The sequence below is a fragment of the Xenopus laevis genome, chromosome 1S (assembly GCF_017654675.1).
Source record: "Xenopus laevis strain J_2021 chromosome 1S, Xenopus_laevis_v10.1, whole genome shotgun sequence".
NCBI classification, from domain to species: Eukaryota; Metazoa; Chordata; class Amphibia; order Anura; family Pipidae; genus Xenopus; species Xenopus laevis.
In genome coordinates, this window is record NC_054372.1 from 64,632,354 (window position 1) to 65,209,069 (window position 576,716).

Consider the following 576,716-nt stretch of genomic DNA (forward strand, 5'->3'; position numbering starts at 1 on the left):
CTATGTAATCCCATATTTTAAATTAGGCTGCTTTTCAGATATTTAGTAGATATTCTTCCTGTTTTTTACTAGCTTTATTGACCCTTACAATACTCAAAAAAGGGTAAATAAAATAAAAACGGCTATGTAAATCCATATTTTAAATTAGACTGCTTTTTTTTGCCAATTTAGTAGTTACTCTTCCTGTATATTACTAGCTTTATTGACCCTTACTGTAGTAACAGATTCCTATCCACTCAGCAAACCATTCCTTCTCCCATGCAGGACAAGGAACTGGGTGTAATTTCCTGACCCATGTATGGCCAAATTATCAAAGGCTGCTCAGAAAAAGGAAGCAAAAAAGACATAAGTGTTGTAATATTCCCTGCTACTTCAGCCTTGATGTAAGGGGAGAACTGAGCCTTAGGCAGTATTTTACCAGGGGCCAAATTTCCATTCTTTCAGCAATTCAGCTTTTTTTTAGTGTAGGGAGTGCAATGGTTTTCTCTACACCAATGAACCAAAATCACAAGTTCCTTTGTTATATTATTGTAATATTTTATTACTTTAAATTATAAGCACTTAAATAAAATATCCTTTTTTTTCTTTTCTGGCTGCCTGCCTCTTCAGTTTTTTTCAAATGAATTTATTATTTTTAAGCATTTTCTCTGTCTGTTGTATAAATATAGTATAAAAATGTTCAGAACTGCAAACACTATAATATAGATACATACATATAAAATTTTCTCCTATGATATAATTGAGATAACTTAACTATAATATTTAATGTTGCTTTCTTTTTTTTCTTTTTTTTTGTACGCTTGATGTAATATTTTGAAACACATCCCTAACAGGTATTGCGATCAGTAAAGTCTTCTCTGTGTGACCCTGGTAATTGCTTTCTCCTTACTCATCTCTGCACTGATTTCATAAGCGCCTGGACTACCACCAATAGTTCTCCAGATTCTGCAACAATGAAAGCCATTGTCATGATTTAAAAGCATAATTGTGCACTTTTCTTTCATTTGTAAAGCCTTATTGTGTGAGCAGAACTTCAGTACCAAGATAATTGTTGAATGGATTGGGTTCAGCATTACTTTTTTTGTTATATATTGTTCTTTTTATGTATAGCTGTTCTCATGAATGTTTGTGTACGTCTATCTATCTATCTATCTATCTATCTATCTATCTATCTATCTATCTATCTATTTATCTGTTATATATTTATACCATGTTATAGCTATTATTATGTTTTGGTAGCCGAGGATGAGTACAGTATAACAGTGCTTTATTAGCAGATTCCTGCAGCCATTACACATCAACAGTAGCTTTTCTCCAACACTCCAAGCTGTATAGAAAGTACTATGTGTGCACAGTATAACTCATGTGCACAGTGACACCTATAGGCCATTTGTATAAACACCACAGTTATTTTAAATTGAATTATGATCATAATAAGAATGAAAGTGAAGGGTGAGGCTGGTGGCTTTTGGGTGGAGCAGCTCATGTTTCTGGCCAGGTCTATGACAACAGGTGGTAGGTTTATGATGTGGCAATCGATTATTGGCTGATCACCACAACATTAACTTCAAACTCCTGTCTAGATTTCCTAATTTCCGAAAACTGGGTTGTCTGATAAGCAGAGCCTACCAAAAATTACTCGCCACTTGTGAGTAGAAAGAAATATTATTATTATTTGGCTTAATATTTTTATCAGGTGGGAAGTTGCTAAATTATATACTAGGTAAATTGCAAGTCTTGAAATCGCAAAATCTAACACAATTTTGTTGATCGTGAACTAGCAGCCATGTTAGGTTTCAAAGGCATTTTTCAAAATAATTCCAGGAAAAATGGCAAAACCCAATTGAAAAGCAAGGATTAAAAACACTACATAACATAGCCTCTGCTCCAACTGCCATATTAATGACTGATATGATAGGAGAACTTGCTGGAAGGGACAGAAGGGGTAACTCTAATTTCATTTTACCCACTCTGTTTTTTTACTTCTTCTCCTATATTAGTGGTACAAATAGTGATAGGACTTTGCAGAATAAAGAAGATCCAAATACCATTACTCAGTGCTACCCTAGCCACTGGACCTCATACTGTACCCATCTCTCATTGCATGCACAGCAGATTCAGCTGTCATTCACATGTACTGATCACATCAATGACAGATAACTCACTCCCCCCTGAGTATCCAGTGGTGGGCTGGGGGCATTCTTTTAATTTATCATATAGATGCCTATATGGTAAAAATGGCCCTGACTGCATCCACAAAACTTAATAATTATGAATTCAGCATTGAAAGCAGTGCCAGACAGCAAGCATGCAGAAATCTATTGCAGTGATTAATATATTTAAAATAGCAGGAATGAGTTAATCATGGGTAGTGGGGCGTATACTATATTTTCTTACTTACACTCAACATTTAAATTGCTTATAAGGCAATCATAGCAGACATTTTTGTTACAGCATGCAATATATTAGAGAAATGCACATCTCCATCTCAGTTATGTAGAGAAAATGGCGTTTTATACAATCCCTCAACAGATTGTAGAGTAGTTTATACACTACATTTGCATATCAGAATTGACATATGGTAAAGCAAGAGTTATGGGGTCCTGCTCTTGTGATCACACAGCATGGTAAAGTTTGGATAAACAATTCTGTTTGCAATGGATCTTGTTGAAATAAATTCAGTCCAATTATCCCTTAATCACTAGCAGTGAAGTATTAGGAACAGATTTTGCCATTTCATTACAGTTAACATGAAAGACTCAGTTGTAGACATTTATAATGTATATACATATTATACATCATAGTAATACACTGATTATGTAGAGGTTACATTTTGTCACAAATAGGCAAATTAAGTGGAAATACATTCTATGCTAATTCAGTGATTAGCTATTTTCAACTGGCTGCAGGTAGAACAATGAAAGCCAATATCCAATTGCCTGTCATAGGTTACTGCCCAAGTGCAAATTTGTAAAGTGTTTATAAATGACCCCCAATTTTTCCGCTGATGCAACATTTTTGGGAATAGCCATCTTAATAGCAGAGATTTTTATATGAGCATGCATTTATTCTTCAATACATGAACTGTGTTCAGTATTGATTTAACTCCACGGACATTTGATGTTCCTACTCTGTTTCAAGAGAACTTTATGTTTACTGTACATCATAAAATGCTATGACAACTGTTCATATCAGGAAACACAGTTACTCCATATATGCTTATATTTAACTACTTATATACAAACCTACCAACACAGTCCGCACTCTGTATGACTTGCGTATTTATTCTGGCGGCTGCACTCAGCTGGGTTCAGAGTATTCATACAAAGACTGTACGCACTCCTCTTGATAGGCTTCCACTTTAAATGGAGAACTATTGAGAGAAGTGCGCACAGTCTTTGTATGTATATATTTAACTATATATAACCTATATAGCACTGGTTTTCTTGAACTATTAAACTGGTTATGAACTTGTTTATTTAGCTACGTAAACAGATAGGTATATATAGGTATGTAGCTGTCGTGTAATATGCACCAACCCCTGGCATTAGCTATGCAGGCCTTAAACTTAAGCAAGTTCGATAGGGGAACACAGGAAAACTTGCAAAAAAGTATTTTAATTACACCATACACAAGTATTGAGCAAAACATAAAGGGCACTTGGGCATGAAACGTGTTGTGTATGGTGTAATTAAAGGACATATTTGCAGTTTCACTTGCTGATCCCCTTGCATTTACCCTTTGGGAAGTATCACCACTGAATTGGGATGTTATTGGACTTGTTTTATAAGGCTTTATGCGGATCAATTTGCAGAAGAGGGCTCACAAGCAGCTTCCACCAGCGACAGACTAACCTGAAGGTGAAACAGGAAGAATGCGCTGTGAAAAGAGGCCGGAGAGACCGGACGAAGTAACAAGGGTGTGAAGGACGAGGTCAAACAGATCCGGGTCAGAGGCAGGCAGCTCAGATTCGTAAACGGAGTCAGGCCGAGGTCAGATGCAGGCAGATTAGATTCGTAGTCAATATCAGGCCGAGGTCGAGTGCAGGCAGAGTTCAAGCGAGTCAGGAATAGCCGGGTCAACAACAGGAGATAAAATATATAATGCTGGGGTCTCTTGGAAAATATCTAAGATAACCTAGCAATTTGTTTGTATGTCAACTGAGTTTATATAGGCCCAGCGTGAACTCGCATGCGCAGAAACGCAGGGCGACGCAACGCACGCACAAATGCCAAAACGCGCGTGCGACTATGCGCACGCGCATCAAGGCGCACGCTCGCTCACAGGTGTGCTTTCGCCGGCGACTGCGACCAACTACTATCTGGAGTTTTCTGGATAAGAGATCTTGCCAAAATTAAGTCTAGTAAAAAATAATTTAAACATTAATGAAACCAAGTAGGATTGTTCTGTCTCCATTAAAGATTAATTATACAATGTCTTTGTTTGGATCAAGTACAAGGTACTGTTTTATTATTACAGGGGAAAATGAAATCATTTTTAACAATTAGAATTATTTCATTAATATGATGGCCTTCCCATAATTTGGAGGTTTCCTAACTGGTGCACTCCACAGCGAAAAGTTAACTGCCTGGGTGCTGGTAAAGGTTACATATAACAAATGAAAAAAAGACCACACTCACAGGACTTCTCGTGGAAAAAAAGCCTCAAAGGGCTGTGTATTTATTCCTCTAATATATATATTGTGGCAAACTGGCAGCTTGAACACGTAACTTTTAGGGGGATTAGTTAATGGTGAGCAGGCAGCATAGGACAAAGGAGCATAAAGACAGGGACACACAGCTTCTTCAAGGAAAACACACGTTTATTTTCCCACTTTGCACAAACAGTCAATAATGCACAGGGGTGACCATTCTCAGGATACAAAACATAAAATAAAACCTAGCCCACAAGGCACTACCTTCACACTTTGAAGCAGTCCCTGACTAGACTGGGCCCCTTGTGGACAACCAGCACAACAAATAGTTTGGCTCACCCTTGTACTCACAGGACTCCTTCCTGGTAGTGTTTATTCAGCCTCCTGGCACTGCTTTGTCAGGGTCACAGGCTCCCTCTGCTTCTTGCAGTCACAGGCGGCACTCCCAGCTCCTCTGGAAGTTCCTAACACAGCCAGGTGTTAGGTCTTTTTCCACCTTTTCCTAGTCACTCCACCACAATATATATAGATAGATAGATAGATAGATAGATAGATAGATAGATAGATAGATAGATAGATAGATAGATAGATAGATACACATACATACATGAAATATATATATATTTGAACTGCAGATACAAATCTAGTCTGTAGCTGATTTCAACCATTATACAAAATGTTTTTATAACTATTACATCAGATCCCAGCAAATATCCTAGTATGCACCTATTACTTACATATGCATGGCCACAAATGCCTTACTGACTGTAAACAAACATGTTCATTAGCAGAGAAGCTGCAGATTACTATGACCTGGCAAACATCAAGTTATGGATGCAGATAGAATATTGCATTAAACTTCAAGCAGGAGGCATCATAGCTCAATTTATTCAAGACAAATCAACATTATAATCATGTCCAGCAGAACAGAACTGAGCATGAGGATCTACTGCAATAGCTTTCATTTGATTTGTTCCACAAACAACACATTAGAAGGAGACTCGCTTCTCTCTTGCATGTAAGATAGAAGAAATCCTGGGAAAATCCTGATTATTTTCCTGGACAGTGCCAAGTGCAGGCATATCAACCCTTATTTTTATTTTGCAATTCTGGTTTGTTAAATTACTGTAAAGCACTCTGTAACTTGCTGCCTCATTATAAATATCGGATGTAGTACGTTTGAGTTCCTCAGATAGCACCCTGTGTTAGACAAAATACTCTATTGTGCATATCCCTCTTTGGACTCCATTGGGAACCTGCTAGAGACTTACAGATATAGGTGAACAACCTCATAGAAACAAATTGTAGAGAATTTTTTTTTTAAAGATTTATAAAATAAACGGTATTACACTATGGGATATTTGTATCCTTCTTTTGGAGCCTAAAGGTGTTCTGTGAAGCAAGGGAGACTTCTTTTGGATACTACAAGTAATACCTCTAACTACTGTCTTGTAGGAGTAGAAGTAGATAAGTGACTGATTTCTATGCACAACGGATAGATAACACAGGGTGCTATTTGAGGAACTTGAATGTACCATACACTATTTTGTTTCTGGCTTCTCTATTGCCATAGGCACTGATCCACTTTTCATGTGTGTTTTTTGTGCACAGCTAAGAGACTGGGAAAGAATCAGCAAGAGAAAAAAAATCTGACTAACCATTCTTTTTCTTTTTTATATAAATATAGGATAATGATGGTGATAACGATGATGCAATGTGACGAGTGATGGGCGAATTTGTCCTGTTTCGCTGAAAATTTTGAGAATCTCACGAGAAATTCGCAAAACGCCGAAAGATTTGCCAAATGCAAATTTTGACACCCGCATCAATTTTGACGCCCGCATTAAAGTCAATAGGCGTCCGAATAATGTTGACGTGCAACAGTTTTGACGCAAGCGAATATTGCGATGCACAACCAAATGTTTTTGACTCTGGCGAATTTTCACCGAAGTTTCGCAAATATATTCGCCGGTGGTGAAATTTGCTGCGAATTCGGGTCTGGTGAATTTATTCGCCCATCACTAAATGTGACATCATATTTTACAGGCCATCTCGGGAACCTCAACTAGTTACACATAAATATAAGTAAATAATAAATAGTTAGATCTAAAATCATGGTGAAAAAATATATGCAAACAATCAGTTCCCCATTAAGTTACAGCACCAGGGGTGCAGAAGGCCTGAGTTTGATTACTGGCAACAGCCTTTGTTACCTACTGTCCCTATGACTCCATTAACAAGCTACCAAGCTTGTATTGTAAGTGATAGGAGACAGAGGATAAGTGTTCCTTAAATCTCTATATGGCTGCTATACAACACCACACGCATTTCGATTCATTTTGAAGCAATAACATCTATATCAGAAATACTTATTTCATATCATGTCACTTTCATATCATACTGTCATTCAATATCCATTGATTTCTCTGTCTTGTTATATGACTAATTCTATATATATTGAAACTGCTATACAAACAGAAGCAGGCATGTATACAGTAAAGATCCTCTTGGTGACTAGAACAGTACAGTACATAAAGTATTAGAAGAATATAGCTAGTGTTCTCTGAGGTCAGAGCTTTCCAGGCAGGCAATTGTACCTCAATTGCATAAGTAATTCTTTTGCATTAAAAAAGAAATGCCACTTAATTTTAAGAAATGACAGGGCGTACCTGTTGTGATTTTTAAATGGCCGAGACATTGCGCTGAGCTGAAACGTGTTGCACTACATTTTGCTGCAGGTTGAGCATATTTTATTATTAGTCAGCAGACTTGTTGGAGTTATTCCTCTTCTGGATGTAACTATAAGAATACGCCTCCGCTTCTATTATGGTATCACAAAACACTACCAGTTCCCCAGTGCCCGTATAGGCTCTACAACTATTATTATTCATATATTACCAATATAAAACCAGGGTTTTTAAGTGTGCACATTCAGCATTAGTACAAGACCTTATTCCAATAGAGCTCACAATCTAATCACGCACTCACATCAAACACTGTCATATGTGCTTGGGGAATGGTAAGAAAACTATGTAAACACTAGAAGAACATGCAAACTCCATGTAGATATTATCCCAACTGGAATAAAATTCCACTGGGATATTTCTTCAGCAGACATTTTGTGCTACATATGTACCTGTAGACTTAGATTGTACGCTCTACAGGGCAAGGCTCTCCTTCCTCTTGTATATTTAATATTTAGCTCTTAATCTTTAAAGGAGAACAAAAACCCTTAATTAAAAAATCCTACCCCCTACCCTATATAGACCCCCTCCCTGCTCCCCCCCAACCTAGCTATTACCCTTGGTAAATGCGAAGGGCCGGAATTAGACCTGAAGATTACCGAAGAGAAGAAGATGGCCCCCGTGAACTCCAATGCCCTGAATCTGCAGCGAGGGGTAAGTAAAGAGTTAAGCTGGCCATAGACACAAAGATCCGATCGTATGAATCCTCGATTTGTACTATTTCAGGATCGTGTGTGGCGTGTCCCAACATCTGTTGTGCCATGCCGATCGGTCGTTCAGACGATCAGACAGGTTAGAAAATTTGTGTCGGTTGCCGATAATATCTCTGACGATCTTCAGTGGGAAACTGTCACTAGCTTTTGTTGGACATAAGTTTCATACGATTGCTTTCAGGGGCAGAACATTAGCTGATCTGTTCTTTTTCTACTTGATTTGATCTGAAAGGTTAGTGGCAGGTCAGGGATGGGGAAGTTCGATAAGTCCTATCGTTCAAGGATTCGAACAATTCGATCTTTGCATTAATGGACAGCTTTAGGGACATTTACCAGGTGTAACAGCTAGGCTGGGGGGAGCAGGGAGGGGGGTCTATGTAGGATGGGGGGTAGGGTTTTTTAAATTAAGGGTTTAGTTCTCCTTTAATGCAACTGTACGTATTTATTTGTATTTATATTTGTAATGACCCCTGTGTCTTTTATTAATTTATTATTCTACTGTACAGTGCTACATAAATAGTGCTATATAAATAAAAATTGCATACATACAAGGCCAGCGTTCTAAAGAAACAATGGTAACCACTTTGCCGCCATGATATTGCCATGCTCGCCTGTTACTTTTTGCACTATTGATACATATAAAGCACATACTGATAGATATAAGTATTTATATGGCTGAACACATTTATTAACCATAAATTACTATATGAATTTTTATTGGAACGCATCAGTAGTAAACTGAAGCTTTTAATGCACTGATGCTCTCCTTGGCAAAGCAACCTACAAATTGAATGGGGATCAATGCAAGCATTAGGGATGGGTGAATTTGACCCGTTTTGTTTCGCCAAAAAATCGCCGCCGGCAAAATGTCGCAGACGCCCATTAAAGTCTATGGGCGTCAAAAAGATTTTTTTTTTGACGCAGGACACCATACAAGTGTATGGGCATCATTTTTTCGGCGAAACAAGGTGAAAAGATTCGCCCATCCCTAGCAAGCATCCATCTTTCTGATACTATTTTATTCTCTTTTACTTTAACTCAGGATAAAGTCAGTAATGTACCATGCAGCCCCTCCGGCAATGGTACCTTAGGTGGGGGATACAGCAGGGTCTCAAGTTTGGAATGGCTGTAAATACAGGGGAAGCAGACCCTGTGACTGCAGGGGGAGGACAGGTCCGGTTTTGTGGAAAAGCCACAAAGGCCCGGGCCTAGGGCAGCAGGATTTTAGAAGGCGGCATGCTGTCCACGTTGGTTCAGAAACACTGGGGATGCACAGGAGATAAAATAGTTTTTTAAATTTCCCATGCGTCAATCCCCATTGCTTTGGTCCCTATGATGAAATTTGTGGGGGGAGAGGACAGGAGCGGCATGCTGCCCAAACACACCTACATTGGTTCAGAAACACTGGGGATGCACAGGAGGTAAAATAGTTTTTTAAATTTCCAATGCGTCAATCCCCATTGCTCCGGTCCTGATGATGAAAATTTGTGGGAATAAAAGTTAGGGGACGGGAGTGATGTACGTCAGCAGGCCTAGGGGTGCCCGCTATGTAAATCCAGCCCTAGGGGAGGCAGGTGATATAGGGGGGTCCATGGGGCCCTAATTAATTTGCATTTTCAATATATATTGGTAAAACAGGTTGCTGTCCCAGGTAATTCTGGAAATCCAACTTGAAGGTCATTTAAGCGGGGCCCACAAGGGCGGGGGTCTGCTGCTCCCCCTCCCAGTAGAAGGGCCCCGCTGCCGTGCTCCCTCTGTCCCTCCCTCCTTCACCAGCGCGTACCTGCTTCATATTGCCACGAGGGCTGGGGCCCATCGGGTTTTTTACCGGTATCCCGCCTGCCCAGTCCAACGCTGTTTATGCGTGCGACTATTCTGACTCGCGCCAAATTTTTTTCGAGGCGGCACATTTTTCACTGGCTAATTTTCGCAGCAGTTTCGCAAATTAATTCACAGCAGGATAACACAGAAATTCACGAATTTATTCGCCCATCACTGCACACAAGTAGAAATTAACCTAGAATAATCCTTCCTCTCTGAATCATCAGTTCCAAGACCATTGCTGGGATTCACACTTTGCTATCTAGGCTAGACAAATGCATCGGTGGGGGGCTTTCTAACCCCTAAAAAAAGAAAAGCCTCGTGTAGCTGTTGCTGCTGCTGTTGTTGCTGCGCTGAAAGTCGCAGCCCCTTCCAAATCCCGCGATTAAGGGCTGTGCTTAGTTCAGCTCGCTGTGCAGCCAGAGAGGCAGGACTGTGTGTAGAGGAGAAGAAGAAGAAGAAGAGAGCAGAGTGTGGCACAGGCAGACTTTCTCTCAGTCTCTCCTCGCATCACAGTAAAAAAAAAGCGCAGACGAGCCATTCGCTGTCACTGCCAGTCACTCGCCTGAGCTCGCACACGCCACACCGCTCAGCCAGACTCATGATTTACTCTGTGGGATTCTACCAGCACTTCACTGAATGGTCCCTTCGGATGCTGCTGGCTGTTCGGGCGCTGCGAGATCACAGAGACTTCGTCCCAGGCTTTTAGCGAATCTCCTCAGCGACCCTTTAGCCCTTTGCTCGGCGGATCCGGTTTGCCACATCGCACGGGATTTTTCTGCCCTTAAAGGATTACTGAAGTAGTAGGAGACAAAGTCATTGGTGGTTGGTTCCTAGGCTTGGGCTGCCATGAATCCCCCCTGACTTCTTCTTCCAGGGAATAAATGCACTTCAGCGTGTTTGTGTAACTGTTGGCAGCCCCTTGCGCTGCTGCTGCTGAGGAAAGTGGAGTTGTTTTTTGTACTGAGCCAGAATTTGTGCCTTCCAGTCTGATGGGGAAGGGCATGGAAACTGCCAGCTGCGGAGTGGGACTGGGGTGCATCCTGCAGTTGTTCTTTCTACCTGCCCTGGCCATACTGAGCGCCGGCAGCACCTTGGCAGCTCAAGGTAAGTGCCCCTACATACACACAACCTTGTGGCCTATGATCAATGCACTCTAGAAGATAAATGGCTTTAACATACTGTTTTACCCCATGCATGCTTGATACGTGGTGCTATGGATAACGTGCATCGCATTTGCGAAATAATCTACCAGGTTGATGTTCCGCATCCTCTCTTGACTCCTGAGGGCATTCAGTTGGCAGTAGGAGAAATTAAGGGGGTCGCCGTTGCAGTGCTTAAGGTACAGAGCAGGAATATAAAGCAGGAGGCTTGGATATGCCAACTGACACCCCACTCTCTAACAGGGCACTTACAACCTGAAAGTCTGACCGCTGTGACCAGGAATGTAAATTGGTTGCGTTTTTAATCGCTTGCACGGTTCCCTTTTCTTTTAATATAAATCTATTTATGTGACTACATCTTCCAAATGCATATCGTTTTTATTAGCTAGATGGGGTGCTTTTTGTCTTGCCTATAACAAGATCCATTTAAACCTTTGACCCCAGAGCTTTTTAGCGTTGCCTCCCGTGGTCTCTCTGCTACTTAAAGTACTTTGGAAGCCCTGATATAACGTCTTTTCCCTAGAAGTTAGCAGTGCCTGAGTCGTAATGATCGATCCCTACTGATTTATTGCACCAACAGAGCGCCTGGCTGGAGTTTGTAGCTGGAGCCGTCCTACTGACTGAGCGTCTGCTGGGGATAAACAGGAACTTGCACGCAGCACGGGAGTAGCTCAGACTTTAGTCGGCATCTGTGCGATTCTGTCGCGTTTGCTAAATAACAGGAGCCTCAGTTATTAGTAGAGTGATTTAAATAGTACCAGGGGCGCAGGTAATTGCTTCTGGAATGGAACACACACTAAAGGAGCAGGGAAAGAAAAATAAATCAACTGATGTGCAGAGTTAAAGATAACTGGATATACATTTATGGAAGGGAAGTGTGCAGTTATTTAGCAATATAATCAGTCAGACACAAGGTATATACATTCCCACCAATTACACATCGTTACAAGGCATTTATTCCTTTTGCTCCCATAATAAACATTCAACTATGGCTGGGGGGGGGGGGGCATAATGAGATAATGAACTATATAAAAAAAAACTGTACCATGTACCCTCTTGCTGTTCTGCCCACATTCTCTACCCCTGAGATTTGGGAGTAGATTTCTCCTCTATAGATATAATGATGTAGGGCTGTTGGGAAAAGGGAGATCGATATTGGCAATCAGGCAGTGAGATAAAGGGATTAGTGCAGCGATGAGAGAAATCAGGCAGAGGAACCAAACAAGCTCATGTTTCCGTTATGTCTGCGCACAGATCACATCAGATGGATTGCTGCTATTCAGAGCTACTCAGATCCACCAGTAAACCTTATTATTGGAGAAAGTACATGAGATCTGAGATCATCAAGGGGATCTACACATTGTTTTCTTCTTCGGGAATGAGGTGGTTAACTACTCATGCTTCAGGTTGCCCTGTCACTTTAAATTTCAGCTGCTGTCTGACCGTATGGCCCACTCGTGAGCAACCATTTCTCTTTCACTACAAGCCCCTTGTTATTTTTATGGAACTCCTTAATATACCAATGTCAAAATCACTTTCAAGTTGAAAAGGGGGATAGTTTGGTGAATACTGCCTGGCCTGCTGCTTAGATCAGAAAAGTTGTGGTTATGGTAAAAAGGTATGTGTGTGTGTGTGTGTTGATAGTACTGTAGCAAGTCTCAGACAATTGGGAATACCATTGACACTGTTCTACATACTTAGTGGTGCCAACATGCATTTCTCTGAGCTATTGCTAGTTCAGATCTTGGCCGCCTACTGCTCCATAGAGGCTTATTTTTATTTTCGTTCTTACAGAATAAAATAGCAAGCATCTCTGTCTCTCTATAAAGTGACTACATTTGCATTTTCTCCTTTCACTAATATCTCTTTTAGTCCTTTTCTAAAGCACAGTGAAGTTTCAATGTGCTGCTGCACTAGGACATTATTTAAGGAGTTGGGCACCTATAGCAGCTGCTTTACCTTGCTCACTATATGGGAGAATAAACATGTACAAAGAATAGTAGGATATTGTGTTTTTCATTCATTGTGCATTCAAAACATTCCCTTGGCCATTGCAGATGATTATTATAGCCTTTCTAACATAAATTGGGCAGGAAACCCTGTAGTTTCTCTATGTGAGTATGTTATTATGGAAGTTTATTAGAGCAAGTCTGAATGTTTTGCTTCCGTGCAGTCTGCCTGATCTTTTAACCTAGAGGGGACAGTCCCTGGCTATTCTCAAGCATGTGTAGAATACAGACTACTTTATCACAAGCCTTGATCTACAGACCTTGCCTTGGCGGAGCTCACCAAAATGATACAAAAAATACCCCATTCAGCCATTTGCAGCCAGCAGATTTAGATAAGAGTTCAAGTAATTCAACTTTGTGCATCAGTAATACAAGGAGCTAGTTTCTGTTACATTTTAATCTTTTAATTTGCAACACCTCTTGCAGTTGTTTTATAACAAAGTTACAGCTGCTGGATGGGGCTTCACATTCACACTCACCCCCACCATCACTGTGTGACTTTCAGCAAGCAAATTATCCACTTGAAGTTTAGCCCTGTTTGGCTTTATTTGTTTGCATTATACTGTCAAGAAAATATATTGCCTATGTCTTTAATACTCTAGCAGCCTTGTGACCACTAGCAACTTGCTCCACTAAGTGTGGGAGTGCCAGGCAGAAAATAATGAAGAAGTGCAGCTCAGTAATGCTTATGAGGAGGCTCTTTATGGTTCCTGGAAAACAATGCTATTTTTTTTTTTTTAATCAGCTGAACTGAACAAATTAAATTTTAGTCCTTATCAGGGTACAGCTGAACATGTATTGACGTCATATTGATACTGATGTATGATAAATGGAGCAAAAAAATAAAAAATGCAATGAATACCCGTGTACATGTTGTTATATACGGCCCTTCTAGAATCATACAATCTAGGATTTTATGTTATTGACTGTCTAATTATTACCTGGATCACATTTCATTTGAAAAATATGTGAGCATGTACCCCCTGTTGTGCAAATTGAGGATTCTGATATCAGTGGTTGTGGGACTTTTTTTAGTTTAAGCCCCCTTCAAGTTCCAGCCTTTGGAGAGGACCCCCCTTGGCTCATAACAAGATTACAGATTAAATATTGGTGTATGAATCATTCAGCCATAGTTCCAAGAATGTCTAATACAGCAAAAAACATAATATTTTAAACTGAAATTCAGGTGTATCTAGGATTGCAGATACGTATTTTCCCTAAATATTATCATTGCCTTCATGCTGAGCCCCATGGCCAGCAAGGCTGTAGATAGATAGAAAGAAAGATAGATAGGTAGATAGATAGATAGATAGATAGATAGATAGATAGATAAACATAGATATAGCTATACATCACTCATAAGAGTCATATGGCATACTGATGTAAAATAACATCATAAATAACAACATAGGAATATTCCAAACCAAAGAACTTGCAATTCAAGAGAAATAGGCTTCTGTAGATGCATGTGTATATATAGAATATAATAGTTAATATTAATATTATTTGTATTAATAATAATTCAAGTCTATAAAGTTCCAGTAGCACTTTACATTATACATTAAACATATAGACTACATAGAAACATATATATAACTTTTAAGCAAGAGGGCCGGCCCGCTCAACAGAGCTTACAGAGCTTAGTTTATTATTAGGCAGGGAATACCATTTTAACATTATCCAAACTTGGTTTTTTTTCTGCTTTATCTTGTACAGTTCTACTTTCATGCTCAACTTGCGTTGCCAACTTTATAACCTTATTATTAGCACAGTGGGCCCACTCAATCACACATCAGATTTCATATAGATTTGGGATAGTAGGCCCCTGCCAATTTATTGTATCTACTCATTTGCGTCACGGAAGACTTGAAAAAGATTGTCCTGTTCCTTTTGAATGTAGAAGTGAACACATTCTTGTCAGGCAGACAAGCATGCAAGCGCCGAATACAGCAAAGCTTGACTAAGGGATAGGCGAGCAGTCTCTGCTTGTGAGGGAGTCTGCTGAAAATGTGATATGCTGGAAATGGGTGAGTGAACATTGCTTTGGATATTACCCGCGTGGTTTCATCATTTCTGGATACAGATAAGAAATGTTTTTCCTGATTGACACAGAGGCAGGCGAGCTTTTCAGAGCAACAATCAGACTTGCTTTCCTTTCGTTTGTGATTTGATAGACAGAGCAAGGATGAGCTGCAAGAGCATCTAGATGTAGATTAAAAGGTAAAGCGAAAGAAGGTTACGCTTCTTAGGCAGAAGTTTGGATGACAAATATGGCAGGCAAGATCCTACTCTTAAAATAACCTTTTCTCCATAGGTAACTGTGCCACTTGTCCATAAACTTATTAATTACATGTGTTTTCTGCTATCATTCAGTTTCTTAGCAGTTTTATCTATAAATAATGGAATGGTGGATCCGCTTTGGTGACAATGTATTGAATGGGTAGGCCATTAATGTCAATCTTTCTCTTTTATTTGATATGCTCTACAAACCTCATGCATACTGCAATGCATTATATATATTATACATGTCATAAAAACAGACTTTATGAATACCAAACACAAACAACAACCCTACACTAAGGGGACAGTTCAGTTTATACGTTTTCAATTAAAAAAGTCTATTTCAGATGCCATATTGCTTGTTAAGGCAGTCTCCATTGACAGTAATGAAGGAAGCATCATCAATATGTGGGCACTAGGGGAGCTGTAGTTTAGAGGAAGGATGTCAGACTTTATTTCTGCCAGGGGAATGAATAAGACAGTACCCTGTTCAAATGGAAGTATGTGCTAAGCTCTAGCATTTACTCTACATCAAGGAATATATTACAAATTGGTTGTATTTACCCTTTAACAACTGAATACAGATGGCATATAAATTATGCTGGCAGAGTATTGTTTCAGTGTCTATTACAAGTATTGAGAGCTTAGATGGATTGGGAATTAGATTTGTGAATGACATAAGGATTGCGCTTTGATATATGAGATCATGACGCCATCTAGGAATGAAATAATGTAATGTTTTCAGGCTTTGCTTCTGTATCATCTACCCTGCTCACTCCCTCATTCCATCTGCTTGTACATGCACATTAAAACTTGCACCGAGTGTCAATTAGATGAGACGTTGGAAATGTTTTTGCTCTATAGGAAACATAGTTCATTCAGTCAAATTAGGTCCTAATCCAGAACTCAACACCCTTTAGAAAACCATGGGAATGCTGCTGAAAAGGTCACATTTCCATCTTGAGGAGTGAGCAGAGCCAAAATCACCTGTCTGGTGAGAGACAGTATTAATAATGGAACCATAAACCCTAGTTGTAAGGTCTTCTATTTAGGTTTTATTTAATAGACTTTGAGGTATAAAGGAACAGTTTATTTTGTGAACAGAACCAATACATTCATTTGAGCCAGAGATGCCATGCTGATTGCTTGCCTGAGGTATTCTGATCCTGAAGTCAGAAGTGCAATAACCAATGTCATCCCCCAGAGAGTTGATAATAATAAGCACATTAGCCATCAAACATTTTCAGTCTTCCCACGAAATGTGCTGTTTTATTATAAATCTGTGAATGTTACAGCATTGATTCTTTCACCCTAAGCATTTCTTTATAGGCATGCAAAAATTCCATGCATTTCTATATGTTTCTGTCTCTGAATACAAACGTAGTATATAAAACTGCAGTGTGTGTTTTTCATTAGCAGTCCCAGCAAGTAGATCATAAATGATGTCCCAGATTAAAGTAGAAAAGGAGCTATTCCCTTGCTCCATCTACAATAAATACATCCTTCAGTCTTTCAATTATGCATGGGCTCTCAAGCCTCCCTTAACAACACCTATTTTTATTCATTTGCATTAATGAACACCTCAGTATTGTGTCACACTGTGAATGAACTTGCCTCTGAAATATACTCGGCTGAAATAAACTCACACAAGATTATGTTTCACTTGCTAATTCTACTAGATATTTCCCCCCTAAGCAGTATTATTTTTTCGCAGGAAGAATTGAAAGCACTCTGTATTAAGATACAATCAGATGATATATATATTTTATTATTGTATATGAATTTCCCTAAGCAGCCGCCATTACAAAACAAACAGTGGAATGGCCTGACAATTCCCTTTAGTGCTCAAGGGCATGGGTAACCCGTAATGGGGTTAAGAGAGTGCAGAGCAGGCAATTACAAGCTTACAGTTGTTTTGACTGGAACCAGTGGAGAAAATCTCTTGGTGATCACTGGAAAAGGCAGATGAGATATTGGTAGCATTTTGGTTGCTGTTTATGAAACTCAGTCATTCCTATTTCAATTCCTATTTTAGTGTTACAATGGTGTACTAAACCGGAGGTTATGTTATATGTGGACGGAAGAACATGTACGCATAGACTGAAGCAAATGAGTTCTCTAGCTCTAGATACAGTATCACACGCGGCATAGAGAATATATAATTCCAACCCTTTAGCAGGTGTATTATATCTCACTGAATGTGGGCAGAGTTACAAGCCTTAGTAGGGACAAAGGTAGCAAAAGTAGGGGCTTTGCACATTGCTTGCTTGCATAGAGCTCATTTACAATCAGAACCCTGCAGTTCTACATATGTAATCCTTATTTTCTTAGTCCAAGCATCAGGGTTTATGCAAAAAGGGGCAGGGCTGGCCCCTGACACGTGCCAATGGGTGGCATCATGCAACAGAATTTTTAGTCTAAATCCACAGCAGGAATCACTAAGCAATTGCTCATATTTGTTTAGCTGAAAACGTTGCACATGGAAAAAAAGACAAAAAAAGAACCAATAAACTGAATAGGCCAACCATTCCTCTTTGTGTGTGTCCAGCTTAATTAAGACAGTGCTCTTTATTTGTGTGGTTCCAGATAATCGTCAGGCTGAACTCTTTCAGTACAGATACAGGCATTGAGCCTGTGCTTTGCGCAGCATAATAACTGGAACCTTAAATAAATAAGGTGCTGCATTGTTGTATTGTATATAATAGCACTGACACTACCACTGCTCTTTACACAAATTATAGATACCTGCCCCAGTGGAGTTTTGAGTCAAAGTCCCTAGTACAATCCTACACTTGGCAATTTTATCTAGAACCAGATAACCTGCCTGTGTATTTTTGGGAAGGGGGAATAGACACAAGGAGAAGAACATACTTACTCCTTGTAAAGAGTGCCCTGGCTGAAATCAAACCCAGGCATTCAAATTGATAAATGGACTATTCACATCAATTACCCTAACAAGTGAAGCAGTGACAAAATTGACCACACTCAGTAACGTAACTTGGTGGGGGCGGGCCCTGGTGCGAGCCGTGCAGACGGGCCCACCCTAACCCTCGTGTGCACGATTTTTCTGTGACGCTGCAGCCGACTCCAGATGGCTGCAGCGCGCACCCCCTGCCCTGGCCCATTTGCACCCCCTGCTCCCCCCGGTAGTTATGCCCCTGACCGCACTTCCTGACCAAATCTAGGCCTGAATAGCCAGCTTTTGGACTCCAGCACACATAGATGTACAGATAGGCCAGAAGGCTGCATAATGGACATGTGGTGTGGTACATCCACAGACCAAGCATTAATTATATTTTCTATTTGTGCCTTGCAGAATTAAAGAAACACGATAAGCAATAGGGCAGGCTGGCTGCTGTCATTTTAGAAAATCACTGCCAATACATTTTTCTTAAATACCTGTGCACCTTTAAGTATACCATTTAAATGAATATTATTGGACATTTTAATAGTGTTTCTAAAAACCCTTTTGGCTCTAAAAATGCACAGAGACACCATCACTGAATTCCATATTAACACGTATTTCTCAGAAAGTCAGCATGTGATGACGAAGGTAGTGGTTTGGGAAATAATGTCTCAAAAAAATGCTACCAGTGCACTTTATAGTTACCACTAATGGAAAATGCTTAGCAGTCACTATTGTGCGTTACAGAAAATGACACTGCTCATCTGTTCATCATTAAAGTGACTGACATTCCTAAATCAATTTGCTGACTCTACAGGAGATGATGTAGGAAGCATAATACCCATGATCTGGGCAATTTTGGTGCCATTGATGCAAGCAAGAACATGTAAAATCTTATGTTTTGCTTGAGTTGAGGTTCAGTAGATGCAGTGATTCCTTCTTTCCCATTCACACTCAGGCATGCTGAAATCTGAACTTTAGCAGCAGTTAATGGGAGCTGATCAATCTTACTTTAAATTTATATAGCTACTGTGCAGAGACAGGCACCCAAGCTCTTGTCCTTGCTGTGCTCTCATGCAGTGCCTTTTAGAAAGCCATGATGAAAATGAAATTAAAGTGCAGCATATAAGCAACTTTGGTTGTAGAGAACATACTGTCAGTGAATAGCAAGTTGAGAAAAGTTATTTTTCTAGACAGTAGCAGTGGACTAGATATGTTAGGTGGTAACAGATTAAGACAGCAAGTTTGCTATATGCGATTAAGTCAGCCTTTTTTGCCTGTTGTAGAAGGTATAGGGGTATAATGTACATGTTTGGAGGCTCAGATGTGTTCAGGAAAATAGTTAAATCAAACACTTGATAAAGGGCCTTGCCTGAAACATGCAGTTTAAAAATACTGCCTAGAGCTGTTTGATTCAACTATTTTCCTGTATATTGTACCTTAAGGTGTAACACAGACATCTGAATCTGCAGCCATAAGGAATCAAAAATTGGTACCTGAACCTAGAACTTTTTTTACTATAGGCTCGGATGTGTGGGAAGGCCACTAAAGCCAGGGGTGATTCTCTATGAGTAGCCGCCTGAGGCAGCTCCTGTGATGATGCCCCCCCCCCCTCCAGCACTTAATCTTTCTTGTGCAGGAGGGGGTCCTGGATAGGGCTGCATCTCTATTGCAGAGATGCAGATGCACTCTTGCACTTAAAGAGTCAAATTTCGGGTTTAAAAATTGGTCATTTGGCCCTTAAAGTTACCAGGATCTGCATTTTGCCACCCCTAGGAACTTGTACAGCGCTGCCGTCTGAGGAGAGTATTTCAACTCACCTCATTTGCACAGTGACAAAGGCCTAGAATGACTAGTTGTTAGGGACAGGCTGCCCCCACATTCCAGTGGTGAGTGCACTTTTGCTGGACCTCAAAGGTGTAGTAAAACCCATGAGCCTATGGGACGAATAAAAGGGAGATTGTGTTTTGATACATATACTCAACATTTTCTGCAAGGCCAGAACTAGGGGAAGGCAGGAGAAGCATGTGCCTAGGGTGCAAAGCTTGGGGGGCGCTAGGTACTTACCTTCCCTGTTGCCTACCCCTAGTGCACCTGAACGAGTTCTGCTCTCCAGATCATTTGTGTGCATGCATGAGGAGGGAGGGGTGTGGGCGATAAGGCCCAGCCCTGATTATGTGTGAGCTAGGACGCATAACATTTCTTGTTCTAACCTTGCCAAGATCCTGTTGGAAAAATCAAGACCCCTCCAGACTCAAGCCTAGGTTCTATCTAGGTTCTATTCAAGTTTGCCTTTTACAGTTGGACATTCCCTTTTGAGAATTATAAGGACTGTCCCGTGACAAATGGAAATGACTGGAGGCATACATAGTAGAACTGGTCTGTCCATAAAAGAAACACTAATATATGTTGGTATTATATTGTATATAACAGCTAAACCTGATTAGTATATATATCCATATGCATCAAGGAAACCATATGTAGATTTTTTGTTATCCTTCTATGCCAGCAGAAATAACAGCTCAAAAAGTGCTTGATGCAGAAAATGTGAAATATAACATGAGAATACGCTAACCTTTTGGGAATACACTTTTAATTAAGTGCCGGCACGTTTCTTGTTTCTGAAAGACTTAATTATCTCAGTGTTTAAAAAAAAGGACCATTTTATTTGTAGATACACTGTGGAGTGTCTCATGTGTATCAGTCAATAAAGCACAGAGCTGAAGATCACTTTAAACGCATAAACCTACATTAAAACAATGCTTTAAAAAGTATGTAAATGAATGCCTGCCATCGCTGGGAGCTAGTATAGAAGAATGGAAAGAGGATGGCTATATGGAATGGTTGAAAGGTTCTATCTCAGGTCTCACTACTCTTGAATTTTTTTAGAGAAAACATGTTAAAAGATTTATATACTTGAGTTCTAATAGTTTACTGTCTCTGCTGATGTTAACCATGTTAGTTAGTTAGCTACAGATGCACAGTGTGTTATAGATCTACAAGAAAAAAATGTGAATGTACAGTAGTATCCATGCTATCTGTCTACCATTGATACATTTATGCGGATGCTAAAGATTCTGCATTGGGTGGCACTAAGGTTAAATGCCAACATTTTTCTACGTTGTCCCCTCAGCAAAAATGATTTCCCTCCCCACCTTTATGCTTTATGCCTTATATAGGGAAAAACCATAAAAATATAGGAAGGCGGTATTTTTTTCCAGAAAAGGTAGCAACCCTATCCCCACCACATGTGGGAAATACAATCCCCCAATAGCCTATACATCTGGCCGCTAGAATGTGGGTTCCATACCAGGCTCCTTCTCTTCCCATTTCCCCTAAGGTATATGTGGCCATTTTCACCTTTTGTTTTCGGCACTAGTAGATATGTCAAACTTAATTCCAAAATCTTGAAGCCCGTCTTTTGGTTTTAGCAGACAGTTGAAATTTATCATTCCAATTAAAATGTGGTTAATATCCATAACTGTAATCTGTAATGAGGGTAAGGATATTCTGTTTTTGAGAGAATAATCTAAAACGCTTGTTATTTTATGATACATTAATATTCATGATCTAGCTTTACATTGAGTTAATTTCCTGCATGCGAGGATCAGTGACCTTAGCAATAGAAAACAGTTTTTTGCAATAAATTGTATGGCCTCAGGCACATGTTGTGAGTTAAATGCTACTGTGTTTGTCCAGTTTCAAAAGCAATGTTTCACAGTTTTAATGTGTCATGTGACTGCACTCAAATTGTACTGTTGCTTTGCTGCCTTGCAGCACTTGGGTCCTAGGTTCAAATCCAACGAGAGCACTATTTACTTCAGGTTTTCACACACCCTTAATAAGGTATAAAAAAAATATTAATATACTCTATGATAAAATTGTCCCTTGAGTGTGGGAATTTGATAGATGCTGTAGATTGTAAGCTCCACTGGGGAAGGGGTAGGGGTGAATGATGACTAATCTGCCACAGAATAGGTCAGCACTATATTAAAAAAGGGCTTCAATAGCAGATGTGGGAGCTGTCAAGGGTAATTTGCGGTTTGAATGGGTAGTTACTGTAGGCCAGGAAGATCATTTTGATTACAGTGGTTCTCTCTTAGGGTGGTGGCACACGCTGAGATTCGGGAAGATTAGTAGCCTGAGGTGGCTCCTGCAATGCCGCCCCCCTCCCTGGTTTACCAGTTGGGAGGGGAGGCAGGAACTCTAATGCGGAGAGCGCAATTGCGCTCACTCGCATTAGTAAAGCCGAATTTCGAATTCGGCTCTTAAAGGTACCAGGAGCGGCTTTTTGCCGCCCCTGGAAACCTCTCCGGCGTGCCGCCTGAGGCGAGTTTCGCAACTCGCCTCGTTGGCGTCGCGCCCCTGTTAGTAGCCCTATGGATGGTGGCACACTCTCAGATTTAGGGAGATTAGTAGCCCTAAGGGTGATGGCACACGCTCAGATTCTGGGAGATTAATCTCCTCTTCTTCAGGTAACTATTCTCCCCGAAATGCCGCTTCGTTTTCCAAAGTCACGCAAAGTTGCCTCACGAGGAAACTTCGGGTGACTTTAGAAAGCCAAAGCGGTGAGAGTACAATCCCACTGGCGATTCACATTCTAGCTGGCAGAAGGAATTTCTGGGAGATTAGTCGCCTGAAAAAGAGGAGATTTGCCGCTGGGTGACTAATCTCCCATGTGCCACCATCCTAAGAGCACGGTGACAGTCAAAACAACTTATGTGCCATATGCTATAGTTTACTTTCTTGCTTACCTCTATAGTTTATTAATTGTGTGTAAAGATAAGGCAGCCAGTTTAAATACATTAGCATTATAGCAATCGTGGCAGCTTGCTGAGAATGAAAGGACCATAGCCGTCAACATTTGGAAATCATTTTCTCTGAGCTGTACCACATTTGACACACTCATTGGTCACCATTAGTGAATTGCTATTATGGTTTAAGCATCCCCAATAAGGGAGGGTCACAGAAGCAGATCAGCGTCAGCAATTAGAAATTCTTATGTGCAATCAGTTTTTAAAAAATTGCCAAAACTTCCCAGGACTTATCTTTGGAAATCAGTTGGAATCTAGGAACCACTGATTCATCCAGTGGACTTTTATTAACTTTTTTACCCCCCCACAACTTAAATAAAACCCCATTTTTATCCTGTATTCCAACCCTAAAAACATTTGTGTTTGCTTGGTAGTGGCCCATGATTTAAATCTTTGACAGTTTGTTTGCTAAATCTGCTAGTATTAGGATTGTTTTTTCAACCACTAGGAATTTTTGCAGAGAAAAATGTTAATTATTTGAAAATTACGGTATTTGAAAAAAAAAAAAATGAATTATTGGATTAAAATGGCCTTCTTGTATTTTCGAGCTTTCTGGATTATGGGTTTCTGGTTAATGGATCCATATCTGTACTAATAACCAAATGCCAGCCTTCTAATTATGGGCATACAAATAAACACAGCAGGTGAAATATGGCTTCACTCTTACATTACTGTACATTTAAATTATATGCTACAGTGGAAGTTGTTTTCATTATATAATTGTATACAACTGAATGCATCCTAGTTACAGGACAGGGAAATGTCTATTCTATGCTTGTTTACAATAGCATCTTGAAGTTATTGCTTTTATTGTTCAACTTGGGATATCACATGAACCAAATCCAATCTTTTAACTGCTGTGTCTAATCAGCCTTGTTCATGTTCCTTTTATGTTGCTTGTATAAACTTTGAAGAAGAACAGGGGCAACTGTCATAATGTCTTTAAAAAAGAAGAGGATCTGTGGTCTTAATCAAAACCATACTGATGACATAAGAAGATTAAAGAAATGTGCTCCCTAAAGAACTAACACAAGCAAAAACTGCTCTACAGTACTTGAGCTGCCATGAATTTCAGGGACAATCACAATTTTTGTCCAGTGATCCCCAACCAGTGGCTCATGAGCAAAATGTTGCTCACCAACCCCTTGGATGTTGCTCCCAGTGGCCTCAAAGCAGGTGCTTATTTTTGAATTCCAGGTTTGGAGGCAGGTTTTGGTTGTACAAACATTAGGTGTACTGTCAAACAGAGCCTACTGTACACTGCCAGTCTACATAGGGCTACCAAATAGCCAATCACAGCCCTTATTTGGCACCCCAGAAACTTTTTTTCCTGTTTCTGTTACTCCCCAACTCTTTTTTACATTTGAATATGACTCACAGATATAAAAGGTTGAGGACCCTGCTTTAGTCCATCAAGTAGATAGAGAAGAGAAACTATGTCAATTTATTTAATAGACTGCTTAATTAGGCAAGTGAAAGCATCCCAAACACACCATACAACTTCTCTCATGAGATCTTTATTTTCTATGGAAACAGAATGGAGAACAGCATTTTTGGTATTTATTGTGGTGTTCCTACTATGACACACATGACTAAGCCCCACCAACTGACTTTAACACAGGCCTCATTTTGAGCACTAAATCATCCACTCTTTCAGTTTTACCATGAAAGGACCAAACCCTCTCCAGCATTATACAGGTATAGGATCCCTTATCCGGAAACCCAATATCCATAAAGCTCCGAATTACAGAATGGCTGTCTCCCATAGACTCAATTTTATCCAAATAATCCAAATTTTTAAAAATGATTTCCTTTTTCTCTGTAATAATAAAACAATAGTTTGTATTTGATCCCAACTAAGATATAATTAATCCTTATTGGAAGCAAAACCAGCCTATTGGGTTTATTTAATGTTTAAATGAATTTCTAGTAGACCTAAGGCATGAAGACCCAAATTACGGAAAGATCTGTTATCCGGAAAACCCCAGGTCCCGAGCATTCTGGATAACAGGTCCCATACCTGTAGTTACATTGTCACATTACACTTTTTATGTATTAGTTTTTTCAAAGGAATGGGACAACTTGTCATTGTGTCAGCCTTATAGGTAACATTTTATGCTCCACTTACAATAACGCTTCATATTCTTATTAGATTATATGCAAATTCACTGAGAAAATATACCGGTAAAACTAAATTGAAGCCTAGAGATAAATATGCCATATACAGTGACATGTTAAAGAACAAACAATATAATGCATCAGATGCGTAACTGGATAATGTGAATATAGTCACTGTATTGTGATAATGCACGAAGTAGCACACAGATGCAAAACAGGGTAACAAATAAAAAAAGCACAGTATTACACATTTCATGGGATGCTGCTGAATGAACAACGTGAGCATGGTAAACATTTGAATTTCAATGTAAGTTAATATCAAAGTGTAATTTATTAGCAAAATGGGATACATTAATCATGTGCACAGGTGACATATGAAACAGTAAAATGCCCCTATTAATTGTTTTACACGGATAATAGATTACGCTCCTGGCCATTTAATTTTAATTCGGTTGAAATGTATTGGCTCATTAAATCTGTTGAGCAGGAAAGTTCATTTCAGGAGTTGGCGCTAGTTATGCCAAGGCATGCTATTATTATTATTTCTTTATTTAGCAGGGTACTACAAGTTGTCTATAATAAAAAGTCTCATTAGCTTTAAAATGCCTTGATTACATTACATCTTTATACCCAAGACAAAGACGAAAGGGAACGTGTAGCTTTGTAATGATTATTGAGGCCATTGACTCTATAAAAGGAATGCACTAATACACATTGTTCTGTTATCTCTGTGGCACTCACTGAGTTAAGTATATGGGGTATAAATGCAGTCCTTGTAATAACATTGCTTCCATCTTTTATTTCTAACCATCCCCCATTAACACACAGTGCAGAAAGGATCCTTTTCTGCTGGGAATAAGAAATGTGAAAATGCTTTGAGTCAACAACCCCTGCTGCTCAGGTTTCACATTTTGACAAATAATTTAAAAGCCAAATGTGCACCCTAAAACTGATACCCTCTGTGTGTTCCATCTTGATCATCAGTCTCACAGGGTTATTGATGGGGCCCCATATTCTCATGTGTTGAAAACTGCTGACAAATCTATCAAGCAGAGCTGAAGCTGGGAAAAAATAAAATGCTTGTGATTCATTATTTTAAGAGTTATCTTTGCAGCTAAAAGATTTGGGTATCTGACCTGAATGTGGCAAGCATTCAGGTTTAAGTTTATTAAAAAAAAAGAGAGAGAGAGAGAAAGAAAAAACAAAGCTTTCTATCCAATTTCCTAGCTATATCAGCATTAGAAAATGATTGTTTTCCAGGAAACCACTCTATACCTCGATCTGTTATAAGGGCGCAAATAGGATTTCAGTTCCTGAATACTATAGTAGCAAGATATAGCAAGAATAGCAAAACTGTCATGGTGTTATTGCATTTCTAAATTAACAGGATGAGCCCATATAGATTTTTAATCAGCTTTAAGTTTATTAGACATATTCAGTCATCAAGACAGAAAAAGACACAATATAAAAAATATTTATGACTTTTTTAGGTCCAGTTTCCAGTTTCATAGAAAACCTGCCAAATTCATAGAAAACCGTGCGAGAGTTTGCTCTCTGGGAGAAACAAGGGTATCTATCTACTGTTCTGTTGTCTGAACACAATATAATATTGGCATGATCAGTTAATGGGAAAGTCTAGCAGAAATAGAAAGGAAATATACCGGCACTCAGGACTCCATGCAAGTGGGCCAAGCCCTGCGTGTTTATTGCAACGTAACGTTTGGGGCGTACCCCTTCGAGGAACGTTGCAATAAACACGCAGAGGGTAGAACTTTCCTTGCCTGCTTCTTTATTTAATGCTCAGTTAAAATGTCCTATTGAGTAGTCGTTCATGCTGAGCAAAACAAGGGCACTTCCACATTGAAATGGCACTGCATTCAAGTATATAATTGTTTTAAAATGAACTAAGCATTCTAACAGTTTCAATGACAGTGTGCCACAGGCTACCACTGTTTCAGTGGGGTCTGTTGATGTGATTTCAATAGCTGTTCTAATGAAAAAAACAGTATGGTAGCGCCCAATCAAATGAAGTAGAAAAAATGCCAATAAATACGACTCCCTAGAATAAGCCAAAGCCATCCCTGTGTGTTTTAGTGAATATTAATTGAAGAAAAACATTGGTCCAATCCCTCCTGTTGTTTCCTCTTTAAGCAGTATTCTAGAACAGCAATTGACAGACTTCTCTCTCATGTGGGTCTCAATGATGTTCACTGTATGGAGCCCTATTATGTGATTGCAGTTAGTTGAATTTAGTAGTTTCTGGTATCATTTTGAATCATGTAATACTTATTTGGAAAGCACCAGGATCCACATGTTTATACTGGAATACTGGAGAAAAAAAAACGTACATTTCATGGAATCAGATTAACTAAAATCCACTGGGAGGCAATCAAAGAATGAATGAGATAGAAACCGAGGGGTCCTTTAACACTGTTCCATTGTTGGTAATGGTTCACAAGTGTACCATTAGGAAGAATGCATTATGTAAATATAATTACATTTCTCTGAGGATTTTTCTCTTTGAATCATATTAAGACAGGGTGACCAAACATCTCATTTAAAAGGATGCTGTCATCACATAACTTATCCTTGTTCATTATTATATTATTTCATTTTGTTTTCTGACCTATCAGGGGTTCAGATTTTCTATAACATTTTTAAAGTTTAATGTGCCCATTTACTTTGCAGCCTTATCTCATTCACTGTGCTTTCCATTTAAAAATTAACTGTTCCTGCTTTTTTGTCTTGTGGGTTTATGATTTTCACCCAACTTGTATATATGGAATCTAGGCCATAAAGCAAGATATGACTACTGGTATTTACCAGAAAATAAGTACAAATAATCACATGAGCACTATGATGTGGACTCTTCCATCCAGCCATTAAAATGTTTAAAATATTAACATGAATAAAATACAACGTTATACCCCAAAACTATGTTATTTTGCATACCATTACACATCAGACACGCACAGATTATTTTCTTGAACATTACATACAATCTGTTTCATCTCTATTTAGTTTCTATGATTTCATTGTAGCCCATTTTGAAAGATTGATGGCCCATCTATCTAGTCAGGGTCATGGTTTTCCACTATGGCACCAAGGGTAGCTACCTATCTATCTGTTCTAGTCAGTCATTTATAAAACTTCATTTCATGACCTAGGAATGTAGTGATTTATGGGATTTTGGGGCTGTGTCCAAAAATATGGGGTTTGCCTTGAATTTTGCAGCCACTGTGTTTTTTAGTTTCTGAGTAAAAAGGTTTTATGATGTAAGAATTGATTGTTGTACTGTAACTGCCTATACTATAGATCCTGGCTTCTACTATAATTAATGTGTATACCAAACATGCCTTCCTTTCTTTTACAACAGGGGCCATAATGTTGTGTAGCCTTTTCAGTGTCAAAACCCATACAATTGTAGCAGCATTGGTATATTCCCTGTACTAAACATAATTTAGCAGGAATATTTATGCACAAAGTAGCCCTTTAAATGCTTATCTTTTTTGCTTTAAGAAAATCAAAGTTAAATTCCAGACATTACCAGCTGTCCATGTGGAGTTAAGATAACAGTAGACTTGGGAGATAACAATTTTTGTGATAGACAGCCTTGATTTTTTTGTTTAAATAACAAATCTACAGACGTTAACTGTCAAATGAGGATTATGTTTCTGATCATGTGAACTGCAACATAAAAATCACAACATTTTTTTTGTGCTTTAGTTTTAAGTCGATAATGTTAAAGAAATCTTTCAGAGAAAAAAAATCAAATTTTTTTTTGCATTCAAGCTGGTGGAATTTCATTACTTTCTGTGGTACTACAGGAATATTATAATATGTAGTTGATATTAACTTTGAAGAAATACTGACTTCAATTTGGGACTAGATGTAGTCATTTGTAGCAGATTCTCACAACAGGGGATTGGCAGTTGTCGTACTGTAAAGCACAACTTTATATGACACACATGTTCTTATATTCAGCTTGTTTAAAGGATGTGAATAGATGCTTCTTAGAGGTCATGTCCTGTGGATATGGTGAGGGGATATCAAGAAGTGGTGTAGTTAGAACCCAATGGACCTCAATGCAAACGTTTGTGCAAAACTTTTTTTATCATTGCTAAGACCATAAATTTCTTAGGGTGAAGACACAAAGAGCTACTAGTAGCAATTATTTGTCACGGCTACAAAATAGACAATAGGGATAATTGGCTTTGCTAAGACACTAGGGGCCTATTTATTAAACCTCTTTCTTATTGAATTTATACAGGGGATAAACTAGAATTTTTTGAGAAAAAAAGCATGATATTTTTCAAGATTTATTATGCTCTGAAGTTGCTAAAAATCTGAATCCAAAAGTGCTCCAGCTAAAACCTGTTGAAATCATGTAGAAATCAATGGCAGATGGCCTTTTTAACAATTGGAACATGTTTTTACCTTCAGGATTCTCTATAGATTTTGGCTGTTTGTGCTGGTTTTCAATCCATAAACCGATAAATTCTGTTAATGCCTTTAAGAATGGCTTGGATGATTTTTTGGACAGACATAATATCAAAGGCTATTGTGATACTAAGCTCTTTAGTTAGTATAGGTATGGGTATATAGAATTTATGTGAAGGTATGGAGGGGTGTGTGTATGGATTCTGGCTAGTGACGAGCTAGGGATGGGCGAATTTTTTCGCCTCGATTCGCCGAAAAAATGACGCCCATAGACTTTTATGGCGGTGGGCGTCAAAAAAAAAAAAGACGCGCGTCAAAATAATGTCCCTTTTTTGTTGCATGTGGAATTGCATGTTGGGTATTTCAGTCTACAGTTTTATTTTCTTCTGCGTTAGAAGGTCATGTCGCTCCTTTTAGTACCAGGTATTGTTGTAATACTTTGGCTCTACAATTGTCATAAAAATGAGAGACTAGTAACACCAAAAAGTGAACGTAAGCCTACTGTAACTACAAATAAATTATTTCCAGGCAACAGCAGAATTTGTCTTTCCTTTGTTAACTTTTCAATAGCTAATCATATAATATCTATTGAGTGTCTCTCTCAACAAATGCCCCTTTGTCTATGCCATATTTATGTGAAACTCAAAGACCCTGTGAAGAGAGGATTGCCGGTGCTCAGTGTTTTTGATGGCCATAAAACTGGCCAACACTGATTTATATCTTGAAAATATATCACAGCTGTTACACATGGTAACATGTCCTTTATGATTTATCATGTTTTTCTTCTCTGATTCGCTTTTTGCCCTATCCTAAATGGTGGAGGGCATTTGTGGATGTTTTTTCTTATTGCAACAAAAAATGTCAAACCACTAGAAGGTTCCTTTATGTAGACTGCACTCTGAACCTTACAACAGGTAGAAAAATGTTGTGTGAGATGCAGAGTACTGTGTCTGCTATAGCGCTAGCCCCATTGCTTGCACTTTTTAATCTTTGCAAATTACTGTTGAAATGCAGCAGTCTGAGGTGGTGGCAGAATAACACAGGCTTCAGAAGCCTCCTTTTCTCATTCGATTCTATTGCAAAGCATTTTGTTACTCTCTGTATACCAATCCAAATAAACTTACCTGTCATTGCACACAAATATGAAGAGCAGAAGGGAGCAGATCAGATTATTCGAACCTCGAATAAATTGTCGTAAAAACCTACGAATTATTGAAGATTTATTAAAATCCGATGGTCTAAAAACTCAGAATCCAAAACCCCAGCATCTAAAAGCTCTATTATAAAGGTGGCCATACACGGGCCGATAAAAGCTGCTGATAGACCGAGTCGGCATCTTATTGGCCCGTGTATGGGGGCCCCCGACGGGCTTCCCTGATCGAAAATCGGCCAAATCTCGATCAGATGGGACTAAAAATCCCGTCGGATCGCGGCCGCATCTTTCGTTGATGCGGTCCCGCGATCTGACCTCCCGTTCCCATTCCCTAGGATCCGATCGTTGGGCCCTAGGGCCGAATCAGCCCGATATTGCCCACCTCAAGGTGGGCATATCAGAGAGAGATCCGCTCTTTGGCATCGAATTTGAGTTGCTCGATGTTGGATATTATAAATACTAAGATAAATTCAGACCTTGATAAATAACCCCCTATGTGTTGTTTTCAACTCTCAGCAATAGGTACAGGTTGGTGATGGCTTTATATTTGGATAGGCACAATTATCCTGTATTAAAGTTTTGAAATTAAGTTACAGTATATATACAATACTGTTTAACTGTTAAAAACAACAATTAGTGTGAAATCAGTATGTGTGACTTTAACAAGCTATGAATTGCTTTCTGTGTGCTCTTTCCATGTACAGTTATTCCTTTTGAATATAATATGTGTTCTGTCTCATTGAATAACTTTTTCAGTGTTCTCTTATTAGAGGGGGTTGACTTTAAGGAAATAGCACTTAACCATTTTTGGCAGCTTAACTACGAAAAACATTTCCATATGTTCCCTGAATCATTGTTCTGAATAGTGAAATGTTTTATTAGCATAACATTATTAGAGCTGACATTTTTACTATGTACATGTTAATGTTTCCAATGTTTCCATTTTTTTTAAAGTATTCAGTTAATACATGCATATATTTTGTTTCTTGCTTTCTTTGTGTATAAATATATATCGTTAAGGAAAAGTTAATTAAGTCCAGCATGGCAACAACATGGTACATCATATGTTAAAGAGAAACTTGAAACTATAGACTGTGTCACCATAATGGCACCCCTATGCCTGTTTCATAAATGCTGCTGTGGGTGGTACTCAAAGGGCTAATAACCTACCTCTGAGACATGTCATTAAACATGCCTGAAACTTTGGACATTTTTGCACAAGACATGACTCAAGGAATGATGTACCATTTTCCCTTTATTTAAGGAACTAACTAACTCACACACACACACAAATATATTAACTCCAGTCTACATGTATTCTTACATTTTCAATAGGTAGTTTTTAATTCCTAACAAAAAAGAGTCATGTGACACAAGCACTAATTAGAATTGATGGTATCATTAAGTACTGCTTATACGGATATATATTATGGGTAATTAATTTATTTGGCAATTTTTGTTGTATTGTTTCGACCATAAAAATATATGTTGTTAAACTCTCAACATACATAAATAGGTTAATTCATTGGAGCAGGATGCATTATTTCAAAAGAATTCCATTTCGGATTTCATACTACACTATGACATTGTATCCAGCACATTAGGATCCTTCAACTGCTGATAGCATTTTATGATGTGTGTGCAGGAGGGAACATTAAGAAATATGATTCCATTGGGTGTTATTAACTCCAGGATGAATTTAGCCAGGTTAGGAAAATATGGAGGTAAGTATATAAATATGTTGTTGATTGAATCTGCATTAAGTAGAACATTTTCCCCTCTCTTCTCTTCTTCACAAACAGACCTTTATTTATTTTCCGACGGAAATGTTTTACTAATGGCTAGGAAATACTTTCTTTCACTACCAATGTGTACTCTGCTCTGTAGAAAATCACTAACAAATGCAGCTGAAGTTTGAAGTAGTCAGTGAGTTTTTAAGATAACAGCAGAATATAGTAACCTTGAGTTTGTTTCTGCAATGGATGACAGTCACTAAATCAAGAGAAAGAATGTACAAATAACACAGCTAAGGAAAGGACATTTTTATAGAAATGGTCTATTCTTGCTAATAGCCAGTAACTACAACCCCTACTAACATTAAAAGTCCATTAGCTAAGCCCAGTTTAAACACCAGCTGATGCTGTATCATCTCACTGTGTGCTAGATTTTGTTTAACATAATGGAGCAAGGGTGAGTACTGTCATTTTTGTTAAGCTACGCTACTTATGTTGGAGTAAGTAAAGCAAATATTGGAGTTTAGTGCTTAATGGGCTGTAGTTTGTAAACAATGTAACGCTAGTGCTTTCATTTGCTTTCTTCATTGAGAATTGAACTATAAACACAGGAAAGCCCTGTAGGTATCCTGGAATCTGGAATAAATAGGTTTGTTTTCAGTAGCATGCTTAGAGTACTTACATTAATGGATGATGTCAGAGTCAATTACAGGTTTCCTTATATCTGCCAGCAATATTTTTTTATGTCGCACACAAATGTTTATCTTTAAGAATTCCGTTTGAATAATATTTTTTTGTCGACCACCAGAGAAGCCTAAAATCGTGTCATTTGATACTAACAATTGTTTATGCCATTAGGCTGTGTGTTTGGTAACAGTGTTTGCAACATAGGGCATTCCACCAAACAGTTGCTATTTTTAAAAGCCTCAGATCATGCCCATTTATGCAAAGGCTCTACCCCTTTTCCAGCAAACCATACCCTTTTTGTGTACCCTTTGGGTTTGCCTATCTCCATAAAGCTTTACTGTCTGTGTCCCCAGCTCTCTAAAATAGATTGCTCAGTCTTAGTTACTAATGCACCTATGAAAATGGCCCATGCTTAATGCTTGACTAGGCCTTCCTGTTATTTAACATAGGATTTTTTGTTTGCCAACACTTTAATCATAGATCATTAGGGAAGAAACATCACTGTTTAGGTGTCCAGAGCTAAAAATAATTTCCATAACCTCGTCAGAGAATTCCAGGAAGGTTGGATTCTCATTAGAGGATCATTAAACGTTGTTGCTGATACCTGTAATTTCCTTGATTACATTATTTTTCTCTTTTTGCTTGCTGTCCTGTGTGTATGCAGATAATCATTCCCTTTTGAAAATGAAGCTTATGAAATATAGTTAATATAGCAATGCCTGGTGCACTGCATTCTTTAAAGTTGCCTTATTTAAAAGGGGGTTTTGATATGTATGAAAAAAGGGCAGTTAGCTCACAAAGTAGTTTTCCAAGGGCTGCACTATTTATAACCCTGGTAACTTCAAACTGTTGCAGTGGGAGCCAGATCAATTTAACCAGGGGATATAGATAAAGCAGGTCATACATTTATATAAAGAGATTGATAAATTGTAGTTGCAAATGATAACTGGGATCTCTGTTTGAATTAAAACTCCTTGCAATAAGACACAACACAACTTGCTCATGATATTATCCCTCTGTTACCGCTTAGTGGGAGTTGCAATTAAAAACTTACAGTCACCTCTTTAAGGCTTTGTGACTGACAGCTTGAGATTCACACTTTCAATAGCTTTGAGGCTGTACATCATTAGAGGTGTCGTTAGGGCTTGTTTCCCTGCATGCAGGTCCCTCCTACAGCCAGAACATTTTTTGTTCCTCCTTTGATCAGCAATTAGTGCAACTGTTATTATTACAGGAACATATGTTGCCTGGATGCCTTGATTTTGTGGCTGACAACACTTTGGACAGTTGGTATGCAATAAAGCACTTGTGATCTCTGAAGGATACACCATTTTGAATACAGTGGGAGAGAGTACCCTGTAGCCCATATTTACAAAAATGAGCCTGTCTGTAGCCACAGGTGGCGGCTCACTCATGGCACTATTCATTGTAATAGTCTGTGGGAATTATGGTTCTTTAGCAGCTGGAGTGCCACAATTTTCCCTTTCCTGTTACAAAGCTCTGATAGATAAATGTGTGGCCATCAGGTTTATATTCCCCAGGAAACCTTTTTGGCATGTTTAGTAGTGATTTAAACAGTGTTTAAACACAGTCATTTTAATATTTCATGTCACTTTTCCGGCATAAGTGAACACAAATCCTCAGTAATCGTGTTGTACTTATTGTATGTACGGAACTTTGTTATTGCATTTATACAAAGAAGCTGCCATGCTCTTCTGCTATATACAGTAGTGTTGGTTGTCATAGTGATGGACTAATCTGACCTGTTTTGTCTGCCAAAAATTTGCAAAATGCTGATAATTCGGCGAAATGCATTGAAGTCTATGGGCGTAAAATTTATTTTGTTGCGCAATGTGGTGCGTCACATTCTTTTGTCGCTCGACAATTGTTTTCACCCATTGGATTCTATGGGCGTCATTTTTGAGGCTAAACTCACCAATATTGGTTGAAGTCAATATAATGATTATTGGACAAAAACTGACTTTACTAGTCACAAATATATAACAATCGCGGAATGATTACTCTTATATACACAAACATAAATCCAGGTATGGGACCTGTTATCTAGAATGCTTGGGATCTGGGGATTTTCAGATAATGGATCTTTCCGTAATTTGGATCTTTATCCCTAAAATCTACTAGAACATCATATAAACATTAAACAATCTCAGTAGGCTGACTTTGCTTCCAATAAGGATTCATTATATCTTAGTTTGGATCAAGTTTTATTTTTACAGACAAAATGGGAAACATTTAGAAATATTTGGATAATTTGGATAAAATGGAGTCTATGGGGTATATTTATCAAAGAGTGAAGTTAGAGATTGCCACAGTCCTCTAGAGTGAAATTCCGCCACTCTCCATTCATTTCTATGGGATTTTTAAAGGCGTATTTATCAAAGGATGAACTTTCACTTTCAACCATTGATAGATACTCTTTTAAAAATCCCATAGAAATGAATGGAGAGTGGTGGAATTGCACTCATTTTCACTCTAACTTCAATCTTTGATAAATGTACCCCTATGGGAGATGTAATTTGGAGCTTTCTGGATAACAGGTTTCCAGATAACAGATCCCATACCTGTATACTATGAATGCACCAAATTCAGGATTCAGTACAGAGGTCAAATGAATCCCATTAGTATTTCCAAGATTCAGATTGGGCTGAACTGTGGGTGTTTAGCCAATTCAGAAGGCAAACCCTGAATTTGACTTTAAAGCACTGGAGAATTTAAGTGACATTTCTTTATGAACAGTATTAAAGAATGGATATGTAAATATATAAATGCCTATTTGAAAGAGAATGCATTTTCATGTTAGAGAGACATAAATGTCTACCTATACTAGGGCATGCACAGCCACTTGAACCACTATTTTCTTTGTTTATTAGCCAGAAGAAGAGAAAAATGGGGTGTGTTGTTAATAAAAGCCGGGGCTTCATGTTTGACATCTTAATTTACTGAATAAACATCCCTGCAAAATAATAGCCATTGACACTTCTGTGCCAGAGGTCAGCTGTTAAACTCTATTTCTGCCTACAGAAACCTTATATGAGACATAGTTTAAATGTCTGTCTTTTCCACTAGAATGTTTTCCAGGCGGCATGCTGAGTTGAGGCTTTTGACATTTTACTCATACCATGCATTTTAATCAGATATTCCATCAGAACTCTTTACCAGCTTCTCAGTTAGGTTCATAGAATTGCATCTACATAAACAGTTTATTTACAAAGATTTCAGAACTTTTCTTAACTTGGCAAAGCCCATGATGCTTGTTTGCTGTTTCATATGCTAACACCCTCTTGTGACTTTGCCCAGCATATTAAAAAACAGGATTTTTTTAGATCTCAGGCTAAACAGAAACATAAATCATTGTATATATCTTTTGTTCTGTCAGGTTCTTGGAACTTGTAGGGCAATGGCATACAGAAGTGATAAGCACAAGAAAGCACAGACCTGCATTTTAACAGTCAATAGATATAACAGCCCCCTGGTCCTGTAATGTATCGTAAGGGGGGGGGGGTTTATGGGAATTCCATGAATCTTAAACTGTGTGAATTAACACAAAAAAAACCGAGGACAACAGAACTACAGGCATTGTATGTACATATTTCCTTATCTAAATGTAAACTTAATGCATAATGTCTTAAAGGGCAATATAAGGTTGTATGTTCAATGTATAATATGATAAATGTATTTTAAATATTGTACTAATGTTATAATGTACTATAATACATCTAACATTGTTTTCATATTCAGTCACAGGAGGCTTGGTAGGTGGGAAATATTCAGGGCCGGATTTACATAGCGGGTGCCCCTAGGCCTGCTGCCGTTCGTCACCCCCCATCCCCTCCCTTTTATTCACTCAAATTTTCATCATCAGGACCGGAGCAATGGGGAATGGAACATGGGAAATGTCGTATCCCATCCTATTGTATCTCCTACACATCACCAGTGTTTCTGAAACAATGTGGGCGTGGTTGCGAAGCATGCTGCCCCCTAAAGTCCTGCTGCCCTAGGCCCGGGCCTTGGTGGCCTCTCCACAAATCTGGGCCTGGAAATATTTCATCCTTTATGTTAGGGATACCGATATCCCACTGTGATTCTGAGCCATTTATATGAGGAAAACAGCAACAAGGCAGCCAAAATTAATACACCACTCACTTACTCCTACAACACTAATGAAGATCCATTTGTTCCTAAATTTCACCATGTTCATCAGCTATAAATATTAGAAAAGGTGCCAGTAATATGTTGTATTACTGGTCAAACTACTGTACTGTTCTGCGCTGCAATGTCTCTACTCAGCATTATCAGTATTGCTTTCAAATATAGGGCATTGGCATTTTGTGTGTTTTACTTACTAAACATTGTTTAGTAAGCTAATATGAAAGCAGGGAAAAGGGGAACAATTAATCACAACTGTCAGTTGTGTGACTTCTGTGAAGTACTGCAAATACCCACGCACCCTCTTCACTATCACCAGTCCATTAGTGGAGCCCTCTACAAGTATTAGCATGTGTACCAATCCTCTAAAGTGTATGACCTGAAAGAGTATTTGCTAATTTACATCCAGTTAGCTTTGTAGAACAAACTCATCCTGTGATTCTTTGAAAATTTCTATTAAATGAAAGTTTTTAAATAATTGCTGGCACACTAAGTTGCTTATCTTAGCTGCTAAATGCAGAGCAAGATTGCCATAGAGGAATTCTGCATGGGAATTTAGAGTGCTTTTTTTTTCTTTCAACAGAATTCATCTAAATTGGTACTCAGGAGATTGGTTAATTCAGATATTAAACCACACACGTGTAAATTTGCATGTGTTTCTCATTTCTCACTAGCATTTCATTTCATTAAATCATTGCTGTCATACCCTGAAAAGCAGCATTATGGCCTCTTCATTAAATTAGTTTTACTTAATTTGACATATGATAGGAAGAAAGCAGATTATTTTATTTTAGGCTACACAGCAACCAACACCACATCTCATTATACAGCAGATGATAACACATTGGAAATAGTTTGGGAATATATATATTTAGCTGATATTATGTAAAGCATATGTAGGCAGAGAATAATGAAGATTTAAGGAGGCTTAGCCTCACCAAAAGAGGTCAAGTGCTATCTATACATATCTAATTATACGTAATGGAAAGCCTTTTATCAATAGCCTTCCTGAGTAAAATTTTCATCCTTCTCCACTGAGAACATAGAAGAATAGATTGGATATACATAGTTTCCAATATTTGGAAACAAAGGCAGATGCAAACTCATTGGCTTTTGCGTTAGCCACTATCCTCCCATTGGTTAGCATGAGCAAACTTGAAAGCTCATTTACCAGAGGTGGAGCATGGTGAAAAGAGTGAAAAACAAGTGCAAGGTGAGGACTTGCACTTTTTGGATCAACATAGGGCTCTCTGCTTTCAACAGCATCCATGGTGGACTGAGGGTGGCACAATGACAACCCCCTCAAACATGTGCATCATTTACATGTACAAGTTAGGCAGCACTAGTGGGCAGGGAAAGAACTAGGGGTAGGCAGAGGAGGCACGTGCCTAGGGTCCTTGTCCCCACACTGACCCCACGCATTATTTAGCTTCCCCAGCCCAGCATTTGCTCTTTCGTTCATTCTCGAATATGCACATGCAACTTGAGTGCTTAGAATTAGTGATGGGCATATCTGACTCATTTTGCTTCACCAAAAATGAAACTCAGCTAAAAATTTCAGTCATTATTGCTTAGGTTTCCTATCTGTACTGCCTACCAATGAAAGTATTGAAATTAATCTGGAGCAAGGTGCAGAGAGTTGCGATTCCCCAAGCACAAATGCTCTATAAGTGAACACTAAGGTCAACATTTTGACCTAGCTCAGATTTCTAACATTAAAATGTTCATTTTTTTATCTACAAATATAGGGTAATTCATTATAATTTTTAGCAAAAAAAAAGTCAGTGAATCATTGTACAGATACATGTAAAAATGTTTACTTTGTGGTTCACAAGGGAAATAATCCATATTGCTTATAAGAATTTACAGAGTAATTAGACTTTTAGGGATAAATGTAATAAAATGTGCAAAGAGCAAAACTTCAATAAAAATTCGCCTGTCACAATGTAATATTCTTCGTTAGGCTTTTATTGCATTGCGAATCTTAATTGCTCATTTCGATCCATTAACACCTGCTCTGGAGTTTCGTTAAATATTTTGTTGCAAAAAATGGTTTGCTTTTGCAAAATATTATTCTTATTACATACACTGCGAACATTCGCGAAAGCAATTTAGTTGCAAACTTTGTGAGGAAGTCGTTGAGGTCTTTAATCAGTCAAAAATGGCTCAAACATGGTAACTACCAAAAGTGTTTGCAATTGTTTTTTTGATATAACAAAGCATATTACATTCCCCCTTAAGTATGGTAAATCCAAATTTAATACGTTGACAAAGGCTAGTTTTGAAATGCTAGTCTCTCTTTTAAAGGGGTTGTTCACCTTCAAACTTTTTTTCCAGTTAGTTGTTTTCAGATTGTTCGCCAGAAATAAAGACTTTTTGCATTTACTTTCAATTTTCTATTTGTGATCGCATTATTATTTCTAATACTGAAGTGTAATGTTTAATTTTTCACCTTCTAAAGCAGCTCTGGGAGGGGGGTTGCCGACTCTTTAGGGTGGTGGCACACGTTGCTACTTGAGGAGATTAGTCGCCCACCGACAAATAGCCTCTTCTTTGGGCGACTAATCTCCCGAAATGGCATCTCGCCGGCTAGAATGTAAATTGCCGCCGGGATGGCAGTCAGATCTCTTTGTTTTTCCGAAGTTGCCTCACAAGTAAACTTCGGGCGACTTCCGAAAACCAAAGTGATCTGAGTGCCATCCCACCGGCGATACACATTCTAGCCGGCGGGAAGGCCTTTCGGGGAGATTAGTCGCCAGAGGAAGAGGCAGTTTGTCTCTGGGCGACTATTCTCCCCAAGTAGCCACGTATGCCACCACCCTTACCTGCTCTAAATTGATACATTTAGTTGATACATTTGTTATCTTTGTCCCTGCTGAGCAGAATCCCTGAGTTTCATTAAAGGCAGCTGTTAGAATTGATACAATAGTTGCTAATATTCCAAAGATGCTGCTGATAAATGTATCAACTCATGTTGCCACTAAATGTATCCAATTGTAACAGTTCAAAATCTGCACCTGGATCATCCAGACCTAAAAACTAGAGACAGGAACATTATACTTTATACTTCAATTTAGGAAAAGCAATTGAAAAAAACCTTTATTTGTGGTGAACAATCTGAAAACAACTAAACTGAAAAAGTGTTTGGAAGGTGAACAACCCCTTTAAAGGCAGTAACGCTTTTAAAAGGCTTTCTCTGTCTGGTTTTCTAATACCATGACCACAATCTGCCATCTTTTGTTAAAATCAATGGAAAACATACTTATTGGCTTCTTTAGTGAATGCTCCAGTGGTCAGGATTATAGAACTGTGCATTTATATAAATGTAAGCCATTTATTATCAGTGAAATGCTCATAAGCATTGTACAAACTGTCTTCATTAGCTTTTCAAGTTGAACTTTTGTGAGAATGGGATATAATTCAAAATACTTTTAAGCAGATTTTGTTGAACATCTAAGGCCATTCAGTAACTTTAAAATGAAGAACAGGCCCCTAATAATGCATTCCACATGCTCCCAAAACCTAATGTAGACAATAGAAGATGTGACAAGCTGCTCTCTTTTTCTTTCTAGATGTTTGGGGGAGACAAAATAACCGGTGCTGTTCAGGATGAGGAGGATATGAAGAAAAAATTAAAAAAATCTGGAGTGTTGATAACATTTTCATAGATGTAAAGCATGCTGTGTCTCCGGATCCCTCCTGCAGTGAAGGGATTCATATTTTACCACTCTCTTTTCAGCATTTGCGTTTCTATGACCCTAGGCAATTTCTGTCTTTCTCTGTCCTGGCCAGCAGTCCTGCAGAGGGGTTAGCTTTATGAAAGATAACCCCCCATTCTCCATATTAGGAAAGGGCAAATAGTGATGGAGGCTGTACCTTTTGTTTTCTTAAAAAAGCTTTTCAATGGCTTCATTTTTACATCACACATATTGAATATCTGTGTGAGCACATAGAGAACTGTGTTCTCCCCTCTGTGTATGGTGATTACAATGTCTCCCTCTTTAACACTCTGAACGCTTAAAGTTGCTTATATATTCTACATGCTTTATTATTTGCAGATGTATGTCATGTTTAATGGATAGCAAATATATTTCATCATTTGTCTATGTTGTAAATCTGAAATCCGGTGGAAGCACAATCTTTGTGTAAGATGCTCTGGAATTCTTGTTGAATCCAAATTGGGGCTACAGAAATAGTTAACATAACATGTATTGCTGGCTGTCTCTACATTCTACTGAAGTGACTGAGATTTCAGCAGAAAGTATGTTGTACCTGTACTGGAAAGCTGGGCAAAAGCTATAAGAGAAACTTCAATTCCCTGAAAAACATTCTAATTGAAAACTGTTAAATATTTTATAAACTCAATGAAAAATAAAAATGAGAATTACTTGCTTACAATGGACTCTTCTTATACCACAAAGCTTTCTGGAAAACAGTCAGATTTCCTATAAGGGATCCCATATCTGTATAAGTGTAATTAGTATTAGTCCTATGTTTTTACAGTCTCCAATGCTATGCATGCTGAGCTTTGGTAGTAGCTGTATGACTTACATTACATAACAATGTTATTTTAGTTAAGATCATATAGGTATAACTATCTTGAGAACATATACAGAGTTTTAGTTCTATATCAACTTCAACTTCAATACATTGTTATATTCTCTTTATAGCAGACTGTTAGATATTTGCCTTTTCCACAGTGAATACTACTCACGAACAGAAAAGAAATTCCCTGTCTATCTTAGATATATTTTATATAATATTTTATTGGATATTAAACTTTAAATGACCTTATCATTATATTTAAACATATATTTGCAATGTATCGGACAGCAAATCACATTTATTTGGTTGTAAAGAATGTTATGATCCATAATTTTCTTTTAGCATTTATAGCAGGCATCTGTCTATTTTCACCATCCTCCTGTAGATATTAGATTTAGTTATTACACTGATCACTGCTGGAGAAGCCTGCATTTGATTTCCATTGTGTTACTGTTACTTGTATTGTTTCAAAGAGTCAAATCGCACAATTATAATATAACAATACTTTATAATAGCCCTATATTAAATGAATACATTTATCTGTTCAAACACTCAAACACTTTCTCTAAACCCCATTGTCTTATGCTGCATGGTCTACTTATCTAGATCTTTCCTTTGCATTAATTTAACATTATTAATCCACATATAGCAACCATAAATTTACATAAAAACAGAAGTGAAAATTTAGAAAATACCTAAAAAGCCTTTAGTGGGTTTAAATATATTATTATCCTGGTGACAAATAAAAATGACAGCATGTACTAATCTGTATATAAACATTGTCCTGCATGCCTGCATCATTTTATTCTTCATAATTGTCTTTTAAGACATTGTGCAACTTTCCACTCAACAGTACTACTAATAAAGTGGATTGTATCTTGCTTTGACATAAAACAGAGGAAGTGCTTAGGAGACAGACCTATAATTATCAACAGCAGGTGCCCGTAATGGAATGCCAGAGTGATTTTTTGAGTAGATAAATATTGCTGTAGGGAAGACATCAAGGCTATCACACCAAATCTTAAGACAGCTGAGTGAAGAGATGTCTAGGTTTTCTCTGGAGAAAGACTGGAGACTTGTTGTATTGTTCAGTAGATACAAAATGCAGATGAAATGCTAGAAAACGGAGACTTTGGTAAAAACTTCTGTCCTTACCTTTTGTTCTTTGAAAATCAATTAAACAAATCCTCACGCCAAAAATATGATAAGGTTTTTCTTTTCCACTGATAATTTTGTAATTTCTCAGACTCCCCCCCCCTCTTCTTAAAAACAGACTAATCTTTTTCTTTCATAGTTGTACATAATCCTAATAATATAAATATATATGTGTCTATACTTATGTGCTTCTGGAAATAGTTGCCTATTGAAGCGGAACCAATGTTACACTTCAGGGGACCTTCATGATTAAGATGAACTCTTTAAGTATTTGCACTTAAAGAGAATCATTATGGGATCATTATTATAAGTCATTTATGGGGTTTTTTCTATTATTTTAATTTATATACATTTGTTCCCACAAATTCCACAGCAAACAAATGATACATCATTCACTGCCCCAGTAAAGATTCTAGTTTAAGGTCTAAGGTTTCACACATTTACATTCACTATGGTCAATTTTATCAGGAATCAATTAACCTGCGTGTATGTTTTTTTGAATTACTGGAGGAAACCAATTCAATCCCAAGGAAAACATACAAACTCTTAGGGCATGTGTCTAAGTTCGTAGCACACAGCAATTTAAGATCATCATTGTGTTAGGTTTGTTTCAATTTCTAAATTATTAAAACATACACAAAGTATTATTGTAATATAGCTTATTGTAGATCTCAAAATATTTATTCTGTCAATAGAACACTGATTGGGCAGTAGTGATGGGCGAATTTATTCCCGCGATTCACCGCTGGCAAATAAAATCGCGAAACCGCTGTGAAAATTTGCCAGTGAAAATTCAACGGCGTTATAAAAAATGGATGCCGGCGTCAAAAACAGACGCTGGCATCAAAAACAAGACGCCGGCAACGTTTTGCAAATTTTTCGCCATTTCGCTGGAAATACGTGAATTTTCCGGCAAAGCAAAATGCCCCAAATTTGCCCATCACTATTGGGCAGATATATTTTCCATGTTTAGCAAAATCTGCTATATTGAAGATATAGGTGGCATTAAAAAAATTTCTAGAGTAAACTATTTACAACAGAGTGTGTGAGTATTTACATGGTAATTTTATTTGACATTTTCGTGAGGTATAGGAAAATCTTTACCCATAACATACGTTTTTAATTATAGCCACAGGTTAAAAACTCAAAAGAAACCCTAGAATCACTGGACAATGATGGGAGTACTCAGACTATGTCATGTCATATACAATAAAAATTCATATTTTTTTTTCATTTCTCTAAAGCTCAGCTATATTAAATATAAAAACCACGAAAAGCTGATGAGGTCCTATAGAAGTCAGTGGGAGTCACGCTGATCCTATTGGGCCATTTTTAATCAACTTGGACTTTTAGAGGTATCTTTTTTCTGCTAGTAAAAAAACTCAAAATGTTAGTGGTTTTCAAGGGTTTTGTATTTTTGAGCTCATCATTCAGCATTTTTTTCTGTGTGTGCTTCTTATATTCCAATTGTTACATAGTATTTGTGGTTTTAATGAAAATTTGTTTATTTGTGCCTACTAAAACCTCTAAAACCACTGGAATGAGAATGTCGATAAATGAGCCTCCAAGGGTCAAATAGGATATAAACACAGGTGACTGTTGACCTTGACCCTGTTGCGTGCAGTAGTCGGTTTCTTCCATGTTGTGTACCTCCACCAAGGTACAGTTCAATCTGGAACAATCTAATAGCGTAAACTAGGAAAAACCTGGGAGGCAGAAGGGATCTGCTCAAGTGATTTTATTGGTATTTAACACAATAAATACCAATAAAATCACTTGAGCAGATACCTTCTGCCTCCCAGGTTTTTCCTAGTTTACGCTATTAGATTGTTCCGGGTCAAATAGGATGTAGCACTGAGGAGGCTGATCAAGCAGAAAGAGGTATGACCATGATGAATTTGAGGAATCAGTGGCCAATATCTTTTGCAATACTTTAATATACAGGGGTTCCATGATCTGTTGGTAATCATATGCATGGACAGTAGGGACAAAATATTAATTCTCAATTTGTGTGATTAAGTTTAAAGATTTCTGTTGACTTTGTTTATAAGCAAAATAAATTGATCACTTACAATAATGACAAATTATAGATTTTAGCATGAACCATTGCAGACTTATGGTCAAATATCTTTTCATAGATATCTAAAATTAAATAGAGTATGATCTGAAGTGCAATCACACACAGCATTTGATTTTTTAAAAGACTATTCCCCCACAGTCATGGTGGCCTCATTTTCAGTTTCCTTATTTTTACTTTGCTTTTGGTCACACTTAATGACTTTTTACCCCAGTCGGTTGATATTCACAGTGCGACTTATGCCATTCCTTTTGAATGATGAATGCAATCAATAGTTCATTAACTTCTGGTGCCTGTAACTAACTAAGAAAAAAATCAATGGTTATGGTAGTCTTTTTATTTGTAGCTAAGTAAAAGCTAAATTACATGATGTAAATGATGTGCAACTTGATTATAATACTTTTAATTTTTAATGTTTTAATGACACAATGTCAATTATTTAGCAAAATGTTTGAGGATTTCTTTTTGTTATTTAGAGGGGAAACGTAACTTGATATTTGTGCCATCAAGACTAAAGTAGCATATCAAAGTTAACCAAACAAACTATTAAGCAAGTGGTTATCCAATTGTTCCAGTTGACCCCCAAATCACTGGTTACTTGAGATTGCAAATCCTTTCAATAAATCAAGCATTCGCTCAGTAGGACATGGCATTTAAAATCATGTAATTCAGTGACTTTATTTTGGACAGTGAAAATCTACTGTGCTATGGATTGAACAAGGCTGTGTTTCATTATGTGCTACAGATTAACAAGTGGTACGTGTTTCCAAAATGTCCAGATGAGATTCCTATTCTGATTAATTTAACATTCCTATAATACTTTCAAATTCAGACAGAAGTCAGAAAAGAACTTCCAAAGGATATAATATATATTAAATTGGGTATTGATATATTGATCTAAAAATGTGATATTGCCAATTGTAAAGGAAGTTGGGTAACCATTTAAAGCTGCTACGGATCATTTTATTTGATACAGTTCAGAGAACTATGTAGCTATAATGTCTGATCATATGACTATGCACCTGGCATATGGATATATTATACTGTGGCATTTCAGTTTATTCTGTATCTAGCCATGTTCTTAAAGAGATACTGATATCAGAAAATAACCTTTTTTATTATCTATCATAACATTGTCTTGGAATCCTATTTATAATTTTGCCATAAAAGTATTTACCTGATGCTTTTAGATTACCTTTCTAACTACCTTGTTCACAATGGGCCTCCTCAAATGCATTGAAAGGAGCACATGAACTTTACTAGTTATTCTGTCTTCATTAGAATCACTTGCCATACAGTACAGGTTCCCTTATCCATAAACCCATTATCCAGAACACTCGTAATTACAGAAAGGCCAGTTAGGGTATCCCTTATCCAGGAACCTATAATCCAGAACCTTAGAATATCTGGAAGGCCATTTTTAGGGTTGTTACCTGTCCAGTTTTCACCCAGACAGCCCAATTTTAAATGTTATGTTTAAATGTATTGTAGCAGCCTAAACTGGTGATCCAAATTATCGAAAGGTCATTGATCCTGAAAACTTTTATTTTTAGGCCCTATATCTGTTTATAACTAGAGTTAAAGTCAGATTAGACACATGTCTAGGCACATAGTGCACTCAGGGTTATATTTTTTTATCTTGGTTGCCAAGGACCCATGCAACTTTATGGAGAATCTCTTTGTGATTAGGATATGCACAAAATGCGCCAATCAGTAATGCAAGGAGCAGGCGCTTAAATACTGATGGTGCTTAAATACAGCCCTGAGTAAACTTACAGAGCATGTGGCCAGACTAAGGTTGCAAGACTGTTTAAAAAAAGCAGGGAAATTTGTATAAAATGCAATCCTGAGCTGCACTGAGTTTAAATTCTGTGGACTCTGTGCAACCCTTTTAGTTAGTTTTCTTAGAATTATGTTCACCTGATTTGTTATCCTTAAGCCTTTGTACCTTTTAACTCATTGTATTGAACCTGCTAATGTAGGAGTTCTGAAAGCAGATTTCATCATATCTGAACTTGCTACAGGAGTTTAGGGAAATGCACCCAAAGCAGCACCATATTTAAACACCATACAGTATATGAAAGGAGCATACAGTCTGGAAAATGGACCTTTTATTTTGTTCAATTACAGAATTGCACAGAAAAGCATAACAATCTATTACTGTTGAATTGATACTGTAGCAGTATTTATGGTTATCCATTGATTTTCAGTTTCCAAGCATCCTTAAAAATAAACAAAGCATCTTTTTTCCTCTATTTGTTTTTTATGACTTTATTGATTTTGTTTTATGAGCCGATAATGACATCTATAGAGGGCTAACAAGCTGTATAGTTAAAGATGGCAGAGCAGTATTACATCCTTAATGGGGCATTAACTGGCAATGAGGTCAAAATGATACGGTATCTGAAACAGTTATTCAATAGCAAATATATAATCTAGTCTGATAAATTAGTGTTATTATCTAATCTCAACTAAGCAAAATAAACAATAATTGATTTGCATACTTTGGACCATTTATCAAAAGTTAAATTCCTGGAAATCTTCTATGTTATGCTTCTGGTAACAATGTTAATACAGGAAGCTATCATGACCTTTCTTAGAAGTCACTAGTATGCAGATGGTAGTACTGCCAGAAGCATGATATATCAATTGTCTATAATACTATAGGATCTGTTATTTTTGGGGTCTTTCTGCGTTTAGACATTTATAAAAAAAAACAAAACAACAACAACCTATAAGATTGTAATTAGCATAGCTTGATTATAATTTACAAGGTACTGCCTTATTATAAGAGAAGAAAACGCTAAATTCATCAAAACTAAACAATCATATGTTTAAATATGGGGGAATGACATATTAAGAACATATATATAATGTATAATTCCTGTATTATTTTTTTCCAGTATTATTTCTTAAGTAAAGATATCAATTATTTCTAGTGTTTTTTTTTAATTGAGTATTTTATGGAAGGGAGTACAACACAGGTATGTAATTGTGCTTTTGATCGGAAGTCTGAAAATTGTATGCTCAGAGGTAAAAGGCCAGTATAAAAATGCAGAAAAGGGGTTTAATTGGCGAGTACAGCAGTTTAACATTAGAAACTAACTAAGTTTCCATATGGTAATTCTGATTTTACCATATAATAACTTTAATTTGTTTAATAACTAATTTGGTATTTGTTTTCCATTTTTAATAACTAATAGTTTTTCTAAAGAAGCTAGTTTCAATTAACGTAAGCAGGTTATGCATTTACATGCATGAACATATCTAGTGTGTTTCTATGGCATGGGTATTCAGAAGTAGCTCCTTTTATATTTCCTGTATTTAATTTAACAATATGTAGCATATAGAAGACTAAGCATGGAAAAGCATTTTTTGGCAATTTTATCATTTTCTTTTAAAGTATATGCAGTATATATATATCTATATCAGTGAGAATAATAATAACAGGGTGCCCATTACCTGGTCTATAAATGCAGAGGAGCACAGCAGGGTTGACGGTCACTGTGAGGCTGCACAATATCTGGTGCCCAGGCTTTCCAAGACTGTGGGGCGAATGAGGGTTGGCAGCAGGTGGCAGCCACAGTGACATGACATGCAGTGCCAGGCTCCCTGCTTGGTAGAGTGGGGTGATTCCTTGTCCTTACGGTTTTATAATAGTCTAGACATAAATTATGTCAGCAGGGGTTCCCCCTATGTTAAGCACAATTCAGCATTTAAATAGTGCACCCAACCATTGAACAACTGAAACTGAACGGAGGTTTGCTGGGACCCAAATAATTTTCGGTAGACATGATGAGAAGCAGTATCCTTATTACCTAAGCTTCTATGGCATTTTGGAAGTTGATTCTGAAACTGCTCTGCAATTCTATAAATACAGATTATCTTAAAATGCAGGACATTTATGAACCTATCAAGTTCAGCATTACACAGATCTTATTTCACAACCAATAATCCAGCAAGTGGTAAAAAAATAAAAACAAAAAGTCACTTTAGTTCTTAACCCTTTAAGTGCCAGCAGAATTTCCCATTTTGGTTACGCGAAATGCCAGCCGTTTTTAAGCATTTTGTACTTGTTCAGTTTAACAAGGTTTTATTGTAGAAAAACCTCCATGAAACTAGGAAAATTATATATTGTTTTTTTCGTTTTAAAATGGGCTTTGACGTGCAAGCGGAATTTTGCTACTTTTCTGGGGATTTAATGTGAATTTTGGGTGAAATATGTAAAAAAAAATAAAATTGTTAAAAAATTATGTATATCTTGAGTTTTTTTTCCACAGAAAAGTTAATTTTACATGAATTTTTTTTGTGTTTGTAAAAGCCCTAATCCTGCCAAGTCCAACGATACCCAATATGTATCAGTAACCCACTTTTTTTGTCCAGGAGTAACCCCCAAACTAAAACAGCATTTTGTAGAATTTTACACCAGAACAAATTGGATAAGCACACGTGACAGTTGATGCAGCATAACTTATATGTAAATCTAAATTATCCCTTCAAGTTTGGTATTTTTAGAAACTACAGACCTTCAGGTTTCTAGGGGTGCTGTAGTTTTCACTCAAAATTCAAATACATTTTACCAGTGCGTTGTGATATTTAGAGCTTTTTTGTTGCATTTTTAGTTTTTTTCTAAAATGCTAACTTAGACGCAGGAATAAATGTAAATCTGACAAAATAACACCGTTATAAATGCTATAATTACAGACAATTTGAAAGACAAACTTCTCCTGAACAAAATGATACCCCATATGTATGGATACACATAGAGACGCAGCCACCAAACACCCCAAAACAGGAGCAACGCATAAGGCCAATTGCAGTTGAAAATCTGGGGGCTGCGCTCTATGTGTACTACTTGCAGTTTTTCAGTCTAAACACCCCCCAAACTGTGAAATAACCCCCACAAACCTTATATGTCCGAAAAGTACACTTCTTCAGCTATTCAAAGATGCCATTCTTGCTTTTCTACACGGAGAATTGTGGCCGCAGTCATTCTTAGAAGTCAGCGATTTGGTCTAAAATAAAGGAAAAAAGAGTTCCAAAGTTAGATTTCTCCCACAGTTTCCATGGCAACTAACAAAAACCTGCTCAACAACAATCTGCAAGTTCCCCTGAATAGAATAATACCCCATATGTATGGATACACATAGAGACGCAGCCACCAAACACCCCAAAACAGGAGCAACGCATAAGGCCAATTGCAGTTGAAAATCTGGGGGCTGCGCTCTATGTGTACTACTTGCAGTTTTTCAGTCTAAACACCCCCCAAACTGTGAAATAACCCCCACAAACCTTATATGTCCGAAAAGTACACTTCTTCAGGTATTCAAAGATGCCATTCTGGCTTTTCTACACGGAGAATTGTGGCCGCAGTCATTCTTAGAAGTCAGCGATTTGGTCTGAAATAAAGGAAAAAAGAGATCCAAAGTTAGATTTCTCCCAAAGTTTCCATGGCAACTAACAAAAACCTGCTCAACAACAATCTGCAAGTTCCCCTGAATAGAACAATACCCCATATGTATGGATACACATAGAGACGCAGCCACCAAACACCCCAAAACAGGAGCAACGCATAAGGCCAATTGCAGTTGAAAATCTGGGGGCTGCGCTCTATGTGTCCTACTTGCAGTTTTTCAGTCTAAACACCCCCCAAACTGTGAAATAACCCCCACAAACCTTATATGCCCGAAAAGTACACTTCTTCAGGTATTCAAAGATGCCATTCTTGCTTTTCTACACGGAGAATTGTGGCCGCAGTCATTCTTAGAAGTCAGCAATTTGGTCTGAAATAAAGGAAAAAAGAGTTCCAAAGTTAGATTTCTCCCAAAGTTTCCATGGCAACTAACAAAAACCTGCTCAACAACAATCTGCAAGTTCCCCTGAATAGAACAATACCTCATATGTATGGATACACATAGAGACGCAGCCACCAAACACCCCAAAACAGGAGCAACGCATAAGGGCAATTGCAGTTGAAAATCTGGGGGCTGCGCTCTATGTGTACTACTTGCAGTTTTTCAGTCTAAACACCCCCCAAACTGTGAAATAACCCCCACAAACCTTATATGTCCGAAAAGTACACTTCTTCAGCTATTCAAAGATGCCATTCTTGCTTTTCTACACGGAGAATTGTGGCCGCAGTCATTCTTAGAAGTCAGCAATTTGGTCTAAAAAAAAGGAAAAGAGAGTTCCAAAGTTAGATTTCTCCCAAAGTTTCCATGGCAACTAACAAAAACCTGCTCAACAACAATCTGCAAGTTCCCCTGAATAGAACAATACCCCATATGTATGGATACACATAGAGACGCAGCCACCAAACACCCCAAAACAGGAGCAACGCATAAGGGCAATTGCAGTTGAAAATCTGGGGGCTGCGCTCTATGTGTACTACTTGCAGTTTTTCAGTCTAAACACCCCCCAAACTGTGAAATTACCCCCACAAACCTTATATGCCCGAAAAGTACACTTCTTCAGCTATTCAAAGATGCCATTCTTGCTTTTCTACACGGAGAATTGTGGCCGCAGTCATTCTTAGAAGTCAGCAATTTGGTCTAAAAAAAAGGAAAAAAGAGTTCCAAAGTTAGATTTCTCCCAAAGTTTCCATGGCAACTAACAAAAACCTGCTCAACAACAATCTGCAAGTTCCCCTGAATAGAACAATACCCCATATGTATGGATACACATAGAGACGCAGCCACCAAACACCCCAAAACAGGAGCAACGCATAAGGGCAATTGCAGTTGAAAATCTGGGGGCTGCGCTCTATGTGTACTACTTGCAGTTTTTCAGTCTAAACACCCCCCAAACTGTGAAATAACCCCCACAAACCTTATATGTCCGAAAAGTACACTTCTTCAGCTATTCAAAGATGCCATTCTTGCTTTTCTACACGGAGAATTGTGGCCGCAGTCATTCTTAGAAGTCAGCAATTTGGTCTAAAAAAAAGGAAAAGAGAGTTCCAAAGTTAGATTTCTCCCAAAGTTTCCATGGCAACTAACAAAAACCTGCTCAACAACAATCTGCAAGTTCCCCTGAATAGAACAATACCCCATATGTATGGATACACATAGAGACGCAGCCACCAAACACCCCAAAACAGGAGCAACGCATAAGGGCAATTGCAGTTGAAAATCTGGGGGCTGCGCTCTATGTGTACTACTTGCAGTTTTTCAGTCTAAACACCCCCCAAACTGTGAAATAACCCCCACAAACCTTATATGCCCGAAAAGTACACTTCTTCAGCTATTCAAAGATGCCATTCTTGCTTTTCTACACGGAGAATTGTGGCCGCAGTCATTCTTAGAAGTCAGCAATTTGGTCTAAAAAAAAGGAAAAAAGAGTTCCAAAGTTAGATTTCTCCCAAAGTTTCCATGGCAACTAACAAAAACCTGCTCAACAACAATCTGCAAGTTCCCCTGAATAGAACAATACCCCATATGTATGGATACACATAGAGACGCAGCCACCAAACACCCCAAAACAGGAGCAACGCATAAGGGCAATTGCAGTTGAAAATCTGGGGGCTGCGCTCTATGTGTACTACTTGCAGTTTTTCAGTCTAAACACCCCCCAAACTGTGAAATAACCCCCACAAACCTTATATGCCCGAAAAGTACACTTCTTCAGCTATTCAAAGATGCCATTCTTGCTTTTCTACACGGAGAATTGTGGCCGCAGTCATTCTTAGAAGTCAGCAATTTGGTCTAAAACAAAGGAAAAAAGAGTTCCAAAGTTAGATTTCTCCCAAAGTTTCCATGGCAACTAACAAAAACCTGCTCAACAACAATCTGCAAGTTCCCCTGAATAGAACAATACCCCATATGTATGGATACACATAGAGACGCAGCCACCAAACACCCCAAAACAGGAGCAACGCATAAGGGCAATTGCAGTTGAAAATCTGGGGGCTGCACTCTATGTGTACTACTTGCAGTTTTTCAGTCTAAACACCCCCCAAACTGTGAAATAACCCCACAAACCTTATATGCCCGAAAAGTACACTTCTTCAGCTATTCAAAGGTGCCATTCTTGCTTTTCTACACGGAGAATTGTGGCCGCAGTCATTCTTAGAAGTCAGCAATTTGGTCTAAAACAAAGGAAAAAAGAGTTCCAAAGTTAGATTTCTCCCAAAGTTTCCATGGCAACTAACAAAAACCTGCTCAACAACAATCTGCAAGTTCCCCTGAATAGAACAATACCCCATATGTATGGATACACATAGAGACGCAGACACCAAACACCCCAAAACAGGAGCAACGCATAAGGGCAATTGCAGTTGAAAATCTGGGGGCTGCGCTCTATGTGTACTACTTGCAGTATTTCAGTCTAAACACCCCCCAAACTGTGAAATAACCCCCACAAACCTTATATGCCCGAAAAGTACACTTCTTCAGCTATTCAAAGATGCCATTCTTGCTTTTCTACACGGAGAATTGTGGCCGCAGTCATTCTTAGAAGTCAGCGATTTGGTCTAAAACAAAGGAAAAAAGAGTTCCAAAGTTAGATTTCTCCCAAAGTTTCCATGACAACTAACAAAAACCTGCTCAACAACAATCTGCAAGTTCCCCTGAATAGAACAATACCCCATATGTACGGATACACATAGAGACGCAGCCACCAAACACCCCAAAACAGGAGCAACGCATAAGGGCAATTGCAGTTGAAAATCTGGGGGCTGCGCTCTATGTGTACTACTTGCAGTTTTTCAGTCTAAACACCCCCCAAACTGTGAAATAACCCCCACAAACCTTATATATCCGAAAAGTACCCTTCTTCAGCTATTCAAAGATGCCATTCTTGCTTTTCTACACGGAGAATTGTGGCCGCAGTCATTCTTAGAAGTCAGCGATTTGGTCTGAAATAAAGGAAAAAAGAGTTCCAAAGTTAGATTTCTCCCAAAGTTTCCATGGCAACTAACAAAAACCTGCTCAACAACAATCTGCAAGTTCCCCTGAATAGAACAATACCCCATATGTATGGATACACATAGAGACACAGCCCCCAAACACCCCAAAATAGGCACAATGCGTAATATTGGGGCTGCAAATTTATGTACAGTTCTCAAGTTTTTTCATCATAAACTGCCCCTTACCTGTAAAATAACCCCCATAAACCATATATATCCGAAAAGTACACTTCTTCAGCTATTCAAAGATGCCATTCTCGCTTTTCTACACAGAGAATTGTGGCTGCAATCATTCATAGAAGTCAGCAATTTGGTCTGAAATAAAGGAAAAAAGATATAAAAAGTTATATTTTTCTCTAAGTTTCCATGGCAACTGAGAAAAACCTGCTCAATAACAATCTGCACGTTCCCCTGAATAAAATGATACCCCATATGTATAAATAGACATAGATACGCAGCCACCAAACACCCCAAAACAGGCACAATGTCTAATATTGGTTCTGTGAATTTATGTGCAAGTATCCATATTTCATCCTAAACTGTCCCTTACCAATGAAATAACCCCCAAAAACTATAGATTTCTTGAAAATAAACACCTTCAACTATTCAGAGATGCCATTCTTGCTTTACTATGTGGAGAATTGTGGTTGCATTCCATTGTAAAACTCTGTGCTTTGGTCTGAAATAAAGGAAAATACAATGTACAAAGTTAGATTTATCCCCAAGAATTCTCCTAGAGAATTTTGGGGCTACTCTGTGGATCTGTATATGGTTGCTACTACCCCATATTAACCCCAAAACATATTTCACTCACCATTTTGGATTCAGTGGAGCGTCTTTGAGTTTCATCTGTCCTGTGGTGTTACAATACCAATTTGTTTGCTTCTTCCTACACTATTTCAGCAATGACAAAATCTGTACCACATTTGCAGATATATTTACCAACAAAATCCATAGTAAATTTGGCCCATAAATTATGCAAGTGTCCTAAGAAGTTTAGGAATTTAGGTGGCAACAATAAGGATTGGGGCATTAGCAGCGGAGATAAAATTATGCCCAGCAGCAGAAGTTTGTAGAAAGCTGGTGCCCCACTGGTAACAGGTATGGCAAAGTGCTATTAGGGCTGGGACACACTGGGCGATTTGGGGAGATTTAGTCGCCTGGCGACTAATCGCCGCGACTTTTCTCCCCGAATGCCTCCCTTCGCTATGCGCCTGTCTAAAATGAAAAATCGCCTGCGCTAATCACACGCGGCGATTCATTTTCCGAAGTCGCCCGAAGTTGCCTCAGGAAACTTCGGGCGACTTCGGAAAACGAATCGCCACGTGTGATTAGCGCAGGCGATTTTTCATTTTAGCCAGGCGCAGAGCGAGGGGAGGCATTCGGGGAGAAAAGTCGCGGAGATTAGTCGCCAGGCGACTAAATCTCCCCAAATCGCCCAGTGTGTCCCAGCCCTTAGTATTCAGAGAGCACTGCAACTTAGTCTAACCTAAACACTGCTTATATATTCACTTTGTGCTATAAGTACAAAAAAAATGGATTATTCCAACCACAACTTATCAGGAAAAATATGCTGAATGCATACACTAAGAACAAATCTAAACGATAGACCATAGTGTTTCGGTCACCCTGTGCTCAAAAACCTTTGCTATTCAAGAAAACTGAAGACATACTACCCACAAATCCAGAGATGCCTAAATCTACAAAAACAAATGCAAATGTTGCCCAGAAATACAGACAAAACTATAGATAACTGCGCTGATAGATGAGCTTTTGAGGTGCCAGTAAAAAAAAAGACTTGTGGCATCAGCATTAGAGATGCACATCATCCCACGTATTCATCACGCACCACAAGTTCTATCGTGCGCCCTCTCGACCAACCAGCACCTCAGTTCGCTATGGCACCAGCGCAATACAAATGCTATCCATAACACTACAACTGGCCTAAAGCACCGTAGCTCAACACAAAAGCTGAATGCATAGACTAATAACAAACCTATATACACACACAACTGTTTTTACTGCTACACAGCACAAAAAAATTGCACACCCTGTGCCAAATCCTACACCATAAATCAAAGATCATTACTATACAGAAAAAAAACTGCCAACTTTTATTTTGTCAAACTTTTTTTTTCATTACCAATATCTATAACCTATTTATAAATGAAGAAGGGACCTGCCAAAATGATCTCAATTGGGGGCTTGAATCTAAAAAAACCACTGCACAAAAAACGCTTCACTTTGACAGCACAAAAAAAGCTTCACTTTGACAGCACACCTAACCAATTACTGCTAGTGTGTGCACAAAAACCTAGAGCGTGAAATGTTAGATCTCAATGGGGGGCTTGAATCTGAAAAAAAACACTGCACAAAACACAAAAAAAAACAGTGCATGAATCTGAAAAACCACTGCACAAAACACAAAAAAAAGTGCATGAATCTGAAAAACCACTGCACAAAACACAAAAAAAAAGTGCATGAATCTGAAAAACCACTGCACAAAACACAAAAAAAGTGCATGAATCTGAAAAAACCACTGCACAAAACACAAAAAAAGTGCATGAATCTGAAAAACCACTGCACAAAACACAAAAAAAAAGTGCATGAATCTGAAAAACCACTGCACAAAACACAAAAAAAAAGTGCATCACTTTGCCAGCACACCTAACCACCTAAACAGAGAATGCCAAGCTTACTATACAGATTTACTAAATCCTTTTACCACCAACAAACCCAGAGAGCCCTAACCTACAAACACAACACAGAATTCAAGCCCTCTCGTAGTGTACCACAGTGTGGTACACCTCAAAACAGGGTTCGAAACACAAAGCAGGCTTGCTAGGACACTTGGGACAAAAATACCGCACATCTTTTCTAACACCCCTGGAACGACAAACCTTACAAGCTCTCTGGGCATATCTTTTATTAGGTGTTGGTGGAATTTGGGCAATGAAATGCTTACCCACCATTCGGGCAACATTGTCATTGCCAGGCACATCTGGAACCTCCTGTACATCTCCAAACAAAAGGGCAGGGAGCAGTTGCAGCAGAAAATTGTAATAAGACAATTTGGGGCCTGGTACTGCCGCCTTGTAAACGACATAAGAATTATAGAGGGCCATTTGAATCATGTAAATTGCTGCTTTTTTGTACCAGGCCCTGGTTTTTCTGGTGGCGTCATAGTAAGTTTGAACTATTTCAGCAATGACAAAATCTGTACCACATTTGCAGATATATTTACCAACAAAATCCATAGTAAATTTGGCCCATAAATTATGCAAGTGTCCTAAGAAGTTTAGGAATTTAGGTGGCAACAATAAGGATTGGGGCATTAGCAGCGGAGATAAAATTATGCCCAGCAGCAGAAGTTTGTAGAAAGCTGGTGCCCCACTGGTAACAGGTATGGCAAAGTGCTATTAGGGCTGGGACACACTGGGCGATTTGGGGAGATTTAGTCGCCTGGCGACTAATCGCCGCGACTTTTCTCCCCGAATGCCTCCCTTCGCTATGCGCCTGTCTAAAATGAAAAATCGCCTGCGCTAATCACACGCGGCGATTCATTTTCCGAAGTCGCCCGAAGTTGCCTCAGGAAACTTCGGGCGACTTCGGAAAACGAATCGCCACGTGTGATTAGCGCAGGCGATTTTTCATTTTAGCCAGGCGCAGAGCGAGGGGAGGCATTCGGGGAGAAAAGTCGCGGAGATTAGTCGCCAGGCGACTAAATCTCCCCAAATCGCCCAGTGTGTCCCAGCCCTTAGTATTCAGAGAGCACTGCAACTTAGTCTAACCTAAACACTGCTTATATATTCACTTTGTGCTATAAGTACAAAAAAAATGGATTATTCCAACCACAACTTATCAGGAAAAATATGCTGAATGCATACACTAAGAACAAATCTAAACGATAGACCATAGTGTTTCGGTCACCCTGTGCTCAAAAACCTTTGCTATTCAAGAAAACTGAAGACATACTACCCACAAATCCAGAGATGCCTAAATCTACAAAAACAAATGCAAATGTTGCCCAGAAATACAGACAAAACTATAGATAACTGCGCTGATAGATGAGCTTTTGAGGTGCCAGTAAAAAAAAAGACTTGTGGCATCAGCATTAGAGATGCACATCATCCCACGTATTCATCACGCACCACAAGTTCTATCGTGCGCCCTCTCGACCAACCAGCACCTCAGTTCGCTATGGCACCAGCGCAATACAAATGCTATCCATAACACTACAACTGGCCTAAAGCACCGTAGCTCAACACAAAAGCTGAATGCATAGACTAATAACAAACCTATATACACACACAACTGTTTTTACTGCTACACAGCACAAAAAAATTGCACACCCTGTGCCAAATCCTACACCATAAATCAAAGATCATTACTATACAGAAAAAAAACTGCCAACTTTTATTTTGTCAAACTTTTTTTTTCATTACCAATATCTATAACCTATTTATAAATGAAGAAGGGACCTGCCAAAATGATCTCAATTGGGGGCTTGAATCTAAAAAACCACTGCACAAAAAACGCTTCACTTTGACAGCACAAAAAAAGCTTCACTTTGACAGCACACCTAACCAATTACTGCTAGTGTGTGCACAAAAACCTAGAGCGTGAAATGTTAGATCTCAATGGGGGGCTTGAATCTGAAAAAAACACTGCACAAAACACAAAAAAAAACAGTGCATGAATCTGAAAAACCACTGCACAAAACACAAAAAAAAGTGCATGAATCTGAAAAACCACTGCACAAAACACAAAAAAAAAGTGCATGAATCTGAAAAACCACTGCACAAACACAAAAAAAGTGCATGAATCTGAAAAACCACTGCACAAAACACAAAAAAGTGCATGAATCTGAAAAACCACTGCACAAAACACAAAAAAAAAGTGCATGAATCTGAAAAACCACTGCACAAAACACAAAAAAAAAAGTGCATCACTTTGCCAGCACACCTAACCACCTAAACAGAGAATGCCAAGCTTACTATACAGATTTACTAAATCCTTTTACCACCAACAAACCCAGAGAGCCCTAACCTACAAACACAACACAGAATTCAAGCCCTCTCGTAGTGTACCACAGTGTGGTACACCTCAAAACAGGGTTCGAAACACAAAGCAGGCTTGCTAGGACACTTGGGACAAAAATACCGCACATCTTTTCTAACACCCCTGGAACGACAAACCTTACAAGCTCTCTGGGCATATCTTTTATTAGGTGTTGGTGGAATTTGGGCAATGAAATGCTTACCCACCATTCGGGCAACATTGTCATTGCCAGGCACATCTGGAACCTCCTGTACATCTCCAAACAAAAGGGCAGGGAGCAGTTGCAGCAGAAAATTGTAATAAGACAATTTGGGGCCTGGTACTGCCGCCTTGTAAACGACATAAGAATTATAGAGGGCCATTTGAATCATGTAAATTGCTGCTTTTTTGTACCAGGCCCTGGTTTTTCTGGTGGCGTCATAGTAAGTTTGAATTTGGTCTGTTTTATCGACGCCACCCATATGCTTACTATAATCTTTACAACAGAGTGGCTTTGATTTTGCGGGCCTGCCACGTCTGTGTTGGACAACTACACTCTCATTGTGGATAGTAGTAAGCATAAAAACATTTTTTGTGTCTGCAAATTTTAGGGCCAGGAGCTCATCGGTTCTTAGAGCATGTACTTCTCCACGTTTCAATTTCTTGTCCACCAGTTCCTTAGGCAGTCCTTTGCGGTTTTGCCTAACGGTGCCACAGGCAAGGGTGTCCAAGCAATAAAGGGTCCTAAATAAGAGGATGCTCGTGTAAAAGTTATCCACGTATAAGTGGTAACCTCGGCCCAACAGTGGAGTTATGAGCTCCCAGACAATTTTACCACTGGCAGTCAAATCAAGGGGACAACCGGGGGGGTCCAAATTAGAGTCCTTTCCTTCATAGAACATGAAAAAACTAGTATAGCCCGTGCTGCTTTCGCAGAGTTTGTAAAATTTCATCCCATAGCGAGCCCGCTTACTAGGGATGTATTGGCGAAATCTAAGGCGCCCTTTGAAGAGCAAAAGGGACTCGTCCACACAAATATTTTGGGAGGGGGTGTAGACCTCTGCGAAGCGCTGAGACAGGCTATCTATAAGGGGCCTCAATTTGTAAAGCCTGTCGTGACCGGGCTCATTAGGGGGAACAGCCGCTGCGTTGTCGTTAAAGTGAAGAAACCGCAGTAAAATTTGGTAACGGTTTCTTGGCATAACGGCTGAAAAAAGAGGGATGGAAAGGACTGTAGTGGTATCCCAGTATGAGGCTAAGGTGTTACGTTCTACGAGTCCCATTGCCAATGTGAGTGCCAGGAATCTTTTGATTTCACCGACATTAGTGGGATACCACGCATGGGCTCTTGAATACCCTGGTAAAGGGTGGCTGGCAAGATACTGCTCAGCGTATAAATTTGTAAAATGGACCATGTCCTGTAGGATGGCCTCTGTAATAAATTGATTGAAGAAATCTATGATTTGAAAGTTAGTGGTGTCCACCTTGACGCCCGCGACTGCAGTGAATGGGGGAATTTCTGGGGCATAATTACAGGGAGGCCCCCACACAGGCGCTCCAACTGCTGCATCACCACTACCCTCACCCTCTTCAACCTCCATGGGTGTCTGCCACCAGCCTCTGACTCGTCAGCAGTAAGTGTGCCGCCACTACTAGCCTCTGCGCTAATAGTGCTGCTATCACCTACCTCTGATTCCTCAGTAGAGGCATCAGATGGGACATACTCAGAATCTGAATCGCTGAATTCCTCTGAGCTGGAGTCCATGCAAAACCTAGCCGCTTCCTCAGCGGTATAAAACCGTTTGGCCATTGTGCCAGAAATATACAGACAATTGCAAAACTATGAATCAATAGGCAGTCCAACAAATGAGAAAGCAAGACAGCTCCTACTTGAAATATGAGAATAATAAAAAGCCAGCAAAATATGACCAAGCACTGCTAATACAAACAAACAGAACAAAAAAAAAAAAAACACAAGCTAGCAAGATGACCAAAAGTTAACCCCTCCCAATATAAACAACCAGAACAAAAAAAAAAAAAACCAAGCCAGCAAGATGACCAAGAATTAACCCCTGCTAATATAAACAACCAGAATAAAAAAAAACCAAGCCAGCAAGATGACCAAGAATTAACCCCTGCTAATATAAACAACCAGAATAAAAAAAAAAAACCAAGCCAGCAAGATGACCAAGAATTAACCCCTGCTAATATAAACCACCAGAACAAAACAAAAAAACACAAGCCAGCAAATTTCTGGGACAATCAGCTGAATCAAGCAGAATAAGACCACTAAAACTAAGTCACAGCAAAGGGAACGTTTTTTAGGGGCACTAAACAAGCAATAAAGAACAGTGCAAAGAAAACTCTTGAATACAATCACTAAAATGCAATAACACTACCCAAAGCAATAAAACAACAACGATTGCACTGAAATCAGTGGTCAAGGGTCCTAGATGCACTAGTGTCCCTGCAAAGAAAACCTTTTTTGGGGAGCTAAGCAAGTAGTAAAAAATGCAAGGGAAAAACTGAATATAATCAACAAGATGCAGCAAAATTACTGTTATTGGAGTGAAACTGGTGGTCAGAACTATAGATCCACCAGCGTCACTGCAAAGGGAAACTTTTCTAGGGAACTAAATCAGCAGTAAAGGACAATGCAAAGAATAAACTAAAAAAATCACCAAAAGCAATGAAAATTGCTGTTATTGGAGTGAAATCAGTGGTCTGGACTATAGATCCACCAGCGTCACTGCAAAGGGAAACTTTTCTAGGGAACTAAATCAGCAGTAAAGGACAATGCAAAGGGGAAACCAGCAGTAAAGACCAATGCAAAGAATAAACTAAAAAAATCACCAAAAGCAATGAAAATGAACAGTTATTGGAGTGAAATCAGTGGTCTGGACTATAGATCCACCAGCGTCACTGCAAAGGGAAACTTTTCTAGGGAACTAAATCAGCAGTAAAGGACAATGCAAAGGGGAAACCAGCAGTAAAGAACAATGCAAAGAATAAACTAATAAAATCACCAAAAGCAATAAAAATTAAGTTTTTGGGGTGAAATCGGTAGTCTGAACTATAGATCCACCAGTATTACGGCAAAGGGAAACCAGTAGTAAAGAACAATGCAAAGGGGAACTAAACCAGCAGTAAAGAACAATGCAAAGGGGAAATAAACCAATAAGAGCAATAAAAAACACAAACCAATGATAAAATGGCAAAAAACAGTAAAAAGCAATCAAATAATTGTAATACAAGATCAGAAATATAGTTTGAACAACAAATAAAGAAAAACTACTAAAGAAAGCAAAGAAAAAAAGTAAAGAAAAAAAGTATAGAGAAAAAAGTAAGAGTAAGTGTGAGTGTGAGTGTGAGTGTGAGTGTGTGCTTGGCAAAGTTGCCTGTAAGTGTGTTTTAGTGCAAAAGTGTACTAAGGCCAAAGAGAGAAGAAAAAAAAAAAAAAAAGAAAAAAAATTTTTTTTAGACAGTTATAAACAGAAATAAACAGAAATAAAGGGTGTAGAGAGGTGTAGTTGAGCTCACTCAGTCGAATCCAGGCAATCAAAGCGACCAACTCGGCAGGAAACCAGCAGAATGGCAGCAGGGGGGCTCCAACTGTAGCAGATGCGCAGCAGGAGTGGAAGGGGCGGCGCTTTCCGGGTGTAATTTATGGGGGGAGCAGTGGAGACGTCATCACTGTGCTCCTTGCGTCTCCACTGCTCCTATTGGCTGCCCAAAACCGATCGCTTACCGGATCGGTAAGTATAACCTTATTTGCTCGTTGCCTAGGGGGTTCTGAGCGTAACAGAAGCGGTGCGCAGCTTTTAAATGCGCACCGCTTTCTGCAGGGAGGGAAATGCTGCAGAACGTAGAATCTACGTTCTGTGGCATTTCAAGTACCTTTGCCACAGAACGTAGATTCTACGATCTGTGGCATTTAAAAGGTTAAGGAAGGAAAACCTATTTCCTCTTGATTCCAAATAATTACATTCTTTCTACATCAGTTTATTAGGAATAACCTTAAAATCGTCTATTTTAGAAAACCTAAGGAGTTAGGAAATACAGTATATCTACTGAATCAGCCATTACAACTTCCATAGAAAGAGAATTTCAGAATCTTACTGTCTGCATTGTTAATATTCCCTTCCTTTTTGAATAATAATTAGGAAATACTCAAATAAATGTGGCTCAAATAACCTGATAGGCAATCTGCAGGGGCATAACTTCTGAGGAAGCAATCCCTGTGGCTGCAGGGGGGCCCATGAGGTCCTAATTAATATACAATTTCTAAAAATATTGGTAAAGCAGGTCACTCTACACTCTAGAGGGGGCCTGAAAAATAATTTACTGTGGGGCCCAGTAATATCTAGTTATGCTGATAGCAAAATGTTAAACTGTTATGGGTATTGTTTACTAATTATTTAATGGGCTGATATAGCAGTGGTTGAGTCAGTTTCTCTCCATTTGCTTCTACAAACCTCCAAAGTCTGTTTGTTAAAAATAATTTTTAAGTATTTTCTGAACAACAGACCCCAAAACAAGACACAGGTGATGGCTATGAAAATATATGTTATCTCCCAGGCAGTATCAAATTGTGAACTTTTACCTTGTGACCTACTGATCTATGTAAAAAAAAGCAAACATGCTTCTTTCAGCTGCTAAAATACAGATCTTCAAATACTAGGAATTCTTTTGCAAATTCTTATGCTGTGTTTGAATATCATATTGATTGTATAGCATATAGTGATGGGTGAATAAATTCTCCAGGCACGAATTCGAATTTCTGCGTTTCACCGCCAGCAAATGAATTTGCAAAACTGCAGCGAAAATTCGACTGCGAAAAATCCAGCACATCAAAAAAACTTGGCCGCGCGTCATAATAGTCATAAAAATTGCCGCTTGTCAAAATTATTCGGACGCCCATTGACTTAAATGCATTTGGACAAAATAGGCACGTGTGCTCTATAGTCGCAGGAGTTGAAATCGATGCATGTCAAAATAATTTTGATGCCTATTGACTTTTTTTTCTAGTTTTTCACCATTTCGCAGATTTCACGTGAAAAACGGGACAAATTCGTCCATCACCAAAGAGTAGCCAGACACCATTTCCAAACAGTATTCCTTTGTATTATCCAGATGTGATCCTGACCACCAAAGGTTACATTGAAGCCTAAACAGTGAAGCATTTGCAATATATATATATATATATATATATATATATATATATATATATATATATATATATATATATATATATATATATATATATATATATATATATATATATCCATTACATTGGCCCCATATGGTACAAGTCAAAACCCTCTTGGCCAAGTCCATATGCAGAAAGTAAAGTGCATGCAGACCTCTAAACAACAATAATGTGGATAAAGTGGCTACACCAGACTTCCTCTATTCCTGTATACATTGTCAAGGGCTTTCTGACGTACAATAAAAAAATGTGTTTTTTTCAGTGCATGCTTATTTTTGCTGGACTTTTTATGCTTAACGCGTGGGCAATGAAATTGTAAAGATTATTTTTAAGAGCTATAAGCTATAGCCAAGCATCTATTCTAGTCACTTAGTAAAGCAGAGTAGATAGTAAATGGTTTTTATGGCTCACAGTCACAGTTGTAACACATGCACATTGTTATGGCACTTAGGGTCGGACCGGGACAGCGGGACACTGGGAGAAAAAACCCGGTGGGCCCCACCAGCCCAAAACCACCTCTGCATGGCCATCTGACTCCTGCTGACACGGTGCTCTACTCTCCTGCCCTGATTGTGGCTGCGGGGAGGGGGGGTTGCAATGTGGCTGGGGGACCTGTGGGGGTGGCAGGGGTGTGGGAGGCCTGGGGTGTGTGCAGACCCCTGATGCAGTACCCCTAGTCCATTGCTGATGGCATTTTAGTGTTCAGGCTATTAAAAGATCAAGGTGATTGTTCCTGCCACTGATACTATCCCTAATGTCCCCAAGAATATCAGGTCACACTAGAGTACCCCACTAGCAAATGGAGTAAATGGTATCTTATAAGGCAATTAAAAACACTACAGTAGGACTCTGGAAGTAGAGAGAAATATCTAGATACAATTTTTAATTAGAAAAAATTGAAAAATCCAAAGGAAATTTTATTTTTAAAAAAAATATGCTTGAAGAATCAGCAGTTTATGTCTGATATAAAAGTAATAAAATAAAATAATTAATCATAGCAATCCTACAGTTAGACATGTGTAGTAGAGCTATAACATACCCACCTGCTTTCCTTGCATTTAGAAATGAAAGAAATCAAATTACTGGTGCATTAACTTTTATTCCTTTACATTTGTATCACAGCAGTTAGGTTTGTACTCTGACATTCATCATTTATTGACAGCACTTGGATTTATGCGCTATTGTTCTCCAGAAGTACATACTGGAACTGGGAGTTGCAAACATCACTTAATTTATATCACAGAAAATATTGACAATGAAAATATTTCGGTTTCTTAATATTTTCTTTTGTTTTTTAATTTGCGCTTTTGAAAGTCTTTAACAAGTACATTTCTGGTGTATCCAACATTACAAATTCAATTTGCATGCAAGTGTTGCTGAATGCAGCTGCTCAGAGGTGTCAGGATGATCCCCATTAGCTAAGAGAACATCATCAAGTCTATAGAAGCAATATGACTTTCCATTTGTTAAAATTTGCAATCAGCGGCAAATGAGTTACAGGATTAGGTTTTTCACTAATGGCCATTTACATTCCCTTAAAGACTAAACACTAAAATGCAAATGCTTTTCCAAAATACTTCTTAAATGTTCTTCTCTGTTGTTTCATAAATAATTAGCATAAGATCAGTTTGTATATGTCATCAAAGTTTTAATGGTGTTTTTTTTTATGTCAGACTATCATTAAATGCTGAAAGTATATAGCTTGTAGATAAATTATAATACATGAACACTGTTAATTTGTTTTACATTTGTATGACTAATGACAGGGCTTAGTGATGTCATCCGTTATAATGGGTGTTCAGTGATGTAATAGTCACATGACTCAGTGGAAAATGTTTGCAAAATTATTTACCCTGTTTGTCGAATATGTAGAAATGGTTGTGCAACCCTGTTTATTCAAACTTCTATGTGGGCTGAGGTTTATAATGTGACTTAATTACATACAGAATAATACAGAAGCCCCAGCAAAGCATTTCTAATAATATAGCATTATATGTATCTTTGACTCTTTTCCACCTGCCACATTTATGTTGCTCTGGAACCTTCCATTTTACATGGCACTCTAATCATTTTAGTAGGAAAAAACAAGGCTATGTGTTTCATCTGTGCATACCTCCTCCAGAACCAACTCTTAGGGGCCGATTCATGAAGCTCGAGTGAAGGATTCGAATTAAAAAAACTTCGAATATCGAAGTGTTTTTTGGGCTACTTCGACCATTGAATGGGCTACTTCGACCCTCGACTACTACTTCGACTTCGAATCGAACGATTCGAACTAAAAATCGTTCGACTATTCGACCATTCGATAGTCGAAGTACTGTCTCTTTAAGAAAAACTTCGACCCCCTACTTCGGCAGCTAAAAGCTACCGAAGTCAATGTTAGCCTATGGGGAAGGTCCCCATAGGCTTGCCTGAGATTTTTGATCGAAGGATATTCCTTTCGATCGTTGGATTAAAATCCTTCGAATCGTTCGCTTCGAAGGATTTAATCGTTCGATCGAAGGAATAATCCTTCGATCGTTCGATCGCAGGATTTGCGCTAAATCGTTCGACTTCGATATTCGAAGTCGAACGATTTTAGTTCCTAGTCGAATATCGAGGGTTAATTAACCCTCGATATTCGACCCTTCATACATCTGCCCCTTATTGTTCTCAGTAGCCCTGATGTGAAAAAAAGATTGTGAGTTAAAGACTAACACTCTCAAAAGGCTTAAGGTTCCCTTATTATATCAAATTTGATTTCTTAGTAAAGTGACTGGTCTAACAGCACAGGGAGACAACATTAGAATCTAACAGCTCCCCCTGCATCAGAGAAAGTGTCTTAGCCAACAAACAAACCATTTTCCCCAGTTGGAATCGTGGTCATAACAAGAGTGAAAATACCTTATAATATATAGTTAAAAGCTTGGTAAGTATCACTCTTCATTGTCGTTTTAATCCCCTGGCTGCCAGGAGAGCATAACATTATACACTCAGTGCAAACATCACTGTGCATCTGAATCTGAATTACTAGGCCCCAATGGAACTAAGGGTTTGAAAAAAACAAACACAATTCCTTCTACCAGATGCTCCCTTTTTTCAATTAATTAATAATTAAGCAAAAGACATATTGCTTAACCTTTCCAGATAGATGTGAAGAACATCTGCAATGGCAGAAACAACTTTTAGAGAGACCAACAGATGGAAAGACAGACAGACAGACAGAGCACTGTCACTTAGACAGGTATGCAGATGCATATCGCAAATGAAAAAACAATTAACATGACTAAGAAAGATTTAAGAGTAAAGACTGAAGTTTGAATGGTTAAAAACTAATTTTTTTACTATAAAATTTTAATTTTTAGTGGCAAAAAAAACCTCGAATTTTTTGAGATTTAATAAACCCCGAGGCCTCAAAAAGTCTGAATTCGAAGGTACTCCATCCTAAACCTGTCCAGGTCCTGTAGAAGTCAATGGCAGAAGTCCTATTTGCAATTTGAAGATATTATTGTCTGCGCTGGGTTTTGTACGATAATCCGAACATTTCAGGCTTTTCTGCAGATTTCATGAACATTTCGGGCTTCAAATCCGAAAAATTCAGATTTTTCTTGTGACAATCTGAAAAAGTTGTGTTTTTTGTGCGACTACAAAAATGTTGCGGTTTTTGTCAATGTGATTTTTTCCCCGTGTTTTTTTTAATGATAAATATGGGTAAATCGTGGGTTCTAGTTTACTCTTTTTTTATGACTTACTCAGAAAAATTTGGGTTTTAGTAAATAACCTCCAAAATATTGCTAACACACAGTAGGTGTGGGAATTACTAACCACAGATTGTATTCATCTGTGCAGTTTGCTGTGCCAGGGCACTGTAGTTGCCCATTTATACCAGGCAGGAAAAACCAACTACCAAGCCATATAACAGAGTTAATTTGAAAAAAAAGTTAAGAGGAAAAAACAAAGAGCATTAAAAAACTTCAAATCTGTTATTTGTGATCATTTTTTAACCTCAGACTTATAAAATGTGTTTCTTGGTCAGAACTAAACAGCATTATTGTCATGTCAGTCTGACACATGGAATGGAATGTTACTCAATTTATTTCAGTATATCTTTCAGTATATAAAAAGCTACTTTTCTACCAATGTTCTGGGGTTGTTTAAGCTTTAGCTGTCCTTTATGTACCAAATAAGGTTACCTTTTTTATGCAGTGCTTTAGCTTGCCTTGATCTGGGTCATTGATATGCATGTGTTGTTATAGTCTACAATTACATCAGCGTGTGTGTGTGTGTGTGTGTGTGTGTGTGTGTGTGTGTGTAGGCAACAGCTCTGACAATTCAATTTGCTCATATTTCTCCCTGCTCTCCTGCTGATTAAAGAAGTTTAACCCAATAAAATGACAAACAACATTTAGCATACATAATAGGTATGTAGTCTCAGACTTTAATCTGTCTAATCCCCAATTGGTAGATCTAAACAGATTACTGCTTGAAATCCAGTTTTTCCCTACCACTTTCTTACTGCCTTTCAGCTTGTTTTAGGCTTTTTACGTGATACTGTGATATTTTGTAGGAAATCTGAACAGTTCTTTAGATCTATTTAGGGGGCAGAAATAGTGTTGAGGTGAATTAAACATTATACCGACCAGCTATGAATGTGCAAATAAATTAAATAAATTATGAATAAATTAATTTATGGTCTTTTTGTCTTGAGTAAAATGTATAATCTCACAAGAGAGGTTTTAATCAAGAGACCAAGCAGGCGTCCTTCACTTTTTGATTATTAAGGTATTTTGGCCTTTCTATGGATGATACTGTAATTCATATATATATATATTGTAGTTATATATAACATATGCAGAGATGGCTAAAGTAAAAGAGCACAAGGAATGAAATCACATTAATATTCTCATTTAAATTTTTTGTTGAAATCAGGTGAGCTGACAAGTGAGAAATTCGAAGTATTTATCACTTCGAAATTAGACCCTTGATAAATCTGCCCCAAAGTGTTATAGATTGAAGAGATTATAGATTGAAGAGATACGCCATGCATTGAAATCATTTTAAAGTCTTTCTCTTCTACTTTTAAGAAATATGAAAAGCTATAAACAGCAGCGTAACTACCGGGGGAGCAGGGGGTGCAACTGGGCCAGGGTCAGCACCCACGCAGGGCCCCCCCTGCAGATTTCGCACGCTGCAGCCGGCTGGAGTCGGCTGCACAGCCCGCACCAGGACCCGCCCCCACCTAGTTCCGTTACTGGCTACAAATGTACCTTATTTAGGTGTGTAATGGCCAAATCACAAATAGAATGCACAGTTTTTATATGCATCTGGGGTGTAAGTAATGAATAGATTAAGGCATAACATAAAATTTCCTGACTTTTCTAATCAGGAATGTTGGCAGGTATGCACATGCTTAGCTGAGAGATATGTAATAATATAGAGGGATTTGGATAGAGTTTCTCTGGTAGATATGCTAGACAGATGGTATAGATACATATCTTTAGGGTATGGAATCGGGGAGATTTAGTCGCCCGCCGACTAATCGCTTCTTCTTTGGGCAACTCCCGGAACGGCTTCCCCCCTGTGTTTTGCCTGCTAGAATGAGAAATCGCCTTCAGCATGGCACTCACGTCGCTTCTTTTTTTTTTTCGAAGTTGCCTCAAGAGGAAACTTCAGGCAACTTCAGAAAACAAAGCGCTGCGAGTGCCATGCCGCAGGCGGTTTTTCATTCTAGCAGGAGGAAGACAGGGGAAAGCCGTTCAGGGGGATCGATTAAGAGGCGATTCGTTGCCGGGCGACTAAATCTCCCCGAATCTCCAGTTGTGACCTTACCCTTAATCTACAATGAAGAATTAGTGATTGCTTGTGGGTGGGTGCGATTTTGGGTCTCTATTTACTTTGGGGGGTTCCCCATCTTACCTGTGTAAGAGTTATGCTGAGTAGTGATGGGCAGATTTATTTACCAGGTATTCGCAATGGAAAAATCATTGCGACAAAAAAAATTAGAACACCTCAACATTTTTCTGACACTCATTGGCTAAAAGTGTAAAAGATGTATAAAAATTGTCGCTGGTGTCAAAATTGTTGCACATCAAAATTATTTTGACACCCATTCACAATTACAGTAATTTCGCTAATTTTTAGTCAGGACAGATTTGCCCATCACTAATGCTGAGACCTCTCACACACCACTTTATTCAGTATAGTTTAAGCATTAGTTTGGTTGCTATATACAGATCTGAATGTCTTAATCGTTTTCTCAGGGGCCCAAATACATTTTAAGAAACAGTTTGCAACCAAATGCAACCTTGTCATAGAGGAGTAGTTCATCTTTGGGAAAACCTTTTTGGGATAACTTATTTTTTATTATTTTATTATTTATAGTTTCTAGTGATGGGCGAATTTGCACGGTTTTGCTCCGCCGAAAAATTCACAAAAAATTCGCATTACTTACGTGTTTCTTACACCGGCATACGTTTTTGATGCCGGCGTCCATTTTTGTTTGGCGAAAATTTGCCAGCGTCCAGAAAACGGACGCCGGCGTCCATTTTTTTGCCACCGGCGAATCTTCACCAGCGAATTTTTGCGCCCATTTCCCGAATTTATTCACCCATCACTAATAGTTTCTGAATGATTTGCCTGCTTCTTCTGCCTCTTTTCAGCTTTCAGATGAGAGTAACTGACCACAGCAGCCAAAAAGCTATTGCCCTTTGAAACCACAAATATTATTATTGCTACTTTGTGTTACTTATATAACTAGTCAGTCCCCCTGCTATTCAGATTTCATGCTTTCATTTCCACTGCCTGGTTGATTCCAACTGAAGTCCAAACTGAAGAACTGCTAAACAAAATAAGCAAAATCATTTTTTAAAAAATAACCTATCGCAAATTGCATCAAAATATCACTGCCTACATCATATTAAAAGCTACTATTTCCTATTGTGGGAGGCAATTACGTATACTATATTCAGGGAGACCACCGGGATCCATTTTTGAGTCCAGTCACACGTAGGTTAAGAAACCCTGCGGTTGATTGATAGATAAATAAAAAGATAGAAAATTAGAGAAAGAGCAATATGATACATAGATGCATTGATACATAATAGTGTGCTATCATGCACTGATCAATATATAGTGAATAAAGTACCCCCTCTTGTAAAATATAAGGATATTATAAGTTACCGAGGAGTTTCATGACCATATAAAAACACGAGGCCGAAGGCCGAGTGTTTTTATACAGGTCATGGAACTCCGAGGTAACTTCTAATATCCTCATATTTTACAACTGGGGGTACTTTATTTATTATAATACACAAATTTTAGTAAGTCATGTGACAGAAATGACATCACTACTCACCGTTTATAACTGATGACATCACTACTCACCGTTTATAAGGATATAATTTACAGGATATTCATGGCTTTTGTGTATTATATACATATACACAATATCCCTGTGTGCCTATAAATTCAATAGCTCTCTTATAACCACCATCGATATTTAGAAGGCAGCTGCTGCCAAAGAATTTCAGTCTTCTACTAATATGACAAGGTCAGATGTGACAGTGATCTCACGTTGCACACAATAACAAAATGTCCGGCTAAGCTTTCCTCAAATTAATCGCTAAATCATTAACTTCTCTGTCACTAAAAAGTATTCTAGCTTCTGTGACTGTCCTATTCAATCAATATTTTAAGTCATGGATTACCATCCTTATCTCCCATCAATATAATGCAGCCATTTCACTATTCCTTTCCTCTGCTTACAGAGACCATTAGCCATATTCCTTTTTTATTTCAGTACAGTCTTTAGTATGTTTATTGTACATCGGTTAATGAGGTATGTTAAGTTCATCCAGTATTTCTTTGCCAAAGATCCCCAATTCTTTTCAAAAAGGAGCCTGAACATACTTATGCAAATGTACTGTATCTAAAATGTTGTACATTCTGCAATGAAAAAATATTTTTTATTTCATGATGATGCTGTTATTAAAACTAGGCTTTTTTTATGCCTGCAGTTTAAATGTTACAAGAATGGCAGCTTTATTTAGTAACCATGCACGCAGATTAAAATTGATATTGAAAACCTCAGCAGATTATTTAGAGAAAGTAAATATTAATAAGTATTTAGTAGTGCCCTCTAGTGATTGCAAATGCAGAAACATGAAACAAACTGCATAGCTGTATCTGCATATTTACTTAATCCTTCAAATACATTTACTAATAAATTGAGTCGATTGATATGCAACGTTATATTCTCATGTTATGTATAAAGACATCCCCCATTACTATTCTAGACATTTAGAAGCAACAGTTAAATATATCTGAGCGATCTTTCCCCCCAGGAGACGTAAGAAAAATATCAGGCGGGTTTTTATGATGTATAATTACATTTTGCAGTCATTACTGCCTCTTTCACTATCTCACTATCCTGCATACATAGAGGTATATGTAAATTCTTCCACATCTTGGTAAAATGTAAATGCATGCACTTAAATCTGCTGCCTTAAGCAAGCTGAAGAAAGCTTACATTTCTTTTTGTTAGTAAATGTTGCAGTTTGTACTGATATATATATATATATATATATATATATATATATATATATATATATATATATATATATATATATATATATATATATATATATACTACAAAAGAAATATTATGAGTCAACATTGAGTTCTATAACCTCATAAAGGCTCAAATCAACATGGACAATACTTTTAAACAGGTCAAAATTACTTATTTTATATACATTTAAGTGCATTAATTTCTTATATACAACTTTCAATGAGTCATGTCACAAGTGGCAGCACAAGGCACAGGTTATAATTGATGATCTTATTAAGTGCTATTTAAGTATATATTACTATATAAGTATATATTCTATAGGTTATTTGTGGGCTTTGTTTATTATCATAAAATAAACATGCATTTTTTTTCACAGGCATCTTTTAAATATGTGCTGAAATCCTGGCTTTTTAGGGTTATTGCACAGAAGGAGATTTGTCACCTGCAGAAAGTCTAAACTACTCCTGACAACAATATCCTTGCTTTAGTGCCAGGGGAAATGTACGTCGCTAAAATATATATATAATAGTGTCACTAGAAAATGCAGACGAGGGCAATTTTTGTTAATTACATGGTTCATATGTTTTTGCATCAGAGATTCCTGCTGACACCAACGCAAAGGTATTTTCAGATTTGTCGCCCAAGTAGCACAGCTTTTACACAGGCAACAAAACTCCCGTGTGCCTTCACCCTCAAATATCCTACATTTAAATGTAATATAAAATCATATCAAGATCTAGCTCTAATAATGATATTTACTTTGGCATTCTTTTTTTAATAAATACTTTTTATTTTTATTTTAACAAGAGTGTGCAATCCCTTATTTGATTTTTGTTCATGCTATTTTTGGAGACTCACATGGGGAGCCTCTTTTAGATTAGCACCTCAAACTTATTCTCTGGGTGTGTGCCTCCTAACCCTATATTTTCTAACTGTTCTCAGATCTGAACTATATATCAACATAAGAATGGTATGTTCCTCAGCGTGTAACTACTTCACATGGGATAGTTACAGGAATAATTTTACCATCTCCTCCTCAAGTTATTCTGTAGTTCTTGGTAAATTTCTGAAAGGACTGAAGTGTTCACTTTATTTTACTTTGATGCCAGTTGTCAACCCCCTATTGCTTTTTGCAATTAAAGGCCTCCAAGACAGAAGACATTCAAAGATCTAAGTTATCATCACTCACTTGTGAAAACCAACTCTGGAGCATTTGCTTGTTACGCATATTTTCATACAGTGTAAAGTAAGACTTCCCACATCTTTTCTGTTCCAAAGCAGCTGGTGAATGACACTTGAAAAAATGTAATTAGTGATTTATTTACCTATTGTGAAAGAATAGCATTACTAGTACAAGCTCTGTGCAGCACATGATATTTTACCAAAAGCCAGGCTGTATATTAATGAACCTTCCTGAAATAGGGAACTACTCTGTGGCTGACATTTACTGAGCACTGTTATATGAACAATTCTATGTGGACCTTATGTGGTAAATGACAGAAAGTCTAGTAACAATAACACAGTGTAGCTGGGTTTGAAACACTTGACCTCTAAAACCTGGGTTTGCCGCTTCCAAGTGAGTAGAAACATGCATCCTATTGAGATTAGTTTTTTACACATGAAATCGAACAGGAATTCCGTTGTTTGGTTATTGCTGGATACAGATGAGTGACCTGTTTAGTGATTTGATTTTCAGCACGTGTGTACAGAATATGCCTAACACAAATCAACCAGCTCCTCATCCTAGTCCTAGTCAAATCTCAATCACATGACATAATGCATTTTTTTTGTCACAGTTGCAGGTATAATATTTTAAGTCACTGAGCCACATCATAAACAAGTGGTCGTGTATCCCAACCCCCTTCCACTGATTTAAAAAATAAAATAGAAATACAGTATGAAAGGTGAGATTAAGGCAGTTAAGATGGCCATACACAAAGAGATCCGCTCGTCTGGTGACATCGCCAAACAAGAGGACCTCCCAACATTTTGGAAAGAGGGACAAAAAAGTTGGAGTGCGTAGCATGGCGAATTTTTTTTTGAACAAGCCCATTTTTGTGGCCACACCCCCTAATTACCATGTTCATTTTACAAAATTTCGCAGGTTATAAAAGTTTTAACATATTTCTGTGTTTCTTTCCAGTTATTATAGCTTTGCTAATGAAGGTGAATTGCCCTTTAAGCTGTGAGTCTAACTTCTCCCAAGGGACCTGTTATCTTATATTGTTACAATTACTTATTTACTTATCTAGATGGCTTATCTAGATGCATTTGAATTGTTACAAATTTATCTTATCTTCTGTTGTGGCTGTTCTGGGCTCTCTGCCAAAAACCAATTAATTTAGAAACATTGTTTCTTTTTCTGGCTGTTCAGCACAAAGAAGAACAGGGCTTTCCAGTACAAATGAGGGACTGCAGGTTGAGCTGTCAAAAGAGGCACTTTCCCTCTAAAACGGGACAGTTGAGAGGTATGGCAATGGACTCCAACTGGTCGGTCATGGGAAAATTTAAACCTTCCCCATTGATATCGTGGCCACATATTGATGAGGAAGACCCGTCGGAAGCCCCCATACACAGGCAGATAAATTGCCAAATTGGTCTAAAGGACCGATATAGGCAGCTTTATCTGCCCGTTTATGGTCACCACTAGTGTCGGGTTCTTGTTGCCGATGAAAATCTAATACTTAATGCAGTTTATGAGAAATTGCTGTGCAGACTTAGATAGATACATTGATAGTCTCCTATAATGATATGTGAACAGTCACTGACTGCCCGTGCATAGTTGCTTCCTTACAGGATGGATTTATCACCCTGACTCAGATTATGACTTGATTTTTAGCAGAAAAAATATGCATTAAATGAATGAATCAAGTATCATTTAGTATGCAGTAACCTGCATTTTATTACCTAAAAGACAACAGGAGCATTCTCTTAATCCTGAGGAACTAGTGCAACAGGTAAAAGTGTCCTACTTCAGCTGTTCCCTCAGCACTAGCAGGGCAGGAAGTGTTCCTGGAAAGTATAGTCTTACAGGAAACAATTTATATAAGTGCTGAACTTGTTCTGCTGCACACGATTTATCAGTGGGGGGTGCATTAAAACATTATATCTCATACAAACCCCACCCTGTTAGAACTTATCTTGGCATAGTCTACACAGAGGAATGTCCACCCTCTGGCACTGGTTGTATTTCTTTCTATTTCTATAACTGACTCAGATAATTCTGCCCTTGCAGTGTTTTCCAGCAACAAGAACCATACAAACAACTGGTCACATTATTGTGAAAAAATGAGATCATATTCAGTTGTTAAATATGTAAGAGCTTGGTTTGCTCAGCCTTCTTTTTAGAAAGGACTTTGGGAAATTTGGTTCAGCTATTTATGTCTCTCAATAAATCATCTGCCATAGCCTACATGTGTCTCATCCCCATTAATCTGATGTAGTTCAATGAGTGGGAATGACTGTTATGATTGCCATGGTTCTTCTTTGGAAGACTGTGGTGCACCATTTCTCCAACTTTTAAAAATGCATAATATGGTTGACCCGCCTACATAAATATGATTAAACGTGTAAAAGTAGCTTTTCACATTAATTCTCTTGACAGCGTATTTATCTCACCCATAATTGGCTCCAATAAATGAATAATGAATAATGAATAAATAAAGTCCTTTTAAGTAGCTTCCAGTGAAACTGGTATGATATTAAAAATAGCCAAAAACAACTTATTGTTAAACTTATTGTTAAAATATTATATTTTCATTTTTTTTAAAAGAAACAAGCGTTAGAAGAAAAAAGCTTCTTGGTAAGTAATCTTAGCTGTATGTAGAGATTGTTTTTCAATTTCTCCCCCTTGTGTCTAGCATATTGCTCTTATTTGGCACACTTATGAGGTAGTTAAGATCTGTGTGGGCAGGTTAACATCACATCATTAACAGCTTTCAAACTTTTCCTTGTGAAGGGCAATCATAGAAATATACCTGAGATGTAATAGCTGAATCCCAAAGACACAACAGACGGTGTGTAGGTGCTGTTATCAACTGATGAGTTTAAAAAAAAAAATCCTATTTGACAGATTTTCATCATAATGTGTTCTGTGAATTGCTTTATTATTTTGTTAGAATGCAAAGTTAGGACTATCTATCTATCTATCTATCTATCTATCTATCTATCTATCTATCTATCTATCTATCTATCTATTGTATCATATCTCTCTCTCTCTCTCTCTCTCTCTCTCTCTCTCTCTCTCTCTCTCTCTCTCTCTCTCTCTATTGATCTATCTATGTATCTGTCTAAACTAACAGTTTGAATTGGGGATCAAGTAATAGTAGTCGAAGAAGAGCAACCACATTTTCAACATTTTGTTCACCTCTACAACCACTTTTCCTACTCCTAAATAGGATTGGTAGCAGATATGTACAGATACATTGGACATACTGTATACACACACACTATTCTTCTGGAGCAGGCTTTCTACATTACTATTTATTAGCATCCAAATTTAAATTTTTTTACATTTTTTTCACAACTAATTTTTTCACTAAAATTCGAGTTATATTTTTTCTCTAATACTCTAAAAATCGTGAGAGCCACAAAAGAATCTAAGGGGACTATTTACTAACAATAAAATTGTGATTCTTTTCCACTAATCTGGAAAATGTTGTGGTTTTCTTATATATCTAAAAAGCATTAAAAATTTGAAATGTATTTTATTTAAGTGAAAAAAATCCCCACAGTTCCTCAAAGTTAGAGTTGTTGAAGTGCTATAAAAGTCAATGGGATCTGCACTGATCTTATTTGATCACTTTAAATCAAATTGGACTTTCAAATTGGTTTTCAGATATTTTTTCACTAGGAATTGTACAAAAAACTCAACTTTTCTAGAGGTTTCCAAGCTATTCATATGTTTTAGCACATTCAGCACTTTTTTCATTCAAACTTTTTAAATTCTGATCATTAAATAAATTCAATGACAATTGTGGTTTTAGAGTTTGTGAGTTCAGTTGTGGTTTCAAAAATCCAACCTTTAAGAAATAAGCCTCTAATAGAAAACTTTGGCAACTAAAAGCAGTCAAGGTTCTATAGAAGTTGAACGATTTTTTGCCATTTGGACTGGCAAGAGATTTTGTTTTTTCTAGCAATTGTATTGAATTTGATTTTGTAGAGGTTTTCGTATATTTGTGGATTGTTCAGATTTTTTTTCATTCCTGATTTTTAATTGTGATTTCAAAAACCTCTAAATCTACTCTATAATGCAAATGTTAATAAATGGGCCTCCCTGCAAAGGGGATCCAGTGGCTGTTTGAGGATCTAATAGAAGTGCAGTAAATAGCTGTTCAAAGCAGATCACCTTTTTGAAGGCTTTTGCTGTAGGGGCAGGGCCCAGTAACTGAAGAATGCGTATATTTTGATTTCTGAGAAAATATATTCTCATGTCTAAGAGATGTTATTCAGAAGTTATTGCTTCATAAATCTAAGCAAGGAGTCTTCCATTTTTCAAAATAATTTGATGACAGTGGGACATGTTTCATTCTTGTCTACGGATATTATTTTTTCTTTAGCAGAGCAAGCAGTAAGATCCCCTCACGTTGATAGATATACATGTTTGGATAAGTGGAGAATAGCTTATACCAAAATGTTTAAACTGTTCTTTAAAGGGTATTTACCTTTCAAACATAGTTGGATAGAAATTCAATCCCAGGTTCTCTTTAGTAATTAGTGCCCCACAAAATCAAACTGGAAAATAAGGAGCTCTGATTTGCTGTGGCATTGTGGTTAACAGCCAGCAGCAGAGATGGAATTGACATGTTGCCTTCTTAGCTGGAGAGAATGCTGACATCAGAAGGAACTGCATCAAGTCACTATGATAAATGATGTATATACACATGCACTTTTATATATTTATTGATCTGGCTGCTGGAGGGAAATTGTAAGGTTGATCTTAAATTGTAATATCCCTGAGTAGACCATATTGGAGGTGACAGGTTTATTACATAGGCTTTCACTGATGCTACTCCCGTTTCATTGCTCTCTATGATCACAGAACTTTTTTTTTTCTTTTTTAAATGAAGCACATGTAATTGTAACTGTTTATAGTTATTTTATATTTTTTATGTCTTTACATGTTTATGATTACTGATTTGACTTGAACGTTTGCAGTCATTTATGTTTTGAGGAACCATCTAATTGTATCTGCGGCTGCTCCTTTAACACCCCAGTGTTAAATTATCTTCAAACAAGAAATTTGCAGTTGCAAATCTTAAATCTTGACAGCCGTCTCCACTAGCCCTATGGTAAGCAATATGACATCTCCCACCTAATTCATCTAAGAAAAAGAATGTTCTTTGAATGATAAGCTATGGTCTGTCAAACAGTGCTGTGATTTTAAACAAATAGAAGATTAAACCTCACTTATGAATTGGTTTATTTGAAAAGATTTAACACTTTTAAAGGAATACTTTCTCTTTTAACTATGCATTTCTAATTTACTAAACATGATTAATTTAACCAGACTAATGCAGAGAATGTTTTCGTATGTTTTTTTGATTGAAGAAATATTATGGCACACAATTACATGAACAAAGTGTATTTGTGCTGCCTACAATTAGAGGGTATGTTTCCCAAATATATTGCTAACTCCACATCATGATAGTGAAGACTATGTTCCCTCTATGAATCACAATGTTTGATGAAAACCATGTAAAACAATGAGATCTTTGAGCTCTTTTTTTAAATCCCAGGGCAGTTGCTGAAATCTTTCCACTGTTTGTTTTTTTAGGCTGCTTTCCATGCATGCTTGCTCAGAGAGAGTGGGCTGTGGATGGAAATTGGTCAAGAGCTGTTGAATTGACCACTTATTCGTTGATCTGTGTAGTAGGTATGCTGTTTTAGTACTACAAGTCCATTCCTCTGCTACACCAGCCTAGAGCATTTTTAAATCTTCAGAATGAAAGGAAAAAATATATTTTTTTATCTTTTCAGGCATTTTGGGTAAAGACAGTGCAATTAATACTTTTCTTCTAAGGGGTATGTCGGGAAGGGGAATTAGTAACTTCTATTGGGACCTGGCTAGAAATATTTTACATTGATTCTTATGGGGTTTTGATGCTTATAAAACGAACCAACCCATAGGTTGCATTAACTCGTAAAGCACTGAAACCAGATTGGTTGCTTTAGGTTACTAGATCTGGTACAAGTTTGTGATCTTTACTGCAATATCTTTCACAAGACCTATATGGAGCTATTTAGGAATTGTCAAGACAATACATTAATCTCACTACTAGTTTTGTTGTGTTTGTATACTTTCAACTTTCTGCAGGACATAAAATATACTGTAGACTTGTCAGCTTCATACATATCCAAGGATATCCTTTTATGGCAGCAGACATAATTATTTTGTGAGGAGAAGCACTAAAAAATCATGTGCTGGCTCTTTGGAACATTATTCCATTTATGAGTATGGGAGGGGACCTCAGCTAAGTTTGGACTAAGTATGGACTTGTGAGCAACAGTCCATAGAATCAACTTGTTTGGTCATATAGTATATTTTGCCTTTAAGATATATTCAGGGGCAATTCTCCACCCCTGACCACCTAAGATGGACTTTTATATGCTAAATCCTCACCCCCCTAGGAGGGTAGAGCTTCCTTCTGGGTCGAGGGGGGCAACATCAATAGTGTAATTGTGCTCTAAGCACTAGAAGGGATGACATTCCAATTTAAAAATCTTTTTTTTTCTAAATTCGCCTCATGGCAGCAGCGCCCCTGCATTTGTTATGGAAATGGAATTCCAAAGTGTGCCGGTGTAGTTGGAGGGTAGGAAATACAAAATGATAAATGCCTGAACTGAAAAACAGGCTTTGGTGGGTCAAATAATAATGTAATACACTGACAGCATGCCTTTAAATGACCAGCAGCATATAAGGTTATTTTAAGGACCTTTTAGAAATTTGGTTCTTTTCTGCCATCAAATTCCCAGTTTCTTCGCTACATCAGAAAGTGCAGAAGTAATTTTCTATAACAATTGGATGTGCCAGAATTGTATCAGAAAGTGAAAATGGGATCTATCACACCTGAAATATCATTAAGGACTGCTTCCATCATTTACCGAAATGTTACATTTCCTCTATTTAGTCTTTCTGTAATCAATCTTCTGTTTATTTCACATCACTTGCTGCCGTATAATGTGCTGTCTTCTGAGGAAGGAAGATGTAACAGATGTTTTCAATAAGAATCAATGCGCTTTTTTTTAAAATTCATTAATACATACCAACTGCAATTGTTTTATTTGGCTTTTAACATATGTGAAAGACTTCTTTGAAAATAGAGCAAATTCCTCAGATTTTTCTTTTTAGTGAAGCAACCTGCATAAACAACCAATGTAGCTTGTAATGAACACATTCATATTTCATAATAGCCATCAAAAACATGTGCATTCAAGGCAACGGGATAGCTATTGCCAAAACACGGTATAAAGGCATGCTCTTTTGACAACTTAAGCCTCTTTTTACGTGTTCTTCAAAGTTGAATAGGTAAGAAGGGGGGTGAAGGCACCAAAAATGCTCAGGACCTGGGGCTTTCCAGATAAACAGTCTACTAAAAGATCAATTAAACATTAAATAAACCCAAGAGGATTGTTTTATGAATGATTTGATTAAAATGAAATCTAGTGGCTTGATATGATCTTTCAGTAATTTGGATCTTGAACTTATTCATGTATATATATATATATATATATATATATATATATATATATATATATATATATATATATATATATATATATATATATATATATATATATATATATATATAGTTCATAAATTTATTTTTTGTTCATCACTAAAGACCATACAGGTATGGGACCTGTTATCCTGAATGCTTGGGACCTGGTTGTCCTGATAACGTATCTTTCTGTAATTTAGATCTTCATACCTTAAATCTACTTGAAAATCATGTATACATTACATAAACCCAATAGGCTGGTTTTGCTTCCAATAAGGATGAATTATATCTTAGTTGGGATCAAGTACAAGTTACTTTTTTATTATTACAGAGAAAAGGGAATACATTTTTAAAAAATTGTATTATTTGATTATAATGGATTCTATGGGAGACATCCTTTCTGTTTTTTGTGTAACATGTTTCCGGATAATGGATCATATAGCTGTATATACTGGAATATATATATGTACACATACACATTCGTTCAGGCACCTGGAGCTTGGGTGCAGTTCACAGTAAAGAAAGGTTTTATTAAATGTTTTGTGAGTACAGATATATACAAAAAGAGATGAGTATATTACCTCAATTTTACATCCTTTCATGTGAAGTTTTCTCTGATTTAATACCAGTTTTCCCGGATTTAACACCATTTTTTCTTATCCTTTTTCTTATCCACCATTTTTCCTTATTATCATGCCCAGTACTTTGTGTTGTAGTCCCCATTTCTGTTGTGAAGGTGTTGTCTGCTATACACTGGTTTGATTATAGTGGATGGGCTGTGGGTATACAGGTATATAAGAATGTTTCCAAAGTGTAGCAGTAGATCTATATGAACCCCTGAAACTCGTCCACACACCTATACAGTATTTGCCTATAGTTATATGTCACTGAGAAGAGAAGACTGGCATTTGGTGATGGGTGAATTTATTCGGCAGGCGCAAATTCGCGGAGAATTTGCGCGATTCGCCGCCAGCGAGTAAATTCGCAAAACGCCCGAGAAAATTCTCTGCGTTGAAAAAAAAACGGACGCCGGCGCCGTTTCGCGAATTTTTCGCCGTTTCGCGAATTTCGCGCAAAATCCGCAAATTTTCCGGCGAAGCGAAACTGCGCAAATTCACCAATCACTACTGGCATTACCTACTGGATATCTTGCATCCTGTTCATATACAAAAGTATGTGTATGAATGTTCCTAAATACTATTAAAACCTTTACAGATATTCTCATCAGGTATCAGAATACTTAAAGAAAGTCAGCTGGAATCTGGCCTATTATTTTTTAGTGTGCCACCACTACATACTGTGTGTTCTCCTCTGTAAGTATATGTTAATCATCATTCTATTTTCTCTTACTGGAATTTATACCACTTGGGATGGCAGGCAGCTCGGAATTTCATAGAGCTATTCGGCGCCTTTATAGCATTAACAGAAACACTGGTTTGTTCAGTACAAATTTAATGATGTCTTTGCTCTTACTGCTTCTAGGAAGAAGTGCATTTAGAGAGTTCCAAAGAGGCAGTTTGGGAATATGTTCCCTTAAAATCAAGAGGCAATTTTTTGGCTGAACCTGATTTTATAAGTTGCTGAAAAAATTCATTTTACATCTTATTAAAGCAAAGAAAAAAACATAGAAGCATATTTGTGCAGAACAAGCGCGCAGTAATTTGTTTACACAGTGCTGTAGCCGTAAGGTACGTTGGGAGGTAATTATGATAGGTAAAGGCTTTTGACCTGATTGTGCATTTGCCCTTACCATTAACAGGAACATGAAAACTGGATGAAAGAAGCAGTGTTTTGAATAGGAGGTCAGCCATAGGAAATGTTTAGCTAGGGACTCCGTGACAAATTACCCCTGCAAATTATTTCCTAGCTTGCGACTTCCCAAACAGTGGCAAGAACAGAATGTTTGGTTCGAGAGATCTGGAAAATATTTAAATAGTTGGTTTGGGATTTGTGCTATAATTTTAAAAGGGATTGTTTTGTAACAGTGTAGGGATTTTATTAAATGCTTAAATCAAGCATGATAATAATGAATTTAACAACATGTTTTTTTAAAGCTACATGAGGCAGCATACACAGCATTATTGTTCGCATTTATTTTAGTTACAACATCGTTTTTTACAAACACACTCTGTGAAGTTTCCCTTTTCCCTCTTTTTTTTGGTACAGGTATGTATGGGACCTGTTATCCAGACTGTTCAGGACCTGGGGTTTTCCGGAAAATGGATCTTTCCATAATTTGGATCTTCATACCTTAAAGGAGAATTTAACACTAAACTTAAAAAAACCCCACCCCCCTACATATACCTCACTCCCTCCTCTCCTCAGCCTAAGTGTTACCCCAGGTAAATGCCCCTAATGTTTTACTTACCCCTTGGTTCAGATGCAGGCATTGGAATTCTCGGGCGCCATCGTCTTCTCTTCGGAAATCATCCGAAAGAGTCCGGCATGCCGGCGCATGCGCAGTTGGAGCAATTTTCTGTTTCGCGAGAACTGTGCATCCGTGAACTATCATGCCTGCATCTGCACCGACAGGTAAGTAAAATGTTAGGGGCATTTGCCCGGGGGAACGTTTAGGCTGGGGGGAGGAGGTCTATGTATGGTAGGGGTCTATAAGTTTAGGGTTGAATTCTCCTTTCTACTAGAAAATCATGTAAACATTAAATAAACCCATTAGGCTGGTTTTGCTTCCAATAAAGATTATTTATATCTTAGTTTGGATCCAGTACAGGATTTATTATTACAGAGAAAAAGGAAATTATTTTAAAAAATGTGGATTATTTGATTATAATGGAGTCTATGGGAGACGGCCTTTCCGCAATTCGGCAACAGGTTTCCGGATTAAGGACCCCATACATGTACTGTGTACTGTGTACTTTTTAAATGACGAAATAGATGAATGTGTAATTATACTCTTATTAAAGGTATTTTCATTAGTTCTGTAAAGGTTTAATATTTTACCTTTTTATAGAAAAGGCACTGCATAATTTATTGTCCGTAATCCCTTTTCAATGCCCATACTATGCAGCTTCTTGACATAAGGCACGTCCCATGTGTGTACTAGCTAGTGCAAACATGGGCATAATATACGGTAATGCCTGGCCAAATTTCAATGTTGTCCCAGTCAAGCCCCCATCCTTGAGCATCCTCTGCCTAATCCTACTTCCGACCCTGGACCACTACTGTGTGCATTTCTGTGAACCCGGTAGTGAAAGTGTTTTTCTACACCATAAACTCTGTATCAAAACTTCACAAATTCCCTCTCCTTAACACTTCCCAGTGTCATAATTACTAAGGAAGCAGAGCTTGCAGTCAAGGGTGGGCAATTCTGCTAACTCTGTAGAAGGGCCAATGGGTGAAAGGAAATGCACCATGCACCCTTAGTTACACCACTGCTGCTTCCCCTTACGGCATATAGAAATTGTATAAAGTCAGCACATGCAGGAATCATGCAATTCATATAGGCAACAATGAGGCAGGGGGTATATGGAGGTTGACTGGAGGCTGTAGTAGTTTCGGGCATTTTAATTACTCATTAGTTAGGTAAAAATACCCTGCTCAGTGTGCTGTGGGCCTAAAGGTTGGGCAATGGAGCATTTAGAGACACAGTTACAAATGGTTTAAGTAATTTATTTTGCAAGATGTGCTTTGAATGCTGGTAAGTAAGATACCCATAAATGTAGATGCAAATCACAGACAATTAGGAAGATGAAAGAAAAATAAACAACCATAAAAAGCTAAGCCAAATACATTAAACAAGATCCCATATGCATATAGTACACTGATAGCAATCACTGCATAAGAGCAAAGAGTGAAAGTAGATAAGCATTTATATAAAAAAAAGTTACTGGTTACTGAGCCCCTTTCCTGTAATGTTAAAAATGTTATATATCTCATTTTATTGATGCCTCAGGGCTTTTAAGTTGCCTGTCAAATTAGTAAAAGCTACAGCACAATAAGGACTATAGCACATGGGGCATTTAGACAACTTATATAACTTATATTCTGACATATTATGGGTAAGGAAAATACACTTTTATATTTTCAATGTATTTGTCTTACTTATGTGCCTTTCAAACAATTATATAGAAGGAAAAAAAATGTAATATGCTTATAAAGCGTAAGTTTTTGCATATGATAATACCTTATGTGCATAACAGCCTTATTCTATCAAAGTAAAAGCTGATTACATTTAGATAGTGAGTCAGTATGGGATTCAGGGAGGGTAATGCATGTGTTTTGTCTTTCTGTTTCAATTAAGTAGGTTTAAGTTTCACTGATTGACTACATTGCCCTTCTTGCTCCCCTCCTCCCTACTCTGTTCCTCTACTTCAGATCAATGTCAGTAGTTAAATGGATCAGTTATTTGAAAGCTGTCTGTTGACCTTCTCTCATGATTGATTGCACGAAAAGTGCACAGGAGTGAAGTTTCCAGCTAAGAGAGTAGTCACCGCTGACTGCTTTCCTCTGACTCTCCCCATGGAACGCTAGGGTTTCCCGCTGTGGGATAGACTGCCTCCACTGATGCGTGCCCTGTGAGTCTCTCAAGTATCCATAATGATGCTGAGAGGTACTTCTAGCCATCTCACATGGCCTGAAAGAATAATTGATGAAGAGAGGGGAGGGCAACTGGATGTTTGATTGCCTTGTGAACAATCTCTGACACAAGGTCTGAAGCTGCAGGTTTAAAGTCATGTGTATGTAATAAGTTCGCCTGAGGGTGTTGGCCTTTAAACTTTACCAAGCAGAAGAAATGTATCTGTTGGTAAAAACTGCAGAGGACATGACCTTATGCTGTAGGTATTCAGTTGGGAAGAAAAAAAAATTTGTATACAGTGACCCACAATAATGAACAAAATATGCCAACACCGAGTTTTTATTTTGAGTGATCCATGGTCAAAACTGTATGGCAGTATTATATTTCTGCACATTTACTGCTAGAAAAAAGTAGATATGTTGTTAAAAAAAAAACCCTTTGCCTTGCAAGGTTTATAGCTATTAAATAGAAATCTACCTTTTTCTAGGACAACATACAGAAATGGAACTATAGCAATCACCTAGAGGGATTGCTATAATGGGATATCGTCCCATTTAATCTCCCTAAGGGATCACTATGCATCTAATAGTGTTAATCAGCATACTTACTGTACAGTAATTGCCCCTTTTTAACATTTTAGGAATGCTATCCCTAGGACCTGTTACTCAGTTTAGTGATGTTCCATTTGAATATGTATCTCTGATGATCAATAGTCATTAAAGAGTTGTCAACATCCTCAGTCAAACTCTTTTTTATTTATGTAAATTGCTCTTGAAGACCTAAAAAAATAAAATGCACATATCATTAGCAGCATTAGCTTGTTAGTATTTGTTTTTAACATAATATTCCAAGTAATATCTGGGTAGACTGGTGGAAAGGTTAACTGAGTGTATCACAATTGTGTACTTTGCAATTTATTTATGAGCATGTTCTGATAAGAGCAGGCATTCAAAATCAACACGACTACAGTAACACATTTATCAGCCAACAGTAAGTTACAGTAGTTAGAAGGTGCTTTTAGTGTAAGGGCACACTGAGCGATTCGGGGAGATTTAGTCGCCTGGTGACTAATCGCCTTGACTTTGCGGCGACCAATCTCCCCGAACGCCTTCCCTCACTCTGCGCCTGGCTAAAATGAAAAATCGCCGGCACTAATCTCACACGGTGATTCATTTTCCGAAGTCGCCCAAAGCTTCCCGAATCGCCGCGTGTGATTATCACCAGGCGACTAAATCTCCCCGAATCGCCGAGTGTGCCCTTAGCTAAGTTTTATAGCCCACAGATGCTTTATAATGCTGCTTTCAGATACATTTAGCACTTAGTCATTGATAATGAAGTTACAGTGGCTGCCACTGGCAAAGATCACATGGTTGTCTAATTCATACTAAACTATACTGTATATAAATTAAGGATGCACTGAATGCACTATTTGGGATTCTTGGTGAAAGATTTGGCCGAATACCGAACCAAATCCTAATTTGCATATGCAAATTAGGGTCAGGAAAGGAAAAAGTGGAACAAACTCTTCTTTTGTGATGAAATGTCACGTGATTTCCCTACCCGCACCTAATTTACATTTGCAAATTAGGATTCTGATTCAGTTCGGCCAGGCACAAGGATTGGGCTGAATCCGAATCCTGCTGAAAAGGCCCAATCATGGCTGAATCCCAAACCGAATACTGGATTTAGTAATATAAATAAAGGGGCTTGAGTACTTACAATGGTGTGAAAATATGTTAATCACTTTTTGCCATATTACTGAGTAAATCTGAGGTTTAGGTTAGTCTGCTGATGGTTGCGAATGGAAAAGACAGGATGTGCTGCTAAATGGTACAGTGGATTGATGCAGAGAATTGAATAAGCCAGAGAAAGAAACAGACAGGGTAGGTTTCTAGTCATGGAGCAAATATACATTTTTTCATTTTAGCTCAGGTTTTATGCATATGCAAAAAGAAGGCAATGAGATCATTAGAACTTACCTGTCCCCAAAGCAAAACCTATTTCATGCACATACTGCATACTAAATTTCACATCAGATAGGACCCCCATGGGACCAGCAAAACTCTTGGGCCCTCAAGCAGCTGCTGATCCTTCTTTGTTACACACCTGCAATGTTTCTGCAGACTTAGCATTGAAATAGCAGTGTGGTAGGAATGATTTTAGATGAATACATCATGGCAAAGTGAAAGATTGAATTGTATAAGGGGAAAACAGATGATTTCTGTTACACCAACGCAAAGCTAAAATGAGAAAAAGTTGACTGTTCATTTTGCTTTCTGCTACCTCATTTTGCCCTTTGTTGCCCTTTGTGGTGCCAGATTTAAATCTACTTTGGATCCACTAATGGGTATTTTTAATTTAGCTTTAGACTTAATATGATAATGTCTTCCCATGGTGTCCAATATCAACAAAGATATCCGATAAATAAGGGAACATTGATCCCCACAATATTTTTTCCTTAATTACAGCTTGTAAAGGGCAGCTCTGCATTTCTTAGCTTAGCTTATATACTTATAACATGAGTATAGTTTGTTTTTGATAACGTTATGGACAGAAGAAAGAAAAGAAGCACTTTAGAATAATGCCACTGGGGTAAGCGCTGTATCACTTCCAGTAACAAATTATTTTTGTGTTATGAGTGTCACATACCTGAGGCTTTTGCTTGTCACCCTATCCATTCAGAAAGGTGTCTGTATTATGGAATAAACTAGCTATTACCATTTTACAACTCAAAAACATAATAAATACTGCAAGGAATTAAAATAACAGAGAAAAATATTTCTGATTATAGATTTCTTAGTGCTAGAAACCTAATACGTATATGATGTTAGATCTACTTTGTGTGGGCAGCCACTGGTGATCAAAGGGCTTTTGTTTATTGCTTATTTGTCAGGCTTGTAATGAGTGTTTTAGAGGTAATAATTGCACTCAATACAAGTACTGATGGTATACGGTAAGCTAGTCATCTGAACTGATTAAGGGAGTTTAACTTAATGAATTACATGTTTTAGTTCTTCTCACTCACCACACAATAACAAAAGCAATATAAAGCAAACAGTCCATCAATAACACAGGAACAGTACTGTCTACATGTTTGATTGGAAAATCAGCAGTTTTTCCTAAATTGTGTCTAAGTCTAGTATATTTTAAAGAAAATAAAATTAAACCTGGATAATTTGCCTAAATGTTTCTTTCACTAAGAATTTAGCTTAGTAAGACCAGAGCTTTCATGTTAAATAAATTAGATCATAGTATTCTCATCTGAATGGCCAAATTACTAATATTGACAATGAGCTGGTAAATCCTGCCAGATTTGGAGTTGAATAAAGTTTGACCACACACACATATGGAGGGTCAGATTGTTAGCAAAGGCACCAGTCTGGATGGTCAACTGGATCTTGGTTGTTTCTAGAGGTGCCAATAAGGGCAGGCATTGGCTGCTGAATTAATCACTACTGACAAAAATCAATAGCGATTTATTGCTAGGTTTGTGCCCAAAAGTGTGCTTCCCAAAAAAGAATATCTGATTGGGAATCATGTGGATATAGCTTGGCTATGCAACCAAATGTTTTCAGCAAAACTTGGACCAAGGGCAGAACAGCAAGATCAGTTGTATTAGGTCTATCAGCAGGCCCAGACAGCGTCAGACTGGACATGGGGGGGGGGCACGGGTTACCTTCACCCCCCACCGTGCGCATGCACGAACATCAGCACACGTGCCGGCGCACATACGTGATTATTAATTTTCTTTGGGGGTTCTGGAGATCAGGGGAGGGGGGCTCAGATTTGGTGGCCTGGATTTGTGGGCAAGCTACAACGACCCTGGCCTAGGTGGCACAAGGCTGGGGTCAGCATTTTTGAATCCGGCCCTATCTATTACTTGCGTATCCAAATTGGACATACATCAGCTTATTTATTGACCTTGCTCAGCTTAACAGTAGTGTAAGAGGTGTTATAAACCAAACAATATCACACTATGGGGGGAATGTAATTAAAGTTGCAAAGAGAAAAACAAATTTGCACCAATAAGAATAAAAATCCACATCTCGCAATGTAATATTGTTCCTTAAACTGTTATTGCATTGCAAATATTAATTGCGCACTCTTATGAAGTGCTTGAAGGTGCGTAATCTTTTGGAGCAAACATAACAACTTTTTCATTACGTTTTATTACATTTACTGCGCATTGGTGCAAACTATAAAATTCGCCAACGGTCTTCCACTGTCGGAAGTGGTCGCTAGTTTTCGGGTTCACAAAAGCTATATTAAATTTGCGCAAAGCAAAATTTGTTTGCGCAAAGGCTTTACTTTTTGCATTGCGAATAGTTTTTCCGTTACCGACTTTTATTACATTCCCCTATATATATTCTCTTTGTTTTCTGTGCTTTTGGAACTGGCTCCTATTGCAGGTGTTGTGAATCAGACTTGAAGGGATACAAGTTGAGCCAGATATGGATTGTGAACTTATTCAGACATTGGCATATTTATTTTCTGATACTAAAGGTGGCCACAGGCGCACAGATAATATCGTAGGAAACGAATTTTCGTCCGATATTCGGTGTGTATGGTGGAAAAAGAGTCGACAGATATCGGCAGAAGACGTGGATATCGGTCGGCTCGTTGATCGGGCTGGACGGAACATTTTGATCGGGTGCCGTTGAAGGCATCCAAACATCGGCCATTGTTAGTGCTGAATTGTCAGATACAGGTAGGATTCTATTGTTTCTACCTGTATATCTACCTGTATATCTGACGATCTAGCCCTACACGTGTGTATTGAAACGAACGATCTTTCTTGGAAAGATGTTTTCCAAGAAAGATCGTAATTGTTACGTCTATGGCTACCTTAATCAACAGCTTGTTTAAGCCTATGACCACATATACAGGCGCATACAGGCCCATGTTTTAATAAACCAAGGGTGGCAAAAAAACTGATAGCAAATATATATATATTTTTTAGTTATTATTTTTATTATTCCAATGATAATATTATATTATTATTACAATGTTGTCAGTCATTACATTTTTTTCTTCAGATAAACTCTGCTCTTAAGCCAATCATTGTAAAACTACAGAGTTTTGGTTTATGAATGTTGGCAATGGAGTTTGTGTGCTCAGATTTATTAGACCGAGGTCAAACATATAGCGTAAAAGTTAACCATTAGCAGTTGGTGTCATTCGTAAACATCATTTTAGCTTTATAACAAAGTTACAAGTAGGAATTAAATGTCAATACACTGTATAATACATCATATCTAGCTTACATTTCAAATATTGCTGTATCCACATTAAAACACATTTTCTTTTCTCTCTGTAATACTTTTTTGGGGCATATGCCAAAAGAATTCCATTTAAGGGGCTCCATTAGACTTAACCAGACTTTAAGCACTAAAATATGGGTTGTCATTTTATTCCCTGGGTCACAAAGTCTATCATTATCTGGACTGTTCAATGATTTGTTGTTCTAGGTAATTTCATAAACCATTACTCTACACCATTACATAGTCACAGTATAATTTATATACTCACTTAGAAGCTTTAAAAAAAATGACTCGGAATCTGGAAGTTACTAATTGGAATGGAGCCAGAAAAAGTAATACATTCCTAAATGCTTTGGTTTTCATTTTAATATTGCACTCTGAAATTCTCAATTTGCTACTGCAAGCACATTTTTAAAGGCCAAGTGAAGAGTTATCATGGAAAGGAAAAAAAGAAACTGAGTCTGCAATGCTATAAATATTACCTGAATAGTGCTACCTGCAAAATGATGAGGTATAATGTTTTCACAGTGAAATATGAATTGGTCCAAGGAGTACAGTAAGACAGGACAGAAGCATATTTTCCCTGCTGAAAATCATTGAAAGGGATTTATTTTTAATGACAAAATATCAAATAAATGAATTGCATTGTCTGATCTTGGGAGGAAATATGTAGCATGATACTAAGACAGTCATGTGCTGTCCAATTTATTTTTACTAACAATAATGGAAACGTAATGTTCTTTTTTGTGCTAGTTCCGTTTATCTTTAGAAAGAGAACATCAGTCTGTCCATTACTACTGTCTTTCTAATAACAGATTTAGTACGGTTGTCTGGATATTATATGATAATATGTTTCACTTTGAAAACAAAGTATATTACACTTGCATTTGCCATTTAAGTGGAATTGTTTCAGTATAATATGAAGTATATTTACAAAGTAATATCTGCCAGAGCAGAACCCATTACACATCTTTATTATGGTGGCCGAATAGAATTTTTCAGTGAAGGCCATTATTCACGGTTTCATTCTTACATGGTTACGTAAGTGGGTTCCACTAGTTTTAATACTGAGCAGCGTTATTATCAGGATGTGAAAAATTTGTGGGGGTTTGTCTTAGGCAGTTTTGATGCTAAGTCGTGTGACTACAAGCAATCTATCTGGACAGGAATGCAGGGTTGTTGCTACCTCCTATATGTGTGGGAGTCAATTGTATAACCAAAGAATATTGGGCCCTAGTGCAAAATGTCTTAATTTCTCCCAGAGTTGTACTGGGTCAATAGCACATGGGGAAAAACATGTGGTCCGTGCTTCCGCTACCTTCCCGATTGCCGATCTGGCGATCTCCCTTGCCAAAAATAGTTTTCCAGGACTAACACTGATTTCTCCCATCTTTATCTACCCATAACTCTGCATGTAGAATTTTACTGAGCTGTCAGACGCAAACACCAGAGATACGAACGTTCAACTTTAAACTTAGATTTTGTAAAAACAGTAAAAAAATAAATAATGGTCTTTATTTCTGGGGAACAATCTAAAAACAACTGAATTCAAAAAAGTGTTTGGAAGGTGAACAACCCCTTTAAGGTGGCCATACACTATAAGATCCGCTCGTTTGGCGACGTCACCAAACGAGTGGATCTTTTCTCTGATATGCCACTAACGGCAGGGCTATATCGTGGGTAATCTGAACGTTTGGCCCTATGGCCGAACAATCGGATTACGACAAGCGCAATGGGCCCCGACGGGTCGGTCAGGAGAAAAATCAAACCTTCCCGATCGATATCATGTCCAGACCATGACCTGTCGGAAGCCTCCATACACGGGCAGATTAGTTGTCAAATTGGTCTAAATGACCGATATCGGCAGCATTAACTGCCCTTGTATGGCTACCTTTAGATGTTGTTCTTAGAGATGTCGCGAACTGTTCGCCGGCGAACTTGTTCGCGCGAACATCGGGTGTTCGCGCTCGCCGGAAGTTCGCGAACGTCGCGCGACGTTCGCCATTTTGGGTTCGCCATTGTTGGCGCTTTTTTTTGCCCTCTCACCCCAGACCAGCAGGTACATGGCAGCCAATCAGGAAGCTCTCCCCTGGACCACTCCCCTTCCCTATAAAAACCGAAGCCCTGCAGCGTTTTTTCACTCTGCCTGTGTGTGCTGAAGAGATAGTGTAGGGAGAGAGCTGCTGCCTGTTAGTGATTTCAGGGACAGTTGAAAGTTTGCTGGCTAGTAATCGTTTTGATACTGCTCTGTTATTGGAGGGACAGAAGTCTGCAGGGGTTTGAGGGACATTTTAGCTTAGGTAGCTTTGCTGGCTAGTAATCTACCTTCTACTGCAGTGCTCTGTATGTAGCTGCAGTGGGCAGCTGTCCTGCTTCTGATCTCATCTGCTGACTGCTGCAATAACAGTAGTCCTTGTAAGGACTGCTTTTATTTATTTTTTTGTTGTTTTACTACTACTACTACTACTACTACTACTATAAGAGCCCAGTGCTATTAGTCTAGCAGTGTTGGGGAGTGGGACTGGTGTGCTAATCTGCTGCTCCTAGTAGTTCAGCAGCACCAACTTTAATTTTTTTTTTTAATATTCATTTTTTTTTATTTTACTTTTTTTTATTTTACTACCGCTGTAGTAGTGTATAAGTTGACCTTTTAGGCATTATTTGCCCTGTAGGCATTATTTGCACACTGTTTTCTTCAACCCGCCATCGAGCTGTGTGACCTTGTTCCCATTCTGTCTAAATATCCATAATATTACCGTCTCCAGAAAAAACACCGGAGTCACTTTTTTCAAGCAGCATTCATATATTTTACGTAATCCGTATCCACCGCTGTAGTAGTGTATACGTTGGCCTTGTAGGCATTATTTGCACACTGTTTTCTTCAACCCGCCATCGAGCTGTGTGACCTTGTTCCCATTCTGTCTAAATATCCATAATATTACCGTCTCCAGAAAAAACACCGGAGTCACTTTTTTCAAGCAGCCATAATATATTTTACGTAATCCGTATCCACCGCTGTAGTAGTGTATACGTTGGCCTTGTAGGCATTATTTGCACACTGTTTTCTTCAACCCGCCATCGAGCTGTGTGACCTTGTTCCCATTCTGTCTAAATATCCATAATATTACCGTCTCCAGAAAAAACACCGGAGTCACTTTTTTCAAGCAGCCATAATATATTTTACGTAATCCGTATCCACCGCTGTAGTAGTGTATACGTTGGCCTTGTAGGCATTATTTGCACACTGTTTTCTTCAACCCGCCATCGAGCTGTGTGACCTTGTTCCCATTCTGTCTAAATATCCATAATATTACCGTCTCCAGAAAAAACACCGGAGTCACTTTTTTCAAGCAGCCATAATATATTTTACGTAATCCGTATCCACCGCTGTAGTAGTGTATACGTTGGCCTTGTAGGCATTATTTGCACACTGTTTTCTTCAACCCGCCATCGAGCTGTGTGACCTTGTTCACATTCTGTCTAAATATCCATAATATTACCGTCTCCAGAAAAAACACCAAACAATGCCTACAAGGTCAACGTATGGCAGTTGTTTAAAGAGAACAGTAGATTACTAGCCAGCAAAGCTACCTAAGCTAAAATGTCCCTCAAATCCCTGCAGACTTCTGTCCCTCCAATACAGAGCAGTATCAAGCAGATTACTAGCCAGCAAACTTACTATCATCTGTCCCTGAAATCACTAACAGCTCTCCCCCTACACTATCTCTTCCAAGCACACACAGGCAGATTTTTCAGATACATTTTTGCCCTTGATCCCCCTCTGGCATGCCACTGTCCAGGTCGTTGCACCCTTTAAACAACTTTAAAATCATTTTTCTGGCCAGAAATGTCTTTTCTAGATGTTAAAGTTCGCCTTCCCATTGAAGTCTATGGGGTTCGCGAACCGTTCGCGAACCGCTCGCATTTTTGCGCAAGTTCGCGAATATGTTCGCGAACTTTTTTTCCGACGTTCGCTACATCCCTAGTTGTTCTTCTCTGTTCTAATTTAGGTTCAAATAACCCAGTACAACTGTAAGCCCTGCACCCACTATCATTACACCCCTGTAGGAATTATGCCAATTGACCTGGCTGGGCTGTGCATTTCTCAAATAGTGTAACGATAAGTTACCCTGGTGGTCTAGTGGCTTTACCCTCTGACCGGCGGGGACGCCCGTCGCATGCATCTTCTCCCTTCAGTGCCGGTGTCTCCTATGGCCCGCGGCGTGCATTTCCCAGGTTTTACGCGCCAGCGTGATGATGTCACAGCGCTTGGCGCAAAATTCAAAAAGGTATTTAAGTGATTTTCGTATGTAGCATAGTGCCCATTGTTGGGTCTACTTTGTTAGTCCCTGGGTGCATATTCTTTGTGAATCCTGCTGTTATACTGGTTTTGACCCTTGCCTGTTTGCCTGACTATTCTGAACTCTGTATCCTGACCATTGCCTGTTTGCCGATTATTCTGAACTCTCTAATTTGACTCTTGACTTGCCTGCCTGCTATTCTATGCTCTCCAATCCTGATCCTAGCCTGTCTGACCATTCCTTGAACTCTGCCTGCTATGACCCAGCCTGTCTGACTATTCTTGTAATCTGCTTGTGCTGGCCCGAATGTGCCTGTCCACGCTTGTCTGTCTGGCCTGTCTTCCATCCAGTATCCTTGGTGAAACAATCGTGCTCCTTTGCTCGTCCAGAACCTTTAGCTTTGCTCCTCTCTTATTAAGACCTGGCGGCATCCAATTAGCTGAGGGCTCCTCCCGAAGTGAAAGGCGGCTGTTTATAGCTGTAACAAACAAGGGAAAGTTGTGCTCACCACTATTTTTTAAAACCATTAGTCGGGGGTGCAATGAGGCTGTGACCACAAAATACATATAGTCGACTACAAGAGGTCCTTTGCACTCAATCCATTTTCAATATATTTAAGACAGAGACATTTTGTGCATACTGCTACTAAAAAATGCCTTACCCTTTAAACAACACAGGGATTGTTTGTCCATATATTGCAATATATTTAAGCTGGCCAACTACGTCAAAGTCATCCCATATCTGGCCAGAACTTCTAACCACTTACTAACAGAAGTTCTGGCCAGATATGGGATGACTTTGACGTAGTTGGCCAGCTTAAACAGTACAGATCAGCTGATGTTCTGCCCCTGACAGCAATCGTACGAAAGATATGTCCGACCAAAGCTAGTGACAGTCTCCCTCGTACGATCGGCAATACATGCAGAGATATTACCCGCAGCCGACATAAATCTTTAAACCTGTCCGATCGACCAAACAACCAAACAACCAAACAACCGATCTCCGTCGGACGAAAAGTTTCGGGACTCTCCACACACGGTCCGAAAATCGTCCGAATCCTCGATTCATATGATGGGATCTTTGCGTCTATGGCCAGCTTTAGGCAGAAGCAAGAGCCCAGACCAGGGAACCTAGCACTGGTTCTGGATATAGGGTGCCGAACGTGACAAACAGTGATTCAATCCTCAAAAGGACAATATATCCAAAATGTTAAAGGAAAACTATACTACCCAAACAATGAAGTTATCTATCTAAATATATGCACAAGCAGCTAAAATATATAAAATAATGTAAAACACTGCTCCATGTAAAAATAAATTTTTATAATAATATACTTTTTTAGTAGTATGTGCCATTAGTTAATCGTAAATAGAAAATTTCCATTTTAAGAACTAAGGGCTACCCTCTGGAATCTTAGGATTCGGGGTGCACATAAACAAACCATACATGTTAGGTCACATGAATCAATTAATGGACAAAGTTACGTCTTTCGCTCCTACACATCTTCCTGTTCCAGTTAGAGCTGCAGTATTTCTGGTCAGGTGATCTCTGAAGGGAGCATCGCAAAATGGTGGCCCAAGGCAAAACATGTAAAAGGGCAATATTTGCTCAAATATATACTGTATTTTAGTTTGGTAAGCTTATTTAATATGCCCCTTAATATGATATAAACCATCTGTTGCTCAAGTATTCATTTTTGGGGTATAGTTTTCCTTTAAGTAGGGTTTCACTTTATTATTTTTGAATGAATGCTGGTTTCTCTGAGCAGTACATTCAGTCACATCTCACTTTGTGATGCAAGGCTCAATTATTTCCTGTATTATCCGTATTTTACACCATTCCAAGGCACTGTTGCACTACAGCTTTCAGAATGGGTTGTGAATAGGCCAGACTGGCAAAGTCTTAAGCGACTTGCCCACAAAGAAATCACAGTGGTTGTTAGGTTGATTGGTACACATAGCTTTGAATCCAAGGCTGATAACAAAACTAAAATAAATAACTATACTACAAATAATTCCCTCTACAATATAAAATTTAATTCCTGAACCAACAAGTGTATCTTTTTTAATTTATAATATTGGTGCATAGGCAGCCATCTCAAGTCATTTTGCCTAGTCATGTGCTTTCAGAAAGAGCCAGCACTTTAGTTTGGAACTGCTTTCTGGCAGGCTATGGTTTCTCCTACTCAATATAACTGAATGTGTCTCAGTGGGACCTGGCTTTTACTGATTGCAACATCTGCCAGGCAGCTGTTATCTTGTGCTAGGGAGCTGTTATCTGGTTACCTTCCAATTGTTCTGTTGTTTGGCTGCTGGTGGGGAAAGGGATGGGGTGATATCACTCCAACTTGCAGTACAGCAGTAAAGAGTGACTGATGTTTATCAGAGCACAAGTCACATGACTGGGGGCAGCTGGGAAACTGACAATATGTCTAGCCCCATGTCAGATTTCAAAATTAATTATAAAAAAATCTGTTTGCTCTTTTGAGAAGCAGATTTCAGTGCAGAATTCTGCAGCACTATTAACTGATGCGTTTTGAAAAAAACGTGTTTTCTCGTGACAGTATCCCTTTAAAGTGAATGTGAAATTTAGAATTAAAGGAGGCCATAGTTCAAATCAAAAGAAACAACATATCAAAACATAAGCTTCTAATTGTTTTAGAATTTGTCTGCTGAGTGCATTATGCTGCAGATGTTTCCATTTTCAGGATCTATAATTCTATTGAATGAATAGGGGAATACCATGAGTTGGCTGTAGACAATAGGACAGTTATAAAGAAATATGAGGTGAGAGATGTCTGTATGTTTGGGATTTTTATACACAAAGCTTCTTCAAGGTTTTTCCTTAGGTTGGTGCAGCTGACATTGGTTTGTTTTCTACCAACATGTTGAAAGTTGAACTCACTATGTACAAAACACAGATAAAAGTATGATTCACACTTTGTATATGTTCAGTTGCATTGGAGAGTCTATTCCCCAAGAATTTTCCACCTGCTGTAATTTGATTGATTATCTTTTGCAACATACATCCCCAGCATGGACAAACATTGCCACTATCTAGCTTTCTTCAGTAGCTTATTGCTCCAAAACTGCTGCTCATAGGGTGCGTTGGGAATGTGTTATTGGCAGTTAACAGATCTTAAAAAATATTTAATGTAGTTGATATCTGCCTTTTCTCTTCTCCATGGATATTGCATATTTTATAGTATTGAACTACATATGGTAGTAAAAACAGGTAGTAAGGTAATACAGAGAGGCTGATAAACTTGAGTAGCAGCTGCTTATGGGCTAATAGGGTCAATCATCAATAAAGTGGCTCAGTGGTTTAGGGACTCGAGAATGATTCAGTTGTTAAATCCCTGGACTCTGACTCAAGGCCGTATACACTTGAACCTTGGATAATTCCTGTGTCAACTTTGTGTACCCTTGGGCAAGTCATTTATTTCTAGGCCTCATCCAGCAAATTAAATTGTAGGGCTTTGGGATGGGGTAGACTGCTTGAAAATTCTGTGTATCGCACTGTTTGTACTTGCAAGCAGTGTATAAGAATAATTATAATACATTCTCATTTGTGTAATATCTAGGGGAAATATTTTTACATTTCAAGGCCTTATTTCTGAGACATTTAATACCCAGAATTCTAGGACAGCTGTGCTAAGACATTATGCTTGCATTGTTTGTGTGTCTCTATCTTATGCTTTTGTCTTATGCTTTTGCATTTCCATTCTTTGGATTTTATGGCATACTGCAATGCTGAGAAACAATATTTGGTTAATCAAATCAAAAATAATTAATAAGGTGTTTTTCTTTGCATTCTTGTACCAGTTGCTAAGAGATTTTCATCTTGTACATGCAAATAGTTTTCTTTCACTCTAGTTATTATTCCAAATGTTGCTGTATATATATATATTTATTGTTTTAATAAATCAACATTCCAGCTTATAGTTGCAACTTCCTTGTTATTGCACCATTTAACAGTGATTAAGAGCAAACTTCAGACCCTCAGGAAAACTGAAGGAAGCTTTGTAATTAAAAGCAGAAAGGGCCTACAGCAGAGTTCCTACAAAAATGCTTTAATACAGTGTGCCCTGTGGAAATATACAATGTTTATTCGTTCTGTTGAAATAGTTACATTTTCTGTACATTTTGTGACTTTATATCATCAGTTAATGCATCACAAAAATGTGGTTGTGTTTGTAAACATTAAACTAACGAATGCAGAGAAATCAAAATGTTTTTCAAGGCTGTGTCACAGATGCTATGATCTGCATGTGAAAGTCTTAGGCAGAATACCGTTAAGCTTAGTATCATATTAAAGTGATCCTGACTCTGCTCTCAATTACGGTATGCATAGAGTCTAGAAGCAGAAGTAAACAAGACAAGGTGTAAAGAAACAGGGTGGCAGTTGTTTAAGAATAAATCATTAATATATCCATTATACAGTATGTGGTGTACAGGTATGGGATCCATTATCCAGAAACCCATTATACAGAAAGCTCAGAACTACGGGGAAGCCATCTTCCATAGACTCCAATCTACCATAGATATAAGCAAATTATTCTAATTTTTAAAAATTATTTCCTTTTTCTCTATATTAATAAAACAGTACCTTGCATGAATCCATATTTATAAAATGTTTACCTGTTTTTTTTTTAGCATACTTAAGGTATGGTATCTAAACTACCAAAGATCCCAGATCCAGAAAACCTTAAGCCCCCAAGCATTTTGGATAGTAAATCTTTTAACTGTATATATAGCAACTGAAAATGAATGGGGCTTGTTATTGATTTCCCATTTCATTGAGCCAGTTTCTAAAGGGATGTATTCCTATTAATCCCCAAGAAAGCAGTGTGGGTTCAAATATTCTGAGATTGGGAAAGGATGGTTTATAGGTCCTTGAAAACTAAGATATTTATATGTCTTCAAGAAAAAGATTCCAAGCAATCATGGCAGAGCAGGATCAGTGGCATAACAATACACCGTAAACACAAGAAGGACCAGGGAACAGGGGGCCCCAGACCACAGCATCAGCTTATTCTATATGTTCAAATCACCCTCCCAGCCAATCTTCTTTATTGACATGCTCACACTTGTGCATGCATGTAGTTGGGGTAGGTAGAACACGGCTTTGCAGAATGAAGCAGCAATGCACGCCAGGCCCTCCGAAAATGTTTCTGGTGGGGGGACCCGTTGCACTCTTGTTACACTCCTAAACAGGATGATTTTATGCAGAAAGTGAGGTTTTCGTTTGGGCATGCAGTTAAGGGAACTTTGTGGATAAAAGAAACCAGGTTGCCCTACGCTGCAGCTCTTGAGTTGTACTCTACTTGGGAGACATCGCAGTGACTACTAGGAGAGCTGTATGATCGAGTGTCTAGAACTGCTGGCAACATGCTTAATTTAAAATGATCATTTTCAGACTGAACAAGGATGACTTCTTGAAGTCACTTGAACAAGATCAATCAGCTAATTAAGTATTACTGTTAATAAAAAAAATAAGGACTTTCCACTGTTTTGTCATTAATTATTATTATATATGAAATCTTTTTTACCTGTTCAGCCCAGAGTCTTTAAATATGTTAGTGTAGGAATTATGCATAGCCTAGAAAATTCAATTGTTAATAAATATAAATGCAGACTTGGAAAAATACAATTTTTTTGGAACATAATGTTTTTACTAAGCTACTTACATTTTGATTGATACTTTTACGTTTAGTTGAAAAATTATTCAAGGAACATCACAATGGTTTGAGCCTTTGAAACCTCTAACAAGAAAACTATTCATACATTATTTATCGATCTGTTTCCATTGCTGTGCTTCACTCTGGAGAAAAATGTTCAAGGAGAACTGTATATCCAGTTGTACGCATATGCTATGCTTTTGGATAGAAGTGGAAAATGGCAGTATATTACTTTTAATAAGAAAGGATATAGATAGAAAATAAATGAAGAATTAGAAAAATCGTAGCAATGCTCTAATCTAAGGCATGTTCTGACTCTGCAGAAGGTTAAATGGAAGGGCAGTATTATGTGACTTTATCAAATATATACACAATGAGTTTAGACAGGGTTTAATGAAGTTTGTTTGTAGGGTACTGTCTTGTCTTATCAGTATGTATCTCACATTAAACTTATTCACAACAGATTCAGGGAAAAGGCCATAGAATGTTATTGTTATGGAGGGCATGACTTGTATACGGCCATATCTCTAGACTTGCCTAAAAATAATAACGCTGTAAAACTGTTCCATACAATGTCTTTGAAGTCAACAAAAAATTGCTGCAAACGTCGAGTGAATCATTTATTATAATAACCAGAGACATTTCAGGTCAGTAGTTGAGAAACCAGAAAACCTTTAATTTCGGAATGGAAATAGAATCACACAATTACCTAACAGTTCAATGCAAGGTAGAGGAAGGTGCAGAGGTTGTATTGCACAAATCAAGTTTAGTGCTGCAAATTTAGCATCGCTGTCATTTCAAGTGACATTCAAATATCAGGCCCAGTTAAAGTTTAGCAAGTATAATATAATTCATTTTAAGACACAGTCATAGAATGATTTTTTTTGGGGGAGGGTGGGGTTCCTAGCATTACTAGTGTGTTAAAATTAGTGGGAATTAGAATATGGGAATGGAACTGACCACTTTTCTTTTTGTTTCTTATTATTAAACCTTATTATGAAGCAACATAACCAGTGTAGAAAAGTCTTATTTTATTACCCAATTTTTATTTACACCTTGTTAAAAAACTGGTATGAAATCATTCTTTGCCCACAAATGATGTACTGTATTAACTATCCCAAAAGCAACTGTACTTACAGAAGGGAAGCTTGGGTAAGTGTTCACCATCTCCTGGTTGAGAATGTGTGTAGAGGACACCTGTTGACGCTAGGGTTGCCACCCGGCTGGTATTTTACCGGCCTAGCCTAACCATGGCTTCATCCATTCTACATCATGTCCTGCCCCTTTTGTTCCCGCCCCCGCCACTGGCTGGTGGAAATTTTTATGAAAAAGTAGCAACCCTAGCTGTTGCCTATGGGACACGACTAAACATGCACACATGCTTAATAAGCGGTATTGAAACCCCAAATTGATTTGTTTGGCACTGCTTTGAATCTCACTACTGTGTTGCTGTACTGGGACTGGCCAAATAATCCAAAAAAAAATGCTTTTTTTCTATGATGGTATCGTTGTCACAGGCTGCAGAGAGCATAACATGGTTCCAAGGTAACTTTGCTATCACATATGTTAACTATTTTTAAGAGACAATTGTATAGCATTAAAATATGAAATCTTACCAATAAATGTTAATGATGCACTACTTTTTTTGTAAAAAACATTCAACATAGGCAATATTTAAAAAAACATAGCATTATCTTTTACTGGAAGCAAACATAGAAAGGATAGAGCAGGGTAGACTAATGAACTACTGGTATGGGATCTGGAAACCCATTATCCAGAAAGCTTCAAATTACTGAAAGACTGTCTCCCATAGACTCCATTTTATCAAAGTAATCTAAAATGTATAAAATGATTTCCTTTTCCTCTGTAATAATAAAACAGTACCTTGAATTTGACCCAAACGAAGATATCATTATTCCTTACTGGAAGCAAAACCAGCCTATTTGGTTAATTTAATGTTAACATGATTTTCTAGCAGATTTAAGGTATGAAGATTCAAATTACAGAAAGATCCATTATCCGGAAAAGACCAGGTCCCAAGCATCCAGGAATGAGAATTAATGTAAATTTAAAAATTTTCTTCACAACCAATCGGGTTAGATCCTCAGATAAATACAAAGCAGTCTAGAGCATTACAGCTAATAGGTAAACTTGGCACAATCCATATATTGTTAATTTTTCCGCTTTTTAAAGATATATCTGAAGGGAAGAGCTGCAAATAAGAAGTTCATAAAATCACCTTTCAAAGAAAATAAAGGCAAAGGAGCATAGAGAATAAAATGTAGCATACATATTAGGGGTTGTCTTTCTATTTCTCCAATTTTTTGGGCTGAACATTTCTGCATCTGCTGGTGCACCATTTGCTGGCACTAACCAAGTATGATCTTATTAGTATGTTTATGGCCAGCTTAAGTTGGTGTAAAAAGACCAAAGAAAAATTAGGAGAAAGGAATTAAAGTGTTTCCTTCCTGTCTTTTTTCGAAAGCCAGAAGGGAATGGAGAAATAAAAGTATGTTGCCAGGATGACCAGCTTATAATTAAATGCACTATATAAAAATGTATATACAGTAATTATTATATTATATATTTATATTGTATTACAAAGCGGAAAGGATTTAATTATTGCATACCCTTAAAAGATGAAAGTCTATAGATATTTAAATAAATGGTTAAATAAAGATTTTTTTTTTTTTTTTGGTAAAGTCAAATATTTTTGCACCAGAAGCATTTCCAATAGGGTCATTAGAATACCCTGATATGAACTGTTAGTTGTATTCCTTTCCAGGTTTATTCCTGAACAAGCAACACACTTATACAGAACTCTGCAAGAGCTTTCTCAAGTTCATACAGAACATACTGTATTAAAACCATGAATAACGGAGGAAAACATAAACCAAGTATAGAATCATAGAACAAAACAATATTATTTTTAATTCTACAACAATCAGTGAGTGTCCAAATAACCATTCAAATTATATTAATTGGCTAGATTGCTTCTTCTGGGGCATCTTGGTTCTGCTTGCTGCTCTATATGCAGATTTCCCAGTTAATAAACTGCAGTGTTTTGCTTCTTGGAAAATGAATCTGAAGCAATTGTTGGATTATTTATTTGTCACGCCTGACTGCTGTCTGGAATGGCAGTTTGCTAATGTGCTATTACTCAGTGTTATTAGGTCATGCAAATGATTGAAAGGTAACTTAATATTGATGTTAAACCAAAGGACTGTACACTTTAGCATACAGATGCAGCCACTTTGGTTTGTCTGTTTGACACAGAATAACTAAACACAGATATCCCATTTATCTCATTTAACACAGAAAACTGCGTCACAACATCCCATCTAATTAAGGCATTCACCATTGTTCACAATGGTGCTTTGGTATGCTAATGGAAAGGTTAAATGCATTAAATGAGTTAAGATGACTTTAGATAACGCAGTTTCTTCAATTAACCATGAGTCATGACGCATTTATCTCACAAATCCAAGTGGCTTCATCTGTACCAACTGTAAATCACTATTTAACACTATTGCAAATAAGTACATATATTTGAGTGTAGCCTTATCATAGTGCTGCACAAAAAAAATTCTGTATTTTAAGTTTGATGAAAAAATATCAGTAGAGAAGTATAACGTCTAATAAATATACTTATGTATACAAATAACACTCCCCAAGTAAAAATAGGGGACATATACCCAATATATTTTCCCTTAGGCAATTAAAAGGCAACTGAATAAAAAAAGTATTCCTAATAAATTGAGCTTGGTACAGACAAGTGCCAGCATTGGCATAGGGTTGTTTTTTTGTTTTTGTTTTTTGGGGGGGGGGGAGATTTCCTATTATACTAGAAATGAGTGATGCCCTTTAAGTTTATGTTCTAAGTGATCTGACTTCATTTTGCAGCACAAAGATGACATCACTTCCATTTCTTCTTCTCCATGTATAAAGTCATGCTATTTTTTGCATTCACAATTATTCAAAATTATTCAAATTTGTCAGATCAAAGTTCTGTAAACATCATTTGGTCACAAATGCCTGGTACTGACATTGCCCAACTATACTTATGCTACTGCTGCTAACAGCTCACATAGCTAACACATTGTAATAGCTTGCATTTCTCTCTCTATGCAATTATCTCGGGATCCTCTTCAAATGGAGACCTTAACCAAAGAAGGATGTTTTTTTATTTCAAGGATATAATGAATATATTTGGTATACAGAGCAATGCCAAAAGGCTCCTTTGTAATGCCTATACTGCTACTTTTGCCTGTTGCATCTTCCATTTAGGGATATTTTTGTTTTTATCCATTGTGAGAAGGATCAGACGAACAGACAGTTCTTGAACAGGGTAAAGTCCATTTATTGTTCACATATAAAGACTTTGGGAGCAAAGCAGCATAAAACAAAATAAAACAAAACAAAATCCTTGCCCCACTGGGCTCTAACTAATACACAGGGTAGTTTCCCTCTCTACTAACCGGTCCCCTACTGGGATTCCCGGTCAAACAAGAAAACAGTACAACTCCCCAGAGTCACAGTACCTTTATAAAGTCCTTTCCCTTTGGGGGAAAATAAACAGCCTCTTTCAATGGCCACACTCAGCTCCCAGCTCTCCTCAGTGTGTGTCTTAATCTTCCTCTCTGAGCCCCAACCCTCTCTAGCAGCTAGCTGATCTAGCCTCCTAATTATTCCCCAGGTGAGACTTTCTAGGGAAATTAACCCACTCAGAACTGCTGTACATATGGGAGTAAGACATGAACCTAGGGGAAATATATCTCCCTTCACACTGTGCTCCAGTTACCGGTTCACACCATGTACACTAAAGGGGGTTATTTATCAACTTTCTAAAATATACTCTGACCAAATCCGCACTCTTTTTTACCCCTTATTTATTAATACATTTTTCCGAAATTTTTGTGTGCGGTAAAAAACGTGATTATTCGGATTATTGCATGAAACCCAGCGCAGATCAGAATGTCTTCGGCACTTCTCCCAATGACTTATTTATATACAACCTCGGCAAGTCTGAGATGCCAGATTTTCGGATTCAGACTTTTTCCATCCTCAGGGTATAATAAATTTTGAAAAATTATAGTAAGAAAAAAAATCAAATTTTTCGAGTTTTGCCATTTGGACTTTAATAAATAATCCCCATAATTGTTTCCCTACATTTTGTAGTCTCTTACTTTCTTGTTTGTAATATAAATGCACTGTAAGATTGTCCAAAACTTCATGGTCTAGTGGTTCTATACAACTAAACCTAGATATCAATAGTATAAACTGCAAGAGAATGGTCATTCCTTTCCCAGACCAATATACTATGAAGTGCTTTACTGTGATAGATTGACGCTTAAATACTGTAAGCTGCTGCCCTGTTGGAACTTAATCAGAAGCTAACACATCTTTTTAAGCCTTCATTTAGGCAACTTTAAATAGCTAATAAACTCCCAATGTAATACTTTTTGGATATAATTTATTTTCAGCGGTTTCAGACAGGACAGATTTCAGTGGTATATTTAAATACCAGTATTTTATTTTTGCTTGTGAATGATTGTAGAATGAGTGTTTGTTTCATAAAATTGTTTAAAAGGCTGAAAAATCCAAGTAGTACAGTAAAAGAAAGGACAATTATGTGGACATGTTACAGATAAAACACACAATTATTCCATTGCTTTTTGTGTCATTTAGCTTTCTAGATTTTTTGGTTGTTTAGTACAATTTGTTAAAAATAACAAAACAATTATAAAAAATATGTACAGAACGCTGACTGATCTTCTAAAAATTCTATCCTTTATTATCTATATATACCTGTGCCTTTTCATTGTGGCAAGTGTCTACAGGTATAGGAAAACCATTACTTAGAAAACTCTGAAAAAACATTTATTAGCTGCCTATTGAAATTATTCTTTGTTTTTACTGATTTTCTTTTTTTTAGTAATCATAATCGGCCTTGAGCAAAGACGTCCTGTTTGCAATGCACTAACCATAAGAACAGAATGTAATATGTTATGGTTATTATGTGTATGTTACTTTTGCTATTTGGAGGAATGTATGATTACATTTATTTGGTAATGTAATAAGTGGTCTTAAGGCTGCTACACATAGTAACCATCACCAGTTAGCATTTGCTGGCCATCTGTGTGAAAACAAACATCTCATTGGTTGATATGAGTGACTAGATGTGTGCAACCTTAAGACATTTTATTACATTACCCTGTTTGTCTTTATTATTAAATTCAGTTAATTCTGAGAATATGCTTAAATTAGCCCCTAACACAAGCAAATCAAATCCTGGGAACTGTTGTAGGTTATTTACTGTTCCCTTTTTTGAGCCTCATGACCCATAGTTATAGATTCAATAATGTGCCTCAGTGTTGATCCAAATATAAAGTGAAAATAAGCTTCCACATAAAACAAACATAATATTAAAATGTATCTGCGCTTTAATATTAAAAGTTAACTTATCTGGATGACAAGTTTGACATGCCTTAAAATCCCTGGCATTAAATCAGTTCCAGAGGCAGCAATGATTTGCTCAAGGTAATTTTACAGAAGATTATAGTTAAGCAGTCATATATTTGTGAAATATTAATATTTAGTATAAATGAAAGTATGAGCTTCAGTGTTTTTGTGCAGAGTATTACTTTCCTATTGAGGAATGGAACAAGTTGTATTAAAAAAATGAAAATGCCAGATTTACATCGCCCATGATATGTTAAATATGAGTGACCATATTGCAACCAGACAAAATTTATTTTAGGGCTCCTTGAAAATCAAGGAGGATGGCTTGTATTGAAAACATATTGTGAAATAGATCAGTAGAATGATACCCATTGGGTTCTGAGCTCCCCAGAAGCTTCTTCTCCTCCAGTGTTATTAAAAGCCGCTGAAAATAACATTGTCAGTATAGGGTCAGCTATTGGCCAGATACTTGGGAATATTTGAATTCATGTTGAGATTAGCACAATTTTACACTTTTAATATCCCAAATCCTTAGAGATTACTATCCCTTATATGTTTGATAAGCAGTGGCAGTCCTAAATGTTACCTGTTGGCCAATTTCCAGTACCAAAAACCTATTTAAGCTATTTAACAATATTTGTGAAGCTGTTTATTAATATTCTTTGTGGAAGTTGTTTCAATGAGGGTGTTCTTTCATTATGCATAGGAGTTTGTTCTTTGTGTGCTTGAATAACATAAATGGAAGAGAAAAGTCATAGTGTTAATGTGCAGGAAAAAAACGGGCACATTGAAACTGAGCTGCTAGCAGTCAAACATTTCCCCAAGTACTATCCCAGTCAGTTTAACAGAAGTCTTTTTTACTGGTTTCCAAGTTTCCCTGGAGAGATCCAACTACATATACAATGTACAGTTGTTTTACAAAGAGGAGCTCTTACCTGTTTACAGAAATGTACTAAATAGTAATACATACTGACAAGAGCAGTATGGATACGTTACCATGTGTATTTCACTTGACTTCTATATATTAATGCATATTTATCATTACATGGAATGAGATATTGACTGGACTGTGACCATAAAAATCAAGGTCATCTTTAAATGGATAACAACATTTGCTATGGGACATAGTTCTCAAGGACAGAAAGACAACTTTCCAGGAGAAATGTCTTCTTTATAATTATTGTACTTTAGATCCCATTTTTCCAGTATTAATTTATACCAGTTCAGCTTGCTTTGTTTGGTCTTCAAACTAGGCCCCCCCACCCGCTGCATTGGTTCCCCAAAGAGTGGGTAAGAAACCTAGTTTGGAAACCAGCGCCTTAAGTATTATTATTTATGCTGCAAAATTGTTTCTACAGGTACTTGCAGGTTAAATTAATGTATTATTTCATAACATCAGGGTGCATTACACATAAATATTTGCTTATTAGGATGAAAGGTATCTAGCTGTAATTTATGTGATTCAGAAAATCTAGACTTTGAAAGAAAAGTTTTCCATTCTGCTCGGCTGCATTTTTTAAAAAAAAGTATCCGTCATTAGAAGAACTGTTGCCAAGTGCATAGTAATATTAGCACCTACAATAAATAAACTGATCATTTTGTTGAGTCTTTCCATAGAAAATTACAAGTTGAAATAATAACTACAACACACACAGGTGGCATGTTTACTGATAGAAACGCAACCCCTAGGGGTACATTTACTAAGCTCGAGTGAAGGATTTGAAGTAAAAAAAAACTATTCGAACTAAAAATCGTTTGACTATTTGACCGTTCGATAGTCGAAGTACTCTTTCTCTCTTTAAAAAAAACTTTGACTACCTACTTCGGCACTTTAAACCTACCGAGCATCAATGTTAGCCTATGGGGACCTTCCCCATAAGCTTTCCAAGGGTTTTTTGATCAAAGGGAAATCCTTCGATAGATGGATTAAAATCCTCTGAATCATTTGTTTTTTCCTTCGATTGAAGTATTTGCGGTAAATACTTTGACTTCGATATTCGAAGTCGAAGGATTTTACTTTGATGGTCGAATATCGAGGGTTAATTAACCCTCGATATTCTACCCTTAGTAAATGTGCCCCCTAGTGATGGGTTAATTTGGGGCGTTTCGAAAAATCTGTGAAACGGTGCCCGCGTCTCGTTTTTGACGAGCAAATTCCATTTGCCGGCGAATTTTTGCGGCGGTTTTTCTAATATATTCTCCGGCGGCGAATCGCAAGAATTCGCTGGCAAATAAATTCGACCATCACTAGCAACCACTTTTAACATATTATTTACAGATTGTTGCTAGTCATTAGGATGTTTGGCAGTTCTATGTATTTGGGACCATAAAGAACATGATACATTTTCTCCATGATAAGGCTTTGCACTAAACACAGAGCACTGTCATAATGGAGATGATATCTTGTGATATAATCTTTGATAGACTGGAAAAGTGAGTAAGTAACACACTTAAAATGCCTTCTTATTTCTATTGCCCATGTACAAATGGATGGAGCACAACTTCTTGTGACAGTCATCTTGAAGGAGGTAGATATTACTTCTAATGCCAAGGCAAACTGTACCCCGGATACTGTAAATCGATTTTAAAAAAAATCATATTAAACAGCCCATATTAAACAGCAAACATGTAAAGCAGAAATAATCATTTCTATGTATAATCCAATATGAAGGGTCACGTATAAGAAAATAATACATACAGAAATACATATATATCCCTTTCAAGTGCAATATGTGTTCTTAAATGAGTAGGGCTTTATAATTCTTCTGCATGACTAGATATTCATAGCTCTTCGTGTTGAGTGCTCCGAAACTGTTGCCTTTTAATTTTTTTATTGTTTTCTTAGCATAACCTGCAGATGACCCAAACTAATTTCATTTGGAGCTCTGCCACTTGCCAGTGATGTGTTTTCTGACACCATGTAGAATTCATTCTGCAAGGCTGATGGATTCAAGAGATACATGTGGTGTCAGTTCTTACATTTACATTGTCAAGTGAGGATCCTGAGGAAAAATAAAATCATTCACTTGACACAGGTATATTTAAAATGCACCTGAAACACTATAATCTACATCTGTACTCTATTTTACATATTATGTAACCGTATATCTAAACAAGTAATTGACAAAATGAATGAAACACTGACATGTGGGTGTTGGGAACAGGTTTATGTTGTTCTTCCTTTTTAATTTAATTTAATTATTATTAACAAGCAACATATTAAAACAGAGCTGTAAAACATATGGCTATATACTTCATACAGTCAAAATACACAGTATTACTTGCCTTACTTATTACTTGCAGAGTCAGCGCAGCGGATCTTACTGGTGCCATCTTCCGGCTCTTAGGGTCCCATTCCTTCCCTTCGGCAATTTCTGTCACTTTTGGCGCATGTGCAGTTGCCATGAACTGGAAGACTGCTCCAACTGCGCATGCACCAATACGGCTGAAGAGCTGGAAGATGGCACCTGTGAGCTCCACTACACTGACTCTGTAATGAAAGATAAGTAAAAGATTAGGGGCACTTACAGCTGTTAACACCTATGTGGGGGGGGAGCAGGGAGGGGGGTAGGGGTTTTTATTTGTGGGGGTTGAATTCTCCTTTAAGTCTGCTACTGAATTTTCTCTTTTACAGTCTACTGCTTGACATTAGCACAACAGGCTCATTTGTTAATACCGGCCAAATTGATAATAAAGCAGCTACAAGGTAGTAAGGCTCATTTTAGAATGAGTTTTTTGCCACTTGTTAATATAGTGGCTCACATTGCACACGCACATCCATTTTAAATCCTGCTATGAGTGGACATTATCATTTGTTACAAAATAAATGCATTTAAGTGTTTTCATTTCTATACTTTTTTTTGTATTTGTCCTGGCATTCAGAATAATGTAGGGCAGATACTGAATGGGATACTATACTGCTGACGTACACATATAAGCATTAGGAAAAATCCTCTATGATGCTATTCTGTGGAATTTTCCAAGTGCAAGGTGATGTTTGATAAGCTGCCTCTTGACTGCCTCTTACTTTGAAAATCATAATAAATTAGTGGTTAACATTCATAAAATATTTCCACAAGGTGCCTTTTAATTAAATTAAAATGCAGCATATTGACCTTCAAGCTGGATATGAATCAATAAAAAAAGCGTCCTATAGTTTATCTGTATTTGGTATTTAAATTATTGTGTGCATCCTTTATATATTCATATAGGTCAACAAAATTCATTAAAGGAGAACTTAAGCTTAACTAAAGAAGTAGGCTAGAAATTTTGCACATAATGTGTTGTGCTTCTGTACCAGCCCAAGACAACCAAAGCCCTTTAGCAGGGAAGATTTGTGTCTCCAAAGATGCCCCAGTATCTCCCCATCTTCTTTTCTGATGATTCACTGCACATGCTCTGTGCTGCTGTCACTTACTGAGCTTAGGGAGCAACTCAAAATATACTGTACACAAAGAATATAAATGTCACAATATAAGGCTGATTAGTAATTAATACAGACAATTACTACATGGCAGCACAGAAACCAGTGCAACTAGCATCCCAATATAATAATCAGTCCTGTAGCATTATCTTATATTACAGTTCAACCTCATTGTCTGCTTGATAATTTGCAACGACCCCTAAGCTTAGCTTCTTAACAGAGCCCACTGAGCATGTGAGTGTCGCAGACATTTTCCAAGATGGTGACCCCTGTGACAAGTTGCAAGTTCTGGATCATTGCTGCTTTTGAGAAGCTGAAACTTTAGGCTGTTGCAATTAGTTCAGCTTATAAAATATGGCATTTTTAGCCATTTTCATTTTAGGGTTTAGTTCTCCTTTAAATTAGGCAGAAGCATAGCGATAGCATACCCTTGTCAGCTCTTGTACTAGGATACTGGGAGTTGCCTAGGTTTGCCTAGGTTTGTCATATGAATTTTACAAATGATAGTTTTGAAGGCAAATATTATGTGAAAGGAAATACTCTCTTAATGGAAATATAACAAACCTATCCAGGAAGCAACCTAAACATGCAATGTTTTAGCCTTTAATTAGATGTTACAGATTGCATGTGCATCAACCCACACAGTTTACTTTGTCTCAGACTTCAGACTGTATCCTGAACAGCAGGGAGGAAAATATCTGGGTATGAAGATACATTTTGGAAAACAAATATAATTAAGAAAGTTGTCAGAGGAACGGCACATAATTTTTCTTACTAAACAGAACTATTGCATTTTTTAAATAATGGGCATTGAGTATGTGCAATAACTCATGCCATCTGGTTGTCCTTATGTTCTCAATAAACAGGCTCCACCCACCTACACAGTTTCAGTCTGTCCAAATATCACAAGGTATAAATGAATCAATGAGGGCGGAAAAATAGAAATATGGAGAATCTGCGCAGAATAACTAGCAAAGGGAAATAGAACTATTTGGATAGATAATACTCATAAAAATCTATTATTTTCTTTATTTTAACTCTGCTTTCTCAGCTAAATTGATGTTACTAATAAACAGTACATAGTATCTGTATATACAATCCCCACTTGTTTAAAACTTTCATGCCTGCATGGGGAAACATTAACAGTGGTTAATAAAATAAAAGATCATCTTAGCACAGTATTATTAAAGTTACATGCCATGAAAATGGAGACAGTGACCTTTTCTCAACTCTGTGTACATATAAAAAACAAACAGGAGGTCTAACTGACATTTCAGAGTGATTCATAGAAAAAAAACAGCCCGGCCCTGTACTAGAGCTGCTAAAATATTAACAGAAGTAAGTGCAGGCTATTCAAGAATAAGTGCCCTACAAAAATTTCTCATGACAGCTTTCAGTCTTATTTATTTATATCTGTTTCATTGTCGGAGCTATATTTACACATGCATAGGAGTCTGTACAGCCATCCATATATACAGTATATGTGTTCACCACTAATTTTTAAAACCATTAGGCGGGGGTGCAATGAGGTTGTGGCCACCAAATTCACATAGACAAATACAAGAGTCCTCTGCACTCAACCCATTATCAATATATTAATGACATTGAAACATTTTGTGCCTTAAGCTACTAAAAAAATGCTTTACCCTTAAAACAAAACAGGGATTGTTTGTCCATATATTGCAATATATTTAAGTTAGCCAACTACGTCAAAGTCATCGCTGGTGTGGCCAGTTCCTACACTCAACTTGCATCTGATTCATTAAAGGGGACCCGTCACCCAAAAAAAATCCTATTTTATCATGTTAGTCAAGCAAAATTAACTTTAATTACACTATATAAATTATTTAAATATTGTTTCCATCAGTCTGGGAACTCATAATTATAGCAACCAGGAAGGAGCCATTTTGTGGACACTGTTATTACGGCAAGCCTTGTATCATCTCAGAATCTTGTTTGTGCACCAGGGGACAGGGACCCAATGTCTATCCCCATGCCCTGGTTACACAATTAAATCAAATGGAAAGTGAAAGTAATTGCTTGCCCCGCCTCTATGCCTAGGCATAGAGGCGGGGTAGGCAATACTTGATTGACAGCTGATATTTTTAACAGCTTTGAATGCTTTAATAAAAAAAGAAATTGGATTTCATATTTAATTTAAGAAGGACTTTTATTATACAGATTTTTATGTCTGGGTGACGGGTCCACTTTAAGAATTCAATTGCTTCATTACACATTTTATAAAAGGACTAAGTTTTACCCTCAACGTACTTGCTGCTTTCAAAGTAAAACTCCCAAACTTGGTTGCCCTTTTATTAGCCCCCAGTGGGATCACCTGACTTTGGCTGGAATGGGTGGGAGCTATAACATGCAGCTGGCCACTGCTCCTGTATAAATTATAACAAACAAGGGAAAGTGCTCACCTTTAACTTTGAAAAACATTGAGCGGGGGTGCAATGAGGTTGTGACCACAAAATTCACATAAACAAATACAAGAGGTCATCTGCACTCAACCCATTATCAATATATTAAAGACATTGAAACATTTTGTGCCTTAAGCTACTAAAAATACCTTACCTTTTAAACAAAACAGTTGAGTGTAGGAACTGGCTACACCCCAGGGATAAGTTTGACGTAGTTGGCCAGCTTAAATCTATTGCAATATATGGACAAACAATCCCTGTTTTGTTTATATATATTGTTTAGCTTCATTTAGTAAAATATCATCCTGAGGAAGGGACCACAGAGTCCAGAAAGCTTGCTCTGCAAAATTTCTGTATAGGTACTCATTAGGGGCTAACTATGCTATGAACTGAGTACTCCTTTTTTCTTAAAATTCTGTTATATAGCTAACACATCAAAACTCCTTTTTTTGGAGCATTGCCATTGTTTCGCGAACGCTTTTTATGTATCAAAACATGCTTGCATTACTAAATGGTTCTTAGTATATGCAATTTTTACATTTAAATGTTATTTGCATTGGGTGGCTTAGCCTGCAATGCCATCCAAAGTGTGTCTCTTTTTAAAATAGTGTTTGCATAGAAACACATTTATTTGAGAATGTTAAAGGGCCTGCTGTGTTTTGACTACTTAAAAACTCAAACAACAATACAGAACTTTACATTTCATACAATGAACTGCATATCTGCCCACCGCTGGGAGTTCCTTTTAACAATTTCTACAAAGTCATATGTACAAGAGATCTTTTCTTTCTCACTTGTTTCCTTGCTTCTTTTCTTTACCCTTCGCTGGCCATTCCTGCTTTACCCCCTCTTGCTAGCTTTCCAGTCCAGCTGCCAAGAAACTGTGAACAAATTTAATGTCTGAATGACTACTTGCTCTGCCAGTGACCTTGAAAAAAATTACTTGGTGTCATTAAAAATTCATAGAAATGAAATTTTGCGAGGAGACAGGCACATGCAAAATCAGTACTTGTTGAAATGTCACTAGCCTAATCCAACCTTCTAAAGTAAGGCTATTGTAATTCCTTTAAATATTATTCTCCTGTCTTTTTAACTATCAGTTTACATATTTTTATTGGTGATGATTTAAAAATATTGTATAGGTTTATAATAAGAAAACCAGTCGAAACCAAGTAAAGCATTTCTTGATGGAGAAAGAATATGGCCTTGCTTACAAAATAGGAACATTCTTGTGTTTTAAAAATACATACAGGTTAAATGTATGGACACTTGTTTATAGCCCATGACTATGATGAAAGCAACTAATTAATCTTTTCAATTGCTTTGTATAAAACTTTTCACATTGCCCTGAACAACCATAGCATCTTAAAAACAAATGCCAAAATATATCATGGGAACCAAAGTGATGTCCTTCAGCTGATAGTAGCCTGAGGACAATTGGATAATTGGCGTTGTAGCATATGGCGTATCATAATGCCATCACACATGGGGACATTGTTATCAAAAGAGAGGAAACAGCTATGGTATCGTTTGTATGAGTTTATCTAAAATTAAATTGTATTCGTGAATTTGCATATTTAAATAGAGTGACATCTGAAATGAACAAATTCACATGGTTAACTAATACAAAAAATAGCAGCTGGTATTTTAGTCTCATTAAAAAAGCCTGTTGTAAATCTAGCATACAAAAAAAATTAATAGAGTCATGTGACAATTTTGTTTTGATGTGATTGTTTAAGGACACAAAGAATTATGTGCCTTGCTACTTAATGTGGGAGTGGGAAAGCATGATCCCTGAGAAGTCTTCTTAAATCCATTATGATAAAATAAAATAGTCTTCCACGTCCCCTTAGAAAATAATAAAGTTCAGGAGTCTGTTGCAAACATTTAAAAATTGATGGGTAAGATATATGGGTATATTGTAGGCAAGTGCTGAATAATTTCCTTCAATAATACCAATATAAATAACAATACTAATATTGGTAATCAAATACATATTGTTGGACTTGTGTAAACTAAAATCAGTGATGTTCGAGGATAATGAACTCCTGAATTGAAAATCTCTAGATAATAACATATTTTGTCTTTTTTGTTTTGTAGCCATTCTTTCTTTTAATAAATTGCATGATAAATGTATTCTTTTGCCTCTGCCTTTATACTTAAGGAACTAAACCATGCTACTATTTGAAAAACAAAATATATTTATAACAAAGTATTTTTTTAAATTGTTATACATATATATCAATGTATTATATCCCTCAATAGAGATTAGAATTTACTGCTGAGATAAATATATTGTATATGTGAAACAATTTTATTAGGATTAACATGACTTTTCAAAATAACTAGATTTATTTCAGAAAGCGGATTTCAGTTGGGAGATCCCTACCGAGCATAGTGCTCTGAAGAACAGTTCATTTATAAATAATAGATGCAAATATTCTGAAAGTTTCTCTTGTAGTGTTAAGGTAAAAGGACAGAAGAGATTTGCTGAGTTTAAATGTATTTAATTGCTAATAATAATCTAAAAAAAAGGCAGATTAAAGAAGCAAATTACGAAAGACACTTGTTTATATTGGACTTAAATTTCACTTCACTGTGAACGTGCAACATATTGTAGTTAAAAGTGATTTTTTTAAAAAAACCTTCAGCGTAGTATGCTAACAAAACCATTGATTTCTTCTGCAGTAACATGAATGCTGGGGAAAGTCATTAAAGAAAAATGAATATGCAGTATAGCTGCATAGGGTTCAAGTCTTAGCTTTTCAAAACGTGACAGATTTGCTTTAGATCTAAAGACAGTGTTTAGTTTTGCAAATTACACTTAAAAATATGACAGAAATCTAGGTAAGTATTCACACATCTTTATTGTATGCTGTTTACATCTTAGACCCTTTGGAATAGCTGTGTCCTAAAGTATAACCCCCAGTGCAGCTAGATGGATGCAAGCTACAATTTGCAGAATCCATTATCACCTCTGGAAGTGTAGAATGATAATGGAAGTGACAGAGGTGCAGCTGAAAATTGTCTCTTAATATTTTATGTGGTGAGACTGTGGACTGCAAATTTCACACCGCTGTATAGGGAAATTAAGTATATGGTACATATGTCTTTCCTTTGGTCATACACATTCAGAACTAAAGTCAGTTTAATATAATAAGTGCTAGAATATTTTTGACATTTTAGGGGCAAAAGGAACCCTATGAGACCCTGAAAGGTTATGCTTGATTGATCTCATTAAAGTTACGGAGTTATTTCATATTCAAATGATTTAATAATACATATACAAGTATATTAATATATGCATATGTATTAACAGAAGAAAATTGTTATGCTGCAATGTTCTTTTGCATCGTGCAATTGCAAAAGAACATTTTTGGGAGCAGAGATATATGCAATTTATATAAAACAAAAAACCCATGTGTTAATAAATGTATACCTTTGGAGGTTATACTGTATGGTAACAACAGAATCCTTGGGCCTGTCATATCTCAGCAACAGCAGTATTGTAATAATTAGAACTGACATAACATTGTTGGTATCATAAGGTTGCCAGACTTCCTTTTAAATTTAGACTCATATGAGAGTGTAAACGCATAATCTTTACCTGTTTCAGCAAAACCCTGATGTTTGCTTTTTGTATCTCCAAAAGAACAATTTAAGCTTAAAAGGCGACAATTCCAACACGCATTAAAGTCAGTGGGCGCCTATTAATTGTCACCCACGTCATAATTGTCGGCGGCATCTGAATTGCCGCTGGCGCCAACAAATGTTGACGCTGGCGAATTTTTGCAGCAATTTCGCAAATGTATTTGCCGGAGGTGAAACGTGGAAATTTGCCGCAAATTTGCACTTGATGAATAATTCAGCCCATCACTATTAGTAACTTATAATTATTATATATCACTAAGAAACGCATTCATTTATCATTTTTCTTATGTATAAGGGCACCAGTTGCACATTATTTAAAAGGGTTTGTTACTTTCAGGAGAACCACATACTAATAGAATTGATATTTGCTGCTTTAATTGTTCCTCTGGGGTCGTGGGGGGGCAGTAGACACAAATAGAGAGGGGCAGAGAGTGTGAGGGCCAAATACGAGTCCTTGTATGACGGGTCCCTCTAAAAAGGTTTTTTACAGGAGTTGCCCAATACACATTAGTTTCATAACTATTATATATACTGTATTGTATATTTTCCACATTGCTCATGTGATCCATAATCCACAAACTTCATTAGCAATGTGCTAGTCTACAACTATTTTAAGACAAATGGAAGTCGCTTGTTGAGCCACTCTATTAATTTTTTCCACAAACAAGGTGTGGTTTTTCTATATATCTAAAAAACTCAAAAAATTCAAGATTTATTAAGTGAAAAAGCCACGAAAACCTCAAATTTAGCCAAGCAAAAGTTGTCGAGGTGCTATAGAAGTCAACAAGAAGAATAACACATCAGAGCTAAATGCCATTTTCCAGTCAAATGAAAAATATAACCATGCAGTACTTTGAAGGTGGTGTAAATGTATTTAGTCAAAATACGAATGCCAAAAACTCAAAAAAAATTGTTTTTTTTTACTATAAAATCTGAATTTTAAAGGGATTGTTCACCTTTCAGATAACTTTTAGTATGATGTAGAGAGTGGTATTCTGAGACAATTTGCAAGCGGTATTCATTTTTTATTATGTGTGGTTTTTCAGTTATTTAACTTTATATTCAACAGCTCTACAGTTTGCAGTGTCAGCAATCTGGTTGCTACGGTCTGAGTTACCCTACTACCCATTCAGTGATTTGAATAACAGATTGCAATATGAATAGGAGAGGGCTTGAATAGAAAGATGAGTAATAAAAATGAACAATAAAAATACATTAGAAACCTTACAGAGCATTTGCTTATTAGAATGGAGTCAGCAACGCCCATTTGAAAGCTGTAAAGAATCAGAAGAAAAGGCAAATAATTATAAAACTATAAAAAATAAATAATGAAAACCAATTGAAATTCTATAACATACTGAAAGTTACCTTAAAGGTGAACTACCCTCATTTTTTTAGAATTTATTAAGTCAGAATAAGAAAGTACTCCAACTCAGACCTGTCGAGTTCATGTAGAAGTCAATGGGAGAAATCCCGAAGATATCCTTATCTGTGCTGGGTTTCTTACAATAATCCTAAAATTTTGTGATTTTGTGATTTTTGGGCAAAAATCTTCGACTTTTTTCACGAACAGGAAATTTTTGGCAAAATGAATTGATAAATAAGGGGAAAAAACTGCGGATTTGGTCGGAGTACCTTTCAGGAGATAATGCAATATTTTTGGATTTTGATAAATAGTGTTTTTTACTTTTTCAAACCTGATACTGTTAGTTATTTACCTGTTAGTATTTTCACAATATTTCTGCCCCTGCTGAAGCAGATTCTCACTACCTCCACACAGATAACTGTTATGTTGGAGGATAGATTCTTAAGTGCCTAACACAAACATGATACTGAATTTGAATGGTCTGCTTTTCATTTAGTTAATGGTGACCCATACCTCCCAACAATTTGAAAATAAAGTAAGGAGTAAATGGTCTTAAAGGAGAACTAAACCCTAAATTGAATAAGTCTAAAAATGCCATGTTTTATATCCTGCACTTATTGCACCAGCCTAAAGTTTCAGCTTCTTAATAGCACCAATCAACCATGACTTCAAACTTGTCACAGCGGGTCACCATCTTGGAAAGTGTCTGAGACACTGACATGCTCAGTGGGCCCCCAGAAGCTAAGATTAGGGGTCGTTGCAAATTATCAAGAAAAAAAATAGGTTATACTGTAATATAAGCTGATGCTACAAGGTTGATTATTAAATTCTGATGCTAGTTGCACCGGTTTCTGTGCTGCCATGTAGTAATTATCTGTATTAATTACTAATCAGCCTTAAATTGTGACATTTCTATTTTATGTGTACTGTATATTGTGAGTGGGTCCCTAAGCTCAGAAGGTGACAGCAGCACAGAGTGAATCGGCAAAAAAGAAGATGGGGAGCTACTGGGGCATCTTTGGAGACACAGATCTTTACTGCTAAAGGGCTGTGGTTGCCTTGGGCTGGTACAGAAGCACAAAACATCATGTACAACATTTCTAGCCTACTTCTTTAGTTTAACTTTCCTTGTCTTTAGTTATATAAGATATACCATTATAAAGCTTATAGCGTGTTATTGTCTGAACATTCTCTTAATGATGAAACAACGTGGGCAAAAATTATTCTAACCAATAACAACCATAATTGCAAATATTTTAATATTATCAAATTCAATCGTTTTGTTTAACTTTCCAGTGATTAAATCCCACCAAAGGAAATATTGTGGTATATGGATTTTAGTGAAATGCTAGCATCTGCCATAGATAATATATAGTGAATAAAGTACCCCCTCTTGTAAAATATAAGGATATTATAAGTTACCGAAGAGTTTCATGACCATATAAAAACACGAGGCCGAAGGCCGAGTGTTTTTATATAGGTCATGGAACTCCGAGGTAACTTCTAATATCCTCATATTTTGCAACTGGGGGTACTTTATTTATTATAATATACAAATTTTAATGAGTCATGTGACAGAAATGACATCAGAACTCACCGTTTATAACTGATGACATCAGAACTCGCCGTTTATAAGGATATAATTTACAGGATATTCATGGCTTTTGTGTATTATATGCAATTATTACAAGTTTTCAGTATCATCAAGACTCAAGGGATTTTTTCATGAAGAAGTTAACAAATGCACCACTTTTAGGGTATTTGTTCTTGCTCTTCCTTTTGCTTTCATACCCCTTACTATGTTGCATGTTTAATAGCCATGCATTATATATCTAGTGTTATTTATTTAACCTACTTCAGTTAAAGTTGTAAAATGGAAATTTCCACTGCATTGTGCTTTTTCTGAGATTGCTTAAAATGATTTCCAAAATGCCCTGCCTGACATATCAGTATTTAGCTATGACTGATAGACGTTTCAGCTGGCAGAACAGTGTCACATGATGTGGCTCACTGGGGACTTAATCTTTTATATGTTATTTCTGGAAGTGCAGAAAAAGAATTCTATAGTCAGCTTTTTCCAAGACTTGCTAGGTTATTCTAGTGTTAGATAATGTCAACAGCCAAAATCTGGAATTCTTCTAGTTAATAAAGACATCTATACAGGTAACACTATGAATATTTAGTGCATTCAAAAACCAGTTTTATTATAATTATTTGTGGATACAACATGAGATGGTCGAATTTTGTATTCCTGACACTATTTACTATTTGGATTTTCGGTAACAAAATAATCTGAAAATGTAGAGCACCCACTCTTATGCATTAAATTATGACTATAAGGACATTACCCAAAAAATGTATTTCCTATTATTGGGTCAGATTCACTAAAGGGTAAATTGTCAACAGCGACCGATTTGCACACTTTGCACCACTTTGCCAGGCGCAAATTCGTTACCACTATGCTAATTCACTAACATGCAAAGTTGCATCCTGGCTGCCGAACGCTGGCGACTTTTCGCTAGCGTTACTTTGGCAGTGTGAGCAATTTGCGAATTTGTGCGCTAGTGATCTTACACTTGGGAATTTGAATAGGGATAGTACAATAAAGTTGTATGGACGTCTTTATTAGAGATGTTGGTGTAAATGCTTGAAGTTAACACTTTTTATTACAAATGTCCATGGAAGGTTATTAAAGACAAAAGAGTTAATATAATCCCCTACACATGAGCCCACTGCAAAATTAATGGCTATGGTCCAAATTGCCCTAGCAATCATGCATTCATTTGAATAAGAGACTGGAATCTGAATACGAGAGGGCCTGAATAGTAAGATGAGTAATCAAAAGAAAAAATAATAAATGTGTAGACTAACAGAGCATTTTTTTTTTTAGATGGGGACAGTGATCCCTATTTTAAAGCTCAAAAGAGTCAGCAGAAAGCAGCAAATAATTAAAAAACTATAAAAAAATAAATAATGAAGACCAGTTGATAAGTTGCTTAGTTAATAAGCCATTGTAGATCATGCTAAAAGTTAACTTAAAGGTAAACTACCCCTGTAAGCCAAAAAGGTTTAGAATTAAAAAAAATACAAGGCACAAAATGAATTTAAAATATCGTTTTGTTTGCCCTTTTTCTAATTTTTCCAAGCTGTTTTTATTATAAATTTCTATTCTTCAGAAAAGCTATTGATTTTTTTTGTTGTGTGCTTAAGAGAGGAGTAAGAAAGAAACTTGTGATTAAAAGGCATAGTCTAATAATAGGTTATATTTATAACCTTAAAAAATCAACTGGTAGAAAGTATCTTACATTTCTGGCATCATCACAGGGACCCAAATTTTAATATAATATAACTGACCTTAAGACCATCTCTCATTTTGCATATAGAATGTTTTATTATTATTAAGGAAGAGTACAGGTATGGGATTAATTATCTGGAAACCCATTATCCAGAATGCACTGAATTACGGAAAGGCAGCCTCCCATAAACTCCATTTTATCTAAATAATCAAATTTTTTTTAAAAAGTATTAATTTTTTCTCTGTATTAATAAAATAGTACATTGTAATTGATTCAAACTAAGATTTTATTAATCCTTATTGGAAGTAGAACCAGCCTATTGGTTTTATGTAATATTTACATGATTTTCTAGTAGACTTATGGTATGGAGATCCAAAGCATGTTCCATACCTGTATATACTAAGGAAGAGTGAATACTGGTAATTTACCTACTTGCTCTTTTCTGTTCCAAAACTTATAGATAGATCAAGGTGATTCATGAATCACTGAAAGACTCCCCTTGATTTCTCATGAATCAATCCAAATTGTTCCATTTCAGTTGATCTCAGCCAATTGATCAAACTTTTAATTTACGGGGATTTTTCTGCCCATTCATTAAAGATACAAGAAGCAGATCGTTTTGTTTTTTTTGTTATATCTTAATGGAGTGGCTTGTGTTTATATTCTTACAAATACTGCATCTGAAGGTTGAATCTTCAGTTTATGATTAAAATGACAGTGTTGATTATATTAAACATAACATCAGAAGCCACTTTTATTATATAAAGTTATTCATCAAATTAAAGATATTCAGCATGAATTTCCAGGCATGTCATTTTTATACCAAGGGCCCTTTATATTCTAGGCACAAATATTGCCAGGAGATTCACAAAGACCTTCTTAGTAATTATTTTCAATTTCTGTGTGAAGTGTTTTGAAATCTTTTTGGTATGAAGTACTTTTCAGAAGTGCAGAGTTTTGACTATAACTATTATTGGCACTGTAATTACTGAACCTTAATATCAATGGATCCATGGGTTCTGAAAGAAAATTGCCATCACGTTAAAACGTTCCTCATCCTAAAGAAATATGTAATAATGCAGGACATACAAGTAAGGGATGAAAAAACAGTGCAGAAGAGATATTATCAGAAAGTTCATATAGTGTGAGATCTCTTTGGTCTGTTGCATAGGCTGTTGCAAATCTTTAATCCTCTTAATGATCATGAAAAATAGAAAACAACATCAGAACTCATAATTGTTTGCTTTGAAAAAAAAAAAAAAAATATATATATATATATATATATATATATATATATATCTCAAAATAATTAGACATAGTTATGCATTCGGCATCATTATCTACACTGGCATACACAACACACATCTACATTTTAGTTTGTAAGAACTTTAGTCCTATGACACATTAGATATTTTGACAACCACAGTATTCTTGCAATGAACTGTGGTTGACTAAGAAATTTCTAACCCCTCCGATAATTCTTTGGACTTTCCTAGCTTGCCTATACCCTACTTTCTCCTTGGTCCGGACTTCAACCCCATCCTTCAATCCTGTCTTAACAATATGATACAATATGATACACCAGAATGATTTTACTTAAAGCATATTAATTAAAATTCTTTATTGATATACTGTACATAAATAAATATTATCCAGAGCTTTATATCATTTGCATCTGTCTTTGTCCCAATAGAGCTTACAGTCCCCATTACCTTGAAATATTGGAGTAAATCAGAGTTAAGGGAGGAACCCAACACAAGCATAGGGAGAACATACAATCTCTTCATAGACAGTGTTCTGGCTGAAATCAAACTTCAGATCACATCTCTGCAAGGCAGCAGTGCTAACTACTGAACTTGTTGTCTAGGCACTTGCAGATGTTTTAACATATCTTAGGTCAGCTATAAAGAAACTCCTATGAGATTAATTTCATAGTTAGGCATATATAAACCTTATGTTCCCTTAAAACAAATTGTTCTTTATAAAAGCATATACAGATTGGCAATTGCTTGTGACCCTCTGTAAGGTGGAAAAGGTGCACAGCAATATGATAGGCAGATGGTTTTCTGTAGGCAACAGCCTCTTCCTAAATCTTTAAATTGGGAATTTTTCACTATATAACTACACTAAAGCAGCCATGTTCCCTATAAAAGGGACATAAAGAAAAAAAAAATGTATAGCATTTAATGCAACGTTACTGTATGAGAGAAAACAATTAAAAATAAATTGCCTGGTAAAGCTAAGAAACCAATTTTAAAATGAAATTTAGAAAAATATGTTTTTAATTTGTCAGCCTAAAAATGAGATTTGACTAGTTCCTATAGAAAGTGGATTGAGAAATATGACAATGGCAGACATGGCATTTATTATTAAAAATGATTTAAGGCTTAAACGTCCCCTTTCATCCCTTTTCCTTAATGTGGGTAATAATGTTGCTTTCTGTTTTGTGTATCATAAAAGGTTAATAAGCATGCATGTAAAATATTGCTTCCATTTATGTAATAAACCATTTATTCTCCTGGGAGCAGTAAAGTACTGTATGTACACATAATTACTCGGGAAATACAAAATATTTTACAATCAAGCAATCAACACCGGGAGAAATAATTTTTAATTGGCTGGTTTATTATAATACAATAAACTTATTTTTGTCATCAGCATGGCACAGTTATGCAAATATAACAATTACAGCTGCATTATATATGAATATCACTAGGAAAAAAAACCTAGATTAGAAAGACTTCCACAAATCATTAGTGATGGGCGAATTTATTCGCCAGGCATAGATTCGCACATGAATTTCCATGTCTTGCCGCCCGCAAATGTTTTCGTGAAACTGTGGCGAAAATTCACTGCATCAAAAAAAATTATATGTGCGCGTCAAAATTATTAGGACACCCACTGACATTGTATTTTTTATACAGTGCATTCTGCTATCAGAACTTAAAGAGACACACACAACGTATGGCCTAATTATGACGCTGTGTAAAATGATATTTGTAAACAAAATGGTGTAAAATAAATGACAATGTGTGTATTTGATTTATTGCTGCCCTATTACTGCATTTAACTCTATTATTTTATACCGTTTCAAAACTGGAATATGTTAAAGTCAATGGGAAAAATCCAGGGGGAAGCAAGTTCTGGCAGAAATCCCTGTGTAAAAAGAACAGTGCTGGATAGGTGTCGTTTGTTTACATAGGATTTTTTAGCAGCTACTGCCTTTTACACCATTGCCTAAAATCAATACAAAGCTTTATAAGTTCACAAAATATTATTATTTTTTAATGCCTTGTGTATTCGATCGCTGTTTGTTTTACACACCATAATAAATAGGCTCCTATGTGTGTACTTAATCCAACTGTGCTGTTCTTTTGCAGCAGTTCTGTACCTTTTTGTAATTTTATATGTCCTGTAACTCCTGTGTGACTTTTAATATCTTTTAAACTTACAACAGGAGGTACATTACCCTCTATATAACTCACAGCCTGAGTTTCAAGTATGTTTTTTAGATTAACCTTTCCAAAAGCTTTGTTCCATTTTATAACTTAAATCAACACAAAGTCACTTTGCTTCTATCTTTTCTCATCTACTTAAGAATTTGGGCATTTGCGTGCTGGGATCTATGTGTCTATCTCTCGATCTCTTACACTCTCTATTATTTGCCTGTCTGTGTATTGTAATATATTATAATGATGACGGCAGAGTTATTTCCAGGTTAGGTTGTGGAATGCATTTGAGAAAAGGCTTAATTGAAATGAGGAAATTTCTTTCATAGTGGAAAATGTTTTTTTTTTTTTGGTAACAAAGTGATGCAGAATAGAGCCTCAAGCTTTTTGATTAAGTTAATGATAGAAGTGATAAACTCCATTAATGTTTTTGTTTCCAGAGGGAAATTTGCTTCAGCATTTCACCCGTCTTATCAGTCCCCTGGAAACCTTAGGTTCTAAGATAGAATTGTTAATTGAGGCCAGATCATGGCACAAGGACGCACATTTTATTAGTATGCAAATGTAGGCAATCTTGGAAAATAAAATGATTTGTCCTTTTGGCTTCACGCAGTGTGTTAAGAGCTGAACATTGTGACGGCTCAAGAGTTGCTCAGGAATAAAACACTATGGGGCCCATTCATTAAGTTTGAGTGAAGGAATAGAAGAAAAAAAACTTTGAATTTCGAAGTGTTTTTTTGGCTACTTTGACCATCGAATGGGCTACTTCGACCTTCGACTTTGAATCGAAGGATTCAAAATAAAAATCATTCAACTATTCAACCATTCAATAGTCGAAGTACTGTCTCTTTAAGAAAAAACTTCGACCCCCTAGTTCGCCACCTAAAAGCTACTGAGCTCAATGTTAGCCTATGGGGAAGGCTTGCCTAACTTTTTTTGCTCGAAGGATATCGTTGGATTAAAATCCTTCGATTCGTTCAATTCAAAGGATTTAATTAACCCTCGATATTCAATTGGGGAATGAAAATTCTTCGACTTCGAATATCGAAGTCGAATGATTTTGCGCAAATACTTCAATCGAACGATTATTCCTTCGATCGTTCGATTGAAGTATTTGCGCAAAATCATTCGACTTCGATATTCGAAGTCGAAGAATTTTCATTCCCCAATTGAATATTGAGGGTTAATTAACCCTCGATATTCGACCCTTGATGAATTTGCCCCTATGTTTTAGGGAGTTATTTATCAATGTCTGAAAGCCAAAATTCTAGGTTTTTTTACTAAAAAATCCTAATTTTTAGTGGGGAAAAGACTCAAATTTTTCAGTATTTATTAAACCCAGAGGGTCCGAATAAAAAAGCATTCCAACTCAGACCTGCTAAAATCACGTAGAAGTCAATGGGAGAAGTCCCAAAGATATCCTGATCTGTGCTGGGTTTTATGCAATAATCTGAAGATTTTTTGTTTTCCTGTTTTCCTGTTTTTTGGGTTTTTTTTATGTTTTTTAAGGCGTCAAATGCAAACAAAAATCGTACATTTCAAAATTTTTCATGATTTTTTCGAGTTTTTCCCCACACAGGAAATTTTCTGAAAATATATTGATAAATAAGGGGAAAAATTCTATGAGGATTTGGTCAGACTATTTTACCGAAAATGATCAAAAATGTTCGGATTTTGATTAATAAGACTCCCTATGTCTTCTGTGGGGTTGCTAACTACTATATACTTTAACAGGAAATATACTTTTTAAACCCTATTCTGTAGGTAATATTGGTGCTAATATTTTCTCTCAATATTTTATTATAATTTCCTACCTCTAGCTTAGGAACTTCTTACTTTGTAGAACAACTGTGCACACTTGAACTATTGTATAGCACTTGCACCTACAGGTTTCTCGTTATTTGTAGTAGTAATTCAGTTTTACCCTAGCTCACATACTATGGTGGTGTATTGGTTCCTAACCTGGGCTGCTTCTGCTGAGTCTTGTAAGCTGTTATGAGTTGCTCTCTGTCTCCCAGTGACTTTAGGTTGTTTTTAGACATCAAAATGCTTGGAGCATTGTTATTAATAAAAAGCATAATGTTCATGGATTTCTTTGTGTCTATTGACAGTAATATGCTCTTTTTATAAAGATGACTTTCTATGCGAGAATGTGGCAAATTCTAATTTTTAATAATTGTCTTGGAGTCTTGCATTGACCAGTGATTTGATCCCGTTATGGATTCCTGCTTAGAATGCAAGGTTTGGGCTTCTTCCCATAATGTTCTCCCGCAGGCTTAATTCTGATATTTCCTTGTACATTAGTATGCTGGATGTCAAATGTTTACCTATAATCTGTTGCAGCATCTTCATCTTTACAGCCATTTTATTATATCTTTTTGAAATTACTCAATAAAACAAAACCTTCTTTGGGAGAGATGCTATTTATTGAATGTAATGAGAGACTACAGGGCAAAGTTTTACAACAGCATTTTGTGTTTTTCATTTTCTTATGTGTAGTAATCATTTGATACTTTATAACCAATTACCCAGGAGCACATTTTAAATGAGGTGTCTAATCAAGCCCTATGTAAAGTCCTGCCATTTACTCATAAATCTGATATGTGTGACTTATAGGAAATTAGGTAAGATTTTTAACACAAAGATTTGGATATATTTTCTATTACTAGACTGAGATTTTCATTTCATATAACTATTATCTTTGATTATATATATATATATATATATATATATATATAAGATCAGAATGAATAGCTCTCTCGATCTCTCTCTCTCTCTCGCTCTCTCTCTCTCTATATATATACACACACACATACTATATATATATATATATATATATATATATATATGTATATATATGAATATATATATATATATATATATATATATTTACAGTCATATATATATATATATATATATATATATATATATATATATATATATATATACAGTCATATGAAAACATTTGGGAACCCCTTTTAATTCTTTGGAGTTTTGATTATCATTGGTTGAGCTTTCAAAGTAGCAACTTTCTTTTAATATATAACATGCCTTATGGAAACAGTAGTATTTCAGCTGTGACATAAAGTTTATTGGATTAACAGAAAATATGCAATATCTATAAAATTAGACAGGTGCATACATTTGGGCACCCCAACAGAGATATTACATCAATACTTAATTGAGCCTACTTTTGCAAATGTAACAGCCTCTAGATGCCTCCTAAAGCCTTTGATGAGTGTCTGGATTCTGGATGACAGTATTTTTGACCATTCGTCCATACAAAGTCTCTCTCCAGTTTAGTTAAATGTTATGGCTGCCAAGCATGGACAGTCTGCTTCAAATCATTCCATAGATTTTCGATGATATTCAAGGGGGACTGTGATGGCCATTCCAGAATATCGTACTTCTCCCTCTGCATAAATGACTTTGTAGATTTCCAAGTGTGTTTAGGGTCATTGTCTTGTTGGAATATCCAACCCCTGCGTAACTTATGCTCGAACATTATCCTGAAAAGTTTGTTGATATTAGGTTGAATTCATCCGACCTTCGACTTTTACAAGGACCCCAGCCCCTGAACAGCATGATGGAACCTCCATTAAATTTGACAGTAGGTAGCAGGTGTTTTTCTTGGAATGCTGTGTTCTTCTTCCACCATGCAAAACGATTTTTGTTATGACCAAATAACTACATTTTTGTTTCATCAGTCCAAAGCACTTTGTTCCAAAATGACTGTGGCTTGTTTCTTTGTTTAGAAAACACCCCAGTACTCAGATGTTCCTCAGAAATGAAAGACATACCACTGTTATCTTTTTTGTTGAAAGTGGAGTAAATTATTATGCAGGCTTAGAGGGGTTCCCAAACTAAGTTCGAGCAGCACATTTGTATTCGCAAATTGCCCATGTTTTTGCTCTCTAGTGATGGGCGAATTTATTCGCCAGGTGCGAATTCGCGTCGAATTTGCACGATTCGCCTCCAGCGAATAAATTCACCAAACGCCCACGAAATTTCACCGGAAAAAATTCGCCGGCACCCTTTTCGCGAATATAACGCTGATTTGCGAAATTCGCAAATTTGCCGGCGAAGCAAAATGCCGCAAATTCGCCCATCACTACTCGTCTCTGTTTTTTCTGTTTTGCATTTTCGCAAATTAGATGGGTATTTGCGTGAGTGCAGGCACTGTGCCAAGTCATTGTAGGTGAAAATAGAATTGAGATTAATTAAATTCGCAACTTGCAAAAACTGTTTGTACTCAGTCTTATGGAAATTCGCTTTGCTGAATTAAAATTTGCAACTCTGTTTGCACATTAAAGACACCCCTCTTTTCCAGCTTTATAAATATAACCATGCACAGGGCAAATATGTTCACTGTGCAAATCATTCTGCCCTGTGCGAGGTTTATACTGTAAATAGCTCCTCTGTGTTGACAGACGTTCCCCTATATTACATGTGGCTTCTACATACAGTACAAGCAATTTAGCAAAAAATAACCATTCTCTAAAGTCTGTTATTGCCGATATCCATTTTAATTTTGAAGCTTTTTTATTGGCCATCTACCATAAACTCCATTTTATCCAAATCCCTTTTCTCTGTAACAATAAAACAGTACCATGTACTTGATCGAAATTAAGATAAAACTAAGCCTTATTGGAAGTAAAACAGCCTACTGGGTTTATTTAATGTTTACATGATTTTCTAGTAGACTTAAGGTGTGAAGATCCAACTTATGGAAAGATCCATTATCCGGAAAACCCCAGGTCCCGAGCATTCTGGATAACAGGTCATTTCATGAATGGATATTAGAATTGAAACTTGTTTTTGTTACAGCTAACACTAGGTTAAATATTAGCTACTTTTAAAATTAAAATATGAAACAAAAAATAAACTTTCTGAAATATTACACTGCACTAACAGAGACTCCAAATATGAATCAGGACATCAGCAGGTTACATTACTGATATGACAGCATGAATCCTTGCATCTTCAGTAGACAACATCATGAATAAGCATACTTATATATTCTTTTGTTTTACTTTGTTTTTATAGCAAAATGGACTTGCAATAGTTTACAAATACATTAAACATATGTAATATGATTATTTCAATACATTCCTTGTTCAGTGAATATGCAACTACCTGTACCAGAACTGATGAGATGCATAGTAATTTTGATAAAGGTAGACTTTCTTTTTTTTTACACCTATTTTATTTTATTGTCATTTTGTTTAGCAAGCCTTAGCTGAACAGCCGTTATTTTTTTAAAAAAATGTACTTTAGATTTTTTTTTATTAATAACCCTTAGTGGTTTATAAAAATCTCTGTTCCCATATATCAGCCTAAGCATGCCTTGGGCTCCCCCAGATGTTTTCTTTTCATACTCCACATCTCAAAGGTCCAGTAAAACATGTTCCCGTACATTAGATAAGGTCCTTTCCAAACATTTTCTTTTCATTATCTAGTCTAACGTTCATGTAACAAAATGGCTTAGCAAATGTAGTTATAAATTCTACTGCTGGAAAAAGAAACAACATACTGTTTTAAAGGAGAAGGAAAGCTACGGAGGCATTTTATTGCCAATAGATTAGCTGCAATAGTGCAAGCTAGAATGCTATATTTATTCTGTAGAATGTTTTACCATACCTGAGTAAAAAGCTCTAGAAACTCTCTGTTTGTTAAGGATAGGAGCTGCAGTATTAATGTGGTGTGACATCACTTCCTGCCTGAGTCTCTCCCTGCTCTGGGCTCAGATTACAGTAGAGAAGGGAGGGGGGTGGGGAAGAGGAGCAAACTGAGCATGCTCTTGCCCAGGGCAATGAGGTATAAGCTGAAGGCAGGAAGTCTGATACAAAAGCCCATGTGTACACAATAGAAGGAAAGAAATGAAGTGTTTCTTTTGACAGGGGCAGCACTACTTTGGGGGGTTACTGGTATATTTAGATGGACCTTTATGATAAGGCTTACTTAGTTTTAACCTTTCCTTCTCCTTTAAGCTGACTCTGAAGAATATACAGAATAAAAAGAGACACTGAAACAAACCAATAAAGGTTGTGGTAACAAGTCACATAATTATTAGGCATAATGGCTTTTAGTTCTAATTAGTTTTTTCATTTTTGATTTATTTTGACTTCTTTTCTGCCTTTTGCCTGCTTATACAGTATATAGGGATCAGTGACCCTGGATGCCAGAACATTTTTCAGTGATGCTACAGCTACAATTTTATTTTTATTTTGTTATTACTTATCTTTCTATATAGGCTGTCATTTTAAGGTGAACTACCCTTAATATAATCCAACCAGAATATGGTTGGATTATTTGATGAGTTTGACTGCATTGCGTGCTACCACTCCTTTGGAAAACGCACATCAGATTGAAAATACAACAAAATCCTCTGCTGTTTTGGTTCACAGACCAAATAATTTGTATAGTGTGTTCATACATATGTGTAGCCAGATCTCCCTTTTTAGCATGCAGCGAGTTTGGTCTCAAAGACAGGTTACTTTTAGTGATGGACAAATTTCTCCCGTTTTGCTTCGCCAAAAAAATTGCGGAACAGCAAAAATTTAACAGATACATTGTGAAAATTGTTAATTGACGCCCGCGTCACTTTTAGACAAACGTCTGTAAGTCAATTGCATCAATTTTGAAGCTGGCATTAAAGTCAATGGTCGTCCGAATATTGTTGGCACACGACAATTCTGATGCCACCGAATTTTCTCGTGAGTTTTACAAATTTATTTGCTGGCGGCGAAACTCAGAAATTCGCATCGAATTTGCACCAGACAAATTTATTCGCCCATCACTAGTTACTTTATCAATAGTTGGTTTCATCTAATCATCTGTACATGGAGTAAACAGGATAGTATTATATTACAAGGGTCACCACTGATGTGACTGGGGGCCCAAATGGCAAAATCAAGCCTGGACTCCTTGCTATCTAACAATACGTTGTGTTTGGGTGACTAAGCATTAGGAAAACTGAAGTTTGGTAACAACATTGTTTTTGTGTTTAGTCTTTGTTTCGATATTTATTGATTTGTAGGAGGATTTTCTATCCAGTACAAAAGATAAAGAGCTACCTATTGAGAGATCAATACCTGAAAGCTTGACTTAAACTTTCAGGGGCTTAGTTTATAATTCTTCAAAGATTATGACAGCAAGAGGAATAGCATGAATGATGTAGTCTAGCTCTATACATATAACAAGAGAACACAGATATAGATTGATTTTGTGTGAGATTATTGCACAATCCCACGTTGCATGAGCCAACAACATACTGTAATTTAGTAAGTGAACTATCGGTTTACTTTGATGCTGTGTATTTAAAGATGCTCTTGAGATAAATGTGTGTATGGCTTTGTCTGCATATATACAGGAAGTTTTCTAGATGCAGCCCTATTATTTCAAGATTTGTGGCATTCTTTAAAAAAAGAATTGCTGTAGATCAGCGCTGGAAGGTAGTGCAGCCAGAACCATGTCCGTTGGACCTCCCTATAATAAATTTGGGATTATTGTGGTCGTGTTCCTACAAATAGCTATAGGTCTCAGAATGCTCTGTTAAGCTTTGCTCATTATCTTTATTTATGTAGGTTGTTAAAATCAGATGTTTACATTTGTATGAATCATGAATGAATATGCTGCAACATTTGTTTTGCTCATGAGAAAGGGTAACTCTGAATTTATTTAGCACTTTTATTACTTTTTATAGCATTTTATATGCATGGCCGGAAATGGTAGGATTTTTCCTTTACTTCTCTAGAAAGTTCCTTAGAGTAATATTCTGTTCCACTATTCTTATCATTCTTATGTATCAAATTCACTTTTCCATGGAAAGAAATGGTAACCTCGGCCAGCAAAAAGCCCCTCTTTGCTTGTCACCTATTTCCATAGTAGTCTATGCACATAGTGGAATCAGGCTCCAAAATGTTCAAGTGAGTGTTTCTGGGTGGAGGTCCATCCTATCACTGCTACATGTATGGTCAAAACCCAAATGTTCCATGAGTCTATAAAGAACTGTAGGTGTCTCCTAACCAATGCAACAATTTTGCAGGGCAGTCATAGAAGTTGCTAAAAGAATAATATGCACAGTATGAACAGTTGTTCTTTTGACATATCTTCAGTCTTCAGTCAATGTTGCAAACTCTTAAAAAATAGAAAAAAATATTCCTTGTTTTATCGTTATCTAAGTAGTTCACCTTCCAAACATTTTTTCACTTGTTTTCAGACAGCCGCCTTTAATCAAAAGATAACAAATATATCAACTTAATCTATCAATTAAGAACATTTAGGGGCAGATTTACAGAGGGTCGAATATTGAGGGTTAATTAACCCTCGATATTCGACTGCCGAAGTTAAATCCTTCGACTTCGAATATCGAAATCAAAGGATTTACCGCAATTCGTTCGATCGAACAATCGAATGAAAAATCTTTCGATCGAACGATTAAATCCTTTGAATCGAACAATTCGAAGGATTTAATCCATCGATAGCTTACAAAGCCTATGGGGACCTTCCCCATAGGCTAACATTGAGGTTCGGTAGGTTTTAGATGGCGAAGTAGGGGGTTGAAGTTTTTTTTTTAAAGAGACAGTACTTCGACTATCGAATGCTCGAATAGTCAAGCGATTTTTAGTTCGAATCGAAGTCGAAGTCGTAGTCAAAGGTCGTAGTAGCCTATTCGATGGTTGAAGTAGCCAAAAAAAACATTCGAAATTCGAAGTTTTTTTATTCTATTCCTTCACTCGAACTAAGTAAATGTGCCCCTTAAAGTGTTGACAACCCCTTCCCTCCCAGAGCTGCTTAGGAAGATGAAAAATAAAACTTTACACTTCAATATATCAGAATATATCTATAGAAAATAGAAAGTCATTGGAAAAAGGCTTTATTTCTGGTGATCTGAAACCAACTGAACAGAAAAAAGTGTTTGAAGGTGAACAACCCCTTTAACAGTGCACAGTGAATGTAGTCAAACATCTTATTGAAAAGGCTAAGCAATAACAATCTGTAGTGTATTAAATGTCCAATGAGCAGCATTAACATGGGAAGTTTTTGTTCCTATGTTTTATATTTTTCTTTACATACAAACATCCTTATAAGGAAACACATAAGATACTCTCCATGATGACAGCTCCAGTGAGACTTAAGCTGGACATAGACGCAAAGATCCGATCGTACGAATCAATGTACGATCGGACTTTCCCATCTCCCGACCCTCCACTAACCATTCAGATCAAAGTCTTTACCATTCCGATCAAATAAGAACAGATCACCCAATGTTCTGCCCCTGACAGCAATCGTACGATACTTATGTCTGACAACACTAGTGACAGTCTCCCACTGAAAATCGTACGATCGGCAATACACGCAGAGATATTATCGGCAGGCGACAGAAATTTTCTAACCTGTCCGATCGACCAAACGACCGATCTCCGACGGACGAAAAATGACGGGACTCTCCACACATGGTCCGAAAATCGTACGAATCCACGATTCGTACGATCGGATCTTTGCGTCTATGGCCAGCTTAAGGATGCTGTCCAGGACACAAAATTGGATTGGAAGTTTGAATTCCCACCTCAAATGTCAGATGTGAATAAATTGAACCAATTATATGTTGCTAATTTACTAGGAAGAATCCATTAATGAACCCACACATAGTTCTATTTCTTAAGCTGACAATTTGATTTAAAGAGATCTAAGGTGTGCTTGTAATCTCTTAATGACCAGTTAAAAAAACCACTACCATATAAAACAATTGGCCAACTGTATTGTTAATTTGAGAGCCGTTTATGACCATTGACTGACTCTGTAATAAGGTATTGATCTGTAACTTTTATCTATAGCAAATTAATAACAAGCTATGAATGTACAACTTTTTCTCCCTAATGGGCCTTTTGATACCTGTCTAAGAAGAGTGTGTGGTAAGGTGTCAGTTTTTGTCCTTCATGAAAATGACACTTTGAAGCTGAAGTTTCCAGAATGCTTCATTTTCTTGATGTTTCATGTAAAATATCAAAGAAATTTAGAATGTGGTTCAATAAAAAGTGATGCTGTTTCCTTGCAATTCTCTGCAATTAAATGCTATAATGTTAAATGCAGTAAAGTGTGTTAATATATTAACACTTTTCATATAGGGACATTTTTTATTATACAAAAAAAAAAGGTTTAGGAAAGGTACAGAAACTTAAAATATGTGTTTCAATTTGTGATTTATGCACTTGGGTTAATGTTTAGAGCTACACACTTACTTATTATTTAGTACACATTAGTACACATAACATTAACCTGTGATATATACTTTGGGAACATTCTGCTTCTCTTTGTCGTGACATCTGTTATGGAATGTCTAAAAGTAGTGATGGGCGAATTTATTCACCAGGCGTGAATTCGCTGGAGAAAATTTGCCGCGTCAAAAAAATGGACGCTGACGCATTTTTGCCAAAAAAAAAACCAGACGCCGGCGTCAAAAACGGTTTCGCAAATTCGCCCATCACTATCTAAAAGTACTTTAATTTTGCATTGGATACCAATAGTGATGGACGAATTAATTAGCCAGGCACAAATTCGTGGGAAATTTCCATGTTTGGCCGCCAGCAAATAAATTCGCAAAACTGCGGCAAAAAAATTTGCCATGGAAAAATCAGTTGTTCTTTAAAATTGTCATGCACATAAAAATTGTCGCGCGACCCATTGATTTTAATGCATTTGGACAAAATAGTCGAATGTATAGAAATTGTCTCCCTGTGTCAAAACTGACACCCGTAAAATTATTTTGACGTCCTTTAGATTAAATGCTTTTGGTAAATTTTTCCCCGTCACAGATTCGCCCTTCACTAGAGACCAATGAAAATCTGGAATACACCAGTAGCTGTGGTAGAGACCTGGGCAAATCTCACTCACTAGTCCTCCGCCTGACCTGCACATCATACACAATCCCTCATATTTTCTCTTACTCTCAAGGCTTTAACCTGCAACCTAACAGGAAACATAAGGCTGTGAAAGAGAGAAGCAGATTTGAAAGGTGAATGGGGGTGGCACTTGGTTGAAAATGGTTAAGGAGAATGCCCTGTAAAACCTATCCAGAAATAAATCATCCTACTACTGCATCTATCACCTTAACCCACCAAGCCCACAATGGGCTTTATTTTTCTTAGTGGAACCAATATTTTTGCAACACTTCGAATTCCAAATGTATCTGTTTTTTTTAAAAATAAAAAAGTCAGACCAATCTGTAATCAATGATTTGACCTTATTTATTATTAAAAAAAAACACAATTTAATTGGATTTGGGGAAAAGTCAATAAATCAAGCAAAAACCCAAATCATATGATTTTTTCCCAATTCGCTCGATTTTTTTTTCAGGGTTTTTCCCGGAACGTCCAAAATTGTTGGATTTTTGTGCTAATTCCAGAGCAAACCACAGAAACTTCCAAAGAGGATAGGGACCTCTCCCATTGACATACTGTATTTACAACCTTGGCAGTTCTGAGATGGTGGATTTTTTAGATTTGGACTTTTTGCAGCCTTGGGGTATATTTCAGGTTTTCTAGATAAAAAACTTGAACTTTTGGAGTTTTTAGCATTCAGACTGTAATAAATAAACCCCTTAAAATTGTGGCTACATGCTTGTGAGTAAGGAGGTCCAAGGGGAAACGTTAGCATTTATAATAGAAAGTTTTCCCTTTAAAGTAAAAGCATATGATTATAGTTGGGAAATATATAATCATATGTTTCCCCTTCATTTTATTAAGGTGGGAACCTTGATAAAATGTAGGGTCTTAGGGTAAGGCCACACTAGGCGATAGCGCCGCGATTTCTAATCCGCAATCGCTGGGGAAACTTTTGCGCTGGCGTCTATGGGGAATCGCGACAAATCGCCAGCGTAAAAACACACGCGGCGATCTTTTTTCTATTGTCGCTCGAAATCGCCTAGCGAGTGATATTTATTCAATGTTACTTAGTGAGTTATTTACTTTTGGAATAGTGACAATCTTATATGACGAATGAAAATTAGAAGTTGTTGCACTTTGCAAGCTGGCCTCTATGTTTCTACAGCTATTGATCGTTATTACACCTAAGAATACACTCCAACTAGATATGAATTCAAATGTTTATAGGTAGCATTATTAAATGGGTTAAACAGAAAAGTGTTTTTGTGATAGCAATATATATGTGGTAATTATGACCATCCATTTTCAATAAACCAAAAATGTACAAAATGTCTTCCTTTCAGAATCTCAGGTATAAATCATTCTGCACAGTCCTCCAGCCCAGGCGCATATGGATCACTGCTTGCAGTTTACTGTTCTGACAGCGCCTCAGAGGCATAAAGATATTCGTTTTTGCCAGCAAGTTTTGAATATACTGCAAAATAATAAGACATTTCACTATGTTTAAGGTTAATCTGATATTTCATACGGCCTGTGTCTTCTTCAAAAGTTCATTTCTTTATCAGAGAACAAATGTAAAACAGTAGTTTGAAGTGACCTTTACAAAAGGATGTCATTAGAATATTTTCTGCTTCTTCTCTGACTAAGGCAGAACATGTCCTACATTGTGAAGCACAATGTATTGGTTTTTATTGATTCTTATTAGGAAGAATAACTAATCTTTTGTGTCTGCCACTTAAAAGCAAAGTAAAATGCATTGATGTTCTGTTACCGGGCTGGATCTTTTGAATTCCATTAAATGCTGAATAGAAGCAGAGCTCACATGTGCAACATCATTGTGTGGAATGTTCCTTTCCTTGGTCCTTTGGAAGATCATAGGGTCCTCACTGACTATGACTTGATTATGGAACATAATAGCAAATGTTTTTCATTATATCTTTAGCAGAAATACAAATATAGAACGTATTCACATATGCAATACATTTAGTTAATTGTTTGAATGCCAGAATTAGATATGAATAGAAGAGGACAGAAAGATTCATAGAAAAGGTAAACTGACACTTCTAAAATAACTGTGGGTCTGGCTTTTGTGCACTACTGTGACTTTTTTGTACAATAGTTTTCATATTAGCTTGGTCTCCAGAATGGGAAACACCTGTGCATTATCCATTGGCAATTCTCAGCTCCGAAAGGCAGGAGGCATTGCGAGAAATAGCACTGGTTGTCCTCATGCCATCTCTCTCTTAATTACTCATCTGTTTTCCAGAAAGCTGTAATTTAATTTTTAATGAAAATCACTGTTAGATGATTTTCATGTTTTACATCATGCTGATATGTAATGACAAAGCAGCAGATGTTTCAGCAGTCCTGTTTAAGACCAATCCCAGAGCAATGGGAAGTTGGGAACCAATGCTTTTTGTCAGCTGCAGCTGTGGGGTGTCTAAAGAAGTCCATAGACTGTTTGTTGTTTCACTTATCCACTTGGTGGATCAGCAGGACTGATATATTCTTAGGATTGCCCCAGATGAACCACAGATGATGTTCTGAACCAGAATTGAAGTCAATCTAATTTCTACTACAGTGTTCACTAGACAACTTCCTCAACTGTATTCTTGGCATATTGGAACAAACCAAAAGTCAGATGGGCAAGTGTTCTACACATGTAATGCCTCTAAATTCACCACCACCACCCTTCTAGTGCTCCATACTTTTGTAGTTGCCACAGGGTTTTGCAGCATCCAGGAATGCTGAGAAATTGTCAGTGCAAAGTGACATAATAATTACAATGGTTTTTTTTGTTTTGTTTTGAAATACATACACACTTAAGGGGTTATCTATCAAAATCTGAATGCCAAACACTCAAAAAATTGGAGATTTTTTTACTATTAAAAAAACTTATTAAAGCCCAATGTTGTAAAAAGTCTGAATCTTAAAATCTGGCATCTCAGACCTACCGAGGTTATATATGGAATAGGTCCCTATTCTTTTTGTTTCCTGGGTCTGATCTGGAATTAGCACGAAAATCAAACTATTTTGGACTTTCTGGGCAAAAACTGAAAAATTTGGGCTTTTTGTGAAAAAGCCCCAAAAAACTGAGCGAATCTGGAAAAAACGTACAATTCAGATGTTCTCTCGATTTTTTCCTGTTTGTCCCCAATCCAATTAAATTGTGATTTTTTTTTTTATTAATAAATAAGGTCCAATTGTGGATTCTAGTTTGTTCTGACTTTTTAGATAATCAGATAAATTAAGACTTTGATAAATAAGGCCCTTACTGTCACTTTCAGATATATTAGATCAAGGCAGAATGGAAAATGCAGGGACATAGATTCAGAAAAATGCACTTTATTAGATTATATATTTTTCTTTTAAATAGATATTCCCATTCTGAGAGTTTATTTTATTGGAAATATGATAGAGGTGAGATATTTACCAGAAAATATAAGGTTATCGGGTATAATATCCTTACATTATACAGTCAATTTCTTTGTAAGATGACTCTGTAAGATAACTTTCTGGTTTTTTTAGACAAACCCCCATAGGAGTAATTTTGAAAGAAATATTCTGAGCTTGGAGTTTTAATAAATTCCTATGCTGAGTTATAAGGAAACTTTGTATCCACTAAACACCGCAGTGGCTATTTAGAAAGTAGGTAAACAAAATACTGCAAATGCATGTTAAATATTCCATTAGGCTTCTTGATTCTTGTTATAGGAAAGGACAAGTTAATAAGGTATTGATGTATGTATTATACACTATAATAGCATTTTACTATAATTTGAAAAAATATAGTAAACATATGTCTATTGTATATATCAAGGGCCATCAGCAATATGCAACTCAATTTTGAAAGGGTATGTTTTCCTAGGAAGGAGCTATTAAATGTAACATTCATATGCCGCAATGCCCTAAAATGTGCAAAAAGGTCAACTTTGTCCCAAATACCTTAAACAATGTGCTCTGCTCTTTGGTGTATTTAGAAATGCATTAGTCGACTTGAAGTCTGTGCTGATTTGGGAATTGATCAGTGTGGTCCTAGGACTCCAGGAATATATTTTTGTGTAACATCAACCTGTGCCATCACTTGTCAACTGTCTTTAAAAGTTGTTTTCCCTGTCCAATCAATCACAAAAATCTGAGCGCTATAGTTACAGTTTCTGGTGAACAATTATGTGCTGCTGTATGTACAGATGAAGCTGGTTTACTTAATGCAATTGACACTGCTACACCTATTTTTCCATTGAAAGAAGCGTTCTATATTGTGCACTTATTATTTATTATGTTTTTTTTTTCAGGGACTAGAAAATATAAGCCAAAGAGGAAGGCCATGCTTACTGTAATAAGAAAAAAACACCCGCTAGATTTTTAAGCTTGACAAACATATAACAGATGAAAGTTGCTTTGAATATAAATGACTTTTAAGTAAGGAATGGAAACGGCTTTTTCAGAATTAATCAAAGTTCAGTTTGTGACATGGTTGTCCTTTGAGGTGTGATGAAGTATTGAAGTCTGGATATCTTGGTTGCAGGCCCATTTAATCTTTGCCCTTTAATTTAGTTCTGCTTGACCTACTTTCTCAATCACTGAAACAATGCTGATGTATTCTTCTAGTCATTTTCTCAGTTGAACATGTGCATATTATTTTTTTAATGAAAAAATAAAGAGTTCATCTTGGGTTCTAAGGTTGAATACAAACAGAGCTGTCATAGCTTTCTTTCAAGGAACATAAGCAGTAGAATGAACGTTATTTATATGAGGCGGCACAGAGTTTCGGTGTATACAGATCGGTTACAAAGAACAGTATCTAAATTGTTATCATACATCTCTAGAATGTTGTCCCACCTTTTTTTATTTTCCTTCTGCTTCTCTTTCTCTATATACAATATTTGTCTGCGTGTGTGTAATTATGTATGATTATGTATCTGTAAAAGAGCAATAACGTTCCTTTTTTTAACATTTTTGTAGACTTCGTTGGTAAACCGTTTTATGTCATGTCAAAAAGTATATCCTAATTATTTCAAACATTAATTATGGTGTTTTTCATATGTGCTTTAAACGTCACACACATTTTTCTGACCTGGAACTTGGCATTGGATTCATACAAATAACACCTCTCATTATGGAATTTATGAGGCATGATTTTTGTTATACTCGAAACTATAAACATTCCCTTCATTTCCAAAATCAATTATATGAGTGCAGTGTAATTAACTTTGGAAAACCTCTCTCTCGCTTATTATTTCCCTGTGAAGTGAAATTCTGGATTACACTGCTGAAATTATGTCTGAAACACTGTCCATTTAAATGCAGGGCACGTGCTGAAAGATGCCATATGAAGGTACTGGCCTCACTCATTTGTGTGTTACTGACTTGGCTACCATTGTCTCAGCATGCATAGTTACAATCTTCTTTATTATCCCAAAAGCCCTTATAGTGTGATTGCCTTCAGATTTGCTACATAGCAGCCCAGGCCATATGTAGCTGGTGGCATACTGTATTATAAATTTTATTGTCTCATAAGCATAGCATTTACTAGAACAATCCCCTTTTTTAGCAGAGATATGGGGAATGAGAGTTGACAGCCACATCCTTGAAACATGAAGCACCAAATGCTAAATTAGCTGACTGCCAATATTGCTAATATCATAGGATATATTACCTTAGTGCTAAATTGTGATGAGCTAATTTATTTACCAGCCATGGAATAGCAAATTTATTCCGCATTTTGCCATGTGCAAATTTTTGCAGAAAACTGCAGGGTAAATTCGCTGAGAAAAAACTCCCAGAAGAAAAAACGCCCATTAACTTTAATGCATTATGACAAAAGTTCACCATAAGAAAAAACGCCCATTGACTTTAATTTGAGGCGAGATATTATTACTCACATAAAAACACCAATTGACTTCAATGCATTTCGCACATTTCGCACTGAAATACCTGTTTGTGCTGCAAATGATGGAATGGTTCCAAGTGTATTTAAATAAAATATGGTACAAGAAACAAACGCACTAAGTTTGCCCATGAGCAGTAACTCATAGCAACCAATAATTATTATTCCTAATTATTAATATATAAATTAATATATATTAAGCATGTTAACAGTAAATGCTTCCTGCTGATTGGTTTCTAATGGCAACTACTCCTGTGCAAACTTAACGTTGTTTGTTTCATAACCCTGTAATGGGTAACTTTCAAATTAAATATTTTTCAGAATTTTTTAAGTGCAAAAGTTGTAAACTCAAACTTTAGCTTCTAAAAGCTTGTGAGTTCATGTAGAAGTCAATGGGGGTAATCAATTTTCAATTAAAATTTTTCTAATTTTTTGTAGACCAATTGGAAATTATGGGGCACATTTAATAAAGAGTGAAGTGGCTAATGCTAGCATCTTTTGGCCAGCGTTGCCACCCGCAGCCTAACAGATGCAGGCACCAATTCGCTAGCGAACGGGATCGTCGCTAGAGTTCATTCGAACTCGACTTTTCGTAGTGATCATTACTCCGCAAATTCACTAAAGTGTAGATTTTACTGAACGTTACCTCTTTCACCAGAGTTGTCTTTGCCACCTCAGACCAGACAAAGTGCTTAAAGGAAGCTAGATCTTCCTCAATCTTCTGTCACTTACATCATATCCTGTGTGCCGAAAATGCATTAAAATTCCAAAAACGCTGGCGACTTTTCCTTTCTTGAAGCAGAATTGCCTGCGAAAGTCCTGACTTAAATTTTTTTTGTCAGACTTAAAAAAACAGTAACATAAATTTTTTTTAAAAAGAAATTCGTTTCTACTTAACGAAAAAAAACCACCAAGTCAGTTTTAAATTCGCAAAGTCTTTATTAAGAATTGTCTTACTGATTCTCTGCTTGCCCTCCACTTCAGAAACGGCGACAGGGCGACTATCCATTGGGCAGTGCTCAATTTCTCCTCCCTGCCTTCTATAGGAGATAGGCACGGAGGAGAAATTGAGCACGGCACGATGGATATTCGCCCTGTTGCCATTTCTGTAGAGGAGCACAAGCAGAGATTTGGTAAATAATTTCTTAATAAAGACTTTGCGAAATTAAGGTTAAAACTGCGCTGGTGGTTTTTTTTTTGTTAAGTAGAAACTATTTTTTTTTTTAAATAATTTTGTTACTGGTCCTTTAAACTTTTTTTGGGTAACCAGTATTCTCCAGACATTTCATAACATATGGAACATTTATTTTACAGTGGGCTTATGTGTAGGGCATTATATTAACTCTCGTCTTTATTAAAGTTCCCTGGACATCTATTTGAAAAAGTGGTAACTTCAAGCATTTACATTAACATTTATAATAAAGACCTCCATACAACTTTAAATTACCCGCCATATGCAAATTGACCTAAGCGCAAATTGACCTAAGCGCAAGATCATTAGCAAATTTTCGCTAGGCACAAAAGAACGTTAGCGCATCTTCGCTATGAAATGCTTGTACAGCCAAAGTAACGCTAGTGAAAAGTCACCAACGCTTGACGCCCGGAACCAAACGTCTCATTTTAGTGAATTAGCAAATATGCATTTGAGGGTTTCTTAAAGGAAAACTATACCCCCAAAATGAACACTTAAGCAACAGATAGTTCATATCATATTAAGTGGCATATTAAAGAATCTCACCAAACTGGAATATATATTTAAGTAAATATTGCCCTTTTACATCTCTTGCCTTGAGCCACCATTTCGTGATGGTCTGCGTGCTGTCTCTGAGATCACCTGACCAGAAATACTTCAACTCTAACTGTAACAGGAAGAAGTGTTGAAGCAAAAGACACAACTCTGTCTGTTAATTGGCTCATGTGACCTAACATGTAGGGTTTGTTTGGTTTGTTTGTGAGTACAGTGAATCCTACGATCCCAGGGGGCGGCCCTTATTTTTTAAAATGGCAATTTTCTATTTATGATTACCCAATGGCACATACTACTAGAAAAGTGTATTATTATGAAAATGGTTTATTTACATGAAGCAGGGTTTTACATATGAGCTGTTTTATGCAATATCTTTTTATAGAGACCTACATTGTTTGGGGGGTATAGTTTTCCTTTAATGGTTTTATTCAATAAGGTTTTATAGATTAAATTTTTTTATAATTAAACAGAACAGAGTTTGGTAACTGTTGTGTTTATTTCAATTAAAGAACTCTAATGTGATTGCTACAGGATCAAGCACTCCAGTCTGTTTAACACACACCCTTGCCACCCCCAATCTGTTATCCACAAGTAACACAAGAATCTGGGATGGAAAATTAGCCACTGCTTTATTAACCAGTATATAATCTATACAAACAAATACTTCAGTATTTTAGATTATTTCCCCCTCAGTGTCATCAAACACAGAAGCTAAAGAAGGAAGGTGTAATCGGCTGGTAACTAAGTAAAAAAGTGCATTGCTGCACTGAAAACCTCATCAGTCTATAACACTTCAACCAACAAAGTATGTTTTTGTTCCCTGTGATTCATAACAATCATGAAAGATGAAAACCTTTAGGTGCACAACATGCATTTATTTGAACTAGTATAAAAGTCCTACTTATGGCTTAATACTAAAACAATACTGTTTTTAAGCAAAGTTATAATAGGGAGTTCCGAACATACTTTATAAAGTCAAATGTAATTCAAGTTCAAAAACTGACAAAAAGATATGTGCATTGAAGCTGTACCTTTAAAGGGATATTATGTATGATTCAATGATTAGCTCAAACATTTCAAACATATTGACAAATTCCCTGTTTCTCAGTATAACTAGGCATGAACAAATCATTACGGCTCACTATTATCATAATTTTAGTCTTGTTTAAATTCAAAACCGCGCTTCTGAGCCTAGAGGCTTGGAGAAGAGATGTGCAATAAGTAGTACGTTATGAAAGCAGATTGCCTTGAATTCACTTTTCATACTCGATAAAATCCTTTGTAATTTGGGCGAACAGCTGTCCACATACATAATATTATTCCCGAAGCTCATGTCAATGTTTTTAATTTAAAATAAATAAGCAAAGAGTCTATGAAATGATTAGAATAGAATAGTTAAAGGCTACATATATGCAGATAAAGTAAATACTCTATGTTTTGGCAAGTCTGCTTAATAATCCAAACTACTTGTTTCTATGTATATAATACAATAGAACAAGCAATGTTAAATCTTAATTAGCACAGGTTATTTAGATCTGCAAGTATTCAACTGTCAGCATGTGGCTGGCAGTGAATTCTGGGTGCTATTATTTGTCATCATATAATTGCAATTCTTATACCTTCTGTATATATATATATATATCAGTTTGCTCCATAATAAAAATAAACTGAAATTAGGTTAGTTTCCAGGAATCTTATGCTTGATGCCTTAGGGTCTGGCCACACGGGCAGATTTGGGGATCAGTGATGGGCGAATTTATTCACCAGGTGCAAATTAGCAAAAATTCGCCGGCATCCAAAAAAAATGGACGCCAGCGCATTTTTGCAGGCGAATGGGGGACAGCATAAAATAATGGACGCTGGTGTCAAAAACGAGACGCCGGCGCAGTTTCGAAAATTCGCCCATCACTATTGGGGAGATTAGTCGCCAGGTGACAAATCTCCTCTTCTTCGCGGTGACTTATATCCCCGATCTGCCTTCCTGGCCTTCCGCCGGCTAAAATGTAAATCGCCTGGGGGCAGGCACACGGAGCTCTTTGTTTTCCGAAGTTGCACGAATTTTCCTTGTGAGGCAATTACGGGAGACTTCAGACTAATCTTCCCGAATCTGCCTGAGTGGCCAGACCCTTAGAGTTTTTTCATCTGTATGCAAGGTTCACTGCTTTTCTATGCTATCACTGTTTATGCTGTTGTGGTTTGTTCATTGCATGATTAGTAATCAGATCCATTCTTTCTAGTCTTTATCTGGATTACTATTTAAAGGGGAAAAACATTACAGAGAAACCTGTCAGTGTAATCTTGACAGATAAATCAAAAGCATTAATTATGCACAAGAGCAAATTGGGTTGGATTCTTTAAAGATCAATACTTAAATGTGCGCATGTTATGTAATGCATTTTTCTGTGAATTTTTTATACTGCAGAGAAAGGGCTTATGCACAAATCATGGTTTACAAGTGACAGGTAGATGACCTCTTAATCCCCTCATTACCAGAAATGGCTGAATCACATTACTCTGGAATTTGCTGAAAGGCACTTACATTAGGTGAAATACACGCAGTGTCTCTATTTAGGCAATACAGTGATGAAGTATTCTTGTGTGATATAATCTCCATTGCAGCTAAAATATTAATACAATTAGAAGCAGGGCTGTATTTTGTCTGGTGCTGCATGGACCATTCATAGACATTTTGTCTGGTGCTGCATGCATGTAACATAACTTTTGCTCTCTTGTGCACCAGATACCCCCCCACAACTCTGGCGTCAGGGAAAGAGGTTTTATTTAAAAAAAAATTTATTTACCATATAGGCATATGATGAATGAGTTATAGGCACAGGCCTTCAAGTTCTTATATGGTAAATACTGCATCATTTAGAGGATTTATGAAAAATAAAATCATCTGTGTTTAACATAATTATTACATTTTATAAATGTCTACAAATTGATAATAAAAGGTAAACATACTCTCCCTAAGATCTTTATACAGGGAAAATCAGAAACGTAACTAGAGGGGGCGGGCCCTGGCACAGGATGCGCAGCCGGGTCCCCGCCCCTCTGGCCGGGAATTAGCGGCACGTGAACTGCCAGGGGGCCCTGAGGGGGTGCGGGCCCTGTCCCTGAGTTGGTGCGGGCCCTGGCCCGCTCGCACCCCCTGCTCCCCCGGTAGTTCCGCCACTGGGGAAAACTCTGCTCCATATTGTAAAACAAAAGGATGCTAGAAGTCATTTTCATTGACAATATAAAGGCATCACATCACAACAGAATGGAGCGTTGGAGGGGAACTTTTATAATTTTATATTTAAAACAGATTTATAATTTCATATGAATGTGTATAAGGCTTAAAACTTATTTCTGGAGACACCTTTTTGATAGACCAGCGATGTACATCTGGGAAACTGTATAATATTAATACCGCAAGACTAGCAGAAAGATCTATTGGATAATATCTTCAGTTATTTATAACCTCCCCATTACCAGTGAAGTCAAGTAGTAACAAGTCAAGCAAATGGACTTCCGACTGCTTTCTGACAAAGCTTGCAGCTTTCTAGCCTGTACTGTATATTGCCTCCAAGACTGATCCTGTAACAGGTGAACCAGTGATAAGTCAGAAATCAATAGAAAAGGCCGGACATTCTCGACTGGCAAGAACTGTATAAGGCTGAGGATGTAATCCTGTCTGATGAGGATCTACTCTTGTGGCCATTATGCCAAATTAATAGATTTTTATTCACATGACCAGCTTTAAAAGAGGATAGCATAGTGAGTCTATAGCACTGTGTATTTCTTATGAATATTCATGAAAGAGGAGAAGTGAACACTGCTAAGCACTGCAAAATATTGCAATGTATAAAAATTAAAAATACAAACAGTTGTTAGAAACAACAGAAAATTATATATTAATGGGGGAATGAAATATGTTTCCACCTTAGGGTCCATGTTTGCGCCATTTTTGACTGATTAAAGAGTTTAACAACTTCCATGCAAAGTTTGCAATCAAATTGCTTTTGCAAACACATGCAGTGTATGTAAGAAGATTTCCCATTCGCAAACCATTTTTTCAACAAAATATTTAAAGGGATACTGTCATGGGAAAAAATTTTTTTCAAAATGAATCAGTTCATTGTGCTGCTCCAGCAGAATTCTGCACTGAAATCCATTTCTCAAAAGAGCAAACAGATTTTTTTATATTCATGTGACTTGTGCTTTGATAAACTTCAATCACTCTTTACTGCTGTACTGCAATTTGGAGTGATATCACCTCCCTCCCTTTCCCCTCCAGCAGCCAAACAAAAGAACAATGGGAAGGTAACCAGATAGCAGCTCCCTAACACAAGATAACAACTGCCTGGTAGATCTAAGAACAACACTCAATAGTAAAAACCCATGTCCCACTGAGACACATTCAGTTACATTGAGAAGTAAAAACAGCAGCCTGCCAGAAAGCATTTCTCTCCTAAAGTGCAGGCACAAGTCACATGACCAGGGGCAGTTGGGAAATTGACAATATGTCTAGCCCCATGTCAGATTTAAAAATTGAATGTAAAAAAATCTGTTTGCTCTTTTGAGAAATGGATTTCAGTGCAGAGGTCTGCTGGAGTAGCACTATTCACTGATGTGTTTTGAAAAAAACATGTTTTCTGATGACAGGATCCCGTTTACAAAACTCCAGAGCAGGTGTTAAAGGTTCATTATTAAGATTCACAATGCAATAAAAGCCTAGTGAAGAATTTTACATTGCGACAGGCGAATCTTTATTCGCCAAAGTTTTGCCCTTTGCAAATTTTATTTACATTTCCCCCAAAGTATCCTAATGTTCCAGGGGAGTGATGAATTTTTTTTTGATGGAATAAAATTAGATTAATCAACATAGCAGCTCCTTTTTTTCAAGTTTCAGAATAAAATAATGTTCAAACTGCGTATTTTCACTTGGATTGGATCAATACTTATGATTAATAAAAGCTTGAATTTCTATTTGCCTTGTTTGTGAGTCATGGTGATTATATCACATTGTAATCTCAGAAACAAAAGCATTGCACCATAATACAGATTCATAATACCTCTCTAATCTGCATTAGTGTCTAGTCTCAAGCTTTTAAGAGTGATTGAGCAATAGATCTATTGTTTACTGCAGAGTTAAGTCTTTCAGTGATTTTCATATATCACAGACATGTTTTGGAAAGATCCTTTTTTTCTTTTTCCCTTTAACTCATTTTAAGTGAATATAAGAACTACATGCAGGGTATTAATTGGTTAATAAGGTTACCTGAAATGTAACTGTACTCTTTCTACTTTATCTACTATCTAGCTATACTTACAAGAGTGAGGACAAATGGCTTCAGTAAATTGTTTCCTAGAAGGAAATCTACAGTCCCAGTGTCACTTTGACAATGGAGCTTTTGACAGAAAACCCATCAAGTGCAGTGCACCCTAGGGAAACCGCTCAATCTCACTTTTACATTCAGTCAAGCAATGATGAACCAGTGGCTAAATGAGAGCATCATTTTCCAATAAAAAAGCATAATGACTATTTATCCTATTGGCAAAGCGGTCTGTCAAAATACTACTCTTTTGGAGAAATTTGCCATTACTGTCAACAGCAAAAGACAAATAATTCTGCAAACAGATTATTGTTTTATTATACGGTCAAGCAAGATTCGAGGACAGCTTGGTTAAGGTGATGAAAAGCCATTCTGTTATATCACTTTGTCCAAATTATTAAACAAGATGGAGCAATAATGTATTGCGCTTCTTAACCACTGCCTTTTATCTAGCATGCAATGGTCTGTATTTCCTCTGTCTGGAAACGATAAAATCATACAGCCCAACTGTGCAACTTTAAAAATGAATGCATTATACTGTTCCAGTACAGCAGTAAAGAGTGATTGAAGTTTATCAGAGCACAAGTCACATGACTTGGGGCAGCTGGGAAATTGACAATATGTCTAGCCCCATGTCAGATTTCAAAATTTAATATAAAAAAATCTGTTTGCTCTTTTGAGAAATGGATTTCAGTGCAGAATTAACTGATTCATTTTGAATTTTTTTTTTCCCATGACAGTATCCCTTTAAAGTCAATAGGTGTCAACATTTTTTTACGTGCAATAATGCAATGGGCAAAAGTCAATGGGCATTTTTCTTATGGCAACATTTTTGTCTTGATGACAATTTTGTCTTGGTGACTTTTTTGTTGCTGCAAAAATTTTTGGTGGCAGATTTTCGTGAAAACATTTGCAGATGGATAAATGTGGAATTTCTCCACTAATCCATGCCTGCCAAAAAATATCCCTCATTACTAGTCACACAACATTTTTCCAATAAATGTATGTAAACAAGCCACATCATCATCATAGTAATCCTAATAACACAGAAGTAACAACCTGTCAGCAACGACAACTGTTTATTATATTGGCAAGAAGGTTGTCATTTGTATTTGATATTGTCCTTAGTGGTTTGTATGCAAAAAAAAAGTTTCTTAAAAAGTTATTTCCTATTGCAGTTTCATAAAGGAAAATGCAGTTTAGAAGAAAACAGAAGTCAAGGTTGAGATTTAAAAGCCACATACAGAGCTGAACCAGCGCTACCAGATCTCAATTTAATCGAATTTAAAGGCATAATAAATTCCCTAAAATAGTAAATATCACAACTTTGTACTGCACATCTTGCTTGCATTTAAAATAAAAGCCATTCCACCGAGTTAAGAAGAATTTTGTTATACTAATCTTAACAGATAACCTCCCGCCATCTGTACAGCTGCTGAGTTCAAAATATTCCCAGAGCGACTGAATGTAAATAGATATATATTTAAAAAAAAAAAAAAACTTGCCTATAGATAAATGTAAAATGCATTTGTATTGCATTTTCCTGCATGGTCTTATAATTATGCATAGCCATGGGTTACTTCCCATTGACTTTTACGTTTTGGGTGATAATTGTGCAGAATACACTAAACAAAGTGCTTTACACAGTGGGAAGCTACATGTGGACATTACCAGTGAATTATTTCTATGAACATATTTTGTTCAGGATACACAGAAGCAATAATAATCTCTGTTTGTATGTTCAATCATCATGCAAGACACAGAATTCCCTTAAGACATATGCATTTGAATTAGGTGTCCTATAATCCTTGTGGTATGCAAGTGGTGCTTTATCTGCTAAAACAAATTATTATCCAGGACATTAAAAAGTATTATAACATTATTCAGGGTATTTGCTCTGACACTTAAAAATAGTGGAACATAGACAAAAACATATATTAATACATTTATAAACATATATATTAATTTACACCTTATTTATGTACAATGTATGTATTGTTAAAACCTATATATTTGTTATAGATCTCGGGAAACCATACATTACTTTTATTCTCATTTCTCTAATGCATACCAGGGTTATGTGTCATGCAGTATTTCTTTATTACCAAGATTTTCTTTCATAGCTCTCCACTGACCCAACGGCAGTATTAAAACACTCCGGAGAGATTTATTGAGATGAATGGAAGGTTTAAGAGTAATAAAATCCACCAGATGAAGGCCTTCATTCCTCTAGCAAAGCCATTAGAATCACAGCAACGGTTGCAGGCTGCTACAGGAATTAAAACTGAACCATGTTCCATGGTTATCTTCTTCTAAAGTTCTGTACAAAGCCTAAATAATTTTAGTATTCAAAAAAGATGTGCAAAATTGTACTACAGTACCTACTCAATTATTTTCTCACATTTTATCAAATAGATTTGAGTTGTAACGTTTTTACATTTGACGTATGATGACAGCCCCTTTCATTTTACATTTTACCAAATTCTTTCCCTAACAGCAAGTGGTTAATTAAAGTTTCAGCGAAAAACAACCTATGTAAAAAAAGGAATGTTGACTCATATTGGAAAACCAATGCTATTTTTGTGTATTGCATAGTTTTAATATCATCACCTAGGATATGCTGTATATCCATGACCGAGACAAAATCAATGCCAATAGATTTAGAAGCTTAATCCTGTTCTGTGTCCCCAATGATATTATTTCAAATATAAAGTTTGTTAAGGTTTAAATGAACGTGAACTTCGAATCCCACAGGAGTTTCTTTTTTCACAGTTGGCAAATGCAGCAACATTCTTACCAGTGGCGGTCAATAAGAGCTGGCATTCTTAAGACAGAGTTAGTTACAGCACATCTGCTCAGCTTCTTCATGGATATCAATACAGTTGATCTTTAACCTACCTCTTGTTAACTAGAAACTTTGCTTATTCTATCAGCATATAAAGTATTTGCAAGAAAATGGTTTTTAAATGAATGCAAAACATTTTTTTTAGAGAAAGCAAAAAAAAAAAGGGTTTAAATGGTCAACATATAAACACTTTTTGGTAAATCTGTCTGGGATTTCTAGCCTTCATCATGTTTTTTTTGTTTTGTTTACCAAACGAACCATACATTGCAGATTATTGTATATGTCACATGGAGATTGATGGAAGTTCCCTGCATGAGTACTGCCTTGCAGAACATAACAACAGCCTATCCTCAAGTGGCTGACTATTTGTGGTCAGTTATGAGACCACCTGAGGCGGTGAAAGCAAGTGATAAATCATGATATTAGATTGAATTATAAAAAGAAAACTTGCTGTATTAAAAAAGATCTATACCTGCTATTATCTTTTGTTCTTTAAGAAGGATTTTTTACAGTAATAAATACTATTGCAGCATGATAAATTTAAAATGTATAAACAAATGGCATATTATTGGTATTACTATATAGCTATTTTAATGAAGAAGATTAAAAGGGCAATCTTTGTATTATTTCCTACCTGAAAGTCATAGAGAATATTCTCAAGAGGTGTCTTGGGTTAGTAGAGTGCATGTGTTACCTTGGACTTGATTCAGTATTTTAATTAATAAATTAATGTAGGCTCTGTAGGATGAGCAATGCCAAGTACAGTATGTCAAACAAGGTCACAATAAATAATAAAATGATTAATAAATCTAATATAGTATTTATATAAGAGCAAAGTGGGACTGCAATCCTTACAGAAGATAAATTATTATAATTGGGCCTAATCAAGTTAATGCTGAATATGTCAATGCTATACAAATAAAGGCTAATAATAATAATGTCAGTATGTGTATTGCATGTGTGTGTAGGTATCGAGAGTCACCCAGCAAGAATTGGAGTCTGGAGGGTTCTAGGCCCACGGTCCCCCGCTTCCCCCCTAGGCTCCCCACCCCAGCTGCAACCCCACTCTGGACCCCCTATCCCAGCCACTGCCCTTCTGTGACATCTGTTATGTTTTGGGTAGCCGAGGATGAGTAGTGTATGTGCTTTATTAGCAGGCTCTAAAGCAGCCATTATACAACAGTAACTTTCACTTTTAAGATGACAGTAAGTATGCACAGTGACATCTACAGGCCATTTGTATAAACACCACATATCCCCCCTATAGTAGGAAAGCATTTGGACAACTATAATAACAGCCACAATTAAACAGTATGCATTTTAAAACAATATTATACATTCTTCGCATAACAAAGTCTTTGGTCCATGCAGGTAGTTTTCTAATTCTCTTAGTATGCCTTATAGGTTCACTTTCTTCAGGCCTATTGCAGTTGACATCAGGAGTAGGACAATGTCCTTCATCAAATGGAGCTTCTCCAAAGTCATTTCTAACAGGATCAAGACGACTTGCATTCCCTATGCGTCCATCAGACAGTTCATATGTGTATGGTCCTCGTTGGTGTCTCACTTCAAGTGGTGTAGTAAATTTAGATTGTCCTTGTTTCAGTATTCCTGGTTTCTTAATTTTGACTAAAGATCCAGGCTGAAAGTGTACTTCTCTGGCACCACGTTTTCTGTCAGTATAAGCCTCGCATTTCGCTTGTTGACGTTTCACAATGTCAGCAGTAGATGATTTTTTAGGCACAGTATTTTGTGGAAGTTTGATGTCTGCAACATGTAACTTAGTGCGCATCTGTCTGCCATGTAATAATTCAGCTGGAGACGATTGGGTTGTTGCATGGCACGTTGCTCTGTAGTTATGTAGGAACTCTGTTGTAAATACTTTCCAAGATTTCCCAGTAAGATTTGCTGTCTGTAGTGCTTCTTTCAGACTTATGTTGAATAGCTCGATTTCTACATTTGCTTGTGGGTAATACACTGAAGATTTCCTATGCACAATATTTCTTTCTCTTAGAAAGGATTCAATAGGATTCACCCCCCTCCCTTTTCCCCCCAGTAGCCAAATAAAAGAACAATGGGAAGGTAACCAGATAGCAGCTCCCTAACACAAGATAACAGCTCCCTGGTAGATCTAAGAACAACACTCAATAGTAAAAACCGATGTCCCACTGAGACACATTCAGTTACATTGAGAAGGAAAAACAGCAGCCTGCCAGAAAGCATTTCTCTCCTAAAGTGCAGGCACAAGTCACAGGACTGGGGGCAGCTGGGAAATTGACAAAATGTCTAGCCCCATGTTAGATTTAAAAATTGAATATAAAAAAATCTGTTTGCTCTTTTGAGAAATGGAATTCAGTGCAGAATTCTGCTGGAGCAGCGCTATTAACTGATTCATTTTGAGAATTTTTTTTTTCCCATGACAGTATCCCTTTAACTTTGTGTACAAAGTTCTTTGCACAACCCAGCGAAGTGTTGCTTTGTGGTGAAATTTTAGACACTGGCTGTGTGGCAGGTATTTGTGCTGTAGTAATGAGACCATCAATTAATTGTAGGTTTAATGCAGCAAAGAGATCCCTTCCAAGTATAGCGGTACCCTTATTCACAATGTAAAAGTCAGATTTTGCAGTATTTGATTAAAATTTTACAGTCACTGGCAAGCAACCAAGCACAGGGATTGGATCCTTTAAGTAACTGACCAGTTTCACGGTAGGTGCAACAAGCAGATCTTTTGCAAAGTATTTCAAGAAAATATCCTTTGGTAGTATAGAAACAGCTGAACCTGTATCAAGCATCAGGTTAATGGAGTGTCCCTTGTCAGCAGAAGCAGTACTGACACTGCATATAAACTTGTCTAGAATAGATGTACCAGCTTTATCCAAACTTAATACTGTAACATTTGTAGTAGTGACTTCATGAACATCTTTAGCAGAACTAAGGCAGATCTTAGCAAAATGCCCTACTTTTGTGTATTTGAGGCACCGTTTAGCTTTTGCAGGACATGTCACATGATTTGCAGTGTGTTGTGTTGAACCACAGCGAAAGCAGTATTTTCTATTTGTATTTGCTGCACGGTTTTGCAGTGTAGGTGAATCCCTTTCCTTAGCACTGTATTTTGCATGTGACTGTGCATTAGGCCACAGTGTTGAATTCACAATCTGTACATTCCCAACAGTTCCCTGACTGAGAGTTTTAGCCTCTGCCACTGATGTTTCAATTTGGCTAGAAACTGTAATAGCCTTTGCAAGGGTTAAATCTTGCTCAAGGAGCAGTCTCTCTCTAATGCGAGGTGAGTTTGTTTTTTCCACTATTTGGTCTTTTAGCATTTCATCTGTTAGATTCCCAAACTCACAGGTAACAACCAGCTCTCTCAAAGCTGCTACAAATTGTTCTGTGGATTCGCTATTACACTGTCCACGTTGACGGAGCAACCACATTAACTCTTGAAAAAGTCCTTTAACGCATGAAAAAGTCCTTTATAGTAAATAAGATTAGTTTCATAAGTCTCATCAGGTAATGGTAATGTATAGAATATATGCTGTCCCTCTGCTCGAAGGCAGTGAATAAGTAAAGCACGCTTTCTAGCAGCAGAAATCTCCCCTTGGTCAGCAGCAATAATGTAATTTTTAAACATACGGATCCAAGCAGTAAAAGGTATGGTAGACTCACCAGGGTTTGGAAGAAAAGTTGCAGGCTGCAGCAGAGGTAGAATAACCATCTCGTCATCAATTTGTTATGTTTTGGGTAGCTGAGGATGAGTATGACAGTGCTTTATTAGCAGGCTCTCATGCAGCCATTACACAGTAACTTTCACTTTTAAGCTGACAGGAAGTATGCACAGTATAAGTCTGGGCACAGTGACATCTACAGGCCATTTGTATAACACCAAAACATCCCCCAGCTCGTACCTGTTCTCTTGTTGCTTTCTTGATCAGGACCAATGGGGGGAGATCAGGAGGCAGCTCAGGGTCTCAGGCGGGAGCAGGTCTGTGTCAGTGGGTCTGCGTTGGTGGGTCCCACTGGGTTTTATCCCGGTGTCCAACAGCCCAGTCCAACCTTGGTTGGACTAAATCCTTCTTCCTGATAATTAATTCTTATCCCATAGAAAAGCTATATATATGGTCTCAGGTGTATTGCTCTGTTATGGAAAGTACTATGTTCTATGTACTATAGATAAATACAGTAAAGGTTGCTCCAAAGTTTTTGTATTAAAGGAACAGTTCAGTGTGAAAATAAAAACTGTGTAAATAGATAGGCTGTGCAAAATAAAAAATGTTTCTAATATAGTTAGTTAGCCAAAAATGTAATATATAAAGGCTGGAGTGAATAAAAACAGCCAGAATCCAACTTCCTGCTTTTCAGCTCTATAACTCTGAGTTAGTCAGCGACTTGAAGGGGGGCCACGTGGTACATTTCTGTTCAGTGAGTTTGTAATTGATCCTCAGCATTCAGCTCAGATTCAAAAGCAACAGATATGACCCATCTGGCCCCCCCTCAAATCTCTGATTGGTTACTGCCTGGTAGCCAGGGTAACCAGTCAGTGTAAACCAAGAGAGCTGAAAAGCAGGAAGTAGGTTTCAGACTGACATGTTATACATCAAATCACTCCAGCCTTTATACATTACATTTTTGGCTAACTAACTATATTAGAAACATTTTTTATTTTGCACAGCCTATCTATTTACCCAGATTTTATTTTTACACTGAACAATTCCTTAAAGAATTGTCAGATCGTGTTATTACTGGATTATTATACTTTGAGCACTTCTCTACGTGTGAATTCTCTGCTATAAAAATATGTATTCTCTCATTAACACATCTGCAAAAAAAGTAACGTTTAGTAATTATCCCTACGCAACGTCAAAATTGTCGCCACATGTTATCATCACCTAAATAATCGTTAATATATAATATATTGTATTATCGTTTTTTACTTTTATTTTTAAAAGTACAGATATATTCATAGGGTAATGCTATACCACTCACATCATGACCCCCTGAGGCACGATTAAGAAAAACTACATAAAGATAGCAAAATTGCCTGGAATATATTTGCTGTGTTGTTTTGCATTAAAATGTTGCATGACTGTGATTCCCCTAATATATTTATACTACTTTCCAATAAAATAAACATATACCCTCTACCTTATTAACAAGTAAGGCTATACAATGTTTTTCTGTAGATTGTGAATATAATTACTGTACATAAGTAATAATTTAAATATAATTATTATTATATATCTGTGAGATTTGGAGGGCTGTACAAAATCTGAAAGACTGCCAAAATAATATAATTCTCTAGCAAATTTAGCTTCTCGCTAAGCATCAATTCATATCTTCCAAGCCCAAGAACAGTTGCTCTCCTTAATTGATTAAGCAATTAACTTTAGGTAATGTAGCCTGCAATATTTTAATTTCAGTCCAAATAAACCGTATCCTTTTCTCTGCCTCTTCCAGCTTGACGCTTAAAAGATGAAATATGTACACATTTACTGGTTTTTCCCTTTCTTTAGAAGGGTCAATAGTTTCCTAATGGAAGCAGTCAATAGCAATTTCTCTTAGCAAGCTCAACAAAATTAGCATCAAATGGCCTCTGTGGATAGGACTTTATACAATTACATGGTTGGGCTGGTGTTGATATTTGTCGAAAATAAAAATTTTCGAGGTGGTTCATTCAGATATCATTATTAGGGAAAATTACAAAGAAATTTTTGTTGACTGCGAGTGTATGAAATGTTTATGAGACACCAATATACTCAATCTTACCTTATAATAGCTTTTAATTATTATTAAAAAAACACTATGCTGTTTGCACTGCAAAGTAATACTGATATGTTTAGTTTTTGTTACAAATTCATTTTTGTGTTCCTGTGGTTACATGTGAAATATTCCACTTTTTTTAAAGAATGTTTAAGAAGGATGTATATTGAGTGCATAATTGTAAAGGTTTACAAGTCTTTGTTAAAGATGGTTGGAATGAAATCAGTCAATAAAATTACAATTTGATTTTTGTTATACTTTACACATTTAGGGGCAGATTTATCAAGGGTCGAATTGAAAATTCGAAGTAAAACATCTTTACTATTTTCTTGTACTTTGACAGTCCAAATTTGATTCGAATTTGAAAAAAAAAATTGAAAATTTGAATGTCGAAATTTACGACTGAATGTACTTTCACTTTAAAACTTCAACTTTGACCATTTGCCACGTATAACCGGTGAATTGCTGTTTTAGCCTATAGGGGACCTCCTAGAACCTATTTGGAGTCAATTGGTGGACTTTAAAAAAAACTACGTTTTTTTTTTAAATACTTCAAATAGAATTCGAACGAATATGATCTAGCTTTGATTCGAATTCAGTTGAATACAGCCTAATTACCCACAGAAAAAAGCGTTGATTTTATTTAATATATTTTGGTTGGTCTTTTTTTATTTGAATTTTGAAGTTATGGGAGTTTGAAAAAACTTACTTCTAAATTCAACACTTGATCAATCTGCCCCTTAGTGTTTTTAAGATGGTCTTATTCCACGAAAACCATGTAATTTTTTTATGGTTTTTGAGTGGGTCCCATGGGGCCAAGGCCCACCAGGTTTTCTCCTTCTATCTAGCAGGCCCAGTCGGACCCTGGTTACAAGAAATAATTACCTGACACCTCACCAGCAGGAATTAGGTGACCATGAAAGTAAATGGAGGGTGCGGTCAGTGTCGGACTGGCCCACTGGGATACCAGGAAAACTCCCGGTGGGCCCAGGTGTCAGTGAACCCTCTTGCTTCTAACCATTTGGCCTATTTCATGGTCATTCCCTATTTCTTTTTAGGAAAAAAGAGGCTTTATAATGGAACAATAGAATCTAATAAGTAGATAAAATAGACTAGGAGAATAAAGAGGTTAAGTGAGTAGAGGAGGAATAATAGTTTGGAAAGTGGGCCCACGGTCTAAGGCAGGGGTCAGCAACCTTTACTATCAAAAGAGCCATTTTGCCACCTCTTCCACTAAAGAAAATTAGTCTGGAGCTGCAAAACATAACAGCTTATAAACTTTTAAAAGTTTTAACCTTTTTTTAAGTTTAACCGTTACAACAACAGAATACAACAAACAGAAGTGCAGTGTGTATGTGTAGGCCTACTATGAAATAAATTAAACACTGAATAGCCCTATTAAATGCTAGTGTTCTCATCTGTTTAATGTGACTTCTGTTTCTGAAGCTCAATGCTGATCTTCCCTCTCTTGTCTTGAGTGTGTGACCGCGGTAAGGTCCATGAGGAATCATCTTGCTGCAGCTCAGTCTTGCTTTCACTCCTCCGCAAATGCTATTTTCTCTCCTTTTTAATCATTCTTGCACAGAACTTATTTATTGTATCTGTTTTCCCATAAATTGAAGTGATTTCATATTTACAAAAATGCCATTTTCTTACCATGTACTGTATACATTAAAAGAACTCCTTATATTGTTTAAAAGTAGCTGGGGCTTGCTATTCTGTTTCCTGATAAAACGGCACAGTTTCAGTAGTTTCAGGTGAAAGGAGTGTGTCACAAGTGAAGTACTGTTGTTTTTATTGCTATTAAGCACAGTTACATGAATTGGTGTTTTCTGTAATCAAGGACAAAGCAATGCCTGCACTTAATATTGATTCCAAGGCCAATAAACTACCTAGCCTATTGATTAGAGTTAGGACTAAAAAATGCAAGTGATCTCAAGGTTTATTCAAACTACATATGTTATTGCTTCATGCTGAAATAGGTTAAAGATTGACTTAAAAGGAACTTTTTTTAAATGCGTAACTTTTCAGCTAGGATGATTCATAATCATTCTGGCAGGGTTTTACTGGCAGCGACCCTATGAAAAGACCATTTCATTCAAGGTTGTGACAATTTGTAATCACAAAGAATCAATCTCTTTTCCCATCTACCTGTGTGTTACACTTCATTTCTGTCTTCCAATGTGATGTACTGTGGAAGTCTAACACAGTTGTAAAGAAGAGGAGTGGACCAATTCTCAGCTGTTTTATGGTGTTTTCAAAGAGTCCATGAAGCATGAGAATTTGTATGCTTTTTCTGAGTTCCTATGCTTTTTGTGATATAATAAAAAAAAATCCAGGCACTCAGTTTATATGTAGCCCATGCAAGTTTTGCAGTTTTGTCATTATATAGTGTCATATGTATAGATAAAGATATATTTTCCTGGTTTCATGGGACAGTTAAAAATCTTACACATGGAAATGTTGGTCTTGAGAAAAGTAGGTGAGGTTTGAGGCAGGGCAAATTGTGGACATGTCCAAAACAATACAAAAATGTATTTCTGGACTTTCTATACGTTTTTTTACCCATTATAAGTAATAATTTATATAGTTCAGAGCAATGTTTTGGCTCTGACTGCTCCCCAATGGGCCTTTCAGTATGGAAGACTAATGGGCATAAAATGCGTTTTCCCATGATTTTAAACCTATACAGTTTCTGCTGGTTCCAAGTTCCTAAAAACATAACATCCTATTATGCATAATTCTTGGGACCTGTATTCATTCAGATAACGAGTCTTTCCGTAATTTTGACCACCATGCCTTAAGTCTACTAAAAAATAATATAAACTAAAGCCAACAGGAAAATTAAGCATTCCTTATATCTTAGTTGGGATCAAGGTACTGTTTTATTATTACAGCGAAAAAGGAAATCAATTTTAAAAATATAAATTATTTGATTGAAATGGGAGCCTTCCCGCAGTTCAAAACCTTAGGGATAACAGGTTTCCTGATAATGGATCCCACATCTCTTTCCCAGCAACTCTCAATCCATGTTTAGCATCCCTTTAACCTACAGTAAAAGATTTTGAAGTAGCTTATGAAATATGTTTAAATCAGAGTCTGTCTGGGTCCCTGCCAGATTACAGTAAGATTTAATTTCTCTTCCCAGAGAAATTGGCTCTGCAATTGCTAGAGATCGCTTCAAGGAAAGAAAGCTGTGTTGGAGATTGTATATGAGTTCTCTGCTCAATAGATAAATAAAATTTTACATTATCTTTTAGGCAGGATGATTTAATCTTTGGCCCCGTCCAGTTCATTAGTGTGAATGGAAGTGAACCATAAGGATAAAGCGACCTTCCGTGAAAATTACATTCAGGTTCATTTGCTTTGAATGGCCCACTCTGCCCAATTATTGCTAACTAGTGATGGGTGAATTTATTCGGCAGGCGCGAATTTGCGGCGAATTTGTGTGATTCGCCGCCAGCGAAAATTTGCGGCAAAAATTCGCCGGCGTCAAAATTTTTTTTTCGAAAAAACGGACGCCAAAAACGGGTGCCGGCGTCGAAAAAACGGGCGCCGGCATCAGAAGCGGGCCCGGGGTCAAAAATGAGACGCCGGCGCTGTTTCGCCCATCGCTATTGCTAACAGAGAAAACTCTCAAAATGAATGTCATCTTTCAGCCAACACCCAGCTAAGAAATCATACCGCTTGTAATAAAAAGAATCCTTCGCCCTAACGAAGGTTGGCATTGTATTCTCCTAGATTACATTGTAAGGCAGCTGTGGCATATTAAATATTGAGCAACTTGGTCTGTGCCATGCTTCTCTCAGGGCAAGAGGCCAATAAAATTATCTTTTGTGACAGTCAGGCAGAAGAGCATTTGTATTTTGAAAAACTCTGCATTTTGCAAATCGAGTTGGATGGATAGCCATATCAGATAAAATGTAGAGCTTCATTTCTCTGCCTGAAAAAAATACATTAAAAGGATTACAGTTTCCTTCTCCCACTATTCTTACTGTCAACATTAAGTAATAACTACCTTCCATAAGGGAGCTTACAAAATAAATAATAAAGGACAGTTCGCCATATATATGGCATTATTCAGATGACGGTGACTGGCAGCAACAAGATATTAAAGAATTGGCTGTGTCCGGCCTTTAGCTGATCATGGGTGACAGCCTAATAGTGCTTTTGTCAGTAGAAGCGACAAGAGGTGCCACACAGAGATCACACATATATAATTGCTGTAAAAACAAATCTGTTCATCGGAACAAATTGGTAGCACAATGTGTCTCATTGTCAAGCTGCATATATGTATTTTTTTATTTCTTATCTGTGACTTGTCTTTAGCAAGGCCCGGATTTCTAGTTTGCAGCACAGAAACAAGAGGTGACCTTTTCAGATGAAATGACCATTTCACTAGAAGCCTGTGCTCCCATTGTATTGTTACATTGCGTTCTGCATATTTGGATTGTTAGCACAAAGAATACTTAAAGAAAAAAAGGATGTGACATTTTTTTGAATTCCCAAAAATAATAAAAAATATAGAAGTGCTAAGGAGTAATCCAAAATAACTCTGCACATGGCAAGGAAAAAATGTGTTGACAACAAAGCAAGTTTTAGTTTTCAGGCAGGGAACAAGAAAGCAAGCTGCCAGCCAACAGGGAATTTCTGTTATTTACTTGGAAAATTACAGGCAGCATAAAAAGATTGTACCAGTCATTAAAATGAAGAGAATGACTAACAGTGATTATAAATTAAAAGGAATGACCAACATGGAATTCATTTTCTGCTTTTGGAAGAAGGTACTTGAGAAAGTGTCAATAGAGATATCCTTTGGTAAAAATACCTGTATACAGTATATCTATTAATTTTGTCTAAAAATGCAGTAAAATGTTAGGTATGGGATCTCTTATCGGGAAGCCTGTTATCCAGAAAATTTCAAATTACAGAAAGGCCATCTCCTATAGAGATCCAATACAATTTAATCAAACATTTTTTTAAATTATTCATTTTTTCTCTATAATAATAAAACTGTACCTTTTTATAATAATTGTATTTATAGTATATACTAAATAATCTTTAGATTGCCTAATAAGCATGTCTAGCCCTGATAAAAAAAAGCCCACAATAGTCTGCATCCAACCAGCTTAGTTTGTACAAATAACTCATCTGCAGATCAGCATCTGCACTGAGGACTGACGTGTTTTAGGCATTTATCTTCCTTGGTATCTTATTAAAACTCAAATTATGGCTTCATATTCATTATTCCCTTAATTAACCATTCTGTTCCTTTAATTCTGGATCAGTGGAGCAGTTGCAAGGAAACCTCCTCTGCTCCATTAGTAAGGATCAAGAAGCTATTAATGAGAGAATGGTTGATTAGTAAGTACTGTAGATCAGGCAAATGCATGTTGGTAAAGGAATGTATCAGTTCATATAATGTAATATAGCACTGTGTTGCTATGCCTTACTTACCTACCTATAAAGAGAAAGATTTACACCAAAGTTAGTTTAAGCTTACATTTTCCCCCAGTGTGGAGATGAATTATATGTTTTTCTGTTGCTTACTATATAAAATGCACCCTTACAATAAATAATAAAGTTGTTTATTGAGATAGGCTAAAGTGGCATTATTTGACAAGACCAACATTATTCATGTGCTTCAAATAGTTTTTAACAATTATTAAGATTTTGATCTAGATATGCTAAATGGGATACTTCCATTAGTATTAAAAGTGAGTCGTTGGAAGACAAATAGCAACCTGAAACATGCAAAGTCAATTTCTAAGGTAGATTAGTGGCAGCTTTTTACCAAATTGCTTACAAATGTGTATATTGATACAAGATGGCTACAAATTAGCTTAAAATGTTATTTTTTCTGAATCACAGATCTCAAAATTGTGCTGCTTTCTCATATCTACTGCCAACTCTGAAAATTAGTTACTCAAGTTTATAAGCCATAAGCTATGAACTATACAGATGGAGCAGAATGAATGGTCACAATACTTAAAACTTTGAAATGAATGGTGTGTCATGTGTGCCAGATGTATCCCTAAAGTCTGGCAAATGTGCCATGGACTCATTATGAAACATTAGTTCTTATCCTCAGTTTTATAGAACAGAGTCAGACTAGAGTTCATAAGACACAGTAAAGAAGAATATATTTAGGGCCAACACTTATTATTAAAAAAAAAAAAGTACATAAAGAAGGGGTTGGCAGGAGTCCCGAGCTCTGCAGATACAGTAGATCTTTGGGTAATTTAACAAATTAAACCAAGCCCTGATGTATGCATGCTGCAACCCTTCTGCCATTAGTGATCTCAGTATTGGACTAACCATGAACCTCTAAGAACCAGTAGAAGAGGGCATACTGGAAAGGGAAAGTTGCTGGGGCAGCGTGATTGGTTGTACTGGGCATGATCTGGGTTTGGATGTCCTGATGGGAGGGAGGGTTCACAATATGCATTCATTTTATTTGATTTTAGATACCAAGGATTAAATACTTTTTTTTCTTATAAAAAGCATATATCGGTACAGATTGTGTTTAAATTTACAATACCAAAGGTTGCAATAACATAAAATTCCCTCAAGTGTGATGTTTGTGTTATTATTACTTGATCATATTAAGTGCATAAATATTGAAAAAATACTAAAAGGAAATGATTTATACAGCACTAACAAGTTAACTTTTTACTTCATCCCAAATGAGAAAAAGAACATAGATAAAGACACAATAATAAACTGGAAACCTATTTCTGCTGATTTAAGTATTCCTGATAATAATCTGCTGAAAAAGCTTTTATTGCAGAACATACATATAAAACAAAGAGAAACACTAAAATAAATCACTAAAAAGCCTCTCATCTAATAGGATTTTGGAAACAGTGCTGGGCATATCTGCCACACTTTTTAAAATCATTGTCATTTTTTTAATTCTGATATCCCAAATATATAAATTGCTTTGTGCCACAGAGTCTGTTAAGTATGAGAGTATAGTTGCCTCTGCATTTATTCCTCTGAATTCCAAGAACAAGACCACCCATGTGTCAATAACTATCATTCCTTGCATCAAATAGATTTAATGTTATATATAGCCAAAGGTATGTCTTCTAAACTGTATGTTGATGGCTTAGGTATAGGTTATGCAATTCACAGTAAAACAAAGTAGCAGGGTTTCGGAACTTTTTGCTAGGGTTACTAGATCACATCTACTCACAATACTGAAAACTCTACTAGAAAATCCAGATGGGCTGCAATGATACAACATTAATTTTAAAGAATTTTTGAGTGATCGGGTAAGTCTACTTTTGACTTACCCTGTGGCTTTACATTCCTGGCTGACTCATCTTTACTCTCAGGACAAGTGTCTGGTCACACATCACCCAATTCCATTCCTGTTTACTGACTTAATCGTTATCTCTTGCTGCTTCTTTCCTATGGAATTCCATCCGTCAAGAGTCAAGAGTGAGTTTATTGTCATTTCATCCATATACGTATGTACAGTACACAGTGAAACAAAACAACGTTTCTCTAGGACCATGTTGCTACACAACATAGATGTACCGGACAACAGACAAATAGTGCAAGTGCCTGAATTACTCCATAGAGAAACCCATGTCAAGTGTTTAAGAAAAATTAAATTTCATCTCTTAGAGCACTTGGACCACTCTTGGCTCGATCTTGGTAATGCCTCAATCAATTTAACCTGAAGCACTTGTTACCCTTCATGTTTATGGCTGGATGTTACCTATGCACCTATAGGCTCTACGCAGCAAGGACCGATTTTCTCTTGTATCTTAACAATTAGCACCAAATCTTGAATATAACAGAATTATCATATTTATTTATATATTTTAATGTATTACTCAATTAATAAACAGTGCTGTGTATACAGGAAGCGATGTGTATAGAAAAATAGACATACAGTACAGCATGTATCGTTACAAAAAAAATAGGAAATAGTGAAGAGTTTTCTTTGGATTGTGTTTTGGTTTCAAAGTTGACAAAGTGATTTCTAAATGAAAGACTTTACAGAGTTTGTGCATTTGCTAGAGCCGACATGTCTTGTGTCAAGCATAGTCATTTGCTTGTGCCAGCAGGATATATCTGAAGATTACACCTTCGCTAGTGGCAGCAGGTTGTATCTGCCTAAAGAACCAGCAGATGATATCCAAAGCTTACACGTTTGCTATTGCCGGCAGGTCATAGCCAAACCTTTGCAGTTATGTGACATTTTCAGTGTCTGTTTTATTAGCAATTTAAGCCGAGACATACATAGAAAAGTAAGTGATTTCTTATTTGCCAAACACAAAAGCTTCTGCTGCCCAAGCAAATATGCCTGTCTGTGTACAGCTTCCACTTTTGTAGCTGTCTGCTTCTGTTTATAGAAGCAAACCTCCATTTATTAGCACAAGCGTTTTCATCGGCATTATCAAAAACATGAAAGAGACATCTCCTGGCTGTTCATAAATAGTTCTAGAAAGCCAATAAAACTAGAGATGGCTTCCCACAATTAATATAATTTCACCTCCCGCGTATTTGTTTTCACCTGTTTGACATCATATATGTGTTCTTTTTATGCATGGCAATATCTGATTATCTTTAAGTGCTCTTCCCAGAAACCTGGCATATAGCAAGTATACTGTATATATATGTTATTAATGGTGTGGTGGTTGCATTGTGAGAGCTTTAGAAATGCGGTAAAGTAAAACAACTCATCTATGTAATGCATTCTAAAGTATTTAAATCTGCTCTTGAATTTAACACAGTAGAAATACCTATTATATATATAATGCTCTTTCCCTGATTCAGCCCATAGAACAAATGAATATTTTTTTGTTTGTTTTCTTTTTATCAGTTATGTCTTCCACTTTTTTATTAATGCTACTAGCTTTACCAATTTGCATATATGACTTTATGAACTTTCACATTCATTTTTAAAGGCCAACACATGCTGGTTGAACTATCTGCTAAATGCATTCTTAAAGATTTCACATTTTTTCCAGAGGTATTTCACAATATACCTATATTACTATATGATGACTGCAATACTTTTACAAAATGTTTGCATCACAGATAAACCATCACTAGCATCTTAAAATAGCACAATAAGTAATTTCTAAGAAGATTAAAGAAGATCTATCAAAATGCATAGGGCTGCATAATAAAAAGGTTGCTACATGTCATGTTACCTATAGCAACCTATCAGCAGGTACCATTTAGTGGTCAACTGTTGTTTTTTTTCGTAACTTATATTTTTATTTGTTTTTACAAAAGTACAATCACATTGAAGGATACATTTATCATATTTTAAACAATGTGCCAATTATTTATAATACCTTCTATAAAGTATGCTCTAGATATAGATAAGTAAAAGAACCCTATAGTTCATGCTTTAAACCATAATTGGTAGAGAATCATTATCTATTACTAGGCACTTTCTCATTTATAAGGCTAATTGTAGATATTAAATGAAGGCACAGATGTAAATGCTATAGATTTTTTTTCCTATTATTAACCCAAATAACAAGGTCAATATATTGACCATAAACAGTGATAACACAATATTTGCTGTAACCATACATCTTGTTAATCGTCAAGCCGCAACACCTTTATGTTTGTAAATTCTGATTATTATTCAATTGATAGTGGTCAACTGTTTTAATGCATTACTGTACCTAGGCAAATGTTGTGACTTTTATAAGACAGGGAGGATAATGTTTTAGAAATAAAACCCAACTCCCGTGGTAAAACTGATATATAGCAGGTATGGGACCTGGTATTCAGAATGGGGCTTTGATCTTTCCATCATTTGGATCTCTATGCTTTATGTCTGCCAGAAAATCATAGAAATATAAAATAAACCCCATAGGCTGGTTTTGCTATTATAGGTAGGATCAAGTACAAGGCACTGTTTTAAGGTACCAAGGTCCCTCTATACTCATTGTTCCCCTTTCCTTGCTGTCTCCTGTGTGCCACAAGAAATGTGGTTCTTTCCAAACTTGAACTTGGTATCTGAAAATGTCATATTCAAGTCAGTATTTCTCACTTTCCTTTATATTCTTGGCTTTTAGCTTTGGGATGTTTATCATATAATAAAGGCTGTTTTTGTTTCCATGCCAAGCTTGGCTGGTTGATACTATTATTATAATGTAACTAATGGGCTTCTAAGACAACATTAAGATCTACAGAGATTATTACTCACAGGCAACAGTATTTTTGTCTCATTTTAGTGTACAGATCTCCAAATGCTATAATATCATTTATAAGAAGAATATATTGAATTTTTTTGCATGAGATAAAAATGCCTTCTATGTATATTGTACAAAAGAAAGAGAAGTTAAAGTTATTTTTTCAGGCAATATGTTAGCATCTCTTGATATATTAAAGAAGCTTTCATATTCATATTTTAATGTCTAAAATGTTTCAGAGAAATACTAAGATGGTGCAGTCAAAGGGCAATGACACCTGAGGGGCTATGTGTCAACTTAAATATGTTCTAGATAAGGGTTTAGTTGTACATTGTGATTAAACTGAAATACAATTCAGGTAATAAACAAAGCATCATTGCCATGATTTGTTACCTGACTTGCATCGCCACATAATCACAGTGTTTTTATGGACATTTCTGTTGGAAAATATGCCTGAAAGATAAATAGTTGGAAACTCATAGCATATGGTGTATGGTAGTATTATCACTTGAAAGCATTTGTTTTATATTTGCTCCTATGTGCTATAGGCAATAAATGTTGCACCTCTCAACCTTTGATTACACAGATTATACTTTTAGTAGGAATAGAAGCATTTCTCAGGATACAGGTTTGTTTGTCTGTGAGATATTAAGGGGGTTATTTACTAAACTCTGAATGCAAAAGTCAATGGGAGAAGTCCCAATGATTTTTTGATGTGTGCTAGGTTTTTTCGCAATACCCCGAAATTTTTGGAGTTTCCTGGTGAAGATTCTGAAAAAATCATGAAATTCGTGATAATCGGATGAAAAAATACGAAAAAAACCCGTGATTTTTACCTGCAAAGCAAATTTTCGGGAAAATTTAATAATAAGTATGTGTATTGAGATAAATTTCGGACTTTGATAAATAACCCCCTAAATGTAGCAGCAACATGTAGGTACCAAGTGTCAAAATCAACATACAGGTGAATGGTCAGAAACAGGCAGGCTGAAACAGTCAGAAACAGTTTGAATAATAGATGCTAGATTGAGAAAATAAATGGTGGTAATATGGGGAGGATATGGCACCAAATATTGTGGTTTGATGTTTTTGTTGCCCTTGAAATACACTTTGTGGCCCCTCATTCCCAAACCAAGTTTAGTAATATGACGGGATTCTCCCTTTGCTGCTATAACAGTCTCTGTTCTTCGGGGAAGGCTTACCAGTAGACATCAGTGCTCCCAATTCATCCCACATGTGTTAAGTTAAGGTCAAGGTTTTCCCTCTCCTATCTCAGCAAACCCATTCTGAATGGATCTTACAATGAGCCTGGGTGACATTATTGGGCAAAACAAGAAAGGTCCTTTTTGTAGGTGTTTTCTTCCTAAAGGCAGTGTCATGGGCAAATTTAGGCATGAAAATTCATACTCTGGTTGTTTCAAACACATGCCTGTCACTGCAAGAGTGGATTGGTTTTTATTTGACAGAGTGTGCCACTACCCTAATCCAGAGCCCCAGATTTCACTGCTCAAAGTTAAAGCAGCTGGTTGCAAGAATACCATTTTATTTTCCTATTACCACACACATACACACGCTGCAGTTGTAAATGGCCTTGAATGTTCTCATCATAAAGAATTCAAGAACAAGTCCTTTTGTGTTATGATTGGGAGGTGTTTTGGTATGATGGTATCTAAAAGTCTCCGATTCAATAGCCAAGGCTTGTTATCATTGGTGCAGAGGTCATGTGCAAAAAAAAATCACTTTCTCCTAGCTTTTCTGTTCCAGAAAGGATTAACAAGATCAATTGTACACTGTTTCCCACAAATGTTACTGTGATGTATGCTCTTTATCTAAATAACAATTTATACTAACAGAAACTGCAAGTTTAAATTTGCCCCATATTAATTCCAGTTCAAATTTGTTTAGTGAACAAACACAGGTTTGAAGGAAAATATGCCCTTTTGGGAGTAGGAGAGCCACAGTCCTTTCCTGTTTTGCACAATAAAGACTGTACTCATAGCAAGTCTGAAAAGGAACATTTACAGTATTTTGCAGTGGTGCTGTGTTAGTTACGTATTCTACCCTATTTACTCTGTAACCCTCTCTGTTCTGGAAAAACATACAGAGTGCCTCTTAAGAGGAGCAAATCTCAGCATACAATTTCCCTACTGTATTTGGCTCAGCAAGTGAATAAACATGATTTATCAAGTTCCATACACTGAGCACACTGTAGATATTCAGATCCTCAGCATGGGTTTAAAAGAGAAACATTTTTCTTTTATTTCAGATGAGATTTGCTGCAGTGAGTTGAGCTGCCGCACATTCCCCAACAGGCATTCATGAATGCTATAAGATAAAATGGTGATACAGCCAGCAAATGAGTCATATGATGTTCATAATGTAAGAAAGATTACTGTACCTGATTACTGTACCTCTTTGCAGCCTGAAGACTGCAAATGGATTGAACCAAAAGTTTTTTTTTTTGTGCTATACATGTCCAACTTTAATTAGGTATATGGGTTAACAGGCAGGTCAAAAGTCTACAGTAGCTTCAGGACTAATGTGTCAAAGTAAGGAAAAGCTTGGTACTGAAAAGGAAGCAATAATCCCAGGAGAATCAATAATAGTGTGACCTGGTGTCATACGTTATGACTGCTAATGGAAGCTGGAGTATAAATGTTTCAAATTAATCCTTTCAACGGTAGCAGTCTCCCATTACCTATATAAACACGCTGCATGTTGCTTTGCCAGTCCAGAGACGGTCAGAAATTCTAACATTGAAGCATATTTCACAAACAGGTTGTAACTCTACTTTATGGATACTCTAATGACGCAAAAGCTATAATGAATTTGGACATCAGCAGCCATTTTCTCTTGATTTTTGCTAATTACAGTAAAGCCTTCTAGCTATGTGACCATGATTTTTCACTTAAACCATTTTGTTGAAAAAGTAATTTTTATCATACTTCAAATTAGGGAAAGAACATTTGCTCCTCTTGCAGTCCAAAAACATACTGGTATTTGTATTGTATTGTGATGAAAAATAAGTTAGCATGTGAGTGCATGTAATAGAGACACGCCCCCACTCTATCTCTATATCTGCATCTCCTTAATAGTATGCTAGTGAATATTAGCCCAGCAACATTTAGGTGAAGCTCTATTCCTATGAAAACCTGGATCTTGCTACTGGCAGATGCACAAAGACATAAGTACATTTCCTTTTTTGGTGCCTTCAACTTGTTATTATTTTTTCATAAGCTTAATAGAAATTGATTAAGTTGAAGCAGAGTTCTCTTCACAAATCGTACAAGGCTTACAAAGTAATAGTAGCAACAATGAAAACTATTAATACCTTTAATAACTCCAGAGCCTTCTCACTTGAATATTATAAATAGTACCGAAAGCTTTCCTAGTCATTCAAGTATAAATGGAACTTAGAGAAAGTAAGTAAAGTAAGCCACAGTCTTTGCCATGCTCCATAATCTTTCTGAGGGATAACAAGCAGATGCAAATGTTTGATTTCCAGCCATTCATTTTGCATTACAGTTAAAGGATTTCTCTGTAAATCCCAAATGCAGGGGAATTTTCATTCTACTCTAAATGGCTGTAATGGATACTATATCTTTCAATGCAGCTCTGGTAGTTCTGTAGCTGCATTATGCAATAGCAGACTTTCATTTTCATCAAATATAAAAGTGCTGCCTGTCACAATTACTGTAACATAAACCTGACAATTATATAACAGGATGAAACCACAACTGCAGATGTTGAAAATTTAAAAAGCAGGTAAAATGTATACTGCCCAAAAAAAACCACCACCGTGAGGAGTTTTATTTCCTAGATAAGCATGTTTTTCATTTATTACACATTTTGTAATGGAAGTTTCTATTATCTATTTTATAGAAATGTCAGCCCGGAAATCACATTGGCCACACCCTGTTATAACATGGCTATGCCCTGTTTTGATTGACCTGTTACACCCTAGACATGGTCCCAAAAAATTTGGCAGTGTTACAGATCTGTATTTTAGGTTTGTTAAAGTTGGATTGGACCCATGAATACCCTGATTTTTTGCTGAGGCTTAACAGACTTATCCTTTTGCACCTTTAAGCCTTCAAATGAGAATGAAAGGGTTTATTACTAGAAGAGGTTCCGATTTGTTTGGGGGGCCCCTATCACAGGTGCAAGATTCAGCTCCTAAAAATGCCACCTCCATTGCATACCACTTACCTCTTACGCGATCTGGGACAGGGAGGCAACAACACAAGCAGTTCTGGTGGAGGGAACAGGCCTGGGTCAGTGGGGCCATGGGGCCCACAAGGCCTAGTGTCCCGACGTCCCACTCCAACCCTGGTTCGGTGCTGTCACAGATCTTTATGGCCCAGGGCCACTCTAGAGGGACTGGGAGACAATGGTGGCACAGCATTCACTAAAATAGTTCAAATTTCTACTGGTTTCTTGAAAGCAAGAAGAGTGCATCAACTTTTTGGGCTTTATTTATCAAAATCAAAATCCGAGTATTTAAAATATAAAAGTCTGACCAAACTAGAATCTACGATTGGACCTTATTTGTTCTTAAAAAAAGCACAATTTCATTAGATTCGGGACAAACTCGATAAAGTCAAGTGAAAACCTGTATCGTGCGTTTTTCCAGAGTTATCCCAGAATCGTTCAATCTTTTTGTGCTTTTTCCCGGAATGTCCGAATTTTGGGGATTTTTTTGGGGATTTTTTTGGGGATTTTTGCCCGAAAAGTCAGAGATAGTCAGATTTATGGGCTAATTCCAGCGCAGACCACAAAAACTTCAAAATAGGATAGGGACCTCTCCCATTGGGTAGGTCTGAGATGCAGGATTTTTGGAATCAACCTTTTCCATCCTCGGGGTATAATAAATCTCCAAAACAACTTGATTTTTTTCAAGTTTTTGGCATTCAGACTTTAATAAATAACCCCCTTTATGTATGAACAACAGAATGGAACATTTATTTTCCTAAGTCATTTGTCAGACTTTTGCCACCTGACACTTATAGATGTTGTACACATCTCAGAACTGAGGGGCCTGTTTTTTGGCATGGGTTTGGCTAACAAATTGCTTGTATTATGATAACTTAACTGTTTGGTTGGTTGCAAGTGGACACCAAACATCTGATCAGTGTGGCTGTCTGTCTTATTTCTTTAAGGGGATCTCCACCCAAACACTGTTTTTAAAGGGATACTGTCATGGGAAAAAAAATGTTTTCAAAATGAATCAGTTAATAGTGCTGCTCCAGCAGTATTCTGCACTGAAATCCATTTCTCAAAAGAGCAAACAGATTTTTTTATATTCAATTTTGAAATCTGACATGGGGCTAGACATATTGGCAATTTCCCAGCTGCCCCAAGTCATGTGACTTGTGCTCTGATAAACTTCAATCACTCTTTACTGCTGTACTGCAAGTTAGAGTGATATCACCCCCTCCCTTTTCCCCCCCAGCAGCCAAACAAAAGAACAATGGGAAGGTAACCAGATAACAGCTCCCTAATACAAGATAACAGCTGCCTGGTAGATCTAAGAACAGCACTCAATAGTAAAAACCCATGTCCCACTAAGACACATTCAGTTACATTGAGAAGGAAAAACAGCAGCCTGCCCGAAAGCATTTCTCTCCTAAAGTGCAGGCACAAGTCACATGACCAGGGGCAGCTGGGAAATTGACAAAAGGTCTAGCCCCATGTCAGATTTCAAAATTGAATATAAAAAAATCTGTTTGCTCTTTTGAGAAATGGATTTCAGTGTAGAAGTCTGCTGGAGTAGCACTATTAACTGATTCATTTTGAAAAAAACATGTTTTCTGATGACAGGATCCCTTTAATGAATGAAAATGTGATTCTAAGCAATTTTCCAATATACCTTCCAGTGGTTTTTAAAGTGAATTATAAAACAAATTGCAATTTAAAGCAGATTTTGTTTATGCCTTGCTGTTCTCTGGTTTTGACTCAAAATAATGTAGTTAAGTCAATTCTCCAAAAATAATGTAGTTAAGTCAATTCTCTATTAACCAGCTGGCTTCTGCTATGTTGTTTTAGGAGTCAGAACCAGAAATGCAGAGAAAATAAGCAGCCAGACAGTTTGTGCTTTCAGTAGCAATTACATTTGCAAATAACTTTTAAAACCATGGAACAATTTTATTTAATGTATCCTGAAAGGGGAAAAAACAGTTTTTTGGGAGTTCCCTTTAAAGTGAATTCCCAAAAAACCAATCACTTTTTTTTTCTTCACAAGTGCAATAACTTTGTTTATGGTATGACTAATGGAACCTGGAAACATTTGAGACTTGTTAAATATAGGCTTTAGTAATTGCAATCAGGCATTTAGAAGCTCCCACATTTCTGACTAAAGAGATCCCTGTGTGCTTGGTGATAAGGGCTACTGGGTTTTCTTTCCAATCTGTTGATGTTAGATGAGTGTTTATTTTAACTATTTAAAAAAAAACTATTTTAAGCATATAGTTTATTCTATTGCAAGCATGTAATTTGCTTGAGACCTATAAAATCCTTTTGTCCTCTGCTTCATAAAAAGGAGTCATAACTTTTGCATTTGCTATGAGGTTATCATTATGTGTAGTAAAAACAGGGCTGAAAAATATAGCTAGGAAACAATTCGACTCTCAGGCAGCGCAACTTTAGATAATGACCTCCCGCTGGACTGTATACTGGTAAGCCAAGATTTTGTTTATTTTTTTTAATAAGAAAACAGCTTCTGCTAAACTATTTTTTTTCTTGAGGTACACAGAAAAAGCAATTCTTTCATGTTAATAGTAGGTAATAAGAAATATTTTGCCTACATACTTTAGATACATGATCCAGTACCCAGGCTCCCTATGTTGTGTTTGCAGTGAACTACAACCACTAGATCTAAGCTTTATGTAACCATTACTATGGTAATCATTTTTTATTGTGTCTTTTTTATGTAAAAAAACACTGCTTCTACCAAGTGCTAAAATGGAACTCCAGACCAGCTATGAACCCCCAAAACACATAGATAACAACTGAAACCCAGAACAGTATCCAAGATTTGTATAAGGAATTGTCATAGAAATCAAAGCCAATTAAAAGTCAGCAGTAGCGGGCTTCTGACAAAATTGTCGATATTGCTGATTTTATGGGTGGACTGAGGTACAAAAACAAGGAGCTGTCTCTTCCAGAGAATTGAGCACCAGGCTATAGATATATTCAGAATTTTCGAATTTCAAAAACGTTGAATTTCGAAGTAATTTTTGGATACTTCGACCATCAAATAGGCCAAATTTCGACTTCGACTTTGATTCAAAGTGAAAAACTTCGACTTCGAAAATCGAAGTACTGTCTCTTTAAAACCTCTTAAACCTGCCGAATCGCTGTTTAGCCTATGGGGGACCTCCTATTACCTATCTTGAGTGTTTGGGCAAGTTTTGAGAAATCAAAGGATTTTTGGTAAAATCGTACGATCGTACAATTAAATCATTCAAGTTGTTCGATTCGAACGATTTAATCGTACAATTTTAAAAATCCTTCAGCTTCGAATGTCCAACTACCCTATTCGATGGTCGAATTTCGAAGTTCAAGTATGCAGAGCTTTACATGAATGTGGCACTTGGAGTGTGATGGATGTAGACTTAGGATCATGAGCAGAAATCAATTCATTTAATTATTAGTCAAGAATTTCTATTCTCCCATGTGGAGCACTGTATTGTTAAGAATGTATTGCTGGCTGCACCTCCTAGCTGTTAGGCACATTAGATGCTTTGCTTTTTTTAATATAGGGAAGGGTTTAAAACTTAATTTTGTTATTCCATTGTTTTACACTATTTAAGGTGCAATTTGTTACTTTACTAATTCTAAGGGTAATGTCACACCTGGAGATTCAGGGAGATTTAGTCACCCGGCGACCAATCGCCTCTTCTTTGGGGCAACTAATCTCCCCAAACTGCTTCCCCCTGTCTTCCGCCTGCTACAATGAAAAAACATCTGTGGCATGGTAATCGCGGTGCTTCGTTTTCCGAAGTTGCTCAAAGTTTCCTGCAACTTTGGCCAACTTCGGAAAATGAAGCACCACGAGTGCCATGCCTCAGGCGTTTTTTGATTGTAGCAGGCGGAAGACAGGGGGAAGCAGTTCGGGGAGAGATTAGTCGCCCCAAAGAAGAGGCAATTAGTTGCCGGGTGACTAAATCTCCCTGAATCTCACAGTGTGACCTTACCCTTAGGTGTATGGCATGCACTTAATGAAAGTTAAAAGGAAGACAATTAGGAAATGCACACAATTGTCCTCTAAAGAAGCAATAATCTTAATTTTCTAAATGTATTGATGATACAAGAGAATTGATGTGCTGATGTCAATGGAACACTAACCAACCATACCCCCAAATTCTATTTCAGCGCTGCTTTACAACACTTGCCAGTATGCCACTACTGATCCCTAACACAAATTAGTTGTGCTCATGAGTCATTGTTTAAAATGTGTTTAAAATGTGTTTGTTGTTTAGCCATTTGTTTGATGTCTTCCCCACATCTATATCTTGTTAGTATTGAAACATCAACAAGTCATAGAAGTGGGAAGTAAGGAATGACAGGCTTAGCCCTATAGTTAAAAAGAGGTAGAATTTATATTCCTTTTATAACCAGTGAAAAGTTTGTACAGGTACTGAAATGGTGAATGTGAAAACATGCAGAGGCAGATGCAGCGAATCTGTTATTTATAGCTCTTGATATATTTATTAGAATGATGTAATCTTGAAGGTTCAGGGTAATGGAAATATGTTGAATCCCATTATTGTGTAATTATAAAAGTGTAAACTCCATTATATTACAATTATCAGACTGTAACAATGTACTTTATTATTTAGCTAAATTATGGTGTAAATTGTATAACAGTTTCTACATTATTCTTTCTATATTTAATCCGTTTTAATACACAGCTTGGAAATTTTCACAAAATGAATCATGGCATTGTCTTTTTTTAAATTTGGTTACAGATGATGATTTTTTTCATGAACTCCCAGAAACTTTTCCATCTGACCCACCAGAGCCATTGCCCCACTTCCTCATTGAGCCAGAAGAAGCTTACATTGTGAAGAACAAGCCAGTCAATTTATACTGTAAGGCCAGCCCTGCAACGCAAATCTACTTCAAGTGCAACAGTGAATGGGTACACCAGAAAGACCATCTGGTGAATGAAAAAGTAGATGAAACTTCAGGTAGGTAAAGATTTTTATTTCCATGTGTATTTCCCCTTTAACAATTAACTTGATAAGGACAAGGACAGACAGGGCTTTTGTTGACCCTATCCATCATTTCCATAATCACAGACTGCACACCAAATTACAGGAAGAAAATCTTCTCTTGTGCCTGTATGTTCACTATTCACACAGTTTTATGAAACTGAAGTCAATACACAGGTGACCAGATTCTATTATGTGTTATTTGGCAGCTAAGATAGATAGCTACCATATATGATCCAATCACATTTTATGCTGACTCTACAAATGTTGCTGTCAGGTAACATTTGTATTTCTAAAGTTATTCTTCAGATAACACTGGCTGAAATATGTAGAATAGAATAGAACTGAGCTGTAAAATAAAATCCTCAAATTAACTCTGCTCTGTTTCATGGGATATATTACATATTGGCTAATATCAATTAGTGATGGGCGAATTTGCGCCATTTCGCTTCGCCGAAAAATTCGCGAATTTCGCGCGAAATTCGTGAAACGGCGAAAAATTTGCGAAACAGCACCGGCGTCTCGTTTTTGACGCCGGCGTCCGTTTTTAGAAAAAAAACATCGGCGAATTTTTGCCGCGGATTTTCGCGGGCGTTTCGCAAATTTCTTCGCTGGCGGCGAATCACGCAAATTCGCCGCGAATTCGCGCCTGGCGAATAAATTCGCCCATCACTAGTATCAATATATTTGTTTTCTAGACAGGTGCCTATTATAGTATAATATAATGGAATTGCAAGTTCAACTGGAACAGTGTAATGAAAATTGGAGAGCATAGCCATTATAATTGCATGTGTGCTTCAGTATCAAAGCACCCAGATTCCTTAACAAACCATTCATTTCTCCTAGTAGTTGTTCAGTTAGATAATTAAGTACGTTCCAATGTAAGTTGGTGGTTGGATCCTTTTCCAAACATCCATCTAGTAGAATTAAGTCAAAGGCAACTGGACATTTAGGAGCACATTTACTAAGCTCAAGTGAAGGATTCAAATGAAAAAAACTTTGAATTTCGAAGGTTTTTTGGCTACTTTGACCATCGAATTGGCTACTTCGACCTTTGACTACGACTTCGAATCGAACGATTCAAACTAAAAATCATCCGACTATTCGACCATTCGATAGTCGAAGTACTGTTCCTTTAAAAAAAACTTTGACTACCTACTTCGCCACCTAAAACCTTCCGAGCACCAATGTTAGCCTATTGGGAAGGTCCCCATAAGCTTTCTAAGCTTTTTTTGATTGAAGGAAAATCCTTCAATCGATGGATTGAAATCCCTCGAATCGTTTGATTCGAAGGATTTAATCATTCGATCGAACGATTTTTCCTTCGATTGAAGCATTTGCGGTAAATCTTTCGACTTTGATTTTCGAAGGATTTTACTTTGAGGGTCGAATATCGAGGGTTAATTAACCCTCGCTATTCGACCAATAGTAAATGTGCCCCTTAGTGGCCTATTTACTAAAAATTTTTATTTTTCTCATTATTTCAATAAAAAAAGCACCTGACCAAACTCCCATCCATAATTTCACCTTATTTAGCATTAAAAAAAAACTAGATAAAATCGGTTTGGAAAACATTTTAAAAAATTTGGGTTTTTGCCAAACAAAAACAAATTTTTCGGGTCTCCTGTCCGAAATATTTTTCGTGATATCACTCGAAACCCACAATGTTTTCAGATTTTTGGATGAAACTCAAAGCAGACCATGATAAATTTGAATTGGGACCTTTGCTATTGACATTTACAGGACCTCGACAGGTTGTATTATTTTCGGAATCTAACTTTTAGCAGCCCTTGTGTATAATAAATTTTGAAAAATTCGAGTTTTTTCCCCTCTAAAAAATTGAGCTTTCTAGTGAAAAAAATTCAAAATCAGTTGAACTAAAGAAGCCACTCGGATGAGTGAGGAGACGTTTTCAAGAAAACTCTAAGGGGTATATTTATCAAAGAGTGAAGTTAGAGATCTGCAAAGTGTTCTAGCATGAAATACCGCCTCTCTCCATTTATTTCTATGGGATTTTTAAAGGCGTATTTATCAAATGGTGAACTTTAACTTTTACCCTTTGATATACTCCTTTAAAAATCTCATAGAAATTAATGGAGAGAGGCGGTATTTCACTTAGTGGACTGTAATTATATAATTATAATTATACACCTAAATGTCCAGTTGCCTTTGACTTAATTCTACTAGATACAGTACTGTATATCATGAGAATCTTGATAAGACATATTTTTTGAACATATATGAAGATAGGTTGAAAGGAGTGATCACAGCTACAGCCTAGACAAATGTTTGTTTTGTCAACAAATGAAAATTTATATAGAAGAACAACATTTTTTGTTTATAAAGCCTGTGATAAAGGTTTTCCATAGCGAGCAGCTATATGATGGACCCCCTTCTACCACTCACCCCCTTTCCCTTCCTCTTCCTGTACATATTTTAGGAGCTCCACATATGTAACCCAGGATTGCAGGTTGTAAGTGAGCATGGAAGGTTACTAAAGAACAATTTAAGTGCTCTCAGAGACTGAAACCCAATGTAGGGTGCAGGAGGTTGGGGCCAGAATAACATAAGTTAGTAAGTAAGTTAGTGTGGCAGAAAGTACATAAAGGCAGCGCCGTTTCTTAGGAAAGAGCCGCTTGAGGTGCCTCCTGTAATGCCGCCCCCCCGCCCGCTTACCTTTCCGGGGGGAGGCAGCAACACTAGTGCGGAGAGTGCAATTGCGCTCTCTAGCACTTGTAAAGCCGAATTTCCGATTTAAAAACTGGAAATCGGCTCTTAAAAGCACCAGGAGTGGCTTTTTGCCACCTCTGGAAAAATACCTGGCACTGCCACCTGAGGTTAGTTACTCAACTCGCCTCACTGGCGGAGCGCCCCTGCATATAGGCGTGAATGCAACAGCAGGAGTGTTCATCTGTTTATAATACACAAAAGCCATTAATATCTTGTAAATGATATGCTTATAAATGGTGCTTAGTGATGTCATCCACCAGTGCTCATTGATGTCATTCGTGTCACATGATTCACTGATATTTGTGTATTATAAAAAAATCTACTGTAAAATATGAGGATCATGTTGGAGTTCCATTACGTGTATAAAAGTGCCTCGTGCCTGGAACTTGGGACTTCTCATAATATTCTTATATTTACAAAAGGGGTACATTATTCCCTAAATATTCGACTGACTAAATTTCTGCTTAAACCTCTGAACTAAACTTCAGTGTTCTAAAAATAACAATCGGGTTTTCTGCAGCAGCCCATATAATTAACAAACTAATTTATAAAGCATATAGATTATGCATGCATTTTTGATAGAAATCATCTTAATTGTTCCCCATGGAAGTCATTTTTACTGAAAAACAAACTTTTCTTTAAATCTTTTTTTACTGAAAATGAAAACAGGCATATTATTTTCTTTTCTTTTTTCAATTTTCTGAAACATTGAAAAATCACAGACTGTATTTATAATAATGAGGGTGCATCTGTTCTTTCTCTAAGGCACACATACAAAACAACCACATGGACCATTTTAAAACAGGTCACATGCAATGGACATTTCCAGACCAGAAAGAATTCAGCACATTATGTGCTGATGTCCTGTAAAATTGCAAAATACTTTGCAAGGATTCAGGTAGCTTTCCTGGGATATGTACCTCCACTTGGTCTAATTACTCTGAAAAATAACTCTCTCTGACATCTGCAATGTCTCCTGTGGTTTTCCTCTGAGTTTGTTTCACAGCATCAATTTAACACTTAGTACAAATTCAAAACTCAGTGCAAAATAAATTCTCCTCTTTCAGAGTTAAGTTTTCCAATGTGCCATACATCAGGAAATTCAGTGTTTTTAGCAACAGGCATTACAAATTTGTTGGAAAACAATTAAAGTGAAAATCTCTCAAACCATTAGTTTGATTTAGATATATGGCATTTTATTTCTGAAACACAGCTCATTCTTCTAACTAACCTTGTCAGTTTCAACCCTTGTTAGTGCTGAATTTGAAGCCAAGAAGTATATAAACTTGCTGTACGTGCATACAAAAATAGGTTAAAAAAACAAGAGAAAGTGGGAAGAAAGAGGCTGACAAAGTTCATAGTAATGTTGACTTGATTCTTAACTTTTTGTCTGGAAGTCATGGGTTCTTTTAATAATCCATGCAAGAGAGCAGGGACAGAGACAGTGTTCATTTTATCCTTTATCATTTATTGCAGTGTACTTGGAAACTATAGACCCTATTGTATAGTACTGCTTGAGGGCAAAGCACTGTACAGCAAAACAATAAATTAGTAGTAAACAAGTGGTAGTAGTAAACTTGAAAAAGTGGCCACTTCGAGCATTTGCACCAACATTACTATTAAAGACGTCCATACGACTTTTAGGTACCCGCCCTATTCAAATTAACCTAAAAACAATAGTGCAAGCGAAGTTTTGATGGGCAGAAATGAACGCTAGCGAAAATTCACTATGAAATGCTTGCCCAGCCGAAGTAACGCTAGTTAAAATTCGCCAGCATTCGGCTGCTGAGACACAACTTTGCATATTAGTGAATTAAAGTAGTGGTAACGAATTTGCACCGGGTGAAGTGGCGCAGAGTGTGGCGAAGTGGTTGCTGGCTAAAAATTCATCCCCAAGGAGTCACTGCAATAAGTAACAATAAGTGCAATAACGTACAGCTAGGTAGTATCACAACTGTTATACACATGCCCCAGTATGTAATAAATGGACTTAGTTCATAAAAAAATCTAGATGCAGATCAGTTTTACTAGTTCAAATAATATTTATTTTTTCACATAGTTAGGATGTGTTTTGCAAACTGCCAACAGAAAAATGATTGCACATTCTGTCACTGTCTATATTTTGTTGTGAGTTGGCGGGATGGGGTCATCAGTTACTGTATGTCCCCCAATCATAAAGCTTCAATAAAGAGATGCAGCCCTAGAAGACACTAGAACAACTAATTTGAACTTGGGTTAAGAGGATAATAATGGAACAATATGCCATATATATTTAAATAAATGAGTGATTTTGCACATGTTCAAAGACATTATAGCCATAAGTTGCAGGAGCTGCATATCTGATTATATAAGATCAGTCATAAAAAAATATGCAGTATGGCACTCTAATAAACAGTATAAATGAAACATTCTGGAGTTTCTGCCCCACTCAAAGGGCATCTGTTACAATAAAATAGGTACAGGCTAGTACAGCCCACACTCTTTGTTGGGGGGGGTAACAGTAATTTTTTTTTTTAAATCGCCTCCCGCCAGTGCAAGGACACCCACACCAAAGGGGAGTGTTGGGGACACATGCATGCGCATAATGAGTGAATGGCGCAACTTGCTTATTCTGCGCATGACATCACAAGATCATTATGCACATGCCCTGCAACAGTTATGCAGCGTGGCTCATAAATAAATTGAGCCATATTTAAAAAGCTCTTGTGGACATTCACAGTGCAAAGATTCAGTTTGTACATTAAATACACCACTCTTATCCAGCTTTATAAATATAACCATGCCCAGGGCAAATATATTCACTGTGTGAACCATTCTGTGATGCAGAAAGTTTATAAATGATCCCCAGTGTCTTGTACTTGATCACCAGTTTATATATAATTAATCCTTATTATTCAGGTATTCATTGATTGGTACACCCAAATAATACACAAAAAGGCACAACCTATAGGACCATGAAAAAAAAACTTTTTCTTAAAGAGCCATAATATCAAGATTTTGAAGTAAGACACAACAAGAAAGACAAAGCAATCAATACCATCAATCAGTACTTAACTGAAATAGTAGACATGAAAGAGGAACCTTCATTTTTATCTTTTAGCTTTCATAGGCTATTTGTCATGTCCATCTTGGTGTATGATATTCTTTTTCTGCTTTAGCAAATACCTACAAACAAACTATTGTCTGCCACTGTTTTGTCAGTTAAGTGCCCTTTTAAAGTAAATACTTCTTTTTCACTGAGTGGTAAGAGCTCACTTTGTAGCAAGACAAAAGTATCTGAAATTTCGTTTCAAACTTTTCAATAACGTGCCATACTTTGTAAGTTTTCAAAAACATCTAACATGGCTAATGTACTAGAGGAGTTTAGGAGCATTTATACTCTTTTTAACAGGGAAATAGAACATGGGTTGAACACAAGAGAACTAGGTAAACCTTTTCTTCCCAATCACATAAATAGGAAAAATGCTGTCTAGGAAAACAAAATGAGGGGGGGGGGGGATTATTTAGGAATATGGAAATGCCTAAGGGATAAAAGAAGTGACATTAGGTAATATGACTAGCAGCCCTCAAATGTACCTTCAATTTACGGTAGCTAGTATAGGTTATGCTTGTAGATATAGTTATCAAGTATATTTTGATTAGATGCTAGGCAGATCTTGTAAAATGGCTGCTAATCACTTGTAAATTCTTTGAAAATCTAAGTAGCTTGCTTATGGAAGAAAAAAAGAACATCACATTATGTAATGTGTGTATATATAGTAGAACATAAACTATAAGAAGCTTTGCGTGGCTCTAAGCCAAGAATATTCATACTTTGATTTGTGCCCTGCATGTCTGCTTCAGCTTGCACTTATTAAAACATAATCAGGTTAAAAGACGAAGAAGCATAAAAACCACACAGAGTAGGAAATCCTCTTAAATAAACTTTATATACTCACATAGAAAGATGAAGTGTGTTTTACTGGAGACGCTCATGTTTATCTCCTGGCAATCATAACGCTATTCATAAAAAATAAAGCTGATTTGCAGGAGAACTCTGCACCCTTCATTATAACACTTGTGTATATAAATATGTATGTAGGGAGGGTCTGTTACATATGTAAAGATGGAGATGCCATCAACATTCACACACAAAATAAATCTCTATTAGGTTGCGTAACAAGTCTTTTTAATTAGGTATAACACATCTATGCATTTACCCCAAATCCACCGCAACTTTCAATCATTTCATAAAGATCAAGGATTTCTACACTTGTTAATTTATAGATGGGCAGACTTTATTGCTACATCTATCAACGTTTTTCATATCATACGTTCATCTGACAACATGTGCTATGGGCTTTAAAGCATCACGTTCCTGAAGACTATGGTGTGAGGCTATAGTCCAAACTACATTCATTTCTTGATTTTATGGAAAAAATGCCATTTAATTCATTTTAATCGAAAAATATATCTTGCATGCTATAAAACTACCCAGGAGCAGCTTTTGTAGAATGTCCTAAGCAGAACACAACCAATTGATTTGAGCAGAGCTGGATCAGTGAATATCACAGGTGGACCAAGCAGTTGGACCAATGGATCAATTGTCAACTCAAGCGGGTGGATAAATCATTACTACAGGTGACATTCAAAAAGGCAGATGGATCAATCAGTAACTGAACAAAGGTGAATAAGTAGGAATTATTCATCTTTATATTGATCCCTAAAGATATCCGAGGAGCTTACACTGTTTGCGGAGACAGACTTAGTAGAAGTTTGAACACCACATTGATTGTAATAAAACATGTTTTCTGGGTCATATAATTGCTGCACCTAAACATAATGGCTATACTGTATAATCACACATTGCAAAGACAGTGTTCATGTCTAATAAAAATGTACTCACTTTATCTACGTTATTATTTAATGTGGATATTAAATGCAAAAATGGTACAAAGTATACTTCTTTATTTGATATTCATCCACAATCTATCATCAGACAATTTGATTTCCTTTACATATGTTCCGTTCAGTTTTTCCCCATGATTTCCAAGAACCATTACATAATTTTCCACATTGAGATTCATCCTTAGCTTCTAACTGCTTGAAAAGTACTTCAATTTTGCATGAGCAGTAATCTGGAGACTGGGAAGCATTACTGAGTGCTGACAGCCCAGATCATTAGACAGAGCATGTAAATCCTCTGAACCAGAAATAAAGAGTGCACAGATTTTCAACTTGACTCCCATATCACAGTTTGTATGCAAAGTACGAACCCCAGGCTGAATTTACATGGCTTGGTGTTTATTTATTTATTTCTGCCGTTGTCTCTGAAAATCCCATCTGTCAAAAGAGTGCAATGGAAAGTTTGAGAATTGTTAAGTGTCTACTGTGCTGTTCGAAATGTACATTGGTAGCTTTTATATAAGAAATAAGCTTACATATTTTGTACTTTATTGTATTTTGGCTCCTAAATTTTTTTGTACCTCTTATAACATGAAATTATATCCATTTACTATTTTTTACGCCATGCGGCATAAAAAAAGCCTTATATGTACAGTCATATGAAGAAGTTTGGGAACCCCTCTCAGCCTGCAGATAACAGTGGAATGCCTTTCATTTACCAGAAACATCTGGGTGTTTTCTGAACAAAGATTTTTAGTGAAGCAGTATTCATTTGTATGAAATTAAATCAAAGGTGAAAAACTGGCTGTGCAAAAATGTGGGTACCCTTGTAATTTTGCTCATTTGAATGCATGTAACTGCTCAGTACTGATTACTGGCAACACCAAATTGGTTGGATTAGCTCGTATAGCCTTGAACTTCATAGGCAGGTGTTTTGCAGGTGTGTCCAAACATGAGAAAAGGTATTTAAGGTGGCCAATTGCAAGTTGTGCTTCTGTTTGACTCTCCTCTGAAGAGTGACACTGCATTCCAAGAAAAACACCTGCTACCTACTGTCAAATTTGGTGGAGGTTCCATCATGCTGTGGGGCTAGTTCAGGGACTGGAGCCCTTGCTAAAGTCGAGGGTCAGATGAATTCAACCCAATATCAACAAATTCTTCAGGATAATGTTCAAGCATCAGTCACAAAGTTGAAGTTTCACAGGGGTTGGATATTCCAACAAGACAATGGCCATAAACACACTTCAAAATCTACAAAGGCATTTATACTGTCAGGACTTACCCTGGTGGTCTAGTGGGCAGCGGGGTCCACTGCCGCTCCTTCGGCGTGGACGCCCGCTGCGCAGCTCCCTCTTCCTCCTATGCCGGTTCCTCTAGGGCGCGCGCGCCGCACGTGTACATTATTTAAAGGCGCAAGCCCCATTGCCTGCCAGAACTTATGCCTTGCACCTCTCGTTAAGTCCAGGTGGCATCTGAGTACGCCGAGGGCTCCTCCCGAGGCCAAAGGCGGTCACTTAACTGGTGAAGTCGAGCCGAGACCAGGGTGCTTGGCATCTGTTCTAGTGTAGGGTGCCGACCGTGACATATACAGAGGGAGAAGTATAATATTCTGGAATGGCTGTCACGGTCCCCCGACTTGAATATCATTGAAAATCTATGGGGTGATTTGAAGCAGGCTGTCCATGCTCGGCAGCCATCAAAGTTAACTGAACTGGAGAGATTTTGTATGGAGGAATGGTTTAAAATACCACCATCCAGAATCCAGACACTCATCAAAGGCTATAGGAGTCGTCTAGAGGCTGTAACATTTGCAAAAGGAGGCTCAACTAAGTATTAATGTAATATCTCTGTAGGGGTGCCCAAATATATGAATATATATATATATATATATATATATATATATATATATATATATATATATATATATATTAAAAGGAAGTTGCTAGTTTGAAAGCTCAGCTTATATAGTGAATAAAGTACCCCCCTTGTAAATTATAAGGATATTATAAGTTACCGAGGAGTTTCTTGACCACATAGGTCATGGAACTCCGAAGTAACTTCTAATATCCTCATATTTTGCAACAGGGGGTACTTTATTTATTATAATACACAAGTTTCAGTGAGTTATGTGACAGAAATGGCATCACTACTCACCGTTTATAACTGATAACATCAGTACTCCTTGTTTATAAGGATATAATTTACAAGATATTCATGGCTTTTGTGTATTATATCAAACAAGGGAAAGTTGTGCTCACCACTTATTTTTAAAAACATTTGGGAATCCGTCCCACCCTACTCTTGCAGATTCCCAGTAAGACCAGCCCCGGATCATCGATTACAAAAACCTTGCAGAGAGACATAGGGGCACATTTACTTAGCTCGAGTGAATGAATAGAATAAAAAATACTTTGAATTTCGAAGGTTTTTTTTGGCTACTTCGACCATCAAATTGGCTACTTCGACCTTCGACTATGACTTTGAATCGAATGATTCGAACTAAAAATCGTTCGACTATTCGACTATTCGATAGTCGAAGTACTGTCTCTATAAAAAAAATTTCGACCCCCTACTTCGCTAACTAAAACCTACCAAACTATGGGGAAGGTCCCCATAGGCTTTCCTAGTTTTTTTTGATCGAAGGAAAATCGTTTGATCGATGGATTAAAATCCATTGAACGATTTTTCCTACGATCGTTCGCACAAACGAATAGCGGTAAACCCTTCCTCCGATATTCGAAGTCGAAGGATTTAACTTCGACGGTTGAATATCGAGGGTTAATTAACCCTCGATATTCGACCCTAAGTAAATGTGCCCCATAGTGTCTCTCTGCTAACAGCACTACTGGTCTCACCTCAGTAACAACATCTGAGAATCCGTGGCCCAACATACATTCCATCAAGAAATTCCCCAGGAAACTGGGGACCTTTTTGTCACCATACCACAATATATAAGCACCATTATATATTTATATAAGCACCATTAAATATGGAGAAAAGCATTGTACCCCATTTTTTTTTTTACTTATCTCTAACTATCTAATTCTAACCACCAGCATTCCTCCCATAATTCTTCTGGTGAGAAAATGTTAGGAGCAAAGGCTTCGGATTCCCCTGAATTTGCCTAGCTTTCTTTTATCTACAAAATGTGTTTATTTACACTTTTTTATTTTGCAATAGGCACTCCACGTTGCTTATAATTCTTCTGTATTTTACAGATGTTGTGATGGTATTAGCTTATAGATACTTAGGGGCACATTTACAAAGCTCGAGTGAAGGATTCGAATTAAAAAAACTTCGAAATTCGAAGTGTTTTTTTGATACTTCGACCATCGAATGGGCTAGTTCGACCTTCGACTACTACTTCGACTTCGAATCGAACGATTCGAACTAAAAATCGTTCGACTATTCGACCATTCGATAATCGAAGTACTGTCTCTTTAATAAAAACTTCGACCCCCTAGTTCGGCAGCTAAAAGCTACCGAACTCAATGTTAGCCTATGGGGAAGGTCCCCATAGGCTTGCCTGCGTTTTTTTGATCGAAGGATATTCGTTCGATCGTTGGATTAAAATCCTTCGAATCATTCGATTCGAAGGATTTAATCGTTCGATCGAACGAATAATCCTTCGATCGTTCGATCGCAGGATTTGCGCTAAATCGTTCGACTTCGATATTAGTTATTAGATTAGATATTAGACGATTTTAGTTCCTGGTCGAATATCGAGGGTTAATTAACCCTCGATATTCGACCCTTAGTAAATCTGCCCCTTATAGTGCTGTACGTACGTATGTCCCTTTCTGCTTCCACTATGACTCTCCAAAGCAAAATAAATTGTGCTGGGAGTAGGTGTAAAAATAAAGTTCCAAATGTTTTATTCAATTATAGCAACCAATCCAAGGTTAGATATGTTAGTAAAGTGCAGTTAGAATAATGAAAGCAAACATCAGACTGATTTCTCTGGTTTATCTGAAGGCAGACATACACTGGACAGGCTATCAGATATTGTGGCTCATTTATAAACTGGGCAGATTTGCATCTGGGCAGAAACACATAGCAACCAATCAGTGATTAGCTTTTTTTCAGTCAGCTGCAGGTTCAACATTGATTGGTCTCAATGGACTACTGCCCATGTGCCCAGTGTTTATAAATGATCCCCATTGTGTAACTGTCGCATCCATGTGGATGAACAAATATCATTCAGTTCCTTTTATCTCTGTATCCACAAATTCCCCATCCTCCTGCCAAAAGTGGGCATTAGCAGATGTCCATTAAAATATAGTGATATGAAAGAAACAGTTCTGTATCTGCATTATTAATGCCTGTATAATAAGAAGGAAAGTGGCTTAGAAAGTTCTTAGCATTGTGTTTTTTGTTTGAAATAAAAGGCATTTGTCCAAGAAACCTTGCATAGCTTCAGTGTTTGTCATTCATAAAGTCTGTTCTGTACAACATAATAATATCATGCATCTTTTACAGTCCTTGAAAAGCACTAGCATTGTGCAGTTTTTTTTGTAATATTTCAATGTCCCAAACATTCATAGCGTGACATTGCTAACTACTCAGCTTTTTTAATACTGTGCCAAGCACTGAGGGATATTTTGCTTAACTTTGTCTATCAATCACTGCCACTGAATGGGTTTCAAGGGTAAATACATCTCAACTGGGTTTTTTGCCTTGTACAGCATATCCATCTCGGGCACAATTTTATTTAGGAAATAGGTATGTGTCTTTATGATAGATCTATCTGTTAAACCATTTAACACAGACCTGTCCGAAATAGACAAATAGAACCTGTTCATTCTTGCATCTGCTTCACCAACACAAACACTTATCCATATTCCCTTGCACCAGCCCAGAGCTAATAGTTTGAGTCTAAATAGGCATAAACCCATTCATTTTTTAAAAGTAAAGACATTCTAGTTGGGCACATCTCTTCTTTTGTACACATTAACTGAATATGATCCAGCACCTTCTTATATACAATATGAATCTTGTAAAGTTTATCGTTAAGTCGTAGAAGACAATTTGCTAGTAAACTAAACCGTCGCTAGCATTAGTTTGCACCCTATCACCAGATGATAGGATGGGTGGGCTCATGGGGTGGGCTCATGTTTAGGGCATTCGAGGATCTCTTCTGTCTTTATTATGGCTCATTGGACATTTGTTTGAAAAAGTGGTCACTTCAACATTTGCACCAACATTACTATTAAAGACACCCATACGACTTTTAGGTACCCGTCCTATCCAAAATAACCTAAGCACAAGAGGGCTAGTGAAGTTTCACTAGGCAGAAATGAACACTAGTGAAAATTCGCTATGAAATAATCGCCAAGACAAAGTAACACTAGCAAAAATGGCTGCTGAGACACAACTTCGCATTTTAGTAAATTAGTAACGAATTTGCTCCTGGCAAACACGGAGTGTGGCGAAGCAGTCGCTGGGGAAGATACACCCTTTAGTGAATTTGCCCCAAGGAGTTGTCCGGAGAGCACTGAGGTGTCCCACACTTCTTTTGTTTGTTGCTTACCTGCAGCTAGGGTCGCCACCTTTTCTTAAAGGTTTTGGCGGCCGGTGGGGGGTGGGAACAAAAGGGGTGGTCTGCAATGCAAAAGGGGCACATATTGTGATGCAAAAGAGGCAGGGCACATCGCGCAATGGCAAGGACGATGAAAAAATGGTAAGGTCTGAGCGAATGGGGGGCAGGGCCAAGGGCATTTTTTTTAAGGGTATTACAAATTTAAACCAGTTTAATACTGGTGAAAAACATTAATTTTCTTGTCCAATTCATCTCGGTCTCCACCTAAGACCTTTATCAAGAGAGGTCTTGATAAAGGTCTTAGGTGGAGACCGAAACGTTGGCCTGTTTTTAAATGGAATAATAAAATTAATATGTTTTAAATTTTTTCAAATCACCGGTGTGCTCCTACTTTTTTGATTTATAAAAATAAGCATATTGAGGAGGCACCCGATTCTTTATAACTGTTAACTGAGTGCGGGAGGCCTTTAGACTATTTTATATATATATATATATATATATATATATATATATATATATATATATATATATATATATATATATATATATATATATATATATATATATATATATATATATACAAACTATATATATATATATACAAAACTATATATATAAAAAAAACTAAAAAAAATGCTGTTGCACACAGGGACTTTTAAATGGAGAAAAAAAAAAAGATTTTTTATTGCTAAAAATGGCTAAAGACTGACGTTTCGGCCTTTCTCAAAGTGAAGCTGATGGATATATATTGAGTATGCACTATACATTAGAGCATACCTGAAATATATTTGTACTGCTAAGTTTTTACTAGTATTTCTATTAATGACAGATTTAAATACCACAACAAGTATGGCAACACATGAATGCATTGCAGAGATTACAATCAATGTGTTTCTACAGTACCAGAGGTTTTTCTGGTGACAGTCATCGGTTTAATGCTAATCTGATGCGAGGTGACTGTGCATTCTACTGCCACTAATGTAACTCTGATATTTAAGTACCTCAACTCCCAAACCACCAAACTGCTTTGAACCTGCTTGTTGCCCTCATTATTAAAACATTCCCATAGCATGCCAGAAAGCCTTGTTTCTTGTTCTTGCTGCTAAAGAGGTTGGCAGGTTAAACACATTTGCTCTTTGAATTTATGTTTGTTCTATCCGCTTTCCTATACTCTGTATCTTTAGAACAGCAATTTGTGCTCATTTTTATACTGCTTAGACTCTCTCTCTCTTCCCCGAATACAGATTAGTTTTGAGGAATAACGAATTATTTTATTTTCACAGGCATAGTTCATTATTTGTAGGTAATGGCAAGAGATAATTACACAGGGAAGTGATAGTGGAACACATCTCATTAAAATGAGTTCCCACCAGAAATACTTGATATATTACATGCTCCGTTGGCTTGTTGTTATGTTTGTATCTCCACACTGGAAATAAACATAGTGCAACATAAATGGGTGTATACAACTGTGCACAAACAGCAATTAATCGTCTGTCTTCTGAATAGAAGCTCTGTGGGGCTAAAGGGAAATCAAAGGCTTTACTTGGCTTTTGATTGCGGTTAGGACTCTCAGTGCCTCTCAATCAGAATCATTCACTGCACGAATATCGCTTGGGGTTTGTGTTATTTCTGCCCAACTTTCAGCACAGCTGAAAGAGGTCTTTCATCACTTGGTAATACCATTTTTGTGCAAACAATTTCTTTATTTAAGTCAAAGGGTATACAATAAATGCTCTGAAAATGCAATGGGCAAATAAGTTGGCCAGAAAGTATAAAGTTTCAAAGGCATGAGTGCATGACTGAATTAATAAAACTAATATTCATACCAACGACCTTTGGATTCCATGTGTCTGAATTTCTGAAGTGTACTTAGTAATCTTTGATGTCTAATTTCATTTTGTAAATATACTGTATGTACTGATTGTAAATTTCAGAAAGAGACTCAGTATTAATAACTCTATGATATTGAGTACTTACCTACAAGTAAGTGCTTATTAATCACGACAGGGCTGTCTGAATGCAACCTTTATTTTTGTAATGACTGGATGGCCCATCATGCCTACATTCTTTAAAGGAGAACTAAAAGCTAAATTGAATATGGCTAAAAATGCCATGACCTTATTGTGTCAGCCTAAAGTTTCAGCTTCTCGATAGCAGCAATGATACAGAATTTCAAACCTGTCACAGAGGGTCACCATCTTGGAAAGTGTCTGTGACACTCTCATGCTTAGTGGGCTCTGAGCAGCTGCTGAGAAGCTAAGCTTAGGGGTCGTCTCAAATTAGCAAGCAGAAAATTAGATTTGCCTGTAATATTAGCTGATGCTACAGGGCAGATTATTAAAATCTAATGCTTGTTGCACTGGTTTCTGAGCTGCCATGTTGTCGTTAACTGTATTAATTACTAATCAACCTTCTGTTGTGACATTTATATTCTAAGAGTTGGTCCCTAAGTTCAGTAAGTGACAACAGCACAGGACATGTGCAGTGAATCAGAAGAGTAGAAGATGGGGAGCTAGTGGGACATTTTTGGAGACATAGAACTTTACTGCTAAAGGGCTGTGGTTGCCTTTGGCTGGTGCAGAAGTTCAAAACAGAATGCACAACATTTCTAGCCTACTTCTTTAGTGAGAGAAGGATTTGGTTTAAAACTAGAGAATACATTAATTACTTTACCACTGTTATGTCTTATATGATTACCAATATTTTATAGAGTACCGTTATATAAAGCAGCACCGTTATATTAAGAATAGGGCATATACAACAATGCATAAAGCATAAGCCCAACAAGGAAGTAAACGTGTTAAATGCCTATATAAATAAATTCTAACGTATACAAAAAGTTCTGACAGACCTATAGATGGTGCGGCATATCTAATGTATGTCTTAAGCTTTATTAAATGTTTGACATTTTATATTTGGTTAATATTGTTGGTGTGGGTCAATGCAGATGAGAGTCATCAAGTGTCCCTGTACACATTAAAGTCATCAGTCAGTCTGCTTTTTCAAATGGGCCAACCAACGTTAGTTTGATTTGACAAAAAGTCCTAGTAGAATTGGCTGAATTCTGCAAAATATCTGTTCATGTGTGTTCAACCTTTTTTATATTGTACTCTTAGTTATAAGCAGTGTGTTATAAAGAATGTTTGCACACAATTAGCCACTGATCTAGAATGCTCTACAACTACAAGATTTTGTCTTGCATTAAAGGTGCAAGAATAAGGTGTCTGTCCCAAATGCTATTTTATCTTTTGTATTTATTAGACATAATGATATAAAGGACCTCATCCCTTCATTTTATGTAGTGGCAGACTTTAATTGACCATTAGTATCTGCTAAGGTAGGGGAACTATCCAACCAAAAGTAAAAACCCAGGAGCATGACCCTGGCAGACTTCTTAGCACTCCCTCCTGAACAGGCACAAGGAACTATTTATGAACTGAAAATAATTAAATTACTTATTTATCATTAACTGTCACATGCTGTATGACTCCAGTGGGTACAATTATACACAATACTGAGTGCTCAGACTTAACCCAGTTCAGATCACTTGGCATAAAGCACAGAGTGCAACAAATCTAACTTAACACCTGCCTTGAGCAGTCAGTCAGTAAACGGCTTCCAGTGGGCCTGGCACAGTGTTAGATGTTGTTGAAACCATAGGATAATAAGTGACAAAGGCAGATCTATTCAGAGTCATATAAATAATCATATAGAGCTGTCATTATGATAAATAACAACTAGAGTACTGTGAACAAAACCAAAAAAAAAAAAACACTGGGAGCTATTGCTTTTATAATTTATTTTAAAGCTGTTCTGTGGTGCTTTGCCACCAAGAGACAATACAAACCACTTCGAATTAGACAGGACACTTGGCTGCTGGGTTTTATTACAGCTAAAACAGCAGCTTAAAAATAAAGATAAATAAATCTGAGTAAAAGGTAAATAGCATTTACTGTCTAAAGTTCTATTTTATAATGGGTAACATTTATTGATTCTAGATTCAGGCTAGGGCTATACGGCTAGCTATATCAAGGCTCAGGCCAGGCTCACAACCGGAGTCCAAAAAATAAATCCGGAGAGTTTACATTTAGTAAATGAATGACATTTCATATAGATAAAATGGGATATTTTATCTATAAATAAAGAACATACTGGAATTGTCTATCTTTAAAGGGGTCAGATAAAATCTTAACTTTCTATTTTTGTAATTTCAGGTCTGATTGTTCGAGAAGTGAGTATAGAAATATCCCGGCAGCAAGTAGAGGAGCTCTTTGGTCTGGAAGACTATTGGTGCCAGTGTGTAGCCTGGAGCTCTGCAGGTACCACAAAAAGCAGGAAGGCATATGTGCGGATAGCATGTGAGTATAATGTATTTTGGATTCAGATTCTTGATCAATCATTTGTTTTTATTTCATATCTTCACTGCTTTTATAATTATTGCCACATCCGTTTAGCCATATATTTGTCTTTCTAGTCATTGGACATTTCTTGAGATTCTAAAACTCTTAATTATTTGCATTATATGTTAATGGACTACTTTCTAAAAACATACGTAACAGCTTTTTTAAGAACAGCAATGAGCAAACTGCATGATTAAGGCAGTAATGCATCGTGCTCAGATGAGTTCACCAGACTTAATATGTAACCGATATCTCTTTAGACTGTAGTTACGGAAATGTCTTCAGATGACAATATACTTGCAAGACTTTCTATGAGTCTATATCGAACATGAGATGATATTAAATGAATAGAAACTAAGTGGCTGTCTGGAAAGTTGTTTCACTCAATATTAAATAGAAGGAAAAGTAACGTTCTTGTGCGGAATTGATTACATTTGTATTGTTTTTATGCTGTTGAGGTTTTTTTAATAAACAGATCCTGCATTTATTATAAAGTTATTAATCCTTTATTTATGTATTCCAATATATTCTGCGGTAATTATACTTCATTCACAGCAGACCCTGTACCAGTGAAGCTTATAGGCTAAGGTCCCTATCACATTCAGACACACACATATCAGTATTAAGTTAACCAACCTCTATGTTCTGGAGAGTGTGAGAAAACCTTAGCACCCAGAAGAAATCCATGATCATCTGGTTTGTTTGCTTTATAGGTAGCTTTTTATGTATATAAATTGTATAAAAATAATTTTTAAAGCCTATACTACCTTAATACTCTGGATAAAAATTATCTCATAACTGTAAGTAGATGCAAGAAGTAGATAGATCATTAAATTGTTCTTTGATCTTGATCCACGTTAGCTAAGAGATTGGTGCAGCTAACAGCTGAAATTAGTAGAGATGTAGAGGTGTATATGCCCATTTGACCATGAAGTAAACTTGGAAAGGCTTACAGATCCTTTTAACTTTAGTTTAGATACATTTGTTAAAGCAATACCAAGCAACCAGGGCCATGTATAGCAGTCTAAATGAAGTATTTTTAGCACACCACTTTAATGTATCTTTGAGGTCTATTGCACCCTATTTATTTTTGTATTTTTACAAAAGTACAACTGTTTGCATTCCTGGACAGCCAAAAAATGTTATAGTGATCCTGTACAATGCTATACCTCTACACTAGAAGTTAATTTGTTTCACTGCCATTGACTTTTTTGTAGGTAATACAGTATGAGTACTGCAGCTTACTTAGCTCAGAAAGCATGTGTTTCTATATCTTCACATTGATACCTATATGAGGTCTGGTATATTGCTTGACTGAGAGGTTCTTCACTGGCATCTCAAGAAAATAACTGGTAGTTAAATATAGAATGCCCACAATGATTTGCTGTAAAATGGCAGTAAGATTACTCTTTACCAGTGGCATATCTACCGCAGTTGCGGGGGGGGGGGGCAGGGGTACAGGGGTGCCGGCGGGGCCTGCTTACACAGTAATATGCACAACAGGCAGGGACCATTTCGGCAATCAGTGCCGGACTTAGGCCAATTTCGTCCAATTGGGCCCGTGCTCCCCAGGGTCCCGCACCATGAAGGTAGCTACTACAAGCTGTGAGTTTTTGTACCACTTCCTCCCCCACACCGGAAGTTCAACAGCAGGAGACTCTCTGACTGAAGATGCGATCAGTGCCAGACTATCATCATCAATCACTGTGTGCAGCGTGTGAAGTGAGGTCATGTTTTGTACCACACAAAGTTTTTTTTATTTAAGAGCCCACACAGTGGTTGATGATGATGGTCTGGCACCGATCTCATCTTCAGTCAGAGAGTCTCCTGCTTTTGAACTTCCAGTGTTCAGGACTTCAGGCTGCATCGGATAGAGCAAGGGGGAAGAGGGGGGGGCAGGAACAAGAGCAGCAGAAGCGCCAAGCAGTGACAAACTCGCTGCACAGACTAATTTGAATTTTGCACCCACACTGGCTCTGTATTGGTTATGGACTTGCTAAAAGGCAAATTGGTGGCTCAGTGCCACCCCCTCCTTCCGTCTCAGCCCAGGGAGATACCTGGTAAGGACTTGGACTTGTCTTAAACTATTTCATTGCTGTCATTAGCCTTTTTAATTTGTAACCCATTGAAAATTTGATATTTATTTTAATATATGTGCTGAGGTTATTATCTATGAATCCACCACAGTGTAATTTTGATATAAGTTCTGGGGGTATTTATACATAGAATTGCTACCATGCTATCTTGATATGAGTTCTGGGGGTATTTTACATGAAATTGCATTCATTCTGCTAAGTGTTTTATGGGCATTATAAATGAAATTGTATCAGTGGCTTTTTTTCAGAACAATGAGTTTCATAGGAAGAGGTTTAGAAGAAGAGCTAAAATAGATGCTTAGATATCTCTATATTCAAAGTGGGCATGGTCTAACTTCGCCAGTAACAGCTCATAAGTTTGCTCATAGCCTTTACAAAGAGATACGTGAAATTGTCACTTTGCCATCCTTCTATAGTTCTGGGTATTTATAAGTGAAATTGACACTTTACATTCCTTCTATAGTTCTGGGGTATTTATATGTGAAATTGCGACTGTGCCATCCTTTTATAGTTCTGGGGAATATATATGTGAAATTGATACTTTGCTATCCTTTTATAGTTCTGGGGTATTTATATGTGAAATTGACACTTTACCATCCTTTTATAGTTCTGGGGTGTTTATAAGTGAAATTGAGACTATGCTATCCTTCTATAGTTCTGGGGTATTAGTATGTGAATTTGGCACTTTGCAATCCTTTTATAATTCTGGAGTATTTATATGTAAAATTGCAACTGTGCCATTCTTCTATAGTTCCGGGGAAATTTATATGTGAAATTGACACTTTACCATCCTTCTATAGTTCTGGGGTATTTATATATGAAATTGGCACTTTACCATCCTTCTATAGTTCTGGGGTATGTATATGTGAAATTGCTACTATGCCATCCTTCTATGAGTCCTGTGGATATTATACATGAAATTCTCCCACTATTTTATGCAGAGGGGGCCCTGAAAATTTTTTTGCAGGGGGACCCTGGCATCCGAAGTTACGCCACTGCTCTTTACACATCAATATCTGCAAATTATTTAAAATGCAGATATACTAATCATATACAAACTATATGTCTCTTATTAACTAATAAAGTAAAGGGTTATTTCCTGTTTTGTTCTGACTTTTGATATTCAGTTGCCTACCACCAAGAAAATACATATACATTTAATCCTGCTTAGAAAAATTTTATATATAGCCTTTAATCAGGTCAGGATGTTCCATGGCCTTATCAAGTTCTTAAACTAAATTTAGCAGACAAAAAAAACCTGAAGTCAGAAATGTGCATTAAAACCTAATATTCCGTAGAGCGGAGTTAATAAAGTGACATATAATCCTCTTTTTTTTAGCTAAGAATAACACAACAGATGGAGAGATATTTTTCTCAACATTGACAATTAATGGAGTTTAAACAGGGAAGTAATTAAGATAAGCCTTAACAATAAGCAGTACATTTTTGGAATATGAACCCACACACTCTACTACATTCTCTGTAAATAGGTTTTCTATGCATTCTAACAGATGCTGCAAAAACTTCTTTTTTTTTCCCAACAATAATTTTTATTGTAAATTTTGTATTACACAAAATAATAGTTATATCATGGAAAATAAATTAGGAGAAAAAGCAAATCATACAAAATATCAATAATAACCAAAGTAGAAATGATAATATACAACAACAACAAATTGCTGGTTTGTCAATGATACAGAATGTATTACTTGCTGTATATTCAAGGATTGCATTATTACAGATTTCAGGCTTGGGTCCCTGAAATGTACTGCATTGATTGAGGGAACGTGGCACCTGGGATTCTTATACTGAGGGCTATATTTGCAGTGGTTACATGAAGAGAAAGGCCTGGTTTAGAGTACCTGCATGTCTATAATCCCTGAAAAACTTTCTTGTCTAGAATTGTTTTTATATATTAGCCAAACAAGCTTTATTATAAATCTGTAATCCTCTGACTCCTGCCATGCACATACCTGCAATAAAAATTTGCATTTACTTTATAATCACAACTGAGGCTTATATATGATTGCCTGTGTGAGCCCAGCTTAAAATTGGTTGGACCTCTCATAAGGGCCCTTGTTGTTATTGAAAGCAAATGAGATCAGCTTAGACTTGCCAGCTTTGGCCTGTTAATCCTATTGCAAGTTTGGGCCAAGCAACCATGTCTCTTAGGCAGTTATTACATTTGACTGCATGTTTAGACCATGAATCAGTAATTTAATCTGATTGTATTCTGGGGTAGAAAACACTAGTCTAACCAAGGCCTTAAATACCAATCTATAAAGGCAATCAGCAAAATGATGCTCTACTGTCTATTTTCTGGAACAAAGGGTTTTTCTCTCCGTTTACTGCTTAAATAAGTATATGTAGTATATTTCGAGAGGCAGATTTACAACAAGTAAAATAAATGACAACTTACTGCCAGAAAAACAATAAAAATGTCTTCAAAGCATTTACAGTACGATTTCTGTTTCCTCGTGTAGCATACAGTATTTCTCTTCCCTACACCCTATAAAACTCTGCAATATTACCACGTTTAGGAAGTCGCTGAAAGCAGCCGTGCAGTGACGGAGTTTTCAGATGAAAACAAAATACAAATTGTTTCAAAACACATAAACGTGGGGATTTATCTGGGCTATAAAATATTAAGGCCAAAATAAACTTCTGTTTTAACAGCTTTATTGCATAACAGAGCCCTATTTTTTTTTTTTTTTTTATGTGTTTTGGCACTTTACCAAAGAACACTTAACAGATGGTCATCTTACTGACAAGTTCAAGCAAAGGTCTGGGCGTATTAAAAGTGCAGACAGCACTACAATAAAATCTGCTATGTTCCATTGATGTGATTTTTTTTTGGTGTGTCTGTGAATATTTTGTTATTTCATCTTCTTTTACAGTAATCATTTCTAAAATAAATCCTTTTTGTATTTAAAACAATTTCAGAAAGTTATTTACTAAACTCTGAAAGCCAAAAGCATGAAAAATTAATTTTTTTTACTAGTATAAAATCCAAATTTTTAGTAGAAAAAAATGAATTTTTTGGAATTGATTATACCCCGAGGATGGAAAAAGTCTGAATCCTAAAATCCAGCTTCTCAGACCTGTTGAGGTTGTGTATAAGTCAATGGGAGACGTCCCAAAGATTTTGTGAACTGCACTGAATCTGACGTTTTCTGGGTTTTCGGGCAAAAATCAAAAAAATTCGTATTTTTCACGCCTTTTTTTTATTTTTTCCTGCATGCAAAATTTTTGGGAGAGTGTATTGATAAATAAGCCGAAAAAACCTGTGCAGATTTGGTTTGAGTTTTTTTAAGAAAATATTGAGATAAATTCGGGCTTTAATAAATAACCCCCTACTGTACATGTTCAAACTCAAAGATATTTTTACTAGGTAACAAACAAGGTTTACTATAGCTGTTTGTTTACCCAAAGAGCTGTGTCTAGCACTTTGCCCAAATGAGTTTGATGCAAAATGCTGATAAGTAAATGTAGTGGGTTATTTATTAAAGTCTGAATCCAAAAAACTCAAAAAAAAAAAAAAATTTAATTATAAAATCCGAGTTTTTAGTGGGAAAACTTGAGATTTATTATACCCCGAGGATGGAAAAAGTCAGAATATGAAAATACTCCCTCTCAGACCTGCCGGGGATGAATAAAAGTCAATGGGAGTGGTCCCTATCCTATTTGGAAGTTTCTGTAGTCTGTGCTGGAATTAGCACAAAAATCCAACTATTTCAGGCAAAAAGTCCCAAAAAAATCTAGTGATTCGGAAAACAAAATCTGAAAAAACGTACGATTTGGATTTTCACTCACTCGTTTTTATAGAGTTTTTACCCAATCTGAATAAATCGTGCTTTTTTAATAATAAATAAGGGGCAATCATGGATTCTAGTTTGGTTGGACTTTTTTATTTTAAATACTTTTGATAAATAAGGCCCATACTGTGTGTGTATATATATATATATATATATATATATATATATATATATATATATATATATATATATATATATATATATATATATATATATATATATATATATATACCTGTGGAGAAAATGCCTCATAACCAGTAAATGTTTCCTTTTTCCTTTCATGTTTCTTATCAGCATGTTAATTGGAACGGGAAAGCTTAATCAATCTCATTGTGAGGGATTTGCGTTGTTTTTTTTTTTTTTTTTAAATATCATTTTTAGACTCTGGCGAAGAAGAACTGTCAATCCTAGTAAAATCTTTTTTAATTTGAGAAAATCTTGGGTCTGGATATGCCCCAATGCAAAATGTATTGTTCACCCATTTCCACTGGAACTATAAAAAATCTTCCTAATGACAAAAGCTGATAAACAGGCAATTATTACATATAACGATATTATCTTTGTTAAAAAATAAAATGCAGGCACAGTGAGCACAGTAACCTTTTACATGAACATAAAAACTATTCTAATGAGGGTTATTACCTGCAAAAGAAAATACAAATATAAAAACATTTTACGATTCCCCCATTCCACCCACACATATAAAAAATATTTTTCCCAGGTCAGTATTAAAACTTTCAAATTTCTCTCATAAAGAGAAAAAAAGAAGACGGAGGCAAGTAATCGATCTGCTTAAAATGTAGAAATCCTGTATGGAACAGTTTTCTATTAAACTGTGAGAGCTATTTGTCATTTTTAATAAGTACAAAAAAATAAGACTAATTTGTTCTATAAAGGGAACATTTCCATTTGCAGTAGTTCCTTAACCAATAACGCTGAAATTTCTGACTTTCCGAACAATCTGTTCTTCAGTATGATTGCATAATTGCTCTTCTCTATCATACACCTTTAAAAGGAAAAAATAAACTTTTTTTGCTTTTCATTTACTGATCATCAGCTATTGTTCAAGATTTTAGAAGAAGAAAAAAAATGATTTCACCCTCCAGAGAGCTAGTACTCAAGGTCTATAGTCCATTAAAACAGAAAAAAAATATATTGAACATCTCTGCTCAATGAGCATGTAATGGAATTAACTGTGGAGTAATTTGAATGTGTGAAAAATGTGTCTGCTGCAGTAGATGCTTATATTTATTTAATAAGAGGTCAGCCATACTGCATGAAATATCTCTCCAGAGTTTTAACCCCTACAGATATTTCCTCAGGGTTATTTGCAGTAATATATATATATATATATATATATATATATATATATATATATATATATATATATATATATATATATATATATATATATATATATATATATATACACATATATATATATATATAGTCATAGGCAAGAGAGAAAAACCGCACCAACAGGTCTTTATTAGGGATGTAGCGAACTGTTCGCCGGCGAACTAGTTCGCGCGAACTTCGACTGTTCGCGTCCGCCGCAAGTTCGCGAACGTCGCGCGACGTTCGCCAATAGGCGTTCGCGTCAAAATCGGTCGCCCATTCGACCATTCGATCGCTAAAATCGAACGATTTTCGTTCGATTCGAACGAAAATCGTTCGATCGAACGATTAAAATCCTTCGATCGTTCGAATCGAACGATTTTCGGATGATCGAAGTTCGCGAACAGTTCGCGAACAGTTCGCAAATTATGCCGGTGTTCGCGAACGGCGTTCGCGAACACATCGGCGGCGGTTCGCTACATCCCTAGTCTTTATACAAAAATAGAAAACCTTTTATTCAACGTTTCGGCTCGACTGCTGGAGCCGTCTTCAGCCGTTCCTGAAGACGGCTCCAGCAGTCGAGCCAAAACGTTGAATAAAAGGTTTTCTATTTTTGTATAAAGACCTGTTGGTGCGGTTTTTCTCTCTTGCCTATGACTATTGACACATGTAACCAGCACACAGGCATTGCTTTTTTCGGTTATCCGTGTGCACTGTACTCAAATTTGCTATATATATATATATATATATATATATATATATATATATATATATATATATATATATATATCTGTTGTTCCACTGCTCTAAGTTTATCACATTTAATAAAAGAAAATCTTAAATGATAAAGATTGGTGGCCAAAGTCAGTGTTTCACAGCAGCGGCCTGCCTGTTCCTGCCAAATCTGATATAGGCAAAATGTTTGCCATACATCGGCATAGGGAGCAATGACTGGCATTTCAACTGCCCCAGTTTTTCAACTGTAGACGTGACTGTAGATAAACTTTAAAGGGCTCCCCCTCCAACTATTTTTGCACTTTGTAAGAAAATTAAGTTCTAAGGCAAGGCCACAAAGGCCTGGGCCTAGGGTGGCAGGAATTCAGGGGCAGCATGCCGCCCAGCCGCATTCAATATGTTGCGCATATGTGCATATACAAGATGTGCACATGGGCCTATACCTCCAGGCACAAGCGGAGGATAAAGGACGGGAAGGGTAGGGTAACAGGGAAGTTGATGCAGACAGGGAGGGGAAAGGACGGTAAGAGAGAGGCGGAAGGGGAAAGGGGACATGCAAAGGAAGGGGGAGGCAGAAGTGAAGGGTGAAGGGGGACAAGGAAGAGGAGGGAGGCAAGGAAGCAGATGGGGAGGCAAAGGGGGGCAATGAGCGGAGACAGCCTAGGGGTGCACTGCTTGTAAATCCGGGCTTTCCACTATACATTAATTACAACTTTCCAATGTTTTTAAAGCTGTTTGAAAATGTTACCGCTTTTAAAAGCAATATATGCCTGCCCTGAATTTTTACATTCACATTTTTACATTACATTGTGTGCACTCCTGGCCCTGGCTCCTGTTCAACTGTGCAGCAAGTCAGCTGAAACCCGAAGAAGATTTTATTCCTGTTACAAGAGCCACATGTAGAGAACAGAAAGGGACAACCCCGCTTTAAGCTGCATTTTCAATTTAACTTTTAGGGGCAAATTTATCAAGGGTCGAAGTGAAAATTCTAATTTCAAATTAGAATTTAGAATTTTAAAATCTGAATTTTTTTTTTTAAGTGAAATTCGACTAGGGAATAGTTAAAATTTGATTCAAGCTTTTAAATAAATGTGAATTAAATTTTCGAAATCATGTACTGGCCCTATGGGAGGCGCCCTGGGATCAATTTGGAGTGTTTGCAGCCTTCATGAAAATCAGAGAAAAAACTCGAATCGAATTCAGTTAGAATTCGATTAAAGGGATACTGTCATGGGAAAACATGTTTTTTTCAAAACGCATCAGTTAATAGTATTGCTACAGCAGAATTCTGCATTGAATCCATTTTTCAAAATAGCAAACAGATTTTTTTATATTCAATTTTGAAATCTGACATGGGGCTAGACATATTGTCAGTTTCCCAGCTGCCCCGAGTCATGTGACTTGTGCTCTGATAAACTATAGTCACTCTTTACTGCTGTACTGCAAGTTGGAGTGATATCACCCCCCCCCCAGCAGCCTAACAACAGAACAATGGGAAGGTAACCAGATAGCAGCTCCATGACACAAGATAACAGCTGCCTGGTAGACCTAAAAACAACACTCAATATGAAAAAGCCAAGTCTCACCGAGACTGATTCAGTTACATTAAGTAGGAGAAATGACAGCCTGCCAGAAAGTAGTTCCATCCTAAAGTGCAGGGACAAGTCCCTTTGAAAAAAACATGTTTTCCCATGACAGTATCCCTTTAAAGTTAGCGGGTTGATCCCATTCACCCGAGTTTGAAAAATTACATTTTTTTCGGAAATTGGAGTTGGTTAAATTTTGGTCATATTTCGAGTTCATGGGAGTTTAAAAAAAACTCCCATGAACTCTAAATTCGACCCTTGATAAATCTGCCCCTAAAACTATTGAACATTTTTAATAAACTCAATATACAATATACAAAGATGCTTATTATAACAATTAAGCATAACAGAAAAAGTAATTTTTAAGTGGGGGACCTTTTTAAATATTCCATGCAAAAATGGTATAGTGCCAGTATACCTCAGCTATGGTAGTAGAAGTGTGATAAATACTGGTAACCCCGTAAATAACATAGTTCTTATAGTATATGTATGTACATGCTATAAATGCCCTATTCAGTTAATATGCCACCCCCATATAGACTACTTGGTCATGGCCTATTTTTTTTTTTTTGGCTAAATAATCCACAATATTATATAATTATATAATATAATTCTGTGGAATCACATTTAAAATGTAATAATTAAAAATCCTGTCTTTACTAACACTGCTTCCCCCTTTTCCTTCTGAAACAGCCCTCTTATAAAACAATAGTCCATTAATTCCTTTATTTGCACAAGCGCTTTTATCAGATTTTCTACATCATTTCTGGTAGCTTGTGATTTTTTTTACTGTTACTGTGACCTGTAGTGTGACCCATAATAAATGATGCATCTTCTTTTTTAAATGATGTGTAAAAGAACTTGACAAAAACAGGCCTTAACCGAAGATAACCTCTGTGGATTTGACCAAGAACTATCACAGGCAATTAATTTATGTATCTGCAGTGATTTGTGACTTGACTTTACTGTATATAGCTACAGAGATTTCTTTTACTTGCATAAAATAAATCAGATATTTTAAATTAGAGTAAATATCGAGTCTGAGATACAAAGGACAGATTCAAAGAACAGTAGAACACTACTGAAATGACATTAGCCCTTTCCTTGTCACCAGCACATCAAGCTTAGATTTGATTCAGGTTGTGACCTCAGCAAAGGTATTTATTGTTGTATACTAGAAAGTCCTGCTTCAACTGTGCATACAAGTTGTGTACTATAGTGAGTCAGTTTCCTACCAGGATGCATATGCCAGATCTACTGAAAATGCCTAGTCTATTAAAGGCTGTGACATGTATACAGAAAAATAACATAGAAGCCATGGATTTGTTTTACCCTACCAATAACAGTAAACAATATCCTTTTTTAACAGCTGATAATAGCTTTTCCATCCTGGCTATTTTTTGCAGGAGTTGTTGGAGTCTTTTCTTTAGTGCCCACAGTTCTTTGGGGACTGGCTACATTTTGTATTTGGTACTTGGTAAGTGTCACCAGAAACATTTTTGTGAACAATTCCTAAAGGGGTGAAATCACAAGCCTCAGCTAGCTGCCCTGCAATGCAAATACTCTGTTTAGTTTTAATAAGCTAAAAACATCATTCTGGAGCACTTAGTGGTCAAATGGTCATTGACTAATATTACCTTCATGTTTAACACCCCCCAGGAGGCTAACATTTTCCGGAATCCTCATAATGTATAACATGCCTGGTTTCCTGAATTCATACTAAAATCTTTGCTGAAGTTCATGTAAAATATAAGAAATATAGGCTTCTTTATTTGCTTCGCCTTCCCTGTAATCAGTATGTGGAAACTAAAATGAATGCTTGATTCGTTTGTTTTCTTGATTAGTTTCCTTGGAGGTGGCAAAATTATACCTACTGAAGTGAGTTACTCTTTAGTACGCCTCAAGACAGGGCTTCTGATTTATATGCTAGCAAACTGTAGGAATGTAAAATTAAACCAGATGCGCAATGGAAAATCGTAGGAGGGTTACTAAATTATGAATAGGAAGACATCTAGGATATGGATATCCTATTAAATTCATTTCATCCTGTGTGGATATCCCATTAAGTTCATTTGATCCTAATGAATGTGATCTTCAAAAATGTTAAGAGTACAGAAATGTACACCTCTTATGTGCTGGTCTTGTAAATGATCCTTTGCTGCAAGTGCCAGGTCAAAGATCAGCTGCATCAGCTTGTAAATTCATGACTTTACCTAGCAGGTCAGATCTCCAGTTTATTCTGTTAATCTAATAATCTCTTATTTCAGTTACTGTTTGTATTTAGGAGTTGAAATAAAACACTGGCCTTTAATCTTTTCTTTTCTAAAGGCTCATCATAATCAATGCCATGTGAATCTTCCTCGCCAGCAACTGAAATCTTTATCTTCAAACATCCAGATGTAAAGTTTTAAATGTCTTTCATGATAACGTTTATCATTGTGTTTACATGACTGTATTTTATCAGTTGTGTGTACAGCAGAACAGAAGACTTGCCTTTAGGGTAAGTTTTTGGACTTTGGGCTTCTGTCCTATACTGAAATCAATTTCTATATTAGGTAAAACATTACCTATTTTATTTTCAGTGATTTACTTGATTTACTTGGGGAGATTGGTCGCCACAAAGATGAGGTGATTAGTGTCCAGGCGACCAAATCTCCCCAATGTGGCCTTACCCTTAATGGCTAACTGGAATTTGTATGGGAAATGCAATAGCATTTATTCCTTTTTTAGACAAAAGAAGTCCTACTTGTGGTCTTCTGGCTGAAGTTGGACTATATATTCATGGTTTGAGAGCCATTTAATAATAGCAAGGCATAGACATAAGATAAGTAATATTAAGATCTACTTGTAAATCACTGAAAATAAAATAGGTAATGTTTTACCTAATATAGAAATTGATTTCAGTATAGGACAGAATCCCAATTATAATTGGGGCTTAGAATTTAAAAAACTTCAAAGCAATATTACAAACAAAAAAAAAAAGGAAAAAAATATATATAAGAAATAGAGCACTTTAACTAAGATTAAACAATGCAATGTATGTTGAAATGCACATACTATCTAACTCAGAGAACAATAAAAAGTATAACCAGTCAATATCATTAAACTTATTCAGAGGTGTATCCCTGCAGACCCAGTGCTTTTTGGCCTGCTGCCTCAATGACCACAATTCAGCATCACACTCCCATCATTAATGGTTTTCTTGAGTACTTACAGAAAAACTAACACTGTCTGATTGAGGACAGGCACTGAGAGGTAAACCTTTTCTGAATCTGATAAGCAGAAATTAATATAATCAGGCTGAAGCCCAACCATAATTATACAATAGGAGTATGCCAAACAAACATAAGACACAGCAATACTGTCTGGATATTATTATAAGTATTGGTTTATATAGAGATTTTCTTAAATATGTTAATTTAAAATGTATGTTTAAATTAATCTATTATAGCTTTTAAAGGAGAACTAGAGCTTAACTAAAGAAGTATGCTAGAAATGTTGTACATTATGTTTTGGGCTTCTGTAGCGGCCCAAGGCAACCGCAGCCCTTTAGCAGTAAAATTCCTCCAAAGGTTCCCGATTAACTCCCCATCTTCTATTGTCATTTACTGAGCTTAGGACCGACTCAAAATATACAGTACACGTAGAATTTAAATGTCACAACATAAGACTGATTAGAAATTAATACAGATAATAACTACATGGCAGCTTAGCTTCTCAACAGCTGCTCAGAGCCCACTGAGCAGGTGAGTGTCACAGACACTTTCCAAGATGGTGACCCCCTGTGACAAGTTTGAAGTCCTGGATCATTGCTGCTATTGAAATGGTGAAACTTTAGGCTGGTACCATAAGTTCAGTATATAAAATATGGTATTTTCAGCCATATTTATTTTTAGGGTTTAGTTCTCCTTTCAACAAATTTTCATTTTTATGATCAAAATAAAATAAAAATGTTTGTTATTATTGATGCATTCCTTTAATATAATATTTCAAAAACTTTTTAACATGGTAAAGCTGATCACCTCATGAATATTTTGTATAGTAAGGACAATTTATCTTCTACCTGTCGTTTAGTTTTGTTCAGGTACTGAATCTGCTGTGCTGAGAGAGTGGTGTGGCAATTCACGGAGTAACTGTATTTCATTTTATGGAACATATTTGTACTCCTTTGTGAATCATCTCCATAAACATTTTCTAAAATTAAGTGGACATAAAATAATGCAGTTGTTAGAAACCAGGACCACCCAGATACACATGCCATGAAATTTGCCAGTAGACAGAAAGACAGCAATCCACAGATAAACAGAGATATTTCAAAATTGTAATAAATAACTCTGCTTACGCTGGTGGTCCAGTGGCTTCCTTTTGGGCATGCGGGGGCGCCCGCCGCATGTGTCTGTTCCCTTCTGGTGCCGGCTCCCCTATGGCTTCCAGGTTTATGCACCGGCGTGATGACATCATCACGCATTGGCGTGAAATTCAAAAGTTTAAAAGGGGAATTCAGCACTGCCTGTTGTTAGGTTCAATTTGCAAAGTTCCTTGGTGTTTATTCCTCGTGAATCCTGATTGATCTACTGTGTTTGACCTTGCCTGCCTTCTTGATTCCTCTGATCTTTCTAGCAGAAGAGAAAAACTGCAGCACTTCTTGTTTTCAAAATGTGAAAATTTATTACAATTGGTCAGTAACAGGCAACGTTTCGGGCCTGGTCTTGCACTTTCTCAATCCTCTGATCTCTCTAAACCTGACCCTTGCCTGCCTGACTACTCTGATATCTTCAATCCTGACCTTAGCCTGCCTGTTTAACTTTGAACTCTCCAATCTGACCTTTGCCTGTCCATCGACTATTCTACACTCTCCAATCCTGATTCCGGCCTGTCTGACTATTGCTTGTGCTGGCCCGGCCTGCCTGTTCCATGCTGTAATGTCTGGCCTGCTCTCCTGAGGTGTTCTTCCGTTCCAGTATCCTGGTGAGACGATCGTGCCCCTTTGCTCGTCCAGAACCGTTAGCTTTGCTCCTCTCTCAAATAAAACCTGGCGGCATCCAATTAGCCGAGGGCTCCTCCCGAGGTGAAAGGCGGCAGTTATAGGCGGAAGTGAAAACCGAGACCAGGGAGCTTAGTTTGGGTTCTGGATTTCGGGTGCTGATTCGTGACATAAATGAACTGAGAATTCACAATATCGTTTGGGTGATTTCAAGTTATAAAAAATATTCACTTGAGCTGAACAAGCAGTAGGTTGCCATTACTATTCATAACTCACTTTTATACCTATTTTTTCATAGAACATGCATCTGCTTAGCTTCTCATGATTTGATATGATACAACAAAGTCACTGCAATTATACAACTACATGAATATCTTGACAAGAAACAAAACAATTTTATGGTTTTAAAAGTTTTGTAAGTTTGTTAAATGGTTATTTACTTCTTGAAGTGAACTTAGATTACAAGAAAATTTGGATGACTAAAATTATGTCTCTATTATGTCTCTCATGGCAATTATCCATGTGGGCTCTGAAACTATTATGAGGACAAAATATGAAGAACTGAAGCTGATTGCTTCTAAATATAATCAATGAATATGAAATACAGGTATGACTACTGGCTAAAAGCCCTCCCATCTATACTGTATTTTCAAAGAAATAAAAGTGCAAACTAAAAGGGATTTCCCCTGATTGCTATAGACACAATGGCTAATAAATAAAACTCTCCATATTCAAGTAGACTACTTACAAATAGATATTTCAAGCAAATCAAGCTCAACATAAGAAATTAAGCAAACCGTCAATCAAAACCGTTCTGTAAAAATTTTTTATTACTTATTTTTTATCTAGACTTAAGGAAGACTTTTGAACAAGAACCACTTGGGAAGGAAGTGTCTTTGGAACAAGAAGTTTTATTGCAATGTCGCCCACCTGAAGGGATACCTGGAGCCGAGGTGGGTACTACTGGAATAGCTTTATTTTACTGAAATTGATTTAAAATGTGTACAGTACATGCCACTCCATTTCAGTTGATATTCTGAACTATGGGTATACATATGCAGTTTACAGTGCACTGGACAGAAATAACCACAGGTTTGAGTGTAATGTCTTAACCATCTTATAACCTATTTGCTGTATAAAGGAAATTAAAGCCAATTACATGTTAATATTTCTAGCCTGGATCCATACAAATCATACCTGTTATAGGTGTATAAACAATTGAATAGATAAGAGGCTTTTATTATGGCTAGTGTTGGGTACATAAGCACTGTTGGTGATAACTAAAGGTGTTACATTTTACAGTTATACTGAAATATAATGGATTTTTAAAAAAGCAGTAATTGTTTTGCATGGTTTTAGTGAGCCTAACAAGGATGCTCATGTCGGATAATTTATTTAAAAGCTATTACAAATATTCCTACTCTTATCAGGATGATTAAGCCATTGGTGGTACTAATTTGTAAAGCCCTGGGTATCCCAGGCTAATGCTGTGCCAATTACACACTTCCTAATTCATTTCCCATACACTATTTGTTTCTCTCTTCACTTTACCTATGGTAGATTAGAATTGTATACTTTAACTCATTTCATGTAAAAAAAGTAAACAAAATAGTCATGGCTCAATTAAAGCTCTGTGATTTGCCCTGGTTCAGATTTAATAAATATTCAAACCAAATGATTTGCTAACCTTGATCTACAACAAATCAAATATAACATATTGGTGGCATTCCAGGTTACAGGAGAGTTCACCTAGATATTGATTCTGTCTGCTGATAAAATGTGTTTTTGTTAGTGTGGTGTAATAAGATTGTGAGCCAATCGGCGGAGCTTGCTTTTAAGCCATTTTCACTTATATTCTATCATGTTTCATAACAGCTACAGAAATGGCTGTCAAAAGAGATGTCTTAGTTTCACTCATCCAAAAAAAAAAGCCAGTGCTCTACATAAAATAGGCTAAATCACTCTTCCAAGAGCCTGGATTAAATGAGAATACAAGAGAAATACTAAACAGCAGCTTAGTGATATTTTCAGTTTGAACATTTGTCTAATATCCTTAATACACTTTATACAACAAGTCATCCTCACAACAGCTGTAATGTTAATCTTTTCTGTTGCCTGATCTTTTCTGTGGCCTGATCATATCTGTTTACCAGCAGAGAGGAACATGATCCTCTGCTACAGTCAATAACTATTACTATATTGGATCCATTATTCGGAAACCCGTTATCCAGAAAGTTCCAGAATGACGGAAAGGTCGTCTCCCATAGACTCAATTTTCTCCAAATAATCCACATTTTTAAAAATAAATTCCCTTTTTCTCTGTAATAATAAAATAGTACCTTGTACTTGATCCAAACAAAGATATATAGTAATTAACGCTTATTGGAAGCAAAATTGGGTTTATTTAATGTTTACATTAATTTCTATTAGAAAAACTATGAAGATCCAAATTATTCTCTGGTTCTGACTCATGAAACTAAACAGCAGAAGTAAATTCAACAATCAATTTGATTTTTGTCATGTTTTCCAATAATTTTTATCTACTAGCAAGTTGTGCAATTATTAACCTGCCGGTTTACCTAAGTACCTCTGTGTCACAAAGTGCTGATGGCATGGTGCACTTTAAACATTTTCACATTCCCGCTGTCATATTAGTTAATGGCATTGTACTGCACTGTTAATGGTTCTGCGTGATATGTCTGAAAAGCCTGGATACAGTTAGCCATATTGTGACCAATTCCAGTGAGACCTAGTGAAGTGCTTGGTTGCTTGTTGTTAGGTCACACATGAATAGCCGCAGTGTACAAATTCAAACAATAAGCCTGTGGCCTAACCAGAATTAGATTAAGACCAAATGGGTTCCTAGGCTGGGGTAGTAATTTCGGTTCCCTTAAGGCAGTGTCTGTCTCAGAGTCACATATATTTTTTGCTCTATTGCTGCACCAATACTGCATCATCATGCCATACAATATGCTCCATACTGATGGATCTCCCATAGATCTTATTGAACCTGCTAGCAGCCAATTTAAAAGAAGCCTCATGCATTCTCTTGTAATGCATTCCTACATCCACTGATACTGGGTATCAGCAAATGTGGATCACTCTGAATGTCCACAAACAGAAAGGCCAGTTGGTTCAGTTTAAGATGAATACAGTTCTTTAGAAATGATCCTATGTGTTTTATTCACTCTGTTTACTTGGTGTATTTTTACAAGATTAGATTAAAATAAATATATATCACATTGATGTATTCCTGAAAAGGTTTGCAATAGGGCACTTTCCCAAGAGTTTAAATTGCATTTTTAACACGTAATTAAGCAGGCATGCTATGATTTGGTGCACTATAGAACAAGCTGTTGTCTAAGGTGGTAATGATTGTTCCTTTTTAATTCTTCATAGTATGCTCTGTAAAGAAGCAAGGATTTCTGATTGCCGGCTAATTGACTTCAACCTGCATTTGTACCAGGACACAGAACAGCCACCAATTAACACTTGGCAGGCTAAAAAAAAAAGCATGCAGATTTGACTTTCAAAAGAGCTGTATTCCTTTTTCTTTTCTTTCTTTTTTTTCCACTTTTGAAGTGAAGCAGAAGATCAAACATCTAGATTCGAAAGAAGCTTAGTGATTCTTCCTTGCAGTCTTTTCAATACTAATAACAGCTCAAAGAGGAGCACTAATGAATATGAATACCTTAACCCAATACTATATTAATGCCAATTGCCAAAGCTAGAAAACTAATTGAAATTAGAAGGGAATGGAAAATATGAAATTTAAGTTGGAATACACAATATGATGCTGGCTTTTTGTTTCTTTTTTTATATATTGTTTTTGCTATTATTTACCAAACATCATACAGCACTACTGTCCAATAGTGATGTGCGAATAATGGGCAGGCATGGATTTGCGGCAAATTTCCGGAGGGAGAGGGGTGAGCAACAGAGGGGCTAGGCGAGAGGGGCTAGTCGAGAAGGGCTAGTCGATAGTCTAGGAGTAGGCAGAAGAATATTGAACATGCACCTGACCAGTGCCCCCACATCATTACGCCCTTGGCAGGTGCCTGTTCTGCCTACCCCTAGTTCCGACCCTGGCCAGGGGCGATCCTGGCCCCTCCGCCGCCTGAGGCAGCAGCAGTTGCTGCTGCCCCCCCCCCTCCCCCGGAAATTCGCTCTTAAAGTACCAGGAGCAGCATTTTTGCTGCCCCTGGTACCTAGTGGGGCTCTGCCGCCTGAGGCGACAGCCTCAACTCGCCTCATTGGTGAAGCACCCCTGGCCCTGGCGGAGTCATAGGTTATCTTCAGAAAAAGCACCATATGGCCTATTTAATACATATCTACGCCCACCAGCTTCACAAATGCAAGAAATTGGGCAATACATGTACTCCTTTCCTAACCAGATCCTGTCTTTATTTTATTTGGAGCAGCTAATTCAACTGTTCAAGTGTCCTGCTGAGTAGCTTTGTATTAAGTATTTATGCTGTCCTAGTTAAATCACTTGAATGGCATTGACTCAAACATGCAGAAACTCTGCCATCCCCATATGAGGACTCCTTCCAACATTTTTCTCTGCTAATGGGTTTAAGATAAGCATCATAGGTAATCAAAAGCAATGAAGATCCATACGACACACAAGAAAATCCTGTCTGCCTCCCAATGCTTGATGGAAGAAATTGGACAGCAAGAATGTAGTTTTGTTTGTAGTAGGCTGTATTAGCAATGTAAAATGCCACAGGCAGATGGCAACTTCTTCAAACTAGCAGCATCAGGTGGCTTTTCATACTAATTGACTATTAATATGACTGCTATTAGTCTTATTTAATGAGAACAGCGTATGCTTTTGTTTCGTTTATTAGCTTTTTAATGATTTTTATGATTTGGATCTTCTAATATTTGTAACTACAGAGGGTGTTAGATGTGGGACGTATATGTGAAGATAACATTTAAAAGTCAAAAGCTTCTCAGCCTTAAAACTATCATTTAAAAAAGTGTGATCCTGTAGGATAAATTAACCTCAGCTTTTGTTCTGTAAACACTGTACAGAAGTTCCATAAATGGAGCTTATGTGCTCTGATGACCTGTAGCTAAACAGCACATAGATGCTCCTTTTATAGAGGGCTAGGCACAAGAGGAGGACTGCTTGGAATCCTTAAGCACTGCATTTAGTAAGCTCTTGTGCAAAGCCCTTCACTGGTTCAAGACTCCCGCACAAGGTGCTGAGAGCTAAGGTGATACAGAAATAGATTGTCAAATGTCTGTCTATTACCCTCCCATTTAGACTGTAAGCTCTACGTTGCAGGAACCGCCATCCTTTTGTCTCCTTGACAATAAGCACTTAATATGTATTGTAATTATACTTTATAGGCCATATAGGGTCGAATAGTATATTCAAATTTTCAAAAAAAAATTTGGTGTCAAAATTCACATTCAAATGTGAATCCCCCTTTTCGAATATTAATTCGAATGTTAGACTTAGGGGCAGATTTATCAAGGGTCGAAGTGAATTCGAGGGAATTTCCGAAGTAAAAAATTAGAAATTCAAAGTAATTTTTTGGATACTTCGACCATTGAATAGGATACTATGACTTCGAATTTACTTTGACTTCGATTCGAAGTAAAAATCGTTCGACTATTCGACCATTCAATAATCGAAGTACTGTCTTTTTAAAAAAAACTTCGACTTCAATACGTCACTAACTTAAACCTGCCTATGTTAGCCTATGGGGACCTGCCAGAGCATATTTCTAAGTTTTTCGGTTTTGAAGGAAAATCGTACGTTTGTACGATAAAATCGAAGTACGATTGGAGTACATTCGTACGATCGTACTCTGATGGAATACGATAGTACAATGAATAAAATCCTCCAACTTCAAATTCCAATGTCGGAGGATTTTATTCGATGGTCGAATTTCGAAATATTTTCCACTTCGAAATTCGACCCTTGATAAATCTGCCTCTTACTGTATCACACCTAGACCATGGAAACAATCCTAATTCTAATATTCGCCACCTAAAACCTGTTCATGTACAAGTCAATGGCAGAAGTCTGTTGATTCATTTTGAGATTTTATTAAAGCCTTCCAGACATTCAAGGTTTTTTTTTTGGGAGAAAAACTTGATTTGTACGAATCTAATACGATTTGAATTTTTGGGTCCTAACTATTCAATTGAATATTGGACATTCACATTTTTTCTTAATTAACCTCCCAGTCAAATTTTGAGTATATTCAAGTTAAATAAAGTCACATGAATTCAAAATTTGACCTTTGATAAATGGGCCTCTATGTGTATTGTATTTTTATACTTATTAGTACTATCATTGCAATGACCCCCTGTTTCTTCTACTATTTTTCAATTAGCGCTATACAAATAAAAAAATATATATATACATACATACAAATGATATACCTTGCTCGTATACAGCAACAGCTTTGCATAGTTACCAAGGAGACACAATGCGATCCCCTTTAAATATTTCGCACTGATAGATTCTGTGAATATAAAACAAAAAAAAAAGCACAGTGACCAGGCTTCAGAATATGAAGGTAAATTTTGGGACCTAGACTTTATTAAACATGAAAAAAATCACTGGTGACTGAAAGTGAGTGTGCCCAAATATTTATTCTACTTAAATACCTGTCCAGTAGCAACTATTACTTTATTGGTTTATAAGAAACAGATGGATCATTGTTATTTAAATTCCATTATAACCTGCATTTTGTCTTTCTTACATTTACCTAACCTTTAAAGGGGAAGTGAACCTAAATATAACATTTTGCTTGATGAAAGCATATCTGATTCAGATGATACTGTGCAATAAGGTGGGCAGCAATAATTAAGACCTTTACCATGTATTGTATCTGAATCCAGCAGACTGGATAGTTAGCAGAGTACAGATAACATTATACATTCACAGGAAACACTGCATAATGACATTTTAAAAAAAAATCTGGTTCATTTTTCTTTGGCTGGGGTGAACTTCTAAAACCTCTTTATAGCATTATACCAATAAACTGCTAAATTGTTGTCAGTATGCAGCTTGGTTACTGAGCACAGGATACACACTAATTCAATTTACTCTTTGATTGGGTTTATAGTTTTAAATTCTGGCCACGGTTCAATAACTTCACTGCGCAGAATTTGCAAACATAAAGACAACAGGCAGGTTTAACTTGTGTCCTCACACATTTGTATGCAGTAGCGCATCTATTGGCATTAATATAGCAGGGAAAAGGGACACGCCATTACTTCTGCTCTCTGGCTCTACATTTGGGGTGCCTGCCAAAAATCCGCAACTTCTAGATGACATTAGCTTGGCGTGGCTGAGTTTATATCTGATAATTGCTCTCCAATAGCTTTTCTCGTTCATATAATCACTGGTTTGATTAATGTACTCTGTAATGAAATTCTGTAGTGCTTCACATTTGTTATGTTTTTGTTACATTGCAGTAATTACTTCACATGTCCTAGGGCAACGTAGGCCTGGTATCACAGTTCTCTTGGTGCTGTCTATTTTTTCATCGCCTCTTATATGCTGATGGTTATAACATAACACTTAATTTTGGTGGCATGTGGCAGTTTTCCTTTGTTAATTGGAACAAATGTGCCAATTATGTAGATTCATCTCTTGATACCAATCAATGAATAATTCGACATAACACATCTGTCTCTCAATGGAGGAAGGAGGTGAACAAAGACAAATATACACGGAGAAGCTGTGGGAAAAGCAGATCCCTTTAGTTTGGTGAATAAATGGGCATATTGTATTGTTTTTCCCTCCCAAAGTTAGGGATTTAGCTCTGGTTTTCCCAAGGCATAAGAAAAAAAAATAATATAACATTCTTTCTTATGAAACATATTTATTAAGAATAACATTTAAACCATATTTATTATGAACTAAACATTGTTTTTTTCTATCTAGCCTTAGGGTGAGTAGCGTGGTGTTATATAAAGACCTGCTTTTTTATTAAATTTTTAAACAGATTCTTCTTCTGTCTTCATTATGAATAGAGGAGTGGCTCAGTCAATAAACTGAAACAGATAAGCGTGGGTTTAGTTCTTCTATACTAATGAACTTTCGAAAGCCCTTTTATTCCCTTTTACTCTAGAACAAATCTTACACTATGGGATTTATTTATTCAAATCTGAAAAGTTCTCACTATTTTCTGAAAACTACTCTGACCAAATCCGCACAGACTTTGCCACCCTATTTATCAATACATTTTCACAAAAATTTCTTCTGCGGGAAAAAACCTGATCAAATTGGGAAAAAATCGGAATCGTACGATTTCTTGTATAAGAAATCATAATGAGTGATCGGATTTATAATGGACTTGCATAATCAATATATCTGTATACACTTTTCAAAGACCACCTGTGTGCTGGACCTTTTTTATAGACATTTTTTTGTCTGTGTGGGTATGTGTATCTTTAAACAATCCAATGATTATAAAAATCACTACAAACAACATGCAGATTGTTTTCCATCTTTGACTAAATGCCTCTTTCTTCCTTCTGTGCATTACAGACCATATTTCTTCTTTGTTTGCTTCATACAGATTGAGCAATTTCAGGCAGTATGTTATCTGCCATGGTTCATCAGATGATGTAGAAAATTGTTCAGGTTTTGTTAAAAGTTGATATATTGACATGAAGGCACCATCTGTTTTTTTAGTTCTGCCATCATTTGAACTGCTCCCTTCAATTTACTTAAGGACAGCAAAAATCATAAAATGTGGATAGAGGGAGTGGACTTGAGTCATTGGCACATAGGTGTTTGAGTACAATAACATGGGATTGTACATTTAAACACATAAATCTTTCTGCTCTGTCCCATGGGATAAACCCCTAAAATTACATGTAGCTGCTAAAGGGAAATAACACATTTGCACACTTTCCAAATGAAAATCAGTGTAGTAGATTTTGCTTTAAATTCAAGTTTCAATAATGTAATTAAAACAGATTTACATTAACATACTAGGGGGGGGTTCGAAATAAAAGGCACTATGTTTGCTCAGGAGCAGTAATCCACAGCAACCAATCAAGAGGTAGAATTTACAGGTCATCTGTTTGTAATCACAAATCTTATTGGTTGATATGGGTTATTGCTCCTAGGCAAACTATGGGGCTCATTTACTAACTATCAAATTTCCATATTTTTCACAAATCCCTCATTTTTTTAAAAAATCTCTAAAAATGTAAGATTTATTAGGTGTAAAAACCCTTAACAATACAAAACTTTGCCAGGTAAAAGTTGCCGAGGTCCTATAGAAGTCAATGGGAGCTACTCTGATTCTATCAAACCACTTTGAATCGTCCAAACATTTTTTAGAGGTTTTCAAGGTATATGTATTTTTTAGCACATTGTTCATTGTAATTTTTCATTCATTCTTAATTCTGATTTTTTAATAATTCTCACGACATTCGTAGTTTAAGGGGGTTATTTTTTAAAGTTTTTTATGGTTGGAGTTGTAAAGGGGAAAACACTCTAAAAAATACTCACATGTTTCCTGATTTCCTGGCTAAAATCTCCAACCTGCCGAGGACATGTAGAAGTCAATGGAAGATGTCCCTTTTGCAATTGGAAGATATCATGATCTGCTCTCGGTTTGGTATGACAGTATGAAAAATCTGTGATTTGTTTAGGCGTCAAATCCAAAAAAATTGCATGATTCGGATTTTTTCATGATATTATGGAGTCTTTTCAAGCACCAGATTTTTTCGAGTTCATTTATTGATAAATAAGGTAAAAATGTGAACAGGAGTTTGGTCAAAGTGGTTTTTATAAAATAATAGAGTTTTTGGATTTTAGTAAATAACCCCCTTAGAGTTTGTGAGTTTAGTTGTGCTTTCAAAACCTCGAAAACCACTATAAAAAATCGGTCCTTTGATAATCCAGCCCCCATGCATTTATTATTACATATGGGGTAATTATGGTGTAGTTTAAAAATATAGTATTTCCCCCAATAGTTGTCCAATGTTATATACAGTAATGTATAAAGTTTGCTCCAGTTTTATTAAAACTTAGCAACCTATCAGCAGGCAGCATTTGCTTTGCTGTTTCAAAGCAAGCATTTCATTGATGGTTATGGGTTACGAGATCTGGAAAGTTATTCCATTTGTATTGCTACACTTTTGTTGTTGCCAAAATAGTGGTAAGAGATGCTTTCAAGTAGACAACAGACAAACAAGTAAGAGCAATATTCAGCCATCTTCCTTACTTTGTTGACCTTGGAACTTTCAATTAAATGCACAAGTGCTCATATCATCTGTCAGCTAAGCTAACAGTTGACAATAATGTTTTGGGCAGGGAAATTACATTTCAAGTTTGCAGTAATATATACAACTACAGTACATGCCTTTTCTCTCTTGCAGGTGGAGTGGCTGAAAAATGAGGATGTGATTGATCCCGTGGAGGACCGGAATTTTTATATCACCATTGATCATAATCTCATTATTAAACAAGCAAGACTTTCAGACACAGCCAATTATACATGTGTGGCCAAAAACATTGTAGGCAAAAGAAGAAGCACCACTGCAACAGTCATCGTATACGGTAAGGATCATGAAATTTGCTGGGTACACGCCTATGGCAGGTTCCCACTGAGTATCAGGACAGCAAAATCTTTTGAATAAAAATGGCTTTTAGCTCTGCTGGAACCAACAGGTTGCATAATAAAGGCATTTTTCTTCCAAAAACAACAAAAATAGCTTTCAGCAGCTATAACAGCACAGCAGAAATATCAGCAAAGTTACAGACCTCTGAGCAGGTAACTTAGTGTGTACATATACATAGACTTTAATACATTCATTTGCCAGACCTCTATCTGTGTCTCTCTCAGTCAGAGATCCTTGGGGGGGGTTTTATCAATAGTAATGTGAATTTTTTTAAACTCTAATAAATTTGATTTTATTTACAATTCGAATAAGATCGAATAATCCCGACACAAAAACTCAAATCAAATTCTAATCGAGTTTTCCTCCAAAAGAAAACTCTTTTGCGCATCAAATGTATTTTGACACACAACATTTTTTTACTCCCATTGGCAAATATTTGAATTAGAACTGTTTCTAGGATAGAGGTTTGATAAATCTCACATTGAAATTCATTTGAGTTGGTGCTTTTTAATTCAAATTGTTTTGACCAAAAATGTTTTAATTCAAATTCGAATTAAACATTTACCAGCCTTGGTTTTAGGGACTACTAATTAGCCTCCTGAGGCTAATCAGACCCAGCTGGCCAGCCTGTAGCACCTCACTGCTATAACACCCTAGTGTCATTTTTAAAAAATGGTAATTTTTTTGAACCATGGAAAGCATTTGGATTTATTTACATTACATTTATTTGCATTATTCAGTAAAACAAGTATTTAATTAGTTTGCCAGCAATGCAACAAAAAAATAACAATAATATGTTTGTAAAAATATTAAAAGAGAGGGAGTTTTCACTGTACAATATAAAGTAATAAATATATACCTAAATTGTAAACAGGGTTGCTTTCAATACATAATACTTTGTTGCATAGTTATGTACAGCATTTTTAAATACATCTTGTTACTGTGAGATATTGTCATTTGACAATGACAAATAGACCAATCTTTTTAGTCTCGATAGAATGTCTTTCAAACATTAGTACTTAATGCACATTAGTGATGGACAAATGTATTCGGCAGGCATGGATTCGCAGGAAATTTCCGCGTTTTGTCGCCAGTGAATAAATTTGCGAGTCTGCGGCAAAAATTTTCACGCATCAGAATAGTCTCCTGCATAAAAATTGTTGCACATCAAAATTATTCAGATGCCCATTGACTTTAATGCATTAGAACTAAATAGTCGCGCGTATAAAAATTGACGCTCATGTCAAAATTGTCCTGCATAAAAATTATTTTGACACCCATTAACTTCAATGCGTTTCTCAAATTTAACAACAAATTTGCAAGATGGCGAAAAATGTACATTTTCGCCTACAGATTCATCTATCACTAATGTACATATATGAGAAGAACTATACGTAGAAGATAAAGCCATTTTATGGGTTAAACCCTTTTTATACTATCAGCAACCAGGGGAATCATATATGAAGCTACAAAAATTTGTACAGTGAACTTCTCCTTATTAAATGTTCATTGCCAGTTATTTCATATTTCAACATGTTAACCAGCATTTAGGATTTATTTTTTTCTGTTTTATTTAAATCCTGCAATTCTTGATTGTGTTTAGTAAATGGAGGTTGGTCCACCTGGACAGAGTGGTCTGCGTGCTCTAATCGTTGTGGAAAAGGATACCAGAAGCGCACCAGAACTTGCACCAATCCTGCACCTCTTAATGGAGGGTACATCTGTGAAGGGCAAGGTGTTCAGAAAATGGCTTGCACCTCTCTGTGTCCAGGTAACAAATCAGGAATTCTTCTGTAAAGCCGTGTCCAAGGTTCAAGTTGTCTCCTTTCTTTTGATTGGGATTAATAGATATAAACTATTTAAGTAGGCCTTTGTGCCAGCAATACTGCTGTCATACCTGATTCTAAATGAGATGGGTCCAAAGATCTAACCTAATACCTAAGTCGCCTTAGGGCAGAAACACACGCTCCGATTCGGGGAGATTAGTCGCCCAGCGATAAATTTTCTCTTCTTAGGAGTGACTAATCTCCCCGAACTGCATTCCCGCTGGCTAGAATGTAAATCGGTGGCAGGATGGCAATCCGAGTGCTTTGTTTTCCGAAGTTTCCTCGTAAGGCAACTTCAGGCATCTTTGGAAAACGAATCCCTCCGAGTGCCATCCTGCCGGTGATTTACATTCTCGCCAGGCGTCTAATCTCCCTGAATCTGAGCGTGTGTCTCTGCTCTTATATTTAATCACTAAAAGATCAATAAAAAAAACATTTGTAATCCAGACTGCGATATGTTTTTGACTTCTAAACAGAGGATGGTGAATGGACAGCGTGGAGTAAGTGGTCTACGTGTGGGACAGAATGCACGCATTGGCGACGCAGAGACTGTGCAAATCCGCCACCCAAAAATGGAGGAAAAGACTGTGATGGCCCAGTTCTGCAGTCCAAGAACTGCACAGATGGATTATGCATGCAAGGTACAGAATAGTGTGGAATTTGTTTTGAACTCTTTATGGTTAGAATACTAACACATGTTTATGATTGTGTGTCCTATTTCTTCTTCATAAATAACTTTTCATGAATAACAATAATTCATTGTTATTTTCTTTTCTTTTAACATGTAGTATTTGCTACAGCTTATGTTCTCAAGCAAAAGTTAATTTAAACATGAAAAGAATGGCGAATGTGTGACAGGAGTTAATATATAGAAACAAAGTTATTACATGGTATTGCAATTTTTTTAACTTTGGGGAGTACCTTGCTAGGTAAAAAAGTTGGCTTGGGAAGAGAGAATTCTTTAAACATAAAAGGCATATTTGTCAAAAGTCCCAATTAAAATCACAATTGCAGTTACAAAAAATGTGATCACAACTTTTCCTGCAATCAAGATTTCATGTTGTAGTTTTGTACATATTCATTAAAAATACAAATTGCAGACAATAGTCATAAATTGCATTTTTTGTTCCATTAACTGTCAAGTATAATGATAAATCTCAACAGCCACAAAAAAAAAATTTTTTTTTTTAGATTTTTCAGCTTGCTTCAACATCAAAGATGCACTTCTCATTGACTTTTATGGCAATAAGGCGGGGAGATTTAAATTTTTCTAAGATGTATTTTACAAATTGTGAAAAGTCACAGTAAAAAATCAAATTCCAGGAAGATCCAAGTTCCTAGTATGCAATGGCCCTTAATAAAAAATGGACAGATGTTGGTTTGAATATCTATGGTATATTTTATTTCAAGATTCTTTCTGAGGGTTTTGGATATTAGAGACAATTTGGTTTCTTGGGAAAATGTTTTATATGTTCTCCACTTCAGCAAATGTGTTATAGTAAATTAAGATAACTATTTATGGAAACATAATATTACATTTTTATGCATGTTTTTATGTATTGAGACAGATTCCTATTACCATTATCCTTTTCTAAAAGTAAAATCTGTAATGAAAAAAAAAAAAACATTTCCATATTCACATTCATAGCCTGAGGGTGTTTCCCATTCCTTAGTGTCTGACTTTAATTGTAATATTTTAATGGTTTGCCATATACACATCAAAACCTTATAATCCTGCTCTGTGATCCATCACTCCTGCAGAAGATTGATTTGCTATGCTTTATAACTCTCTCTGAAGCTCGCATGTTGGCTCAGTTCGTTTATTTTCCCTCCCTCTTTATTTCTTCTGACTGTCATTAGTTTTGTCACATTTATAGAAGTTTAGCATTTTTCCATTTATTCTGTTCCTGAAGGGAATAACTTTATGATGGTCAAATGTGGAAAGCAGCATATATAATAGTGTGAATTGCGATAATTACTGTACCCTGCCTTTTAATGTGGACTTAGTGTCTGTAGAAGGTAATAAAATACCATGTAATATAATAGCATATTAATATAATATTGCATTTAGTGGGGCCATTGTACCTATGTCATATCGTGCCTCAAAGAAACTTCCTTTATCTCTCTATTTCAATTACACCTAATTTTAAGTGAATGTCCACTTGTTTTTTATCACCTTACTCTTTTAAAGGATAAGTAAACCTTAAAATCCCATATTTTACATACTGAACTTGTTGTACCAGCCTAAAGTTCAGCATCTCAATAGCAGCAATAATTCAGTATCTCAAACTAGTCACAGGGGGTCACCATCTTGGAAAGCTTCTGCGACATTCGCATGCTTATTGGGCTCTAAGCTGCTATTGAGAAGCTAAGCTTAGGGGCCGTCACAAATTTACAAGCAGGGAATGTAGTTTGTCTGTCATATAAACTGATGCTACAAGACTGATTATTAAATTATGGTGCTATTATGGTGCTAAGTGCACTGAGTTGACATGTATTAATTATCTGTATTAAAGGGATTCTGTCATGATTTTTATGGTTTACTTTTTATTTCTAAATTACACTGTTTACAAGTAATTTTTTTTACCTGTAATATTGGTGTGGAGGCAGCCATCTAAGTGAATTGTGTCTGATTCTGAGCTTTGAGAAGGAGTCAGCACTTCAGGAAGGAACTGCTGTAAGACAGCTTTTGTTTCTCCCTTCCCATTGTATTATACCACGACATGGGTCATGTTAGCCCTACCTAGTGGTATACATGAGAATAGCACCCAAGCAGGAAACAAGCAGAGGTTTTCCTGCTTTGGTGCTGTTGTCATGCCTACCACTAGGTGGGACTAGGGATTTTAGCAATGCAAACAAATCCTTCAGCAGAGGTATCAGGTAGCTGCTATCTGGTTAGCTGTCCATTGTTCTGTTGATTGGCTGCTGATGGGTTCCTGAGGAGGGAAGGGAGGGGGGTTATATCAATCCAACTTGCAGTGAAGCAGTAAAGAGTGACTGAAGTCACATGACGTGAGTGCTCCTTGGAAACTGACAGTATGTCTAACCGCATGCCAAATTTCAAAATTAAATATAAAACATTCTGTTTGCTATTTTAAAAAACTGATTTCATTGAATTCTGCTAGAACAGCACAATTAACTGATGCGTTTTTAAAAAAAAAAACGTTTTCCAGTGACAGTAATCCCTTTAAGTACCAATCAGTCGTTTATTGTGACATTTCTATTCTGTATATACAGTATATTGTGAGTGGGTCCCTTAGCTCAGTAAGTGACAGCAGCACAGAGCATCAGTAAAGAAGATGGGGAGCTACTGGGGCATCTTTGGAAGCACAGATCTTCCCTGCTGTACTGTAGTTGCCTTGGGCTGGTAGAGAAGCCCAAAATATAATGTACAACATTTCTAACCTATTTCTTTAGTTAGACATTAGTTCTCCTTTAATCTATTACCTTTATCCTGTCTCTTATTTGCATTTTCACTATTTATAGCCCAAACATTTGCCCGCTATCAGCGTGTTATGTCCCATGTGTAATGTTGTTCCATCCACCCTTGTAAGAATGTTAAATGTTCATTTTAATATGCATTAGCAGCTTAGTACTAGGTGGAGTTATGGACACAGGAAGGGGAAGTGAAAGGAGAGGAGCAAGGTGTATGGGGAGATCAGTGAATCATAAAGCTGAGTTCACCCTTCGGTTTGGCATCTCTGTGTGGATTCCTGAAGTTCTACTGTAGCCTGCACTGGGTCTTTATACTATAATCCTATATTACTCCCATTACTATATGTATATATGTTCTCAAGTTGTTTACTAGTAAATTACCTAATTTGCTCTTCTTCTCTATAACTATGTACACTGCTCTGCTATAGTCTTTTGTGTTTAGGGATTGCCTGTCCCTCTGGTGTCTGGTACCCAATAGGAAGGATCACACATTGTCATGGTTTTATGTTAAAAGTCACATTCAGCTCTGAGTCCCTACTTTTAGAAAAGGACTTCGATTTAGCTGCACTTGCCCATAAGAACAAACAGTATATTTAATGTTGCATGATAGATATAGAGTAAGCCAATACTAAAAATAACTTAAAGGTCAAGTAATACTTCTTTTGACATTTTTCACAAACAGCTGTTTAGTAAAGTGATTCCAGCTGATTACAATAAAAGGTCTGTGATTTCACGGGCATGTTTTGTTTAAAAGTTATTTCACTTGCAAGTATTGATAGTATTGATTATTAAGACATTAACATACCTCCCAATTGTCCCGTTATTTTTTTAACAGCTCTGGCTGCAGTCAGGGGGATACAAAGTTTCTAAAATTTTAGCCCAGAATAATCACTACATGCACTTAGATACATTTGTAACAATTTAAGATATGCAAAGATATATTTGTAAATATTCAAGATAAGTGAGTCTCTTGGGAGAACGGAGTCTCAGCTTAAAGGATCAGTAACAGCAAAAAAAAAATTGTTGGTATTCACACACACAGACACACACACACACACACTACAGTGGAGAAAACTACCCCGTCTGCGACTAACTTAAGAGAAGCAATAATCAGAAATTCATGATTAGTAAAATAAAGCAAGCTTAGCTTGGGTTAGTGTTCTCATTGGCTGCTGTATCTTTAATTTGGTACATAAATTATAGCCTAATGCAGGGATCCCCAACCTTCTGAACCGGTGAGCAACATTCAGAAGTAAAAGGAGTTGGGGAGCAACTTGAGCATGAAAAATGTTCCTGGGTGCCAAATAAGTGTTGTGATTGGCCATTTGGTAGCCCCTATGTGGATTGTCAACCTACATTGAGACTCTGTTTGGCAGTACACATGGTTTGAGGCCACTGGGAGCAACATCCAAGGGGTTGGAGAGCAACATGTTGCTCACGAGCTACTGGTTGGGGATCACTGGCCTAATGATTTCTATAGGTTTTAGTTGCCCTTTAAATTTTTTTTCACATGCGTGTCTCCTTATTCTTGCTTATTTATTTTATTGCATTATAAAACATATACAGCTGCGGAACTTTCTGAATCTTTCTCACGTCATGAAGTTGCTTGTTTACTGAATCTCTAACGGCTGTGTGAAGCTGCTTGTTCATTGTTTCGGTGTAGAAGAGCCATAGGCTGGAGACTAATTCCTCCATAAACTTGAATTAGCCTTGTTTCTTCTCACAGTCTGCTTAATTGCACAGCATGTAAATCATGCCTATGTGAACTATTAGTGTGATATCTGTCTAGAATAAATATCTGGTAGGGAGCAAGTATATGTGTGTGTGTGTGTATGTAGTAATCTATTGATCCCATTCCCATGGATTTCTCCAGTAATGAGGGTCTCTGAAGCACACTGAAATAATATTATTGTAAGGAATAATTATCAAAAAGATTTAATTACATCTGTTCTTCAATTCAGTCCATTCTCGGTATGGCAGGTCTATTACTGTCTACATTGGGAAGATCAATGCGAAATGTCTTATCAGGCAGTAAATTTCAACAAAAATCTGCAATCTATACTCATATTGATTCCTGTCAGGATAAAAACTGTAGAGCCGTCACTGCACCCAGTTGTTTTTCAATTGCTCACTGTGTTATTTCTACTAAACCTGAACTAGTATATAAATTCAGCCTGACACTCTCTCTAGAACAGGAGCTGCCAACCTCATTTTTTAGGGCACTCTCACTTACTGTAACTCTCACAGTATAATACTTAAATGAATAGTGGTGTTATTACTAAATATTCAGATTGCCTCCACTGATATGGGTATAACTACTGTATAACAGGTGAAATGCAGTGCTTAGCAAACCAAAAATAAACCTCTTTTTTTTTTGCACTTTTCACTTTTTCAAATAATTTAAATTTATAAGATTGATTTATTTTTTCTCTAATAATAAAACAGAACCTTAACCATAAAAAAATATATAATTAATCCTTATTGGAGGCAAAAAATCCTATTGGATTAAATTAAATAATTAATGTTTAAAGGTGAAGGAAAGGCATTTTTACTTGGGGGTGCCAAAAGTTAGGCACCCCCAAGTGATTGTATCTACTTACCTGAAACCCACGGGTCAGTGCTCCTATAAGCAGAAATCTGTACCGGCCCGATATTCTTCCAGATAAAGATAGGCACCTCAACGGATGGTAATCACTTCCCTGACCCCGGGCCATCACCTATCGGCAGAAAACTGCACTGGCCTGGGGTTATTCCAGCGAGCACCACAAAGCGATTGTCTTCCTGCGTATTCTTTCTTCAAATTTCCCAGGGCAGACGCATGCGCAGTAGAATGAAATAGCCAGCATTAAAGTTTGGCTTTTCCCTCTACTGCACATGTGCCGGCCACAAGAGGAAAGAAAAAGCAGGAAAGCGTTCGTTTGGTGGAATAACCCCAGGCCAGTGCAGTTTTCTGCCGATAGGAGGCCCGGGGTCAGGGAAGTGATTACCATCACTTGAGGTGCCTATCTTTTGGCACTGCCAAACATGCCTTTCCTTCTCCTAAAAAATTATTTTTAGTAGACTTAGGGCTTAAATATTAAAGTCTGAATACCAAAAACTTGAAAAATTTAAGTTTTTTTTAAATCCGAGTTTTTATTGGAAAAAAACCCCCACAGAGGATAGAAAAAGTCATAATTCGAAAATCCGGCATCTCAGACCTGTCGAGGTTGTATATAAATCTACGGGATTATCCTATTTGGAAGTTTATATGGTCTGCACTGGAATTAGCCCGAAATGTTATCGAGCTATTTGGGACAAAAAAGTTGTTCGATTTGGATTTTTGCTCGGTTTTTTCTGTGTTTGTCCCTGATCTGAAAAAAATTATGATTTTTTAATAATAAATGAGGTCCAATCGTTGATTCTAGTTTGGTCAAACAATTTCCTTAACATAGTCAGATAAATTTGCACTTTGATAAAAAAAACACCCCCAAGTATGGAGATCAAAATTATGGAAGGTCCCTTGTATGGAAAGCCTAAGGTCCTGAGCATTCTGGATAACAGGTCCCATACCTGTGTGACAAGCAATTTCAGAGCAGTAGAACAATAGATGCATTTATGGGTGTTAAATTGCACCAATCTGCAATATGATTTCATCAGAAGAACTCTACTTAGAAAATGAAAACAAATATCTGACTGGTGCAGATAAGCATTTATCACCTACAATATGTGAGTAGATTATCCCCATAATGTCTCCAAAGTACCACCAAAAGTTACAGAATGCCATAAGGATGTTTAAAGTAATGCCAGTATTAGAGAAATAGAAACCTGTATATGGGGGCATATACTGATTGACACTCACACACACAGCTACCCACTTTCTGTTGCAAGTCATAAACAGATGGCACTGATCTACTACTGATGGAGAATTCTTCAGCCGGCACATATTTGAAATGAAATACAAAAGGATACACTATGCCTAACTTTTTCTCAATAAAAGAATGCACATTCAGAGATTATGCATAAATACAAGAATAGTTTGCTAGTGAGTTAGCCAATAGTAACCAAACAAAACAGATTCCATAACTAGCATATTCCATAATCCTGCTTTAACTTTTAATTCAGGTTTTTATAATATACACTTATATTGTAGATGCTAAACTTAGGGATTTCTGGGAGTTGTAGTTTTACAACACCATGAGTTGTATGGCTTGTTAGTCTCTATATACCCTATTATCAATCATTTTGTATGCCTAACAGACTGACCTCTAGTCTGACTTGGCCATGAATGACATTAGGGAATTCATATCAGATCTTTATTGGCTTTATGTGATTAGTTATCATAATAATGCTGGATTTACCTAAAATCTGCTCTGTGCCTCAATGCTTTTTCCCCAGCACAAAGTATGGTATGTTGTCATGGATACTAATAGCAAAGATTTGTCACCAAATAATCGCACACCTAGTTGTACAGAGCATTGAGTCTAGGTATTAACAAGGGATTCTGAATCACTGTAATAACAGCATTTCTTAACCTAATGTGCCATGTAAGCGAGAGGGAAACAAGCAAATAGATTGTATTTGACACTTTATGAATCTGGTCATTTATTTTCACGCATCGCAGGAGTTGTAAATGAAATATTCCAAATGCATCCACATCTGAATCTCGCTGTGCATGCATTTGAACTGTTTAGATCGATTCAGGTCAGATTGGGGTCCAGAGCCAGTCCCAGAATTCCTCTGAAAACAGATTACAAAGTTAATGTTTCTTTTACATAAACAGATAATGCCATAAGATGGGAATAGCAGAAACAGACAATGCGTTAGCAGCTGTGCCTTTGGACAGAATTTTTAATGTATTAAAAGGTTTGCTAATTGTACAGTTATTGCAATAAAAGTCACAACATTTCCCAACATTTAGTAACCCATACAACTATATTACAACTATATTAATCAATAAAACCTCTCGCTGCAGAAGAGAAGCAACCTAATCTTTATAAAGTGCTGTTTTTGCTCCAAAAAAGGTGTAGTCTTACCACTTACTCTGCAAAATATTCATATAATAATCCATTATGTATGAAAAGCACAGAGAGGTGCAGTTCAGCCACTCCTTTTAGTTATAATATTAATCCATTGATTGGGACCAGAGGTGTAACAGCAGAGACAGCAGAGACAGCCTGGGGAGAATAAAGGGATATCAGTGTGGCTTTTATTCATTCTAGAGTTTCATTATACCCTATTTAAATTAATACTTTGGGGCACATTTACTAAAGAGAGATTTGTGATTTTGGGCATAAATTGGGAAATTGAAAATTTTCTGTGAATTTACTAAAATACTAAGAAAATCCCCATCGAAAAGTCTCAGAGCAAAATAAGTTTCTGGTGAATTTTTACCCAGACGAACGATCTTTAATCTGCAAATTTATCGTGAACTTTTCTATACGTTACCCTTTTCACCAGTCTATTTCACCAGGTTCTGGCTTGCGAATTGATTAAATGGATCCTGTACTCCAAAAAAAAGTCATGATAAAAAAGTTAAAACGATGGCATTTTTTCATATATTAATGGGATTATGTTTACAAGTTGTAACTGTTAAATATATGTTATTTACACTTTTTTAACCATTTGAAGCTCATGCCACATTTGTTTTAGGGTAGGCTCATTTTTAGGACAATAGAGGATCTCTTTTGTCTTTATTTTGCTTCCTTTGACATTTTTAAAGGAGAAGGAAACCTAGTCGGCGCAAAAACCCTCCCCCCCTCCCGTGTGTTGCCCACCCTCCCTCCTCCCCCCTGGCCTACCTGTCCCGCCGGACAAATGCCCCTAACTTGTTACTTACCCTTCTGCACAAGGCCAGTCTACGGAGTTCACCGACGCCATCTTCTTCCACGCAATCTTCTTCCTGCTTTGACCGGCGCATGCGAAGTAGGAGCATTTCACCGGTACGATCTACTGCACATGCGCCAAAAGTCACGAAGTGAAATCGGAAAACTTTGTGACTTTTGGCGCATGCGCAGTATATCCGTACCGGCGAAATGCTCCTACTGCGCATGCGCCAAAACGCCGGTCAAAGCAGGAAGAAGATCGCGTGGAAGAAGATGGTGCCTGTGAACTCCGTGAACTGGACCTGCGCAGAAGGGTAAGTAACAAGTTAGGGTCATTTGCCCAGCAGGACGGGTAGGCCAGGGGGGAAGAGGGAGGGTGGGCAACACACGGGAGGGGGGGAGGGTTTTTGCGCCAACTGGGTTTCCTTCTCCTTTAATAAGTGGCCAATTTTACCAACATCACTAATAAAAGATACATATGACCTTTTTGTAGTAGCCATATTATTATTTATATTGACGTAAGTGTAAGTATGTTAAAGAAGTATCACTAGGAAGAAAGTAATGCTAGAGAAAATTCGCTAAGAAACTTTTGCACTGACGAATGTTAGCTGGCAAAAGTACACAAGCGTTCATTTGTCAGCGTTCATAAATGTATGCAAAACGTATTAGTTTGTTTTTATTTTCAAATGTTTTGTCCACATTATATAAATATTCTTTATAACAGTTTGTATACCTGTACAAGTGGTGTGCCTATGTTTCTATATAAAAGTAGTATAAAATGGCTTAGCTTTCTTTCTGTATTTATAAGCTGCCCTAGATCAAATGGTAACAGCACAATTGTCTCTGTCTAGTAAAGCCCTGATGTTTTAAAGTTCTATTGAATGTCCAATTGTTGCTGATTAAGGATGTACAGTGCTTGGATTCTCTTCTTTCCTGCTTGTGATTGATAGACATGTGTTTTCACTGCATAAAATAAGGCCATTTGCATGATTTACATTCGGTAAATGACTGAATAATGATTGCATGGCAAGTTCTTCCTTAGGGCTGAATGCATAATGGATGATTTCTCAGTTCACATAGGGTGAGATGTTATTCTCTGCGTTCTGCCTCATCACAAATCTGCTGGTGCAGCTTTCTCCCTGTACTCCCGTGTGCTGCAGTCATGCAGAGAATGAATTTGGAACCTCGTACTGAAACTCTTTGGAATTAAGTATAAAAAAGTCAGACAGAAGCCGCTTGGGTTCCATAAACATCTTGGCCCACTCATTGCCTTGGCTCTGGGGATCTGCAATGACAGTTTTTGAAATTGCATTGCTTTATTATTGCTTTCTCGTTATAAATATAAAAACTAGATTATTTAGCATGTCTTTATTCTTCTACCTGTCTTTGTTAAATGCGTGATAGAAACGAAAGGGCTTCCGCGTGTAACCAATTTCAGCTTCATGTTCTACTCTTTGCTTCTCAGTCTGTGCAAACATCTGCTTTGGGGAAATGTAACTTGCCTGTGTATTCTGTTCTTAGAGTTAATACATAGCAGGAGATTTATTTTGAAGGAGACTGGGGAAAAGAGTTCTAATTGTCTTGAGGTCTAATTCTCAATAATAATGACTATACTATCAAAGTCAACAACAAGAACAGCAGCTATACAAGGTACAGGTATGGGATCTGTTTTCTAGAATGCTCGGGACCTGAGGTTTTCCGGATAACAGGTCTTTTAGTAGTTTGGATCTTCATACCATAAGTCTGCTAGGAAATCTCCCTAAACTGCCTCCCCGTCTGCTAGAATCTAAATCGCCAGCGGGATAGCACTCGGATTGCTTAGTTTTCCGAAGTTGCCCAAAGTTTCCTCTATTTAGATTGTAGCCGGCAGGGAGGCAGTTCAGGGAGATTAGTCGCCCGAAGAAGAAGCGATTTGTTGATGGGTGACTAATCTCCCCCAGTAGCTTTGTGTGCCCTTGCCCTAAGCTTGCCCACACAGAATGCTTTAATACTCAGCCCTGTAGCATGTGTAATTTAATATGTATTTTATTATAGATTCTTGCATACTAGGCTGCACAGTTTTAAAGATGTGTTATAAATGTTAAATATATCACTAGTCCTTTTGAATGAAAAAAAAAAAGAATGTTTAGAAGACTAAAATAACATTCTAGTAACTAGTAATAAGGTGATCAAGATATCACATAGAGCAAAGCTCCTTGTTAAGGAGATGAAGCTCTGACTCACAGAGTGGGGCACCAAAAACTGCAGTGACCTAAAGGCCTGAAGTCACAACCCAGTCAACTTCATTAATGATCTTCTGTACATAATCGGCATGAGTCCTAAACAGCTCCCTTATGTGAAACTTCACACGGCACAACAGAGAGCCATGCTGGAGCACAATACAAGCTTTAGTTAAATGAATGCATATGTTGTAAACTGTGCTGAGATCTCTTGGTTGTTTTGAAAAGCTCAGGATTAGAATGACTGGACATTTTAGCACCTCATTTCTCCACTCAGTTAACTTTTCAGTGGAGACCAAAATAACCATGCCTGTGAATTTGCAGTATTTACTTTTGCAGTGGCTGGGAGAAGGGAGGATTTAAATGGATAAGTAAAGGAATGACAAAATCCTAAACAATATAAATATTGCTATGTGTTGGGAGGTGTATGTATGATACATGTCTCTTATAATTAAGAGAACCATAGAAACCAGTGAATTACAAGCAATTTTTCAGTGTCAACAAATAGCTGTGGATGGAGAGGTGAAGCCATGATGTGTGAAGTTATGGACATGGAGATGTATGCCATAATCAGTTATTATTGTTGTTAAAACATCATTTACTTGGGGCATTCACAGGAGGGTCCACATGGGGCTTCACATGTATAAATGGCATTTCAATAAATAATTATTTACTAGCATATCAACATGATGGGACAGAATATACATTTATGGTAACAGAATATACATTTATAGCTGATAGAAATGTTCAGTACACAAAAATATCTAGTAGTAGCATTGCCCTGTGCAGCTCTATCACTCCTTATTCTAACAATACAAGACACTGAAACAAAACAGAATAATTGGATTCAATTCTGGAATAAATGGTAGGGAGATGGCTCACAAAGGCAGACATCAACTCCGCCCTGCCAGTTATTTGCAAATGGATAATGCTTGCTGGCACATTAAGGAGGAAAATCAATACATTTCAGGCAGCTGTATTATTGCGGCCATAACCAAGTTACAGTAACACCTTGCGGCAACAGAACAGCTAGCCTGATTTCCTCGCAAGGTACATAAGTGTTAACTGTAACTGTGAAGATAAAGAAGCAGGGCTGACCGGCACTCAAACGGATCCACAAGACCAGAGATATTCAGTTAAAAGATAAATTTATTGGTAGAAAAATTAAAAAATATAGCTTCATCTATTATTTTTAATTTTTCTACCAATAAATGTATCTTTTAACTGAATATCTCTGGTCTTGTGGATCCGTTTGAGTGCCGGTCAGCCCTGCTTCTTTATCTTCTGCTGTACCGCTCCCTGAAGCTGGGGGTCTGGGGCTGGTGCACCCGGACCACTTTCACTGTTTGGTGAGTAACCTTACAACTAATTCTGGAGCACCTTGTCGTCCTTTAACCAGTTCAACTGTAACTGTGAACCACAGCATCTACTCCATCTTATTTCACAATAATTCTCTGGCCATTCTAAACTGGGCATCTTTTAAGTTGAGTCAAGCTTTTTATCTTATGCCTTTGAACTAAAATTTTAAAATGATGTGGGTTTAGTTTGTATAGTCATACAGCATGATTTCTCTTTATATTTCCATTGTCAGAGCCTCCGTTTTGCCTCAACAAATAGGGTTTGTCATAGATTTAAAAGTAATATTGACATCACTTTTGACCACTACTTGGCAATGCTCCACTGAAATCTATAGAGAATACCTATGATAAGGCAACCAATATGCTATATAAATACATTATTATAATGATCAGGGCCGGAACTAGGGGTAGGCAGAGTAGGCACGTGCCTAGGGCGCAAAGCTGGGAGGGCGCCAGGCACGTACCTCCTCTGTCGCCTACCCCCAGTCCGGTTCCCTTCTCTGGCCGACTCTAGGTACTGTTCGCTCTTTATGCGGTTCTGCGCATGCGAAAATTCGCGCATGCGCACACAAGCGCAAATTCGCACACGCGAGCGCAAATTCGCGCATGTGCACGCGAGCCCAAATTCGCGCATGCGCGCACACTAAATAGGCGCTGCGACTGCCGGGCCTGCCTAGGGCGCCTGCCCAGCATGGCCCGGCTCTGATAATGATGCCCCTCAGCAGCCTTAGACAAATATGAGCAATTCATTTATCCAAATGTAGAAGTTGTAATAGACTGTAGTAAAGCTGTATTCATTAATGTATCAAACCGCAATCATTTTTATGGGGAAATATTATAAAGTTTTGTAAACAGAACAAATAATATATAAAATACAAAAAATTTTATTTTGTGGAATGCCTTGTTCACTAACCGCCTTAATTTCTACAATAGGAAGTAGATTATTCCCTTTATTTTTCTTCATCTCTGACATAAGGATTTTCTTGCGGTATAAAATTAATTAGAAATCAATGCAACATAAATTCTAACAAAAAGGGTATATTTTTCCTAAAATGGAGTGCTCATACCTCTTATGGAAATACTTAATGTACACATAGGGGGTTATTTATTAAAGTCTGAATGCCAAAAACCCTATAAAAAAATCTGAATTTTTAGTGGAAAAAACACAAATTTTTCGGGATTTATTATACCCAGAGGATGGAAAAAGTTTAAATCCAAAGATCTGGCATCTCAGACCTGCCGAGGTCTTGCATATAAGTCAAATCCCGAAGATATCTTGATCTGCACTGAGTTTCGTGCAATAATCCGAAGATTTCATGGTTTTCGTGCAGCAATCCAAAATAGCCAGAGTTTTAGAAAAATCGTACGTTTTGAATTTTTCACAAATTTTTTTTGTTTTTTCCCCGCACAGGAAATTTTCTGGAAAAATGTATTGACAAATAAGGGGAAAAAAACAGTGAGGATTTGGTCGGAGTAGTTTTCTGAAAAAAATTAGATAAATTTGGACTTTGATAAATGGGCCTCATAGGTTTATAAGTAAATTAGGAATTCTGACAGATCCATGTGAGCTGCTGTACAGTGTTGGGGGAGGCCGGATTTGAGAGGCCCTGCTCCAGATAAATGACATCCAATTAAACCTTATGTTTCCTGGCTCAGTAGAGAGTGATTCATTTTTATTTAAGTATTCAAACCCTTTTAATCAATTAAGAGCTTAAGCACAACATTTGTTATAGAATGTATGTCAACTCTTATAGACAGGTCAGTAATCAGGTAGTCAAACATCTCTGCACGTTTCCTTTTGCACACTCAACACAGCAAGTGACCTATTGACATCAAGAATGTGTAGGCAAAATACTCTTGTGATTTATACAAGGCTGGTCTTTCAGTGCTTTTAAAAGACAACAACTTCCCCTTATAGATTGTATGGGGGGAAGTATTAAAGTTTAGGTTGCAAAAGGATTAAATCATAATCCTGGCAAAGAATATTTAGGGAGAAATGCAGAATTTAAATAAAGAAGTAAAAAATACAATTGGCGAAATATCAAAATTCCCTTACAGAAAATAAGTCACCAATGCTAATACTGATAATTTCCCCAGAATTAACTCTTTCTATGAAGGCAATACTTTAATGTCATATTATCAAAGCCAATAATTAACTGAATTAATTTCTATTGATCCTTGGGTAAATAACTAATGGTTGGGTATAAATTGCCTAACCATTTAAACATATTACTTTTAATATTGAATAGCAACAGGTCCAGTGACTATTCAGGCTGGGAATTCTGAGTAATCTCATCCCACAGAGGCAACAAATTTAATTTCATTTAATGTGATAATCTAAAATATACCAATGCCTGGGCAAAGGGAGGAAGGTGAAATGTTTGTTTTGAAAGGTTACAAATAAATGGTTTTCTATGGAAGGATTTATAACTAGATACAATATGTGGCAGTTGGTCTTTTTTGGGGGAGATTAAGTATCATTATTCTTAGGCATAGAGTGGTAGATCCTTAGAGTTTTTTTTCCCTAAAAGTGTACTCATTAAAGTGGACCTGTCAGTTAGACATAAAAAGCTGTATAATAAAAGTCCTTTTCAAATTAAACATGACATCCAAATTCTTTTTTTTAATAGCATTCATAACTGTTGTAAATTCTTTTCAAAATCTCAGTTGTCAATCAAATATTGCCTGCCCCTCCTCTATGCCTTGGGCATAGAGGCGGGGCAGACAACTACTTTCCATTCAGCACTTCCTAGATGCCACTGCTCTCCCCATATTCCCCCATTCTCTTCACCATTTAATTATGTAACCAGGGCATGGAGATGGACATCAGGTCCCCCATTCTGGTGCACAAACAAGATTCTGAGATGATACAAGGCTTGCCTTAATAACAGTGTCCACAAAATGGCGGCTGCCTGCTTGCTATAATTATGAATTCCCAGACTGAAGGAAACAAGATTCAAGATTCACTAAAATTTATTTAGTGTAATTAAAGTTTATTTTGCTTGACTAATGTGATGAAATAGGATTTGGAATATTTTTTTTGGTTGACGGGTCCCCTTTAACTAAAGTTGCCAGCCCAGTATGTTAGATAGTGTATTGGTATTGCTTAGTCAGTTTGCTTCTCCCTGCTAAGGTAAAGGTAATAATAGTGGCACCATCACACTGACAACCAGTAAATGCTACACAGTTGCAGGTGCTTACAGTTTGTGAGCCTCTATTCTCAGTGAGCAGCTGGATATTTTTCTTCTGTTATTTTGCAATTTGTAGGCTAGCTATGCCAGCAGAGCAAACTGTATCTCTCTCTGACAAAGACAAGACAAACAGAGATCAATAAGTTTACTAATTCTTTGTTGCAGATCCTTTAAAAGAAAGGCGATTATAAGGTGAAGTTTTTCTTAAGAATAAAAACAGTTGCTGAACCTCAGAACACAAAGAATTAGTCACCTTTGCTGGAAATTACAGTGTCCTGCAAATGGCATAATCATACACTGTTGTATGCTGCCTTTTTGATATTTGTATTTCAAAGCATTCAAAATCACCATTCATTTTTAATGAGACATTGTGTTAAAAAATAAATCTTAAAGAGGGCATATAGTGTCAAAAACAATTATTTTCTATTGCCTTATTCTAAATATAAAAGTAAGCCTTTAAAAGTCACCTTTTTGTTGCTTCAATGAAAATACTCCATAAGCCTAAATATCACCAGCCACCAATTAATTTGTACCCTCTGCTATCTAGCACAGGTTTTTTTTGTGCACCTGATTCTGGTGGCAGATAGGGATGGGCAAATTTATTCACCAGGCGCGAATTTGAGTGATTCACCGTCGGTGAATAAATTTGCAAAACGCGCGCGAAAATTCGCTGGTGAAAACTCCAAAAATTCACCGCCGGCGAATAAATTTGCAAAACGCCCGCGAAAATTCGCTGCCGGTGCAGTTTCGCAAATTTTCTCACCGTTTTGCGAATTTCGCGGGAAATTCGTGAATTTTTCAGCAAAACAGCGCAAATGCGCCCATCACTAGTGGCAGAATATATAATATGTAAACCCTTCCAATGCCCTTTATATGTATTCTATTTCATGGGTGCAATATTGGGCCCAGTGCAGGGCAATGGCAGCCAGGCAACCCGGTGTGCGGCCGTGCAAAAAACGAGGACGCACGTACACATGTATGCGCAAATGAGGGTGCGTGTGCATGCGCAAATGAGGATGCGTGTGCATGCGCAAACAATCGTGTGCAAACTGCTTAAAGGAGCCAAATCACGGGCCAAAAATCAGCTAAACCATAATGGAAAAGGTCAAGGGTAATAAGTAATGTGTATATCTTTAACAAGCATTTGAAGTCAATATATCACAGATTTAAGAAGCTAGAAAGTAGGAATTTATTTATGGTAAATAATATCAAAACCATTTATCCCCAACCCCAACTATACTCAGTCACTATACTCATATCAGCAAGGTTAATATATTGTCAAGTTATTCCCACACACAGCTACTTAGCCACTTTTACAGTGTAAACTTCTCTTTTTTTAATTTGGTGCAGTAATTTCATCAGTATTTCATAAAAACTTGGGTCTTGAGAAGAACTCACTTAGTAATCAGATTCATAGACAGGCAAGGCTATAGCAGGGTACCATCACCTTTAGTACAGCATACTCCATAATAATGACAGTAGATCAATAAAGCCACCATATGCCTCATTTACTTCAAAATTAGCATGAGCCAATTAGCATTTCTAAGATCATATTTCTGCTAGTTTTGTGAAATAAGGTTGAACCTTTTGTCCCAAATTGTGTGGGTAATTGTTAAAGGACTACAAACCCAATAGTGATTAATGACAATGAAATAATTGCAACATTATTCTGACCCTTTTTTCCCTTTATGTATCTGATTAAGGCACTTCTCTTTCTCAATTATCATGTAATTATGTATGAATTAATTATGGAAGGGAACACAGTACGTATTGCTTTGCACAGATTTTTGTTGTGTTTTTACTGCATGAGAAAAGACACTGGCACCTTTAGTGATAATATATTCACAGTTTGCCGTATGTTGACTGATTTAAAGTTTCTGCTATGATCATAAAGTAATGAGGAGCTGATACGCCAGTGTACATTTTGTACAACATGTTTTTGTAGCGGATTCCTCTGCATTTTCATGCCTTGGTGCTGTCTTGCAAAATAGCTGGATTGGCTGCATCTTAATCAAGGTTTTAATGAAGTAGCAGAAAATTACAAACAACCTTGTTAAGTTCTGAAATTCTGATATATTTTTCATTTAATGGGAACTTTAACATACCAGAAGGCAAATAAATGCAAAGAACCAAAAAAAAAAGTGTACTTACTGTACATCTGCTCACCCCTAGTGCCAATGGGCTGCTTCAACCTGCTTTTTCATGAATTGCACTTGCAACATAACTATTTACCAATGTGAATGCTAATTTTCACTTGTATTGGGAAATTATATGTGCATTATTTGCACAATATAACACTAGATTGCTTGGATTACAGGTATGGGGTCCGTTATCCGGAAAGCCCCGAATTTCTGAAAGGCCATCTCCCATAGACTCCATTATAATCAAATAATTCAGATTTTTAAAATTAATTTCCTTTTTCTCAGTAACAATAAAACAGTAACTTGTACTTGATCCAAACTAAGATATAAGTCATCCTTATTGGAAGCAGAACAAGCATATTGGGTTTATTTATTGTTTACATCATTTTCTAGTAGACTTAAGGTATGAAGATCCAGATTACAAAAAAATCCCTTATCCGGACAACCCCAGGTCCCTAGCATTCTGGATAAAATGTCATATACCTGCATTGTTTGTATAAAACATGGTGATTTATGTCTATTTTTGCACCTATTGCTTACTAATTGCATTAGCAAACAGTCCCTGTTTGATGGCTTCAAAATATACGAGTATAAGGGAGACTTTGAAAAAATGCAACCTTGTCATCAACTCAAGGCAATAAACCTGAACGGGTGGCTAAAATGCAGTACAGTTTAAGGGGCAGATTTATCAAAGGTCGAGGTGATGTTTTGAATTGAAAAACTTTGAATTTCAAGATATTTTCTGTGTATTTTGACTAGGGAATAGTCCAACTTCAATTCGAATTTGAAAAAACTTCGAAATTCGAAGGTCGAATTTTTTTGAATTACTGTCTCTTTAAAACTTCGACTTCGACCATTCGCCACATAAAAGCTGCCAAAGTGCTGTTTTAGCCTATGGGGCTACATAACCTGTATGGAGGCAATTGGAGGAGTTTGGGAGATCGAAGGTCGAAGTTAAAAAAAACTTCGAATCGAAGTACAATCGTACGATTCGAAGTACGATCGAATTCGGCCCACTTCGACCCCAAAAAACTTCGACCTCCATTCCGTTGGTCTTTTTGAATTCGAAGTTCAAAGTTTTTTTTTTAACTTCGACCTTTGATAAATCTGCCCCTAAGTGTACTAGCTAGCAATCCATAAATGTAGGGAAGCAGATGCAACCGGCAGGGGGTGGAGGGGAGCAGGAAAGTAAAATGCTAAGTTGGGTGATGACTAATTTACAGTTTCAATATATTTTTGTAAAACAAGTCACCTTCCTGAATGGCATTATGCAGAATTGATGCATTTGTGACAATAAAAGGAAAAAGGCATTTATATAGATACAATTTTGATAAGCATTTTCAGGTAAAGAAGACTTTTTGATACTGGAAATATATCTCCAAATCTATTTTAAGCCTATCTGACAAAAATAAGGCCATACTGTGAGGTCCTGACACACTGCTAGTCCATTACTGCACTGATGTTAGTGTATTAAAGAGGTTCCAGTGGAAGTGGAATTTCATCGATTGGTTACAGTTAGGCTATGCGTCCAATTGACTCTAGCTGAAAGCAGTTTGGTCAAGGTGTCTGTAAAGAATTTTTTTTAAATGGTTATTTTCGAGGGATAATACCAGACAGAAATTAGCATTTCATATCATGCTAACATAGTTTGAAACACTTGAAATAAATCAGCATGGGCGGTTATTTTACCACCCAATAAGTAAATGACTCAGTTTGGTGTGCCTTGATTAGATTTTTTTTACATATGTGAAATAGCAAGAAGGGCATTTATATTGAGTTACAGCATACAAATCAGTTTCCTTTGTCCCGGATATATATAATAGTTGTATAGGTCAGCTGTGGCCTAACTTTTAATGCCTCTTGGAACCTTCTCCAGCCTATTTACAATACATGTGAGAGCTTTCTTGTTTCATATTGTTTCATACAGGCTGAACATTTTGGTAAAATTCCTGAGATAAATCAAAGTGTGTCCATATCTACGCTGGTAAATCATAGTAACCAATCAGATTTTTGTTTGACAGCAGCTGACCAGTCTATGCTACCTCCTGCCTTCTTTGTACCCCTCAGTGTGAAAATGTCGTATTTTCATTTTGATTTTTCCACATTAAGAAAATATCCTTGATTACAGCTGAAAGGGCACCTCAGCAACATACAAGAGACATTTTCACACTGGGCATGACAATATCCTAAAGCAAAACTTTAGAAACTCAAGCTGTTCTGTTTCCTAATCACAGTTTACAACCAGAATTAATCAAATTTGACAGTTTCGAAAATGTTAAAGATATTTTCCAGATTGTTCCATAGTCTCTCCACGGTGTTTCCCAACTTCACTTAATCATCCTACCATGATACATGAACATTTGTTAAATGGAGACATGCTTGAATGGGAAACATATGTACAGGTGCACATTCTTTATTATAACACATTTGTGTCATGTTTTAACCAATGCCCCTCCCCTTTTTTCAGAAATTATACCAGGACAACACAAACTAAATAAAAAGTGAAAAAAACACTAAACTATATATATAAAAAAAAAAAATATTATTATTAAATATTTTGAAAAGCATAGTTTTGTTTCTTTCTGTATATAGCACTTTCTGTAGCCCTACAGGCCCTCTAGGAATTTGCAGCCTCTGTTGTAGAGCTCTAGTTAAATAAACAGAGAGGGTTACATTGTAATATGAGAGTTGTTAGAATAACTAAACCAAATATCTGATTGCTATGGGTCTCTGCACATGGACAGATTTAGCCTGTGCACCTGCATAACCCCAAAAACAAAGGGCAATTTCATTAATTGGCCACAAGGAGGAGGTAGCAAAAATTATTATTTAAATAATAATTGATGTATAGAAAGATGTAAGCACTCTATAATTGCATAGGGGAACTGTATAGTAATTCAATCCAATTACAGATAGTGAGATAGAATGCATTAGTAATATTATGGACGGTGCTCACACACATAGCATTTTTTTGAGGCAACAAGCAATATGGTGTATCCCATCTAAAAAAAAGCAATATCCCAGAAAGTTAAAGGTTCAATTATGCAAATTCTTCATTTGTGGAGTTAGCAAAGTATTCCTAATAACAAGAAAAATAAGAAGTTAGTGTTAAGTTGTGACTTCCATAATACGCTAGCTGTACAGTGAATGTAATGTGCCCAGGACCCTTCTTTTTTGTACTGGCTCAATTACAAAATATTGAAGACTCGCAGACAGAAATTAAAGCTGGTGGCAAGTATAAAGCAAAAAAGACTTTCTAAATGCAAATGCCCTCCGATATATGGAATAAAATAGATCCACTAGCGTTTATGTTCAACAGAGGAAAAAACTGAAGCATTCCAAAAGCTAGTGAGCTGAGACTGACATTGGCTGTGAAATTCAATCTGGTTAGTTATTAGTTCTAGGGAAACCTTTCAAGCAGGCAGAAGAAGCACGATCATAATACTGCATTGGACTCAAATTTACATACAATAAAGTACTGTATGTTGCCTTTTAATTAAAACATTTTTATTTCCATGATTTATGTTGTTTTTTTTCCTTTTGTTTATTGTCTTTTGTTTCCATTTCTGTTTTCATTTTCTTTTTAAGGTTTGATTTACCCCCATTCACCCAGAATCCATGAGCAGAAAACACAAAAAGAATATGAATATTCCTGTAAGTTTGATTCTTGGTTTTTATGTCCGTCTATTATAAATTACTTGAATTCCTCTCCACATCTAAATCTAGGCACACAATGAATACATTTGAAATCAAAAGGTCTAACCTTAGAACTTTAGATATATATATATACAACTATAGGTAATAGATAGATTGTGCACTTCATTGCAGTAACATGAAAATAGGGCTCTTCCCAAAACCTTTAACTTGCTTTAAGGACCTTAATTAGATTTAATGCCCATGCATACCCTTGAAAAATGCTAAATATAGCTTTTTCATCCACTTCATTCTCATTGCTTCGCAGATTCTCTAATTAAAGATTTTTTTTTCAATCATTAGTGCTGCCACTTTAGCGTTGGAAGCTTTGGTAGCCTAACTAGATTGCTTAGAATGGATGCTGTCATCACAAATAAATAAATAAAAAGAAACAAGTTCCTGGAATCACTGTAGCCATTGCTTCCCATTCTTTTTCTCTGCCCATGGTATATTAAGCTAGGATAATGTTATTATTAGATCTAAATTGGTACTTAATGAGATTTGCAGCAGACACTTTAGTCTTGAAATCTTTATAGTACCATTATCTTATATTATCTTTACAGTTCTAACCATATTTCAGTAATGTGAAGAACATTGCTGAAATGATCATGATAGAGTTGGAAGAACTACATTGTGCAGCTGCAAGCCCTTTCCTTTGATCAGCAACATCTGCTCAGAGTCAGTTCTTGCTCAATCCAGAGGAACCAACTAGCTGCTTTGTTCATATGTCATACAAGGGTTTTGTCTGTTATTGAGTGAAGCAATCTATATATAAATGCAGGGTAGTGCACAGGAATACCCAGTACAGCCACCAGTGTACAGTATTTCAATGAGCTTCTTGGAAAACAACCTTAATGTATTCTGCATACTTTGCAGTACAATTGCTCCATTATCCAGAAAGCTCCGAATTGGGGAAGTGCTGTCTCCCATAGACTCCATTTTATCCAAATAATACAAATTTTAATATAATATTTCCCTTTTCTCTGCAAAAGTAAAACAGTACCTTGTACTTGCTCCAAACTAAGATGTAAATAATCCTTGTTGGAAGCAAAACCAGCCTTTTGGGTTTATTTATGTTAAATGATTTTCTAGTGGACTTAAGACAAGAATATCCAGATTATGGAAAGATTTGTTATCTGGAAAACCCCAGGTGCTGAGCATTCTGGATAATAGATCTCATACCTGTAATACGTTTTTTTATCACTACATAGACTTAGAAGTTTGTTTGTACATGTAGCACAGGAAAAGTAAGCACTATTCATATGGCACTGACATAGGGGTTATTAGCCAAAATAAATCCTTGTCCCTGAGGATGGTTCTATTTAGGTAACCAAAAATTATTCTGTTTATAAACAGCCCTACAGAGTCATTCGTCCTATATGTTAGGTCTTCACGCACCTTGCTTGTTTATATGTACTGCTCCTGTGTATGTTATATATATGTCTACAGATATAGATATACATTAGTTAATGTGTTCTCTTTAAACTATACTGACCAGGCTCTAAAAAGGCTGCACTCTATTTTTGCAGGTGCAACTTAACTTATTTTTGCACACTGTGAAATTCATGGCTATGCTGATTTGATCCAGTGAATAAAGCATTTACTGTAGAGAAAGTACATTTCTGCAAGGTGTTTCTCAATGGACTGAATAGATGTAGTACATAAGAAGAATAAATGAAGCTGTGTTACAGAACCAATCCTTGCTTATCTTGGTTTCCGCCAATTTCAGAAACGCTGCTGACCATTGCTTTTTATCCTCAGTGTTCTCTAATAGACTCCAAAGGTGAAAAGAGAAATCTGTGCTATTCAGGGAAGCCTTTCAAGTTTCTTATTACTGTGGATTAGTAAGCGGCTGGGCAGGATGCCCACAACAATCCTCTGTACAAGTTCTTAGTAATTAGTATGATTATTATTTTGCAGTCCACGGTCTCCGTTTTATTAGGTATTCCATTATTGCTTTGGGGGTTAACAAACCCTTTATTATTAATGCAGTAGCTGCTGCTCCAAGGAAGCTATGCAAACAGATTTATCCCAAATTATAAGATGTTTTTAATTAACATAAAGGTTAGCCATTGATTTTTAACCTAAATTTCTTTCAGGCTTTCAGTGTTAATCTAGCCAATGGACTATGCTATCCATGTTTTCATTTGTTCAGTGTTGGGCAACTTTCTATATATTTTTCCCTTCAGTAAATCAGTTCTCCCTGCAGGGACATTTATTCAGTAGAAATAAACATTATTGCCCGAAACATGATTTAGAGAAGGCTTTTAAATGCTTTCAAATGTAGAAACACATGGATTCAGATCTAGCCAACTGTCATTTGCTCTGAAATAGTTTTCGAAGGATATGCACAATAAAATGTCCTATCATAAAATCCTCCATGGGAAAAATCATGAAACAGTTTTAAATGTAGCTCAGATGGCTTTAACTAAGCACTGGCCATTTATTGTAGATCCCCGTTGTTCGTTAGTGGCACTTATTATACTATTGTCATATGTTTTATCCCCTCGAAAATCATTTCCTACACTTTTGGTGGTGCAAGCGCATCTGTGACTTATCCACTAGTTCCAGCTACCTCTGCTACCTCTGCTGCTGGAAATAGAAGACAGTTTTGTGTTTAGGAGAATAGTAAAGCCTTTATTGCAGCACTATAAATGATATTCAAATCGGTGACATTTTTGCAGAATACCTTTCTAGAAATAAACAATGCAAAAAACATAAAATATTGTGCAAAGAGTGGTGATATATAATGATTGATGCCAGTGACAATTACAATCCAGTGACATTGGATCCACATTAAAGTCAATGGGCATCCATTTATTTGTCAATGGCATCGGAACTGGCGAATTTTCGCTGCAAATTTGTTTGCCAACAGAAATTCAGCACGAATTTGCGCCTGCCCAATAATTCACCCATCACAGATGATGATTTCTGGTCATTGGAATTCCTTATACAATCATGAGTCAGAAACCATTTGGAGAATGGTGCTTTCGGTCCCAAGAAGAAGTAGAATTACTATTGCTAATTAAATATATACTTTAAAAACAGATAAATAAATATCCTTATGATGGGCTGTAGTCAATGCTTCTAAGTGCCTTGTTGAAGGTACTAAGGGGCATGGATTTACAGAGCTAACTTCCTTGTATTAATCTGTCCTTTATTAATCAGTCCATGGAAACACTGCCATAAATACAACAATGCAAGTAGAGCGATACTAGTATTTTCATAATGCTATCGACAGCCTTGAAACTAAAGGAAACAATTGAAGGTTGCAGCTGAGTATAACTATTATAGGTTTTTACATTATATTACAATTAGTTGCTAAATAGCTGGATAACTATAGTTTCATAATAAATAAGACAAAACTATTTTATTGTTCAGAAGATAACATGAACATAGGAAAAATCTTTGTTCAAGATTATTTCCTGTTGCACTGCTAAGGTACAGCTTCTATTGTAGAATGTAACAACCACTTTACCTCTCAATGTAATTCAATTATTTGTTTGCCTTTTAGCTGCTCCAAGCTCGGACAATGTGGCACTGTATGTTGGCTTAGTGATTGCTGTGATTGTGTGCCTAGCCATATCATTTATTGTGGCACTATTTGTCTATCGCAAGAATCATCGGGGCTTTGAATCTGACATCATTGACACTTCTGCACTAAATGGTGGATTTCAAGCTGTCAACATCAAAGCAGCCAGACAAGGTGAGCATTTATATTTCCATGATTTCCTATTTTGCCCTTGGAGTACATTTCAATGCTCTAAGCCTTAGCCATTCTAACCACTGTGATTGAGATTAATCACTTGGTCTTTTTATCCTCAGATCCATTGATGTGGAGTTCTAGCAATATTAAAAAACAATTTGTGTACAGTCACATGGGAGGTTAATAATACTAGGAATTAAATATATGTGCTTCTTCTAGGATTTTAGTGGCAAATGAAATTTCCTCATTATATAATAGCTTTCACTGGAAGGACCATAAAATAAGATGGACTGCAAGTGCTACATCTTTCCAATCTGTTCTTTCGGCCTAGAATATTTAGAGAATTTGCCTACTGCTTAAATATGTATGTTACTGACCCTGTTTCATTCTTATTAATGCGGAGAAAGAAAATAGGGTCCAGCTGGAGAGAACTAATAATTCAACTGAATACTGATTGTATTAGCTGTTGTTTAAAAAAACAATTTTTTTTTTAGAATTTACAATATTGTGCAAATTGTCTCTTGACAGTCCTCTAAAACTAAAATGTTATTTTAGGTCACTTTCACTTCCATTCCAATGCATCTAAACCATAAACATTTTTTTAATTGATATGTTTTTGGACTGTGGGAGGAAACATAAGAAACACAGGGAAGAAAGTGCTCTTGTCAGGAACAGTTCTAAGGAAGTAACTTTGTGTTTCCTTTTCCTATACACTATGGCGTTTTTTAAACAAATAGTGTGCTTTTAATGTGAGTCAGGAGGGATCCATCTTCATAACCTGGTGTGTGATCCAATGTCATGTCGGACTATTGTATGACTTACAGGATCGAGTCTTCAAGTGTTAAGCACTTTGCCACTTGCTAGCCCATATCATAGACTCAGCAAAAATGCTACTGGAAAATTAAAAACTATCCTATATTTTAAATAGCCAGTGTAGTAATGATGTTTTTTTCACTGTGTTTTTACTCATAGATCTCCTGGGAGTTCCTCCTGATCTCACATCTGCAGCAGCCATGTACAGAGGACCTGTCTATGCCCTTCATGATGTCTCAGATAAGATTCCAATGACTAATTCGCCTCTATTGGACCCTCTCCCTAATTTGAAAATTAAAGTGTACAATTCCTCAGGTACAGTTACTCCTCAAGATGACCTGTCTGACTATACGTCAAAGCTTTCCTCGCAAATCACACAAACCTTAATGGAGAATGATACTCTAAATATGAAGAACCAAAGCCTTGCAAGACAGACGGATCCATCGTGCACTGCTTTTGGAACCTTCAATTCACTTGGAGGCCACTTAATTATTCCTAATTCAGGTAAGAAGTTGATCATTTAATTTCCATTTCTTTAATCAATCATGGCAAACGATTGTTTTTGTTGCTGTTATTTCTTAAGATAAACTGGGTAAATACCAGTGCACAGATAATTCTCTGCATAACCAGCTTCTGTTTATCTATAAGCCAAGACAGTCACTGCAAAAGGTGATGTAAGACTAACGCAGCTTCTTAATAGTAAGGTGCAGATTTACTAAGGGTCGAAGTAAATTCGAGGGAATTTTCGAAGTAAAAAATTTGAAATTCGAAGTAATTTTTTGAATACTTCGACCATCGAATAGGATACTACGACTTCGAATTTACTTCAGCTTTGATTCGAGTTAAAATGAAAACAATAGCCAGAGTGCAGTGTAAGTTCTATTTATTTTGTTCTTGTTGAAAGAACGTGTATATAAGTATAGGTTGCCCCTTTTAGGAATTTGATTCCTTATTTAATTTATTAAGGGAAATATGCATATGTAATATATATATATACATATTTTAATATATATATATATATATATATATAATATATAAGTGTGTCAGTAGTATCTTATGATACTCATTTCAGTGGCACTTGCTTGCTAGCAGTCATTCAGCAAATTTTTGCTTAATGGAGCAACAGTGATTCATACAAATGTCATGTGTTAATTCTTCAACTTCAAAGTTGATTATTGAACTTTAAATGGCTTGAACTAGATTTTTTTTGCAATATACACACTGCACTACCCTATGGAAGAAACTGTACTTGAGGTTGCAGAGAATTCCCCAAAGATACACAGAGGAGTGATTGACAGGCTGTGAATTGGTACCATAGCAAGGCTTGGCAACCTTCAGTGCTACATAAAAATTTGCCCATATCTTCACAATATACACCATAGGCAGATATTTACAAGTCTTTGAACTAGCCATATAGGTAGACATATAAAAAGAACATTGCAATAAAAAAAAGATCCACATTATTGGTACGGTCTTCCTTCTGATTTCCCAGGTGTAGTGAAACTAAAACTTTCATCCTCCCTCCCAGGTGATTTGCTGTAAAATGTTAGATACCGATATTTGTTTTTTGAAAATGAAAATGTTTTTGCTTTTACTCCTCTCTCTCTCTCTCTGGGCAATTTTGCTCCTCACCAATTATTTTGCTTTTGAGAGCCATGAGTAAGGCTTCAATCACCATGGCAACCTTTATCCTCCTGGTTTTGAGGGCTTAAACTTCCGCATTACCCTGCAAAATAAATGCATTTTCGTACAAACTCAAACATGGGTTTTGTCTTCTTTTCCTTAGTCTCTTTATTATTATTATACTCATTTCTGTATTTGTCTTTTTATCTTGCTGTTTTGTAGGAGTGAGCTTGCTGATTCCTGCCGGGGCTGTTCCTCAGGGAAGAGTGTATGAAATGTATGTGACTGTTCACAGAAAAGAGAACATGAGGTAACTGCCTGTATTGCAGAATTGCTCTCATCTGTCAAAACAGTTTTAACTAGAGCCGTGGCCAGTTCACCTCCAAAATTGAGGCAAGTCAGTTGATTTGATTCACAAAAATGAAAGAGCTGCGTGCTTAGCAAAGATATGAAACAGCCACGGCATTTCCTGTCTGCCTCTCTTTCATTACCCAAACACTCATTTGGGTCTGAAAACATCATGTATTTTGTACAGAAAGTAGCTTTCTCCTATTAATCCATGCAGCTTGCTATTAATGTTAAGATCAGCGATAGGAAACTTTCATTGCTCTGGTTCCTTCAAAAGTACTACAAGTACTAGCTAAGGATTATAGGATCTGTGTCCTCTAAGTTGCACTATCCCTGGTATAGGCAAGTCTCTTTAAATGTTTCTTTTCCCCTAAGACCAATTGGGAGAGATTTTCATTCTATATTTCTGTATAGAGCCAAGATTAACATTTGATTTCTGCTTATCTGCTGGTAAAGTACTAAAACCATTGTTTTTCTGTTTTTTGCTATATAACTGGGCACCCCTTTGCCCTCTTTCAACGTGAATGGCTGCTGTCATGGCTACACAGCTTTTTTTTTTTATAAAATATATGCAAGCTTCTGAAGCACAACACTAATGGAGTGTAACACTATATTGTATAAAATACATTAATTTTATCAGTGCAACTTCTCTATAGCATGGAAAGGCAAAGGAAATTCCCATTTTTTTGTACCAAACACAGAACTGGCGAGGAAGTTGAGTTTTGCTTTGAAGTAATACATTTTGATAGAAAGGCCTATAATAGTATTGTACAGTACAGACTAGACTGCTTGTTGGGTTAATAGTTATAATTATTTCACCCACCCGCTGTTCACACTGCCTCTCAATAAGAAATATCAAGTGAGAACATTATTAAAAATCTTTCTCTCCAAACCCCCATTAAATAAACAAATACATAAATAAAATTAACAGTAAAATACAGGCACACATTGTTTTTTAATCGGTACAATTGTCACATCGGTTTATGATCAACAAGCATGAAGAACGCGGTACCCACACACAGTTGTGAAGTAAAGAATCCTCCAATACAACTTTAGAGGGGCTATTTATGAATGAACCTTTGCATTACGGGTCAAAACATACAGCTTGCTTCAGTAATTGCACTTTGCACACTGCACTTGATTTCCGAAATGGTCCCTTTGTTTTTCGTGCTCAGATACGTATATACTGGTTTATGAAATAATCTGCCATCATTTCAGGCACAAGTACGAGTTACTTGATTTTTTTTTTACCTGTGCTTCAAAATAGCCAGTTAGTAGCATCCCATACACATCAGTAGCTATGACAACTGCTGAACAAATGAACAAAAAATTACTTAATAGGTAAATGCAATGTATCTGGTTTATAAGAACATGGTTGCTATACCACTAGAGCCTGGGACCTTATCTTGAGTCTTTCAGCTATTCCATGTTTAAGGAAATCTGTAAGCAATTTGAGGCTACTGCAATTTCTCACAACATGCGCAGTTTAATGTAAATGTTTAGGTCTACACTTACACAAAAACTCTCATTTCATGTCGTTAAACAGGGAGTTTTTAGACCCTTTGAAAACTAGCCTTGCTATTACATAAATTTTCTCATTGTGGATAAAATTACACTTCATAAACCTCTGCTCTCTCTGCTGGGTAAACATAAAATTTCACTTCATAAAGCTAACCTTTGTTGGGTAAACATTTTGCTGTTTAATGATTTCCATAGCTTTCTGAAAGGAAATAGAAGTTTGTTATAAGGCTATGTTAATGCACTGTAATAAATAAACCTTTGTTTGATTACTGAATTACCAACAGTTTTGCAAAGTAACAGTAAAAAAAGCAAAAAAAACATTATAAAATCTTAGCATATTTAGGTAATTAGAAAAGGTAATTAGAAAAAGAAATATTACTTTTGTTGAGACTACAGCAAACTTGCTTGTGCTACTTCAGGAAGTGTAGACAATCTATTTTTTATCCTAATGCAATGCAAGGGTCAAAGAAAAACTATACAAGTTTCAAAAGACAAGGAGTGAGGATTATCTTTTTTTTATTTAGACTGAGTAGCAAGAGGAAGCTTTTTCTTGAGCCTTGGACAGCAGACCTGATGCTGGGTTTGTTTAATTCATGAATCAGGTCAGTGGACTGCATTTTTTAATGAAATCTATGAGTAGCATGGTATGTGAACTGAACGTTCCGGCATTGCTCTGCAAGATAACAGGCACTTTGCCTGCAGAACCGCTGTTCACACTGGGTCTAACATTTGGAGCTTGTTAAAGTTACAAAATAACATTCAGGAATTGGAAATGTAACATGTTTGCTGCACTCAGTAATATAAAGCCTGACACATTTTTTCATTATGAAACTTAGGCAGGAAAGTTTGTACAGAAAGGATAAAAAGTTTCTGTCTGCCCTGGATTAAGAAAATGTTTTAATAGTGGGGTGCTGTATGCTGGTATGTACTGACCTATACACAGCTCAACTCTTGGACAGGCCAAGAGTTCATCAGGCTTTAGAAGAGTGGGATACTGTATTCTTTGTTGGACTGTGGCAAAAATATGACTCCTACTATAATGGGAAAGGTATTTCCTTTTGGATCCACTATTATTGTGGTCTCCAGTGAACAAATGGATAGTGCAGTGTACGATTAAAAATGAAACCAAGTTTTAGTCATTTATAATGAAAATGAAACCAAGTGAGTTTGTCATTTATAATGTGTTCTGAATACAGTGTATAAGTAGACTCTACAATAAACTCCTTAGATTAAGAGTTCATTTACATGATCACCTTGTAACCAATCAATTCTCAATTGCTTTTGTTAGCACGTTTGCCTTTTTTTTGATTTTACGTTGTAGTTGCTAGAGAAAGGATTTTCACAGCGAGATGGTAAATGGTGGAGATAAATGGCTTTGCAAATAAAAGTAACAAAATACAGGGTTATCAGTGGTCATTGGTGACGCAGGACTTGTCAGATGGGAGAAAGGAATTTGTTTTGCTTTTCTTAATACTGAAATATGTTTTGGTTACTTTGTAACTGCCTACTGCAACTATAAAATATGTTTTTTTTTAGACTATAGAAGTGAGTAGCAAAAAAAAAAAAAAATGAAGGTTATAGTATCTCTAGAATGTAAGCACAAAACTGAAACAGCTAAGAAATTGTGATATTTGCTTCCAATATGTGCGGCAGTGTCCATGGGAACTGAATTTTCCAATAGATAGGAGTGCTATAAACACAGTTATACAAACTGTGTTTGTACTTGTTAATTTTTAATAGTTCAGTTTCCTTCCATCAGAGAACACAGCTAAGCAGGATTATATTCTTGTTGTGTTTAGCAAATATAAAGGGCAAACAGAAGAAATACTATTTGCTTTGGTACATTTGATTTCACCTCCTTTTATATCCTTTTAATTTCAGCTGATATAAACCAATGGTTTTGTTACAATTCAGAGATTTCTCATTTCTGATTGTTTTTCACACTTTACATTTGCCTCTCTCTAAGACATACTATATTCATTTTCGTAATTTTACCTTTTATTTGTCTAATGGAAATATTAGGAGGCAAATGCATAATTACCTGTATGTATATATATATATATATATAATATATATATATATAATTTAGCCAAGCAAAGAGTCTCGGTCTGTACTAACAAACCGGATGACGGATCTGGGCGGATGACGTTTGTGACCAGATACAATACATCCTCTTACGCTATAGATAAATTGGTGAAAGAGAACTGGCCTATCATTAGGGCGGATAAGGATTTGGGTAGATTATGCCCCAATCCCCCGATGATGGCATACAGTAGAGGGCAAAATCTACGCGATTTGCTAGTGGCGACAGATCCAATACTATGCTACCAGAAAACACCATCTGGTTGGCTTAAATCTGGGAAACCGGGGTGTTACAGGTGTATTAGCTGTACATCTTGCAGGTATATGTCACCAGGGGAGGCGTTTTACCATCCACAGACGGGGCAAAAAATAAAAATCAAGCATCGTATCACGTGCACAACTACTCATGTCATATATATGATAACATGCCCTTGTGGTCTCTCCTACATTGGCAAGACTGACATGACACTGCGATTACGCATGGACGGGCATAGGTCCGCAATTAGTACAGCCTATAGGGATGGTAAGTCGATTAAGCCAGTGGCTAAACATTTCCTCGAAAAGGGACATAGATTGCCCACATTCAAGTACATTGCTATCGATCATGTCCCAGAACCTAGACGGGGTGGCGATAGATCTAGGTTACTGTTACAACGGGAAACATATTGGATAAGGAGATTAGGCACTATGTATCCAAAAGGTTTGAATGAACAATGTTTCTTTAACTGTTTCCTGAGTCAGAGATAAGATGGCTATATGCTCATGGAAGTTTGTAGTTTGAGATTTATTATGCACTTCAGCTTTAAAACCCGTGTTTGACCTTTAACAATTTATGCTTGGAGTATTTTCAATATATTTTGTATCTGTCATTGTATTTGTGACATGGAGATAATCCCATTAGGTGCCATAGGAATACCCATATGCCTTTGAAACATGGAATATTTAACTTGGGATCACAACTAAAATGGCTATGGAGTGATGATGCCTAATGGGATGTGGTGATTGGTGGTTGGGGGGACTCTGGGCACACCCCTTAGGGGGCAGTGTGTACTTAAACAGTGTTTTTATGTGGATGTGTAATCTTGATAAAGGCTCTGGACACGAGCCGAAACGTCGATTGCTGACCATTTTTAATCATGACTTAATAAATTAATTTTTTATATGAGAAAACCCAGGAGTGCGCTACTATTTTTGCTCGTCTGCATCTACTTTTTCCCAGGAGCAGCACCCGGGTAGATGCAAGTAATTGCCAGGAGGAGTGCGGATCAGTAATTTGTGATTATATATATATATATATATATATATATATATATATATATATATACATATATATATATATATATATATATATATATATATATATATATATATATATAGTCAAATACAAGAGTCCTCTGCACTCAATATATACATATATATATAACCCCATTATTATTATTAACAAGTATGTATAAAGCTCTAACATATTCTACACTACTGTACAATAAGTAGGTGTATTCATTGAACATACAGTACAGATGTACATACAAAGTAACCAATAATTAATACAAGAGGTAAAGAGGGCATTGCCCAAAAGATCTAACAATCTAAAATGTTATGAAGGTGTTACTGCTCATACATAAACTGCCATTGTGTTTGCATTTGGATGATCAAAAACTTCCTTCTCATCTACCAGGCCAGACACTTGGGGGCAGATTCCCTAAAGGGCGAAGTGACTAACGCTAGTGAAAATTCGCCAGCGTGACATCATTTTGGAACTTCACCGATTTCCTAATGGGTGCAGGCGTCACTTCGCTAGCGAAGGAGATAGATGCTAGTGTTGCTTCACACTCTAACACCAGGCGAATTTTCGCTCTGGCGAATGGGCGTAACTCTGCAAATTCAAAGATGCGGATTTTACTAAATGTTACCTCATTCGCCAGACTTGCCTTCGCAAGCTCAGACCAAGTGAAGTGCAATTGAGTGCATAGGACTTCCTCAATTTTTAGTGCAAATTTTTACTAAGTCCCAAAAAACGCTGCAAAGGTCCGTAAAAGATTTTTTGAATAACCGGGTTGCCCCTCCATTTTATAACATATGGAACATAAACTATACAGTGGACTCATGTGTAGGGCATTATAACAACTCTATTTTATTTATTAAGGGTCCCTGGACTTGTGTAATGTAATGCATTTGCTGTAACATATACGGCCATGTAACTTTATCATTTCCCGCCGTATGCAAATTAGGCATCACTAGCACATCTTCACTTTGATTGGCGAAGTAATGCTAGCGAAAATTCGCCAGCGTTCGGCACCCTGGACGCAACTTCACACTTTAGGGAATTGGCGTTGTCCTAGCAAATCTAGGCCCAGCGAAGTGTTGCAGTGGCTGTGAAGCAGGGAATTTGCCCCTTGGTCTGGAATAACTGGGGGCATAGCCAATGCATGAATAGAGGCCATAATTGAAACTCTTCATAGCAGGAACACTACTTGGGGGAGGGTTAATTGTGTTTACACTGGGACATGTGTTTCCTTTATTATATACAGACTAGGATAATGTGCATGTTTCAATCTGCATTCTTTTCATTTCTGTTTGTATGGCTTGAAGTTCATCCATGTACTTAATATTGTGCATATATCAATAAAGACAGAAAAAAATGTATATGATAGTCTGTACATTACAAGAGACTCCAATATGACACTAATCATTATCCAAAAAATATTTACCCAAATTCTATCATTTATTTTATTTTAAAATGAGCAGACTATTTTGAATACAACTACTAAACATACAGTAAGAATGCACATGCTTTTCCACTTTAACATAGACTGTACATTACTGTAGAAATGCAGTGTGTGCATCTTCAATGACAGGAGGGTGATAAATAGCCCTTATAATCAACTTAATTGGCAAAAAATAAATCAAAACCTGCATGCTTTTTTGCAGTGACAAAACTTCACAACATATCTGCCTGTTTGCTTCATCCCACTGTTATCCTGTTCTTTCTCAGTCTCCTCAGGTGAAAAGCCCAAGTATGAAAGCATCATTCTCTGTCCTCTCAAATCAGAGCTGACACACCAGACAGTTGGGAAGCAGCTACAGGCATCATTTTTCTAAGCATCAATAAAGTTATTAGAACTATAGCTGCCCCATGAAATCCTTGCTAAATCACTGGATCTGCTATCACACTGGCAGATTTAGTAGTTTCCATATTGGCACGGTGCTCCTTAACTGAATTCCATTTTTCTAAATGATATACTAAGAAAGATGAAACTGCTCTTAATAATTTACATGCCAAGTCTGGTTCCATTCAGTTATAAAAGGAATGTTAAATCTGTACCCTGGTAAATAAAATGTATCACTTTGATGGGTTTCCATTTGAAATCAAAAATGGAAACGGGCTGTTATGAAGCATTTATAAGTACAGAGAAGACAAATGATTTGCAAGTAATTACCCTTCTCAGCAGAATCATAGTGTACTTATAGTAAACTATAAATAGTTTTATTTGGGAGTTTCATTTATAAGCCAAATAGAAAGCTGTCTGCATTGGGTGTCTAGCTCTGCCAAGAACTCAGGGAACTTGTATACTTTTGTAATGATTTCTTCACTTTATTGCCTAAATACAGCTACTCGCAGGCAGGACACAAGTACATTTAAGACCGTCATTCTCAGTTGAGTCCTGACAATAGGTGGAGTAAGGGTCAGAGAAGATTGAATTTTAATAGTTGAACATATAATGCTTAAAAAAATGAAGGTCGCCAGTGGTTTTAGGACTGAATAACCAATTTATTAACAGGTATCAGCAGATATTTCTCAGTACATAACATATTTTTGTTACAGTAGCACACAGTCAGTTCTCTTAACTGGTTCACTTAAACACTGCAGACATTGTATCCCAGTATCTTAAAGGGATACTGTCATGGGAATTTTTTTTTTTCAAAATTAGTCAGTTAATAGTGCTGCTCCAGCAGAATTCTGCACTGAAATCCATTTCTCAAAAGAGCAAACAGATTTTTTTATATTCAATTTTGAAATCTGACATGGGGCTAGACATTTTGTCAATTTCCCAGCTGCCCCAAGTCATGTGACTTGTGCTCTGATAAACTTCAATCTCCTGCAGGCACAGGTCACATGACCAGGGGCAGCTGGGAAATTGACAAAATGTCTAGCCCCATGTCAGATTTCAAAATTCAATATAAAAAAACCTGTTTGCTCTTTTGAGAAATGGATTTCTCGGGCCTACCACACTTTCTTCTTTCAGCATAAAACTGACTATTTCAGATGTTTGCTGTTTTCTGTGTCCAGTTAGAAATTGTTGCTTAGTATCTGCTGTTTATGGCACAAGGATAAACATTGTGTTTCTAAATAATCCCCCCATAATATGCTGTTTCAAGCCATAAATCCATAGGCCACGTGCAGTGCAGATGGAGCAGAGATAAAGTCATGTGAGGGGAACAAGGGTTTTGTTATGTTTTTTGAAATTGCCATACAATAATAACACATACTGACATACTGTAAGTGAATACATGAAGCTGGTGAATGACAGGATTTTCTAGTTAATATGCATACTAAAAAACATGAACATGGATGTTGCAGAGCATTAAGTGCTACAAATCTCAGCATCTGCAACTTGCTCCTTACACTAAGTTGCATAACCTGCAAGGTTTTAGCTTGAGAATCAATATGTTACTTTGTAAATAAAGATTTGTACCCATCTTCAAATTCTGCTGGGTCAAACCTTTATACAACCCTCATAATAACAAGCTTAAATATATGCTTGGACATTCTTGTTTGACCTGATCAATGTTCTGGTCTGTTACTGAAGTGGCAGTGCTGTCAAGTATATCATGGGATTGCACTACACACTCTTCACAATAAATTGGTTTATCTGAATAAATCTTCTTATATAACTTCAGCTCATGCACTGATTTGTGACTGTCTCTACCATCAATCTACTTACATGCACACATTAGAGTTAAGCAGAAGCAGAGTAACATTTCCAGCTCGCTTTGAACGGAAAACTTACTTTTATTTGGTTGAAGGGAACTAAAAAAAAAACAGTTGAATTGCAGGGACCAGCCTTTTGTGTATGGACAAAACTTCTCTACTGATTCGTTGATGTCATCCCCTTAACTCCAAAACCTATATCTAAGAGGGGTTAAGTTTAAAAAAGAAAAATTGAGCATCATGCTCCCGTCCTCATTTTAAATAAGAAAAAATATCCAACAAGACTTACCTGTGTTTCCATAGATGAAGAATAATTAACATTTATGGAGGATTAGTCTTCCCAAAAAGAGGCCAACTACTATATATGTATTTATATATAGTTCCAGCAAGTAGGAGCACACAAACATAAGAATCTATAATGCCTGGGTGCCAGTCTTTTAAAAATCTGGATATCCCCACCGATGACGGCACACCAAGGATAATTCCACATAGTCATTATCCTTGCAAATTAATATATAGTTATAATCTCTCCAGTGGAAAGCCTTCTATTGGTAACCACCCCAAACAAAAGGTTCATAATGAGGGCTATCATGCAAGTAATTATGTAGAAAAATTTAGAGCATAAATGATAAATAAGGTTATCTAAAAAAAAATGGCAAGGCAAACAAGATTTGGCCACACATTTGGAAATGTATGTGGGTATATGTTCACATGCGTATCTCATTCCATATTTCCCTTATGGTTGGACTCTATTTGTGAGCTTATTAGCTGATGCTTAGCTGAATACATGTATGGGATCCATTATCTGGAAATCCGTTAACCAGAAAGCTCAGAATTATGGAAAGGCTGTCTCCCATAGACAGCATTATAATCAAATAATCCAAATTTTTAAAAATGATTTCCCTTTTCTTTGCAATAATAAAACAGTAGCTGGTATTTATTGAAAGCAAAACCAGGTTATTGGGTTTATTTAATGTTCATGTGATTTTCTAGTAGACTTAAGGTATGAAGACCCAAATTACGGAAAGATCCCTTATCCAGAAAACCTGAGGTCCCAAGCATTCTGAATAACAGATCCCATAGCTGTAGTACAAACACATGATGGACACTGAGCAACTGCCATTGATTAGTTTCAATCAACCTTCAGCGCTGGAGTTGGAATATATCGTTTACCCCAGTTTAGACAGGGTTTATATGGACATAGAGTATTGCCATGAAGTTAGTTTCCAAACGTATAAATATTTTAATGCTATTCAGACTGCTACATTCATTTTTATGATCCAAGCATAAAACAAGAAAATTGGGAACCTTGATAAGACGCCATGCATATCTGGAAGATCCCAGATCAAAAAGATATACACGTATAATGCTCTTTCTGCAGTTCATAACTGCCAAGAAAGTTAATTACTTTGAATCCTGCTGTTGCTGTTTTGTTTTATCTTGTATTGTAAACTGGTAGCTATTTTTCCATTGTGGTAGTTGCTTCTCTCTTGTTGATTCTCATAGCAGTATAATTTAATGTTCTTACTATGTAAAGAATGCCTGGCACTGAATGAAATCCCTTGTGAGCTTAACTTTACTACTTTGCTTGTCAAGATAGCCTTTATTTTTCAAGTGGGTGTCTGCACTCCCAGAGTGCCACTGAGGTCATAACTGCCTTTAAAGTAAAACAGTTTGGTTTACAACAATTGGAGCCATTTGAAATAAACAAGACAAATAGATTTCCAATCCCAAAGGCATAGATGAGTCAAAATAAATTGTCTACTAAATATAGGATTCCAATATAAATAGCTCCATACGTATAGATTTCTGGACTTCTCTTATTTCCTGTAGAGCAGACTTTTTAAGACCTTGTTAAATGTGGTTTACTTGTGCCAACGAAGTAAAGGAGAGTTTGGTGTGAAATATCCTTTTCCCAGCATTTATTCAGATCTTTTGCCTAGTTTTAGTTTGTTTGTTGAACTTTTTACATGTATTGATTTTTTGTTGTTCTTCTGTATTGTAGACTAGTCACATTTAATTCTGTAATATAGATAGTTCCGTCAATGCATTCTTGCTTAACTTTTGGCTGCATCATCTCTAGGGAAACACTTCTATGACAATTATCTCTGTCCCGTTATGTTTATACACTGTTTCATATTTCTTTTCACGGACAATGATTGCATTCATTATTGTCTAGACAAGACAAATGAAAGCAAGAAATCATATGGATGACTCGTAAGAATTCATGTAGAATAAGAGACTTGCAAGATTTTTAAACAATCCACAGTAGGAAAGGTTTTTGTTTTTTTTAAAGTCTGAAAAGATATATCAGGGTTGAAGACTACCTTGACGATGCATATCAAATTCATAAAAGATTCTTATTGTTGGGACCAAAAGACCTTTTTTTGTTCAAGGAAAAAACATCTCAACATGATGCGATAATGGCAGAATTTAATCAATTAATTTAATTAGTCATTTATGTTGATCTATGGGAAGCAAAGAGTGGATTACATATATATATATATATGTATACCTCTGTGCTACATGTCATTACCTACCTACTGTATCAAATTGCATAGTGTAATGGCACAGGTTTATTATCACTGCTGTGTTTAAGAATCTAGGGGGTAATGGAATAATAAAGCTTGTAAAGTTTGCAGCAGGCCATATACACTTCACATTTCTCGGCTCAGGATTGACCACGCACATGTCCATTTAAAATGTAAACATTAGTGCACGTGAACGTAAACGTAGCCACAGGCTACTGACGCATTTCGCAGCAGGTCTAGTAACATTTCAGCTCCAATATTCACCCCTGAGGAAGCCTGCACACTGGTATTAGGTGAAGGTTAAAGGAACAGTAACACCAAAACATTACAGTGTTTTAAAGTAATGAAAATATCATGTACAGTTGCTCTGCTCTGGATTAAAGGAACAGTAACATCAACAAATGAAAGTGTTTTAAAGTAATAAAATGTGATGCAGTGTTGCCCTGCACTGGTAAAACTGGTGTGTATGCTTCAGAACTACTATAGTTTATATAAACAAGCTGCTGTGCAGCAATAGCAGAACTTGAAAAAGGGAACAGGTTACATAGTGGATAACAGATAACATTATGTTCTACAGAGTCTATCTGCTGTTATGTAACCTGAACCTTTTGGACAGTAAGGTTTTCTTATAAATACTTGCTCATTCTCCTGCTTCTTCCAATAGGCCGCCAATAGAAGACAGCCAAACACTGCTTACTCCAGTAGTGAGTTGTGGGCCACCTGGAGCACTGATGACCCGTCCTGTTATTCTCACTATGCACCACTGTGCCGAAACAAATGCAGAGGACTGGAAAATGCAGCTTAATGAGCAGTCTATGCAAGGACAATGGGAGGTAAGTGAAATATGTTAACAGTTGGCTAAATAAATACATGAATATTTGTGCACTTCCTAATGCTTCTATCATTATACTGTTTTTTTGTTGATGTTTATTTTATCAGGTGTCCCAAACAATAACATAGGCAAGGTCCTGAAAGAGGGTTTATTTGAAAGGGTATATTCTGTTTTAAAAAAATATATATATTTTTCCATGCACAATTATGAAAGGAGAGAGAATTTTTTACCTTCAGTTATGTTAGGATCCTCTATTTAGCAGAGGCTTGCCAGTGGGCTAATTTCTATAACTGGCAGGTCCGCAAAATGAATGTATACACCTTATTTTAAAATAATATATGCCTTTTGGTAAAAACTGTTTCTGACATCGAGCCCTTCGTTCAAAGAAAATCCTTTTATTGTACTTTAGAGTAAGATGCTTAAAACACATCTCCAGCTGCTCTTTGAGGACTTTGCCAATATTTTTGTTTACTTCACACATTCCCGCAAAGGAGAAGTACATGTGGCCTCCTTTTGAAGTATCTCTTTGACCAGAATACAGAGAGACTAATATATTTTACTCTCAAGTTTCAGTTCTTCTGAAGGACAGGACTTAGATCCTGTTAATTTCATTAACCATTGCTGTCAGTTGAGTGCTTGTGGTCTTGGGGAATTATTTAACCAAGGAACCAGAGATTCCCAAAGCAAAAAGCATATCAATAAAAGCACTCTAATTATTAGTATTATTGCTACTACCCTTAATAAAGCATCCAGTAGAACTGACATATGCCTGCAAAGGCTTACACTGTAAATATATATATGAAAACACATGGAAAATACATGTAAATGTTCCTTTGCATAAATATTTGAGTAACAAAATGTGTTGTGCAGTCATTTGATAGAATGCCTACTGGGAAGTTTGATGAGCAGGGTAATAAATAACTGCTATGGGATGTGTGGGAATTCAAAGAACTATGTGGGAGTCGGTAAAATACATGAATGACAAAGATAAGGGAGTTGCACACTGTGGGTTATTATTTGTTTTATGATTTTCACTGGCATATCGCCAAGCTGGGAAACATCACATGCAGTGTTACAATGGACACCCAGCAAGTTTTTTAAAATGATCCAAAAGTTTGAAAAATAAAACATATAAAGAACTTTTTTTACTGAGGTTCAAATATTAAGGGTATTTTACCTAGACCCCAAATGCAAATGCAAGAAAACTGAGGACACCAAAGCTCCTTGATGATGCTCTGTTATTACTATCTTCTTTATAAAGTGGAGGTGCAATCAGGGGGTGTAAAGGAATACAACCTCATTGCATAAATTAAATATATTTAGGCATATTGTGCTAAAACCACTATACTAAATATACCCTCCAATCGCTAAGGAGAAGCAAAGTGTAAATCACTGGGGGCTACAGCCATCGTGACTGCAATCAGTTACCTGAAACCCCAGGCCAGTGTTTCTGCAGAAAACTGTCCCGACCCAGGGTACTTCTCATTGAGCACCATAGACCGATCTTTCCCTTCTTCTTTTTGAATACCCTCTGGCCAATGCATTTGCAGTAGGGTAAAAAGCCAGCTTTTTTTGTTTAAGTTCAGATTTTCATTGCACGTGCTTCTGCACCAACAAAGAAGATGCAAAAGAAGATTGTCCTCTGGTGGTCATTCAGCAAAACTACACAGCCCAGGGCTGGATTTACTCATCGGGCACCCAAAGGCCTGCCACTGCTCGTCGCCCTCACCACCCTCCCCTTGGCAAGTGCACATGGGCAAATTTCCTTCTTCAGGTTCAGAACACTTAAGATTGGTACTTGAGAAATTAAAAAAAAACATCAGATCTCCTGCATTTCCCCAGTGCTTCAGAACAAGTGTGGATGCAGCTGGGTGGTATGCCTTCCCACCAATCTGGGCCTCAGACCAGGGCAGTTCAGTTAATTGTATACAACCACGGGAGGGGGTGCATAATATTTGGCACCAACCAATGATTTAGACTTACCTTTTAGTTTAAAGAAATTGGTAGTGATGGGCGAATCTGACCCATTTTGCTTCGCCAACAATTCACAAAACAGAAAAAAATTGCTGAAATGCAAGTCTATTGGCATCAATGTTTTTTGTTGAGCAATTAGGTGCATCAATTTTTTTCACCCATTGAGGTCTATAGGCATAATTTTTGAGGCGAATCTATTCAAAAACTTCGCTTGTCACTAGAAATTAGGACTAGTTCCTCTATTTCTTGCAATATATTTAGCAGGCACCATTTTACTGAGTAGACATAGTTATTCCAGCAACTTTTAATAACATGGTTCCAAGCTCCAAAGTGTGGCACCACCGAGATTATTCGCAAAATTCAGTAACTCTACCTTGGTGCAATGAGCAGGTTCATTGACAGAGTGCAGGGGTAAGCAATCCCCGGAATAACAACTGTTGCAGTAAAACAAAACCATGCCTAGTCTTTGCCTTATGCTAAGCTGCTAGAAGTCAGAAGCACTGAGCGTGAATGCCCTGCTTCTAGCCACAGAATGAGCCATAAAGGTCCAACTAGCTAACCTTTATAGACACTGGAACGTTAACATAAAGATTTTTTTTAAACATTCATACACAATCTCATAACAGTAAAGTGCAGGCATACACACACACACATATATATATATATATATACATATTCATAAAAGACAAAATGGACTTTGTAGTTAGTCTAAAGCCAATGTTTTGGCTAATCTCAACCAGCTGTATGATTAATTCTCTGTGTTGACAATATCAGTTCATGTCATTTGTTTCCAAGATACTCATAGCTGCTGGTTCCAGGCTTGTATACATAATAAAGGTAATAAGTGTTCCAAGGTTTAAAAAAAAAAGCTGCCATATTTTTTCTACAATACTGACACCTAGTGGACATGTTAACTTCTGCAGGTTATGTGAATGATTATTACTCTAGTATTTGCTACAATATATTCAGTATTTATCAGCATCATGGGGTTGAAAACTTAAATGTATTATTATTCATTTACACTGGTAGTGTAATGGAAATGCATACATAGTCTAATAATTATCTCTAATAAAAGCAAAATATTAAAGCTTCTGGCTTATATTTCTTTCAGTTTTTTTTCCCCTGTAATCCGCCAATTCTGACTTCTTTCTTTCAATAGGATGTTGTGTTTGTCGGAGAAGAAAATTTCACCACTCCCTGTTATATCCAGATGGAGTCAGAAGCCTGTCATATACTCACAGAAACGTTAAGCACCTATGCACTAGTTGGACAGTCGACCAGCAAATTGTCAGCAAAGAGGCTGCAGTTAGCATTATTCGGGCCAACGTCCTGCACTTCTTTAGAATATAACATTCGAGTTTATTGTTTGGATGACACTCAGGATGCACTTAAGGTATATGAAGAAAGTCTTATTTAAGATTATTAAATATACTGAGACATTAGTCGGTGCAACAACATAAGTAAAGTGCTATGTTTTCTAGAGCTATATGCCTATATATATAGCTCTTCCTATAAATATGAAGAGGTACAAGATACAGTACTCAGCAACAGAGATTTTTTTTAGACATATGCAATTTATATACACAAGCCCTTTGAATTGTTTGACTACCCAGGCAGGCAATATAAACATAAATGAAAATCTGTTGTAATCATATAATTTGTATTGATCGTGCTTTGGACACCCTGATGAGTTAGTTAGGGCAGGCTGCAAATAAAGCAGTGCTGATTGATTTGCTTCAGTTTAATGTAGATGGTCTCTAATGATGTTCCTTTTTTTCTTCTAAAGACTAATAAACAAGCACAGTATTAGATTATGCATTCTCCTTGTTCACTAAGGCTTGTTTTTAAAATCAATCAAGCCTTTGTCTTAGAGGAAATTGCTTTTCTTAAATTAAAAATAGATGTGAATATTAGGGCTTGCTTTTTTTTAACAAATGAACAGTGCAAAGTCAAATTAAAGTGGAAGTATATGATAATATAGCTTTGCAACTTACTTTAACTAACTGCTATTCCATGTGTGGGATATTATGTACCTTACTATGAAATAGATAGGCAGATAAACAGGGATGAAGAAGAAGATTGCCAGCGTATAGTTTGCCTTTAAAAATAAAAATGGAGGCGTTCGTATCTCAGAAATCAAGTCTCAATGTGACTGAGATATACATGGATATTAGAAGTCAACACAGCATGTTATGACAATATAATGGCTAAGGCCACAGGACAAGTGATTTAATATGGAATGCTGTGGTATACTTATATTATAAAAAAAAGGGTTACGTTATTCCTTAAAATACACAATAGCCAATCAGTCTCTGAGCTTTGATTATTGGTCGATATGGGTACCTATATATCTATGTATGTAATGTGTTTATGTTTATATACAGTATGTTCCTGAGGATATAGTCCAGTGACACACACATATTTATTTATAAAGTTCTATAAGTTCAAGGCATTTATTTCATTATTTGCATCTAACTGGGAGTCTTATTTTTTATCTTTTGTAAAAACAGGAAGTGATACAACAGGAAAGGAAGGTTGGAGGGCAGTTACTGGATGAACCAAAAACTCTTCACTTCAAAGGAAGTACTCATAACCTGCGCCTTTCCATCCATGATGTTCCACATTCCTTATGGAAAAGCAAATTATTAGCTAAATATCAGGTAGAGTATATGGTCAGTTTCTCCTAGGGCTTACAGGAAACCTTGAAATGTTGAAGGAGCTTTAGTACTGGTTTGTCCCTTTTGCTGCACCATGGCTTTCAGGCATTTGTAGACTGTCTCTAGGGAGCATCTACAATAAATTAAACCCTTAATTTATAAGGCAATAACTGAACACAGAGGAGAGTGATGGTAGTTCCCCTCAACCCCTTTGTTAGACCATCCAGAGGAACATCAGTAGACCAGGGGGAGGAGGTGATCATAGTCATTAGTTATATTTACTTTCTGTCATCTTCTGCATACAAGAAAGAAATGCATACATAATGAGACAAAATTGCAATGTCCCTGTCCTGCCCCAGACCACATACATATTACACATACTCCCAAACACCATACAGTATACTGTGTTAAAAAATCAAAACATATTTCAGTGATGGGGCATATGCTGTTGATATTGCCAGACACATGGTTATCTGCACAGCTCAAGGGTGCCATTTTTTTTATATAATTTGCCTTGCAATAGTTCCTGCCATGTAATATATTCAGCTTGGTGTTTAGCATCAAATAAGTAAATACATACAGGATATGCACAACAAAAATGTATATACCCAGCACAAATTCTATAGTTATTGCTTGTGAGAGAAAATTAAACTGTGGTTCTTTAATACTCATATCTATTGCCTATATCATTTGTAAGACAGTTTCATTTTAACAAGAACATATAATATAATAACATAAATATTACAGCCTTTTTTATTCAGTAGACAACATGTTCTCTTTCATAGTATGTTTGTTATCATCTTTCAGCTGATCCTCTATGGCTACACGCTGGCTTAGTTAGTGTGGTTTTAACAGCTAACTATGGATTGTAGAGAGAGTGTGCCAGGTCAGCAGCTTCATCGTTATGCCTGCAGGCTAAACAACTTCTTTTCAGTGCTTTCAGCTTCCATTAACCAGGTTTCACTCAGTAGCCCTTCTCTCTCAGGGGACTTGCACTGTGTGCTCATAAAGTGCTGAACTTATTCAGACTAAAGTGAGCAGCAGAAATGTTCCCACTACTGCAAAAAGACAGACTGCTTGTGTATAACTAGAGCTGGGTGCTGTAGAACAAGCTGTATTTTTATTGGCATTGTGTACTGTATGTCACAGATTGCTTTTGTTGTGCATGCATTCGGCTTTCTTGCCAGGAAGTTGCTGCTGCTGCAGTCGCGTCTGATTAGAGCCTTTCAAAGCCAACCATGGCTTATATGTGTGTGTGTGTCAGTGCATTTCCCATTCTTCTCCTGCTCCCATTCTGAAGAGATTGTCCTAAGCATATCCCAATTATAGTATGACACGCCAACTAATCTGCTGCCTGGTCTATGTCATGCTCTAGGAAATTCCTTTCTATCACATCTGGAGCGGATGCCAAAGGAACCTTCACTGCACCTTCACTCTGGAACGCTTCAGCCTGAGCACGGTAGAGTTAGTGTGCAAGCTCTGCGTGAGGCAAGTGGAAGGGGAAGGACAGATCTTTCAGCTCAATTGCACAGCCTCAGAGGTACGGGGAAAGACATCTGCAATGAGGATATTTCCATTTCTATTTCTATATTATGTGTCATAGCATTCAGTGTTTTCAACAAAACTATTTAGAAAGATTTCAACTTTCAAAAACATATATTTTCGGGTTGGTATGAACTTTCTAGAGCTTATGAAGAACAATGACAAGTCCAAAGATGAATCTGCCAGTGGTTATTCTGTATAAAGAACAGTGTTTAGTCATTCCCATCACTCCCAGCTCTAGAGAGCTCACAATCTAATTTAAATACAGTACAGAGGGTCACTGTAACACCAAACACGATTGTGCCTCATTAGTAAAACTGGGTTCAGAAACACTACAATATTTTATATAAACAAGCTGCTGTGTAGCCATGGGGGCAGCCATTCAAGCACAGGATACACATTAGTTAACAGATACATTCTGAAGAATCCCATTATATACTTCAGAACTTATCTGTTATCTGCTGTGTATCCTGTGCCTTTCTCCTTTTTTGGCTTTGAATGGCTGCCCCCATGGCTACACAGCAGTTTTTTTTTTATATATACTATATAAACTATTGTAGCATATCTGAAGCAAACACACAATTTTTTCCAGTGCAGCGCAACAATATTTTAATTACTTACTTTAAAAACGAACACTTTTATATGTTGGTGTTACTGTTCCTTTAAGCAATCAGCATGCACTTCTGCACTCCGGTTTGAATCCAGAGAACACAGACATTCTATAGACAACCTAGACTCACACGTATTGGTAAAATACATCATTAAATAAATGCATTAGACAGAAGAATATGTTAGCAATTTAGGGGATGACGTCAATGCCATTCCTGGAATGTATGCCAAATGATGTGTATAGAGAGACCCAGCGCACTGTATGTTACTTTTGAATTAACAATGTCTGTGTGTCCACATTGCCTTAAATTTACTTTTTCTAAGGGAAAAAAAATCTAATTCATGGTTTAATTTATTCCTGATCTGGAGCAGAACCTAACCTTAACTACTGGTCTAGACAAAGGGGGTATCATATTTAGCTTTTTTTCGATTTATACTAAGATGCAAATGTTGTCATACAGTTTCTATACCCTAGACCCTAGTTTGTTTTTATATACAGCATTCTATGACTGCAGAAATACCTTGCTCAGAATTACTCTGGGGTGGTAGTATAATATGAGGCATCTTTAGATTTTGTCAATTATAGCAATCAATCAGCAGGCAGCATTTACTAGTCAGCTGTTTAAGACATTTCTGATTGTTGCTATTGGTTGCATCTTTTATTTTATTACTATATGCATATAGAGCTGTTTGTTTCAGGAATAAAGTAGATTGCCACACGATTAGCAGAAAATATATTGATCCAACAATCACACATATTGATATTTTAGAAATAAACAAGTATTCTTAGCCGTTTTTATACTTTTTTATTATATCAAATGACTGTTTTTATCATCTAGCTAGTCCAATACTTGCCACAGGCCAACAAATTGACACTTCACTGGTTTCCCCAGCAACAAGAAAATTTACACTCAATTAGCACTGGTGCTTTTGCGCATACTAAAATCATTTCCTTATACAGTGGTAAATTACACAAGTGCAGCTCCCATCATGCCTCAGCCTTTATTATCACTGATAACCATAATGTTGACTCTATTTTGCTAATTAAAATGTTTTCAGGCCTTTAAGAAACTGACTAGATGAGGGTTTGGTACCCATAGCTGTTCTACCGCTGTTCTACCGCAGATTATAATATGCTTTATTAAAAACCTGTTTTTTGCTTCTCTATACAGAGAAAAGCTTTGGTGTCTCTGGAGTTAGTCTGGTGTTTGTACTAATTGTTGTTCTCTGAGACTCCGTGGAGACCAATATATCTGCAATTCATGTTATGCCTGCTATAAATATTGCTTTCCCATTCTGCAGGCTAGATATATGAGGCTAGTAAACAGAAGAGTATTGGAATTTAAGCCCAGTGCTTTGATAAAGTTGAAATAAAATGTGCTTACTAATCCATATACAGAAATCATACTTGATATAAATTATTTTTTGTTCCATTTTGAAATGCAGGAATCTAGCAGCATTATTGATTTGCCACTCATGGATTCAGCTAGTACCATTACTACAATTGTAGGACCAAGTGCTTTCAGCATTCCCCTAACAATACGGCAGAAACTTTGCAGCAGCCTGGATGCCCCTCAGACCCGTGGACATGACTGGAGAATGCTTGCCCATAAACTCAAGTTAGACAGGTCTGTAACACCTTTTCTAACTCAAGTACATATTTCTGAATGATCAGGTCATTGTGTCAAGCATCTCAGGAAATGAGCAATGTATGGAAAATGCTTCCCACATGCTCAAAAGAACCACAAGGAATTTGCCTCATATCTGTTACACATCTTCTCAGATACTCCCTAATTCTGTAGTGGAAAAGGAACAGAGTTGGATTATATTAGGTGAATAAATAAATGGGTTAGGGCAATGAAAGTGACAGATTTGGAACCCCAGTTTATAGTATGTCTATATAATTGTCTATTCTCAATTAGAACATTGGGTCAAGAATCTACTTTATGTTGGGAGTTGCCCAGAACCACACTAGCAAGGTTAATAATCTGTTATTTTTATTTATTTTAATATGGAATCATTTATATGTGGAAATGCTTAATGACTGCCCTGCCCAGCAATTTAGAAGTTGTTCCATGTAATAGGTAGAAAGCATGTCACGGTTCTAACAACCAATCAGCAGGTGTTCTACTGTTTTAGAGGTAAAAAAAAGATACTACTCCTGGAGATACCATCACCTATTTTGCATTTCCCTGCGCGATTTTATTTTGAAGGTAATGCTTTGTTGACCAGAAACTATATTTATACATTTACAAAAGCATGCTAAAAAAACATATTAGTCCCTGGTAGGATATCTGCCATTCTAAGGTTTCCAATTCAACAAATTTATACCAGCCTTTTGGCCCATGTTGTATAAATTGCGCCAAGGTGGGGTCTGTACAAAAAATATAAATATATTGTGCAAAAGACTTCTTAATAAAGAAATAGCATTGGGGATCCCAACTAAATCATCTTTGTTCATAGATATTAACAAGAAAACCCACATTAAATGGACCCCTCTTCCCTATAGATAGCCTTTTAACGCATGTTTTTCTAGTTGTCACAACATTGATGGTCATTCAGACCTACCTTATTTCTTAGGCCAAGATGATCCTTTATTTTCCAGGAATTATTTCTCTTTCTAACCTGCTGCCCTGACTGTAGCTTTGTTTCCTCTTTCTCCATGTAATTCGCTTACGACGTGTGTTTTCCCCTGCAGGTACCTTAATTACTTTGCTACCAAACCCAGCCCCACAGGGGTTATTTTAGATCTCTGGGAAGCCCAGAACTACCCAGATGGAAACTTCAGCACTCTGGCTGCAGTCCTGGAAGAGATGGGCCGACACGAGACCGTGATTTCATTAGCAGCCGAAGGAAAATATTGATCACCGTGTGCAAGAACAAGTGGCAGTTGGGAGCTCCTTATACCTTTGCAGAGTTCCACAGTAAACAGGACATGGAGAAAAGTATCCCAACCAATGAGTTTCACCTATTCTATTTAAAATGACTTTGATATAAACCTTTCTTGTACATGAACACAGAAATGGGAAGAAAAAAACCATGCAACACTGTATCTTGAAAATTATAAACCAGCCTCGTTCAGTGTGTCTATACACAGCTTGGTACAGGATTTTACAGTTTCCTAGGAAACGCATTTTATTCCTATCCAGGTACATGGATAAACTTTTCTTTACAATCCCAGTTCCAATGGACTTTGTTTACATCCAGTGATGGACAGGGGTTATCAATACTGTTCCATGACTATTTGTATTGTGTGTAAGACATCAGAATGAGTGCACCCCCTGGGGGTAATTAGTACAATCTGCTCGGTGCAGTGATCACATCACAGATAATCCCCTGTTTCCAGATCCTTTTGTTCATACAAAGTCTGGAAACTGAATAACTCAGCGATCTGCAAATTCTGAATATCCAGCTGTTGCTGGACTACTACTCCCACAAACCTTTACAGGCATCAGCAGTTGCTGGTTTCTGAGAGTTGTAGTTCAGCAACAGCTGGATGCAGATTGCTCATATCCCTGGAATATTTTCAAGTGCTAAACAGAAAAGCATTCCTCTGCCAATATTTCTGGCAAGTCAAAGACTTTATTTTTTTACATTTTGCAAAGAAGAAGTTAGGGGGAGAAATCAGTTATAGTTGAGTTATGGAAACATATTACACATGGGTTGGGAATAGCCATTTGGAGAGCAGTTCTATTTTTCCTTTTTATTAATGGGATTAGTATAAAACATCTATACTGTCTATCCAAGTAAACAATATTTCTCTTATCAAACGCCATTCCACAGTATTGTATATGTTCTTGTTTTATATTAGTAAACTTTCACACTAATATGAGTTCTTAAGAGGCTGTTATAATAAGCCTTTATTTCTAGCAATACTGGAGGATTCAGTCCCTGTGCAAGAAAGAAGGCAGCCATCTCTTTGAGCACATGCAGTATTATAGTATCACCATTATATAAGGTGTATCTCTTAAAGAACTAACAGTCAGCATGGAATCCTTTATCACAGCTTCCCAGCCAACTCCTAATCCCTACACTGCAAAGTATTCTTTTGGTGCAGTCCCAGGAACAGAATGAGCAGCTCTTGTATCTGCTGGCAAAATAGTACCGTAAGTAAATACCAGACCCCTCGACAATCTTCATAAAGAGCTCTATGATATCCCCATATTAGAGATAAATGACATGTTTCAATTATCAGCCCCCTTAAATGAGGGAAAATAAAGCATATTTTCATCCATATCACCCACGATTCTCCAGGAGCAATCACAGATTCAAGTCACAAAGGCCTATCTCTGATTCAGCCAATCAGAAAATGTCAACATGGGCATCACGAGCAGCAGAGTTTCATGAAGCTCAAAAATAAAACCGTGGCTAAAATTAATATCAGACCCAACTTAAGTCGCTCACAAGTATCCGCAAATCAACTTGGTTTTGGAGATCTATATGATTTCATAGGAATTTAGATGTTTTTTTACTATTTGATATCTCTAGAAAGTAATTTTATACAGACACACTTAGGCCCACAAATTTGATGACTCATAATTAATAAGAAAAAATATACTATTTACTATAACCAATGTTTATCATCAACGTATTTTCCCTAGAAAGACATTCAACTATGTTGACATGTAACACTGCATTATGGAGTATCACAATAAGAATATTTGATTGCTTTCTCAAAAATGTATCATCTATTAATGACCACTACGTGGTCACATGGCATTAGTGTCTAGGAAGATGGTGGATGAGAAAGCATTATGGCAGTATCTACTCACATGCATATGTCAATGCCCAATAGCTGGCTGGGGATTCTGGAAGTTGTAGTTTGCATGAGCAAGGAAGGAGGAGGTCAATATTTTGATGTGGGTCTGGCCTAACTCATAGGTAACATGTATGACAAAGCTATAATACTGTCACTGGCACAACTAAATAGCTTTAGTACATGGCTCCATATTATATAATGTTTCAATAAAACTAATGTCTGACCATAAGGAATTAGATTACTTTTGCTGTTAAAAACAATGACAGAATGGCTCTGGCATTACATATCTCTTTCATTCTAACATATATAATAATCAAATGCTCAAATGACTTTACCCTTGTAGCTGGTTCAGCCAGGTAAAGAAGTGAATTACAGTAGTAATTCTATTAGCAATCCCTATCTGCTTGGTAGTAAAGTTGATTCACTACAAAAATAAAATTACATAGTTATCTAGAGCCTTCTGTACATAAACACATTTGAAAATATGCTACATTGCTGGCAGTGTAGACATGGATATTGTGTCTGCTTGTAGCTGGCTTCTTTTATCTTTTTTTTGTAGTGAATACATTTTGGAGGATGAGAAGGTGTCGAGTTTATTACAAGATCAAAACACAGAATTCTAATCCCGCATGGCCATAAAAAACGAATATCTGCATCATTTTACAATCTGATACATAGGCCTCGATTAGATATCAGCTTTGAATAAGGCAAGTCATTGGCTTTATCAGTAAGGTGCATTCCTTTTTGTAACACAATAATAACACATTTTATAGAAAAACAGGACGGGACTGCATATAAAAATAGGTGCAGGATTTATGAACACAAGCCAACTTTTCTCTAGTAACTGTTGATAAATATTGTACAACTGGATTCAGGTGCCTATATCTGTTTCTCAATAAATACAGAATTTAAATGAAGTTGTGATATCCAGTAGGAGATGCCCTAACAGGTTATTATTGGCAAATGTTGACAATACTATCGTCCTCGGCTTTGTAAGGTTAAATGGAGATCGAGGTTATCATGTAGTTGGGTTTGACTTGTCAACAGATGTAGGAGCTTCTCTAAAACACAACAAAGCACAATGTTGAACAGAATCCAACAGGAGGCTTCATTAAAGGAGAAGGAAAGCTTTAAACTAAGTAAGCTTAATCAGAAAGGTCTATATGAATACACTAGTAAACCCTCAAAGTAATGCTGCTCTCTGAGAGTCCTCTGTCAAAAGAAACTCCACATTTCTGTTCTTCTATTGTGTACACATGGGCTTCTGTATCAGACTTCCTGTTTTCAACTTAAACCTCCAGGGCTTGGGCTTGAGCATGCTCAGTTTGCTCCTCTCCCCTCCCTTCTGTAATCTGAGCTATGAGCAAGGAGGGAGAGACTCAGGCAGGAAGTGATGTCACACAAAGCTAATATGGAAGCTGCTAACCTAAACAAACAGAGACAGTGTCTAGAGCTGTTTACTCAGGTATGGAAAAGCATTCTAAAGAATAAAAATGGCGTTCTAACTTGCACTGTGGTGGCTAATCTATTGGCAATAAACTGCCTTTGTAGCTTTCCTTCTCCTTTAAAGAAAGATGGTTTACAGGATCAGAGGGTATCAGCTGTGTCGGTCTTTAGGCGCACAGAATAATCTCATTCTACATGATTTCTCAATTGCAAAGGTTTCCCAAACTTTGAAAACACCTTTCCAATGGAGTGTGGCATGTTAGCTAGAGTTGTGTGACACACTAGAACATAAACGCCACTTTTTGATGGTACATTATTAAAGTCTGATCTAACCAGAAAATGTAACTAGCTTCCTATGAACTTGCAAGTTGGAGGCACTTAAAAAGGGATTCCTAAAGGGAGAGATGCCCAGTGGTTGCTTAGCTACTAAACAATAGCTCCTATTATCATCAACCAGCTAGCAACCTAAAATTGTACATATGTACATTCTCTTGGGTCCATGATATACTGCAAAATAAAACTTGATTTGAATATTGTTTTTAAAATGCTTTGATGGCAGTAATCATGATGAGGAAGCAGGTGCCCTTAAATACTTTAGATTTATCAAGCACACCATACTATATTGGTTTGCACCTAAATATGAAGTTCTATTCATACATATGGGTCCATATATTCCTTTGTGAGCAACTCTGACAATTGAACAAAACTTTATATTTTACGCTGGTGTGAAATGTCAGTGACTTTAATGGATAACCAGGCGTCAGCAGCATCACTGAAGGCCGCCTATTCAGGCACTGCAGCTTTTCAATTCTAACTAAACGGAATTCATTAACTACAACCATGTTATAGAATTTAACTAGATTTCAGATAGTGTGATGGATTACAGTCATTTTCAAGGATGCTATTAACTGTTGCCTTAGTATTGAATGCTAGTATCCCTCCAGTTATTGGGCTCTACAACTCCCAGCAACCCCATCAAGCCACACATATTATAGTTCCTAAAACTGACACAGCTTTGTGCTTGAGAGTGCTCCTTTAAATTAGATAAATGGTACCATTTTAAACAAGGCTGCTGCACCCCAAGTAATGAGCTTCTAAGGAGGGTTAAATAATACATTATAACTATATATAATTAGAAAAATAAGACTTTGGTTCATGATTTTTTTCTGCATTTTTGTATTTATTATTTTATGCATTTTTAAAGTGTTTTTCCAGCTGCTTGGTAAGGAAATATTTCTGTTTTTCATTATCATTTATTCATTTTCTGAGCTTTTTGTTTCTAAGCTTGCTGAAAGTTATTCTTTTTAATTTATCGTATTTACATATTATTTGTGTGTGCTATATTACCATGGCTTCCTTTTATAATGTTGCGTATTACTCAAACTGTAAAGAGAATTCTCCCGAATTATTTGTACTGAAATAATAAATACGTCTCAGAATATCAATTATAATAAATGCTACCTACAGCATTAACCCAGGTCCATCCTGCAGCAATAGATCAGGGGTAGTTTGCTGGTCTACATACTGAGTTGCACGCTGATATCAGCCCAGTACTACTAATGACAGGCATGGGACCTGTTATCCAGAATGCTCGGGACCTGTCTTTTTCCAGATTACGGATCTTTCTGTAATTTGGATCTGCATACTTTAAGTCTACTAAAAATATTTAAACATTAAATAAATCCATTAGGAATGTTTTGCCCCTTAATCATTTTAAAAATGTAATAAAAGTATTTTATTAAAATGGAGGCTTTGGGAGATAGAGCTTTCTGGATAATGGGTTTCCAGACCTGTACAGATTGTAGGAGACCCCCAGATTTTTCCTATGATATCTTCACCTTATTTTAAAGGGTTTATATGAAATTCTGCAGCAGCTGTTGTGTAGAAGGTAGCCTCTATCTATTAAGCATATTGTCTACAGGCTTCTCTTTAATTTAATGAAATTCTTCATTCACAAGCATCATTTATCCTATCCAGCTGCCTTTACTTCCCATAATATATCACACCCCCCAATGCATCAGCATTTTAATATATATATATATATTATTATACAGTATATATATATAATTATTAGTTTTTACCATTTCATTTAAAAATTGGAAGATGTTGTTTGGAAAAATACAGGTCTACTCTACAGAGTCTATTTTCTTAAGCAAAGGCCCTTCTTATTTTTTTTAGTGTGTCTGGAAGAGCCTTACATCTTATTATAACACTCAAAATTCTTTTCTCTAGCCAGTAATTCATTTAGGCCTCTTAATAGGGTAGTTATGTGATTACTGAAGAATCTATTCAAGTTCATAAAATTACAGAGTGATCAATGTCTAGTGAAGGGACATAATAATAGAATCACGGGTCTCCACTGCCTTTAAATGTAAAAAAAAAAAAAAAACATTAAAGGCACATTTGCTCTTAAGTAAAAGAATGTTTCATTCGTTTTAACTAATGAAAAACTTTAATGGCGAATAATTCAACTTTTATGGTGTTTGTTGTGGTCTAACATTGCACTGCTACATTCTGCTGACTCAAATATTTGAATTATCCGGCATATGATAATTTCCAACAAAATATGAAATGTTTTGTTATGGACAAAATTACCTAAATAGGGAAAGGGGCAAAGTAAGAAAGAAAAACAAATGTAGATGTAAAAACAACAATCCAGCTTGCCCAAAGTCGTTTGGGCTGGAAGTGAATAAAAATGAAATAAACCTATGGACATACATCTTTGAATCTCTGATAAAAGAATATTTCATGTTTTATCAGAAATTCATAGATTTATGAAGCTCTGATAAAAGATTATTTCAGGTTTTATCATGTCAGTATGTAATCAGGTCACGAATATTTTTGCTCTCTATCAACCTATAGATGTAGGAAACAAGCTCCGGCTCATGTATAACTGGAACCCTGAATGCTCACTACCAAACAATCGAATTGCTTAATTCTAGATACAAATATTGCCATGAGGATAATAATGGAATTTAATGTTTTTGACATTTATGCTTACATAAAGAACAATTACAGTATATAGTTATGACACAGAACAGTGGAACTGTAAGATAATATCCATTGAAGAAGGATTCCAACTGACATACAGATCTGTATAGCTGACAACTGTTTCCTAAGCAGATAATTGATATCTAGGCATGAACAAATTGCTTCAAAACTTGATTAGGCGGAAAACATGGCAATTTCTAACACACACACATCCGTGATCTGATCTTGATTTAACTCTAACAAGCCTGGTGTGAATCCGAGTGATCTGAGTCTAATAGAACATGACATTTGCTCATCAGCAGTTGAGTTGTACCTGCTCCAATGCCACCCGATTCCACCCAAGGAACATTTCATTTTCTCAGTATTTGTAGGACTACAGTAAATCTGCAAAAGTGTTCCTTTTTTACTTTTATTTTTCGTTTGTTTTTGCCTATAAAAATATAGAGAACTTCGTTTTGTCTTTTATTTCCCTACGGCTGTATTTACTATGCAATTCCTTTTTTTCAAAAAAAAAAAAAAAAAAAAGAAAAATGTAAAAGAAACAGGAAAGTGCTGTTGCATTCTTGTATTTTCTGTACAGTGGAAATGTAGTTTACTGTTCTGGGTGTGCCTCTTTCTTTCATCACCCTAGTAGCCTAACCTTTTATTTCTCCTTCACTCTGTTTGTAAATGCCTGCATTTGTCTAGTCAGCCTGACATGTACAAAGTGTAATAAATTTTTTTAACAGGTAATAAATTATATTTATAAGCAACCGAAAATTCTGTGCTCTTTTGTTCTTTTGAATATGTCATCAAATGTATAATTAAAGATACAATTTTAATCATGTATTTTCAGGGTGAACTATTAAGCTCTAAGGTGCAGATGTATCAAGGGTCGAATATCGAGGGTTAATTAACGAATATCGAAGTCGAAGTATTTGCGCAATTCCTTCAATCGAAGGAATAATGGTTCGATCGAACGATTAAATCCTTCGAATCGAACGATTCGAAGGATTTTAATCCATCGATCGAAGGATTATCCTTCGATCAGAAAATTGTTAGCAAGCCTATGGGGACCTTTCCCATAGGCTAACATTGGCCTCGGTAGGTTTTAGGTGGCGAATTAGGGGGTCGAAGAAATTTTTAAAGAGACAGTACTTCGATTATCGAATGGTCGAGTAGTCGAACGATTTTTAGTTTGAATCGTTCGATTCGAAGTTGAAGGTCGTAGTCGAAGGTCGGAGTAGCTAATTCGATGGTCGAAGTAGCCAAAAAAAACATTTGAAAATCAATTTTTTTTTTCCTCTATTTTCCTCTATTCCTTCACTCGAGCTTGAATGGGCCCCTTAATATGTGGCTCCTTTAATCCATAATCAGGAAACAAAAGCTGTTTTCAGAGAATAGCTGGATGGTCCTTGGGCTGCAACAACATCCCAAATATGATATATTAGCTTGTAGCGCTGTGTGTCCAACATTCTCTGAATATGATCCCCATTCAGTGCACCTTTATGCATTTTCCCAAAAGGGACAGTTCAGGGTCCTGCTGAGCATAGAAAGGGAAAAGTTACACATATTTAGCAAATCCTGCCATGCAACCAATAAGTCATCCACGTACCTGTAAAAAAGACTGGTCTTTGTAGGAGTGACACCAAATGTATTCAAAAGCAATATAAAGTTTGACAACAGAAGGGGCTAATCTAGTGCCCATAGCAGCCCCAGCAGTTTGTATTTAAAATGACCTATTATAAATCAAAATCAATTGAATTTTTTCCACTAAAAATTATTCCATGTTCACTGAATATTCACTGTCCCTGTCCAGTTTGGGTCAAACTGCTTCTGCGCCCAATGCATGGGGAGTAAAGTCTAAAGTAATAACAAGTAATACATATGTAATTAACCTGCCACCGGAAATCTTCCACTGTCAGTGAGTGCTGTCCTTGCTTACTTACAAGTTGGATCTGGCAAAACCCGGGTTTTTGGGTTAATGTTTTACATTAACTTCACATATACGTTATTTGAGAAGTCATACATTTCTTAAATTGAAATTAAAATACGATGAATTGTCAGAGGCATGAAATGCGTGAGGTGAACTGTATATTGTATTAAGTGATCCTGAATAATGTCTGGCCTAAATGCTCTTAAAGGAGAACTTACATTTAACAAAAGAAGTAGGCTATAAATGTTGTACATTGTGTTTGGGTCTTCTGTACGAGGCTAAGGCAACCACAGCTCTTTAGCAGGAAAGATCTGTGCCTCCAAAGATGCCCCAGTAGTTACATGTGTTCTTTTCTGCTGTTTCACTTCATATGATCTGTGTTAATGTCCATTACTGAGCTTAGGCACTGACTCCCAATATGCTGACTATATATACAGTATAATATAAATGTCACAATATAAGGCTGATTAGTAATTAATACAGATAATTAGTTCATTGCAGCACATAAACCAGTGCAACTAGCATCAGACTTTAATAATCAGCCTTGCAGCATCAGCTTTTATTAGAAAAATCTAATTTTCTTGCTTGATCATTTGCAACAACCCCTAAGCTTAGCTTCTTAACAGCTGCTCAGAGCCCACTGAGCATGTGAGTGTTGCAGAAACTTTCCAAGATGGTGACCCCTCTGATAAGTTTGAAGTCCTGGATCATTGCTGCTATTGAAAAGATGAAACTTTCGGCTTTCCGGATAATGGATCTTTCCATAATTTGGGTCTGCATAACTTAAAAAAATCTACTAGAAAATCATGTAAACATTTAATAAACCCAATAGGCTGGTTTTGCTTCCAAAAAGGATTAATTATATCTTAGTTTGGATAAAGTACAAGGTACTGTTTTATTATTACAGAGAAAAAGGAATTTGTTTTTAAAAATTTGGATTATTTGGCTAAAATGGAGTCTATGGGAGACAGCCTTTCCGTAATTCGGAGCTTTCTGGATAACGGGTTTCCGGATATTGGATCCCATACCTGGTATTTGTATTAGACATTGCTGCTTTTCTCTTGTTGGATGGGAATTGCTCCCTTTCTCAACTAATTGAAAGCTCTGTTACTGACATCCATAGTAGACATACAGTATTATTATTGGGACAATAAATTGAGAAAAAACCTTAAATTAAATGTTCACCATTAATGGTCAATTCATACAGATACAAACTATTAGATGGCTGAATACTACTAGGGGGCTATTTATTAAAACTCAAATTTTGCCCTTAATATTAGAAATTAAAATTTGCTTCTCAACCACAATCTGGCTTAATTTACTGAAAAGTTGGATCAAAAATTTATAGAATATATATGCACTCATCCTATCCTAACTAGATTACTGCAACTTGCTACTAAATGGTCTCCCTAACTCCTGTCTCTCCCCACTAAAGTCTGTATTAAATACTGCTGCCAGACTTTCCTCTTCTTATCCAAGAGGATATACTGTAGGCCATCCCCTGCTGAAGTCTTTATCATTGCTTCCCATAAAACAAAGAATAACTTGCAAACTCCTTCTCATACATTTTAAAGCCCTTCATTCACTTGTCTTGTGTCTCCATATGTTTCTGACTGACTCCTTGGTTCCTTTTAGAGCAGTGATCCCCAACCAGTAGCTCGTGAGCAACGTGTTGCTCTCCAACCCTTTGAATGTTGCTTTCAGGGTTCTCAACGTAGGTGCTTATTTTTGAATTCCAGGATTGGAAGCAGGTTTTAATTGCATAAAAACTAAGTATAGTGCTAATTAAAGCCTCCTGTAAACTGCCAGTATACATAGGGGCTACCAAATAACCAATCACAGCCCTTATTTGGCACCCCAAGGGATTTTTTCATGTGTGTGTTGCTCCCCAACTCTTTTTACGTTTGAATGTAGCTCACTGGTAAAAAAGGTTGGGGACCCCTGTTTTAGAGCAACCCCCAAGCAATGCTGTTTCCCACCTTAAACCTTTCTGTATTGCTGCTTATTACATTTGAAATGTCATTCCCCAATTTCTTCGGAGAGGATGCTCCTTTTGTCTCTTCAGAACTAAACTTAAAGACTACCTCTTGGAGCACTTGCAGGATACCTGAACTGGAAACTGGCACTTATTGTATACTGCAGTGTCACCTACTGTAACCTGCAGCACATAATGGCCTACTATTTGTGGCTGTAAGTTACCCTCTCCTCCCGGCTCTGCTCTGGGGAATCTTTAAAGTAACTGTACTTGATATTTATTTGTGTTTATAAATGTACTTTGTATTTATTTGTATGTATTTATCATTGTAATTATTCCGTTTGTTCTATCATTTTATTGTTGTGCTGTACAGTGCTGTGAACATAAGTAGCACTATAAAGATAAAAATACACATTCATACATGCTGTACATAGAAAAAGTAAATGAATGGAGCACCGGAGATGCCAGTAAAAAGGTAGAAAATTTAGAAATATTATTTGGTAGCCATTAAAAACCCAATTACAGCAGCAACACCTGCATTCTGACTGCCCACTTGATGTGTTTCGTGGCTCCCCGCAACTTCATCATACATGCTGTACATACAACAGTGCCCGGAATCAGCCACAGCTTGTTTGTGAGTAGAGCTGGACACAGACTGAGGAACAGTAGCAGATGGAAGGAAAGTGGCTGTAACCAAGTGATCCGCATGAACATTACAAGCCTATCCCCAAGATCTTTCCTCAGGTTCGTCTTTCTTCTAATTGGAATGGGTGCCTACAATTGGAAGGATCTTCTGGTAAATAAAGCATAAGAGAGCTTATTATATGATCTCCTTATATATTTATATATAGTTATCATATCACCCCTCAAGCTCCTCCTCTCCAGTGTGAACAACCCCACCTTGTTTAGTCTTTCCTCATAGCTGAGATTTTCTATACCTTTTACCAGCTTAGTTGCTATTCTCTGGACCCTCTCTAACTCAATAATGTCCTGTTTGAGCACTGAAGACCACCTTTAATACAGCTCAAGACCTTATTTGCCCTTGATGCTGCTGACTGGCATTGCTTGCTACAGCCAAGTGTATCATCTACAAGGACTCCAAGGTCCTTTTCCATAATGGATTTGCCTAGTGCAGTCCCATTAAGGGTATAAGTGGCTTGGATATTTTTACATCCCAGGTGCATGACTTTACATTTATCAACATTGAATCTCATTTGCCACTTAGCTGCCCAGATTTCCAGTTTGTTAAGATCCAGTTGCAAGGATGCCACATCCTGGATGGAATTAATTGGGCTGGATAGTTTTGTGTCATCTGCAAACACTGATACATTACTTACAAAGCCCTCCCCTAAGTCATTAATAAACAAGCTAAACAAATTTGGACCCAATACCGAGCCCCAAGGCACCCCACTAAGAACCTTACTCCAAATAGAGAATGTCCCATTAACAACCACCCTCTGTACCCGATCCTATAGCCAGTTTCAGTTATTACATTGCGAATTTTAATTGCGCATTGCCCATTTTTACGAAGCACTTGAAGGTGTCGTAATCTTTTGGAGCAAACATAACAAATTTTTCAGTAAGAAGTTTTATTACATTCACTATGCACTGCTGTAAACTATAAAACTCACAAACCTTCCTCCACTGTCGCTAAACAGTTTCCGGGTTCGCAAGCTATATTAATTTTGCGCAAAGGAAAATTTGTTCACACAAAGGGATAACTTTTCGCATTGCAAATATTTTTTCTGTTAGCAACTTTTATTACATTCCCCCAATAATGTCATTCACCAGGACCACTTTTTGAAATATGATCCCTTTTCAAGCTTTCAAATAATTTGCATTCAAACTTTAACTTACTGGCCTATAATGGCCAGGCTGAGATCGTAATCCCTTTTTAAATATATCAATTACATCAGCTTTCCTCCAATCTATAGGTACCATACTAGATGAAAGAGAATCTGAGAAAATCGGAAATAGAGTCTGATCTAAAACTGAGCCCTCCCCACCAAGGGTGTATTCCATCTAGCCCTGGCGCATTTTTCACATTCATTTTTAGTAAAACTTTATGAACCATATCCTGAATCAGTCACTGTCTAGTTTGAGGTGAGCCAACAGTGCAGCTATGAGGTGGGTCTTGGAACTCGGACTCCTCTATTTTGTACGTTGAAGAAAAGGAGCAACACTCTCAGCCCGCATATTTTTACTATTAATTTACATAAACATTTTTGGGGCCTCTACCACAATGTGCTCCTATTCTATTGCCTCTTTCCCTCCAGAGCAAAGAGTAGCTGTTTATATTAACTGCCCAATCATGCAACTCATTCAGCCAGGTTTCAGAAACACCAATCACATCATATTTCCCCTCTAGTTGCCAGTACCTTCAGTTCTCCCATTTTACCAGTCAGACTACTAGCCAAAGATTGGTTGTAATTATTATATGAGAATTCAGCAAGTGGCAAAAATTCAATCTTCAAAATTATCCCAAAGAAAGGCTATAAAATAGCAAAGATATTGCTCAAGAGTTTGAGGCACTCAGTTTGACCATTGGCTCATTGATGAAAAAATGAGGAAAGTGAAACTTGAATTTTCACTTTCCAACACAAGGAACACGCAGAAGCCCTTTGGACAGTTTAAAATGCGCCATCTTTATAGAGTGATCAATTACAACCAGAATAGTATTGTGATTATTAAAAATGGGGGACACTTCGACAGCAGAGACTGAAGAAACCCTAATGGATGTGATCTAGGTACTTTGCATCTGGCACAAGTATAGTATTCTTTGATAAAATATTTAATATCATGGTGAAGACCTGGCCACCAGAATTTCTTTATGTCCAGCAAGATCAGAGGAATGATGAATCTGAAGGGCCATTTTTAGGACCAAAGAGATAATCATTGCAAGGAGTTACTTAGAACTTCTTAAGAAGGTCCTGGGATTCAGGATTCCCAGAAACTGAATGTACAATTTTCTCCCATAGGTCAGGAAATAATTGTTGGAAAAGTAAATTCATTTTGTCAAGAATAGGTATGATTCATTTAATGTGAACTGGTCCCAATCTTGGGGGCCTAGAGAGATATCTGCTTTCTTATTCTGGATCCCAGGACTATGAGTAATAATAAAATTAAGACCAGAGGAAAAAGAAGACCATCTGGCCTGCTGGGCATTTAACCTTCTGGCACTCAAAAATGTGTTTGGTTATTGGTTAGACCAGTTAGAATAGTAACTTGTTTAGTTCCTTCCACAAAACACCACTGCTACATAAAAGCAACCTTGATCTCTAAAAGCTCATAATTTGCAATACCATATTTTTTCTCCTGACTAAGCTTATAAACACGAAACACACAAGGGTCCAGGATAAGTTTAATCCATTGTTTTTGCAAGCGAACAGCTCACCAATAAACAAAAGATGTGTCAACTTCAACAATATAGTGTACTTGAGGGTGAACCAAATGGGTCAGGTGATCTCTGAGGCAGCACACAGACCATCACAAAATGGTGGTTCAAGGCAAGAGATATCTGTAAAAGGGCTATATTTACTTAAATATATAAACCAGTTTGGTAAGATTCTTTAATATGCCACTTAATTTGATATAAACTATTTGTTGATTAACTATTCATTTTCGGGGTCAATTTTTCCTTTAACCCAGCCAAGGGAATCCTAATATGATGTCAAAAGTCAAAGAAGTCATAATGTTGTTTATTAGACACAAATAAAAGCACATCTCTGATTTCAGAGCACACTGGGCCAGCCGGGAGGAGACGAGAACTGTCCGCTGTTTCCACAGACATGGGACTAGATTTAGGACTTGTGAGGCGTTGAGCCCATTGCACAAATCTATGCATATTTCACCCTAATCCAAAGTCAATCGAGGCTGTTACCTCAACTTCATGGTTGTAAACAGATAAGTACTGTTAAGTATTGTGAGGACTATAGGAATATTATTCTTAGTTAGTGCCCTGTTGGGGAAGAGAATAATTTATTTTTTAAGGACTGCTTCTTGTTTTTTGTTTTTTTAAGAGACAGCTGCAAAATGACCTTCAGTTCCACAATATATGCAGAGATCATTCTGTCTACCATGCTGTTCTTCAGCTGAGGAAATAGGACCCCAAATAAACCCCAACTGCATTGGCTCCTCCTGCAGGGGCTGTCTCTCTCTTGAAGTGGCAGCCCCGAATCAACAGTCTGATCCTCCCCTAATTCCTCCTTCTGCAAGCTAAGATCAGTTTTTATACACAGATTAATGAATTCATCAAAACTGTCTGGAGAGTCTACCCTAGCCAGTTTATTCATGATATATTTAGCCAACCCCCTCTTAAAAAAAATTGGTTTCGTCCCAAGTCCTACCCCTCCTATACGGCAGTGTATTCAGACACAGACAATTTCCCCTGAGACAGGTTCAGGAGGTTGGTTTGAGCTGTGACATAACGATAAGAAAGACTGGATAAGGTACACATAGCAAAAACTCATCATAGCAATTGATCAGGGAACTTTGGTCAATAAATAGGGAGGACCATGCTAATGTATCTCCCTGGAGCAAGAATAGAATAAATCAACTTTTGTGGCATTATTGACTTAGCGATTAGGCTGCACCCAAAAATCAAGCTTACGCTGATTAATAAAGTTATGAAACTTGAATCTATTGCTATCAAATTCATTAGGCAGAGACAGTTTAGGAACGCAGGCAGCAATATTAGCAATAACAGGAGGACCTGTCATGCCCTGGGCAACTTGTCTTTGCAGATGCTCAACCTCTCCCTGTAAATTCTGCATTACTTGTGCCAAGTGGAAATTTGTTGCACGAGACTAGTGAGAATCTATTCAGACCCAATGGGATCTATCTTATGGCCTGAACAAATGCTAGGATTTGAGACACTAACCTGTGCTGAATCCCAATGACTGAGCCTGTAAGGCATTTTAAAAGGGAATTACAATTTCTTATCTTTCTCTTGCTTCTGTTAACAAGTGAAATATAGTGAGCTGTACAGTGTTCTTTAAGTACAGAACGTGGGACTCTAGAGTTTCAAAGGGTTTATTTGAACTATATTCCCACAACACTTCCAGGAATTTTATTAACCAGCCCCAGTTCCTAGCTTATGAGTATAGCTGGATGTAGAACAATACCTCACAACAGTGCAAGGAAATGTATTAACCACTTCAGTTTCTTGCTTGCGAGTTTAGCTGAAGGCAGAACTATAATTCACAACAGTGCCAGGAATTGTACTAACCAACCCCAGCTTCTTGCTTGTGTGGCTGGACACAGGCTAAGAAATGGTAGTGGAGGGGTGCAGTGTTTGAGAGGCAGGTCAGCAGAATGGTCCGTCAGGCCAGTTCATACACAAGGAAATGGGTGCAGTGCTCAAGGGTGGGACAGGAGTATAGTCAAGAGGCTAGCTGATCATATGCAAGGGAGGAAAGGATAGGAGAGTATCAGGGATAAAATGGAGGCAGAAACTTCAACAGAGCCGGGTTATAACTAATAAGCTAATAAACTTGGTACCCCAGGTCAGCCCAAGTCAGACAGGCCAAGGTCAATACTAACTGATCACTGGAACTCACTGACTAATTGATATAAGGTTTCCACACCACCCACTTCAATAACACACAAAACCTGTTTGATCAGGTAACAAGGGTGCAAAGACAAGGTCTATAAAAAGCCTCCCCCAGCAGTTGATTGGTGGAAGGCTTCAGGTAGGTTTAACCCCTCTCCTTGCCAGAGCACCCCTGCCAAATACCATCATAAGTACAATTCTTATGTCCTGCTTTTTGAGCCCCCAAGTATAGAATCTCAGAGTGGAAAATGATTGGAGACCTTTACCAAATCCTACACGTTATTAAGGGGACTTTAAACACAGTTTACCAAATCTTACCCAATGTTGCTGGACTACAAATCCCAGCATTATTACAACATGTTTTCCATGATTTAAGCAGCATGCCAGGGCTAATTACAGTTTAGTATAGCATAATAATGAGATACAAAGAAAGACTGGTCTGGCCAATTCTGGATCAAACATACAAAAAAGTTTATCAATGCATCAATTGGTTTTACAACTTTATTATGATAAAATAGTAAAATTACCATACTACCCCATATACCTATGAACCCCATATAATGGTAATAACTGTTAACTTCTGGTGTGCTTGGCAATTTTATGTTCATAAACTGGTAACCACACGAGCGTTCTGGGCTGCGATCCATTTAAAGCCATCTGACCGCAGGGGAGCGCATGCCCAGACACACTCAATTCTTACCTATGGTGCCGTCCTCACTTAAACTGGATAACTAAAGCCATTCAGTTACATGTGCTAAATGTATTATCCCTTGCAGCCATGAATTCGACAACCATAAAGACTGGACTCTTCCTATCTATTCTCAAACCATGTGGGATTAATTTTTTGCTCAACACATTTCCTTATAAAAATCAGATCATTCCATTCCACTATTGTTCAAAGCACAAACAGTATTGATTGAAATTAGCTGTAAAGTCAATTTAAGATTGAAAAGGCTAAAGAAAGCTGCAAGGGATTCTGACAACTTGAAACAGACACAGCTCAATGAGAACAATGGGGAAGAAAAGCATACCAATAGCAAAAAAGTATAATTCCAATAGAAGGCGATTTAAAACAGGACTCACCAAAGCATTCTGGATAACAGGTCCCATACCTGTATGTTTTGCATAGGCCAGGATGATTCTACTGTATCAATATTTTGCACATTTAACATTGGTATCCCAAACCCAGAACAAACCCCAAGGTCCCGGTCACGGCTCAACTTGACTGGGGGGAGCACCAGTTAGGGGACACAGTGGCCAGTGAGTGGATAGTGATCTTGTTTGGATTAGGGGTAGGAAACAGAAGAGGTAAATGCCTGGCACCCACCCCCCAATGTTGCAGCCTAGGCTTGTGCCTCTTCTGCCTACCCCTAGTTCCAGCCCTAGTGTACAGCCACAGTATAACATTTCTTACCCACAGTTCTAGGGTTTCTTCCAGACTGTAAATAGACCACTAGTGGGCACAATTTATACCTACAGCACTATGTAAAGGGAGTAGCATGTGGGTAGGAGCATTTGTCACCACAAGGATGATCAAGACATCTGTACAGATATTCCTTGTTCTGCACAATGTGCCCTAAATTGGATGTGCCAACAAAGCCCAGACACAGTGTGAAGAATAAACTTTTCAATGTATAGGTATAAGTACTACAGGAATGGCCCCTAAGGTGAAAAATTGCAACTAGTATATGTACATGCACTGGGACACATTCATGCTTCAACTACAGATCACTAACCTACTATTTTACACCAGAGGCACCTTAATCGAATGCCTATAGACTAGCCAGGGCAGTTGTTGATGATATAACACCAGCCAGGGAGGTGGATCTAAACAAACAAAAGGAGCAAGGAGGTCTTCTCCTTATTTGTATGCAAAGACTGAGGAACGGCAGGAAGGTAGCCATAAAAGCTAAAATTTCCATGTTCATGTGATACTGTATAGCATTGATCCCCAACCAGTAGCTCGTGAGCAACATGTTGCTCCCCAAACCCTTGTATGTTGCTCTCAGTGGCCTCCAAGTAGCTGCTTATTTTTTAATTCCTGGCTTGAAGGCAAGTTGTTATTGCATAAAAAACAGATGTACTACTAAACAGAGCCTCCTGTAGGCTGCCAGTCCACATAGGGGCTACCAAATAGCCAATCACAGCCCTTATTTGGCTCCATCCAGGAACATTTTTCATGCTTGTGTTGCTCCTTAACTCTTTTTACATCTGAATGTTGCTCACGGGTGAGAAAGGTTGGGGATCCCTGCCCTATAGCATAAAGCTGGCCAGATACATGGAGATATGATCATTTGGTGGACAGAACATGAGCATATACACATCCCAAATGAAATCACATATCTAATTCCAATATCTGCATGTATATGATCAGATAAAAATGCCCGCTGAGATGGGTCCCTGCTGCAGATTGGTTTTACTCTGATTGTTAAAGTTTAACCAAACAAATATCTGTGGTTGTCGTGCATTATCTGAGCTTAGTTTTGAAACTCTATCCTTGATAAGAAAAATTGGGTCTGCTCGTGTTGGGTTTTTTCACCATGCATCTATTAACGTTAATGAATGTTGTTAACCCATTTGGCTTCTGTAATACCTATTATTTATCTACTGCAATGGAAACATTTTTAGAAGAATATCTGGGGTATCTTTTAAAGGGTGATTATGCAAAACATGGACTGCATCTCAAAACTGTGCTTTTCTGCCATGTGTACTGGGGCTATGAACAGATGCCACTTAATCAAGTGCAAAATTGAAAAAAAAAAAAAAAACATCGAATAAATAATCTGAAGCTTGTGCCGTGATAGATCATTACCTTCTCCAAGTTGTGCTTATGCTACAGAATAATGAGCAGAGCAGAAAACAAAAGAAAAGAGAAGAAACATTATGCACCAGTTAACTCATCAACTTAGAGGGAAAAACAAAAGGACAGAAGGACAGAGAAGTCAATGTATAGATAGAGATTTACTGCAGTCACACTGGAGACAAAACTTACTTTCAAATGTTTAAGGACTACCGTTAATCTGTCTGGGAGAAGTACAGTGGTAAGGGTGCCCTTCTATGTTCCTCATTGCCCTCTATTTGAAGGAATGTGAAAGGATCAACCTGTTGCAGACACTGTCTGTGACAATCGTGGACCTCCCATTGATGCTAAAGCAAGAATACACCACCTATCACCAGCAGCATGTGTTATAGAGTGCACTTCTACACAGCACCGGGCACTTTTGGGCACACACTTAAATAGGCATGGTCGCATATGGGTGGGTAGGTGTGGGTGAATAGAGGCAGAGAAAGTACGTGCCTGGTTACCCCCCCAGCTTTGCACCCTAGGCACGTGCTTACTCTACCTACCCCAAGTTCCAGCCCTAGAGTTAAAGCAGTTCCATAACATCCTACTGTAAAAAGTATTTTCTGGTTTCCATTGTCACTGGTGCCAAACTGTATATGCAGGTGGGTTCAGGAAGCATTCTACTGGCCCACTTCTGCCTCTGTGTGCACTCTTTTATATACTCACACTGGATGTGGTCAGCCCCTTTATGTGACATCACAGCAGGGTGGTCGTGGGTATATAAATGAAAGTTAGGGCCAGGTATGGCCACTGCTGGTCCAGGTGCTGGTCAATTTTTAGTTGACCCCACACATCACTAGTTTTTATCCCTCAAGTCAATTCTCTTTTGAAAGTTCTTTATGTGTTTTAGTAGCCACTGACACTGTAAAACATGCCAATATCTTTTGGCTAAGTGCATAACCTGGCATTTATCAAATTGGAAGCTTGTGTGCCTTTTTGATGTTTGGTCTACAACTTATTCAAATCTGTCTGCAAAGTGAAACGTTTTGTTTTGTGGTATTATCAGCAAATAGAAGGCAGCACTTACAACACCAACATTCATGTATGAACAATAAGGGACCAGAGATATGCTTGAATATCACTTCTTCCTTTAGGTCAAGTTCCCTATCCAAGCTCAAATAGTAGATTTAATGGAAATATTCTGTAATGATTAACACTTGGGGGAAGATTTATCAAGGGAATTTTCGAAGTAAAAAAATTCAAAATTCAAATTAATTTTTTGGATACTTCGACCATCGAATAGGATACTACGACTTCGAATTTACTTCGACTTCGATTCGAAGTAAAAATCGTTCGACTATTCGACCATTCGATATTCGAAGTACTTTAAAAAAACTTCGACTTCAATACTTCCCCAACCAAAATGCTGTTTTGCTAAGTTTTTTTAAGTCAAAGTTTTTTTGTGAAAATTGTACGATCGTACGATAAAATCGTTGGAATCGTTCGATTCGAAGTACGATCGGAGTACGATCGGAATAAGATCGGAATGCGATTGTACGATGTATAAAATCCTCCGACTTCGATATTCGAATGTTGGAGGATTCTATTCGATAGTCGATATTTGAAGTTTTTTCTACTTCGAAATTCGACCCTTGATAAATCTGCCCCTTGGTGTAATGTGATATCATATCTAAGTAGATAACACTCACTACTCTCTTCTAGGGACAGGGGCGCTTCTACCATGAGACAAGTTGAGAAATTAGCTTTAGGCGTCCTGCAGCGGGCCGGGTACCTGCGAGTTACCTGCAAAAATACGTGTACTCTGCACGATGAGGGTAGGATTTTCGGGTGTGGGCATAGATGCAGGTCTGCGGGTCTCTTCTATATTTCTTATCTTATTTTATATTGTCTATATTTTACTCCTAAAATTTCACAAAACTTTTTTTCTGTCTCTGCCCACTTTGATGATGCCACTTCCGGTTGCAGCAACAGCATTTCCTGTTTAATGATGGTCAGCAGGTTGCGGATCAGGTTGCGAATAAGACAGTTGTGGACCGGGGGTTGGGTAGCGGATCCAAGTGGATAAATATAAGGGTTGTGGTTCTGGTCGCGGGCTGCAGGTTCGGGTCAGGTCTGGGTCTCAAAAATTGGTTCTGCACAGGACACAGGGCAGAAAAAGCCGCTCTTGATAACTCCAAGGGCCAAACCTTTTTTCTGCCACCATCAAAAGTATCTTGGGTACAGATGTTTGTTTTCAAAAAGCTGTCCAGTAAATGGTACATGCATATGGGCTGCCATGGGCTACTATGTGAATAGTAAACTAAAATAGAAAATGAATATAAATTACAAAAGTACTTCACACTGTGTTCAATCCCCTTTAAAACCATGTAATATATTTCCCCTGTAAGCTGCTCAATGATAATTGCTACACATGCACTATAATATTTTGTGCAGCCAGCAAAAGAAAGTCCTAATATAAGTCACAGTACTTGATATATTGAAGAGTTTCTATTTAAAAAAATAATCCCCATGTGCCTTGATTTTCAGTATTTAAACCATATTGCAATGTCATCAAATACACCAGTGTCACGTTTGAATGTTTTGCAGAAAAAAAAAGGCTATTCTTTCCTATTCCAAGAGATTTGTGAGAGTGAATTTCAAGATGTAAATATAGGTGGTTATATTGAGGGATATGAAATAGTTCTAAATTCATAAACTGTAAGTCTGTCTGTCATGCCCTGGAGCAAAATTGTAAATGAGAAATCTTCCAGCTCTGTAGTCAGCAATGAAAACTTGGAAAAAAATTGGATCGAAAAGAAGTTGCTTAGGGCAAATATCTCCTGTGCCATACCCATTGTTAACCCTTGATGTACCACCAACCTTTTGTTTGGGGGTAAACCTTCAGTGAAACACAGGCAGAGAGCTGTAGTTCAAACATGTTCACTTTGTTGTCATGGCCTGGACCTAGCCCTTCCTCTTATGCCCTGGCTGGCAGGTTCCTACTGGAAACACAGTGCCCACTAGCTCCTAGTTGGGGCTATAGCTGCCCATGCTAGTTACCTTGCTCTCTTACAATTCCAAGAGTATACTATTATACCACTAGGTTTCACACTACCTATGCTCAGTAAATCTTCCAGGAGATGACTCTACTGCTGCAGTGCCCTCTGCTCATCTTGCTTCCCATGATGCATCTCTGATCTCACTTTCTGAAACCTTCCCTTATATAACTTCCTATTCTCCACCAACTGGGGACTTTCCATTACAACTGTTATCCTCTACCTCCCCCTAGTGTCCAACCTAACCATATGTATTAACCATCACTTAAACATTTATACTAAACCATTAACATTTTACCCTATTACATGCTCATACCATTAGATTCATACAAATTGCTTAGCTTCTTATACCCTTCAAATAACACAGGTCCCTCCCGACCAAAAACTATGGAATCAGAAAAAATCCCCTTGTTACTGTGGGGTTTTCCAGATTTGATACCCCTGAATGTAAGAGTTGATATTGTTACTATTGGTAATAACAGACATGACTAAAAAATCATTTAAACTGACATTCCTCTGAAACGTACCTGCGGATAAATTAACCTGTCTTTCTGGGATAGAAACATAACTTGTAAATAGTCACAACCCCTAAATAATGTGTGAACCTAAAGTAACTAGCACAAATGCACCTTGTCAGCTGAGAAAGGTTAGATGTAGGAATGTACTCCACCAAGCCTGCTCTACAATTACCCAAATCTGTAAAAAGCAAAAATTTTTTAAAAAAAGGTTAATATACAGATTTATCAAGGGTCGAATTTCGAAGTAAAAAATACTTTGAAATTCGACCATCGAATTAAAAGAAGTTTTTTTTAAAGAGACAGTACTTCGTTTATCGAATATTCGAATATTCAACTATTTTTACTTTGAATTGAAGTCGAAGTAAATTCGAAGTCATAGTATCCTATTCGATGGTCAACGTATCCAAAAAATCACTGCAAGGGGGCCCAGGAAGTATAGGGGCCCAGGATGTATAGGGGGCTCAGGATGTATAGGGCGCCCCATGAGGCCCAAATAATGCTCAAATTCAACATCTATTAGTAAAACAAGACAACCTGTGGATATGTTGGAGGCCCTAAAATGAATTTGCTGTGGGGCCAAGTTACATCAACGTATGCCAAGGCATTGTGGACAACTGGATCATATTGACCGAATTTAATAAAGCCCTAATGTGCTGGACCGCCATCTTTTGTACCCATGAATGAGCTGAAGTATTCCATAGAATGCCTGGAAAACATAAGATCTATGGTGGCATGGGGTTGTTATACTTTTTTCCCTGGCCAGTGCATTTTTTTACTGGGATAACCAGCATGGGGAAAAAAACTTATAAATTGACTCACTTGGGGGCCAACATTTATAATTTACCCAACATATTGGCATCCCCCAGTGAATTTGTATTTTCTTTGCTTTTATCCAACAAACTTGTTTGGTATCGCAAGTGCAAAATATACATAGACTCTGCTAGTGTTATTTTCTGTTTTCTGAATTGCAGAATAATTGTAAGCATCATACAAAGTGGTGTGTGCTGCGACTTGTGTGCAATCCAGTGCTGACATTTTGGCAAACCATGAATGTAATGTTTAATTTCTACCCATGCATGTGTTAGCTCTGTCATTTTCAGCATTTTGATGCTTGTGGCTCCAGAACTGACTTTAGGCACGATTCAAACGTGAAGAAGTAGTTCAGCTGTATGTGTAACCACCTCAAGGTCCATCTAAAAAATATTCCATTCACCACCACCTTTTGTTATTTATCCTTCAGGCAGTTCTCTGTCCAAGCACAAATGGTATGTTTAAGTCAAATATTCCTTAATCAAATCAATAACCTTCTGTAAAATACTGCATCAAATAGTAAACACATTGTACACAACTGTAACTATATTACATTCTCTGCAACCCCAAGGTCTAGGCTTCTGCTCAATTCCTCATAGAAAGCAATTAGATTTGTCTGGCTTTTATAAAATCATGCTGACAGAAACTCACAGTATTGTGATTTGAAATATACATATATATTATGTCATAATATCCCCTTTTAAAATGTCTCTTACAACAGATATTAAACTAACAGGCCTATAGTTGTCTGGCTAGGAGCAAGAAGCCTTTTTTGATATCCTGAATAGCAGTCCCAGCTTCATATGAATAACAAAAGACACCGCTTGTTATATTTATGTTCAACTTAAAGTCTTATTAAAAAAATATATTGTCAGAAACATATTACAATGACACAGATCTAGGCTAGCAGAAAGTGAGTTCAAGGCTGGACAGACATTTTTCATCTTATTATTTAAACAATTACAAGTAGTTTTTCAAAGATGAAAAGCAAATGGTTATTTTTAATCTTTTTTCAGGTACCCTTACCTTTGCTCAATTATGTCATAACAATATATAGCATTATTACATTTAAATTGGACATTTTTATTATTACAGGTATGGAATCAGTTATCAGGAAACCCGTTATCCAGAAAGCTCCAAATTACAGAAAGGACTTTTCCCATAGATTCCATTTAATCCAAATTTTTTAAAATCATTTTATTTTTCTCTGTATGTAATAATAAAACAGTACCGCCTAATATATAATTCATTCTTATTGGAAGCAAATCTAGCCTATTGGGTTTATGAGGGGGTTATTTATGAATGCCAAAAAATTGGAAAATTCAAGGTTTTTTTTTTTTTTACTATAAAATCCGAATTTGTTGTGGGGGGAAAAAAAAATCCGAATTAAAAATTACTCTAACTCAGACCTGCCGAGTATATGTAGAAGTCAATGGGAGAAGTCCCGAAGGTATCCTGATCTGCACTGGGTTTCGCACAATAATCCAAAGATTTTGTGGTTTTGTGGTTTTTAGGTGTCAAATCCGAAAAATTTGTACGATGCGAAAAAATTTTTCCTGCACAGGACTTCGAATTCGATTTGAAGTATAATAGTTTGAATATTCGACCATTCGATAATCGAAGTACTGTCTCTTTAAAAAACTTTGACTTTAAATTAAACCTGCCGAAGTGCTATGTTAGCCTATGGGGACCTTCTGCAGCATTTTTAAAGTTTTTTTAAGTCAAAGTAAAATCTTATGATCGTACGATAAAATCGTTCGAAACGTTCAATTCGAAGGATTTAATCGTTCAATCGAACGATTTTACTTCGACCACAGAATACCCAAATTCTATGAGAAAAGTTCTAATTCGATTTTTAATTTCGAAGTATTTAAATTTGATGGTCGAATTTCGAAGTATTTTTTACTTCGAAATTCGACCCTTGATAAATCTGCCTCCTAATGTATGAAGATCCAAATTACAGAAAGATCCATTATCCGGAAAACCTCAGGTCCCGAGCATTCTGGATAACAGGTTCCATACCTGTACAAGAATGAAGAAATACGGTCTTCTTTTTAAAACATTAAAAACGTCTTTCACAGAAAGCAGCACATGCTAAATTTCGTATCTAGTCATTGAAACTATGTTCCACATGTACACCATCTGAGTAACAGAGCCTTTGGAATTTTATCCAACAAGTCCTGATGATCTAGTTGTCTACACATGTATGCTCTCAGTTCATGGTATTCAAGGTAAACACAGATGTTCAATGTAGAAAAGTTTCATTTCTCCTCAGGATTTTCAGTCACAAAAATAAAGTCCATTTCCGACAGCTTACATTAAAATAGTTATTTGCTAAATCAAAGCTTGATATCTTGAGTCTCTGACATTTTGGCTAAGGTCTTCTTTACTCGTAGAGCTGTGAGACGAGAGGCTGGATTGTGAGCCCAACACTCTGTCATGAGCTTTCCCATCTGTCTCAGACACTATGGAGGAGAGAAAATATTAGAATTAGTTATGTTAATAACAGGAAAAGTTACTTTTAAATATTTGATTTAATACAATCTTTACATACAAAAGACTTAAAGGAAAACTATACCCCCAAAATAATACTTAAGCAACAGATTTATATCGAATTAAGTGGCATATTAAAGAATCTTACCAAACTGGTCTATGTATTTAAGTAGATATTGCCCTTTTACATCTCTTGCCTTGAGCCACCATTTTGTGATGGTCTGTGTGCTGTCTCAGAGATCACCTGACCAGAAATACTACAACTCTAACTGTAACAGGAAGAAGTGTGGAAGCAAAAGACAGAACCCTGTCTGTTAATTGGCTCATGTGACCTGACATGTATGGTTTGTTTGTGTGCACCGTGAATCGTAGGATCCCAGGTGTCAGCCCTAATTTTTTAAAATGGCAATTTTCTATTTATGAATACCTAATGGCATATAGTACTAAAAAGTATTTTATTATGAAAATAGTTTATTTACATGAAGCAGAGTTTTACATATGAGCTGTTTTATGCAATATCTTTTTATAGAGACCTACATTGTTCTAGAGGTATAGTTTTCCTTTAAAGTGCATTGGCATGTCTAATTAAAACCACACTGCTTTGCATTCCCCACCTCATCACTGCTCCATCTGTTTGGAAATGAAGGTCGTAACCTCCTAATACAGACAATGTCTCTCATGTCTTCATAAGATGGGTCGCTAGGTACCAAATCATGGTAAGGCAGTTGGTATTCCTCTAGTATACCTGAAAGCACAAATGACAAGTTACATATTGTATGGTTGCAGAACAGGTTTATTGCGAAAAGAAAATCATATTTTGTCTGCAATCTAATTTTTTATTTAATTTTTATAGTATCTGAATAAATGCTATCCATCCTGTTATTTCTAATACCTAATAGTTCAAATATATAGTCAGTCAGTGATGTCAGAGAGTGACAGATATAGGGATGTATTTCACTGATGCTTCACTTTTCCGTCAGACATCCCTGTTGTGGACACTTGACAAAACCTAAATTTCATGGACAGATTATCCAAAAAAATACAACATAGAAGGTAACCTGCATTGTGACTTAGCCCAGGTCACGGGTTAACTGCAAAAAAACGATTACTTAAAAGGAGAACTAAAGCCTAAAAATTAATATTGCTAAAAATGGCATATTTTATATACTGAACTTATTGTACCAGCCTAAAGTTTTAGCTACTCAATAGCAGCAATGATAAACTTGTCACAGGGGGTCACCATCTTGGAAAGTGTCTGTGACACTCACATGCTCAGTGGGCTCTAAACAGCTTATGGGAAGCTCAGTTTAGGGGTCGTCACAAATTATCAAGCAGAAAATGAGGTTTGTCTGTAATATAAGCTGATGCTACAAGGCTGATTATTAAATTCTGACACTAATTGCACTGGTTCCTGTGCTGCCATGTAGTAGTTATCTGTATTAATTACTAATCAGTCTTATATTGTGACATTTATATTCTATGTGTACTGTATATTGTGAGTGGGTCCCTAAGCTCAGTAAGGGACAGCAGCACAGAGCATGGGCAGTGAACCAGCAGAAAATAATATGGGGAGCTACTGGGGCATCTTTGGAGACACAGATATTTACTGCTAAAGGGATGTGGTTGCCTTGGGCTGGTACAGAAGAGCAAAAAAATATTTACAACATGTCTACCTACTTCTTTAGTTAAGCTTTAGTTCTCCTTTGAAGCTATGTTCACTGATAAATAAAATAGGAGCTGTAAGCACAAAATCTGCCAGTCTGGCAGAATGCACCTGATTTATACAATGGCCCCATATGTTACTAGTATTCCTTGGTAACCTATCCCTATAAGCATATACAGTATATATATAATATATTAGCTTATGGCACAAGTGTTTTGTATCTCTGTGGTCTTCCCAGAGAAAACCAAGGCAATGAAAATGCATATGGCTGAAGATAGCTGCTTCCCATTCATGCAAAAATGTCTGTTTATGGCAAGAGGTATTGCTGGCTGGTTCTGCTGGCTGCTTGGGATCACTTTCTTGCAAATTTCCCAATGTTCCCCAGCTGCTGACAGTTGTATCTTATATCAGTAGCACATTTCCGGTAGGGATCAATAGGAAGCACCTGGCACCGCACACAGGTCTCTGATAAAATGCGGTGGCACAATCGCTTGCCTCTCCTTTTAAACAGTGTTTCACTAGGAACTGGTTTTACCTTTTTTGTGTGAATATACTTATATTTTAGAAGAGAACGCTGACTGCAAATGATCATACAGCTGGCTTGTGTCAACGGGAAAACGGCGGAATAATTAGCCACAGCTTTGTACATAGTTTTTCCATTTTACACAGCATAATAAATTGGCCCTGTAGAGAACATGGTTGTCCAACTAGTAAGTTCTCTGTTTGGTATGTTTGGTAGCCGTAGAATGGTCACTTCTGTTATGATTATACGCTTAAAAGCAACATTTATTTCAGGCAGGCGAAATAGAAGTCAGTTACCTCCTGATATGCATCTTCTGGCTACTTCCCAAAGGATAAGCCCAAAGCTATACATATCTGCCATGATATAGGACTGGAAGTGATTTCTGTTTAGGCTCTCATCAAGCACCTCTGGAGGCATATACCGCTTTGTGCCAACTCTGGTGTTTGGTGGTATGTCCACTTCATTGGTGTCACTACAAAGCAAAATAGAAGAATGAGATGTTAGCATTTTGTTACGGAAGACTTCCTCAAGTGTCAAAGGATAACTACAGCTTATTTATAATGATTGTTTTTAGTTTCAACTAGGGGTAGGCAGAGGAGGCACATGTTAGAGGGGTGCAAGACACACTACCTCTTCTGCCTCCTTCCCCTTGTTTGGTCCCTTGTTTCCTCCACCCTCTGCAGCAACTCCTGGGCCCGGCACTGTAGTTTCCATTTATTAAATAGATCATTATGCAGTATCAGTGAGACAGGACATTCAGGGGCTTATTTACTAAACTTCGTTTTTTTCTGGTCAGAATTTTAAAGGGGAAAAACACAATTTCCTCAATCTGTTAAACCGAGACGCTGCTAAAAGTCACAATAAAAATATATCCATCTCAAACCTGCTGAGGTCATGTATAAATCAAAGGCAGATGTTTACAACTGGAAGATATCATGATCTGCCATGGGTCAAATTTTTTCGAGTTTGGTCAAAGTGGTTTTAAGAAAATTGTGAGATATTTTCAGATCTCAGTAAATAACCCCCAAAATGTAATAAAATGTAAATACAAACCTCAACCGTTTAAATACATAAAATGTATATGGTTAGGGGATATTATAAATGCACTGTAATCCATTACTCAAAGCAATTTGTTATATGAACATGAACACAATGAAAATGGAAAATATAAAACACTTAAAAAAAAAAAAAAGATGAGAATTGTGGGAGACTGGGGGAAAAATGTAAATCTGGCAGCTGGAGCACAAGAGACAAGGTAGGCAGAGAGACTTCAAGGTGCATGTTGAGTACAGGTGGATCAAAGATATGCACACTTTGTGGATGAATTGACCCTTCGTTATTAAATAAGCAGGGTTCTCCTTCAGAGTAAGGCACCGCCAGACCTTCCAAACTTGGACATGTTTTGGATCGGGTCATCCTTCCTTCATATGAGCACCTGAGGAAGGATCACCCGATCCGAAACAATTTTCAAATAAAATGATTACTGACTAGAGAAATCGGTTCTCCAGAGTGTTATCTACAATTTGTACAGGTGGATCAGTAAGTAGACTGTAAAGATAACAATAGATAGACCACCATTTTTGAAATATTGGTTGGGAACCGTTATTTAAAGGAATAGCAACCTTTGTTACCAGTAGTGGGTGAATATGGCCAACATGAAGTACTGGAGACTAATTCTGACAGGGCAATTTGACTGGAAGCTCCACTAGGGAAGGGAACAGTAACATTTTCAGCTTTCTATCCAACAGGTTCCAATGTGAATTCTTGAATGTTTACCCACTTTCTGGAGCAAGAAACAGGCAGATCGTTTATAGTGTTAAGTCCATGTCATCTATTGCATTTCAAGGGTTTGCACTCATTAAAGAACATGCCGGTTCAGCTACATTGGTTAGTGTTTAGATAATATATGCTATCTATCTACATCAACGTAAAATAGACTTTGCCTTAAGTGTTCCTCTTTGCACCAGAAATCAATGCTGACACAGGGCAAAAATATACAATGGCCTAACCAGACAAATAACTGCCCTACAATTTAACAAGAACTGCCCATAAATAATTGTGCATTGCTTTGTTCTCTGAATATCCTCTGTAAGTAGCGTCTGCAATAAATATAGCCTAGTATTACATATAATGATATATTCTTGGCGCAAATAGCTGCTTTCTTTAGGGGTTTAAAGAAAAAGATGCATTGCTAAACCGTTGATGTCTTTAAGAGGGCCCACGTTTTATTAGATGTATTGTGTAAGGCACTTTAAAAACCTTCACAGATTTTTCTGAGCATGCTTTGGCAAAAGTCTTTCTAAATTTAAAGGTACTATTCTGCTGCTCCATTAAAGGGTATCAATTATACATTCATAGGGGATATTTATTTATTTACAATGGGGGCAGTGCATTTAAGAAAAATCAAGCACCGTGCCAAGACCATATACATACAACCTTGTGCATAACAATAGCTCTTCAGCATGAACCCAGGACTCTGTTGAAAGGTTTCCTTTCCCCAGGCTAGATTTAAGTATTCAAATGCACATCCACAATTAGACACAGAACTCAGTGGGGATGCTGTTAAATTTCTGACATTTCATTAGCATTTGACTAAACTCAAACGACAGCTATGACAATGAAATCTTACTGAACAGAGAAACAAAATTCTTTTCTGAATTGTACACTACACTTTGATCTTTAACAAAGAAAGGGGGTTTCTTCTACTTCATGCAACTGTTCTTGTGATACTAAAAATACAATGCATTGCTGGGGGTATCTACAACTTACTATCAATTTTGGGTTTTGATCCTTGGAGTCCAGAACTTTAAATAAAAAATATATTATTTTGCATATTTTACATATTTTAATACTTTTTAGCGTGTGTTTATCACCAGTGTTTTATTTACACAAAATTTCCTTTAAAAAACAAGTGTCCATTATGTTACAATTTTTTCTGTTTTTGATGTCTATCTTACATGCTAAGGCAAGTGTCAAGGGCTCTTGAGGCAAAGTCATGTCGATGATTGTCTCCCCTTGAGGTGACTAACGGAGGGCGTCCCATTGTGTGCATTCTATAATACATTCTGAGGGTACTGCTCCCTCAATAGACTGCCACTCAGAGAATTGTCTGAACAGGAGTTAGGCAGATGGAATTGGTACATGCCCCAAATCGTTCCACCCTAGGCTCTTCTGCCCCTAGTTCTGAATCCCGCTGAGATAAGCTGTTGAGGGGAGCAGATTTTACAGGGATGTTTTCCCAAACTATTTACCAGCCAATTAGATTTTTTTCAGTAATTTCGGAAAAAAATCCAGGTCCTCGGCATTCTGAAGATCTCATACCTGTAAAGTGCAAAACTGATAGCAGTTGTATAGTTTACATAGATGAAGGTGTAAGAGTGGTCAAAGTAAGAATATGTGCATCTTACAGTGCTTACAACTAAATGGCAAGTCTTGCACACCACACACACACATCCCTTGAATTTAAAGGTACCACCTAGCCTGTAAAATACCAGATGAGGCCTGAGCTGAAATTACAAATTTTCCCGGGAATGTACTTGTAATCCACTCCAATGTCCACTGCAAGCTCCCACAGACACTAGCCTAAACAGTCATTGTGAAGAATGACTTTTGTCAGATTCAGAACAAAGCACTCTAAAGCTGGCCATAGATGTAAAGATTTTTAAAAGATCTTTTTGTTATCATGAGACCAAGATTATCTCAAAATGATCATTTAAATGCAAGACTTGTCCATCAACTAAAAAGACCATTTCAAGCAATATTGCCAGGAAAACTGAGGGTAGCTGCCTGCTTGATCCTGCAAACATAAGATAGAGTGCACTGGGGCCGATTGTTCGTCTCCCACTAGCTTCACAATAATTTGATGGATTGGTCATTCACCAAAAAAAATCTTTGCGTCTATGGGGACCTTAACTTGATTTTGCAGGTAAGATTTCTATACAAGAGAAGACATGCACATAAACTGTAGCCTCCAAATGGAGCTGACATCCCTGTCACCTCAACCGCCCAGCTCTGCCCCCACTAAAGTTTTGCAGCTGTCCCTACTTATTTAGGGATATAATATTTCTCTGAGTCAACCTTGAATACCTAGATATTTTACAGGGGGTAGGCATAAAAAACCCTTAACATACAATTTTTGAGGGCCAAAATGCGAACTGCCCCCATTCACTGCACCAAGCGCTGTCACATTTGCCTCTGGTAGTGCCAAATTATGAATATGATGTTGGCAGGCACAAGTTGCACCAGCAAATTTATGCTCATTTGTTAAACCTATCCATAGTGAATAGGCCCTCATAGCATTCTAGTAATTGTAATTTACAGCTGTTGCCTTTGATTTTCAGAAAAGAAAAAGTCATTTTCTGATGCGTGTGCTTCGGTGCCAATCTTCATTAAATTTAAAGAGTTTATAATTGAACATCTAAAGTTCTACCTTTTTATCTTTTTGTAATTCAGCATCTTAGAGTTCTGAGTAATTAATTCTCTTCCAAATATTCCCTAGTGTGCACTAAGTATGCTGTATATTCTTCGGTGGAAACGTGTGCTTATAATGAATTGTGCTAGAACATTCCTTGACCCTTTGCAAAGAGATAAAAAGCGGGGGATGGTTGAGATGTGACAGTTATTAGACGGACTAAAGTTATGCTTCAGTGAACAACCAAATAACATATTTTGTACTTACCTAATTAGCTCTCATTACTAACCTAATGAATTTTACTGCCAGTCCCAGGTCTGCAATACAGCATGTTCCGTTTTTCTTCACCAGTATATTTTTACTTTTAAGATCCCGATGGGCAATAGCTGGTTTTCCTTTTGTTCCAAATATTTCAGTGTGTAGGTGGCAGAGGCCGCTAACTGTCGAATAAGCTAGTTTTAGCATTGCCTTTGTATCCAGGGTGGTAGATTTCAGGTAATCATACAGAGAGCCATTTTCATGATAGTCCGTAATCAAATAGAGTTGAGTCCATGACCCTGTCCCTTTGATATCAGCTGCAATAAAACCTGCAAAATAACCCAAAATTATATGTTACAAATGAGGATCATGAAACATATAAAATAAGAGAATATATGAAAAGAATATAAAATAAGAGTAAAAACAGTATATTGTTGGAATATTGTTTTAAAAGTTTACACAGAAAAAAATTCTAGCTAATTAATATTCTCAGATACTCATAGTGAACTGGGCATTGATAAAAATGGAGGTTATTGTATGTATCACATTTTTGTACCAAGTTCCTGTGAGTATGGTACTTTATATAATACACACACAAATATATATACTTTATTTGCATAAAAAGGATAAAAAGGTAAAGGTCGCCATCTACTGTATGTCTGGGGAAAAATACTGTTTAAATATCCAGCATTCGCACAGTAAAGTAATAATGTAAATAAGAATGCTGAAATAAGGATTAACTGAAGCTCACAATGCAGTGAAGAACATGTTTTAGTGCAGCTATTAAGTTAAAGCCCAGGACCACACAGTCCCAGTACAGCCCTATCTGATACTAATGTAGCTATTTATCTTGCATTCTAAATGAGATTGTGATATTTAGCCCTAGCCTATGTATTTAAGCAATAGAAAGTTGTTCATCCATTCAAGGGGCAATTATGGGCACTTTTCAGTTAACTGAAATGCCACAAATGCCAATTCCTATGCTATAAGCAGCTAAAGCTCAGTACCTAACCTTTTGGGACAACCCTCCCAAAAAAAAGACAGTTGGCAATCAATGCCATTATATACAGCTATTAGTTTTAGCAGAGTATACCCGCTGTTGCTGAAAAATTGGTTTATTTTTTATTCCTTGATAAATGCATTTAGGAGCATTTAGTAAGAAAATATTAACAGTACACTGAGACAAATTTCTACCCTTCTCCACTAACTAACACATATTGGGGGCATTTTTTAATTTAAGCTTCATTCCTTGGGGGTTTGGTATTGCTGCTCTAAGGTTCAAAGAAGCTTATTACACACTGAAAATATTTATACTGCTTTTGTTTACATTGTTGATGCAAAATTGTGCTTTTCTCTTGCGGACATTTCATGGTGTGTGAAACACAAGCTTGTCAGAATGAGTTATGCCTCTCCGAAGCAAGAATAATATTCCCCGCTTTGTCCATATGTCATATCATATACTACATATGGTCATGGTAGGCACAAGGCTGCCAAGCTGCCCAAATGACACTATGATTACAGAAAGCATGTGCTCTCACAGCTATACTGGCACATTACATTGAGGATATGAATTACATAGAAGATAGCAAAGCATATTTAAATGTGTGCATTAGGCTTGAAATACTGGTGCCCATTAGTGGTTTGCTATCAAAACTCATTTCCCCTCTGTCTGATCTATCATTTTTATGCCCTAGAGATAGTTATACATTGTAGCTAATGGGTATAAATGTTGCTAAAATTGCCAAAAGCTGATTAATAAAAGGAAAAATCCTATTTGCACTCAATAAAGGGGAAAACTGTATGAATCTACGGCATATAAATGTGACAGAAGAAACCAAAGTTGGGTAGATCTACTTGGTAACTTGGCAGCTGAGACTATTACAGTATAAGCACAGGCAAACACTCCCAGAAATATGCAGATATGCTCCCCAATCCAGCAGTGTAGCAGAAAGACCCCAAGGATTACTGCCCTTCTCACTAAGTGATTGTTGTAGCACAGAATAATAATGGTAAAATTGCAAAAATAGCTAAAGACTAAGGTACAATGTACAAATACATAGTAAAGATCATTTTATAACATATATAGGCTGGATGACAGATGATAGATAGATAGATAGATAGATAGATAGATAGATAGATAGATAGAGATATAAAGATACACATCATTTTCCTTCTCATCACTGAGGTGTAGTAATAAGCTGTTTACTGAATGCTACAGCTTCATAAAAAGGGCTCATTAAGTCATCTTAATTAACAGAATGCTATTGTCTTTATACAGCAGTAAAATTTTGCCCAGGGTCAGCAGAGTGAATCAGATGTTTACGACACCGATGCACATCACCTAAAGAGCTGACATTAAAGTACTTCCATTTCACTCTCAGCACATTTTATTTCAAGACTTACATTAGACTCATGCTAGCGCGTATTTTCCTTTGCACAAGTGTTTATCATTAAATCAGCTTTATTAGTTGATAGCATGCATGTCTAATTAATTTTATATATAGTCATGCCAGATACAAAACTCCTTCTCATGAATTTTTTTTACTGATTGAATGTGTCTTTTCCGGTAACCTAATTAACCGCATACTATTTGCATCCATGTAATTGTTTCAGCTGATGATTTTTTTAGGTCTACATAAAAATTCTGGTGAAATGCATCAAAATATCTCAAACAATAACACAAAAAGTTTAAACCCCTTTACTATCATTAAATTGAAAGAATTCCAGATTTGCTTATCAACAACTTTACGCATCCTCAACTAAGCTGCTTTTACATTAAAATAGATAGCGGCTGGGGGTAGGCCATGGATATGGAAACCTTGCTCAGAGCAGACAAATATATCCTACAGAATGGCTGAGAATATGTCCTCTGCAAGGGAATAATAGGGCAGTCATGTCATTATGTCTCAATAGAAAGAATCTTAATTCATCTAGGATCTTTCCATTAAATAATCTATGCTTAACCAGGGAATAGCACATCATTCTAAATATTAGTGGAACCCACCATTCTTTGCAAGGGGACTACCTATTTACTAACACTCCCCTCTACCTACCTACCAGATCCATTAAAAGGTATGTTCACTGTTTCACAAAGTAATATACTGTAAGGTCATCAACCCAAGGGGGTGGCCAAACCCCAAACAAACTAGTTAAATATGTCACATGTACCGAGGGGACATATTAATGATATGCTGGTCGCAAGCTCTAGATTTTATGGCCATACTATTCGGTACTGATGTTAGACTCCACATTAGATAGTTTATTATTCTAATACAGGTATGTGTTGTTTGATCTGGAAACTGTTATTCAGAAAGCTCATCTCCCATAGACTAATTTTTTTTAATTATTTCCTTTTTCTCTGTAGTAATAATAATAATACACATTGTACTTGATCACAACTAAAGTACAATAAATGCTTATTGGATGCAAAACAATCCTATTGGGTTTAATTAATGCTTAAATTATTTATTAGTTAGCCTATGAGTAAGTGCCCACACAGGCACATGGATCCCACCTTACCTGGATTTTTGCACATTAATAATAACACAGTACCTTGTACTTGATCACAACTAAAGTACAATAATTGCTTATTGGATGCAAAACAATCAACAATGGGTTTAATGAATGTTAAAATTATTTTTTAGTAGACTTTAGGTATGGAGATCCAAATTACAGAATGATCCTTTATCCAGAAAACCCCAGGTTCTGAGAGTTCTGAATAACAGATCCCATACCTGTACTACCTTCTCATGCCACTTGCCTACCTAGGTACTAACTAGCAACACAGTAAGGGCAAAAACCACCAAAGAGTCCCAAAAGGACACTGCATGGGAGCCTGTCAAGCCATGCTTAGCAATTGGATTGGAGAAGACAACACAAAAGACCTGATCTTTAAGGTAAAAACTGGATGCATTTTGATCTGACTTCTATTATATATTATTGGAAATAAGTTAAGTGCACTCAATCTGTTAATGGCAAACTTAACATGCAGTTGGATATCCCCTGTAACTATTTATGACATCAACACTTTGCTAAAATTACATCACCACTGTACAGAGAAAATGCTGGTCTGTGCCGAATGAAACCAAAGTATATTTCTGTAGTACATGTAAAAAGAAATTATGAAGAGAAAAAAAGCAGTTTTGCACACAGCAGTTAATCCCTCACTTCACTTTCAATAAAAGTAAATGAAAAACCTGAGGTTTTTCCTTTCAGTAAAACTGAAATACTTTTTTGGAAAATCTACATAATATTATAATTTTTTTCTAACCTAGTTGGAACTACACACATTCATTAATCCTTTTTAATGCCTGAACTGCCCAGATATGTATAACCCAGTACAGAAAAACTCAAGAGAAAATGTAATATAAAGGAAAGAACAGTATCATTCAGTGAGGCAGTAAGCCTTGACTTAGTGCTAAATTGGCTGTCTGAATGACATAGGTTGAGTACCTGTAGTGTGATAAAACTATTAAATAGTGTTATTAAGGTCTATAAAGCGAGGATTAATCTGTGATTTACAGCCACTTGCCAATGATACATAGCAGCTACTTGTACTTTACAAAAAGCAATTAAAGCATTCCCTCTGACACCTTCAGTGTGTAAAATGATTGGATAGAGAGAATAAGGAGAACATATATAATTTCTTGCTTGTAATAACTATTGTTTGGCACTAGCCTAAATTACTGATGACAGATGAACCCAAAATTAATTTAATTCTAAAGCTGAACTAACAGCCACTGAAGTAACAACTTGGATATATAGTCTGAGAATTGTCCTAGGATGAATCATTTTCAACCACCAACTGTACCGAACAGATGGAAACTACCTTATCCAAAGTGTTTATATAAGTTCAGATAACTAAATAATAATAGAGAGCTAAGCCCAGCTTCTTTTAAAACTTTTAGCATTTAAACAATGTCTATAGGTATAGGTATAGCTCCTTTGTTTTCTTTAAGCTGAGGCCAATCATGAAAAAGCCAGTAGTCCGTGGGGACCACTGAACACTAATGCCACCTAGCTTGGCCCTAAAAACCAGGGAAGGAGACAACTGTCCTTATCCCACTTTTTTAAAAATACAAATCTACATTAACGTATCAAAACAATGTAATTTAAAATATTCTAGCCTTGTTCTCTTCTTTGATTCATGGAGGTAAAAGAAAGCTCTAATTCATATCAAAATTACAGCAGGCACTCATCCTGCGTGCAGCACAAAGTTGCCACACTTGTATAGCATAATATCATTGGCTGCCAGACTAAACTGGCCCAACTACAACACAGCCAATGGCAAATTGCCCACTTCCTGATTTACCTTTCCTTCAAATTTTCTTCAGCAGAATTATTTATGAAGTAGTTTATTACATGCACTTTTAGCACTGACCACAGACATGTTTCACCAGAGATGGTGAAGTTCCATTTCAATGCTAAAAGTAGCAATTAGATTTTTGTCATATGCAGTGCCTTACCCAATATGTTTTCATGTCGCATAAGCACAGTCTGGTAGATTTCTGTCTCTCGAAACCAACTCGCTTCTTCTGTTGTGAAGAATACTTTCACAGCCACCTTCTCTCCACGCCATTTACCCATCCAGACCTCCCCATAGCGTCCTTTACCAATTTGTTTCACCATCTGTATTTGCTTTGCTATTGTCCTTTGGACCTGTGGATAGAACCAAACCGACAAATGATTACTTAGTTCCTGAAGCAATGACCACCCACTACAACAGGATAAAGTCAGGATAAATATAAGGGAAAATGTGTTTTATTGCATACAACATTTGTGTTTCCTCCCAAGAGTACCTGGAATGGCTTGTTCTATATAATTTATATAATACATAAGCACAATTTGACGTGATATTGACTAAAAAAAATAAATAATATAAATGCAAGTTATACACTAAATGGCAGTGTGTTGGGAGTTTCCTTAAATGAGAAGGATCTAGTGGTATTTGTAGATAATAAGTTGTCTAAAGGTGGCCATACACGGAGAGATCCGCTCGTTTGGCGATTTGCCAAATGAGCGGATCTCTCCTCGATATGCCCACCTTGAGGTGGGCAATATCGGGCTGATCCGATCATGGGCCCTAGGGTAACTATACTAACGTATAGTAATGGGAGGTTGGATCGCGGAACCGCATAAACGAATAGATGCAGCCGCGATCCAACGGGATTTTTTGTCCGACTTTCGGGTAGATCTCGGTCGGGGGCCCCATACACGGGCCAATAAGCTGCCAACACGGTCTGTCAGCAGCTTTTATCGGCCCGTGTATGGCCACCTTAATTCTGGGCAGTGTCATTCTGTGGCTACTAAAGCAATTAAAGTTCTGTCTTGCATAAAAAGGGCATTAACTCAAGGGATGAAAACATAATTATGCCTCTTTATAGGTCCCTGGTGAGGCCTCATCTGGAGTATGCAGTGCAGTTTTGGACTCCAGTCCTTAAGAGGGATATAAATGAGCTGGAGAGAGTGCAGAGATGTGCAACTAAACTGGTTAGAGGAATGGAAGACTTAAATTATGCGGGTAGACTGTCAAGGTTGGGGTTGTTTTCTCTGGAAAAAAGGGGCTTGCGAGGGGACATGATTACACTTTACAAGTACATTAGAGGACATTATAGACAAATAGCAGGGGACTTTTTTACCCATAAAGTGGATCACTGTACCAGAGGCCATCCCTTTAGACTAGAAGAAAAGAACTTTCATTTGAAGCAACGTAGGTGGTCCTGTAACCACAGTATAGATAATTGAAATGTAGGAACTACAGCCCTGGAAATGGGTGTCAGGACCAAGGACAGCACATGGCACAGCTGCACTAACATACATCCTTACTGTTAATCCCTGGTACAAATTTAACGCAGGGGTCAATTATTCAGAAAATCAGACCAATTTTTCCCAACGCCAAACACAAATTGTACAATTATTGCAATATAATTTATTCCACAGAGCATGATACCTATGGAATTTAGTATAATCTGCAGAAACATTACATTACAGGGCATATTTGGTCTAGGAGCATATAGTAACCCTTGTACTACTAACATTGGACTGGTTTTAGATGTGTATAGCAGATTAGTAGTCAGCACAACTGCAACTCACTTCTTTGGCTGGGTGCACGTCCTCCAGTGGCCACCTTCCACTGGCAATATTAGCGAAGAAAGTTAGTCCAGCACCCTTTATTGGACCAAGGGCATTACAGCAACGTTTCAGACCAACTGGTCTTTTATCAAGCTAACCAACATGTGATTCAATAGTGTTATTTATACACTCACACACCATCTAGTGGTCATTAGTGACAATTAATATATAGAGAAAATGGACTAATCATTAAATCATCATTTTGCATATAACAATATGTCATTATAGCAGTATACAAAATCAGTGCCAAATATAAATAGGAAGACGACCAAATGTGAAAAATATCTGTAAGACATAAAAGATAATACAAAAAATATAAACAACAGTATTAAAACAGATAAAAGTATCAATAAAATCATCGGAAGATAGGACTCAGATCATACTCTTTGTTTAGGCCCCCAGGTTCCAGAGTTTCCAATTTTCTGATCCAATAGGCCTCTTTATACAACAGCTCCTTTAGCCTATCTCCTCCCCGACGCTTAGGTTCAATAGTTTCCATAATCTGAAATTTTAACTGATTAACTCTATGAGCATACTCAATAAAGTGACCAGCCACTGCTTGATCTTTCTTCCCCGTCCTAATTGCAGATTTATGCTCACGTATCCGTTCACGGACCGTTCTCTTGGTTTGTCCCACGTATGCTAGTCCGCATGGACATTTAATAACATATACTGCATACGTGGAGCTGCAAGAATAACGACCTCTTATTTTTATGGGGTTACCCCTTCTGGGGTGAAAAACATTTTCCCCTGTTTGCACATTTGAGCAACAATTGCAGTTAAGGCAGGGATAAGAACCAACTTTCCCCCTAATTTCCATATTTTTATGTTTACTATTACTTCCAATATCTGAGTGTACTAGCATTGAGCCAAGTGACCTCCCTTTCTTATACGCTATAACTGGGGGTCTGTCAAATGCCGTTACTTGGGGTAAGTTATCTTTGACTAGTGGCCAGTGTCGTCTTAGAATATTTGCAACCTGTTTACTCAGGGTGTTATATTCTGTTACAAATGTGACATGATTTTCCCTGTGCTTCTCTTTCCCTTTTAGCATCTCTGTTCTTTCCTGATTCTTTATTTCTTCTAGTTGACTATTTAGAAGGCTATCTGGATATTCCCTCTCACGAAATTTGTTACACATTTCCGACAATCTTTTCTCTGCTTTCTCACTAGAGGTTACTATTCGCTTTACTCTACTTAATTGAGATTTAGGCAGTGCTCTCTTAAGTTGTGGTGGGTGGAAGGACCGATAGTGTAGTAACAAATTTCGATCCGTGGGTTTAACATACAAATCCGTCATTAAGCACCCATCTTGTTTGTACACCCTAGTGTCCAAAAATGGGATCTCCTCCAGATGAGCATTTAGGGAAAATTTTATGAAGGGTAGGGAACTGTTTATTTCCTGAACAAACCTCTCAAGGGTCCAATATGGCCCCGCCCACAGCGCAAACACGTCATCTATATAGCGTATCCATTTTTTACAGTGTGTTTTAAACAGTTCGTTATCATATATAAATTTTATTTCAAATTGGTTCATGAAAATGTTTGCGTATGCGGGGGCCACATTGGACCCCATTGCCGTGCCCCTTATTTGCATATAGAAGTCATTCTCAAATTGGAAATAATTATTATGCAAGAGTAATTCCAAACATTGTAGAGCAAGGGAAAATCATGTCACATTTGTAACAGAATATAACACCCTGAGTAAACAGGTTGCAAATATTCTAAGACGACACTGGCCACTAGTCAAAGATAACTTACCCCAAGTAACGGCATTTGACAGACCCCCAGTTATAGCGTATAAGAAAGGGAGGTCACTTGGCTCAATGCTAGTACACTCAGATATTGGAAGTAATAGTAAACATAAAAATATGGAAATCAGGGGGAAAGTTGGTTCTTATCCCTGCCTTAACTGCAATTGTTGCTCAAATGTGCAAACAGGGGAAAATGTTTTTCACCCCAGAAGGGGTAACCACATAAAAATAAGAGGTCGTTATTCTTGCAGCTCCACGTATGCAGTATATGTTATTAAATGTCCATGCGGACTAGCATACGTGGGACAAACCAAGAGAACGGTCCGTGAACGGATACGTGAGCATAAATCTGCAATTAGGACGGGGAAGAAAGATCAAGCAGTGGCTGGTCACTTTATTGAGTATGCTCATAGAGTTAATCAGTTAAAATTTCAGATTATGGAAACTTTTGAACCTAAGCGTCGGGGAGGAGATAGGCTAAAGGAGCTGTTGTATAAAGAGGCCTATTGGATCAGAAAATTGGAAACTCTGGAACCTGGGGGCCTAAACAAAGAGTATGATCTGAGTCCTATCTTCCGATGATTTTATTGATACTTTTATCTGTTTTAATACTGTTGTTTATATTTTTTGTATTATCTTTTATGTCTTACAGATATTTTTCACATTTGGTCGTCTTCCTATTTATATTTGGCACTGATTTTGTATACTGCTATAATGACATATTGTTATATGCAAAATGATGATTTAATGATTAGTCCATTTTCTCTATATATTAATTGTCACTAATGACCACTAGATGGTGTGTGAGTGTATAAATAACACTATTGAATCACATGTTGGTTAGCTTGATAAAAGACCAGTTGGTCTGAAACGTTGCTGTAATGCCCTTGGTCCAATAAAGGCCGTTTGGTTTTAGATGTGTAACCATAAGGCCTCTGACACTCCCTATAGACACATCCAGCAATAATGTAAATCACCAGGGGGCTTTCCAAAGTCACCAGAAGTTTCCTTGTGCAAATGTAGATTCTAATTCATCAGAAGGCTGTTATTTTAACTGCCAACAATTTAAAATCGATGTCAGAAAAAGGCTGAAAGCTAAGTTTTTAGAATTTAAGCAAAATTTGCGGGATTTATTTATCCTTTTATGAAAAAAATGTGACACTGACTTATTTTCCACAACTCCTTTTTTCCACACTATGGAGCAAATTTACTAAAAGGTGAAGATCATTCTACTGTGGAAAGCATCCATAGAAGTATATGGAAGGTGTATTTTCAACATTCAAAGTAACAGTCACATTTTTTAAAAAGAATGCAATATGCAATTTTAATTGCAATCAAGTTTCTTTTCGCAACTTAACAAAATTTAGTTTTTCACCACAAGCTGAATAACAACAAATTGACTGGTCGCTGTGGACAATAACACTAGTAAAATGTATCACCTATTGCTGATGTTTAAGTCTAACAGAATTTTTTGTACTCACATACATATTAGATATAGGACACACAGCTAATTAATGAATAGGGACTGATGGGATGTACTGGGCTGAACCCACATATTTATAAATGACAAAAACAAACATGTTAAAAATTGTTTAAAAATCCAGAATTCTGTGTGAGAAAGATAGTGACCATCAGGCATTCCCGTGGATCGAGGCAGTGCAGAAGCAAATCATTTATCAAACAGACTCTGTCAGATAAGCTATAATCAACTCTTACCTACCTCAGTATGAGATGATTTATTGCATAGTGGCAGAGGAATGAAAACAATGGTGGCAATTTCATACATCACTAGATAAAGATAACTTCTTACTTTTTATCCCCCCCCCCCACTGACTGTAAAACTTCATCTTAAAAAAAAAAAAAACTTGTAAAACTGTAATTTATATAGTATGGAAAAAGTACTGTATTGTGAAGCAGCTAAAAATATATGGTCTTCTGAAATAAAAAAGCAGTTGTAAAGGCTATAATACCAGGGGAAAGTCATGAACACAGGAGAGTGGAGCTTTTGCAAAAGAAAAAACAGCTTTAAAACAGCATTAACTATGTTGTTTTGGCAGTGAGAGTGTTCAGTCCTGCAGTCATTTTAAAAATCCCCAAAACATCCTATATAATATATCCTGTACTCTAGCATCTCAACTATCGGGTGGCATAGAACAGTATTGCCCGCACCAATCCTGCCACGTCTAAATACCCATCCATTATCTTTGTAAAGAAACAAAATTTAGGCTGAAATGTAAAAAAAACCTATGTTGTATCATACTTTAGGCCGTGATTAAAAAATGATTAAATAATAAGCACAATGTTATTAGCATCCAGATATTCTTGAAAATATACTTTATCATTAGAATTATAATCATCAAATATCAGACTGTATACTACAGCTTTCTTACCAGCAGAGGGAGCCCCGAGCCACTTCCTGAGCTTTGTGACTGTTCAATGAGATCCTTCAGTAATTCTCCAGGAGGAATGTATGTCTCATCCTGTTCAATTCCAATGCTGTAACGGGGTCTGGCTTCCTGGCGCTTATACCTAAAAACACAAGAACTTGCGTGTTTACGTAGTTATGGTTTGCTGAGCCCAGGAAATCTTGCTTAACAAAGGTTTCCAACACTTAGGGGCCGATTCACTAAGCTCGAGTGAAGGATTCGAATGAAAAAAATTCGAATTTCGAAGTATTTTTTGGGTACTTCGACCATCGAATTGGTTAAATTCGTTCGAATACGAACGAAATCTAACGAATCGAACGAAAAATCGTTCGACTATTCGACCATTCGATAGTCGAAGTACTTTCCCTTTAAAAAAAACTTCGACCCCCTACTTCGGCAGATAAAACCTACCGAAGTCAATGTTAGCCTATGGGGAAGGTCCCCATAGGTTTGCTAACCTTTTTTTGATCGAAGGATTTTCCTTCGATCGTTGGATTAAAATCCTTCGATCGATCGAACGAACGTTTAGCGCTAAATCCTTCGACTTCGATATTCGAAGTCGAAGGATTTCAATTCGAGGGTCGAATTTCGAAGTATTTTTAACTTCGAAATTCGACCCTTAATGAATCTGCCCCTTAATGGCTACGATAATTAAGTTCAATGACACAAAACATGCTATTTACGTTTAGGTTTGCCACCTGGCCGGTATCTTACCGGCTTGACCGGTAACAATTATGGTTGATCCCAATGTTATTAATAGGAAAAAAAGATAAATATATAGGAAGGCCGGTATTTTTTACCAGAAAAAGTGGCAACCCTATTTACGTTTAAAACAACACCAAAGATGTGAAAATTGCATAGGAGAAGGTCAATAACTTTTAAAGGTATACCAGTTTGTGCAGTTACCATTTAAAGAAAAAGGAAACAGGGGGATATGAAATCACATAAAATAATGCAGAGAGTTAAGAAACCTTTTTGGTTCAGATTCCCCTTTGTTTAGAGACTCCCATCAGTATTTTACCACTCAGGGGTCCGTTTACTAAAGTGCGTTAAAAATATTCGCACAATATATAGACAGAATTTTCGCCAAATATGTTATCGCCAGTTTACTAACCTGCGGTAAATATAAATTTGCGAATTTTCTTGCGCAAGAATAATTGTTCGCCAGTTATCGCATTTGCTGAAAATAACGCTACGTACACATTAACGCATGGTTTACTAAACAGCGAAATGTGCTAAAGACAAAATTAACGCCAGAATATTCGCAAACTTTTACCGCCACATATGAAGTGGCGTAAAAGTATTTTTTCCGCCAGAAAATTCTCAAGGGGCAGGAAATATCCCATAATAATGTTTTTTTTTACCCATCATTCTTTGCTGACAGGAGGGAGATCTGTAGCTATTGCTGACAGGATGTTTTGGCTTCTGCTTCTATCTGGTGCAACAGCAGCAGTTTCAGCTCAGAGGCGTATTATTGGCAGTGGCATCACAGTCCAAGGATTCGTCAGCCTCTACACTTTTTGGTTTCATTGGGATTGGCTACATTAAACTGTACATTTCTATGAAGCAAAGAGATTGACTGGTATCATTTCCTATGATTCTATTGGCAGAAGGGTTTATATGATGCATAAATGTTTGATTGGTGTTACTCTGGTGATGTTGTTGGATGGTATAATCATCAGTCAATAAAGTTTATAAGTTTTGAAGATGCATTTCTGGCCATAAATGTCACAGTAAAAATTGCCATAATAACCGCCATAAAACAAGACTATTTTATAGCATAAATATTCGCAAAAACGTAATTTTTCGCCAGAAAATTCGCAACTCGCTAAAATTACCGCTAACGTAAGCTGGTTCCTTAACGTAGTTACCGCAAGTGATCGCAATGACTTCTGAGCGCATCGCTGTTTAGTAAACTTAGTCGCTGCGAATATTCTGGCGTAAAAATATTCTCAGCGATAACATGCGGAAACTTAAAGTCAGATTTACCGCACTTTAGTAAACGGACCCCTCAGGCTGGTAAAAATGATGCTTAATGCTGATTTTATAGATAAGAAAGAGAAAAATCTAATTACAGGAAGGCTTTAGAAAAAGTGGCTTAGTTATAGCAAAGTTACAAAAATATCAAATGATTGCTGAATCAGCAGTTCAGCCATGTATACTTCGTTGTTTAGCATGAATACAATTACTAACTGTAACTACAGGTACTATAGATGGGTCTGACTGTAGGGACTCTCAAGTTTACACACAATCTGTAACCTGTGTGACATTGGTCACCCACAATTTCGTGCAGGGGAGACAGAAATTTTTCTTGGGGGTGGTCTGGGCCCCTAAATTTGCAACCCCGTTTTTGCCATGATACAAAAATAACAAAAAAAATAATACGTAGAACAAATAAGCGTTTACTCCAAACATGGGTATCAGCAGAATGGGGAAACACAGTGCAGTAGCCCCACCCTTGCTTCTTCAGCTAGTTCCAGAACATTGTTTGTAAATTTGATTTCAAATAACACAAAAGTTTTTTAAACTTCCCACCATGCCTTAATCATCTTTTATTCCCATAGAAGGGACTAAGGAGGATTTGAAGGGAAGCCTGCAATGCCAGTTATAAAGTTAATTGGTAGGCAGCGGCTTACCTGTAGCATTTACAGGGGATTGGCAGAGCTAAGAACAGGCACTTACTAGGGAGTGTTCAGTGGCTGGTTCTATGTTAGTGGGAAGGCTTAGGAGGGAGGAATTGTGTTCCTATTAACTGAATTTTGGAAAAGCCACATATGCTGACTAGAGCAGAGAAGCAATTGATAACAATAACAGCTATAAATGCTTTTCATAAATTAAAATTAATTTAGCTATGAATGTATTACTTTATAACAATATTACGCATAATTAGTTCTACTGCATTGTCATCAATAGGTTAATTTTCAGTGGGATGCTACCCCCCCAGAATTTTTTTTGTGGACACCCATGACCCCAAATCTCATTTAAGTTGGGCTTCCAAGAATATTTAGCAGACCATATAGGCATTCTCCCCAAACTGTACTCTAACTGACAACCAATCTATTGCTCTGCGCAACTCTAGTGTGACCAGCCCCAAGGTTTAGGAAACACTGTGCCAAGGTATATGCAGAATGATCAAAAAATGTGTTTCATTGATACTGTCTCCATATGTTCCTGGCCATCTCATCTGCTACTGTCAGAGCAAACACTTGGTTGCACCCCCACTAATACTGCTTTTTCCTGCCTTAAACCTTTCTCTCTTGCAGTTGCAGCTCCTTACATACGGACAGGGCTGCCATCAGAAATCATGGGGCCCCACACAGCAAAATTTTGGATAAAGTAGAGGGGAGGTTCAAACTTCACCCATCCAATCCCCATGCAGCTTTACCAGGACTTACACTTCATGGCGAATCAGAGCACAGGAAGCTCCAGCCCTCCCTTCCGAAATCTGCAGCTCACTGATGGCAGGGGCTGGCTCTGCAAATAAGTGCAGGATGACCAGGCCCCCCTTAACTCCCCAAATCATCTGGGCCCTGGACAGTAGTCCCCCCTGATGGTGGCCCTGCATACGGAATGCCATCCCAGAATTCCCCAGGAGAGAATATTCCTTCAGTCTCTTCAGAACTACCTACCTCTTGGAGCACTCACACAATACCTTACCCAGTTCTGGCACTTTTAGTGCACTGTCAATTACTGTAACCTGCAGCACTTCATATCCTCCTATTTGTGTCTGTAAATTACCCTCACACTTAAATTGTAAGTTCTACAGGCAGGGACAGCCTTCCTCTTGTATCTTTAGTAATTAGCTGTTGAACAACTGCACTTTGCTTTTATTCGTATTTATCATTGTAAAGACCTCTGTTTGTACTTTTCATTTATTGTTTTAATGTACAGCTTGAGGTACATAAGTTGTGCAACATAAATAAAAATATACATACATACATACATACATACAGTGTCATACTTTCAACAAACGTCTATCTGCATTATCTGTTCTACCAGGCACTCCAATCTAATTATTAATAACCTAATGCTGGCAGCTGTAATGAAACCAGCTCTGGAAGACTACATAATGTGCCCCATATCTGCTCTAGGTTCTCTATGTAATATTTCCGAACTTGAGATTTAAGGCCCATTCCTATCTCCCACTGTAGTTAATAGAACAGAACTTTTGGATGAATAATACACAACCATAAAACATGTACATGACTCGTTTCCTCTTACCTGAAATAACAGAATATGAGAATAATGGCCAGGATGATGCTGCACACCGTCACAGAAATAAGCAACGCCATGTAGTGAATACTCCCATCAACAAAGTCTGCAGGGAGAGAGAGAGCACAGAATGAGAGAGTGTTACAGCTCAGCTACTCTAAGTGCTTGCTCCGACGGACTGGCCTAATAGGAATTTGCCCAAGATGCATGTAAACTGCAATATAATACAGTTTACAGTCTTTAGGATGGCTGACATGAGACAAATGCAAAATCAATAGTTGAAATGTTAATTAATTTACATTGCCAGTCTCATGATTAGTATTGTATTAATTAGGCCCCAGGGGATAATTTCATTCACATTTGTAAAATGAACTGAGCAATCACTGAGGACCACCAGTGTTTGCCAGACCAGTATCATTTATCCTATACACATACTGTAGGAGCAAATACAAATTTTCTACATGATCAGCACAAACAGAACTAGTTTCTGTATTTACTGAATCTTATCTGCAATCAAAGACATGGGAGTAGAATGAACTTCTTGGCAAGACTCAAGTCTCTATAAGATAACTATGCCCAGTTGGTTTCTTGGCTGATTGGGAAAGGAATAATAAATTACAACAATTACTGGTGTATGCTTTGTTTTTTGGTGTGAAAACTTAGGAGGTAATTTATTAAAGTCAGATTTTTTCTGGTTGGAGTTTTAAATGGGAAAACAACCTTGAATACGCTGGGTTTCGTACAATAATCTGAAGAATATGTGGTTTTCAGGCGATAACCGAAAGTGACAAAATTACCGAAGCGCCGGAAGAAGCCCCGAAGATTACCAAAGCGCCGGAAGATGGCGCCCATGAGCTCCACTGCGCTGACACTGCAATGAGGGGTAATTATGGGCTATGGGGCATTTACAGGTGTTAACACCTGTGCAGGGGGAGCAGGGAGGGGGGACTAGGGAGGGTAGGGGGTTTTTATAAGAAAGGAGGTTTATTCTCCTTTAATGATTTAGATTATCCAACACAGAAAGCATTGTTAAATTGTGATTTCACCTTTTTATTTTGCTTGCTTTTATTACACAATAATATTAGATAAAGCAGATCAGATATTAGATAAAGACATATGAATACCTTGGTGTTAAAGGAAAAAACTTTACCCCAAAATGAATAAATAAGCAACAGATTATGTCATAAGTAGAGTATTAAAGAATATTTAAGTAAATATTGTCCTTTTCATTTTTTTACCTTGAGCCCCCATTCTCTGTGCTGCCTCAAATACCACCTGACCAGAAATACTGCAGCTCTAACTGTAACAGGAAGAAGTGTGGATGCAAAAGACACAACTCTGTCTGTTAATTGGCTCATGTGACATAACATGTATGGTTTGTTTATGGTTTGTTTGAGTTAGGATTACCCAATAGCACATAATAATTAAGTATATTATTATGAAAATGGTTTATTTACATGAAGCAGGGATTTACATATGAGCTGTTTTTATGTGATTTGTTTTTTTAAAGTCTTACATTGTTATGTGGTATAGTTTTCCTTTAAGCTGTCCATACAGAGGGATGCTAATTCTGCTCCTTGTATGTCCCCCCCCAAAGATTGATGGATAAAAATCATTTAAATGTGGTGCTTTTCTGACAGGCCAGGAGCCTGTTATGATCTAATTTTGCCATGGGGTATGTGGCCTAATTCCGTACATTATCAGACTTCATCCACATTTCTCAGCCTTGATATAACACATTTATTTAGAGAAAACACATCTCTATATTAAATTACAATACACAATGTCATATCTCTCACTTTCCTGACTCCCCATGTTGGTGGAATGGTGATGCATTAGTTACCACTGATGCCTTATAGCCAGGCCCGGATTTGTGTTGAGGCCTAGGGTGGCAACATTTTAGTTGCAGCATACTGCCCAGCCAAAGCTCCCCAGTGCTGTGGCACTTGCGTGCGCAGGGGAGGTGGTCGCTCGAAGTCGGAGGGTGCTAGGATGACACAGCCTCTGGGCGCCAATTGTAGAAATCAGGCCCTGCTTATAGCACTTGGTTCCTGGGTTTGATTGGTTACAATTGGTGATAAAATTTGTAGCGTAATTTGTTGCACGGCAAAAAAAATGTTGTCGCCTATAGGGGTATATTTATCAAAGAGTGAAGTTAATAGTGAAGTACCGCCACTAGAGTGAAATTCCGCCACTCTCCATTCATTTCTATGGGATTTTTATAGGCGTATTTATCAAAGGGTGAACTTTCACCCATTGATAAATATGCCTTTCAAAATCCCATAGAAATGAATTGAGAGCTGCGGAATGTAACTCTAGTGGCGGAACTTCACTCTGTGATAAATTTACCCCATAGACTTCAATGCATTTAGCCGTTTTGCTAATTTTTGGTGAAGAGCAATGGGTCTGATTCGCCCCTTGACTACTTGGGCCGTATTTAACACTATTTCATTTTCAAGGAGACGGTCTTCCACAATTAAGTCGCATTTGTTTCAATGATTCTGTTTGTGGATAAGCAGTTTGTTTTAGGATTTTTAATTAAATTATAAAAAAAGTTAAACATCGCCAATTTTTATTCACTGAGCTAGTAGCCTATTGGGGTTATATGATAACTGTTGGGTCACTCTGATCTGGCTGCAGATAATTTGTATAGTTGCCAAGAATTTATGGCATTTGGGAATTGACAACACATTGGCACACAATACATTTTGTTGCATGCCCAGCCAGGTGATAACAATACAGTCTGTGCTCCAGCCCAGGTGACAAAACATCTGAAAATACCTTTCCATTGGTATTGTTGTTCATCACAACCAGTAGCATTTCAATAGTGTGAAAGCCAGAACATTTACTCAACTGAAATTTTTACTGTCAGCAATTAATACTGATAACAATGGAAAGGTACTTTAGGACATTTTGTCACCTGGGCTGGAAGAAATTAAGTGCAGGTAACATAACGTACCATGTGCCATTATCCATAAAGGGATACTGTCATTGGAAAAAAAAAATTTCAAAATGAATCAGTTAATAGTGCTGCTCCATCAGAATTCTGCACTGGAATCCATTTCTCAAAAGAGCAAACAGATTTTTTTATATTCAATTTTGAAATCTGACATGGGGCTAGACATATTGTCAATTTCCCAGCTGCCCCAAGTCATGTGACTAGTGCTCTGATAAACTTCAATCACTCTTTACTGCTGTACTGCAAGTTGGAGTGATATCACCCCCCTCCTTTTCCCCCCCAGCAGCCAAACAAAAGAAGGGAAGGTAACCAGATAATAGCTCCCTAACACAAGATAATAGCTGCCTGGTAGATCTAAGAACAACACTCAATAGTAAAAACCCATGTCCCACTGAGACACATTTAGTTACATTGAGAAGGAAAAACAGCAGCCTGCCAGAAAGCATTTCTCTCCTAAAGTGCAGGCACACGTCACATGACCAGGGGCAGCTGTGAAATTGACAAAATGTCTAGCCCCATGTCAGATGTCAAAATTGAATATAAACAAATCTGTTTGCTCTTTTGAGAAATGGATTTCAGTGCAGAATTCTGCTGGAGTAGCACTATTAACTGATGTGTTTTGAAAAAAACATGTTTTACGATGACAGGATCCCTTTAAGTTCTCTTGGTAACTTTGATATTATTTTACTGGCAAGGCAATCCATGGCTATAAAACTTTCCCTATTTTTTAAGCACTGTATTTAAAAAAAAATAACAACCCCATGTTTTTTTGTATAATTTATCATTTAAAAATATTAGAAAGATACTGCAGAATATAGCAAAAATGGTTGTTATATTTTCAAAGTCCATGCACGTCTTTGTTTATAGGATTAGTAATAGAGTCAGGCCTAGTCATAAAGAAGCAAATAAGTAATACGATTACGAGCTCATTAAGTCAACTAATGATATCTGCACACCATTTCCAAGTCTGAAATTTATATCCCTTTTCTTTTTCTAACTGCAAGTTAACCAATTGGCAGTTTTCTTTTTGCTCTCAGTTAAACAAGGCTGCACAATGAGAGATATGTAATACTTCACCCAAGTTCATAGTAACAAGCTTTCCCCTATCTCTGTACCTTTATAAAAGAGCTATTATGTGCTCAATAACAAAACTGATCATACAAACTTATACTATGACTTGGCTTCATCTTGAAAGAGATTAGCAGGCACAACAATTTCCTTTAAAAGACGCTGTACATTCATGCTGCTGCTGAACACAGAACCCAAGCTTTATCGACTCATCCTGCAGTAGTGCTATTATATTTCAAAATTACCAGGGTAATGAGACAAGGAGTTCCCTAGGGTACGATTGGCTTACTCTTTGTAAAGACGTGATTTCCTGTCCCTTTTTCCTTTCTATTTTTTTATACTACTCTTTTTTTATAGCTTACTCTATATCTATATGCATAAAATTATATGGTCTTCTACCTAACAACCACTGTAACACTGGATGTCCATTATATTTCATTGCACGTTGGTCCTTTTCCATGTAGTGTGTTAGACATACCTGAAGACCTTTGAGAGAGAGACACTGCAACAATGTCTTTTGGGGCAATACTAAGGCTCATCAGTCTGTGCTTACTCTAGCAGCAGTTTTTAACCTTTGCTGTGGCTCTGCAGGGGAAGAAATAAAGAAGCCTCTGGGGAATCTGGTTTTCTTTGTGATAAAAACGAGGCTGAAATCTCAATTTCATGGATTAACAATTTAGCATTTTCTAATGGTGCTCACTTCACTCTAAAATGTGTGGTTTGTAACCGTTTAAGATGTCAGATTAAATCAGGTAAATAGAAAATGCAGCTAAACAGTCAGGGGTTTAGCTACTTAATGTTAAATGGGGTATTTTAATTAAATAGTGCCTGCTTCTAGTTCTTAATAACTATTTCCGGTGCTGTATTTAGAAATATTTAAATATGGCAAAAAGAAAACTAAAATTTAAATGGAAAAAAATGTCTTCATTTAAAACACACTTGATTTTAAACTAACTCAGATCCATGGGAGCAATGCAGCAGGCAAAATGTGCCATGTGATATTCTTCAAGTCAAATTTGTTCTAAGCCAGGCTGGACACAATCATTGTTATCACAGATCTCTTGCAGTTTTACAATCCCCTAACAAGAAGCTAGCAGGGGCACTTCTTTATTGCCAAGGGTGACTTATTTAGTCAAAAAACATATTAATTGAATACACCAAAATACCAGCTTGCTCTAAACCTACAAAAATACAATAAATAATACAGCAAAATACAAGCATTACCCGGTAGAAAACACAATTCAATAACATGTTATACTTTAGTGGGTTTAAGACATCTTATCTTCTACTGGTATCATTTTATATACAGTATTGGGCTATTAGCTCCCTTGTCAGCAAAATGATATGGTTTAGAGTAGATCTCATCTGACAGTATGCACAGAAATCTTTAACTGAAAAAGTTAAGACTCATTTAATATAGTGTAAAATAATCATGCATTTGAGATATTGCATTTTATATCAACATCGTTTAATTGATCGTTTAATTGATGATAATACTATAGTAAAGAAATCATGGGTTCATTTAATTTACATAACTATGCAAAACAGCTTCAATGTAATTTATCACTTGCATGACTTTTTTGACTACGCTTCTCTTCCCTATCTCCTATTTTACATAATGATCTTTTTCTGTCCCTTCTAGCTGTTCTTTTGATTATTACTAACTTGTCGCCTCTGTAAAAGATAGAAAAAAAAAGAAAAGATAAATGGCAACTAAACATACACTGTAGATAACTAAGACCAGTATAAAATATTTCTCCAGACAATTCCTGTATCAATTAGAATCTATTTGGTCTGTGAGCCAGACATCATGGCACCACCATTGCCACTTACAATGTCTCTATACAACAGTGAATCTAATCCATCCCCCAACCTAATTATTTGGATTCAATTTGTTGGAATTTCTGGAACTGCAAGCTTTAATAGTTACGGAATGCACAGGTGTGCACTGAATATCTATAATATTATTACAATTTGCAAAGACTCAGGCAATGGCATAATCAGCAGACCCTCTGGGGCACAGGGAGCCCAGAAAAGATCCCCATCTCCCTGACATCCTTCAACCATCCAGCAGAACCCATTCACTTGTAGGAGCAGAAAGGAGGGGGTTATAGTAACAAAATGTGGAAGGGGCTTGGAAGAGTTAAGTTATGCACTAGACTCAGTTTTGTAGATAACACATTGTCTAATTCTGGACAGTGTCATTTTGTGGCTACTAAAGCAAATAAAGTTCTGTCTTGCATAAAAAAGGGCATTAACTCAAGGGATGAAAACATAGTTATGCCTCTTTAAAGGTCCCTGGTGAGGCCTCATCTGGTATATGCAGTGCAGTTTTGGACTCCAGTCCTTAAGAGGGATATAAATGAGCTGGAGAGAGTGCAGAGACATGCAACTAAACTGGTTAGAGGGATGGAAGACTTAAATTATGAGGGTAGACTGTCAAGGTTGGGGTTGTTTTCTCTGGAAAAAAGGCACTTGCGAGGGGAAATGATTACAATTTACAAGTACATTAGAGGACATTATAGACAAATAGCAGGGGACCTTTTTACCCATAAAGTGGATCACCGCACCAGAGGCCACCCCTTTAGACTAGAAGAAAAGAACTTTCATTTGAAGCAACGTTGGGGGTTCTTCACAGTCAGGACAGTGAGGTTGTGGAATGCACTGCTGGGTGATGTTGTGATGGCTGATTCAGTTAATGCCTTTAAGAATGGCTTGGATGATTTTTTGGACAGACAGAATATCAAAGCTTATTGTGATACTAAACTCTATAGTTAGTCTAGGTATGGGTATATAGAATTTATGTAAAGGTATGGAGGGCTGTGTGTATGGATGCTGGGTTTTCATTTGGAGGGGTTGAACTTGATGGACTTTGTCTTTTTTCAACCCGATTTAACTATGTAACTATGTAACATATATGCTATGAAAGATCAAAAAAGATAATATCACAAATAAAGGTTGTTTTTATTTTACTTGCACTTTAATACTCTTGCACTATAGTCTCTTTGTCAGTTAGTAACTTTCCTGAAAGAAATTAATAGCTCTGTGTTAAGATTAACATTGCATTACCTGGACCACAAACAGAATTAATACAATCAGTACTGTAGTATAATGAATAACTGACATGGAACTGACCCAACTGGCCAAGGCGAGAGAGAATTGCAAGGTTTGCACTCCATTCTATGAACACAAGTTTCCAAATGCAAAAAGAAAACGTGACCCCTTTTATCAAAGTCCTAAGTCTTTAAATTGCACCAGTACAAATTCCCAAAGCAACAATCAGCACTTTGTTTTGACTGATCTATTTTTATAGACACTAAAATAATGTATCAGTTTATTCTTTGTGTATTCTATAAAGACAATATAGAGATAAAAAAAAATCATTTCCCATCAAGGAAAAACACATTTAATTAAGATGTATTAAATGTAAAAAAATGGTTTGGTTTGGTGCAAATTGCCAGAAGCTACTGATTTATTCACTTATAATAGTGACTTTAAAGTAAAGGTTAATCACATTTGACCTTCAGCTGGGGAAGTAACCGACCCCTTTAACCCCTTGAGGAATGTCCCTTATTTTCACTTTCAGATGTTCTCTTGCATCACAAAATACAAAACATGAGACTATTTATATAATGCTTAATTTACAATCACTTCCTCAGGCAATTTTGAGATGATCAATGTTTCCATTTAGTATATAAATAAAGAATATACAAAATATATGTATATTTTCATTTGTGGGTCTGGAGAGTCGACTTAATAGTATGACAAAAAGCAAGGTTCCTCCATACCTAATTTATGTAACTAGCTTTATCACTGCTACCTCAGAATCTGACGTTCCCATTTACTTGCTGCTAATACCAACCTTTGATTGGATACTGACAATCGCTTACCTACTGCTTCTACATAAATAGGAGCAAAACCATTAGACATGTCTTGCTGTTCAGTTGGAGCCTCCAGTTTGAAGGTAAACAAAAAGAAAAACTGTCCAGTACTAAAGAAGAGCTGCTGCTTGTTTGCTTTTTAAATAACAGGTTTGGATAGAGCTTAACATGTTCAGGAATGTTTGTGGACCCCAACAGGTCTCAGCTTACTTGTTTTTTTAAGAGGAGGTAAAGTAGGATGGAGATCTCTGTTACAGAAGTCTTCATCAGTGCAACATTCAATTGATCTTCGTTGATGGGGTATTGGTGTGTCCTGCAATTAAAACAACTTTTATGAGTTGGTAGAAATAAAAGCGCTGTTGCTAAGAGGACAAATATAGTTAAAATGTATAATATCTAATGAAGACTTTGATATGACTAATGACAACATAATAATATTCTGAAACCTCGCTATGCTTAATTAATTCACAACTGTATTTCATACATTCATTAAGAGAATTTATATATTCATCTATAAATTGTGCTGTCTCTGAAGCTGACATGTTTAATTCATAGTCTTTAGTTATATCTTTTAGTTTCAAACCACTGCAACATCATGTGACCATTGTTCTTTGAAAAGACATGAGCAGGAACTGAATAAGAACCTAGTAGCTGAAAAATTCCTCTCATGACCACACATGGACAAACACACCATAATGAAAGGCAGCTGGAATATAAAGGGATTAACCAGCATGGGGTGTTGGAAATTACACAAAGGGGACAATTCTACCATAGCAATCATGCACGGAATTAATAGTTGTGCAAAAATCCAATAAGGTCAAAAGTGCATATGATTCTTATTATGAAATTTGAATTGGAAGTCCTACATGACTACATTCCAAAGCATTTCAGGAACACAGATGTCCTTATTATCTCCTGCAATGATCAACTTATTTTATACTTATTGAACCAGAACAATGTTACTTGTATTTCCAGCAGAAAAGTGTTTTCAAACCAAGTTCCCAGATCCTCTCATTGTGCTTATTCTATGCAATCACATACACTATGTGCAGCTGTGCAACAGGATGCCTCTATGTCATTTAAACACTTACACTACATACAGAGATGTTATGGAAATAGGCCTCTATCCCGAGTTACAAAAAGGAACTGTATCTTCTTACCAATAAAAGAGAGTGAAAGACTACCATGTTAGTGTGGGTATCTGATTACCAAATTATTAGAAACAGGTGTACAGACACTGTCCTCTAGAACAGATTTTAGAAGGAACCTTGTCACATTAAACACAGTGGCTTTGTCTGTTGGCATTAACTTACCCTACATTGGAAGTCGGATCCCTCTAATCCCAAGCAGCCAGAGGTGACCACGGGAAGGCCAGATTCATCTTCTTCAACAATTGTAAAGCAATACCCATCAGTCCTGTCAGACACATTCAGAATTAAAATTCTAATAAAGAACGTTCAACACTTCCTTTTACACAAGAAATACATTTAAATTAAAAACACTGAAAATAAAATATTTGTTACAATTCAAAAATGTCTTTTTTGTTTTCAGATATTAAACATTTGTTGCTTGAAATCTCTTGGGGTGTTTTATTTGCATTGTACAACATATATAATATATATATAGATATATAGATATATATTTGCACTGCTTATCTTGTCGGTGCTATACAAATAAATGTTGATGATATCAATTCTGATCTGAAAGAAACTCCGTTTTTCTATAAGATCAAATTACATTTGTTCGACTTGACTTTTAATAAATCAGCCTTTTATTTATTTGGTTATTTCCCTCTTCATTTGATGGGCTAAACCCAGTCCAGTCCCACAATAATGCAATGAATGCAAAAGCTTTCATAAAGCATATATATACACTGCTAATATTGGATAAGTACTTCCAACAGCAGAAGGACTAAAAAGTAGAGAAAGTTTTATTCTGCTTTTGCCACCATTTGTTATGAACTGGTTTGTAGTGTGTCTACAGTGGTATGCAGAATGGAAATGTGAGGAAGACTGTGGGTAGACCTTGTGAAAACTATAAGACAAAGTCCAATGACTTTATAATCTAAATGCTGCTGATTGACATAGACAAATAAAGGATAGTGATAGCAGATAAAAGGAAAATACATTGGCAAGGTTCTAAATTTTACTCATTTCAGTGGTTCAATGGTGGAGCAACAATGTTGTCAGTATGTGGACTGATTACAATGTTGTAAGAAACATTCCATTTTACAGTAATTTGGCCGGAATCTGTGCTACTGTTTAATAAGTTAGGAGGAAATGTACACATATCAGCAAGATACAGAGATAATGGGAAAGGTGAAGAAGTAAATAAAGCCCTGTGATGACCACTACTACATGTAGAGCAATAGTTACAGCTTCTAGTAAAAAACATCTGAGTTACATTTCATTGTACTGGGCACAAGACATGCATTTGCTCCCTTCAACACACATGGAGACTGATCTGTACATGGATGACCCATGATACAGTTCTTGGCATGTGGTCCATTTATGTAGCATGCAGCAAGGCTGTATGCATAGCTAGTCAGCAAGAAATTAGCCAGGCGCCATGGCAATGTAAGGAACCCAAGAGTTTGATTCCCCTATTACCACAAGAAGTCTTTGGTAGCTGTAACCTATGAGGGATGTGTTCCCATAGGCCCGGGGTAGAGTGAGTTGTTCCTGTTTTAGGTTATCTAAGTTTAGGAAGTTCATGAATCTTTTCAATTGTTTTTTTTTTAAATACAAATTGCTACATTGGTTTATACAATTCTAAGAAGCATCAGAGGAATACTTATTATATTTCAATTGTAACTGGTCATTTTAGTAATGGTCAGAGAGCAAACTCACTAGGTTTTTAGAATTTTAACAGTTTTGAGAGCTGACAACACCCACCCTCATGGAGATGCCATGGGAAACGAGATGGATGAAACCTTAATACCAAATCTTGAAAAAATATTAAAAAATAAAACGCAATTGGGAAAAGCCTAATTTCCCAATTTGAAGATAACTGAAATGAGGAAAAGCATTTGGAAGGTAATATACCCCATTAAAAGGCATGCATTACTTTGAAACCCAAAACATGACAACCTATAGGAAGCTATAATTGTCAATAGCTACATGAAATGCAAAATGCTTCTGTGAAAGGTCCTTAAAAGTGGTACATGGAATGGGAGGGAAAATCCAAAAGCATTTATAGCCTCTAAAAATGTAATTTACTGTAATACATACACCCACCATGTGGAAAGATATTGTTCAACGTTGTATAATTATCGTACAAATGCATCAAGGACCCTTGGTGCAAGAATAAAAGTTGCACGTGTCTCCTCTAAATGCCTTCCAGTGCCATTGCCTTTTTGGCAAAGACTTTCAAGCTGGTTGTTAAAAACTCACATAAACAGATGTGTGGTCTCAAGTCCTGTAAAATGAGCTAACTCTTCTTTGTTTGTGATTTTGTTCCTCCTTCATGTAAACCAAAGTAAATGTTGTGTCATCAATCTTCCATTAATGCTGTTGCACATTAACAAGCTAAAACAAGGGGTTTGATTCACGAATCCTGTTTATTGTTGGTTTACACATTATACTGTAGTAGAGAATGCTGCAAAAACATCAGCATTTGCTATAAACTGATTATGCAAATATGAGACGTTTTGCTGGAAACTGCATGGAATTTTCTGCAGTTTAGCATGTGGAAATGATTATACAGGGAAACGGTACTATGGGATAGGCTCAGTTCTTGTGTCAGCTCTGTGAAACTGGTCAAAATTATTCATCACTCTGATACCACACTATAAAGACTGGAAACAGTAGGTGACACACATAGTGTGCATGTACCTGCTTATCTATACAAAATATATAGTTAATCTTCCATTCTTTACTGACATATTCTAAAAGTGAGTGTTGGTCTCCTTGGATTGTCAGATGAATGTTCACTATGATTCTTTAGGATTGCAGTCTTAACGGAGTTTAAAAATGAATTCAAAACATTAATAGTCCCATTAAAAGATTTCATACTAATAAGTAAACAATGTGTAGAAGATAGAATGGAGTAGGATCAGCCATATAACATGTAAAGCACCTAGCCAAAGTATGGAGTTACTACTGAAGCAATACAAGTCCCCTAGGGTCCAGACTCTTTATAGCCCTCTATGTTGTAAAACAATAAACAGAGAAAGGCATTTTGTTGATTTTTTGCAAATTTGTCCCTCTTCTGTCCATATCAGGCTTCATGGACATTTGTCCTATTTAGAATTATTATGCATTGTATAGGAAGGAGAATGCTGACATGCAGCAAAAAGGCTACAGAGAAATATAAATAAACTGTGTTACTTTGACCTTGAAATTTTTGTTTTTTTAGATTATAATTATTATTAACATGTATTTATATAGCACCAACATATTGTGCAGCGCTACCCTATTTAAGTGATGAAGGCAATAAACTTATCTATAATTTATCAGGAGAACTACTCATGAAATAAACAACAGTTCTCATACTAATTAGGTAAAGGACACATTATGAGTAGTAATGACATGTAATTAAATATTAAGCTATAGGCACAATGAGAATAATAGATTATACATATTATAACCACACTTCTCCCAACCATCATGAGTTTTTTTCTATTAGGGCTTATGATTTTGGATTTTTGTTACTTTAAGAAGTCAACATTTCTTCTGTATATACAATAAGTATCCAGCAACAGGGAGAAAAGATTGTTACAGCATATGGTACAAATGTAAGCTTTTCAAATGAGTCTTTATCCGCATATAATTTGTAATGAATACTTTAACTATACAGAACAGCAAAATATGAAGACACTTTAGAAATAATTGATGAGGCTAATAATAGCTTGACTTAATGTAATGTGATAATGTCAGTGGCAGTGTATACATTCTTTTTAGTTCTAAATTCAGTGCTCTTAGTTCTTCTTTATGTTCATTTCAAGAATACTGACTCTTTATCCCACAGCCAAAAAGTACCAGTTCATGACTAATTTATCTCCTGCAAACTATATACCATCTTTTATGACCTACTGTGACATCCTGGGCAACTTTAAGTTTAAACAACAGCTAAGGTCGAGAATGTTGCCTATTTACCAAAAGACCACAAAAGTTGCTACGCATTCCAAAATTGGAACATCTTTGTCACCCTCTTTTAATATACCCAGGAAGCATTACTGCAGACAGTACACTGATAAATAAAATACTTTTTTTATTAGAAGCCAGCTTCGGGAAAATCTTTTTAAAAATTCAAAACTTTCACTTTCAGATACTTAAGGAGACTTGGGGAATGGTGTATAAGATGTCTCTAAAGCGACCTCTAACGGTGCCAATAAAGAGAACCTGATTCATTTTTGAAAAACTTTGTTATGCAAATTAATCTTCTCTGTTGATAAATCTTGAGGACCAAAGGTTGAAATCATGAGATACAGAGATACAAGCTCTAAAGTGTTATAAAGTGTCATAAAGAAGCCAAAAGGCTTGTGTATCAAAGGTAAAGGGACATTGAACAATTGTAAGATGTTGTTTTGTGCTGCCTGCACAGAATAATAATAAAGTTTCTGGACATTTGTAAAGCCACAGTTCCAACCAGAAGTGAACGGGTGCCGTAGAGTAAAAGTTTTAAAGTCCCTCATATATGACTCTGGCCTAAGATGCAGAACTTTGAAAAAATAAACATTGCTAATTTTAGCATTAGTTCTGAAATCTGCTTGTGTATTTATAGATATGCAGTTTAATATGTTTAGCAGGAGTTCACTGATGTAACATAATACATTCTATATGGTAAAGCCAGAAGCTGTATGTGGGCTTCCCTGTACTACATGAGTAATGCCTCATTACCTACATTTCGTTTCCAAGTCAAACTTGGTGAGGGTGCATAAAACAAGAGCATGTATTGTGTATGGCAAGTGCAAATAGTGCATTACAGCACTGAGTGACTGGTTCCATACTGAGAGCAGAGAAAGACATACTGCACACACTGCAAATTCTTGGCCTACTATTTCCACCTGAACAAAATTAACATTTCCCCCCCCCCTCACTTTATTTTTTATTCCATAATAATCCTATTTGAAACAATCTTTCATGTTTTCTCCATTAATAATGATGCTAACACCCTATAAAACACCAGGAAAATCTTCTGCTTGGTATTAGGGTACTTCTGAATATGGCACAGAACACTTCAGACAAGCTAAATCCTGGCTTGGCTGGTATCCCAGAGTAGCTCTACATTTGTATGGGTATTGTAATCAGGAAAGTAGTTCAATTCAACCAGTCAATAGATTTCTGATATGCAATGTGAAAAAAAAATATTTTCTTAAAATGCAGGAATTTCAGCTGTTTTATATTCAGTTAAATTGGTGATGACAAGGGGAGACTTTGGGTGCTAGGGCAGTGGCTCATGCCATCACTTCCATATTGCTGACAAAGCTATTCACATTGCAAATTGTTTTTGTTTTCTATACATCAATGAGTCAATACATTTCTGATTTGCAATGTGAAAAAAATATATGTTCTTGAAATGCAGCACTTTCAGCTGTTTCATATTCAGTTCACTTGGTTATGACAGGGGGAGATTTTGGGTGTTAGGGCCATCACTTCCATATGGCTGATAAAGCTATTCACATTGCAAATTGTTTTTGTTTTCTATACATCAATGATTCAACTCTTATCCTTTAAGCCTGACGTTGGGATAAAAATCCTCATAAGATGGCTATACTGTAAGGGGGTTATTTATCAAAGTCTGAATTTATCTCAATATTTTCTGAAAAAAACTCCGAACAAATCCCGACTGTTTTTTTGGGCTTATTTATTAACACACTTTCCCGAAAATTTTGTTTGCGGGAAAAAAATCTGAAAAATCGGATTTTCGCGTTATTTTCAGATCTTTCATCTGATTTTCAAGATTTTTCGTATTTTTCACCCAAAAACGTCGGGGTATTGCCAAAAACCCAGCCCACATCAAAAAATCATTGGGATTTCTCCCATTGACTTATATGCAACCTCAACAGGTCTGAGATGCCAGGTTTTCAAATTTGGACTTTTTCATCCTCTGGGTTTAATAAATTCCAAAAAATTCGTGATTGTTTTAAAAGTCTGATTTTATAAAAAACAAATCACAAATTTTTCGTGATTTTTGCATTCGGACTTTAGTAAATAACCCCCTAAGTGTAAGTTAGTACAGATTTTTTTACTATAGTCAAAACACAGCACTTTCTAATACTGTATATTTCTTTACAGTTTAAAAACAAAGTTCTGATATTGTTTGCAGAAGGCCCATAGCCATATTGTCTACTAAATAGATCAAAACCATTGGAAAATGGCTAGGTGTTTCTTTAAAGGGATGAGATTTATTTACCATTAGCTTAATCCTGTAATGTATGTGTGGCCTGACACTCCTGCAATTTAAGCTATAAAGAAAAAATAATGATTATAAATCAGTTTGTTCTAAACTACAATAAAAATCATCACAGCAAAAAAGGAAGTTGCGGAGCGGTTTTATGAAATCTAGCTAATAAATGCTCAGAGGTTTCTAAAGATTCAATGCAATACTTATACAGCCTTAACTGATGGTGTTTATAACTGGCAACTCCAGGGCACCGGTAGAATAAATGAAATAGCTCAACGTTTGTTACTATAGCTTTAGGATATTGTTTGCGATGGCCGACAAACAAACCTACCCAAAAAGCCCAAGTTCTACGACAAAATAAAGCAGGTCATTAGATGCAATGGATATATCAAAGCATGTCAGGTTTATAATTTGTCATTCAGAAGAAGCAGCAAGATATCTCAGGACAACCAAACATGTCATTGACAAGAACTTCCAGCAAAGGCATGGTTAATGTTAAGAAATTGCTAAAAAGAATATTAAAAGTAGGGTGTGGTATATAAAAAATCTTGCAGTACAGCAGCTTAGAAACAAAAATGTAACCCATACAGGCAATAACAGTATCTGAATAGGTATGACAATTATAAATGTATGTATTGTGCACCAACCAGCAGGTGTTATTGAAAGAGTCTTCTGGACAGTGGTGGTGGCAGTAACATGACAGCATCTTCGGTGGTGGAGCGGGAGCTGTGCTTTCTGTGTCTTCCTTCCTGCTGTCCACATTCAGCTTTGCAGAACTCCTCAGCAGCATGTTATCAAGCAGATTTGCTGTAAAGGAATCAAACAAATTCTAAACATCTGGGCAGGTTGCCAGGCTTTTGGTGCATTTTTATATACACTAAAATGAAAGCAACTTATTTCACAGTTCTTTACCTCTGGACTTCTATAAACATCATGGAGGAGGAAAACTTAAAACAGTCCTTTTGGGAGATTTGAAATTTACAAATTTGAAATGATTCTTTCTAAGTTCTTTAATAAGCAGAGCTAACATTTCTGTACAAGCAAATGATGGCATGCTTGGGATAGCATGACAGGTGCTAGCAAATATTGAATAACCCATTGGATTAAATCACAGTAGACATAAAATGGAACAAAAATGTATCTAATAACAAGGTGGTGTTTGAATTTCATAGTTACGTACTAAGAGGCTCTAACATTGCACTAATTAATAGATGGCTGAGCAGTTGCAGATCTGAACTGGAAATGGGGCCAAAGAGCACAGTAATTACTGCTGAAGACAACTGTTCCCTTATTTCATCTTCTTGTGCTTTTATACATTCCTTTGCAATTAGCTTTGATGTTGCTTTTCTTCCACTGAAATCTTATAGGTGCTATTAATTACTCAATTATTTCAATGAAGACCAGGCAGTAATCTCTTACTGTATATCTGCTATTTTGATGAGTTTTCAAACCAATACTATTTTTAGAGATTTGGCAACAGTCACAGGAATCGTATTTTGTAATTTTTATTGTTAAGTGGAATATTGACAATCCTTTGAGAGCTGTCTTCTTATACTTTTCTTTTTAGGGAAAAATACAGCTATTTAAATGTAGGTATGGCTATCAACAGATATTGGTTGTCATTATTCTATGTATTCTATATATACCAATATCTATGCTAAACTCACCTGTAGATCCTAAGATCATAATAGCCCTGGATACTATTTTTGTTCAACAAGTCCTCCAAGCCACTCTCAATGGCATTCATTAATAATAGAATCTGCTATCACAACCTCCCTGCCCTTATTATGAAGAACCACATACACTGCTTCAAATAAGCATTCTGTCCATTATGTCTTAAACAGTGGGCTCTTGTTCACTCATCATTTCTAAGGTTTGGCCACACAGGCAGAATCGCGGAGATTATTCGCCAGACGACAAATCTCCTCTTCTTCGCTGCAACTAATCTCCCCAATCTGCCTTCCCCTGCCTGTCTTTCGCCAGCTAAAATGTAAATTGCCTGGGGGCAGGCACATGGAACACTTCATTTTTCGAAGTCGCCCATAATTGCCTCACAAGGATACTTCGGAAAATGAAGCGTCCGTGTGCCTGCCCCCAGGTGATTTATATTTTAGGCAGGGGAAGGTAGATCGGGGAGATTAGTCACTGCGAAGAAGAGGAGATTTGTTGCCTGTCGACTACTCTCCCCGAATCTGTCCATGTGGCAATACACTTAGGGAGAAAAAATCCCCAACTATCTGTCCATAATGTCCTTTAATGCGCTTGTAAAGCATAATGTTCCCTTTCAAGTAACTTTTCTCCCACAACCCCAAACTTGATAGTCTTTCCTCATAGTTTTATTCTTCCATACCTTTTATCAATTCAGTTTCACTGCATGTTCCCTGATGCGAATGTAAAGGACTGTTCTTTGTTCTGAGTAAAACATTCATAATGTAAACGACCTTGTATACATCAAATAATGCACATAAGCACATAGTAGACTGTGCAAAATATACCTATTCAACCCATGCACCCCTCATACAGCTTTACTCCAGCTGTTTGCTTTACTGAAGTCAATGCTGTCACACAAATGCCTATCTATAATAACTGGTATTTGTCGCTGCCTTCCTGTAAATGGCATTAACACTTGATTATGATACTTTTGAAAATCTGCCTGTATAAATTACTATGCTATGATTCTATGATTCTAGGTCCACGGAACATATATTCTGCTAAATTCCCTTTCAGTGAGCAGTCACAAAGCTGGTTTTATGACTATACGACATTGTTATTCATGGATAGTGAATGAACTTTTAAATATGTTCCAGTCATAGATTTTCAGACATCTGTGGCAAAGTTAACTAAAGTAATAACATTAGTAGTAATGGAGACCAAAAACCATAGGTCTCTGTTTTCAACTGGCATTACAGATTTGGGTGTATTTAAATCTCTCCAATGTTCCAACTGAAACGTTGGTCTTTCAGGGTAATAAGTAATAAATCACAGTTGCCTGCCCAACATAAATATTGGAAATGAGACAATTGGAAAAAGAGTTGATGTAATAAAGAGCCATCTATCTGGTTGTAAAGTGTCCACTATTCACAAAATGTATTCCTTATTAAAGTTGCCGAAAATCCCACACGGTTACACCCCATCTGCACTACAGCAAAGAACCAGACATAACAGTACACAGCTTTGGTGATATATGTCATAGGTCAGTTGTGAGTATTTCCAGCAGAATGCATTATATTATATTTTCAAATGAATTCTAAATATCACCATGTCTGCCACAGGATTGTGTTGAATTTACTGAAGAAGAAAAAAATGACTGAACACATTTTATAATACCACAAAATGGTCGTTTTAGTTCAGTGAGAAGAACATGTAATGTGTTGGACAGAGAAGGAGTGGAATCCATGGAATTTAAGCTTTTAACCTTTAGCTCCTATCACACTCTCTGATCAAAGACCTCACTGAGGGTGATGGGAACTGGTATTTTAAAAAAACAACTGCTGGCTGAAGATTTTGTGAGCTACATGGACAAGTGCTTATATACATTTTATATGTTAATATAATAAAATATTGCCATTTACACTTTTATTTGGCACAATATGGGAAAACAGTGGATTGATTCTTGCTACTTCACATAGCCTTAAAAGTCATTATTTCTATTTTAGAAAGCTGTTTTTCATCTTGTGTTAGGCAGCTTGAAGGTTCTCCCTTATGTGGGTGTGATATCGTCCCTTAGTGTATCTCACTAGAGTCCCACACAAAGGGTAACATTTTTATTAATATTCATTTTCTATTTTCCAGAAGAAAAAAAAAATGTAATTTCACAGTTTTTATATTACACAGCATTGTTTATGGCTTCTGGAAGCAGAGAGGTTTTAAATACATGATATGTCTCCCATAACAGTTTCCTAAAGGTACCTAGTTCACCCAATTACATTCCCATGGAACCTAAATATACATTTGTCATGACATGGAACACCCAACTCCTTTTGCAGCAGTTTGGAATACCACTCTGTCAGTCAGAGTTTTTTTAAACTTGGACGAATTGAAATGACCCGAAAACTCAAATCGAATTCGTTTTGATTCATAAAAACTTGATTTGAATTTTAAAAAACTCAATCTGAGTCAGGAAGGCTGCAAACATCACCAAATTGATCCCTGGACTTCGCCCATTGACTTGTACAGTAATTCGGCAGGTTTTAGGTGGCGAATAGTCAAATTCGAGTATGATAAATCTCGAAATTCAAATGAAAACTCAAATCGAGTTTGGATAATTCACAATTCGATTTTTGAGAGTTTTGACTAAAAAAAAAAAATTCGAAAAATTCGATTATTCACCTCGACCCTTAATAAAACTGCTCTGTAATACCTTTACCATCAATAGAATCTATAGTGGGAGCTCCCAGTGCACACTAAATACAAATTGTCACACCACCACCCAAGCTTTTTTTTTTTATATATATATAAACAGAAAACAGGTAAGCTTATATTAACTTATCTTAACCGAAATGTATAAATTTGTTTTATTTGGATTATCAAGATTTTAGATTAATTGCCAGTGAATTTAGCCATGCTTATTTAGTTGAGAATAGTATTTAAGAATCAACTATTACAAACATGTCACCTTAAATGGTTTATATGAAAGTGTAAGAAAAAAAAATTAAAGGTTTTTTCTTTGTTTTCTCATTAAACAAATTTCTAAGGTCTTGCTCTGTGGGGAGCAAGTTATGACATCATTGGGGTTTCTGCACATACAACGCCTCAGCAGATGTTGAGTGAATCATTAGTGAGCTGGGTTTCTTTTCTACCTTTCTTTATAACTTTAACCAAGTTCATTCACTATCAAAAGGGACCAGAAAAAATATATTGCTTATTATATGGTGTTATGTTATGTAGTCCAATGTAGTCCTGAGTTATTCGGAGCAGTCTCATAATGAAGTTGTTGCTTATGTTTGAGCTTCAATAAACCCACATTCCAGTATTGCTTGAAGGTGACCAACAAGTTTGTTGATCTAAAGCTTTTAACAATGGGAGGCGAAGAGACCTAAAAACATTTAATTAATAATTGCTAAAATAAATGGGCACCTGCATCACAAAGGTGTGTGTGCAGCTCCCATTTTATTTTTTTCTGATGTTGAGATGAGGGCAGGCATCATGGCAGTAGCACCAATGAAAGTTCCTTCACATTTTGAAAAGTTGGGACTGTTGCTTTTTTTTGTTTATTGATCTAATATTCAATAATATCATAGACATCTTTCCTTTCTCTTATTAAGGAGCAAAAATACAAATAAAATTTGTTCGCTAACTTAAATGCCTTCATTTTTTATGATATAGAATGTCTTTTTTAGAAAAATTAAATGATTATTATTTGTGCAAAGACATGGGATACTTTAAGCAGGAAACCAATCACAAACAATTATCAAATGCGTTGTTATCTAGCCTTAAAGCCTCAAAAACATTCACCACAAAATAATTTCTGCCAAATGTGTTACTGTAATGGAAAGTGAAGAACTTACCCCACGGGACATCCAAGATGGCGACCTCCTGCTCCACCATGCGGCTCTTCCTGGTCATAATATGACTGCGTCAGAAACGTGTCGCCCCAGGATTGGTCGCCGGCGACGGAATGGACGCCGGCGTCAGAATGTGCGTCGGCGTCAGGACGCCAACGGGAGGACGCCGGCGTCATGACGTCAACGGGAGGACGCCGGCGTCGGCGTCATGACGTCACTGCGTCAAGTTTTGGCGCCAACTTTGGACTATTTATTTCCAATTGCCCTTTCTGTCCTTGCCCAATTATAGGTCTATCTTGTATAGTTCCTGGGTGTGATTCTTGATTTTCTGCTTATTCGTGTACCGACTTCTTGCCTGTTTTCATCGATTCTGATCCTTGCTGCCTGTACTGACCATTTGCCTGATTACGACTATTCTTCTGATAAATCCTTTTGTACCGCGAACTTGGTGTTGTTGTCTCCTCCTTGGTCCACACTACAACAGAGCCTTCGGGCCCTGACAGTTACAGGAGGATGAGAATAGGCCCATACTACTTCCTACAGAATTGGTAACTGGTGTCTGCTTTCTATAAATAGCTTACTTTACAGCCCATGGAATGATATCATAATAATTCTGAATATGAAATCATACCCTATACGATAGAAATTTTAGTTGGGACCTGATCAATACTATGTTACAAAGGATCCACCTTGAAGCAACTTCCTATGTAGACGAATACACTACCTGTGTTGGAATTACTTGCAGTTACTTACAAATTGGTAAGTAATTACAAGCCCTAGTACAGTTAAAAAAATTGCATGCCCCTTGCTAAGTCATTCAACTACAAAAAGTCCACCTAGATCTTTAGAGTGACACAAGTCTATTGTCCACCGGCCAGTCTGTTTTGACATTCTTATCACAGCAATACACAGAGGAAGTTTGCCTTTTGGACAAAAGTGTTTAAAAAATAAATACATTCCTTGTTACTAGTCATTCTTGAAGTGAGCGTGCCCATTCATAGCAAGGAAACAAAAGAAGTTCAGTAGATATTGTGATGACCAGACAAGCAAAAACAGTCTGCCTAGATAAAACGTGCAGCTGTGCAATCAGAGCCTCTTTATAGCTCTTCTTTGATATCTGACCTTTATAGACCCATCTGAGGTCTGAAGCAAGCGTGTGTCACAACACGGTAGCTTTTCCGGTAGATAAGGTGTGAACTCTCACCATGCTATTTATATGATTAAGTGATACTAAAAATATACAACACTAAGGAATTTGTATTAAGGCCAAATCCCCATTTGGCATAAGCCAGTTGACGTTATCTTCATAAATAGCACTGCATTGCTTACCTGAGGGTTTAACATGTCACATGACCATGAACTAGAACTTCTGGATAAAGCTACATACTTGTCCCCATAGGCACTGGCCCTATAGGGTGACCATTGTAGCAAGCACACATTAATTCACATCTTAAAATATAACATAATTGCGGCCTCTGTAAATCTTTGGTAGGCTCTAGCTCAAGTACTAGTAGACAGTGGCGTAACTACCAGGGAGCAGGGGGTGCAATTGGGCCAGGGCCCGCACCCCCTCACGCCCCCCGGCAGCTCGCGCGTCAGTGAGTTCTTTAGTAATTGCGGCTGTAGGGAGGGGGGTGGGGCCCGGCTGCACGTCTCGCGCCAGGGCCCCGCCCCCTCTAGTTACCGTACTGTTAGTAGAATCCCACCTGTCAATCCTATTGCCCTTGATACCGTAATTTCTTATATATTCAATTTTTACATTTCTAAATACAAATACAGCTGTCTATTATATTGTTTAGAAACTTTTCAATATTTTACATTCTAAAACATGCAAGGGGGGAACTGGATTAAAGCAAGATTTAAATATGGTTCAGATTCTAAAGAGAATATTGTAACATTACTGTTAGTAATTACTTTTTCTACTGAGATATGCAAGACTAGAATTCTTACAGTGATTTAAAAATCACAGTCCTATAATTTTATTTAAGAAATAACAAAGTTCTGAAATGTTTGCTGCTGACTATATTTTATCCTGTCCAAAACTGCAAGAAATATAGTAATTTTTCATTAGTGGAGCAAAGGCTCCTTCACTTTACAATGCCTCAATTTCACTTGAGCGACAGCAACTATCAGTTCTGACCACAAAAGGGATTGACAGGATACTGAGTAAATGCTCCCTAAGATAAAAGAATTTTGGTGTCTAAAAACCATGCTACAATTGTTAAACTCTGTTTGGATGATTGGTGCATGAACTTTGCAACTTTCATGTGAAAAGTTTTCAACTCTTTCGCCCTATTCCTTCTGTGTTAAGCATAGGCAAGAAAACTCTTCATTATTTGTTACAGAGAAGAATTCCTGTACTTCACCCTAAAGTAAGCAACGTGACTGGATAAAACAGACACAAACTGCTGAATAAGTCAACAATGATTTAATAATATACATGGGGCTTGTTGTATGAGTTTACATACATGGGAGCTATACCAAAGTTTAGAGAAATTCCTTTTAAATTATTTATGCAGGAAAAAAATCTTTGGAATTTCTGGCAGTGAAAAAGCTAAAAGTATAAATAAATTACATTTTACTCAAGGATGGGTGTTGATCATCTATACAGTTTACAGTTTAAATGTGATTAAATTAACTGATGAAGTTTCATATATTGATTCAATTACTGTATTTGTTTATAATGTTTATGTGACAATAACTGCTTGTTCTTTCACTTGTGAGTCATTTACTATAGAGTGTTTTGTAATATAATACCATTCATAAGGGCTAAGGACAACAGTACACTTCTGGGTGTATTGTCACTCATGTCACTAATAGCTCCATGGACAACAACATGCTTGGAATTGTTCCTTATTGAATAAAATAAAAAATCCTAGAAGGTAATGCAAGGTGCTGGATTTCTAGTCACCTATAGCAAAAATAAGAATCTTATTGTTGCTATGGGTTACTGTATTGGGTCAAATTTTGTGCATTTTATTCCATTCCCCCTTTAGTCTTTGATCACCTATTTGTGGAGCTATCATCAATTCCCTGGTCACCCATAATTATGCTGTGCCATAGCCCTAAAAGTGTGCAAAAGATTAGGCGATGGAAGCTCTCAGATTTAACCAAGTGAATTAGTCATAGTTATGGTGTTGTATTCTTATGTATAAGAATCATGATAAGTATCTGCCACCTTCAATACAAGTTGGTGGTTTATCTCCCTATGGATTGGCCCTCCCCAATATATATCTAGCTAGAAGCTATCCCATTGCATACCTTCCAACATTTTGGAAATAGAAAGAGGGACAAAAAGATTTGCCACGCCTAGTGCGGCGAAAAATGTTCATTTTGTGGCCACACCCCCTAATTACTATGTCCATTTTACAAAATTTGGTGGTTTTTATTCGTTATTACAGTTTTGCTAATAATGCAGGTGAGGTGAATTGCCCTTTAAACCGAGTCTACGTTCTTCCAAGGGACCTGCTTATCTCAGATTGTTACAAAAGTATCTAAGTATCTATTCTGGGCTCTCTGCCAAAAGCCAATTAAGTTAGAAACTTTGTATATATTTTTCTGGCTGTTCAGTGCAGGAGATCAAAGAGAAAAAACGTAGGCTGCAAGTAAAACGTAGGCTGCAAGTACTTGAAACTATACTTTCCAAAACCATTTATTTGACAACTGCATTCCTTTCAGATAAGAAAGACATGTTGGACTCTAAAGCCTAAAGCATCAGAGAAAAGACTTCCTAATTGAGATGCTAAAGTGATAAAAGAGAAAAATACATATGTTCTTCATCCAACACTCCTTAAGCATGCATAGTCTCCAGATTTCTGTGTGGTTTTCCTGACGTTAAGAGACGTGATAAAGTAGATATCTACCAGCAGGTTTTACTAACAACACAGTAAAGTGCACCGACGCACTAATCTTGCACCTGTGATGTGTTACACACCAGCTAGGAAACGTGCAAACTATGGCAGTCTAATGTACTTCAGCTGCTTTTCTCAGAAATCCCTTTGATTGTGAGCTGCCTTGCAGTGTGTTTTAGAAAAAAACAAGATGTCCATTACAATGGAAGTGTTCTTAGTACTTCATTTTGGTTTCAGCGTTGTACTGAATATTACTAGTGATTTTATATGTGTGTGTGTATATATATATATATATATATATATATATATATATATATATATATATATATATATATATATATATATATATATATATATATATATATATATAATTTTGCAGTATGATCTGAAAGTAGGGAGAGAACAACGAAACTCCAGACAGGGACCTGTTATCCAGAATGCTCAGGAATTAAGGATTCCGGATGAGGGCTCTTTCTGTTAATTTGATCAAACCTGATAAAAATCATCTAAACATTAAGGGGCAGATTTATTCAAGCTATTTTTGTGTACCTCGACTAGGGAATAGTCCAAATTCGATTCTATTCGGAAAAAAAATCGAAAATTCAAATATCGAAATCTATCATGTACTGTCTATTTAAAAATTTGACTTCGACCATTCGCAATCTAAAACCTGCTGAATCGCTGTTTTAGGACGGCCTAGAACCTATTTGGAGTCAATTGATGGACTTCGAAAAATGTAAAGTTTTTTTGGGAAAAACTTTGAATTGATTTTGATCGAATTCGCTATTAATTCAATTTGTATGATTCAAATTCGGCTGAATACGGACCTATTTGATCGAAAACAGACCTATTCAGCCACTAAAACTTTGACTTAATTTCGGTTGGTCTTTTTGAAGTTTTTCAAATTCGAAATTTTGATAAATATGCCCCTAAATAAACCCAACCATATTGTTTTGCCTCCAATAAGCATGAATTATATTTCAGTCAGGATCAAGTACAAGGTAACTGGAAATTATTTGAAAATATTTGAACTATTTTATGAAATGGTTATCTAAAAAGTTAGTTTCCATTTGAGGGAGATAATTTCTTATAAAGGCATGGGACCAGCGTGGGATTATGCAGAATGCTTGGGACCTGGGGTTTTCCAAATAAGAGATCTTTCCATAATTTGCATCTCCATATCTAGTCTACTAAAAAAAATAATTTAAATATTAATTAAACCCAATACAACGGTTAGCTTCCAATTAGGATCAATTATATGTTGGTTGGGATTAAGTAAAAGGCAATGTTTTATTATAACAGAGAAAAAGCAAATCATTTTTTAAAATGTTATTTGTTTAAAATGGAGCCTGTAGGAGATGGCCTTCCTGCAATTCTTTTTTTGAGCTTTCTGAATAACAGATCACATACCTGTATTTTTTAATAGATTTTTTGTTCTAACAATTACATGGTTGTTTTTTCTTTAAATGGATTTATGTTAAGATAAAGCAGGAAAACTATTTCTAAACCCTAAATCGACTTTAAAAAGGCAGATCTTGTTATGATGATTAGCATCATGATTGCTTTGGCTTTTCTCTAACAAGATTTATTTCACAGGTAACAAACAGAAAAAGCTTTTACAGCGCCTTTCTCCACTAGCTGTGCATTCATCATCTTTTCATGACTAATCGCTTCTTCTCACCAATGTCTAAACAAGCCCATATTTCATACAACATAAAAATACCTCCCACGATTGTTCTGCCATAAAACTCCCTGTTTTGGATACTGATTGTGTGTATCCTCACAAGTCTCTCTGCCAATCATGCTTTTTACATTGCTAAAACAGCAATTCGGCAAGTTTTATAAGGCAAATGGTCGAAGTCTAATTTTTAAAGAGACAGTACATGATAAATTTCAATATTGAATTTTCACATTTTTTCAAATTTTTTGAATTCGAAAATTCACCTCAACCCATAAATCTGCCCCTTCAACTCAGAAATTTGGATTCATTTTATATTTCATGTGTATTGATAAAGGTAACTTTAGAGCAACCAAACACATATTAAAGTGATACTGACACTAAAAAACTACTATTCAAGATATTAATGTACATTAAGGGGGTTATTTATTATAGTCTGAATGGTAAAAACTTGAAAAATTCTAGCTTTTTTAACTATAAAATCCAAATTTTTAGTGGAAATAAAAACTTGAATTTATCGAGATTTATTATACCCAGAGGCTGCAAAAATACTGAAAATACTCCATCTTCAACCTGTTGAGGTACAGTAGAAGGCAATGGCAGAGGTCCTCTTTGCAATTTGAAAATATTATTGTCTGAGCTGGGTTTCATACAATAATCCAAACATGTCAGGCTTTTCCGCCCATTTCACAAAAAAATCTAACTTTTCATGCGTCAAATCCGAAAAATTCGGATTTTTTTTCTCACGATCCAAAAAAGTTTTGGTTTCCGTGCGACAATCAGAAAAAGTCGAATTTTTGCCCGATCTGATTTTTTCTAGTTTTTTTTTTAATGATAAATAAGGGCAAATCATGGATTCTAGTTTGTTTGAACTTTTATTTATTTAAAACATCAAGAAAAAAATCAGATTTTGAATAATAACACCCTAAAAGTTACCTATAGGTCATAAAGCACTGCGTATCTTGTCGGCGCTATATCAATAAATGATGATGATATTGATTGTTTTCACTGATAGATCTTCTTTTGTAAGTGCATCCAGTGGCGGAACTACCGGGGGAGCAGGGGGTGCAAGCGGGCCAGGGCCCGCACCCCCTCAGGGCCCCCCGGCAGTCCGTTTGCCGCTGAAAATGCGGCCAAATGTGGCCGTACCGTGGAGGGTGGGGCCCGGCTGTGCATCACGCACCAGGGCCCGCCCCCCTCTAGGATCGCTACTGAGTGCATCTCGAAGTTCGTACACATGACTGTTTTGCCAACCTGACTGCCCCTTCCCAGTCTGTCCATTTCCAATGTTCAAATATGGGGGATACGATAGGTAATGTAAAAATTACTTTTATGACAAAATTGTAAATCCCATTCAAAGACACGGTTACGATACTCTGTGGGGTATCTTAACGTCAACATTTCTGGTGTCTGTATCTCTTTATGGCCTTTGGTTTGTGGGCCCATTAAACATTCCCAAATAAAATAACTACAAGAGAGGCAGATGCGTTTGTGGAAAGATTAAAAAATCTGCCCGCCCGCCACAATTATCAGACTATTAGCTGTCTCCATGACAACTATTCCCCCTGGCCCTGCCATTTAGCACTGTAATTGAAAACATGACTTTTGCCCTGTCCATTTCAGGCACAGTTTACTCATAACCTAATCTGTCTCACCACAAGAAACCTATTATATAGTGGTTTAAACATGCTCCTATGTTGACCTGTTTTGCCTTTAGAAAAGGAAAGCACGCACATGTGGCATCAATTGTGTATATTGACTATGGGAGATCAGGCAAATAATTAAAGTACCATTTCTCCCCAAAATGCCTTTATCTGGCAAACAAGAGACAATTAGTTGTTTTCTCCTTTATTTTTTAAGAGTATACACACACCAGTGTAAACAAGTAACAGTAACTGGCTATTTTATGTTACCCTCCATGGACACACATAGCAAAATAAAGACAGAAGCATCCCCAGTGCAGATGCTATTACCCTCTACACAGATTTATGACCCTGAGGCTGCAGTGCCAGTTTAGACAGATAAAAACTGAAATTCAAAGTAATGTGTATTCAAAGTAAGGACCAGTATTTAATTTTTTTGTGGTTACTGGGAAGCAGGTTCACAAATGTTCATGATTGCATATGAACAAACCGCAATTGTGGCATAAACTCTAATGGATGAATTGTGATGGCGTTGGAAGAAAACCCATAATCACAAATGCACATTCGTTCCATTCATTTTCAAAGAGGCTGCAAAATCTTGACTTTTGAAAAAACAAAAAAAGACAAAAGTTGCCCGAATAGGGAAGCTACACTGCACATTGACTTCTATAACATTTCAGCAGGTTTTAGCTGCTGTAGTTTTTAATTTCAAATTTTCAGATTTTGTTTTGTTTGATAATGAAATTAATTGAAAATATTTTTGGCCAGAATTTTCTTGATCCCAAAATTTAATTACCCTTTTAGGTTAACGGCATATTTTTATTCTAGTTCTTTTCAGTGTTGCTACTGAAAAGACTGCAATTCACCTGTCAGTGCCCATACAGGGTGGATTTTGGAGAGAAAATACTCATGTGTCATCTCTCACACAAATGGTGCAGAGAGGGGCCTTATCCAAATTTTTTTTTTCAGTTTAATAGCACAGGAGTCCTGGGTTTGATTCCAAGCTCCAACAGTAGTTTATATGTAGATGGAGGTTGAATGTAGTTATGGTGTTTATTAGGGGTTCCCCTAGTGCCCCTGTGATGAAAACATTAGACTGTAAGATGTGGGAGGAACACTCAATAAAGATTAAAACATTTTCTGTGCTGTATAATATGTTGGCCATACATAAACAAGGGTAATGATTATCACATTGTAAATATTCAGTGTTTAAAGCCTTTTAAATGCTCTGCATCAGACTATATGGCAGATTTACTAAAGGGAGATATGGCTGTCGCTAGCAAAAATTTGCCAAAATGACAATTTGCAGGGGCATCTCCAATTTACTAACAGGTGTAGAGAACAACGAAGTTTTGTGCCCTTTCGCCAGGTGAATTTTCGCTCAGGTGAACGTTCGTCAAAGTGCAAACTTTCCAATACGTTACCCTTTGTTTCTCTAGGTTATACCTGGTAAATTGATAAGACAAAGCTACATCCTCAACAATCTCATGTCAGTGACATCATATCCTGTATGCCGAAAAGTCATAATATAGGCAAAACACTGATGTTTTTTCATATTTTAATGTGGGCTTATGTTTAAAAGTTGTAACTGTTACATATATTTTTTGGTAACTTTGCAAATTGATAAATAAGCGTATGTGCTGCGAATTAACATCTGACGAAGTTGCGAGAAGTGTAGCGAAGCCTTTAGAGGCAAAAATTCGCCCTTTAGTAAATTTGCCCCTATGTATAAGTTTAAATCTAAACTATCTATGATATGTAGGCATTGAACATCTACAGTAAATCAAACCACATTTATGCAAATCAGCTGCAAAACAACTTAAACCTGATTGTTTCATGCCCAGTTCTACCTCTCTTATTATTATATCATGAATGTTAATTCACAAAATCTCCACTGTCATTAAATGGACCGTTGCCATTTTCAATGTGTATATGCTCTTTCCTGACTTGCAATTCTATTTAAAGAAGGAAAAGTTTTGTATGTTAAACAATCCCTGTATATTATTTTTGTATGTGTCCATGAACACATTTTAGCTAGTAATTAATGTAACAGAAAGGGTGAAAAGCTTCTCTCGCTGGCGCCATTAGACACAAGCTGCCCTACTTTCATACACAGCTTCTCTACTCTGGAGTTCAGTGTCTCTTTGTGATCCATACAATATAAGCAAAAGGATCATTAGTTATGACTACTGAAGTCTGGAAGATAATGCTGACTCTTTTTTCAGGAACTATTACACTATAAACATTGCCTTGAAAGCCATTTATCAGCAATTTAGATAAACAATAGGAGCTGCTGTACAGTATTGGACATATAAAAGACACTGCCAAAGGAACTGCACAATCCTGCGTTCATTATAAAGTGAAACATTTTTGCCACATAAAAAAGCATGTTCATAAGGAATCTGGAATGAGTAACAGTGCTTCCTAAAATAAAGAGGATGATATGAATCCCTATGGAGTTTTAGTAAGGGAAGAAGTCAGACACTGTTTCTGATTATCATGCATATCATCTAAGGGACAGCTAATGTAGTTGCTAAGTCTGTTAGGAGAGGTTCATACATTATTGGCTCAAAGTAAACTTTCATTATAGATTTGATGTGTTTATAGGCCGTTGGCACCACAATGAATTGCCTCTTGATGAGGTGCAGTTTCTGCACATTTTCTTTTTAATTTAGACTACCCTTTCGTAATAACTGGAATTTCAACCATTTTTATCCCTTAGGTGGGTGCCTCTTAGCTTAACTGGGTGACTGTAAAACTAAAATACACATTGAATAATATCATCCACAGCAGACATTCATTATGAACCTAGAGCTGCGGCTAGGGAGTAAGGTACTGTTGGAATTGTGGTCAATCAGAGCCAAGAGAATTTCCATTCCCAACTGTGCAGGGATCCTGGAATGCAGCATATTCTATTGACAAATACAGGATAGATAGTATATAATATATAGGAATGAAATAATGTTTTGTTTAGGTTTATAAAAATGAATACCAGATGCTGCTTATGACCTGGTGTGGCCAAAGAGGTTGCAGGTAATGCAGATTTCCAAGACATGTTCCCAATTTACATTTACTATGACAGTGTGCAACCAGTGGCTCTGAAATGTTTAGATTTACACTGTGGAAACTGGAAAACATTTTGGTTTTTGAGAAATGACAAGATGAACAAGATGTTGCATTTACCCAAGAACTGTTTAACATATGGCTACCAGGCTCTAAGCTGTTTTACCAAGAGGCTACAGGTGGACAAACGAATGCAGTAGTGCTATTATCCTGATGACATGATCTATAGTGGGTTCTTGGTGTGGTGACCTCACAAGTGACCCCTGGTAGGCACTTGGGCTGTATCGGTTTTCAGTAGTAGAATGTATTCAGGTAGCAGACTGATGTTCAGTAATAATGTGGCTTTTGTTAACCACTTGGTTATTCCAAAAGAACTTGCTTCAGCCTTAATATTAGTTGTCTGTTGTTACATTCAAACATAATAGCTGAGGTTGAAAAAAATGACTCATATGCATTAATTTAACCTTTTTGGTAAAAACCTGTCTAGGTGCTAGTACAGCAAATGCCAACTGAAGCCTCTCTAAAGCTGGCCATAGACGCAAAGATCCGATCATACGAATAGAGGATTTGTGCGATTTTCCGACCATGTGTGGAGAGTCCTGACATTTTACTTCCCACGGAGATCGGTCGTTTGGTCGATCGGCCAGGTTAAAAGTTTCTGTCGGCTGCTGATAATTTTTCTACATGTATTGCCGATCGTTTGATTTTCAGTGAGAGACTGCCACTAGCTTTGTTAGACATAACTTTTGTTTGATTGCTGTCAGGGGCAGAACATCGGCTGATCTGTTCTTTTACTACTTTATTTAATAGGAAAGGTTAGTGGCAGGTCGGGAGATGGGGAAGTCCGATCGTTCGAGGATTCGAACGATCGGATCTTTGCATCTATGGCCAGCTTTATTTGGGTGGAAATTACTTCCTAACTCTAGAGGAGAACCAGACCTGATTTTTATTATTTAGCTTTTTGTTCAGTAGCTCTTCTGTTTGGGATTTGAGCAGCTATCTGGTTGATAGGGTCTAATTTACCCAAGCAACAGGCTATAGTTTAAATGAAAGATTGGAATATGAATATGAGTGTCTTAATAAAAGGATAAGCAGGAAAATACAAGTCTAGCCTCACAGAGCAATAGTTTTTCTGTCGCAGGGGTGAGTGACCCCCATTTAAAAGCTGTCAAGAGGCAGAAGAGCATAACAAATAATTAAAACATGTTAAAACAAATGAAGACCAGTTGAAATATTACTCAGAATAGATTTTATAACATACGGTACTAAAGGTGATCTACCCTTAAAGTGCTATTTTGTACTAGTCTCTTAATCTAGAAGCAATGTCTTCATAAAACACCTTTTTTCTAACACGGTTTCTGCCATTCTTTCATTGTATCTAAAATAAATATAGATATTAGGGATTGCAAGTGACAGCCAGCCTTTCCCAGAATAAAGCAAATTCGACTTACACACTTTCATTTAGGAAGACTTGTTTCTTTGCCTGCATGGTGGAAACACATGAAGGCATGTAAGTGTTTTTTTTTCAATTTGCCTATTTGCCTGGAGCTTTGGATAAAACAACTAGAGGTCAAGTAGAAATGGCACAGGTGTCTGTGATACTAAAGCCTTGAAAATGAGCAAGGGTAAACTAGAAGCTAATCCAGCCACATTCTCTAAGGCGTTATAAATGTTCCCTTGAGGAATATTAAACTAAAGCTAATAGATTATGGTACCTTCTCTGCTAAATGTCCTATTATTCTTAGGTTCTTGTTTATTGCTAATAATGCTTGGCGACAACCATGTTGCATTTCTAAAGCACTGTAAAAGGAGCATTACAAGGTAATTCTGCACTACATTTAAAGGGATCCTATTGGCAGATCTATCCTATATGCAGTATTCCACTCAAAAACAGCGTCAGGGGAGATCAGTTATGGCCATGCTGCTGCTAAATGCAGACTCTGGCCCTTGCATTTTGGGTGACAGTTTCAAGAAGGTGGCAAGTTTGACATTTTTAGAGCTGTAAATGTTTGTCTGCATATAAAACAATTCACATGTATGTCGCCAAAATTTTTTTGCTTTTGCAGCAAAAAATGTTCCTAACAATAGAATGCACAGATCAATAGGAGGGTCTCAGATTACAATGGATACTATATGCCTTTTGTGTCATATTTCATCTGACATCGGTCAGGAACAAGGGAAAGTGCTGTCTGGGATAAAATGCAGATAAGGTGAAAACAGAGAAAAGTCGATGATGGGAACAAGGGAATGTGCAATATGTGAGGAGTGACAATGACACACAGTTAGTAATATAACATTTGCTGAAGCAGTATGTGACGCAGAGTTCTTACCCTGCTAAGGAACAGTAGGGTGACAAAATACAGCTCAACAATTATATAATTAGGACCCTTTGTTCAAGGCCTCCAATGTTTAACAATATTTGTGGCACCTTACAAATACTTTGTGCACTAACAAGGCAAATCAAGTACTGAATAGACAAAAAACAAGCTGATGGATAAGGATGAAATATAACGGATATATTAACAAGAATATTTCTTGGAGTGTTATGGCATCCTGTTCGGAGATGAAATTGGCATTAGAGATGAATGGTTTTATCATACCTAGGTTTAATTAAGAAAGAACATTCATATGCAGTGTCATTATCTCCCTGTTTCATCTATAATTAAATTAACTGATGTCCTCAGAAATGAAAAAATGTGTCTTACCCAATATATTCAGACAAGAAAAAGGCAATGTAATTAGACAAGGCAAGGCAGCTTAGTACACGTACTGTACACTTAATGATGGAAACGTTAGTAACCTAATTCCTTTAGGGAATTCTACTTGCATCAGAACAGTTGTAAAGAGATGAATCCTAAAACTAGTTTAGCCATACTGAATTCCTTGTTATCGTTTTCAAATCACATAAGTAGCAGGTTAAATCAGATCGAGGGCGCTATGTAGCCCATAGTCACCAACGCAAGATCCATGCAACACAACCATTATATCTTCTCAATAAGATATTACTTGCCCAAATGCAGTAACACACAGTAACCCATCAGCAGCTGAGATTATATTCCCGCTGTACTGTATATTGTATAATCATGTCCTAGTGCTGAAATCTGTACAGTATATCTAATGCTAAGATCTTAACTTGCTTTATGGAAAGTAAAACTTCAAAAAAAGTCATACATGGTCCAGGTAGGTTAAATGATTTGACCTTTCTCTACTAAACTACCCAACAAAGTGCTATTGAAAGCTTCTATAGACCAGTGATTTATATTGGGCCTGGGTGGAACTGTTTGGGCCATTATTGTATGTACTTTTACTTGTACAATTCATGACCTATATAAATCTTCCTCAAGACATGTACAGAACATTCACAGCAAAATGGTTGTATTTCCAAACTAAATGAGGGATTTAGTGTGGAAATATTAGATTTTTAACTAAGCAAGTCTGAATATCTAATCAACAAATGTATAGTATATTTGGTCATGGGTAATTCATCTGCTTATCTCAAGTCACCAGGCCATTTGTCCAACTGCTCACCATGAGGCTTTATGCATGTCTTGGCAAATTAGCCCTCCATTAATGTTTATCCAAGCAACAACCCAGTCTTATTATGTGTGAGAACCTTGAGTCAGGTATTCTACTCCTATCCTGTGTCTAAGCAGAAGGCATTAATTGGCATTTTATAGGGAATAATGTACCCCCTCCCTTATAAAATATAGGGATATTGCTTTTATACAGATCATAAAACGCCAAGGTGACTTTTAATATCCTCATATTTTACATATTGAACATTATAGTATTTATATAATACACAAGTTTCGATGAGTGACAGAAATGACATCACTAATCACCGATTATAACTGATGACATCACTAAGCACCATTTATAAGCATATAATTTACAGGATATTTATGGCTCTTAAGTATTATAAGGTAGTAAAGGGTATCCATTCCAGTAATTACAGCTGGCATACAAAGCACGAATGCAACAGCCATATTGTTAATTTCTTCCACAGAGAGATGAAAGATTAAGACAAAAGCCCATTTAGTAAATTGTGTTCTAGACTGGTCCATTACTTATCTTTGAATATCTCATCTAAATGGACACCAATGGGATAAAACATATATGAACTACCCAAAGCTCTAATTATAGAACCAATTAGGTTAACAGTTTTTAACCCTCAGAAAACTGCTTACTTGGTTATACTTCATTTACACATTATTTAGCATGAAACATTAAAAATGGGGTTTGAATGCAGGCTCTATATCATATCACTATAAAACAAAATAATACACTGGACATTCAGTTTGTGTCTGTTAAATTAAGTCTCTTGAAGAATGAATAGTGTTTTAGCATCTACGCTTTGTATATACACAAGAAACTAATTCCGCTTTTAGCAGCTGACAATAATCAATGCCTCTCTGGTAAGTGTTTATAATGAAAATTCCTATGACCCAGTTGCTTTGGTTGCCCTGTCTGTGGGATGCATGCATATCCAGAGACATACAGGTGTTTTTTCTAACAGCATATTAAAAGCGCTGTTAGATTAGCCAGCCGTTCAAAAAATCAAATCTGACAACAGACCTGGCCTTTGTTTGGGAGACATAATCCACATTCCCCTGCTGCTGACAGGAAGGGACCTTATAATGCTAAGATGCAAATTCCTCTTATAGGTTTTGAGATGAAAGCATCAGGAAGGCCGCCAGACAGTGTGACGGACTTTCGCTTGGCTTTTTTTATGATTCCTTTTGCTACAGAAAGAAACATTTACATATTGTAGCTCTCTTAGCTCTTCAAACCGGTCTGTATATTTCCATTAGGAGTTATCCATTAAGAGTTAAATAAATGCTGAAATAAAAGAAGGACCTGGATGGTTGGCTCTTGAGTTATATGGGGTCTCCCCCCAAAACATTTTTTGCATAATGAAATTACATGTAGTTATAAACAACTAATTAAAACATTTCTGTGGGTAAATTAAGCTGGTTGTGACACTTAAACCAGTGTAGCAGAAGTCAACTTTTCTTCTGCCAAGGCTAAGATTTGCACATTGCTTTACATGCTGCTTCACAGTTGGCTTCTGCGACATTGCTTCATGAGTCAGAACTAGCAGTGCAGAGAATAGAAAGCAACAGATAAAATGTTGATGTATAATTTGCCACCTGATAGCCTGGTCTCCCAGAAACCTCCTGTTATCTAATTTTTCATTCGCTATTAAGTATAGCACTTGTGAGTCAAAGTTCCACTGTGTTCTATAGGAGTGCACATAACTTTGTCTGCAGTTTGCTTTGGTAGAAGTTACTGCTTGAGGCAAGGTTCTCACTTTACCTCGAAAATGCTCCTGGGGATGTTAATGCTTCTATCAGCTCTTTGTGAACTTGAGAAGTTTACTTCTGGCCTCACTAAACTTGCATGCAACACAGCACCATATGAATGTGGTGCATAGGTATATGTGTATATATATATTTATTTAATAAACAACACAAACAGATACAAGGTTATTAATAATGATTGGCCCTTGATTATGCACCTAGAATTGTATTTTTCTGTTCTCTCCCCTGTGATAGTTCCAGAACCATATGTAATTTAGGCAAGTCCTGCTTTTGTGTATATTCTAGGTTTACACCATGACAATGTATGCCCTAAAAAACACTTAATGTAGTTTTATGCAAATTTTTGTTTACCCCTTAAAAATATTTTCTTAAATTGAAATTTTATTACCTAAGGCTGTTGTACATTTAGCCATGAAATGGACACTGCCTCTTTTTGAAAAAAAAATCCTATAAGCTACAATATGAGCTACAAAAAAAGTAATATTTTTCTCTTTTGCAAGAGCAATAGTCCCTATGTAACAAGGCTCCACTACTCCTCTTTCTGTTGATTTGGCCAGCGTGATCCGTTTTTAACTCTAATACTCTGACCCCAGAGTCTTTTTGAAAGCATACTGTTGAAAGAGTACAAGCCATTAGCCAATGACCTGCACCTCAAATCTAACCACATAATCAAATAGGACAATTGCAAAGCACTACCCAGATCAATATATTTCAACCAGTTACATCCACAATAAGTACATACAAATGTCTCTTTCATTGCCATCAAATGCATTTCTTCAACTAAGCAAGAAGTACATGCCATTAAACTTTTAATGAAAGTATTACGAGGAAAAAACGATTAACAGGGGACAGCTATTCCCAGCAAGCTGAATTATATAACAATTATTGTTTTATATTAATAACATGTGTTTTTGATCAGCAAGCGAAATGATTAACACAGTGTTGCATGTATGGATAACTAAGACTTCTTAACACATTCCTTTTTTGGATGTAGTGCATGTTAAATGAATATGTAACCAGTAACCCAATTACTTTCATTATTCTTGTCAATCAACATTTCTAGAATACTAAACTGATTTACTGGTACAGATTTGAACCTTTACTAATAAATAAGGGATACACCAAAACTATAATCACAAACCTAAATGTATTTTGCTCTTTATATCTGCAAATGTCAATACAATCATCTATAATGACACCATTTTGATTTGTGGTATTGCCTACATGAACATAGGCACCCCCACCCCAGTATTTCTAGTCTCCAGCTGAGCACCATTGATGTCCCTGAATCCCAAAAAAATATACAAGTTGCAATCTGTAACAATGTAACCTTATACTGTTTAGCCAACATTAAAGCAAATTGAATGTCACTCAGACCAAGATGGAGAGGAAAAGGAAACTATTAGAGTAGGTTGGATGTTTTAAAAATGGTAGTAACAGAATTGTTTGTTTATGACCTTGAATAAATAAAGTAGAGACCATGTTTTTATTGTCTTCAACAGAATAAGAAAAATCTCAGACACCAAACTTTACATGTATGTTTCATTACAAAGTAATGTCTAATGTCATCAGCAATATGTAAACGCTGGGTAGAGAGATGGGAACAACAAGAAAATTTGGGTATGGTGGTGTTAGAGATGGAGAAAGTAGAGTTAAAGATACACAGAAGAAAGTAAAACAGTAGTAAGTATGGAATGGCAGGAGAATAAAGAAGGTGAGTGTATCACATATATGTATTTGCACAACAAATACATATATGTATTTGTTGTGCAAATTGATACTATTCTTTATAGGTACTTAAATACACTCCCTGCACTTGCAAGTGTTAGTGCTAAGTGCTACTGCACCCTCCCAGTCCTCCTAGAAGTTGGAGGAAGGATCTATAGTGGGCTGTATCAATAGACGCAGCATACCTGTGTATCTTCTGCAGTAGTGGCGTAACTATTCTGCGCTGCACGTCCTGTCGCTCTTGTATAAGTCTGCTCTTCTACCTGAGAGCCAGCAGCAAGTGGGACTTTCCAAAATAAAAGAGGAAACAGACCACATGTTCTGGACCCCATTGTCCCCTGCCCTCCCATCAGGGCTGCTTCCTGCTTCTGCAGGATTGTATCTGATGCTTTAAATAGTGCATTTTAAAGTGTTTTACAGAACTGCATTAAATGCATTCCCACTTCGTACTGTATGTACCCTGGAATTATTGGAAAAAAAGTTGCATATTTGGTTAAAAGCATGCTGATGCCCCCAAAATAGCACTTAGCACAATGCACTTGTGACTGTGAATTAGCCCTATCATTTGCTGTACACTGTCTGTGCCCCAGGTCTTTTGGGTACCTACAGATGACAGAAGCATTAGGCTCAGTTACGCAAATGCAAGTATTAAGGTTTGAGTGGTAAATTGACATTTTTGCATTTTTTGGTCAAAACTCACAAATTCGAATTTAAAAGCACCAACTCGAATTTGAATGGAAGATTTATCACACCTCATTCTAATTCGAATATTCGCCAACTAAAACCTGCCAAGTTCATGTAGACAAAGTCAATGGCAGAGGTTCCTTAACTATTTGAAGATGTTAGTATTGATAAACCACATTTTTGCCAAGTTTTGCTGCAAAAATGACTCCCCATAGACTCCAATGGGAGAAAATATTACGCGTCACAAAAAAATTTAATGCACAAAAAGTTGAGTTTTTTTCTTTTTTGGAGGAAAACTCAATTCGATTTTTCAGGTCGTCCCTGTTCGATCGAATATAAGACATTTGAGTTTTTTCAGAAATAACCTCCCATTCGAGTTGCGAGTACACATACATTAACTTCGAAATTCGACCTTTGATAAATTTGCCCCTAAACATTGTTGTGCCTGCTACTCTGGAATATGTAGTGCATTGTTTTACCACTAAATACTTTCAGTTTGTATTTTACATAATTTAATAAAATGGTGATTTACAAGGGAGCAGTAAATAACATTAAAAAATGTATGGTTCTTGTGCTTCTCATATTTAAAGCAAAAATTGCCTTCTCCTGTGGAGCAGTGATATGCTTTTCCTTAATAGGAATATCCCACCACCTCAGAAGTCACTGAAATAATCTACTAAACACAACTAGGTCTAATAATACATTCAGTTGTGTGAAGTTTTCTGAAAATACACGAAAAGCAAAAGGATTTGAATTAGTCTACTATCTCTGTGCTACAGAGGTCTCAAAGTCTATCACCTGCAACTATTATTTCAACTAGCAGTGTTATCACAACATATTTATCTTCATTCACACACAACAATTAGCCCTTTTTAAGTATTCAGTGCATCAGTGAGGGGCTGCAAACTTTATGGGGTTCATAACCTGCCAAATTTTGTAAAATCAACATGGTTATTAGGGTAATTTTGTTGTCCCTCTTTTCATTTCCAAAATGTTGGGAGGTATGGCTGAATTGATATCTGTGCAGTTCAAAGAAACAAACAGATTGTGCCCTGTCTTTCTCAGGTTATCTCTACCACTCTATGGGGCAAATTCACTAAGATTCGAAGTTGCGCCAGGCGCAACTTCGCCGTACTTCGCTGCACTTCGCCAGTCGTAGTTTCGCCAGCGCTCCACAAATTCACTAAAAACCGAAGTTGCGCTCAGGGGTAGCGTAAGGTTGCGAAGTTGCGCTAGCGTTGATTCGCTATGTAAAGCGAAGTTACGCTAGCGAAGGCTAATTTGCATACAGCGCCAAATTCAAATTTCAATGGAGGAATACGTATCAGCACTACAAATGCCAAGAAAACCTTCAAATCATCAAATAAAAATTTTATTTTGCCCTACACATGTGCCCACTGTCTAGGTAAATTGCCATGAGTCAGGAAATGTAGGGGGGAAGGAGGGGAGCCCCAAAAAATTTTTCGATCTTTTTCAGCCTATCACCCATCATGTAGAAAACACGCCAGCGTTTTTTGGGACTTAGAAAAAAAATTTACTTTTTTTGAAACAATCCCTATCTACTCTATTGCGCTTCGCCAGGTCTGAGGTGGCGAAGGAAGTCTAGCGTAAAAGGTATCGTTCAGTACACTGCGCAAGTTAGTGAATTTGCGTAGTTACGTCGCTAGCGAAAATTCGCCTGGCGTAAGGGTGCGAAGTAACACTAGCGAAACTACGCCAGCGTTCGTTAGTGAATTTGCGCAGTAACGAAAATGCCAAACGCTAGCGAATTAACGCTAGCGTTCGGCGCTTCGTCGCTTAGTGAATTTGCCCCTATAAAGTATGGGTTACTTACTGTATCTATGCAGTCACTTTAAATAGCATTCTGTAACAGTGCACTAAGCTGCCAAACACAACCGCTGGCTATCAGAGAACAACTGAAAGGATGAAACATCTAGTACAATTTTGGGATTCTAGAATCAAATGGATACTACAGTTATTTGTATATCTTTATATAAGCTTTCATAATATCGCATTTATTATCTGCTATTTCATGCATGTAACTAGTGATGGGCGAATTCACGAAACGACGCCGACGTCTGGTTTTTAACGCTGGCGTCCATTTTTGATGATGGCGTCTGTTATATGGTAAATTCGCCCATCACTACATGTAACTGTATAATCTCTGTTTTTATAGAAAGTAAAGGAGCCATGGTTTCTTTTACAAATAGCACGAACAGTACAGGTTTTCAAGATATGCTTAACTAAGTACAGCTGCATAAATCACTCTGTTATAATCTTCCTTTCTTACACAGTGCTACTAAATTTAGGCTACAGTGTACACACAATTCCAAGCCCAGTGAGCCCCTGCTGCTCAGAGCTTTGAAACAATCTTTCTGTGCCACCAAGTGACTTGTCCAAGGTCACAAGAGGAAGACACAGAAATCAAAACCAGAATATGCTGAGCCTGTTCAATTACCCACAAAGCCATACCTATTTGCAAATGGCGGATGCAGGGCTGGACTTGATAAGGTGTTCTGATGGTGCTTTCTTTGTTTATATTATATTAGTTGTTAGTAAGTTATATTTAAATAATTAAGCAATAAGTTCATCTTGTTCTGGTGTCCCAGGCATCCCATGTGCTAGGCACATGCTCAGTACAGGAATTAAAGGGTAACTAAAATAAAATAGACTAATGCTAGAAATGCTGTATTTTTAATACTAAACATAAACATGAATTTACTGCACCAGAATTCACCTAATTGATTTATGATTTATGTTTTCAAAGTTGGCCCGCAGGGGGCTATCATCTTGTAACTTTCTTAGGGCTCTTACACATGAGCGTTCCGACCTGCGCTCCCCTGCGTTCCGTTTTTTGGCGTTCAGCCGCAGGGGAGCGCAGGAATAGACGCAAGTCATTATTTGAAATGGGGCTGTACTCACTCAGGCGCGTGTAGGCGCCGAACGCAGGTTCAGACGCAACATGCTGCATTTTTCCTGCGTTCGGCGCCTACACGCGCCTGAGTGAGTACAGCCCCATTTCAAATAATGACTTGCGTCTATTCCTGCGCTCCCCTGCGGCTGAACGCCAAAAAACGGAACGCAGGGAGCGCAGGTCGGAACGCTCATGTGTAAGAGCCCTTAAACATCTTTGCAAGTCCAAGACTAAGCACATGCTCAGTGTGGTCTGGACTTCAGTTGGGAGGTTAAGCTTAGGGATTGTCATAAATTATCAAACAGCACAAGTCAAATAATACCTGCCATAGAAGCTGATACAGCAAGACTGATTAATAATCAGAATATGCAGACTGGGTCTGCGGATACAAAACTCTACACAGTCGCCGGCTGCTCTACAGGGAAACAAATAAAGCTGCTTGAGTTCTGGGAAGTAAGATGCAGGGGCACCCCCTGCCATTTGAAAGTAGAATTGTTTCCCTGTAGAGCAGTTAGGGACCGTCTGAAGTTTCCTGCAGCTGTCAGAGCAAGTAAACGAAGGGTGAAATTTACTACATAAATGAAAACGGTACATATTTTTTAATTAAAGTATATTGGAGATAGATTTATTTTTCATTAAAGAAAGTAAAAAAATTGTATTTTATTTTTTTGCCTTTACATCCCCTTTAATGAAGAAGTCCTGTACTGTACATCCAGCTTTTTTGTTGCACTCACCAGGGAGATTTGTGCCTGATGCAATTTTGATGCAATGAATGCATCACAAAATTACTTCACCTGCACTTGGAAAATAAGATGCAATCGTGTTCAATATTTTCAACACAATTGCTAGTTGCCATCATTAGACGTAAGTGCACTCAATTTGGAACAGACTGGATTGAAAGGCACCAAAAGCAACTATATGCAAGTGCATGGAGAACCCTTTAATGTAGGTTATTTTAATGCACAACTGCTGGGGAATTTGTACAACCGCAACTGTGGTAGCTTATGTAAATGACTCCTATTCTCAGAGAAAAGAAAATGGAACAGCTTCACTGTATCCTTGTTCCTCGTTTTAACGTCCTTCTTACTGAAATTAAATTTGTAGATCCAAGTTGTTTTTTAGGTACTGGAAAAGGGCATAGGACTAGAACTGCCTTTTTTCGACTCAAGAAAGAGCGTTAAAGGAGAACTAAAGCCTAACTCAGAATGTAAATGTTACAATATAAGGCTGATTAGTATTTAGTACAGATAATTACTACATGGCAGCTCAGAAACCAGTGCAGCTTCTGTTTGTTTTCCTTCTTACAGAAAAAGCTAAAATAATCGTATACAGTACCTATATCTAATAAGGGAGCACAAGCATGTGTACATCTCACCGAAACTGCCAGAAATTCGGTGAGATGTGTATTCTGCTGGAGTTAACATAAAATTAACACATTTAATTAATTAACACAGAAAATTAAACATAGAAAACACTATATCTAGAATAACATCACAAACTACGGTTACCATCTGAGTCTGCGCTTCATATGGTAGAGACATATGCAGTGGCGGAACTACAGGAGGAGCAGGGGGTACGATTCAGCCAGAGCCCACTGGGCTCCCCTGGTAGCTCTCGCACCACTAATTCCAGGTGGAAAATCCTATATGGAGGGGGGTCCTGCAACAGGGCCCGCCCCCCTCTAGTTACGTTACTGGACATATGGTGTCAACTAAGCATGACAATTTGCATTTCCATTATTTCTGAGATATTGCCAGACCAAAAATATTTTGCTTTGGGTGCATATTTTCTTATGAAAAATTAAGCTTATGGAAAATGAAGCGTACCAAATACATTTTTCAATAGAAGTCCTTTTAACATCCCGAGTACCTCACAGTAAAGCTTCTAGCGATATTCATGTAAGAAATTACCTCAGCCCTCCGTTTGCCAGCTAGAGCAGCAAAGCTACCCACATCAAACATCTGATTCCATAGCATATGGTACAGATTCAATAATCCCCCACTATTGACACTACAGGCCAGAGCCAAATAATCACATACTTAGGCCGGGTGTAAGACCACCCACCCATTTAGTGATTACTAGAACAATCTAGCACATTCTCATATGAGGAAATAGTGTACAAGAATAGAAACTATTTTTACATAGTTATTAAGACTACCTATTAGAACTGACACGGTTTCACAATATGCAGATATTAGCGCAAACCTCTATATTGCGGTTTGCTAAAGAAAAGAATTCTGCAAAAATATCTCTCAGACAAAGAGCAGCTGCTAAATGCTAATACCAGATGTGGCTTCCCCTCTCTCTCTCTCTTTTTTTTTTTTTGCTTCCAGTTCCTCGATACATTCAGTTGAGCAGAAGAAAAACATAAAAGATGAATGAAATATGAGGGGTATCTTTCCAAGAATCTAAAAATCCCACACTAGCCAACAAAAAAAATGAATATCGATTTTATAGAGTTACTTGAGGTTCAATAAATATAAGTCAGTGGATACAAAATGATTGCATTTAAAATAAATACACTGATAAATATGGTTACTTTTTTACCTTAATGTATTTCAACTTGAATAGAGACTACCTTGCTTATCAACACATACCTTCTCTGTAAATTTGAATGAATACATAATAGGAGCTGCCACCTTGAATGCTTTAAATGAGACATTCTCAATACTGAGCTATAGAATAAGGTCTATTTAGAAGCATCTGTCTGACTCTATTCATATTATGGATGCAAATGAGGACTACTCTGTGCACACAAAAAACTATTTCTCATTTCAAACATTTTTACATATAAATCAGAGATCTACAGGAGGCCTAAAACTCCCAGCAGTCTTAACCATCCACTGAGAAAGTTAAAAACAGCTCTAGGGAGAAGTTTAGCATCTATGTTGGATTTGGCTCAAATTCAGATTTTTAACAAAATTACATTAACAATCAATGTATACATTCATGGGCAGGCAGATTCTAGCTACTTATATAGAGTTGGAAATGCTGATTTAATTGGCCCAGTAGAGTAAAATAGAAACCAGAGTGCTGCAGGCAAAGCTCCCTGGGGATGCACAGTTGCAAAGTAAAGAAACCAAATTAGCTTGGATTGAAGGGAAACTGTTGCTGAATACGTGAAGATTCTGTTCATTGCAACCCACAGCCTGAAGCAGAAAGGTGGGTCCCTCTAGGGGAGCAGAAGCCAGTGGGAGGGTGGCTCAAAAGATCAGTTAGGTAAAAATTGTCTTAAATAACTCAAACTACAGAAGGGTGAGTGAATTACCCAAGCAACCATGCACTGATTTGAACAAGAGACTGGAATATGAATAGGAGAGGCTTGAATAGAAAGATGTGTAACAAAAAGTAGCAATAGCAATACATTTGTAGCCTCCATTTGAAAGCAGGAAAAAGTCAGAAGAAGGCAAATAAGTCACCTATAATAAAAGAAAACATGAAGGCCAACCAAAACGTTGCTTAGAATAAGCTATTCTAGAACATAATAAAAGTTAACCCACCCCTTTAAAAACGTGTATTCCGTGTCAGTAAGTTACAGAAGGCAAAGCAACTCTGGGTCCCTATTCTTCTAAATCAGGAGTGCCCAAACTTCACTAATACAAGGTCTACTTTTAGTGAAGTTGTCCCGTTATGATCTACAGCCATAAAAGCATGGTTAGCATTCTGTTCCATGGAAATTATTACTTAAATATTGATTTACAAGAAAATGTATTTTGCTATATTTAATAAAACAACTATTTCTTATGTAACCTAATAAATATCTGAATGAAAAGCATGGAACAGGAGGGTAATTGTTTTTTGACAGTGTCTTGAGATCTACTGATCACCATCTAAAGATCTACTAAAGATCTACTGGTAGATCCCGATCTACCTCTTGGACACCACTGTTCTAGATCCACCATGTTATTAAGGTTTAGTTTCCAATTTGTCTGAATAAATAAACAAACTGTATAAATGTGAGTGCAAAACAGTGCAGTACAGCTGCAATAACCTTTCTGTCAATTCAGCCCAGAATGTCATGTCTTTAGTGTACAAAGGAAACAGAAAGGCGATTAAACCAACACAGTAAACTCATTTGCTACATCTGCTCCAGAAGAGAGATCCCCATTTACTACTGATCTATTTTTAAAAGAATATTTAAATCCAGAACAGGTCCCTTGAAGGATTTTGTGCCGAACAGGTGCTTTATGACCTTGTTTAAAAAGCTGTTTTTAGTCCCCTGTGTTCCTGTTAGAAAAGAATGATGCTGTCACTGTTCAGTCCTTGAGAGACTATCGGAATAATCTTAAAGTTCGATCAGGAGCAAGCACAAGAGCTTCACTTAGGGAGTTTCAGTTTTCACATTTTTGTCACACACTGTCATTTTGTAACCTCTATATCAACGATTCACGCAATGCAATGTTACACTATATAGACAACAAGTATGCAGTGTCAAAAGAAATAATAATGATCTTTACATAGACAAATAATAATCTTATACACTATAACCCTGAGGCAAATACTTGAAGGTACTGATATCAATGTATATTCATAAGACAAACCTTTTTATAGTAAAGGGAATAATACTGCCAACTGATGGCGGAAAGTGCTACAGTTCAATTTCCCTGCCCCACTTTAAAAGTCCAAAGGATGATTTACACAAATGGCACATTGTACCTTATCACTATACTATATGGTGATATGGTAATACAAACATATATAAGTAGAGAAGCACCGAATCCAGGATTCAGTTTGGGATTCGGCTTTTTTCAGCAGGATTCGGATTTGGCCGAATTCTTCTGCCCGGCCGAACTGAATCCTTTCCCCGGGAGGGAAATCACGTGCCTTTTTGTCACAAATCAAGGAAGTAAAACATGTTTTCCCCTTTTCATCCCTAATTTGCACATGCAAATTAGGATTCTGATTGGGTTCGGTATTTGCCCGAATCTTTCACAAAGGATTCGGTAGTTCGGTCGAATCCAAAATAGTGGATGCGGTGCTGAATCTATTATAATCAAAAGACTCCATCATTATTTAAAAGAAACGTTTTTGCATCTGTCTACAAAATGCAGCTCTGAAGAAGCATGTTTAAAGGGGTGGTTCACCTTTAAGTTAACTTTTCTAAGCAACTTTTCAATTGGTCTTCATTATTTATTTATAGTATTGTATAGTTTTTTTTTTAATAATTTGCTTTCTTCTAACTCTTTCCAGATTTCAAATGGGTGCACTGACCATCTAAAAAACGCATGCTCTGTAAGACTACACATGTATTGTTATTACTACTTTTTATTTCCCATCTTTCTATTCAGGCCTCTCCTGTTCATATTCCATGCTGTTATTCAAATCAGAGCAGGGTTGCTAGGGTTGCTAGGGTAATTTGTACCCTAGCCACCAGATTGCTGAAATTGCAAACAGGAGAGCTGCTGAATTACAAGTTAAATAACTTAAAAACCACAAATAAAAAATGAAAACCAATTGCAAATTGTCTCAAAATATCATTCTAAAAGTTAATGCAGAGGTGAACAACCCCTTTAACTACTAAGTGTAAGAAGAAACTCTAGATACAAATACACAGGCATGAATGTTCTACCTATTCCCTAACTTTATAAAAGACAGATCAGATTTCTCATGGGAAATCTTTGTTCATTCTCAGACAAATATTCATTCCTTCTGCATTTTGACCTCTGTGACTTTTCCTGACTGGCTAGGAAGTGCAGCACATGGGTCTGATTATGTCTATTCGTGGCCAAATTGGACATAGATCAGGGCATTTAGTGCTCAGGTCCAGCTTAATGTCTATTTTTATTGCAGATTGTCATTAATTACCCAGCTGTATTAGTTCCTAGTACCCAGCATCTACCACCTGTTCGGTAAAGAAGCACTTCTCAAAGTTGAGCCAACATTTTCTTACATAATGACATACCCTGCCATGTAGAAAGACTATATATAGATAGGAAAATAGATGCACTTATGATCCGGGCTGTAAACTTGCCTGGGGAATGGGACAGAGGTGCCAAGTATTAACATTCACGATTGGCATGCCTCATTCAAAAAAAAAAAAAAAGGTCACTGAAGGTGACGGAAACAAAGGCTTAATAAAATACATCTTGAATCCAAGTCCTGCAGTTACGTTAGTGTGTGTACTTGTGTGTATTATTGTACACAAATGCACGCATAAATAAATCTAGATAAGTCCTGTAGGACAATGACCTTCAGACAAGAATTTAAGCATATAAGAAATACAAATGCCAAGAGAAGGTGACAGATACTCAAAGGAAAGATCACTACCCATACTATTACACATAGGCCTTGAATTGTGTTAGCTCAGCATCAAACAAGGACAGCTGCATAATAGTCCACGTGAATAAAATGTTCTAGAGTCATCACTACATGATGACATATCATGCTGTCATTAAAAAAATTTCTCCGCTGAGACCAACAGTCATTATCACGCATGGCATGCAATCACAGCATGATCAATTCAGGATATGGTCTGATATAGTGTGAAAAATTATCATCTCTCCCACTGGGTTAAAATAATATTAACAACAGGCAGACACAGGGTCAGCTCTAGGAATGGAATTTTGAGGCCCGCTGAGTTTGATTTTCCAAGCGGAGGCACCCATTTGTCAGACGGGACAACCCCAAATCATTAATGTGCTTTCGAAAGTCTTTAAAACAGTTATGTTTGTCAAATCTGACAATATTAATGGATTCAGTTGGGCACTATCCAGTTTGCTGAACAAAACAGCAAAGCCTGATGGGGGTTCTGGGAACTGTAATCCTACAACTGATGAAATTGTTAATATTAGTTAATATTATTCATTTATTTTGTCAATAATGTCAATATCAATAATATCTAATATCAATAATAATATCTCATGTTGTTTCCATGTTGCAAATTCTTTCCTCTAGTACACTTGTCTAATGAGCCCCGGCGTGATGTCTGTAATAATGAGGATGATACTTATGATTCAGTATTAGGATATTTGAAAAGTTGAGATCTCTAGAAGCTTCGGCATTACTAGCACTGTTAGTTTATTGCTTTCCAAGTATTTATCAATCCCAAATCCAACTGCAAAGACAAGCCACGTTACTTGCATTCTTTTTTCACAGCAGATTGCCATCGTTTTTACAGTTTTACAACCAGCAAATAGATCTACTCAGACATCATTACTTTTACTAAAAACCTTGTGTCCAGGATACTTGCCCATATATTACTCTGACAAGGCTAACAAGTAAGGGTGCATTTGCTGCTATATTATTCCTAACAATATGACAAAGAAGCTCTAGGTCCCAAATAAAGATGTTATTTTATGAGCATGTAAAACTCCACTTGAAGAAAAGATTAGTAGCCTGGCATCACGTATGTAAGTATGTCACTTTGCATTTTACAATGCCATAAACATGCACATTGTTTCTCAGAGACAGACATGTAAAGCGAAAGAACAATATTTCTCAAGAAGCTGTCAGCGTGAATATGGGTGAAAACCTTGAGAGTTTCTAGTCAAAACAATGTGTTAAAAGAAAATATGCCTTATTAATACACATGGTTTAATCTCAGTGCGGGGTTCTTTAACTAGTTTGTTGGGTTATTTTGCACAGAAAGTCTTATATGGCTTTATTTATATTCATCAGTATGTGTGGATGCTGCCATACTGCTTAACTGTTTTAAGTTAAAATGGTGGTGGTGTGTTCTTTTCAAAGATAGAACTTGTATCAGTATCACATTTTAAAACCCAACTGCCTCAACCAACTGATACCTTTGGGTGTCAAAAAAGCACCGTTAAAGTGTCCTAAAAGAATACAACCCAGCATTGTGTTGCTGAGAAATGGAGGGGCAGCACAATGCACTAATGCATCACAGTATGTTTAAAACTTGTCCTGTGACATATAGATAATGGTGCTAAAGTATGACAACCAGAGGTATGGGATTTTCTTAGAATTCTTCCTACAACACTGAAACACCCTCTATAGTGAGACAATAATAACACATTACTTAGCGCATGTTTAGATTTACCTCAAGAAAACTTTTGAAGGATATATCAATAACTAAATAAATAAAATTCAGTAGGTCAATGATTTTGTGATAGAACACAAATCTATATATACAGTACAAAGCTATCTAATATTCTTAAAATAAGTGTATAATTCTAGATAATTATTATATATCAGCATCTTATCTGGACAGAAGACAAAGTCCCAAAAGAAAAGATTGTGGATCTGATCTGGCCAAAAATGAATAAAGAAATCCCAACAGGAAGAGCTTTAGCAGAGCAGAGCTAAAAAACTTTCATTGCTGGAAAGTGTTAATGCCAGTGCACTTAAGGAGACTTTGCATTTCACAGTATGGCTTTCAGAGGGGGCAATGAGAATGCTATTCCATGGAGGAACCCTGCCGAGTGGTACTAATTCATGGCAAAAACCCTTTTACACAAGAGGATAAAAGCAAAACTTGCAAGCTGACAAGAATTATTACATTCTTGAAGTGTGACAAACAGTGCGGCACCAGAATAATAAATGGCCCTTCCAAACTCTGCTCCTTTTTATTTACATATTTTAGAAGGACTGATAATTCCAAACATCTGCAAGGCACGAAATGTGTATTTCCAGTGCTCTGCCTCTCACGCAGCATGAGCCTTTACTTCACATAACAAGGCAAAGATTCACTAGGTCCTCTTTATTAATAAATAGCCAATAGTTTTATGGGAAAAATTTCTGTTCCATAAGAACCCATTCCATTCCAAGAACCATGCCTTAAGGCTACTAGAAAACATGTAAACACTCAAAACCAGTATGATTGTTTTGCCATCAACATAGAGTAATGTTAGCACAATTAACAAGGTAAATGGTACGAGCTTGTTATTATAGAAAATGTTTAAATAGCACACTCCTCAGGAAGTGGCTTTGCCATATTTTGGGGCTTTCTGGAAAACAGGTTTCTCACACCTGTACATTATTGCCACAGACAAAACACTGTCTCTAAGCACCTTTATATTTTAATTCAGTTTAGAGAGTTAGTGCTACTTTTGTACTGAGTTGCCAAAGAACAGCATCTACTTTGTAAAATGTCTAAAAATATAATTATTTCAAAACAAAACAGTTTTGTTTTCTCAGCAGAAGCATAGCCACTGCCAGTGCACAGACTGACAGCAGGACAGAGGGAAGCCGACCGAGTTTTAGCTTACCTCTTGTATGCAGGGATAGCAACATAATCAAGGAAACGTGAAGCTGCCAATTTCTTTCTTCCAACCAACCCATCCCTTGTGCCGGAGAGTTCTGTAATAAAAGTGTGGTCTCCTTTACAATAAGACTCCACTCTCTGTTCCTCCTTTGTGTGATAGTCCAAGAGCCAGCTCTGTCAGTTCCTCAGGCCGGAAAGCCTGTGAAGAGAATGTGAAAGGCAAGCTTATTACAAGCAAGATCTGTCACCACAGAGGGCTCAACTGATCACCTCGTGGGGAAGACAACAAAAGGAATCCCAAGCCAGGCTGCATTGCTAAAAACAGGAGCTGGGTGATTGACTGCCCAGATGAGAATTTGTATACACATGGAAGCCTTATCTGCTCTAAAGCTGTTAACCTCTTCACCACTGCTAACAGCTCATAGTCACTTATCAAGTTGAAGTTGAATTGCTTCCCAGCAGTGATAAATGTTCCAATTCACACAGTCATAACGGATTGGCAAACTTATATATTCAAGTACCTGGTGGGTGTCAGATAGAAAAAGTAGTTCAGAAAGCATGAGGATTTTGTCAATGGGGTTTTTTTGTCCAAAATGAAAAGTATTTGAGATCAAATAAGAACATAAGGATAAATACAGTAGAGAAATAAACATTGCATATTATAGCATTGGTATGAAACAATTCCTGCTTTAGTTTTAATACCATCACAATATGAGCAGTATGCTTGGTACAGGTGAACTACTTATGCTTTCTTCTAATTTATAAATGTCAACACATTCCACAGCAATGTACAAACACGTTAAGTTAGAATTATATCATGACATTTTAAAAAAATATTGCACAAAAATAGAATTTAATGGGCCTTTTTACGAATTTTCAAGGTCGAGAAACAAAACTTCAGCGCCAAGAAAAAAACTGCAACAAAACTCATGCAACTTTTTTCTAATTTAAGATAAAACTGCAAAAGAATATTCCCACGAGCGATTTTTCACACGCCAGCAAGAATCACATTGTTCATTTTCAATGGGGCTAAAAACTTGAATGTTTTAATGAACCAGGAAAATAAATATATAATTAAAGCTGTTAGAGACAATTCCCATTGACTCCTATTGAAAATCGTCAGTTTTTACTTGCTGAGTTTTTACTTGCCGGGTTGGTGACTTTTCGTGGTTTTATTCTTTAATAAATGGTCGACTATTCGAGGTTCCAAAAGAATTTTCTCGAGTATGTTGCATTTTTTCTTGAATTGTGAACTTTTAATAAATTGGCCCCTTGTTGTACTATGCTGGTCTTAGTCTGACTGCAGAACTAGGATAAAAATTCATTTCTTAATAATTTTTTCTTATTGGTGATTGTTATTACTTAATGTTAAGATTTATAGAGTGCTAAACTTAGGAAGAAATATACAATTTTATAAAACATAGCCTGTTTAAAATTTGTCTTTTATATGTTTGCCCATAATTTTAGAGTTAAATATGTAGGATGTAGATTTTGTGTGAAGGAAATATTCTTCTCTGCAAGCGAGTACTTTAGTATAGTCATTTTGCTTGAATCTTGAAAATTGAATAAATAATTCATTAAATAATAATAAGAAGAAGAAGAAGAAGAAGAAGAAGAAGTAGAATCTGTATTTATACAGTGCAGACAAATTACACAGCACTTTACAGAGATTATGCCAAATTTCCTGCACCAGTGGAGCTTACAATACAAGGTCTCTATTACATTCACACAAACTATAGTCAACTGTATCAGGAGCCAAAGAACCTGCCTGTAAATCTTGGAGCTGCAGATCTAGGACCCCAGCACTGCAAGTCAGCAAGGCCAATCATGGCACCATTGTGATGCCACAGTCAAAGGAAAGAAATCTTTCCAAACACTGTAGAACTACATCTACCAAAATACTCTGACAATAGGTAAATGACATGATCCCACTAGCAGCTACCTATTGTCAGAGTATTTTGGTAGATGTAGTTCTACATCTGATCATCATTAAGGTTGTCAATCTGCAAAATATAAAAGGTTACAGATTGACAACCTTAATGATGATCAGTACACATCATGCCTGCAATGAACAGTTTTCCTTATTTTGCTGCAGTTATTGCCAGTTTAGAGAGGCATATTCATCATCTAATTAGATACAATGAATATAATACTCCCCCCAAAGTTCAAAGTCTAATAACATTCTTCTTTTAAAAGTCAAACTTTCCGTAGATTTGACTTGCTTGGCGACTAATCTCCCCGTGTGCCACCACACGTAGTTGTATAGCAGCTAAAATATTTAAATATAGTCACATGAGATTCAGATGCAAGTTCCTTCCAGCCCACTCTACTCCCAAATGCACCACATTCCACATTAGTGGCTACTGACAGCACAAAGGAAACATGCTCACTTCAGTCTCAGAGGAAAAAAGAGATCTATCACACTGTTATGAAAAAACAGATCCACTCTCATTCCCTCTGGTGTTTGTTGGAATCACCTTCCCTTGATTCACTTTTCTGAACAAGTTTACAATCATTTATAGTACACAACTTGCCACAGAGAACAAAAGTCTGATGGAATCTTGGTACCAGAAATGCCTGCCCAAAGCACAAAGTGGATGATGTGTGCCCCAACTAGTATGGTATGACTGTCACTGCAGAACTCTGTGTTGAAGCCTAGATTACATGTGATAAGGGTGACCTTATTTGAGTGTTCACACATTATTAACTCATAAGGAGAAAGCTGAACACAAAAGTGCTTCAGATGTCCAGGGCATCAATCGCATTCACAGCATGGAAGCTGCCAAACTTTGCTTCCATTTAACTCCAAAGGGGATAAGAAGTCCTAGGCAGACTTAATAAAGTTTCAAGCAGTGTCACAGTCTATTCATGCCCCTATTGTTTCCTTTAAAGTATGCTTTTCTCCAAATTCCCATACCGTTACCAATAGCAACAGCTGTTTTTTAACAAACACAAGTGCAAAACAAAAGACTGGTAGGAGAATAAGACAAAAAGGACTGTCCCTCTTTGTATACAGCCGTTTCAATCACTTGATTTGCTAATTTTGCAAGAAGTGAAAAGCCTAGGGATTTAAATGTAATGAGGGTCCAGAAAAGGGGAAGTTAAACATTGTTACTGTGGTTTCATTGCAAGGAGACACTGCAGAAAGTGTGACTAACAAAGTTCCCACCAGTCAATGTGATTTTATTGTAGACAGTTGGCAGGACTGAATAGACCAGTTGTCCCCAACCTTTTTTCCCTGTAAGCCACATTCAAATGAAAAAAAGTTGGAGAGCAACATAAGCATGCAAAATGTTCCTGGCAGTGCCAAATAAGGGTTGTGATTGGCTATTTGGTAGCGTCTATATGAGCTGGCAGCCTACAGGAGGCTCTGGTTGGCAGTAACCTGGTTTTTATGCAACCAAAACTTACCTCCAATCCAGCAATTAAAAAATAAGCAACTGCCTTGAGGCCACTGGGAGCAAAATCCAAGGGGTTGGTGAGCAACCTGTTGCTCACAAGCCACTGGTTGGGGATCACTGGAATAAATGATAGGAAGACTGCTTAAAGTGTAAATCATGCTTTTTGTTCTGTGAGTATATGCCTCATAGACTACATACCAAGATACGGTCTAGCTAGCTAACTCTGATTTTCAGTAATTAATTCATACTGAAACATGATACATTTGATAAGTGAGCTGTAAGGGGGAAGGGCTGCTGTCTTTGGGAATAGGTACAGCAGCCCTATCCTTAATATAAGGGTTGCCGACTACCACTGTTAATAAGGAGATTTCAAAACCAATTTTTAATGCTCACATTATTTAAAGTTGTTGTTAACAACATTGGTACACACGGGCCATTCCATACATGAGATAGACATGTATGTCCTGAACTACTGGAACAGCAGAAACTGAAGAAGAGCTGCAGTTTAGCCAACTGATGGAAATTTGCAGTTAGGACAAATAATCCTTGATCCACCAGAACTGTAGGATTATCAGTCTAAACAATTGTCTAACTGGCTATACATGCCCAGAAAATCAGCCAAATTATTTTACAAATGGCTTGTACTGCCAGCATAAGATACAAAGTGGAATGCCACGAGCACAATAATAACCTGGATCTCAGGCTTGAGAAAAACGGTGCATATTTGCATTTTTAAGGTTTGCAAAAAGAATTTTAACTTCTCAAAAGATTTTATGGATTATGGATTTATGGATTTTATGGATATGGATTTCTCAGACAACTCAAATGTCACACGTATGTGCCACATTTATAGCCTTAGCTTGGAGCCTCTGGCTGGAGCTTCTGATGCATATTTTACACTGTGTCAAGGAATGTTGGAGGCTAGAGTGGATAATAAAAAGGTTAATGAGGTCCACTAAATCCCGAAGTTTAGCTTGGCATCCATTTTATTCTCATATCTGGAAGTAATGTGTGTAGATTTTAGGGGAAACCTCAGCAAGTCCTGAATTTTTGTTCTCTCTGTTGATACACACTACACAAAGACTGACCTATTTTGGCACAGCACGTTCAGGAAGGAAGCGAATCATGCTATTTGCTGTCTAATCAATAAAGATCCATTTCAAGGCAATATGGTCCATTGAATATATTTGCATTTTATTCACATTATAAAAAAATTATAATGAGGACCAAGCTAAATGGCAATATTTTAGGGGAATATTTTCAGTAGGCTGTTGCTGGTGATGTTTCTTCACCTACCAAATAAATAAAATACGATTCTCTACTTATTTTTCATTGAATATTGTTAAGATTTGATGAAGATGGTGAGAAGCTGCAGAAGTTGTAAGAAGTTGGATCTTGTTAGCTTGAAACTCAAAAATGCATCAACTCATCTTCGAGCCCATGAACAGGGCAGGCAATGGTACATTATTTTCTTCTTCTTGTCTGAAACCCACTCACAAGTATGTGGATTGCAAAGCCAAGATGTCATGGGACAGGCCACCAAAAGCTCCTGCTGATGTGGCACCACTGTTTCACTCAGCCATACTCAGTTAAAGCTCCTTTGTTGTCACAGAAATAAAGTGTGTTCCACAGTAAAGGATGAGGTCTGCAGTTTAAAGGCTATTGATAGATCATATACATGCCTCACAAAGACTATATTTTTTATGTGCAATATCTGCAATATGGCCAAATGTAATGTAATGCTACATTAACTTGTTTTCAGATAAGAATACATGGGATACTCACACTGGGGGGATTTCACAGTGGTTGGTACATTTCTCTAAATGACTATGTAGCTCTAGGAGCAATCAGCCATATGGCAGATGCTGCAGGCCAAGGAAATAATGACTATCCTACATCACAAAGAACTTTAGTTCAGTTCAGATGACAAAGGAAAACTGTTCCTCCCATAAACATATCAAAGAGTAATAATTCCAAGCAGACAAAGGAAAACTGTTCCTCCCATAATCATATCAAAGAGTAATAATTCCATGCATACACCACATGCTCTATTTTAGGTTTAGAAAAAGATGTGCTTAGATGATGGGAGAGAATGGAATTAGACAGTTATTTAATATATAAGTATTTTGTTTGTATTCTATCTTGCTGGCCCCATATGGAACAACTTTTGGAAATCTGACTGACCAGTCAAAGGTCCATGGGTCAGGTATATGTATAATCTGCCCACACATGTGGATTGTCAAATTGCACTGCCCTGACCTATCACCCTGCTGGTTAGTCTGCATGGCTACACAGTTCAGTTCCGGTGTGGCGTTAGAGCCCTGCATGACTACAGTCATGGTCTTTGGCAAATGAAATTGCTTTGCAACAGGAAAGAAAGTACCTCAGGCAACAGTGACAGTTATTTTTTTTATCACTTTAACAATGATCTTTGCCTGATCTGGCCAACTATGATCTGATGCCGCCTTCTACCAATAAGATTATCCAGTCTATCTGACCGAATCCCTTTTAGCTATCATTCAGAAAACCAAGAACACCTGAGGTGGCAGCCCCAAAATGAATATTTAAGCAACAGTTTATATTATATTAAGTGACATATTAAAGAATCTTACCAAACCGGTCTATATGTATTTAATTAAATATTGTCCTTTTACATCTCTTGCCTTGAACTACCGTTTTGCAATGGTCTGTGTGCTGCCTCAGAGATCACCTGACCAGAAATACTACAACTTAGTTGTAAAAAGAAGAAGTGTGGAAGCAAAACACAGAACTCTGTCTTTTAATTGGCTCATGTATGGTTTGTTTGCAGGGCCGGAACTAGGGGTAGGCAGGGTAGGCGCCTGCCTAGGGCAAAATCATTGGGGGGAGAAAAAAAATTGTATCTTTTTTTTAGGCCATTATTAACGCATGTGTATGTGTTTAATAACCGCCCATCCCCAACGACCTTAGCGCTGTCAGTTTTGTCATTTTTGCGCTCCCTCTTCACCCCTCCTGCTGGACTGTACCTTTCTTCCCGTTGGACGCATGCGCAGTGGACGGCGGTGGCTGCGCATGACGTCACTGTATCGGTTGACGGTACTTGTGCTGGTGTGGCTCTTGCTGGCTTACCTCACAGGAGAAGTAACTTTGGAAACTGGATATTGGAGACATTTTGGCAATTTTTTTTGGCACACTGGATGGCTGCTGGCACAGGTACACAGGGGGGAGGTTGTGGGGCTAATTGAATATGGTTGCAGTGATTCAGGGGATCCTGGTGTGGCTCTGGTTCTCTCACACTGGAGCAATGTTGGAGAAGGGTTAGAAAAAGTTTGGAGACAGTTGTTGGACTAATTTTATGTGGCACCGGCTGGCTGCTGGCACAGGTATATGGGGCAAGTATTGGGGGCTAAGTAAAAATTTAATATGTCTGCAGTAGTGCACTGATTCACTGTTCAGGGAGACCTGGTGTGGCTCTTGCTCACTTGCATTGGAGAAGGATTTTAGACACAGTTGTTGGACCAATTTTATGTGGCGCGTTGGCTGGCGCTGGCACAGGTACATGTGAGCAGGTAGTGGGGGCTAAATAAAATATAAATATTGTATGTGGCTGCACTGATGCTGACACAGGTTCAGGGTGCCCTGGTTACATTTTTATGGGCTGGCTGCTGGCACAGTTACACAGGCTTTATGTGGGGGCTAAACAAATGTTTGGGAGGGGGGCCCTGGCCTGGTAAAATATTCTATGTGTCCACACTCATGCTGAATACTAGCACATGTTTGGGGTGCAATCAGGAAGGGGGGGGCTAGCTAAATATTTTATTTGGCTGCAGTTTCTGGTAAGATGACGGATTTGGGTGGTTATGCTACATTATGCAGAGAATACAACTTATGTGCCATTATCCTAAAAGTTAAATTAAAGGCGAACTACCCCTTTTTTTTCCTGCCTTCGCATTGTACTGTATAGAAGTGTGTCCTATTTGGCATTCAGTGCTTGCTCTCTTTTGTTGTATTGTGTTTTTATTGCCATTATACCTAATAACATATTTTTTGATTGCTTGGTATTTCTGATAAAGCACTTCTGTGTTAATACCCAAGATCTGATTATGCTATGATAAAGGGTCAGGCAGAGCATTAAACCATGATTCAAATTTTTTCCACGAAAAAAATTGTGATTTCTGGATTTTCATTGTATTTATCACACTTCGTTTTCCGATCATAGTTTTCTCTATATTCGTAGTTGTTCATAAATGTCTGCAGTGAGTTTTTTCTTGGTTTTTAAAACCATGAAAATCACTAAATATGACCATTACTAAATGGGCCTCTATGACACTGTCAAATCTGATTGGGTACACTGCTGCCTATATTTTTTATAATTCACATAGTAGATTTCTTCATTAAAAATTGAAATGGTAAAATGGCAAGGTGAAAATGGTAATGTGAGACTACTGGTTGGGGGGGGGCACCAACTGAAGCACTTGCCTAGGGTGCCAAAATACCTTGGCCCGGCCCTGTTTGTTTGGTTTGTTTGTGTGCACCATGAATCCTACAATCCCGGGGGCGGCCCTTATTTTTGAAAATGGCAATTTTCTATTTAGGATTACCCAATGGCACATACTACTAAAAAGGTATATTATGAAAATAGTTCATTTACATGAAGCAGAGTTTTACACATGAGCTGTTTTATGCAATATCTTTTTATAGAAACCTACAATTTTTTGGGGGGTATAGTTTTCCTTTAAGGGCCTGTGTGACCAAATTAAGTAGCAGATTTATAAAAAAATATGAAGTTGGTAGCCTGTATGGATTCCCAGAAGCTGGCATTTATTTACCCTCTCCTGACTGTCAAGAAAATGTATCCTTTTTTACTTTTTCAGATGCAGCCTTTTCTGTGGGTTTTGCTGAACTTGGGCTATGCAATTGTAATCAATAGAATAGTTCATGACCACAAGGTATATAGTTACAATTCTAACATATAATCAACCATTACTTTTAGAGGGGGTTATGTTCCTTTAACGAAAATATATTTGTTAAGGCTAAAGCCTTAACAATACTTAACTTAATCAATAGTAAGGAGAAATCAATTGTTTATTATAAAATACACTAGGGAGCAGATTTACTAAGCTCGAGGGAATAATTCAAATTGAAAAAAAAAATCGAATTTCGAAGTATTTTTTTGGGTACTTCGACCATCGAATTGGTCAAATTCGATCGAATTCGATCGTATCGAATGATTCGAACGTTTCAAAGTAAAAATTGTTTGACTATTTGACCATTCGATAGTCGAAGTACTGTCTCTTTAAAAATTACTTCGACTTCATACTTCGCCACTTTAAACTTACCGAGGTTCAATGTTAGCCTATGGGGACCTTCCTCAGCACTTTTTTCGATCGCTTAAAATCGCTTTATTCGGTTTGCGGTAAATCCTTCTAATTCGATATTCGAATTCGAAGGATTTTACTTTGAGGGTCGAATTCGAGGTTTTTTTAACCCTCGAAATTCCACCCTTGATAAATCTGCCTCTTTATGATAAAAAGAAAATGACGTTTATGTATAACAAATCCATGACATTATTTTTTACACATTCCAGATTTTACGCTATTAAGCAATTTACATGTTATTTCTTCAGCTTGTTTTGTAAACCCTGAAAGTACAATTAAAATGAGCTAAATAATAATGTAGAAGAATCGTATTTCTGTTATTCTGAAAAGGTAAAAAAAAAAACTACTGGCACATATGAGAACAAAGGGGCTATAACTCAGTTTACTCTACTAAGAAAGTTTAGAAACCATCTAAAGGAAATGGGAGGATAAAAGCTAACTTACAATGATACGGTGGGTTGGGAACTCTGCCCTTCAAAAAAGGCTAAGTAGTTTCTACATTATAGCAGGCTTATTTGTGAATGTTGCCTCCTTATGTGGAAATAGTCCATCTTTTCAGCTAGGGTGACCTTTGCAAGTACTTTTCTAATAAAGTATAAAAGACTATTGTTTTGTTGGCACATAGTGTTTTTTCTGAATTTAAAATTATAAATGAATTATAAATGAAGCTGCGATATTATTTGTGTCAGCTAAAGTCATGTAAGAGTAATTCAATGTTATACCAGGTCTAGTAACCCATAGCAACAAATCCAATGGTTCATTTTAATCAGGTATGTAGTAAATATTGCCTTCAATGTACTGTATGCTAAAAAGTATCAGGTAATTTATGTTGGATGCAGCTAGACAAATCACTGCAAATATACACTTCAATAAATCTGGCAGTGGGGGTACAATATGAATATGCAATTCTTTTTTACACAACTGAATTCAAAGTGTCCATATACCCCAACACAAAGAGAGAGTGGACTGGAAGAGGAAGATTTTTTCTTATTTGCTTGCTCCATTCTCTGGTTTACTCAGCAATCATCATTCAAACACCTACTTCAAAGAGAAAGTTTTGAAACGATCTTGCTGATTACACAGCACTTTAGCAGTAATTGCATCACAAAAGACAATAAGGGGCTATTCATCAATGTTGAATACAGTTAAAGCTTACATTTGTGTGTGTGTGTGTGTGTATGTTTTTAACCTACAATTATTATGGAAATGCGTTTATTAACTTCAAAATTATTTTCATGTACATCATAATGTGTGTTTTATCTAAAAAGTAACATCAAAAGCCATGGAAAGTATTGTTAATTTCTCACTGCAATGTTAAGGCCAGACAAAATGCTGGCTATGTGCTAGGCAGATATATGAAAACTCTGAACAGGGAAACTTAAGGCCCATATAACTCTTCCACAATAGTTCTTCACAACCTGATTACTCAGATGTTGCTGAACAACAACTCACAGCATTCTCCAGCATATTTTTAAAGGTTAAAGAACAAGAAGAATAGTAAACCTATCGTTCTGCCAAAAGGTTCCCAGCACTCCACCTCCTCAAAACATTGGATCTGCATTTTCCAAACCCCATTAAAAAGGCATTACTGGGCATTGTCTTCTTGAGTAGTGTAGTGGACATGGCTGCATTACTGAGACTATCCAACTGACTCCTGATGTTACAATTCCCTGTAACCCTGGTAAATATTACAGAATACCATGAAATACAAAGATGCTCTAAAAGATATCCAAAACTACTGACCACCAAATCACGAAACAACGAATATGCATGACTATTTTGTCCAAATGCATTAAAGTCAAAGGGCGTCCAAATAATTTTGACGTGCAACAATTTTTATGCGCGCGACAATTCTGACAACAATTTTTTTTTGTTGTTGTGACAAATTTTCTGCAGGCGAATTTTCACTGCAGTTTTTGCAACGAAATATGTAATTATACTGCAAATCCATGCCAGACGAATACATTTGTCCATCATTAGTCGTATTGATCGTTTTTTGCTGATGGTTTTGCTTCAGTAAGTAAAGCTGGCCATAGACGAATAGTAAAAGAACAGATCAGCTGATGTTCTGCCCCTAACAGCAATCGTGCGAAAGTTATGTCCGACCAAAGCTACTGACAGTCTCCCGAATGATCAGCAATACATGCAGAGAAATTATCATCAGCCGACAGAAATCTTTTAACCTGTCCGACCGACCAAACGACTGATCTCCGTGGGATGAAAAATGACGGGACCACACACGGTCCAAAAATCTTACGAATCCTCGATTCTTACGATTGGATCTTTGCGTCTATGTTTCTTAAACCTGACTGTTTTGCCAACCTGACTGTCCATTCTCAACCTGCCTGTTAGAGTTTCTAATACTAACAGAATCCTGCTGGATAAATATGGCAGCCCCTCATAGAGTAACATGGGGAATCACATGTAATGTAAAAGCCTTGGGCAAATACTTTATGGTAAAATCATTAAAAGCATGCAAAGACAATATTATGATAGATGTTAAAAAAAAGTTTAATTTCTGGTGTTGGTATCTCATGAGAGATCTAAACCCTCCAAAAATTGTCCCATTACACCCCTAGTTATCTAAAGAAGATGACCAATAAGAATGCTGTTGACCAAAAACCTTTCACTGACACAAGAGAAATCACCAATGAAAAAGCTGCAGTTTAATTTTTCCATGACAGAAAATACTTCCCAGATTAAGTTGCAAGAACAAAGTTATTAGTTTACATAGATCAGGTGGGATTCTCACATTTTAATTCTAACTTGATGATATGTTAATGTAACCTGGTATTTTGTAGTCCAGCACTAATTTAGAAAAGTGGTGCTGAGGTCAGTGTTAAGGACAAGTGGTTGATTTATCTTTGAAAGAAGATCATCCAATAGGAAAACTGCCTCTCAGCTGTGTACAAAGATATAGAGCTGATGGGTAGGTTTCTTATCTGAGATTCTTTTGTATCTATAATTAATTTTGGGGCAGCTCACTGGTTAATAGTGAGAGTCACTTTGATCTTGGATGGTTTATGGTCCATCTTGGAAGGCCCTCAATATGACCTGCATACTTTCTCCATGGGATGCATAGATAAATGTAATCCAAGTTGATAAAGGGGATATTATGGTCAGGGTGAACATCATTTCCTTTGTGTTATCATTATTGTGAATCTAAAAAAGGGATTTAGGGAAGATAGGTAATCAACAGCATTTGCCCAGCTGTTCAAACTGCCCAATAATGTAATTTATTAACAACTTATCTAGTGGCAGATTTAATTATGCATTTTTTATTCCAAGGTACCACTTTTTTTCTGTCATTATGGACATGATAAAACCCTACAGGTAAAAAGTAATTTCATTCTTGCTCCAATCCAATACACCCACACACACACACCCACACATATATATATATATACAAAAATGAATCCGCACTCCTAGGGCTTTGATGAAAAAACGTGATAGGCTTTATTTCAACATTTCGGCTACTACACTCAAGCCGTCTTCAGGAAGTGAGACGGCTCGAGTGTAGTATCCGAAACGTTGAAATAAAGCCTATCACGTTTTTTCATCAAAGCCCTAGGAGTGCGGTTTCATTTTTGTTGTTTATATTTTGGAATATAACCAGCACCCAGGCATGTCTCTTGTTGATTGGTGCACCAGCTCTGAACTATATATATATATATATATATATATATATATATATATATATATATATATATATATATATATATATATATATATATATATTATAAATATAAACATTAATAAATACATGTTTTATTCTGAATTCTTGTTCCCCTTTCAGTAGGAAGCACAGTGATGCAGTGCTTAGTATTGCTGCTTTTTAGCACAGAGATCCTACATTTGGTTGCACTATGCACAAAAAGTGTGTATATTTTTCTAATGCTAGCGTGGGTTTGCTACCACACTCCAAAATCACACAGGAAGGTTAATTTGCAGCCAAATAATAAGTAAAGCAAACTAGTAAATAGTGCTCATGTCCCAGACCTACAGCCTGAGATGGCATTCATACAAAGTTTGCAGCAGACACTCAGACCAAGGCACAGGCTTATAATAAAAGAAAAGTTTACTTTTACAAAAACACAAGTATACAAACAGTTTTAAGTGTTTCATGCACATATTAATAGGCCTCTGTTAAAACAAACCATAGTGTAAATATGATTAGCCAATGGCATACCAGGCTGTTTTTCTGTCTGGTAGAAACACAGATGGTGAAAAAACTAATCCAAGATGACCCACTCCTATCTGCTCTTGCTATCTTGCTGTAAAAGCACTGCAAATTTTTCAAACAAGAAAGTGTTTCTCATTATAAAGTGTAGTGCACTCTATAGAGAACAGGAAAACCCTAACACATTCCTTTCACTAGTACTAGAGAAGATTCATAGCAGCCAGGCTTGGGACAGAATAGAGGAAATCCTAAATCACCACTGTCTATGTATAGATGAAAAATGTGGAGTATAGGGAAGCTAAATCAAACTTCATACTGTATGTTTTCTAGGTCCAGAGAAAAAAAAGATACGTTTGGAATAAGTCTGTATTTTGGGAGTCATTAAACGTATTCAGGAACAAGGCGGTGAGTCAGTACAGCATTGCATATTTTATATAATATTTAATTTTCAAGTGTTTTCTGGAGAATAATATTGATGAGAAGCCCATGGCCTGAGTAAGTATTACTGGTCCTGGACCTATAATTTCCCTTTGGACAAAATTGTTAACCATTCACTTGGGTATCCAGTGCATCACTAATTTCAGTTCTTCCTACCAAAGGCTGCATAATGAATTTTGTATGTCCTGGATCTAGCAAACAAAAAAGTAGTATCTTACTCTCATGTGCATCATTTAAATCAGTAATACTTTTTCCCTGCTCCTCACTTTTTATAAATAAAGCAGAGCAGAAGAGTTCTCAAGCACAGGGGCAGAAGGGGGGGGGGTTTATATCGGGGGGTTAATAGAGAAACAAAGTGTTGGAAGTGAATTTCAGGCTCTTGAAGAAGCCAGCAAATCCCTTTGTCAGTTGGGTTCACCTGTCCTAATTTATACAGTGCAGATGTTCGGTGGTTTATTTTCTCATTTTTTTATAAAAAGAAACAGTTTATAATAATCTTGTTAAATCCTTCCTAACACTCCTTAATTCAGGCAGGATTTCCTTTGTCTTGAAAAGTGTAGTTAGGACTGGTTGTCTAAACAATATAAAAAATAGAGCAAATCTCAGGAGTGAGTGACACAGACCAGATAAAGCAATTGTGAACAGATAGAGTGAAAGCTAAACAAAGAGGCAGCCCACAGCATTTGTCACTGCAGAGCAACCATGTAATGCACTCTGGCCAGAACTCAACCCCTGCTGAATGGCCTATCCACTAACACTGAAGGGATTTAACTTTAACGTCACATTTCCATTCAAAGAAGCTGATGTTTATGGTCATCTATTGTGTGTCCATCACCAGTGGTGAAACTTCAACATTGTTTCACATGAAGGTTCACAGATTAGGTTTTGGGAGCATAACCTTCATATTTATGCATTAATTGCTTTCCTCGGCTCTAAAGCAGGTTTCTCTCACTTCAAAATTTTATCAAATATGATTTTTTTTACTGTTTATGGAATAGTCTAGGTTGACAAATTGACTCTTTTTCCACAGGTCTCATCCAACTGAGGTTAACTGCTTCCCTCAAACCATTTATATTGTTCTAGGGGACAACATAAAAGCAACACTGCAAAAGTAATTACAAGTAAAATGACAGACAAGAAATATACTAAAAATTAGGGAAGGACTATCCCCTTTATTTTATTTTTTGGTTTCGGCTAAATACTGAACCGAATCTGAACCCTTGCTCTGGGGAGAAATTGCTGACGTGTAAGCAACAAATTTTCATTATATAGGGTTCCGATTCGGTTCAGCCAAACACTTTTATTCTGTTGAATCTGAATCCTGCTAAAAATAGCTCTGATTTTTTAAAAATTCCAAACCGAATCTGGGATTCGGTGCATCCCTACCATGGGGATAGGAAATGCTCAGATTATAACAAATAGAGCTCCTGGCTAAAATAATTTGGCAGAACCATTCACAAGGGTGCAAGGGGACATCATGACAACCAATCAGATATTTGCTTGCTACTGCTTTACCTACACCTGTGCAACACTTTTGAAATACTGCATGGCAACATCAAATGGTCAGCAAAATGATGTGACTTGGGCAGATAATGATGTCAGAGGCTGCGCAATGTACTTCGATGATGTCAAGAGCAGGATAATGATATATATGGGTGGATATTCAACATGTTGGAAAGAATGACTAGATGTCCCAGTGTAAAGATTTATCTGTGTTTCAGAGCAGTGAACTTGGACAGGTGATTTTGAACAAAAGTTGAAGCATTTATTGATTACCAGTTTCTTAATGCTAAACCCGTTATCTGCCTATATTTATAATTCATGCACATGGGATTGTGAATTGGCTACTTCTTACTACAGCAGTGCTTCCCAAATTTTTGAAATAGCCTCCTAGAAGTGGCCTCAAGTAGTGGCAGTGGGGCTCAGCCTCAAAACGAATTAAATATTTGGGAAAATGCCCATTTTCTGAAAGCCCAGCTAATAGCCTTATTATGCACTCGAGGGGAGAAAAGGAGAAAAAGTCTTGCAAATACTGTCATACAGTGTTTTTTTAATTCTTTTATGCTATAAAATCTAATAATCTGAACATTTAGTTCTCTACTAAGTCCCAGCTACTAGGTGAAGGCACAGTGTCACACTCCAGTGAAATCCTTTTTGGTTACATCTCTACTTCCATGCATACAGATTCAATCATTCACAAAAGTTTTGCAGGTTCTATGAGCCACACTTTATTCTGCTGCTAGTTATTACTTGTCTCTCATACATGCAATGCAAAACATTATATAAAAGAACTACTGCAATAATGGTATGATACTGTTTTATAAGATTGCAAAAAATAGCCAGAAACATAGTTATATATAGTTAAGTTGGGCTGAAAAATGGCCACAGGCATCAAGTTCAACCCCTCCAAATGAAACCCAGCCACACCCTATGCACACCCACTGAAACTATATATACCTATATCTATATTAATTGCAAATTTTAGTGTCACTATAGCCTTGGATAGTATGCTTGTCCAAGAAATTATTCAAGCCCCTTTTAAAGGTGTTAACAGAATCAGCCATCACAACATCATCGGTCAGGGCATTCCCCAACCTCACTGTCCTCACTGTGAAGAACCACCTACGTTGCTTCAAATGAAAGTTATTTTCTTCTAGTCTGAAGGGGTGGCCTCTGGTCTGATGATCAATTGTATGGAAAAATAGATCTCCTGCCAGCAGTCTATAATGCCTTCTAATGTACTTATAAAGTGTAATCATGCCCCCTTGCAAGCGTCTTTTTTCCAGAGAAAACAACCCCAAACTTGACAGTCTACCCTCATAATTTAATTCTTCCAGCCCCATAACCAGTTTAGTTGCACGTCTCTGCACTCTCTCCAGCTCATTTATATCCCTCTTAAGGACTGGAGTCCAAAACTGAACTGCATATTCCAGGTAAGACCTTACCAGGGACCTACAAAGAGACAAAATTATGTTTTCATCCCTTGAGTTAATGTCCTTTTTATGCAAGACAGAACTTTATTTGCTTTAGTGGTCACCAAATGACACTGCCTGGAAACAGAACATGGATTTGTCATGATGTGTCCTACAAAAAAAAAAAATTTTCAAAAAATAAAATAAAGTAAACTATAAAGGGGCAGTTCACCTTCAATTTAAAGTTAAGCATGATGTAGTGATTATTGAATATTCTTTGCATTTGTATTGATAGGGTCCCATTTACCCTTGCAACCATGCAGCTGTCTGAATAACAGACTGGACGATGAACAGGAGAGGGACTAAAAACATAGTTGATAAGATGAATGATAATTGATGAGTAATATTGAAAGGGATACTGTCATGGGAAAAATTTTTGACTTGACATGACTTGGGGCAGCTGGGAAATTGACAAAATGTCTTGCGCTTTTGAGAAATGGATTTCAGTGCAGAATTCTGCTGGAGCAGCACTATTAACGGATTCATTTTGAAAAAAATTTTTTGTCCCATGACAGTATCCCTTTAACTAATATGCTAAAAAAAATACATGTAAAAGTCTGAGAGTATTGTGAGGATCTATTACAGTGAATTTATTTTAAAAAAGCCAAGTAAATCCAAGTTCATCATATATCTTAAACAGATTAATATTACAGGTATGTGATCCATCAGGAAACCTGTAATCTGGAAAGCTCTGAATTATGGGAAGGCCATCTCCAATTTTAATCAAATAATTCACATTTTGTACTAGTTTTTTTACTCCTGTTTACACTACTGGCAATAAGTCTGCAGGCATGCCCTGTGATGTGTCACAAAGGCAGCATAATAAACAAAAAAGGGCTTTAAAAATTTTACTAGCATATTCAACAATATGTTTTGATATATTTGTTTTATTTCATTATTTGTCATTGCTGTAACTATTTACTTGATGCATATGCACATATGATCAATATTGAAACATGGGTTTATTATATTTTATTTTTGCAGTATATGGTGACATTTTGTTATTTTTTGTGGCCTATTTTTACATGAATGTATAAGGTATTCTCCTGTTTGTCAAGAAATTAAATGCAAGAAACCTGGCATTGGCCTGGAAGCTTGCGGGCCAGTTGGTTACTAAGTCCATTTACCCAGAACTGTTTTTTTGTTAATGATAGCAATATGACTTTTAGGTTTTTCTTTACATGAATTCTTTTTTGATGAAGTGCCACAATGAGGCATGAAATGCGTCAGGTGACTAGACACATCATGGTTTAGTTAAAGGTCTCAAGGAAGATACCTGTTCATGTTTATAATGTTAACTTGGCAATAAAGTTTTTACATTACATAGTTACATAGTTAAATTGGGTTGAAAAAAGACAAAGTCCATCAAGTTCAACCCCTCCAAATGAAAACCCCTCCCTACTTTTAATTAAATTCTATATACCCATACCTATACTAACTATAGAGCTTAGTATCACAATAGCCTTTGATATTATGTCTGTCCAAAAAATCATCCAAGCCATTCTTAAAGGCATTAACTGAATCAGACATCACAACATCAACCGGCAGTGCATTCCACAACCTCACTGTCCTGACTGTGAAGAACCCCCTACATTGCTTCAAATGAAAGTTCTTTTCTTCTAGTCTGAAGGGGTGGCCTCTGGTATGGTGATCCTCTTTATGGGTAAAAAGGTCCCCTGCTATTTGTCTATAATGTCCTCTAATGTACATTAATTTTCACCCGTGGTTGTTAAGGCTCCCGTCAATCCACTACTCTATGGAACTCTTTTTTAATTGCCTTGTTTCATAAACAGAAGAGAAATGTGCATACAGTAAACAGACTGTCCACTATTAAACACAAATAATTGAAACTAATTCCGTGGTTGCCAGTGTTTGCATGATGGGTATTTAAACTGATTTTGTTAAAAGTTAAAGGCAAATGGAGATCCACAAAAGAAAAAACATTAGCTCTTTCTAACTGACTTGCTTTTCATTCATTTTTGGCAACCTAAGATTTAATAGCATTATCACAAGCGGAATTTTTTTTTAATCTCTTTGCTAATTGCATTGTTTCTGCATTTATGTGTTCTTGGTTAATGTGACTTCCACTTCTCAAAGGCCAAGAAATAAATATTTTGCATTATTCATTGTAATAATGTAGTATTTCCTAACCTGTTAAAGCCTGAAACCCCCACAGAGAATAAATGCTGACATGCTCATATTAAAAATTAAAAAAAATCTAAGGAGATGGCAAATTGACAGGCTAACCTTTATTTAGGCAGGCATATCATAGGGTGTGTTTTCTTAAACCTGTCAACGCCGGATATGTTCACTGGGTTTTGACTATGGTTAGGGACAAATATCTTCTAGGTAGGGAAGGATAATGTTTCTGACAGTGTTTATACTAAACAAATTAATTTCCATCATCTAACTGCAGGGCCAACATCAAGAATCGACTTGGTTCTCATAACATATAATAATAAATATTTTTTAGGACATTTCTTCACCTTATAGCATTGACTGGTTTTATAAACTAAACAAAGCATTTTAAAAAAGCATTGGATAGGAACCTTTTCAATTCCTCCCAAAAAAATCAAAGAGGTTACAAAAAAGGCACATTGTGTGTCAGGAAAGAGCCATTCTTACCAAGGAAAGACTATCCATTGTACAGAGGTATCTAGGTATAGCTAATCCTAACATAGCTGGTTTAGGAAGTTCTTTTGTTTAGCCAGATGTGCAGGATTTATGAAAGAGAGATGTGCAAAAGCTGCCCACCCCGTGTCCCTTAATCCTGAAAAATCCTTCCTGCTTGTTCAGTTCACAGAATGTAAGTAATGTCAGCTCAGTACAAAGGTTTCGAACTCTGTTAACACAAAAGTGGAAAAGATAAAACAGTTCCACCAATAAAGGTAGGGCATATTTATTCCCTATTCATATTCCTATTCATACCTCAGTTTACATAGTATTACTATTCGGAAATCCCTTATTTTCCTTTTGATTATAATGAAACTTTTTCACAACAGAATTTATTATCACTAGACAAATTATAGTTCATTGGTGGTTAAGAATATTGAAAATGTTGGTCAGATATTTGCCTTACTTGGGCACGGAAATAATGGCCCTTATTTGTATGATTACATTTTTCAGTCACCTGGTCATCCAATAAATCACATGGGTGGTCTGTCAGGAGAAGACAGTATTCAAGACCCAATGTTTTTCTTGCCCAAATGGATTTTCAAGCTTTCCCAGTAAATATCTGCTTTCTTATGAAATAATGGTTAAAGAGATACTGTCATGGTAAATGTTTTCAAAATGAATCAGTTAATAGTGCTGCTCCAGCAGAATTCTGCACTGAAATCCATTTCTCAAAAGAGCAAACAGATTTTTTTATATTCAATTTTGAAATCTGACATGGGGCTAGACATATTGTCAATTTCCCAGCTGCCCCAAGTCATGTGATAAACTTCAATCACTCTTTACTGCTGTACTGCAAGTTAGAGTGATATCACCCTCTCCCTTTTTCCCCCCAGCAGCCAAACAAAAGAACAAGGGGAAGGCAACCAGATAGCAGCTCCCTAACACAAGATAACAGCTGCCTGGTAGATCAGCACTCAATAGTAAACAGTTACATTGAGAACAGCAGCCTGCCAGAATGCATCTCCTAAAGTGCAGGCACAAGTCACATGACTGGGGGCAGCTGGGAAATTGACAAAATGTCAGATTTTAAAATTGAATATAAAAAAATCTGTTTGCTCTTTTGAGAAATGGATTTCAGTGCAGAATTCTGCTGGAGTAGCACTATTAACTGATGTGTTTTGAAAAAAAACATGTTTTCCGATGACAGGATCCCTTTAAGGAAGACATTGATTTGGTCATCCATGCAAGCTATATTTATGCAATACAGGTATGGATCTATTTTTTAGAATGCGTGTCATCTTGGTTTATCAGATAAGGGATAATATAGCCCACAATACCTTCAGTTAAAACATTTAAATGTTAAAGAAAAAAAGACTTTAGGTTTCTGGATAATGCATGTTATGCAGATTCTTTTGAATTGTATGTGAATCTTCATGATATATTTAGAGCATGTGTGAACAAGCTTCATTAAAGGAGTCCAAACACTTTTTTCAGTTGAGTTGCTGTCAGATTGTTTACCATAAGCAAAAGCATTTTTCGATTGCTTACCATCTTTTATTTTTTTAGAGTTTTCCCAAAATATAAGTTTAATGTTCCTGTCTTTAGTGTTTCAATCTGGCAGCTCAGTGATCCAGGAAGCTGAACTGTTACAATTTGCTACACTTAAATACATTTCTCAGCAGTATCTATTGGATTTTAGCAACTATTGTATCAATTCTAACAGCTGCTTTTAATGAAACAATTCTGCTCAGCAGGGCTAAAGGTAATAAATGTATCCATTTAGAACGGTTAAAGAGTCGGTGACCTCTCTTCCCAGAGCTGCTTTAGAAAGTAAAATAATTAATTTTACACTTCAATATTAGCAAAACAATGAGAACAAATAAAAAATAGAAATTAATTGGAAAAAGTCTTTATTTCTGGTGATTTGAAACCAACTGAAAAAGTGTTTAAAGGTGAACACCCCCTTTAACTTTTTCTTAAAGATTTTTTTATGTGTAGTACTAGTATACTAATAAATTAACTAGCATTTTTTCACAAACTAAAACATTTTTAATATTAACTGATGTTGAATGTATTCTAGTGGCTAATCAGCATCCACAAATGGCCTCGCGGTTTTAGCAATGTTGTAAGATCATCATAAAAATAATCTCTATAATTCTATAGCACTCAGTTGTAAAAAAACTCAATGGCAATAACATTCATTTTAGGGGTTGGTTTAACTTCTCCAGAATAAAAAGCACTTTTGGCACAGGTGTCAGAACTGAATTTTAAATCTTAGATTATATTTTTAATGCAGAAGGCTGAGACAGAATGCCTCTTCAACACTTACTGCCACCCCTTACCCAAAGCGAACCAAGCAAGTATACTGCTTTACTCATGTGTAATTGGCTGATGCAAATATTACAAGCTATATGAATATTTATTTTCCTTTTGGTTTATTTTTTCCTGAGCATATGAAGATGTTCTGCTCTGCTTGTCATTTTAACCTTTATTGTTGAACTGGCAGGCTACTCAAAAGCAAACTGTTAACCATTTAGATACTTCTTATTTTGTTTATAATCCCATTACAATATGACAAGCACACTTAAAAGTACAAATACCTAGATTTTGTATTAACCTTTGCAGAGAGTTATCATGTGTCTGAGCCAGAATAGATGCTAATCACACATCTATGGCAGAATGTAAGGTTATAGAAACCCTTTATCTGGAATTGTTATTTCCAACCACATTTTAATATCCAAGAGGGAATAAAAATGGCTTGGTAGGCAGATTCATAAGTCTTTATGGGCATTTTGATTATGCCTTTGGCATTTGATGGCTAACCTAGAAGTGACAAGACCCTCACTTCCCACCTCCTGCACCTGTTTGGCCCACAGTTCAAAAAGTAGATCAGTACAACCTTGTTAAACAGTGTGTGTGGCCAAACCCCTCACAATTTGTCCATGGACTAAAAACATGAACAGCCAGGCTAAACGAGTTCAGCTGTAATTTTTAGCAATGCTAAGCATGCCACTTTTTATAAAAGGTCATCAGACAGCCAGCCAAGCAGATTCAGTAATAGGAAGATTTAACAAAGAGCTTTACAAGATCATGTGCAGCTGGATAGCAGGCTAGGGTGGTGGTGGCGGTGGGGTGCAGGAGGAAATAATTAATGGCAAGGGTAGAAAATGGGGCAATTAGTAACAGAAAGATTGGTGATTATGACAAGAGATAATACAAGAGAATGTACACATATAAAATGCAGACACCAGATCGTAAGAAGAAATAAAGTGGAGAAAAGAAAATACATATTTAATACATAGATGCAAAATTTCACCAGTGCAGTTACTTACAGCTCCCAATTAGATGGTTACCTTAATAACTATTAATATTAGTATAATTAACACACTTTTAAAAAGTGCCAACACATTCCTCAGCACTATGCAATGAAATGATGGGCAAATCTGAGCCATTTTGCTTCGTCAAAAAATTAGCGAAACAGTGACTATTTGCCAAAATGCATTGAAGTCTATGGGCGTCAATGTTTTTTTAAACACAACAATTTTTTCTCTCGTTGGAGTCTATGGGGGTTATTTTTCCAGCAAAATTTCGCTCATCACTTTGAAGCGTGTACACTAAACAAGCAGATCACGTACATAAATATGAATGATAACTGAAGTAAAGAGGGATTCATTTTCATTTTCAAGTTGAGGACTGACACAGCAAGGAAGTTCATGTAGGAGACACTCATATTACAAAGTTAACAGCTCCCAATATAAATAGCTGATGTTACTCTATAATAAGCAGTTCATATAAATAGTTCCGTTAATTAATGTGCTCATTTACAATTTTACAGCAGAGTTTGGTCCAAAGTTGAAACCCTACAAAACTATCTGCAGCTGTCACACTTTTCTGCCTGTCATTGCTTGATACCCATGTTATAAAATGTAAGTTTCTTTAAGTAGAGTAAGTTTTTGCAGGAGTTACATAAATTGTGCAAGTTTAGAAGGTCCGATGAACTTGCAATGGGGTCCAAAGACCTTGTTATGAAGCCCAATAATTATCAGTAGTAGTTCATATAAATAGTAAAAAATAATTAATTAAATGGCTAATAAGCCAGTGGGGGTCATTTATAAAAACTGAGCAAATTTGCACCTGGGCAGTAACCCATGTCAAATCAGATGATTGCTTTCGGTTTTAAACCAGCAGCTGGCTGAAAAAAGATAGTTACTATTGGTTACAGCCCAGGAGCAAATTTTCCCAGTGATTATAAATGAGCCCTAGTGAGTATTAGGGGTCAGTTTAACTTACCTTAATTTTTTTTAAATTCATTGGTGCCACTGTCTATACCCTTAGAAGGATATTTTTAATGTGAAATACTGGTGTTATTGTTCCTTTAACGGAGAAATAAAGTTTAACTAAAGAAGTGGCTAGAAATGTTGTACATTATATTTTGGGCTTCTGTACCAGCCCAAGGCAACCAAAGCCCTTTAGCAGTAAAGATCTGCAGCTACTTTGAAAATGGATCTACAAACAACGCAGCATGGGATATTTTTCAGCTTCATTGAAAATGAATGGAAACATTTGATCTTCAACACTGTGAATTTTTTTCCGCAAAACAATGCACTTTAGAATATTAACCTTAAATAAGGTAGTTCTAAAGGGGAAAAAAGATAAATGTACCCCTCAGTTTCTCGCAAATCAAAGTTTACACCGTTTTATAGACGTTTGATTCCTGACAGTTAGCATGTTCACAATCTGTAAGCCTGTCCATTCTCCAATGGTTTATGCAGGGAGGGCTTCTAGACTTTGCTGGACTTTCAGTTACCTAGATAAACATAAAAACAATTACCAGAATTAACAAGCCATCTTTACTTACCACAAATTCTCTTTTCACACTTCTAGTGACCTGACATCTTTGCCATACCAGCGAAGGCCAAAAGTCTCCGAAAATGAGTTTCAAATAACAGGGATTTATCTTCCAAATAAAATGTTTTTCCTGCAACTGAAAAAGGAGAGAAGTTGAGTTAAAAGAAAATGCTAAATCCTCACATTTTGTGGATTTCCTCTGTATTTGTTAATTCTCCAATACAGTTCATAACTGACCAAAACTAACTTTGGAATTCAGCATAAACAATTTAAGCAGACAGGGCATGATTACTAAATAAAACAGAAAGTAAAGGTAAACCATTGTTTAAGAACTTTTTAAAATGTGTTATTTAAGACACTTCTTTTGAGTAGATATTATAAAATGAGTAGTTGGTTGCTTTGTCTTACTAAATGTATATCAGTAAGATTGCTAACTAATACTGGCCAAAGTCTTACAAATGTGTAAATAATAGGTTTCCAGATAGGACCTCAGAAAATTGTAGTCCGAGTGCTCTTCTCTGAAGGTGGCTATACACAGGCTGATCAGGTATGTTCTCCAAGCGACTGTCCATGGGCAAAACAGGGCCATACATGGTATAGACAGCTTACTGTTGTTCTGATCATTAACCAAAGAGCCCAAATTTACTCTTTTCATTTCATCTGCCAATATACCATACATTTTCCAACATGGTAAATGACATTTTAAAAATTGCTTGATCTCCTAACCAATATCCATGGATATTATTTTAGAAACAAATAATTGTGCTGTCTTAAGGTTTATGGCACCTGCAGTGCTGTAACCACACAGAACTCTAATGGTGAACTATGATTGTCAAAATATTTTTAATTGTCTTTCCCTTAGAAAGCCAGAGGCAATTTACTACTTACATTGCACACTGCAGAAGGGTCAACTCACACCAATATTTTGGGTCTAACCGTATTTTGTCGCACCTCATCTGATTATCTACACTAACAGCACAGCCCCAGTCTGCAGCTCCTTGCAATTTAACACCCTTGATTAAGTCTAAAACAAATTAAAATGACTTCAGATACAGGTAACCTGAAGGTAACCTGGTACAGAGCTTGGAGAGCGACTGGAAGCATGATAAGGCCTGTAACTGGGTGCAGTTGGGGAGTACTATGGCAAGGCCAAGACACCCAAAAAATAAAATTACCACACTGAGATATCTAACACTGGCAGTAACAGGCAGGCAGAGCTCAGAAGGTGGGTGTTTCTTATAGCAATGCAGTAAAGTGTGACAGAATGGCTGTTTGTTACCATTTGAGTACACTTATCGATGCAAGTACAGAAACAAATAAATACATTTTCTCCCCCTCAAAAACAAACAAACAATATTTGCACTACTTTACTTTGTTAAACACTAAATACAGACATAATTGTTTGATGACAATACCCCTTAAAAGTAATATATCTCTGGTACTGTGGATCACAACTGTGAGGATTTTGTTTTCTGTTTGTTTTGGACAAAAGAAGTAATGCTAAGAAAACTATTTCCCTGTTTAAAAGCATTGTGCATCTGACATTTATGTTCCCACAAATAGAGAGTAAAATGTGAGAAACCAGCTGACTTTGTGTGTACAAAACTTACTTTCTTTCTTTGCATATTTGCTTTTATACTGGCTAAAGAACACAGAACTGCTGCTACACTTGTTTAACCCTCAACATGCTGGCTTTTTTTGTTACTGACCACATTTTCCAGACAACACAAAACATGATAGAGACATAAGTGAAGAGAGGCACACGGGCAGATTTGGGGAGATTTAGTCGCCTGGCGACTAATCGCCTCTTCTTCGGGGCAACAATTTCCCTGAAATGCTTTCCACCTGTGGCAATGCACTCACATCTCTTCGATTTCTGAAGTTGCCCGAAGTTATGCAACTTCGGGTGACTTCGGAAATTGAAGTGCCGCGAGTGCCATTGCACTGGAGTTTTCTCATTATCACAGGGGGAAGGCAGTTCGGGGAGATTGTCGCCCCGAAGAAGAGGCGATTAGTCGCCAGGCAACTAAATCTCCCGAATCTGCCCCTGTCCTTAAAGGGATACCATCATGGGAAAAAATGTTTTTTTCAAAATGAACCAGTTAATAGTGCTGCTCCAATATGTCTAGCCCCATGTCAGATTTCAAAATTGAATATAAAAGAATCAGTTTGCTCTTTTGAGAAATGGATTTCAGTGGAGCAGCACTATTAACTGATTCATTTTGAAATATTTTTTTTCCCCATAACAGCATCCCTTTAAAATCAATGGCAGATGTCCCTTTATCAATCTGAAGATGTTACTCGCCTTCATGATCTGCAAGGGTTTTGGCATGGTTTTTTGTTCAATAATCTGAAAAAGTTGAGTTTTTCAGGTGACAACTCTGTCACCTGTGCCAAATAGAAAAACATGCGCAAATCTATTTGAAACATGGTTTTGTCACAATTTTTTTCTGCACCAACATTTTCAGATTTACAGTATTACTAAATAAAGGGGATTCAGGTTTGGGAGTTTGTTTGAATTTTAGTAAATACCCCCAAGTATCTACAGCTCTGGCACATTTGTATCATAGAATGTCATAGAGTCTCCATTGCTAGCTGTATGGGTGTCAGTAGATCTTTTATGATACACAAAAGGGTAAAAATAAAGTAAAAAATGGCATAGCCGGTATGGGTAGGTAAGTGAAAGTCTTGGTAACATTTAAAACTGCAAAGAACAAGTAGGGAGCAGTAAAAAGACAGGTTAGGATTTCAGAGTACAATACACGGGACAGTGTAGAACGATGCACAGAAGCATGATATGAACTTTATATACTGTATATACACCCAGTATATATTCTATGAATAGGCTACTATAATAGCCAGATGACTGAAGTTCAAGTATAAGCCTGTTCAGTAAGCAGATATATAATACTATAATTTTAACTCTATTCCAATATAAATGCATATAATTTTCCTAATTTCCAATCTGCCTCACACATGAGAAACAGGGTATGCCTGTTTGCCCATATAGAAAAACCACATATGAAGAAGTTCTGGAAATATCCTTATAATAAGCAACGTAACATCTGCCTCCAACATGTGTGCTATCGAATTAATATATCCATACACACAAGCAAAAATATGTTGTAGGGTCAGTTCAGTTCCTGACAATGGAAGCATTTAAAAAGCACTCAAAAGTAGCAACAGGAGGCCTAAAAAGCAAAATATACAGAGAAGCAAAAGCAAGTCACCAGTTGTGTGTCCATGTTATTCTACTCAATAAGGTCACACAGACTTAATCTTTAACATACTTCTTTTCTATGGGGTGCCGTTTGTCCCAAATACATTCTGTATACAAAACTATCCCTAATACACAGAATGAATGTCTCTCATGTTATATAAGTATTTGTGACCATACACAGATAAAAAAATATACAAAAGACTTATTTCTATTAAAGAATGAAAACAAAATCTGGTTAGTGCACAAAAGGATGTCATTATATCACAAACTCCATTCTGTACAGTTTAACAAGCAATCTGTCTCACAAATGTATAACCTCCATGTAACAGACACACTTATGTGCAGAGTTACTTACAGAATGAATTATGTAAAAACAAAGTTGGACATAATATATAATAGTGTAACTAACTAGTGCTTGTCAAGCTAGATTTGACTGACTACATAGATATCTGTGACAGAAAGCAAGATTTTATAGTACAGGATTCATTCTTTCCACAAAATGACAGTTTTGTTTCACAAAACAGATAAAATAACCATTCTGTGAAGCAACACTGTCAGTCACATTCCTGAACCAATAAGAACAAAGCTTATTGCCATATACAAACAAGATGAGAAGTGGCCAGCTCTGCTCCACATGGCTAAGCCAAAGTATCTGACCTGCTATAGAGGGCGCCCTCTAATGTCCCCTAGTAATGAACATGAACAAACCTTTCCTAAAAGAGCTGCTGTTAAACACTACAGGTTCATAAATGGAAGTTTTTACAAATGGCTGAGAAATATAATGCTGCACTTATAATGATTGTAGAGAAAGAAAAGTATGCAAAACTTATATAAATATGATCATTTTAGGTGATATGGCTATTCTTATTGTAGTAACCTGCTTGTGTGGCCATTTTGGTTAAGGGCATTCCTGCTGTTTTGCCATTATCTTATGACTCACTCCTGTTCCTCTTCCTGTCTAAGCTGAGAGCAATAATGGGACAGGCCACACCCACCTGCGATGTTGTATTAAATGTACCAGAAGTTACTGTGCTTGTCTGGCTGCTTTGACTCTCAGAGTCAGTTATAAGTTTTATATATGATAGTTAGACCATACCTCCCAACTGTCCCTTTTTCGGAGGGACAGTCCCTCTTTTGACAGCTCAACCCGCAGTCCCTCATTTGTACTGGAAAGTCCCTCTTTTCTCTGCACTGAACAGCCAGAAAAAGAAACAAAGTTTCTCACTTAATTGGCTTTTAGCAGAGAGCACAGAACAGCTAACAGGTGCAAATAAGATACTTTGTAACAATTTTGAGACACAAAAACACAGTTTAGATAAGGAGAAATATTTCCAAACTTTCATAACCTGCCAAATTTTGTAAAACGAACATGGTAATTAGGGGTGTGGCCACAGAAAGGGGTGTGGTCAAAAAAATTGCTGCGCTACGTGCGGAAAAAAAAATTTTGCCCCTCTTTTTAATTCCAAAATGTTGGGAGGTATGAGTTAGACTCCAATGTCTCCTCCTAGCTGTAATCTTGCACCAATTAGCTTGTAGTAGTCTCTTAATAATGTGCTTAGCTATAGTTCAACTACTACATAATAGCTTTAGCCAGAGACTTGGGACTAGGGTTGCCACCCGGCCGGTATTTTACCGGCCTAGCCGGTAAAATACCTGCCAAGGCCGGGGCCGGTATTACAAATTTACCGGCAATGTAGCTGCCGGTAAATTTGTAATACGATTAAAAGGAGCCCTCGGCCTGCCCCCAATCCCCTGGAACTTAACTTTTCCTGTCCTTACACATGGCAGTGGGCAATAAGGGTTAAATCCCCCTGACGTAGGAAGGCACAGGAAATAGAATAAAAGCACTTCCGGGTCCCCACCCGCGCCCATCTCAATTCTCCTGTCGAAAGACTACCCCCATACCAGAGGAGCTACTCTCTCTCCTTCTGAAGCGCCTGGGGCCGAGGTTCTCACCTTGTGAGTGTCCCAGGGGAAGCCGGCGGGCTTCAGGCCTTTGTTGCCTACGGCGCAATAAGTCGCAATGCTGCCACGGGAGGTAGCGCATGCGCGATAAGACGCCGAGCGCCCATCTTTACTATGGCGCTACTAAACAGGCGAAAACTCGCACACGCGAAAACACGCCGAGCGCCCATCTCCAATATGGCGCCTACGGAACGCGGCGAAAACACGCATGCGCATTGGCGCACAACTTAAAGGCGCGCGCCGGATCGCAGGTAAGCACAGATTGGCGTTTTTTCTCAACAAGCTGCAAACCATACCAGAGGAGGAGGAAATACCAAAACCTCTGCTGTGCCCCTGTATTCACCGTCCAGCCCAGGTGTAAGTCAAGCTGGCTAACTAAATACGCAGGAGCATTCCTACTACATATATATATACATTATATATCTTACAAGATTACCTTTACTATCTTGCAGACTTTCTATCATGAGCAGACGCTCAGGCTCCAGGGGGTAAGTGCACCAAAGAGAGTCTTTTATACAAAGGGATAGCAAAGAAGGTGAGTAATCCTTGTAATATTTTTTCCAGAAGTCCCTCTCCAAGAGAAGAATCTCAAAGGAGAAAGACTCCCAGGAATGACTGTATGGCCTGCGGAGATGCAGCTCTACATGATAAAAGATTATGTGAAAGATGCCTACAGGAAGCAGCAGGCCCTTCTCCTGACTTACACAACCTTAAAGATTGGATGCAGAGCACCATCAAAGAATCCATGGATGACATGGTCAATCAAGTCACTGAGAGGGTCTTGATTAACATAGGAGACAAATACAAACCAGCCTCCTCTACAGCGGGTAGCAGTAGCAGACCCCACAAAAGAAGGGAGCCCCCAAGCTACTCCATTGTATCCGAAGGGGAACTATCGCAGTCTGAGGAAGAAGAACAGGAAGACATAGGTTCCTTCAACCTAGATTACCTGGATCCCCTGATCAAAGCCATGCGAACTGCACTAGATCTTGATACTACCGAGGACACCCCTAAACATGACAGAATGTTTAAGTCGATAGCCAAAAAAGGTGCAAAATTCCCTTTACACAGAGTAATCAAAGATACCATCATGGAAGAATGGAAAACACCAGACAAAAAAGTAGGCACCTCCAGAAGAATCAAAAAACTGTACCCCTTCGAGGAAAACGAATTCAAATTCTGGTATACTGCCCCAAAAGTCGACGCAGCTATAACCAGAGTAGCAAGACGCACTACTCTTCCTGTGGACGAAGGGGTATCATTGAAGGATGCTATGGAGAGGAGACAAGACATGACCCTTAAAAAGTCCTACTTAATAAATGGGATATCCAATCAAGCCTCAGTAGCAATTACCACACTAGCAAGAGCTAACCAAATCTGGATAGAAGACCTAGAACAATCCATCAAGAATGGAACCGAAAGAAAAAAACTGATTGAGAAAGTCCAAGACATCAAAACTGTGAATGAATACACTACAGAGGCTTCCATGGACCTGGTCAAATTTTCTGCCAAAGCCATGGGGCTTAGCGTGGCAGCCCGCAGAGCTCTCTGGTTACGCCATTGGCATGCCGATCCCCAGAGCAAGCACAACCTCTGCTCACTTCCCTTCGAAGGGTCCTTACTATTCGGGGAAAAACTTGATAATATTATATCCAAGGCATCAGCAGGGAAATCTGCTTTCCTCCCACAGGACAAAAGGGAAAAGAAACCCTTTCGGAAGCCTTTCCAGGATGCCAAACAATATAGACCAGGCAAACCCTCCTTCAAGCAACCCTGGAGGTCCAGAGGCCAGGGTCAACCCTGGGCCAGAAGAAAGGATTTCAAATCCGATAAGAAGTCCGCATGAAGGTGCGCGAGCCCCCCTGTCTTGCCTTGGAGGAAGACTAAAACTATTCAAGACAGTGTGGGCTCAAAACATATCGGATTCATGGGTACTGAAGATTCTCAGCGAAGGTTACAAGCTAGATCTCCACACCTATCCAACAAGTACCTTCGTATCCTCAGAGAAACCCAGATCCCTGGAAGCAGTAAACAACCTAAAGAGCATAATATCAGACCTGTTATTCAGAGGAATAATATCAGAGGTTCCCCAACCGAACCTATTCAAAGGCATTTATTCGCACCTCTTCCTGAAAAGAAAGAAGAACGGAACCTTCAGGGTCATACTCAACCTCAGACACTTAAACAAATTTCTCAAAACAAAGAACTTCAAGATGGAAACTCTAAGATCTATATGTCAACTCATCAACCACGGGGACTGGATGGCAAAAATAGACATCCAGGATGCCTATCTACACATCCCAATCCTAGAAACTCACAAAAAATTTCTGAGGTTCTTCATACTGGGCAAACACTACGAATATCAAGCCCTTCCATTCGGTCTTGCATCTGCCCCAAGGGTCTTCACAAAGATTCTAGCACCTATGATAGCCTTCCTGAGACTGAAAGGTATCCAAGTCTTTGCATATCTCGACGACATGCTTATAAAGGCACCATCAAGAATTATACTCCAACAACATATAAAGATCGTCCTGAATACCCTGGGGGAATGGGGATGGATTGTCAACAAAGGGAAATCCAACCTACAACCTACACAAGAAATCTTATTCCTAGGAGTCCTCATAAACTCCAAAAAACTTCAAGTGAGACTCCCAGAGGAAAGAGTCTCAGACATAATCCACCAAGTACAACAGCTATCTCTCCACCCCATCACTACGGCAAGGATATGCCAACAAGTCTTGGGAAAACTCACGTCTACTATAGACTCTGTAAAATGGGCCAGAATCCATACGAGACCTCTCCAAGAAGAGTTCCTCAACCAATGGGACAGGAACCACGAGAGAGACTCCCAGCTGATACACATCTCTCCCACCACAATATCCCAAATATCCTGGTGGCTCAAGAAAAGGAACCTGGAAACTCCAGTGTCTTTAGCCTCCCAGAAATGGGAAATCGTCACGACGGACGCAAGCCACAAGGGCTGGGGAGCCCACTACAAACTAATCCAGATTCAAGGGAAATGGACTCAGTCAGAGAGCAAAAGATCCTCCAAATGGAGAGAACTGAGGGCAGTCCTTTCAGCCATACATCATCTCCAGAAGCACTTAAAGAACAAATCCATACTGATCAAATCAGACAATCTTACAACAGTAAGTTACATAAACAATCAGGGAGGAACCAGGTCCAGGCAGCTGTCCTCCTTGACCACAGCTATTTTCGAATGGGCACAAAAGAACGTAACAACCATCAAAGCTTCCTACATCCCAGGTCCCTCAAATTCCCTAGCGGACCACCTCAGCAGGAAGTTTCCAGCAATTGGAGAATGGGAACTGAACCAGGAGGTGTACAACTCAATCCGAAAAAAATGGGGCCACATGACCATCGACCTAATGGCGACCTTCCAGAACAAAAAGAACAAAGTGTTCTGCTCCTGGCAGAAGGACCCCAGAGCAACATACTGGGATGCGTTCTCCTTCCAATGGAACTTCCGCCTAGCATACATCTTCCCTCCAATATCAATGATAGCAAGAACTATCAAGAAAATTCAGGAGGACAAAGCACATGTAATCCTCATCACTCCATGGTGGCCAAGGAGACCTTGGTTCCCTCTCCTCTTCCACCTATCCCACAAGAAGCCATTCCGACTACCAGTAACTCCAAGCCTGCTCCACCAGGGAGCCACACTACACCCAGATCCCGGAAATTGGGCCCTGACTGCTTGGAACCTGAAAGGATAAAGCTGAAGGGAATGGGTCTCTCCGACGAAGCCATCAAGACCCTTACAGCATCTAGGAAAATTTCCACATCCACTAAATACTACAAGATCTGGGAAAAATTCTCAAGCTGGGGCTCAGAAAAGTATGGAGCCTCCTTCTCCATATCCGAAATTTCCATCATAGAATTCCTACAATCAGGGGTAGAGGCTAACCTTAGCTCCTCCACCTTGAAAGGCCAGATATCTGCCATTTCTGCTTATACAGATAACCAATGGGCCTCCCTCCCTCTGATTAAAAAATTCTTCAAGGCCCTTGCCAGAATCCGACCCCAAGTCAGAGATGTTGTCCCCCCATGGGACCTTTCTCTAGTTCTGGACGCCTTGACCAAGGCACCATTCGAACCTATAGAGGATATTCCTCTAAAGACCCTTACCCTAAAAACTGTGTTCCTACTGGCCATCTCCTCAGCCAAAAGAGTCGGTGAACTCCATGCTCTCTCCGCTAAGGAGAATAAGATAATCTTCCTCCATGACAAAGTCATCCTGAAAACCCAGGACAACTTCATCCCTAAGGTAGTATCCACATTTCACATGTCCCAGGACATAGTACTTCCAACCTTCTTCGACAATCCACAAAACGAAGAAGAAAACAGACTCCACCACTTAGACGTCACTAGATGTCTCAAAGTCTACCTGCAGAGAGTATCAACCTTCAGGAAATCGGACAACCTCCTTCTTATCCATGGAGGCCCCAGAAAAGGCCATGAAGCCTCCAAAAAAGCTATCTCCCTATGGATCAGAGAATGCATCCAAACGGCATATTCCTCTCAGACAGTACCTGGGCCACCCTCCTTAAGAGCACACTCGACCAGAGGGATAGCGGCTTCCTGGGCTCTCCATGCCCAAGTATCTGCAGATGACATATGCAGAGCAGCCACCTGGAAAAACCTCCACACCTTTTCCAAACACTACTGCTTTGACATTTTCTCTAACAATATAGCTGAATTTGGGCGCAGTGTCCTTTCAGCAGCTACAATAAAAGCTCCTAATTAAGCCCTCCCTATGTGTTTTTGCTTTTGTACATCCCTTATTGCCCACTGCCATGTGTAAGGACAGGAAAGCAGAAAATCTATACATACTTACCGTGATTTTCTTTTCCTGGACTGGAACATGGCAGTGGGCAGGGGTTCCCTCCCTAATTGGGGGTATTATCTCCAGTCATTGAGATGGGCGCGGGTGGGGACCCGGAAGTGCTTTTATTCTATTTCCTGTGCCTTCCTACGTCAGGGGGATTTAACCCTTATTGCCCACTGCCATGTTCCAGTCCAGGAAAAGAAAATCACGGTAAGTATGTATAGATTTTCTGCTTTCTTTTACTTCTTCTAGTGTCCGTGGCGCGGCCCCACCCACTTGACATCACGGCCCGCCCCTTTGAGTTCCCACCGCCCAGCAGCCGGTAAAACATTTTAAAAAAGGTGGCAACCCTACTTGGGACTGATCATGTGCACACACATTGTGTTTAGTATGATGTGTAGGTTATATGAGCAGCCACTCCTGAGTACTGTGTGTAAACAAAAGGCTTCAGGACTTCAACTTCACCTCCTTTCATGAATTCGGGTCTTTTCGCCGCTTCGGGTCTTCAGCTTCGTCTTTTCGGCACTTCCGCATTCTGTAATATGCAAAATGGCCGCATGGACCCGGCTCTTTGAAAAATGCAGCACTTCTGGGCCCCCCTTCAGGTCCAGAACATCTGTCCCCCCTGCTGGCGGCCCTGGACATGCATGTGACATGGGCACAGTTGTGCTCTCTGCTCTAGTGTTGTGCCCACCTCGACCCACTCTGATGTGAAAGGGTTAAGCACTGGGCAGGTAAGGGGACGGCATCATTAGAGTCTTTTGTTATAAATAAATATAAAGCATTGTGCAGCTTGTTGCTTCTATATAAATAGATTATGATCCCCTAAAATTGCCCCTGCCTAAATGACCCCCTTTTGTTTACACACAGTACTCAGGAGTAGCTGCTCATATAACCTACACATCATACTATACAGAATGCGACTGTGCACATGATCAGTCCCAAGTCTCTGGCTAAAGCTATTATGTAGTAGTTGAACTATAGCTAAGCACATTATTAAGAGACTACTACAAGCTAATTGGTGCAAGATTACAGCTAGGAGGAGACATTGGAGTCTAACTATCATATACAAAACTTATAACTGACTCTGAGAGTCAGGCAAAGCAGCCAGACAAGCACAGTAACTTCTGGTACATTTAATACATCATCGCAGGTGGGTGTGGCCTGTCCCATTATTGCTCTCAGCTTAGACAGGAAGAGGAACAGGAGTGAGTCATAAGATAATGGCAAAGCAGCAGGAATGCCCTTAACCAAAATGGCCACACAAGCAGGTTACTACAATAAGAATAGCTATATCACCTAAAATGATCAAATTTATATAAGTTTTGCATACTTTTCTGCTCCATGTGGAGCAGAGCTGGCCACTTCTCATCTTGTTTGTATATGGCAATAAGCTTTGTTCTTATTGGTTCAGGAATGTGACTGACAGTGTTGCTTCACAGAATGGTTATTTTATCTGTTTTGTGGAACAAAACTGTCATTTTGTGGAATGAATGAATCCTGTACTATAAAATCTTGCTTTCTATCACAGATATCTATTTTGTCAATCAAATCTAGCTTGACAAGCACTAGTTAGTTACACTATTATATATTATGTCCAACTTTGTTTTTCCATAATTCATTCTGTAAGTAACTTTGCACATAAGTGTGTCCGTTACATGGAGGTTAAACATTTGTGAGACAGATTGCTTGTTAAACTGTACAGAATGGAGTTTGTGACATAATGACATCCTTTTGTGCACTAACCAGATTTTGTTTTCATTCTTTAATAGAAATAAGTCTTTTGTATATTTTTTTCCTCTGTGTATGGTCACAAATACGTATATAACATGAGAGACATTCATTCTGTGTATTAGGGATAGTTTTGTATACAGAATGTATTTGGGACAAACGGCACCCCATACTTTTCACCTTCCTCAATGACATGCATTGTAATTCTATTTGCATTTAGTGATTCATTTCACAAAGCATTAAGCTTTACTTGCATACGTTCAGCAGATTAGAAAGCTATGAAAGGAATACCTATGTTGTAGAGAAATACAATCAATGCCTGGTATCTCTGTTAAGATAATAGTGGGCTAATAAGAATGGGGGGGCTAAGGCTAAACTAAGTGGATTCAGCAGGCAATCTGGGCATAAGAGCAAAAACAAAAAAGGAGAGGTCCCTGTCCCAATTACTTCACTTCTAGAATGCTCTTCATCACCATCATAATATAAACCCGACTAGGTGCAGGTCTTAAAAGAAAATTGGCATGACCTATAAAGTAGGACAATGTGACACTAATATATAACAATGCCATGACCTAAAACCCCTATGAACAAAGAGTTTATTAGCAGGTTCATTTCTTACAGATTTAATGTTTCACTGCTCCAGAACAATATTCTTAAAAAAAAAAAAATGAGAGAGTACTTGAAACAAAGCCGCTTGGCAATTTTTTTTTGTTTTTTAGGTAATTAGAAAAATGTAAACAAATATATTAATTTGGTGGAAAAATCTGTATTAATTGGTTTTATTATCTGTATGTTCAGGGCATTTGTTGTCGTCCATGGGCAACGCAAATCACCCATCGTTCCATTACACTTAAGTGGAATATGTATATATATATATATATATATATATATATATATATATATATATATATATATATATATATATATATATATATATATATATATATATAAATTCCTTCTAACCAAGAAGGAGGGGGCTTTTTCTGCACTGCAATAATATTGAACATCATTTATTGTGATATTATAACATGTTCACTATATTCTAAGCAAGATATGCACAGTTTTAATTATTGAATGACTTATGACATCATGAATTTTGCCGCCTTATGCCTCAGTGAGGCAACTTTGGGCGACTATAGAAAACGCATCGCTGCGTGCACATTAGCGTAGGCGACTTTTCATTGTAGCCTATGGGGAAAAACGCTGAGGCAGTTCAGGGAGGTAGTCGCTCAAAAGACGAGGCGATTAGTCGCCAGGCGACAAAATCTCCTTGTGTGACCTTACCCTTAGTGATGGTTTATTCCACTGTGCATACCAACGTCTTGGTCCACATTTGGACCTTTATTTGGACCTATATATATTTTATATATATATATATATATATTTTTTGCAGGTATGGGCAGCCAAGGTTCTCTCCACTGCACCTGGGGTTGCCACCTGGCTGGTAAAATTGATGGTTGATCCCAATTTTATTAATAGGGAAAATATATAGAAAGGTCGGTATTTTTTTCCAGAAAAAGTGGCAACCAAAAATACACATAGGTAACGGAAGTAACAAATTTTGCCATATAGTCACTCAATCAAGCAATCAGATGCTTTAAAATCATATATCAGTAAAGGAGATGCACATGAGTGTCCTGGTGTGCGCACAGGCGGACATGCGAGTCCTCCTTTGCACATATGCATCCTAGTTTGCGCACGGGCGAGCAAGTGCGTCCTTGTTTGCGCACGGCCAGTTCGTCTGGGGCACCCAGCCGGCGTTGCCCGTCATTGTTCACAATTGCCCTATGGTGCATCAATGGATTAGCCTTATGGAAAACACTCACTAAATAAAGTAACCTATATGGCAAGAGGCTTTCTGCAAACATCTGAATATGGATCCACCTGTAGATTCTATGACATGTTATATCTCTCGCCAAAAGTATCAAATACATATGTCAATACTGTATTTCCTAAGATGATTTAGCAAATGACCTTGTGCCAGTAGCCTATCATTTTACTCTTTAAGGAAAGGGCACACAGGCAGATTCGGGGAGATTAGTCACCCAGCATCAAATCTCCTCTTCTGGGCGACTAATCTCCCCGTACTGCCTCTCCTGTCTTCCCACCAGCTAGAATGTAAATTTCCTGGCAGGATGGCACTCGGCGCAATTCATTTTCTGAACTCGCCCGAAGTTTCCTTGTGAGGTGACTTCGGAAAACGAATCGCACCGAGTGCCATCCCACAGGTGATTTGCATTTTAGCTGGCGGGAAGGCAGGAAAGGCAGTTCGGGGAGATTCGTCGCCCGGAAGAAGAGGAGATTTGTCGCCAGGCGACTAATCTCCCCGAATCTGCCTGTGTACCCTGACCCTTATAATGTATATAATTCCATTGTGAACTGCTATATATGGTAGCCACTGTGCCAATCTTGAGTCCAATTGACCTGTCAGTTTGTTTGTTTGTAAATTATTACAATATAAAATAAAACCTTTAAAAAAGAACATGGCCTATGCATGCTTTATGTTGAATTAAACTAATCTACAATATACAATTATGGGGAAGGTTAATGAAATTAGTTTAATAAGGTAAGGGGCCTACTTTTGGGACCTTGGATTTACTGGATAAGAGGACGTTCTAATCATTTTTTTTCATTTTTTTTTTAAGAGACAGTACTTCGACTATCGAATGGTCGATTTTTACTTCGAATCGTTCGATTCGAAGTCGAAGTCATAGTCGAAGGTTGAAGTACCCAATTCGATGGTTGAAGTAGCCAAAAAAAAATTTGGAAATTTAAATTATTTTTTATTCTTATCCCTCCACTCGAGCTTAGTAAATGTGCCCCTTAGTTGATACATTTCTTATCTTTGTCCCTGCTGAGCAGAATCCCTGAGTTTCATTACAGGCAGCTGTTAGAATTGATGCAATAGTTGCGGCTGAGAAATGTATCAACTAAATCTAGCAAAATAGTAACAGTTCAGAATCTGCACCTGAATTACTGAGGGACATTCAACTTTAAAATTCTGATTTTGGAAAATAGGTAAAAAAATTTAAAATGGAAAGTAATTGAAAAAAGTCTTTATTTCTGGAGAACAATCTGAAAACAACTCAACTGAAAAAAGTGCTTGGAAGGTGAACAACCCCTTTTAAGGTTGTTTTGTGGAGGCAACCTCATTTTTCTGTATAGTTGTATTTATTCATATAAATAGGAGCAGAAATAACTGTGTATTGAGTGAATTTCATATCAAGTACTGCACAATGCCAAACTATAAGGAACGTATGGTGAAATGCACTTTTCGCTTTATCCAGCAATAACTCCGAAATACAAAATATATTTTGCTTTGTAACTCCACAATTTGTTAGATATGAAAAGGTGTCAGATCATTTTAAACCCTGTTTACTCTGAAATCCCCACTAAGCAAACTTCTGTAGGCAGGGAATAGAACACGGACAGCTGCTACTAAATTGTCACACATTTTTTTCTTCTTGCTTATCTCCCACGTTGTGCAACATCTGCATTTTTAATACTTGGGGGTGCAAGGACACAAGAAAACACAAAAACATATAAAACTGAAATCTCATGAAAAGTAAATCCTAAAAATTACATAGGATTACAGCAAACAAAGCTTATGTTTAAGAATCCAAGCCATGCACATGTTATATACTGTATAATATGTAGTAACGATTGTTTGGCCAGATTTGTGCTATGGCTGCCAAGCATTCCATAGCCATAATCCCAAGACCTCTCCAGCTATATAAAGGTTAGTAACATACACTGTTCTCTACATGGATCGGTTTACATTCTAACAAAATACAAAAGAATTTTCTAAAATGTATTGGATTACATGCATATTTTTAGATGCTGGTTACAAAGTAAACATAACTGTCTACATCTCCTACTTGGATAATAAGCAGGATGAAGGTCAACATAGCAAGTCTGCTTTGGTGCTGCTGATTTGTCAGCCAGAAAATTATTTATTGCAAGGAAAGGAGACTTAAGAATCGATATATAAAAAACAAGTAACACAAAAATGAAAAACTTTATGTGGCATATTACTTTTAAGGTAATTATTGTTATCCACAATTAGGGATGCACCGAATCCAGGATTCGGTTCGGGATTTGGTTCGGAATTCAGCCTTTTTCATCAGGATCCGGCCGAATCCTTCTGCCCATCTGAACCGAATCCAAATCCTAATTTGCAAATACAAATTAGGGGTGGGGATGGAAATTGTGCAACTTTTTGTCCCAAAACAAGGAAGTAAAAATGTTTTCCCCTTCCCACCCATAATTTGCATATGCAAATTAGGATTCGGATTCGGTATTCCGCCGAATCTTTCACTAAGGATTCGGGGGTTTGCGGAATCCAAAATAGTGGATTCGGTGCATCCCTATCCACAATAGGTAATTTGATTACCATACCAATCATTTAAACACATAATGACCAGTATGGATGATCTCATAGTTAAGATAAAGTACATGGTACTTTTTGTGTTTTGAAAAGGAAATGTTTTTTAAAAACTGAATTATTTGCTTAGGGCAGGGATCCCCAACCTTTTGAGCCCGTGAGCAACATTTAGAAATAAAAGGAGTTGGGGAGCAACGCTAGAATGAAAAATGTTCTTGGGATGCCAAATAAGTGCTGTGATTGGCCATTTAGTAGCCCTTATGTGGATTGTCAACCTAAATTAAGGCTCTGTTTGGCAGTGCACCTGGTTTTTATGAAACCAAAACTTGCCTCCAAGCCTGGAATTCAAAAATAAGCCCCTGCTTTGAGACCACTGGGAGCAACATCCAAGGGGTTGGAGAGCAACATGTTGCTCACGAGCTACTGGTTGGGGATCACTGGCTTAGGGTAAGGACACACGAGGAGATTCAGGGAGATTTTGTCGCCTGGCTACTAATCGCCTCGTCTTTTGAGCAACTATCTCCCTGAACTGCCTCAGCGTTTTCAATAGTTGCCCAAAGTTGCCTCAGTGAGGCAATTTGAGGCAACTATTGAAAACGCATCGCCGTGTGTGCATTAACGCAGGCAACTTTTCATTGTAGCCTATGGGAAAAAAAGCTGAGGTAAGTAAGGACAGGGCCCCGTTGCAGGCTTTGCTTCCTGATGCTTTCTGCCTTGGAATCTAAATGATGTGCTAGTTAGGGGGCTGGTAGTGGGGATGCCTACACCCAGGGCTGGTCCTATCAAATGTGGGGCCCAATTGGGACCATGTTGGCGGGGCCCCTAGACAAAGTGTTGCTGGCTACTGACACAGCAAGTATTTAGGAAAATAAGGGCATACAGGCACAAAATAGAAAGGAAAGGGGCAGTGCGGGGCCCCCAGAGGTGCGGGGCCCAATTGGGCCCAATTGGTCCAATTGGCCTAAGGCCGGCCCTGCCTACACCCTTTTGTACAGAGCACTGCCAAAAACACAGGCAGCACTCTATCAAAGCGGCAAGCCACCGGTTTTCGGAAATGGTGCACAGAAAATGGTGCGTGGAAATGGTGCGCAGAAAATGGTGCGTGGAAATGGTGCGCAAAGGCCTGCAGCAATTTATAAAATGCAGCGGGCACACTGCATCAGGCATTGTAAATTATCCTTTTTATTTTTTATGCAGTGCTCTCTAACTTGGGGTTCTCTGGATAAGGGATCTTTCTGTAACATGGATCACCATACTTTAAGTTTGATAAAAAAAAAAAATGCAACCATTAAATAAACCCCGATAAAGGATTGTTTTGCCACCAAAGCAGATTCATGCAGCTGATTTGTTTTTATTCCATGGAAAAGTGATTTAGAACACTGCAAATAGTTTACAGTATAGTTATAAATGGATATAATAATTAGTACTGTACTGAAATCAATTTACCTGACATGATTTGATATATATCATCATTATCATCCTTATATACCACATGCATGTTATGCAGTACTTTGCAGAGATTGTAAGTAAGTAAGTAAGTAAGTAAGTAAGCAAGTAAGTAAGCTAATGGTCTTTGTTCTCTATTACATTTTCATCAGAAGGCAATTAACCAGTCACTTTACTGTACCCCAGCACATTAAGGCAACAGATCAAACCACTGAGACAATAAGTTCTGGTATTCTGTCAGTGACTTTTTTAAAGACTTTAAATTTAAGGATTGGGAGGCAGGTTTCATTCTAAGAATTACCTGCCTATGATGTGCCACTTTTAAGGGGTACACAGGAAATAACAATTACTCTTGCCAAAGGCACTGTGGGCTTGCATGCTACAACACCCCCTTTATTTTTTATGTGGCTTTCCTATTGGTGCAGAGTGTTCTTTATATCCCCCCCCCCAACAACAAAAAAACTAAAAAAAGTGATTTTTGATGAAACTGACCTCAGTGGGTGTGGGCGTTGTAGGGAAATTGAAAAGCAGGCTTCACTGAGCTGAGAGACATATGCATAATTAATGTATAATTAACGATGTACAACACTGCATAATATGTCAACATAAAGGATAATAATAATATTAATTATAAAATAATGACAATGTTATTCATAAATCACAGACAGATTGTATGTAAATAGTTCCACATCTTGGCAGAAGGAAACATATTAGGAACAAAGCTAACAGTTACTGCAGCAAGGATAATCATTTTCCTTTTTATGTGAACGTGTGATGACAAATATGATTTAAAAATCCATTTAAACCTTACACTCACCCACACACCTGCGCATGCACATCAACACACAGAAATCCAAAAAAGGCATGCCAGCCCGATCCTGTTCAGTGGTCAAGCTTTCATTGGAACACTGTCGAGTGACTGTTTATATATAGAATAGTAGACTTCAATTGTTTATTCTTGAAATATCTCAGTACCACATGTACATAACACATTCTTGTAGAATTCAAGAAATGAATAGCCATTTACCAAAACCCAGACTCGACATGCATACGATTAGGACTGAGTGGTTTATAAAACAGGACCAACTAAAATAGGTGATAACAAAACAATGATTATTTTGCTCATGGCACCCACAACAGTTGTACGTTTTCAATTTCAGCTCCTAGAAAGTAAAATAGGTACTTTGTACTTAAACACTTAAGGGAAGATTTATTAAGGGTCGAATAGAAAACTTGAATTCAAACTAGAATTTTCACATTTTTTTTGGTCAAAATTCACACATTTGAATGTTAATCCCCCAATTCGAATGTAAATTCAAATGTGAGATGTATCTCGACCATGAAAGCAGTTCTAATTCGAATATTCGCCACCTAAAACCTGCCCAGTTAATTTACAATTCAATGGCAGAGGTCTGTTGAACCATTTAGATATGTTAATTGCCTTTCTGACATTCTAGTTTTTTTCAGAGGGAATTTTTAGGTTGGGACTATTTGATCGTATGTTAGACTTTCAATTTTTTTCTTAAATACACTCCAATTTGAGTTGTGAGTATATTCAAATTAAAAAAAAATTCACATACATTTGAAATTCGACCTTTGAAAAATCTGCCCATTATTAAGAGACATAGGTGCCCTAGGCACTGGAGTTCAGTCTGCCCCCATTCCCTACAATTGCAGCATGAGTCGATCCATAAAAGAATAAGGTACCTCCTTTGAAGCGCATCCCCACTCCCTCTAAGCTTTGCCACGATTTAACAGAGAGTGTTTAGTGGTGATCTAGGTAGATTTTTTTTCCATGCATTTTTTATTTACCATATAAGCAGCTGAAGAACATTCGCTAAAGCACTGGCACGTGAGTATATGGCAGATATGGCCCTGATTACAGATGCACAAGCATTCTCCAGTAAAAGTCTTCCCTATTGGAACTATTTCAGCCAGCTTGTTGTTACCCAACATACTGAGATATTATGTTTTGCATGCCAGCATTAAACTGTAATTAAACTTCAGATGGGTGGATATAGTACTGTTTTGCATCAAGTGGCACTGAAGGATTTGGAAAAATCTTTATTGTGCAGTGTCCCTTTAAAAGTCCATCTCGATATGCTGGACTACAGTACCCATCGTACCATACTGAATCAATAATACAATGCTGTAGAATTCCGGGAGTTGTAGTACAGCAATACTTGGGTGGAGTATCATTGTCCTGAAAGGTTTATGTCCCCTTTAACTTAAAAAAGAATAGTTTTGAGCATCAAAAAACATTGTTGCATAAATACAACAACTCAATTTTCCAATGAGATGCCAGAAAAATGATATAGGTACGATTAACCTTGACATTTTGTTAATGCTGAGGCTTGAACCTTTTTTGCCAAATTAACTCTGTTTATTGTGACTTTCATCCAAAAGTATTTCCAAGAAAAATAGAATTGATATGCTTCCAAGAGCTACTGTTTGAATGAAAAAAAAAAAAAGAAAAACTTCTTAATCATCTTTGGTTGACTGAAGCAGCAGAGAGGATATTAAAGAGTAACTGACTTTCCAATTATTTGTCTTCTCTCACATACCCTTTAACATAGGTACATGCGGCAAGCCTCAGCATCCTCCAAATGCTAAAAGTGCCTTTAGGATCTCAATGTGAATATCCGAACTGTACAGAAAAGTGATAATGAATTCTTAATATCACAGAAATAAATATAAAGAAAAGCTGTATAGTATCACTGCTGTCTTGTAGTGCTGGGGTCCTGAGTTTGATTTTGAGCTTGACAACAATGTTGACCATTCTGCCCATTGTCTAGGGGGGTTATTTATTAAAGTCTGAATGCCAAAAACAAAATTTTTTGGGGATTTATTATACCCATATTATTATACCCATATTAGTCTTAATATGAAAATCTGGCATCTCAGAACTGCCGAGGTTGTATAGAAGTTAATGGGAGAAGTCCCGAAGATATCCTGATCTGTGCTGGGTTTTGTGCAATAATCAAAAGATTTTTGCACTTTTTTTTTTTTAACATACAGGAATTTTTTGGGAGAATTTATTGATAAATGACGGGAAATCACCTGTGCGGATTTGGTCGGAGTATAATGAGATAAATTCGGATTTTGATAAATAACTCCCCTGTGTCTAATGAAGAGTTAACTCCCTAAAAATGTTCATGCACAGGTGGTCTAAATAAAAAATGTCCCCCTGAAATTGTGTGTGTGTGGCTTCTACATCCATGTAGGGATGTTACAATATCATTGCAGGAGTGCTACTTAGGTGCAGTTACGAAATATTGATAATCATTTTTATTGCTCACTGGATGAAATGAATATAATGACTCTTATTTTCCAGAATTACCTTCTGAAAGAAAAGCTGGAAAATGTGTGCAAGGTGGGACATCTTTGAAAAGGGTGAACCCTACATCTGGAATTTGTCAACTGTAGAGAAGGACCACTGTATTCATGAAGTTTCAGCTTTTCTAATACAAGAGCTGTTAATCACTGTGTACCCAGTGTGATCAACCTCTCTTAGTTGTAGTAAGTCTATAGATATATGGAAAATAGAGCTTATTGGCCCAAAAGTGAAATAGCCCATTTATCCCAACAGTTCTGGAAGTAATATGTATATGTGCTCTTTCAGAGACAGGGCAGATTCAATGACAAAAAAATAAAGTGAAAGGGGGACCTTTGGGTGCAAATTCCTTTGCATTCATTTTAGCATAACTAAACCCACTGCTATAATGTATTTGTATAGAATAATTGTTTTATGAAACAGCATGTGGAGAGGTTATTGCCACTTGCTAACTATCTGGGGCATAATACAGATTAATTATGGATTTAGAAGAAATGTTTAGGGCTTTTCATTCTAAAGCAATAGTGCTCTGTGTTTAAAAAAATGAATCCTGCTTAAATCTGAGCTTATATGGCACTATTTGATAAGAACATCTGACCAACACAACAAGTTATGGTTTTATTACAGTTTTCAACATTTCTTTATGAGGGAAATCAGTGATATCAATGCAAATATTTAGATATATTGAGCTTGCTGTGCAAAGCAGCCTGTACTAATATACACAAATAAACATTTGTGTAAAATAAACTAAAAAAAATTATTTTGTTAAACATGGTATGATTTACGTTTAAGTATAAGCAATGCACCTTTTTAGGAGCAATAGTTTTATCTGATGTCTGGAGCATCTCCTCCACATACAAAGCAGAGTTTTTTAATGTGTAAAAAACAAACATTTCTTAGCTAACGGTTGTGACAAAAGGAGAGCTTCTTTAAGCATAAACTTTACATTACATTACAACTGTAGACAAGCAATATGCTTTAGGGTTAAATTCCTAGTTAAAATTGTGTATTCCAAAAGTAATGAAGTGGAGAGCAATTATTGGTAGGCTATAATGCCGCCGCTGCATGAATGTCCAACACTGTTCAGAGGGATCTCTGTTCTAACCACAGACCTGTCCTTGACCAGTGAACTCTTCCAAGAAGAAAGCTGTTGAAAGTTCATGCACCCCTATTATGCACTCATTTTAATTAAACAAAAAGATTATACAGACGTTGCACAAGGATTATCAAAACAGAATGGCGCCACCTGCCCTCATAACCCCTTTAATTAGTGCCAAATCTGAGGTGCCAATTAATGTAGCACAAATGAGAAAAAAAGACAAGTGAGCATTAGTAAACACACCATAGAATGGATTTAGGGACTCACATTCTTTACAGCTCAGCTGCTTCTGCTGTGGGTTAAACAAAATGCCCAGCAAATGATCAACTAAGGACTCAAGGTTATGCTTGTGTACTGCTTATGATCATGGATTCTCACTGGCTACCCCTGTATTAATCAAAGTGTTCCAGCTTTGGTTTAATTGTGGTAAAATTAACGCTAAAAAGCTTATATAAATGTGGGAAACTAATCATTTTCTCCACATGAATTCTCCCTGGACAATGAGTCTATCCCTATTCCAAGTTTTACAACAGACAACTTCATCATTTTACCGTTGTCAATATACTGCAGAGAACCTACCAATGAGATTGTTGCCCTGGGCCCACTGGCACCCTAAAGCACCCCTGGACATATACTAATGCTCATGGTATGATATTATGTCATTTTATTATTTGACATTCTATAATGTCATATTATTATTATGACATTCTGGATCCAGATAGCAACTTCTTTCTAGACTGAACAGTTCAACTTACTCACAATTACAGAAATTCTGGGAAAAAAAGTTGAAATACAAGGAAAACAGAATAATACTAACTTAACGTATAATTCTTCACTAAGTAATGCACATTTCAAAAGTAAAAGTAGTAACCTCCGCTGTATGCTGGCAAATGCACGGAGTTTGTCAGGTAAAATGGGAGACCTAGAATTAATTGCATGCTCTAAAAATTATGATATAATTGGTATCACTGAGACCTGGTGGGATGAAACATGTGACTGGATTGTGAATTTAAATGGTTACACCCTTTTTAGGAGGGACAGAGGGATTAAAAAGGGTGGAGGAGTGGGTTTGTATGTAAAGCCTGAATTAAAGCCATGCGCTAAAGAAATAAAAATAGCTGGCACTGGTGAGGGTGTAGAATCACTCTGGGTAGAGATTTCGACTGGGCAAAAGGTATCAAAAAGAATTATCATTGGTGTATGCTATAAACCACCTCGTATAAGTGTCGAGTATGAAGCCCAGCTACTCTTGCAGATACAAGCGGCTTCACAGCTGGGTCAAGTTGTTGCTATGGGTGACTTCAATTATCCAGACATTGACTGGGGTAATGGGGTTGCTAAGACAGAAAAAGCTAGTAGGTTTGTAAATATGCTGAATGACAACTTTTTATTCCAGCTCGTTCAAGAACCTACTAGGAATAACTCTCTTTTGGACCTTGTAATAACTAACAATACTGAACTCATCTCTAACATTTGTGTGGGTGAGCATTTAGGGAATAGTGATCATAACATGGTCTCCTTTGAGATTCTGTTGCAGAAGCAATTCTATAAGGGAGTAACTAAAACACTAAATTTCAGACGTGCAAACTTTGACAGTATAAGGGCATCTCTGCAACATATTAAGTGGGAAATGCTTTTCACAGGGTTAAACACAGAACAAAAATGGGAAGTCTTTAAAATGCTGCTTAATAAATATACTTGTCAGTATATTCCACTTGTAAGCAAGGAACGTCGTTGCAAAGCAAAACCTTTTTGGTTCAATAGAAGCGTTGGTGTTGAGGTGGGTAAGAAAAGACGTGCTTTTAAGACTTTCAAGTTAGCTGGTACAGCCGAAAACATTTATAAGGTACAAGGAGGCCAATAAATCATGCAAAGAAGCTATAAGGCAAGCTAAAATTGCTATAGAAAAGGATATTGCAGCAAGCAGTAAAAAAAATCCCAAATTATTTTTTAAATATGTCAATAGTAAAAAAATGAAGCAGGAAGGGGTGGGACCCTTACTATCAGAGGGGGATCAGCTGGTTGATGAAAACAAAATAAAAGCGCAGATTCTGAACTCGTATTTTTCATCTGTTTACACAAATGAAGAACCAGTAAGTGAAGGTTTCCTTCTTAACACTCCCAATTCTAGTAATACAACTAATGATGCATGGTTCACACAAGAAGAAATTCAAAAGAGACTTGAACAGGTTAAGATTAACAAAGGTCCAGGGCCAGATGGTATTCATCCCAGGGTAATTAGCGAGCTTAGCTCTGTGATTGCCAAACCTCTTTACTTAATTTTTCAGGATTCATTGAGATCTGGTATTGTGCCAAGAGACTGGCGAATTGCTAATGTGGTGCCTCTATTCAAAAAAGGATCCCGTTCTCAGCCTCAAAACTATAGGCCAGTTAGTCTGACGTCAGTATTAGGAAAGCTTTTCGAAGGGTTAATAAAGGATAAGATACTGGACTTCATAGCAAATCATAATACTATGAGTTTGTGCCAGCATGGTTTTATGCGTAATAGATCTTGCCAGACTAACTTAATTTCTTTTTACGAGAATGTAAGTAGAGACCTCGATTCTGGGATGGCAGTGGATGTGATTTACTTAGACTTTGCTAAAGCATTTGATACAGTGCCACACAAAAGGTTACTGGTTAAATTAAGGAATGTTGGCCTGGAACATAGTATTTGTACCTGGATAGCGAACTGGCTAAAAGATAGACTACAAAGAGTGGTGGTAAATGGAACATTTTCTAATTGGACCAGTGTTGTTAGTGGAGTACCACAGGGCTCTGTACTAGGTCCCTTGCTTTTCAACTTGTTTATTAATGACCTGGAGGTGGGCATTGAAAGTACTGTTTCTATTTTTGCAGATGATACTAAATTGTGCAGAACTATAGGTTCCATGCAGGATGCTGCCACTTTGCAAAGTGATCTGTCTAAACTGGAAAACTGGGCAGCAAACTGGAAAATGAGGTTCAATGTTGATAAATGCAAGGTTATGCACTTTGGCAAAAATAATATAAATGCAAGTTATACACTAAATGGCAATGTGTTGGGAGTTTCCTTAAATGAAAAGGATCTAGGGGTCTTTGTAGATAACACGTTGTCTAATTCTGGGCAGTGTCATTCTGTGGCTACTAAAGCAAATAAAGTTCTGTCTTGCATAAAAAAGGGCATTAACTCAAGGGATGAAAACATAATTATGCCTCTTTATAGGTCCCTGGTAAGGCCTCATCTGGAGTATGCAGTTCAGTTTTGGACTCCAGTCCTTAAGAGGGATATAAATGAGCTGGAGAGAGTGCAGAGACGTGCAACTAAATTGGTTAGAGGGACGGAAGACTTAAATTATGAGGGTAGACTGTCAAGGTTGGGGTTGTTTTCTCTGGAAAAAAGGCGCTTGCGAGGGGACATGATTACACTTTACAAGTACATTAGAGGACATTATAGACAAATGGCAGGGGACCTTTTTACCCATAAAGTGGATCACCGTACCAGAGGCCACCCCTTTAGACTAGAAGAAAAGAACTTTCATTTGAAGCAACGTAGAGGGTTCTTCACAGTCAGGACAGTGAGGTTGTGGAATGCACTGCCGGGTGATGTTGTGATGGCTGATTCAGTTAATGCCTTTAAGAATGGCTTGGATGATTTTTTGGACAGACATAATATTAAAGGCTATTGTGATACTAAACTCTATAGTTAATATAGGTATGGGTATATAGAATTTTAATTAAAAGTAGGGAGGGGTGTGTGTATGGATGCTGGGTTTTCATTTGGAGGGGTTGAACTTGATGGACTTTGTCTTTTTTCAACCCAATTTAACTATGTAACTATGTAACTCTCTGGCCACAACCCAAACCACCAGCTCAGAATCCATAAAATAAAAGCAAGTTAATATTTACCATACCGTTTAACAATAAATCTTTATTGGCAACATATGCCATGATACCAAGCACAGTATTATGTTTCTAAAAAAGTAATTTACGTCTTCCTTTCACATATCCAGCTCTGACTGTCTTTCTTGGTAGCTAAAATGTAATTTATATTACTTTATTCATTTTGTTGTCAGTTTTTTTAAATGCAGAACTACAATATACAGTTATTGGTATACTTTAAACTTACTCTAAACGTATAAAGATGTACATTCACTTAAGCCCAAGACTAATACCAAAATAATTCTTGCACCTGTTATCCAACTAAAAGGCAGATCTGTCGCATATGAAAATGGTCAGAAGTAACGTCATATATTAGTTCAGCTTGGACCTAACTCCCAAACCCGATTGCCCTCAATTTATCAATAAATTCGAATGAAAAAAGCACGTTTGGAAAAAAGTCACAAAAAAATTGCGCGTCAAATAGAATCGTGCAACTTTTTCATGATTATCAAACAAAAACCAGCCCAAATCCCTCCAAAGGTATTTGCACTTCCTTATAGTTGTGCTCAACGCCACTCAGTCCTTCATGCTTTCCATTGCAAATCAACACAGTATCAATAGGAGCAGCACACTTGCATCTATAAAACAAGCCTCAGGCATCACTCGCATGGCAAACACTAGTAATGACGACAGGCAGACTTTCACGCAATTGAGTCCAATTTAAACCAAAATGTGCACTCAGCTGCTACAGTTTTGGTGAATGGGAATTGCATCATCCTCTTGGGAATGTAATGATGCTGGAAATAAAAAAAAATAAAAAAAGCAATTTTACTTGAAACTGCACTTTGCTCTCTGTATTTGTGGATGTACATGTGCCCTAAGGTCTTCTCTGCAGGCATGGCATCCATATACTGTATGTGTGTAGAGTGCTAGCTGCAAGGCAACAACAGAAACATAGTACAGGTATGGGATTATCAGGAAACACGTTATCCAGAAAGTTCAGAATTACAGAATGGATGTCTCCCATAGACTCCGTTATAATCAAATAATACAATTTTTTTAAAAATAATTTCCTTTTTCTCTGTAATAATAGAACAGTTCCTTGTACTTGATCCAAACTAAGATATAATTAATCCTTATTGGAAGCAAAACCAGCCTATTGGGTTTATTTAATGTTTACATGATTTTCTAGTAGACGTATGAAGATCCAAATTACAGGAAAAAATGGAAAAACCCCAGGGCCCATGCATTCTAGATAACAGGTCCCATACCTGTAGAAGGTTTATACTTTATTTTTTTCTCTTTTTAATCATTAAGTTGGTCAGCCACCATTATTAAATACAGTTTTATTTATATTAGCATAAATAATAACATATAGTTAAAACACTGGCAGTTCCACCCAATTATATTTTATAGTTTTCTCCATGGCCTCTACAGAGGTTAATGCTCACATACCTGTGGAGTGTGAAAAGGTCATGAAACCCCATCACCCAAACGAGGATTGAATTCATCTTATCAAATGAGTCTTTGAATGTATTGTGAAGCAATTTACCAATGGCGGATTTGTACCCATTTTCCACCTCATTTGCTTCAACAGTAGCTATGTGATGTCAATAGTTTTAAACATTTAATTAGACACACTACATGTTTTATGCTCTACTAATTATGTAAAATGGTGCCCAATAATTTCTCCCCACTGCAAAAAAAAGCAGCTGCTAAAACTTTAATTGGGTGAATGGATCCACACAGAGCATTTGACACCATGCCAAGCCAATTTTCCAATTGCAAATGAAAATTTCCCAATATTATAATGACATTATTACTGCATGTTGTGTTCACTGTTTGACCTCCATTCAAATACAAAAACATGCCTTGAGCTTTCATGTGATTAAATGGCAGTTTTGTGTAAAACCCCTAGCACGGAAATCATATTTTCTGTAAAACACATAGATAATTTGTCTTTTGCACACAATAAGTTAGAAGGGTATCAAACCCTTAGAGAGCAGCACTATACAAAGAAATGCAGGAGTGGTGTTTCTGTAAATAGCTGGAAGAGAAACTAAACAATTCACTTATTACAAATAATTAACTTTTCTTTGTTCTATCACATATATAAAATGATGTGCAAATTTCTATAACATCACCATCTGGTGGCCATAAATAGATGTTGCTGACTTAATTATAAATGTCCCATTGTTAGCATATTGGTATGGCAGCTTCCATTGCTGTCTTAAAAATATGAAGAAAAAAAATTATGCCATCGTGTTTTACAAACTATTTAAAGGAGAACTGAAGCTTAAATGAAGAGGAAGGCTAGAAATGTTGTACATTATGTTTTTGGCTTCTGTACCAGCCCAAGACAACCACAGCCCTTTAGAAGTAAAAATTGGCGCCTCTGAATTTACCACAGAGGCACCTTTTCTGCTGATTCACTGCACATGCTCTGTGTTGCTGTCACTTATTGAGCACAGGGACCCGCTCACAATATGCAGTACATATCGAATATAAATGTCACAATATAAGGCTGATTACTAAACGCAGCACAGAAACCAGTGCAACTAGCATCAGAATTTAATAATCAGCCTTGTAGCTTCAGCTTCTATTACAGACAAACCTAATATCCTAAGCTCAGCTTCTCAACAGCTGCTCAGAGCCCACTGAGCATGTGAGAGCCGCAGACACTCTCCAAGATGGTGACCCCCCTGTGACAAGTTTGAAGTCCCGGATTATTGCTGCTATTAAGGAGCTGGAACTTTAGGCTGGTGCAATAAGTTCAGAATATAAAATATGGCATTTTGAGCCATATTCATTTTTAGGGTTTAGTTTTCCTTTAAGAGGGGAAAAAGTCACCAACAATCTGAAGGGCATTTTTTCTAACATATATAATAAACAGTATACCATAGGTGAAAAGCTGTACATATTGGAGGAGAACGACTTTAACTATATACTGCATCCATGTTAATAGGTGTACACTAAAGGTGGCCATAGACAAACAGATCCTATGATTTTTCGGATTGTGTGTGGCGTGTGCCGACATCTTTCGTCCGGCGGAGATCGGTCGTTTGGTCAGGTTTGATTTTGACCCGACCGATCCGCCGGAGCCCATGGCACATCGTAATCGGATCGTTCGGCCATACGGCCAAACAATCAGATTACCCCCGATATAGCCATGCTCATTAGTGGCATATCGGGGAAAGATCCGCTTGTTTGGCGATGTTGCCAAACGAGCGGATTTTTGCGTCTATGGCCACCTTTACACTTAGAAATATGATATTTGATTATTTCTAGCTAAATCTTTATAGCTTTTTTTTTTAACGAAAATAGTCAACACTTTAAGCAACACTGCTTTAAGCTAAGACAGATAACCTTCATAAAAATCATAAAAAGGTTTAATAATGTAGAACAATGTAAAAATGGATTTCAACATTTATTGCAGTACAAAAAAAGAAGCTTGCATGTGCAAGTTACAGGCTAATAATACAGACAGCAGGGTCAAACGTGGTAAGATCTAATTACAAGCACATTTGAGTGCAAATGAGTACATATGGGCCTACATGAAACAATGGAAAATTAAAGTCTAGGCTTTGCTGACTGAAAAATAAATCAGACTGGTATCCATTTTTGAATGTGACTGAAAATGTACTTTGCACCCTACATCTCTGTCATCATTCTCTGTGAATACAGCATTGCCCACATTAGAGAGTACAGTAAGAACAGGACTGATTTGTGTCTGCTGCCGTTGCACTCTACTTCTCACAGCCGTGAGTGAGCAGCAAGACCCTGAAAGCAACTGTTACTGGAATTAGCACTAAGGGTCACTTGTGTCTGTGGTCTTCATAAAGGAGCCCTTTTGTCTTAAAGCAGTTCAAGCATAATGCTAACAGTGCTTTCCATTTTCCTCCTTTATATACAAGCTTTGAATGACTGAAGGCACTGTTTCTTCCAAGGAAGGCCAGTGGCCTAAATAGATGTTACTGCGCCCCACAGCAAATTCATTTTAGAGCCCCCAACATATTCAGAGGTTGTCCTTTTTTACCAATATATGTTGAAATTGCTAATTAATTCGGGCCTCATGGAGCAGCCACAGGGTCTGCTTCCTCTGTAGCTACACAACTGATTAAAGCCCTCCAGAACACTGTCCCATATACCACACTAAAGGACTTTTCAGTTACAAGCTCTGAATTTGGAAACAATGGATTCCATATGTATGTATTCCATAGAAAGGTCAGCTCTTTGCCTTTACTTATAGAAGGACTGAAAAATAGTTTGTCTGTTAAAATGAAATTGTATTGTTGTTGACTCAGCTGTACAATCTTAAATTAGAATCTGATTGGCTTGAACTGTAAAATGATTGTTCCCTGCAATAAGATATTAAAATAATATTAGTTTCACAGTTTTATTCCAAAAAGATAGCATCTTTGGAAACTTAACTGTGTTTTTATATGTCTTAATCATTTTAAAGTGTGTAACAGAAACATCACTTACAAATCATTTGGAAGTCCGATTATAACAAATGACTTCTTAAGAAACTTGTAATGAGTGAGATTCCAGAGTGAAATCTGCTTCTTCCAGCTCAGCAATTTAGAAAAAAAAAACAGGCAATTGGTCACAATTATTAAAGGGGTTGTTCAGTTCAGTGGTTTTCAGATTATTCACCATAAACAAAGACTTTTTTCAAATACTTTCCATCTTTTATTTTTTACCGTTGTCCCAAAATGTAAGTTTAAAGTTTAATGTTCCTGTCTCTGGTGTTTCAGTCTGGCAGCTCAGTGATCCAGGAGCATTCTGAACTCTTACAATTTACTACAGTAGTTGATACATTTCCCAGCAGTATCTTTGGAATATTAGCAACTATTGTATCAATTCTAACAGCTACCTTTAATGGATTCTGCTCAGCAGGGCTTAAGATAACAAATGTATTAACTAAATGTATCAATTTAGAACATTTATCAAGTCGGCGACCCCCCCCCCCCTCCCAGAGCTTTATAAAGTGAAGAATTAAACTTTACACTTCAATATTACCAAAATGGTTGCAAATAGAAAATAGAAAGTAATTGGAAAAGTGTGAGAGTACCTGGTGGTCAGGCAGAATAGCGTGCGCACATGCGCCTCTACCGGGTTTGACGCTGCGTTAAATCTATGCATTGGCGCGAAATTCACAACCGGTCACTCATTGCCCAACGTAGGTCTATTTTCATAGTTCCTGGGTGCTATTTATGGCTGTATTGTCTAGTCCTGATCTTGCCTGTCCCTGACCATTCCTAGTTCGTTGCCTGTCCTGACCCTTGCCTGATATTTGACTACTCTCTTGGATCCTGTTTAAGTACTGCGATATTGGTTTGTTTGACCCGGCCTGTGACCTCGACTACTCCTAATTGGTATCAACCCAGCCTGTCCCTTGACCACGCTCCTTGTTCTCTGTTCCAGTTACAACGTTCGGTTCCCTTGCCTGCCCAGAACTCTCTCCTTGGTCCTCTCTCCTTGGTCCTCTCTCCTTGGTCCTCTCATGTTAAGACCTGGCAGCACCCGAGTAGCGGAGGGCTCCTTCCGAAAGGTGACTGTTAGTCGAAAAGTGAGTCGCTGCTGGTACCTTGGGGCCAGTTCTGGGTTTGGGACTCCAGATCGTAACATTATGTTGGGCCAGATTTGTGGTGAGGCCACAAAGGCCCAGGCCTAGGGTGGTGAAATTTTAGGGGTGGCATGCCGCATCCTAAAGTACATGGGGAACATCGATATGACGAATGCACACATGTGCTCACACGGGGGGGGGGAATGGTGTGCACTGATACTGACCCCAGGGCCTGGAAACTGGAAAGTGCACAGTCTCAGGAATACACACCCCACAGTTCGAATCCTAGCTGATCCTGACAAAAAGTCTATATTTCTGGTGTACTAATCTGAAACCAACTGAACTGAAAAAAGTGTTTGAAGGTTAACAAACAATGACATGTTTAGGCGGAGAAGAATTTCTGGAGTAAAATGTGGTGTAAACATTTGTAAAATGCAGTAGCCCTCAATGTCAGTTTTTACATGCCTTTTGTATGCTAACACCTTTTTTATGCCAGAATTTTACACTCGCCTACACATACGCCAAAGTTCATTACATAGCCTTATAAATATGAATGATATCACACATTCCATTGTTTGTTTTGTGCAGAATGTTTTTGAAACCCATTTGTAAATATACCCATCAGTGTACTGATGAACATTCAAGAAGGGGAAATTGGCAGGCACTTTATAAACTAACACACATTATAGTGATATTCTGTCATGTTCTGTGTAGCTGAAGATATAAGTATAACATTAGCATACATACCACACCCAGGCAGGGTTTAACTAGGCAATGATAGCTATATTGTTACCCTGCTTGCCAATTATTTAGTCCTTGTTAAAGTTATTAACATATTAACATTAGTATTAACATTAGCATGTAAACAAGTATCAGCCGTCATGTACTGTGACAGAATAAGCACATTATGTGTAATGGCAGCTTTGCTCATAGCTACAAGGCAATTTGTACAAGAGGTTAGAAAGCCCATGCAAAGCTGTGGGAGAAATTCTTTTTACAGCATATGTTCTCACATGTTGCCAGGTATGCGGCAGTAGCATTGCCAGGCTGGGCATACGCATTGTTTTATTAGGGAGAAGGGGCAGTTCATTAAACATGCTATAAAAAGGAGAAGATTAAGTTGAGGGATGCACCTCAATTTTTTACTCTCATTTTTAAAGGGGAATAACAGTAATTATGGCATATTGCATTGCAACTGATTATTGTAAAACATTCTTATTTATTTAGCTCTTTCAAGTTTGAACTCTTTTAGCATCACTTTTTTATTATTCTGTTGTCAGGGAATGATGTTTTTTCTTAATAACCAAAGCTGACATTATATATAACTTTGTAAAATCCTCTAGAATGGATATATTTTCTTTTGCTTTCTAAAAAAATTAAAGACAGATGTGCACGGCATACTACATCCACGACAAAGTGTTAAATGCTACTGGCAAATTGAACTGTTAGCCACAATTTTGGACGGAATGTGAAATTAGTATGTTTGCACAGCTGTTAAAGGAGAAAAAAAATGAAAATGAACAACCATATCAATCCAAAATCAATATGTGAAATGAAAGATGCCCTTTCATATGCATTTCTTTTTAAAACATGTATATATTACAATTTAAGTAATCACTGCATGTAATTAAACTGTTATCTCCCATCTAATACACCTCTCTGATTTATGCCTATAATAAAAGCCCCTAGCATGTACATAGGAACATTCAGTGTGAAGCTCATGGGCAGCTAAGGGAGTGCTGACAGCACAGGTGCATTGAGGCACAGTAGCAAACATTTGTTTTGTTCCCTTCTTGGATGAATACCAGCCAACTGTCACTTTGGCAATAAAATATTTACTCAACAACATTGTAACCTGTTTAAGAGGTAATTTGCTGTCTACAATGAACCTGAAAGGATTCATCAATTAATCAAGAGTTTGTCAATCAAGTATTTCTTTACCTCTCTCTCTCTTTGAACCACTGCCCTTATCAAAGTAAATAATAAAGTGGATAGACTGGCTAGCAACTGTTACTAAGTACAAAAAGCAGCAAAGTTATTACTATTGATTGATATTGCAAATTTGTCGCCAGCATTTCAGCATCTGCAGAAATTCACCACAGAAAAAATGCTGCACTTTGGAGCGAAAAAAATCCCACCAAATAGTCTATGGGGCAAATTTACTAAAGAGCAAATTGACTAACGCTGGCGTAACTTCGCTAGCGAAGGAGATAGACTCAAGCGCCTGGCGAATTTGCACTCTAGCGAATGGACGTAACTACGCAAATTCACTAAGATGCGGATTTTACTGAAAGTTAACTCTTGCGCCAGACTTGCCTTCACCACCTCAGACCAGGTGAAGTGCAATAGATTAGATAAGAGTTCCTAAAAAAATTTTTGAAAATTTTGCTGGCGTCTTTGATTCCATGAAGTTTTTTCAAACAGGAAAAAGTCTGCTGATGCCTGCTTCTGGCACATCAGTGGGGGACAGGCCAACCTGGAGGTGGAAGAGGCCACATAGCACACACGGATTCCCTCTGGTCATGTAATTTAGTCATCCAAAATTGTAACCACTTCATGCAGTTAGCCCACAATCCAACTGGTCAAATACCCTCATCCATTGAATCATGTTGAGCCATGCTTCTTGTATTTTCATCAGCATGTATGCCAAGGCTAAAATCTGCGAACCTGCATTTACATTCAAAAAGATTCAGATTTGCAAATTTGCTAGAAATGCAGCAAACTGTAAATCAATTTGGGATTGAAGGATCACTAAAAAAAAACTATTTGAAGTGTTTATGCCTTCATGGTTCGTTCTTGCAGTGAGAGTTCTATTTTAGGGCAACATATTACCTTATTCCATGCTTTGATTGGCACTCTTGACAGAGAGTAGAGTGAAACTTTTTGCCTAAGCTGATATGCTGCCCTAGAATATGTTAAATAAAGGATGTTTTAAAAGTATCTATTGGATTGCCGTCAGTGCAAGAATTGAATATGGCAGCAGTAACCTAACTAGCGCAACTGGGGCCTGGGTGCAGCCCCCCACCCCCCTTCTGGACGCAATTTTCACACCGGATTCCTGTAGACACAAGCATCAGCTTGGTTCCAAGGGGTGTGGGCACACCCCCTGCACCCCCCGTAGTTTTGCCACTGTTGGGGAGTGTGGACATCCATAAAATGTTTGTATAAATGTGAGGTAAGTATGTTTTTTCTAGATGTTTGATTCTATTATAATACCCTAAAAACTTGCTTGCCATGGACTGGCTAATGCAGCTACATAATTTGTCCAACATTTGATCCACGTATGAGCATAATTGCACAAGGCAATGAGCATAAAATAAAGCTAGTCAGAAAATACAGTCTATCAAGAAGACCTATCTCCTCACAATTTCTTCCTGTGCATACATATACTATGTATATACTATTTATTTGACATGAATTAACTCACTTTGCCTACATAAACCACAGCCAACAACATAGTCTGAACCAACAAGTCTAAACCATATATATTCATAAAAATAGGCTTCTGTGGTTTGGGGCATCTCTTAACACTGGACGAGAAGCCCTAAGGGAGTTTTACAGTATGTAAACATGAGAAATGTCAGTCTGTGTTCAGCAACCCATAGCAATCAAATAATGTTTTCTTTCAGTAACCAGCTACCATACATTATTCAGCTACTGTACGTATTTACAGAAACAGAGCAGATACAGAAACAGATACAAATATGCCCTACAATATGTCAGCAGTCATTCCTGTTCTGTTTTGGCTGAAAGAATAACCCTTTCATTTGACTTGCTTTGAATTTTTTAAGCAAGCTGGTGTTTATTTATCTCAGGAAAACAAATTGTGGTCATGTGTCAAATAATGGTATGGCTAATTTTTATGTAGTGTACATGTGTGAAGCATATGGGCCACACAGATTTCCAAGATCTAACTGCAAAAGTATATTTTTTCCCTTGTATCACCCTCTGAATGCAAAAGCCTGAAACAATAGTTCATAAAAGCTAGTGATGGATTAGGAACAAGGGTATAACAATAACGTAGCCTTAAAACTGATGGATTCCCTGTACAGGCCCAGTGGGGGTCCTCACTGATTCTACTACAAAAAAAAATTATTGACATTTTGGGGGACCAAAATGTTTTTTGGTTATATAGATTCTCTTTTGTCTTCTGGCTTTTGCAGTTCAATGAACTCAGAGGCTGCTGTAATATACATTTAATAGACTGCAAATTAATTTAACACATTTATTACTGTCAATGTAGTGATGGAACCTACAACAGGGGTTAACTTTGTAATGAAAAAAAAAAACAATACTGTGAGGGTTATATAATAAAATAGATGTTTTTCCGAGGCCACTAATGCCAACTGGATGTTTGAGTTCATTTTGCTAACAGTAACATTAATGCTTGTCAATGTTGCTGGTCCAGAGCCACATTTACCAGCACTACTTCATCAATGAAGGGAGCTCCCTATAATAATAGCCTAATAATGTGTTTTTTGTTCACATGCCTGTAGATAAAAATGTCCCTGTTTCATGCAAGAAAACTACCTTTTTTCTGAGTGTTACTATAGGTTCCCTTGTTCTGCAGAGTGCCGTATGGACACACATCATCCTTAGGGCAAAGTGTGGACTATAGCTATGGCCCTCTCATTAATTTAGGTAGCCCACCAGATTTTATTGAGTGGAAATGTACATGCAGAGTAAACACTGCCAAAGGCACATCTGTAATTTCATGTTCTGCTCAATTTTTTTACTGAGCCAAGACTTGCGTATTTAGCATGCAATTTCCATAAACTAAGACCTGATTAGCTGACCTGTTAATGAGCCTGTCTGTTCTACTGAGCAGGAGTTTTAGTAGGACAAGCAGCCTCTGTTCTCGGGTTCAATCTGCTACATATATAACAAGAATAAACTTTGGCTTCAGTTTGAAACCTTACACTGACTGGAGCCTTCCATAAAAAGCAACCCACCCATGCTCTTAAAAATTTTATGATTATTGTTGCTGAAATAACATTTAAATGGAGCTGGAATTTCAGAGAAAACAATCTATGTGCATACATCTAAGTTACTTTTGCATGTTCCTCACTTTAGATGTATTTTCTGGATATGATATGTGTTCCAAGTTACCAGTTCACCATTTATAAATACTTCTGTTTTATAGGAAAGCAAAAAAAAATGTATTTTACAACAAAATTAAAAATAGAAAATGAAAACATATTTAATTGTAATCGTCGACCAACCTGAATATAAATATTACACTATTTTGTGCAGTGGTGCGACTTGGACCCTCATAAAGATTCAGTCTAAAAAGAAATATCTCAATGGGATATGCTTAACTGTTAAAGACATTTTATGCCCCGATAAAGGAAGATGAATCTTATTATGAGAGTATCCACAGAAAAAAGCTAATATTTTAATATAGGATTATTGACACTAGAGAGAGTGTCATGTTGCAAAGCTGTGTCAGTTATCTACTAGGTAAAGTCATGGACACAAAAATAATATTTTGTAATATAAAAGCATAATATAATAAAAAGATCTACTTGTGCATAGATTATTATGTGCTGTAGGGTATATAGGGAAACATAGAAATATACTATCCATTTGCTCACAATAGTACTCTATCTAATCTACCTGCCTGTCTGTCTATCATTTATCATCTTTATATCATCTAGTATTCCATCCTCTAGCATCCTATTTGTTCAGTTGTCCTATCTGTGGTTCTAGATCTGTCTAAATCTATTTCCACTGAATCATTTTCTTAACTAATAATCAATGGATTTATGCACCAGAAATAACAGTATGCTATTACACAGCTACATTCCATATATAGTTGCATCACCATTGAATAGTTTAAAGGAAAACAAAACCCAAAAAATTTATATGGCTAAAATGTCATCTTTTGTATACTAAATTTATTTCACCAGCCTAAAGTTTCAGCTCATCAATAGCAGCAATGATCCAGGACTTCAAAGTTGTCACAGGGGGGTCACCAGCTTGAAAATTGTCTACGACACTCATATGCTCGGTGAGATTTGAGCAGCTGTTGAGAAACTAAGTTGTTGCAAATTATCAAACGGAAAATGATGTTGGCCTCTAATATAAGCTGATGCTAGAGGGCTGATATCTGTCCCGAAATCAGCTCCATGTGTCTGCACCCAGGTCGACGCAGAGGACAGCAGTTTGGCTGATTCACAGATCACGAATCAGTCCCATATGACACTACCCTTAATCCAAGGTCACATGGTGCATTGGCTCCACTGCTCTCAGCCTTCATATTTTTTTCAGGCTGAGAGAAGCAGATGTATTCATGTATTTGAGCTGCTGCATGTGATTACAAGCAAGCAGAAGATGATTGGAGCTGGGGCATGGAGCGGATCCACTATAATGCAGGATATTACATAAAGGTTGCAGCAGGTCCAGAAACCCATAGCAATCAATCAGTAGGTAGCAGTCTTTATTACTCTACAGTATAAGTGTATGAGGTCGTAGCAACAAACAGCCAGATTTCATAATTTCACAATTCAGGGAAACTATCATGAATTTTAAAGGCTCTGCTCTTAGAATTAACCATGCTGAAGCTGCTTAACAAGTAGAACTTCATGAGCATATAAAATATATTCCTATTAGTATTCAGAATGTAAAAAAAAAGTGTGTTCATGTATATTCATTTGGGTGCAGGAAATAAGAGAGCAACATCCAAACGCAAACATGAACCATATCTTACGAATACAGTTTCCATTTCTAATTAGTAGGAAGGCTGCCACAACATGGTTGTAGATTGTACTGAATACATTTCTCCACAAAGGTCTTTTTTGTCAAAGTTTTTTCTACCCATTGCCAAATGAATAAATTCAATATAATGTAACCTAACATATGTAAGTCCAGCACCCAACCAACCTTTTTCAGTGGTTGAACTATAACTGCCAGAACAAGGCAGCTGAAGCATTTGAGAGTTTTATTTCAGCTATGGGTTGTTGTATTTGAGCTATTTTAGTAATTTCATATCAATATTATCATATTATATTAATGCCCAATTTCAAAGTTCATTAAACTGAAATCGTAGTGCATTGTATTGACTTGCTCATTTCTTTGTAAGCAGGCTCTTCCAACTAACATACCATTACTATGTTTCATTGTGTCACAAGACACACCTATAACTTTTTTTTCTGCTATAGAATGTCTGGGTTTATCTTCAACGGCGCAAGATCTCTCCCAGTGAAATATTTTCTAATTTTATTCATTTACAAATAAAATGTTCCAAACCTTGAGAGATCTCATCAGAACTCTATGTCCTGGGTCACTTAAGTTTATTCAGATTGTCAGAGTCAATTTGGTAGGAGAGCTCTGACACTCTACACATAACTGTGATTCAGAATTAGCAGACAAAACTATTACTGCAAGTGCTGATAGATTATTATAGCAAGGAGGGAAAGAAAGAAAGAAAGAAAGAAAGAAAGAAAGAAAGAAAGAAAGAAAGAAAGAAAGAAAGAAAGAAAGAAAGAAAGAAAGAAAGAAAGAAAGAAAGCTGCTGTTCAGGAGATGTTTTTTCCATGGTTAAAATGGTCTATAAATTCCCACCTATGTCAAAAAACAATTTTCTAGGTCAGAGACTGAAAACAATGAGTCTGTTGATTTTAAATCCTGCTTTAATTTTGTATTTGACAGGGTGGGGCAAAATAATTAATAATGTGTTCAAACTTTGTCGCATAAAGCTCTCAACCCTCAGAAGTAAATGGAACTTAAGTAAATGTGCTTTTTTTTTTGTTGCACCTATTTTAATTGTGGTTTTGACTTAAAGTATTCATGCATTATTGCCGAACTATAAAAACATTCCCAAATTACAGTAGCTTGAGCCATGCAGGGAATAGCACTGTAAATGCTCGCTATTTTGACCTTTAAATAGGTTGACTGCATAACACATACCACATCCAAAACTATTTTGTACTACTTGGCAAGGGAGAAAGACCAATTTCACATCTTCCTTTATATCCCATGCTAAGCCTCAGGTTGTCATCAGTCACTAAGGAACAGATGCCACAGAAACCTCCCAAACGTAATAGTCTGGAGGTTATTATTATCAAACAAACAATATAATTGTTTAGTACAGGTAAGGAACCTGTTATCCAGAATGCTGGGGACCTGGGGTTTTTCTGGATAAGGGATCTTTCCTTAAATTGTATCTTAATGTCTTAAGTCTACTAGAAAATCATGTAAACATTAAATTAACCCAGTAGGCTGGTTTTGCTTCCAATAAGGATTAATTATATCTTTATTTGGTTCAAGTACAAGGTACTGTTTTATTATTACAGAGAAAAAGGAAATAATTGCATTATTTGGATAAAATGGAGTTTATGGGAGACAGCCTTTCTATAATTCAGAGCTTTCTGGATAATGAGTTTCTGGATAATGGATCCAATACCCAGTACTGATTTTCATTTGAAAATATTAAGAATATTTCATATTTTTATGGTTTATACTCCATTTATTCTCTCATTAATAGATACAGTAGTTCAAGATCATTATTAATAGATAGTTCAAGGTGATTATGTGACATATACATACTGCATATAATAATAAAATGTGTGTGTATTTTGTATACAGCAGTATAAATCTATCATCTCTTTTTCAGGTGGTACATTATTTTCAACGTTTTAATAGCCAACATTAGCTTCCTTAATGATAAACCAAAATATGCAGAAAAAAATAATTAAATTCTATGCTTTTATTATTTATTTCCTACTTAATGAGAAATACATGATGGATTGAACTTGAATAATAATTAGTTTTTTTACTGAATTTATATATATAACAGTAGACATTTGATGACATATGATGTTATTATTTAACTTACAAGCAGAACGCCTGCAATGATTTGAATGATTTTTAGGTTATACAAGGTCAATCTAAGTATTTGTATATCAGCCAAGAAAGAAGCTTTCACCATTAGCATGGGAAAAATGTGTGAGGTGGATGGGTGAATGTGTTAAGATGAATTTATACTTAAGAGTCCTTAAATTCCTTATTTTTGTAGCTTATGGGACTGCTTCATTTTTGTCATACAGAAAGAATATGTTAGTTGCCTGCTCTAAAACATTAAGGGGCAGATTTATCAAGGGTCAAAGTGAATTCGAGGGAATTTTTGAAGTAAATAAATTCGAAATTCAAAGTAATTTTTTGGATACTTCGACCATCGAATAGGATACTACAACTATGATTCGAAGTAAAATAGTTTGAATATTCGACCATTCGATAATCGAAGTACTGTCTCTTTAAAAAAAACTTTGACTTCAATTCGATAGGAGCTGCAGTATTAACGCGGTGTGACCACTTCCTGCCTGAGTCTCTCCCTGCTCTGGGCTCAGATTACAGTAGAGAAGGGAGGGGGGGCAGAGGAGCAAACTGAGCATGCTCTTGCCCAGGGCAATGAGGTTTAAGCTGAAGGCAGGAAGTCTGATACAGAAGCCCATGTGTACACAATAGAAGGAAAGAAATGCAGTGTTTCTTTTGACAGAGGACTCAGAGCAGCACTACTTTGAGGGTTTACTGGTATATTTAGATGGACCTTTCTGATAAGGCTTACTTAGTTTTAACCTTTCCTTCTCCTTTAAGACAATCTACATTTTGCTTGTTTTTTAAATCTGCAACTCTCAGGCTTCGCATCTCAACTGGTTGCTAGAAATTAATTACCATACAAACTGGGTCATAATGGAAGATGAAAAGGTGATAGTCTCCAAAAAAAAATAAGCGATATACAATATGAGTAACAATAAAACTGAACCCTCATAGCTGGTCTGTTAACCAAGTAATAGACTGACAGTAAGAGCTGCAGGCTGAAAAAAGAATATAAAGAAGGTGATTCAAAAACCATGCTCGATAAATAATGAAAACAGAATGAGATATTGCTTAAAAGGGGTCCACCATATAAATATTAAAAGTCAACTAAAATCTCCATTAGGCTATCCTTGACCAAATGCCTTCACTGAAAAGATAAAATAACATCTAATCACCTGACCCACAGGAGAGCACAGCTTTTTGTTTTTTCTTTTCTCAGGTGCAGAGGCATAATAATCAGAGAAGCAGACCCTGCAAATTCTGGTGGGAGGGGGGGCAGGTATATATAGTAGGTGTCCCAGTTTTTCCCTCACTCACTCAACTTCAATATATTACATAAAAAAGTCTTCTGATATTTCTGTGGAGCCCACTTATTTCTAGATACACCATTGCTCAGGCACTGCTCTGAAACATAGACTGGAGTCTTATTTATGTTTAGCAACATAACATAATTCTCTTGTGTACATGACTTCAACTTCATCAAGCAGTGATTAATACTTGGCACAGTTTATTAGCAATAATTCATGTCATCATAGCAATAACACAAGGAGCAAAGATCTTGTGTTGTTTACCCATACAGGCATATTCGTCTGTAGTATATATAATGTGTAAGAAAATCAGGGATTAGACAATAAATTTAAAAGTTAAAATCTAAGCTAAACCTATTTTACTGTTCCTTAAACTCCTTATCTGTGAATTTCTAGCCTTGGCATTTTACTTTGGACTTGATGAGCAAGGAAAATGTTCAAGGAATATAAACTATAAACAATCACAAGTTAAATTTATATTCAAGGTTGTATTCAAGATTGGGCAATATTATCTGCCAAGCCAGATTAATATAACCCATTTAAAAAAACATTTACAAGTCATAGATTGGTGTAACAATATAAGGTGCAGTAACATTAAATCAAAATATCTAAAGACATCTTAGAGCCCTTTGATATTTCTTTCCAAGATGTGATTTTCATGCTTACCCAGATAAAGAAAATGTCTGAGACGCAGTGTATGACACATATACAAGTCATGTTCCAATGTATGGATGTCTTGTGTGGCTGCTAAGCTAAAGTTTAAATTACAGCATGGGTGGGAGTACACAAACATGACGACTAATGTAGTCTGAAGCATTAATGTTCACTGGAACCCATTCAAATATATTTTGTGCAATGGAAAGAAAAACATGCAGGGAAAGAGTATTTGTTCAGAAATATTATAACTGCAGATATTTTAGGAGAGTCTCCATAATAATAAAAAGGCTATGCAAAAGGATAGCCCAGGTGTGCAAAGCTGCCATGACCCCACAACTCCTCAGATCAAAAAGCATAGTCATGTATAATGGTGCTCACTGAATGCTACAACAAATTGTATATGTATTTCAGTCCTTCTGTTATTAGACCACAAACTTTTAAGTTTTCCAACGACAATACCCAGGATCTAGAAAACATGGGGATGCTGGAAACTATTTGACTACAAGTCAGATTGAAAAAAAAGGTTTATTATTGGATTAAAATGAAAAACCTACAAGGGTTTTATACAATGTTCAAACAGTAGCAGAGCTACCAAGTCCACATTTATGAATTCTATGCAATCTGATGCCATAGAATACACAGTATATTGCCATCTGTGCCTTGTAACAAGAGGTAGATAGCAAGCCTTACAGATCCAGGACTCAGGTTGCACTATAACATTCCTGGGTGTATTTCTGCTTATAATCTGAACTATTTCATAAATTATATTGATCTAAAGAGTGAAAAGGAGTGAGGCATATCAAACTCGTAATAAGTTTTTCATGAAACCCTATTTGCAGACTAACAAGTGTTTTAGATAATCAGCAAGCATTATGCTTGTACTCCGCTATCCACTTGTGCTCCTAGAATGTGCACTAATGGAAACTTTTATAAACAGATTTGAAAACCAGGTTTAGTGGAAGCAAGTTACATGATAAACAATGCTAACTGAAGCCATTGGGGATTATGGAAGGAAACAACTCAGGAAATCTAGAATGAAGTAACGATTGTGTGAAATCTATCTTATAATTGATATGACGGCTTCATCAATGACATATATAAAAGGTTTAAATGCTATTGCAGAATTCAAAGTCTACAGATTGAAAACTACTCATAGAAGAAATGCATAGCTAATTGAAGAAGAACCAGCATGTTACAACAAAATTTTTAATGATGCTGTAACCCTAAATAACTGTCAGTATGTGTTTTCTATTAAAGCGTAAATCCTTATTAGACTAGCACAGGAAAACAACTACAATAGATTTTATATTTTATTATACACTGTATATAGTATCAGTATTTCTGTACACTGTAATGGTTTGCAAAACATTGTAATACAAATCATTATTTTATCGGTTAAAATAAAGAATTGCATTTCCCAGAAACAAAGGGAAAAAAAGTTTGTCCACTTACCTTGAGTCACTGTTCTACTGTCATACTTTGGAGACTGAATGCTGTGAAAGCATTAGGAAATTCCTAAACCTGCTGGTAGAAAAGAAAAAGCATAATCAAAACCACAGTGGTTTTTCTCAATGCAGATTTGTTCCCTCCCCTTCACTGCTCTGTACAGTGTGATTCTCTGAAACTGCAATGTAGTGGTCTATATATATTAAGCCTAACATTTGCTCAGTGCTTTACTTGCTTCATGGAACAGGTCTGTGTTGCCGTACACCATGGTAATACTCAGATGGAGTTCTCAGCTGCTCTGACAAAGCAATGGATTGGCTTCCTACCCTCCAACTGAGTGCATGCCTGGAAATACCATTTCACTGCCAGCTATACAGATGCTGTGTGGCGTTTCAGGGGCCCAAATCAGGCAAAAAAAAGAAAAAGAAATAATATATATGGTCACCTTTTTAAGGAAGCACTTTGCCAAGTTTGTCTGTCCAATCTAGTCAAGTCCTTGTATAAAACAAGACAGCTCACATCTGCATAGCATTAGCTGGAATTGCTTAACAGAAGCTACAACGTCAGGGCTCACACAAACACAGTGTTCCATTCATTATAATTAAAAACAAAAAGATTTTGCATGCTATTATCTTGTGAATATGGGTATTTGATCCGGTGAGATTTAGGTGTTTTAAATGCCACTTGCGTAAAATATTTCACAGTTAAAGGGCTTGTTCACCTATAATATTAACTTTAATATGATGTAGAGAGATATTCGGAAACAATATATTGTTCAAAGTCAGTACAGAAATAGAGTAGAATACCTCAGCACTACAGCTATTCTGCTGAGGCAGCTAAATATTTTCATGTATAATGCAGAGAGGCATCCATTGTGAACACATATATTTGCCCAGTGTATATTACAATGATAGAAAAAAAAAAAGACTTTAAATACAAACTCTAGAAATGTTTTGGAACTGATATTTAAAAAGCATTCAAAAAATGCAGACAAGGGAATTTCTTTTCACATATTTGGTGTTCTTGCATAAACTGTCAGTTAATATATTGTTCCATCCAGAAACAGAGATGCCGAAAATGTTATTGTACCTTTGGCGCATGAAATTTTCCTTAACTGCCACAGGGGGCAGACTGCATTCCATTTGTAAACATTCCACATTTTCCTCCTTAAAAGGGTTGTTCACCTTCAAACACTTTTTTTCAGTTCAGTTGGTTTCAGATTTACCAGAAATACTTCCAATTACTTTCTATTTTCTATTTGTGATTTTATAATATTGAAGTGTAAAGTTTCATTATTCACCTTCTAAAGCAGCTCTGGGACGGGGGGGGGGGGGGTTGCAGACTCTTTAACTGTTCTAAAGCGAACATTTAGTTAATACATTTGTTATCTTTGGCCCTGCTGAGCAGAATCCCTGAGTTCCATTAAAGGCAGCTGTTAGAATTGATACAATAGTTGCTAATATTTCTAGGTAATGCTGAGAATTGAATCAACAAATTGTATCAATTTAATGTAGCAAATTGTAACAGTTCATAATGCTCCTGGGTCACCTAGCTGTCAGACTGAAACACTAGAGGCAGCAGCATTAAACTTTAAACTTCAATAATAAAAAAATAAAAGATGGAAAGCAATTGAAAAAAGTCTTTGTTTATGTAGAAGAATCCTAAAACAACTCAACTGGAAAAAGTGTTTTGAAGATGAACAACCCTTATAGAACAATAGCCAGTAGTGATTGAATATTATTTTCAAAAGTGGTGTGTTTTAGAATGAATTTTAAAAAATGCTTTCAGAAAGTTCCCTCTGAAAGACAGCTTGTGGACTTAAACGTATACATGAGAGCGTTTATGCTGGCTAATACTATAAATAGGCTTTCTCCTGGTACTTGGGTTACAAAACGCAGCAATGGTTCAGTGCATATGTCTGTGATCAGTTACTTCTCTTCCGGTGACTAAATAGACAGCATATAGCTGCAGGTGTGTATCACATGAGATGGGGAAGCAATGTTCATGATAGAGTTATGATGACGGGACCACATACTTGATGGAGTAGTGAAACATGTAAAAACCTTTAATTCAGCTCTTAACAGTATCAAAAATATTTTATATATGTTTTTTTAAAGGAGAAAGAAAGGCTAAAATTAAGTAAGCTTTATCAGAAAGGTCTCCTATATAAATACACCTGTAACCCCTCAAAGCAATGCTGCTCTGACTCCTCTGTCAAAAGAAACACACCATTTCTTTCCTTCTATTGTGTACACATGAGCACACAACAACAAACAGAGAGATTTTCTAGAACTGTTTACTCAGGTATGGTAAAGCATTCTGCAGAATAAATAAAGTGGCATAGCCACTAAAGTGGCATAAATAAAGTGGCATAGCCACTATTGTGGCTAATCTTTTGGTAATAAACTGCTTCAGTAGCTTTACTTCTCCTTTAAGGGTTTCCATTTTATTTGTAAATCTACAGCCTTGCAACAGGCCTGAGTTCTGGCTGGATTAGGAGGTAAGTTAATAATATTTTCAAGACTTCCATTAGGTAGTAAAACATTTCTCACCATATGGTGTGGTATTTATAAGAAAACATATGATAGTTGCAATGGGTAATTAGACCTTGAGCAAAGTTGATCAAAGTTGATGTACTGTGTAACTATTTTGTCTGTAGATATAAATTGGCTTTTTATGTGTTTATGCTCTTGGGAGGTAACAAAGCAAATAAAGCTACCAAGAGTGAGAGTACCACCGTAATCTAGTCATACAGATCTTTAGATGCGGTCAATTAACAAGGCAAAAAAGCTATTTTGATATCACACATGATGGGCCTAACTGGAGCAATTTGCTGGCTTCTGAACAGATGTGGGCAGAATCAATGGATGAATGGATTGTCCCACTATTTTGCATTTGTACCACAGGTCACCAGTCAAATGCATGGGGAAAATGTGCCAATTTTGCAGAAAAGACCACATCCAGAGTCAGTTGACATGTTGAATGAAAATTTTACGGTGCAATTTATGGCCGCACCTATTTATAGCAATTGCACATCTAGGTTAGTTAGTATTGCAAGAATAAAAATATTGGGTAATGTTCCTTGTACCTACTGTACCTTGGCTTTAGCACTATTCGAATAAATTGTGTCTCATTCTCTTATTTTCAACTTTATTATAAATGCTTATAATTTTCAATAAATATATTTGTTTCAAATCACTTTCTACAAGATTGCTTTTGTAAATATATGTATATATGTCATTTATATATATATATATATTGCTTTTGAAATATATAAAACCAATTAAAAAAGTCAAAGATTTTCTCAGAGCACCCTTACAGCACAGGAACTATACAGTTCTATTACATTTTAACAGTAATGCCAAAATGAACCAAAGAAAAGAGGTATAAGTGAAAACCATTTTCAGTAATTCTTTTAGTAATTACCTGGTGATAAATTCTTACAAATTACATCAATAAGATCCTTTTATTTAAATATTTAGCTTTATTTGGGCTTCTTACTCTTGCCCTGTGGTTGTAATCAATTCCCATGGCACAGCCTATTTCCTTCTCATAAATGTACTGGAACAGATCCATGCTCTCCTAACAAATGTGAAGACATGTAAAATCACTTAGAAATCTGGGAAAGGAAATTGTGCAGGAAAATGTAATCTATTTCTATACTTAATCTAAAAGTACTAGAAGATTACATATTCAACACTCCAATGACATGCCATTTGACTATTTCTCCTTTTAACAAGACCAAGGGGCAGATTTACTAAAGGGCGAAGTGGCCATGGCTAGGTGAGATTTGCCAGAAATATCATCCGCAGAGACATCAGCAATTTACTAACAGGTGTAGAGGACAATTCGCTAGCGAAAGAGGCGTTCGCTAGAGCAGTTTCATGCCCTATCGCCAGATGAATTTTTGCTCAGGCGAACGATCGTTACACCGCAGGCAAAACTGTATGGATTAATGTGACCAGATTTTTGGAAATAAATCCGGGTACAGGGCAAAACATTTTAGACCACACCCACTTTGTAGGACACACACCCACTAACCACTCCCCATTTTACAAATACACCCTCTATGAATATATTAATGAATGTAGTGGCAATGCAGTGTTTAATACCTCCAGAACTCACTGCAGGATGGCACAAAGGAAATTTCCATGTACAATACCCCAGAATTCATAATAGGATAGCATAAAGACAATTCCATGTACAATACCCCAGAATTCATAGTAGGATGGCATAAAGGCAATTCCATGTACAATACCCCCATAATTTATAGTAGGATGGCATAGAGGCAATTCCATGTACATTATACTGGCTAAAATGACAATTTCCCTGAACTGCTTTCCCCCTGCCCTCTGCCGGCTAAAATGAAAATCGTCTGCGGCAATGCACACGTGGCACTTCATTTTCCGAATTGTTTAGGTGTTAATATAATTTTCCTCTCTGTGTCATTCCCTTTTGATTTCTAATCAATTCCTTTAATTTTTTAAATGTATGTTATTAGTTATTAATTATCGCTCTTTAAATTAACTCGAGAGGTTTTAAGTGGCGAATATCTGAATTAGAACAGTTTCCATGGTCGAAGTACTGTAGGATAAATCTCATATTTGAATTTAGATTCCAGTTGGTGCTTTTAAATTAGAATTTGTGAGTTGTGACAAAAAAAAATTTAAAATTCTAATTTACCATTCGAACCTTAATAAATCTGCCCCAAAAACTCTCTTCTGATTTGAAATAACTAGAACTCCACCTAGTTCTAAGCCATTTAGTAATGCTTGCTATGAATAATAACCCAGTAAAAATCAGATCAGACCACTTTCATTCATCATTTATTTTTAATATTCCTAAAATTGCTGTTGGCTCCAAAGAACTTAATAGAAAGAAAATCTGTTAATATTTTTTTTATAAGCTATTTCCTATATTGGCAACATGGGTGTGGAGGAGAAAAACAGGATTGTTGGGTCTGCTCAGTCTCTTTCCAACTGAATCAGTTATTGCTTTCCAGACACTCTACAGAATTCTTCATTCTAGGTTTTCCATTTTCAATGGAAAAGCACAGACCATATTAGAGGCCAAGGGTTCTGCTTCATAACCTTTTTTAGATAATAAATGACAATGGCTTGGAAAGTATATCTAAATGGTAAAAAAAAAACACACATGGATTCCAAAAAATAATAAGATAAATGTTTCAAGATCAAAAAACAAGTATAAGAAAATCACGTTTTCACTGTGAACAGATGCAATGAATTATATAATTAGAAGGAACATTATGGATTGCTAGGTTCATATCTCTGGCTGAGGTTTTACTGCTTACCACCATTTTATCAAATCATCTAAAATCTTACAAAAATAAAGAATAATTGTGCTCTACTTTTTACTTTATAGTATTATCACATTTACTTTGGTTCTGGCATTCTTAGAACTTTTGACTTACAAGATGATTGAAACAATATGTTCACAATTGCCAGCAAAATGTAAAAAAAAAGTCATTTGCACATGGAGTATAAAATTAAACACGTTGGTTGCAATAATAAAAAAAAAAAATATTTTGACACACTAGAGACTTTTTTATGATCCAGGTAATGAACATGCCATACTAAATAGAGAAGGGGTAATAGTTACAAAAACAGGACTTTGCTTCAGAATTTGAAAATTTACACTGATACTGTATTCTACAAATATACAATATTCTGCATTACTTGCTTACATTGAAAAATAAACTTGCCTAGCTTCTATCTGTAGGTGTTGAAAAGTATGAGTCATTAATAGACATTGGAGCTCTATGGAAAAATATGCAGAATATTTATTTTACATTTAAATCTGTTAGAAAAAGAAATAACTATATGACTGCATTTCCACTGCATTCAAGGCATTGACCCACAGAGGTGACACCAGACTGTTCCTTCAGGTTTCTCTATATGAATATAACATAGCAGTAATGTAAAATGTGGGAACATACTTCAGCAGATAAACTTAATTTTTATACATTTTATATTTATCCATTCATTCATATTTTTAAGCATGAGTGTATACTACGTTTGCTGCCAAAAAGAGTCTCCTGTAGGCTGCCAGTCCTCATAGTTGGCTACCAAATAGCCATTCACAGCCTTTATTTGGCACCCCAATACATTTTGCATGTTTGTGTTGCTCCCTAACTCATTTTATATTTGAATGTGGCTCACAAGAAAAAAAAAAGGTTGGGGACCTCCAGCTTCCAATGTGCAGAGAAATTCCTTCTCCACTAATATGTATCCACTCACATATAAGAAGGAATGAAATGCTACACTGTTTTCCTTAGCTGAAATAAGTCATAGACAGCAAGAACATCAATATATGTACTGTAAATAGGGTCCACATTCACATGGATTTAATCCATACTGAAGCCCATTAGAGCAAATGGTTAGCCCTTGACCACAGATTTATTAGAATGTTGCCTACAATGACAAACTTATTATGAACAATTGTAGAATAGCTGCTAGGTTGGTTTTAAGAAAACTATACAGAATAGTTGGCTCCTGATTTAACTGACCTCAGATTGTAAGGTCTACTGTTCAGGGACAAGTGAACAAGGTATAATCTTCTATAAAGCGATTTGTATGTCAGCACAATGCAAATAAGCTATAATAATAATAGAAAATAATAATAATGAACAGGTACAGTTAAAGTGTCTTGAGTGAAGTATGAGATTCTGCGCTTATAGGAAGCAATGTGTTAAACTGATATTTGTCAAGAAAGCTTGTCAGAGTATGGAAATAGGTAACTTTGTTAAAACTAGACATCTTTGCAAACAGAAGTTTTATATTATGACAGTTTCCAGATGCAGTGATTTAATAGATTTCAATACTGAATTATGGGTTAAAGCAAGTTGAAAACAGCACAATAATGGAAAGTGACCTGAACTTAGACTTGCAACATGGACTGGATTTTTCCAGCCCAAACACTAAAAACTGTACCAATCTCAACAGGGAAGAATAACAAGAACACAGTAAGGACAACAACTCTCTCTGTTCCTTTTTAGTTAGTAATCCCATAACCACTTAAAAAAAACAAACCTAATGCAAAATGTAATTAATAAAAGTAAGAAACAGAGACGAAAGTATGCCTTGGACACATTTAAGTTTTCACTTAGCAATTTACACAGATTGAAACCAGAATGGAAAACAAAAAAACAATGTGCAAGAATTTCTTGATGGCAGCACATTATGCCCCCTCTCTATGGCAGCCAATGAATCTTTACACCTTCAGTTATAGCATTCACCAGTAACCTTGTGCAGTGTATTAAACTCCTGCTAATTTATACTAATCCTTTCAGCACTCCGTTTGAAAATAAGCAGCAGGGGGAACCCACACTAGGCTCTTAGGCTCCTGCTCAAATAAGTAATAGACCTACAAAGCACTGCACTTCATATTTCAGTTTTGTGAGTCACAAAGGTAAAAGTATGATAAAGAAAAGTGTTACAACAAAGTCAGTTTTAATTTGGGCCGGTTTTCCTTTTTTGTCATTTGTTTTTTGTTTATTTCACACAATTCCATTATTTACCATATTACTTGTAGAATTTAAATAATTTCATTCTGTTTCTTGTAAATAAAGTAAGTAGGTGTATGTTAGAAGACAAAGGAGAAGACAAACGCTTTGGAAATATAATTTGAACCCATAGTAAAATATTGATGTTATAGTTTAGTTACATAGTGATGGGGTGGGGTCCTATGCAGGATGTAATAAAATCAAAAGCATCCTTAAAGGAGAACTACACTCTAAAAACCAATATGGGTAGAAATGCCATATTTTATATACTGAACTTACTGCATCAGCCTAAATGCCTAGATTCTCTATAACAGTAATGATTTAGGACTCCATATTTGTGAACAATAGGTCACTATCCTGGATTTTGTAGAAGTGTCAGTGACATATGCTCTGAGTGCTCTGGGCAGTTAATGAGAAGCGGAAGGGTTGAAGTAAATCATAAAGCAGAAAATGATGTTCACATGTCGAGGAAGCTAATTCTACAGAGCTAATCATTAAATTCTGCAAGGGATTTCTGAGCTGCTGTGTAGTGAAAAATGCAATTAATCAGCTCTGTATTGTAGCTTTACAATTGTATATATGCAGTTTATTTTGTGTCGATGCCCAGTTCAGGTAAGATACAGCATGTGCAGTGATCCAAAAGAAGATGGGGAGCTACTAAGGCAGATGTTGGAGGCACAGACACTGCTAAAGGGCTGAAGTTGCATTGGGCTGGTAAAGAATTTCAAAACGTAATTTACATTTGTAGCCTACTTGTTAAGCTTTGGTTCTCCTTTAACTTAAATATAACAAAAATTGCAAAGTACATGGTCTACTATGCCCATTGACTTCAAGGGTAACCTGATTGTGATTAAAGACCCTTATTTATTGAGTTTTTGTGGAACATGGGTATTTGTAACCTTAACAGGGCAACCAAGAACAAAAACTCATAAAGTGTGAGCTCTTCCTGAGACAAGAGGAGAAACTCCCAGCCCTGCAGCTGCTGTACATTTAAAGCTGGTAACTCCACAGCTGGAAGGAAGTGGGATTGCTATAGCATCACTAGAGTAATTCTAGAAAAAAGGCAAAAGGAAGTTTAGCTGAGAACAAAATGTCCCTCTGACGTCACAAGAACATACATATTTCATGGCAGACATAACCTATCTATCATTTAGGTGCTGCCAAAATACTCAGGCATGTTATTGCCTTAAGCAAAACTTGCCAGGTTAAGAGCAAAGATCAAAACTGAGCAGATTCCTTAGCTGATTTATTGTAGTAAGTAGATATTTTAAACAGGTATGAGGGCTATTACTGGCATTTGTTGCTGAAGTACAAATCTCTGGTACAAGTGTACTGATAAGCATCCGTTAAATAAAGCAGGCTGCCAATCTACCATTAGAAACTCAGTAAAAACAAGTTGGAGTAAATCAACAAATACCATGCAGGGGTCCTGGCATCTCCAATCATTCTCTCCAGAGCCTAAATGGAATGCTAGGGGCTGCCTTTCTACTGTGCCCTATATCAGATCCGGATCCAGGCTACAGTCATCAAACTAGAGTACATTAATGATATGAGGACATAGAAGAACTAAAACCACCAGCAAACCTAGGTTACATAGAGGTAGTTGAGGATAATAGGAGTTAAAGTCCAATAACAGATCCATATCTGGTTTAATTGTTATAAATCAACTGTAAAACCTGCTAAGTCTAAAAAATGTTGTTATAAAAACTAGCATGGCTAATAATAAATAACGTCTTGGCACACACATTCTGCCACCCACATAACTTGTTGCAGTTCATTTTCTCTTGGTAGCCAAGCCCTGGAAAAACTAAATGAACAGCTGAAATGAAAACGAGTTCTATTTGTCTTGTGTTCCTTGGATACGTGGCCACTGTCTATGAGTCTGCAGTGGGTGCTATGTTACAAATGGTTTGCATGATAGATGAGAACAGGTACTAATGATAGGAAAAGGAAAATAGAACAAAGTTAACCTCAAATTATTGTTTGTATTAAAGCATGCAAAGACAAGCAGTCCTGTTACTGGCAAATTGCATTCTCAGAATTTAGTGAACATTAATGTTGGAAAATATATTTTAATCTTTTTTTTTTTTTTAAACAGCCTGAATATGACTACAGTTGTCATCTCCAAACATGTTAATTTTTTCACGTTAATGAAAAAACATGTTTTGCACTTTTTTTACCAGCATTTTTTGTTCACGTTGAATATGTTCACGCTCATACTTCTGCTTAACATTTCTGAAATTTTCTTACCATGTCTGAAATGGAGAAAACCATTTTAATGAGCAGAATGTACAGCTTGCCCAATGGGTGCTGAGAATGACTTTATCATCAATAGTAAATGATCGAAAAAAGAAATAAAGATTTATAGAGAAACTCAGAGTGCCTGGGTGTAGGTAAAACATGCACAAAGCAACAAAAAAGTGAACTTTCTTTTTTTTTTGCTTGTTTGTTGAGAGTGGTGCTTTTATGCTGATATATATATATATATATATATATATATATATATATATATATATATATATATATATATATATATATATACAAACTGAAGGGCACAACCATAAGTTTAGCATATGACCTGGGTGTCAGTCCAAAAGATACTGCCTGATGTATTTATATATACTGTATATAACAAAGGTTGTTATACCATTTGCTTACAAAACATGATATAAAGTTTAAATAAACTTCTATAGTAGCCTTATAATAAAATAACAGGAAACTGTTTTGTACAAGTGAAAATCATTTATTTACTATACTGTTTTCTTGTAGTTGCTAAAAAAAAGTGGGGTACTAGATTACAGTCTGATAATATAATACAAGATAATGCACAATGTTTAAACCTCAGTAGCTAGTGGTTAAAAATAAAAGCTTAAATTGTGCTGCATGCTCTAAACATCTCTCTCATATCCCAGGTACACTGTATACATAATTCATTTAAATGGTTTTACTGTCAAAATGCTGACTCAGATGTGGCAATCCTTCAACTAACTGAAGACATTATTTTTTCAAGCATGAAATTTGTAAATTGGTTTGACTCTGTTAATTTATTTTTTGCACTCTGAATTTACACACTACAGCTCTTTAATTTCCTCAAAGTATCTGGCAATGTTTGCTGTTCGCAAAACCCTAATGTTGGTTTTGGCTAGATGTGCTATGACAGTGGGGGGGAATGGAGAAGGTGAGTCCTACATTTGTGTGGGCAGTCATATTTTAAATATACACAGATGAAAAGCATCAGCATTCTTGAAGTTACAGGTTCTGATAAGTCAGAAGCTAATAGAACTCATAGCATAAACAACCAATGAGCAAGTAGCATTTACTATTCCCTTGCCTGAAAGAAAACAATTGATTAGTTGCTGCTGTAAAAGGAAATCATCATGTTACAAGATTTAAATTAATACTTTAGTACAAAGTGGACCTTCAAACCCCATGAAATCCATAGCTTTTTAAGCTATGTAACAATCTCCCTAATATTTCTCCAGTAAAGACATCCTGTGGTTGCCGCTATCACCAAGTCTAGCTCAGATAACATAAAGGAATTAGTACATGCTGCACCAGAATTACCTTTCTTTAACATAAACTCACATTATGAAATATCATGCAGCTATACAATTAATCAGTATATAAAGGATATTGTGTAATTGCAGTTATTTTTTCTGCTCTCAAGGAGTTATCTGCAATTAATAGAAGGCACTGACTTCTTACTGCTGAAGGGGGCAGAAGTGTGCTGGATAGCACCTGTTCTTCTGTATTGAAGTGGTTAATAGTAGGTGATGCTAAAGCGATTGCAACACATCTGCATGGAACACGTGGATTGAGCTTGAATCTTTCCATCCTTTTTATTAAAATGGTTTGAGATAATCAGTGCCAGGGATATTGTTATCATGAGGAAAAAATGGTCTCTTTGGCATAAACTGTCCTCAGTTTCTCCAGTATGTCCCCCCCAAAGTCCATATTTATCTGGAGAAGCCATCAGAGTATTCCCATTTGTAAACACCTGTCTGCAGTTCTGGAGAAGCTGGCTTTTTATTTTATTTTTAACATCTGGAAATGTGAGATCCATGCAGGCAGTCTCTTGTTAATGACATAAACATCAGTTCACTATATCAACCTATTTCCCACTGGATCTAGCCGATTACATTGCTTTTTTAACAAACATATTGCATGATGAACTTTACCAGATAAATATTCCTTTAAATACATACAGTACTTACAATGAGTAAGATAAAATATGCAGCCATGTGAACTTTTTGTTAAAGGGGAACTATCGCGAAAATGTAATACCCCCAAGGTATTATACTTTTCTATCCCTCTCTCAGCATCTGCTTCTCTTCATTCTGTCTTCTTGCAGCAGTTTGGTGTCAGATATTCATTGACAATTACATCTTATAGTATATAGGGGGGCTTTCTTTCCTAGCAGATGAATTAGAGCTCACTCAACTGATTCCTGTACAAACAAAATCTAACAAAATAACTGCACTTTTTTTCTAGCATGTAGAGAGATGTGATGTCTGGTGATTTTAATAGAGTGAGCTCTTATACATCTTTTAGACAAAAGGAGCCCCCCCATAAGATATATTGGATCTAACTGTCAATGATAATGTGACACCCAATTGCTGCAATATGACAGATGCTGACAATGATTATTTGATTCTTTCAGAAATGGTACACAATTTTTAATTGATTATATTAAGAAATGTATTATTTCAGTATGCTGAAACTTATATTCAATTTTCATTTTCACAATAGTTCCTCTTTAAGTATACCTGTTTATTGTGGGAAGACTTTCCAAGAGTACAACAGGACAGCTGACAGAACATGGACATGTTACCATTGTCTGAATGATGCAGGCCATCTGCATCCATAACCAAAGAATGTTGATTGCTGCAAAGAAACGGTATTGCATTTCTGTACATGGTGCTGCTTTACAGGAAAGTGTATTAAAAAAGCACTATAACAGCTAATATGTGGCTTAGTGAATGGTATACAAAACTCAAACAAAGCATATAAGAGGAGTTGAGTACAAAGGAAATCACAGAAAATCACAAAACATTTCCATTTTACTACAGCTAAGAATGCCGCTTAGGGGAAGTGTTTGATTATTACTATATTAGGGTAGGTGTGGGGAGGAATCTACTATATGGTAAAACAGACATATACTATTAGCAGTATAGTATGGGTGGGTGATCTAGAAATATATTATATAAACCTTAGAAGAGAAGGAAAACGTATAATACCTTGGGGGTCAAATTCTAGGCAACCCCCCATGGGATGATAATCACCTACTTGATACCCCAGTAATAAGTAAATCCCTGAATTCACTTAGTTGAAACTATTTCACTTCTACTGGTATTTATTTTTTTTTAAATTTCACAAGGGAAACACTTTAAATAAACAAATAAAATATAGTGAATGCAATGTAAGTAAATATAGGCGTCTTACATATTATAGAAAACTGATGACCCTCCTTATATGCTCTATATCCAGAGCAGGTAGTAAGCCCCCAGGCTAAAAACCCAGGACTCCAATTGTTCTGCCCTGTGAAAGCACACTAGAAGGATTAGGGAAGTGAAGGAATCTGCCAAAAGTAGAAGTCTTAGGGTAGATATTGACAATTTAATTAGGCAATTAAAACCTTCTTTGTCCATATGTATACACATAAGTCTGGATAGTCTTCTATTAAACCTGACTTGACATTTACTAAAGTTTTGAGACAACCCAAAAGATAATAAATATCAGAATCTCCTTTCATTGCTGTCTATTAGCGACTGACAATATATTGCCATTTTGCTGTAGTTGGTTATATTAAAGCCAGTTGCTATTATACCTTGGGAATATCCAATATTATTTTACCCAATAGGATGGTTTAGTAACACTATTTACACAGTGTCCAAAAAATGTTCCGACTGCCAGTTAAACAAAACAGCTTTACCAGTATAATTGCAGCTGGACGTGTTGGTTAATATGTGTTCTTGTAAAAATATTTTTCTGACAAAAATGTTATGTGCTCTTACTTAACATAGCACATTTTTTTTTAAACTTTTCCTATTGTTAGAAACCTTAAAAATGCACTCCTTTGCCAAAAGACGGTGAACATTTTTTTTATATATGAGTGTGGGCAGATTGAGTTAGGTGGTGGAAAATCTTACTGAACAAAGTCCTTTTGCATACAATATTTATTGACAGTTCTTGGCAAACCTAATGGAATGCCAGTTGTTAAATGTGTTGCTGTTACTTGTATAATTTATTGACAGCTTGATAAGACATAGATCAAACAGTGTTGAAATTATTTAATAAACCATATTACAACATTTGTTAAAAAAAACAGTATCACTTCTCTCAGAGATATTTTACCTATGCTGCTATTTCTTAGTGGGAGAAGGCTGTCCATATATAGCCACGGGCAGACTATACAATCCAGTCACTGCAGGGAACTAAACATGGCCTATGTTTAGTTCTCTGCAGTGACTGGTTGGTATATGAGATCCATGTAGGTAAAACTGTGTATATGGCAGTTGTGGGTTAGTAAAATCATATCAAAGTAGGCTGTAGTTTTAACAAATATATCAAAACTAGCTAAAGCTTATGTTAAGGTGGCTTGAAGGGATAACAATAACTTGTTGACTATGTCCGCAAACAGCAAAGTGTAAATTCATCCCTCAAAATGCCAGTTGCAGATTGCCAGTTATATCAACCCATATTAACTGTATGGCCAGTAATTGCAAATTGATGATTGGTTGCCATGGGTTACTATGCCTGGTCCAAACTGTGATTTTTCATTTGTTCTGTACTGACAATCTATTGGCACACTTCAGCTACAAGATTTGGCTCTTAAGGGATGCTTAGTGTTATTGTTCAAATATTCATATATAGGCTTCACTTACATCCTGGCTTTCATTTTCAATAGGTAACCACATATTCATAAATATTTTGCACATTTTTCCTGGAGTTGTCGAGCTGACTTTTTGCTTGTTTGTTTCAAAAGTGTCGCTCCCTCTCAACACACATGCCATCAGACATCTTTATTGTGGTTACATGCCCTTCGGCTTATGGTCTTTGGGAGGCATTATATACTGCAGTGTTATGACACAAAAGCCTCTCTGTCTATGCCATAGTTATGTGCAACCCAAAGACCCTGTAAAGAAAGTATTGCCCATGCTCAGTGTTTTCATAGCTATAAAAATGGGCGTTACTGATTTACTGTATATTTTAAAAATATATAATAGCTGTTATACAGGTCCTTAGTATTTTTACCATTTTTTTGTCCCCAAAAGGTTTCTCTGATTCTGGAAGCCCAGGATAAATGTCCCTTTGGCATACCCTTAAATCAATGCAGATGCCTATTTACTACAAATATAAAGTCAGTAAATTGGTAATCATAGTAATGTCACATTCTATGGTGTCTCCTATTCCAGCACAAGAATGATATTACTGCACCTGGACAAGAAGGTAGGTTAATTAAACAAACAAGCTTCTAGAAGATAGATAGAGATAGATGATAGACAGACAGACATATAGATAGATGACTCCAACTATAGAGGTAGCTACAAATTGAAAGAACAGACAAGAGCCTATATATATGCCTATTCAGAAAAAGAAAGAAGTCTTTCTAGTTACTTCTAGACTTATGATAATTACATATCAGTTTGTCCAACATTTTGGTATTTAAATTATCTTTTTAATTGAAGAAAGCAGAAGAAGTTTAAAAATTACAATCATATTTATGATTTGCAAAATTTACGAGGAGGTAGTAAATGTTCTGTCATGTCAGCGAATAGGTTCATGATTTCGCACTAACAGGAACCCTGCAGAATTCACCATTTTTATATACTATACATTTCTTAACCTCCCTGAAGCTTTGTGTGTGGTATTAGTAATATACACTAGTAAAAGAAAATAACCAGGAAAAAAAAACAGTTTGAGAATACAGTAGCACATACTTAATTTTGTCTTGTTGATGCAGTTAGCACAGAAGAAACCCAGACAGCATACTCCTAATTGACTGCAATGTTTCCTGCACAAAAACCATATAAATACATATTCTAGGTTAACAAAGGTAAAACTTATAATATTACTAAGCCTATAATGTCATATAACTGTTTAAAGTAAGGCTTCAGCAACACATCATTATCTAGAACACATACACAATGAGCATTGAGCTTGTAACTCTAATGTCATATATCACAGATACAGACCAAACTTATTTTAACAGTGTTTAGAATCTGGTTGCCAAATATTTAAAGAGGTTAATAAAACAATTTTAAAAAATGTTGTCGGTAGAGTATTTAAAACTGTCCTCATCATGCAATCTGGGATGGTAAAGGGTTTTCAGTTACTTAATATTTTTTCTTTAAAGGGTGGATATTTAATTTATATAATTTCTAAAATTATACAATCTAAGCAGTGAAAAGATGGTGTGTCTGAATACATAAAAATAGTTCTTATGTAGCTCACATGGGGAGCCCCTGGGCAGAAGTGAAAAAGCCCTAGGGGGCACAAGTGCAGTCTTTCGCTAACCTCTTTTATGTAAGGTCATTCAGTATGAGAGATCAAATAGAAAATATGGGCACCCTGGAATCAAAGCCACTGATTGCTATTGAAGTCTATCTAATGTCTAACCAACTTATACAATAAAGGTCTTCCTTAATATGATAGTGAAACTTTATTATGGGGGCCCTCCTATACTATTACCCTCCCCAACTATCAATATCTTTCACTCTTCAAAGTCCATTGTTTACTCAAAGTGCAAGTACACTTGGGGGCATATTTATCATTCTGTGTAAAATTAAATTCGCCACAAAATGGTGTAGAAAGCTGTGTAAAAAAATGCAGAATTTATCAAGGTGTGTGTGATTACACCATGCAAATGGCAGATTTGCGGCCATTATTTTACACTGTTTACGGTGGAAGTCATTCTAAGAAAAACCAAAAAAGCAATAGTAGAGTGCTTCCACCCCTGAGCTTATACCTTTTCCGGTACCAGGTGCTACACTGGGGGACCCACGCCTACCACAGGGGTCATAAAGTTACATGCAGAAAAATTACCAGTGGCACACTGAAATTTGAAAAAGTGCAAGGTTTATTCTCCCCAAAAACATACAGAAAAAAGGCAACGTTTCGGGCCACCCGGGCCCTTTATCAAGCCAGAAACCTGAAGAAGCCTTTTTTCTGTATGTTTTTGGGGTGAATAAACCTTGCACTTTTTCAAATTTCCGTGTGCCACTGGTAATTTTTCTGCATTCTAAGAAAAACCATGTAAAAAATGTATGCATTTTTTTACACAACAAAGCCTGGTGATGTGTGGTTTTTTATCCCGCTGTTTTTAACACAGCATAATAAATATGCCCCCTAGTAATACGTCATCAAGCAGGGTTGTCGGTAAGGTTGGTTGTGTGAACTTCTGGGAGTACTGCCTACATGCATACTACAACTTCGGGCGACTTCAGAAAACGAAGTGCTCCGAGTGCCATCCCGCGGGCAATTTACATTCTAGCCGGTGGGAAGGCAGGGGAAGGCAGTTCGGGGAGATTAGTCGCCCCGAAGAAGAGGAGACTTGTCGCCGGGTGACTAATCTCCCCGAATCTGATCACATGTCTCTGCCCTAAACCTGCTGGAATCTTACACCATCCCTCAGCCTAGCCATCTCTTATAAAGAGATAAGAGAACCCATACCTGTACAGCAGAAAATTATAAGTAAGAAAGTAAGTCTTTACACACAATTGTTCTCTAAAAGGCTCAATACAATCAGACAAACTCCTAATCAACACTTTCTAGTTCTGATAGTGGATCTTCACCATTCGTTAAGCAATTATGTATGTACATTGGACACTTGCACCACCATCCAGCATACAAAATAGATTTGACATAGCAAAATCTACAATGTTTGGAAAGGGGAGCAGGTGGAGCTAATATAGCCTAGGAACTGACTACCAATCATGTGCAGCACGAAGATTGTTATGGACAATTAATATGTCTTTAATAGCTTTGTAATGTTTTGATGGCCTCTAAAATTTTAAATTACAAAATATAAAGGTAAACAGAGAAGATGTTTTGGAACATCACCAACATGGTTCGTTGTTTAACACAATACACAAAATATAATATAAAATGCTGTGCATTAGTTTGGCTACTGTATGCCTTACCCCCAGCCCTGCAGTTTTTGTTGACCTAGAATTCACAACCTCAGTTAAAATATAGTGGGACAGCCACAGGTGAGATAGAGCTCATTTTGAAAAGTTTCATTCATAAATCCCATGTGAGCACACTAGAAATAAATCTAGAAAATTGCAGTGTATCATTATAAAAATTCCTGCAACAGTTTATGCCTCTTTGCAGTACAACCCAAAATATTTTTATGATATTTACAATCCTAGCTCCAATTCTAAAGGTTAGATTTTGCCATGCAAAAATTTGGAAATAATCAAGAGCCAGCTGGAGGTGAAAAATCTTTCTGGAAAAAAAGACCAAGCTGGGGCCTATTAATAACACATTGTTAAGGGCAGAGTATTTCATTTTTTGGCAGTGTTACCCCTAGTTGTTTTTTCCCTGTGAGTGGAATGGTCATAATCCATGTGCATATGGTTAAAACTCATGTGATTTACTTCAGCACGCAATGAAACATAACAGTACATACTGTTCTCAGTGCATATACATTGTAACACTATGCATGGGGGTTGTAAAAGTTAAAGCCAGTGAAACAAGTACTCATTAGCACAGTAAATTAAAAAGAAATATTTATAAAAGAATATGAGCTAGGTCTACTTAACAAAACACACAAGGGCTCATTTACATAAAGTGCAAGAGCACTATAGGGCACAAGAGCACTTTTGTCTAGGAACTAGCTGCACTTTACCCCAGCAGTGGGAGGGGTGATGGCAGTGTTGGCATGTGAAGGGCAGTCGTAAGCTTTTATAGACAGGCAGTAAGTACAGGGTCCTTTTGCAGCCTGGATCCACCACCATTCCCTAACTTGGGTGTCTGAAATATACGCTAGTTAGGAGATGGGTAGAGTGAAGGTTGGGGAGGACATCTGTATTTCACCCCACTCTGGACCCTTGTTAATACAGCATTGCCAAACTGCAGGCAGCACTGTATCCTTTTGGGAGGGCTGTAGGTCTCTCAGAAAATCACAAGAACATGGTATGTGACATTTCAAGGAAAGATCAAGGAAATCATTTATGTAAAAAAGCCTCTAACAGGGTTGAATGACCATTGACAGTACATAGAGGTACTTTTAGAACAATATCATAAACTCATTATCTAAGTGTGCATATTCAGCTTATCCCCAATTGGATGTACCTTTAGATCATTTGTTTTAACTGCCATTTGGCATTTACTTACTTTACTGCACCACATTTATAATGACTGCTCCTTTAAAATACTCAATAAGAATCCACAATGTTTCTCAAACTCCGCTTTGATATTCAATATTTGAAAAGCTTTGGTTGAGCAAACATACAAAAATTAAATCTACCCTCTCTGATTACAGGGTTATTTCATGTCAGTGTAAGGAAGACTTACCTGGCGTCCCAAGATGGCGGCATCCAAGATGGCGGCATCTCCCATGCGGTTCTTCCTGGGCGCAGCTCTGTGACATCACGCCAGTGTCAGATGCGTCGCGGGAGTCAGATTGGTCGCCATCGCCGAAGTGTCAGCGTCGGATTAGACGCAAGCATCAAGACGCCTGCGTCAGAACGCCAGTGTGAAGACGCCAGTGTCATGTTGTCACTGCTTTTGTTTTGGCACAAAAGGAGGCCTATAAAAGACGCTGGAGCACTGCTGACTTTGTCCTACAATAGTTTCTACCTTGTGCATTCCTGGGTGCGCTATTCTGATTCCTTCTATTGATTCCTGTGTTTGACCCTTGCCTGATTATCGTTATTGAACCTTCGCTGCCTGTATTGACCTTATTGCCTGGACTCGACCATTCTTCTGCCTTATCCCTATCTGTACTGTGTATTGTTAAACTGTGCTTCCACCTTGGTCCGCTACTCCTGGCTGAGCCTTCGGGCCCCTTACAGTCAGGAAGTCAAGTAGATATTGAGCTGTTGTTCTGGACTATGGAAATCAAATTAACTCATGTGTTGTTTTTGTATCTTGTCAGAATTAATGCTGAAGAATCTTTGCTACTCAGTTTAATCTGAAAGGCACAAACAATTATTCTATGGGGGTTATTTATCAAAGTCCGAATTTATCTCATTACCTCTATTAAAAAAGTCAGACCAACTCTGAATTGCCGATTGGACATTATTTATGATAGAAAACGTTTGCTAATATCGGTTCGGGCAAAAAATAAAAAAAAAATCATATTTTCCCGCCAAAAGCAAAATTTTCCAGCTAAAAAAAATATGATTTTGACTGAAACTCGCAGACCATGATATTGAAATTGGACCTTTGCATTGACTTCTACAGGACACCGACAGCTTGGAGATGGCAGATTTTCAGATTCTGACTTTTTTCAGCCTCGGGGTATAATAAATTCCAAAAGAAACTGATTTTTGTATTCGGAGTTTGATAAATAACCCCCTATGTGTGTTATTATTGAATAGTGTGTGTTATTGAAGTAATTATAAGTACCGCAGTTAAATTACATAGAGAAAATAGGTGTTTTTGAGATTACAAATTGCGAGATCTCTCTATTAAGTGATTTGCTGGTGTGGATAAAGTTGATGGGTTCTATCTTGGGATTGCCACATTAACACATGGAACTAGTTAAAGACACTGTTTGGCCTATGGCCCTTGATTCCAGTGAGAGAACATCTTAATGCTACAACTTTTTTTAGAATGGATTCATTCTTAATACTAAAATATTTTTTGTTTCAGTGTTTCAGTGCTTCCTGCTTTATGGCAATGCTTGTGGAAGGTCATTTTCTGTTCCAGCATAATAATTCCCAATACACAAAGCAGGCTTCAGAAATAGTAGGCTGTGATGAGTGTTCCCCCAAAGCAGATTTTTTTGGGGCTCAAACTTTCGCCCTTTGAATAGCTGTGAATTAAGAAAACTTAAATTTCCCTCTGATGAACTGTGCCCATCTCTATTTCACTTTTTGAAAAAAAAAAAGTCCCCATGTTTGACTTCACAGTCCTAACAGAGATCTAAACAGAATATAACAAATTAAAGATAATCAAGTAAGATTGTTATTTGCAGAAAATAATCCTGAGTGTGTTTTTGCATTTATTGAAGCTAAATCATATAAAAGAACTCAATGTCCTCAGAAAATTATATGTGATAACCAAAACAGAATAATACATTTAACAAAAAAGTTTCAATGAGTATTACAGAAACTGGCAGTTACATTTGGTATGGAGAATTCTCATAAAAAAAAAATCTTAGCATATGTTGAAGGAAATGCTGAAGGGTAAATCATAAAGCAGATGCAGACAAGTGAAAATAATAGGAACGTTACCTAATGGAATGTTACAGGATAAAATATCTTTCCTTGCCAGTGAAAGGTTTTTAGATAATTGCTCTACACCTTTTCCAAGATGCTCTTTGCTATCAAATACACCATAATTACAGCACAATGATCTCATAGGCCCAGTTAACTAAATGCACTTTCATTTACAGCAGAATGAGAGATAAAATATTTGGTGTTGTTACTGCTGTATTCTCCCAATGGAACTCACTTTGGCATAACCCTTCCTTCACCAGCATTAAAGCAAATGGCTCCAAATGTTCAAAACTAAAAGGGGTACTAAACTCAGCTACATATTTTGAACCACTGATCCCACCCCAGCCTGATCAAGACCCCTGTCCAACTCCAACATCCCCTGTACTACATCAGCCGCACATCCCAGCCAGTAAACTTCTGTGTAAAATGTGGCAACCCTACTAACATTACAATCTTGCACACACACAATTGCTGACCTGGCCATTAAATCAATACTGTCTGCCTTCCCCTTAATACAAATAAGTCATTATACAGTAACCCACCCAAACATATTTCTATTTTATCATTCAAAATGGGAGATAAAAGGTTAGGCTGTTTTATAACCATGTTTCCCAACATTCGTTGGATTGCACAGAATTTGTAGTTCTGCAGAAGCTGGAGTGCTGCTAAAGAGTTGCCCGTTCCAGCAAAACATTCCCTAGGGTGCTTACAAAGAGAATACGGAGTTCATGTGGTTTTGATACGCATATTCATATGGTTGGATAACATTGTAGTTAACTAGTCCATTTCCCTAAATACACACCATAGATAGTAATTATAATACCGGCACGGGAATAGGAATATGTTGTGGAATAGCACAGAACAGAACTATTAGGTTCCATTTAAAGTATGCGTTGGTGGTTTAAAGACCACTAAAATTACAGACATGAAAGAAACATCAACCTAACCACCAAACACAGCACTAAGGAAAGTTGTATTGCTTGTTAGATAAAGGATACTAAAATACACTGATGTGTTCCCTTAGTACCTTTGTACCAGTGGCGGAACTACCGGTAGGGGGTGCGAGTGGGCCAGGGCGTGCGAGTGGGCCAGGGCCCGCACCACCTCAGGACCCCCCCGGCAGCCCGCGCGCCATTGACAATGTGGGCCGTGCGGAGGGGGCGGGGCCCGGCTGTGCGTCACGCACCAGGGCCCGCCCCCCTCTAGGATCGCTACTGCTTTGTACTATTAGTAAGAATAAAATCAAAGTTTTCAGCTTTTTACAGTGGCCAAAGCCTTACTCTGTTCCTACATCCATTTAAGCCCTTATGTATAATAATTAGTACAGGGGTACCCAAATGCTAGATCAGGATATACCAATGGACTTTTAGCTGGTGATCAGTAGATCTCAAGACACTGTCAACAAACAGCTTGACTAAATCACCTCCTATTTCATGCTTTTCATTCAGATATTTATTATGTTAAGGATACATAAGAAATAGTAAAATAGTTTGTGGTAAATATAGCAATATGAATTATCTCATAAATCAATATAATATTTAAGTAATATTATTCATGTAACAGTATGCTAACACTGCTTTTATGCATGTAGATCATAATGAGACAACATTACTAAAAGTTTATCTTGCATTAGTAAAGTATGGGCAAGCCTGAATTAGAATATCCTTTGTGTGCCAAACACCTCTCATAAAGATAGTTTGCTATAGGTAACTAGTTTAAGAATTTTTTAAACCAAAAAAACCTTCAACTTAATTTCAGTTGGTCTTTTTGAATTTGAATTTGGAAGTTTTTTCAATTCAAAATTCGACCCTTGATAAATATGCCCCTAAGTATAGAGTAAACACCATACAAGTATGTGTTATGTTACCCAGAATACTCAGGACCTGGAATTTTCTGTATTTTCTATCTCATTGAAGTATTAAGTAAACCCAATAAGATTGCTTTGCCACCAATAATGATAAATTATATGGTAGTTTCGCAGAAGTACAGGACACATTTACAGAGAAAAAAGAAATATAGGTATGGGACCTGTTATACAGAATGTTCTGTATTGGGGTTTTCTAGATATGGGTCTTTCCATAATTTGGATCAGCATAATTTAATAAAAAAATCCATCACACTTATTTTACCTGCAGTAAGTACAAATTATATCTTAGTTGGGGTCAAGTATAATTGTACTGTTTTAATACAGAGAAAAAAGGAAATAATGTTTTAAAAATGTTAATTATTTGATTGACATGAAGTATATTGGAGATAGCCTTGCCCTAATACAGAGCTTTCTGAATAACAGGTTTCCAGATAATATATACCATACCTGTGATTTTAAAATGTGAATTATTTGATTAGAATGGAGTCTGTGGGAAAAGGGTGGCCCTTTTCTTATCTTTCAGGACAAGGGATTTCTGGATACCTGTAAAAAAATGTATACTATAATTTATCTACAATCTACATACATATGGAATCTGTTATTGGGTACTTAAAAATAATAAAAACTGATTTTATAAAAACAAACTATGTTTAAGGTTTAAAGATTTTTTTTTCTTGCTTTTATTGGCTCTTGCCTTAAACAATTAACATTTTCACTAAGAACAGTGCTGACAGAAGTCTCAGCAGAGACAATGTATAAACGTTAGTGTAACTTTAGAGCAAGGTGTCAGGCTCTTTGTAGCCTTCACAGTCATGCCATAGAGAGACCTCTTGGGATGCAAAACTGTTAGTCATTGTTGTCAGAAGTGATTACTTAATGCAGTGACGTTCCATATTTGGCAAAGACCTGGTGCTTTCCTTTTGCAATGTGGTACCTGGTGGCAGTGGCGTAACTAGTTGTTACTGGGCCCCATAGCAAATTCAATTTAGGGCCCCAAAATATTTATAAGTTGGCCTATTTTACCAAGATATATTAAAATTGCTAATTAATTAGGGTCTCACTGGGCCCCCTACACTCCTGGGCCCCCTGCAACCGCAGGGTCTGCTTCCTCTATAGTTACGCCCCTGCCTGGTGGTGTGTTGGCAGGAAGCAACAATAGGAACACAGCAGTGCTTCCTTACCTTATTGCCCCTAACATCCAACACTTCTCTCAAGATATCAAAATAGGGGAAGATGATGGCATCAGTGGTGAACCACAATTAAGACATTTTGAATAACTATATTTGATTATTTCCTATATAATTAATTTGCGGCGAATTCCTGCGATTCGCTGTCGGCGAATAAATTTGCGAAACCGCCACAAAAATTTGGCGGTGTCGGAAAAAATGGATGCCACCGTCCGTTTTTTTGGACGCCGGCGCAATTTCGTCAAAAACAGACGCCGGCATCAAAAACGAGATGTTTTGTGAATTTTTTGCAGTTTCTTGAATTTCACAGAAAATTCGCAAATTTTTCGCCGACGTGAAACGCTCCAAATTCACCCATCACTATTTATAACTGCTTATAACTGCCCCTCCTCTATGCCTCAGGTGATGGGTCCCTTTCAAGTGTCTTTACACTTTAAATTTAATAATTTAATTTATTGTTGTAAGTACAGCTTCAACTTTACATAAAGCCCACAATGTATTTACATACACGAGAGGCATTTTTGGCACCTCTTTTATAATTAAAACACAATTATCCTTTGTATGTTGGTTTCATGTAATCCAGATATTTTTTCTCACGCTAGATATTTATAGATTGTTGTGGACTTGCTTTTATCAATAACATTTACATGTCATTGGTCTTACTCCAGTGTTGCCAACTCCTCTTGTCTTTTTATGAAACTCCACTGTTGCCAACTCCGCTTGTCTTTTTATGAAAACATTTATTAAACAAAGTACAATTTATTAAAAGTTATGTTTTCAAAACGGTAACAAAATGATTGCCTCAGAGGTTCTACTAGTCTACATAACAATATAGGAAATGTTTCATCCTGCATTGACATAGAAGGAATGTGAGGAAAAAAATACTTTCTTAAAATGAATGGAAGACAAAATATAAAAAGTGCAAGTCCTTTTAAACATCCACTAAAAGAAAGCTACAAAGTGCAGCTCTGTTTCATCCATTTGGGAGGGTAAAATATTATTGGTGCCAAAGCTGCTTCATTTGTAGGGACAGAATAACCTGACAGTTCACTTCTTCTTAATGATGGTTTTAAAATAGGTGAGAAATAATTTCTTAGAAACTGTGTTCAAAAGGGTGGGGTTACCTTACCACACTAGGATGGCAGAATACACAATAACAACACATTTTGATTTAAGTTGAAAGAAAAGTATATTGTATACTTTGTTTTTTATAGCGTACAGGCAGTCCCTGGGTTACGTAAAGGATAGGGTCTGTAGGTTGGTTCTTAAGCTGAATTTGTATGTAAGTTGAAACATATACATTATGACTTAAAATAGTATTTTTTTTTACGTTTCTGTGCATATTTAGTTTTACTTTTCTGAGCTACACAGTAAACAACACATGCCAGAGGGGGTTGGGGCAGGTGGTTTATTAAAGCTAAATGCTAATAAAGGCCAAGCAAACCACTGTACATTACTGTAATAGCCTCTGTATGTAATTATGAGTTGTATGTAAGTTGGGTGTATTTAGCTAGAGGACTCCCTGTATCTTTTTTTCTACATCATAAGTCACCATGTGACATAATGTAGGGTCAGTTTTATTATCCAGCATACATCTATTTTGGGTCGTTCCTATTCGATCAAATGATAGACGTTCAAGTTTTTTCATGAATAACCTCTCATTCAAGTTGTGAGTACATTTGAATTTATTAGAGTTAAAAAAAATGCACATAACTTGAAAATTCGAAAATAACCCCCTAAGTGTAGAAGTTGTAATTAACCTCAGATTGTGGATCCAAAGCCTTAATACAATTAATTTTCAACTTTATGAATAAAATATGAGCAGAATTTTTCATGGGGGTTTGAGAAAGATATAAGTTACCCAGATTAAAGATTTTGGACCCTTTGAAGATTACTTTGCAGTCGCTGCTTACTACAGCTGCAAAGCATAGCCAAATGTGCACGCCGTACAATTTCAGCTCAATTTCACAGTTGACAGTAGCTCAGAGAAAGGGAAGCCAATAAAAGGTTTTCTGTATAGCAGTTTGCTTTGTATTCATACAACAGACAACTGAGCAGTCTAAAGTGAGGGCTGTAAATGTCTACATTTTTAAATGAAATCCCTTTAATCCTTTAATCCTTACTGTATCACATATAAAAGTTTTACATACATACTTGAATATACATACTTTAATTATAGCCTTTCCGTTATCTGGAAACGCATCCGAAAAGGTCCAAATTAAGGAAACGCCGTCTCCCACAGATTCCATTTTATCCAAATAATCCAAATTTTTCAAAAATATTTCCTTTTTCTCTGTAACAATAAAACTGTACCTTGTATATGATCCAAACTAAAATATAATTAATCTTTATTGCGGACAGAACCAGCCTATATGGTTAATTTAATGTTTACATTATGAAGATAAAAATTACAAAGATTTATTACTGTAAGGGCCCGAAGGCTAAAACTGGAGTAGCGGACCAAAGAGGAAGCTGAAGTTCAGCACAGTTCGTGGTACAATAGGATTAGGCAAAAGAATGGTCAAAGTCCAGGCAAATAGGTCAGTTCAGGCGGCAAGAGTTCAATAACGATAAACAGGCAATGGGTCAAGATCAAGAATCAATATACACTAACACACCCAGGAACACACGAAGTAGAAACTATAATTGGGCAATGTTTGCAGACCTTAAGGCTCCTTAAATAGGCCTCCTTTGGCGCCAAAAGATGGACGTGATGATGTCACTGCGCTGGCGTTATTGCGCAGGCGTTCCAACGCTGGCGTCCATTCAGGCGCTGGCGTCCATTCTGACGCCGGCGAAAACGCGCTGGCGTCACAGTGCCGCGCCTGGGAAGAACCTCGTGGAAGGACTGGGCGCCGCCATCTTGAACAACAGAGCAGCGTCGGCGTGGATGCGGAAGGTAATTCTCCCTTACAATTACATGGAAAGTCCCAGGTCCCAAGCATTCTGGATAACGCTCTTATCTGTACAGGAGGGCGGTGAGTGGGGACTGCGGGTGAATCGCTGGTGTGTATGGGGCAGAGCATTAACTATTAAAAATTTACTTTATATATATTGCTGGTGAAATACCAGACAGATGTCAACCCTATTAGAACCATATATAAGCTATACAACTCAGGGAAAAAAGAAAATTAACTAGATGCATTATCACAGGAATAAGTACCTTAATCTAGAGCAGCGATCCCCAACCAGTAGCTCGTGAACAACATGTTGCTCTCCAACCTCTTGTATGTTGCTCTCAGTGTCCTCAAAGCAGGTGCTTATTTTTGATTTCCAGGCTCGGAAGCGCATTTTAATTGCATTAAAACTAAGTATACTATCAAGTAGAGCCTCCTGTAGGCTGCCAGTCAACATAGGGGATACCAAATAGACAATCACAGCACTTATTTATCACCCCCAGAGACTTTTTTTCATTTTTGAATTGCTCCCCAACTCTTTTTACATTTGAATGTGGCCCATATTTGGCACCCAAGGGACTTTGTTCATGCTTGTATTGCTCCTCAACTCTTTTTACATTTGAATGATCTAGAGTAACTCAGCAAAAGTGTTATACATTAATGATGTCACCGCCGTCGAAATAAAGGAAAGGGTGAATGTGGGTGAATGTGGATGTATTCACCTCCAGCCATGGTCCCCAGTATGGCTTCAAATTTATCAGGGCATCCACGGGCCTGGTATACAAGTTTCTGTTGTGGTAAAGAATCATTAGTAAGTTTCTTCTAAAAGTGTAACGCAGGCGGATCCATGGATCCTTCCACATCTCTTCCTCTAAGTCCGGGATGTCTTCACTGTCTTTCTTTATTCTATTGGGTGGTGTTTGATTGAATTAATATGATGTACATGTAGATTAAGACTTTTGTCAATTCCGGTTGGTGGAGATATAGCTCCAGGGTGGTTTCTGTAACCACGAGGGGTCTAATAAGGAATTTAAATGTGTATGTCCTAATAAAGATGACAACACAAAATACGGCTGCCAACTTTGCCGGTGGCTAAACTAGGTGCGGGGCAGATAACATTGAGGGAGAGGCAGGCACAGTGATGTCGGTGGAGATATGATGCCATGGCGGAGTTGTTGCATAATTTAGATATAACTGGCTGTCTAGTTTTCTTAAAGTTTCCAACCAGACAGAAAGTGTTAAATGGACAGCCCTTTGAAAAACTAAGATGTCTAATTTTAAAACCACACGGGTAGCAACCCTATTTCTATCTACTGTATATTCTGCCTGATGAGTAAGTCAAATTTTTAATTACAGTTATGAGATCTGTTATACAGAAATCAGCTATACAGAAATCAGCTATCCAGAAAGCTCTGAAATAGAGCAATGCTAATTTAGAAAATGTATATTTTTTATTTTTGATTGATTTGCTTTTTTTGTTTCTGTAATAATAGAATATCAACAGCACTTGATCATAACTAAGCCATGCTAAGGTGAGTTTTACTTATTGGCCAGATTATTGTTCAGGTTTCACAAGGCCGAAAACTGAACAGAAAGTTGAGACCCGAACAGGCATTAGAAAAACCGAACTGTTCGGATCAAAATATATACAAATGTATAAAATAAATTACGGGCAGATGTATCAAGGGTCGAATATCGAGGGTTAATTAACCCTCGATATTCGACTGCCAAATTAAAATCCTTCGACTCGAAGGATTTTGCGCAATTCGTTCGATCGAACGATTCGAAGGATTTTAATCCATCGATCGAAGGATTATCCTTCGATCAGAAAATTGTTGGCAAGCCTATGGGGACCTTCCCCATAGGCTAACATTGGCCTCGGTAGGTTTTAGGTGGCGAACTAGGGGGGGTCGAAGAAATTTTTAAAGAGACAGTACTTCGACTATAGAATAGTTGAATAGTCGAACGTTTTATAGTTCGAAACGTTCGATTCGAAGTCGAAGGTCGTAGTCGAAGTAGCCAATTCGATGGTCGAAGTAGCCAAAAAAAACATTCGAAATTCAAACTATTTTTCCTCTATTCCTTCACTCGAACTTAGTGAATGGGCCCCTAAATGTGACTATTTCATAAGTAAGAGAAAACAAACTTGTTGTATCAGCATCTTTAACTCTTCTCTGCTCTGATCCACTTACTTTACCCTTGCAGTGATGGCCTGTTTTTTTGGCTGGAGCCCATTAAAACAGAGGTTACATAAAGATTGTATTAAAGACATACTTAGTGCCTTACATGAACCTTATCAAGACTACTGGGAGTATTTTCTTCCCCTAAAAAAGATTTTAATAATATAGAGCAGAATTTGTTGAGATGTATTACATGGGATACATGTGTTTTCATTTTGCATCTAAATGTTCTCCTTCATTACATCTCATGGGGAATAAGCCATGGCCTCATTGATAAATTTACATTCAGAACTACCAGAATCATTTTCATTTATATAAATGCCTTTAATAATAAAATTGTTTATTCCTTGCTTGCAAAAAATTAAAGACATAGGGGTAAATTTACTAAAGGGCAAAGTGGCTAATGCTGGCGAAAATTCAGATTTACTAGCGGTCGCTGGTGTAATTTCGCTAGCGAAGGAGATAGACTCTGGCGCAACTTCGCACTCTAACGCCAGGCAAATTTTCGCTCTGTTGAAAGAGCGTTACTATGCAGATTCACTAAGTTTTTGATTTTACTGACCATTACCTCTATCGCCAGACTTGCCTTCGCCACCTCAGACCAGGCGAAGTGCAATGGAGTAGACAGTACTTACTTGAAATTTTGTTGAAAATTTTTCTAAGTCCCAAAAAACGCTGGCGTCTTTTCCTTTTTTCAGGGTGATAGTCTGCAAAAGTGCGTAATTTTTTTTTAGGGTACCCGGCTTCCCCCCCCTACATTTCCTAACATATGGCACATAAACTATACAGTGGGCACATGTGTACGGCAATATAACTCCTCTATTTTATTTTATTAAGGTTCCCTGGCCTTGTGTAGTGTAATGTATTTGCTGCAACATATACGTCCATTGTACTTTAACTGCACGCCGTATGCAAAATTGCCAACGCTAGCGTAACTTTGAACTGCTGATCGTATTATCGCTAGCGCAACTTTGCAAGCGTTCGGTACCCTGTGTGCAACTTCGGCTAGTTTCCCTATTTACCTTAGAAAATATTCACCCCCTGAAAGTTCTATCTGGTTACTAAGGTAAATGACCCCAGAAACCACAAAACAGACCAGTTGTGAGACTTTTTTTGTTATCAGTGCAAAAATGCTTATATTTCTATCTAAGAACTAAACCTTCCTTATATGGTGTTATTTTAGGAACCTAATAATTATGTCAGTATAATAATATATGTAATACAGGTATGGGACCTGTTATCCAGAATGCTCGGGACCTAGTGTTTTCCAAATAATGGATCTTTCCATAATTTGGATCTTCATACCTCAAGTCTACTAGAAAATCATTTAAATATTAATTATACCCAATAAACTGGCTTAGCTTCCAATAAGGATTAACTATATTTTAGTTGCGATCAAGTACAAGGTACTGTTTTATTATTACAGAGAAAAAGGAAATTATTTTTTAAAAATGTGGATTATTTGGATAAAATGTAGTCTATGGGAAACAGCCTTTCCATAATTCAGAGCTTTCTGAATAATGGGTTTCCAGGAAACGGATCCCATACCTGTATTTCAAGACTTAATATATGTCCCTTTGTCAAATGATGAACCAAATGTAATCATACAAAGTATTCATATAAAGGAAACAGATCTTGGTATTACAATATGCAGAAAATAATACATGATATTTATCACCATGAAACCAAAGAAACAATCAATACTGCAGGAATAATCTATGAAACCGAAATATTACATCAATCAGATTGATATTAATAATGATTAAAAAACACAAGCACTTTATTAAGCATTTTTTGCAGAATTATTATGGAATTAAATAAACAAATATAGCAGCCTATTATTAGGTGAGCAAACAATACAGCACCCCACAGCAACCAATCAGGAATGAGCTAAGATTGCTCCATTGCAGTTAGAACATGTAAAGCAAACATCTGATTGGATCCTTTACAGTTCTTCCTTACAATGTTGTCATTCTGGTAATTCCACCAAAATGATTGCTTGATTTGGCCCAGACAACAAAGGTTACACTGTGATTCAATTCCTGCGGTTAACTATGAATGCTGTATATGTTCTTGTGGGACTTTAATAAATATACCTCAGATCCTACACATGTTGTGCTTTCAATCCATCTTTTCTGTGTGGTTTAGGAGCAGAAGGGCATGTGGTATTTATCTGAACAGAAATAGCTCTGAAAGCTATCTACAGCCTGGTTTCCTAAATATTTATAACATTCATTTTTTCCTAACCTATTTCCATTTAGGCAATTATTGGAGATTCCAGGTCATAAAAAAGGGAGTGGCTCAAAGACATCGAATGCTTTCCAATTTTTCTTCAAACACAAACATCTTGCTCATCAATTGTTTTAAATGTCATTGGGTGGAAATGCTTATGTGAAGTACACAGCTTTTAAAAACTGCTTTGTTGTTACAAAACCCTTTGAAGACACGGCTCTGATGCTCACAAATTTCAGAATATATTCTTGTTTGTGGTGGTTACAGAATGTTTGGAATGAAAAAAATAAAAGACTACGCTATGAATCAATAAATCAAAATAATAGTAAAGTTTGCAATTCCTTCTGCCCATTGTAGACAGCCAAATCATGGCAAAATCAATAAGGGAGATGGGTGTGTACGTGTAAGAGAGTATATGGTGGATGGTAACCAAGTATTAATAGGTTTTGCAGATTTCCTAATCCAGTCCATTTTTGCTGCCTATTGTGGCCAATATTTATCCTTTGGAAAGTTGCTGCACATTCCCTTAGAATGGCAAATACATTCTATTGTCTAGTCACAGTGGTAAACTGAATGAAAAAGATGTGAGACTGAAGTAAAACTGTTAATGGGGGATGTCTTCCCTATAATTGAATTAAATATTAATTATATTTGCATAATGAAAAAAAATGTCATTCTAAGCCACTTTCCAATATATATTTTAGAAACATTTTTAATTATTTTAATGTTTTTTGTAAATGAAACTGTTTGTCCAACTCTCTTCTAAGCCTTTTTTCAATTTCAGAAACAAGAAATTGCCTCTCCTTCAGCCAACACTCCCACAATGCCTTGCACACTTCTGTTAATCTCCTGCTTCTCCGTTTTGTTAATCACAGGCATTGTGGGAATTGGAGGACTGACTACCGATAAGTAGTCAGGAAAAGGAGAGGAATTACAATAAGAAAAAAATGTGATGAATAATAATTGTATATTGGATAGTTGCTTAGAATAAGAAGATAAACGCATACACCAATGGGTAAAACATGCAGCACGGATAGCCTTAAATAGCTGGTATTTGAGGGGGTAAAGATTACTCTAAAAGGTGGTGATAGAAAATGGCTTTTGCTTTAATGTGAAGCTAAGTGGATATATACATTTAGGGGCAGATTTATCAAGGGTCGAATTTCGAGTTGATGGGAGTTATTTTAAACACCCACCAATTTGAAATTCGAATAAAAAAAGACCAACCAAAATGTATTAAAAAAAAAATCTAATTTTTTCACTGTGGGTGAATAGGCTGTATTTGATCGTTCAAATCAAATTCGGATCATATTCGATGGAATTCAATTCAAAGTTTTTCCCAAAAACCAAATGACTCCAAATTGGTTCTAGGAGGTCCCCCATAGGCTATAACAGCAATTCGACAGGTTTTAGATGGCAACTAGTCGAGCTAGAAATTTTTAAATTGACAGTACATGATAAATTTCAATATTTGAATTTTCTTCAAATTAGATTCAAATTTCGACTATTCCCTAGTCAAAAATTACCTCAAAATTTGAATTAAGCATTAGATTTTTCAATTAGACCCTTAATAAATCTTGAATCTTAGCTTAAAGTGTTTTCAGACAGGAATTTATTGTGTTTATGATTTTTTATTTAATTTCCAGGGAGAATGAATAAAAGACTGATTAAACATAAGACACAGCTACTGTATAACTTATAGCACTGATACATTTTAATTGATTATAAAAATGACTGCTATACTATACTTCCTAAACATTCACAATGCTTGCTAGCTACTTTACATTGCATTATGATTATTACTATTGTTATAGCAACAAAATACCAACAGCAAGAAATAAAAGCTTGTTTAGCAATAAACAGTATTTATCCAGAGCTGTTCGTTTTGGCATTGAACACTTGTTAAGGTGGTGAAACAGCAGGGTGTGTGCCAAATGCATCATGCTGACACAATCTGTTTTTGTTTAGAATTGATTACAAATTTCCTCCCACACTAATTGTAGTAGGTTGCTTCCCACATGCATATTTATGATACTAAACCAAACAGCAAGGAATATGATATATTATTGCTAAAAATCCACATTATTTTGGGTAGAAGTGCAGTTGCTGATTTCTTGCATAGATATTGGTTTACATTCTTTCTACAGTATGAATCTTCTACCTGTGTTGTGCAATAAATAGTTTTCTGCAAAGCAGCAGATACATGTTGAAGCTTGCTCCTATACTCAACACAACTCCAGGCGGGTTCAATATGAGACATGAATTGTTCACAAATTATGCCAGTGTCCCTCTGAGTAAACAGAAAAGTTGCAGATCACAATAACAGCCCCATAAGACCTGAGCTAATTAAATTGTATATGAACTGCATAAAGCATGTGGCTCTTTTCATTTAATCCATATAGTTTCAGCGATGAAAAGACTTTTAAATCAGGTACATATCCTTTTTGAAGCCCACCAATGTCTTTGCAACGGCTAAGTAAAGGTGGCCATACACATGCAGATAAAGCTGCCTATATCGGTCATTTAGACCAATTTGACAGCTAATCTGCCCGTGTATGGAGGCTTCCGACAGGTCTTTCCGATCGATATCTGAACACGATATCGATCGGGAAGGTTTGATTTTTCTCCTGACCGACCCATCGGAGCCAATTGCGCTCGTCATAATCCAATCGTTTGTCAATAGGGCCGAACGTTCATATTACCCCCGATATAGCCCTGCTATTAGTGACAAATCGGGGAAAAGATCCGCTCATTTGGCAATGTCACCAAACGAGCGGATCTTATAGTTTGTGGCCACCTTTACTTGATCAGTGTGGCATTTGGATGGCAGTTTTGCACTAGCAATTGTCTCTTTCGTTTTTGATGTCTCCGTCTGCTGGTAAATTGGCGATGTCCATGCGGTTGACATTTTCGCTAGCAACACCCACTTCACCTTTAGTATATCTGCCCCATAGTCCCTTCTCTCTCCTTGTTGTTGTCCACAAAATTTTTCCTCCATTCTCTGTCACTAACTTCTTTCTATAATCCTTCTCTTGCAGTTGATGGCATTTTCTCATGTTCCTTTCTGGATACAGGCTTACTAGATGTATTAGTGACAATTGCTATATCATCTGAATATATTATCTATATATGTATATACTGTAAATGAGTGTGTATGACTATTGTTCATATTTTATTAAAATAATAAGAAAAGATATAACAGTGAAATGGTCTCTGAAAAGGAAGTATGGGGTCCCATATCCGGAATCCACTTATCCAGAAAACTACGAATAGAAAGGCCACTCTTATTTTAAAAAATTATATTTTTCTGTAATAATAAAAGAGTACTTTGTACTTGATCCCAACTAAGCTGCATGAACCCAGGGGTATAACTACAGAGGAAGCAGACCCTGTGGTTGCAGGGGGCCCCATGAGATGCTTTAAATATATTTATCTATAAGAAACAGACCCACTGAAGTTTTGGTACTTCTTTCTTCAATATGTGTCCCCAGGTTTTTTAGAGGTTCCAAAGCATAGCTTGATACATTAAAACATCATGGACTATTTGAGTCTTTGAGCTCACTTCCCAATGACCTGTTGATTTAAGACAGCTGTGGATGAAGGTAAAATCTTATGGGGTGAAGGATTATTTCATGAGTACAGTTCCTTAGGCAATTAAATGAAGAAAAAGAGATGAAAGCACTTTATTTTATTAAGATTCAACACTACTAAGAAATTGAGGCTCCAGAGTTAATTCAACTAAACTGACCCATATGTATGAGAAACAAAATAGTTTTTTTATTCTTTTACACAAACTCATATAAAGATAGTAATGTTTTTTGGGTATGCTTGAAATATTTGATCAAATAATTGTTCAATTGCTCATTTTCAATTACATGTTATTTAAAACCCACAGATATTTTTTTGTTTAATATATAATGGGTTCATGTACTGATTCTGAGATAGTGGTGCCTACAAACTTTATAAAGGTCATTTATGAGCCATAGGCACATCCCTAGGAGTTAAAATAGGTGCATGGTTGCACCATTAATTTGGCATTCACGAAGAAAATGTGCATAACTGCACTCCTCTATAATAGCACAATTTACCTATTGATACATTAAGGGGCAAATTCACTAAAGGGCATATTTTCGCCTGCGAAGGTTTCGCCACACTTCACGCCACTGTGTCAGGGGCTAATTGGCTAATACTACAATTGCATCTCGGCAGCCGAACGCTATCGAAGTTTCGCTAGAGTAAACTCGTCAGCGCAAGCACTTCATAACGAACTTTCGCTAATATTCATTTCTGCCAAGTGAAACTTTGTAAATACAGTCACGCTTAGGTCAATTCGAATAGGGCGGGTACATATAGGTCTTTAATAGTGATGTTGGGGAAATTGCTTGATGTGGCCACTTATTATTAAAAATGTCCAAGGAAGCAAAATAAAGGCAAACGAGATCCTCTATTGTCTTATACACAAGCCCACCCTGAAACAAATGTGGCATGACCCTCAAATGGTAACACATTTGAATACAATCCCACTTTAAAAATATGAAAAAACGCCAGCGTTTTTTTCTATTTATAATTTTTATAACTTTTTGGCACACAGGATATGATGTCACTGACATAAGATTGAGGAGGATGTAGCTTCATCTTATCAGTTCGCCAGGTCTATGCTGGAGAAGGAAACTCTAGCATAAGTGGTAACGTAATGGAAAATTCGCACGGAATAACGATCGGCCGCCTGAGTGAAAATGCACCTTGTGATAAGGTGCGAATACTGAACTAGAGACTATCTCTTTAGCTATCGAATTGTCCTCTACACCTGTAAATTGGCAATGTCTGTGCAGATTGGATTTCTGGCTATTTTAGCTAGCAACGGCCACTTTGCCCTTTAGTAAATCTGCCCCAAAGAATTGCATGCAAGAAAGCTCCTCGATCTGACAGTAATTGCAGAACTGAATTTGTGCATGTCTAAGGGTGCTGGCAGACAGGGAGATTAGCCACCCGACACATCTACTCTACTGCGGGCGACTACTCCAAATGCTTTCCTGCCGGCAACAATGCAAATTTCTGGTGGGATGGCATACATAGCTCACGAGTAAACTTTGGGCGACTTCAGAATACGTATGCCATTCCACTGGCGATTCACATTTTTGCAGTCGGGAAGGCATTTCAGGGAGATTAGTCGCCCCCACAAGAGAAGATTTGTAGCTGAGGCGACTAATCTCCCCAGGGTCAGACTGGGGGGCCCAGGGCCCACTGGGGCTTCTGCCTTTATGGCCTCACGTCTGGCAACCCCACAGTTCTTTGGGGAGTATTATTTTTGCACTGTTTGTAGGTGGTCGGTGAGTTTGTCCCACAATATTGATCCATTCCAGTGAGCCCTGCTGCTACATACACAGCTCAATGCTATAAGATTCACAATATTTTTCCTGTTGTCAGAGGGGACACCAAATATTCCTTTCCCCAAAACTGATATCACATACACACAAAGGCAAAATTGTTTACATTGCTGGTATTTTTTTCAGTTCTGACTTTTATTACATTCCCCAGCTAGCTTCTTGTCAAGAGAATTTTATTAGTGGGTTTGGATATAATGCCTTCCTAATCTGCTTGGCTCATTTACATGACACAGTTTTTGTCAACTACATTGGAATTAAAAGCATTAAATAAAATGCACAAATCCAACAAAAAAGGCAAAGTCTCTGACTTTCATTTGATACATTTATTTCACTGTTCACTCAGTCTGGTCCTTTTATCCATGTACTTTCTTTTTCACCAAGGGGCCCTTCTGGTGCACCTTCTCTTTAGCTGATCCTGCTGCTGCATTGGGGGTCTAAAACAAATGTTGTGGATGCCTCCAGCACCATTGCTACTGTACATTCAGCACAAACACAAGTTACTTGCCCAGGCAGCGAAAACAAATGCAGCCAGCCAGGATCCACCCCCCACCGCACCAGCAGTACCGATCCGCCTCCCTCTCTGACGCGTCAAGCACCTCTCTCTCTTCCCCCACGTGAAGGAGCAGGCACAGACGGTCACACACTGAAATCATGCGCAGGCGCAGCACACGGCACGTCAGCCTGGAGCACAGGCACAGCAGAGTTAGGGTCTCAGGGAGCAGCTTTGCCTCTTCAGTAGTAGCCAGCCCAGGTGGAGTAGTGGCAGCGCTGAGGGGCCCATTGCTGTAGAAATGGTAAACATAAACAGCGCAAAACAAGAGCGCTGGCAAAAAATACATATTAGAGTGTGGTCGGACTCATTGGGGCCCACAAGGACTGAGGCCCACCAGGATTTTTCCCGGTGTCACAGTGGGCCAGTCCGACACTGGATCTCCCCGTCTGCCCCCACCTTAAAGATGCTCAGTGTTGTCCAAGCTAAATCACATGCAACTGAAGGCTATTTAAGTTTGTATGTCTGTATAGGAAAGCACTGTAAGCACCCACAGAGCTGTACAATATATAGTGAATAAAGTACCCCCCTCTTGTAAAATATAAGAATATTATAAGTTACCGAGGAGTTTCATGACCATATAAAAACACGAGGCCGAAGGCCAAGTGTTTTTATACAGGTCATGAAACTCCAAGGTAACTTCTAAAATCCACATATTTTACAACTGGGGGTACATTATTTATTATAATACACACGTTTTAGTGAGACATGTGACAGAAATTACATCAGAACTCACCGTTTATAACCGATGACATCAGAACTCACCGTTTATAAGGATATCATTTACAAGATATTCATGGCTTTTGTGTATTATTTAAAAGTATACACAAGGAGGACAAGTAACATAATAAATACAATAAATATATATTCATTATTCAGATCTAATTTTAACAAATTACAAAAAAACTTGACACTGGAAAGTTCTTGGGGCCAAGAAGGCAGACAAAAATGTTATTTAAAAGCACATGACCACCTCGCTTAATACTGCCAAAATTGACATCTACCTTACATGTCAAACGCTCCAATAAGCAACTCAAATCTCTGTTAAAGAACTACAGAAGAAAAGATCTGAGGTTCTCTATAGGCCTCCATGTAACTGATTACATGGTATTACAAGCAAGGTGGGTCACTATCAGGTCACATTCTAACTTGCATTCCTAGACTAATTAGAATCAGAAACTTCTTACAATATATGGACTGAACATGATACCATAAAAAGTAAGCAAAATAATATGTTAAAAATTGTCCATTTGTTGAAAGATGGCATAGTGCCACCCACACAGGTGAGATATGCTTTAAATTAGGAAAGTTCAAGTTCCCTTCATTTATTGAAAATTCAGTCTCCTGTTGACAATATCCATCAAATTATTTTAGATGCCTGAGTCAAAAAATATGATTTGGATTTTAGTAAGCTATATAAAAATGGGTTCCCAAGTTTGGTCAATCTCCATGATAATGTATGACTTCTTCCTAGAGTACTTAACAGAAATTAAAACATAATTCCAAATTAATTTTTGGGTTAAGATTCCTGATTCCAAAATAGGTCCCCCGGGGAAATATCTGTTGATTAGACTTAATATAAATCTGTATTAATTACAATGAGAGCCACAGTTCTACAAATACTACAGTAACAGAAAAACAATAGGCTAATTTGCTGTTTTACCCTCAAAAATCTATATCTGATATATGACAAATTAGCCTGAGATCTTACAACTTTCCTTTTCTATTGCCATCTTTATTTTAGGTGTATTCTCAGTTAAAATCCTGGAGGCTTCTCTTTCTTATCCATATGTTTCTAATTTTGTGCAAAAAAGAACAGATTCTCTAAAAGGGCCTTTGTTCCAATATTCTTGCTTGATGCTTGAAAGTGATTGAGCTGCATAAATACTTGGTGCATTTATATCAAAGTAACAGAAAACGACAATATATTTTGAAAATCCATCATCAGCGGATCAGTACAACCAATTCTTAAGTGTAAATATCTACTCTCCACCTGGCAGAAGTCCTGGTTAATGAAAGTGAACAACAAGTTGGAATCTAAATATAAGGTGCTAGATATCAATCTTAAATGTATTTTTAGTTATGTAAAATTTATTATTGTCTATAGACTTTTATATCAGAAGAGAAGATTATACATTGCAGAGCAAATATAGGCAGCTTGGTGTTGAACTACACGTCCCACATTCTACTGTAAATAAAATGTGCATAGATGATTTTGTCATGCTCTTCCTTTATAACCCAGCCTCTGCAATGGTATCATTTGCATATGGAGATGGAGAACAATCAGTTATTTACACTTAAAGTAAAAATGCATGAAAACTATATAATGCCCACCCTGGAAAACAAACAAGTAAAACATACATTTTTGAGTAGTTTTTTACTCTCTTGAAATGTTGCCAGAGGTGAAAAGTGTTAAGCTGCAGAGGAAAGGCAAACTAATACATTAAAAGTGGCCTTGATGCAGAGCATATAGTGTGTTTCTTCATTGCTGTCCAGAATTACATATTCTAATGTCATATGGTACCACTTTATAACTAGTTCAAAATAATAAGCATTTTGCTGTAAAACATGTTGGAAATATGGGTTTTTTTTCCACTTTTCCACAGTGCTTGGGGCCCTTACATTTTACAGGTATCAAACAGCTCTCGATGAAATGAAGCTTTTACCTAAAACCATTTCTATGAAATGTCTGTTATTTTAATATTCATAGAGTGTACTTTTGTAAATTAACATAACTTTCAAATATGTCAAACATACTTTGTGTCCTGTATAAAGAAACATTTGGTTGTGTTTTGTATCAAGTGCACTACTATACCACATATTCTGCTGTCTGCAAACACTACCTACACTGTGCGTTAATCCCATAAACCTACTTGCCCTTGGTTGTTTTCAGAAGGGATAGTATGTTTGTATGCACCAAGAATGCCAGGTTTCTCGTACAGTCTGATGTGACTAGACATAAAAGTTACGAGATGAATTTGTAATATATTTGCAATGGTAAAGGGGAGTACAAAATTACTTTGCCAGTTTCCCTGCTATCAAACAAACACTAGGAATTAACACTTATAGAGGCCTAATTAAAACTTCTGTTACAGTGGAATCTTCTTCTAAAGAGCACCTGCTGAATTATTAATATGAATACCTGGATGCACATCAAGTAATTAAATATAAGGGTGTTGTATTTTTCTATAACATTATGTATTTATGCAAAGTGTCATATCTGTTCCAGATTTTAAAACAATATATACACATCACAGTCTTCTCAAGGAAAACTGCAGTGATCACAATCTCTTTCTTTCTCCTAAATGGAATCCAAATGGTTCTGTAGTACAGTATGACTTGGGAATTTTCAAACTAGCAGGATGTGGTTGTTCGTTGGATGTCTCCCATAGACTCCATTTTATCCAAATAATCCAATATTTTTTTCTTTTTTCTCTGTTATGATAAAGCAGTACCTTGTTCTCTATCCTTAAAGGAGAATTCAACTCATTTGCAAAAAACCGAGTACCCCCCACCCCAGGTAGACCTCCCTCCATCCTCCCCCAGGCTAACTGCCCCCTGGGGAAATGCCCCATAATTTATACTTAGCCCTCGGCACAGATTCTGCCAGAGGAGTTCCACGCATTCATCTTCCGGGTCCTTGGTAATGTGACTGGGAGTTCGGTATTTCTGCGCATGCGCAGTTCGAGCAGTTTACTGGTTTGCGACAACTGCGCATGCACGGAATTACACGGAAATTGCCGATCTCCCAGTCAGCTTACAGAAGACCCAGAAGATGGATGTGTGGAACTCCACTGGTAGAATCTGCACCAAAAGGTAAGTATAAAGTATGGGGCATTTCCCCAGGGGCAATTAGCCTGGAGGGAGGTCTACCTGGGGTGGGGGGGTACTTGGTTTTTTACAAATGGGTTGAATTCTCCTTTAATGGAAGCAAAACCAGCCTATTGGGTTTATTTAATGTTTATATGATTTTCTAGTAGCCTTAAGGTATGAAGATCCAAATTACTGAAAGATTTGTTATCTGGAAAACCCTGAGTATGAAGTATTCTGGTCCTATATCTGTATTTGCAAAGAATATCACTAAATTTGTGGTCTGATGCCCGATTCTAATTGTATTTAAAGCCACTTTATCTCTGATTTGATGCACACAACACAGGTCCGGACTGAGAATTAAAATAGGCCCTGGCATTACAGGTACAGATAATATATATACATCACAGTCTTCTCAAGGAAAACTACAGTGATCACAATCTCTTTCTTGCTTTCTTTCTCCTAAACGGAATTCAATTGGTTCTGTAGTTGAGTATGACTTGGGAATTTTCAAACTAGCAGGATGTGGGTGTTCGTTGGGTGTTTTGAAAATGTAGTCTGATGGACATATTGTATAGTGCTCCTAATTTCTTTGCCATAAGAGCAGCTATAGGTGTGTTTACTGAAATTACTGAAAATTACTGAAAAATGTGTTATCCGGAAAACCCTGAGTATGGAGTATTCTGGATAACAGGTCTTATATCTGTGTTTGCAAAGAATAGCACTAAATTTGTGGTCTGATGCCCTATGCCACTTGTGTCTGAAGTCACTTTATCTCTGAGTTGATGCACACAACACAGGTCCGGACTGAGAATTAAAATACATGTCTGTACCTACAGTAAGGCATTTGCAATATTAAACAGCATCCTAACTGTTTTGTATCACACTATAAATACACCAACCACCTACTTATTTCTTTATCGGCATGTCTCATTTGAACAGCAGTTTCCCTGCTGGGCGCATTGTTTATGAAAGAGGTGGGAAAGTTGTAACTATCAAGCTGTTGATTGATTCTACAACTCCTATAACATCCAACCAGCCAAAAACAGCTAGCCTCAGGTTTTCAAACTCTGGTCAACACAACAACTCTCCTTTAGATATCACATTACATTCCAGTGGCTCCTTCTGCATTGTCAACATGTTTACCTTTCTCAAGCTAATATGAGAATGCGTTTGAAGCAAATCTACACATTTTGCAACAAAGTTGGTAATGTAACTTACTACTGTTACACAACTTATTTTCCCCCAACTGCTACTTCTTTTATGGCTGCGATGTGAAATAAAAAAAAAACACCAGCATGAAGCCATTTGACGTCCAATGTTCTGCTTGCACAAAGCAAGCTCTGAGGCAGGCTTGTGGGTCTAATCTATTACACTGTGGTGTCTTTCTAAAAGGTTGCACAGAGCCCAGCATGGAATGTTATTATTGGATACGGTACAGCTTTCCAAATAAAAAACTTTGTTTTCGTTCCAGTTTTGTTTACTTTAAGGTTCTGAAGATTACAACTGGCAGGTTATTTCTCTATACCACCTTCTCCTCCTACCTTTAAATTGGCCTTCTCTGCAGGTCCCAAAGTAACAAGCTGCCTATTTCTGCAAAATTATTTGAATTGAAGCAGAAAGTGGAGTTTTCCACCACCTGGCAATAAATAGGGAAGGTAACTGATATGTTTAGGAAAAACAATATATGTGGAATCATGAAAAAAGAAAACAAGCTAAAAACTAAGAAATAACACTATATAGCTGATCCATTCTTGACTGTGGTATAGCTATGTCAGTAAAAAATATAATCATACTGCAAATGAAATGTCTCTGATTCATCTTTAGGTCTCCACAATTTACTTCTTTGTATTTAAGCTAAGATAAAAACTGGACATAAAGAAATTCAGATGTTGTCATCTACATGTGCTGCAAGATAAAAAAAACTTGAACCATTGTATCCTTAAAATGAAATGAGGCCCTGCATGCTTTCCCAGGACACCTTCCTAATATGGGTGTTAACTATACACTGCCATTGTGCTAGGTATAATCTTTTATTTTGCAATGAATAAATTGATCTTAAATATCTGCAACCATCACACAAGTTGGCTTCTTGTTTCACAAAAGCTATCATGACCCATAAGAACAGTGGTCTATACGTACTTGAAATTAAGCATTATTGGTTACAATTGCTGATATTACAATTGCAATTACTGCACAATAGCAACAACCCTTTGTACTCCACAGAAGACTCCATACATTATCTCCTTCTACCAACAAAGTTTTTTTTAGGGGGGTGTGGCCAGGCCAAATCAAGTTATGTCACTGATTCATTATTTAAAAAAACACTTAAAAATGACTATAAAACTTAGAAGGTTCAAGAAGGCTCAATGCTGACAAATGCACGGTTATGCACTTGGCAGAAATGATAAAAATGTGAATTATATACTAAATGGCAGTGTGTTGGGGGTTTCCTTATTTGAGAAGCATCTAGAGGTTTTTCTAATAAAACAATAAAGCATATAAAATGCTGTCTTGCATAAAAAAGGGCAATAAGTCAAGGGATGAAAACAGAATTTGGCTCTTGATAGGTCTCTTAAAAGGCTTCATCTGGTGTATACAGTGCAACTCTGGCTTGTAGTCCTTAAAGGAGAACTAAACCTTAAAAATGAATGTGAATAGAAATACCATATTATATATACTGAACTTATTGCACCAGCCTAACGTTTCAGCTTCTCAATAGCAGCAATGACCCAGGACTTCAAACGTGTCACAGGACGTTACCATCTTGGAAAGTGTCTGCGACACTCAGATGCTCAGTGGGCTCTGAGCAGCTGTTGAGAAGCTAAGCTTAGGGGTCATTGCAAATTAAACAGAAACTGAGGTTGGCCTTTAATATGATGCTACATGGCTGATTAGTCAATTCTGATGCTAGTTGCAATGGTTTATGTGCTGCCATGTAGTAATTATCTATATTAAAGGGCATGTAAAGATGGCATTGTCAGATGGTGCCTAACTGCTGAGCAGGGAAACAATCATACTTATGAACAGCAGGGGGAGCCTTACTTCCCAGCCATGCAGAACTCAAGCAGCTTTGTTTATGACGATCCCTAAGCATCCCAGACCACACTGAGCATGTGCACAGTCTTAGTCTTGCAAAGATGTTTAACAAAGTTACAAGATGGTGACCCCCTGTAGCCAACTTTGAAAGCATAAATTATTTGTTTGATTAGGCTTGTGGTGCAGTAAGTTCATGTTTATATTTAGTATACAAAATACAGCATTTCTAGCCTTATTCTCTTTTAGACTTTACATGCCCTTTAATTACTAATCAGCTTTATACTGTGACATTTATATTTTATGTGTACTTTATTTTGGATTTGTCCATGAGCTCTAACTGAGAGCAGTATACAGCATGTTCAGTGAATCAGCTGAAAAGAAGGTGGGGAGCTACTGAGGACATCTTCAGAGGCACAGATCTTTACTGCTAAACAGCTGTGGTTGCCTACAACCTATAATCTACAACATTTCTAGCCTACTTCTTTAGTTAAGCTTTAGTTCTCCTTTAAGAAGGATATTAATGAGCTTGAGAGAGTGCAGAGATGTGAAACTGGTTCAAGGGTTGGAAGATTTAAATTATGAGGGTACACTGTCAAGCTTCGGGTTGTTCTCTCTGCAAAAAAGATGAGGAAAAGAATTTGAAGCAGCGTAGGTGGTTCTTCACAGTGAGGGCAGTGAGGTTGTGGAATACTCTCCCGGATGATGTTGTGTTGGCTGATTCTGTTAATGCCTTTAAGAGGGCTTGGATGATTTCTTGGACAAGCATAATATGCAAGGCTATGGTGATACTAAAATCTATAATTAATATAGATATTTGTATTTATAGTTTGTGTGAGTGTATGGAGGGGTTAATGTGAATATATGCATGTATGTGCACTGAGATTCATTGCAGGGGTTGATTGTCTTTGGTCTTTTTTCAACCCAGTTTAACTATGTAACTATGTAAGCTGACTAAATATTGGTTGCCATGAATAGATTCAAAATGTTTCCTAATTAAAGCAAATAAATCTAACCTAGTATAGTTATTTCAAAACAAGTCATAATATTTCTTTATAAATTGATCTAATGCAGATTTATTTAGGAATAAAGCAAACACTTTGCTATAATATCAGATACAGTGCCACACAATTGTTATGTAGTTAAAAATGGCATAGGGCTATGGAGGTTGCAGAGATGTTATCAGACAATTATACATTAAAATATTTCAAAATCATGAATAAATGATCAGGGAAGTGCTGTGGGAAGTGTACCCCACAGTTCAGTTCTAGTTTTAGCTTTTTCTATTTGTTTATTAATAACCTTATGGTTGTTAGCATAAGCAAAGTCTATATAATTGGCGATGACAGAACAGGAAGCTGGATGTCTACAATTTTCAGGATAGATGATAGATTTCCACAATAAATGTCTGAAGATATTTAAACCTCAGCAATGTAAATATATGCATTCAGCAAGTCAAAATAACCATTGAACATAAGCATTTATTGGGAATATTGGAATTAATCACTAACAAAATAACCTATAGTATAGATAAATATAGAATGTTGTCTCCTGACAAATATTTAGCAATATCTTGAATAAGAGGTAACGTGCAAAATATAAACAAAATATAAAAGAGTCTGTGAATAAAGACTAATTATGTAATATGTGTTTGTAAGATATGATGGTGTTATTTCTTCAGTGGTGCTGTTACAGACAGTTCCTAAAACTACCATAAGGTTCAATTATTATTTTAAAGGGGTTGTTCACCGTCAATCAACTAGTTGTTTTCAGATAGATCACCAGAAGTAATGATTTTTTTCAATTACTTTCTATTTTCTATGTGTCACCGCTTTTCTAATATTGAAGTGTAAAGTGTCATTTTTCAACTTCTAAACAGCTCTGGGGAGGAGGTTCGCGGACCCTGTAAACTGTTCTAAATTGATACATTTAGTTGATACATTTCTTATCTTTGTCCCTGCTGAGCAGAATCACTGGGTTTTATTACAGGCAGCTGTTAGAATTGATACAATAGTTGCTAATACTTCAGAGATGCTACTGAGAAATGTGTCAACTAAATGGTCCAAAATTGTAACAGTTTAGAGTGTGCACCTGAATTACTGAGCTGCCAGACTCAAACACCAGAGACAGGGACTTTAAACATTAAACTTAGATTTTGGAAAAACAGTAAAAAATAAAAAATGGAAAGTAATTGAAAAAAGTCTGTATTTCAGGGAAACAATCTGAAAACAACTGAACTGAAAAAAGTTTTTGGAAAGTGAACAACCCCTTTAAGGAAAAGTACTATTTTGTAAATAATAATTATTCACTTTAATGTAGTATTTATAGAAGCTCCTATGGTAACAGGCACCTTAGTCTTTTTATAGACAGCGTATGCACAGTAATTTATGCATTTTCTCTGAACTGGACAGTATATCATGGGTCACAAAATTCTGTCAAAACATATTTGTTTTTTTTGTTTAAAGAAGCAGAGGCCTGACTATACAGAGAAATTAAATACAGTCTGCATATATGCAGACAAGGAATGTTCTTTTGACAATTGAAAAGACATCGATTTTGGCACTTATAAGATGCCGTACAAGTCATGACCTGTTCCTTAGTGTGCTTCAAATAAATGGAAAATAAATAATAATACTGTATTCACTGCTGTCTGATTAAAGGAAGTAAATGAAAATGTTGTTATAAATAAAGTGTCAGTGTCAAATTCCTTTTAAATTGGTTATATGTTCAATTATCACAAAACAGGTAGAGAGATTGAAGAATTAGTCTAGTTAACTGAAATATGCATTGTTCCATTTTTAAAAGATGCTTCAAAGTTAAAAGTTTAAACCATGTTTCATTTTATACTTTTGGTGTTTTTGTCTGCTTCATTGAACTCTACAAATCCAACAAGTATTCTGTAGCTGAATCCTTTTGCACAATAGTGGGGAGGTGAGGTACTGCAAGTAGCTGGGTTTTTTGTTTGTTCATTTGTTTTTGAATATAAAGACGCTTCTTTTTTTAAAACCAGCTTAAAGAAGAAGTAATATATATATATATACACACATATATATAAGCAAATATATAGTAATGTTTGACCTCATAAAATTGCTATTTAATCATGCTAAAGTCTAGCAGTCCTGAGTTTTTTTTGTGATAAGGCAGAGCTGTGACTTTGACTCCTCACATTCTAATGTGCTTTTGGGGAAAGAATAATTGGACACACCCAACAGTGATTTACAACAAAGACACAGACCAGAAAAGACCTATTGCCTGAATTCTTAACATACTTGCCAGTACCTAATAATGGATCATGATGTTTCTTAATGTGGTACCCATACTCCTCCCTAAATACAGTGAAATTGCCTTCTACAATAGGTCAGTAAGGTAAAGTACATATCTAGTTTTAAAATATTTAGGTCAAAAATGTCATTCCCCCAATTAATTTGGGTCATAGTTGATAAATAAAAAGTTATGGGCAGTTTCAATAAATAATTTTTATAGTTCATATTTTAAATTAGGTACCATTTACAGGTATGGGACCTGTTATCCAGAATGCTCGGTACCTGAGGTTTATCAGATAACAGATCTTTCCGTAATTTGGATCTTCATACCTTAGGTCTACTATTAAATCATGTACACATTAAATAAACTCAATAGGCTGGTTTTGATTCCAATAAGGATTAATTATATCTTAGCTTGGATCAAGTACAAGCTACTGTTTTATTATTAAAGAGAAAAAGGAAATCATTTTTAAAGATTTGGATTCAATTATTATAATGGAGTCTATGGGAGACGGCCTTTCCGTAATTCATAACTTTCTAGATAACGGGTTTCCGGATAACGGATCGCATACCTTTATTATCATTGCGTACAAGATGAGGGTGTTTATTAAAACACTTTTAATCTTGAAAGGTTGCCTACTTCTGATTTATTTCTTAAAAAAAAAATATTATTATTAATTATTTTATTCTCCCTTTAAAGACTGAAAATTAGAATATCTGGGTAATTGATGGCTCCTGTATTGCACACTGTGTTGCGCCCCTCCAATTTTGCACACTGCTTGATGGCTCCTGTATTGCACACTGTGTTGTGCACTTCCATTTTTGCACATTGCTTGATGGCTCCCGTATTGCACACTGTGCTGCACACTTCCATTTTTAAATGGAACATGTCCATGTACAGACAATGTTCCCACATCTGTGAGAAAAGGGAGCAGACAATACCCTGTTGACTTTTAATTCAGAAAACAGTTTTTGTTAATGTCACAACATGCCTTTTCATTGAAGAACATTTTGTGTAAGTTTTCTGACCCTTTCAAACAAATCACTGCAGAGCTCTATAAGTGTGTACCTACATAAACCACTTTTAGGGGGTTATTTACTAAGCTCCGAACACCCAAAATTCCCCGAAAACCAAAAAATTCTTGATTTTTTTTTATAAAATCAGATTTTTAAAAAAATCTTTTCGGAATTTATTAAACCCTGGGGGCTAAAAAGCCTGAATATAAAAACACGGCATCTCAAACCTGTCAAGGTTGCATAAAAATCAATTGGAACAATCCCATTGATTTTTGGTTGTGTCGGGGGTTTCAGGGAATTTCACTATGTTTTTGGAGCTTTCGGGTGAAAACTCCAAAAAATTCTGAGATTTCGGGGAAAATTCACGAAAAAATCGTGAAAATCTGAGCTTTTCCCACAAAGCAAATTTTCGGGAAAATGTAATAATAAATAAGCGTTAAAAACCTGAGCGGGTTAGTTTGGAGTTTGTAGCAGCCGATATTGAGATAAACTCGGACCTTGATAAATAAGCCCCATAAAGTTCTGAATGTAATGCGTAATGAGTATGATACAATTTCATACTCTCTGGCATACACATAGGAATAATCTCTCCTTAAAGAACCTTTTTTAATTTTTGCATTGATTTTTATTGCTGTTACTTAAAAAAAAAGTCCAGCTTAATTTGTATGAGATTCATTTGCACTTGCTAGATTTAATGACCCTTTGATATTTTCCTGCTTAGTAACAGTAAAGAATATTTATTTTACTGTCACTGATGTTTGCACAACTGTTGAAAATATGTGGGCACTCCTAGATCTATCAGAGATGGCAAATCCTTACAGTCACTAATAGTTTTCTACTTCGAAATGACCAAGGTACCATATCACCATGTGGAATATTACAATAAAATCAGGTTAAAAGGGTTGTTCACCTTTAAGTTTGCAGTAACAATTAATTTGTAGCTTTACAGAGCATTTGCTTTTTAGGTGGGGTGAGTGACAATTCATTCAAAACCTATATAAAAAAAATAATAAAGACCAATTGAAAAGTTGGTTAGAAATGGACATTCTATAATGTACTAAAAGTTAACGGAAAGGTGAACCGCGGTTGCACCAATCAAGGTTCATGTGCAAAAACCAATTAAACTGTTGGTGCATTGAGTTTATTGATCTCTTCTGGGGACGTGTATTTATAGTTGTCTGAACATAATAGTGGATATGATGTTTTGCTAACTAATGTTCATGGCTGGAGAAAGTTTTTAGCAGGAATTGCTACTGCCAGTTTAGGGTACTCTTGCAGTAGAAGCATGGGTTGGTTTATTACTTTATATCATGGAAACTAGCAGCTTTGCTACGTGAGTTATTTGGCCCAACTGTATTCAAGTCACGTGTAAAGAGTTATGTGAGTCACACTGAAGTTTAAAGAGTGATAAGAGTGATACATACTAAAGTGGGACTAAAGGCATCAGAAGTTTAAATCAGGGGACTTATTGCATTTTTTTGTAGAACTGAAGGAGGACACAAGTCATAAAATGTTCTTGTATACAATGGTTTAAGGAGATATTTTATCCAAATGTTTGACACATTTAACTTGGTGGGATCACACTTCCCCCAAATGCAAAGCACAGTGTGTATGAGGTTATGAACCAAGTTTTCCCTGGTCTATTAAGCCTCAGCAAGCCATAGAAACTAACAGCAACCAATAAGCAGTAAGTGTTGACTGCTTATCTGTAACTACTGTTCAAATATCATTTGATTACTGGTTATCTGATTATTTGTCTCTTACAAATACCTGAAACTAGGGATGCACCGAATCCAGGATTCAGTTCGGGATTCGGCCTTTTCCAGCAGGATTGGGATTCGGCTGAATCCTTCTGCCCGGTCAAACCATATCCTAATTTGCGGGAGGGAAGAGAAATCGTGTGACTTTTTGTCACAAAACAAGGAAGCATAAAATGTTTCCCCCTTCCCATCCCTAATCTGCATATGCAAATTAGGATTTGGTATTCGGCCGAATCTTTCGCAAAGGATTCGGTGGTTCGGCCAAATAGTTGATTCGGTGCATCCCTACCTGAAACTCTTACATGGTACTACTAAACAACATGGTACTTTGTTTTTTCTACACTCAGCCCCAACAGTGCATAACCACATTCACAATTATTTATACAAGTATCCTTATGTTTATATAGAGCAATGTTTGTACGTTTTTACATTTTGTAAAAACGTACAAAGCATTATAAACAATTAACACTATATATATATATATATATATATATATATATATATATATATATATATATATATATATATATTTATATATATATATATATATTAAAAACATACACATATATATGTACAATAACTTTGTTCAAAGCAAGAATCATAAGTTTCAAAAGATTTGGCAAAATCTGGTGCAGTAGTTTATGTAATGGATCAATGCATTGCATGGTCAAATTGTATCTATGTTATCTGTGCTGAAATGAATATCATATTAAGATAAGCAAAATTTTTTCCCCAAAATAAAATATAATAAGAATTGGGAATGTGCAATGGTAGAGTGGCTAAAATATGTGTAACAAAATAATTTCTTCAAATTGTTGGTACTTTTTTATTTAACTAAAAGACAATATTTATATTTTCATATATCATTGATATTAATACATTCATTGTGGCTGGATGTTATTAAATATTAAGAGAGCACCAGTGCAGTAACCCATTGCAGCCAATCAGAGCTTTCAACTCCTAACTTGCAGTAACCAGTTCAAAGCTATTTGCTGATTGGATGCTGTGGATTAAGGCTCTAGTGCAAAAAAGGAATTTATAAATTAGCCCCAACTAGTTCCTATTTAGCAAACTGTACTACTGGCTCTATCTGCAGAAAAATGTTCATGCAATATAAAACATTCAGAAAAGGGTGTGTGAAGTGGTGCATAGATTGAATAATATTTATTGAGAAAGACTTCAAAGGCTTTACATGTGCAGCTCAGAAGTGAGAAAAAAGACGAAAAACTTCACATACGAAGAAAAGTCAGCATAGAAGCATTTTTCAGAAAAAACACAAAAACAAGTGTGTGATTAAATTCTACTTGTATAAATCTGGCAACTGAGTAAAGTTCAAAAATTGACTCACAGTCAGACTATAACAATTATTTCTAGTACAGGTATTACATTAACCTGTCAAATACATGTCTGAAGCTGGAAAACAGCATAGTTCAGGAAACTGAAGGACCCCCCATGTAATTGAATAGTGCTATAAACAGCAGGAAATTGGGCTGAGTAATTTATGCTGACATTTGGATTTAGAGAAAAGTCTCAGAATAATATTTTATGCTTTATTTAGCTAAAATGTTAGCAATGCATGCAACTAGAAAGTAGGTGTAATGACTGATATGGGCCTCCCTATAGCTTGTTTGTGCTTTTGTAATCGGATAAAACATAAAACCAATTCAGCAGAGGGGCATGAGGACTACCAGAGCAAAGAAGAATGCAACACAGGTCCTGGTTAATAAAAGAATTTCTTTGTGAATATGCAAGCACAGTGACAAACCTTTGCCCCGTTTATCAATCACTCAAAGATCAAAAATAAATCTGGGCTCTAGGGAAGTCTAGAAATGGAACATGGACCATGCTCTAAAAATATCTCACTCACACATCGTTTGGAAATGTCTTCGCCTGTACAGGAAAACTACATAGTACTTATTTATTTTTCTAAACAGACTAACCACACTGGCTTTATTGAAATGTATACTGCTCTTTTCCAGAAAAAGTAAATAGTCTGTAAAGTTGTTTTTAAATGATCAAGCCTAACATTATGTTTACTGAACAGTTTACTGAACTACCAACATAATAGTTCATTGAATCTACATAATACCACAATACCTTAATTAAGGATAAAGTTATAGTACACAAATATACTTGAATACAGACACAGAATGTCAACAAATCACATACACAAAATACGTAAAGCAATACATTTCATTACCTATCCCAAAAATTTGGGAAATTCACTAGCCTATGAATGATAACACATTATGCATACAAAGACATACAAAGTACAGTACTAGGAACCACAAACACATCATCAAAGTCAGTAGTAACTAATTGTTACCTGCCTATGCCCCAGTACAGTGCCACTGCTATAACTTCTGCTTCCAGATGCTTTTTACATCCTTGGTAGTTTACATCTTCTGTGTATCTCCCCTGGTGGTGATACAGGTAATTTAAGCAGAGAGGCATGGGGGGGGGAGCGAAACTACATTTGCATTGTGCTCCCATATCTGCAAACAGCATTACTATGCAGGTATATACTCAGGCACACTTTAATTTAGTACAGTAGGTGTATTTTAAAGTCAGAATATCACACACCAAACATGGTACAATAAACCTTTATCAACAACTTTAGATTTTTTTAAAAAAAGCACAGATTCTAATCCAGTCGAGCAATGCTCCCTTCTCTAAGGGAAAAGGCTATTATAGCATGTGAAATCACAAATATTCAATCTCATTACAGCTCCAATGATTATATACAAAGATAAAAAAGGAATCTATAGCTAAACTGAAAAGGGCACGCCATAAAACTGACCACACAAAGTTCTTTCTGTGTTGCAGAATAACACACAGGTCTGGGTTCCCTGCACATTTCTCGTTACGTGTAATTAGCTGTGTGCCAACGTTTGCTGCATTTCATAATAAATCCCTTGACCACATTTTCGGCAGAGTTGGCAGATATGGAAAGGTTCTATTCATTAAGACAGAGAACAAGCCACATAAACTCACCACACTGCACAGCTTTCCTGCAGGATTCCAGCACGCTACAAATTTCAACAGCCATCCTTCTCTATGCTTGAAAAAGCCTCCCATATGACTGTGATTAACTAGGATATGAGAAAGCTCCAATCAACTTTTCCCTTTTCGTGAAACCTCCTCCCCCCAGTGTTGCATGTGGTGTAGGGACGGGGTTATGCCTGCACTTAAACAGTAACCATCTGTTACTTGCAGGAAAGCTGGGTCTCCTTCTCAGGTTTCCCTGCTTGTAGAACTCTAATGTATTAGCACAATAACTTGGCTTTAGTTTGTGTGGTTCCCCTTTACAACGTATGCAACAGTAACAAAAGGCAGGGAGAGCAGTATCCCCATCCTATGGACACTGCAAACTGCACTGCAGGTCCTCACAAATACATTTTTTCCAGCTGCTGTTCTCTAAAATTCCAAAAACTACAAACCACAAATGCTACAAATCTCGCAGCACATGAGGTTTGATGGGTGGTTCTTGGACAAAATTTACTTTTGACGGGAAAATTATTATCCGGAACGTTAAATGGTGACAAGTCAGAGGACATGCAATTAAATCATTTTACGGTTACAGAGAGTATATCGTTACTTTTTTTATAATACATTTGACTTCTATTTAATCACTACCAGTCAGTATAGCCTAGCATTGACTTGCTTTATTTTACAGTTCTTGTACCTCTGCACTATAAAGATTTAAAGGCTGTGGAACACTAAACCATAGAAAGCCTAGTGTTAGAGAGCCAGCCTGAAAACCAGTGGAGGACTATTGGAGTCATTTAGTAGAAGAAAACAGTGTGCAAAGTAAAAAAAAAACAGACCTGGAGACCTGCAGCTACCCTCTTGAATACAACACTGCTTGTGATTGGCAGCGCTGTACTGGAAAGGTACTGGCAGGGGGAGCCACAAAGACATCGACCCTTCCACCTCCTAACTAAACCCTAACTTGAGCACCATTAAGATGTGCCAGTAAAGGATTGGCCAGTGCCCCCTAATGCAGTATGAAGTTTTCTAATGCAGTATGAAGTTTTGCATTTGTTGATCAAGGGACCACTATCCATCAGTGAGAGAACTTTCCCTTGAACAAAGAAGTTGAACTTTTTAAAGGTGTGTCTTTTGTCAACCTCCATCACTATGTTTCTGTGTTTCAACAAATCCATCAATCTAGATTTAAAAAAGAAACCCTGTTAATTTATTAAGCCTCATTTAGTATCATGGGCAAATTAATAAAATCAGTGTAGTTCACCGTGATTCATTTACCTCACAATGCAGCATTTCCCCCCAGGATTCTATAGCAATTGTGAAGATAAATTTTGCAGCTAACAATTCAGAAGCAAAATTCTGTATTCTGCAATGGGTAATAAATGGCACACATTAAGGGTCGAATTTTAGATTTTTTTTACGGTCAAAACTCTCAAATTCGAATTGTGAATTATCCAAACTCGATTTGAGTTTTAATTCGAATTTGAATTTAGACATTTATCACACTCTGGCCCTTTAAAAACTCGAATTCGACTATTGGCAACCTAAAACCTGCAGCGTTAATGTACAGTATAAGTCAATGGGAGACGTCCAGGGACCAATTTGGACTTGTTAGTAGCCTTCCTGACAAACTTGAATCAAGTTTAGTCGAATTTGATTCGATATTCGAGTCTGTAAAATTAATGCGGGTTTAAGATATTCAATTTTTTTAATAAATAACCCCCCAATCAAATTTGAAGTGTATTTGAATTCACAAGAGTTTAACATTAATTTGAATTTCCACCTTTTATAAATGTGCCTCCACATGTAGTTGCATCTGTGACAAAATGTGAATCTTATGGGCTGGCAAGACATGAAATTCCAGTTAGGGCGACCGTTGTTTTTGACCATTGTGTCTGATAAGCAGAGTTTTGTACTGCATTACTATAAGTGCAACCGTTTTATACAAACAATTATTTATATAATTTTATACTATGGTTCTTTTCTTTTGTTTATGTAATTTCAATACCCAAGTGCTAAAAAAAGGCTTATGTAAAAGGGGAGTAACATTTTCTAACCAACTTGATGTACAGGTATGGGATCTGTAATCCAGAAACCCATTATCCAGAAACCCATTATCCAGAAACCCATTATCCAGAAACCCATTATCCAGAAAGTTCTGAATTGCGGGATGGCCCATAGACTACATTGTAATAAAATAATTAACAATTGATTGTTAAAAATAATTTCCTTTTTCTCTCTAATGATTAGCCAGTATCTTGCACAGGTATGTGATCTGTTATCTGGAAACCCGTTATCCAGAAATCTCTGAGTAACAGAAAGGCTGTCTCCCATAGGCTCCATTGTATCCAAATAATCCAAATTTTTAAAAATGATTTCCCTTTTCTCCATAATAATAAAACAGTAGCTTGTACTTGATCCCAACTAAGATATAATTAATCCCTATTGGAAGCAAAACCAGCCTAGTGGGTTTATTTAACGTTTACATGATTTTCTAATAGACTTAAGGTATGAAGATCAAAATTACAGAAATATCCGTTATCCAGAAAACATTGGGTAAACACCGGGTCCTGAGCATTCTGGATAACAGGTCCCATACCTGTATTATGTTAAAAAAACAGGTACAATGGCTGTTTATACTTAGGCCATTATAACTATTTAAAGTAACTCACAAGGAAGGTTGTAATTGTAAAAATTAAACAATTATCAGCAAGGGTTTTATACAGAAGAAAAAAGATTTGGATTCTTGCTTTTTATAAATAAGCAGAATGTATTTGGAACTTAAAATTTGTTTTTGTTTTATCCAAAAAGTTACAATATACGGAAAGACCATTTCTCATAAATAATGTCCTGCAGTGATTATATTGCATCAGGAAGTGCAATATGACTGCTATAAGCCTCAGCGAAAATCATACTAGCATAAACACCTGCACTTATGCAGTACAAATTATATGCTTGATAGACCTGAAAGCAGCTAGATCTTCAAACTAAATGAAAGAGAAAACAAACAACAGTGGAAAACTATACTGAAAATTAATACATTAGATATCTCAAATATATAGCTATCAGTTGTGCAGTACAAGCCTAAAACCTAGCTTAATAAATAGCAAACTCCTGGAAAGATAAACTCCTGGTTGGTGGAAGTGAATACCACACCTCGGAAAAAAGTATTTAAGTGACCGAAACGGCTCTACACACTCCTTCTCATAAAGAACATTTATCTTAGCATGCATTATATTACAAAGGAGGAATTTCTGAATTTGTATCAAATATGGAAGTGTGAATTGTTTACTGCCTTATTAAGTATAGACAGAATAAAAGAGAGAGGCATTACAATGAAATCCCAATAAGGTGCTATAAGGGCTGGTACAGATGATCTCTTAAGCCTTCCCTCCCCTGCGTTCAGTTTAAAAGCGATCAGTCACAGGAAGGCAAAAAACATCTTCCGATTGTTAAAGGGACTGTCTGCCATTGACTTTTATATGGCAACTGGAGTATTTTCAGATGTGGATTTTTAGCAGCTTCAGAGCATAGTCAAGCCAGTTTTCTGGTTGCATGCCTTGACCACTGGGTTTTATTCATCACCTGTCCTTTCCAGCAGCAGCCTAAGTGGTGGGTTGGGGTCAACTAATCAGGGCTGACTTTGCCCTATATAAGCCCAGCCCTAATAACTGGCTGTGCATAGCTACTGTTGGAGCACTGTGGCATTGCCCCTAGCTCCTAGTCCTGTGCTCTCATCCTCCTGTTCCCAGTCTTCGTCCTGTCTGGTCCTGCTCCTGGCTTCCAGCCCTGTCTGCTCTGCTCTTCACTCCTGATCCAGTCTTGTCTGCTCTGCTCTCCAGTCCTGGTCCAGTCCTGTGTGCACTGCTCTCCAGTAGTGATGGGCGCATCTGTCCCGATTCGCTTTGCCGAGAAATTTACCAAACGCGAAACAACGGAAAATTTGCGAAACGTAAGACAATGCCCATCAAAACTATTTTAAAGCAAAAAATTTCGACACAAGTTACTATTTTTATACGTGTGAGACTCTTTTGTACAATTGCATTAAACTCAATGGGCGTCAGAATAATTTTTAAGAAACAAATTAGCAGCTGTAATTTGATGATATTATGCTCAAAGTCAATAGCACACATCTGCCAAAGGTTAACTAATGATAGCAAAATCTAATGTTCTTATGACATTTCTCACTAGCTGAACAAGTTTATCTATCCTTAATCAAAATTTGCGGTAGTTTACAGCATTGGAAAAAGTATTCAACACAAAATAAATGACAATTTTATGAAAAAAGTCTATTTCTTGCAGCTGGCTTTTGCTTTTCTCTTCCAAAAGGCTGGTGGCAGAAAAACAGCTAAGGATGAATTCTTTCTTTCACTCTTTGTTGTTTTGCTCTCACGACTTTTAAAAAAAAGTCCTAAATTAATCCATTCTGGAGTGTCTGTCTGAAGTTCCACAGCTGTATGATATGTGATTTTCTAAACAACTCTTCTGTGACCTTGCAGAATCAAGCCTCTTATGTGCACTTAACCACAGACTTGTTAGATTATGTATTACAGAACTTCAGCACCACAAATGTTTGTAAATGCCTTTCTGCAAACTGTTTACTAGGTTACCATGGGACTAATCACTTTTAACTTGTATAGTGCATCTTTCCAAAATCAAATGCATTTAAATGTTTAGGGTTGTACAAAACAAAATTATTTTTGCAGCAATGAACACACAGAACTATTAGATTGATACTAGAATTATAATTAATGGGGCAAATTAGTAGTGTGACTCCTGATTCTTACCTCTGTCTTCCTTTATTTTTATTTTTCTGCACCCTTAAGTTACATTATCTATAGCATGTACATAGGGGCATATTTAGTATGCTGTGTAAAACAGAATTTGAAAAACGGTGTAAAAATAAATGGTGATGGTGTGTGTAATTTTACACCATGCGAATGCCAGATTTGACACCGTTATTTTACATTGTTTGTAGCGGAAGTCACAAAAGAAAAAACTTAACATTTTTACGTCCTTTTTTTACATGGAGAAGCATAGCGATGTGTGGTGTATTATCCCGTCTTTATATATACACAGCATAATAAATATACACCTTATAGTGATATACCCTGTGGTGTTAAATTCAGTAAAAGTATACACCTAATAACTAAAGTCTGGACATCCCTGATTTAAAGGCATTTTGTCATTACTGCCAAAAATGCAAATACAGGTATGGGATCCATTATCCAGAATCCCTTTATCCAGAAAGCTCCAAATTACAGAAAGACAGTCTCCCATAGACTCCATTATAATCAAATAATCCAAATTTTGAAATATAATTTCCTTTTTCTCTGTAATAATAAAACAGTAGCTTGTACTTGATCCAAATTAAGGTATTATTAATCCTTATTTGAACTAAGCAGAACCATCTTATTTGGTTTATTTAACGTTTACATGATTTTCTACTAGGCTTAAGGTACAAAGCTCCAAATTACTAAAAGATCCGTTATCTGTAAACCCCAGGTCCCGAGTGTTCTGGATAACTGGTCCCATACCTGTACCCTACTTCTAGTTCATTAATTTGGTGTTAAATTAGCTTCGACAAATGCCCGAAACAACTTGTATCTTGCTTACTCTGTTACTAAATGGAGGTGCAGGAGAGTTATTAATGCTATGAGCAAAGCTTAGCAGTGACATAGCAGATAACTACTGTATGTCATTTAAGCTGTTACTGACACCTTAAATGACTCATTTGGCCTCAATTGGGACTTTGTTCCACCCAATGTCTCCTTACTCACCTCATACCCCTGCTACACCTCTTTATCAGTCAAGGTAGATTTTTTTTGGTAACTAAATGTTAGTATACAGTTTATTTAAAAACACCACCACTAACAACATTTACTAGTTCTCATTCTTTCCAAAGACAGTTGTTAAACATATCAAGAAACGAAAGAAGACACAGTAATAATAGCTTCATTGGTATTGAAGCCTGAAATTTTCTGTTGACGGTTGCCCAGTTTATAACTGCATCTAACCTCTGTTACATATGAGTAGAATATGATCAGTACTCTGTTCCTCTTACCTTGCAATCTTCACATTCACAAACAAATCAACTTGATTTTTTTGAATTTCTGACAAAAAAAAAACAGAACAAAGTTACATGAATACCTTTTAACCATTCAATTCAATAATTTCCCAGTAAACCACACAAGGGATAATTAGTCAGCAGGTAAACAGGTACAAAGTATAAAAACGGGCACAAAGCAGCAACTTTCGGCACATGGGTCGGAGTTGGGCATCCCTTTACATACCCTTCCTTATCTAACATTTTCAATAATTTGCAATGAAACACCAAAGATTGATGACATTACAAAAATTATGATTCAGTTTAAGTAGACTGATTAAAACTAATTGCATAATATTACTTTCATTTATTAAATATGGGCTTTTATTTGATTCATGAGACCTGCAATGTAAATGCAGGTTAAAAGCCTAACTAAAGTAGGCTAGAGATGTTGTATATTATGGTTTGGGCTTCTATACCAGCCCAAAGCAACAACAGGGAAGATCTGTGTCTCAAAAAATGTCCCAGAAGCTTGCGTCGTTTTTTCTGCTGAATCACTGCACATGCTCTGGACAGAGCTTACAGACAGACTCAAAATATACTATACAAATAGAATATAATTGTCACAGTATATGGCTGATTAGTATTTAATACAGGTAATTACTACATGGCAGCACAGAAAGCAGTGCAACTAGCATCAGAAATTAATAATCAGCCTTGTAGCGTCAGATTATGTTACAGGCCAACCTAATTTTCTTCTTGACCATCGCTAGCATTCGTTTGCACCCTATCGCCACTCTGGTGAACGGTTGTTACTCTGCAAATACACTAAGATGAGAATCTTACTGAACGTTACCTCTTTCACCAGAATTTACTTTGCCACCTCAGCAGGCGAATTAATAAAACTAAGCTACATCTTTCTCAATCTTATGTGACATCACATCCTGCATGCCGGAAATGCATTAAAGTTGTAAAAAAAAAAAAAAAGCGCTGGCTACTTTTTTTTTTTTTTAAAGCGTGATCGCCTTCAAAATTCCGAACTATTAAAGATGTAAGGGGCAGATTTATCAAGGGTCGAATTTCGAGGGTAAATAAAACCTCGAATTCGACCCTCGAAGTAAAATCCTTTGAATTTGAATATCAAATTCGAAGGAGTTAGCGCAAATGCTTCGATCAAACGATTCTAACAATCTTAAGAGATCGATCGATCGAAGGATTTTTATTCAATCAAAAAAAGCTTAGAAAAGTGCTGGGGAAGGTCCCCATAGGCTAACATTGTAGCTCGGTAGGTTTAAAGTGGTGAAGTATGAAGTCAAAGTATTTTTTAAAGAGATAGTACTTCGACTATCGAATGGTCGAATAGTCTAATGATTTTTTACCCATTCGATGGTCAAAGTACGCAAAAAAATACTCCGAAATTTGATTTTTTTTTTTAATTCGAATTCTTCACTCGTGCTTAGTAAATCTGCCCCTGTTTGTGAGCAATATTTCAACACTAATTTGAGTGGCATGCCACATTTGTTTAATGGTGGGCTCATGTCTAGGGCATTAAAGGATCTCTTCAGTCTTTATTATGGCTGATTGCACATTTGTTTTAAAAAGTGGCCACTTCAAGCATTTGCACCAACATTACTATTAAAGACATCCATATGACTTCTAGGTACCAGCCCTATTCCAACCTAAGCACTAGAGTGCTAGCGAAGTTTTGCTAGGCAGAAATTAACGCTACCAAAAATTCGATATGAAATGCTTACCCAGCTGAAGCAAAAATTTGCCAGAGTTCGGCAGCTGAGACACAACTTTGTATTTTAGTGAATTATTGTAGTGGTAACAAATTTGCGTCGGGCGAAGTGCCGCTGAGTGTGACGAAGCAGTCGTGTTGAAAATTCGCCCTTTAGTGAATTTGCCCCATGTATGCTTAAATAAAACGAGAGGACAAGTGGTCTCCATAAGTTTCTTCGGTTGAGCGCAATTCGAGGAGTTAACAAATGTGCAGCATGTTCAGAGTAAACTATATTGCAACCCTGTGAGAATACCTGGGAGGCAGCGGGCTTGCCTGCATGGACGCCTGGGTGTACTTATGATCTGGTTACCTGTCCTTGATCCTTGCTAGGGATGTAGCGAACCGCCGATAATGTGTTCGCGAACACCGGCAAAAAATGCTAACAGTTCGCGAACTGTTCGCGAACTTCGAACATCCGAAAATCGTTCGATTCGAACGATCGAAGGATTTTAATCGTTCGATCGAACGATTTTCGTTCGAATCGAACGAAAATCGTTCGATTTTAGTGACCGAATGGTCGAATGGTCGAACGATTTTGACGCGAACGCCTATTGGCGAACGTCGCGCGACGTTCGCGAACTTGCGGCGGACGCGAACAGCCGATGTTCGCGCGAACAAGTTCGTCGCAGAACAGTCCGCGACATCCCTAATCCTTGCCTGTCCCTGACCATTTTTCTTTAGCTGTATGTACCAACCTTTGCCTGTTACTGAACATTCTTCCGGATCCGGACTTTGTACTGCGTACTGTTTGGTTGACCCCGGCTTGTGTCCAGTGGCGTAACTAGATGTTGCTGGGCCCCACATCAAATTAATTTTAGGGCCCCCAACATATCCAGTGTTTGTCCTGTTTTACCAATATGTGTTCAAATTGCTCATCAATGAGAGCCTCATGGAGCCCCCTGTACCTCCTGGGCCCCCCTGCAGCCGCAGGGTCTGCTTCCTCTGTAGTTACACCCCTGCTTGTGTCCTTGTCTATGCTTCTGCTTCCTAATTCCATACTGCACTGTCTGATTGGTATTGACCCCTGCCTGTCCCACTACTATGTTTACTCATTCCCCATTCTTCCTGTCACACATTATGGTTCACTTGTCTGCCCAGAACTCTCACCTTGGTTCTCTCACTTTACGACCTGGTGGCATCTAAGTAGTGGAGGGCTCCTCCCGAAGCAAAAGGCAACTGTTATAGCGTGAGCCATGACAGGAACCTTGGTGTCTGTTCTGGGTTTTGGGATACCAAATGTTACAAACCCTCAATGTTGGAAGAGGGATACATTGTTTTTTTTGGTTATCACAATCATAGAAAACTCCCTATCACTAAGACCACCATAAACTATTGTTTGTACCAGAGAATTGTAAAGTAAAATGTGAGGTCATGTGTCCAGAAATTAAAGCATTGTAAAAAATGGATCATACAAAAGGTTCAATAGTCTCAAGAACACCACAAACCTTCACATAGGCTGGAAGAATAAAAGATAACTGTACATAAAGAAAAGCTCTGAAACATCCATTAACTAAAACAGTGTCGAACAAAAGATGGTCCCAAAATTCTTCCAAAGCAATGTAAAAGACTGCTCAGTTTTCAAACATGGTTTCTTTACACTGGCTTATTTTTTTCAATCACAACATAGTGAAATGTAGTATTTGTTATTTGCTTTCTTTTCATATCACTGTAAACTTACATATTCATTATTAAGGCATAATTAGATCACATGGCAAAATATCCATTTGTAAAGGTCGGAAATTGCAACAATTTGCCATGCAATCTAAGAAATACTTAATAAGAGAATATTCTGTGTGTGAATTTATATGCAGCTGCCAAAACAAACAACTGTCAGGGTAGTATTAATCTTAATACATGTTGAACAGTTGAAAGCAAACATTCAAACAGTGCACAATACTACATCTACATACCACCATACAACCAAAATTACACTAGACCCATAGTTAATGAAAACAGTGTTAATCTGCTCCTTGTTTATATTTGGGCTAGTCTTCATAGATTGAACCATTAATGCAGGGAAAGTTTGAGAAAAAAATTACTAAAAGTTTCATTTTAGTAGACATTACGACATCTAAACAAATAGGTTTTTGCATTAGAAAAAACTATAAAAAAGTTGTTTTACCCAGTCTGTATACCATCTGTAAGCAGTGGATTCTCAAGCTTTTTTTTCAGCAACTCTGCTTTTTGTAAAGCTACATTTGTAGCTTTACAGAGCATTTGTTTTTAGATGGGTTCAGATAATTTAAAAACTACAAAAAAATAAACAATGAAGACCAATTATAAAGTTGCTTAGAAATAACCATTCTATAACATACTAAAATTTAACTAAAAGGTGAACAAGAATAAAGTACAATACAGGTCACAAACTGTACTGCATTTAATGTACAGTATATAGATAACCAGCATCAGGACCTCATGCTCATCAGTCAGTGGCAAACCATGTTCATGCATTTGCAAAGCTTTTGTAGTTTTAGCTGTACAATAATTTCCTATTACACAAATGTTGGGTGATCCAGCAGAACATGGTTTTAGTGCTGTGTAAAATAAAACCGCCAATGATTGAACAAAGGTGGTTAAAACCTGCTGTTAACCAGAACATAGGGTTGTCACCTATAAAATCTTTGGTTTCTTACAATAGTGATGTAAGTGGCAGTTATTTTTCACCTTTTCTTTACTGTACTGTTTATCATCTAGTTTGACACGAATTTTGAATATTTAAAGGGGCTTTGAATTCATACTCATTGCCCGTTGTTAGGTCTAACTTGTATCCTGGGTGCGATTTCTGTCCTGAACTCTGCCAATCCTGACCATTGCCTGCCTAACTATTCTGAACTCTGCTAATTCTGAGCCTTGCCTGCCTGATTATTCTGAACTCTACCGGTATTGACCCTTGCCTGCCTGACTATCCTTTGAACGCTGCCTGTATCGACCTCGGCCTGGCTGACTATGCTTTTTGTCTATTCCCTGAACTTTTGCCTTTCGTCCAAAACATCGGTAACAACTGTGCCCCTTTGCCTGTCCAGAACTCTTGCTTGGCTCCTCTCTTATTAAGACCTGGCAGCATTGTATCTGAGGGCTCCTCCTGAAGCCAAAGGCGGCTGCTAAAGGCGAAAGCAGAGCCGTGACCAGGGATTTAGCACTTGTTCTGGATTTAAGGAGCTGATTGTGACAATATATATAGGCAAGTGGTCTGTATGAAGAAACTGAAATTAACTTTTTTCTGAAACTTTTGGAGATTATCCTAATGGAGAACTATTTTAGGTCTAAGAGTGATTTTTATTTGCAGTTACGAGGGATCGCAATGGGTTTTAATGTCGCCACTTCATATGCCAACTCCTTTATGCTCAGGCAAGAGGAGGAACACATATATCAACATGTATCATTCACTGACCACTGTGTGGTGGCGCTACATCGATGATGTGTTCATTTAGTGGAGGGATGACGTTGATTCCTTATCGCGTTTCCAACAAGACCTACATTAAATGCACACAAATATTATCTATACATTACACATACAGTAGATGTTGAGTCTATACAATTTTTGGATGTAAAGATAACTAAGGGTTTGAACAGATTCAATACTGAGTTATATTCAAAACTGACAGTCAGGAATCAGTTGTTACATTATAAAAGTTACCATCCCAAGCATATTAAAAACTCCATTCTTATCAGCCAGTTTTCATGGGTTGAAAGGATAGTGAGTGAACCTGACAGAAGGAATCAACAATTGGATGAAATGTATAAGAAATTCTGGGTACGGGGTTATCCTCCATATATTCTAGACAAAGCAAAACATAGGATTAAACACAGGAGAGGGTGTGTTGGGGTGTGATTGTCCACAAATCCCCTTTGTTACACATCTTAGCGATAACAGTGATATTGTGGCATCTACACTTCGAAAAACATTGGTGCATCTTGAAGTCAGCCTATCCAGAGATTAGGGAGTTTGGACAACCACCTATGATCTCTGTAAAGGTAGAAGTTGGGGGAGTCAGCTGGTATGATCAGAGACTCCGACAAATGAGGGACCAGAGCAAACGTATATTAGTCCAAGGTCATGGGGCATGTTCCCTTGTTTGTCATGTAACCAGTAACGTTGTGTCAATAAGTGTGCGGTTTTCCATTATCGATTAACAGAATGTAACTATCCACTGAAAGGGCATATTACATGTTTATCTAAATTTGTGGTGTACGCTCTGGTCTGCCGATGTGGCCTCATCTATGTGGGTGAGACCACTTTTCAGATAATCCCAACATAGATCAACCAGTAGAAGGTCTAACACCAAATTACAGGGTTCCAAACATTATTTGGAAAAGGGACACTCTGATTTAAAATTCACGGTTTTGGAAGAAGTCCGTCTACCTAAACGCTAAGATTGTGAGTTGTTATTAAAAAAAGAGAGGTATGGTGGATTCATCAGTTAAACACATTAGCTCCCAATGGGTTAAATAAGGATTATGACCAGTATGTACTTTTATAGATAATGTGTTCCACAGTTTTTTCCATTTTTGTATTATTTCCTATGTTAGGGCAAAGGGAGCAGCATACTGTAGATGTAGCTACTAAATGGTTTATTGAATGTGCTAGAGAGTGCTATGATGTCATATCCCATTAGTGAGTTCCTGTTTGATACCTTAAACGGGTTGTACCAATTTGTATCTCATTGTAATTATTGAACCCATGTGCTTGAAAAAGGAGTCTGTGTACTTCTTCGAAACGTTGTACTGCTAGGATCAAGAATCTGCTTTTAATACACCTAATCGCATCAACAAGAGTGAGTGCTGTTTCTATTTCTTCTTTTTTTCTATTTATTCTGTTGCTGTGGCAGCAACAAATTTTGGACAACCAGCGCCACGCAGTGTAACTGGGCTGTGCGGCATTACTTGCTTAATTTTTTTTATAATATATAAATATATATATAGTGTTTCTAAATATTGTGTGCAACAAACTCCTATTAAATTCCAATTAATAATTTATTGCCTTAGCCGATGAAAGATAACCTACAATTTTATCCTTTTTTGGGGTTTTCAATAACTTTCCGGTTAATTTGTAGTGTGACCCTAGGCTATCTGGTACATCTCCCACCGACTGGTTTATAGGAGCTCAGTGGGTTCAGACTGATAGGATTTACAGTATAAGTGAGTGGGCATCTTGGTCACCATGTGGCTACCCAAGCACTGTGACACTTTCTACGTTTTGGGGCAACTCAGGGAGATCCACTGAAGCACCATCTGTGGTTTCAGAAGACCTGGGTGCACTCAGGCTGGTTTTGAGAAGCGCCTGTGGCAGAGGTCAAGCTAAAGTAGGCCTGTGTGGATTACCCTGAGATTACTTGTATTTTTTAAAATCCCCTTTTTTACTTTTAACCCATTTAATACACCTGGTGGATGGAACTACCCCCAATTTCGTCACAAGTACCTTAAATGCCATTGCGTCCAGTTTAGTGCTGCAACACTTGCAGGTATGTTCGTAAATGGCCCCTGTATGATTTATGGCTGTCTATCTGTGAGAATAAAAAAACTAGCACACTGCAAAATATATTCATCAATCTGATCACAAACCATACAGATTTTCACCTGTAAAGACACTGCAGCAAAACAGTTATATAAAAGCACCTATTGAAATATTGAAATCAATATTGCAGAGCTAATAGGTAATTACGCTGGTTTGCAGAACATGCTCCTGTTTTACAAGCTGATACATGTTGCAGAAAGGATGCTGTGGAAACGTTTGTCAGAATGTAAACAGCACGAAGAGTTGGACAGCTACGTGTGAATTATTTTAATGAGTTTTTAAATGCAGTAGCACTAAAAAATGGTGCCAAGTACAATAAAATTAGACATACAGGATACTAACAAATCTGACTTTGGAAAGGCCGGCTGGCTTGGGAAAAGTATCATGTCTCAGCAAGTCCAATTTAACCCAAGAAAATAAGAGTAGCAAGATAAGTCAAAGATAAAAATTTCTGTGCATAGAAGTATTTCTTCTACAACTCATGACATTTTTACCTCCCACCTTATAGATGTTTACATGTCTTTTGTGACATCATTTTTTTTGTTATTTTAATGTAGTCATCCTTTTTTTAAAGCTATGCATATCTTTATGCTGCTATATAAAAAATGCTTCTGCACTGATGCTACTCTGCTGGATTTAAATAAAGTTTTGTGTTTTAAACAAGTGATTGAAAATATCACATCCTGAGGGTAGTGAAATAAAATGTACAATTTTTGCCCTGGTTAGTAGCCAAAAGTAACCAACATTTACCAGTAGCCGAACCATAGAGTAATGAAAACAAACATCTTACCTGGCACTGTAACCAACGTAACCAACAAGATGCATTGGCTATGTTACACATTTGTTCCATTTAATACATATTTAAAGCTAATGTTAACATTAGCTTTGCCATTTAGTGCCTCAAGGTAAGTTCAATCAACAGGAAAAACATTTACTCCTGAACATGTGAGACATTAAAGAAAAAACATATCTCAGACAAAAGGCTTTAAAACCCTTATAAAGCGCTAGTGTTTTAGCTAACATATCACTTACAATAAAAGTAATATAGCCCAATGTTTATGACTTCATTTAGGCAATTAACACTTTATGGAAATGCATTATTAATAATGATTGTTGATTATTTCACAACTAGCTATACCACTTGCTGTAAGGTTTACTAACCTTTTTGATTCATTGTCAGCTTTTTCATATACAGGTATGGGACCTGTTATCCAGAATGCTCAGGACCTGGGGTTTTCCGGATAACGGATCTTTCTGTAATTTGGGTCTGCATGCCTTATGTCTACTAGAAATTAATTTAAACATTAAATAAACCCAATAGGCTGGTTTTGCTTCCAATAAGGAATAATTATATCTTAGTTGGGATCAAGTACAAGCTACTGTTTTACTATTACAGAGAAAAAGGAAATCATTTTTAAAAATGTAGATTATTTGGATAAAATGGAGTCTATGGGAGGCAGCCATTCCATAATTCGGAGCTTTCTGGATATTGGGTTTCCGGATAAGGGATCCTATACCTGTACTACATGTATGGGACCTGTTATCCAGAATGCTGATGACCTGGGTTTTTTCCGAAAAATAGATAATGGATTTTTCCATAATTAGGATCACCATACCTTAAGTCTACTAAAAAGCATTTAAACAGTAAATACCCCCGCACTTTTTTTTGCCTCCAATAAGGATTAATTACATCTTATTTTGGATCAAGTACAACACACTGTTTTATTATTACAGAGAAAAAAGTAATAATTTTTAAAAATGTTAATTATTTGGATAAAATGTAGTTTATGGGATACAGGCTCCCGGTAACGGGTTTATTGATAACGGATCCCATACCTACACCATGCAACAGTGCTGCTAACCAGGAAATAGTGTGCAGGCAAAACTTTCATTGTTAAAAATGTAATACATCTTACTCCCATGGAACATATTTGGTCCCTGGAAAACCCACCATGCCGTGCGATTTCTCGGATATACAAACACATTATAGACCTCAAACCGACCCCACTATTATCTTAAAAGACAAGTGGCAACGAGATGTGACCGTGCCTGTCTCGGACGCCCAATGGGCAAAAATTACTCTATTGGTACACCAATCCTCTAAATGCGCTAAACTCCAAGAACTTAACTATAAATTACTAACTAAGTGGTACCGTTACCCTACCAAGTTGAGCAAGATCTACAAGGCAGTCTCCCCTACATGCTGGAGATGTAAGGAACATCTCGGTACCCTGACGCATATTTTTTGGGATTGCCCTATACTCAACTATTTTTTGGACCTCAATACGCAACACTATCAAAGCTGTTACAGATATAGAAATCCTTGATAACCCTTTGGCCTACCTTCTACATGACACCTCACTGCCACTAAAGACATACAAGAAGTCTCTAGTTCCCATAATGCTAGACGCTGCCAAGGCATTAATTCCCCTTAAATGGAGACAGACAGACAGTCCGTCCGTGAAAGATTGGTTGCTTAAGATCAAAGAGATACATAAATTCGAGGAGCTGAAGACTGAAACTGCTAGTGATTTCCAGAATTTCATGGCTAAATGGTATCACTGGATTGCATTTACCAATTCAGATTCTTATGTCCAATTGTGCACCGTGTGAGATTCGACCTGTTATTCTATTTATCACTCTCTATTTTCTCTTTCTTGAGTTCCCTGGGGAGGCGATGGGTGCCAGCAGTATCTCCCCATGTGGCCCATCCAGACTAGTAGCGTGGTTATCATGCTTATATTGGATAATTTTTCACCCTTAGCAGGTTCCAATCAGTGATCAGTGGACTTGAGCTCGACCACGCCATTTACGACTTTAAATATCCCCTGGCCGGTATGCCATTTCTGTTATCTTCTTCTCTTTTTCCCCTTCTTTTTTCCCCCCTTACCTTCCCTTCACCTTCCTCTACCCAGACCCTCTTCCCTCCCTCTCTCTTTTCTCACCTCTTTCTTACTGTACCCTCTATGTACTGACTCCAAAACCGGATACATCGGCACTCTATGGTAAAATTTCTAGCACCCCAGGCTATATGTTATTTTGCGTAGCCCTGATAGCGCGAAGATTGAACAGCTCCATCGTCTCATGAGTTATTTACAATGCCTTTGTTTATGCTTTTATGGCCATCACCATGCGTAACCATGTACCTGTGGCGAGCGAGACTCGACATGCTGCTCATTACGGTCTGGTCTTCTGAGATTGTTGATGTAGAGTCATTCTGCATTTGTGCATGGCTATCTGACTGATGCTATTTTCTGTATTGTTCCTGGTGCTCTATCTCTGTATTGACTGTGCTGTGGTATACCGTTCTTTTTTTTTTTTTTTTTTTTCTTTTTCTTTTTCTCCTTTTCAAAAATCAATAAAAACAGATTTATAAAAAAAAAATGTAATACATTGCAAAGAAAGGATAACGTACACATTCTAATAAAAACAGGTAATTTAGTCTCTTTGACACCTTTAAATACTGTAAACTAGTGCAATCTGCAATATACTGTAATAATCTTTTACTTAAGTATACAAAGGTAATGTAAGTATGACACAAGAGATGGGAATCTGAATTAATAGGAATAAATGGCAATCTGAACAAATGTGAGCATATCACTTATATGACCTATATTCATGAAAGAGAAAAAATAAAACAGTTCACAATTACTTTTTAATCACAGTTTACAATTATTACGAGCTTCCTCTAATAGAAATAAGAAACTTTCTAAATATGATCAACTCAAACGTTCAGAAATAATGTTTCTAAAATAATCTAGTTATGCTTCACTATCCCACTCTCAACAATTTGTATTTCTTCACACAAGTGAAACTCTGATTTTGATTGACAGCTAGGCCTCATACATCACTGGGGTGTCCCTTTGCCTAGAAGATGTATTAGAGATAACTTTTTTAAATAACAAACTATCACAGATTGTGTTTCACTTCTTGCAGGATTTGTAAATCAGGATGTTATAACAACATATTTTTAAAAGTATATACAGTTCCTCTTTAACTATAAAAAGAATGCGTATTTTGGGGAAATATATATGGATATTACAAGCACAAAAAAGCTCTGAAAAAACAAGTAATATTATTAGCAGTCCAATTAAATTATGAATTCTCCAGAAACAAGCTAGGACATTAAGGGGCATATTTATCGAGGGTCGGATTTCGTATTGAAAAAACTTTGAAATTCAAAAAGACCAACCAAAATTAAGTGGACGTTTTTTTTTGGTCGAATAGGTCCGTTTTCTATCAAATAGGTGTGTATTCGGCCGAATTCAAATCGTTCGAATCGAAGGAATAGTGCATTAGATCAAATTCAATTCGAAGTTTTTCCCAAAAAAAACTTTGATTTTTCAAAGTCCACCAATTGACTCCAAATAGGTTCTAGGAGCCCCCCCCCCTCCCACACCATAGGCTAAAACAGCAGTTTGGCAGGTTTGAGATGGGGAATGGTAGAAGTCAAATTTTTAAAGAGACAGTACATGTTAAATTTTTATATTCGAATTTTTTTCAAATTTGAATCGAATTTAGACTGTTCCCTAGTCGACGTACACAAAAAATAGCTCAAAATTCGAATTTTATTCATTCAAAAAATTCACCTCGACTTTTGATAAATCTGCCCCTAAATGGTTTTAGTTACCTTTGTAAAGATTTAAAGCATGGCATGATAAAAAAAAATGGTGCCACATCATTCATTTGGTCTGGTTTAAAGCCTGTGGAAAAGGAGACAAAATATCTGCTACCTTGTGCTCCTCTGTGTTGCTAATTCAGCCTCAGTATTGGAATAATATAAAAGTCCCCTCCTTGAACATTGTTCTTTATGATTATCTAATGTTTTATTTATTGTATATATTAGGCACATAGCTAAAATATCTGTTTATACATAGAATCAATTTACTAAATACCTTATTTGTATTGTATTCTGCCACTTTTCAAAATACTGTTTAAAAAAGATGCCAGCAACGTTTTTCTATGAAATTTGTTTCTGCTCACCACTTGGCCTGAAAACCAAACACATTTTCTATAGTCAGAAACATTAAGCAGACTGTAATATCTTTTTGTGGTGTGTTTAGTTATGCAGTCAAAACACAGTTAATACTTCAGTTTTTTTTTTTTTTTTCATTTTAGGTGTGTGTATGTGTGAGGTGCACCCACTTTGCATAAGATATACAGCAAACATGTCTTAAACCTGTTAACACAAGAGAAGAACATCCCAAATCAAGCGTAAAGGTGAAAGATGATATCTTCTTCAGACACCTGTGCTATTTTGCCAGAAGAAATACATTGGCCGTGTTACATGTTTAATCTTCTTCGCAAATATTCTTATGGACAATTAGTCACTATGGGTGTGTTACTTTGTGTTTTTCTTTCCCAGTGAATTACCTCTCAAACAAAATGATACATGGCAGGGATCAAACAGATACAGATTGTTGAAGTGGTGATGTAAGTGATTTGCACTGCCATATCCTTAAAGGGATTATTCATTTTTTACTATGATGAAGAGAGTGATATTCAGAGACAATTTGCAATTGGTTTTAGTTTTTTATTTATGGGTTTTTCCATTATTTAGCTTTTTATTCAGTAGCTCTGCAACTGTCCAAATGTCCAATTCTCTTGAATAAGAGAAGGAAATAATGCCATTACTATTTATTTAAAAAAGCAATAACAATATTTTTTTAGCCTTAGAGAATTTGATTTTTAGAGGGATAACCCCCCATTTAAAAGCTGGAAAGAGCCAAAGAAGACAAAGAAAAAATGAAGGTCAACTGAAAAGTTGTTTAGAATTAGCCATTTTATAACATAATAAAGGTTAACTTACAGGTGAACCACCTATTAAAAGGAATACTGTCATGGGAAAACATGTTTTTTTTCAAAACTCATCAGTTAATAGTGCTGCTCCAGCAGAATTCTGCACTGAAATTCATTTTTCAAAAGAGCAAACAGGTTTTGTTATATTCAATTTTGAAATCTGACATGGGCTAGACATATTGTCAATTTCCCAGCTGCCTCCAGTCATATGACTTGTGCTCTGATAAACTTTAATCACTCTTTACTGCTGTACTGCAAGTTGGAGTGATATCACATCCTCCCCCCCAGCAGCCTAATAACAGAACAATGGGAAGGTAACAAGATAACAGCTCCCTGGAAGATCTAAGAACAGCACTCAATAGTAAAAGCCAAATCCCACTGAGACTGATTCAGTTACATTAAGTAGGAGAAATAACAGCCTGCCAGAAGGTATTTCCATCCTTAAGTGCAGGCACAAGTCACATGATTGGGGCAGCTGGGAAACTGACAAAATGTCTAGCCCCATGTCAGATTTCAAGATTAAATATAAAAAATCTGTTTGCTCTTTTGAGAAATGGATTTCAGTGCAGAATTCTGCAGCACTATTAATTGATGCGTTTTGCAAAAAACATATTTTTCCATGACAGTATACCTTTAATGTATTGACTATAGCAGAGCTCTTAAGGTGGTTCTTTGTCACCACAAGGGAATTACAATACCACAAATCACCTGAAGCCCATGTTTTGCTATTGGACAAAGAAGGAAGAGCTCTTTAACTGCTTTATGACCACCTTGACAATTTACAAAGTCTCAATGCAACATACACAAATGCAGCGATTTGCAGTTGAGTTCTAGTGCTGTGCCAGGTATTATACTAGTAATTTACAAACAATAGCAAATGAAAAACCTGTGCTAGCAACTCCAGATTCCAGATATACAGTATATTGAAAAAGAAGAATTTAATAATATAAAATATAACTTTTAAAAACAGCTACTCGGCCCAATAGGCCAGACAACAAACAGAAATCGCATAAGTTAATAACCCTGCTCCAAGACATAAATCATTTGCAGACCTAATAATGCAAAATACTTCAGTAAGCAACTGGGATAATCTATGGCAATGTAAAGTCATGTGGGCTCAGCCAAACCTAACATTTTGGCCCTCCCACAGTGATTTTAACTTTAGTTATCCTTTAGTGAAGTTACTGTATATACTTGCTCATAGAGGGGGCACTGAAAAAACTGCGCCCCTGACGAAGACCCCTCTATGCATTGGGTTTTGACATGTAATTCTAATAAAGTCTTGGTTTTTTCTACTTCTACTGCTTTATTTTAGTCTTCTGATAAACCAGCTGAGTCCAACTTCACTAGCTTCTCTCAGACCTGATCACATTCTGCCCACATCTGAACTTGAACTAGCTCTCTCTACCATATCCACACAGGTATGCACATACCATTAACTGCAAAATTTAGATATGTCATCCTACTTCTCGAACTATTTTTACTCTAAGATCTATACCATCAGCTGTCCTTATTAAGCTACATCTACCCTTAATGAGCTTATTTGAAACCTTAGCATAGAGCTCGATTTTCCGTTGCTAATATTTTGGTCTGCTTTCCTTTAATAACAGCCTGCTTCGACAAACAAACCCACTTAAAGGAAAACTATACCCCCCAAACAATGTAGCACTCTATAAAATGCATGAAACAGCTCATCTGTAAAACCCTGCTTCATGTAAAAAAAACATTTTAATAATAATATACTTTTCTAGTAGTATGTGCCATTGGGTAATCATAAATAGAAAATTGCCATTTTAAAAAATAAGGACCGTCTCCTGGGAGCGTAGGATTCACTGTGCACACAAACATACCAAACAAACTATACTTGTTAGGTCACATGAGCCAATTAACTGACAGAGTTCTGTCTTTTGCTTCAGCACTTCTTCCTGTTACAGTTAGAGCTGCAGTATTTCTGGTCAGGTGATCTCTGAGGCAGCACACAGACCATCACAAAATGGTGGTTCAGGGCAAGAGATGTAAAAGGACAATATTTACTTAAGTATATATTCCAGTTTGGTAAGATTCTTTAATATGCCACTTAATATGATGTAATACTATCTGTTGCTTAAGTATTCATTTTGGGGGTATAGTTTTCCTATAAATGTTCTTATATACTAAAACATAAGAATCTTTTTCTACTTTAAATTGATTTCTCTCCACTATCCCGCCAAATCCATCTACTTCATTCAATGCTCAGGATATTGTTGAACACTTCAACAGCAAAACTGACACAAACAACAGTGTTCAGCATTATCTTCCAGCCACCCATCCATCTATGAACCATCCCCAGTCTCTAATGTGCTCCTTCTCCCTTGTGACTTAACACAAGGGTATTTGGGGTTATAACCCACTACAATTTGGTTTTTGACCACAATATTCCACAGAAACTGCTGACCCACAATTCACTAGTGACCTATTACGATTATTCTGTTTCTCAATTATTTTTCAGGTTACCTTCAACTCAGCTATTTTCTTGTTAGACAGTCATTTCTACCTTTTCCTTTCACAAACTTAAATTTGTCTTAGCCACAAATGGTTATCTACCCATAACATCCCACAAAATCTTTCACCGGGTTTAGCCACAAAAATGCCTATAAGTGCAAATGTATTGTAAAAAAAGACTTTAGATCTCATATCTAATTAACAATGAAATAATGACACTTTAACATTTTCTTTGAAATTCAACGGTTCTTTACAGAAGGTGCTACCAAAATTATAATTCAATTGCTCATAATATCACATGTTAACTACAGGTATGGGATCTGTTATCCATAAAAACTCTATAATTTCCCATAAAGCTCCAAATTACGGAAAGTCCATCTCCCATAGACTCCATTTTATCATAAATCAAGATTTTTAAAAACATATATTATTTTTTTCTCTGTAATTATAAAATAGTACCTTGTGCTTGATCCAACCTAAGATATAATTGATCCTTGGAAGCAAAACCAGCCTATTGGGTTTATTTAATATTTACATGATTTTCTGCTAGACTTAAAGAGATACTGACACCAGAAATTTAACCTTTTTTTTACATCTACCATAAAATTGACTTTGCATGCTTCTTATAATTTTGCCATAAAGTATTTGCCCAATGTTTTTACATTACCTATCTGACTCCCTGTGATCGCCTTTGAGGGGGCTGCCATATTTGTACAGCAGGAGTCCGTTAGCATTAGAGACGTTAACTGACAGGCTGAGATGGGACAGTCAGGTTGGCAAAACAGTCAGGTTTAGGAACTTCAACTAACAATTACTTACAAAAACAAACCTCTCAGCAACTTTTAGGTAACTTTTAATGTACATTCATATTTTAAAAAGTCGTTTTTTAGTGTCTTTATCAACAATCAGCATGAACTATAGGTAACTTTTAATGTACATTCATATTTTATAAAGTAGTTTTTTTAGTGTCTTTTTTCCCTTTTCCCTTTAAAAGTCCGACCAGAAATCAGACTTTAATAAATAACCCCCTAGGAGTAGGGCAGACAAACACCATGCTTTCAAATGTTCCTTCTTTAGTCTTAAATGTAATAATTATGATTAGGAAAACTACACTATACTATCACTACATGGAAATCAATTTGCTTAACAACAGATGGAAAGCTAGCTGTCCCTGTTCTTTTCATTACAGTATGTCATGAGTAACTTTAGTGGTGGTAGGACCTGGGGCAAAACTGACTATTTATATATTTATATAAAGTTGGGTTGTCTGACTTATGCACTCTTACCAGAACCAGATAATTAAAACCTTTGGCTTTTAAAGTTTGATTTGCTCTAAGGGTGAACAGGTAACTTTTTAGCTGTGAGGCCCAATACAGTCATCCCTTTCATTCTAAAGGAACAGAGTAATTCTGGATATTATACTTCAATGAGACCAATGGAAGACCAATGATGCAAATACCATGGGGGCAGGATGTGTGATTACACAGATGCCCCACATAAGACCCTATAGTGATGGCGACAGTGGCAGCATGCGATAATATCAGAAGATTCCTCCAGGGTGTGGCAGTAGAGAGCCCAGTTGCAAATTTTGCCCTTTGGTCTGTGGGTGTCTAGTTCTTCTGAAGAAGAATGCCCACAATCAATAGATCAAAAAGAGTTAATGCTAGAGCTACCTTATACTCTATGTGTTCTTTGTTTTTTCCATTGTCTTTTCTTCTTTTTGACGTCTTTTTAATGGAAAAGTAATTAAAACACTAATATAGTGAGCTGTAGGAAAGTTTTTTCTTTTCATGATAAGAACCATGCCTGGTGCATATGACAGTTTAAAGCTACCGCATAAACAAACTATCACATCCGCACTTCACAGATCTTACTCGGCTTGCTTGTGGTTTCTGCAGTGCTTGTACTCCTATAATTATATCTTTTGTAAATAAACTCTTTAAACTGATTACATTCAAGTCTGCTGGGAATTACAATATATCTACTTCATTTGCCTTAAGCTTTGAGAATTTCCATTTTGACAAAATAACAGGAGGTTTTGTAAGAATTTAATTGTGGAATGCCAAGAACTGTTAACTTACTGAAACAGTCTTATCTTATGTATGGCTCTGTATCAGGGCACATTCTTTCTATCTTTATTCCAGAACTGCATACACTGATCAGTGCCACAGCACAAGAAGTGAGACCATCAAATGGACAAAGAATGTGGTGACGTCCCACAACTACATCATTGCACATTGGCATATTTCGACCCCTTCTACTGCACTTTTGACATCCTACCACCCAGAGGTACTGAAAAGTGAACAAATCTAGTCTCATACACATGTGGATAGTACATTATATTAATGTCATTGTTAGCTTATATAGGTACCCCTATTTGTCACTGACCACAAAAATATGGCAGGTCAGATACAAAGTCTGAATTGAATTCAGAAGGCAGCATTTCCTAAGTACAAAGAGATAAACTATTGTGCTGACACAAGCTAATTATATGTGATCAATGCAGTAAACAAAAAATAAATCTGAATTTTTATCAGTATGGTACATCATTTACATCATTCGGACTACTGCATCTTGAATTATTATGAATTATATGGTTACATCCGGCAGTGCATTCCACAACCTCACTGCCCTCAGTGTAAAGAACCACATACGCTGCTTCAAATGAAAGTTATTTTCCTCTAGTCTGAAGGGGTTGCCTCTGGTGTGGTGCTCCTCTTTATGGGTAAAAAGGTCCCTTGCTATTTGTCTATAATGTCCCCTGATATACCTAAAGTGTACCGTATATACTCAAGTATAAGCCGAGTTTTTCAGCCCCCAAAATATGCTCAAAAACTCTACCTCGGCTTATACTCGGGTCAAGCGCAAAAACGGTCGCCGGCATCTAAGAATAGTCGCCGGCGTCTAAGAATAGTCGCCGGGGTCAAAGAATAGTCTCCAAGAATATTCGCCGGCATCCAAGAATGGTCGCCGGCATCCAAAAACGAGACGCCGGCATCTCCAATGGGAGTAGAAACCCTCAATTTTTTGATTGAAATTTACCAGAAGCTGCTGCATTTCTCACACTAGGCTTATACTCGAGTCAATAAGCTTTCCCAGTTTTGGAGATAAAATTAGGTACCTCGGCTTATACTCGGGGCGGCTTATACTCGAGTATATACGGTAATCATGTCCCCTCATGATTACACTTTAAGTATATCAGGGGATATATCAGATCTATTAAATAAAACCATGCTGGCACAAACTCATAGTATTATGATTTACAGTGAAGTCCAGTATCTTATCCCTTAATACCGCTTCAAAAAGCTTTCCTACCACTGATATCAGACTAACCGGCCTTTAGCTTTGAGGATGAGAACAGGACCCCTTTTTGAATAGCGGCACCACATTAGCAATTTGTCAGTCTCTCTGCACTTTGCCAGACCTTAATGAATCCTGAAGAATTAAGTAAAGAGGTTTGGCAATCACAGAGCTAAGCTCTCTAAGTACCCTGGGATGAATAGCATACGATTCCGGACCATTGTTTATCTGAAGATGTTCTAGTCTCTCTTGTATTTCCTCATGCGTGAACCTTAGTTGTATAACTAGGATTGGGACTATTAGAAGGAAACCTTCCTTAACTGGTTCCTCATTTGTGTAGACTGACAAAAAATAACAGTTCAGAATCTCTGCTTTTTTCTGTTCTCTGCTGACTCCTTTCAACAAACACTACAAAAAGTAGCTTGTATAGTTGAGCATTTCCTCTTCCATTTTGTCAAGCAAGTAGGTGATATTCCAAACCCATTCAAGGAAGAAGGTGTCTAAACTAGCATCTCTATGAAATACACTGTATCAAGGCAGGCTAGGTTAAAAAAACAGGGAAAATAAGTAATATAACTGCAAAAAAAGAGGAAACAGCAGAAAGAATTTAGATGATGAAAGGAATAAATGAGATCTCAATTGCAACCTATATGTTTCATATTTGCATAAAGCAGCCACAAAGAATGAAGCAGGCACAACACCAATCAAGTTCATGTTCATATTAAAGTCATAGTAAAGAGATAGCAACATGCCATAGGTAATGCTTGGCTTATGGAGATGGTTAGCTTATATATTACTATTGTGAGTCAAACACATAAATGCTTATGCACAACTATCAGAATATGGTTCTGTTGTTTTTATGGCGTACCTTATGGTTCAAACTGGTACTTTATTACTGTATTACCTTGCACTTGCATTACCAAACTTACTGACAATTTCAGGGCACAAAACCAAATTATTTTAGGGCTTCCCAAATCTTCAGAAAGGTGATCAATATTAGAAATCATGTTTAGCATTACAGACAGGAATATGAATAGTTAGGGACTGAATAGAAAGATGATTAATGAAAATTAGCAATAACAATACATTTGTAGCCTTACAGAGCATTTCTTTTTTAGATGGGGTCAGCGATGCTCATGTGAAAGCTGCAAAGAGTCAGAAGAAAAAGGCAAATAACTATAAAAGTAATGATGAAAAACAATTGAAAAGTTGCTTAGAATTGGCCATTCTATAACATACTAAAAGTTATTTTAATGGTGAACCACCCCTTTAAGCAATCATGTTATTGGTATGTATTGGAGTAAGAGCCATCATTCTGGTAGAGGCCCACAAACAAACAGCAACTGAAAGACACTGCAGTAAAGGCCTGGCAGAGCATTAAAAAGGATGAAACCCAGAATCTGGTGATGTCCATGAGTTCAAGACTTCAGGCTGTCATTGCCAGCAAAGGGGTTTCAACCAAGTAAATGAAAATGAACATTTTATTTTCAATTTTTTAATTTGTCCAATTACATTTGAGCCCCTGAAATGAAGTCATTGTGTTAGTTCCTCACATTTTTTATGCAATCTTTTTGTTCAACACACTGAATTACAGCTGAGGGGTTTCAACTGCATCTGAGTTGTTTTATTTAAAATTCATTGTGTCCAAATATTTATAGACCCAACTGTATATATATTTTTATACCTTAAAATAAAAAGTAACACTGTCACATTTTTTATTATACTGATACTCGTACATGAAATGATACACTGCTACCTGTTTGTCTGCTGCATAACTGACATCATGGGACAAACTTTTAACGTGAAATGGAACATATCAATAGACAAAGTGGTGCTTTTATACATCCTATTAATAGTAAACCATATAACTGTAGATCAGAAATTTTACATCAGACTGAAGTACCGTATGCAGGATTTATATACTGTATATTGATGTGCTTTATTAAATATTATCTTTGTTTCTGGTTAATATTACAGCCAGAATACTAAAAAATTTAAAAATGCAATGGGCCGCTTTTAATCTACAATAGTGCTGTACACTAGTGATGTGCAGGTTGACCTTCCCCTTCAGTGATATCACAGATGGTTGGAACAAAGCAAACATAGCTGGAAAGGCCGGGACAGATGTTGTTGCTGGGACACAATCATCAGGCCTGGATTTGTGGAAAGGCCTCCAAGGCCCAGACCTAGGGCAGCAGGATTTTAGCGGTGGCAACCACACCCAAATTGGTTCAGAAACACTGGGGATGCTCAGGAGATACAATAGTTTTTTTTTACATTTCCTGTGCCCTAATCTCCATTGCTCCAGTCCCAGTGATGAAAATTTGTACAAAAAAAGGGAGGGGATGGGGGCGATTAATGGCAGCAGGCCTAGGGGTGCGTACTATGTAAATCAAGCCCTGACAATCACAGGTAAAGGGCAAGGCCTACCATCCCAATACCCAGTACAGGGATAATACTAAACTATCATATGCCCAAATATAGTTGCATTAACTTTTTAAAATTATTTTATAGATCCACCACACCTTCTATAAAGAATATGAGGCTCTTAAGTGTCACGTGAAATGCGATGGGCCCTGTGGAGAATTAGTAAGAAGATACAGGAATGCCATGCAATGCTCCAAGGCACACAAGCTATGAACAGTTTTTTATAAAAACAATGCGACTGAATAAATAGCCCAGCAGCTCTGAGTTTAACCTAGCACTCTATAGAAAATGATATGCTGCTTCTGATAGGCCATTTGGATGACATAGGCAGAATAGAAATCAGCCCTCAAAAGAAGGCAGTGAGCAGTGGATAATGGAGTGATCTTCCCCATCATACAAATGAAGCATAAAGTGAATATATCAACTCAGAACCACCATCAGAAATCGCAGGGCCCCATACGACAAAATTTCCTGGGCCCCCTGGGCTATGCCCACTGCAAGCCCCACCTACAGGTCCTCCCCACAACACAGTAAAAAAAAATATATATATTGGTGGCTAGGGTTCCCACATGTTAATAAAAAGTAAAAAGATATTGGTGGTCAGGGCCCCATAAAAAAACATTTGTGGCCAGGGCCCCCCCATTAAAAAATATTGGTGGCTAGGACCCCACATGAGAAAGAAAATTGTGGCCAAAATTAGAAGCCAGGCCCCCCTCCCCCACATTATAAGAAAATTGGTGGCCAGGGCCCCTTAAACGTCCATGCCTTCCCGAAGTCAGCAGCTCTCAGAAAGATGGGGGGCCCGGCTAATCAAGTAAATGTGGCGTAGCTGGGCCCCCCTAGCCTCGGGCCCCCTACAACTCTCCCCCCTGTCCACCCCCTGATGGCTGCCCTGTATCAACCTACAGTACAAGTTTAAAGGATAAAGTACATACATCATAAGAGAAAGTCAAAAGTGGCATAGTTGAACTAGGAAAAATTAAACCCCCACTATCCCAACCCTCTACCTTTTTAAATATCTATTTGAAATGCTCATCAAGGTGGCTGCACCCAGCATTTACCTACCAGGACTGACATCCTTTGCAATCCTTTAATGAAAAAAGGAAAATAATATTTTAATGAAATATATCAAAATTTTAAATAATGTATAGCTTGTATGTATACCAGTCTCTGCCATTTCTCCTGCACAGACATTTAGACAATTTTTCTTTGAGCAGGGACATCTAATAATGTACTGCACTAAGCACAAGCTGCTTCATCCGCTGCTCTCACATATTCTGGCCAAATAAATTTCAACAGTGCACAGCTCTTCCAAGGACTCAAAGATCATGCCCTATAACAAATGAGATGAAGGAGCTGTCCGAAAATACATACATGTATGATTTCACATGGATCAGACATACAGTATATTAGGACATATATAAACAGATATCGATAAGAGAAATTATAATAACACTATAATTGCAAGAGTTTCATACTTTTTCCATAGTAGTATTTGCCTAAAGTGTTACAAAATCTATCGGATCCCACTTGTTCCTTTACAAGGGAGTTGCCATATTTGTGCTGCAGTGGGCTGTTACTGTTAGAAATTTCATCTGACAGGTTGAGAAGGAACAGTCGGGTTAAGAAAACAGTCAAGTAATGATTACTTATAAAAGCAGACCTATCAGCTAAAATGATAAACATGACCTATAGGTACCTTTTTATGTACATAAACACACCTTATAGTAGTTTCTATAATGTCAATATCACTTCAGTACCGGTGGCATGGGTTTTCTTCTGAATCTTCAAATTACGCATTTAAAAATGTCAGAGCCAGGCCGGGCAGGCGCCCTAGGCATCCTGGCCGGTCCCAGAGCCAGCTGGATGTGTGAATGCGCGAATTCTGCTGGCGTGCACATGTGCTAATTGCCGCTCGCCAAGCATGTGCGAATCAACAAGCACAGCAGCGAAAATACACTGGCCAAAAAGAACAGAGTCAGATAAAAAGGGGACCGGACATGGGGTTGGCGACAGAGAGGTACGTGTCTGGTGCCCCCCAGCTTTGCGCCCTAGGCACATGCCTACTCTGCCTACCCCTAGTTCCGGCCCTGAAACATGTTGTTGTGGAGAGGGGGGCAGTGGAGGGGGATGAGGATGAGCTAGTTTTGTTCTCCTTCAGGAGAACTGAGGAAGTGCATTGACATGAAACGCATCAGACCTCAGACGCTTATCTGTTATCAAATGTGTTAATAAAATGGATACCTTTTAATTAAAATATTGAAGTCAGCGATTTCTGTGAAGATCCAGATTGTGCTGGTGATAACTGATGATAGCGTTCCTCTTATCGACAGACTCGGATAGCGGCACCTGGGTCACAGTGCTGATCTGGTAAGCTTTGTATTTGTTACCTATATAAGTGGACTGCTTTAAATCTTAAGCACAGGGTTCAGGGCGAATGGCACTAGGAGTAAACATTGAGTGGCCCAGAAAGTTTAACATACATTTGTGCTTTTAAGTATATGGTTAATAAAGTAACCCCTTTTGGGCGCTAAGGATATTTATTGATGTGCTTTAGTTCTCCTTTAACCCTATATAATTTATCTAAAAAAAGCTTTAAATAGTGCAGTGTTATTTAACAGGACATTAAAGATCTGCATTTGAAATATTTGTGTATTTTAAGGGCTATGGCACACAGCATTTTGACAGCTGCAATCAAAACAGAGCTTTGTACCTGAGATCACTTCCCATTGCTTGACATGTCTAGAAAGCACTACATGATAACCTGGGTGGGTGCAAAAGAAAATGCACACAGCTGTGTTTTCAGGGGAAAATAACAATTGCAGTGGCTTTTAATGGGCCAACGAGCAACATCTTCATAAAACTGATTCATAGGAATGAGAGGTTTGACATATTGGACCACATTCAATCTGAAGATAAAAGCTTATCTCCAATCCAATTCACTGTTTATCACATGAAAAAAAACTCTATGGAAAAAAACTAGTCAGAATTAGGAGAAATGTGTTATCTCCTAAAACTGAATCTCGCCCATAAACTTTTTCTTAGTGAGTTAAATCTTTTATGTCAGGCAGATCTGATTTTTTTTGTCCAACAAAATCTGTCGTGTTAAAGGGGTTGTTCACCTTTGAGCTAACTTTTAGTATAATGTAGAGAGTGATATTCTGAGACAATATGCAATTGGTTTACATTTTTTATTATTTGTGGTTTTTGAGTTATTTAGCTTTTTATTATTTATAACAATAAATGTGTAGCCTTACAGAGCATTGGCTTTTTAGATGGGGTCAGTGATGCCCATTTGAAAGCTAGCATTATTTGAACTATGAAACTGGGTTTCCCACTGCTATTTTTCCATTTTTTTATTCCACTTATAGTAATTTATCAAGTGATCTACAAAATAGATTAGTCACAATAACTGAGACAAAAGGCAGGAAGAAACTCAAACTTTCTGATAGTTTTCTGACTCAGGCACATTTTTCTTTTTATACTCTATCCCTTACAAACACTGCCAAACTGCCATTGTACAGTATGACAAGAAAAAACAAATCTACTTTTAAGAGGCAAAACAGTGAAAAAACTTTATCTATAGTCAATTAAAGATACCTGATTAATGCTAGTCGAGATTTGCTGAAGACTAAATCTGCCACAACAAAATGTAATATACCTATGGATTACTGTAAACACAGACTGTCTGATCAGATGCCAGAAAATAAGATACTTGTTTGGCATCAATCATTGTGAATTTATTCAGTGCACAGAATGGGTAAAAAATCCTGTTTTTGTATTAATATTCCACTTCTTGGTAAATGAAATGTTATGAAACTATGCACTTTATAGTGCATAGTCTTGATCAGGCATATTTACTAAATCATAAAATGATGCATTTCTTGAACAATTTCAGTTATGAATGAATGCTGGGTGTTGAAAATAGCAGTTTCAGCTAGCAGGTTAACTATAATTCCCCTTTAAATCACAAACCTTTTACTGAAAGTTTGGATTTTGAAGTGCCAACAAAGGTTTGGCAGCAAAGCTGTCAGATAGCTGTAGTCTGTAAATAAAAGTATTCTGAAATCAGACCAACTCATTTTACAGTATGTGACATTACCTTTATATATTATGTTTATTTAAAATTATGTGAAAACAAAACCTTAACTGATTTAGAGTTTTTACAGCTATGTCTGGGTAAAAAAACAAAACACTGTATTAAGCAGACCTTAGAACACTTTGATTAAGCCTCAGTCTGATTAGTCATAGTGATTTCACAGTAAACTCAGAGCTGAATTTTTGAAAGAGAGGATTACACTGGATTATGGTTCAGCTGTACCGGTAGAACTTTAACAGGCTAACAAATTAGTGAAGATAATGCCTTCCACTGTAACCTAAAAAAGTAACAGCCATGCCTGCCTTTGTTTCATTTATGCAGGAAAAGCAGCTACATATGAATGGAAAAACTACTTTGGACAAAAAAAACAAATTAAATACATGACTGATAATTATCATAATGCTGCTTTTTGGTTACTCCATAGGTTACATCCAATCAATTGTTTAACTTACTGCCACCTGCCACCAGTAGCATTGAATAGATGTCATTCAGGGGCTTGCAAATTTTTTACTTTGGTGGCTATAAAAGATGCCTCAAATAGTATGTTTAGTTCCACAGAACTAAAATATCACAGCAATAGCTCATATTCGGCTGAAGTTCACCCACTATCTAGCAGATGTAACTAAACCAAAATCATAAAATATGTTTGCATAAGTATTTTTATTGCTATACGATTCAGTCTCTACTACAAGTGCACTTAGCTTTAGGGATCCACTGGAATGACTCTCCATCTACTTGCTTCTGTAGTACTAAGCACATGTAGGGCACTATCCATAGTGCAGGGTACTAGTGTGCAAGAGCATCCATACCCAGGGGGATCAAACCAGAGGAACCCCATAAATTAAAATTTTCAGAAATGGGGGACTGTATTTCATTTTGCATTGATGTAGAAAGGATGTTAGTGTGAGCATTAATGTGATAAATAACACTCCAATCACACACTATTGTAATATTTTATTATGAATTTATGAAGTAAGAATGGTAAAAAGAAAAATAATTTTTATCTCTGCTGTTTTGTATCTGTATTTTACAGATACAAAAGTATATCTAATATTAATATTTATAGTATTTTCTCTCAGGCACTCTGTAAATGCAGACTTAAATATAACGCCACCACATTTTTTGCAATTAAAATCACATTTGTTTATTTCAACTCACAATGGTATGATAGAATGCTTTGTAAAATAATACAGACTTTTTTAAAGCCTGAACACACCTAGCTGTGTAGGGAACAGATTTGCTTTGTGTGCTGCCCAGATAAGTACAGGCTGTGCTAAGAAAGCCATACATTTAGCAGCCAACCAGGCCTTTGTTTACTTTCTTTCCTTCACCTATTATATACTGACCTTGGAATTTTAATTTCATACAATATTTACCCCTCTGAGGTCATTGTTGACTTTACAGGATAAAGATTATATTTTTAACTGTAGGAAATCAAGCATACATTCTGGGTGTCATCACTTACATGTCAATGTGTGGAGACAACTATTGGCCAATTCAAGAATTAATTGTACATTACAGTGCATCTTTCAAAGGCATTGTTACATTTTGTTATTAGTACAAAAATATATTAGATACTGGAACCCCTGAACAGCAGGACTTTCAACTAAGAATGAGTGGCTAGTTCTGGTGTTATTCTCAGATAATCACAACCTTTCATATAATAAGTTATGATAAAGCAGCACTCAAAGTTCCAAAATAATGTCAATGTGCCATTGCCTTTAGTCAACATGCCAGACTTAAGGGCAATTTTTTTAGAGTAAGCCTAATAGGGTAGAAAAGCTGGCTTACAAGAAGTGAGTAATGCTAAAACAATAAATTATGATTACCCTAGTTAACTTTTAATTAGCTGAGTTCTTACATGGGTAGCCACTTAGGATAGTTTTAGATTGGCACATTAAGGGGCAGATTTATTAAGGGTCGAATTGAAAGTTCAAATTTGAATTTTTTACATTTTTTATGGTCAAATTTGAATTTTGAATTGTCCAAACTCGATTCAACTTTTAATTCAAATTCGAATTTCAAGATGTATCACACTCTGGCCTTTTAAGAACTCGAATTCGACTATTCGCCACCTAAAACCTTCCCAAGTTCATGTCAATGGGAGAGGTCCAGGGACCAATTTCTACATGTTAGTAGCCTTCCTGACATCGAATAGAGATTAGTTGAATTTGTTTTGTGTTGGGAATATTCATCCGAGTTTTAGATATTCGATTTTTTTTTTTATAACCCCCCCAAGTCAAATTTCGAATATATTCAAATTTAATAGAGTTTAAAAAACTCACATGAATTTGAAATTTGGCCTTTAATAAATTTGCCTACCCATTAATAGTTCTCTCCTACCATTGTTTCAGCAATAACTAAAACTGTATGAAGGAAATAATTGTACAATCAAGAAGGAAATGGTAACACAACTACTGATATGGAGAAAAGAGATAGGCAAGTAGACAGAGCGATAAGTATCATTTGTTGGTCTTTTTTATCCAAACTGTGTTGTTTGCCTGTTGTGGTTAGCAAAATCATGCAGCCTGGGAGCACTGCCAATCATACAGCCAAGCACAACATTTTGAATACTTCTGTTGGTGACACCGCTTCAAATCTCCACTTACAAGAAAATTAGGTCACATATAACCAATTGTTGAATCTAATTCACATTTACACATGAAAATTAGCATCAAGTGAAGCAAATCAAAGAAATGGAAAATTAAATGACACATGGAGTGTTTGCTTAAATTGAATACTTTCTTAATACATGTATTAGAATAAACAGGTATTACAAGTTGGCTGCATACTGTACATGCACAATTCACTAATAACAAGAAAAGCTAGAGCAGGGGCTACTTCAACATCACAAGTTGGTTAGTTGTCCTTCATATTTTTGATGCCACTGACATCAAATCATCAGTTGTTGGTTTCATGTCAGGAACAAAATCATTCCTAAAAACAGATCTTCAACCCTATGAGAACCCCATCAAATTCCAATATGCATTTCAGAATTCTAAGCAGTCATATTCAGATGAAATATTTTTTGCAATGCCAACTAAATATAATACCAACTGCACAGAGAATCTATTGGTTGGAACTGCTTCAGTCCCACTGGTTAAGTCATTACAAATGCACCACTGTTAATCTTTCTTTTGGAGGCAATGATAGTGGAGACAGCAATAGATGCCACTACTGCAGCAACCTAAGGCATACAACCAAGAGGCCTCATTTACCATTGCAGCTACAGCTGTGGTCACGCAAATATGGAAGTAATTGTTGCTTAAATTGACATTATTCATTAGAGAAATTTGAGGCCAAAAATGCTCCTTGGGCTTCCATATAGATGTGCTCTAAACCAGTAACCCCATCTAGCACCTGTTCCAAATCATGCATAAGTGTGTGTATTGAAGTTAAGGGCCTGGAACTACTACCGCTTTCAAGCACACGGGCATCACCGGGGCCCAATAAACACCACACACACGGAAGGGACCGCTCCAAACTCACTACCCTAAACTGCTCCCACATAAACCGAGTGCTCTGTCCGCAGCGTACCCACTGTCAATATGTAGTCTCAAAACCAAAGAAAGACGGCAGGTTATAAAAGGCAGGTTTATTGTGGAATCCTGCAGGTATACATGGCCTCATGGCCTAAGGCCATGTATACCTGCAGGATTCCGCAATAAACCTGCCTTTTATACCGGAGTGCTGTCCTTCTTTGGTTTTGTGTCATCACCGGGGCCCAACTTCAGTTTACATCAATATGCGATGGGGACTTGTGTCCTGAATAATCATGCCCAGACATTATTTTGAAAGCAAGGACCAGAAATTATGGCATTCCAACTTTGAAATCTTCAGCCCAGCTGCATTCGGTTTGGGAAAAAACACAAATGCAAGCACAATGGTAAGCATTTGGTAAGGGATGTGGAAGAGTATAAAGGCAAAACAGGGAAAAGATGGATTGAAAAAGGAAAGGGAATATGAGTATAAAGAAGGACAAAACAACTGAGAATGTATGTGAATGAGAAATAAAATTTAGCCGAGCTAAAGAAAAAATAGAGAAGAAATTACAGTTAGTTGAGGAAATCAGCATGAAAAGGGAAGTGGGTGAGATGGATACATATAACAAAAATAAAAAAATCTGTGGGAAGACAAAATGGGTAGACTACCGGGGTGTGAAAAAGAGGGTCAGAGAAAGGAGAATTGTGAGAGGAGAAAAGGAGATTAAGGAGATGGAAAATGAGGAAGTTAAATAGAAAAGTGAGAAAAGAGACAAAGGGAGAGTAGAAGTGTTGCAAAAGATGAGGCTAATACATGTTAAAAAAAGAGTAAAAAATGTATATAAAGTAACTACAGGAGAAATGCCTATAATGGTTTTCATACATCCAGGTTATGATACACTGTATGTTGTAGAGATAAGCAACTAGACTTGCGGAGCAATCTTGAAAATGTTTCAACATTCAGTGGCTTCTTCAGTTCAGGACAGGACAGGCAGGACATATTAAACCCTTAAATTGTTCTACTGAACGAAGGTGTTAGCAGAAACTCACTGAGGTGGTAAAAATGATCCAGACAGAATTGTACTACAAGTCTCAGTGAGGCAGGTATAACATGGCACCCTCCTATGTTTAGTGATAGCTGTTCAAGCTTGTCATAAATAGCTTCCTTCACATCTTTTTCAATCCATATTGATAATACATATTATGGTCCTAAATATGCTCATTGCTATCCTAAAACAAGTTTCCCTTTACTTCTAGATGTAGTTAGATTGATGAGTATTGGAGTAAGCCTTCCCATGTTGAGCCATTGGCTTGCTGGGTGTTGTTTAGTATCACCAATGTAAAAATCTTTGCACTTTTCACTACACTCAACAACATATACCAAACTGCTTTGCTTGTATCAGCTTCCATCTTGGTGCATTGTCTAGTTTTCAAACCAATTGGATGTTGTTAAAAGTTTTCATATTTTAGCCACATATGGATGACTATAATAATAAGTGAGCACTATAAAGTTGTAGAAAAGTTTAAGGAAAGTTGTAAGCCTTTCTAACAACTAGAAATACAAGGCTACTGGTATTAACAAGGCTGATTACGAGACTGATCCAACTGACATTGTGAAGAATGTTCTCCCATCTAGTGCATACAGGAGATTAGATTTTATTTAAAAATATTTAAGTTTCCACTATAGTTTCAGTACCTGTTTATATGAACAACAGTTTCCCTTTAAGATATTTCCGTAGGAGGTGGTTTTGATATATGGGAAATGACGGACAAACAACTTTAAACATTCATTTATGTGGGCAAATCCCTGCTTTCTCTTGGAAAAAGTAATGACATATTAATTTGCAAGCATACAGCTTCCAGCTCTCTTTCAGAAATTGAACCAGCCATTGCAAAAATATAGCAAATATCTCTTTCAATACTACAAAAAGCTGCAATGAGCTAAAAAGGTCAGGTTTCAAGGAAAATATTTTCATGCTGCCAGGAGACCTACATATCCACCTTCTCCATTCTTGGGCCTTAAAAGCCCTCATGAAAACAATCTGCATATACATTTGTTACAATCGAGGGCTAGACTCAATTCCTAGGGTGCTGTAGAATTTATCAGTGTGCACGAGATAAAAATTAAGACACTACAAGCTGATAGATACCTAGAGCCACAATCTGTAGGTATTTATCAAGCATCCTCACACTCTAAAATAACAGTCTCCCTACAAGATGCAAAATGGATGTAGAAGAGACAATGAATTGTTGAAAAAAAGAGAAGCGCCAAACCCCCAATTTTACGTATGCAAGTGGATCAGAAAAAAATGTGGGGAAATGTTAAACAGGGGGTATGTAAAATCAAGGTTTTCTGTAAAAATGGTGTAAACTACAAAAAAAACAAAATCCAGGAAAAACCACATTTATGTGGGAAAATTTTTCTTTAAGGAAAATGGGACTAAATTATTATGCAAAATTCAGGAAAACATACTGGGAAATGCTCCCACTGAAATGAATTATATTATGAAGGGACTGTAAAAAAAAAAGTTAAACCCAAGAAAGCATAAAAATGGGTTATGCAAAATCTGAGTTTGTCTGTATTTTTTATCCCCTGTTCTGGTTCAAGATGTGTTTTGCGTGAAGCATCTATTGGACAGCTGTCAAGTTTTGTGTTAAATGTGTGCCACCATGTTCCATACAGTACAAAGAAATAGCAATAGACATGCATGGCCATGGGAAGACTAATGGTAGATTGGATATATATAACTTTCAGACGAGTATCCACACTCCAAAGTCAATCTTAATAGAAGGAGGGGTGCCCAGTAAATCGTGTATACACCAATAGTTTCAAGGCCAGCACTCCCTTTTGTGTAAAAAACGTAATCTTTTATTGTTGCATAGTATCAATGCCCAACGTTTCGGTCCCTATTGGGACCTTTTTCAAGGATATATATATATATATATATATATATATATATATATATATATATATATATATATATATATATATATATATATATACACACACACAGCTGTATGCACAGCACAGACAGGACTTGCTTAAAAAATCTAATTATCAGTGACTGGCTTGGTTTATCAAATTGGAATGTTGTGGTTTATAGAGTTTGTATTTTTGTTAGGCATGTTAGTAATGCTTGTTATATGAATTGAATAGTAATACAATCAGCTGTGGTCTTTTCCCCACCAAAGCATTTTGTGTTGTGTTTTTAAAGAGTGTATGGGGGTATAAGATTATGTGTGCTACCTGTCCCAATATCTGGATATGAGATATGAGTTGGTATCTGGTTCTTTGGGAACCTAGCAAAACCCATTCTGCATAGACAGAGTATTATTTTTTAGCCTTCGATAATTTTCATCTATATACACTTGAGTAGTGCTTAAAAGGATCCTGTCATCGGAAAACATGTTTTTTTCAAAACGCATCAGTTAATAGTGCTACTCCAGCAAAATTCTGCACTGAAATCAATTTTTTAAAAGAGCAAACAGATTTTTTTATATTCAATTTCATATTATATCAACATATATATATCAATTGGATATTTTGTTGATTTCCCAGCTGCCCCTGTGACTTGTGCCTGCACTTTAGGAGAGAAATGCTTTCTGGCAGGTTGCTGTTTTTCCTTTTCAATGTAACTGAATATGTCTCAGTGGGACATGGGTTTTTCCTATTGAGTGTTGTTCTTAGATCTACCAGGCAGCTGTTATCTTGTGTTAGGGAGCTGTTATCTGGTTAACTTCCCATTGTTCTTTTGTTTGGCTGCTGGGGGGGGGGGAAGGGAGGGGGTGATATCACTCCAACTTGCAGTTCAGCAGTAAAGAGTGATTGAAGTTTATCAGAGCACAAGTCACATGACTTGGGGCAGCTGGGAAATTGACAATATGTCTAGCCCCATGTCAGATTTCAAAATTGAATATAAAAAAGCTGTTTGCTCACTTGAGAAATGGATTTCAGTGCAGAATTCTGCTGGAGCAGTACTATTAACTGATTCATTTAATGTATCCCTTTAATGAAATGAATTTTTCTCTATAAAAGCAAGCAATATGACATCCCCATTCATAAGTATAAATATAAATCCAAAAAGAATGTATGATCTGTGAATACAATCCGCTTTGTCCTGACACTGTTTGTTTTAGGGTAGAATACATGGGTAACAAACATCATTCAAGTTTTGTTTTTAAATCAGAGTATACTTTAGTCTATTCCATGCCAAAACTATTTCACAGAACAGCAGATTAAATTCATCATTTAGCATTCTATTACAGAAGAGATTAGGAAATGCATCATAGACAATCATCCCAAGAACAACAGTCTTGTTGGTTCAACTGCGATATGACTTTATCTAACTCTATGATTTCAGTTGTATGTAAATACTATCAAAGGTCACTTGCTTGGAATACGTTTTTGCTTTCATCTTTGTGAGCTGGTACTTCATCTGCTGTGCCATTACAACATTCTATACTTGGCCATCTTGTAATCACACTATTTAATCTGCTGCCAGAGCTAGCAATGGAAGTACAGAAACCATTGAATTTAAATAATAGGATTACAGCCATTGCAGCTAATGTTGAATGAGATGGGGATGACTGCCAATTACAGCTTGAAAGGGAAAAGTAATCACTCTTTTCAAATTAGTCAACACAGTTACAAAAGCAACAACACTTTCACTTCAAGCCTATTTTCAGTTGTGTGTAGTAGGGATAAAAGAAAAGAGCTTTACATAATAAAATAACAGCCAAAGTTCTGACAATGCTTGGCAATATAATAAACATGATGAAAGAAAGGTTTAGAGAACATGCTTGACCATGGTTAGAAATTACAGAGATGAAACACAATCCAACATTTTGTCATTTATTTTACATGACTTTTTTACACAATTTTTTTGGCAAATTTGGTTTTAAACAGCATAAAAAAATATGTCCTTAGTGTATAAATGTGTTTTCCTGCCAAAATCTGCTCTTTGTGCGCCCTGACAATGCCTGTCAATGCTCACAGAAAAGAGGAAGGTACTTGGCCTGGCACACTGATGTCACTACTAATCAACATTTCAGATCTCAACATCCTCCTTAGTTTCATTTCATAGTTAGCAAGCTGGCACAAACTGGAATGTCATAATTAAGGTGGTGCAGTTAAAAAGTAGATTATTTAAAGAAGATACATAGAAGCCTAGGCTGTCCTTTTTGAGATGCATTATCTTTGAATAATCTACTTTTTTACTGCACAACCTTGGTTATGATGGTCCAGTTTGTGCCAGCTAACTATGTCCCGGTAACCTCCCTCAAACTGGAGGTCTGGGGCATGTGCACCCAAACCCTCAACATGATCCGGTGACTCTTGCCCAACAGTACCTTTGGATCTTTTATTCATGATCTTCGTCACTTTATTAACATTTGAGATAAATATCACTATAAGTCACCACAGGACTTTTTACTTCCAAATATCCCAATCAATGTTCGTCTGCTAACCAACACACATAACAAATTGCGATGCATACATAATTTTGCATTTATTCTGATCTGAGATCAGACAGTTTGTAAAAATGTGCACACAAAGCAGAGAAGGAATTAAAAATAAGATTAATCCCAGTGATTATAAGACTAGCTGTTAGAACAGAGCCTAAATGCAAGATAAAAAACTGGAAATATTTCTGTCAAGTGTCTGTTTGTTTCATTGTTTGCTCTTGAAGTTTTTCATAAAATACTTGCAGCAAAAATGTGAAGGGAATGTAAAAATTTAACATTTATCACATACATACTTTTTAGAGTGCCAACTTATGTCCTTACACACACACATATGTATACAATATACATTGCCTCAATCAATACAGGTGTTAGAGGGGCCAGCCAATATCTATACAAATACATAGAAAGCTTTTTAAGTACAAATGTTAGCTATTTAATCATTAAATGGGAACAAATTAAAACAATAAACCAAAGAAAATTAGTTACAGAGCAAAAACATGTCGAATTTTATTTACCTCTCTTTATTTGAGTATTTGCAACAAACATGTCAATCTTGCAGAATGCATATTTTCTGCAGTTCATTAAACTACTCAGAACAAAATATAATTATTCATGATGATTTAAGAGATGTGGTGGTTGTAAGATGTTATTTTATATATTTCCATATATATTTACTGTCTCTACAACTTTTATGCAGTCTCACAAATGATACTGTATATTTCAGCAAATTAAAAATCATAGTCCAGTAAACTCTATAAATCACCCTGCAATCTATTCTACTATTACAATATTGGAGCAAAAAGAAGAAATATAAATATTTGGTGAATTTAAGATATAGTCATAATAATTTATATAGTGTGATTAAAGTTAATTTTGCTAGACTAATGTGATAAAATAGGATTTTGAATAATTTTTTTGGGTGGCGGGTCCCCTTTTAAAGGCACATTTTCACATGGAGGCCTTATATGGAGGACTTATAGCTTCACATTTATACACTTTCCTTTACATTACTGTATTTCTGTTTAGACAGAAGGGAAGATAAATTTTTAAGCACACAATATACCTGTATATTCAATTAACCCTAAGCCACCAACACAGTGAAGAAAAAGCTGTATAAAATGCTAAATATGAGAGAAACGTTTCCAGAAAAGCAGGTTCTGCACATTTACTTATATCTGTCTGCATGCACTTTGAAACATTTTAATAATAAGAAAATGCTCAGGAAATGTTTAGCTATAATCGCCTGACCTGTAAATTGTACTGGCAGGGTCTGCAAAATGTACTTGAGTCTTAATAAAAACATAAAATAATAATAACATAAAAAAATAGAACAGGCCTTGTAATATTTGGAGGACACCCACATTGCTTTGAGATACAAAAGAAAATACAGCTCCCTTTCTTTTAATTCTGTTCTACATTTAAATGTATACAGGTATGGGATCCATTATCTGGAAACCTGTTATCCAGAAAGCTTCGAATTATGGAAAGGCAGCCTCCCATAGACTCCATTATAATCAAATAATCCAAATTTTTAAAAATGATTTCCCTTTTCTCTGCAACAATAAAACAGTACCTTGTACTTGATCCAAACTAAAATAGAAATAATCCTTATTGGAAGCAAAACCAGCTAATTGGATTTATTTAATGTTTAAAAGATTTTCTAGTAGATTTAAGGTATGAAGATCCAAATTATGGAAAGATCCCTTATCAGGAAAAACCCAGGTCCCGAGCATTCTGGATAACAGGTCTCATACCTGTAATTTCTTTTAAAAGCAACTCAAGAATGATTTCATTGTATCCAAAATGCATGCTAATTTTTACTCTCAAAGTCTCATGTTATCATATGCATAATTAAGAAGGTCACTATGGATGATGTTGCTATGGATATTGGATAGTGGAATTAATATTGGATTGTGATGAAAAAATGTATAGTGGGAAAGATAGATAATTTGTTAATAGATAGACAGAAAGATATTTGCTGGTAATCCCCGCTGTGAATTTGTTATTTTTAAATAGTTAAGGACAAAGTAATAAGATGAAGAGAGATAATGAATAATAATGAATAATAATGAAGAGAATAATACACGGAAAATAATTAGACACAAACATCCCCACAGCAAATGCCATATGGATATTATGTTGCGGTGTTGGCTGGATAAGTAGAATGGGAGGAAATTCTGGCTGGAGATGAACTGATGGATTTTGTTAAAGTCATTTTACTTGGAGTAAAGCAGATTACTAAAACTGGAATGCAATGAAATTTACACCACAACCATGGTAACACAAACAGTCACTCATGCAGAACATTTCCTTCTTAGAACTGGTAATTTTGCTATTGAACTAGAAAATAGGCTCTTCGCAACTCGCGAGTTAATTTCCTTAATATGTAATTAGAAAGTCTCATTTTATTTTTTTTTGTGCTTTTCTAGCAACAGGATTTCTTTATACATATTCCGCAGCTGTTAATATGTGCTGTGAAAATTTCACCAGTATGCTTTCCAAGACTTTTACAAGCCTATTAGTTGCATATCTTATTAACCAACACTTTGGAGCACATTTACTAAGGGTCATATATCGAGGGTTAATTAACCCTCGATATTCGACCATCGAAGTAAAATCCTTCGACACTTGAATATCGAAGTCGAAGGATTTACCGCATTTACTTCGAAGGAAAAATCGTTCGATCGAACGATTCGAAGGATTTTAATCCATCGATCGAACGATTTTCCTTCAATCAGAAATTGCTTAGAAAGGCTAACATTGGTGCTCGGTAGGTTTTAAGTGGCGAAGTAGGTAGTCAAAGTTTTTTTTTTAAAGAGACAGTACTTTGACTATCGAATGGTCGAATCGTCGAACGATTTTTAGATTCGAAGTCAAAGGTCAAAGTAGTCTATTCGATGGTTGAAGTACCCAAAAAAAACTTAGAAATTTGAAGTTTTTTTACTTCGAATCCTTCACTCGAGCTTAGTAAACGTGACCCTTTAAGTTCTGATAGGGCTTAACTCCTTGAGCCAAATCAAAGATGTACTGTAATCTATAATCTTCTAAGCGTGCTCCATTATATTTGAGCCAGGACTGTTGATGATTTCTGGGCATTAGTGATGGGCGAATTTATTCGCCAGGCGCAAAATCGCGGCAAATTCCCGCGATTAGCCGGACGCCAGCGCAATTTCGCCAAAAATTAAGTAGTTCATTAAAGGGGTGTGCACCTAACTAGGTTTACTTTTCAACTTTTCAATTGACCTTCATTTTTTCTATTCTATAGTCTTTAAATTATATGCCTTATTATTTTGACTCTTTCCTAGCTTTCAAAGTGACCCTCAGGTCACTGACATCTAAAAACAAATGCTCTCTAAGGCTACAAATATATTGACACTTTTTATTACTTATCTTATTCAAATCAATGCATGATTGCTAGGGTAATTTGGACCCTAGCAACAGTAATGCTGAAATTGCATACTGGATAGCAGCTGAACAAAAAGCTAAATCATCATTTCCAGTATAAATCAATATTTGTCTGTCTGTTTAAAGGCTCTGTACTTCTGTGTCCATACATTAAAGGAAAACTATACCCCCAAAATGAATACTTAAGCCACAGTTAGTTTATAACAAATTAAGTGGCATATTCAAGAATCTTACCAAACTGGTATATATCGTTAAATAAATATTGCTCTTTTACATCTCTTGCCTTAAATCACCATTTTGTGGTGGTCTCTGTGCTGCCTCCGAGATCACCTGGCCAGAAATACTGCAGCTCTAACTGTAACAGGAAGAAGTGTGTAAGCAAAAGATAGAACTCTGTCTGTTAATTGTGACCTAATATGTATGTGTGCCCTTGGTTTGTTTGTGTGCACAGTGAATCCTAGGATTTCAGGGGGCAGCCCTTATTTTTTTTAAATTTCTATTTAGGATTATCCAGTGGCACATACTACTAAAAAGTATATTATTATGAAAATGGTTTATTTACACGAAGCAGGGTTTTACATATAAGCTATTTTATGCAATATATTTTTATAGAGATATACATTGTTCATGGGGTATAGTTTTCCTTTAACAGTTCTTATTTCATGCCCACACGGCTGACTGACTGACAAAAGTCATAACTTGTTGGCTATACTTAAACAACAAATACAGACTCCTAGATGCTGAAACAATGCCAAACAGTGAGCTAAATTACATATACTACAGTATGATACACTATGGTATATATCTATAATACTGTAACTGCACAACACCATAAATATATTGATAATGTTTCATATGGATATTTGGAATTACCTATAAAACTACACATATATCAAAAAAAAGAAATAAGTGACAACCCTATCATATATATAAGAATAAACAAAAACAGTAAGAAGCACTTTGTTTTTGGCCTTGTAATTTTATATGGATACTATTCCTTGTTTTCTCATAGACAGAGGAATAGTTTCAGATGAGCATGAAAATATAACTAATCTTACAGTAGCTGTAGGGGGAAACATAACAAATTGTAAGTTCTTTTAAGCAGGACCTTTACCTCCTAAATCAGTTGTGTTTTTGGATGTAATCTGTATGTGGAAAGTATACATATGCTGTGGAATATTTTGGTGATTTATAAATATGTGTTAACAATAATACATAAAGTAGACAGAGTACCACTTCTAACACCTCCCCTTTTATTCTTATTCTTGATTTCACCTACATATTACCCAATCATTTCAGTAAAACAGCATTTTTGAGGAAGCTTCACCTTATTCCCATTCTTCACTAGTGAATAATCATAAATGGTGTCAGGGATCAGGAAATTATTACTGTGTTTAGCACACTCCAAAATACGTATTTTAAAAAACTGGTTGCTTAGTTGCTGTAACTTATACCATTTGTAAATACGTAAAATTATTTACTTTTACAATTAAAAATACTGTAAAAACCCATATACATATTTTATCTTTACATGCAAATGTTTTTTTTTTAAAAGTTTTATTTGTTACTAGACAAGATCCAGTACACAGAATGATACACTTGTTGCAGAGTAATAAAAATAAAAGTAAAGGACACATTGCGCCAGTGATTTTTCATTAACACCCCGGGGAAACAATAAAGAGACGGGAAGCGAGAAGAGAGAGAGAAAATTAAGAAGAGAAGAAAGTGTAGGCATGAAGGAGGGAGACCCAAAACAGAAAACACAACCACGACATACAATGCCTCATGAGTCGTATCTAGTCACAGTCAGACACATTAAGTGAGAAAATCAGCCATTATGCCCTCAAAGTCCATAAAGCATGCCCTGATGAGAGATCCGGTAGCCCAATTTCAGTCTGGGTCAAGTAACCAATCAAGAGTAAGTTGGGAGGAGTCTGGTTCCCTGGACGAGTATGACTCGTTTTGGAGTATCCACAGTGTCCAGATAGCATTAAATTTAGCAGGACATCCCCTCGAGTAGTATACCTGTTCCAGAATCGGGAGCGCTTGCTCCACTAGGGTAATCCAAAAGGCGGGTGGGTGGGTGTTCCTCTTTCCACTTAATAGCAATAGCTTTCTTGGCATAAAAAAGTAGGAAGGTGAGGAGCGTTTTTTCAGTGCGGGAAGTAACTGTATCTGAAAGGTAATTAAGTAACAGCACTGCTGGGTGCACTTCTACTGGTAGAGCCATAAGGTGGGAAATGTAAGAAGCAACCTCCATCCAGAATCCCTCAATTAACGGGCACTTCCAGGTCAGATGAAAAAAGTCAGCTGGAGAACCCTTGCAGCGGTTGCAAACATCAGGGAATGCAGGATTCATCCTGTGAAGAGCAGATGGAGTATAATAGGCTCTGTGTAGGTATTTAAATTGAATCAATCTATCACGTGCCCGTATCAACGGGGAGACAGAATTGGCCAGAATATCAGTCCATTGTTCCTGAGTTAAGTCAGGAATATTTGTAATCCACTTTTGATAGAGCCCTGGCATAGGTAAGCTTTCAGTTGGTCGAATAGAAACATATATAGTAGATAAGGGCTTACGAAGACTGTCCTTACGGAGAACCTCTTCAAGTGGAGAGGTTTGAATGCAAGGGATAATTGTGCTGAATTGTTGCGTCAGGGCATGACGTAATTGAAAAAACCTAAACAGCATATTATTTGGAAGAGCGAAAGTGTCCTTGAGCTGTTGGAAGGAGAGCAAGGAGTTATCATCATCAAAAACATCCCCAAGGCATTTCACCCCACATTGAACCCACACCTGTGGGTCCGGGACTAAAACCAACTCCTGTAGAGCTGGGTTATACCATAGCGGAGTGTGTGGTGAGAATGACCCAGGACCCTGTTGTAGTCTAGCCAAACCCCTCTGCCATGCCCTTACTGTGTTGCGTACCATAGGGGTAAGGAAAGGTACGCCCGGGGGTTTCCTATAAACCAGGTTTCTCAGCCCTTCCAGGGAACCAACCATCTGTGCCTCTAGTAGCGTCACCGGATCCTCCGGATCAGTACCAAACCAGCGCTTAACTGATGTCAAGTGGGCAGCCAGGAAATAACCTAACATATCCGGCGCTGCCAAGCCCCCTTCCCTAATTGGAGAAGTCAATACTTTATATTGCACCCTGGGAGCCCCGGGCAACCAATAGAGTCTAGTTAGTTGGCTTTGGAGAGTCCTAAAGAACCCAGACGGCACCCATATTGGGGACTGACGGAAAAGGTACAGAAATTTAGGGAGGAACTTCATCTTAAATAAATTTATTCTGCCAATCAGAGATAAGGGAAGCCGGAGCCATTTATCAATCATTTGGGAAAGCTGTGCCATCACCGGATCTAGATTGAGCTCCTTGAATTTGTCCAGTTGTGGATGGATGACTATGCCTAAATACTTTGAGGTGTCCACTGGAACCAAGGGAAGGGACGGGTCCATGTTAGTTAGAGCTAGAGGGTCTAATTCCATTATGGATGATTTTGCCCAGTTAATTTTAAGGCCTGAAAAGTCAGTATGGGTATTAATTAAAGACAGGGCTGTGTGGAGCGAAGGGCCTGGGTCGTTCAGATAGAGAAGAGTGTCATCAGCGAAAAGCGAAATTTTTTCCCTAAGGTGCCCTATTTCAAGGCCCCGAATATTTGGCGACTCTCTAATTAAACATGCTAACGGCTCCATGGCAAGTGCAAAAAGACTCGGTGACAACGGACACCCCTGACGAGTCCCCCTATATAACCTGAAAGGGGGAGAGAGCTCTAGATTGGATAGAATTCTGGCAGTGGGTCGAGTATACAGAGCTTGAATCCAAGTGATAAAAATTTTCCGGCAGCCAAATAGTACCAAAATTTGCCACAGATAAGCCCATTCGACCGAGTCAAACACCTTCTCGTTATCCTGTTACCTGTTCGCATGAGGTATCACCAGGTTAGTATATAATCTCCTAATATTTAACTCCGCGGCCTAGTGTGGAATAAAACCTACTTGGTCAGGGGCTATGATTGTAGTTATTACATAGTTTAGCCGTCGGGCAAGCACCTTGGCAAAAATGTTGGCGTCCGAGTTAATTAAGGAGATGGGCCTATAAGAAGAGTGCAATTGGGGGTTCTTTCCCGGCTTCAGGATTAAAACTATTGTAGCATCTCGAAAAGACAACGGAAGGGCTGCCGAATGTGATGCCAGGTTAAAAATGTCCGTAAGAAGTGGAGCTAGTTGTTTAGCATATTGGTGGTACCATAGGTTAGGGATGCCATCTTGGCCCGGGGTCTTCCCTTGAGGTAGTGAAGCTATAGCCTCCAGTACCTCCTGCTCCTGAATAGGGGCATCAAGTAAGGTTCTGTGTTCCAGGGATAAATTAGGGAGATCTAACTGTTGTAAGTAAGCGGCAATCTCAGAAGAGGATTTCTGCAATTTAGAAGTGTAAAGGGACTGATAAAATTCCGCCAAACTTTGGTTGATTTCTAAAGGGTCAGAAATTATCTCAGTATCGTTTTTCACAAGAGAATGAATAGCAGGTCTGGCACACTCCTCTCTCGCGAGAAGGGCTAACAACTTGCCATTTTTGTCCCCCTTCTCATATAAAGCAAATTTACTATGCATATGACTTTTTTGAGCACATTTCCACTGCGCCTGGGCATAGCGACGTTGCGCCAAAACATGCATAAGTCTAGAATGGGCAGAGGGGTCTTGGATGTATCTCACCTCCGCCTCACTGAGATCAGCTTCAGTTTTGGCCATGTCTTGATTAGCTCTTTTACGAACATAGGAAATTTTTGAAATATATTCGCCTCTAATGTACGCTTTCATAGCGTCCCACACCATGGGCAATTCTGCTGTGTTCGCGTTAGCCTGAACGAAGTGGATTATAGATTGCTCAATGTCCTCATAATGTCAGGATGAGTAATCCAATACGGATTCAGTCTCCAAATTCTACTGGTCGGAGCAGAATGAGGCAGCCAAGTAATTTTTAGAGGAGCATGATCAGAGATTCCTCTAGGGAGGAACTCAGCTTTGGTAATTTTGGAAGACATGGATGGCGAGGCAAAGGCAAGATCAATCCTCGACATAGCCCCTTTAGAGTAACAGGAGAACGCACGATCCTCCGGGTGACACACTCTCCAAACATCAACCAGACCCGCTATCTGTGCCCATTCCCGCAATGCCCTAGTGCCCACTCTATAATTGGGCGAAGTCGTTAACCTATCTATGTCATTATCCATCACAGCATTGAAGTCCCCTAGGATAAGTAGTGGGTCTGAAGGCAAGGAAGTTATAAATGGGAGGAGGTCATAAAGTAAAGAGTCATTAAATGGAGGGGGTATATACACACAAACAATAATATAGGGGAAGCCTGCCAATGAGGCGTGTAAAAGGGTAAACCTACCATCAGGATCATTCCGAACACTCAGCAAATGAAAGGGCAAGGACTTGCATACCAAAACAGAAGTTCCTCTAGAGTAATTGGAATAAACCGAATGGTAGGCATGAGCTATCAAGATTTTTTTGAGTGGAGGGGGATTTGAGGATTTACAGATATGCGTCTCCTGGAGACAAAGAATGTGAGGACTAAATTTGCGTAGAAAGCCCTCGCACGTTCCAGGAGATACTGTAGCTGTAAGTTCAGCTGACATCTGTGGTCCCGAGCAGTGGGTGTAGACTCCCTCCTATACAGCTAGAAAGAAAAAGGAAAAGAGAAGAGGGGAAAAGAGAAGAGAAAGAGAAGGTACAGCAAGGAAGAGAAAGGACAGAAATACATTCAATCCCAAAAACCCCCACCCTACATCCCCCAACATTAGAGGAATGCCAAACCCTAAACATAACGTAGTCTAGAGGGGTGCTCCGAAACTGTACAGCACACGCAACCGAAAAAATGTAACTCCCGTAGTAGTGAACACAATGACAAATATAAAGTCAAAATTAAGTAATCTCCTTAACATGGCACCCTGGAACCGCTATACAGGGCAATAGTCCAAAGCGAGCAATCGAAATAGTCAAATGACAGGACAAAGAACTAGGCACAAACGGCAACCGTCTTGTAAAGTACCGTAAACGTGGGCCCATAAGAGAGTCTCGAAATAGTAGGAAGTATGTGCCATCCTATACTTACAAATAGTAAGAGTCGAATCCTGGAGGTGGTACAGAAATTAGCGTCGATCTAGCCAGTTGGAGGCTTCAACTGGAGAAAGAAAGAAATGAGCTTTGCCATCTGCAGAGACCCGTAATTTTGCAGGGTATAGCATAGCATACTGTAAGCCAGCTTCCCTGAGGCGACGCTTAACTCCCATGAATTGCTGACGCTGCTTCCGAAGCTCATTCGAGAAATCTGGGTATAAGGATACATGTGAATTCTCGTAGGTAAGCTCACCTTTCTGCCGTGCTGCTGCCAAGGCCGCGTCCCTGTCCCTGTAATTTAACAGACGAGCAATGAGGGGCCTAGCAGGAGCCCCAGGCGGGGGTGGCCGGGCAGGGATGCGGTGTGCTCGCTCAATAACGAAGGCCGCTGAGAAAGTATCAGAGCCAAGTTCTTGTTTGAGCCAGGTTTCGAGGAATTTCGTGACGTCCGAACCCTCAGATCTTTCGGGAAAGCCAACAAAACGAATATTGTTCCTCCTTGACCGATTTTCTAAGTCGTCAGACTTGGCTTCTGCTGCTTCCAATCTGCGGTGGAGGTTAGCAATGCGCTCCGGCAATGGAGTACACATGTCCTCCAAATCACTCACACGACGTTCTACCTCACCAGTCCTCTCTCGGACCGTCTGGAGATCTTGCCGCAGGATAGCAAAATCCACCTTGAGTGGATCCACCTTCCACCTTCGCCATTGTAGCGGCGTGACAGGTTTGTATAGTGGAACGCAAAGTCGCCACAACCTCCGCAAGCGTGAGATCATCTGTGCCAGGAGAATCCTCTGGACTACGAGAGTCCGCCGAGTGAGGTAGGGTAGGAGTTAGTGGAGGGTCGGAAGCAGTCTCCGCCAAAGGTTCCGTTGCCTGAGGGAGCGGTACAGCTACCCTCGACGTCTGTGCGTGTTGCTCCTTAGGCAGTTCAGGCCTGCGGGGCTCAGCCATCTTGGAAGGCCGCACCGAGTCACGAAGATGGAGCCGAATATCGGAGGTTTCTGCCACAGGCGGTTTTTTCTTGCCCATCAGGTTACCTCTAGCAGTTATCGATGAACCCAAGCGAGTTCAGCAGTAAAAATGTGCAGGATAAAGTCCGGATAAAGCGGTTAAGCCAGGGAGCTAAAGGTGCGTGCGTCCGGTCACATAGCTAGTTGGCCACGCCCATCTTACATGCAAATGTTATGCTGCTTATTACTTCTATTTAAATAAAAGTCTGGAATTTGTAAACGTCATGATATAGACAATTAATATGAGCAAGACTACCCACTATGCTCATGTCTCACAACTGGCAATTTATATATCCTATGCCATAACAGTGAACATTTCTACTGCATCATCATAAGCACAGAGCAATAACCCTCTGGAATTATTAGGTGTTTACACATTTATAACTGATATGTTATAACTATCACTGTAAACTCTAATGTGATATATACAGAATAAAGGACGGTCGTTGGAGAAATGTTATTATACTAATAAGTAATTATATAAATGCTCCACGACTACTTTTATTTTGCCACGGTTAAGTGAAAGGTTTAATGCTTCATTTGGGTATAGCCCAAATACTCAGGGTACATTCCAGCAGCCTGATATATGTACATCAGTAACCTGCAGCATGGGGTGGAGCCAGGGGTGATCCTGGCCCCTCCGCCGCCTGAGGCAGCAGCAGTAGTTGCTGCCCCCCCCCGGAAATTCGCTCTTAAAGTACCGGGAGCAGCATTTTTGCTGCCCCTGGTACCTAGTGGGAACATCCCTGAGCATATGTCTGCAGAGCAGACAGAGATATACAGTAGAGATGCTGAAAATGGGAATGACCATCTCCAGTTACCCAGTTTTAAGTATAAAACCCAGAGAACACAATACACTGTTTTCAATAGCAATTACATTAAAGGGGTGGTTCACCTTTAAGTTAACTTTTACTACATTATAGAATGGTCAATTCTAAGTAACTTTTCAATTGGTCTTCATTTTTTATAGTGAATGATCTGCCTGACTCTTTCCTGCTTTCAAATGGGGGTCACTGTTCCCAACTAAAAAACAAATGCTCTGTAAGGCTACACATTTATTGTTATTGCTACTTTCTATTTCTTATCTTTCTATTTAGACCCTCTCCTATTTATATTCCAGTCTCTTGTTTACATCAGTTCATGGTTGCTAGGGTAATTTGAACCATAGCAACCAGATTGCTGAAATTACAAACTACAGATCTGCTGAATAAAAAGCTAAATGCAGTGGTGTAACTACCGGGGGAGCAGGGGGTGCAATTGGACAAGGGCCCGCACCCCCGCAGGGCCCCCCGGCAGTCACACGCTCACTGCAGCGCCGCACGGAAGAGGGTGGGGGCGGGGCCCGGCTGCACGGCCCGCACCAGGGCCTGTCCCCACCTAGTTCCGTCTCTGGCTAAATGACTCAAAAACCACAAATAATAAAAAATGAAAACCAATTACAAATTATCCCAGACTATCCCTCTCTACATCATACTAAGAGTTAATTTAAAGATGAACAACCCCTTTAACAAATAACTAAATCATTAGAAATGCCTCTTTAATATATAAGGAAAAGTTGCCTAAAATAGCATTTTCTTTCATTGTGCAAAAAAAGGTTTTTGGGTGGAGGGCCCCTTTTAACAATGGAGCTTAATTTGCCAAGAATAAACGTATGTTATTTAGGGGGTATTTACTAAAACTCGACTTTTTCTCACTAAAAAAAATTTGACTGAACTCCCATACCCAAATGCCCTTAATTTAACAATAAATCCAAACAAAAAAAACACCTGTGGGAAAACATTGTGTCAAAATCTTGCATCAAATCATATTGTGCAACTGTTTTGATTTGAAGCCGGAAAACGCAACTTTTTTGGATTATCGAATGAAAACCAGCCCGAAACCCTCGAAGATCATGAAGGCAAGAAACATCTCCAAATTGTTAAGGGGACATCTGCCATTGAGTTTTACATGATTTTGACAGGTTTTAGCTGGAGAATTTTTGGATTTAGATTTTAAGCAGCTTTGGAGCATGATAAATCTTGAAAATGTTACTTTTTTTCCCTTTAAAAACTCAATAAGAAAAATTCAAGGTTTAATAAATAGGTCCCATGTTCACTTTAAAGCTATCTGTAAATGCTGTTTAAAAGGGACCTGTCTACACTGAGCTAAAAATCTGCATAATAAAAGACATTGAAATTAAATCTGAGACCCAAATTCTTTTTTTAAATAAAGCACCCATACCTGTTATAAAGTTGTTTAAAAGCCTTAGCTGTCAATCAATTATTACCTGTAACTAAACTGGTAAAAGGTATAGAAAATCTCAGCTGTGAGCAGGGGCGATCCTGGCCCCTCCGCTACCTGAGGCAGCAGCAGTTGCTGCTGCCCCCCTCCCCTGGAAATTCGCTCTTAAAATACCAGGAGCAGCATTTTTGCTGCCCCTGGTACCTAGTTGGGCACTGCCGCCTGAGGCGACAGCCTCAACTCGCCTCATTGGCGAAGCACCCCTGGCTGTGAGGAAAGACTGGCCAAGTTGAGGTTGTTCACGCTGGAGAAGAGGCACTAAAGGGGTGATATAATAACTATGTATAAATATATAATGGGATCATATAATAATCTCTCTAATGCTTCTTTTTTTAGCCTCCCTCCTCAATGGACATCAAATGCATGGACATTAGGTCCCCCACTTAACACATTAACAAGATTTTGGGAAGAGGTAATGTTAGCTTTAATAAGTGTCCACAAAATCACTGCTACCTGCTTGCTGTGACTGTGAAATCCAAGACAAAAGGAAACAAGATTGAAATAATTTATATAACATAATAAACATTTATTTGGTTTGATTAACACCATAGAAAAGGAATTGGAATTATTTGTAGGTTTATAGGTCCCCTTTAAAGTAGTATGTCTATCCCTTGCTATTGTTTTAATATATACTGTAACTCAATATTAGAGCACAAACTTTTTTGTTTGGATTTATATACCTACATGTCCCCCTTTACAAGCCCCTAATACAGACAGTGCTACAGAACACAAAGTTAAATTATCCCTTTAACTGCCTACCACTACAGAATCTACGGTGCCTGAAGAAAAACGCTGGAGGCCCCACGAATTTGGGTTCACTTTTGAACTATACTGTGCACTCTCTTGTTTAAAGGATTAAATGAGAAAGTGCAACATACTATAAGGATTGTTTACTCTGATATTTGTATAAAATCAAAACAATAAATAATATTAACTATTTGCTGTGTTTGTACTAACTGTGCTGTAGTCATTTATAATCAGTTTTTACTGTTAATTATTTATGTCATATAAATTGTATATATGTTCTTTGTGCAGAAATGTGAAAAAAATAGAGGATATGTGGAAGTGCCTGCCAGGCAATGAATATTGCTATAGAGCAAGGTCTTAATAGAACTAGGTCAATTTAGGTCCAGGTGCAAATGCACAATATGTTTTTCTTTAGAGTTTTATTTGCCAGGTTGCAGAAAAGTGGTGTTTTATTATGAGATTTAGACAGAACACACTGCTGGTTTATTGCTTACATTTATAACATATGGATGCAATAGCTGGGATTGCTGCTTCCAATTAAATATATGACCACGGCAGTTTAATAAAGTCAATACTACTTAGTCAAGTCATTTATTTACAATAGATGCATCTCTTACTGTATATTCTGTTCTACTGGTACACATGGTAAATTACGTTTCAAATACTTGGCAATTGAAATACTATTTACCAAATCTCTGTCTGAATTACTACAATAAACTACATTCTAAAGTTCTTGTTCATTCAGTTTAAAATACGGTATAATGTATCAAAATGGAATTTCCTTGGTTAGCCATGTTTGTGACTTGAATAAATTCCAGTTTGGAGTAATACCTCCTACAGCTATTACTAAAGTCTCCCAGAAATAATTATCTTTAATTTGATTCTTAGGTGTAGAATCTAGTCCCACCATCCCCAAGCTTTCATATAATTTACTATTAATTATTACAGTTCATGGTTTAGTTGATAACATGCCTATGCCTATGAGGAAGGGTGGAATGCCCAAAACGCACCAGGCCCATGATGCTATGTGTGTATTTTAATGTTGATGAATAAAGACTCAACTTTTTAAATGATCCGGTGTGCAGTCCTCCGAATCTGATATTTAATACCATATGAATGTAACTATTGCTTATACATATAAATATTGTTTTCGATTCAGACTGTAAAACTGTAGAACTATTACATTTATCAGGTATTTCTGAGCTCCCACTCCCAAACTTTTCACCTTGTTTATTTGTTCAATATGGATCTTTTCTTTTTCCCCTTATATTAGAGATAATTAGTGATAGTATAGTGCATACAAATTAACATAGTAGGTGAGGTTGGAAAAAGACACGTTCTTTATGTTCAACCTTACAATTTAGTAAACAATGCTTGGCAGCATATGTGTTGCAGTGGTTTGTACAGTCTGTCTCCACGTATTTGCATAGTCAATACACCATGATGTTTTGCCTTGTGAATGTTTGTGTGCCTAGAATAGTTAAGCTTTTAATTAATACTGGAATAAGAAAGAATTGTCCTATGATAAGTGCTGCAGAAAAAAAAAGTGCTGGGTGCTGGCTTAGGTGTTTAGGTGGCCACCCATCTACAGCTGAAATCCCAAGCTATTTCAAAATACCCTGTACTTTGCTTTCAGTTTTGTGTGCCCCTATGCCAGGCTAACTATTCACAACCCCTCTGCACTCTCACCTGACCACGCCCCTACTGGCATTTCACCTTTGCCCGCACCCTGCTCCAAGTACAGCTAGTTCCCTTCTTCCTTATACTGGCAGCATGTACATTCCATCAGCAATGCAACCCTTGGACCACCATAATATGCCTTGGTTCTGCACCTTTTTTGGATAAGGGGCAGATGGGCAGAAACACATAGGCATCCCCATTCCTTAACTTCCACATCATTTAGATACACAAGTAGACACAGGCCATATCAGGGTCCTGTACTTATCACTTGTCCTATTGCAGCTGATTAGGACAGTGTGCCTTCTAGTTATATTATAGTATGTGAATGTAGCCATGCAAATGACTGCTAACAGATTATGACAAAGGTGTATTTTTTCAAAAAGTACAAGACAAACATTGACTTATGTTTATGTTGACCCAGGATGGAACGTCAACCTGAATGCTAGCAACATACTTTTACTGACTGTACCATTCAGTGCAGACATAACTTAACTGCATATTCATTGATTTAGTGGCCATTTAACCATTATTAACATAAATATTTCTTGACCTGACACTGGTAAAATATGCTATTAACTTTGCCAATAAAAGTGCCTTTTGACTTAGCCTTATAGAAAATGGGATTCACAAGCATGGAGGTGATAACAATGCATTAAATATACATAATCTCTGAGAAATATGTTGGCGCTCTATATATACATGGTAATAATAATATAATTCTCTTTATATGTATACCATTGTTTGGCATCCTACAAAATATACCACTGCCTGCATGCAAGTAGAAGCTATACTTTTAAGTGCAGAAAATGGAGCTGAGCAACATAGCGGACCCGCTTCTGTTAGCTTGCACAAATAAAGCAGCCTGAGAGAAGCAAAGTCAATGCTCTGTGTACCCTCAGTCTAAGTATAGATGTTAGTTACTAATGAGTGTGTATTTTTCCTTACCACAAATCATTCCCTGATTGGACTGCCCATGTGCAAACCACAATATGCAACTATAATCATTAAATGTTTACTGCTTTAGTCCAGATGGGGGCCTAAATCAGATCTCTCTGTACTGTACAATACTACACTGGTGCAATAAGGCTAAATATTTAGTGACTTTGAGCAGAACTTTGTCACGTTAATTAAGTGATTGGACACAATTATTATAGTACATGCTTAATAAAGTGATGTGTACAGATTTTTTTCAATTTGTATTCATATATATGATTTCAGGCTATATTAAATGTGTTTTTTTCAATTTCAACCTAAGCAACACTATTGTTTCAGTGAAGTCACTGATAAGATACTGAGATATTGTGAGATACTCTGAGCTACCTTTCTCCAGAGAATGTATTGCTAATGCTAGTTCGAAGGTAGGATATCTGTAACCCCTTCTGTATGAATGAAACAGATGTGGAAAAGATTAGCCTCTTCCTATATGTCCTACAGAGGATCATCTTAGGAAGGCAACTATCAATCTTACCAGAAGTGCAAAGACCCTGATGGTGTGTCTAAGATGCCAGACCGGATACACACAGTGGTCTGCCTTTTGATCAAAACGTCTGTTACGCATCAGTTTAACTAAAGCAGAAAAACAAAAATTGTGCAAATTAGTCATTGTGAAACAGCTTATTTTCTAAGATTAAGAAGATCGTCTGCAAGGTTTCATTTTAATTCATATATAAAATAAACTTTTTTTTCACATAAACACAGGTAAGTACTCATACCAAAGAATCATATGGGATTCTATAAAACAGCAATATATTTTATGAACCCTCCATGTCTGTCCTGCATGAAATATTACTAGCAATAATATAAATATATATTTATGCAGGGCCGGCCTTAGGCCTATTGGACCAATTGGGCCCAATAGGGCCCCGCACCTCTGGGGGCCCCGTAACACAGGGCAGCACAGATAATATTTCCCTCAGCACATGATGCTGCCTGGCCTGCCCCCAACTTTGAGAGTCCAGCCCATCCCCAAATCCATAGATCCAGCCCACCCCCAACTCTGATAAGCCAGCCTATCCCCAACTCCATAGGTCTAGCCTGCCCCCAACTCTCATAGGCCCAGCTTTCCTCCAACCTTGATAGGCCCTGCCTGCCCCCAATCCAACCAAGCCTGCTCCCAAGCTGAATCGGCCCAGCCTGCCCCAAACTAATTGGCCCAATCCACTCTCCTATTTCCTCCCTCCCTCTCTTACCCTGTGTGCACCTATTATGTGCCCCTATTTCATCCCTCTCACTCTCTTACCTTGTCTGCCCCTTTCCTTTCTATTTTGTGCCTGTATGCCCTTATTTTCTTAAATACTTGGTGTGTCAGTAGCCAGCAACACTTTGTCTAGGGGCCCCGCCAACATGGTCCCAATTGGGCCCCACATTTGATAGGATCAGCCCTGTATTTATGTTGATGTGCCACCAGCATAGCCTTTTAAGTGAGCTATTTTTCTTTTCTTGGTATTGTGCTGTTGCAAAGTAACAGGTAAACTAGTTATATTATAAACTTATTCACCAGCCTAAAGTTTCAGACACTTTGGGGGTTATTTATTAAAGTCTGATTTATTGTGGTTGGAGTTTAAAAGGGGAAAAAAACTTGCTAAAAGACTGAATAAAAAAGTACTCCATCTCAAACTTTCTGAGGTCATGTAGAAGTCAATGGCAGATGTCCCTTTAACAATTGGAAGATATCATAATCTGCACGGGGTTTTGTACAAGAATCCGAAAAATTGTGATTTTCAGACAATGATCCAAAAAAGTCCAGAATTTCTAGGAGTCGAATCTGAAAAGATTTTTTCACATTTTTATTGCGTCTTTTCCCGCGCCATATTTTTTCAAGTAAATTTATTGATAAATAAGGTAAAAATGTGAATCGGAGTTTGGTTTTGAAGTGTTTTTCATAAATGAATGTGTGGTTTTAATAAAATAATGAGAATTTTTCGGATTTTAGTGAATAACTCCTCAGTGGGTTCTGAGCAGCTACTGAGAAGCTAAGCTTAGGGGTCGTCGCAAATTATCTAGAAGAAAATTATTAACATGTATTTTCAGCGCTCCAACATATGTAAGTCTGTCATATATGCTGATGCTATAAGGCTGATTATTAAATTCTGATGCTAGTTGGACTGGTTTCTGTGCTGCCATGTAGTAATTATCTGTATTAAATTACCCGAAAATTTAATAAACCAAAGAATATCAATAATTGTTATAGTCAGGGGCTATAAGAAATGGAGTGTCCACCAACAAATCGATTTAACTTTCATGTAACATGCATTTTCCTCCCATCTGATTTATTTAAATCCGGTGGTGTGGTTATGCATTCCAAGGAGAGGGATCCCTCCTCCCACATGCAGCACCTTCTGTTTTTAATCTGGTTTTAACAAGTATCTTTTTGACATGGTTGTGAATAAATATTTCCCTTTAGTAATCTTGTCTGGGTTATCTATAGTATTTCAACATTCAAGGGCATAAGATTGAAGGTTAAGTCCCAACATTGGTACATGGATATACAAATTATCTGTATTAATTATTAATCAGCCTTATATTGTGACATTTATATTCTATGTGTACTGTATATTGTGAGTCAACTTCAGAGGCACAGATCTTCCCTGCTAAAGGGCTGTGGTTGCCTTAGGCTGGTACAGAAGCCCAAAACATATTGTACAACATTTCTAGCGTACTTCTTTAGTAAAGCTTTAATTCTCCTTTAACTGCAGCAGGATCATGGGAGCCAGGCAAGAAATAAACACAGGAGGAAAAGTCATTAACATAAAGAACCAGGCCAAAACCACACTGCCTTCGGTGGCTCAACCCAGAGGAGTAGCAGCCAGCACAAACCAGTTCTAGACTAGGGAGTTCCTGACACTGGTGTTTGACCCACCTGTTACTCACACTCCACTAAAGACTAATAGAATTATGAACTCTGAATGATTTTCCTCATCTCAATATACTGGGAGGCACATTTATCAATGGTCGTATTTGAATTCATGTGCGGTTTTTAAAAACTCCCTTAAATTAGATCGAAATTGACATTTGACTTGGGGAAATGTATTAATAAAATCGAATTTTAAAGACTCGGACAAATTTAAACGACCCGAAAACTCGAATCGAATTTGATTTAAATTCTATCAAACTCGATTCAATTTTCAATCTTTTGAATTTAGTGAAGCAATGGAAATAAATATGAATAACTTGAATGAAAAACTTCTCAAAATAAATTTCTGCATTTGGTGCTACTGTTAATATGCCATTTGGTAGACATTCCAGGTGCTGTGATACATTAAACTATATTCATAAATGAGCAGGAAAACTTTAGTTCATGTTTAAAATCAGAGCTAACATAATGTTTATGTGTTTTATAACCTGGATTTGCTTTGGGCTAATGGCTCAGATAAAAGTTTTAGGTATTTTGTCTGTACTTGCTAAAAATGCCACCTTATGTGAATCACATGGAACGCCAAGGTGATTTTCCTGAGATTCATTCACACCCTAAAACACATATTTATTTTCTGTTTTCTTGCACTTCAGAAAAGAAGCAATGGTGTATAAGTATACACCACTTTTTCTTTTGTTTAGGACTAAACTTTGGTTTCAAGATTTTCAGTGTGGCACAAGTAAACACGGTACCAGCACTGCATACTCTACATTTCCAGGTTCTTTTTTTGTTTATGCATGGTCTCAGTTGCTGCAGCTGGCAATGCAAGGGTAAACAAAAATGTTTTGTTTTCATTTTACATTCTACCAGTTTGCATATACATGATGTTTTAAAGCACAATGCTCTTACTTAACTAACCAGTCTTATCTGTACCACTAAAATATCCTGAAGCTGCTAAGTGTTCCAGTACTGTAAGGTAATACAACTAAATACTTCATTTACCAATGGCCAGTGTTGGCAACAATCACTTCCACAAGACAGTGATCCCCCTGATCAAGTATCAAGCATACAGACACACTCTTGTTTATTTTATAATAGTCTTGTCACTGTGCTCATTTTGCCAGTACTCAGATAGCCCCCATGTTTAAAAGCTCAGAGCTCAAAGATCTGTGATCTATCATAGAAGAAACAATAGTAACTTTGACTAAATAGGCATATTTATTCATTTGAATTCTTCTGGATCTTTGTGTTCCAAATATATTTGTCATTTTTGAATTAAGTAGAGTTGACACATTTACAATGCAAAATTTTGGTCACAAGAGCAGCCAGAACACTCCATTCCATGCAAGAATACAGCATCTATGTTCATTCATTATTTGAATGTAAAGTAACTCTTTACTTTTCTATGGGTTGTTAGGGGTTATAGGAGTTGTTCACCCTTTCTAACATTAAAGTATGATGTGGAGAGTGATATACTAAAGGAATTTGCAATCGGTCTTCATTTGTTACTAGTTATAGTTTTAAATTGTTTGACTATTTGTTTAGCAGATCTCCAGTTTGGAATTTCAACAACTATCTTGGTATGGTCCGAATTACTCTAGCAACCAGACAGTGGTTTGAATGAGAGACTTGAAGAAGAAAAGAAGACTCCTGAATAGAACAATACGTTCTAGAATGATAATAAAAAAACAACAACATAAATTATAGCCTCACACAGAAATAGTTTATTTGGCTGTCAAGGCAGTGGCAATCCTTAGATTGTTATTGCACTGCGAATTTTAATTGCGCACTTTTAAGAAGTGCTTGAAGATGTAATCTTTTTGGCACAAACATAACTTTTTCAGTAAGAAATTTTATTACATACACTGCACACTGAAGCAAACTATTAAATTTGCAATTTTTCTTCCACTGTCGGAAGTGGTCGCTAAAAAGTTTCTGGGTTCGCAAATGCTATACAAAATTTGCACAAAGGAAAAGATTCTCATTGCGTTTTTCTGTTACCAACTTTCATTACAATAGTTCTTTTTAACATGTAAATTGAATGGGGTATTTTTGAAGGGGACCCCATCTAAAAACAAAAGGTCTGTAAGGCTAAACATTTAGGGGCAGATTCACTAAGGGTCGAATTTCGAAGTAAAAAATACTTCGAAATTCGACCCTCGAATTGAAATCCTTCGACTTCGAATATCGAAGTCAAAGGATTTAGCGCTAAACGTTCGTTCGATCGATCAAACGATTTTTCGTTCGATCGAACGATTAAATCCTTCGAATCGAACGATTCGAAGGATTTTAATCCAACGATCGAAGGAAAATCCTTCGATCAAAAAAAGGTTAGCAAACCTATGGGGACCTTCCCCATAGGCTAACATTGACTTCGGTAGGTTTTACCTGCCGAAGTAGGGGGTCGAAGTTTTTTTTAAAGGGAAAGTACTTCGACTATTGAATGGTCGAATAGTCGAACGATTTTTCGTTCGATTCGTTCAATTTCGTTTGTATTCGAACGAATTTAACCAATTAGATGGTCGAAGTACCAAAAAAATACTTCGAAATTCGAATTTTTTTCATTCGAATCCTTCACTCGAGCTTAGTGAATCGGCCCCTTAAAGTTATTGCTACTTTTTATTACTCTATTATCTTTCTTTTCATGATCTCTCCTAGTCATATTCCAGTCTTATTCAAATCAATGCATGGTTGCAAAGTTAATCTACTGTATGTCATACTGAAAGTTAATCCATTTAACTAAGAGGGCATTTTGGACAATTCGAGTAAAAGGATCACTTATAAGGTGTCAGTTTACTAAGGTGTGATAAGCAGCAATAATAGCCTGCACAAGAAAAAACACCTGAAAATCCACAAGAGCAAGTTTATTAAAATGCGAGCACTTCTGTAATTGCGAATATTCTGGCGAACACATATATTAATGCTTACTGTTGCATTCATGCTATGTAAATTATCGCCAGAATTGTCACAAAATATAGACAAAATTGTTGCCAATTGTCATCCACAGAGTGGCATTGCACCCAGAGAGTGATTGCAGAATGATACTTATAAATATTTTAAGTGAATTTATTAAAGGGGAACTCCACAAAAACATAACTTGAGCTTTTTGAAAAGTTAACATAATTTCAAGCGAGTTTGCAACATACATCATTGAAAAAATATGCAGACTTTTCATGATTTTTAATGGTATCTGACAATTCCTTAAGCTTAGCCCCCTGCTCTCCTGCTGATCTGTCTGACTACTTTGCTGAGCTGGCTGAATACTGTTACTTTGTATCAACAGCCAGATGTCCTAAGACTGCATCCTCCAAACCCCACAATTCCCTGCACATGTGATTTCAATAAGGAACGGAACATCAAAGTGAAATGCACAGCTGTCTTACAGCTGTGGAGTAGTTGCTACGATCAGTGTTTTAGTCCCTCCTTCCCTGCAAGGATTTCAAATGATGCAGAAAGAGAAGAAATGTTAAACAGCTGGATTTCATCATAGAAATTGCATTTATTCATACTTTTTGAAGAAACAGGTAACTGTGATGGATATATTAGGGATTTCTATGTTATGTGGGCCTTTTATCAAATATTTGTCTGGAAGCCGGAGTTCCCAGGAAAATGAGAAAATAATTTATTCCTGATAGAACTTAATTGGCCATAAGTATATTTAATAATATACTAGTTATGCCACTGCACTAATGAATATATATAAATACATATACATGATCATATAAAATAAAATAAGTTTTATCTTGACAAATCCCAGTGTGCTTCAGCTTTCTAGATGGATATATAACTTTTTCTGAATAGCACCTGGGTCCTTGCTCCAGTAGGTGTGTGCCACAGCCTTTCTACATATATATACATATATATATATTCATTATTGCAGTGGCATAACTAGATGTTACTGGGCCCCACAGCTAATTAATTTTACGGCCACCAACACATCCAGAGGTTTCCCTGTTTTACTAAAATATATTGAAATTGCTCATTAATTAGGGCCTCATGGGGCCCCATATACCCCTTGGGCCACGCTGCAGCCGCCGGGCCTGCTTCCTCTGTGGTTACGCCCCTGCATTAGTGTTGTCATTGGTAGTGGTGCCAAAAAAGTCTGCAAGATTTAAAGCAGATTAAGCAGTTAACCTAAGTGAGTGCCACTTATCGCAAGACAAACTTCTCTCATCGGACTTTAGTAAACATATGAGTGTCCTTAATTTTGTCGCTTGAATATTCTCAACAGTAATGGGCGATAGGTTGTAGACAATTTTTACAAGCTTCAATAAATTGACCCCTTAGACCTTAGCATAAGTCTGACCTTCTTAGAAGAGGACAAACTTAGTCGTCACACAGGCATCACAGGAATGCAGATTTTGCCTGTGTTACTAAAATATATTGAAATTGCTCATTAATTAGGGCCTCATGGGGCCCAATATACCCTTTGGGCCACGCTGCACCCGCTGGGCCTGCTTCCTCTGTGGTTACGCCCCCGGAATTAGTGTTGTCATTGGTAGTGGTGCCAAAAAAGTCTGCAAGATTTAAAGCAGATTATGCAGTTAACCTAAGTGAGTGCCACTTATCGCAAGACAAATTTCTCTCATCTGACTTTAGTAAACATACAGTGTCGGACTGGCCCGGCGGGACACCGGGAAAAAACCCGGTGGGCCCCGACCCTCGTGGGCCCCCGCCGGGCCAGGCCCCCTCCCCCGATGCTTGTTTTTTGAAAAAAAAAAAAAAGTATCTTCGTGGATGCGCAGTGTGCGCATGCGTGCAGACGCAGCGCCGTGCGCGCATGCGTGCAGACGCAGCGCCGTGCGCGCATGCGTGCAGACGCAGCGCCGTGCGCGCATGCGTGCAGATGGAGCGCGGTGCACACACAGAGGGGGCCATCGTGTGAGGACGACGCGTTGCAGCAGGGGGACGGGGGTCTGTAGGGGGGCCCTGGACTGGAGTCCCGGTGGGCCCCGGGCCCCCCAGTCCGACCCTGTAAACATATGAGTGTCCTTAATTTTGTCGCGAGAATATTCTCAACGGTAATGGGCGATAGGTTATAGACAATTTTTACAAGCTTCAAAAAATGGTCCCCTTAGACCTTAGCATAAGTCTGACCTTCTTAGAAGAGGACAAACTTAGTCATCACACAGGCATCACAGGAATGCAGATTTTGTGTACAAAGGATAAAAATGTATTTAATTGAAAAAAAAAAGCATCGTTTTTGCATGTAAACAAAAGACCTTGAATCTTACTGTACTGACAGTTAAACCTTATTTGTCATTCCATCACTTAACAGTTGCCGCTCCTCTTATTTATGTCTTTTAAAATCATAAATAGAGGATAACAAGGTCAAAAGAATATTCGGTACAATAGCGGTCACATAGGATTGCAGGGACAGAAGTAGGAATATAAAAGAGGCACATCATTAACGCCCTCACATCTACTAATCCCCAGCTACTGTTTTACAGACCATGCTGGTTCAAGGTAGAACTGCACCTAACACTTATGGTAACCATGAGGTTTTTGGACTTCCTGTACCTGCCATAAAGTTTTTAGAGTGACTGAAGTGGGAGCAATAAAACTAGAGCTAGTTAATTTTATGATTTTAATTCTAATTGTCTAATAGACTTCTAGAAACATATAATGATTATGGACTAATATTTCACTTTCAGTTGTTTAATACTGAAAAAAATGTAGTTCTGCTAAATATTGTACTCAGTCTTTTCTAACATAAAAACCAATAGCTTGGACAAAAAAAAATGCCCTCTGTATATTAAGGCTGCTTTCAGTATTTGATTTAGTTTAATGCATAATTATATTTATAAATAATGAAAGATGTTTTAACAGGTTTGAGTACTAAATGCAATGGCAAATGTAATTTCCAATATTTTCTTATTATACAATTAAACTTTTCAAAGTTCAGCTAACTGTTTTGTAGCAGTACCTTCTTGTTCTTGTTTTTTTCAAAATACATCAGTTATTAATGCTGCTCCAGCAGACTTCTTCGCTGAAATCTGATTTTTTTTATAATTCATTTTGAAATCTGACATGGGGCAAGGCATATTGTCAGTTTCCCAGGTGCCCCCCAGTCATGCTCTGATAAACTTCAGTCACTCTTTACTGCTGCACTGCAAGTTGGATTGATATCAACCCCTCCCTTCCCCCAGCAGCCCATCAGCAGAACAATGGGATGGTAACCAGATAAGAGCTCCCTGGTAGTTATAAAACCAGCACTAAATAGTAAAAACCCATGTCCCACTGCGACCAAATTCAGTTACATTGAGTAGGAGAAACAATAGCATGCCTGAAAGCAGTCCAATAGTGCATCACTGGCTCTTTCTGAAAACATATGACCAGGCAAAATGACCTGAGATGGCTGCCTACACACCAGTATTACAACTAAACAATATTCACTTGCTGATTCAGGAATGAAATTTTAGATGGTAGAGTGAATTATTTGCAGTGTAAACAGTGTAATTTAGGAATAAGAACTACGCCATAGAAATCAAGACAGTATCCCTTTAACTTAAAGGTGAACCACCCTTTTAAGAGATGTTTTTGCAGAACATACAGCCCTATTATTGTCAAAGAATAATGTGAAATGTTTTATCTTGCACAAAGTATTTCTGTATGCCTAGAACATAATGTGCCAAGCTTTCTAGAGCTATTAGCAGGTGTCCAGCAGCCTACACTTCTGATTTAACTCAGTGAGAAGTGATCTGAGGTTAGTGACAGCGTTTGTCAAGTTCAATGCCCTTGTTCTAAAGCAGCTGCTGAGAAAAAATAGAAACTGAGTATAATACAATATGCTAGGCTATTTCACCCAAACTAACATGTATACACAATCTGGCCTCTGGTGGACATTTACATTAGAGACTGTGGGTAAAGTTACTTTTGAAGAGATTCCGGTGCTACTGCTACTCCCACTGAGCAAAAGCCGCCTACCTGTACAGGATAATCATGTCCGAACATTTCTAAAAACGTCAATGTAATTACAAGTACACAGTTTGCTCCTTGTCTGCAAACAAATACCCAATGACATATTTACAGAATGTCCCAGAGGTTGCAAAGGCAAATGCAACTTACAGACGGGTCGCTGCGGGAGCAAATGTTGCACTTGTTGTTGTATTACCCTCATTGTCTATTCAAGTTCACTAAAAAGTATTTTGACATTTTTAAAAATGCCCAGCAACGGCAACAGTAATATTTGCCAAATGGAGGCACATTATACTCATCGGACTTTAGTAAACATATGAGTGGCCTTAATTTTGACGCGAGAATATTCTCAACGGTAATGGGTGATAGGTTATAGACAATTGCTGATTGCAGGCTTTATAAATAAAGCACCTAAACTTGTTGCAAAGGCAAGAAAAAACACCATTTAGCTCATTTGTGAACACAAATCCTCAACTCGCCACATGCTGTAAGAGAAAATATAGGCTGCCATGCCAAACATCAATGTGCCACTTGGCTATATGCTTTATCATTGTTGTTATAGACGAACTTACACCTTTACATACAGTTTACCAGCTAAGGAGGTCCCTCTGTTACAAGGAAAACAGAATAATACTAACTTAACGTATAATTCTTCACTAAGTAATGCACATTTCAAAAGTAAAAGTAGTAACCTCCGCTGTATGCTGGCAAATGCACGGAGTTTGTCAGGTAAAATGGGAGACCTAGAATTAATTGCATGCTCTAAAAATTATGATATAATTGGTATCACTGAGACATGGTTGGATGAAACATGTGACTGGATTGTGAATTTAAATGGTTACACCCTTTTTAGGAGGGACAGAGGGATTAAAAAGGGTGGAGGAGTGTGTTTGTATGTTAAGCCTGAATTAAAGCCATGCGCTAAAGAAATAAAAATAGCTGGCACTGGTGAGGGTGTAGAATCACTCTGGGTAGAGATTTCGACTGGGCAAAAGGTATCAAAAAGAATTATCATTGGTGTATGCTATAAACCACCTCGTATAAGTGTCGAGTATGAAGCCCAGCTACTCTTGCAGATACAAGCAGCTTCACAGCTGGGTCAAGTTGTTGCTATGGGTGACTTCAATTATCCAGACATTGACTGGGGTAATGGGGTTGCTAAGACAGAAAAAGCTAGTAGGTTTGTAAATATGCTGAATGACAACTTTTTATTCCAGCTCGTTCAAGAACCTACTAGGAATAACTCTCTTTTGGACCTTGTAATAACTAACAATACTGAACTCATCTCTAACATTTGTGTGGGTGAGCATTTAGGGAATAGTGATCATAACATGGTCTCCTTTGAGATTCTGTTGCAGAAGCAATTCTATAAGGGAGTAACTAAAACACTAAATTTCAGACGTGCAAACTTTGACAGTATAAGAGCATCTCTGCAACATATTAAGTGGGAAATGCTTTTCACAGGGTTAAACACAGAACAAAAATGGGAAGTCTTTAAAATGCTGCTTAATAAATATACTTGTCAGTATATTCCACTTGTAAGCAAGGAACGTCGTTGCAAAGCAAAACCTTTTTGGTTCAATAGAAGCGTTGGTGTTGAGGTGGGTAAGAAAAGACGTGCTTTTAAGGCTTTCAAGTTAGCTGGTACAGCCGAAACATTTATAAGGTACAAGGAGGCCAATAAATCATGCAAAGAAGCTATAAAGCAAGCTAAAATTGCTATAGAAAAGGATATTGCAGCAAGCAGTAAAAAAAATCCAAAATTATTTTTTAAATATGTCAATAGTAAAAAAATGAAGCAGGAAGGGGTGGGACCCTTACTATCAGAGGGGGGGGTCAGCTGGTTGATGAAAACAAAATAAAAGCGCAGATTCTGAACTCGTATTTTTCATCTGTCTACACAAATGAAGAACCAGTAAGTGAAGGTTTCCTTCTTAACACTCCCAATTCTAGTAATACAACTAATGATGCATGGTTCACACATGAAGAAATTCAAAAGAGACTTGAACATGTTAAGATTAACAAAGGTCCAGGGCCAGATGGTATTCATCCCAGGGTAATTAGCGAGTTTAGCTCTGTGATTGCCAAACCTCTTTACTTAATTTTTCAGGATTCATTGAGATCTGGCATAGTGCCGAGAGACTGGCGAATTGCTAATGTGGTGCCTCTATTCAAAAAAGGATCCCGTTCTCAGCCTCAAAACTATAGGCCAGTTAGTCTGACGTCAGTATTAGGAAAGCTTTTCGAAGGGTTAATAAAGGATAAGATACTGGACTTCATAGCAAATCATAATACTATGAGTTTGTGCCAGCATGGTTTTATGCGTAATAGATCTTGCCAGACTAACTTAATTTCTTTTTATGAGAATGTAAGTAGAGACCTCGATTCTGGGATGGCAGTGGATGTGATTTACTTAGACTTTGCTAAAGCATTTGATACAGTGCCACACAAAAGGTTACTGGTTAAATTAAGGAATGTTGGCCTGGAACATAGTATTTGTACCTGGATAGAGAACTGGCTAAAAGATAGACTACAAAGAGTGGTGGTAAATGGAACATTTTCTAATTGGACCAGTGTTGTTAGTGGAGTACCGCAGGGCTCTGTACTAGGTCCCTTGCTTTTCAACTTGTTTATTAATGACCTGGAGGTGGGCATTGAAAGTACTGTTTCTATTTTTGCAGATGATACTAAATTGTGCAGAACTATAGGTTCCATGCAGGATGCTGCCACTTTGCAAAGTGATCTGTCTAAACTGGAAAACTGGGCAGCAAACTGGAAAATGAGGTTCAATGTTGATAAATGCAAGGTTATGCACTTTGGCAAAAATAATATAAATGCAAGTTATACACTAAATGGCAATGTGTTGGGAGTTTCCTTAAATGAAAAGGATCTAGGGGTCTTTGTAGATAACACGTTGTCTAATTCTGGGCAGTGTCATTCTGTGACTACTAAAGCAAATAAAGTTCTGTCTTGCATAAAAAAGGGCATTAACTCAAGGGATGAAAACATAATTATGCCTCTTTATAGGTCCCTGTTAAGGCCTCATCTGGAGTATGCAGTTCAGTTTTGGACTCCAGTCCTTAAGAGGGATATAAATGAGCTGGAGAGAGTGCAGAGACGTGCAACTAAATTGGTTAGAGGGACGGAAGACTTAAATTATGAGGGTAGACTGTCAAGGTTGGGGTTGTTTTCTCTGGAAAAAAGGCGCTTGCGAGGGGACATGATTACACTTTACAAGTACATTAGAGGACATTATAGACAAATGGCAGGGGACCTTTTTACCCATAAAGTGGATCACCGTACCAGAGGCCACCCCTTTAGACTAGAAGAAAAGAACTTTCATTTGAAGCAACGTAGAGGGTTCTTCACAGTCAGGACAGTGAGGTTGTAGAATGCACTGCCGGGTGATGTTGTGATGGCTGATTCAGTTAATGCCTTTAAGAATGGCTTGGATGATTTTTTGGACAGACATAATATTAAAGGCTATTGTGATACTAAACTCTATAGTTAATATAGGTATGGGTATATAGAATTTTAATTAAAAGTAGGGAGGGGTGTGTGTATGGATGCTGGGTTTTCATTTGGAGGGGTTGAACTTGATGGACTTTGTCTTTTTTCAACCCAATTTAACTATGTAACTGCATATTCAGCTATGCATCTTCCTTCTAAATGAATCTGAATATTTGTAGGTTTAGAAATATCTTGCAGAAGTTGCAGTTGAATGGCAGCAGGGCTGATAAAGTGAGAGAAGTATTGTGAGTAGGAACAGGATGGCATATCCTGCTGGTGCACTGGAGTGAGGAGAGAATTGCAGCTCTATGTACAGGTGACACTGTGTGAGTGTCAGTGTGTGGGTCACTGTGTTCTGCAATCACTTTCCTCCCCACATGACAACAGATCTGAGAGCTCAGTTTAGGAGCAAAGTTGCTTGTAGCTGCAGCAGGGCACTAGATGCACCCATAAGCAAGAAGCACACATACAGAAGAAACACACATACAGAAGAAGCAGTTTTCTCAGTTCATTTTGGCAACCCAGTTGTGACGCCGGACAGGCACTGACTCCAGCTCGGTACACAGCAGACACAGACAGTCGCACCAAGAGAGACCTCTCCAGCCGACTAATGTGGAACATATTAAGTGCACATACAGTAGACAGTCCTCTCCTGCCCGCCCTGTTAGTAAAAGTGTATGGGTGGCAGCGCAGTTAATATAATACAGGACCGAACCTGTAAACTGGCAGCATGTACCGGCCACAGCTCAGGCAAGTGCTTCGGTTCCGTGTAAAACAACATGCCTCCCCCCACCAGCTCTGCGACCCGTGTCTCAGCACATACCTGCTGTCACTGAGCAGCGGCCGTCTGTACTTTAGTTCCCACAGTTCCCCTGTGTGCGGGCTCTCCCCTCAGCTCTGCCACTTTCACTCTCCGTGCCTCAGTGCTCGTTCCCTAGCCGGCAGCCTGGCTCCGTCTCTCTGCAGCTCCATCTAGTGATGGAAACACTGCCTGCTGCTGGCCAAGTGCACGCTATACATAAAATCAGACGTATGGATACATTGTGCATCATGAGATAACTTCTTTATTGCTTCAATATTACTGTTGTGCTCTGTGCCAATATTACAGTTCCATAAAATATTTGTAGTGCGACCTGAGCGAAATGCAGTGGGTGATAACAAAAATGACCTACCCCCCCTCAGAGGTAGTTTATCCCTGGCGGAGGACATTTATAAGGATCGCACCACTCTCACTTTCACAAAAGGGTTCCAATTCCCAAATGAGCAGCCCATACATTGTGTAGTCAGTCCAGCATAGTGTTGCCACCATTTCTGGACAAAAATACCGGCTTTCCTATATATTTTTCGTTTTTCGTGGACCTGTCACTGAGACTGTATAATAAAAGTCCTTTTCAAATTAAACATGAAATCAAATTTCTATTTTTTTATTAAAGCATTCATAGCTGTTGTAAGCTCATTTAAAAATCTCAGCTGTCAATCAAATATTGTCTGCCCCGCCTCTATATGGTTTAGGCATAGAGGCGGGCAGACAATTTCTTTCACTTTCCATTCTGCACTTCCTAGATGTCACTGCTCTCCCCACATTCCCTCTCCTCACATTCCCCCTTTCTCTTCATCATTTAATTGTGTAGCCAGGGCATGGGGATAGACATTGGGTCCCCCATTCTGGTGCACAAACAAGATTCTGAGCTGATGCAAAGCTTGCCTTAATAACAGTGTTCACAAAATGGCTCCTGCCTGCTTGCTATAATTATGAATTCCCAGACTGAAGGAAACAAAATTCAAATAATTTACATTGTGTAATTAAAGTGAATTTTGCTTGACTAATGAGATGAAATAGGATTTTTTTAGGTGATGAGTCCCCTTTAATAAACTTGGAATCAAATCATTTTGACCGGCAACAAGGCCTTATCCAGTGTAAGCATCACTACTGAAACTACAATGAAGGCTACAGCTCCCCCCAGGGGCACTCCACCAATGAGGCGAGTTGAGGCACTTGCCTGAGGCGGCAGCACCCCCTGGTTGCCAGGGGCAGCAAAAATGCCGCTCCTGGTAACTAAGAGCTGAATTTCTGTTTTTGAACCTGGAAATTTGGCTCTTCTAGTGCAGAGAGAACAATTGCTCTCTCTGCACTAGCGATGTGGACCGCACGACCCCTCCAGCACGACGTGGACCACCCTGACCCACTTTGGCACTGAAAAGGTGAGTGCTGTTGGGAGGGGAAGGTCGCCTCAGGTGGCAAGATGACCAGAATCGCCCCTGGCTCCCGATAAGCATCCCTGCAATATAACTGGTATAAAATTCATGGCAGGTGTAGGAAACACATAGCCCAGACTCTGAGCTCTCAGTAACAGCTGAAGAATACTGATAAAAGGAAGGGGAGCCACAGCCATCATATTTCCACACAATACGTCCCCTGAGAAAGAGATAGTAATGACCCCATTGTGTTTGAATGTATAATACTGTATATATTGAGTTAAACTTGCAAAGTTTAATAAAAGTTCTGTAATACCCATGCAATGGCCAAAGAAACGAAGTATTTTGTGGCCAATTTATCTATGGGTCAGTGCATGAACTTTCCATGGTTCTGAAGGGTATCTCAGAAGTGCAAGACTCCATGCCATTCTTAAGTTCTAAATTGACTCCTCAAAAGGAGTGACTTTAAGTATGTTATAGAACGTCTAATTCCTAGCAACTTTGAAATTGGTCTTCATTTTATATATATATATATATATATATATATATATATATATATATATATATATAGCCTTTTTTTCTGACTTGAGGCGCTTAATGGGTGATATGATAACTATGTATAAATATATATGTATAAATATATAAGGGGATCATATAATAATCTCTCTAACGCTTTTTTTTACCAGTAGGTCTTTCCAGCTAACACGAGGTCACCCATTCTGATTAGAAGAAAAGAGGTTCCGCTTAAATTTTCGGAAGGGTTTTTTTACAGTGAGAGCTGTGAAGATGTGTAATTCTCTCCCTGAATCATTTGTACTGGCTGATATATTAGATAGATTTAAGAAGGGGTTGGATAGCTTTTTAGCAAGTGAGGGAATACTGGGTTATGGAAGATAGCTGATAGTACAAGTTCGGACTAGTCCAATTGCCATTTTGGAGGCAGGAAGGAATTTTTCAAATTGGAGAGGCTTCAGATGGGATGTTTTGCCTTCCCCTGGATCAACTAGCAGTTAGGCAGGTTACAATAGAGGTCAAAGGTTGAACTTGATGGACGTGTGTCTTTTTCAACCTAACTTACTATGTTACTATGACTCTTTCCAGCTTTCAAAAGGGGGTCACTGACCCCATCTAAAAACAATGTTCTGTAAGTTTACAAATTTATTGTTATTGTTACTTTTTATTAGTCATTTTTCTATGCATGCCCTCTTCTATTCATATTCCATTCTTGTATTCAAATCAATGCATGGTTGCTGGGTTAATTTTGACCCTAGCAACAAGATTGCTAAAATTGCAAACTGAAGAGCTGCTGAATAAAAAGCTAAATGACTCAAAACCCACACAAAATAAAACGAAAACCAGTTGCTAATTGTCTCAGAGCATCACTCTCTACACCATACTAAAAGATCATTTAAAGGTGAACGACCCCTTTAAAACAGGGTAACAAGAGTATAAATGGAAGCTTATATAATAATGAATTGTTGTCTGAGGTATTACCCACCATAGCAAAACACAAGCACTATTAAAATATCACAAATCAATAAAGCTCACAATGCAAAGGGAGTGCAGTGTGCAAATGCCAGGGGTTTTCTAGTGTAATTCTGGGGTGATGCGCCTTAAACAATCATGGACTTCAATGCAAATCAGACACAATTCCCATAAACAACTCATATAACATCAAAGTATGTACAGGACATATAAAACATGAAGTTAAATTACTTGTTTATGATTGTTTGTCTAATTTCTTGTCATCTTCTTATTTTAATGTTATCAAGATTAAGATCTGTATAAAATACCCTGAGTGCTAACATCATGTCTTGCATATCAATATGTGTCTCAGGAAGGGTGTAAGTGCGATATGCAGTGTGGGTCTTATTAGCACCTCAGGTTTACTTGATCTTATTAGTTAAAATGTATAGCAATTATGTTGAACAAATAATAGGTGCCACTATTACAACAGTGCTTTTTCCCAGCAGTAAGAAACGTTGAACCAAATATGGAGTCTTTCCCCCTCTATAAATAAGGACCCACTTTGCTGTCTAAACTTTAGGGGATTGCTTGAATAAAGGGTATATTTTTTATCAGTCCCCTATATTTGCATACTCTGAAATGAGCACTGTTAGCGGGTCCAAAAGACAGGGTGGAACCAGCAACCAGGAATCCGACTCGCACAGTAGTTTTACCAGTCATCACATTTATGAGTGATCACTTGTGTAATGATGAAAAAATTACTCAAATGCCGTGCCAGTTCCTGTTCAGATCATGCATTCTTAGGTGGAATTAATGCCTAAAGCAGAAAAATGTCTGTTTTTCCAATAGCCTAATTAAGCATAGCAAAGTGGAAGATGATCATCTGAATCATATGTACCTCAGGCAACTTTAAATAAGAAATTACTTTACTTTCAGATTGCAAAACATTATGTCAGCTTCCTTAACAATATTTTCAATAGAACGCAAATTAGCTTTTTTTTTTTCACTAGATTGGTGAGTTATAATTAACAGTATGATACATACAATATCTCAATTATTCACATAATCCCTTGTGTATCATTAAGATTGTAAAATAAAATCATTCTTTACAATATTTGTAAGTATGTTATGAATATTAAGAGTGGTTGCAGCCACAAGGGTGTGGTGTCATTTTTGTTGGATCGGTTTTATAAAAAAAAAAAAGTTTACTAATCATCTGTAGAACTGCCTTTTGGATTCAGAAAAAAGCTGACTTTTCATTTTCATCTGGATTTTACTAAGAATTCTTAATTGTTCCTTTCCAGAAGCACTCTAATGGCAACCTGTGAAATCATTTTCATAATTTTGGATGGCACATGGAATTAAACATCATCAAAATTGTAATTGTAATTGGCATACATTTGCATTTTGCTGACAATGCTGACAATGTCTACAGAATTTTTGCAATTACTCTATTACTATCTACTGCAATGGTTCTTAGATAACTTCACCATATAAAAATGTACAGCAATTAGGTAGCACATGAGGATTGTAGAAAAGAATGGGGACATAATGCAGAACAGGATGGCACTGAAATTAAGACATATTTAGATTTATAAAATGAACCAAAAAATTACATTTTGGTTTATATTAACATATAACTGTTTCAATGGCAGAAGGTAAAGGTAACAAGCAAAGGCATTCACAGGAAGGGGCCAGGGGTAACACTCCCCCCCCCCAAGTTTCCTCTCAAAAAGGGCAAGAACAAGTGTTCCTGGTTCCCATAGGGATGCAAGAAGATTTGTCGGCCTCTGTAAATCTGGGCTACCAAGGGTGACATATCTCCTGAAAATGCCTAGCCTTTGTCAAACCTTTGTATTACTGCACATAACACATTATTCACAGCGATCTTTCCCATTTCCCTGTAATTAAGCTGTATCACTGCTAATCCACCAACAGGCTTTGTTGCAAAGTTGCTGTCTCTAATATAGGTTGGCTTTGGTTGATAGCATTGCCCCTCCCCCACCCAACAATTTTCTGCCAACATCTATGGTAAAAAGCTTGAATTTTGGACTCTGGCTCACACATTTAATCATCGCTCTTTGGCCATGCATCTAGGTGTGTGCCACTTTTCACCCATTATGAAATGTGGAACTAAATTACAGCTTTACCAACTACCATTATTACTGAGCTCTGAAGACTTTGTGCTGAAATTTTGAACAGCAGTTTTAGAATCGGTTCAGCATAAATCGTTTCTCTCTAGATTTTTGGTATATAAAGTGTTTTCACATTTTATACTGCTGCCTGCTGAATTGCATTACCTTTCCAGTAATTACAAGACTTGCAGACATGGGACGTGGGAGATAAGCCATAAAGTAAATGGTTTATATCTTATTGCAATGGTAGGATTGGTTTAAAGAGGAAAATGTACTTGTCTGAATTACAAAGAGAGTTTTATCTAATAAAAGTCATAAAGAGCAAAACAATTAGCACAAATAAGAATAAAAAGACTGATTTCGCAATGTAATACTCTTTCTTTAACTGCTATTACATTGCAAATTTCAATTGCGCATTGCGAATTTTAATTGCGCATTGCGAATTTTAATTGCGCATTGCCCACTTTTAAGAAGTGCTTGAAAGTGTCGTAATCGTTTGGATCAAACAACAACTTTTTCAGTAAGAAGTTTTATTACATTCACTGCGCATTGGCGCAAACCTTCTTCCACTGTCAGAAGTGGTCGCTAAACAGTTTCTGGGTTCGCAAAAGCTATATTAAATTTGCGCAAAGAGATTTTTGTTTGTAAAGAGGCATAACTTTTTGCATTGCGAATATGTTTTCCGTTACAGACTTTTATTACATTCCCCCAATAGTGTCCCTGGAATAGGCACCAAGAGTTATTTCAGGAGGTGTTTCATTGGTTATTTCATGTTAACTCTTTCATTTAAGATTCATAGATTCTCTGCAGGTATGGTATTGTGGATTACAGGAACCCATCTTATTCTTTCTTGCGATTTCTCTGTTACTTTTGAATCATAATAATGTTGGTTTAAGACATGAAGGATGGAAGTTCACCTTTAATTTCTAACTCCCGACTAATAGTTCCAGGTGCCTTGTTTTTAGTTAATATACATTTCCATGAAATTGCACAACCTATATAAAGGATGAAAGGCGTTCAGAATCGTTGTTGAGGTACTTTAAACCTGATCTCTTGAATTTGCAAAATAATCTGCATGTCTTCCCCTTGGAAGCAGAATCTTTATATTTGTAAAAACACAATTAGTGCATTTATTAGCCCATACGTCTAAAAATACTGTACTAGTTTTCAAATTGTTTTGAAGTTGAAGAGACTGTTTCCTGGAGTCAAAAAGGCCACAGCTGTGATTAATAACAATGTTATGAAGTAGCTGGTGGAAATATGAATCTTTGCAACAATTCAAAGGTAGAATTTATGATAAATATGAAGAATTACTTAATCATATTAGGAGGAAAAATAACTTCTCTTTGAACTATCTCTTTTGAAATAACTAGACAGGGGAAGAATTTCTTTTCTGATCCCAGGCTAAGTGATTTTTTTTAAACGTTTTCTTCTTGTGTTGTGAAGAAACCGTAGGGGATAAAATCATAAAAACATCTTGCTTGGGATTTAATTCAGCATGTCTTTTTTTATATGAAATTAGTTTTTTAAAGCTTGCAAGCTGATATTTTTTTCTTTACCAACACATATATCAAAGGCAATACAAATGTCCTGTTTTTAGCAGCCTTGCATGGTGGTCTGGCCTTCTCTAGTTATTTAACCACTAATGTTTACAGTTAATATATTTTTAGCACAACACATGGCTTTTACATTTTCCTAGTTTTTCCTTTTCCATTTTTTTAGAGTTGTTAATTTTTGCACTCATTGAAAGCGCTGGGTGACATGCAATGGAATTTAGGATAGAGCCCATTCATATACAGTATTAAAATGTAATTCTCCAGACATTCCGAGCCAGAGGGTAAATGGCATGCTGACTAGATTTGTCCCCAATGAATCAAATGTATTTGAATGGGACACCATAAGCTAGAATTAGGAAACAAGATCAATGGTGAGCATTCTCCTTGCTTTAAACACAGTGTCAGAGCAACTAAACAGCAGTATGCTGCAAATGCTCCAGTGGGTAGATTGCAATGAAGCATTTTCCATTTTTATGGGTACTACTGAGAAGCAGCAATGAACACATATGAAGACTCATCTACGAATGCAATTACAAGTTCAAAATGCAAACTTGCATGTGATTACACTATTTAAAAAGGTTATTTCACTTTAAACACACACTCCTTTCATTTAGTACCAATTTGCCTGGTAAGTCTGCTTTCATGAATTACGCCTGAATCATAGCAAGGTGCAAAACAGAGGGGGCAAGGGAAGCCTTGATTTAACACTTGCCTTGAGAGGGCACCTGTGCATGTAACTGACATGCAGCAAGTGCATTACATCCTTAGTGACCCTATTCACAGCAGTTTGCACACAATTTACTAATGTAAATGTTAATTTGCCATCTGTGAAAGTTGTGGTTCACACTATTGTGAATTTGTTGCTACATGTTGCTGCAGATTCAGGTGGTTATTTATTGACATTTTCTCACTATTTTCTGACAACCACTCTGACCAAATCCGCACGGACTTCCCAATTATTTATCAATACATTTTCACAATTTCTTGTGTGGGAAAAGACTCAATAAAATCATGAAAAATCCAAATTTTACAATTTTTTAAGAATTATTATAGCCTGAAAACCACTTAGGGGCAGATTTATTAAAGGTCAAAGTGAAAATTCTAATTTTTTATTTTTTTGTTTTTGGTCAAAACTCCCAAATACGAATTGTGAATTATCCAAACTCGATTTGAGTTTTAAGTTGAATTCGAAATTTGAGATTTATTGTACTCTGGCCCTTTAAGAACTCAAATGTGATTATTCACCACCTTAAACCTTCCAAATTGCTGAGAGAGGTCCAGGGATCAATTTGGTGATGTTTGCAGCCTTCCTAACATTTTTGAATTTTTTTCATAGAAAAAAACTCAAATCAAGTTTTTTTTAATTTGACTCCAATTTGATTTTAGTTTTGAGGTCGATTAAATTTGTCCGAGCTGAGAAAATTCGATTATATATATATTTTATTTAGACTTTTAACACCATCTGAGTTTGATAAATAAAAAAAATGCGAGTTTTTGTATTTTCTACAAAAAAATGCGAGTTTTTGTATTTTCTACAAAACAAATTTGTTTTTCCCTTTAAAAGTGGGTCCACAGAAAATCTGACTTAAATATATAAACCCCTCAATATTGAGGCACTTAGGATTTAAAACTATAAAGATTATAAAGAGTACCCTTAACAGGACTAAGTTAAACAAATCTTTGATGGAGAAGGGGGTACTTGTGTAAAATAAATGCAGTTATAGCAAGCAATGCCAGATAACAGCAGCAAGGTATTGCTATGCATTAAAATGGGTATAAAGGAGGAGAGGGTGCTCTTACACTTTTTAGAGCACTGGTAAGGCACAATCTAGAATAAGCTGTGGTCTCCAGTTCTTAAATGAGATATATTGTGTCAACCTTAACTTCTAGTACAGGGTAGGGGACAGGTAGCCAGAACGCTTGGGACCTGAAACTTTCTAGATAACAGATATTTCCCTTCATGCCTTACGTCTACTAGAAAATCATTTAAACATTAAATAAACTCAATAGGCTGGTTCTACTTCTAATAAGGATTATTATATTTTAGTTTGGAATATGTACAAGGTATTGTTTTAGTATTACAGTAATTTTTAATTTTTTTAACTATTTGGATAAAATGCAGTCTATGGGAGACTTTCTGATATTTGGAGCTTTCTGGATAACGGGTTTCCGGATCCCATACATGTATTATATTCCCTCTTCGTTAAAATGTACTGTGCCCCAGATGCTTCGCACATTCTTGGCTGGAGGTAATTGGGGACAGCTGGAGGGTTGCAGAACTATAGCTGCATGTTTCTGTGACAACTGGAGGGTCACCAAGTTACAGTATTGCATCAGGAGCTTACACTCCACACAGTTTCCATTCTAAAACTGGAGATTTCGGACTGGCCATAACATGGTATACAATGACACTCTTAGACACAGTAGATTATGTTTAAATAGATTGTAAGCTCATCTGGACAGGGCCCTCTCTACCTCTTATGTCAGTCATTGGTTGTTTTCTGTATATAATATGTATGTTCCATGTACTGTATACATACATTTAGGGGAATATTTCAAATTGAAAAAATTTTGAAATTCGAATTCAAAAAGACCAACCGAAATTAAGTTGAAGTTTTTTTGGATGGAATAGGTCCGTATTCAGCCGAATTGGAATCGTTCGAAATCGAAGGAATAGAGTATTCGCTCAAATTCAATTAGAAGTTTTTCCCCAAAAAAAAACCTTCCAATTGAAGTCCACCAATTGACTCCAAATAGGTAATACGAGGTCCCCATCGGCTAAAACAGCAATTCGGCAGGTTTAAGATGGCGAACGGTTGAATTTTTAAAGAGACAGTACATTTTCAAATTTGAATAGAATTTGGACTATTCCCTTGTCGAAGTACACAAAAATAACAAAACAAAAATAGCTTGAAATTCGAATTTTTTGAATTCGAAAATCCACCTCGACCTTTGATAAATCTGCCCCTTGGTACAGAGTTTATCCAGAGAATAGTCTGGTTCCTCTCATGAAATCAGGAAGGAATATTACTCCACCTTTGAAGCATATCTTAGTGGCTTCAAAGTGGATTTTCACCTTCCTCTTCAACAATTAACAGTTAGGCAGGTTTCACTTAGACTCAATTGTTATGTTACTATGTTTTTAAAAAATTAAAATTAAGCAACAGATGAAGCCACAATTTACAATGCATTCTGAGGAACTTCCCCTTGGGATGATTCCTTTATTTTTCTTTCCTTACAATGTAAAATTGAAAAAGAAGTGCGTCTAGCACAGAAAAATAATATTTTTAAGGAACTATGCGTTTTAATATAGAATTCATACACCATTAGAATGATTCCAAGTACTAAAAAACTTGGAGCATGGACAGGTCAAGAGAAAACTGAACTTCTATTAAAGCTACATTGTGCACATCAACGCCTTTCCTTGTTCTCTACCGATTTCCATTACTTTTCTCATGCTCCTTGTCAGCTTTCAAGTTTCCTTTTTTCCCCTCAGTTTTAGAAAATAAGCAAATGTATTCTCTAAAGGTTTGGGAACAAGAAGCATCTCACGGCCTTCAGCCTGCTGGCTTGAGAAACCATGGGAATTTCCTATACTGTTCATTATTTCCACAACCTACAAGTGACACCTGTTAAAACCCACACTCAGAAAAGCGACCCATTTATTCCAATACAGTCCATTAAATAAGTATTATTTTGAGTCCAAATAAAATATTCTTTATAATTTATTATGCTATGATATGTAAATAAGCAAGGCTGGATTTGTAGAAAAAAGAACCACTACCGTCTCCATCTAAAGAGGGCTTTTTCTGCCAAAAGTAAATGTGTTAGGAGATGTATAGCCTTTGCCTATTCCCTTTTAAATGACTATAGGCAGTTACATTTCTTATCAATATTTTTATTACAGTGTTCCTAAATGTTATAACAGTTCAGAGTTCTGTTTCATTCCATTGGCAGGGCTCCCTTTATCAGTAAAAAGGAGAGAACCTACTTATGTTAACTTTTTTTGCCCTTGTACTTTGATTATCTCTCTGATATAAATATATTTTATAGATCTATCTATAAAACAATTTGGCATATAGCAGACGTGCAACCATCTTTGTGTTTCGGATATGTTGCCTTAGTATTGTCCAGGTATGCTGCACATGATATTGTTTCAGTGTATACCAGTTTGCATTGGGACAACCTATGATAGCAGCACAGTATGTCTGTCTATACATCTTTCTCATTTACTTCTCAGGATCAAAAGTTATAGAAGACAACACTTGAAGAAGTGATAGGTAGCAGCAGCAGTATGGATTGAAAGTAAGTTCTTGAGTTTTTTAAGCAGAATACTTGGAGATATCCAAGAAAATAAGGAAACAGTCTTTATATTGTTTCTAGTTAACATATATACTGAAAGAATGGGGATTTGGAGGTTAGGGCTAGGGAAAGAGAAGAGAAGCAATAGCCTGCCTGAAAGCAGTTCCATCCTGAAGTGCTGGGTCTTTCTGAAAGCACATGACAGGCAAAATGACCTGAGATGACTGCCTGCGCACCAATATTACAACTGAAAAAAATACACTTGTTGGGTTAGGAGTGAAATTTTACATGATAGAGTGAATTATTTTCAGTGTAAACAGTGTAATTTAGAAATCAAAACGACACCATAAAAATCATGACAAAATCCCCTATCCCAGATATGAATATGTTTAAATGAAGGATAATTATAACAAAGCTTCCAGTAATGACGCCATTACACATACTGTAAATGACAGGTTTTATATTAGTTGATCCTCTTTCGTTAAAAGAATACTAAAACCACACTTGTGTAAAAATCACGACTGGGTGCTACAATTTTGATACTTTCAACAGCATTGGTACTTTAGTTTATTTAGCTGAAGTAAAGCTTAACCTTAGGAGGCGTCAAGTGAAATCCCTTTTGTCACAGCTGCATACATGCGATACATATGATCCTCTTCCTCATTTGGGATATTTCTAAAGTGTTGGAGGAAAGGGTGATGCAGTTAATCTGTGATTATTTACTGTGCCAGTAACAATATCAAAATAAACTGGGTGCCAGTAGTTCTTAAATTGCACAGAAATGATAAGGAAGCAATATAAATTCAGCAGTACAAATATAACAGGCGATTCCATTACTATGGTAATTATTCTTTACATAACTCTGAGAATGGAAAAGTGCTTTCCTAGCATGCCTGTGTGTCATGCTATGGGCAGGCTGGAACTAGGGATAGACTAAAGAGGCAAGGTGCCCTGCGGGCTTCGCCTGGCTCTGTCTATGGGTTATGTAATAAAAGGTAAAATTTTCCTACAGGTCTTTTAGTTACAGCAGCTAGCATACATCTTTTTACAGTAGAACCCCCATTTTACGTTTTTCAGGGGACCAGAAAAAAATGGTGGAAAATCCAGGAAAATGTAAAATCAGGGAAACGTGTTATGCATAATATATAGGTAGGATCACAAAACAACAATGTAAAATCAGGGAAAACTTAAAATCAGGGGATGTAAAAATGAGGTTCTACTGTAGTTACTATGGGTTACTGTGCCTGGGCAAATATTGGGTCTTTTATTGTATTGATGATTGGAGCAGGCCCGGATTTGCGCCCAGCCGCATTATGGGGACGCGTGCGTCCCCATTCATTTACAGCAGCTGCGCCGGCGTTTTTTCGCCGGCGCGCTGGGAAGGGGAGGTGAGGTGGGCGCTAGGACCGCGCGGCCGCCTGGTCGGACCGCGCGGCCTAGGGGCGCGCCTCATTGAAATCCGGCGCTGGATTGGAGTGTCATATTACAAGTAATATCACTTATGTCACCTCATTCATGGGGTGCCTGACTTTACTAGGCTGTTATCTTAGGGCACTTCATTATACTGTACTCAAGTCCTCCAGCAGATCCACCCTCCAGATAAATTTGCAGTGGAAAGAGGCATTAGTATACAGTATGTTGCCAGTAGAAAAAATTGGCCTGGTGGGAGAGGAAAAAGAGCAGCTTACAAAAAAAACTTTATCCACTTCCCCCATTGCTTTAGCCGACACAGAAGTGCTGTTACAGAAGCCAAAAGGACTGTGTGTATCAACAACTACAGTGCAGTCCTACCAGCTCCTGTAACAATTAATCTTTTCATATTAAGTGCAGGCCAAAGAAAATTGCCATGTGATGCACCTGGCATTCTGGCAAAAACTTCCTGGGGAACAGAAATTTCATATAGTACACCTAAGATAAGGGAAATGGAAATACTGAGAGTATTAATTTATTACACTCCCTACACTACATTTAATTTAACTTATTAAAGGGCAAGCAAACTTTGATGAACCACAAATTACTGCAAGGGTTATTAAAGGCATCAGTAGCCCCCACAGCACCACAAAATTTATGACGGAGCTGTAATTCAAGCAGATGAACTTAAATAAAGCAAGGCTGACACTGACGTAATGGACTAGGGCTAGGCTCACTGATGCAGATGTGATGTCTAGGTTCATCGCTCTCAACCAGCTGCTGTGATAGTGGATAAACCATACTGTAGCACATGCATGGTAATAAGGCATGGCAGGCTAAAGCTACTGACACATACAAGGTAACAGGTAGGCAAAGCCACTCCTCTTTACTAAATATAACAGTTTTTGCCAATAAAAAGTTAAAGAGACATCAGTGATTGTGCAGAACTGTTCCAGCTCAGAGGTGTAACTACAGAGGAAGCAGATCCTACAGTTACAAGGGGCCCAGGAGTGCAAAAGGCCAGTAAGGCCCTAATTAATGAGGAGTTTCAATATATCTTGGTAGACTAAAGCAACATACCAGTGTTTCAGGCCCTAGATTAAATTTGCTGTGCAGCCCAGTAGCATCTATTTAAACAACGATTCCAGTTGATTAAAAAGTGGGGTCTGCCCTGACCATTGCAAACAACAATGTTTTATCAGAGGTTTAAAGGGGTGGTTTAGTATATAGAATTATAGAATGGCCAATTCTACGCAACTTTTCAATTGGTTATTTTTATTTATTCCTTATTTGCCTTTTTCTTCAGACTCACTGACCCCCGTCTAAAAACAAATGCTCTGTACGGCTACAAATGTATTGCTATTGCTATATTTTATTGCTCTCCTATTCATATTTCAGTCTCTTATTTAAAGCAATGCATGTTTGCTGGGGTGTTTTGGACCCTAGCAACCCTTGCTTCGATTTCAAACTGGAGAGATGCTGAATGAAAAGCTAAGTAACTGAAAAGCCACTAATAAAAAACTAAAACCAATTACAAATTGTCTTAGAATATCATTCTCTACATCATACTAAAAGATAACTCAAAAGTGAACAATCCCTTTAAAGGAGAATTCAACCCCTTATTAAAAAAAATCCATACCCCCTACACAGGCCCCCCTCCCTCTTCCCCCCCAGCCTAGCTGCTACCCAGGGTAAATGCCCCTACATTTCTACTTACCACTCGGTGCAGATTCAGGGCATCGGAATTCACGGCAACCATCTTCTTCGGTAATCTTCGGGTTTTCTTCTGGCGCTTTGGCGCTTCGGCATTTTCCGTGACTTTCGTTGC

General features: G+C 37.1%; 2 protein-coding genes across 5 annotated transcripts; one reads left to right on the forward strand and one right to left on the reverse strand.

The window, feature by feature from the left end:
- Positions 1-10,061: 10,061 nt before the first annotated feature.
- Positions 10,062-275,775, forward strand: unc5c.S (unc-5 netrin receptor C S homeolog). Of its 2 annotated transcripts, XM_018243404.2 has the most exons (17): positions 10,063-11,039; positions 178,031-178,252; positions 195,647-195,790; positions 211,236-211,339; positions 220,755-220,935; positions 222,601-222,768; positions 223,300-223,464; positions 244,557-244,622; positions 248,176-248,367; positions 249,340-249,684; positions 251,026-251,113; positions 262,880-263,048; positions 266,181-266,414; positions 267,532-267,681; positions 269,054-269,218; positions 271,276-271,457; positions 272,528-275,775. In XM_018243404.2, exons 1-17 carry the CDS (start codon positions 10,925-10,927, stop codon positions 272,691-272,693), a joined length of 2,856 nt encoding a protein of 951 aa, XP_018098893.1. In that variant the 5' UTR covers positions 10,063-10,924; the 3' UTR covers positions 272,694-275,775. The 2 variants fall into 2 exon arrangements, with proteins under 2 accessions (XP_018098894.1, XP_018098893.1); XM_018243405.2 differs by lacking the exon at positions 244,557-244,622 and having other exon boundaries at positions 10,062-11,039.
- Positions 275,776-297,577: 21,802 nt separating this feature from the next.
- On the reverse strand, positions 297,578-562,739 carry bmpr1b.S (bone morphogenetic protein receptor type 1B S homeolog). 3 transcript variants are annotated; one of them, XM_041579676.1, is made up of 16 exons: positions 562,646-562,739; positions 549,010-549,107; positions 497,959-498,007; positions 438,814-438,885; positions 395,133-395,258; positions 371,315-371,509; positions 336,409-336,568; positions 329,728-329,830; positions 328,625-328,727; positions 320,516-320,612; positions 316,259-316,397; positions 310,449-310,641; positions 305,015-305,312; positions 300,611-300,786; positions 298,743-298,873; positions 297,578-298,100 (listed from the first exon to the last, which is right to left on the reverse strand). In XM_041579676.1, exons 6-16 carry the CDS (start codon positions 371,385-371,387, stop codon positions 297,975-297,977), a joined length of 1,599 nt encoding a protein of 532 aa, XP_041435610.1. In that variant the 5' UTR covers positions 371,388-371,509; positions 395,133-395,258; positions 438,814-438,885; positions 497,959-498,007; positions 549,010-549,107; positions 562,646-562,739; the 3' UTR covers positions 297,578-297,974. The 3 variants fall into 3 exon arrangements, with proteins under 3 accessions (XP_041435610.1, XP_018098895.1, XP_041435609.1); XM_018243406.2 differs by lacking the exons at positions 497,959-498,007; positions 549,010-549,107; positions 562,646-562,739 and adding an exon at positions 491,901-491,926; XM_041579675.1 differs by lacking the exons at positions 395,133-395,258; positions 438,814-438,885; positions 497,959-498,007; positions 549,010-549,107; positions 562,646-562,739 and having other exon boundaries at positions 371,315-371,640.
- Positions 562,740-576,716: the final 13,977 nt, after the last annotated feature.

Excerpts from the sequence above, each read along its gene's own strand:
- unc5c.S (XM_018243404.2), top strand. The coding sequence starts at position 10,925 with ATGGGGAAGGGCATGGAAACTGCCAGCTGCGGAGTGGGACTGGGGTGC. Across the intron at positions 269,219-271,275 it reads TCAATTGCACAGCCTCAGAG|GAATCTAGCAGCATTATTGA; the intron begins GTACGGGGAAAG and ends TTTGAAATGCAG. Across the intron at positions 271,458-272,527 it reads CATAAACTCAAGTTAGACAG|GTACCTTAATTACTTTGCTA; the intron begins GTCTGTAACACC and ends TTTCCCCTGCAG.
- bmpr1b.S (XM_041579676.1), bottom strand. The coding sequence starts at position 371,387 with ATGGGTTGGTTGGAAGAAAGAAATTGGCAGCTTCACGTTTCCTTGATT. Across the intron at positions 336,569-371,314 it reads GCTATCCCTGCATACAAGAG|CAAATCTGCTTGATAACATG; the intron begins GTAAGCTAAAAC and ends ATTCCTTTACAG. Across the intron at positions 298,101-298,742 it reads ACAGATGGAGCAGTGATGAG|TGTCTGAGACAGATGGGAAA; the intron begins GTGGGGAATGCA and ends TCTCCTCCATAG.